Source organism: Dromaius novaehollandiae, chromosome 1, assembly GCF_036370855.1.
Source record: "Dromaius novaehollandiae isolate bDroNov1 chromosome 1, bDroNov1.hap1, whole genome shotgun sequence".
Taxonomy (NCBI): Eukaryota; Metazoa; Chordata; class Aves; order Casuariiformes; family Dromaiidae; genus Dromaius; species Dromaius novaehollandiae.
Window position 1 is genome coordinate 153,104,500 of NC_088098.1, and position 473,264 is coordinate 153,577,763.

The 473,264-nt window shown below is 40.8% G+C and overlaps 6 protein-coding genes and 2 long non-coding RNA genes across 19 annotated transcripts; 3 read left to right on the plus strand and 5 right to left on the minus strand.

The window, feature by feature from the left end:
* Nucleotides 1-895: 895 nt before the first annotated feature.
* Nucleotides 896-29,478, minus strand: UPF3A (UPF3A regulator of nonsense mediated mRNA decay). 3 transcript variants are annotated; one of them, XM_026096939.2, is made up of 11 exons: nt 29,203-29,478; nt 27,220-27,326; nt 18,279-18,385; nt 15,771-15,869; nt 15,565-15,675; nt 11,431-11,486; nt 11,179-11,337; nt 9,247-9,407; nt 7,756-7,785; nt 5,432-5,670; nt 896-2,358 (listed from the first exon to the last, which is right to left on the minus strand). In XM_026096939.2, the coding sequence occupies exons 1-11, from the start codon at nt 29,431-29,433 to the stop codon at nt 2,291-2,293; spliced, it is 1,368 nt and encodes a 455-aa protein (XP_025952724.2). In that variant the 5' UTR covers nt 29,434-29,478; the 3' UTR covers nt 896-2,290. The 3 variants fall into 3 exon arrangements, with proteins under 3 accessions (XP_025952724.2, XP_025952723.2, XP_025952722.2); XM_026096938.2 differs by having other exon boundaries at nt 5,376-5,670; XM_026096937.2 differs by lacking the exon at nt 7,756-7,785 and having other exon boundaries at nt 5,376-5,670.
* A 4,554-nt stretch (nt 29,479-34,032) lies between these two features.
* On the minus strand, nt 34,033-56,921 carry CDC16 (cell division cycle 16). Of its 2 annotated transcripts, none has more exons than XM_026096964.2 (18): nt 56,694-56,921; nt 54,389-54,443; nt 53,370-53,467; nt 52,780-52,818; nt 51,839-51,979; nt 49,799-49,958; nt 49,247-49,341; nt 48,485-48,618; nt 46,867-46,946; nt 45,294-45,343; nt 44,530-44,603; nt 42,089-42,214; nt 41,731-41,883; nt 41,066-41,129; nt 39,745-39,806; nt 37,470-37,605; nt 36,844-36,934; nt 34,033-35,674 (listed from the first exon to the last, which is right to left on the minus strand). In XM_026096964.2, the coding sequence occupies exons 1-18, from the start codon at nt 56,739-56,741 to the stop codon at nt 35,409-35,411; spliced, it is 1,872 nt and encodes a 623-aa protein (XP_025952749.1). In that variant the 5' UTR covers nt 56,742-56,921; the 3' UTR covers nt 34,033-35,408. The 2 variants fall into 2 exon arrangements, with proteins under 2 accessions (XP_025952749.1, XP_025952750.1); XM_026096965.2 differs by having other exon boundaries at nt 53,370-53,465; nt 54,389-54,456.
* A 1,990-nt stretch (nt 56,922-58,911) lies between these two features.
* RASA3 (RAS p21 protein activator 3) lies at nt 58,912-244,390 on the plus strand. 5 transcript variants are annotated; one of them, XM_026096948.2, is made up of 25 exons: nt 58,912-59,005; nt 62,732-62,872; nt 147,992-148,109; nt 159,264-159,367; nt 174,530-174,624; nt 187,283-187,359; nt 209,650-209,730; nt 212,284-212,356; nt 216,798-216,877; nt 221,128-221,232; nt 221,791-221,947; nt 222,756-222,904; nt 224,854-224,968; nt 225,838-225,912; nt 226,506-226,629; nt 227,769-227,875; nt 228,542-228,619; nt 229,558-229,635; nt 230,220-230,293; nt 233,940-234,046; nt 235,012-235,094; nt 238,724-238,935; nt 239,760-239,863; nt 241,776-241,959; nt 242,536-244,390. In XM_026096948.2, exons 3-25 carry the CDS (start codon nt 148,033-148,035, stop codon nt 242,609-242,611), a joined length of 2,415 nt encoding a protein of 804 aa, XP_025952733.1. In that variant the 5' UTR covers nt 58,912-59,005; nt 62,732-62,872; nt 147,992-148,032; the 3' UTR covers nt 242,612-244,390. The 5 variants fall into 5 exon arrangements, with proteins under 5 accessions (XP_025952733.1, XP_025952730.1, XP_025952732.1 ...); XM_026096945.1 differs by lacking the exons at nt 58,912-59,005; nt 62,732-62,872 and adding an exon at nt 68,789-68,915; XM_026096947.2 differs by lacking the exons at nt 58,912-59,005; nt 62,732-62,872 and adding an exon at nt 106,797-107,119.
* CFAP97D2 (CFAP97 domain containing 2) lies at nt 84,129-90,479 on the minus strand. The gene is made up of 3 exons (XM_026096933.2): nt 90,350-90,479; nt 86,778-86,858; nt 84,129-84,251 (listed from the first exon to the last, which is right to left on the minus strand). The coding sequence occupies exons 1-3, from the start codon at nt 90,440-90,442 to the stop codon at nt 84,129-84,131; spliced, it is 297 nt and encodes a 98-aa protein (XP_025952718.2). The 5' UTR covers nt 90,443-90,479.
* Nucleotides 244,391-300,691: 56,301 nt separating the features above from the next.
* LOC135329947 (uncharacterized) lies at nt 300,692-303,399 on the minus strand. Its single transcript, XR_010391630.1, has 2 exons — nt 303,311-303,399; nt 300,692-300,745 (listed from the first exon to the last, which is right to left on the minus strand). It is a non-coding gene; the product is annotated as an uncharacterized LOC135329947 (long non-coding RNA).
* A 750-nt stretch (nt 303,400-304,149) lies between these two features.
* On the plus strand, nt 304,150-348,444 carry GAS6 (growth arrest specific 6). Its single transcript, XM_026096961.2, has 15 exons — nt 304,150-304,486; nt 304,960-305,126; nt 319,679-319,703; nt 320,539-320,601; nt 327,228-327,350; nt 328,897-329,016; nt 331,376-331,501; nt 332,654-332,775; nt 333,568-333,686; nt 334,066-334,255; nt 339,962-340,126; nt 341,673-341,841; nt 343,447-343,619; nt 344,442-344,670; nt 347,856-348,444. The coding sequence occupies exons 1-15, from the start codon at nt 304,417-304,419 to the stop codon at nt 348,005-348,007; spliced, it is 2,013 nt and encodes a 670-aa protein (XP_025952746.1). The 5' UTR covers nt 304,150-304,416; the 3' UTR covers nt 348,008-348,444.
* Nucleotides 348,445-351,934: 3,490 nt separating this feature from the next.
* TMEM255B (transmembrane protein 255B) lies at nt 351,935-434,541 on the minus strand. 4 transcript variants are annotated; one of them, XM_026096963.2, is made up of 9 exons: nt 434,402-434,541; nt 423,228-423,370; nt 418,297-418,359; nt 398,051-398,140; nt 372,946-373,026; nt 368,925-369,010; nt 365,468-365,627; nt 358,577-358,720; nt 351,935-352,639 (listed from the first exon to the last, which is right to left on the minus strand). In XM_026096963.2, the coding sequence occupies exons 1-9, from the start codon at nt 434,460-434,462 to the stop codon at nt 352,472-352,474; spliced, it is 996 nt and encodes a 331-aa protein (XP_025952748.1). In that variant the 5' UTR covers nt 434,463-434,541; the 3' UTR covers nt 351,935-352,471. The 4 variants fall into 4 exon arrangements, with proteins under 4 accessions (XP_025952748.1, XP_064359754.1, XP_064359765.1 ...); XM_064503690.1 differs by having other exon boundaries at nt 352,518-353,424; XM_064503684.1 differs by lacking the exon at nt 398,051-398,140.
* Nucleotides 354,722-359,646, plus strand: LOC135325605 (uncharacterized). Of its 2 annotated transcripts, XR_010386472.1 has the most exons (4): nt 354,722-355,985; nt 356,879-357,384; nt 358,492-358,551; nt 359,147-359,646. It is a non-coding gene; the product is annotated as an uncharacterized LOC135325605 (long non-coding RNA). The 2 variants fall into 2 exon arrangements; XR_010386466.1 differs by having other exon boundaries at nt 354,722-357,384.
* Nucleotides 434,542-473,264: the final 38,723 nt, after the last annotated feature.

A 473,264-nucleotide genomic window follows, 5' to 3' on the forward strand; every position in this document is an offset into this window, starting at 1 on the left:
GCTATGAATGAACCTCCGCTTCACAAGAAGCTGTATTCATGAAAGAACAAAAATAAGTAAGTAGATAGGATGCAAGTATCCTGGTTAGTGAGGGAATGGCAGCTTTACCTGAAAGAGACGGACATTAAACCCGGACAGTTTTTACTTAGTCATGGTTTGAAGTCCCATCTCTGACTACTAAAAGACATGGGAAATAGGAAACCCCAAATGGAAAATTACTGCTAAATAAACTATTTGTTCTAAGTAATTACCTATAATACTACCATGAGATACCTACTCATAACTTCCGGGAGGGGGAGGGGGGAAGGGGTGCGTGTATGCAGCCAACACTGGCCAAAAGATACCAAGGTCAAGTTTGTGAACATGTGCAAAGCCACTTGCTTTCCAGCTCTCTCACAAGCAAGAAGCCTCCTGCAGTCTGCCAGGCTTTGCCAACCTTCCCTGGGCATTAGAACAGGCTGGAAATATTTGCTTTTATGCAGACCCTGACCTGGCAGAGATTTCTGCCTAGCCTGGCTGTGCTGCAGGAGAACTTTCCTGGTAAGTTTTTCCTCTCAAACCAAGCAGATCCCTTTCATTTACAAGAAACCCACCCCATACTACCTCTACACCACCTCTGTCCCCTGACTCAAAAAGCCAAACCAAAATCCCTTATTTGCAGTCAGGATAAACTTGACATAGATGGAGCTAAACCCAAATGATTCTGTGTTATTTAAGCTAAGGATCTTCCTGCTTTGAAGAAATTTTAGTTGGCTGCTCACTTAAATACCTTGACATTAAAATCTTCAGTCAATTGTTTTTTTATCTACCTCTTCAAAATAGCAAGTAGCATAGCATCTTACTTAATTTTTCTAGAGTATTAGATGAAAAAATTTCTGAAGATCACATCTCAAAATCATAGTCAAAATCCTTTTACTTTTATTCCATTTAATGTTTAATATCTGGGAAAATACAATAAATATTTTTTCAGTTTAGAACAATTAGATGTTATGTTTAATAATAAAATGTTCAAAGAGGATGTAAAAAATAAATTAATATCTTACTATTTAATTTCATTGACAAAGCAGATCTCAGTTTCAGGCAACTGAGAAATCCTCAGCCATAAAAGACAAATGAACATGTTATGCCCTTCAGTAAATATGCAGCTATTCTTGAAACCAGTGGTAACTATATACATATATCCTGGCATCAGAGGGCAGAATTTGGCTTAGATCTACAAAATGGTGTGTTGGAGTTGCCATTGCTGTGTGTTTATCTTTTTAACAAATTATATTCCAGAACTTTCACATATCATACATTTTCCAAATCCTGCAACTGCAACTTCTATGAAACATTAACATACAAAAAGTCATTACTGTACAACCACTTTTTTTAAAAGTCAGTGTCAAAAACATAAAAATCAGCTAATTTAATAAAACCAGATATAGTGTTTAAGTGCTGAAGTTTGCGTTAGCTTCTGTTTTATGCACAAGAATCTTTTATAACATAAAAGGCAAAAGTGGCTCAGAAAATGACAAACTGTAACAACATACTTGTAGCTTTAATCACACTTATCTGATGCTATAGTTAATTGAAAAACAGTGTAAACACAATGAGGTACAGATACCAACAGACATTTCTCACCAATGTGCAAACTGTGGGCCTGATCCTGCAAACACTACTAGCTCCAGAGCTTCCTCTAGGGCCAGTCGCCCCACGTCTGACTGAGACTCCCTGTGGTGGCTCTGCCTTGCTGCTGTTGCAGGAGGGGTCCTGTGTTGTTCGCGTCATGCACAGAACACAGGTAAAGTGCCTCAGATTTCAAACTGACGCAAATCTACATTTCATTTCTCTTCTCAGTTTAATAGACTTGAAAAGGTGAAATTGCTTCTGAAATGTCTTCTATGAATACGCCTTTAAAAATGTTAGGTTTTCTATTTCAAGGTAAGTCTAACAAAATATTGGACTGCTTTTAAACTGGGTAAATAATGTTTGTTCTGCTTTTTGTAAAAAAGCAACTGTGTTCCTTTGCTGTAAGATACTTTATGTCTCCAGTCTCTGTTTCCCTTATTTTACAGAAAGTAAGAGACAGTTATTATAATTTCGTTGGTGCAATCTGTGGAGTTCTGAAACAGCTTGTGGATTTTTGTGGCAAAGTTAAATCTTAAGTTCATCCCTGTTCACAAGTCTTTCTTCCAGTTTGTTTTATTCTGCCTCTTCACTCTTCTCAGAACCACCTCCAGCTGAATTATCTGCCTCATACTTCTTATCAAGAACATCTTCAAAGGACTTCCCACCGCAGTCGTAAGTTTTACTTGTAGATCCCGTATGTGTTCGAATGCGAGCTCCTGGCTGGTATAACTGCATGGCTGGACGATCCTACAAAGAAGCAGATATGGTTAACCTTCTAAGAAACCTGTGTGGGATACATACGTGGGATTTTAAAGTGATTAATGTGAGTTTCTGAAGAAAGTAGATTTTGTGTTACATTGCTTTACCTTTCATAAGACCTGGGAAAAAATGAAGTGTAATGAAAAATGACCGAGTATTTAATATCTATCTTGTTTGTAACACTATTCTGGGGAGCCAGGCATTTTAAATAAATTAAGAAAGCTGTTAACATTAAAGATCTCATGATACATTTAATCCAAACAAGGAGAAATATTACGGACAATTATCAAACAGTATTATAGTGCACACTCTGGTAAAGCTCTGAACAGCATTGCTACCTTCACTAACATCCAACTGGGAAGAACAACATCCTGTGCACTTGCAACTCTGCAGATGAATGACAAACAATAAATACAAGCATAAAAAGAAAATACAAGCCAGAGAACAGTTTAGCAGATAATAGCTAGAAAATTATCCTCAACTGAACTTTACTTCTTGATATGTGTGCTACTTCAAGTATGTGCTACTTCAAGTGATGAATGATTCACACAATTTAAACATGGAAGGCAAAATTTAATTATACATATCAAAATAAAATTGCAGTTATAGCTCAGCTTCATCATGTCCTCCATATTCCTATCGTGTATGAATGTAGGAGATTCACACACTGATAATAAACAAAGTACAATTTTAACATACACAGGCCTTGTGAGTGATCCAGTCATACACTTGCTGATCTAATTATTAGATAATGGAAGAAGAAGCCAATATATACGGAAAAGACACCTAGAACTTGTAAATGGAGATGTTTCATACCTCTAGAGTGCACTTTTTATTCTTGAAATTTTGAGAATTAAAAATATTATTTATAAATTCTGCCTACGAGGTCTTTTCCTAGTCAGACTATTTATTTTTGCTCTCAGAAATATCAGTTTTTAATGCATGAAGCAACTCATTCATCAAAATCAAAGCTTTTTGATCAAAGGTTAAGTTTAGAAAACAAAATTAGTGGCCTATTTTAAGCCAATGGCACAGCACTGAAATTGTTCTATATCAAACTATAAAATTTCTGGCTGTCTTCATAATTTGAAGTTATTCTGATCTTTTATTCTCTCATTCTTTCTTTTTTTTTTTTTTTTAATCCCCAGCATGCCTTTTCCCTCTTTGTTTCTTGCTTCATCTTAGTTTGTCTTTTTTGCTCCACTCGATTCTTCATTTCTTTAGACCAGATATCAAGATTCACTAATAGGTCATACAACTACATCCTTCTAGTTAGTGCTTTGTAGTGTTGCAGGAGATGCAGCAGCATAACATACATCTTTCTACATCACAAATAGCCAGTGAATGCTAGTCATATGAACCTTGATCCTCTAATGAACAGTGCCCACTGGAAACATTACAATAAGGAGTCCATCATTTTTTTTTATATCACAGACTCTGTACCTCACATGAAAGGTAGCATAATTGTTACTTCCACTGGAAATTACCCATTTTCTAATTAATTCATGCATAGTTCAGAAAGAAGTTTGCTTCATTTAGAAACTTCTGCTGACATTGTTAATTCTACAGGCAAGTTGGAAAACTAAGTCCCTAACTCATAGCTATGTGATCAATATTCTAAGAAAAACAGTCACAAAACTGGGAAAGTCTTTACTGCTATTGCTTATTTTGTTTAGGGAACAGATCTAGAACTTAAAGTGTGGACTAATGCAGAGACTCAGCCAGCTACTAGAAGTGAGGTGGGAAGAAGTAAAAGGAGGAGGCTTCTTAAGGCATACCTTAAGTTTAAAAAGGCCTCCAAGAGACACCATCCAGTTCCAATGTTGCAGATGTTTTATCAGATCTCATGTGCAGCGTGACAAGCATGAGAAAAACTGCTTTTCTCGTATTCCTGTTTTGGAACTAGCCACTTTTTCTGACTGTTTGACAACTTGAGCTTCTGGCATATGTGGAGAGCGGCTATTGTGTATATGCAGATAAATCTCACATGTACGACCCAGGTGATCTACACATAAACAGCAAGCTGAGCATGCCAGGCTTTCTATGTCTGTGCAAGGTGACTTACATGACATGCACTGTGAGTCCACCTGGACTTGCTCAGTGTACACTCCATATAGGGTCACTTAGCACATGACCAATTTACTCATTGTCAGCTTTAGCCCCCGTTACAGATCAGGAACTTGGTTTGAAAGAAAAGTTTCACGTGCAGAATAAATTTCTGCACAAAACAGTGTTTCAGTCATCTTTTGTGGGAAATCTAGGAAGAGAATGGAGAGAGAATGAGGCTGACAAGAACAGCCATCTCCTGAAAAGACTCTGGCACATCCATGAAATCAGAAAGTCTGAGAAAAATGATCCCCATGTTTCTGTGAGACCATAAGTGACGGCTCTGTCTACATACCCTGCTACAAGCTGTCCCACTTGCGCTGTTTTTGCACCTGACTCTCCCTGACATCGACTCTGAGGATAATTCGTTCTAACCAAATGACAGCCTTTTCTAACTGGTACAGTGTACAATACTAAAGAATTTGCACAGTCACACCCTCTGAATACAATGGTTTCTGAATTAGCTATGTATTTAAGTCCTTATAGTTCCTCTATTGAGCAATGCCTGGCCAATTACTTTGTGTGCTGGGTAATGGAAATTCCTTTTTAAAAGACTAGCATGCCACCGTTTTAAAATTTCATAACAGATCAAGGTGTAACGATTTTAATACACTCAAAAAATACAAGGCTTCCAAGAATAGTGTTCTAATAATGCTAGGGTTGAAAGCTGTGCAGAAATTATGCTATATATTGTAAATATAAATGAGCAGGGACCTGTGACCTTATTTTAACTGCTGTTGTCCTCTAACAACAATAAATAGAAGCCTGGGTTTTTCTGAAAATAAAATAAAGAAAGCTTTCTTTGAAAAAGCATCTTTACGCTGAGATTGCAAAAGCAAAACCTGTGATCTTGAAGCATAGTTTACTAATGAAAGATTATCCTAAATGAATAAAAGAACCTTATTTCTTATGCGCTCCTTTTTGGATGCCATGTCATCACACTTGTCCTCTTTACCCAGTTTGTCTACTGTCTCCACAGTGAAGCTGTAGTTGTGGTTCCCTTTCTTTCCTCTGTCTTGGCTGTATCCTTTCCCCCATTTCAGCTCTTCTTCATTCCTTCTCACAAACTTGTCAGACTCATAGTGAGCTCTATGTTTTCTGCCATCGTCCAATCGATACCTTTGCCTTTCAGGTTCTTTTTCTCGAAATCTTCTATCCAAATCTCTTTGCTCTTTGTCACTATCATTTTGTGACCTATGAGTATGTATAAAAAGAAAGAAAATCCAAGCAATTAACATAAAGTAAAACCCTGAAGGACACAATACAAAGCCTTCCTCTGACTTCAACAGTCTTTAGATCAGTTTTATGATAAGGCTATTTTTTTCATTAAAAGAGAGTTATGTGCAATTTTGTTGAACGTCTCGTCCATATACATCCAGCTCTTGATGATGCACTCAGCTCAAAAAGTAACAAATAAAGTGGTGCAAGCAAAATTTTGCACTTGCTTTTGGACAACTATTGTGGAAGGCCTGTTCTTCAACTTTCATCTCTATTTGCAATCCTATAAATAGCTCCTGAACACTCCTCACATAAACACATGGTGTAAGATCAGGCCTTATAACCTGTTCTTGAGCAGACTCATGTATATGAGTCTGGGAATGGGAACATTCAGAGCCCAAAGTAATTGTGCAGGTGTCATGTTTCAATTTGTGAAGTCTTATGATTCCATTTAACAAAAATTATTCACAGCCATTGCAAACTGTGGAAGACACTTGTGAAAATGAGTATTTCTGTTCCAGGCTTTTATTTATTATTATGTCTCAATATAATATAGCCCACCTTTGCATATTTTACTTAGGTAAAAGACCATTACTTTATCACAAAACAGTACTTAATTTATGTTATGCTGCAATGGGTTTATATTGTAAATTAGGCCATTAGTTTGCAACATTTTGCTGCTAGGCTGATAAAATTCTCAGCTCTCCTATTCACTTCATTGTTCCTGTTCAAGAAACAGGTGCTTCTCTCATAAAGAAAAACTGAAAATAATGAAAAAAGATAACAGGATAGATTAAATTTTAAAAGGAGCAAATACAGTGTGTTTCTTTTTATTTATCACATATATAGGCTTACTTAAAATTGAAACAGGAAAGTTAGTTTTGACAGTCTGCTCACATTTTGGGAATCAGCAGACAAAATCAGAGAGGCTGGAGATTTTCTAATGGTGTAGTAATCAAGTAGTAATATGTGTTTGTCATTTACACTGGTTTAATATGAATAGTTACGTATCTTCCTACACCACTTTTTTTCTTGTAAATAATAGAATTATGAAAATTGCCAGCCTCTGCTGTGAACTTGGGGATTGGTGGGCTGCCAAGACAGAAGCTGCATCTCAGGAGGAGCTGGGGGTCAGCAAAAAAACTAGCATGGCAGGTAACACTGTTCAGCATCTTGGAAGACTGGGCCTGTGTCAGCATAACACACTCCCCAAGTGGAAGCAAAGTCCCCACGGTCAACATCTGAACCGCTCACAATTATACCTGTGGCATATATATGCATATGCGCACACACATATATGTATATAGATATACATATATAAAAAATATTATGTTAGCCCGTAAAGGGTTAGTGGCTTTAAGTTGTTTTGTGTCACATTTAAAATGCTATTCTAGACACAGACTCCAAGTCCTAGCAAGGCTCTGGAGCACACAAGATGTCCATGACCTTTCAAAAAACCAGAAAGACAGAACCAGATTTGTTGCTGTAGCGTTGCCTGGTGCCTATCTCCTGCTCTGCCTGTTACTGTGAGGAATGCAGGAATGAATGTGCCTGGAGTTAGGCAGGCCAGAGGGATATGAACTCCAGTTCAAGAGTGGTTGAAGCAGCTTTCTAAAATTCAGTGTTAGGGAACAAGCAGGCAAAGGTGAAAATGGTGGGATAAGCAGAAACATAGTTACAAATCAGAGGTAGGGAAGAAAGTTGCACAGGAAAACAGAAAGCAGAAAATGAACAGAACGAAAGGAAATGGAAGCATACTTGTGTTTGGTATAATTTCAAATCCGTATGTGACCATGCACACTCATGCACATACTGAGGTTTTCATTTGTGATAGAAAGCTATGGCTACTGAGCTTTAAAACATGTTTTCAAACAGGCAATCCAGGCTCCTACATGTAGAGCTGGAAGTTACAATTTATTACTGATTTTTGAGTCAGTGACAAAGTAGTTACAACTCTGATTCTCAGTGAAGTTGAAATAGCTCATAGCTTGCTATCTAATCTTCCCCCCAATAATCATGATGAAATGAGCACTTGGAAAGACAAGGTAACATATACTGTACCTGTACAGCCAAAAGGATTCTCTTTTACACCTGGAAAATCTACATTAATGCCTTATGAAACTTACAGGATCAATACTGAAAATGTTACATGGCACGAGCAAAGGATTAATACATAAAAAGCCTTATTAGCAAACAACAAACTTGTTCCTGCAAAATGTTCTGGATTTCTTTTGCAGAACATCAACAAAAGAGTTGCTAAATATTTTCAATTTCCATCAGAGAAGAGGAAATGGAAGTTTTCAGCATCTTTCAGGACATACTCAGCACACTGGAACACTGAGCCCATGTTTGAAATCTTTAGCCACAGAAAAAAAAGATGAATAATAAATGTGGTATATTACTGGTAACCATTTCTTCCATTAGTATATTCAGTGTTTTTATATTCCAGTCAGGGTTCAAATTTTATTTACTTTTCTATTTGCCATTATGAGAACAAATCTTGCTCTGCATCTCCAAAGAGTATGTAGCCTAAAAACCCAAGCAGCAGAGTTACATATGCAGCTCCTGCATACTCTTTGTAAAAATCATGACCCTATGTGGAAAAGGGCAATGTTTAAACTACCCAGAGCAGGCAGGTAGCCTGCAAGTCTCCTAGAAAATAATCCCAAAATTTCTCTAATACATTATTAATACCTTAGGTAAATTATTTAAACACTCAGTTTGTCAGTATGTACAAGTTACACATATAGATGACGTCTCGGATTCAGCTCTTTCACTTTGCAAAATACTTTGAGAGCTTGGCTGAAAACCTCTACTGAATTACAAAATATTATTTACCTCAGCAGCATATAATTCTTAGTCATATATCTTACATATCCTATGGGTAAATCCTGTCCAGTGTCCTGCTTGCAATGAGACATACATGCCAAAGGACAACAGAGAACCAGCTGCGGAAAACATTTCTAAGACATTTCCAGGCTATGGTATGCTATAGAACTGAGCTATTCATCTGTTCCTGCTATTACATATGCAACACAGAAGGCAGTGGGAGACAGAAAAAGCCTTCTACACATCTGCTATAAGGTTGGGATTCACACCTTAATTATTCTGCCATTCCCATTTATCAAACACATTTATCTGTTTATTTGAGGAAAAATGAAGAAAATGTGATGGCACAGTAAGACATCCTAGGCAATTTAGTTAGACTTTGACATCAGTAATGGAAGGACAGCCTTACCTGAGTTCTTGGTGGGGAACAGGTGAAATAACAATGAAACTCTGAATGACTTTTCACGCAGAAATCTTTCCAATCTGGGATTTCAAAGCATTTCACAAATAACAAATTGCATCCACTAATACTGCCATCAGGTCAGTAAGTTGTTACTAAACACCTTTTACAAAAAAGGACAGTGAGAGATTTGTTCAAACGTGGAATGAAATCAGTTCTGTGCTGACAAACACCAGGCCAACGCACCACTTACATCATGTTTAAGCCTTCAAATCAAAGCATTTAGGATGTAACTTGGCGCCTAAAAGATAAATACTACTTACTTTTCCTTAAGTTCTTTTAGTGAACCCTCCAGTGACTTGGATTTTGTACTCCCAGATCCAGATGATTTTTCCCATTTGTTTTCTTCAATGTCAGGTTCTTCACCCTTTTCTTTGTGCTTTTCATTGGCTTGCTCATCTCCTTTTTCAGGCTTCTTAAGAAGCTAAGAAATATTTGTTTATATTGTGATGTAAAATGATTCTCCTCTGTTGTAATAGACATTTTAACAACATCTTAAATACATTAATGTCCTATTAAGACCGAAGACCATGGTTATATCTTATTTAAATGCTATGAATATATTTTGCAATGTACAAGAATTAAAAAGTTATTTTAGAAGTGCAATTTACTATTGCTAAGGAGTGATGGAGTCAGTAACACGCATTCAGCAGCACACTTTAAATAAACTAAGAAAACTGGAGAGTGCACTCACCTACTCTTCTCTCCTGGGTTTTATATACAAAGACATTATTATGGTCTATGACTTTTTAGACATTATGTAACAAGAGCACCCAGGTTTACTGCCAATAAAATAAAAAGTGGAACCTCCGCAATACTACAGAAGGAGCAGGACTAATCCTTCACCTCTTGAAATATTATATTAAGAAGTGTGACATACAAACTACTTGGGATAGGCTTGTATATAAAAGTAGGTGCTTGGCATAAATACATCCTAACAGAAATACAGACTGAGGAAAAAATGATAATGTTAGCAGAAAACATCCCATTACATTTTCATTTTGGAGATTAAGATTTCCAAGAAGTCCGTTATTTTCACAACAAATAATCCATGCACAGCTTGAGCTGTGTGTAGCATTACAGGAATAATCTTCACCAAAGGACCAATCAGTCTCAAACTATTTTTCTAACATCTCAGGTACAAGTAGAACATTTCACCTCTCTTTTCATTCCACCAGGTTTTCTGAAATGAGCACAGGTTGTTCTTCTCCAGCATTTAACTTCTATAATATTTTGCTTTTCTTTCAGAGAGAGAACTAGCTTTCAAGGTCTCATTGTCACATGCATGTCATAAACACTCGCTATTTTTGGACAACACACTTTAAAAAACATCTTCCTTTTCTTCTAAAGTTCTAGAATGCTTTTCTTTATACCCAAATATGAAAAACTTGTAATTCTGCTTCAGAACTTACTATTTTTATGCATCCAGGTGAAGGCAACTGCTGTCCAGGAAGATAAGAAAGGGAAAGGAGCTCTGTGGCTTCTCCCCACCAAAAATCTGGAGTGAGTCTGTGTGTCCTCCCAGTAAGTCATAGACTTTTATATCAATATACATCTTCAAATCAGCCTACAAAACCTTTCTAATCCCACAAAATCTAGTTTACCCAAATACAATTTATCTATGTTGCCTTATATAAATAAGGTTTTAAATATCAAGCCTTATTAGCACAAAATACTTTATGCTTAAGTAAAGTCATTGTAAACACACCCATTCAGATGGTTTTGCAATCTGAATTGCAGCACAGCCTGAAATTAGCAAGGCTTTGTTATAACTTGGTTAAAGCATACTATTAAAAGCAATCAATTCTGAGCACGAAACATGAAACGTGAAAAATCTCAGCACATACCGCTAGATGAAGATTAACATGGAAGAAAATGCTAAAGCCATATTTGCAATAATCTTTTGACATGTGTTAGAACAGAACAATTTGGTTCTGCCAAGTTATGTCTGCACAGAATGTGGCAGTGCTGTATAAAGATACCTGAGTTACTTGTCATTAGCACATCATTGCACCTAAGGTAAGTAGCCACACTTCTCAACAAAGCTAATTAGCCTAACCCTTACTTTATTTTTGCTTCCAGTAGAAGCTGGCTTCATATCTCCTTGCTGCATTGTAGTACATTCTGTAAACAATATTAGTGAGAAAACAAAAGAACTTCTGAAAAACTTCAACTAAAGTTTTTCAGTTAGGTACCTTGATCCTTATTTCTTTTTCAGAAATTTTCTTTTGCTTCTCCGCTTCTTTTCTTTTACGTCTTTCTTCTTCTCTGCGCTTCCTTTTCTCCTCCTCTCGCAGACGTTTCTTTTCCAATTCTCTCCGCCTTCGTTCTTCTCTTTTCTCTTCTCGTATTCTCTGAAGAGTTCAAAATGATTAATTGTAAATTGTTCAAAGGAAAACCATATATGAAACATAAAAGTTGAACTTCAGGCAAAAGTCTGAACGTACCTGCTTTTCTAATTTTCTATTTTTAATATATTCCAAAAGGGGTGTTGTTCTTCTAGCTAAAACACAAAAAATTTGTGATATAGTGTTCATCTCCTAAAATATGTACTCATTTCTTTACTTCAGTACTAACTCCTTTTTTTCCAGCTTTATTTGCATGGGAGCTAAATAATTAATAATCCTATTTACTTTGTATGTTTTGACAGCATTCCCATCGCTTCATTTTAGAAGCACTTCTCTGTTTTTTGCTGTTAGGGTTAGAAGAAATAGAGATAGTCTGCATGATTATTCAATGTTTAATACAAAACCATATATTTTCAGTGCAGAGAATGACATCTTTCTCTTGCTCATCAAATACTTATCCAAAAAGGAAAGAAATTCAGTATCTATTTCTACATTTTAACTTCCATACATCAAAACTTAGCTATATTGCTGTTCAGATACTGCCAGCATTACTATAGTCTCACTTAACACTTTTCAGTCCCAGATTTCAAATTATTCCATGTAGAAAACACTTTTATTCTCATTTAACGTTTCTATTTAACTCCTCATTTAGCATAGGAAAATGGGATAAACAGAAGATAAGTGGTTCGTCCCAGGTTGCACAGTATGGCATCAGCAGATTCAATACAACTTTGGTTTCCCAAGTAGCAAATAAAATGCCTCATCTACTGGATCACCCAGCCATTCTTACGATACAGAGACATTTCCACACTCAGAAATCTAGCCTAAGCCTCCTGCCTGAACCATCCCCAAATTCTACAGAAACCTGGAGACATCATCACATTCTATATCATGTATGGCATCTATGATTTTAAATATCAGGATTCACTTCACTGTCAATATTGAGTGCACATTTGAAATTATGTACCTATAGCTGTGAGTTAGTCATATAAAATTTTGTCAGTCTTAGATGTCCCAGGATAGAGTTACAGAAAACATATACTACTAGAAATTGCTCTACAGTTATTTGTAGGACTCTTTCTGAAGCCAGTTGAAGGCAGCTGAACAAAAACAAGGGGAAAATGTCACTGTTGGAAACCATGATAGGATTTGGAAGAAAGAGTTTAAAAAAGGGAAATTAAAAAATCAAAGAAATAAAAAACAAGGAAAGAAGAAAAAACTTAGTCAAATTTAGAATGTCATAGCCTACATCTTAGCCTACATCTAGACACAATTCATATCCCCAGAACATTTGAATGTTTTGTTTTGAATGCCTAAATTTCCTCCTAGTAACCTAGCCATTATTGATAAAACCTTGTTATGCAGTTACGAATAGGATGGTTAGATAGGATTCAGTATTTATTTTTAGTAAATATTGACAGTCAAAAGCAACAACCAAAAAAAGGTTATTGATTTGAGATCCTCCTCCCTCTATCCCCAGATTTTCCATGCTGTCCCTCTCTTTTTCTTTCCTGCCCATAATTTTTGATCAATTTTAGGTCCTCACCACCATCTTTTCCACACTTTCACACCTGCAGCTCTGCCTTTCTCTCCTGCACCCACCAGTTCCCCCATCTGAGCAGCATCAGCTTTTACAAGATGAAAGAGACCATGAAGTGTAATTGGAGGGTCCAGGGAAAGGATAAGCCACCCTGGGACTTCAGGACTTGAGCCTAGTTACGACCAAGCTGTGGTGCAGGAGGTTTGATCAGAAAATATAATTTGAAATTCAAAGAGAGGAAGCATGATGATTACTGTGAAAGGGGGAGGCCAAAAAAGAATGGTTATCAATTAAAATTTAATATATCCATCTTATTTATGGGCCTTGCTGTAAACAAAAATCTAGGAGTACTTTCTGAAAGCATTTAGGAAATTTTAACAGGAAATAAACTACAAAATGAAGAATTATGTCAGCAATAGCTTTTATATTTTATCTTGCTTTCTAAAAAAAAGCCAGAAGAATGAGCTTACCTTAATCTTGTTACAGAGAAATTCTGTTTTATATCTCTGTCACACTGAAACAGATGAGCTAAAACATCTGACATGATACATAAAACATGCTGGTTTGAGGTAATGCTATCTGGAGAAATACTGAGAATGAGAGACCCAATTCTGCCAACAAAGTCCTGGGCACACCTTTCATTGACTTCAATAGAAATAATACCTTGTAAACTGGATACATAACTAAATCCTTACATAATGTTACCACAGGCATCCAATCCACTGAAGTGACCTTTGTTTTGATATTGATAGCAATGGTTGCAGCTTTAAATAGGAGAAAAAATACAGCAAATAATTTGACTTTCTGTGATGCAACAGAAGCAAAACTCCTAATGAAAAGGTCTCCTAAGCCAACATTGTTTATCTGAAACCTGCAGCTCCCAGACTAAACCTTTTCACTGACAGCTAGAATACATTTAAGTTAATAAATCTTTCCTGAGATGATAAAACTTCTCAGAAAATTTTGGCTGCTTTCACTCTGCTAGGGAAGATTTCTGGCAAATAAAAATTACTGGGAAACTTGTATATCTAGAAAAGTGACAAAAAAGTTTTATTGATAACAGAATTATCTAAATGTCCATGATTCTATAATTTCCATTTCCTCTAAATCGTTTAAGCTCCAAATCGCTCCAGTCAACTATTAATTTGTGCATATGAAGAATAATTAATGTCACCCTGTTTAAATGCTTATTACAGGCAGGGACAGACTAGGAAATAGCATTAATCAAAACAGACGGCTACTTTTCTAGTATAGGGAAATAATAACAAAGATAACTTTTTTTTCCAAGTCAACTGTCACACCTAGGGAAGGAATAGGGGTTCTGCATGCTATCACTTGTAGATACAGAACACCAATATTTCATGTCATCCTGAAGGCTGCATTCTGGCAGCTGCGAAGTAAAAGTATTCTGGAGAGAGTTATATATGTTTCTCAGTGAAAAATGACAATAATATTTAGAGGTTTTGAGAATATAAATCACATCACATCTGTAAATTTTAAATGAAAAATACATCTTTCTTGTCCCAGGAAAATTCTTCTTTCTGAAAGAACCCTGAAAAGAGCTTTCACATTTTTACTGAGCAAAGGAATCTTCTAATCGAGAAATGATATGGACTGCTTCCATTTCAGTTTGTCAATACAAAGGCCTAATCACTTGTGGCCATCATCTGCAACATTTACTGCCATTCAACAGTCATGTTTATGCTTTTTTCTGCTCCTTCAGACTTTATGAACAGCTTTATTTCTTAAAGTTCCATCTCCTAAAAATCCTAACTATTAAGCTAACCTCAGAAATGAGAAGATAGCAGTCTGCATGGCTGTGCTGAACACTAAATTTGATTTCCACTCTTTTTTCTTGTATCTTATGATTTCAGGGCCTGTCTTGTGCATTTCTTAATAACAGTCTTCTGTTATGCATTTGCTGACAGTCAAATAATTGTCTACAACATGGCATTACTGTGGAGTGTTATAGTCACTACAGTCAGTCCAGCAATGGTATTCTTTGAAAGACTGAACTGAAAAGAAGAAAAAGTATTATGCTGTTTTTTATATAGTACAATACGGATAATACTAAAAAAAAGCAAACTGTGTTTAAGCTGTAATACGCTCATGATTTCTATAAATGTACTTGTAACTAGTAATATTCATACTGCTGAAACCTATAATTGAAATCTGATATAATTTAATCAAGAAGATTTTAATATTGATCTTATTACAGATTTCTCTAGAGACTGTAAAAGTCATGCTGCATGCATATAGAAAAGAAGGTGTTGCCTAACTTTCAAATCTTTTGTAGACTCTTGACCATGAGACCAGAGTATTTCATCCTTCACAATGCAAGCAGCTAATATCAGGGATGATTTGTTAAGTAACCAGCTGTTCTATCTTTTAATTATAACTCTTCCATCTTTTTATAATAAATGTGTAAGTATTTGGAAGCACTAAGGACCCCTTTCTGAAGTCACTGTGCATACAAAACTGCCAGTGAAGTCAAGTGAGTTCCATGCATACAGACTCAAGAATAGGTGAGGTGAGGTGTTTCCAGTCACCACTTAGCAGGAGAACAAAAGTCAAAACTGCAATTTTCTCAATTTCTGTCAGACTGAATGGGTCAGACCTTGCAGGTAATATCATAAAGATACATAAAAATATATTTAATATTCTCTATAATAAGAAAATTCAAGAAAACAGACCAATGAGTTCCCTTGTTTTGGCCTCAATCTCTCCCAAAAGAGTCTCAGGATTGGCACAGATTTTTTCTTCATCAGCACAGTAACTCTCTAAAAATTTCCTATATTCTGGATCTGTGAAGAAAAATTTTTGAAATACGTTAATATTTTGCAATGCATGACAGAAATGGAATCTGTTTTCCACTGTGACATCAGGAAAACATGTTTACCATCTTCAATGCTCCCAGCTTTTGCATCCTTTTTCTTTAATTTCTTTTTTGAAATCTTCTGGAATGGAGCAAATTCAACCACTGCAGGATACTCCAAACCTTTAAAAAGATCAAATGCTTAATTTTTATTTTGGGAAACATTTCTAATATTCAAGTAAGATTTTCAAAACTCTTCAGATTGGTGTCAGGCAGCCTTAGTTGAAATAAAAGGTAATTTTTTTAAAAAATTTCATTCTAAATTTCTAATGAGTCTGCTCATAGTGATAAATAAAATACATCAGTATTTTAGATTCAAAATAAAATGCATTTATATTTGAATTATATACTTAAACATTAAGCATTATTTTGACATGCCAACAAAGACTGTCAAAATGAAGGTGAGTACTGTTGCACAATAACATTCTTACATTATCATTTATAATTCTCTTTCCATTCTTCAAAGATTGTCATTGAATAGACAAATTGACATAAAATCTCAGCCTGATAAATGAATAACTACTCCTGGGAAATGAACCTGAAACAACTGAGTTGCTTCTATAAAGTTTTGCTGCCAAAAAGCTAAAAAACCAATGCTGGATAGTATACAATCAAAAGAAATGCCACCTTCTTTTAAAATCAAAGTTCTAAAACTCAGCATGTAGAACTGCGTGAAGCTCCTTTTTTCTATTTATGATGGATGGTACAATTTCTTGCCTGTGCTTATTGGCATGGATTCTTTGTGTTTCTGAATTCTGCCTTAAATGAGGGATTCTTCTTTGGACTGGAGTCAGAGCTATGTGTAGCTTTTGAATCTTGCCTGGTTTCCACTTAGAGCTATGAAGCAGGTTCACGGTCACTCAAAGTTCACGCAAGTCCACTGAATACTTGGCTTAATCTGCTAAAATGTTTGCAAAGTTTCCCCCTGGCAATTCTTGTTTTAATTTTAGCCTGGTAAATGCAGTGCTAACACAAGACTCACCAGAGGGCATCCTGGATCAAAACTTGTGCTCGTTATTTAAACAAGCATCATACCAAACTGACTATAGCTGTCTCCAAGCTCAGTTTTGTAAAGTACAGAATATTCTGGCTTCAGCCCAGCATAACACTGAAGAAAATGCTTAATTTAGACAAAGCAAAGTCCTTGCCGAATCATAAAAATAATTTATTCCTAATTCTTTTATTGTGGCGACCTCATGTTTAGGCAAAGCAGACACTAATACTGCCCAACACTTCTCGTAAGATCCTGTTTTCAGTTGATTTTAATTTTACTACTCTTTTACTATCCAGGGTTGAGATGCTATATAACTGATATCTGCCTCAAACTGAATTTCAGCCAAAACAACCCAGCTCTTTCTGAGAACAAGGCAAGAAAAAAAATGCATGTTAAAAAGAATTGGGATCTGTTAATGAGCAGCTATTCTGCCTCCTACTTTAGAACAGAATTTGAAACCTGGAAATCACACACTGTGAAGAATGTGCTATTTTTCATCTTCAGGAAAACATAAAGATATCTTAGGTAAGAAATATTGAGTAGAAATCTGTTACTTTGGCAGCTAGTTTCTTTAAAGATTAACTCTCCAGTAAGCGTGGACAGGACTACTTTTTACAGAACCAATACAACATTCAGTATACAGAATAGACAGCTTAAAAAAAAAATCTAAATCTGTTTATACAACTCATTCAATTTTTTACAGAAGCCAGGAGTGAGTAAGGCAAAGAACTGCTAAAAGAGAAAGCACAACTTCTTGATTATAGCAGTTTAATGCTATTGTACACATAAATTTTTCTACATTGTTGGGCTATGTTTTGCAAGCAAAACTTTTTCAAGATGGCAATCCATTTTGTCACTCCTTTTCCTGGAACTCAACTCAAGAAGTCTGCAGTCCTGCCTTCATGCAGGTGAGCACTCACAGCTATGCAAGTCAGACTCTAAACATGTAAACTTTTAAAATACATAAATGCTTGAAGAAGTGAAGCCATACATATCTCAAATTGGGCGACCAAACTGACAAGGACAACAGTTTTAGTCTCATTTTCTCAGGTATAAAACGTGAGTAAGTAGTACCACTTAATCTCACAGAAACACACTGAAGATAAAGCCATTCATGCTGGTAGTGTATTCAGTTGCTGTTGTAATAAATGCCACAGAAGTGTACATAAGGTAATTAATAGGATGTTGATAGTGTATTGCTTAAGGTACGAGAATGCTGAAAAAAGCAAGCACTGAACTGCCCATTCCGCGACTACTGTCTCTGCGCTTTGAGTGAGGCACAGGCCTTATGGAAGAACTACTATATTATCATGCAGTCAAGAGTAACAGAAAGTGTGCATACCACCCAGACCTAAGTAAGATTGCATGGACAAATATATTTTGTACTTCATTATCGCCAAGTGTTAGATTTTCTAGTAGTACATTTTTATGTAATTAACTGTAGGTTGAGCAAAAAACCTACAAAAATGAGACAAATCCATGTTCTAAAGTGATACACATATATACATATATATTTAAAATCTTTAAAACAGTCCAACCTTTATTATCAATGAAGACATAGCCATCAAAGCGATCTCTAAAAAGAAGGATGTCTTCAGGATTTCTAAAGTTAATGTATGCTCTTGAGTAGAGATGAGGATAAAGGCTGCAACAAGAAACATTTTTTTTTCTGTTACTTACTATTCTGTTCAGGACCAAAAACAAAACAAAACTAGAAGGATTGCACCATAATTGCCATCTTTGGGAAATGGCTACCTTAAATCCACATATCAAAGTCTTTGCATACACATACAAAAATTATATAGATGACAAAAAACAACTGAACTACTACATTCCTGGATCTAATTGTGAAATTTATTCTGAACTGAGACAAATATTTCTAGTTTGTTTTGTCTTCCCAAACTGCAGAGCATATGTTTCCATTCTGCCAGATCAGAGCTTTAAGTCTAATTTTTCATGATTCAAGAGATATGACTAACTGCAGTGCTTTTGGATAACTTTTTGAGCATGCTAAGGAAGTCTTCTGTTGCTAAAACAGTAGAAGGAAAGTAAAAACTCCCAGTCAACAGGCAGTAGCTAAGCTGTCACTGTATTTAAAGAGATATTCACCTTTAAGAAGGATTAAGTAACTTAATTGGCAAGACAATACAGTCAATTGTGTAAAAATAAATAATCTCCACTTGACATATATGTATATGAATATATATGCAATATCTAGTTCTGGATAATATGAAAAATCCAAAACATTTCTAGCAAAGGAAAAAAGAGGTACTTACCTAAAATAATTCTGATTCTTCAAGAATTTGTTGGCATAGATCCCACTCTGGGTGCATAATTTGTCTTAAATGTGCCAACCACAATGAAGTTGTAGTAATTTAATGAATTACCGCCCATTAGCTAAGTTACTGTGAGCCATGTCATGCACATGCCTTAATCCTCCCCACAGTTACGATGTAAAACAGTTTAGCTTAAACGTCCTTCAGTGAGGCTAAGATGAAGTGGCTCAGTCAATGGATGGCTATGTATTAAGCCATTTTTTGGAATATATTTGAACATAAGCCCCTAACTTTTAAATACCTATGTTCATAATCCTGTCCCCACACCTGACGCACCTGACTCAAACTCACCAGCAGCTGCAGGAAACAACACAAACAGTTGTAACTATATTTAAATGTCATAGCTAATTTAGAATCACGTTTGCCAAGGATTCGGAAAGAGTAAAGATATGGGCTTAAGCACAGGATCCACATGTGTAACCATAGTTACTGCAAACTAAGCAATCATTTTTTCCTCTTCAAGTATGCATCCACATAGATTCCACTTTGGGCGCCAGAAGACTGATTGCAACACCACCAAATCTGTAGCCAGCAGAGAAGTTTAACAAAAAACCTACTCAGATTTTGCATTTAGATCCTGTGCCAGCTAGGAGATGTTCATAAAGTATACAGAGGATGCAGCTTATACTCTAAGGAAGAGTTTTTTCATTCACATACACAATTGTCATATTCTAGGAAATGAACAGCCTTGAGTGAACTGTAAGAATGTAACCACAGAAATGCCTGCTTAGATATAGCTAGGACCACGTTGCTAATAGGAAGCAGCGCTAAAGAGGCTACAGGCATGGTGTGCTCCCTCATCTGCCACAAACTACAAAGATTCCTCATGGCAGTATAGGAGCTCTTTGCAAGCAGCCTTCAGACAGCCTGACCAAACGAGCATGCTGGCATATGGACGTGCTTGGCCTCAGGGCTCTGCAGGGTTCAATTTGCAAACCTCCTGTCTGCGCAAGCAATACAGCGGTGGCCGTGGAGTGATAGTCAAGATCCAATGCAGACAAAACAAGCCAGCTTCCTTCCCACTGATTTCAAAGCAAAAAAAGATATTTGACACTTCTCAATCCTATATAGAGTTAATTATTTTCCTTTAAAAAAACAGAAAGACTTACAAGCGTACATAAGGGGGGAAATTTTACTGTGGCAAACTATAGGTTTGCTGGAAGAAACGTCTCCGTGCTGCCATCTGGTTGGCAAAAAGAATACGCCTCCTTGATACCTGGCAGCTCTCAGAAACAAGGGAACTTCCTTCTCTATCACTTTAGCAGGACTATTCTTATAGTCATTATATGTTTTATACATTCTTTGATGTTTAAATGAAATGAGGCCAGGTACTTATTAGAGATCAATATGATTGTATACTTGAAGTGCTTAAGATGCACAGGGCATAAAGAGAAATCTTGAAGGGACATTACTTTTTAGCCCAGTCATCAAGATAATTATCTGAGATGGTGAAGTCCTGAGTTTCAGTTCCTAATCTAACAACTATTTCAGCGTCTTATCCATCTTCGGTTTTTGTAAAATCCTAAAACTCTCTTCAGGTCAAAGACTGAGACTCAGACAAGTGTCCCAACCACTGCAATAGTGCAGCACTCTGCCTCAGCGCACAGTAGAACAGCTTCATCAGACAGCTGGATTTTTTTTTCCTGCAATAATTTAAAACCTTGTGGTTGGGCAAATAAACATTATAAAACAGAAATGAAAATAAAAAGACTTATTCCTTCCTTGTTTCCTTTAGTTTTTATAGCAACGCCATCTGCTTCCTGTCTGCTTTGGCAGCATAATTTTTCCTGGTACACGACATGGTATTTTTCTACCATTTTCAGCTTAGATGTATCAGAATGACTACCTTTCAAAACAGAGGAACATTTGATATGGTTACTAAGCATTTATTACTGATATTAGTAAGAGAAAAATGAGACTCTGGAATGTGTAAATAGAAGTCTGGAAAGTGTGGGCTTAAAATTCATCTTGAAAATATTAAAGGGTTCCTGTATAGTTGCTGTACATTACTAACACCTTTAAGAACTTCATTCACACTAGAGGCATACAAAAATATAAAAGCATGCTTGTGGACTGTGTCTTTATTATTGTTCATATATATCATAGTAGAAGATTATAGTGATATGGCTATGACAACGCTTAGTGATTACAAGTTCTTTCTCTAATGCAGTCACTACTACAAAGAGCTGGTTCTTAGATGCCTGCAAGTTAGATGTCAGAGGGCTTAATATATTGATGCCTGAACCCAGAAGGGAATTCAGACCCTTGTCCTACGCTTACCTACAAAAGAGTAGGCCAGTTGTCTAAAAATAGTGTAAAATTCACATTCTGAACAGGAAGCCAACTAAAACTAGGAAATAGAAAACGCTTAGCAATGGCCTTTGTATGAAATACGGTCTCTTACTCCAGGTTTCAGATACCTGACTTTGACTGCAGCTCTCCACATCCCCACCCACTTTGGATTCTCTTTTAACCTATCCACAAAGAACTAATCAGTGTTACTGTACAGCAAAGCATGCACACTTCACAAGGCCAGAAGGGACTTTGTTTCTAGCACCCTCTCCAAAGAAGAGGCAGTCTTGCTCTGGTTTTGTACTTTACATTCAGCGATCACTGAATAAAATACAGCTTTTGCTCTTCAGGACTTTGCCCTCCAGCTGAGTCCCCCAGCCACTGCTCCACAAAAGAGCCACTGCACTCTAGGCCTCCTCCTTTTTACAAGTGCCTAGCTGCACAGATTTCAATCAGGATTTGAGATTCAGTTTTGAGGCTGTATGGTTAGTTTTAGAGTCAGACAGCTGGTTCTATTTTGCTCTATGTTTGTCTATAATACTGCTTTCCATCCGTATCGTATTTTGGACAGATGCACTGCACAAGATGCTGGCTTTTCTGCGATATCAGTTAGAGCAATCTCTATGAAGCAACCAAACGAGCCTAATTCTATACACCTCTGTATTTCTATACAGCGTTTCCTTGTTTTCTGATGAGTATTCAAGGATATTCAATCTGTTAGGTAATATTTATTTCTGTAATACTTAATCTATTATCTCCTTGTTAAGCCCTTACTTTTATGACAACTTTAATAACACAAGTACATTCTAATAGTTTACTTATTCCACTAAGTATTTTTTGAGGTAATTGCATAAAAGGAGTGTTATTCAGGAAAGCAATTTCAAATTGTCAGAATTATCTAAAATATAAATAAAAATAGTAACATGTAAAGTATAAAAACAAGCATCTCACCTTAGTAAAAATACTTACCAACTTCTCAAACATAGTGTGTGTGTGTAGATATACACACATAAAAAATACAAATATATATACACTTATACACATTCAAATTATACACATAGCTCAACATCTGAATTTTGAAGTGTTAAATCATTTCTGATCGAATTGCTAACTCATCACCTACATTGTCATGTCAAGCTGACATCCACCGGCCTTCCTCATCTGATCTCTCACTTTCTGCGGTCATTTAGTGCAACAGTAGATGAAACTGGCTTCATTTTAAATTACACCAGCCTTCCCTTTTTACAAATATAAATGAACACAATTTGCCTGGACGTGGAGAAGCAGAAGCACCATGCAGTCGTGATGACTAACTGACGCTCACTCCATCCAGAACGCTGTAGCTGTGGTTCTCTGGAAGCTCGACAAAGTGTTGACCCTTCAAAGCTGCAGTTCCTGGGTGCATTGTGCCATCCTCCAGCATCAAAGTCATTTACTTATGATAATCCTGAGCAACATGGCTGGGAAGCAGTTATGAAGGGCAAAGGAGGAGGGCTGTTTGCAAGACACTTAATCACTGTTTATGACAAATGGTATGGCATCGGCTATTTGATTGATTTTTCACATAACCAAAGCTTCTTTTCATATCTCTTTACTTTTATAACCTCACAACAATATTAAGGATTTCTAGCACACAGTATTCGGTGCCAGTCCTGAAGGATGAGCCAAATCCCAGAGGGCCAGACCTCAATCACTGCACTCAAGTTTAAGACAACTCAGAAACATTTATATGAAGACATAAAAGAGTATCTGGAAGAAACAGTTAAGATAACATTTGGAGTCTGAGAACAAGCCAGACTGTTGAGTAGGCAGAGTCAGTGTTATCACTTATAGATAGTGCATCTACCAAACATCCCTAAATGCCATAGAATCAGCCACAGAAACTATGTATTCTGCTTGTGTTTTGATATCAAGGTACAAGGGAGAAAAATAAATGTAATGTAGTGAATTAAATGAATCTGAACAAATGAATGAAATACAACACAACAGTCGTATTTTGTGAAATGATTTTATTGAAATGGATGTAACTGAAAAAGTGCTGTAACTCAATGACATGTCAGTCAAGTGAAATTTTTAAAAGTTTTATAGTTTTCATGTACAACAAGACATTGTAAACTTAGAAATAACCTTTACAGTGTAAAAACAGTGAAGCTGTGGAGTTGATATATGTGTGCAGATCTTGCAAAAGCATATAGGTGGGACTGCAACTGTTTTGTCCCCCAGGGTGAGATGACCTTAGAAATAAAAATGTAGGAATGGTTATAGTTAGACTTCTCTAGTTCTGTTTCTGAAAGCAACTGGTAGAGGATGCTTATAGAAAGCATATTTTAAAAGGGCAACTATACACCAACACTTTCCCTAGTATAACCTTTCAGCTAATTGCAGCCTGAGGATTTCATAATACAGAACTTGCGACCTTGTGTTTAATAGGTTTTCATGAATTTGCTATAAATACTTGTCTAACTGCTTTTTGAACCATTTTATCTTTTGGCCTACATCATTTCTGACATCATCCCTTGACAAAGACTTCCACAGTTTAACAGCATGGTGTGAAAACGAATTATGCCTGCATTCTGCAGTTGGAGAAACCTGAATTAGCTTTTAGAAACTTACGTCTTCTAGAGATTACAGAACAGGGTTAAACTGAGGTGTTACAGCTCTTAGGGCTCTTGTCCAGTTCTGCATCAGAACTTGCATACTTGTATGCCCCTTTCTCTTTCCAACAAACAGGTCCTCCCTGCTGAACAGCTTCTCAGAATCATTCTCTTGCTAGGTAGTATGAAATTGTTTATAATCTTTTCCCATGCGCTTAAGAACTGAATTTTCTGGATTGGTTTCCATTATGAGCACGGCACAGGAGCCAGAAAAAAAAAGCTAACCAGTAAAAGACAAATGGCACCATAGAGAAAACATGTCTACCTTGTTCTGTGGCAGTACCTGCTAGCTAGAATAGCATGAAGACATTTCCACAAGGAGTTTTCCAAAATCTTGTAAGCTATCTGTAACATGACAGATTATTGCAATATAATGGTTAATACTTATAAAAGAATTCTTCTCTGGGTCAGTGTCACTAAGGCTCTTAGCTGATCTTGTTTCCACCATGAAATTTCTGAAACTTTACTGTACATTCTGGTCAAACTTTTCAGTCTATGCTGGGATACTTGAGAGGTCTTAAACTCTTAAGTAGAAAGCTAGTCCACAGTATCCTAATTTGCACTTACATGGAGACCAATACCAAAAATGTTAATTTCATCATCCGTGTTTTTTGTAATTCTGCCATAAATCCTTGGGACAACATAGTAAGGGCTGTTCCTTTCCCTTCATTTATATTACTAGTGGCTTGTAGACCTTTGCTTTCCAAAGACCAGGAGGGGAAAAAAAAAAAAAAAAAAAAAAAAAAAAAAAAAAAAAAGGAAAAAAGATACTTATCTCGTTTGCTTTTTTTCCACAAAATGGCTGAGTCCTCAATTCCTTGTCACAATCACAAGAAAGCATGAGTATTATAAGTAATTTAGAGTATGTGAACTCGTCATGAGTTACACAGACATGCATAGGTATGTGTCAGCATTGAAACAAAGGGGGAAAACCAATCAGGATGATTCTGGGGCAGTGAAAGAATAAATAAATAGACAAGCCAATACTCTGCAGAACTGCAGCTGAAAGACCACTTAAATAGTGTAGTTTGCTGAAAGGACTGTAGCCATACAAACCTTCCAGTGACAAATCCCTTCTGAAAAAATATAGCTTTTGTATGAAAGCATAATTTTTTAGGAAGCAAGATGAAGCAAAAAAATAAGGAATATGAAACACTCCATGATGAAAAATCCAAAACTGTATGAAAATATTTTTCCTCTAGAGAGAGCCTAAGTTTCTGGAGGCAGAAGAGAACAGGAATCAAAACTCAAGAGCAAGATAACATTTCCCCCCAAGATCACTATTTTATTACAGGCCTCAAAGGACTCAAGGAATCTGACAAATAACAAATATCAGAGATTTCACTGTTTAAAAAAAATTTAAAAAATCATATTCTTTGCTTGCTACATCTTGAAGTATAGGAGCAAAACAGTATCAGAAATGCAGCTTTATTTTCTTCAAGATTTTTGTTACTTCTAATCACCAAGAGCTGCTCTTCAAGGCAAAGGAATTTTTGAAGTGTTTTGAGCATCTACTCCTCTCTCTACCAAAACAAGCTACTGGGTCATATTTGCCATTTAACAAACTTTTTATATATTAATATGTTCTGTCACTGGCTATTTGAAAGTAGGTGATGATTAATATAGTACAAGAAAGAGCCTGCAAAATCTTTCATTGGAGACCTAACATAAATGTAATTAAATGAGTAAGCAGTAAGACTTGTGAATATTCCAAATTTCATCGTATAAAGATAGAGAGAAAGATTAAACGTATTAAGAGTCTTGTGCCAACAATAGCTCTGGACATTTCAAATGATAATGTTTCCTGGCATTTAGGCAGCCACGTACATTGAGGGCAGGGACATGTTTTTAGGAGAATTTTCATTTTGCCTTTGATAAAGTCTTCTGCTATCAAATGAACAGTTGGGATAGAATCCTTGAAGTGACCCACTCGTAAATACTGATGTCTAGATTCATAAGAAAAATGTAAGTAGTAACTATAAAGACTTTCGATCAGACTAAACACTCCTCTTACCTAACTTCACACCCTTTGTGGTTCTGCCAGAAAAGCTTAAGGAATTACTATTTTGTTGCTGTGCATATGCATAACTGCCTGGGTCAGGCAAGCACTGAACTGCCACGAGCTTTCACAAAATAGACTTTTGTTCCTTTCTGATCGTGGAATTTACTCTGAGAGAGACAATATAATTAGATCTATCCATCTACAGAACAGTGGTAGCAAGAGGTGGCAGTATCCTCTCAGTTAATGCTCAGCCCAGGAGCTGGATTGTTCAAGTGCAATTTCCTAAGAACAGAGTAGGTTTCTGCTTTGGGTGAGGTCATTCTTAACGTTAAAAAACTCTGAAAATTAGTCTACAATAATCATCCAGGATCTCTCTGGAGTCGATGGAAAGAATCTGGTGCCTGTGGAGGGTGATTCATCATATACTAAGATAGGTTAAGACAGTCTGCAGTCCAGCGAGATAAATCTTATCCTCTGTTTCTTCAGAACACATGTAGATGTACTACATTCTCAAAAAGGATGTTTTGGTTGATTTAAATGTTAAGTTCCTTTTGCTCTGGAAATTGCTTTCTTAGAAGGGAACTGTATTTTAACAGTGTGATACTCAGCATATTAAATAAATATATTAGCAATTCTGATTAGTTTAAATCAACCACTCTGTTTCTCTTTTTTTAGTTTTGAATGAGACAAAAATTAATAAAATTGGATTCCTTGAGAATTTGTCTAAAATAAACACAAAAACATGCCAACAAAGATGCTAAGCTCAAATGGCACTCTTTATATACATATATATATACACACATATATAATTTGCCCCAGGTTGTCTCTTTCTCACAGGTGATAAACAGTCACAGAAGGAATATAAGTTGCTCAGAAGAAACCGGTTCCATTTCACCAATAAAGGTTAAAAGAAACATGAGGATTTTCAACAAAATTATGCCCTATTCACAGAACAACAACTTTGTTTTAAAATCACCAGTGTAAAAAGAAAAAGGCAGGAATGCATTATCTCTACATATGCATCTATGTTTTCAAAAACATTTTAAACAACTAACCCAACAAAAAATAAGGGCTCCAGGGACAAAATATGTAATTTGGTATGTGACTATATCCAAAATAATTAGGTTTTAAGCACCTAAAAACCTGTACAAACATTTTCTCTTCTATTTAGTACTGACCAACAGCTCATCCTCACCTGGGATCAGCAGTGCAAAACTCAAAATAATCATGGGCAGGTAGAGGATGTAGCTGTTCCTCCAGTTGCTCCTTAGTTAGACAAGGAGGAAGCCGGCGAATAACTACCTGCACATATAAAATAAAAATGGGCAAATATCTTTGATCTAAATACTGTGGAAAAAGACTAAACAAATCATATATTATTAGTCTTTAAAAGTTCTTCCTTGAATTAGGAGTTTCAGTTGGAACACTAGCCTCCTAGTGACTTATTTCCTCACATTTGCTGGCACAAGGAATAATTGACCTATATCAATTTCTGCTACATAAAATATAGAGAACAGCTAACACTGTAAAACTGTAGAATAACTGAAGTATTCTGATGAAGAGCTTACAAGCCACTGTAATCTGGCTGAGAACACAAAATATTAACAAATGGCAAAAAAAATAGATACTGACTACACAAAATGTTTACATTCTCTCTTTACAAAATGATTTTGTTTCAACTAACTTTCAAGTCTTTTATTACAAAAGCATTTTATGTACAATGTCCAATGTCTTCACAATAAAGTCTCTGAGACTGCATGAAAACCATTATGACAGAATGGTGCCAGTATAGAAAATAGTAAAATGGTCATCAAGATTCAGATAATGTATTTCCATTTCTTGACAATATCTGAACATGACTTAACTTTAAGTCACGGTGACCTTCGGTGCTTTCATTTCCCAATTTAGAAAATGGGAATAAAACAAATCTCACAGTACTCTATAGGAGTATTCTTTGAAAAATGCTCAAATAAAACCATGGAGAGAGAAGTTCTTGTTCTTGCAAGAACTGCTTTGCCACAGCATTAGTTGATCTTAATTTTTAATGAACGAAAGATGAAAAGACAAGCAAATTTGCAGCACTGTTGCCGAGGTCCTCAAAATACTTAAGAAAGTGAACACCCTCATTTTGCTGATGATGAAACAAAGACGGTGTTTAAATGCTATATTCTCTTGAAATTAGTCTCAGGGCCATGCTCCTCATTATAAACTTCCTCTGATCCTTAGACATCACGCAACACTTCTTACTAAGCCCTTCCATGCCCCCCTGCTCTTGCCTTCCTCTGCACCTCTCCCTTCCACCTCACCTTCCCGGCAAATACCCCCACCCGCTCACCCACCCACACGATCCCTTTTGACTCCCTATTCCTCTTCCCAGACCCCTTCCCAAACAACCCCCACCCCTGCACATATTCCTCAATCCCCCTTCGAACCTGTTCTGTGCCTCTCCTGCTGCCCCCCACCCCTGCCAGCGCTCAACCCCAAGGCACACAACTCCCTGCACATCTGTCCCTCAGGCTCACCCCCAGACAACAGGCTCATCTCCAGGCATATCCCCTGCCCCCAGCCACGCCCCCAGCCCCTAGGCACAGCCTTGAGGCACATCCCCAGTCCCACAGCACATCTCCCATGCACACCCCCAGTCCCTCAGCACATCCCCCAGCCCCCAGACTCGGCCCCAGTCTCACCCCCAGACCCATAGCACATCTCCCAGCCCCACAACACATCCCCCAGGCTCACCCCCAGCCCCCAGGCTCACCCCCAGACTCACCCCCAGCCCCACAGCACATCTCCCAGCCCCACAACACATCCCCCAGGCTCATCTCCAGCCACACCCCCAGCCCCACAGCACATCTCCCAGCCCCACAGCACATTCCCCAGGCTCACCTCCAGCCCCCAGACTCACTCCCAGCCCCCAGCACATCCCCCAGCCTCACTCCCAGCCCCTAGGCTCAGCCCCAGCCTCACTCCCAGGCTCACCCCCAGCCCCCAGACTCACCCCCAGGTACACCCCCAGACCCCAGGCACACCCCCAGCCCACAGCACATCCTCCAGGCCCACTCCCAGCCCCCAGACAAGCCCCCCCCGCTCACCCCCAGCTCCCCGGCTCAGCCCCGGGCTCGCCCCTGGGCACGGCCCAGCCCTCGGGCTAGCCCCCGGCCCCCGCGCGGCCCCTCACTTTGCTCAGCGCCGTTTTTTTCTCCTCTCGCTGTTTACCCGGCGCCGGGTGAAGAGGCGGGGGAGCCGCCGCCGGCGGCCCCGGCGGGGGAGAAGGGGTCAGCGAAGCCTCCGGCTCGCGGCGCGGCGATTCCCGCCTCAGCGGCACCTCCATAGGCCACTTCTCCCGGCCGCCGCCGCCCCGCGCCAGCCCCAGCCCCGACCCCGGCCCGGCCTCCCGCTCCGACCTCATGGAACCGCCGCCGCAGCCCGGCGCAAACCTCGCGAGAACTGGCCGCTCTACGGGAGGAATCTCGCGAGACTTCGCGGCGAAGGCGGGGGGCAGGGTTGCCCCAGAACCCCCGCCCGACCTCCGCAACGGTCGGCGCTGTGGGGTCAGCGCCATCGTCATCGTCCACATCCCCATCGCCTCCATCCCTGTCTTCATCTGCATGCTTATCAGCCTCATCCCCATGCCCATCCTCCTCCCTAACCCATGGACTTTCAGGAGCCCCCGCAGGCCCCACCTGTGTCTGTGGGACGGAGACGACCAAGAAACTTCTCCCCTTCCCTCGCCCGGGCCCGAACCTCGTGGCCCTGGCTGCAGCCTGGCTGCCGGCCCCACTCTGCCCTGGACTTGCCTCTGCGTTGTGCAGCAGGATGGTGTATATGCCGTACACCTCAGGGCTGGGGCACCCAGAAGCTTGGGATGCAGGGCTGGAAACCCAGGCAGGTCCTAGGGATGAAAGGAGGCAGGAAAAGAGGCTGTGACTCAGGTCAGCTCAAGGGTCCTGCAACCATGGAGAGTTTCTGTCAATCTAGGGTAGCAGTGGCTACAGTCAGGCAACACGTCATTAGCATCCGCCTCCAAGGCCATGCAGCAGGCTCTAGAGTCTGGCTGATGTCTTAGCACCTTTCCAACAGGCTCCCAGGATCTCACCTAGTGCTTTAGCTCCCACGGACAGTCACATCCCACAGTGTTCAGCATCGCTCCCAATAGCTTTTAGCAAGCATTGTTGGATACTTGGCATTTGATTTATCCTATCAAATAATATGAGGATATCAAATAAGAACATAAAAATGATTATGCTGATTCAGACAATGCCACCATCCTGTGTCTGACAGTGGCAAGTTACTGGGGAGGTCACCAATAATGAACAGAATAAGGATAAGAACAGGGAAAGTATATAGTAATTTATCTTCAGATTAATCTTTCACCAGCAAGGTATCCCTGAATTGAGACCACAAAGTGAAATCGGTCTTGCATGTGGCTGGTCTGGAAGTAGTGACGCATCAATCAGATCAAGGATTACTCAGTCCTGGACTAGAATAGTGCAGTTTTGTGATGTCTAGTTCTAAAAAGTTTCTTGAAAGTACTGGATTATTTGGGATGTCTCGGACTACTTCTCCTAGGCTTGGTGACAGAGGCACAGCAAAGTGAAGAATGGCTGTGGGTCATACGTAGGTTATAGGTGTACCACTGGACTCCTCTGAAGTTACCGAAAATAGACAGAATGAGCAAAAATGCCTGCAATTTATGCAGAATATACAGAGTCAATACTGATCTTCAGATGTTGATGCCTCGAACAGATGTCCACAGCATGAGAACAACAAATATTGGATGATTTGATGTGGAATAACTCAGTGCTGAAGCTGCTGAAAACAGAATTCCTGTTCCAGCTTAACCTCCTTCTGTGTCCACTACCAGTGGCTACCATTCATCATCATAATTGGCAACCAGGTGATACCTGTGCCTGAAGGACATTTTCCAATGTTTGGTGAAGTCTGATTTGTCAAATAACCTACAACTTGTCTGTCAGGCTTCATGAATAAGAAACCTGACCACACTGTTCCTAAGACAGGATATTCCAGTCATCTCATTGGTCTCACCTTTGATCCTAAAAGGCCATTTGCAGCTCTAAAAATAAAAGCAGGTGGCATTGGCCAAGGAAACTCTAATGTGTTATTTGTGTTCAAATGTTTTAGGCAATAGTACTTGAGAAAAGCATGGGGAACACTTGGGACCATTTGCAGAAATCTCTTGTGGATTTTCAGACTTATTCTGAAAACCTTGCAGGCAACAGCCAGGTCCCCCCCAAACTGGGAAAAAATTGATTCTTGCAGGAGAGAGATCAGGTTATGAAACAGAGAGAGAGGATGTCTCTTTTGGTGACATGTTGATAGGCTACTCAGCCTGATCAAGACCTAGACCCTTGTATGCACTTGCCGAAGCTAACCAAGGAAGTGACCAAAAGCAAGAATCAAGAAGCTGAAGTCAAGTGAGGCCAAAATTAATAACCAAAGACCGCATGAGGACAAGGAAAATACCCAGTTTAACTAGAGCCAGGTTGAAAATCAGAATACCGGAATAACCCAGAAAGACAATAAGCGCTATCCATTACATAGTGTAAAGGCAAGGGCAGGACAAGTGCTGGGAAGTGCAGAAGACTAGAGCACAGCAGGAGCTGCAGGTACAGAAACGAGGATTTGGACAGAACAAGTGCAGATCAACATACTGAACAGAAGAGAAATGAGGGGATGCCCTAAAGCCTGTCTGAAAGATGCACCTCATCAGCCATCTTGCAAGCTCTAACCCGACTGTAGCTGCATAAAGGGCAGGAAGGCAGGACAAGTCATACCAATAATTCCTCTGATGTTGTCCAGGAAAAATCATTGGCAATCTAGGACACTTTGCATACATCTCTTCCTAGGTAACTTTTAATGCCAATAAATGAAGGCCAGCAACAGCCAGCCAAAATACTTCAGCAGATATCTGCAAAGGCGTAGTGTAATGACATGTTGCCTTTTCAGCAATCCCCGTTTAAGTTATTCCATCTATTCCTTCCCACTCCTACCACTCTTCCCCACTGATGATGCTAGAACAGTGGTTTGCTATCTTTGAACCTGAGAACCGAGTTCTCTCTGAACTGAGAGAAAATTTTTAAATGCTAGATCAAGTTCCCTGATTTGATTCATAACATAACCACACAAACACTTGAACTATCACAGCTGAGATAGTGGCACAGCGAAAAGTAGATTCTTATGGGCAGGGTGTGAATATTCTAGAGCAGTGTTGCCATCAAAGCCAATGTATCATCGAATCATGACTGGAGAGCACAAGAAACATAAAATCTTACTAGTGTTTTAATTTTTTTTGTCAATGATAATAGCACTATAGGAACAAGTAAACAACATGGGACTTGCATCCATGCCTCACATAAGACAAAAGGCCTAATTTGCTAGAGGCTTTTTAGGCAACTTGCATATGGAAATTGTTTGTCACAGCACCTTATTAGAAAACTACTTACCCAAATTAGTATTAAAAAAATAGAGAATCTTCTAGAGAAAAAAAGGCAGTTCAGTTCTTTGCCTGAGGATCTGCTTGTGATAGTTTTCAGGCTGCTCTGCATGCAGCAGTAAGCCTTTGCTATCTCTTTATTAACAACATGATCTTGGTTACAATCATTCAGCATATATAAGCACGGAAGACAAAAAAAAAGCCCTACTGAGAGATCCTGTAAAGGATGAAACTTGTTCAATAAAACAGCTGTTGAGGCACACTTACAGAGTCTTAGTTGGCCAGAATATTCTGATGTGCCCAGGAAAATCTTCCAGTTTACCTTGCACATCAAAAGCCATCTGAACTATCAGATACCAAAACAAAAGAAAGCTCTTTATGATCTTTTTATCCAGCCACATTGAAGGAAACAGACTGGACGCTGGCCAGAACACGCAGACAGTTCCTGAACAATTCTCTTCCCCCATACCCTGTGTGAATAAAGACCTTTTTATTTAGACTCCGGAGGAGTGTAGGCCATATCCCTTCTTTTTCAGGGGATCCTGCAATTTTGGGTGAAGTGTTTTTGAACTAGAAAGTAAACCATTTTCATTACTTTTTAATGGCTAAGGAAATATGGAATTAATATTGAATTCTGTGCTGGACACAAATACTTTGATTCATAACACAGAACTCTATCTCTGGTATGTTAAACTCCCTCTAGGGAGCCACAGAACAAGTCTTGCTGCCCCAGGACAGAACCAGGCTTCTCTGCAGTGCTATGATGGCATTCATAGGAAAACAAGGGGATCTCGTGGGCCCTGCTAGATTTCATTCGAGTATCAATTGTGAGAGGTTGTGGAACTTTGGCCAAAACACAAATTATCTCTTTAACTCTTCCTCACCCCATACCTTTGAATTTTAAAATATAAGTGTATATAGAACTTAAAATCATGTTCAGTAATGCAGGGACATGAGGAAAGCAGCCACCATCCTGGATTCAAACCACGTATGCAGCCTGCATTGATGCAACGAAGTCTGCCTGACTCAGATGAGGATTCATGAGACACACACCAGTAAAAAGAGCTGAAGAACAAAGATGTAACCAGGCACAGCCAATGGTCTGGCTGAGTAGAGCAACAGGAGCTAGCAAGTAAAGTAAAGAAAATCAGTATTTGAGTCACTAGCTAGTGACTCTCATCAGCTAACAGGGGTGCTAAGATAAATGAAGGAATGAAAGGGGCTCCAGCAACCATAGACAGATGTAATTGGATGATAAGAGGTAGCTTATAGTCCAGTTCATGCAGAGCCATATGCATTAAAAAAAAAAATCCAGAAAAGATCACAGTAACAGCCAGTGATTCAATATTCGATCATTAACAAAATTAGAAGTAAGCTCAGCATTGCCTGTCTTAAAGCCTGCACTAAGAGGACTGTTAGCAAAGAAAGATGTGCTGTAGGGAGAGCATGACAGCAAGAATTCAATATAGGTACTTGGATTCATCATTCATTCCCCCATCTGCTCTTGTTTATGCAAAGCACCCAAAAAAAAAAAGTATAGCAAATACTTATGTGTATGTGTCAGATTTCTTTTATACCTTGCTCCCATAAAGTGGATGAAAATTATTACAAGATAACAGAATATGTAAATCTTGTTTTAAAAGTATCAAAAATACATCTTACATGAATTAGCCACTTTCATTTTTGATGAAAATCTCTGTGCACAGAAAAATTGCTGGTTATTGAGAACTGAAATATTTCACACTCAGGTCTGGACTGCTAAACTTCAGGAAATCTATTCTAAACATTAAATGTCAGAACTTAGCTGGAAGCCACAGAAGAAAACATTATGACAGCTTGTAGCATTAACTTTTTAATTTTAGCCCCTCACAGTGAGACACATGGAACAGGCAAGAAGGGAAGGGAGAAGTTTATGCAAAATATGGTCAACATTCATGCTAAGCAGGAGAACAGAACAGCCCTGTTCTATTTAGTGGATGAACAAATCACTGCTTCTGCTTAAGAGACACAAGCTTTGCTTCATCATTTTCAGAGAACAAATAACACTTTAAAATACCACAGTTTAGAGACTTGTAAAAACTGTATATGGATATTATTCAGTTAATCCTTTGCCTTGACAAAACAACTATGTGCAAAGAGAATGACTGCAGCCCCTACAGAAGGGGTAGGCTGTAGCTTGCAAGTTTATTATTACGCTAACTTCTGAAAAAATAGATCAGATGTCACTAATTCCAGGAAACATTGATTTATCTTAATACTTAGGCCATTCACATTTGTTGTCTAGTCAACTTACCAAAAACAGTTCTTCAGTTATCTTTCAGTAATACAACATAGAATAATGGTGAAGAACTGGAGTTAATAATTAGGACAACGTACAACAAACTAACATGCTTTGTCGTTAATTTAACATATGCCAAATTAGAGTCAACTGATGAAAGTCATCGGAATTACTTTATAAATATGTATTCCTTTAAGGAGTAATAAGCATTGAACTTCATGGAGTTTTTGGTCTATTTACTACAAAGCATTCCTCACAGACAGGATGAAAACTCAGAAGCCACAATATATTAGATCCCAGCTACTCAACTTAACAACATTGTAAACAATTCCACTTTAAGTATTACTTTCAAACCTCCACAGTCTTACTGATGGCAGTCACAGGGATAAGTAAACAATTAAAAAAAAATGTTATGTGAACTTATTTATTTCATTTTGTATGGTTAATTTTATAGAAATAATAAGATTGGAAATAGTCTTATGTATATTTTTATCATCCTTAAGGCAAGCATTGTTTCTCCGGTGTTAAGTACAGAGAAGTAGTTTGAATTCATATAAAAATAGCAAATTCCGGAAAGTATAACATCGTAACAAAAACACTAAAACAAGGATAACACACCTAGACAAAATTAGCCCTCTACCAGCATTTACAGTCATGTACTATGGTCCGACATTGATGTTTCTAGCATCATATCACTTTCATTCATTTCAATCTCAAAGGTCTCTTCCAGTGGACGACTAGTATCTGTACTTTTCCTTTGATGTGATGTTTCTAATGTTACTATGCCACTTTCATCCAGAGTTTGCCTTTCTATATCAAATTCTCTGAAATCCCAGGGAGGCGAAATAATGTTCTTTAATGTCTTCATTGTGTGTACATCAAAATCGTAACATCTTAATTTGTCTTTGATCTCTGTTCCTAAGGAAACAGACAAACCATTAGTTTATTCCAAGTGAACACTTTAAAATGTGCATCTCAAAACACTATCACTGAGTAAACTTTACGGTTCTAGGTTTCCAGACCAACATGAAGCTGTCACTGCTTAATGACCTAAGTCTAAAAGAGATGGTCCTGCACTATCTAGCAGCCTATACGTTGCTTAAAAAATAAAAAAAATAAAATTACTAAGTACAATTCAGATTCAAAGTCTTATTGGAAGACCTAGGTTAAGAAATTCATAATCGCCAATTCTCTTTCCAAATCCTAAACAGGCTTTTTTGTTCTTTTAAGTTATATATAGTATAATGTGCATCAGCATGTATCACACAGTTGCATGGTTCTTCCACATGTGTTAACTGACTATATAAAGAGCAAAACAATATTGAGAAGAAACATCTGCTTCAATTGTGCAGAAAAGTCTGCTGGAAAAGCAATAGAGCACATAGATGACTTAATGGCTTCAACCTCGTTAACATACTTGAAAGGGCGTTAACTGCTCAACATTCATTACAGGTAAGCTAGTAAGTCCAATGAAGCACAAATATATTGCAATGAAGTTTTCTGTGAGAAAACTGTTTCATAGAATACAAATATTTCAAACTGTGGTAACATAATGTAACAAAGCACTTATTTTACCATTTGTAAAGCTCTATTTTTGGATGCAGAAGGATTTATCCCAACGGTCTCCATAGGGCACAGTTTTGTTATTATGAATTTTCATAATAGACCTTGCCTATACCTTTCTACAAATATGCTAGCTGAAATCAATTCCTCTGATTTTTTTTTACTTTGGACTTCTACTTCACTTTTCCCCCGATCCCCTTTGTTTTCTAAGCTGCCACAATCTTTTATATAAAGAAATGATCACCTCCTCGGAAAGACAGAATGCTTGCTTTCTTTACACTGGTAAATTATTCACTGCCATGATGCTTCCAAAATCAGCAGTCATTTCCAATCACTTTTTTCCACACTGATCAATTCCAACTCATTTATCTTGTCTCAAAAAGACCCCCAAAACAAAAACAAAAAACCCCTCTGCTTTGTAAGTTGACTAGATAATGGCAGACAATATTTTTTCCTGATGCCAGAATAAGACTCCTCTCAAAGGATTTGATGACTTTAAGAGGCAGCACAAGTGACAGACTTACCAATGTAAGCTTCAGAATCGCCAATATACATTTCTATGCAATGTCCAAGCATTGTGACTGAAAATGTGTCATCCCTCCTTAGACCAAGGGCCTACCAAAAAAGTAGTAGAAATATTCAGCAGCAGATAAGACATTCATATATGAATAAGTCCAATATGGTTCTGAGTTTTTGTGTTATTTTTTACTTGAAAACATTATCAGAGCATAGCCTTCGCTGTAAAAGCTAATTCTTGTGCAACCAAAATAATATTGTCATTTGAACTGGCTGAAGAAGATAAAGCACAAGAACAAAACTAAAAAAGGACATGTATCCAGGCAGAGACTCATTCACAAGACATGAAATAAAATACAATTTCAGCTTTATGTGAAGTTTATATATATGAAACTTATGCAACAATTATGAAATTCAATTAATAACAAAGAATGACCCAACTACTAAGTTTTAAAAATGACCACTTTGTAAACAACAGAAAACTTGAAAAAACTTTCAAAAAGTTTGCAAGATAAAGTAAACACTAATTTGGGCTGGATAAACTGTTGGTTCTTTTTTCTAAAAGGAAAACAGCATGTAACAGTAAACATAGGATCTGTGGCCAGCACCTTTTTAACTTAAGCAAGTTACATACCGTATGAAAATAGTCAATTGCACTTTCAAAATTGCCCATTAGACTATGTATGTAGCCAATGGCAGAATAAGTTGAAGCATTTTGAGGAATCAGTACTAGAGCCTGGCGATGGTATTCTAGTGCCTCTTCATATTTCCTGTTAAGATGAAATACAGAGTATCTATTAGTAACCTTTAGGGTGAGAGGTGCTTTTACTGTACTATGTTGATACTTTCCTTAGCATACTGACACACAATCCAGCGAAGAACTTCAAAGTTATTGCTTCTTACTTCTGACATAAAAGAATGCACAAAAGAGTCATGGATATTGACAATTTTCTTCCTCAACATAATTGAGAAATCATTGTTCCCTTTATGGAGCACAACAGCTGTCTACAGCTAGGCCGCATTTGGAGAGGATCTTAACAATTTGATATGGTAAATTGCTTTAGATGTTTAATGATCCTCATTGTAACAGTAGCTTGCTTTCTGTAGCTTTCATTTGTCTCCTCAGGGGAGGAAAGGAGAAATATAAGAACTAAATCACTCACTGTTTAAAATGAGAAAAACACTCTGGGCAGAAATCTTACAACCCCTAAGTGCTGCAGGCACTGGTATTTTTGTCACATGCATTTTGCTAATGCCTCTATCAGAAAAGAAAACTTTAAACATATCCTTAATTTCCTTCAAATACCACCCATCCATTCTTTGAATTGAAAATTATTCTTTATTTAGATTTATTGTATTTTTTTATTTTACAAACCAAGAATTATGGCATTGCTCTGAGAAATTAAATTGTCACATTTAACACTATCATACCATGTTATTAAAAATGAAGGTAATATTAATTGTCCATTCAGAAGAAATTTTACTGATAATAGTTTTATCAAATATACGCATCAAATAACAAAATATAAAGCTGTTAAATGGCATGAGGTAACAATTAAGGCAGAAAATGTCTGCTACTGTTTGCTTAGTGCACAAAGCTTTCACATGGTTTGACATTTATTTCCAGTCATAGTATGTTACTGTTGAATTACTACCATTGTATTTTAACATGCTTCTTTTAAATTTCAACTCACGTAAAAGTTAGTGAGTGGACATCCATCCAACAAGTTTTCATAACAGCAACAATGTATATTATTAATATGAGTAAAATCAGATATTACAGACATTCAAAGTTGTCCAAAACACATGTACGACTGCCTAAATTCTCTACTTGATTTTCTTCATTATGAAAGATAGTTTATAATGTTGTTTGGAAAGCCAACCTAATGCATTTCAACTTGAATAACATAGTGTAAGCTGTCCTAAATGTCATGCAAGCAGTTACTAACTTATTGCAAGAAATTAAAAAAAGACAGAAGGAATTAACTGAAAAAAGGATTTCGAAAAAAACCCAACCCTGCAATTATACTAATGAATAGATTCCAGAAGCAGCGCCTTTCGTTTGATCTTGGCAGAACAGGCAACTATTATACATCCTATTTCCTACTGAAAATGAAGACTAATTGGCAATCTAGCACAAAGCAATTACTTCCAAAGCCAGAGCAGAAGCACATCTTATATCTACCATAATCACTTTCTCATTAGCAGCTTTGAAACAGAAATTACAGTACACATCATTTGGCCAATTAAAACCATGCCATTTAAAAAAAAAAAAAAAGATATGGTACTGATTAAACTAGAGACAATACTGGTTAAAAACAGATTAAAGTAATTAAGAAAATATTTCCCAATGTTAAAACTTGCATATGTATTTTGCAGTGCATCTTTTTCTTTTCCTAAAATGGAAATATGAATGAGATGCAAAATAATTTTGTCTGCAAAACCAATAAAGTAATGTTTTATTGCTGTGTTAAGGTCAGTGAAAATTTTACTCGAGTAAAAACAGAAGCACTGATCCAAGCAACTAACCAGCACAAAACCACCTTTATGCTTAAATCACTGGACATGGGCAAGGATGTCAGGATTTGGATGGTAGCCAGTTAGGAGTGAGATCCTTCCAAGGATCTGCAAGCCTACGACAAAGTTTCTATCAAATAAGAATCGATAGTTAAAGTACATATTGCAAAAGCCTTTTCTTAACCTCCATGTGAAAAAGAAGATAAGGAATGATTCATGTGTTAATATTCACAAGCTGATTTAGAGGATTTTGTTCTTATAAGGTGCTTCTACATTGCTCTTATATGGTACTTAATGTAAATAAGTAGTACCTTAATGTAAACAAGTAGGCCTAGAGAAAACACATTTGTGTAGTATTCTAGATAAATGTAGCTCTATCACTCTCTGCTTACTTGAGTTTTCTGCAGACATGTCCCAAGTTGTTCAATAAAGGTTCCCACTTATCAACTGTTACCTGCAAAATAGCACAGTAATTCAAATAACTTCAGCTTCCCAGATTGTAGGAATTACTTGTTTGATTACTTTTCAAGAGCCATACAAATGAACAGGACAATTCATTCATAACCAAGAAAATCATCATAAACATTTTCAATTCCTTTCTAAATACATACTTAAGTTCAAAACATTAACTCAGTAGAATTTTTCAATAACTAAGTTTTCCAACTCTTCCATTCCCCCAAAAATCAACTAAATCTCTTTAAAGGGTCAGTGGATACTAAACATGGATACAAAACAAACAAAATTTGTTTTCTACTTAACTAAAAGTCACATTTAAAGTCTCTCAGTTTAGGAGTACTGAAGACCTCAAAATTAGATCTTTATGGAATAACCACAACTACTGAGGGTCTTTTTACACTGCATCTCTCCTCCATAGTCTAACTTTGTCTGTTCTAAATAAATTACCTAATTTATGAGGCACACACAAGATTATATGTAAGCCACCAAAATCCTTAAATATTTTTTACTGAAATTAGAAAAATCCTTTGAAATTGATGCATTACGAATTTGCAGGTTGTGTGAACACACAAAAAAGTTCGTATGTTCAAGTGTTTGGGGAATCAGGGTCATAATGCTTGAACTTTGATTCACAGAAGAACCCAAGTCACAAGCACATTTGTTGTCAAAATTCTTGTCAGTGATTATTTTCAGGCAGTTAGTTTTTGCTACAGAGCAAACCGACAAGAGTCACCAAATTGACAACTCACTTCAAAGCCTCTCATATCTAAATCCATTCAAATTCACAATTAATTATCCCTCGGCCCATTCTCACACAGTGGCTCCATCTGGTAGATGGACTACAATCCACACCTGCAGGATTATGTTCAAAATAAAATGGAAGTCATTCAAGAAAACGGCTAACACTTAAGGTGGCAGGAACCATCTTCACACATGCCCAGTTCCACCGCCAAGCCAAAAGCCATTGATCTACTAAGACCCAAGACTGAATATCAGACCTGGATTACACTTACTATTTTTTAAATTTTATATAGAAGTGTCTCCTCAGTGCTATGGAAAGGCAAAAAGCAATGGGTGATGACTCTCATCTAAAATACTAACACACTCAATTGCAAGTAGATTGGCAAAGTTCTAAAGTCAAATTTATATTAAATTGTTTGTATCTTCAAGTATATGCAACATGTTTTCTCACAAAACATTACAGAATTTGCTAGTGTTTTACAAATTGATGATCATGGACGTTAACAGGAAAAATACCTCATTTCCAATAGCTTTGATTTTTTCCAGTGCATCAAGAAACCATTTTTCTGCAGTTTTCCAGCTAAATATTGGGCAGGGAGAAAAAGCAAATTAGCAAGTTTTCATTAGCAATATGAGAAAAACTGTATTACAAGGAACAATTCTTTGACATTATTTGGTCATAAATGAAGTTATCTGTAAAAACAGTAATTCAAATTTACAATATTTTGCACACTTGGCCATGTGATCCTAAGAGCTGACAAGACCAAGTTAAGAAAACAGAAGCAGCTCAAGAACATTCGCTAAGCAGTTCTTATATTTATGTTCTTTAAGAATAAATTTGGAATTTCCTAACTTGATAAAATACATTGCTGTACAAAATTTTATAGCGTGTGCTGACCAACCCCATTTCAAGGCATGCAACTACCCAATGGTGGGCGCACACACAAGATAAAGTTATCTCTGCATGTTCTCCAAGCATTAATTCTTTCCTCATTTAATCTTTAACAACCAAGAATGATTTAAAAAGCAAGGGTTTAGGGTGAACACTATCTAAACTAGAACCAAAAGAAACTTTGCATTCTACAGCTCAAAATAAGTACTTTAGTAGATATTTTGATACATTACATTTTGGAAAAAAATCCATGCTAAAAATTTAATTTAGTCTCATTTTGCAAACTTACTCTCCATTTTGAAATGCAACCACTCCAACTTCATGCATGACAAAAGGATCCTCAGGTGCAATGCTTAAAGCTTGGCTGAAAAACCTTTCAGCTAACTTTGAGTTGTTGGTCAAACCATATTCCAGCCCAATATAGAGCATTGGCAAATGGCACCTACAAAAAAGAGCATGTACTTATTATTCATGTCACAACAATAACCAAGTATCAAAATAATAAAGTCAACAGATCATGAAGCTGTACTTTGTTCTCTCCTCTCTTGTTCTCTGATCAGATAATTGCTGCAAATTCTTTAAAGAGATATAGGTTAACTATTTATGTATTACTTTTAACTTTTCTGAGTTGGAGGTTTTTGACATACCCTTTCATGAGTTGTGCAGCTGTGAAGTATGCAGCCATTGCTTGGTCATGTTCACTCTCAACTGCAAATGAATGTCCGTATGCTATCCATGCAGGTCCATAAGTTCTCTCAAGTGTAGTAGCTTTACTAAAAGCAAGAGCAGATCAATACAATAAATACTGAAATTTAATTTCATCCACTTCAACTGTCTACTTACACAGCAATGTTATGCCATGTAGTTAAGCATCTATTAATATATCTTCTGTAATGATCAGTGTAAGCTAAATTCATTTTAAAATTTCACTGCCAAACTATTTAACACTTAATATTTGACATTTTCAAGAAGTTACTGTGCAACTCCTGTTGCTGTTCATGGAGGTCAGAAATTATTTGATAACACCGAATATAAGCAATGATATAATAGGTGAATTGAGCAAGGTATAGAAGTAGTAGCGACCTATAACACATTACAAAGTTCTAGCTATACATTTAAAAATAAATAATTCAAGCAAATGTAAACATCACAAGCAGCATATGAAAATTCCAAAATATGAACTCATGTTGAACTGTGCGTAGAAACTTTGCCATGTGACTGTACTAGCTTTAGTGAAGGCAAGAGTATTTATTTGTTGCATTTCAGACATTTGCCTTGCATCACATACAAAACTTCACTGAAGTCTGAGATGACATAAGACTGCAACCTAGAGTTTCCACAGAAAAAAAATGGAGTTGACAGGAACATCACAAACTTACGTAGATTCTTTCCTAAATCTCAAGACAGAAGCACTCCTAACTAAAAGCTTCATGACAGATGTGTCCAACCTTTTCTTAAAAGCCTCTTTCATGGAGATCCCACATCTTCCATAAGTAATCTATTCCACTGCTTAACTATCTTTACTACCACTTCGGTTTTTCCTAACATCTAATCTAAACCTTGTTTATCACAGTGAAACTCATTATTTCTTGTCAAGATCATGGGAAACAGTTTGACCTCTGTCTCCTGGCATAGAACTTTACACATTTGAACATTTGCATCTTCCCACCCTACAGTGTAGACAGTTACAATTACATCGAAAACTTTCCTTATAGGTCAAGTTTCCCAGAATGCGTGTTTACTGCCTTCTCTTGAATTCAGTTCAAATATCTCACATCTTTCTTGAGCTCTCTACTCACTTTGACTTGTCAATAGTTACACATTATAACAGAGCTTTTTTATTCTTACACAAGATGGGTGATATTCTATCCCAAATGTTATTTTCCCAATTGGTGCTGAGCTGCGGAAAGCCCTTTTGCAAGATCTGCAGGAGCAGGTCAGCACTTAGATATAGTCTGAAATAGTTTGCTTCCTTCTGCAGCAACCAGGACGATGCTTTCCTTACACACTGTAATGTCCAGCTCTCCCCTCTAACCTGTTCAGCCAGCGAGACGTTCTGACATCTTTACTTTCCAGGTCACATTTCACATAGCCTCTTCCTAGGATTTGCATCATGATATTTTAGGAATCATCTGAGACTTTAGCATATGGTCTTGTGAGCCCAGAACACTGATATAGGGGACTTGTGTTTTTATCCACAGCACCTCCAGATCGTTTTCTAACAAACTGGTGCCTAGCCCACAGCTATCCCTAGCCTTGCCGTTGTATACTCTACCATTCTTCCCCAAGTAATACAGGCATCTTTTTATCATTCTATTTTTCAGACCCATTTTCCTTTTTGCCAAGATCACTAAGTGCTAGTCAAGTTTTCCAACATGTTTATAGACCCTTCCAGGTAGTTTGAAGATTTATTAAAGGTATTTTATTTCACCACCCAAACCACCTAGAGTGACCTAAGTCACTCAGGACAACTCCATGTAGAATTTTACTGTGCCAGAAATTTAAATAATCTAAATTATTAATTCATCTCTGCATGTATTGTCAATCTACAACGGGTTCCAAGGAAAAAACGTGAGCCTTACAAATTGGTTTAAAGCTTCTTATTTTAGGCTTAGAGCACCAAAACAAATGCCCTACTTCAGAACAAACAGCCTACAAGTCCAAGCCTACCCAGGCAAAGAAAGCAGCCAAATAGCAGGACTTTCTATCTAACTCTTGCCTTCGAGATATGAAATCTGAACCTGATAGAATACCTATGTGTCCTTAAGTTAACGTCTGAGGCTTGATTACTTAACTGTAATTAGCTTGGCACCATGAGTGAATGCAGTCACTATATCCACCCATAACAGGAAGGTGACTGCATGAAGAGGTTCCAGATTAAGTCTGTATTTTTAAAACATGGAGAAGGTCTCAACTTTCTTATTGGTCTTATTGCCATACCAAAGGAAGATATAAATTAAATACTTTAGAAGCAAATAGTTGACCTAGGTTTCTGTATACTGTATGAGCCTAAGAAAAACTGTGAACATTAAATATTTATTTAGCAAGTGCAACAGATTCACTAACTGAAACCAGAGAACAGTTTTACCTGAGGTATCTTCTGGCATGTTCATTTTTGTGGCCAACCATGAGATAGTAGCATCCTACTGCAAACCATGACACCTACACATTAAGTTCAAAATAGAATAGTGTTAGCCATATTACACTAATTTTAGTAAAACAAAAACACAAGTGATGTGACAGAGGAACAGGTGATGCAGAAGTTATGAACATTTTCACTAAAATCACTTTCAGCTTTTAAAATAATTTTATTGTAATCTTACAGATAAGCTGAACCTGCTGGCATGCATTAGAAATATGTATGCCATTAACTGAGTTTGTTCAATCTCAAGAACAGAAGGCTAAGAGCAAATCTTATTGCAGTCTTCAACCATCCAATGGTAGGGAATAGAGAAGACTGAGACAGACACTTCAGAGGTGCCCAGTAACAGGATGAGAGGCATAAGTTGCACCATGGGAAATTCAGACTGAATAAAAACAAGACAATTTTCACCATGAAGGTGATCAAACATGGGAACAGACTGCCCAGAGAGGCAATCACTGGTATCTTTTAAGTTTTTATTGGCAGCAAATTCCTTACACTGAATAAATTTTACAGGTACTTTATTTTAAAAGAACCCTAATATAAGAAAGTTGCAGTGTAGGGAAAATAAAAGATGTAAACTATTTTTGTTAGCTCCATCCAGAAACAGATTTTGAATTCTGGATACACAAATTGACTATTACATTACAACTTCTATTTGCAGTCACTGAGAAAGAACTACCTGCTAAAGACGACTTGGAAAAACTTACAGGATTATTTGGGTACAAGTCCACCAGTTTATGAGATAGATAGAAAAGCTCTGGATAGAGGAAGAAAAAAGAAAATTAAAACATGCTAACACATTAAGATGTTTCAAGCCCTTTAACTTTCCACGTGAAACATGCAGAACATCTAGGGGTACTAATGCACAAAGACATTTTCTCTTTAGCTTTGATGTTTCTAACTGCCTGGAAATAGATTCAAATTTCCAGTTAACTGAAAAAGTTACATATCGAGAGCACACAAACAAGCAGCTACACAGCCCACTCTAATAACAATGCAACAGCTTAGGAGGTCATTAACAGCCATTAAAATAAACATCTGTAGTATTACACCTGAATGCATCTTGTAAAGGTTTTGAGAAGGCCAAAGTTCAGCTTCCTACATCTAAAAAAATATAACACATTGGCTAGATTAATTTAAAAAAAAAAGTCCTGTGCTTCAGTATGCTGAAAATTGGACAAAATAGTTTAATTATTCTAAATAATTAGAATTATTAGAATAATGAGGGGTTTTCTTGAAAAATCTATACTGATTCTAATGAGAAATAGAAGTAATCAAATCCAGGTTAGTTATTCTAATGCCTACACAATTTCAAAAGAAACACTTTCAAAGTGCATAAGATTTCTATTTCACTGGGTTATGTTGTTCTTAGATTGATGAATTTTGTCCTGGAGTCCTTTGCATCAGTTCTTGGTTTCAGGAAAATCAGATATGCAAATCTGTTTATAAGATAACGATCTACAAAATGGTTCTCATGGCAGACTTATAAGAAAGTACTAGTACATCTAATGACCTATTTGTTTACAGATAATATACCATCTTTTGACAGACTGCAAAACTTATTAGCTCCTTGATTCTATTTTCCAATTGGTTTTAAAGACATCTATGCTATTGACTTGATCTGGATGTTTATATACAGTCTGAGTGAGAAAAAGCCATCCCAGATCAAAGTCAGCTATTCTTGCTATTTCAGCAAAGGTACTTCATGTGTATAAACATATTTGAACTAGGAAGAGATCCTCACAATAGCAAATGAAAGGAGAGAGAGCCCAGAAAATTGTCTGTTATGGAAGAAGTCCATCCATCTGAGCATACACACTGCTGAAGACTTCCTTCTAATTTAAATGAATATATTTTCTTCTGTTGTTAAGGGTAAAAAGCACATCTAGATTCTCTAGGAAGATCACCTTAAAACAGAGCTCAAACAACAGAAATGAAACAGTGTAGCTCACTACCTTTCTGACTACACAGCACCCTGCTTAAAAGACAGCAGCTCTCACATTCATAATAGTAAAGATCACTTGTACAACTACTTTTTTTGCTGGTTCTGAAGCTCCCTTTCAAAGACTCCCTTCTTTCCCATTGTCCTCTTGTAACAACAGGTAGAAGAAAAATATCTGTAGGTTTTTGGATCAAATTTTTGGAGTGATGGTCCTTCCTTTCTTTTTTTTTTTTTTAAAAAAACTGAAATAAGAATTAAAAATACCAAGCAACCCCCCCTATATGCACATCATTTAAAAAAACAATCTTGTGATTCTTATCAAATGTTACGTTTCTTACCATTTGCTTTATTTAGCTCCACAAGCGTCCCTATATGCACAGGTAAACAGTTTGCATGGAAAGGATCTTTTTCCATCACTCTAAAAGTAAGAAGAATATGCAATACACGTTTCAAAACCTTCAATGTGTTAGGAACAAGCTGCTTTTATACTATGTAACATTCACGTTAATTACCACTTTAAGACAACCATTTGTGACCAAAAGAAAACTATTCTTAGAACTAGCTTTTATGCTGTGAAGAGAACAATACTGATACTAAATATTACATTAAATATTTATATTATTTAATTTAGCTTAACAGACAAGGATAACAAAATTCTGGCAGGCTGAATATACAATCAGAAAAACGGAATATGAACCAGCAGACAGCAAGCAATATTTCTATTCATCTGACTCATAAGCTCCATAGGCTTAACAGTAACTTTAAAACAGTAGTCCTCAACTTTCTGAGCTTAGGGGAACAAGATCTCCGACACTCAGCAGTACACCACAGGAAACATACTTAGTTGAATTTAAAATTTTTATTTCCTGTGGCTGCTAGAAATGGAATAAAGTCTCACAGACAACAAGCTGCATGCAGGACATGGCTTATAGGCAATTGCCCATTCCATAAGGATTGGCATTTGATAAGCTGAGGGGGGGGGGGGAAAGATTTCTTGAAATCTGTTAGCAGAAACTCTTAAATCAGAAGTACAATGTTACAATTCCATTCTCTGAAAAGAGATGCGCTTTGAGACAGTTAAAGCTCTGAACTATTTGAAAGTATAAACTAAGTATTTGAAATGCCAGAAGAAAATAAAGTATACAAAACGCTCTCTTGAAGGAAGCCTAAAAATTTGAAGTTATCTGGACTTCTAAGACTCCCATTTCCAAATTCTGGAATCTGCAGCATTCTCCTTCTCAGAAGAGACATACACTTCTGCCAATTTCTGCTACAGAAGGTGTGGCAATTAAGAAACTTCAGATAAAAGATGTGATAGTATAATTTTATTGACCTCAGTGGAGTCATTTACTCCAATGGGATCATGATTTTACTCAGATATTTACATTTTCACCAGCAGTGAGTATTCTCTACAGCATTCCCAAACTCTTGCCTGTATTGGGCTCCAAGGAATATTCTACATGGTGATGGCTTCCTTGAGCTAAGAAAAAGTTGCATTACAAACAATAAAACTGAAATGTCTATTTTAAGCTACAGTATTTTGAGACTATGCAGTACACACACAAAAATACAGTTTTCAAAAAAAAAAAAAAGCGGGAGGAAGGGAGGGGTATATCATGGCAGCACAAAACGGCTCCACAGCCATGGGAATCACACTTTGCAAGTCAGGGCAATCATACTACCTAAACAGCCAACAAATCCAAACCTATTCATTCTGCAGGCCAAATCACATGTAGGTAGAAAACATAGCAAACTGAAGGGAGCAGAGGAAGGAAGAGGATGGACAGATGTGCAGCATAGTGTTGATTAAAAGGAGTTCTGCTTTGGGTATCAACTTATTATGCATGTCAATGCACTGAGCAATGAAATTCATAAGTCCAGACATAATTTTTATTCTACGTGGTACAAGAACAAAAAAACCAGCCAATGAACCTCTAAGTTGCTTTGCATACTTACACCGAAGTAAGCTTGTAGCACATTTTGAAGTCACAGTTATAATAATGCCTTTCAGCTAAGGATACTACTACATCCAGATTTTCCTGGAGACCATCTACAGATTCAGGAATCACTGTTTCACTAGGTTTATTATACTGAAAAACAAAAAATAAACACTCAAAACAAGTGAACCCAACTTAAAATGAGAAGATACAAATATTAGTATTTATTTTCAGTTCTAAGAGACTGTAACTGCAGTAAGCTTCTTAAAATTCTTACTTTTAAACAGGAAACCCATAAACCACATATTTGGTAAAGAAAAAATACATGACTGTCAATAGTTGAAGTGCAGGCTCTAGAAATGAATGCTTGAGTGACACAGTTGGCTTTCAATGCTATCACATTACCTTCAGAAAAAGATTTTTGGAATAATCTTGTTATAGCCCATTATTGCCAGGTAACTGACATTTTATCCCCATTAATAATAATGTTCTCTGTTCCCCTTTTCCCACCTATAAGTTTCTCACAAAATAAAGCTGCAAAAAAATCAATTTCAAGTTGCCACCAGCCAAAACTATAAAACTCCAGAAAATGAATTTACAGGAAGCTTTTACTCTACCACCTATAAAGTGACACCTACTACATCGTAAATTTTAAAATAACCCAAACTGTAAGGTCTTTCTGTTTTTTCCAAAGTTCAGAATAAATGGAATCATAGAAAATTTACATCTAAAGTCAAGACATCCATGCAGCTCTTCAGCTTTGTAGTCGGTTTGTTTTTACCTTTTTCAACTTATTCTCAAATAAAAAGTGCAGCAATTCTTGTTCTTCTTCTGTACATTGTTTACTAAGAGGTAGAGATTCAAGAAGTTCTTTTTCTGTGTGAATAAAAAAAATAATTTGAAATAGTCATATTAGAGAAGAAATGGTAAGATCAAACATTTATAGAACTTAGACATGCAAAAAGTGTTGTGAAGCTCATCCCAAAACCCAAGGAAGATAGCTGTACAAATACACTAAAACATAGAATACTATTAATTATAGAAATTAATGATTGAATTCTTTTAACTCTTAGCATTGCAAGATTAAAATCTAAAGTTTCAACATAGATTCAAGCAGATTTATAACTTTCACTCATTTCATAAATTTACTTTTACCCTTTTAATATAACCATCACCTAGTACTTCACTGATACCTGGGTGCAACCTATTCTTGCATAACATTTTGAAGTCTGTTACTTGTGGTATTGCTTTAATTTTTACCCAGAAAAAGGCAGAAAAGGAGAAAGCAGCTAAATGTTACTTGTATTAGAGGAGCAAACACTGCTTGCCAGACCTTCTTGTGCTGTCAGCATATGGTGCGATGTTAAAAGATCAAATGCTTCAAAGCAGTAAACATCAAGCTTCAAGGCCTCTTTGTAGCTGTATGTTGCTAGGGTTCTATTATCCAAAGCATCATAGATCTTCCCTCGCAAAAGGCATATAGAGCTCTTGATCTGGTGGAAAAGCAGGGCTGGAGGTCAAAGACTGAATCAATGTTTGTAATTTGGTTTTGAGCACAAATCAAATGGGCTCCCTGAAAAGTAAAAAAGCATTTCATGTATGATGAAACCTGATTTTCTAGTGCTGTCTTGAAATAAAATATTTTTTCTAATAACTTAAAAATCAAGTGAATACCCCCTCAGGTTATTTACTGCCAAACATGCTAGAAATAAGTAGAAGGAAGAACAGAATTTATCTTTCCCACTTTAGGCACCCAACTTTCTGATACAGAGTTCTAAACTACTTAACTATTTAAACCTTCATAGGCAGAGGGAAACTGGCACTTCCAAAGGGCAATGCACTTCTCTTTTGACTGCTAAAGACAGCACGGCATTGGAATCTAATTTTTAAAAATCTTAAATGAAATCAGATGAGCTCCATCCTAACAGCATTTAAAGCAAGCTGTTAAATAGTAAGAAGACTAATAAATATAAATACCATTTCACAATAAAAATCCATGAATAACAGAATTGTGGTTTTACCCTCTAGATTTTAATCAAAACACATTTCATGTAAGACAAGAAATACCTCAACAGAGAGGAAAAAGATCAAACCAATGGACTCAACTAATTCAAGCGGAACAACATATTTTAACAGGCTAACTCTCACTCAGGAGTGCATGTACTAGAAAGAGCATAGCTGCATTAACAACTAATATACCCTACAGGCTGGAAAAGCAATAATGCTATTACCAGTCACTCTTACTCTGGAAGAAGTATCCACACAAACAGCCTCAGTAATTTACTTGCTTTTGAAGCTACACTTGAAGACAGAATTTTGATTAAAAATTTCTTGTAGCAGTGCCAACTTCAGCAGTTCCCTGCTTTGGCATACGAAATCCATCCTCCTTGCGTTAGTGAGCTATGTTATTACAAGCATTTCTGAAGATTGGAACTGATGAAGTTGAATTTTTTGGCTAGGTTATTTTTCAGTCAAAATAGTTTCCCAGTTAGCTCAATGACCAGCCAGACAGACACTTGGACCAGCACACCATGGAATAGGGAGAAGACAATGAAGGAGCAAGAATGAACAGACAAAAGCTGAGTACTACTTTATTTGCTAGCAGTGCCACCTTAAATATACCTATTAAGGTGTACTGCGATAACTCAGTCTAATCAACTTCTGTCTTAAGCCTATTAATACCAGCATCAGAAAATAAGTTCACATTGATGATTTAGTGCATTTTGCTATCCCACTTCTACAGGGAAAATTCTGTTTGTCAGTCACCTTCACTGCAACTGCAACAAGTGAACTTCATCTGACAACTTGGCAAGCAAAGACTCTTCACACAATCAGTTCATATGGCTCAGCCTAAACATGGCAATGATCACTCACAACCACGTGCCCATACAGAGAGAGAATTTTTCCACTGAGCTTCAAAAATTTCACCTTAGTCCCATATAATTTTCAAGTGTGATCAAGCAATGTCCCACTCAAAACACCACTTGAGCAATTAAGGAAATCTCTCATTAAACTGTTTGATGGGGAGGAAAGGTTACTTTATGATCTCAGGACCTGCAGCCCAATTGAAAGAAACTCAATTACAGCAAAGACCTAGCATTCTAAAAAACAATGCTAGATCAAGAACATCATGCAAAGCCTCTATAAATGGTTTATGGGAAGTTGTTGCAAAGCGCTCTTCATATTTCCAAGCCAAATTATTTTTGTTCAGGCAGACTAACATCTGACTGCATTTCTGAAATTCACGTTATCCAAAGAAGAAAGTTTAAACATGTACAGAGTTTCAAATTCAAATAACTCCCAAAATCACTTTCCGACATCACAAATATTTCTTCCCAGTTATAAAAACATCTGTCTAGAAATTGTCACTTACAGAGGATTGTGACATCTCCCAGTCTGTGGCAGAGTCTTTCAACCCACTTTCATCCTTCAAGTACTTTTCAAAAAGTCTTTTATTGATTGGTTCTTCCATGTCAAGAATATCCAGGGCCTGTTGATGTTCTTTTGCAGCATACTAGCCACAAACACGTGCATGTAAAAAACAAGGTTGGGGGTTGAAACATCTGTACATAAAGCACCAATAAATATAGTGTCATAAATCAAAGGCAAGGATTATAGCAACTAGTGCCTAACAGCAGTATTTTCATTCATGCAAATTCCTATTTGTGTATACATCTATTTACCATCATAATCAGCTATTTCACAACTAAAATTTACTAAATTAACACCAACAAAGAAATCTATTATCAGCATTATGCAAACATGGAATTAGATATGCCTCTAAAATAATTAGTATAGGTTTTAACAAAATTCATAAAATTATTCTAAAATGAACACATTCTATTTTACACACTACTTGACTCAATCTACCACTCAATTCTATTTGTCTGTGAAAGCACTACATTTTTTTATTTATATATCACATTTTATACAGAAGGATAAAGCTACTAACTATATTTAGATATAAAGCACATGACCTCTGGATGGACCACAAACAACCAATTAAAAATGTAAATATGCAGATATGAGAGAAAAAAAATACATTCACATTCTTTTCCCACAAAATACTACAGAGGAGTACTCTGTTTCCTGGTAAGATGTCAATTGAAGTTCTCCAGAATAGTACCATGGTGGTACCAGCAACCATACTGAAGGCTAAAGGATGAAGTCAACCATCACAAAATTTAAACCTGTTATTCCAATGAATGTAGAGCCTCAGACATCTACATCACCTCTTAGGTACCTAGTCTTCTGGGATGTGTATCTTTTATCTAGTTTGGTGTGTTTCCAGTAGACACTAAAACACGTACTCACATGACATCTAGCTGCAAGGTATCGACATGCTTCATACAACTAAAAGAGAAGTTTCATATATATGATGTTAGTTATTAAGAGATACAATGTTGTTCACTTACACTGCTATACTCCCATCTGTTCTTTCCCTTATCAGTTGTACGTTTTAGTCCATCCCTTTCATGTGAAAAAGGCTTTCCTTACCAAAATAACTAAGGATCACACAATCCAGCCTGTAACACTCTTTACTATTAAACTCTCTATTCAGAGGACACTTTCTTCACTCTTGCCTTCACCTCTCATTAGCTGAGTTGAAGGACAACTAAAAAACCTACACCTTAAGTGATGCCCCCACCACCCCATACCTGTCGGCCTGCTGCAGTTCCATACTTGGACCCCTTCTCTTCTCTGTGACTCTACCTGGGACCAACAGTTTCATTCTGGCCAAGTGAATATGTAGCTATATTTGCTTTAAATAAACTGCATTATGCAGGTTTTGTAATCAGTCTTCCCTAAGACCTTAATCTCTGATGTTGAAGAAGTCACTGTGGTTAGCAACAGAGTTTAAGAAATGGAAGGACAGCAGTAAGTCTTTGTCTGAAATGACTTACCTTATCCAGTTTCCGCGATCGAAGGGCATGTGCTGCCCTATGATACTGAGCTGTTAGGTAAAGACACTGGGCCAACCAATAGATATCTTGAGGTTCCTCTTAAAAAAATTAAGAGCACATTATAAACCATTAATTTATACTGTATGTTTAAACACTTTCATGCAGAATATTTACTTTTGTTTCACCAGAAAGTAAGCACTGATCTTCCCTGTTCTAGTCTCCTATTAAGTGAAAGCTTAAAAAAAATTGTCAGAGATTAAAAAGTCAGATTTTAACTATAAATACATCAGCTAACACACTGGACAGTGAACATAAAGAATCTCATACTAGCAGGTGCATCATGAGACAGAGGGAAGACAGGAGGAATGTAGATGAAAACAGTATACAACAGTTGTAGTTATCCTGCCCTTGGACATACTCAGGGCAGGGAAAAAAACCCAACATCCCATAACTGTTTCTCTAGAAAGAAAATCTGTGGAAACCTAACAATAGTGAAAGTGAAAACATTATAACTTCAAGCTGCAGAAGTCTAAGTGTTCCAGAAGCAGAGCTTAGTATTGTCTTACATTATTAGTAATCACAGTTTTTGTGGGATCAAGCCATTGAAATCATTTTAAGAGCTGTGGATGGACCACGGTTGTAGGCAGAAACAGGCTAACAACACCAAGTCACTCTGCAAACCTAGGTTATATCCATCACACAGACCAAGAGCAAATCTGGTAGGGAACTACTCTTGTCTCCTGCAACTCTTTCATCCCTTGCCTCTCAAGGTACGCACTTTATGGGCTGGGCCATACAGTAATTTTAATACAAAGTTCAAAAGGGAAGGAAGGTCAGCCCTGCACTAATTGGACAGGTGGCATTCCAGAGATCATGGAAAGGCATTTAAACAAAAAACCAAAGCTTTGACAATAGTGAAAAAGCTTTAAAACAAAACAAAACAAAAAACCCCACAGAACGACAGTAACAGAAAGATGTTTCAGCTCCATTAAAAAAATACGTTAAAAGCAATTACTTACCATGAGACAGTGAAGCTACTTTGTCTGCCCAAAATAGGGCACTTTGATACTGTTGCTGTAAAAGAATGCTATAAAGAATTAGTATGTATTTGGGGTTAGTTTTCCCATCTTATTTTGAAATATAGTTCACGCTATTTTCACTTAATGTTTTATTATATATGTCTTCCCTGATGAATGGCAATTCACATCTGAGTTCTTCATAAATTCAAAAGACCAAACAGTTTAAAAGGCCCAGTCCTGTAACCTCTGCAATGCCAGCAAAAGTTCAAGTCATTTGAGGTTAGGTTGTTTATTTTCAATAAAAAGCGGATATCATTGACCAAAAGGTATGTGCTACATAATTATGACAGAATAATTGCATTTTAAAAGAAAGAGTAGTACATCAAAAAGAACCTAAGTTGCTGCAGCAAGTTCTAACAGCACCATCTAAGATCAAGAAATTTTCATTCTCCAGTCAAGATGCTTTAACTTCACATAATCCATAGTCCCCATAGGGACCAAGAAGGAATTCCTCCTTACTCTTGATACATACTCCTGCTGTCAGGTCCACTGTTCAGGAGGATGGGGTGAAGCAGCGATGACTGGGGGCAATTGGAGAATGGATGGAAACATGGTTTGCAGATATGTCCCACTAATTTAGGCAGGTAAGCTTACTGTCAGATTTCAGAGCCAGGAAAAACCTCATGAAGTTGGCTGGGGTTACTCTCTGAAAAGATCAGTGGAGGCTACTACTCTTTCATTTGTCCTTCCCTATGGTACCACACACAGTATGTTTCCCAGGTTCTGCTGAGCATTTTATTTAACAGATAGCTTATTGTTGCAAGGACTTGCAACACTAGAAAAGCCCTGATCACTCTTGCTCTTTTTCCACAACATTATAGTTAGGGAGTTTGTCTATAATCTTAAACAAAAACTGAATCATGACTTTGGAGAAGAGGTTTTGCACTCTTCTGAAACAGACATTGATGGTATGTTTTCTAGTCATCACAGAGCACTATCGTTCATGAACAAAGTAGTCCCTCTTATCCTGTGTATTCTGTGTTCCACGTTCCCCTCTTGGTGGGGATTATGAATGCTCAGCAACCCTGCCAAGAAGACAGTTGGGTTTCAAACTGTACTCCCCCCCCCCCAAAAAAAATCCAAAAAACCCCCCAGACAAATAAACAGTCTCTGTTATTTATTATATTATTATAAATAATAAATAACTCTCTCAGCACCATGCAAGAAGGGCGTAATTCAGGTCTACACACAATTATACAACTTTTGTCAGCAGTTCTACAATACAACTGACTGTATTCCTCAAAGAAGAAATCCCACCTCCCTCCTGCTGCCCCTTCCTCAGAAGGGCACAATGGTCTATACAGCTATGAGGCAAAGTAGCTTGGTGAACCAGGTTAACCAAAATGAGCCCAGCAAAACAGAACAATGAAATCGACCAAATTAATTTAGCTCCCCAATCAACCTCCTAGGCAGATTTGCTGGCAATACATACAAGTATTTGTGCTAACACAAAAGACAGGTTTCTTTCAGTGGTGAAGCCAGTACAAAGTCTGTGAACTAGAACATAGCAGTACTGTTTCATATTATACTTAATCTAATTAATTAACACATTTTTCCTCCCCCCTCTTTTTTCTGGGTGGTAAGTTTGCCCTGCAAACTACCGTTGCACTGTAACCGCAGAATTCATCAACAAAAGAAAACATGCCTGCCTTTCTTCTAGGTTAGAATGGTGGGCATTGATAAACCTTAGCGAAACATAGTCCAACTTGTACAGCCGATAAGTGAGGGAGGGATCCTGTAGACAGCGCCTTCCTCCACCACACCACGCATGCTCGAGAGGAGGGGGAAAACCTGCAGCAGTGGCCCAGTCCCCTCGCCAAAAGGCCACAAGCCACCCCGCGCACCAGCCCCAAACGCAAACTGCACAGGCAGCGTTTCCGCGCCCCCCCCCCCCCGCCAACGCGCCTTCCTTCCCGAGAGGAAACAGGGCATTATTTAAAACTGAAATCCCACAGGCTCTGCCCAGCTACGGAGACGGCCACCTTCCCCCCACCCCGCCCTCCCGGCAGCAGCAAGGCCGAGAGGGGCTTTGCCTCAGGGACGGGCAGCGGGACAGCGGCCCCTCTCCCGCAGGGCCCCGGCGGAGCCCTCCCCGTCCCCTGCGGTCGTTTCCCTCCCAAGGCAGCGAGGCAGGCGGCGGCCTGGGGCAGGGGGAGACCGGGCGCCGGCTGGGGGGGGGGAGGGGGAGATGGTGCGTGGTGCGCGCAACAGCGGTCGCCCTCCCGCCGCCGCCCCTGCCCCTCACCTGGTCGATGTACTGCCGCACCCGCTTCCTCAACCTCTCCAGATTCATCCTCCTGCGCGGGGGGGAGGGCTGGAAGCGGAGGGATGCGCCGCTCGGCCCCGGGTAGCGGCCCAGGCGCCAAGCCCGCCGCGCTGCCACCGCTCGCCTCTCCGCCTCCCTCCCGCTAACGCGCCCGGCCGCCGGTGTCACGCTCAAAGCCGCCCCCCTCTCCTTCCTTCCCCTCGCCCTTCCGGCCGGCCGGAAACAGCGCCCCGCGCGCCTGGTTCCGGGAGCGCCGCGGCCCGCCCCGGGGGAGGCCGTCCCCCAGGCCTTCGTGCAGGCCTGGCTGCAGGGCGGGCGGCTCCTCCTGGGGCTGCCGCCGCGGGCGGATGGAGACTTGCAGTGACCCAAAAAGGGTCATCTAGGGCTTAATCACAAGGGTTTAATCATCTAACCCGGGGATCGCAGGTTTTAATGGTTCTGGAGATGCACAGCTGGGCTCTTGTGCAATCTGCTACAGAAATGTAGTTTGGGCAAAAACAATTTCTTAAGGGCTTGCTATAAGATTATGTATCAAAAGTATTTGTATGATTGCAGGTATGGCTTAGAGATAAAGGAAGAGCATCTTTTAAATGGGGTACTGAAGCAGAGCACTGTTTATTGGTGTGTTGTACCATGCCAACCAAAAAGGCCCAGAACCGTAAAGCAAAGCTAGTTTTACATTCAGGATGTAAAATGCCAACAGAATCAAATAACGCTGTGTTTATTTGTTTTCTTTGGATATTACTAGTACATTTTTACATGATACATTCAGGTTGGGCAAGTGTAATATATCTAGAAGTTTTTAAATGTACAATTCAGTATGCGATGTAAATGCTATGGATGCTTGCAGAGACCATAGACTGTGTATCAGGAGTTTTTCTAGAAGTCCACTGTCGTTTAACTGTTTGGGGTATTACATAGATGAGGGAATCATTATCCACTAGGATACTGCTGAAAGATGTCAGCTTTTACTGCTGAGGAGCACATATGTGAACTGTTAAAATGCCTTAACATCAGTCTTACAGGTTTGAAATAATTAAGATCCTGACAAATACATCTTTGAAAATGTGAAGTGTATGGCTTGCACAAGAAGAGCAGCCAATTATATTTTTTGGCAAAGAACAATTGTCTTAAAGTTTCAGCATTCAGAAGGCTGCAGAGATGGCACGTAGTCACAAACAAAAAATATTCATCTGGGAAAAATAGGAGCCATCTGCCCTCTCATGATCTATTTGCACTAGTTCCACTTTGATGTAAACTGTTTGACTTCAGTGATTTACTCTTTTTATGAATTAGGTCAGATTTTCACTTCACAGTATGTTACTATTGGGGCTTGCTTTTTTACTAAGTGTAGCTTTATTGTAGAGGGTAGATACTGATTTTGATGAGTGTGCAGTAAAATATAGAAATATTTTTGCTTTTTTACTCAGCTGCTTTTGTAAGTCTGCTTTTTTATGTTTCAGTAACAGAGGTCTTCAGGAAAGCAAAACTGTTGTTCATCTTTCCATTAGCTCATATAATGAAGAGACTAGTCCTTTTATTAGCTCTTTCTTTAGATCCAACAGGTCTAACGAGATTAACATCATGTTTAGCTTGCCTGAAGAAATCTTTAGCTATCTAAATATCTTCTGTGGCCTTTCTATCTTTTTGTGGATACTTCAGCATAAGAGATGATGCAATCAAGCTTTTTCGTACCTTTTGCCCTGTGAGACTTGTAGTTTGTTATGGGTGCTACCGTTCTGCTGGTTGTATTTGTTGGTTTAAAATCTCTTTGAAAATAGTACAGTAGCTAATGGTATATGTGTTTGTCAGTTTGTGGATCACTTTATGTGCAATAGAAAAAGTTTGATACTATTTAGAAACTACTGAGTGATGGATCCCACAATTTGCTAGTAAGTGGTATGTTTCCCTCTTAGACCAGGTGCAATGGTAACTTATCGGAACTCGGTGTTTTCTATTAAATGTGAGATACTGTGGCAGTGGATTGCAGAAACCTATAAAACAACAAGATACATTGAAATATCTCGGCAGAGGATGAGTTTGAAAGATGGTAATTTATCAAATGCAGAACAGGAAAACTGAGGAGTTTATGCTAACCTTTAATGTAAAAGTCTGGGTTGGGTAAGAAAAAAAAGATACACAGGAAGTGCGGGGGTAGGAAGAGAAGAACTTGCTTTTATTGGGGATGGTTAACGGTAAGAGCAGCCACAGTCAAAGGGAGCTGGTCTGAAGCACGCAGAGGATCTGTGATCTGCAGGATCTTGGCTGGGTCCAAGGAATGCTCTGTGAAGGTGAGGAAACCAAGGTACAGAAATGCATGTAGACCATGTTATTATTTTGTTAACATCAATACAGTTCAAACGCTGTCAAAGTAAAGAGTAAATCATCTCACGTTGCTCTGTAACATGTATGTGCTGTTCTCTCACATTCCCCTGAAAAGTTAGCTTGTCCGAGTGAGTTGCTGGGGTTGGAGCTCTGAGAAGTGGTTGCTAAAGCTGGGCTGGGAGGCTACGCCAGTGCTGCTCCAGAGGGCCCTGCTCAGGTGGGCTGCCAGTCCCGTTTCTGCAAAGGGAAGCTTCTCTTACCTCGCTGCTTGTTAAGTAGTTTGCCACTCAAAGAGAGTGACCTTACAGAGTGACTCCACAGCTCTGCTCCTTCACTGGGAATGCTGTAGGTGTGTGTGCAAATATGACTCACACACGTGGCTGTGAACTGGTTGGGCCTTAAAAAATGATTTTAGGTGTAAACAGGGAGAAAATCGTATTTTAAGTAGTTTCTAATGATATATAGGTTTCTCTTTCAAATTCTGTACTACTAAAGTGCTAAACTGTTTTAATGTCTAAGTGGTGTTGATACACCTAGTGTTTTGCTAATAGTACTTCTAATAGGTGTGAAGGTACGCAGAGTCAGAACAAACTGCTTCGCAAGATACTGCACACTAACATCTTAAATTTTGCAAGGAAGGGTAGGACTCCACATATTAAAACCTTCCTATTTTGTGGAATTTTGTATTGCATTTTAACTGCATTGAGGACCTTTTTTTTTTCCTCTCTCTTTTGTTCTAAATTTATCTCTAAGTACAGTATTCTGGTACTAGCATGTAGCTTCCTGTTGCTGCTTTTAGATTTTTGTTTCTGAATCAGTTTGATGTTTGTGCATGTGAACTTGATCCAGTTTAAGTGTTTATATTCATTTTGGGTTTGTATACCAAAGGTTTTCTTTTTACTTGGAAAGGTTGCCTTGTTTCTGTCTTGAGAAGTATCGTATTTGGAGCAAGGCGATATGTCAGGCCTTCAGAATAGAGGAATATATTGTAGAGGTTGCCTGAAATGTTCCAACAATAGGTGTTGTTTTTTCTGGGCAAGGTTTCAGAGACTGCTCCTTACTCAGTTGTTTGACACCATGTAATATACTATGGTCTTGATCAGGTTGGGAGCATCCATGGCGTACACATAGATGGAAAAGGGATGGGAAGTGAAGCAATTGCCTTTTGTCATGTATCCTAACAGCGTTCTTCAATTGTCTTACAAAACTCATGTCTTTTCACATAGAATTGGTATAATCTGTTTTACTTCTAGTCTGAATAGCATGGTATTACTTTCTATATCTGGATCTTGTAACTATTATTTGATTGCCCACCATGAACTACATAAGCTGTCAAGAGAGCAGCCTACAGTTAAACTGAGTGTATTTATTTTTTTTCTCTCTTATTTGAGTTTACACAGACTGCATTGTCTGTCCTTCCTGCATCTTCTTCCATAACATCTTTTGATGCTGTTGGTCATTGTCAAGCACATTTGACAGGGGTCTCCAATAGCGAAATTAGTTCCTACAAGTTCCCTGAAAGTCAGTAGCATGGTTAGAGAGACCTAGATGAATATTCCTTTCTTCCACAGAAGGCTGTAGCCAGAGCTAAATATCTATCTGCTTTGTTTGACTTGCCAGCAGGCCAGTAAACATGTGTATGGTTTGGGAGCATGATCAGAGGATGTGACGGGGTATTGAAGGACATGGGAGGACAGGGACTGAAGTTATTGTGGAGGAAGGGAAGCTGGGGCTTGGCAGATAGTCTTTACGGTTACATGCAGTCCTTAGGAAATCAGGCTCTGTTGGGTCTGCTGCTTGTAGAACACTTTGCTTTCTATTGTTATCTAAATGATACAAACCTATTGCCTTTTTTTTCTAAATCGAAGAATCTTGGGATTTATACTTGTTCTCAGCAGCAGGTTTTGCTTTTCTGTAGTGATACGAGTCCAAAGTGATTCTGGTGAGTCCTGTTGATTGTATCAGAATAACCAAAATCAGATTTTGTTCCAGCTTTTCCAAGACTTTAATTTTAGAAGAGGGTCCTCTCTCAAGCTGATTTCTCTCTTTCATGCATATAGTATTAGTCCAGCACTGTTATCAGTGTCAAGAATGAGCTTAAGGATGTTTAAACTTTCTTGCTCAGAAGCCACCAGAAAGGAACTTGTTCTAAGGAAATGAAGAAAATACATTTTATTGTGAGAGGCATGAAGAAATGAAAGAAAATTATAAAGTCTTGAGGATAAATTTTAATACTGGAAACTAAATATTTGCACTGCAAAAGGCAACTTTTAATACAAAGCTGCACTAGTGGAGCCTTCTCTTTATTTAGGTTTAAAAAGATTGTACAGGTATGTGTGGTAGTAAGACTTAGCCCTAGTTTCTGATTCATTAAGATTTTCTTTTAAATCTTGTATCCCTTAGATTTCTTCTGGGAAGTACCTGAATGGGTTATGTTGGCCAGTATGCAAAGTAACATGGAAGAGGCTACCAGAGAGGAGGCTTAGTCCAAAAATAGTAAAGGCAATGAGCCAAACTAGATGTGCTGGGAAGGCAGATGGTCTTGGCTCGCTTTGCCATCAGTCTAGGTTTTGCCTTTTTCCTGGAGGTATTCAGCTGGAGCACTAAAAATAATTCAGTTGACTAAATATAGGTGTCTGCATTCGGGGAGGGCACACTTTCTCTCTGGACTCCATTAGTTGTGTTAAGTAGATTTCAGCTGACTAGAATGAAAGTCTAAACACCTGTGTCATAGATACTCAAATGTGTGTGTCTTAATATCTAGCAGATTCTATCCTGGGGGCTTGATTCAGTCCTCTAAATGGAGAAGCGTAGTTCTGTTTGAGTAGTATTTGAGTTGCTGTAGATATCTAGGACACCGCTTGGGACTAGTCTTGCCCTTCTGGTCTGGGTGCAGGAGGCTGGGTAGATTCACAGTAATGCCTAAACTGACACTAGATGCTTATGTTTAAGGAGTTGAATCCTGCCCTGCATGTCTACAAAGTACATATCTATGTGTTGGCTAGGTATCTGTTTTCCATTATAGTCTGTGGAGATCTACAGTGGGACTTAGCTGCTTGGCCTTTTTAAAATATATTCCCCCTCTACCCCTCTGTTACCAAGAATTAAAACTCTACCCTTCTGTCACCAAGAGCTAAAACATATAGAAGGACAGATTATGTGTATATCTTTTCATGCCCAGGGCTGCAGCAGATCAGTTTGTAGAACAAAAAGTTATTCCCCATACCATAATGGTAGCTGCTACTATTCCATACAATGCAAGTACCAGAGTAGAAAACAGTCAGGTTATTGGATGCAGAGAGAATGGAGAAAGCAAACCAGAATACGCCTGCAAACCATATATAAGGTAACATATACGCGCTGTGGTATTTTAAGGACTTTGGAATCTTGGGGCATAGTTTTGTTTGGAGATGTTTCTCTGGTTGTTTTCAGTCTAATGTTTCATTTTAAGTCAAAACACTGACATTTATTTGAAATGTGCATGCTCCATATTACAGCACTGCGTTGGTTTGTCTAATTTAGGAAGTCTGCTCCCTAGATTTTGGGACAGTGAAGTAGTGAGTAATCTGGAAACTTTATCTCATGACTTTATCACATGGCATTTTATTTTAAAGAAATATGGGACTTGATTATTCTGTTATTGAGACGTAATGTTTAAAACAATCCTATGCAGAAACAAATACTTTTTTCAGGTCACTGTGCCAGATGGATGTAGCCTCCTTACGCCACAGTATTATATCTTGGCATTTGTATCCTTTGTTTTCATGAAGAAATTGAATCAATGACTAAGTGAGACTCCATGCATGCAAAAAAAGAAAACATCTAAAATGAATGTAAGTATGTATGCTTCAATTTCCGGTTTCCTTGAAAAGCAATTTTGTAACATCTCTGGAATTAGTTACTTTTTTCTTTTTTTTTTTTTTTTTTTGCACATTTATTGTTTTCACTATCATTACCCTCTGAAGGTTGTCTTTTAACTAATTTTCTTGCAGTTGCCATGAAGCTTGTAAGTTTTCCAAGACATTATGATAACAACATATGTAGATTTCATTTTCTTGTAAAGTTTTGGTGTTCTGCTGAAATGGATGACAATCTCATTTCAGAAGATGAAAACAGTATTTCTGACTAATCATCAGCTTTTTACTGAAATGATAAACTTCATCCCTTGAATCGCTTGCCTGGGCTTGATTTCCCCTCCCCACCCTACAAAATAAACAGCTGCTTTAATCATTCTGCAATCCTTTTACAGAACCTTGCATCAATCAGCATGTATGTCAGAGAAACACTTCTCTACTTTGTGGAAATTTTTTTAGTAAAAAACCCAATGAGTTCCCACGGTAAGTCGATAAAAACTCACATGTTGTCTAAGCATCAGATACATCGTGATGGTTGTTCTTGCAGGTGCATTTGGCATTTTGCATAATCACATTTGCATTTTGACATATTTGTGCTCATGGTGTGAATCCCCTCTTCACTTTGTATCCCTAGACATTTGTTTTGTGTGGGAGTGAGAATCAAACGTGCCTTTTCTTGTGACTATCGACTCTTGTTCATTCAGCTGGGACCCTGTGAACTTGCTCTTCGAGACAGTGCAGAATACTGCAGCAGTTAAACTGAAGCTCCAGACTGTATTTGGTTTCTTTGTTTTAGTGCAAACCTGCCAATTTAAAAGTGCTGGGATGTGACAAATACTTAGGCACATCTCTGCTTCTTGTGAATAAAAAAATACTACCACGTTCTGTCAAAGATGCTAATTCTCACTGAGGCTAAGTGAGATCACATCAGTCAGGGAAGCTTTTGACTAACAAGAGGCAATTAGTCCTGACTATAAGTAACAAGGAAATTAGTCTTGAGAGCAGAACCTGATGATCTTCAGCTTATGTATGAGGAGGAAGCCCAGTGTATCTGAATAATTCTTTACAATTTATTTTGATATTGAACAATATATAAAATCCCTGATCAGGAGGAGCAGAAGTGTAGCCAAACATTGACTCAATCTCCCAGTCAAGATTACATAGGTTAAATAGGTGGCTTGAGGGGTGGTGGTTTATGATTTGAAATAAGGAGGTTAGTGAAAGGAAGTTTCATTGCAAGTTAATATCTTCAGCTCCAATCTGTGCTGTTTTGTTTGTGCTAGTTCTTGGGAGTAAAAATTATGATACTTTTACCAAATGTAAGTAGTCCGTAAGAATAGAAAGATCTTACCCCTATTTCATTATCTGACCAAAGAGGCGTTCTGTAGAACACCTTTAGCTAGATGAAGATTAACTGTTGAGATTGCAAAACTTTGATTTAAAGGATGTTCTCCTGTCCTCTAATGTTAAAGTACTTTGATTACTGTACAATATTTGTGTCTCAGGGCAGCTAATTGATATTTTGCCAATTTCTGCTGTCTTTTGGAACACTGAAAACTTGCAAATGATCCTTAGTGTAGTTGGAAAATGACCATGGAAGGTTAGTATGTGATTTGAGCTTTCAATAGTGACCCGCAGAGTTAGAATGCTTTTTTTATTTCACAACCATTATTGCATACCATTTTTGGTGTGTAGCGGTTTTTTTTTTCTTCTCCTTAAGAAGGATGACATTTGTAGTGGATTTTCCACTGTCTAATACCTGTATTATTAAAGGATTTGTGTTGGGTAGTGATTTTTTTCATAGGTTTCATATCATTAACATTTCTGTTGATCCAAATTGATATAGAAGTACATAAGTACAATACACAGTAAAATTGGTCTATTTTTAAAACTTCTATATAGAAAGGAAAGAATGAATTTTAGTGTTCTGTTGCAAAAAAAAGTGAACGTGTTACTTATCCACATTGACTAAACCTGCCATTGTAGCATAGAGAGAAACTTGGGAACTTGATTGATGGCAGCATCAGTAATAAGACCATTTGTAGAGGATTTCTGAGCAAAGATCACTAACTGGAAGAAGCCTTCTATTATAGCTATTTCACAGCATATCTTCTGAAAAAGCAAGAACCATAATGAAATTTAGGTCCTATTGAGGTTAATGGGCCAAGATTTCACATCAGTGCTCCAGTGATGAAAATGCTTTTCTTTCCCCTGGCTAATCAGGTTCAGCTTGGTTGTTTGGTTTGTCCATTTTCTTGCAGTTCTTTTAACACTACTTCTAGAAGTTTTACCTTCTGTTTTTAGGGAGTGACTTAACTTTTAAAGTATTTATGATCTTGTGTCCTTTTCTTCAAATGAAGAATCCATAAAAATGAGAGCTACTTATTTTTAATGCGTGACATATTGAAACATGTGCTCAGTTTTTAGAGTTCAGCTCAAGTGAACTCAAACTGGGCTGACAAAGATGAGGCAAATATAGCCATTGGTGTCTGTAAAATATGGCCTTATCTGCTTGCCCTGGTGTCATTAGTCACTGCTATGCTCCACCCTTTACAGGTTCAGGCTCTTAATTAGCCACTTGTTTCACTTGTTTTGCTGTGTTTGCATTTTTTGGGGGGAGGAGATGGAAGTACCTGATTATGTACAAGTCAAACCAGTCACTTTACATTACGTCATGGCTATATCGGGTTTAATCTGGCTTTGCAAAGGTTATTGTAATGATTGGAGAGCTGTACCCATTCCCTTGTTTCTACCCCTGCAAAAAATGTTGTCATAAAGTTCATGGTCTTTTCTAACTTAATTTTTCTCTCTAAGTACATTTACTTACACAGCCAGTTTATACATTCTGCAACAACTGTGTAAAGTTGATGATTGTGAGATACCATGTTGACCAAATACTTTTAAAGGAACTGTTGAAACAGGCAAAAGTGAAAGAGAAGAGGAAAGCAATGGGGAAGTACTTCAGATTTCCTACAGTAACCTATTGGGTACATCTGCTATGTTTTGATATATCCAGTGCATTTGCCCCAATGAGGACTGAATGGCAGAAGCCAGAAATGAGAGTTCTTAGAAGCGTTAAGTAAGTATTGTCTACAAATGTTGATTAAAATTACTATACACATGAAATCTAGTAAGATTTTTCTAGTAAGATTTTGTTGCAATAAAGGCTAGGTTAGAATTTTAGAATTGGGACACAAATTACTATATTAAAAGCATATTTTAAAAGCAATGAGCCTGCCCAGGATCTAGAAGTTTCTCTTTCGCTCCGTACTTGATTCCCACATTCCTCTCTCCTTGCCTTTCACTCTCCTGCTCCACTCTTTAGATATGGCCCAGTGTCTCCCTTTCTGATAGCCCTTGATGGTTCTCATCAGAAATAGCTAGCCAGCACTGAATACTGCTTGAAATCCCCAAATGTAGACTCAGACTATTCCCAAAATAGGTATTATGCCATAACATTTTGCATATAAACACAGGAATAATAAGATCAAGTATTAATCACATTTGTAACAGTATGTCCTACTGCAGAAGGAGGTTCTATACCAAGGCATTGCTAAAATGAAATGCCATCAACAAATTTGTCATCTAGATTTCCCTAATATATGCCAGTGTAAGTTGTTGTGGATGGGATTTTTCTGGTTTGGGTTTTTGATAAGCTGTAAGATAACAATAGCTATAGCTCCAGTCCTCAGCCACGCAATGGAAACTGGACCTTTACAATAGACTCAAGCCTAAAGTGGCTAACCGAGGTGGACCAGAACAGTGGAGCTCTCTGGGCTGGACTTGTGTGGCCTTTCTTTGGATCCCTGCAGCTACTTTTCAACATAGAAGAAGATTCATTTCAGTCTGCCTTGCTGATATTCTCACTTAACTCCCGTCTAACAGAAAGCAAGGAAGCTGCTAAACGACACTAGGGGTCACTGTAAAGCATGATTAAAATGAATCTTGGAACAGAGCATATTTGCACACTAAACCTACATCCCTTGTATTGATAATATTGACTATTCTGAGACCTGGTTGTATTTTATTTTTCTGGCTATTTTATTTTATCTGGAAGAAAGATTAAAAAAATAGATACAAAGATTTAACAAGGAAAAAATATATCTTCTAATTTGTGAGCCATCTTTACAGAGGCATAACTTCTTTTTGCAATCTTTCATGCTCATTTGTCACAATGTTCAATGATCTTTTAGTTTTTAGTCTTTTTATTATGAACAAACTGAGATAAATACACTATCTCGGTCTAGGTTCATGGTACCAAACCAGACCCACGCCACCGTATGTGGAGTGCCACAAAATCACATTAGTAAGCAGGGTCTGAGGAGGTTCAGCTTCTCACAAAACTGGTATCTTCCGCTCCTGTTCAGATGGCTAAGTAGACAGAGCCCCATTCCTTGGGTATTTTGCTTTTTACCAGAAATTATTTTCAAATTGAAAATATCTGTGAAGAATTCATTAGTCTCTGCTGGTTCTTACGTAAGTGAGAAATGAGAGTTGCATCAGCCTCAAGGCTTTGTCCTGAGCTGCATGGGAAATAACAGCTTTCTACGGCCTTTAATATTTTCATCTTGTTCAGTGTGTGAAGCTGCAGGCACTGACTTGCACTGTGAGGGCACACCTCTTTGGGTCATATGTCTTTCCTCAGCAATATCAAATTATGTGATCAAGATGTACTGCAGGGGAAGGCTGCAACCCTAGAAAGCGTCTATTCCAGCATGGGTCCTTTTTGTTTGTGTATTGGGGGGATGGGAGGGAGGAGAGTTCTAGGGAGGCGCTTTGCGGTATGAGCACCTCTTTTCTGAGCCAGGACCGCTGGTCTGGAGTAGGTGAGTTGCTGGTACTGCTGTGAGAGATTGAGGTCAAATGACTTGATTTTCATGCATGAAGCATGAGACTTGACAGGTCCGCTTACAAAGTGCAAGAATACGTGCTTGCTGCACATGTCAGATGAGTGGCTCCTAAGTGATAGTTTTCCTCCTTTCTGCTCTGTTGCTGTTCAGCTTCAGGGAGGATGAAAGAACAGCAGTGTGTTCTTGCTGGTATGGGAAGCTTCAAATAATCCTGGTGTTTTGCAACCCTGAGTACTGAAGAACTGACCTTTTTTCTTTTTTCTTTTTTTGTAGAGGTTTTTAAACTGATACTGAAAAGGAAATAAACAGGAAAAAATGGAGCCCTGTCGCAAAGTGTTTGTGGTCTATGACTGTTTTGAGGAAAGCTGAAACTGTGACAAACCAGTTCTAGCAAGACTTTGCTCTGATGCCTTCATTTTGTTTGCTGGTCAAGGTTGTGTGGCCACACAGTTAATAGTATTTGTCTTTCAGCTTGGATGTATTATTTTTTATAGGCTATGTCCAAATAATGCAAATATCTTAGGGAATGTTTTTGGCATCAGTGGGCAGAACTGTAATCATTGGATGCTAGATACCGGAAATGAGAGACAGTCACAGCTTGAAGCACATTCATGAATGTCTGTAGAGGAAAAATCTGGTTGATCTACAGTTTATAGGACCCTAACTCATCTGTACTCAAAATTGTGCCTGGTGACATTATGAATAATTTATCTTCAGACAGGAAAACAGTAGTATTCGTGAGAGAAATAAACATTAGAAGGAGGAGGGAGAAATATACTCAGCTTTCTACATGGATAGGGAAGAGGTGGAAGAGTGTTTCTCAGGGCTCTTGTAAAGTGAATGAAGGTATGTGTAATGATTTTGGCCCTAGAAATGCTAGTAGTGTGTAATCCCTTTGCAATTTAATTCACTGCATTCAGAGAGCGTGAGGATATTTTTTTACTGCTTTTTAGAAAACAGCAAAGTGACATTGGTATTGTAGCTATGATGACTGGCTGCCTTTATTGTAGGAATGATTTAGGTTGTTTTATTCAGGTCTAGCTGTGAGCTGGTGAAGAAAATGTCAGCATACCTCACTGTTTGTGTTGATTACAAAACAACTTTTACTACAGATGAAATTTTACCCGGACTGAGACTACATACCATGTACTTATACAACTTCTCTTCTCAAAGTAAGTCTCATAAGCCTTGTACTAGCACACTTTCAGTAATGTTCATTTCACTTCTGCCTGTGGTATTTCTCAACTTACTCTTGCTCCCAGTACTTGCAAGGAGATATGTGCATGAATGCTTGTCCCTTTCTCCCAAAATAAATGAATACAAGTCAGAGAGACTCTGGGATGTGTTCCCCGGTAGATTAACCTAGACCACCTTAGCTGATCTTCAAAGGCCAGAGATATAAATCCTCTTTCTGGTCTTGTGAATCTCTTCTGTCACTGGGAGACTTTTCTTCCAAAAGAAGGTGGCAGGGGTTATACATTTTGTGACACGCTGTAAATACTCAGTGAACTTCCCTTCCTAATGTATTTGTGGTATATTAGGTTGCACCGTGCTACAATAAAATTCATGGGAAAAGAAATTTCATAGAATAGTCCACCTTCCGGATACACGCCTCTCCAAAAAATATGGCAAGAACTGGAATGTTGTTCATCAAGTTCAGATTTAATATCTCATTTGTTCCTATTTGGTTCCTTAGTAGAGTCTGTCTGCCTCAGGCTATAGCAACATGTTTCTTCGTGATGAAATGTGATCAGTTATCTTGGTGCTAATAGTAGGAATATAGGTGGCATTTCCGTTGGCTTGGCATGGGTCTTGAGAGGTCCATTTTTTTATAACTGCTGGATTGATTGTTCTGTCCTCTAGATTAAAGCATTCTTTTGGTAGCACAGCAAACCAGCCTTGCCGTGTGTTACTGTTATACACTTTGTGATCTTTGTTAACTGATCCACTTTTAGCATGCCTTCTACCTCCCGCTGGTTCTGACAAAGCCAACACCTGTTAACTTCTTGACTGGACTTCATTCAACAGATCTCATGGCATGTACAAATGTTCATTTCTCTCTGGACCTTGTTCAAAACCTGCTTGGAGATCTTAACCAGGAGGCTATGGCTGAAGGGGAGGACCTGTGCAGTTGAGAGGAGACTTGTAGAGAGGTCCCAGGTGAAACGTATGTTCTGTCTCTCATCACCAGCTTTCTCTAGTTTATCAGATTTCATTATTTAGTTGATGCAGGGGATTGGACTGTGCCTGTAAATGGCCAGTAAGGAATTCCCCTGGAGGAGGAAAACTCCCTGCTGCCATTCCACCAGTTTCTGCATGCTGTTCTTGCCTTTTCTCTCCTCCGGCCTCGCAGCAGGGGATGGGACAGGACTGGGGTTGGGAACAGGAGATCTCACTGAGCTTTAAGCGACTCATAGAACCAAATTGTAAATTACTCTTTCCTGCATTTGGATCATCACAACCTGGCCCAAGGGTCTGGGAAGCAGGACCTGATCAGAGATGCCTAATTTTTTTGTATTCATTGCCATGAGGCAGAACCTGACCTACAGCACCCTTGGCTGCATTTTGTTTGGGCAGCTTAAATTATTCACCCAGGACACAGACCCACCTAACAGACTTGCTTATGTTCTGTTCAGCAGTCTTGGTAGAAGTCTGGTAGGGAGACTTACTGCACTTGTGATGTCGATTTTAGATGGGCATTAGGTCTGATGTGTTTGGGCTACTGCAGGCTTACTGCTAAAGGACGTGCATTTGTTCTGAGTAAGCACAGTAACTCTGAGTGTCCAAAATGTGTCAGACCTACTACATGTGAAGACAGTCTGATGTGCCTGGAACTGTGGTTTCATTGTGCATATGGAGTGAGGTTGCTCTGCACATGCAGTGACCGTTACCTGATTTCTGCATCTGTGCTATTGTGGCAGTCTAATCCTAAAAGCAGTAGGGTGATAGATTACAACTAAAAATGGTGCTCTTCAGTCCAAAGGGATAGAGTTGGTAGGCTTCTTTAAACACAAAACCATGCACATAGGGCAGGTTTTTTTTTTTAATCTTTGTATCCTGATCTCTAGAATCTAAACAGCCCTGTACTCTCTTCTGAATGAACTCACTCTGGTTTCTGGGCTCTCCGTCTTAACAGACTCAACTAAGTGCACTTGTTTAGCTTTGCAGAAATGGAAGATTTGAAAACCACTTCCTAGAACTTCACATATTTTGCCACAGTCGAATTAACAGGGTCATACTGTGCAAGTGAGTCACAGTAGCAGGGCTTTAAAAGACTTGCATTTCACTTCCATGGGATAGAAGTTCCTCATCTGGAAACTAGAAAGAATGTATTTCTGTGGTATAAAGAGAAAAGTACTTCTTCTGTTGTTCATGAGACTTGCTCCATACCTATTCTGAGAAACATGGAGTTCTACAAAGATCCCAGTCACTTTTGTGGACAATATGACTGTAGTTAGTGATTTCCCAGTCTTTCTAAGGCCATTAAAATACCTATTCCAATTCGTGAACTGCTTGTTGCTTTCCTCTGTGCAAATACGTTTATTTTTTCATTTTCATGATTGAGCCAAATTGTATTTCCAGTCAAAGAAAGTGCTTATTTGTATGTGTAGTTGAGGAGGGGGAGTAGGGAATGACTTTTAAAGTACTAATAAGTTGAAGTAAATTAGAAAAATCCAAAACACTTCACTGAAGTTATCAAAGGATATATATATCTTTATATATATGTGTGTATGTGTGTGTGTGTGCGTGTGTATTTTTTCTTTCTTCTGTTGACCAGAATAGTCTTACTTTAAGGGAAATAGTTTCATTTTAGTTTTAAAGTTTAGCCGAAAATATGCTTGAAAGCAGTGGCTTGGATGAGGCTCTCTGCAGACCACTAAGGTTGAAGAGTCAATTCTAGGGCTGAAAAGGTGGGACATGACATGCGCTCTGAGGTGCACAGTCCCCATAAGCTTTTGTTTGATAAATTAAAATGCAGTATTCCCCCCCGGCCCCAACTAACTGTTAATCACACCTGTCCCCATGTGTTTGCTGGAGTTTATTTTGTGCAGCTGCTGCAAGCAAGCTGGTGCCAGATGGCAACCTCGCTCTTTGAGCATAAAGAAAAGAACTGAAAGAACTGTGAGGGTCTTGGGTCTCCATGTGACTGCTTCTTCCCCCTTAAGGCCCTGATCCTGCAGTCAATGGCAGTTTCCTATGTGAAGGGCTTGTAAAGTCAAGCCTTTTGTATGCTTTAACCTAATGCAATTAGCCTACCCTTTGATTTCAGTGGCTTGAACTTCTTGCTATTACTGTGTGGTCAGGTGAAAATTGGAAAAGAATGTTATTAAAATGGAGGCAAACTTCTTAATTCAAATTTGATTATCTAATTAACATACAGAGCCATATTTAGACAGCCAAGAAAAGAAGGCTTGATCTTTTTTGTTTGTATGTTTTGCTTTCCCTCTGAAAGTGCTGGGTGCTTTTGAAAACAGGGTATTTTATTGGGCCACCTAATTTTAATCTCTCAAATTTGAGATTTTTTTCCTGACTTCCATGCAGGTTTTATATGTGGGCCCTGTATATTGTAGTGAGAACATTCACTGTGTAGGATTTACAGACCAAATATTTCTAACTCTAATATCTACCTCTAATATTGGAGGTAACATAAGATGCAAAGCAAAATTCTTATAAAAAATACCCAATTATGAGCAAGTTTTTTTAAAAAGTGTTCATGTTTCCAAAATCAGTAGCAGAAGGTGTTTATCATTCTGAGAAATGATGGTCATCAAAATAAGATTGTGTTTATGGTGTAATAATTAGTTGCATCAGGATTAATATCTTATACTATGGAAAAAAATGTGCAAATGTGCATCTATGCCAACCTTGCTCCTTTCCTCAGAAAGGTCAGAGGATAAAAGTATTATGCCCTGTCAGGCAGCCAGCACCATTTTACAGCTGTTATTAGTTGTACTCAGCATAAAAGAAATAGGCTCTTGCCTTTAGCTCATAAAATGAAAGCCTGAAACGAGTTGTGCAAAATATTCAATTAAGATCTCTAATGTACTTGAAATCAGTCTTGGTTCAAGTTCAGACTGGCTCCATGCACTTGCACTCATTTGCTGGAATTTTGTTTGTCTGATGTTTTCCAGCAAAGATTTTTTTTCCAGAAAGGGTTTGCTTAGCCATATCCGAGGATGTGCAGACTTTCATAGATTTTTCGTGACTGGCATTATAATTCGATCTGTGTTTTATTCTATTTTACCTGATGCCTTCAAGGGTTTGCAAAAATGGCTTTGATTTTTCACAGCTGAGGTAAGGCTCACTTCAATGGATGTTTCCTGACTAACATAAACAATCAGGTGGACAGATGACTCCATGTATACCTGCACCCACAGGGAAGTTGAACCAGTTAAGAGGTCTGCCAGCTTGCATATTTTTAAGAGGACTGAGCTTTAACTCAAATCAGTTAACCAAGACTAACTATCTCAAAGAAACAGCAAAGATGAAGTAATCTGAACTGTAAGTTGACGTGGAAGCTTGCTTTCAAGACTGTAAGAAGCTTAGCAAAAAGGTGGAACAGTTGCAAAAGACATAAACTAGCAAAGCTGCAGGGCCTCTGACTAGTGGGTAGCCATCATTTCCTGAGGGCTTACACCCTGTTTGCTTGTCTTTCCTAGTGGGTTTTTGCACGTGTTTATGTAAATGTATCCAAGCTACAGCTGCACCCAGTTTGCTATGTAGATGCCCCTACCTGCTGGCCCTAAATCCACGCACCAGTGTCCTCAGGGACATCTGACCTATGCTCAGTTAAGAGCATGCTTTTCTGCACTTTAACCTGTTAGTATATATTCTAACTTGTGCTAAGCTTCATGTTAAAACCTAGAAAGGAGTCTAGACATGAGGTGAAGCCTGTGTTACATGGACAGTTAGAAGAATGCAGCCAGGTTTGCTGTGCACACTTCAGTTGCATGGAGGCCCAGCAGAGGTGGGGAAACCAAATTAAACTAATTGTCAATAATGTCCTGTTCAGCAAATCCCAACTTCTGTTTCTGACAGTGTTAGCAAATCAGCAGGATCAATTCAAAGGCCGCACTGCCTGCAACAAAGTGCTGGCAGACCACAGAAGGTGTAGCAAGCAGACCCAAGAAGGACAACTGTAGGGGGAGGGAAAGGCAGTGGGAAGACGTGATTGTCTGGCTTCTGATAATGGGACCAATTTTCAGGGCAGCTATGCCAGCTGAGCTCCAGAAAGGCACCAGGGAATTCAGCTCAATGGGCTTTAATTTGTGCATATGTGTATAGATTTTATATGACAGGCACAATTCCAAATGCCTTCCAAATCAGGCCATTGTACTTAGACCCTAATACATAGGTAATGCAGTCGTGCAATAATCAAAGCAATCTTTGTCATATTGAAAACTGAAACTCTTGAGGGCAGAGTTTAATCAATGTATTATTGAAACTAAAATCCAGCCGTACTGTGGTGATTGTATTACTAGGTGCTATACTTAATTCATGAAGAAAACTGCATTTTAAAATTGAAATGAGGCTCTCAAAATTTGCTGGTTGATGGAGAATGTAATATTAATTTTGTGTTCGTTGTAGGCATCAAAGAAATAGATAAGAAAGAACAAAAATCCTTCTTGCCAGTTCTTGGGATACCCTTGAACAGATTCTTAAAGGGCTCATCAAAAAATGTTACAGCAAAACACTGCAGAAATGTAGCTGTAATTCACAAGTTGCATCTCTCTTTTTACCGAAGAATGTTCTTGTTCTGTTCCTTTAACAATGTATGTATATGTCAGATGTCTAAGTGGAGGAAAGATTTCAGTATTTTTTTTATTTAAATACTTCCCTACAGTTTCTATAGTATTCCCCCTTTTTTTCAGACAGGTAAACTGCTTAGAGGTGGGAATGTATGTATATATATAAATATAAGTGATATCCTGTAATGGCAGTAATCATATGCGGGGAGTGGGAGAATAACCCTTGTGTTTGAGGTTGTACATTTTCCTACAAATTTGGCAAGATTTGCTTTAATTAAAAAAAATGCTGATTCAAAAGAAAATACCACAGAGAAACAAATCTGGTTTATATTTGGCTAGTAAGGAAACAAAGGATGATGCAGGATATAGAAGTGACTAGGACTTTCCATTCCAGTTTTCCTTCCTCATTTAACTTTTCTTTGGCTCCTTTAGCTAGAAATAATGCTTGTGGGCTGGAACAACAGCAGGCATGGAGTTTTCTCATTATCTGCTCCTGTGACATGGTAATATAGCAGTCAAATACCTGCTCTTCTCTCCTATCAGGTCCTTCTTTCCCATTCCAGGGATATTTTTTCTCCTGGTGTCTGGTACCTTCCCCTACCTAGCCAATCTTCTACTCCTGCCTTCCCTTAGGGACTCAGTCTCAACTGCGCCCATGTATTGTGTCATCTGCACCTAATACACCCCTGGTCCTGCCTGTTGTGCTGTGTGCACAGCTACGTATCACACCATTAACGTGGGCCTGTCGTTGCTCAACCAAGTCCACTCTCTGCTCATGGGAAAGAAATTGCTACAGGTCACAGGGGAGTAAGATCAGTATGGTTTTATAGATACCATTTGATAAGTCCCAGCAAAAGTTTGCTTGAAAGTGGAGAGCTGTAACAGTACTGTAGGGTGACAAGTTATGTAGTATCTTCTTGCAGCCCAGCAAACTCTAACACATGGTTTACATATTTGTTCGGATACTGATTGTTCATCTACAGAAAAGCAAAAGAATAATTGGACTTCTTGTTGGCAAGGAAGTGACATTCAGAAATGCTATTTAAGCACCGAACCCTCACCGACTTGTGAATCTGGACCTTGAGCTCTGTGATCATCTGTATACAGTCTCACATAAATGTGCTTGAACTTGCAGAATCAAGTGGCTGGAACTGGCTGAATCTTTGTCATCTGTAACAGCAGAGCTGGAATTCCTCTATACCTGAACTTCTTTGCTTGGCAAACTACCTGGCTTGTTCCAAAATGTAAACCAATCCCTAAGAAGCATGTATGAATGGTGAGTTTGGTCAGGTGCAAATGTGACCCCTCGGACTAATGCGACAGTAATCCCTACGCCAGAGCTGCTCCCATTTACAGTGGAAATGGTAGCATTTCCCTCCTTCATAGCATGGAAGGATAAAAACATTTTAATACTGGGGGGACATATAAGAGTTTAAACTGCAGGTTTAAATAAACTACCATGTCGTACTCTGCCTTGGTAACCTCTAGTTGTTGCTGCATGGCTACTGTTTTTTTTAATACTTCTTTTGTGCTGCTTTGTTTTTTAAATGCATGTAAGTTAAAGTGTATTAATAGATGCTGTGCCCCTTCTAACTAAACCGTACAGTTTATTTTATAAACACATATAAAACATAGGGAAATTAAGCTGACTCCAGTGAGGTTAGCAATGAGATTCAAACGTGAGTGTTGGAAAGGAACAAAGCTTTTCATTATTACAGTTTTATTAGGACTTCTGTGGTATTTCTTTTTTTTTTTTCCCTTTAAGTTCCTGCTGGTGGCATCAAGTGAAAACACTTCAAAAGAAAATTTCTTCAGTTTATAAGGGCAAAGGAAAACTTGAAAGCGTCAAACCTATGTGTTCTGTAACTACGTGGCAGAAAAAAAATAAAGGTTCAGACATACTGTTTTCAATATCAGAAATTTTAATACAATAATACAAGCTCAACATTCTTGGAAGACCTGATTACTTTCTTTTTTTTAATTACTTTATTTTTAAACTATAGGCAATACAGATTCAACTCATTATTCTTGCTTAAATTCAGGGCCTGGAAGTCCAGGAAATCCAGGGCTTGGAAATTTCTATCCTGAAATAATAAAAAGTCTGTGTCTAAAAAACTAATAATTTGGGAATATTCAAATAATATTCTGTTCCTATATTGTGATAAATTTAAAGAAATAATAAAATGAATAGGCTCATATTTGATGCTTGTCCAGTTAAAAGGGGGTGGTGGATACCAGATTACTCATTTCTAACTTGGACAAGCCCTGACTGTGTCTATATTCATAACTTTTCCATGGTAACCAAGATGGATTATTGAGTTGAGACAGTTTTTGCTCTGCTCCATGTGTTTCTACTGAACCTTAGTAGAGCTGTTTTGGTGTTAAATACTGCCAGGCAGTGAGTAACCATTTTTCCACTTTACCAGAGGAATATGTTGCTTTAATTCTTCCTTGCATCAGCTGTGGCCTTAATTTTACATTCATTTTCAGTGAGCTGAATGAACTCACTAACCTAGTGGAAAACTATTCCCCTTTCAGGAAAAAAAAAAGCTTTCCTTAGTTACCTTTATGCTGGATTAATGAGTTGAATTAGCTCAGGCAAGATAAACGTGGTGGAAGCATGGTGCAAGGATGATGGGGAGACTGACCTCTTGTTTTCAGTGGCAATAAGCTGGTGGTTCAGCTCAGCCATCTTTTAAAACTTCATCATGAGTTCTCTTTCAACTATGGTTTCTTGATGTAAGGTTTTTTATATCTATAGCAATTGCAATAAAGATAAGGCACTTAGCCTAGATTTGCAGTAGTGAAAATGGAAGCAGAATCTGACTCTCAAGTTATTGTTTTCTGTAACTCTTAACACACTCTTTAGAATGGTACTTTACTTTTGTTTTGTTTTTGTTGGCTTATAATTGTACCACTGTTTTGATAACAAAGTGCTCTACCTTCGGGGCCAGGGATTTGAAGACAATAACTTTGCTACTCAATTATAACGCAGTGGCATCCAGTCAAATATTTTAGGCTATCATCATCCTAATTTGAAGCTTTTAAAAAACAAAAGGAAACAATTTTGTTTGGTTCAATAACACAGCTTGCGAAGGATAGCTAGCTCGTTATAGAATGCACTGGTGAGCCAACCCGGAACCATGCAAAGCAGGGGCCTTTGTGAGTGTTTGACTTCAGCCACAAGGACATAGGACATTTTTATTAAAAAAAAAAAAAAAGAATTGCTTTTAAATGCAAGCTAGTATATTCCTTCTGATATTGAGGGGAATTTGGATTCAGTAAATTAGTCTTTTGGCACTTGTTCAAAGGGGCATTACCCTTTCTTTTAGAAGCAAAATACGGTTGGATGGAACAGTTGACTTGCCCTTGTTGGATGTGATGGTTATAAAACATGTGCACAGTGAATAAGGAGATCTTCTGGCCTGGCCCTCTCCCATGATGGCTGGTGGCTTGAGATGAACTCTGTCCAACTGTGGATCCAGCTGTGGAGCCCTGCAGTTGACTGGTGCATGGGCATCACCCCATCTGCGCTGGGTCTGGGCATACTCACTACAGTCTAGGAGAGGTATTGCCACAGCACGTAGGGCAAGTCCCATGATTACTTACAAAAGAATCATCTTTCCTTCTTGGCTCATGTGCTTAGGTGCAATGAAGCTTTTCTCTGTAGCCTGGTGGGTTTTGGATCCCCCCGTGAGAACCTGGGGCTTTGCTGCAGTCACAGGTTTCAAGTTACATGGCAGATTCCCTGTAGTACTGGAGAGCTGGTAACCGTGGTATCTGCTATGTCTCAGTTCAGTACAATAAAGATAGTCTTGCATTTTAGAGTTTATATGTTTCAGAAAATGAGTTTTCATCGTATTAGCGCTTCAAACGCTATTCACTGAACTGTATTGCTAATGCGAAAAGAGAAAATGCCTTAGAAAGCATTTCCAAGTTCCAGGAAGTAAATAGTTGTTGCTGGGAAAAGTTGTCAGCCTCCAAAATGATTACAGATGCAACTCTACTTCAGGTGAAACAAAACCTAGTATTTATGCCTTTCTACTTGTTGCTTTGTCTTCTGAGAGAGCTGGTGCTACCTTGCTTGGCTCTGCTGAGATCAATCTGTGATTTTAATAAGTATTTTCTCTTAAAGAACTGCAATTAAAAAATAAGTAATACTGAATATTCATTTCAGAACATAAATTTCTGTGTCCTGGACTATAGATCGGTGATGGTCTAGAAAGTGCTAGATTGTAACATGCAGAGAGCTGAGGGGTCATGGGGTGCTCTTTCACCTTGCTTCCAGCTGCTAAATCCCATTAAAAGGGAAGCTAGAAACATATTTCACGTATTTTTAGTATTTTCTCTCTGTGAATGCAATTACTGTGATTGACACAAAGATTGCATTTAATGATGAATAAAGAAGGAAGTGGTCTCTGTAGCTGTGGTGGGAGGGGGTTTGTCCACCAAGCACTCTCCCTGCTAGAAAGTGGCTAGCCTCTGAGTACAGCCTAAAACCCTCACACTAAGCTTTTACTGTCCGCCAACTTGGTTTTCACTGGGGAATCTTTGGATACTGAGCTGAAAATTGTCACATGAAAACCCCCCTAATCTTAATGAGATGAATTAATCAATTATGCCGCAGTTGCTCTGTTACAGTCCTTTTCCTGGTTAAGCTCCTTCTTCATTAGTTTTTATACATTCTAAGTAGTTTTGCTGGTAATTATGAAGGAAATGGTTTTTATGCCATTCCGCTTTGTGCCTTTTTTTTTTTTTTTTTAACTAAACTGAAGGCATAGTGTGTCTAAAATCTACACTCCTGCAGAATGCTTAAAATCAGAGTATCCTAAACTGCTCTATGATCTCTTCCATGTGCTCCCAGGCACCCCATCTCATACAGGAGCTCTGTTTACAGTTCTTGCTGAGTTTAGCTGTGCAGTTGAAGAGGTTACTGCTCTCACAGGTCCACTTCTTCTCTGTTGCTGGAAGTTATCACGTGCGTAAGAACAGCAGTATTTATGTTAAAAACACTGAAATCCAAGCTTGCTGATGCACCGGGTTGCAGTCACAGAATGGACTCACAGTTCCCTGTTCTGCTGGCCTGCTCTGCTGGGGAAGCAGTGACTTTCAGCAGAAAGGCAAGGCAGAAGGCTGAGGGCAGTAAAATTTCCAAATGCTGTAGTTAATCCAAGAGGGAGTGTGAATAAAAGACGTTTGCTACTTCCTAAATTGCCTTCACAGGGGACTGGGGGAATTGTGCCATTTCTGGAGTGTTGTCTTGTTCTAGCTGATCTCTTCCCTTTCCGTGGCGGAAATCCTTCATCTTCCTTTTCATACTTTTTTCCTTCAGTTGCTTCTCTCTTTTTCTGTCTTGTTTAGGTACTTGCTTTTTAAATTGTTCTTCCTGTCAGAAAAGAGAGAAATCAATACAAATGCATGCAAAATAAAGACCCTAGCAATGCCTTGATTTGCTAACACTCTGCAGTCTATTTTCAGGGATGTTCTCTTGGCACCAAAGCTCAGTTAGCAATGAAAGGTGACAAGTGTGCTTGTTGGTGATATTGCTGTTGTCCTCATCCAGGGCAAAGGAAGGGAATTCTTCCTTTTGTTCATTAGAACTGCCTGGGCCATTAGAGACGGAGCAAATTCCATTAGGTAGCCCGGTGGATAACTTGATTCAGGTAACATATTTCCTTAGTTTTCAGCTGGGATCGGTAAAGAATGGTCTTACATAAATACTCCCACTTGCTCCTGCTATGATGGCATATCTATGGCCAATAAAAAACTTTAAATTGCAACAGAGAGAAGAGGAATGGTTGATGGGAAGAAGCGTGACTTGTCCTTTATTAAAAATTAAGCCTGAACTGGTTTCAAGTTAACTGTGTAAGCATAGAGAGATCAACCCGTAGCACCATTTATTGCAAATCTTGCCAACTAATTCCCATAATCCCATTTTCAGCTGTACCTTTGCTGGATTTCCTCTGTTTGGCTGAAGAAGTCTGCTGCAGCTGTCTGCACCGTGCTTCCTTATTTACCTTTCAAGAGTCCTTCAAAATGGCTCAACCATTTCTGAACTGGAGACTGGAAAAAATACTTTCTAGTGGCTACTTCTTAGAGATGTTCTAGTACCTATTAATTATGGAGCAGAGACTTACAGTTGATGTGGGGATGGTTGTATGATGTGTTTACTTCTGTATGACAATTTGCTTATGCATTTATGAAAATCTGCCAAAGTCAACATTTGGCCAAGAGAGAAATCTCTGAAAAATATCTTACAACCATAATTTTGGTATTTCCTAACTATGGAGCACCTGACTTTACAACCTTTATTTTTAATACAATTCTTTGGTTTGTAATGATGCATCCGCAGTAATTAAAGCTGCCTAATATTTTTCCATTATAGAAGCCTCTCCTATAGTTGCTTGTTTCTTTGTCAAGTCTTAACTGTTTAGGTTGAAGCTTTCTATACTTGCTTGCTGCATCAGACTGAGTAGTTTTGGGAAGCTTTAGCAAAAGTGATACAGCTGTTTTCTGGAATGGTCTCAGGGCAGTAAAGAAGTTGGTTAGGGGGTCTGTTTCTTGCTTGCAGTGCTACGCAATTTTTCTTGCTCTGTCTTTCAAGTACTTTGCTTCTCCTGAGCAAATCCTCTGGAATTAGAATGAAGACCAAAGATTTGGCAAAGGGATAGCCCTGGGATGAAAGAGATACCACTTACTGTCCTCTGGAAGACTCTGCCAGATTTGGATGAGCTGCACCTTTGAAAAATCTCCTTTTTACATATGTTGAGAAACTACAGGCTTCAAAAACATTTAATTCAGTGACCTCAGGCTAGACGTAGTGGGTGGGGTAGTGAATGCAGGGGCTGCGCCACACCCATATGCATTGAGTCATATTCACATGACAGAGGACAAACCTCCCAAATCAAGACCTGCGACCATGGAGGCCCAGCAGCCCGCGGTGATGGTGAGGGACCAGTGAGGGCAGAGCTGATACTGGCCGGTTCCTGCCTGCTGGGCAATGCTGCAGCTTCCCTGCAGCTTTGAATGAAAGCTGGGAGTTGCTGAATTAGTGGGCTCTGAGCCAGGGATTTTGGACATGGAAAGGTTAAAGTCCCTCAGTTTTCTTTCTCTGGGAAAGCTTCCTAATACCTCATCTAGCTGATTTTATAATTCACCCGTATTACTAATGAAAATAAGAATCTCATTACTTTTCACAGAGTGATCAGGATAGATTTTGGAGTCCTCAATGCATATCACCGTTTGGTCACTTTAAATATTGCTACAGTGTTTGGCTTTGTCTCTTAGGGAGCTGTTAAGCCACTGCTCCTTTCTTTTAAAATTTATTTTTTATTTCCAAGAGAGCTGTGTTTCTGTGGTGGACAGTCTGACTGTAGAAACTAAAGCACTTACGAATAGCCTAACAAAGTCTGAAAAGCGCTCTGGGATTCATTTGATGAAAGTGGCTGTATAAATGGAAGGTTGTTAACTGTGCAACTGGCTGCCAGTTGCAGTTAATCTCTAGCACAAAAGCACAGCAAAATGCGTTATAGAGACTATTTCCATCTAGAAAGAACTGGGAAGGAAAGAACAGAAGTTCAGGGCTACCTTTTGGCTATGTGCTTTACACTGCCCACGAGGATATCTCGCAATGTTGGCCATGTATTTTTCAGCTTTTTGCCAATCCTCATACCATCTCTGAACTTGATACTGAGGCTCGGACTTTGTAATTCTATCCAGAATGGCACGGTTTTCTTGGCTCACTCTCAGCAGCTCCTTCTTTCGTTTTTCCCCATTTAAACTAAAGGGGAAAACATACAAACAGAATCAAACTTCTTCAGTTATTACTGTTCCCAGGCCTGGGAACCTAGAATAGGAAACATCTGTCAATCCTGTGTTAGAAGAGAATTCTTTTAAGGCTTTATACCTCTTCTGCAAGGACTTCCTCCTCATTGAGTCTGCATTAACCAGCCTTCACAACTCAATCTGTTTGTCCTTCTAGAGATGATAAGTTTTCTACAGTGTCTTCTAAACTGAGTCCTGACTACATGGAAGCTTGGTACGTTTGACAAGAGGAAAAATGCTATATTTAATCTTTTCTGTTGTATTAAACCAGCCCTCCAGCCTTGAAATTGCTTTCATGCTATACTGAAGGCGAGGGCATGGCTGGTGTCTGAGGTACTTAATATTTTTAGTCACTTGGGTTTTGACCTCTATTTTTTTGTAGAAACTTCATGAACTGAGTTGGGAAATATGAAGACAACTGAGAAAAACCTATGACCTCAAGCTCTTTGCAAATTTTTCGTGATTTCTTAGACTGTAGTTTCACAGGCAGCTAAGCTGATCTCATAGCAGTTTGCGGCCATCAAAAAAGGAAGGCCTTGCTCTTTTCCTTTCTTTCCCTGCTTCTCTCCCCCCTGCTTCCAGCTGTGTGGTCTCCTCCATCCCTTGCACCAGCCCTGGAATTCATCAGGGCCTTGCAAAAAATGGCAGAAAAACTATTCAGGTTTGTTTGTTCTTGCTGGGTTAGTTTTCTGCTCTTTTCTTGAATTTAAGTACCTAATGGAGAGGTCTGATGAAAATCAGAGTTGATTCAAGGGAAGCAACAGGAGCTTGCTGCTTGGATCAAGAAGGGGGAGGATACTCTCCTCTGCTTAAACTTGTGGAGTCATACCTTCAGCAACGTAGTTCACTGATGCTCACTGATACCTGCACAGATCTGGGTATTATTTATCAGTGACAATACATAAGTGCTATAATGTGGATTTACATGACATGGAGATGAAAAACTGTATTTCAAATAATTTCTGCCTTCCCAAGGGACTGTGCAAGTGTCTGGATATTCCTGACCATGAAATGTAGCGAGTTCTACCTAGGCCACTTGAACCTGAGCAGCAGTTTGCTATCTGGAGACATGTTAGAGTCTAATGAGCAATCAGTTTCTCGTGAACTAGTCTGTCTGTAAATGAGTCACAAGAGATAACAACTGCCACCTGAGTTACACAAACCATTCTCTGCTGTACAACATGGAATTTTTCCTTTGCTTCCAAAGGCTGTCCCTGCTGTTGACTGGTTTGCTGTACTAGGGATGCGTATTTCCTCATGAATCAAAAAAATGTAAGGTGGTTCTCTCTACTGATAAATCTTCAAGGCATATTTTGCTTCCTCTCCCTTGAGCAACAAATTATACTTTGATGTCTGCCTCCTTCCTGCTCCATCTTTTTTTCTTCTTAATTCTATTTTTGCTCTGTACTTATTTTATCGCTAAGCTTTGAATCTCCCTCTTTCCAGTGGTGTCTGAAGGAATGACTGGCAAAGTCAGCAGCAATGACTCACTCAGCAGCAACAGCTTTGCTGAGACTTAGTAGGTTTGCTTCATTTATTTCCCTTAAAGTAGGGCAGTGTTTTCTTTTTTGCATTTCCTCAATTATTAAGCAGAAAAACTAATTTAAAGCCATTTTCTCTTCAACAGAGGATAGGAGGAAAATGACCTGGTGTTGGATTTGCCCTGTGACAGGGCAAGCAAATGGCTTCCTGAAGTGTTGATTATACCTTAGGCTGCCTTTTGATACGTGTCCTTGCAGAGCAGTTTATCCTTAGCTATGTTTGTCACTGGGAAAGTAACTTGATAACTAAATGCACATAGTGCTGCTGATGTTACCTTTTGGCCTTATAGTCATTTTTATTGTCGATTTGTCCTTTTGTCCTCATGATGCAGGACATCTTCTCCAGCAGCAAACGGTTGTCTCTTTCGATGACTGAAAGTCGATCTTCCTCCAACTTTGTGTACAGAAGGGATAAAGAAATGCTTCTGTTTTTACAAGGCCATAGCAAACAGCAGTGATGTTATGACTACCTAACAGGGTGTTCACAGTTGCTGTCTCCTCCCCTACACAGAGTGTGACAAACACTGATCAGGTAAAGCTTCGCTCTAGTGTTGAGAGAACCCTTTGTATCACTTCAGACACATTTTAATGGAGGCCTGATAGCAAAAGTCTCTTTAAAATGTTGTGAATTTGACTCTCAAGCACTCTCCTGTAACCACAGCAGCAACCTGCATGATTAGCAAATGTATTTCATCAGTGTAAGTAAAATTTCTATAAATATTTGTCAATGCATTTTCCAGGATTATCATTTGTGTTTATAGAAGCATTCATAGACTCAAGTCAAAATCAAGAATTGTAATGGACACTGTTCAAATACACAATGGGACTCATTCAAACTCCTCTGAAGTCAATGGGAGTCTTTCCATTCACTTCAGTGGGCTTTGGATCAAATAGAAATTTTTCCATTGACTTCAGTGGGATTTGGATTAGGTCCAGTTGCAGGCCATGCTTGTCCTGGAGGAGTTTCAGGCTAATGTAAGAGGAGAAGCAACAACTGGGTGTAATGAACAAATGGGGAGAGATGTGCGAGGTAGTGTATGCTAGTTCTGTGCATTCCTAGCATGATTTTAAGCCTTTTTAATTTCAGTTTAAAGATGGAAGGTATTAATGATCTCAATAATCTCAGTGTATCTGCAATTAAACTGTTTAATGAGCAAAATACCTTAGTGTCAAAACTGGGACAAGAATTGAAGGAATCCAGAGGAGAGGGAAAATCCTGTTGGAAATCATGGGGCATTGCCTAATTTGTAAATAAATAAATAAATAAAACCCCAAACCCTCAAACCATACTGTTTGAAGAACCCAAATCCATGCTAAAAGTGTGTTTGTGAGGACTGAGGAGGATTGGAAGAGAAGTGCAGAGAAGAAACTTCAGGTATCTGTGTCCAAAGAATGCCATCTCCAGCAGGGCTGAGTTGGAGGTAACAAGAGAAAGGGTCAATGGGGGAAGGCAGGGAAATTACTCTTTTCATAGCTGGACTTCAACATCGTTCTCTCACAAGCCTCCCGAAAGAGAATTACTAAAGAGATAATACTGTTTTGGGCATAATGACTTAGTTTTCTCCTTTTTTTTTTAATGTATTTGATCCTAAGCAATCCAGAGATACTGCATGTCTTATATAAAAAGAACAGGAAATCCTGCTCATCCTGCTCTGATCGCTTTGAATGGCTCATGTTATAGTAGCAGGTTGCTGTAGGGAATCTAGTGCATCTGCCTTGTTTGCTAGGCTATAAAACTAAAGCAGGTCAGATACTGGTCACATTGTAGTATAAATGTACCTAAAAACAGTGCGTTAAGTAATCCCATCAGGCTCTAAACAACCCTGATGAGAATGACTATGAAGAAGAGAAGTGGTTACTGGAAGATAAGCTTACTTGCAAGGTTATAGTTTGTTTTTTTCCTTTCTTTCTTTCTTTCTTTCTTTCTTTCTTTCTGTCACACACTGGAAAGAAGCAGGATGAGAAAGAGATTAGGACCACAGTCTCCCTCCCAGGTATCAGGACCTATATTTCAAAGGGACATGCCTGAGATTAGTGAGTTTTGGTTGTTGTTGTTGTTGTTAACTTGTGGGGTTGTTCTGTATATGTGCAATCTTCCATTTTCAGAGGAACTTTCTCTGTTATTTTTACAGTAATAAGAAAAAATTAACAACAGAATCTGAGTCCTACTATAGCATATGATTTTATGCATGGGGGAGAAATTAACTGTTTTGATAGTGAAATAATTTTAAGGTGCCTGGGGATTATTGTCATGCAGTGAGATGATAAACATTTTTAAGTGAATGACTCTGAAGTCCTTACATGGGCTCTGATCCCATTGCCTGAGGGGTACTCTGTTGTAAATTAAGTCATTGACAGGGTTTAGCTGCACGTATTTTTTTATTGTCTCAGGTTTGGGGTTTTTGTTGTTGTTGTTTCCTTTTAGTGAGCAGAGTTAATTAGTTAACAATTTATTTTCCACTGTCATCTTTTACAAAAATTTGCCTCTTGGGAGCAATAAGATTTTGAAGGATAACTGCCAGTCAAGGCTACCCATTGTTTCTTGTGCTTCAAATATATTAACATCCTTTTATTCAGTTCATTGCTCTGTATCTCGTTGATTGTGTTATTTCTGTTACTTGGGATCTTTTTTACATGGTGTGCAGAATTATCTTTTAGGAGGATACATGAACACTTAGTAATCTGAAGCAGTCTGATTGTATCAATAATCATAAAGACAAAGTAACTTGTTTAATAGGGCTGGGAGTGTGCTACCTACGGATTCTGATAATCCTGTTGCAAAAATCACTGCAGCAAGATAAAAACAGGTTTGAAATTCTGACCATCTGGTAGTCAATGCTGTGGATTTTCTCTTTGTTTTCTTTGAGAGGATATATGAAGGAAAGCATGCTAGTGCTAAGTGAAGTAACCAGTATAATACCTTCAGCTTCCCTAACTTCAGATGAAGATGTCCATATGTTGCAGGGGTACTTGTGTCCACTAATGGTTTCGCTGCCAGGATCTGCAACAGAAGAGAAATGTTTGTCCATTTTTGTTGGAAATACCCTTGCATATCATTGTGGGAAATCTCTTAATTCCCATGTTCTGCTCTGTTAGCCAGCAGTAACACTATTATACATATGATTCATTATATCAGCAAAGCCAGGCTTGCCCCAAAGAAGAGTAGCGGGAAATGAAAATGTTAAAGGCAATTGTTCTGAAGCCTGCTGGCGATGCAAAATGCTCTTTATGCTGGAGAAATGTAGAAATACATAAAGTCAGTTATCACAGTGTTGATGTTATGATAAAAGAAATGTGGTCTGAAGAGAAGGCAGTCAGGTCTTATTAGATACCCAGCAGAAAAAGGTGGCTAGTGTAAGAAAGCTCTAGGTATTCCTAAACTGTATCAGGTCTTCCAGGGGGACACAAATCCGGGATGTTGCCAGAAAGAAGTAACCAATACTGGGAAAGGACTTCATGTGTTGAAAGTATTCCCAGACCTCTTCATATTAGCAATGCTTTTTAAATGATCGTGAAAAGCCAATAATGGATCTAATTATTTTAGTAGAATTAGTAGTTCAGTGGCACAATAATCTTTATCTCCAGCCTGACCTAAATAGTCATGCAGTACATGAGGAAGAGGAAGAATGATCTATGAGTTGCCGTGGACTGAAGAAACCCTGTCAGAGAGAAACTGGTAACGGAGTGCGGAGGGGAGGCACAGCAGAGACCAGTCTCTCTGCCTGAGGTCCTGCAGGGAGTGAGACTGGGTTGGTTAAAACGACGATACCATGATTTCTATCATGAAATGCATGTGGTAAACATTCCCCCTCTGTCATACCTAATATTTGAACTATTCCATCTCAGACTGACTCAGACTTTTGGAATCATTTGCCCTGTGATGTAGAAGAAGAAGAGGAACACTTGCTACAAAAAAAAAAAAAAAAAAAAACAGTTTGTCAAGTAAGGGCAGTATGTACAGCAATAACACAAATGCATGCAGCAGGACACAAACAAAGCAGTGCCTGAGTCCAGCTGAAGCTTTTCACATCTCTTTCTGTAGCAGCTTTGTTTTGAGTCAAGGACCAAGCCTGAATCCCTGATGGCAGATTTGTTATATGTTCTACCAAGACAGTCTCATTACTTTTCTAACATGGCAAATTACTTACAGAATTGATTGGGACAACATTTAGCAGTTCCTAAATTTTTCTAAAATTCATTTGAACTGCTCAACTTTTTGTGAAAACATGTAGCTGCTTTTTTGTGGCAGTCTGTCTAAGAAGGTGTGATCCTGGAAGGTGCCGACTGCTCTCAGCTCCCACTGATTTTAGTAGGAGAGCGTTCATCTTAACAGGATTGCGTCTGTAAAGAATTAAGCAGTTGATTTTATTGGATGGCGGAACTAAATGTGCTAAATCTCTGAGGGTTTCAGTGCTTTTTGCTTCTTCTTCTGCTCTCTCTTCCACTTCAGGTGTTCTAGGTTACTGTACTGTTAAACTATTTTATAGAAGTAACTTTAAGAAGACCTACAATTTTTAAAAGAGGGTTGTTATTGTATCAGTCAGTGGAAATAACCAGTATGAAGAATCAAATTTGATAATTATGCAAGCTGTGATTTTAATTTATAGATATTGAATTTATAGAATTATTTCAAATGTGAACAGCAAAAGGCAGTTTTAGAAACAAGTTTTTTTCTGTGAAATTTGTATCAAAGTAACTTCATTTTTCTGGAAAGTAATAAAACTAATTTCTCTCCTGTCCTTATATGCACAACTATAAAAAGTAAATCTTGATATTTTTAAGCCCATCCTGATCTCTGTTGAGGCACTTTCTGTTGAGGCACTTTCTGGAGCCATGGTGTTTTTGGACAACCATTTTATATTTAATTTTGTGCAGAATGTTGCAGAGAAGAATCATAACTGTATTTTTCCATTCTTTTCTTCCATTAAGAAAGCAAGACAGTTATTCAAACTGAACATATTTGCTCTTGTGTACATAGAAACATGCTGGCACATTTTTGCACTTTTGCATCATGGAGAGAATTATAACTTATCCCTAGATTTTGCCATTTCCAAGCAAGTACACCTGCACGTTACTTTTTTTTCTTCCTCATTCCTTATTTTTCCCCTTTCTTTCTTGCTGTGGTTTACTTGTGAGCTCCTTTAATGCAAAGTCTGGGCATCGCCAAGCAGAGGCCCTTACATTTTCTTACAGGAACCCCCTATCACTCTTGGCAGAGCGACAGCCGGTGCCACAGAGAGTTGTATTATTCAGGACAACTTGCTTAGTAGTTCTGCTGACTTCAGCTACCCCACCACACAGGTACCACTGCTCTAGTAGCTGCCATTCACCAGAGCAAGCCTGAATTCATGTCAGCAGTAGGCAGGGTGAAAGCTCAGAGCAACTAGTATAGGAAGTTAGGAGTGTGACAGCATGACAGTACAGATATTTTCCTGAAAAGCCCACCCTTTGGCCACTGGAGACCTTTTCAGTCACCACTTGATCTGTGTGGGAACCCTGTGATAAGGAATAAAGTTCTCTCCCTTCTGAGCCATCTGTTGCCCAACATTACAGTTACTTTTTCTTTTTTTTTCTTGAGCTCAGAAATTATCACTCATGTTAAATCACAGGGCAAAAGCTGTGGGAAATGTTTTATTCTCTATAAATTTCTTCACTATATATCATTATGATATTTAACTAGTCTTTATTCTTGGTCTCTGAATGCCTTAGAGAGAGAGAGAGAGAGAGAGAGAGAGAGTGTATGTATGCACACACATATATATATATGAAATGCTCTGCACACTGAACAAAGTGGAGTTCTGTATGCATAATGGATATATAGAGTATTTCAACTACACTAATACCAGTTCCCTGCTTTAAAACTTTAAAAGAGCCACTGCTTAAATAGCCATGCTCACGTAAAATAGCAAGCCTCTCAAGAGGTTAATTCACATAGAAGGAAATATATTTATTTAAACATTGTCAATTTGATTAGAAAAATATGTCAAATTCAATTCTCTACTTCATGTTTAACTTTTTTTCCACCTGCAAGTCAAATTATGGGAACAATGGAAGGAAGGAAGGAAGATATTTTTATATGGTTAATGAAACAGACCCAGTCTGGAAATAATGAAGAACTATTTCTTCGTATTAAAGCTAATTATATTGTGACACAGTCTTCCTAAGATAGCAATACAGTTGAATCATCACTGATGGTATTCGCTACTTATGGATTTTCATAAGGGAACAGTCCTGCATTATTACTGATTTGGAGCAGATGACTGACTGAATCTTTTTCACTTCTAAATCTGAACATTGTTATGATAATTTTAAATGGTCACAAAAGATAGTACCTATATTTGCAGGGTATTCTTAAAATGCATCTCTTGTAACTTATTCCTGATCATTAATTCTCATAACAGTATTAAGAATGAATAGAGAATTGCTTTAACCTTGTGGGTAAGCTTAGCCTTTCATGAAGGCCTCTGCTCTTTATCAAACAGTTGTACCTACCCTTTTCTTGTGTTCTTCATACTTTGCTTTGTCCCATTTTAGCTGAAGATATTTGTTGCCACATGGTAAAATTGGCTGGTAGGCTCGATGCATCTTACACAAAATAAAGCATCTCTGAATTTGGGCTTTTAAAGTATGAGTAATATCAGTCTGAGCCTACTTAAAGCAAAGCCCTAGAGACTTGTGGTATGTTTGTAGCGGGTCACATGGTGGTTGTCATGGTATCGCTGCTAAGAAAAAGAATGAATAGATGGTGGTAGCATTTCAAACAATACATTTAACGAATAACAAACAAGAACTGAATGTTGTAACATTCCAGAGGATATTTTATTCATATATAAAATAGATTATCAATTATACTTCACTGATTAAATGACCCACCTCCCACTGATTAAGGAAAGACAGTGGTGTAAGCTATTAATAATGCTTCATACAGTACTATAAATATGCAAAGGACTGTATAATAGGCTAAATTTGCTGAGCTTTTAATTGAAAGGCATGCCTCGATACAGCGTAGAGCAAGCCCACGTGAGTTGTGGTGTTTTGCACTGCAATAACTTGTTTAAAACATTTCTTCATCAATAAGTGTGCACTTTTCAAAAGCCACAGCAAATGTGTTTATAGCAAAATATTTCTCTTTTTAGTAGGCTTTTCACCTTCCTTTATCTGCATTGCCATCTGATTGCTAATGAGATACGGAAAGCTCACACAGACTTGCAAAAGCTAGTTGTCTACAAAGTCGGCCACTGGTTCTCACACAGGGCCATCTTCACTTTCATTCTTTCTTGGTTACATTTGGCAGGGAGGTGAAAGGGAGAGACAGGTTTTCTCAGGCCCACCCAAACGTTGTTTATCTGCAAGGTGTGGAGCACTCTGAGGCTCGGTCCAGCAGGCTGCCCAGGGACATCGCTTTTGGCTCGTGCAGTCTCTTGGTGAGGCCCATACCTGCTAAAGAGAAGACCTGAATTAAACCATATAGTTGTGATGTTGAAACAGGTAGGATAACACACATTATACAAAAGCACTGGCAAATAAGGAGGGAACTTATTATGGCAGACAGTACCAAAGTTTACTAGCCACAATTGGTCTGTACCAGAATGACCCAGGTGATATTCCATTATAGCACAAGGCTCTTAGTGTCAATTATTCATGCACATAGTGTTTCATCCGTGTACAGTGGAATAGCAACACATGTATTGCACAACTATCCAACACAACTATCATTGCAGAATTAGGGCCAGTGCTCTCTTTACTCTGTGTCTTGATTAACTTTTGCATTAGCAAAGTTAGGTTGGATATTGGGTTTTGTGATTTTTAGTGATGGTTGGTGTGAAATGATGTTTAAACAATAGAAACAGACATAAAGTTAAAACCTTGGTACACACTAATTTTAGTTTGTAAAGCAAACACTTTCATTTTTAGAAAAATGATGGAAGGAATAGAAAAATGATGGAAAGAATTGAAAAATGGTTTTTTTTTCAGTTGCTGGGGATCTTGTATTTTCCTGATAATGTAACAGGAAGATATGGAGAATGTCAGTAGAATTAATAGAGAGTATAGAGTTGAAATACATCTTTTTCTTCAAATATATGTAACATCTAACTGTGCAGTAATATAATGCTGTATTTTGCTCTTGAATAAATAGAAATGCTTTGCCCTCATTTGTTCAGCAGGGTCATGGCCTCTGTCTTTAAATGCTGCATGTGCAATGATCCATTAAGGACAGATCCAAAGGGCAACCTTATCAAAGGAATCTTTTCATTGATTTTGATTAAGTCCTTAAAATGTGAGGAAAATTTAGCCTCTCATGCTGATGAAAACATGGCCCATCAAGAATGTGAAATCTCTTCAACAGTTTCCTTGCTGCTTCTGAATTAAAAAGTTTGTGAGAGAAGGGAAGTGACTTTGAACTTCCTTTGCGGTCACCTCCTCTCTGCCCTCAGAAACTGTGGACCATATATGCATTTTTTCTGGCTTGGTTTTTGTTGTTGTTTTGTTTTGTTTTTGGGTAAGGAAAGCAAAACTCAAGGAAAATGGTTTTGAAATTGGCTATCTTAATGTTGAACTACCCAAGGTCCAGCAAGTCCGTTCTATCGGAAGGTAGTGCTGGAGGGCAGGCACAGGAGGTGCCTATTTCTATTTCTGATTTCATGCTTCACACTAAGAGCTACAACCAAGCAAGGGGGGATTCTTTAGAGTGATATTCCACTGGTTAGTCAAAGCTAACTCATGAAATATCCTTAACAAACCAGGGGAATGGACCTACTCTCTCTACAGGACAATGCAGATGTTTATGAAACATCATTTATCAACATTTATTCTGTAGATTATACAATTTTATTAAGTAACAGTCATGAGAATTTCCATGTTATATGCAGGAGGACTTGTATGTGATCTCTTGATAGCAAAAGATACTTGCTAGAGAAGAATAAAGGGTGGATGAATAAGTAGATAATGAAGGTAAGAAGATTTTTGCCCCAAAAAACATTTTTTGGTATGTATCAAGACCTGTATAGCTACAGCTTCCATACAAAGCAGAGTTGTGTTTTCTGCAGCATAAAAGCAAGGTGGAGAATATTAGTCTGCTTCTTAAATGGGGCATCTTGGAACATGCTGAGCTCCTTTTGTGAGATCTCAGCACCTTACTGCTCTGATAGATTTGTGGTGTTGCCTGGTTTTTAGTCTTCCTTCTGTTTTGGTCTGATTTTTGAGCAAACCTGTTCGTATAGCATATAGGGCCCTAAACTCTGTGGGATGATACTGATGCTAGGAATTTGAATCTTGAGTTACTTCCCCCTTGAATTCTGTGGCGAGGTTAGTGGATTGCTGCCCTTTCCTCTCCTGGTGTCTTTGCCAGAACAGATGATGCTGACTTAGGAGTTGCCAACTGCAGCAGCAGCTAAGGCTAACGGCCCAGTCCTTATGGAATGAGTCAAAGAAAAAGATGCTCCTTCCCCCACTGCACCCCCAATATATATTGTGTTTTTGGAGATACTGTTGTTTACCCTGACCAGAAGTGCATTTTCTCCAGTTTGCTTTTGTTGTGTAATCTGTACATATATATAGAAAAAGCAAGAGGCTGAGTACACAATTTTTAAAGCTTTAAAAATTTTCTGTAGATGTGAAGAGAAAAGTAAGTCCTGTTTTTTGTTGACAGCTTTACCAGTTATTTTAAAGTCACGATAATTCCTGCCTTTATTCTGCAAAGTGTCTAAGCCTGCCTGATTTTGAACACATGCACAGACTGAACTGCACAATTGAAGTCACTCGTGGGTGTGCTTCAGGATGAGGCCCAGTCTTCTGCCATTCATTGCATTTCCCTGAATGAGGCCTTTTAGAGATGTTGAAGGAAGCCATATTTTTTCTGTCAGTTCAGTATGTTACATGATAGGATCCAAAGTTGTGACTTTGACCCTGCAAACACACACCCTTATCATATATCTCATAAGCAAACCACCCGACTCAGTAGCTGAAGAGTCCATCTGTAGTTGGGGGATAAAAAAAGCAACTTGAAAAACTACTGGTGTGAGTGAGACCCTCTCTGCCTGTGCATGCAGCATACCTAGTGACTTCCATCTAAGAACTGACTGCAGTCATGCAGCGTGTGTGTCTGTGCGCACGTGTGCAGCAGAGTAAACCCTTTCCAGCATGGCATGAGTGCATGCTGTACTGAGTGGTGCAAAGGGAGGGGGACAGGAGGGCTATGGCTCCTGTTGCAATACAAAAGCAGATTTACCAGATGCTTCCTTTATACTTGACCCTTTTTGGAAGGTTTGAGCAGGAATTAATTTTTGGCTGGGAAAAAGAAAAGTTTGTTTCCCACTTATTGTTTGAGAAATTGAGAGAGGGGAAAAGGGGTGGGAAGAGAGGAAGAGGAAGAGAAAAACACTGCCATAATTATATGGAGTTATACACACACACACACACACACACACACACACACACACAATTTTAAATCTTTTAGACAATGTTTGGTAAGATCCAGGATTTCCTTGATCTGTGGCAGAAATGCCAAGTAGAAAAGCTGTTACAACTAACTTTTCTTAGTGATTTTCATGACGGGGTGCAGAAGGGGAGAGGAGAGAACTGTCTGACAGTTGACTAAGCTTGTGCGTTAAGGTTAATTTGCTTGTGCAGGAGTCCTTAGCTTTTTCGGGAAGACTGATCTTACTGGGTGGGTGCTGCTGAGTACTTGCACAGAGGTAGGGCCCTGGCTCTGTCCTCCATCCTTACCGGGGAGGGAGCATGGCTGGACACAAGCTATTGCCACCACAACCATCTCTGCAGCCTCTCCTGGGGAAAAGGCTGAGCTGCCTCTGCCCCAGCAGCAGCAGCCCCTGGGGAAGCCCAGCAGGCTCTGGGGAAGGTGCCTGGGGGTGACTCTTACTGCTGCAGAGCCACAAAGCTGGCCCGCAGTCCACGCAGAGGGCTCCTGCAGGTTAGATGACTCAGCCCAGCAGGCCCAGCTGCTCTAAGCTGAGCACCTGCATTCAGCCAAGTGCCCTGTCTGCACTGCAAATTTATCATTTTTCTGGATATCAATGTAACTACAGCAAAGTTAGGAAGATTTCTGCATGTGCTGCGTGGGGGTGTTGCTGATTGCTTTGTCTGTCAATTTTCTAAATTGTTCATTTTTTTTTGTTTGCATCAAAATCTTGTCAGACTTTACCAGAGCAAACCTCAGCCTACTCATCAGCGTGGGGCACAGCTAAATTTGTGGCTGGAATGAGGGCAAATTGCCAGCACAGCCAAGGCCCACATTGCTGGAAGAAAGGTGATAGCTGCCTGAGCAGCACAGAGGAGAGAGAAAACTTGCAGGGGCCTGAAGCATCGCTAGCCTGGACCTCATGCAAGAACAGAAAAGCACTCTGAAGCTGCAAGGGCTTGTGGCTAAAACCAAATCCCAACAGAAACATTGTTCTGTGCGTTTGTAGGTGGGTGTACAGTGGTACACGTGTTACAGAAGTGGGTTGTGGTTAATACACATGGTGTGAATGCTGCAGCTGCGAGGCAACGCGCTGCGATGGGACGAACAGCCTGGCGGTACGTGCCTTGGGCAGGCCTGGCCCTTCCGCTCCGCAGGAGGCATGCAAAAGCACAGGCCACTCTTAATTGTTGCTAATGTATTGCTCTGTATTTTAGATCTGTGATATTGCTTGCAGGGCTTATGCTGCTTCTTCCTGCTCTAAACGTATGATGGCTTTATAAAGATTAAAACAATTTAGTGGAGAAAGCTAGGAATTAGTTAGAATTTTATCAGGTCCCTGGAACTGTCTTTGCTTTTTCTCTTTCTCCACTCCATCCTGCAGACCTGCATAGTCTTCAAAAGTCATTTGCTTCCCAGTCTTCATTTTGATTCTCCTTGTTTTACCTCAGAAATAAATGAAAAATACTCAGAGAAAGGCACTGTGTTTCCCTGAATGCAAGCATTAGCTAAATGTGAACTCTAGGCTGCTCCTCCAAACCTGTTAGGCACATAAAAGTCATCTGCTTAAGGGCCTGGGTAAGATTTCTGAAAAAAAAAAAAATCTGAAACCAATATAGTTGTACCTGCTATAGTCTGTCTCTCCCCACTGGTTTGGGGAGACCTGACAACTGTAAAATTACACCAGTACTATTAGCCCCATCCTTGGCCACAGTCAGATGCAATATGCCAGCACACTGACAAGAACTGCTTGTCTTACCTGTGTGTCCTGCTACTGTTCAGCCTATTCCACACAAGCAAGTGAGGAAAGTGAGTCCTGTGATGCTCCCTTGGATTTACCCTCTGGCTTACTTGGATTACTTTGGCTTACTGGCACAGAGGCAGTAAGTTACATGGTTCTGGCCCTCGGGAAATATCTCATCCAAACCCTCGCTCTCTGACCGTCCTTTTCTTGAGTGAGAGAAGATGTCTCGGACAGGAAGGTTTTGCTCTCCTTAAGAGTTTTATGGGGCAGAATGGCCAACCTCTACCAAATCAACCTGAAAGCCAATGCTCATTGTAGTACCTGGACTGAGTGTGAAATAAAACACTTCAAAACATGCAGACTGCTGAATTGTGTTATCATTGCTGAGCATCCAAATTTCAATACTCTTCAAGGTTCTCTCATTCTTTAACCTCAAGATTTGAACTGGAGTAAGGGAAGAAATCCTTTATAAGGATGGTGCAGGTGGACATGTAATTATGCCATTGGTAACATGGTGGCAAGAGCTTCTGATCTGTTTCTCAGATCTATTATAGTGCTATGCTAGTGCTGAGATATTAGCTGGATACATTAGTTTCAGATTTTACATCTTGCTTTCTGGTCAGATAAAGGCAAATAGCATTATTCCCTGCCAATCAATTTTCTGTTAGTTTAAGCAATGGTATGGCATGGGTTCTATGTGAATGCACATAAATCCCCTCACATGCAAACTGAACTTTCTCACTGGGTGCAAGATGAGTATGCTCTTGGGTGTAAGGAGCATATTTTGTTCCTTGACATTTGTTCTTTGTTTGATGAGTGACCAGACCTTCGGTGTTTGGAACTAAGTTGAGATATCATAGCTATTTCCAGCAGGTGGCAGATGATAATCATGCTAGTAACCAAATCTGGGTACAAATGATGTGTTTTCCAGATTGTTTACTCAGATATTGACTTAAATATACACATTCTATAGTGGCTATAAATGTGTTTCCAACAGTGATAAAATAAGATTGCATAATTGGAGTGGATTAGTAGTTACCCATGATAATATGTAATTAACTACTTGGGAATCAAGTGTGGTATGATTTTTTTTTCCAGCTTTGATTTTTAATCTCTCAGATCAGAGAAATTGCTTCTATTCCAAAAAGCTCCAAATAACCATCTGGCTAATTGTGTTTCTTGGTATAAGATTATCCTTGCTCATGTACTGTGATGGGAGAGAGCTTCTCCATGCAGTCATGCCTAGATAATTAGCCACTGCTTTAACGAATTACATGCTAAAAATATAGTGCCAAATTGTGCCACATTTATTTTGTTAGGTAGCACCTCACCGAGGGAGTTGTTCTGCCTCAGTGGTACTACTCACCAAGTGAAGTATTTTTCAGACTAGCAGTCCTTAACGAGGACCAGATTTTGCTCCTTTTACTCGTTAGTGAGGAGTTACTCACTCACATGACTAATCGCAGTGAGTTCAATGGGAGCTATTCATGGAGGAGAGCATGGCATTCGCAAGCTGACCCGCCAGCCTTGACTTCAATGGGAGTTTCGACCAAGTGGAAGATAACAGGATCTGACCCATAGTAAGTGTGTGACTACATGGAAAATTCTATAAAAGGTTTAGAGCTGCATGTGGGAAAGCTGTGTTACTCACAGTGCTGGCTGTGGATGAGTTATGCAAAGCTTCTCAATGAAAGTCAGTGTAAACTTTATATTATCTGTCACATATCTTGCTTATGCCGCAAAACTGGGACATATCTGGGAGGCAGAGAGGTACTTGTTTTATGGGTGTTTTCAGGTAGATACTGGTAGTAAAATCCAGCTGGCTTCACTCTGAGGACTGTACAAACACCCCGGGGCTGGCATGATGCTGGAGAAGGAGCTCTCCTAACAGTCCCCCAAGAAGAGATACTATTGTTGCTGCTGAATTAGGGGGATTTGAAGTTTTGGAGAGGGAGAATAAGGATGGAGTCCTGTGTTGTCAAATTAGTTCTAATAAAGAACACGGGGAACTGCAGATTAGTTGGTGACATATAAGCAAAGAAGATATGAAAGTGATGATTGTGGTTGCCAATATGCAATTACTTGTGAAATACAGCATTTATATGACTGTCCACACAGTCATATATTTATTATAAACAGCAGTATCATGTATTTAAAAAAAAGTAGAAACTCCAATGCTGCTCAGGTTTTTTTTCTCATGATCATTTGCTGTTTTCACTTAATTACAGCAGTTACACAAAAGGCTAATGTGGGAGAGATGAGAATGGATGTATCCTTATTAAACTGCAATAAAATTCACCACATTTCATTCTTGCACCTAATCACTGTTTTTTTCCTGTAAGATCATAGTGCAATTTTATTATATTACAATCTTTTATGTGAGATAGAGAGATTTGTTCCTTAATAGGAAAGCAAAGTTTATAGACTTGGATAAAGCAGATATGACCCAGAACACAATAGTTTTACAAGTTTAACTAGAAGGTATTTCATGTTGTTAAACTTCAGTTGGAATCCTGAACATTCTGTGTTAGCCAACTGTAATGACTGGGATTTTATCATGGTTACATTTTTAGAATGACATGAGGTTGACAAATTTTTAGAAGTGGTGAGTAAGGATTAAAAGAGCAAAGCTTCCTTTTTTAAAAAACATAGATGTAAAAATCATATAACATGAAAACGAGTTGTATTGTCTCAGCTATTGTAACAACCAGTTCTGAGTGGCCCCTTTTTCCTGTAATTAAAGCCATTTTCTTTCCCCCTTCTGGCCTCTTCCTGGCCCAGGGTTCCAGCGACATCCAGCAAAAATGTGAGAATTTTTTAAAAAAGCAAGCAGTAAGATCAACAGGTAGACAGGCTTTTTTTTCTGTACACAGAGGCCATAGTGGAGATCTTCTCCAAAAATTGTGACTGCAGGGCAGTCCCCAGTTTTCCTGCTTCTCATGCATAGATCTACTTTTATCCAGTGTGTGTGTATGTGTAAATAGATATATTAAAAAAAATACATATATAGAGTTCAGTAACAGCCATCTCAGTAGTTTCCAGTCTTTCCCATATTTTTTCTTCAATTATGCTTTGTCACTTCTGTATTTTCATGAAACTTGTTTTTTCTCATTGTCACTGCGGCTGACTCCCTTGTCCACATTTTGTTAATTAAAACGTCCTTCTTGTCATCATCCTCTTCCTTTTCTTCTTCCATTTAGTGTAATGGTCCAAAGCATTTCTCTTTGCCAGACTATAATCATACAAACTATTTCTTTGCTACTTCTTCATTCCTCTGTAAGTATGTCAGATGCAAACTTCTAACCTTTGGAGACATAGATAATCACAGACTGATTCTTAATTTTCCTACTCATATAGATCCATTATGTTTCTGCTGTACTTCACTCTGTATGAAGACAGAGAAAGGATTGGAGCATTTTCCTGATTCGCAGGACTGGTTAGTTCTAGGACTTCTGGAGCAAAAGCTCTTGACCACTCGCACTATCTAACTGTGAAAGGTATTACCGCAAGGCGTGGATTTACTAGCCAGTCAGTCAGTAAGAGTCGAAGGCACTACTAGAGACATCTTCACTTCCCTATGCGTTCTGTCAGGGGCAAATGTTTCTTGGATCACACAAGTCAGAGTAGTCATGCAGCTCCTCAATATGGATAATAACTACGCTTAGCCCTGGTTTAGATATTGTTAGTGCCCTTAAAACTATTCCCCAAATCCAGCCACAATATCTTGCGAGTTCTCAGATCATAGTTTTAATTCTCATTAAAGTAATATTTATTTAGATTTCTTTCAAATATATTGTTCCTTTGAAATCACCATCTCTGCTACCACATGATTGGGGTAAGGCACCATTGGGGGGTGATTGGTTTTCCCATCACTCTTCATCATTTCAACCACTTCAATCAGGTTGTCTCTTTCCAGGCAAATCAGTGTGAATTCTCATTACATACAACATTTGCCTTATATAGTTACTGATTTATCTTGCCCTGCACAAGACCTTTCTGGGTTTTCTCCTTTTCTTTTGAAGCCAGGTAGCTGTAGGCCAAGCCATGCACTCCCAGGCAAAATGTGCTCCTGTTTGCTACAAAATTATCATATGGGCTGCAGTTTTATGTTTGTTTTAATAAAAGCAGCCACTGTTAGTTTCCTGTAATTTGTAGAGATCTTTTCACTAATGAGGGTTTTTTGCCATGCTGAGCAGTATGATGCTAAGTATTTACGTGCTGTCTTCTCAGTACACATTTGATTAGTTGCAGTGAAGTCAGCGAGGTGTGTATAAAATTAAGCAGTTGCATAATGTTACCAGAATCAAGTCCTTTATGTGTTTTATTTACATCAGATCCCCAACAGCATATATAAAAAATGTAGGCTATTCTTGGCAGTGTTTTCCACGATATCTGCCATAATAGTTGCTACTTTTCCGAAGTGATGCTCAGTGTTCAAGAGCTGAAGAGCCCCTGCATTAGCAGATTGAACTGCAGAGATCTATTAAGTGGCATTCGGAGGCAGTTCTGGATCAGGATGTTTTGTTGGCATGACCTAGCAACTGCGGGTTGATGAAGACTAAAAGGGAGCATTTTATTGTTAATGCTGCTTTTGCCAGATTTTGCAAACGTAGGTACTAAAGTTGGGTTCTCAAACCCTTTTTCTTTCTTTTGATTTTTTTATAGCCATCTAATTAACCTATAAAGTATATACATACTGTTTTTATATCTCCCTAGCAGATGGGGATAATGGGGTGGAGAATTTTAGAGATTTACTCAAGAGAACATTTGTGGAAGATGAAGAATGAAAATTGGGAATTCCTGATAGTCTGTGTTGTTTTTAGTCTGTGTTGTTTTTAGACTGCTTGATTACACTTTTCTGAAGACATAGTATCACAATAACATTTATTTTAGTAGTGCCTTATTATTGAGAGGTCTTAGAAAAAAAATTAAAAAATCAATTCTAATGCATTACTACCAGATTACATTGATATAGTGAAAGTCCAGCATAATCAGGTTTAAAACCATAAACAATGAATATCTGCTATAGAAGACATCCTTTTTGCCACTGCCAATTTATAAATGCTTCCAAGTGATCTGTTTTTTAGACTTTGATTATTTCTGGTGTTTTTTCTTTTTTGGTAGCATTCAGGAGATGCTGGAATTATTGCAGTAGTATGTCAGCAAAAGCATGTTCTGTGGAAAAATCAGCTGAATGTTCAGTGTCAGATAAATGGCTAGCAGAATGTTAGAAATTATTAAGAATGAGAAAAAGAGCAAATCAAAAAAACTTGTCATGCCACTGCATCCATTGCTGGTGTTCCCATATCTGAATACTGCTTGTACTTTTTGTTTGCTGCACCTTAAAAATAACTAAGTGAAAGAAGTACAGAAAATGATCAGAGGCCTTTGTACAAGAAAAAAAAAAGAACTATACTTTCAGCTCTGAGAAGAGGTGTGTGGGAGTTGAGAAAGGGACATATGAAAATGGTCTATGAGATCATGATTGGAGGAGGCAAATGTAAGTGATTTTTGGTTATTGGGCAACAGACTTACACAGAAGAAGTATGTTTTCTTGCAATTCATAATTACATTGTGGAATTTATATTGGCCAGGCTAAAATATAAATGGATTCAAAAAGCGATTACATACATTCAGGAGAAAATGTCTTTCAAGAGCTGCTAAGGATCTTGCGAAGATCTATACAGAAGTAGCCTTTAGATCAAGAAGTAACTAAGCTGTAGATTACTGAAAGCTGTGAAAGTATGTTGAAAAACATTACTTTCCAGTTCTTAAACTGTGTTTTGAGGTGTCTGCTAATGCACACTTAAAGAGTGAGGATACTGGGCTAGGCAAAGATCCCCTGGTACTGCTGCTCTTCTGAAGTGGTCCTTGCCCCAACAAGTTGATCGTCTGTTGTCAGCCATCTGACAAGGTGGAGCACTCTGGTCTGTACAGCTTAGAATTTCCATGGTTTCCCCAGTTAAAAGATGGTTGTCATGTTGGCAACATTTAAGTCTTTAAGAGACGCTTATTTCTTTAGATTAAAATGATTAGTAGTTCCATTGCACAATGCAGATGTACAACATAAAACACCTCACAAAAGTGAGGGAGTTGCCACTGTTGCCATTTCATTTATGGGGAGAATGAATTACACATAAATTTCCCTAAGATTGTTTAGCAAATCAGTGGAATAATTTAGAGTAGATAGATTCATGATGTTTCCATCAGTCTATTTATTTTCTGTTTCCAGAACACTTTATTCTTTATCTTTTCCCTTAAAAGAATCAAAATGTCCCTGTTCCCTCCTCCACACCCCCTCCCATTCCTTTTTCTTTTTGTTCTGTCTTGTCTTGTTCTGAACAAAAGTTTGATAATGCGTGTGCTATGGATGGATTTGGTAAGAGCCTCTTGTTTTCTGGTGATCATAATGAGAGGAACCTTCAAAAATGTAAAGAAGCAGTAATGCCGCATAAATAGAGGTAGCAAGTTTGTGGTATCCCAGGAATAGTAGATGCATATTTTGTCAGTTTCTTGCATAATAGAAAAGGAGATTAGAAAGCTTCATATATTCTGTTTCCTCCCAGGAGAAAGCTATCATGTAGATCAGGAGAGGAAATGATTTCCTTGCCTGGCACAAATGAGTCACAGAAAATGACCTTCTTTGTAGTCTAATTTAGACCCAAGAATCCTCTGAAGAGCTGATAATATAAACCCATATGGCTTGGATGAAGAGAAGTTGGAAAAGATATTTTCATTAACAGACTCATCCGCATCTTAAAAAAAACAGCATTTTGCTTTGCCTAGATTTTTTGATCAGACTGCTAGCAGCTGCAAACCTCATGTTGCATGCGCACGTTATCTGTAATATGCACACACGCATGTGATAAGCTGGTGCTGAGCTTTCATTTCAGCAATGGAGATACAGAAAAAGCAATGCACATTCTTTGAACTGTTTCTTATAATGCATTTAACATCTTTAAACATACATGAGTTTTGACATCGCTCTCATTTACATTGTTGGACTATTTGGCATGCAGGTTTGGAAATAGATGTTTGTTACTGGAGAGGCAAAGAGCTTTTAGTCCTATGTCAAGGAAGGAGAGAAAGATGACAGAAAAGAGACTTTCACACTGATGCACAGAAGCATTGTCAAAGGGTTTCAACAGAAAAGGGCTAGTAGGAAACCAGAAGAGTAGCTGGCCAGCACAGCAAGCCACAAGTAACAACAGTTTGTGAATTCCGATGTAAAGAAGCTTGATGTATTCCATAGTGAAGGTGCCAGCCTTTTTTCATTTGCTCCAAGTTTATTTTTAATAACTAGGTTTAATAACTAGGGTTTTTTGGGCATTTTTTTTATTGTTGGGCTAGTCTCACTGTTGGTGATTGATTCTGTAGGCATCCTGATAGTTTCTTTTATGCTTAGGTTTGGAAGTTGGTGATGCTTGACTAAGATTTAAAGGAAAGTCTGTTTGCTTGTTTGTTTTCTAATTTTGTCACAGCCTTCCTGGATGTGTCCATGCTCTTAGTAAAGTTCAACCACCCTGAAAACCAGTAGTATCCTCACTGCAAGCTTGGAAATGTAGTTTTGGATGAGCACACTCTCCTAAAGGTGCCCAGCATGCCACTGTGCCCCAGTCCCACCTTTGGATTGGGATATTCTGTCATCAGGTTGCTCGTGATCATGGGCAAATCATTTCAGAGTGTCATGGCTTATGGGCCTCTTGTTTTTCATAATATACAAATGGTATTCATGACAGTTTTTACCAACGAATGTGGTACAACACACATCCTCATGAGCATTAGTGCTAGCACAGACAGAGGTGGCAAGGAGCATCTGAGGACAGTGATGGGAGGGCAACCTTAGGTAACAGGGTGGATTTATGCTGGATTTTTATTAAGAATGGTGGGATCTGACTCCAAATTTGGGTGCGAAAGAAAGGGGTGTGGGACATTTATGTATCGTCTTTTTCACGAACTGGGTATAGGTAGGTAGCTTTTTTTTTCCTTCCTGGATGTAAAGGAGATAGGAGTGCCTTACTGTCTGAAAAGAGCACAGCTGCAAATTGGGAAGGGTAGTCTGCTGAGTATCTGCTGAGAGTAACCCTTTCAGCAGGAAAGGCTGGGAAAAGAATTGGTAAGTTTATTTTTTTTTAAATAACGCTATTTTGGGGTGAACACTGTGCAGGTGAGAGAAGCTTCAGACTGGGAAATGAAGCCAATTGAAGTGCTTATGTACCAATGGCAAATATGGAAGACAGAAAGTGAGAGGTTTATGTGAGATGTCTGTAAATATTCACAGCAAGAAAACATGTCCCTCCTCCGATCTTGGTGGGGAAGTTCTCAGAGTTCCAATTATCAGCATGTAGAAGTTATTTCCCTGGTTACTGAATCACAACAGGTACAAAGATAACTTTTTCTTTTTTAACAGATCTGTTGGCTCAACTTGTGAACTTGTCTGGGGTCAACTTACAGAAATCCTGACAATAGGAAAAGTTTGTCCACTTATAGCCAAAAGCTTGTTTCTGCCTGTGCACAGCATCCTGCATAACAGTTGTTTGCCATTCCTGTTCAAAGTGGTGATTCTGGGCCTGTATTTATTTTGTGCAAATATGTTCAAGGTGTGTACATGTGTGGTGAAGGAGCAAAAGCAACAGCCGTTGTATATTCCTCTTTATCTGTGAAAACATACAGAGTGTTAAAACAAGCCTGTAAAACAGGTGTTCTCCAAAACTTTGTCCCATCCAGCATCTGAGAGGCAACAACAGGCTAGCCAGTCTGAGTCGATGGACTTCTTTAACTGTGAGCTATCTGATCAGCATTCTTGTAGCTCTTGTCTTGGCTGTTGCATGTGTTGCCTCTTCTCCAGCTAGAAGATGAGACAAAAATAGGAGAGTTAGAAGTATTGTGATAAATGAAATAGGGATATGGTGGGAGAATGTTAAAGGTTATTAGCAGAAGGAGAACTGAAGGCATCATGGGGGATGCAAAGGACCTGTGGGTGGAGGAGCTGAAGTATTGCAGTGAGCTGGAAGCATTATGGAGACTATAGACAGCAGAGAGAGCTGAGATAATGCAATAGAGGGTAAGAGGACATTGGATATATTGCAGAGGGGAGGAGGGATTTATGTCATGGATGCTGGTAAATGGAAGCCTGTGATTGCTTTATAAAATCAATTCAGAGTCCTGTGCTATACAAATATTTTTATCAAATGATGTATGTCACTTGGCTACACAGACAATGAGAACACAGTAAATCAGGCAGTTCCTTAGGATAACTCACTGCTTCCTTTTTTGGTTCTGAGCTTGCCAGTTTCCTTTCAGAGTCCGGCCCCTACCTGTGCTGGAAAACTAAATACCTCTGCTTTTCCTCTGAGCTGACTTCCACTGCCCTTATAGCTCCTTCCTGAGTTTTCATCTGCTGTTACATATTTCAGTATCTCCCCTTTTTTAAATAAGGAAATCAGTTGTGTGTTGTACCTTCAGTGATTCAAGCAATGATGGACTGCAGAACTATGTTCGTTTAGCTTGCCTGGACAACTGCTCTGCTACGGACTTCATGTCTCATGTGACTTCCACACTCAGGGATTTGCCTTCTATTTCTTGCTGTCCCTTAATTGTCTGCTTCAACATACTAGCTTCTCAACATACCAATATACAGGTTGGCCTTAGTCTCTTTGCCTTTCTCTTCCTTCTGGAATCCATAGGTAGAATGGGAAAGCTTTTGCTGTTCTTCCCTCTAGCCTTGAGAAACAGCATTTTGTTGTGCTTCTCAGACATGCTAGATTGTAAGGTGACTAGGCTATTTGGTGCAGGGATGGTCTAAGCCTCCTGAGGTGGTTTATGACCATCTGCACCAAACGTACCAGAATTTTTTTAAACATAATCTATAGAGCTCTATTGCTGTGCTACAGTAGCCACCACAAGTTAGAGTGTTTTTTCAGCCCCAGCAACTTGCAAGTTTTAGCCATGAAAATGTAAGGACATGGACATGTAGTTTTTATATTAAGTATTTTGGCTTTTCTGATATTGCTCTTCTTTTGCCAGATTCTTATGCGAGGGATATTGCAGCTGCTGACTTTACAGGGCCCAGTGTTTGGCACCAAGTACTGACATGGGCTCTGTTTCTTGCCATTTAATGTATAATCATGCAAGTCCGAAATCTGATGTCCCTGCTCTTCGCATGCCAGTCAGGTAGAGCGAGCTTTGTTGCTGATCAAATGGCACCAGGAGACAGACTGGCCCGTTCCCAGCTCCCAAGCTCTCGCTTCGTTTTTGCTTATTTAATATGGTGGTACTTCCCCGCTTAATGAATGGGTCCCAACCTGCGGCCAGCGCAACGGCCCTTTCTTCATGGCTCTGGGGGAAAGAGGCGTTGAACATCCCTCCCTGCCGCCTGCCTTTCACCGTGCCGCGCGCCCCGCGGCAGGGGCCAACGGCTGCTTCCCAACGGTCGGCCCGGGCCGCGACGGGAGCCAGGCCCCGCCGCTGCCCCCTGGGGCTCCCTCCGCGGCGCGAAGCGAAAGGCGGAACCAGAGCGATCCGCCGCCCCCCGGCGCGGCTAGCGGCCGGGCGCCGCCGGGCAGCCCCGCCCGCCTCGGCGGTGCCGCGGGCTCCTGGCGGCGCGGCGGCCGCGGGAGGAACGGCGACGGCGGCGGCGCCCCGCAGCTGGGTGGGCGGCGCGCGCCGCGCTCCAGCTGTTGCAAAGCGCCGCAGCCTCCCCCCGCCGCCGCTGTCTCCCAGCCCCCGGCGGGCGACGGCCAATGAGCGCCGCGGCCGGCAGCGCTGTTGGCCAATGGCGGGGCGGGGGCGGGCGCTGCCGAGGCCGGCGGCGGCGTTGCCAGCGCGGGGGGCGGGAGGCGGCGCTGGGCTGCTCCGCTTAGATCCGCCGCGTTCCGCTCCGCCGCTCGCCCGCTCGTTCAGGGGACCCGGTGGCGGCGCGCACCGAGCCGTCCGCTCGCCCTCCGTCCCGTGGCGGGGGCTCGCCTGCCTCCTTCCCCCCGGCCCGCGCGTCCCCGCGGCGGAGGAGCCGCGGCGCCGCTGAGCACCCGGCGCGGCGGCGGCACCATGGCGGTGGAGGAAGAGGGGCTGCGCGTTTTCCAGAGCGTCAGGATTAAAATCGGTGAGGGCGGCAGTGGCGGGGGCCGCGACGGCGACAGGGGGTCTCGGCGATGGGGGGGCCGGCGCAGGGCTCCGCCGCTTCTCCCGGCGGGGCGGGCGGCGCCCTGGCGTCCCCTTCCCCCCCGCGGCCGTCGGTGCGGTGCTGGGGCCGCCCCGGGGCCGCGGTGACAGCCCGGCACCGCGGTGCGCCGTCCGGGCGGCCCCGGCGGCGTTAGGTCGATTTTAGCTATTCTTCTTTTTTTTTTTTTTTATCGTTGCTAAGCTACGTGCTAAAAGTTTGAAGGCGAGCGCGGTCGCCGAGTCTCAATTCTGCGTGTCGCTGGCAAAGCCGCTGTAAAACCGGGCAAAAGAGGGGAAAAAAGGAAAAAAGCGGCTGTTAGGAGGAGTCCGTGCCTCAGAGCCTCGCCTCGCTGGATGGACCCGGCCGGGCTGTTGCCGCTTGGTGTTTTCTTACGGTTTGCGTCTGCAGCCTCGCTCTTACTCCTGCTGTTGATTGCGCTCCAAGCCGCGTTATTAGAAAGTAAGCGACAAATGTCACAGTGCAGATTAAACTCTCTCTGGTACTGTTTTGAGTGTGCAGGATTGTAGCGAAATCCCTCGTTTCCGTAACAGAATTAAACTCGTGTTCGGAGGGAGCAGTTTGCTGGTGGCTGGGAATTGGGAAGGGAGCGAAAGGTTCAGTGCCGACCCCCGGTGCTGGGTACTGAGGGAGCTGGACCTCTTGAAAAATCTCCGCTTGCCTTTTGATGCTTGTAAAAGCAACTTTGTAACCGCCAATTGTCACGTTAGACTAAGAAAAAAAGCCTATGCGAGTTGTTGCTGTTGCTTTGTTATTCCTACCTGCTGATTTTTGTGAACGGAATGAGAGCAGGGTCTCAAACGTAGGATGCTGTCTCTCACGTTTTGAGAAGAAGACAGCGACGTTATCGTACCTAAACGACTGACGTGACTAGAGCATGAGGACTTCTCTGAGCGCCAGAGAGGATCGGAGGTAATAGCAGCAGCAAGAGACTTGAGATTAATGTGATTAAATCGTTGACTGAAGTTAATCCTACTACTGACTTCAGTTACCAGAGCCGGCGTTAGACCCGAGCATTTGATTAACGTGTGCTGTTGCAGTAGGACTCCTCGCCTTCCCCTCGCGTGGTACTGAGCATCGCACGTGCGCCGGGGCTTCATCTCTCCCTCCGAAGCAGGAGATCTTCACTCCACGAAGTGCGAGTATAACGCCAGTGCCTGAAGCAGCAGGGAGCATTGCTGCCCTCAGGTTTTCTGCTGTAGTACAGCAGAGGGCGATAGTAAGTGCGTGCAAAAGCAAACTCCTTTCTACTTTGGAAAGTATCTGAAGCCATATTAATCAGCTCTTGCAGCAGGAGTTTATGGGGTTCGTTTTCAGAAGTTGAATTATTTTCCATAGCTGGCTATCTTTTGTGAAAGTCTTGTGGGAAAAACAGAAGTGGCAGGATTACTTTGGTTACTGATGGGTTGGGGAAGTAATTCTAGTCTAGTGGGCTTTGTAAAGTAATTGATCTTGAAATCTAGTAGAAATTATGTATGGAGGCTTGTTGACTCCCTCCAAAAAGACACCAGTGTGTAGATGTGAAAGGCGATGGTGAGTACTGGAGGGAGAGAGAGGGACACTACTTCTGGCAGGTATTCCCAACAGTAAAATAACTTGTCTGTTAGCAGTTCCCATTCACTAACATCTTGTGGGCTTCTTTCTTCTCTAGTGATAGGAAGCTCTCAATCTTTTGAAGAGAGGGAAGTTATTTACCCTCTTGACTTGTTTTAATTTATCGTGCTCTAGAAGTGGTCAGCCTTGAAGTCAGTTCTGTTTTTTTGGAAGCTTGTTCCACAACCAAATTCCAGCTAATCTCCAGCTTTCCGGTATTCTCTGCATGATCTAGCAAGACATTTCTGGGTCTGTAGCATTTCTGCTGGCAAATCTTGAATGGTGGCGCTGGTATATAAGTGTGCCTTGGTGTGAATATGATGAAATGCAGGACTGATGTTTTGAAGAATCAGTGCAAACACACTGTGAGATAAGGGTGGAGTACACATGGTGACTTCTCTTTCTAAATAGAGAGGTTGGTGCAGTTTGGAGGCTTCAGGCTGTGCAAAACATTCATAGCCTAGAGATATCTGAATATCCTAGTATAGCCATAGTAGGGTCCCATACTGTATTTCAAAGACGCTGAAGGTAAATGAAGGCACATCTTCCACTGTTGGTATTACTTGTTCTTCTGATGGGTAAATACAATGAGCCATATTTAGCCAGATGGGGAGTTTTATCCCAGTTCTTCTAAATGCTTCCCCGTTCTGAATAGTGTTATTTTTAGTCTTGTTTGGATTTGGCTTGTGCCATCTGTTCTCTATTGAAAATGTGAACCCTTGAGGTCATTAGGATGCCATGTTTCCCTCATTTGGTTGCACTGCCAATGATGTGCCATTTCCAAAAATGCCTCATTGAGATACTGAAGATGTGGAGCAACAACGTGAAGTCTGTCATTGTGGGTAGCGATGTTAGGAGGAGTTGCTACTGTGCTGCCTCTTGTCCAGTTTCTGGTTTCTTTTGTGGTTATTGAATCGAGAGAACTCTGTGCGTCACTACTTCTGCTCATGTCTATTGCAAGAAGGTATCATACAGTGAAAAGAAGAGAGTAATTTCTGTGTGAATATGAATACTGTTCTCAAGTCCATTTGAAATTGATTTCTTTTGGCTTCCCTTTGTTGAAACTACTGTCGTCTTGTCTTTTTCTTTTTTTTCTTAATTGAAAATTATTTTTACCGGAATCCCTTATACATAAACAAAACAATGTGTCATGTAAGACTAAACAAACACTTCCTATAAGATTGCCACTTTGAGGAAGTGTGCAGTGCTGATATTTCCATGAGTCAGTGTTTCAAAACCTGAAAGGAAACAACATAAGGCTCTATGGCTGACGATTGGCTGGAAAAACTACAAAGAGAGTGCTTCTGCTTGACAACATGACTTGTATTTTACTGCTAATAATATTTAATAAATATATTGTTCTTGATTGCTACTTTTTTTCCTCTCCTTAAATGACATTAACTGTTCGATTTAAACTTTCAACTGAAAAACTAAAGGCTCATATTCAGCACTTCTGCTTTGGAAGACTGTATTCTAGTTAGCAGAGAATGGCTCCCTTTGTGTCAGGATCTACTTCATGAAATTATACTTGAAAACTTAGAGAAGCTACTCATTTGTGAATTTGCACTGTAATGTAATAAGTAATTTAGCTCTTCCTGTCCCTAAAATCTAGTGCTGTTGTCTAGGAGTCTAAGACTCTTCAAACTGCCCTAAAATTGTATTTTTCTAGCTATAGCTTGGCTTATTGTATAGATTAAGCTGTCCCATAGCTTTGGAGTAATAATGGTGCGATACTGTATTTTCTTGGCGTGATGGGTTTGGGACGGGAGCATATTGTACAGTACAAGACTATCAGAGGCCTCAATTTCATGAGTAGGACCTATTTGCTTACGGCTCTGGTCAGCTGATACATCGTGAGTGCTTACAGTGGGTTAAGACATTTGTAGATTTATAAATCTCCTTTATCATTCTTGGAAAGGACCAGGGGATTGACCTTTTGTGGTTACAAGTGTTGAGTTCATTATCTAAAATGTGGGACTTCTGGCAGCATGGTCTCTCCTTAGTGCTGTATGCAATCAGAGACATGAACTTTTAACATTTTGTCCTATAAAGGCTTGCTACTACCTGACCTGGGTTGGTGCTGTACTCACAACTTACCCCGCTCAGAAAATAAACCCACCATTTTTTTGAGAACTCAAAAGTCTCATTTACACTGCAGTGATCTAGTTGACTGTTTGAGTGAGGGTTGCTGGTCTGTAGATTGTACCATCTAGTTTAGTCCAATTTTACTGTGCCTTCCTTGCAAATGCATACAGAGCTATGGGTTTGAAGATGTTGCAAAAGGAATTGAACCCTTCTTTGGGAAACTGGGAGCCTTAGGTGAAGTCAGCTAATGAGTATTTGCTTCAGTGCCAGTATACTAGTGCTTAAGCAGATTGATTGCCGAGAGAAGGTATTTCTTGCGCTTTCACCATAAAACCTGGTATGGGATAAGTGTTTGAGAGAAATACTTCTATGCATTTCTCTAAGGGTAAGGAGGAACCATCTTGTCTCTGACAAACTTAAGGCTTCTCTTAGTCTGATAATCCTAAGGTTCATCAGAGAAATCCATTTTGCCTTGAGAAGATGTCCCTTTTAATGTTGTCTCTTGGGATTTAGTGCCTTAAGTGGTTACTCATGGAAGTAAGTAAGTACAACTAAATATGTTCACCGCGTAATACTGTAAATGGATTTATCCTCATGTAAAAAGGGCATAAGGTTGCTGACTAGATATTTTTAGAATGAGAGAATTTTCCCCATGTATCTAATAGAAGATGATTATTTAGAAAATGCAAAATGTTTCTTATAAAAATGTGGATGACTTTCTAATGATTTGTTTCAAAGTCAGTAGACCAACAAATGAAGAGAGGAAGAAAAATTATTTGCATCTTACCCAGAATATATATATTCAAGGTTTCACAAGATCAGTTCTGCACATTAAAAAGTTAACAAGCACAGATTAAACTGATGCTGTGTAGGTAAAATAAAATGGCAACAGTGTTACCAGCTGACTGCAATGCTAAAAAACTGTTTAAGGCTTGAGTTTGCCACTAGCTGTGGAGGGTACAGAATAGGATATGTGGACTTTCCACCTTTGTTTCAAAATTTCAGACTCTGCCAACTTTGATATTTATTGCGTTCTGGCTGTTCAGTGTGCTGAAAGAAAAGAGCTGGGGCCAGTGGTCTTTCAAGAATAGCAAGCTGTGACCATTTGTCGTGGGCTGTCAGGAATGGCCATGGTTGGAGCAAACATGGAGAGCAAACTTGTCTTCAAAGCATAGTCCTTCCGAGCGAGAGAAGGAAAATAATGTAACAGGGGAAAATATTTTACTTGAGTGAACTTGGTTTTTGAAGAAATGGAGGATTTTTGTATTTGGGACTGCCAGCCTAACATCAAATTATCTATAAGTTAATTTGCTTTTTAAATAAAAAATGATTTGTATGTTGAAGCAGAAGCCAATGTGACTTGGCTTTCAGGATTCAAAGAGGTGAATTCTCATGAGTGAAACAATAAACCAGATTTGCTCAGCGCATCTAATGTCAGGAATCAAATACGGTAGATTTTTTTTCCTCTTTTGGAATTAAATACATTTAAAACAAAAAAAGTGTTCTCTAATCTCTGTCATGAGAACTAATAGCGATTTTGTTTTCTTGTCTTCAGAAGCTTGTTGAGGTGATTATCTGCTGGTCAAAGTAGCAAATGCTCTTACATGAGGACTTTTATAAAAGTGCTGGATATCTTAGCTTCACTGTTTTCCAGAAAATGATTTTGGAAACTTTTCATTCTGTTGAAATGACTCTCCAGACTATTCTTTTTATTGGTGGAAAACAAATGTTCTAGTCCTTAAGTTATCAGGTTAGGCACTCTTGATATTTGCTTCTGTGCCACATCTTGCTGTATTTCTGTATCTGTGTTCTGCTGGTGCTGATCTCCTTCGTATTTCACCCATTGCTTTGTTATTTTCTCCTAGTAGGTGCAGTCTAAGGCATGGCTTCATGATACGCTAACCCAAATTATTAGCTCATTGCTGCTGAAGAGGGAGGTCTTGCTTTTCCCCTTCCCTGCTCATCTTGCTCCCAGTTCTTCGCACACCTCTGCCTCAGACACACCCATTGTTGACTCTGATGCTCCTTTGCTGACAGAATAATCCAATTCAATTTGCAAAGCAGGCCAAATAAAACCTGAATAACTTTTTTCTTATCAGATATAGTTTTCTTCCATTTTAGTGAACTGAATCTGTACACTCGAGTGAATGTCAGAACTGTCTCTGGACAAATATCAGGAGCTTAATGGGGGGCATGCAGAGGAGGCAACAGCAGGTGCATCTCCTGCTTTCATGTCCATAAACTGACCATATCACAAGACAGCTTGGGTCTTGCTATGCCCTTCAGTCCACTCTCCTGTAGTTCATGTTTTCTTGATGGTGCTGTATTTGTTAGTCTCAGTACACATGGGCTCAGTCAGCTGCTGTGGAGCACAAATGCTAAAACTGCAGTGAGATCACCAAGAGGATAATCTGACAAACTGATATACATATCTCTAAGACCTTCCACCTGAAAACCACTTGCACCTCAAGCTCAGTTCTAGACCCCCTAACTGCCTATGACAGTTCAGGTGTTTTGGCTTGTGTTAACTGATACTGGTTTCTCTTGCCCCACTGTTACTTCTCCATCATGGACACTCACCTTCTAAAGCTGAGGTGTGTAATGTTGATTATCATCTTTATACCTAACCAGAAAAAAATGATGTAAATTGTGAATAATTCTGTAGGAGCCAATAGTTATACTTCTGTGAGAGCTGAATTTAAATCTTTGAGTAGCTCATGTAGCAATTGTTCTCTTGGAGAGGGGGAAAGAAGGATGAGGCTAAATCCACTTAGAGTTATTAAGGAGCACTTAATACCTCTAATTTTGTGACAATTCCCTTGTGAGAAAACCCTCTGCAAATGGGTGTGTTTAGAGAATAAATCTTAAAGTGCTGTTTCCCTGTGCAAGAGGAAGAAGCAAGTGAGGGAACAGAAGCCCTAGAATAAACAGAGAGGTTTGTTGTCTTTGAATACTAAAGATGTAAGTAGCAGACAGTTATATTAGTCATAATGATTTCAGACCAGTAAAAGTTAAATAGCCATATATGTAGAAGAAAAATGTGTGTGCTGGTGTGCCAGTGACCTGCTAATGACTCTGGGGATCAAGTCACCCAAGGCATATATAACAATCATTAACAATCAACAATCTTTAAAACAATCCCTATTATGTCTTAATGTTGTTCTTTTAAACCTTCTAGTACCAGGAGTTTGTCCATTTTGTGGTTATAATGAAGGAGAAGCTTGGTATATGCTTAGCTGTAATAACAAGTTATATTTTATTAAACTGAAAAGGTGGTCACAGGCTTTCACATTCTGAATAGCTCTCACCTGCTTTTTAGCAATGTTTAATAAAACTGTGAGGTATCAGTTCTTTAACAGTGTATCTGTTTAGCAGGTATCTGTTCTTTCAACAGTGTCTTTGATTTCTTCAGCATAGTGGACCGGTGACTGAATTTAGGATCCAGCTAGAAGCTTTGTTTTGGAATAAAAACAAAACAAATCTAACTTCCTTCCTCCCCCTTCCTAACCTCTACCAAGGGAAAGCAGCTTCCCTGAAACTTCATATGTTGTTTTCCTCCTTTAAAACATTCTCTGGGTGAAAGTTGGGCAAAATGAAAAGATTTAAAATTATGCTGAAGCGAAAATAGGAGAAAATTTCCAGTTCTGGAATTTTTTTGTGGATTATAGTCAAATGTAAAATATTTTAAAGATTCAGTTGAAATTTTGAGGGCTTTCATCCCCCCCCCCTCCCCCACACACACCTTTTCTATCTGAAAAGGAAAATAGTATAGTGTATTTATATTTTTTGAGGTCTTTTTGAGGAAAGAATGAAAATATCGAAGACTTGCAGCCTGGTCTGACTTGCTTAATTTCTAACTAACTTCTGTTGGTTAGAAATGCTCCTCTCTACTTTCATATTCCAGGCATCAGATGTCTATCTTGGTCTCTCTGGCTAGAGACTCTTCCATTTGCTGGTTATTCCCTCTCCCAGAGGGCAGGGGTGCAAAGGGAAGAGCCCTCCGTTGGATCACCAGCTGCATCTGCTTGTTCCCTACCCGCTGGGGAGTGCAACTGTGGGACTGCACTGCAAATAGCAGAAAAGGATGGGTATGATGCAATGGGGAAGCTCAGTAGTGTAAAGGAGGAGGGTGGTTCACTTACGTAGGAAAGATTGGTAGGTTTGAGCAGGTAACATTTGATGCAATGTTTAATTTGCATAAAATATTAACATGCTTTACTTTTTCTAAGCCTGTAATAGGCCCTACAGGACAGATGAAACATTTGATGAAACTACTCAAATTAGCTGTGTGCAGCAAATTTGAGAAAGGACTTGAAGTTCATTTAGGCAGAATACTTACTTCTCAAATAACAGGAGGAGGGAGGATCTTCTAATGCAGGTCTGTGTTCCAGAAGAAGTAACCTCACGCTTTTAAAGTGCCTTTAGGAGGAAATATACTTGTCCATTTGTCATTGTACTTGTTACTCAAAGAGATCTTAATCCATTTAAAAGGAGTCTGCTTTACAAGGCCTGAGTCTGTGTTTCAGGAAAGGACCATTGGAGACCATGAGTTATATAGAGAGCAGAATGGTCTTTGAACTTGTGAATGAGTTCTATTTAGGGTTTTTATCCACTCTAATTTTTGAATTTGTAACTGAAGGAATAAAGTTTGAGTGACTGATAATTTATGTTCTGGCATTTTACAAATTTAAATTCCCATGCAATTCCATTTTCTCTATAGCTGTCTTGAAGGCATATAATACAAATAACTTTCATATTTTTGAAACTCGTAAGAAAGGGAAATCATTCAGCTTTCATATTCCAGGTACAGGAGAACTGGCAACTTGAAATACTTTATTTTACAGTTGTGCTTCTGTTATGGCTGCGCATACAGAGTTTTCATATTTATAAAAGCAGCCCAGAAAAACAGATGCACTCAGGCTTGGGTTTTAAACTCCTTTAAAATAGGAGAGAGGGGAAGAAGATTATTTTGACTACTGTTTCTAATTTCTTCTAAAAATATTTCTATTTTCAAATTGTTTACAGCTACTTACTTTTGTTCAAGAGCTCTAGAAGAAAATAGTTAGTGGTAGCTTTTTACAAGGCTTTAGTTGATTCTTGCTTGTATTTCCCAGCTGGTGTTAGAGTACATCTGGAATCTATGAAATTCCTTTCTTTGTTCCTCATTTCCTGTGTCATTCAGTGCTACAGTGCAGGGTTTTGAAAGTGATTTCTCTTGGTATCTTCTTTTAAGATGCGTTTTTTTTTTTTTTTTAAAGCATTTGGTAACTTCTTAAAGATAGTTGTATGTTCTTTGTGTTTAACAGCATAATTGAATGGTATCATGAAACTTCTAAAATGTTTTGTTTTAATATTTCAGTGAAAAATAGTTTCGCTGATTTTTCTGGCAGTCATTCAGCTTGTCGAATTGTAGGAAGGAGGGTGGTAGAAAGAGAAGAAAAATATGCTAGATGGTATAAAAGCTCCCTTAATATCTCTCTCTAGCCCTGGAACAATCAGTAGTTCGTGATACAAAATTAGATCTATTTTGCAGGAGACACAGAGTGTGACTTCTTAGGCTTGTTTTTAGATTCTGGTTTGAAAAGCTGGTGACTGCTGCAGAACACGTGAACATGACCTTGGAAAACTGAGCTTTGAGAGTATGACAAAACTTCAGAGTGGTGTGGATCTAAGAACAAATACAATCCATCCCCTAAACCAGCAGATGCTGTAGTGTAAATTGAATTGTTGTAGAAACCTAGTACTGACTGAAAAGGAGAGGGAATGTAGTGGTCTAACAGAATTGCTCTTATTTTTGGCAACATTGTGTTTTGTTTTACCAGCAAAACACCTGATTAAAAATTGTGTTTTTATGCGTATTCACATCCTGAAATTATATGAGTAGCTTATCCAAGTTTTCCGGAAAAAATGGAAGTTTATAGTCCAGTGGTTCATTCTTCTGTTGTCATCTGCCAACTGCTACTTACAAGAGGGGAGCTTTGCTCAGTATGTGATATCTGTAGTCATGAAAGCTCTGTAGTGGTACATTGCAGGTTCAAAAGCTTCTTCACAAAACGCCTGCTATTAAGATGTGGTTTGTGTTATGAGCACTGTTTCTCCTCTTTGTAAATGCACAAGCTGTTTTCCCTTCCCTTTTGATTTTGCCTCTTTTAATGCAGTTTAGGAGGTAGAAACAAGCAACACTGTCTCTGTGGGACCTGTCAGTTCTCTACAGATCAGATTTTGAGATCTGCTGACTCCAGTAGCTTTTTATCTTCTCTTGATTTTTTTTTAATGTCCCTAACAGCAGCAGTGCATCACTGATTACATTAAAAGGCTCGTAAATATGTGTAGTTTTTATTTATGCCATATATTGGTAAGAAAACCAAGGGAAGTGCTTCTTGTTCCCACAAGGTATGGAAAAATAGTGAAAGAACCATAAAACTCCAGAGTTTGTCTGAAATCTGCCTGTCAGCAGAGCATGTAAATGCATCTGGTCTGTTCAAGTCAGAAAAGAGCTGTACTTCCCTAAGTCTTAGCCTTGACTGTCAGTAAGGTCCTTGTCTTGATCTGTACAAATTCTCAGTAGCCTAGACCTAGTCTGGTCTTGGAGACCTCCTTGAGACCATGTTTCCCCTGCAGCACTGGGCCCTTGACTCTAAGCTGCTTTACTACCTGAGATCAGGAGGAGTTGCATTTTGCCTCCATGAACACAGTGGCTAAGTTCTGACTTCTGTGAAAGTATTCCACAGTAGATGAGCAGAAAAGGACCCATCAGCTGTTTCTGCCAACTTTGTGATCTGTTCTCCTTTCAAAATTTGAAGCGGCATTTCCTAGTGTACATACTGATGTTTGGGAGCTTGGCTGATGTTGCATAATACTCAAATACCAGGTTAAGATATTCTAAGAAATACATTTTTCCTCTGTTAGGATTTCTTGGCCCAAAAGTAAGGTGAGCTGACAACCACCACTTTTTTTTTTTTCTCTATATATGTGTTAGTTTTACCCTGTGTTTGTAGACGATGTTCCAAGTAGTTAGTTTTGCTTCCCAATGCCAGCCAGCTGCCCTTGGGTGTTTACACTGGTCAAGCAAAATTGCCCAAGTTCCCGCTGAGACTGTAGGCCAGTGTTTGCACAATACTTTGGAGCAGGAGCTTCAGGGAATTGCTGCAGAACAGACTTGGACTATGAGTGCTTTAGAGTTGGTGGTGGAGAAAGAGACCTAGAGCAGTAGTCACAAACCCACCCGTGACTAAAGCTAGGGGAACTGTTGATGCCTCTTCTCTCTCGTACTGATGTGTAGAGTCTGACTGGAGTGGTGACTGTGGTGAGCTTCAGGAAATTTGAGTTGCACTGTAGGGTTTGAAGGAATTGGATTACAGAATAGTGTAAGTGATATACTTACCCTTGCTCCATCCCCCTGTGGACTTTTATTTTTTAGGTCTATTTAGCAAAATTGCTTGAGAGAAAAAGCTATTTTTTATTTAGACTGATACTGCGTACTGTTGGTCTGTTTTTGAGTAGTGAGGCAGAAATTTTTGACAGGCAATAAAAATGCCTGGGGGAATTTAGGATATTGGGATAGAGCAAAATAATTTAAGTAAGATGAAGCTCTAACAAGCTGATAATTAGTGTGTTTTTACACCTGCTTCTATAACTGTGTTCCAGAAAGGTGTAGGTTTGAAAGTTTAAAAAAAAAATTAACTGGATGACTGTTTTAATGTTAACTTAAATTTTGAATTCCACGGTAACCAATCTCTTTAATAGCCTAGTGGGAGTTGTTGTATAAGTTGTTATTATGAGAGTCTCCTGATACACCTGCAAGTTTTTGATATGCCGATGCCCTGTTTTTGGTAATAGGTATTAGTGTTCAAGTCTTGCATATAATTAAGACTTGTACTTTTGGGCAGGCAGAATCTTCATTCTCTTGAGTATAGGCATAACTTTCCTGTGCAAAGTGAACTCCTGGCATTGGGGAGCACTTTTTTTCTTTTCCCTCGTTCCATGAAATCCTCCTACTCAGGTATAGTTGGATGATGTTAAACTCTCCTTGTCCTTTTTTTGCACTGTGGCCATTTGATTTCTGGCACTGAACCAGAAGTACTAAGTGCTTGTAAGGTGGGGTCCCTACTTCAGCAGTACCATGCACTGCATTGGGGAGCCCATAGGAGCAAGTGCTGTGCTTAATAGACCATCCACAATGGCAAAATGAAATAGGGTCATGTATGAACTCATCCAAATAAGGGCTTACATAGCTGCAAATTAGTACCAGGCTACAGGGACACCAAAACTCCTCGTATAGTGCATGAGGATAACTAGGTGCTTTAGAGTATGAGCTAAACACCACTTGTGTGGTGAGCTGCCTGGAGGAAATGCTGAACACTGGGTTACATTTGTGCTCTTGTTGCTCTCCTGAGCTCCTTCATGTGAGGCTGGGGAGGGAGCTTCCATCTGCCCCCTCAGAGCACAGGGTCAGTCACAAGGCAGGACCTTGCAACTCTTTTTCAAAGATGCGGATTTGGCTCCCTTCCTGCTTTTGGAGGAGGTGGTGGTGGTGGTGAAGTATCTGTGCTTTTGTTGCATCCTAAGTAAAGCCTTTGGTAGTCTTTGGTCCTATGACCAAATGCTAATACAGTGTCTTCTACGGTATCAGGCAGCCTGGGGTAGGATTTGGGCTATTTGTGTTAGGGCAGCTTGGGCTTGTACCGAAGCGAAGCATAGTTGAGCATTCTAGTCCAGCACAGATGTCATGTGCATTTATTTGGTATTTCTTTCTATCATTGTTTTGGGCATAGATACATGTTTTTCATTATCCAGGGTTTTTTTGGTGTCTCACCTCCTGAATCATTTTCCCCCAAAGCTAGAAATCGTATAGCAAATGAGGGAGGGCGTGGCAGGGAGAGAAGAGAGTCTTACGGTGAATGCAGCTAGAAAATAGCACAAGAAGTCCATGCTGTTCTTCTACTGCAGATGTCCCTTAAGAGGCTGAACAAGTATGTCGGTGTTGGTGAGAAGCTCCTAACAGGATGTTTGTCGCCCCAGCTTCATACACTTGAAACTGTCTGTGCTGGAGCACTGTATGTTCATAGCTGCAGCCACAGTAGGGTATGGGAAGGGTGAGCTATAGCCTAACCATTGTGTTAGATTTTTGCTTTGCAGTATTACTTGCTTGTTGAATAATAATTTTCTTTGGAGAACATGAGATTAATGCTTAACTAGGCCTGCATGTAGAGAGGATGAAGGTGATGACAGTATAAAACTTCAAAATAAGATTTTGAGCCAGTGGGTTGACAGATGTTACAGTAAAATTCTTCTCTGGGACCAGAACAGGTCAATATCAAGAGTATACTCAGGTATTACTTTGAGGAGTGGAGCATCTGGTAGCTGTCGATGGAGGGTAACGTGAAGCTATGATCCAGAGCTGCTGGGGAAAGAAAGTAGGAGGTTGAGGCTCTTTTTAAAGTAGCTCCAGGAAAGAAGATGCTGCTGTGAATTTTTTGTGATATTAGTGGGGCATCTGAAAGATCTATAAGTTATGCTCAGACTTCAGGATCAAATAAGCGATTTATTTAATAAGGCTTAGCCATAGACAGTGTGATTGTATTGCTGTTGACCTGTACTCTTCAGATAATCCAGATCGGATAGTTCAGTCCCAAACTTTCAAGATGTTAAACCATAACAGTTTGGCCTGGCCCGCTTAGTTCATTTTACAGCCTTTTCAGTTGTGTGGGGTGTGTGTGTGTGTGTTTTGTTTTGTTTTGTTTTTTTTTAATCAGTTCATTAATTGTCTAATTAACCTTCATGATAAATGGGTTCTTACACTAATTATTTGAAAGCCTGATTTAGTAAAGTCATTGAAACATGTAGCTTCTGTTCTGCTGATATGACAGCCTGGATATTTGTGTCACTGTGACAATATGATATCAGACATAGTGACCTTCATTCATGTTCCTAACAGCTTATGGGCCAGCCTGGAACCAGTATCTAGAAGGGGGTTTGCATTTTCTACTCCTGGGTCTGCTAAACACTAGTGAGCTTCCAAAGTTGAATGCTCAGAATTGAGGGATATGATCATGAGGGTTGTCCACTGGAATCTTAATCTGATCCCCTTGTGAACATGAAATTCATGTCACTCTGGAGTAAATACTTCTAAAAAAAACAATATAGTGTGTTTCTTTCCATCCATGGGATGGATGGTACTTGCTTAATGAGCATCTATATTCTATAGGAGGTCTGTATTCTGTTCCTATAGTGTGAAATGTGTCTTCCCGCATGTCTGTTTTGTTCAAAACCTACTCTGACAACAATGTTGGGTTTTTCTGTTCTTTGTTGTTGTTGTTTTGGTTTTTTTAACTGTGTTCCTTACCATACAGTGAAATTCTTTATAAGCATCAGCTTATCTTCCTGCCCTTTGTGAGGATAGGGTGACCCTCTTAAGTGGGAGACAGTATAGGGAAATAGTATCTGCTCATCATGGTGTCCAATTTGAGGCTAGTTCCAGATTTTCATACTACTTTTTGTCTTCTCCCATCACACACTCACAATACAGCTTACTTTGACTGCATTTGGCACTGTGAATGCTTATTGTTTCTGCAAATCAAAGTTGACATTTGAATTTGGGTTCTTTAGGAAGAAGAGACTGCAAAATAGGTGATAGCCCTCTAAAAAGCTTTGAGTTGTCAGGAACTGGAAGGGGATCTTGTAGGAGATGGGGATCTGAATAGCGGGCCTGGGGCACCACTGTTGTGCTGTGGCACTCGTCTCTCTTCTTGCTTACCTCATTCACTATGCACCTTCTTGCTGCAGAGAAAAGGGGCAAATGAGTCTCCCTGTTACTCACCTGTGATAGGATTGACCCGCTTTGGGTAAGCAGTGTGCAGGACGGTGATGGAGCCCCATTTGGGGAAGGGATGGTGGAGGACAAAGCAGATCCTCTTTCTCTGCCTGGCCAAGTCTTGTTTCCTTCCTTTCAGGATCCTGTTCTTGTCAATCAGCATTTGAGTCAAATGCCCTCTGCCTCCTCCTGGATACAGTAGGGCTCTTGCAGTGAAAATCCTGCCTGGCATCAGTACTGGGAAATTGAAATGCAGTGTAAGAGCAAATAGCGCTCACATGGGTCAAAAAAGCCACTGACTCCTGATTGATTGATTTATTTATTTTTATTTATTTTTAATTGTTTAAGTCCCAATTCTAAAGCCTGCTACTTATTTTTGACATCTACAGGACAAACTGACTTCTCCTGAAACAACTTAGCTGTTTTAGCTGAAACACTTGAGGGGAATAGAAAGCATTTAGTAGAAAACAGTTTTAGAGACCACTCAGGTCTGCACAATAGAGACCAAGGAAGAAACCATTGTTAAGAAAGTGGTACTAAATTGTTCATTGCTTTCCCTTCTCTTCCCCCTGCATACCCATGCTACCAGGATTTGTTTAGACACTTCCAGTTTTTGTGCGGGAGTTAACATCATTTTCCTCCTTTCTGTAAGCTGGTGGTAATGGCATTTTTAGCATTGCACTGCCATGTAAAGGTTCCAGTCAAGGTTTAGAGTCTTGTTTCATGGGAGTGTACAACACAGACTGCAACATATACTGTAATTGCTTGGAGTCTAAACAAGGTAGTGAAGCTTGCTGTAGGATTCTTAATAATAAATCTGTCTTTGTATTCTAGCTGCTTACCTTTCTGAAGAGCTGCTGGTCACTCAAGTTTCAAATACAGCCTTTTGCTTAGCCTTGGCCAGTGTTTGAGATAGCAATGAAGGAATACTTAAATACTCCTGTGGTTCTTGTGACCTTAGTAACAGAAACCCTAGTGCCCTGCTGGTGTAGGGAGGTGTTGTATATTAATACCGAGAGCAGAGCTAAATGCATATAGGATGAATGTAACGTGGCTCTGCTAAGCTGTGAGGCCATCCCATCCCACTTGCCATGGAGCAGTGAGAGTAGGCTGCTTGGTGGGGGAAGGTGAGCTGGAAGCTGAGTGCGACGACAAAGCAGATAAAGCAGTGGTCTCGCCAAAAAATGAGCAGTCCAACAGTACCCAATGAGAAGAGCAGAGCACGTGCATGATGGTAACCTAGCTCAGCCAAGAGGCCAGTGACTGCCAAACAAATCTGTAGTGGTGAGGTAGGCCCAAGATCAAGCTAGGAAATCAGGTCAGCAGGTCAGGATCATCAAATGGCCAGGCCTGCAGCATAGCTCTGGTGAGGACCGAGGGTGAGGGTCTGAGCTGAAATGCAGCTCCTGAGTGAAGGAGGGGCCCAGTGAGGCTTCTCCCAGCACTTTCTCACACAGCTCTTATCCCAGGAGCCTGATCCAACATTACAAGGCTGCACTGTATTACAGCTGGCCTTGTGCTGAGGCATTCGAACCCTGAGGCAGAGGCTGTGCTTGGGGCCCTGGCAGCACTGATGTCTCAGAAAGGCCTTGTCTGGGCTAGCCTTTTTGTCATAAAACTTTCTACAGTTCCTAATCCTGGCGGTAGCCATGGTGGGAATCCTAAAGGAAGGAAAAGGGAAGTGCAGACGCAGTAACACAATGTGCGGCTGTATGTTTTGTAACACTAACTGTGGCAATAAAATGCATCCTGTATGCTAGGGGAGCCAGCCTTCACTTGTGCTTCTTGAAGTCACTGTGATCATGCTGGAAGGTGAATATTTGAACAAGTCTTTGTGGATAGGAAGGTGTGCGTGGGAGGCACTAGATAGGTAGTTATTGCTGCAGTATGTAACAGTGATTCTGAATTGGACTGTTGGAATGGAGAGAAATTAAATTCTCCTGAAGCTTTAACCTTTTTTGGTTGTGTTTTGTCCCTTTATTCGTCCATATATTTTGGCTAATATGTAGCTTTCATTCTGTGACACATTTTCAATGATTTACTCTTCTTCCTTTTTTCTGTGGTTTGCAAACAGTATCCAACTTTATGAAGTTTCTGGTGCATGTTCTTATTTCTCCCTAAGCTGTGGCAAGTCTGCTCTTAGATCATGTCAGCACTATTCTGTTGAATAGCAAAAAAGCACTACTGGTGTAATGTTTCCTTGTCTCCTTTCTCTCTTCTCCCTCCCCCTCTATCCCTGATGGAAACTAATAACGATTTTTGAAGCCTTTTTTCTGATACTTCAGTGGGAGCAGTACTGAAGGAGTTTTTTACAGGCAGAAGGGTGGAGTGGAAGTTCTCTGTGGTGCTCTAAAAATTAGCTTGTGAGCTCAACCAGTAGGTCTCCCTTAAAGCCTGGAGTCAAGCTGAAGGGGATCTGTTTACATCTGAGTTTTCTGCTTCTTTGAAAGTGTCCCAGAAAAGCAGTATTTGCAATGTGTTGCTCCCACAGAAAGAAAAGTAATGACCAGTGTTTTAGAGATAGAGGCCTGCAGTGCCTCATCCTTCCTCTTAAATTCCCCCTGGTGAAAAGAGATAGAAGAAGCAGTTATCAGCGTGAATTTTTTTAGTAAAGCAAATGATAACTTATGCAAATGTTTTGAATTGCGTATCATGGAATATTCAAAATACTGGAGAAACTATTAAATGCATCTGAGGTTTGTTCTGCATAAACAAATTGCTCCGATTTTTGTCCTGAATTAAAATGCACACAAAGTCTGTGCTGTGTGTTTGGTAGTTCCTTGCTGCAGAACAGCAAGCATTCCCTATATTTAAGGGTATCTTGCTTGAGTGAGAGCAGGGAGATGACAGGGAATCAGGTTAAGCAAAGATGTAAGGAGTCAGAGCAGTTAGAAATAAAAACAAAAAATAAATTTCAGAATCGTCATAAAAACTTTTCACAATTGTCATGTAAAGAATGTGGGAGAAGATCTAACTAAACCAAGAAGCCAAAAGAGCTCGTTAGAAGTATACAATAATATACTATATAATACTAATATAATATATATACATTGCTTTATAGAGTGGCTCTGCTGTTAGTAAAGGGGCTTTATATGAGCTCCTGCACTTACGTGTAGTGTTGATTCTGGCACTGTCTGAATTAGATGAGATTAGATATTCCTCCTTTCAGTTGAAGGGCACAGCAAGGAGGTAGAAGTGGAGAAAAGTTGAAAGGACATGCTCATCTGGTTAAGTTGCTTTTTCCTCCCTGCGGAGAAGACCACAAAGCTGTACTATCTATTCAGTAGGCATCTTTGGTTGGGTGGGAGCTGTTTGTAGTTTGCACCTCTTAATGACAGCAAGTGAGAGAACTTCATTTTAGATAACCTATGTGATGGAGGTAATTGCCATAAAGCTTTTTTAATGGAGAACTGTCTGGATAGGGAGAGAAGCTTGTCTGTAAATGGGTGTCCTGCTCTTTCCTGCAAGTATAGTATAACAGGTTAAAACTCAATTATGTAATTGGATTCCTCTGCAGATTTATTTTAGGTGGGTGGTTATTTTGCAGTTCTGTTGTGCATGTGCTCCATCTCTTTCCATTGAATGTAAGCTTCTCTGACAGCATTTATTACATGTGATTCCTGAGGAAAACAAGGCAGGTTATATTCTTAAAATTAGAAATGCAGGTTCTAATCTACACAACAGATTTGGATAAATGTGTTTACATCTACTTTGATGCCTTCAGAAGAAGGGAACAAACTAAAAGAAAAGGTACCATTTAAACTGGTCTGGATGTGGGACTGATACAGGGAATAGAAATCTCAACACCACATGAGTTTTATGGCTGGTGAGAAAGCACCTATTTGTGTGTGTGTGTGTGTGTGTTTTTTCTCTGTAAAGTGCACGTGTCAACTTTGCTTAGCTGTGTCAGCAGGAGTTATGCAACTTGGTTGGAACGGCAGACTGTCGGACTGAGGATATCCCACGAATGTGCGAATAAAGCTTGTGGATGGTAAATGCCAATGCAAGAGTTAATTTAATACCCACTTTCCAAAAATAAGGGAAGTTTGTTGATATAGTCACAGCTAGAGAGTATATGAGCATGTCTGAGGCTTTACTGTCTTGCTTGAGATCACAAATGCACTGAATAAAGTGCCTGTCAGGTTGCAGAATCTGATCCTCTTCTATCCTTGGGTTGGAGGTCAGAAAGACAAAATGGTATGGGAAGAAACATCTTTGCTTCCATAATTCTCTTCACTGTTTGGATTTTTAATACTCCAAACAATTTCACTGGATCCTATTCAAGATACTTAACACTTTTTTTTATGATTTAGTGTAGCAATTAAAGATTAGCACCATAAGATGTTTGATTATTATAGAAAAGAAAAATTCTATTCTGTAACTCAGATGAAGTTGTATCCAAAAGCAGTGGAATAAGTTCTGTCAGAAACAAAATTGTTAAAATGTTAGCCAAACAGAACTTCAGAGTTTAAAGTTGCTTCAAAGTTGTGAGTAAGGTTTAAATAAATAAACAAATCTAGAGAACAGTATTTCAGGATAGGTAGTTGTACAGTTTTCAGGTGTACTGTGTACAAATTACTGCAGTTAGACATTATTTGTGGAAGAAGCAGAGGAGCCATAGCTTGGGTTATGCTATCAATGATCTGGTTGAGGTTTACCAGGGACTAGTTCAGGGCTGTCTCCATTTTTAAATGTGCTAGCTGTCTAGCATGGTTTTGGTGTGTTGTTTTTGTTTGGTTGGTTTTCGTTGTTTTAAGGGATGACTGGTGCACACGTGTACCTAGCATGTTTTCTTTCGAACCAATTTTACTGTCACTGTAAAGCTGTCATCTAACTGCTCTGGTTATTTAATTCCTGATTGTTTAAAAATGGTGATAGAATAGGCAGTGTGAGGCTCTTATCTGGCTTGTTAAGGGAGTAACTCTCTGCAGGTCTTAAGTGAGGTTTAAAAAGGTGTTTGGATTGGCAGATTGCATTTCATTTGTAAAATGAATTCCTCTGCCTGGAAAAAGAGATGAAAGTAGCTGTTCAGTGTATGCCAAACTGAGTAAGTACTTCCAGGGAATGATCTGCCTAGAAAAATGGTGAAGTGTAGCTTTGTTTTCATTACTAATCTAAATGCGATTCTAATAGATAGTAGAACCTGAAACTTGGGCTGGCAATACAGGGGTCGGCTGTGTAGCGTACTTCAACCCCAAGCACTATCTAAAAAAAGATAAACTTACCCTAAACTCTGTGTTTCCTTGAAGTTTGTAGCCAGAAACATAGCTTGCATTTTTGTCCAAAATTTTTTGCCCTACTCTTCACTGGTCCTGTAAAAGGAGCAACCAGTTAAGTATTCACTAGTCTGTCAAGAAATACTGCTGTTTTGGTAGGAATCTTTAAACTTTTAAATGACTATTTCAACATGCAGTAACTCATTGATGTGTGTTCTTCCTCAACGTATATTTAAAATGTATTAGTGATGCATTTATATTTTTTTCATTTCTGCTCTTAAGTGTATGGAATGTGCATGAAATACAGTCGATGGGCTGCCAGACTGGCACAAATAAAATTCCATAGTTACATTCATAAGGACACTTAGTGTGACTTTAAATGGTTTTTCTGCCATTTCCCATCCTTATGAATCTTGATTGAAGTTTCTAATGAAGATTTAAAAAACAGCTATATTCTCCACACCCATAATTACACTATTTTCTTAATGCTCTCAGACTTGTTATGTGTTTGGGAGAGGTGATAACCTGTTCTCAGTGTTTTTGTAGGAAATTTATAGCAACAGCTTTGTGATCTCGTGTTCTATACCACTAGCAATTTTTTAATGCAGTTTGGTGTATTCTTTTTTCTGCCCTTGTTCTTAATATGTTAATTATGCTATCAAGCTGTTATATATTCTACTGACAAAATAACATTTGTTTCCATTTTGGGATGCATGAGTGGAAGAAATCCTACAGAAGTGTCATGTTTTAGAGTTAATTTTTAAAAATTATCTAGCTCTTGTTATGTTGCCATCTGTTTTCCTCTAGCCTGAAGAGGAAACAGCTGTTGTGAACAAGCTCCAGATAGTATTTTTAATAAAGCCTAGTAGGTCTGCTTACCTTCAGTTTGCATGTGTGTCAGGGTGAATAAATGCTTCATTTAGGGGGAAGATGCTGTTTTATGGTAGAATTGTAATGAGTTTCAGCTTGGTACTGCATTGATTCAGCTATGAATCCTCCATAACTGGATTTGAATATAGCTAGAGACATCTTTATTAATAGGGCACACTTGCTGTAACTGTGTATTTCATATAAAAGGGATGTTGGCTGCTGCTGCTGCCCTCCCGTTGAAAGTAGTTGTAAGGCAGTTTAGGGAGTTGATGGAGTTGCTGATCCAGTGTAAAACTAACTCGCAGCCCCATCTATGCCAAGCTTCAGCTTCCTGATCAGAAGCAGTACCTAGCTATATCTGGCCCATGGGAAAGCACTGGAGATGGAGAGCCAGTGGTGCAGCCTCTTCAGTTGACAGTCTGCAGTTGTGCTGGATTAGGGGCAACATGTGCACTGAGAAGCTTACAGAAAATATAATTTTGGAGAAAATATTTAATTCTCGGATCTAGGTTGGAGAATAAACATGAAGGTTCCAGTCAGTGTTTAGACTGTCACTTTGATAGTAGGGTATGGACACACCTGATGTGGCAGGCAGGTGATTCCCTTGTGGGTTTCTTGATTGTATTTTAGACTTGGTTTTGGTAAGGAGTGAGGGACCTCATGAAAGAGATGCTGTAAAACATAAGCTTGAATCAAGATAGCGATTCAACTGAGTTAAAAGGGAGGATAAATGAAAGCAGACAAGTTCACTGTCAAAGAAAGCCTTGAAGAAGAAACTTGATAGTAAATAAATTTATCTGAGCTCAGACATTGGAGTATGGACAAGATTTGGTTCTGCTTTAAATAAAAGGCACTGAAGGAACCTCATCTATCAAAATCAAAGGAAAATATGTTGTTAGATCTGGAAACCTTTGCAGAATGAATAGGTGTTTGAAGTAAGAGGGTGATTCAATAATAAAGGGAGTGGAGGAGACTGCCTGGCAAAGAGCCTTAGGTCAGGTAGTGTAGAATTGAAATAAGAATGATCTACGATTGAATCAGACTGTTGTAAGTAGAGAGGCTTCTTATTTTTGTGTAACCAGAATGGATTAGAGGCTTTGCCACTTTTCAGTGAGTCTTTAGATGATGGCATTATACAACAATGCTAATAAGGGCAGCATTAAAAAGTGTGCCCATAGCTGGATAATTTTGAAACTGTACCCTCAGGTTTCTACCAAGAGTATGCCTTCCATAAACCTGTTTGAAATGCATGTCTAGTACCAGGCAGTTGCATGAGCTCTTTAAGTTCTGTCCTATTCACTCTCCTTGTTCCCCCTTCTCATGGCCCAGAGCAGGCGTTTGCACTGTGAGTCAGTTAGGAACCTCTACTATGTTAAAGCCAACAGAGGTAAAAGTTTCGTTTTGACCTGATCTGTTTCCTAAAATGTGTTCATGTAGCATGTGAACATTTTGTGATGGCACTGTGTGGGGGAAGATGGGCAATGAGCAGTCAGCTGGCTTATAGTGGTTTCAAGTGGCTGTGAAAGTACAGTGTTACTGAAACCAGTGAGGAAATCACTGCTGCATACTTAAAACACTTAATCTTTTTTTTTTTTTTTTTTTTTGGTCATTTGGAACAGGATGAGTATGTTGGAATTCAAGAAAGTAAGAGACACCAACTCACAATACGCTTAATATTAAAAATCGGGTGTAATACTTGCCTCTGAGCTTCCTTGCCAAATTTATGCTGTTAAATAGTGTTTCTTGCCTTTCTCTGGAGGAATACCCTATACATGCCAAAACCGTGGCGTTGCACAAACCTGTATCTGACTTTCAAAGGAGAGAAGCTAAAATTATTTCCTTGAGCATTTTCATAGGTATTAAGCAAAAAACAGTGACCTAAAATGCTGCCATCTAAGTAGATAACTGTTTTTAAGAGTGTTATTTCTGCTTATGTTTGTAAGCAATTTCTTTGATCAAATAGCAAACTTGGATTTATTTTCCCACTTGTCAGGTTTATCCACTGCCTCACTTCTGAGTCTACAGTGGGATTACCTTAAATTAAGGACAAGTTAGACCTGGAACTAAGAAACAACCCATTTCTTTTCCTGAAGCCCTCAACAGTCAAGTAATTCAAGAGATGTGCAAAATTCAAAACAGATGTTTTCCTGTCCCAAAGGTTCTTAGTGTTCAGATTTGAAAATGGCTCACCTTCTGGGAAGGTAGTGTCTGGCTTCAGATCTAAGAAATCTATAGCTGTCCGCAGTGGGATAGTTACGGGGTGGCTGTTTGGGGCGTAACAGTGCTGGAGTATGTAGAGATGGCCTTATAGTTTGATGGGAACTGCTCTTGGGCTTTTCTCTGTGTTATCCTGTGCTCCCAGTCTGTGTTTCTCCCTTCTTATCCCTGTGCCCATTTCCTCGTGGTTTCTCTGCTCCTGTATTTTGGTGCAATGTACCTCAGGCAGCCTCCCATGCACAGCGTCCTTCCTATCAAAGTGATTTCTGTCATGATGCAATTTTTGCCAGTTTGCTTTCAAAGTAATATGGTACCTCTTTCATACCTGAATTGGTGTTCTTTCTGTGATAAAGCCTTTGGGAGCCGTTTTCTCTCTTGTGTGTGGCAGTGCTGCTGGCAGTATGCACTGCTAACAAGAAGGTATTTCCTCTCGTGGTTAGGGAGAGCTACATTCCTGCCTCACATTTTCATTAAAAGGGCCAGATGCTTTCTGTCTCCTCTTACTCTGTGTTGGTACATCCTGATTTATGTTCCATTTTTCCCCCCGTGTGCTGCTAAATAGGTAGGCAGAGTGCTTCTGAGGCCAGGAATAATAATAATCTTTACTTGCCGCACAACAGAGGGTCCTTTGGCATAAGGCATGTTCGTCAGACTGCCTTAACTTTGCTGGCCTCCTCGTAGCTAGCCCTCACATGCAGTTTCTGCAACACCTCATGCAGTTGCATTAGCAAATGCTGCATGCAATACTTAATGCAGTCTTTCATCTGAGGAACTGAAATTGCGTTTTGAACATGAAGTGTTACAGAGGGAGGTAGTTCAAGTACAGAAGTTAGCTCTCTGACTTAGTATGTCCAAACATAGATGGAAGTCTGCGGCAGAACTGGGACGGAATCCAGATCTTTTTTAACCAAAGGAGCTAACTTCTTGCATGGGAATACAAACTTCTTGCCTGGAATAGCTCTGCTATATAGTAGTGCTTTGTAAAAACAAGTGGGAGTGTTTTTGGACATGGACATATGGAACTATATGGACATGGGTAGGGGGCTGTTTGAAGGCAAATAGCTTTTCATTCTTGGTGAATATTTTTTCTAAAGAAGCATTAGACTTAGTGACTACAGTATGCACATGGATTTGCTTGTATTTAGAGCCTCTAACTTATCTTCTACCCTAAATGGTAAAAATGGCCTCTTTTTATCCAGCGAATAGCCTTTGGAAATGCATGCCCATTTACATTCTTTAAGTTTTGCAGCTGGTTACTGTAAATGTCAGTGAAATGCTTTCTCACTGTGACAGTGAAAGTGTGTGATATAATCCAGAAATCAATTTCATCTTACACGTGATTTTCAGAAGTGTTCCCTAACTCCAGTCTGCTATTCTTTTGTAAGTTGTGAGTACGCATAGGGGTTTCAGGAGTTTATTTAAAGACAAGAGAGTGTTGCGCTGGTCTAGCTTGGCCCATAGATTCTTATTGACAGTGGGTGCATGAGGTACTATAGTTTCACTTGACCCTCTGAATAAATGTGAATGGCTTCTTGCTTTTTGCTTTTAAACTTGTGATAAAACTAGTACATGCTATACAACAAAAATGTGTATTTTATCACTTCTATCGAGTCCTGAAAAATGAAATATAAGCTGATGTGCAGGGGTAGCTCTTACGACTGTTTGCCCACTTGGTGTGTTTTGTAAACTGGTGAGGATGGGGTTGCCCTAGGTTTTGTGCATCTTGAGGTTTTTGGTGACGGAGTAGTCGGAGCATATCAGTGTAGATTCAAGGCTGTGAGTTCAAGCTGACCTGTGTGCATCATCTGTGCTGGTCAGTGGGCTAAGGAACAGCTTGGCTGTAGGGCTATCTATGACTGCATGTCATTAAAGCAAGCCATTGTCACTAACTAGCTTTGCCAGCCATAAGTATCGCTAAGCTGGATCTTGGTTTGGAAGAGTTTTCAGTACAGGGCTGTTTTCTTTTTTTTTTTTTTCTCTTCTCGCTCTCTTCTCGCTCTCTTCTCGCTCTCTTCTCGCTCTCTTCTCGCTCTCTTCTCGCTCTCTTCTCGCTCTCTTCTCGCTCTCTTCTCGCTCTCTTCTCGCTCTCTTCTCGCTCTCTTCTCGCTCTCTTCCTTAAAAAACATGTATTTTGTATTGCATTATCTTTGGGAGTGCTACGCCTGTATATGTCTGTCCTGTATCCTTTACCTGCCCTCTTTTTTTAAAGCTTAATCCTGCCATTTGATGTATGAACGTTTGTGCAGCCTTAAGCATTTCAAGGCAGAGAATGCCTTCTGCATTTGTACAGCTCCCAACTACAGTTGGGCCTTTGCTACTGAGGCTAAGTCAGAATGGTTTTCTACTGTGTTATACAGATTTATCAAACTAAACGTGTTTATAAATTTCTGCATATGTGTTTCAGAGCAGTTGCCAGTTGTTCCTCGTGTACATGTTTCTGAATTCCCTGGCATCTGTATGCATAAATGGGTTCTGCTTTGTCACCAGTAATAAGTATGCAAAATACTTAACATGTCCAAAATTTTTCACAGACAGTAAGTGTTGTTCACCCCCTCTTCTACAGCTGATATGATTAACTTCTAAACTGAAACTAGAAGGGTAAAGAAAACTAACATCTATTGAGTTTTATTATATTAACACTTTTTTTGCACAGCTTGTAAAGGATAAAGCAGAGTATTTAAAAAGTGACTTTCTTTTTCCATGAAAAAAACAGCTGGATTGCAGACATTTCATGGAACTTTATAAATTTCCCTGTAAATACAAATTTTAATCATGCAAGTGTTTACAGAAATTAGATGGGGGCAAAAGCTACTTTTGGCTTAGATGTTTCTTCAAAATCTCAACTGCTTATACCAGTGCCGTGTTTCAGGTGCACACAATTATATGAAATAACTGCAGAACCCTGTGGTTTTGGTCACTATTCCTGTGATAAATGAATATGCTCAGTTCTGCCTCTTCTTTTTTTCTATGCTGTTGTGCCTGTGTAACCTATATTCAGCACTGAGGAGTGAAGAAGTAAACATTTTTTTCCTCTTCTCCATGTGAAGCCGTTGTTGCTAGAGCTGGATAAGGTAGCATTTGGTTCTCATCACATTGCCCGCACAATGCGATGAGTCATTCCTTCTTGGTTAGGCTTGTTCCTCAGACCAAGATTCATGTGATATTCCCTCTCTCAGGGAGATCAGATTAGTCACTGTTTGAAATCTTGTTTAAAAAATAAATTGCACCACAGGTTGATGCCTTACTTACTGGTTATGTGCTTTCTTTTTTTTTTTTTTCCCTTCTCCTCTGCCTGATGTAATGATACTGCTGAACTCAAACACTTAAAAATGGGTTTTAGTCATGGTAACAGACATGTTCTAGGAGTCCCACTGAAATTAACATATTAAATTGAAGACTTTTTTGGTGCTAGCGGAGAATCAACTATAAGACAGGTGAATTTCTAGTACTTAAGAGTTTCCTAAAATACATCTAGCTTAAACTTGAACTTCTTTTATTACTGTCTTAAGGAGAACAAAAACTACACTATGATTGTGGCAGCGGCTGGAGCTTTGTGAAACATTAATTAAAAAAATAGCAATAACAAGAATTATTAGTACTGATGGCCTCTTCTTATGCTACTTGAATCAGATTTGAAAAAGTATTTGGGACAGGAATTATCCCTGCAGAATTCTCTGTCCCTGGAAGTATTTGGTGGAGCTGAGACCTGGTGGGAGTTTCAAACAGTCTTAGGACAGGGGCAGAGTTTCCGGTCCCTGTTGAGAGAGAGGATACACGAAGGCTTGTGAGGTTCTTCATCTTGATATCGGAAGAGATTTTGGGGTTGGTGGTTCATTCTGAGCAACAGCAGTGTGGAAGACTAGCTGTGCCTATAGAAAACGTGAGCTGAATAAATCAAAGGTGGGAAGACACTGGAGAAAATATATACTGTGCAGCTGTACATGTTTAACTTGGGTGCTGACTTGAGCTGGCTAGGCTCCCTCTCTGGCCAACGGAAAGAGAGAGACTCCTTCAAATTGTAATTCAGAAAACTGGAGTTATATTCCTGCTCTGAATCCTCTTTCACAAAATCCTGTGTGAACTGTAGAGGCGTTGCAGAGATGCTAATGCAGACACCTAAATTGTGTGTAAAGTTGAATCCTTTGACTATTCGCAGGAGCAGTGGCTGTTGTGCCTTGAAAGATTGTAAGGGTTTTGACAAGATGAAGGATCGGAAGTTGCCAAAATATATGGTCATAAACACTGTCACAGGGAAGATAAATTCATGTTTCTCATTAAACTTTGATTCTGGTTCTTTTAAACAGCATTATTTTCCATCTGGTGAGTTGTTAACACTGTTTTGATAAGAAAATGCTTGTGAAATGGGCAAAGGTGCAGACCAGTGGGGTAGAAAATGAGATTATCTGTAGAACATTCAGACAGTGGTTCTCTTGTGTAGCTTTTCCTGCTGTTCTTGTTCTGCCTCCAGGTTTTAGTTGATTTTTACAGATATCAGACACTTACCACCGTTATAAGTATTAATTCAGATTATTAGTTTTCCTTTCATTCTCTGTGTGAGACAGATCCAAGTAGTGTCTAAACAGGCATATTAAAAATTCAACTTTGGATGAACTTTTTGGGTGTGGATGAGCAGTTCTTAAGGAATGCCCAGCTTCCAAATATCATTGGCAGTTTTGAAAAATGTTTGGCCTCTGGGTGAGTGCCTAGGAACTCTGCTTCTTCAGGGTTTCTTTTTGAATCTTGCTCCCATTTCTATAGGAATAACCACTGGAAAAAAACAAACCTTTGCTGCTTTGAAGTTCATTTGCCACTACTGCGAACTATTTGTTGGTTTCCCTGGAGAACAGCATAACCCTGTATTTTGGCAGTTACTTCTTTGGTGAAGAGATGAGTATGTTGGGTCAAAGTTTTAGCCGATATAAATTAGCTTGTATACTGTGAGAGGGGGATCTGGGGCGTTGGACTAGATGATCTCCAGAGGTCCCTTCCAACCTCAACCGTTCTGTGATTCCGTGATCTGACTCACTGACATCAGGTCATGCATATCTACCAAGGACAAATGAATCCTTAGATATTCTTTCCAGCACATGAATTTCATGTAATTGAAGGCATAAATGAAGTTCCCAGCTGCTGCCACTCAGGAGAATGGAAACTTAGAGTGTGGGGTTCGTTTTTTGTTTTTTGTATTTTGTTTGTTTTGTTCTGTTTTGCTTGATACTGGTCAGTCAGTCTCATATACTGCCCTACATTTGTGGGTGGAACTTTATAGCTCATTTTTATAGCATAAAAGTAATCAGTACTTTGTCAGCTTGCAATTCTGACATTCTCAAAGACAAAAGTTTAAGTCTATTCTTATGTGTATGTTTTAGCTTTGAGTGGATTTCAACACAGTGAAGCTTGGACACTGTTGGGAATTTGCTCTATTACACTGTAAAACATAAGCACAGAACCTTAGTAATACTTTTCAGTTTGTATGAAACAGAAAGAACCAATTTTAATATTTTTGATCTTCTTTTTTCTCCATCTAGAATGAAAGTAGCCTATATGGATCTAAATTTGTTTCCAGAAGTGTTTTCACTTTCTATATGGCATATACTTGATAACTACTGTCAACAAATTTGAAAACATTTTAGGATGTTCTAGAACTTCTCTTGATAAAACGCTGCTTCTGGCCATCAGTGTGTTGTTCTAACATCATCGTCTCCTCTTCCTCCTCCTGAAGCAACTTCTGCTTGCTGTTTGTCTCAGGAAAGCTGCCTTGGCTGGTTGGAAATGTAGCTTGTCCAATAGAGCTCAGCTTGCTAGCTGAGTAGTCTAACTGTAATGAACTTTTTGTTAAAGGGCAGCTAAGTAGAAATGTTGAACAAGCGCTAGCAGGGAAAAAAGTATTCCTAACAAGAACCCAGGGAGAGCACGTTTTTTGGGGGGTTTTTTGGTTTTTTTTTTTGGGTTTTTTTTGGGTTTTTTGGTTTTTTTGGTTTTTTTTGGTTGGTTTTTTTTGGTTTGGTTTTTTTTGGTTTGGTTTTTTTTGGTTTGGTTTTTTTTGGTTTGGTTTTTTTTGGTTTGGTTTTTTTTGGTTTGGTTTTTTTTGGTTTGGTTTTTTTTGGTTTGGTTTTTTTTGGTTTGGTTTTTTTTGGTTTGGTTTTTTTTGGTTGGTTTGGTTGGTTGGTTTGGTTGTTTTTTTTGTTTTTTTGGGTTTTTTTGGTTGTTTTTTTTGGTTGGTTTGGTTGTTTTTTTTGTTTTTTTGGGTTTTTTTGGTTTTCAAGATGTTGCAGTATTACAACTGGCAAAATTGAACGTTCGAAAGGGAGATTCATGTTCTCTCACATTTTTCTAAGTGGATAGAGAAATATGTATATTGCTTGTATGCTTGCGTATGTGTTGGTCAGCTTAGAAAAAGTTAAGGTAGTGTCTGAGTGCCTTAAAGTTAGTGGCTGGTTGATCCTGAACTGGGAATAAGCGGTGGACAGACGCTGTTGATGAAGATTTGAGAACAGCCATGCTGACCCATAGGTAGTACAGCAACTTACATAGCATAGTTGAGAGCTAGAGCTCCTTCATCCTGCAGAGTTACAGGGCTGAGTTTTGGAACACGTTTTTCCTCAATAGGCAATGCAAATCATTTGGGAATAAATTAGTTTGTGACAAATTCTTCTTGTTTTGGTACTGTTTGGCAATGTAAGTCACAAGCGTATTTCAATCTCTTGTGGTCTCTTCATTTTGAAATAGGTAATTATTTAGCAATTGTAAGAAATATCTTTTGAGCTGAAGACTAATATGAAAGTAGAAGTCTGTGGTGTACACTGAACAGAATTCCCCAGCTGGCTCAGCGGTAAGTCGGAGCAGAGTTTTCATAGCACATCAGCAGGATTGGTGTGTGTACTTCTGGTTTCAAGAAGATGTCCACTGTTAGTACTAAAGTTCCAGGGTGTTCAGGTTGGCTTGCTCAGGGTTTTCTGAGGAGGGGTGTTTAAAAGGATACATGAGGACCTATCCCAAGATTTCTCATTTGGGAAAAATAAATACCATGCAGCTTTCGTAAAGGACATATAATAGAAAAGTCTGTGCTATGATCACAGTATGAGATTTTAAGTTCTAAGGTTTTAAAAATGGTGTGTGTAAACAGTCGTCCTTATTCAAAGATCTAATCCATGTGTAAATCTATTGAAGGGAAAGAATTTATTTCTAAGTTTTGCACAAGTTTTAGCAGAGCAGTTTTGACAACTATAGACTCACTCCCTCCCGCCCCCAAACAATTTTCTCCAACTCTATAGGACTGGATTTTAAGGATAAATTCTTTTATCCCTCTTCTGAAAGTTACTTAAAAGAAAATACTTTTTGAAAGCTTGCTTTTTTGTTTAAACAGCTTTGAGAGTGAAAGCGTTTTGGTGGACACATTTCTATAACAGATTTTTAATAACAAGCTGGAATCCAGTGGCCTTCTGACCGTTGAGATTAGTGACTTCAGCAGTCCATTTTTTTTCCGTGTGAATCTAAGAAAACTATTTTTTTTTAGTTAGTTATGTCACTGACTTCTTTTGTCATTCTGTATCATCTTCAAAGTTTATTGCTGTATTTAGCACCTTTTCTTCAAAGAGACTGAGGTGGTGGTGGCGGCGGCTTCCCCATGGTGATATGGGGAGGCTGGCAGAGTAATAGCAAGGGAGCTCAGAAACTGAGATTCAGTACTAACTCCCATACTTCTTACCCTTATATATAGATAGGGGAGACTGCCTACATTTTAGATTGCTTTATGAAGTAGTGATAGTGTCTGTGATGGATTTAATATTATTGGTTCTTATCTATACAGTATGTGCTTGTGGGTGATGTCTTTTGCATCTCATGTTGCAGCTGTCCCTTGCTTGTTGGATGCTGAGGAGTAATTCTAATATTGCTTAAACTGATAAATACTTTTCTTTTCAGGTGAGACTAAATACAGTTACTGTTATGGAGCATCCTTTTCTTTGACAAATTGGAATCTGAAAATACTAAAGGCTTAGCTGAGTGTTGTATATATTGTTCTTACAAGGCTGGATGGCATAGTCTGCTTTGTGAGAGAACTTTTAGTTTAGTCCAGTTTTGAAGAAAAGATATAGCTCATTAAAGCCATACCAAAATATATCAATTTTTCTTGAAGTATACTTAAGTTGCAAAAACCCTTCTATCCTCTGAAAAGAAGACAAAGTTTTTAAAAAAATGAGCAGATAGAACCACAAAGAAATGCTTGCGCTTTGGAGACAAGTTATTGCCTAAAGTTATGTCAGTATGCTTTAGCTTCATAAAATTCTGGCAGAAGGACTTTCTATTCCATCTCTCTGCTGAGCCCTGTTAGACCTACTGGATCTGTGTTGGTGGACTTGCAGAGTGACAAAGTGGAGGTGACGTGCTGCATGGCAGAGCATTTGGAGGAAGTCCGCAAAGAGCAAATGCAGAAGAAAGTGGTAGCTGATATGGTCCCTTCCTTCCTATGCATAGGTGATTTTGTTTCTCTCTCCAACTGTGTTTTTATTTTCTAATTGAAAAATTCATTTCAGCAGTAAGTCAGAAATCCTGTGCTGATAGGTTGCTTTTTCTTCAAAAAAAAAAAAAAATCTATCTATAGATATAGATATATATAATCTCTGCTGAGCCTGCTGACATGGCAAATTGAATGTTTATGTTCTTGGTTGGCAACAGTCCAGTTCTATCAGTGTGTGGATGTTCTGTAACTGGCTGTTTTTAGAAATTCATGTGGCAAACTGTGTGGTAGCAGTAGTTAAGGCAGCCTGAGCTTCTGACTCTAGAGGCTTGTCGTCCTCTTTCTCTTCACAGAGAAATCAGTAGGCCTGTAGGTCAGCTGCAGTGTATCCTTGCTAATTTGCAATCTTAAGAGTTTAATTGCACAGTATTGTGAACTGGCAAGCAATCACTTTATCAAGCTCAAATACTTCCAAACATGTTAAAATGTAGTAAGGAGACAACAGAGATGCTGTTACTGTGTTTGTGTGATTAATGAGACTTCAAACTAGCAACAAGAAATTAACAGCATTTATAGAAAACCTTTTCTGTGTGCTGTCAGTCGGTATTGCCAGTGTACATCTGCACAGTACAGGCTGTTCAACAGTGAAATAAGTCTTTCACTGCGATAATTCAAAATAGCTAGCATGGAAAAGTCAGCTGTATATCATATAAGACACCAAGCTTAAGAATGAACAAGTGGAGTGTTTCACTTTACAGGAGCAAGTGCATTGTGAATGAAGGTCCAGTAAATAAAGTTATAAAAATACTGTGAATGATTTATGTAATGTCCTGATCAGGAGTGTTCTGTCCAGTGCAAAGTCGTTTCTGCAATGTAGCGTTATCAACTGTCTAAGAAGACAGCTAGGAAGTTCTGAATTTTCTTGAATTAATGTTTTCAATTTAAAAAAAAACTATTTATAACCATGTAATCAGAGAACTGCATATGACATGCACTTTAAAATAAAGAATTCCCTATTAAATTGTTCCTTAGTACCTACAATGCTCCTTGTGTATTAAGGAATGCACAAGGAGCGTGTGCACTAATAAAGCGTCAAGACCACAGCAAGCCTGAAATAGTTGTAGTCTTGCCTGTTGTTGGGCTTAGGGAAACTACCAGGTATTCCAGATTTGAAGGAGAATGTGTCTGGGTTTGGATATTTAAATGGAAAAAAGAATTTGACCTTCTTTTAGGAGAGTATCCATTTCTCCTGCTTTGAAGAAAGGCTAAAGCAAAGCAGCTCAGGGCAGGGCATTTCAAAAACTTTGTCCCTCATGATGATTGATTTTGTAGTAGGAAGAGATTTTGATATATGAAGGAAGATAGTCTTTACTCCGTTAATCCTTAAATTTTAGGTGGTTTTCGGGATTGCCCTGAACTGCTGTGCTCTGAGTCAGCTTGTTTCTCAGTAGTAGTTGTTTGTTTTGGGTTTAAAACACTGCAGGGCCAAATGGCCAAACTGAGCTTGATCTATATCTGATCCTGTGAAACGCTGGTTGGGGAAGGCATTTCTAAATGAGTAGTTCTAAAGCAAGAGCAATTATGGGTGACTGGAGCATTAGAGAAAACAGTTACAGTTTCTTAAAGTTACTGGTATGGCTTCAACTTCTTGGCAATGACTCCTTTTGCAACTACTTTTTAATCTAAGTAAAACAGTAACAGATTCATATTTGTCATGTTAATGCTTTTAGGGTCACTTGTTATTGGTGATACAGGTGATTAATGTCATACAAGAGAGGGGGCATTATTCCTTTTTTTTTTTTTTTTTTTTTAATGGCTTTCTTTTTTCCACACAATTGTAGCTCTTTGATCTACATCAAAAACATGGGATGTACATAGATGGGTTAAAACTTTTTTTTTTTTTTTTTTTTTTTGGTAATCATCTGGATTTTGGGGTTTGTGTGTGAAAATATAAATGAAGGCAGGTAAAATTAGATATTTACTTTCTCAGAAATTTGAGACCATTACAGCTGGTCTTTAATGATGACCAGGGTCCTTACTGTAGAGGAAGTATGTAAATTATACTAGAGTACAGAAACTCCCAAAAGAGAGCAGCAGTTGAATTGATGTTGGGTTATGGTCACGTTTTGTTGGATGCTTGAAATCATTTGCTTGTATTTCCTGTCTCATACTGTTCTTCTAAAAATAGCTTAAATTGTGAGCTGTTTGCCCAGTGCAGCTCCATGGTGGAATAGCACGTTTAAAGTTACTTCCTCTGAGCCCCTCTGCCCCTCCTTCAGCCTTCATGCTCTCCCGCATGGCCTCCCACAGCAGATGTTCAGTGCCTTAAACTTTGCTGAGAGAGGATCTTTTATAACTTTAGGAAGCTGATTTAAAAAAAAAAAAACAAAAAAAACCCCAAAAAACCGTGCAAGCCAAATGAAGGTCATAATTCAGAGGCACAGAACAACCTGTAGCCAATCCCTGCATTACCGAAACTGCTAGGAAAAAAACTCAAGAGCCGATAGCAAATGCAGCTGGGAAGTTGCAGGAGATGTGTTTCGATCCAAAATTATCATTTTCAAAATACAAGCCAGACTGAAAAGTAATAAATAGCGAGGTAACTTTACCATAGTATCAACGTAGATAGAGGCAGTTTGGTTAATTCATCTGTTTTTCTGCAGCAATACAAGAAAGCTGCATCAAAGAAACTTGGAACGCTTACCCCAGCCTGCAACAGGAAAACTTTGAATTCAGGTGAAAACAACCTGAGAGCACCCCTTTTCTGGCAGTATCCCACTTTAAAATTACCTCTTTGAAATGTCCTTTTACACAAAATGGCTTCAATCTTATTAGAAAGCAGCTGGACTGTACATTTTTTTGTTTTTTTGTAGGGTTAGGTTACCATGCTAAGGAAATTGAGAGAGAGACTTGATTCCTCCAAGACCAAATGAAATCACCTCACAACTCTTAATTTTGAGAGCTCTCATGGAGCTTGCTGCATAGATTTCTCCCCTCCCCAATCCCGGGATTTCTTTAGTGACACTTGTGCCATGAGCCCTCAATTATCTGCTATCTTTTCAACATCTTTTGAGCTTTGTCAGTATGCATTGCCTCATGCAAAGACAAGGATGTCAGCCTGGAGCTTCTCATTGCTCCGCATGATGAGAATATACTCAGCCACTTCTGTCATAGCCAGGAGAGTAAAGGCAAGATATTTGGCTGCTTTATGGACCTTCGGGGCTGCAAAAGGCTTGGAAATTGGTGCTGCAGGAGAACTGGGATGGCTGTTAAACATACGTGGGGAAAAAGGGAAGGAACTGGCTGTTCAGAGCAATAGGCCTGAGTCTGCTCACCAAGGTTGCTAACTGGTGTAGAGTAAGTTTTGATCATGGGAGGAAAGGACACTAGTACAGCTCTTCAGTGCCACACCTTGGTACAGTGCGTACTGATGGAGTGGATGGTGCAAAAGGGGTTTTAATGGGTGCCCAAGGCTCCTGCTGCTGGATTGTGAAGGCATTGAAACTGCACTCTAAGTAGTAGGTCTCGGTAGGTATAGGTAGCTTTTAGCAGTGAGATGTCATCTGGCATCAGCACTGTGGTTGTCTTGAGTTTAGTGCCAAAGGATTGGGGGTTGATATTGCTTATTGTCCCTAAGACAAGAGTGTTTACACGTCATGCTCTTGTCTGAAGAGTTTTAATTAATGTAGCACAGTTTGTTTCCTTGCTGCTTATGTGCCAAAGCAGTAGTGGTACCAAGTTGTTCTGGGGTTGCTGTGGCCCAGTTCAATATCATTTTGCTGAGGAAATGATGCTTTCCCTGAGTCTTCTAATCCAATAATCAATTCACTGGACTGCATGGAAAGGGGCTGGCAGGCAAGGTTTTACATTAAGAGTAGGTCATCTAAAAATCTCATTTTCCAGATGATCAAAATCTGTTCACAGATGGCTATTTTTGACCTGGTTTAGAAATCTCATGCAATCTGTCTCTTTATGAGGGTAAAGCTTGTGTGTGTGAGCATGAACAGATAAATATTTAAAGTTAAAGCCAAAAGAGATTGTTGGACAAATAATATTTCTAACCACATCTGTTTCTAAACAAATCTAACTTTTTAAATATATGAATTTGCTTGATCAGATGTTCTTGAATTCCATGGTTTTGTTTTATTTTCAGGCTGAGTGACCTATATAGATAAATAGAGGAGAGAGGAGAGGAAAGTTTTTGATGCTCTGCATATATTGCCAAAAAAAAAAAATATTGGTTCTAAGTTACTATAAAAGTACACAGGAATACCACACCATTTATTAACTTCATATTCGCATGGTGGATAGACCAGTCTTTGAGACCTCAAATTTTGTTATTTTTCTTTTTGTTGTTCTTTTCTTCCTCTTTGGAAAGGCAAAAATGAATTGGAATTTTCCTCTTTGAGAGGTACACAGTATACCTACGTATAGGAATTATATACAAAAATAATTGTATAGTCTGCTGTCAGACACTTTCTAACGTTTGGTTATTGTTTTGGATGTTTGGTAATAAAAATAGCCTATATGAATGAAAGTTTTCCAACCACATCCATTTTAATATTAAAAGGGATTATTTTTTCTCAATGTATGTATTTTTCAATTTTTTTTTATTTTAAAAAAGAAGGCTGAACTTCTTTCTCAACGTTCAGACACTGGTGTTTGATCAGTGTAAGTTCACATATAGGCCCAAGAGTTAGTGTGCGTCCAGGTATTTCTGCATGTTTTAATTGTCATTGTGTGATACTGTATTTCAAAGTAAGGTTATCTGACGTTAAGTAAGTATTTGTTATAAATTTGCTGGTATCTTAATGTTCTACATACACACCCTGGGTTTAGTGCTTGAGGAATTTTTTAAGCTTAAATTCTGATGGAGAACCAGGTCTATGTCTGTGCATGCGTTTTTCTTTTTTTTGTTGTTGTTTTTTGGCTGATTTGTTCATGTTGAAGGAATAATGCTTTTTAGGAAGAAAGAAAACCTGAAAGGTGTACTTGAGATAAGTTTTCGGATCCCAGCATCTTTAACAGAACAGACAGCTCAGAGGAAAACAGGAGAAGCCCTTTAGTTCTTGGCATACATCATTGTTCTGTTTTGTTCATAACTTTCTTGCCTACAAGCTTGTTTGGAGAGAGTTTTCTGAATATGGCAGAAACAAAGTGAATCATCACTGTTGATGGTTTGGATATGTTGCCCTTTTCAGATGTGTGTCTCTGTTTCTGTGCTTAAGTCTTTCTGCTGACTCCCTGAAGTGAGCAGCTGAGATATAGAAAGCTCAGATGCTTGGTGGCATTTTTTTTTTCTTTTTGGACATAGTTTGGGCAATGATTCTCCCTCGCCTTCTTGATTAAAAATCAAATATGTTGCTGCTAGAAGACAGCAAAATAAATTTGTTGGCACATAACAAAATTTTCCTTAATGAACACAGATTGGCGGATGCGTTCTGGTGGCCAAATACTTACAAGCATAGGACTAGCAAATTTTATTTTGCAAGGTAGAAATAATGTCCGTGTCTCATGCATTCTCTGCTGTACAGAAAATTGCACCCTGGACATATGTCAGAAGCAAAGACAACACAATGCCAGATATCTAAATTGAATTAAAAATACTAGATACCTGGAAACATTTAAGGTGGCAAAACTGTAGGTAAATACATACATACATAAATATGTATTTTTTTTAGTTTTCTTCCAAGCCTACAGAAAGGGCAGTTTCTTTATTTTTTTCACTAGTTAGGCTCCCAAGCATCTGAGCTATGTTCTTTTCTAGCATATTTACAGCCTTTTGCACTCCCTGTGCCCAGCTTAAGCTAAGCTGTGTGCTGCCATGAAAATCCTCTTTGAATTTTCAATGGCACTGTATCAGTGGGAGAAGATAGCAAGTCAGTGAGATATCCAGATTATATAGTCTCTTTTTAAGGACCTGTCCACAATATCTAATGAAAGCTTTTCCATAACCAAAATGAGCTTTGCTAGGTTTAAGTGCATAGTGTGAAGTTAAGTGCCTCACTCTGTTAAATTAGGACCATGCACATTAGAAATGTATGATAGCAGGGATAGAAGGAAAAACTATTGCAGACAAGCTGATTATTCTACCTGCAGGGCTCTGAATGGAAGCCTTATGCTCCAAAAGGAAGTGCTTACATATTTTAAATTGTCAAGGTCTTACTAAGAAGCATTTAGTTTCCTGTTAACAAAAGTGGAAAACTGGAGGGTTTAAAGGTGAGTGTATTTGACCTCTTGTCAAATGCTCAAAAAGTCTCCAGCATACTGATACCTCACATATATGAAGAGCGAGACTAAAGCTTCCTCTTGAAAATAAAATCAGTGAAGGTGCTTGTTCTGTATGGATACGTTAACCTGTGGAATTCCTGCCCGAATGAATTGATCTCATCAGCTCTGGTAACTGAGAATACGGAAATGGTACACAGCTAGCTTTCAAGTATTTTGGTCCTTGCTTCCCCCCCACCCCCTTCTCTTTCTATTTCAGTAGTAGCAGGACCAAGAAATACTGATTGAATTGTTCAGTTTCCTTGTCAAAGCAGAGCAGTTCCATAGAGGGAGTGTTTTTTGTCTTTAAGGAATCTGAAGAGCAACCGAAGCTCTAACAGAGTGCATTTGTTGACATAAAATGTCTGGCTAAAGAGCTGCGTCTTTAGCTATGCTTGAAAGCTTGACAGTTTTTTTTCCTCCCTTACTGCTCAGTGCTAGAAAAATCTAAACAGCCATTGGTTGCTCTTGGAGTTGGGAAGAAACCATATTTTTTGTAAGCTCCTACTCAAGTCAGTAACGTGGTTAGTATATGCAGTTGGTCAATCAATCCCTTGTTTTGGTCTCAGTGTTTTTTTCAGGGCCTTTTTCCAGCTTGAAGAAAGAAATTACTGTCAAATGTCTTCTCTCTCTATCCTCTCTCTGTGCTCCATTTTCCGTAACCGTGGTGGTGATCTTTAAGTTGCTCTGCAGTTTGTGTAGGTTGTCACTTCCTAGCAATACCAAATGGTGTTCTCATTTGTACTGTATTTGGATTTTAATATGGATTTTCTTATGTAATTCTTTTAACAAAGAGAAGTTAGCTTCAAATTACAGTTCTTACAGAGCACTCTGACATGACTATGTATTAACTTTGAACACTTGAGTGAGTATTGTCCGCATCAGAAACCTATTTGGAAATCAGGAGAATCTGGAAGTAGTTTTATTTGTGTGTGTTTGTGTTGAACTGGGAAGTGGAAGAGTGCAGAAAAAGGGAAATTGCAGGTTTTTTTCTTTAATTTTGAGCTTGAAAACTTTTGACCAGTTCTCTTTTGGAAGAACTGTGAGAACAGTACACCAGCCCCACAGGGAGACTTCCTTATCTTCTAGTAATGCTTCCTGTGGAGACTCTCTCACTCTCTCCAGAGAGCTGTACCCAGTCATCTGGAAAGAGGCTGGTCTCACGTGATTTTAAAGTGAAAATAGATAAGAGGAATTTGGATGCTAAAGACTGGGGGAGAAGGGGCAAATTCCTACAACTGAGCCTGTATGAGGCTAGTAGGTTTGATTCCTAGCTTGCTTGAATTCAGGCTAACAAGAGTAAAAGTTGGAGGTTTACCACAGCAAAATAGACTTTAATGCAGTTTATACAAGCCACCAAGAATCTTCAATATATTTTTGGCTGGAGTTGCTGCAGTTAAACTATTGTTAACACTTCAGCTTAGTTTAAAGCCATCTTGGGCATGCTAATAGACATTGCAGTCACACCTTTGAATTACAGTGGAGACAGCTTTTTTAACATAATGTGTCTCACAACTCTGAACAAAGTGGGAAGAATGCTATTGGGTTGTGTCAGCTGAGTTGTGAGCAAACTTATTTAAAAAATTCTGAAGTAAGGCCTTACTATGTGAAACATCATTTTTGTCCACATTTCAATAGTTCTTTGTATGTTCTATGGTTAAATTTAGAAAACGTACACGTGTATGATCACCCATACCTAGACAGTTTGTGGAAAGTGTGGATGCATAGCATTTCTAAGGGCTGAAGTCAAGAGATGTCATGACATGAGTCAGTTAGCAAAAGTGTATCAGCTGTATGCGAAAAGAGACCAGATGAGTGCAACACAAAGTCCCGTGTCTCTTTGTGCTCCCCTTTTAAAGCTGCGGATGCTAGTTGGCTTGATGTTTTCTTGTTATAGTTCTGCAGTATTTACATGCACATTGCATCAGATTGTTGCTGTTGAATGAATTTGTAGAAGAGGGGGAAAATACATCTCCATTGAAGCTGGGGTTGAAAGATGCAAGACGGTTCTGTTAATAGTAAAGCTATTTGGGAGTTGGAGACTGGGAAAGGCATGTGTCTAGTACAGAGATCTGATGAGAAGTTACATTTGTTTCTGTCATTTAGAGTTCCCTTCTCTACTAGCAGACAGGCTGTGGTTCCCCTGCTCTGGTTTTCTACGTTGTATTTTTATCAGGAGAGCATGTTCTACTTCCCAGGTATCTAATTATCCCCTGGTACTGAAAAAGTGAAGGTAAATCAGACCACATGGCTTTTGGACTTTTATTTCATCATTCTTTGAGAGTTCTAAGTTTTGTCTTTGGATTTGAAACACTTGCCAGGTGGTGCTAAGGTGCTTGAGTAAAGCCACAGGGAGCATTACCCTATTTCCTTTCTGAGAGTTTTGTGTCTGTCACTCTGCCAGGCAAATTTAGTTCTCCATTTTGGTTATTAATGGATAGGTAGAGGACAAAGCTGTCTGTGGTTTCATGGTTGTTTCATACCCCTGTGTTTTGTAGTCTTTTGGTTACCCTTAGTTCCTCAATCCTTTTTCTTTTTTCTTTTTTTCTTTCTTTTCTTTTCTTTTTTTTTTGTAAATATGCAATACATACATGTTTCCTGTCTCATTTTAGAAGAATATTTGTTTCAAAATAAATATGATTTACATGGTGCCTTTGCCCAGAGACCTTAGCGGGCTTCACAAGCACTTAGTACCCCATCAGTGTGTTTCAAAGTCTAATGTGTGGTGTAAGGTTATTCACTGTATCTGAAGTGACTGTTTTCCATCTTGGCATCTGTGAGAGTAGTATTGCTGGGCATCAGTCCTCATTTACTGTGCTCTGACAGTGGCTTTGGATAAAGTGAGTGGGACGTATGTGAAGGCTTTATTACCATGTTGTATTATGTTCCTCGTATCCTTTGTGAGGGGTGAGAATAACTTTCTAAATAAATAATTGGAATGAAGCAAATGCAATTAAATTGGAGATTAAAAAAAAAAATTGAACTGTTGCTGATGTTGACAGACAGACTTACAATGGACTCAGCAAGGCTGGTAGCTGGGATATCTCTAAGGCATTGACTCCTTCCTACTGTCTAAATTCTGTGACTGTCAGGAGCTCCTGCCTTGGAAGCAGGATGCTGCTGCTAAGTTCAATAGAGACATAACACTTGGGAAGAAAAGTACATAGTACTTTGCCTTACTCGTGTTGCTGACCCTACATTAGTTGACAGTTGGCTAATATATGGATAACTCCTTAATATGTAATCCTCTTGGGTTTTTTCTTTTCTGTCTTTAGGTGAAGCCAAAAATCTTCCTACGTATCCGGGGCCAAACAAGATGAGGGATTGCTACTGTACTGTAAACCTGGACCAGGAGGAGGTTTTCAGGACCAAAATAGTGGAGAAGTCATTATGGTAATAAATACATGTGTGCACATGTTCTGTTAACACTTAGCCATCTAGACTGCTTCTCTGCTTACTACAGTGTTGATGTTCCATGGATGCTTAGGGGAAGGAGAGAGGGAGGATGAACATAATCTTTTTTTCCAGTTTTAAGAACAGTAGTGGTGAAAGTATCAACACCACGATTGCTATCTGTATGTATGAGAAAAAGTCTCCACTAAGGCAAGCCATATAAGCTATTCTCTAAAGAATTTACAGCCAGTGCTCCTTTCTCTGTTGCAATACTTGTTTTGAATTTCCCTAAACTTTCTAGTTCCCAGCTTAGAGTACCAAACTCCTTTTTGTGGCTGTCTATGCTTGGAATTTTGTATTGCTTTGCTACCCTAATTGCTGGATTTTGGGGTTTCTTTCTGTCATGGGGCAGCCACTAAAAGGAGAGGTCTTGAACATGAAGATGCCTGTCTGATTCTCTTGAATACTGGGTGTGAAATTACAGTAGGCAAATGTAGAACAAAACAGGTAGCAAAAGTTAGAATGCTTTCTACTGGAAGTCCCCAAATGTCAAAAATATAAAGGGAACAGTGAGGATCAAGTATATATGTGTATACTCTGGCAAGGTAGGCTTTTTTGAATTGAAGGGCAGGTAGCAAAGAGAAGTCAAGCTTATAATTTTTATCTTAAGATACAAAGTGGGAAGGGAGTGAGAGTTGAGTAGTACAATTAGGAATTTGCTATTTGTCTTCTTATTGCAAATAGTTTACTTAGGGAAATAGCTCTATTCTCCCTCCCCCCTGCCCCAAGTACTTAGCTCACTTAACAGTGTAAGTCTGAGTAGCTTGAAGTGAGATTTATTCCCTTAAGTCATTTAATCTTTTCTCACATAATTTTTTTCCTTATTACTTATTTTAAGTCTTTATCCCTTATCTTATATTCTGATGTGGTACACTGAGAGTCCATAATGGAGACTTCTGGTTCTTGAAGTATTTAGATCGGACAAACATAATTAGGGTGTTTTTGTATGATGGTGTTAGCACTTTGCAGGAAACAGAAAATTCCAAGGTTGATCTGTACAGTTTTTAAGATAGTTGACATGCCATGTCCGTGAACCACTTTTTTCTCTAAAAGCGATTTTGTAACTCATTTGAATTTAGTCCTGAGTCAACTGTCTGTAGCCTTATTGCTCACGACTGGAAGTCACACAGTGGATTTTTTTGCTAGATGATCATTAAAGTGCTTCATGGGGGGAAGGAGGGTTTATGGTCATAGTTGATGTCATTTCCTTGAACTAATCCAATTATTTTCCTATTGAGAAAACAAACTTTTAGTAGTAGGACTAAGCAAGAAGTGTAACTTTTCCTTTGGGGAAAATTCCATCTGTCTTTAGATATCATTATAAAGCTGAAGTAGTACACCGAGGCCATGCAGGAATTAGAAGGTTTCTGTTTTCCTGTGGAGCTGGGTTCTTTTCATCATTTGAGGTGAATTCAGAGGAGAGCAACATATGATCAGAGCTCTGGAAAGTGTAACTGATGAGGTTAAAAGAATTGGAGTTGTTTAGTTTAGAGAAAAGAGGGCTGAGAGGAGACATAATTATGTAAATACTTAAAATCAAGAGGAAGGAAATTGTTCTGTATGTCCAGTATGGATATTGCAAGTAATAAACCGGCTTAAATTGCAGTGGGGAAGGAAGTTTGGTTAGGTTTGTTGTGAAGAAAAGCTTCCTACCATTAAAGATTCTGGAGCATTGGACTAGGTTGCCTTGGTGTTTTGTATGTTGATTGCTGAAGACTCTTGTTAGGTTAGCTGTAACCAGTTCTGACCAAAAATGGGAATACTTCTGCTTCAGAAGAGTAGGCAGACCAGGTGATGTCTCAAAATCCCATGCAGTCCTATTCTCCTTGATCCTAAGGGCTGACTAAAGACCATTTCTTCACTGAGAGAAGAAGCGATGACCTTGGAGATCGTGTCTCCAGTGGTAGTCTGCCTTCTCCCTCTGTGAGCTATTTCCAAGTTTAGCTATAGAAATAGTACTATTTTTGAAGAGCTTGCTTCTTCGCAATCCCTGAGTATCCACTTCTAGATATTGATATCAGCTGAATTTTGCATTTATTCATGTAGATGTTTTTCTATTCATGTTTATTTCTCTTGCATCAAAAAAGCAGATAGAAATTCCAAACCCATGAATGGAAAAGCTAAGGGGTATCTTCCCAGTCTTTTGGTAGGAGTTGCTCTTAGGAGACTACTTAATTTTACATATGATTGTATTTAAATGTATTAAAATAAGTGCATAGACTTCCAGAGGTCGATGTTTTTCAAATGATTTCAGAATGCGCTGTGGTAGCCTATTGTTTTTTGTAGTACTCCAATATGAGTGCATAGCTGAGGAGCCAGTCATGTTGTTACATTCTTTAACGCTTGTCTGTAAATCGATTCAACCCATAGAGTAGCTGTGAATTATTGGGCAGGCAAGGCTTATGTACCCTAAGGCCCATGTACTTTGTATGCAACAGAGAAATACCTGCTTTCATGTGTAGAGTTTCTTTGTCAGGCACTCATCAAATAACAGTGAAGCATGTATTGGGTCCGTTGTTCTGAGGTATCACTGCTGTGATATGTAATGTTGTCAGATAGGAGCTGGGATGCAAGCTGGGCCAGTGTGTGGCTGAAACCTTTTCCAGCTATCTGGATAAGGAGACTTATAATTAAAATCATGCTGAAACACTTCATCTTGTGTAGTTTGGAAATTCTGTGAGTGTGGGCATTTTTTTGTTTTTGTTTGTTTTATTGAGGTGAACTTCACTGAACTAAAATCAGCCCCTTTCTGTTAAGCACTGCAGAAGTGCGTATTTTCCAGGCAGACCTTCTCCTGCTGTAAAATTTAAATAGAGTTCACAAATGGGAGAAAGGAAGCAGTCATCTCTCCCTCCCAGGGGGACTTAGATGAATGACCTATTCTAGCTTTCTTGGGATATTTGTTGCAGAGCCTTTGGACTCTGACTCATGATCTCATGTGTTTTATACTGGGCCAGTATAAGAAGTTACCCCCCGAGCTCTGTCCTCATCTTCTGCAATAGATTTTTTATTTTAATAGGCAGTGGCAGAGGCACAGTGAGACAGCTGAGAGTAGTGGCCTCTTAAATCAACCGAACACAAATCATTTAGAGCTTTAAGAACTGAACCAACATACCTGCTTCCCAGACCAGTGCCTTTACCAATGCTCTTTAGAGAATTTCTGAGAGCCTGATACCTTTTATCCAAGTTTGCCTCTTAAAACCTGAGAGCAGCCAGAATGGTGAACCTTAGCTCCTCTATTCATCAGTCAGGTGGGATTCATAAATCATTGTCAGGAACTTCAATCATTCTTGCTACCCAGCCTCCATTGGCCTCCATTAAATTGGATGGCTGCATCAGTGCCTTGTGCTGGAAGATTTTAAGAGCTGCTGTTAGGACAACTTAGTAGTGTCTGACTGAAATAAGTCATGGGTTACAGCATGGGCAGGTCTTTCTGTGAAATCAGAGCGATGCAGAACAAGTACTGTTGATGTTGGGGCAGTTCAGAGTCATCCGACTTCTCTGGGGATCTTTGGTCAAGCACGATTAATGTGTGGGCTGGTCGGAGGCAAGCTCTCCAGGTTCCCGGGAAGAGAATCTTGAACTCTTCGAGCAATACTGTTTTCATGAACTCCTTGGCACAAGCTTTTAGTAAATTGTCAAAATGTCACATGCAAGTCATAAGATATGAGGGAGAGGGCAGTTGGAGCCAGGATTTAATACACTTCTCTGTTTTGTAATTATTGTTCAATATTTATATTACCATTATACAAAAGGCACTGAATAGAATTGGATCCATTCCATATAACCTAGCACAGGTGTACACAAAGTGGATCATCTGTTTTATGTCCTAAGGAATGTGTGAGAATGTATTTTTTAAAATGCATGGATCTACAACTTTTCTGTAGTTCTGAGCTGCAAGCAGTGAATTTTCTTGCTTGGACACCCTGACAAGAATTTTGCCAGTTCATTTCCTTCGTTGAACCAACCATTTAGCTTCCCTTATGGGTAGCTTCAGACTTTAGGCTCCACCATCCAGGGCTTGCTCCTAGCTACAGTTCTTCCCTGAGGATAAACTTTCTTGGTTTGTTGGCATTAAGACTGACTTTGCTGTTGCTGTTTGCATCAAGTGTTTCCATTCACTTAAAGGGCAGTGTCAGCTGCAACAGGAAATCAAGGCAGCTTCTCAAATCATAGGTGAAGAATGGAAGGAATGTGACATCTCTAAATTTGTTTCAAGGATATGAATAAAGGCAAAAAGTGTCGTACATTAAGAATCAAATGGCTGGCAGCGTGAGCTTTAGAGACATGAGCCAAACACCTTGAGTCCATGATTATTTAGTTCTTCACTATTTCACTGGAGAATTTTTCACATGCTAAACATAGCTAGCAAAGCCTGAATGAAACAGCAAATGAAGCCAGAGGCACTTTCCCCAGCCCCCCAGTCTCTTTTTTCCTTAGTCTTCAGTGAAGGAAACAGTGAGAACTACAAGTCTGCAGTGTGCTTTTGAGTGTATAGTGAAATGTGCTGCAAATTCATAGTTAAGGCTGTGACCTCTTTAACAGGAGGCTGTTGTGTCTTTGTTATAGTATTGGATCTGGTAATAAATTCAGTCAGCAGCTCTCAAACCTTCTCTAAATAATTCTACTGCAATATTTAAATGTGTTTTTTTTTTTTTTTTTTTTTAATTTGAGGCACACTTGAACACTTTACTTTCCTCTGTTTGGAGTTCATGGCTGCTTAGCTAAACTCCTCTCACGTGTTCTGATAATACCTTGGATGCAGGCCACTTCTCAAATCTTAAGCAGATAGTTGTTTCCCTTAGTTGGAGTGTTGCCAAAATTAGCTGTTGTATCAGAGTTAGCTCTGTTAGTTGCTTCCATGTTCTTACGTTGCCAGCCCATCTCCTTGAGATACCAGCCTTCCCCAGGCCTCGCACTGGCTACTGCAGCATGAGCTCTGCAGCTTCTCTCCCACTCGCTCCCAGCTCGCTCCTCGGCACCCTGTCTGCTGCTGCGACCTGCCATCTCCTGCGCTGGGCTGCATCTACCCGGAGTTTTAATTCCTTCAATGCTGAAACATCCCAAGCCTTCAAGCGAAAGGGCTAAGATGGGCATGGGTGAGACTTCAGGCTGTTCAGGGACATTACTGAGGGTGAGGAGTGCATGGTTGCGTGGGGAAGTAATACAGCTGGGAAGGATGCCAGGAAGGGAAGCAAGGCTTAATGGAAGGAGAAGAATAAAGTGAGCCTTGAGACCCAAGGCGGGGTTTATGAATGAGAGCGTTTATCCATACTGAAAGCCACCCATGTGAGTAACAATTGTTGGTGTTGTAGACTGGTTTGAGCTTTTTTTTAAAAAAAAAAAAAAAAAAAAAAAAAAAAAAAAAAAAGAGAGAGAGAGTAAATGCAGCTGTAATGTGAGTTCTCCTGTTGTTGGTGTATGTCGTCTTACAGAATATTTTGGGAGGTGACCGGGGCCAAATGGCTGCTGCTTAACGTTATCATAATCCCTATAAGCCTCATTGAGCCGAACTAGCAACTGTCAAGTGAGGACGATAACTATAGCTAGTGTGTCTGTCTCTCTTCCGAGTTTAGGATAGAGAACACGCTTAGTGCTTTATTTTTTTCCTCTGTGTGGTAGAGGTGGTTGTGGCTGTAACACAGCACTGCCCATCTGGGTGTCTCTGCACAGTGACATGAGGAAAATTTTGCTTGGGCAGAGTGGATGTCTGGGAGACTACGGTCTGCACTCTAACAATGGGCATAAGTGGTATGTTTGGATTTAGATGTTGCCTTGTATGCCACATACTTCCTGCTGCATGTACTCTGCCAAATCGATGCTTCAAATATAATACTAGGTATTTTTAAGAAGTTGTGTAAGAAAGCTAGCACGACATCTGCCAACTTTGGCTCTTGCAGGGCTTCACTTGCCTGTCTTGTTGTAGCTCTGTTGTGTCTAGTAGGAGACTGAAGTGTATTCAGATTTTATTTGGCTTGCTCAAACTGCTTTGAATAATCCTTCCCTTCTCTTTCCACCTCTCTTACATACGCTGCGAAGCATAGTTAAAAAATTTATAGTAGTGGGAAAAAAATAGTAATAGAAACAAACAAGTGTACTCCTTTGTATACAGTCTGATTTTTACTTCCAGCTCACACTGTGATGTGAACTCTGGTTTTCAGTTCATGCAACAGGATGTATCCAGTATTTCTAAACATTTTAGAATAGTCAGAGGATGTGGAGTTGTCTGTGGCATGTTAATAGTCCTTACTTCCAAGCACAAAAGCGGTTTTAAAAAAAAATCTATGCACAAAGAGTTTTGGTTTGAGGGGTTTCATTATTATTCATCATGCAACTCTCTCACTTCATCCACTGAAGTTCTAATGCCAAAATAAAAACAAAACTGCTTTTGCAAATCCTCAAGTATTGAGAAACAAGCACAAGGTTTTGCAGCATAGCCTAAATTGAAGAAATGTTTTTATTCTGAGATTTTCTTTATGAAGTCTCTTCCTCTCAGTTAATACTACTTGTGATGATTTCAATAGATATTTAAGCATATGGAATTAAAGTTGCCTCTGGAGTTTAGTAAAATGTGTAAAAGCAAATAAATTTTGCACCTCTTTTAGGGGGGGAAAAAAGTCCCCATTTGAAAATTGGTATTTGAGGATTCTGTTCCTTATTTGCTTTCATTCCACTTGGTTTATACAGTAATTTGTTTCTCTTCTCCTTCCCTCTCTTCTCCTGAAAACATATCCGTTGCCAAAACATACATTAGAAGAGATTCAGAAATGGGTATCTTAAATGGGAAGTGCTGTAAGTTGGATAGTTATATGTGAATGAAACAATACTTTGCTTTTGATTTCCTGGTGTTCTTGTTCACTTGAGCATTTAGAACAAACAAGGGTTTTTTTGTGCAGGGAGAATAGTTTCAAATCCATTGCACTGTGTTCTTTATACTTGTTCATTAATTAATTTATTTATTTTTAACAAAGCTTTATGACTCTCCTGTCATGATAACTGTGGAAGTTTCCTAGGGAAAGTGTTGTCCTGAGGAAAGGTTGGTTAGCATATGCCTTTGTGTTAGGGCCTATATAAAAGCTATGCAAGAAGAGAGCCCTGCACTGCCTGGGGAAAAGGCTGCTGCAGTAGAGCTCCCCTCCTTTGGAGCCCAGCAAGGTGCTGCTGTTGTACCAGAGAGGAGAGGATGGGAAGGCATGGCGACTATGAGGCTACAGAGCCAGGCCTTTCCCGTGTACCTGAAAACTTGGAGCAAGGCTTTAAAAATTGATAAGAATCTTTTACTGCACCCTCTAACCCTGTCAGGACAGTGATAGAGACTGACTTAGAAACAAGCTCTATTTCATAACAAAATAGTGGCTCATGCCTGCCCCGCCATTCTTCTCATCACTATGACCGCAAAACTAAAAGGAAATTAGTAAAATTGGACTAAGTTCAGTGTTCTGAAGCTGAGTTTGATAACCGCTTCTAAATGCAGCTTGGAAGGAGGCTAATTTGCTTTTACGGTGGAGGTTTGTTCCACTGTTTTCTGTCCTTGCAAAATCCTATTTTTAACAGTTCTATTCCACAGCTTGCTTGAAATCTGAAAGAAACTGAAATAACAGCAGCACTGGTCTTGTGTATGACCTTCATTTGTGACCATATTGGTGCACAACCTACACTGTAATGTTGGGGAGGGGAGACAGGGACAGGTGGACACGGACCCTCATTGTTTCTCCTCGTCTTTGAATGTTTAACATTTCTCCTGAGCATAGGACTAATCTACAATGAAAACTTAAATCAAAACTTGAAAGTTGAATCTGAAAGATTGCTGAATTTTCAGCTGGGTTAGTTTTCATATTTGTTTTGGAGGATCTTGTCAGACTCCTGAGGGCTGTGTAGGCAGATGCTGCTGCTTTTTATTAATTGCTGTGTCAAAATAAAAGTGCTCACTGAAGCCATTGGACCAGTTTTGGCTTTTGGGATAGGGGGGACAGTGAGTGAGGGAGGGCTTTATTTATTCTTTTGGAAAAAAAGGTTCTGGAGCCCTGGGGCTCATGCTCAAGATAAGTTAGCTTGGGAAATAAATCATGGGGTTTGACTGCTGCGACCTCTTGCTCTTCAGGTCTGGGAGGGAGACAAAGCGAGCACTGTTCTGAGGAGATAGATGGAGGATAAGCACACAATTTAAGTGGAAGCTCAAAGCATTTACGTGGCTACTTTTGATTCTTTCAGAAAGAAGATACTGTTTCTGCAGAGCTACAAGATATGGGGGAGGGGGTCAGACTAATCTTAATGTGTTTTTTCCCTTACGGTTGAAACTTTGCTGTTTAATTGTACTGTAGGGAGTGAACACGCTTGTGTTGGAAATCTGCTTGCTTTTATTAATGAGGAATTCAGTGAGATTTGGGGGTGTCACCTGAGTGACATAAGCTTGTGAATCTACAGGGGCTGCAAGATCTTGGGGTGGCAGAGGAGCAATGAAGTGCTGAGCAAAGGTTATATTCTGCAGGCAGCAGCCTGTGAAAAGCACCAGCCAGCGGGGGCTGCTAAGCCCTGTGCCTAAAAGTTATGACAACATCTGGTCCTTGCTTGGCTCACTCTGTCTCCACTTCGTTACTATTAATAAATTTCTTTCTGATACTGTATATTGGACTAGAAACTTCCAGTTGTCCAGTCTGCCTTTCAGAATGTCCTGTGTTTCACTGTGGGGCAGTCTTGGTTATCTCCTGCTCCTGATCACCGCTGGTGACAGTGATTAATAGAGGACTTGCCAAAGGACGCAATCGTTGTCTCTTCCCTGCTATTTCTCCCAGAGCCAGCTGAGCTAAATAAAATATGCTCAGTACAACTTTCACTTGTATTTTCATTGCTTTTCAACTTCCAGTATATTGAAGCTTCCATAGTGTTCTTCATAGAGAAATGGGTATATAATCTACTGTTCATCAAATATCATTTCATTCCTAGGTCATTAGTGAGTGAATTCATCTGTCATGTTCTTCCTGAAGAAAGCACAATTTTGTGGCTGAACAGAGTATTTGAGCTTTTGGAAAGATGCAGGTGTTTTGCATGTAGAATACACTAAATGTTTGGACAGCGATGATGCATTTGTATAGCCCCACTGGGCTAAGCCTGTGTGAAAACTTGCACCGAGTGATGTACACCATGAAACAAGGTACTTGGGGCTGCCACTGCACCGACTACTCTCGGTTTGGTAGAAGCTTATTCTACCAAAGAATTCAGATATTTTATATCTGGAGCAGTGGGTGTTGCATTCTTGCTTCCAAATAAAACCTAGAATGGGATAAAGATGATATAACTGCGAGTATTGAATCAGAGGTCATAGCTAGGATGAATGTAGCAGTCAAACCAATTACCATTTCTAGTTGTTACCTCTTTTTCCCTGTTTTCATAGTAGGGATGGCTGAATGGGTCGCTTATTGTTTGCTAAATTGGCATGATTTAAAGCTGGATACATTTAAGTTTAAGGAGTGGAACTCTATTTCAGTGGCTGAAGTTTAACCTGTGGGCACGCCTTGGGCTTCTTTGCCCATCCCATATGTGTTCTTCCATGCTGCTGGTGGGGTAGTGAGGTAAAAATGTTTTTCCTGCATTTTGAGTGATGTCTCTGGAGTTAATGAAGTTACCCAGTGTGGCATACTCTGTTTGGGTATAGTGTTTACTGTTGAGCCAATATGCTGTGCCTGTATGTTTTGAGTGAGATTTGCTAGCTAGCTGTTGAGGGCATACAGGAATCTTTTGGGAATGTGTTTTTACCGTAGGCAGAAATATAAGCAAAAGTATACAGTGATCTAAAATACCTATGCTGTGGAATCCTGGGAGAAACCAAGGGAGTAGCCTCTACTGACAAAATGCTTGAAAAATTGGAAGTTAATGCAAGGAACTATTAATAGCTCTTGGATATCTAATTTTCTAACATAAAAAGCCTTCAATAATGATTAAAGCTACAGCACAATTCCATCTCCCGGTTTTGTGCTTAGCCAAGACAATAGGGAGGCCTGTGTTTAAAGGGAGAAGAAAAACCTCCTGGCTTTCTGCCTGTTAATTAGAATTAGAGATTTATTTTTAAGTCTACATCTGCAGTGCTTGCTGTATTCCTCCATATGACTCAAATTGCATCCATCCATTTAGATCTACTGAAGCATGCACTCATGCACATGCGGTGAAAAATCTGTGGTAAAATGGCAGACCTGTCAGTGAGCAAATAATGTTGATAGATGCTTATAGTTCTTAGGCAAAATTCCTTAACCATATAATTGGATAGAGAGAAACTGAAAGGGTTGCTGTTAGGAGTCTGAGATGTTTTCCATTTAAAGTGGTAGGATTCAAAGAAAGCCACCTAAGTCTCTAAAGAGCTTTTCATGCTGAGATAGGTGGGGTTTTTTGTTTGGTTTCTTGGGTTTTTTTTGTTTGTTTTTTGTTTGTTTGTTTTTTTTTTTTTTAACCTGGTCTTACTGTAAAATAGCTTTATTCTAGGGAATTCCAACAAACAGAAATAGAGAGACATGCAGGGCTATCATGCCAGCTCCAAGGTTTAGTTACTATGAATAGTCTAAATCTCACTTTAAATTAGAAACTTTGGAAGGGATGAGAAAGGAGGCAATGGCTGTAGACATTTTATTTTTTTAAAAATGAAACCCTTAGAAAAATATATGTATGCAACAATGTCCTGCTGTAACAATGTCCTGCTGTATCTGCTCATCCTGCTTATCTGTGTGCTCTTGTGGTCTCTGTTACAAGGTCTTCTGTAAGCAAGGGTCTCTCCTGCCTGTTCAAGGTACTGTATGCTAGTTTCTGCCACTTTTGTTTAGGGACTCTTGTTTTTCCAAATAAAAAGAAGTATCTGTTCTTTCTTGCGCGTTAGGAAATCTTGTTTTGTGGCCATTTAAGGTAGGTGGGGAGAGTCAAAGTGGAACAGCACTTGAAGGTGCACCTTCGTGGGAGGGAGAGACCAGCACAGTCCAGAGTGATGTTCTGAGTTTGAAGTGTAAGCACGCTTTTTCCTCCAGGGTACCAACACTAATTTCTCTCTTTCTTTGTGTGTGTATGTGTACGTTGTGTGTTTTTTTTTGTTTGTTTGTTTTTTGTTTTACCCAGCCCCTTCTATGGAGAAGACTTTTACTGTGAAATTCCTCGGACCTTTCGTCATCTGTCATTTTATATTTTTGATAGAGATGTTTTTCGAAGGGATTCCATCATAGGTATGTGTTCATAAATTATTATTTTCACCATAGCTTAATTCTCTTGGATTTTTACTGTTAGACCATGCATAGCCTTTCAAGTGGAGGTCTTGATTTGATAGATAATGACAGTGATAAATGATGCCCAGTGCTTTCCTTTTTTTGTTGAATGAGTTAATGATTACAATATTACATGTTATAAAGAAGGAGATAAATGATGGTTGTTTTGGGAGCAAATGCAGATTGTAGTTTAATCAAAATAGGCTTCATAGCAGTGTCTAAATGTTGGCAGTATCACTTGCTGTTGCCTTTTTTTAAGGTTTTTAGTTCTGGAGTATTGCAGGGCTCATTAGAGTTATCAGTACTTGGTATCATTAAAACTCAGCTACCTTAATGGCCTGCACAGTAATAGTTACTAGTCACAGGTATCCACAGTACAGTGATGACAGAAAAATTTTTTAAAGAACATGAGAGCAAGCTGTTACTTGCAGAACAGTTCTCTGAGACTTTTAGTGCCTGTTTGAGATGGACAAAATTTCAGCTTTTTTAAATATTGCTTGCCAGGCATTTTACATGCAGCAAACTGCATGACACTCAATGTATTCCTAGAGATAAGAAGCTTACTCAACTCAAGTTATCATAGAGGGGAACAGTTTCAATTTTAAGGCATTTTATTCTGGCATTTAAGCTTCCTGAAACCATATCAATTTTGAGGACTGATAAAATATATGTTATTATACATATATGTGTGTGTATAGATATTGTTTATAAAAATATATTTTTTTTTAATTGTACTTGATTGCTTTGTGTTAGTGGCCTTGTTTTGTTTGGATTTTTTTTTTTTTTTTTTTTTTTTTAGTTTTTCATCCCTTAATTTAAATTAAGGCATATATGACTCTCACTTTTTAAATTCCAATACAGAATGACTGTAGCTCATAGTTAGATGTGTATATTTTGACGGAGCTTGTGGTGAGGAAGCTGTCTGATGTTCAGCAATAGTTTGTACAATGCTGTAAAAAGCTTTGTTATATGCACAGAATTGTGGTGGTGTTCTCTTCACATGTATCTTTCCATTACATCTTTTCTCTTTATTTCTTGCTTCGTGATTTACATATGAGCTGAGAAACTGGATCATTCTCTTTGTGGCCCTAACCCAGCTCATCTGTCTGCAGAATCTAGCATTTTTGTTGTTGCTATTTTTGATTAAAAAAAAAAAATCTGTTGCTGGCCAAGGATGTGCTTTTGAGAATTTGGTAGGAATCTTAGCTTTGAATTCATCCTTTTGTGGTTTTCGCATTTAATGTTATGGTGAGAATTTGACTTCTGGTTAGATATGCTTCACTGGGTCAGGGCTTGTGAAACTTCATCCAAAATCCAATAAAGTTACTGGAAACTGTTTGTGTTAAACTTCATTGAACAAATCTTTAACAAGAAATTAAATAACACAATGTGTTATTTATAATCTGCTATCAGATACTCCATTCTTTAAGGTGCATCAGCTTTAAATTGAGGTTCTCTCTTAGCTGCGTGCCTTTGTACGTTTATGTCCACTTAAAACAAGTAGGTGTGTATTTCCATCAGTCACTGACAAGTAGAAGTCATTACCGTGAGCTTTAAGAACTTTCTTGTTTCATGATCTTTCTCTTTATGTTTTGCCATATTTCCAAAGTAGGACTTTGTGACATGTTGAACCAAACTCTCTAAGTGGTAGGTTGAATTATGTAAGTTTTAGGATGCCTTATCTCTTTAAATGAGAAAATGAAGAGTTCTCTTATTTTGGGGGGGCTTTTTCTGAGATTGCTTCTTCTTGAGGCAAAGAATTACCTTTTTCAATTTAGTGTGTTAACCCCATCTTGAAATACAAGTGTACAGAAGTCCAGTTAGGTAACACTCATGTCTTTTTCTGAGAATCAGCACAACATACACAAAAGATCTTAAAGGCAGGATCACCAGGTAAATACAGTACAATAACAGATAATGCTGTGGGGCCCAAGCGATTTCATAGGAAGCAAGAATTCCATCTTACAGGCATTATGAAATAATTCAGCTTTACCTGCAGATCTAAGTGGCAGCTACTTCAGCTATCCATTTCTGAGGAAAATGTAGTTGCACAAGAATACACAGTCGTAGCCAGAGACTTTGCAGAAGAAAAGTGTTAGATAAAGAACTAGGGTGGAACTAAGCTGATCTAAAATTAATGCTCAGTTCTGGCATACACATCTTGCGTGAGGGTTTCAGTTTTTGATTTTTGAATGAGCTTTTGGAAAGCTTTTTGTTCTCTAATCTCCAGCTTCCCACTTGTAATGTGAAATAATATCTTCTTTCTTTCAACTGATGAGTTTTTCATTCTTGAAATCATCTTATCGGATCTCCTGTATGTTACTAGTTTTCTCTTGCTGCAGTGGCTCATAAACAGGCCATGTGCTGGGATTTTGTTGCTAAGGATTTTCCTGTGTGGAGCAAGGGCCTTGCAAGGCTTGACACAAGCCAGACCCCATGAAATTGCAGAGAGAAGCACAGATTACTTCATTTTTTCCATGTTCCCTAAATTCCTGTTTTAATAATCAAGCTCTGACATTGGAGGGGAATCCTTCAGGAACTGCTGAGAGCAGCTTGTGAAATAAAGGACCTGCAGAAGACATGCAGAGACTTTTGTTTGGATGGGCAAATTGTTGATCAGGTTTCTATTCTTCACTATCTCTTCATGAAAAAGTGGTAGTATTTTTGCAATATGTGTATTTTATTTTTATTTTTGTGTGTGCATTGCAGAATCTGTATATAGGCAGACTGATGTATTACTGTTTTAATGTAGCACTTGGGTAACAATGGAGTTCTGCCTTTATCTACATTGATATTTTACAGTGTATATTAGCTGTTGTAGTCCAAGAGTTTCCCCTCTTCTTCCCCCTGTTTTCCCCTTCCTCCTGATCACAGGCATATCTGAAGAGCATTGCAAAGATGCAGAATCCTGATAAATAGCTAAAAGGCAATGGGGGGGGGGGGGAAGAATTACTGTTGCTTTATGATACAAATCCTAAACCTTCTGCTTGTAGTAGGAAATGGTTCTGGAAACAGAGTAGCACTCTGGAGTAACTGCATGCTGTTATTTTCAGTAGTTCTTGTTGAACAGGGGTCAGCAGCAGCAAAGCTAGGCAGCGGGGTTTTTTTGATGAAGGGAACTCTTTCATAGGAACAGTGTCTGTAATATGAAAAAGGAATAGTTGCTTTCTTGTGCATTTCAATTCAGTAAGTCTTAAGAGGCCTTCTCTGGAAGAGGCTTGCACTGAGAAGTTTGGTTAGAGTAGTGCTAGAATAGTCTCTCTTCCACTGAGCTGCTGAATTCTGTGAATAGGAGCCCTTTGTTTGCACTATAAAGATCGCTTGTTATATTCTGTCATCATGAGACACTTCTGCTGAAGTAAGCGTGGTTACCCATGCTCATCTAGCAATGTGCTTTCTCAAAGAAGGGAATTGGGGGTTAGTGCCTTCCATCCAGGGAGACTAATTTTAAGTTCAGATGTTACTGAGCTTGTGAATTTGACTGTGTTTCCTGTGTGATCTGGTATGTTTAAGACATCTGTTTGCATCGTTTGTTTGGCTGGGTTTTTTTGAGAGAGAGAGAGAGAGAGAGAACACAGTGTGTGTGTCACAAAACGGTGAGAATGTGAAAGTAGCTATTTTTTGAAGATGGTCGGCTAGAAAAGTTCCTTTTGAATCACCATTTAGCATTGTCAGGACTTTCTCTTGCTGTTATAATATTCATTTCCAGGGTGCCTGGAGCTCAGAGTAAGCATACTTTTATTTTTTCAAATGTGAAGTACATGTTTGTGATAGCAAATTATCTAACATCCAAATGCAACTCGCTCAGTATGTGACAGATGAGAACGCTCAAGCCAGCAAAAGAGGAAGGCAGGGGGAGAAAACGAAAAACAAGAAACCCCTGAAACCTCTGACAAAAACTTCCGAGGAGAACCAAACAAATTCAGAAAGTTCAACACGTGTGTAGCAGATATGTTTTGGAACATAATGTAGTATTTTGGCATACAGGATGCCAGGATTGTTCAGATACTTTTATCTTTGGGTTTGCATGTTTGTTTATTATGTTTGCGTTTTCCTGATGATAATTTGCTAAATCATGTAGGATTTTGTTAGCAGAACAGATACAACTCTGAATTGTGTCTTGGAAGAATCTTGGATGCCAGGTGAAATGTTCATTATATTTGCAAAATACCCAACTTAATGGATCTGAAGTATGAATTCTGTCCATTTTTTGATAAATTGTGGCAAATATACATTTACTATGGAAATAGACTAGTCTTATGTTGTCTCCTGCTATTATGTCCTTTGACTGTTATCTGGCTAGAGTTTAATATACTGATTTATATTGTATGTTGGATGCTTTGAGTAGGAAATAAAAATGATGGTAAGTTCTATTTTAATTTAGCCTTTTTTTTCTAAAGAGGAGCCAGAACAGCTTTACTTTTTAAAATAAAAGAATGAATTTCTCCAAGCTGTTTCCAAATGATCAAATATGAGTAGCAGGCAAAGGTGATGAAATGTGTCTGTATAATAAATAGCAGAGTTATTTTCATCTAGCTGTTATAATGAGAAAAACTTTGTGGAAACGGGGTAACCTGAAAAACTGGCAATTGATTCCCTGCTAGCAGTAATGGGAAAACAAGATAGCTCTGGGTGAATGCAGCACAAGGAATATTAGGGCAGTAATGCTGCTAAATAAGGCAAATGTAGATGTATGTTCATTAATGATTGATTTTGATATTTAGTTCTTGATTTTTTTAATAAATATTGAGACTATAAATGAGCCAAGCTGAGCCAATACATTAGAACAGAAGGGTTTTCTCACTCTTTCATAATTGAGCTAGATTAACTGAAGAAAACATCTCCACAATGGGCCCTGAGCTGGTATTCTTATGGGTGTGTAACGAACAGTTCAAGTTGCAAGTCTGTGACCTTGAATATATAGATTAGTTAAAAACAGGAAATGTGCCACACCAAATAATTTAACACTCCACTGAAAGAATAGTTAATATTATATGCCCTTCAGGTGACAGGTACACAATTATTTATCCTCTGCTTAAATCACAAATCACGCTGTATTTTTTCCTGAGCACTTCATTTGTTTTGTTAACAGATACACATAACTGGTGTGATAACATCTATATTAAGCAGGAAGCTGGACAGAATAAAATGCAACCAACAGTGAAATTCTGAGGGGAAGAAATTACTTTACCATATCAAATTTTGTCCCTCTTAGTGCACTGAGGAATAAGAACTCTTTCATATTGAGGTTTGTGGTAGTCCTGACAGATGGGCAGGTTAGGTTGCAGTGGGGTTGGGATGGGATGGTACTAAGAAACTATCAAGGTCAAATTCCTGAGCTCTTCAGTGAAGAGGCAGAAGACCATTGTGGAGAAGACTAGCCTGTAATTACATTTCCTATACCTTACTGCTCTAAGACATTCTGTTAATTACATTTACTATACCTTACTGCTCTAAGACACTTTTATAGAGGTTACTAGGTGTGTTCTGAAATAAATTGTAACCCTTGTGGTCGGTGCATCCTAGCAGGTTGTAACCATCTTCCTGCGTAATACTAAGTGAACTGAAGCAAAGTGAAGCAGTAAAACAAGTTTTGACTTTGGAGGTAATTAAACTTGGCTGCTGTGGACTAAATTAGAAAAAAAATGAGTCATAGCTCATGGAGAGCTCATTCTCAGAGAATGAAAACGCTCTGGAATTGGAAGTTGTTCGAGAGTAGCATGTTTGAGCTGTCTGTGCCTTTGTTAATGAGTATGTCCAAGGCTGAGGAGGAGGTGTGTTTATAGAGTTGTCACCATTTATTACCAAAAGACCAAGCACACCATCCATCATGAGGTAATTGTTGCCAAGTGTAACTGAAACATCACCTTTTTATACCGTACTGCATTTGAAGTAAAATTGAAAAAGAACCATCCCTGCTAAACTATAGTTCCTGTTAGGTAAGTGGAGGAAAGATCTTCCAGTACAATGCAAAATTGTGACCAAGGTTAAAGTAGACAATTGTGTTCCTTTTCTTTCCCCATCCTCCACACTGCTGACCATGGCTTAGGCAGAAGTCACAACTCGGTTTACTGTTTCCGTGATGTGACTGTTGGATGACATGGGAATAATGTCTACTCACTATGGTATAAATATAGCTACTAATGAAATAAAGGAAACAGATGACTGTCCCACAATGACAAGTCTTGAGAAGCTATAAACTAGAATTAGCCTGAGAAGATCATCTACGGTTGCAGAGAAAGCCTAAAGTAAATACTTTCTGCATAGAATAAATCGTTAGGATGCATTGACAATATCTTTTAGCATAACAAATGATCACAAAAGCAGGAAAACAAAGCTGAGCTTTCAAAAATACCTATTTTTCCTTTTTCCTCCTACAAGTACACATCTTATAAACAAAACTACTGTGCATAATGTGCTAGAACCTTGACTGTCTGTTCAGCACATCCTTTTATGCAGGCCCTGTTACTGCACAACAGTGTTAGTGTCTGTATTTGGGTTATCATTGTTGATCTGTCCTCCAAGCTTACCTCTGGCTACTATAGTTTGAGCTGGGCTTGCTCTGTTTTCTGCAGTGCTTGACTCATCTCAGCACTGGAAGGTGTAAAGCAGTCTGTTTGGTTTGTTTGCTTGAACAAAGTGAAGACTGAAGGAGATGCAACAGCAGTGGCTTCTGGTGGCAGTACCTAGAAGGAACTGATGATGGAGGGCATGAAGGGTATGGTTGTCCACTGCAGGCAGCACGCTGAGGATCTTGATCACCTACTGTAAGACAGACTATGGCGACTGCAAGTCTTGATTTGGGACTGGTCCAGCACGGGAATGAGCCACAGGCTATAACAACTTTCTGAAGTGTGTGTATATTTTAAGGGTCCAGATAACAGCTAATAGGGAACTGATACTGGAGGTGTGGTTGGGTAGATATTTATTTTGATTTTTTTTAAATGGGAGGAGTGAGGTGAAATTGCAGTGGGGAAATCTTTAGGGTTGTGGCCAGCAAAAACTGTCCTGATAGAGGATGGCCCTTGCAATGCTGTGCCTTGCTTCTCTTAAGGATAGAAGCTACAGCTTTTTCACGACCTGCCTTTCTTCACCTTATTATCCAAGATAGATCCCAAGAAGGAGAGAAAAAAGTGTTTCACAAGTGATTTATTCTTATTATATTTGCACTAATTATTCTAAAAACAGATGTTCTGCCATTGTCACCATGAATTCCTACCAATAGCAGCAAATGGTATAGCAGTGCTCATGGTTCATGATGTGCTACACAAGAGTGGAGAAGGAGCAGTTGTCCTGCTTCCAAGACTCTCAAGCCTTGTGTCATCCCTAATGCTTATCCATATCTTGCTAATTCTGAAGAAGGGAGGTTGCTATTTTAGTCATCTTCCATGTTGTGGGAAGGGGTGAGAGAATTTGTGCTGTTCTTGAACAAGGTAGGCCTCTAACCCTTTTTGCCTTACAAAGTTTCTCATTTAAGGTCAAAATAACCCATTCAGATAATTATGCATTCCACATGGTTTGGGGGAGTAGCAGTGGTGTGGTTTTTTTGTTTTGTTTGTTTTTTAAGTTGGAGATTTCAAGTTGATTAAAATCTTATAAAGCCTTTCATGGCCTAAAACACTGATTAAAACAATTCTGTTTTGTCCTTAGCATTTCCTGCTGCTCCAAGCTAATCCATGCACCTTCATATCAATGTTTTTAAATGAATTCCCTGATGTAGTGGGTCAGTGCACTAATATACTTCAAGGGAGCAATTTCTGAACTGGCTGATACGTTGCAATGAATTGAAAGCATCCCAAAGAGACTCCATCTTCATGGCACCGTGCTCACATTTACATGAACATGTTCACATTTACACATTTGAAATTGTGTATAGTCATTTTTTAATTATTTTTTTATTAGATCAATATTTCCGCTATCGACAGTGCCCATAAATGCATGCTGAAATTGCCAGTTAAACAGCACATGCTATGAGCTAGCTCAGACCCCACTCTTGCAATGAGCCTGCACACCCAGAAACCTCTTTGACCTCAATGCTGATATGAGGCTTTGTGAATATGTTTTACTCAACATTTATTATTTGAATTTGTTTATGGATGGGTGAAGCCTGTGATAGTAACTGAAGTACTCTGGGCTTTTTTGTAAGATTTTTCTCACGCTAATAATTTGACTTGTTGTGAAAATGGTGGTCTATGAGTGCTTGAGGAAGAGTTGTTGTGAAAGTGCATCTGAGACTTGAATGAAGAATGAAGTAGCAGTAATTCTCTTAAAACAATTGGGCAGAGACACTCTGAATCAGTTAATTTCATTACCTTATTCTTCATGACATAGCTACCAGGACTGGACAGGATCCAGTTTAAATTGGACATCCAACACCTAAACTTAGGTGTGATAGTTTAGGCAAGCCTACATTCGCCTTGCATTTGGTATAGGTGTTTGAAAGAAAGCCTCTGGAGAGTGATTGTGTCTGATTTAGATGCCTATACTTAGGCAGCTGGGTCTCCCACTAGAAGATTCCAAAACCAGCTTCATCCATGAAGTAGAAGAAACACAGGTATGTAATTTTTTAGATGTCCAATAAAGCAGACCTTGAAGAGCTTAGCTCAGGTCGCATGTCTTAATTGAATGGGAAAGGTCTTTATGGCTGTTGCCAATAACCGTATACTTGAGGGAGAGTAAGGTACTTGATGCCCAAAAAGACCAGTGTCACTGCTTTAGCACTCTGGTGCCAGCCATGAGTGTGAGGCATGTCAGTAAGCTTCACTGCTGATGAGCAAACATGTGTCTCTCTCAAACATCCACATTTCCTATTGTTATCTGGTTGTTGACTTGTCCCAAAATGCTTACCCATGAGCCCTCAGCAGTTTAGCATGTCTATCTTTTGGATGGCAAAAACTTCCTCCCTTTTGAGTCAGTATAGCTTTGTTCCTTGTTAAGGCACTGAAATAGTTAGGCAAACTTTCCATGGCTCTATGAAGAACTTTCTTGTGTTTAGCCAGCAATGGCTCCAGAACTTAACCTCTGTTATTCTGTCAAGATGGTCTTACTGTGCTGTTTTAATTTTTCCCCAACAGTAGTGGGGAATGTGCAATAATTGCAACTTCAGCAGCTGTCTGCGTTCAGTCATGTTTGGAGCAGGCTACTCGCCAGGCTTAGTCGCCTTCAGGGGATCAGAAGCAGTGGCTTAATTGGCCTCTGTGACCTCTCACTGGCTAATATTGCAGTTATAAAGAGGAACAGGTTATTGACCTGTGCTTGCTCCCTGGCTTGATCCAAGCTATAACAGAATAAGGAGCTGGAAGCTCAATAGCAGAATATGTTGGCAGACTAAGAGTGTTCCCTAAGAAACCCCATATTATGGGCAGGTTTCTTCCAAAAGCACCTTTCAAAACAGCTTCTCAGGCAGCTCAAGTAAAGAGGTGCATATGACACTGGGAGAAGCCTCTAGAAATCATAGCAAAAAGCCCTACACTGTGAAAAGGAAACATCTTATGTAGGGTAAAAACAGTTAGGCTGATTTAAAAATCAGTTGGTTCTACATAAGGTTTGGCCCGAGGGATTAAAAAAATATATGTACAAGTAACTTCTACAATACTTACTGTAAAATGGATAATAGTGTACCCTTTAGACCTCTGTTTATCCTGTGATATTTGCTCAGGATATTCAACCCATCATCAATGTAAAACTTGAGGAAACTAAGGTATTTAGGTTCAAACAGCTGTCAAGTATTGTGTTGTATGAATAAGGGGAAAGGGTTTTCTAGAGCTACAGATCAAACAAAAGTCACTCACTTACTGAAAAACTGCATGGGAAATATATTCCTCGTGTTCTCCTAACAGTCACTTCTGATACCTTTGCTAATTTTTGCTGAAGTGTAAGTGCCAGCCTAGCCTTGCTCCATTTGCTCCCAAAGCCTCATATCAGCTTTGAGGTCGGGATGTTCTGGTTGGGCAGGCTCATTGCAAGAGTGAGGTCTGAACTAGCTCATAGCGTGTGCTGTTTCTCTGACAATTTCGGTCTGCATTTATGGGCACTGTCCACAGTGGAAATACTTGTCGGTAATAAAGAGGATTCAGTAAGGGATTCAAACAGTGGGTTTTTAATCTGCTGTAGATGCAGAAATTTTCAGTTGCTTTGTAGCAGGTGGGCAGCTGGTAACATTTTTCTTTATTGCTCTTAAGATGAATGGTTTTGGTCTGTAATCTGTGACCCCTCTTTGACGTGTACATAGGAGACAAATTAGTCCCTGCTCAGAGCTGAGGGAACAGTGAATTAGTTAGGACTTTGGGTCCTTTTAACATGTGACTCAAGCCCAACCCTTCACTGTAAATGAATTAACTGTACTGCAGCCAGCATTAGTGGAGGACTAATATAATGTATTATATTGCTTCAGCTCATTTAGCAGCAATATGCAAAGTTTCATGCTTTTCACTGTATAAAGTATCTTTCGATAATTTAAAGAAGACACAAGAACTCCTGAAATGCCATCTTTTAGCGTCCTGTAAAATAACTGTCGGGTAGTTTTCCAGGTTAAGCCTTACGCCCTTTTAAAATGACAAATTCCAGTCCTGCTGCTGTCTGACAATTTTTTTTTTTTCTTTTTCTGGAAGAAAACATATCTTTTATTAACCTAGCATCTGACATAAACATTTGGATGCCTTAACTGTAAGTGAGACTCTCTGCAAACTGGCAAACGGGCATTAAAAGGTGAGAAATATTCATCAGACTAGTGCCTAATCCTTTCGTCACCAAGAAGTAATCCAGACAGAAGGTAGCTGTGACTGAATGTGGGGTATGCCTGAGCCAAATTATGAACTCTGCTTTAGTCTTTGCATGGAAATGTTGGACACTGAATTAACAAGCTCAGGCAGCTTAATGGGCTGCATTTCAGACTTGCCTGGGAAGGGCACCAGAAACCCCAGTGAGGGACAGGCACTGAGGGTGCGGTAGTTCCACAAGCACTTTCTCCAATGCTAAAGCCACATTCCCCTACCCATCCGTGTTGCCTGATTTCTGCCTCTGTGCCCAGAGGATTGCCCTTCTGCCATCCCCTATCTCCCAGCTCTGTTAATGTGACTTTGAGTAGGGGAGCCGTAAAACAGGTCAGCTGAAACGCTCTGTGTTTTAAAAATGCAAACACCACCCACGCATGACCCCTGAAACCTATTTCCTCCTCCCTTTTTCTCCCCCAGAGTGTTTATTTTCATTGGTTGGAGGTTTTAAATTTGGATGATTTTACTCAGTGTTTCAGAATGTCACAGGGACAGAGGTGAATGGTTGGGGAAAATGGATGTCTCTTAAATCTGTTTGTACCAGAGACTGTAAAGTTGAGTCTGCACCCTCAGGGGACCATGAAGACCCTAGCTAATAATTTCATTCATCTCTGTACTGGCTGTGTGTCTTGAAATAATAGATTGGTGGTGGTTTGTTTTTCCCTACAGGGAGATTCACAGAAGGAAAGGGCCAGTTGTGGCATGTTGCGTCTTTGTTTTGATGTGGGGCTTAAGGTTTAAATATCCCAGTGAAGATCTGTTCTGTTTGAGATTGGGGGGCATGGGGAAAATCACTGCCCCGCTGGGTGAAAAATGTGCAGAAGTGTGTGTGGGATCCCCCAACCTGATGAACCTCAGACGTAGGGAAGAAATGAGTTCAGGTGAGAATGCTTTTACCGCATCTTTGTTGGTCCTGTTGCTGAGAAGGTAGCTTACTTTAAAAAATGTGTCACATATGTGTGCTTTGAAACTATACATTATGTTGTTAAGCATGCTCTTTGTGTTTCCTGTCTCCTTCCATACAGCGTCTAAAAGGTTAAGCTAACAGAGCCAGAGTCTCTGCAGCCTCGGGTAGCTCTGAGGAAGCAGGCATAAGTGACTGGTTGCCTCAGATACAAGTTCTGGAGTCTAGTACAGCTGTCTGGCAGCAACCCAAGTTTTGAGAAAGAGTATTGGACATTGGGGTTGAGCGTGGGAGTGTGCTGAAGAATCTCAATGAGGAAAAAGTGCCCTCAGCGAGTGGTGCTAAAATTTTTTTGATCTCTGGTGTCAGATTTATCTTCAAGGAGAATTATAGGCCCTTATCAGTTAAAATTATAGGTGCCAACAGCTTAAGATTATTGGTCTAGATTTAACCTAGATCTTGTGAGTCCAGAAGTTGTTTGAGCCAATGCATAGGTCAGTGGGTGACAGAACGGTACCTGTGTAGAAGAGTGCAGGGCCTAGCCCTGCTCAGTGCCTGCATTATGCCTTATGTGGGCCTTGTGCTGGAGGAGTATGGTTTGGGTGAGCGTATGAACGTTGCCCATACAGGCTAAGAGTTATAAACAGAAATTCAGCAGGGCACTGCTGTACACAGCAAATTGTTTAACAGGACAGATTAAACAATCTGCCCTATCAGTAATACACTTTTTTATGTTTAGAGATAGCTAGTGAAAGTATAGGCCTTTCCTTTATTCTCTCTCCTCTCTTTTTTTTTTCCTTCCCCCCCCTCCAGACTTTTCTTCTTCGTGGATCATTTGGTATACAGTGAAAAACACTGGCTTCTAGCCAGCCCAGTCAATAAGTTTCACTCATTAATAAGAACTGCATGTTTGCAGAGCACACAGTGCTGTTCAAACAGTTTCCTAATCAAAACAGTTGTACCATCACATTAACCCTCTTGGAGCTGGAGGCATGTGCCGCTGCCTCAAAACGTTGTGCGCTGTAGTTACATCCTGATTCTGTGGTCAGACCTTCTGGATTGGTTTTACCGTGCTTCATTTAGAAAGTAGTGGGATTCCCTGCGGAGAGAGGGGGCAGTGGTAACACCATTTATGCTGATTAAATGTGCTGGAGTAAGTGAAATTGTCCTTGAGCTTTCCCCAAGGAAGAGGCCTGCAAGGGAGGTGACTGTGCATGAAACCAATGGAGAGGAAGGTATGAGGGATGCTGCTCGTGAAGCAGTTGTTACACTGCAGTCCAGCAGAGGATTTCTGCAAGGGATTAGAAGGGTAGAGTGAAGACAGCAAGCAGCGAAAGTAAACAATTTCAAATGAGATCCAAAGCAATTACGGGAAGGTCACATGTTTAAACCTATTCCTCTGACAAGTTGCCCAGATATTGCTACGGTTAGAGAATAAAAGTGGTAGCTTTGAAAATACACAGCCATCATTACAGAGATTCTCAGCAGTGTGACTGCATCTGTTCTCTGTTCAGCATAGTTGCAGTGTCTTATTTACCCTTTCGGTCATCTTACTTTGTACATTTGTGTAATTTAATTATGGGTTTTCTAGGAAGTTTCGAGTCACTAGGTCTGCATGTCCAGTAAAGAGCCTGGTAGTGTGTCTGCTGTATTGATCCCCAGTTTACTGTTTGCCAGAAGAGGGGAAGTAATCTCCAAAGGATAAGTAGGAGGAGGAGAGTGCTGACAGCAGAGGGGGATGGCTTGGGAGTGATGTATCAGAAGCCCTGTGGAAGCTGGAGAAACCCTGGCAGAAGCTATGGAAGGCAGCTGTGGGAGGCTGGGAGAGCAATTTAGAAATTGGGACTGAAAGTCTGGAAACTGTCACCAGAAGGAGCCTGAGGGTGACAGAAGGACACAATAGTAGCTGCAACCAAGTGCATGGGAGCAGCCCAGCAAACAGGAGAGCTGGGTGCATCTGTCCAAGCACAGCTAAAGAAAAGGCCAAAATTTGAGGGGAGACAGTCGGAATAGGGGATGTTTTATAACTCATCCCACTTAAAATGGTTGTCAGGACTTCACTAAGCTTTTAGGTTTCAGAAGGGAGAATACTTTGTGTCTGCCATTTTTATAGCCTTCCACCCTGTGGATTTTTTTTTGTAAATGTCTTCTATTAACATTTGCGAGGGTAATGTATTACTGACCCTTGGCCAGACAGCATGGATTGGGGAGCCTTGGAAATCTCTCTCCCGCTTACAACAAAGACTGTGGCTACTAAAATATTTTCTTAACAGGATTTAGTTAAGGAAAGTCTTTTATTTCCTCAGCAAAGCCGTGGTCACAAACTGTATTCAAACAACTCTGTCAGGAAAGTCTGCTACTGAACTACATTGCCAAAAGGCAGCTTTCCTGAGCCTCATGAACATCTCTGACTGTCCTGGCTCCTTTCACCTTTAATGTGCTGCTTTTCTCAGTGCCTAGGGAACCACCCAGCCCAAAGATACTTTCTGAGGATCATGTGATCCACAAGTGTGCAGTGCTCTGCTTTGTATATACAAAGAAGCTTGGAAAAAGTTTCATTACCCCTCAGAGTGTGCTTTGCATAATGCCTATGAGAGATTGGGCAAGATAAAAGTTTCAGCTTTACGTATATATTAGTCCTCAGCGTGCATGTACACCAGTTCATAGCATGGAATTGGCTGCTGTTGCCATAACTACCAAAACCCCCTAATTTGGTAGAGATAAGGGAGTTTTAAAACAGCGGAGGGAAAAGCTCAACTGTATGTTTTCTCTGTATGGTTAGAGGTGGAACATGAATGGCAATACTTGGGTGGCTCTGGGTTGCGACATGCAAACTCTGCAAGATTTGAGTGAGTGAAGTAAGAAAATCTTTTACCACTGAGAGTGGTGAAGTGCTCTCAGCACAGCAAAGAGCTCCCAGCCTCAAAATGCAGGTCTCAGATTCAGTCCTGAGCTGACATCTTCTCTAGCAGCTGCACTTCTACAAAAATAGAGTGAAAAGCCTCATCCTTAAATGTTACTAGTAACTCCCATGCTTGGAACTTTCTATGGGGATCGTTATAGACATCTGCCTCAAAAAAACAGAAAACAAAACAAAAAAAAGTCCCCCCATTTAATTATAGTATCATGACAAAAAAATAATAATATTTTTGCTATATTTGCAACCTAATCCACGCTGCACAGTACTTCAGACTGTTAAGTGAGTATGCTGTTAGGAATTTTGAAGTCTTTCACAATATGAAGTGGAAAAAGCTGTTCATCAGAAATAATTATGTATTGTGTAAAGAAATATGCCCTGAAGAAATCTTTCGTTGTTCTGAAGCCCTGATTGAAGAGGATAGTCCTTAAATGATTGTTTTAAAACCTGTTTCTGAAATCTTATTGAAGTGTACTTTTAGGGAGCTATAATGTCTCTTAAACTGTGTTTCTGGTTTGCTTTATTTCCAGGAAAAGTAGCTATACAGAAAGAAGATCTGCAGAAGTATCATAACAGGGACACCTGGTTTCAACTCCAGCATGTTGATGCTGATTCAGAAGTACAGGTGAGATTATCTTGGTAAAGGAGTATTTGTAACAGGGCCATAGCAACTTTATGGGTTGTGTGGCTCTAGGACAGATTCCCTACATGAGGGAAGCATTGCTCAGTATGGCCTAGGTTTCATTGATGTTTAGAAGTTGTGCGTGGTGTCTGTTTGGAGCGTGAAGTATTGGCGTGCTTAAATCAGCTTTAATTATATATGTGGGCAGAATCCTGGTCCCACTCTGTGAACTGTCGGGGTCACTGTACTGCAAGGATGGATGTGGTTATCTACTAACATCAAGTAACTTCAAAACCCTATAAATAACTGTTGAATCCTCAAGGAGCAGAGCCAAGTTGAAAACATTATCTGCAGGTACTGTCTTAAATAATTTTGTAGGCAGGTTATCACAGGAATGACAGCACGCACATCTCAGACAAAAAATGTTCCATGCCAGGTTTCTAGGCCCTGCTCCAAGCCGTGGGAATGCTGATGATATCACTTCAGCTTCATTTAGGGTTTGGGTGGTTTCAGATTTTGGTACACAGTGTGAATGACTGTTCTTCTCTGCTTAGCCTCTTTTGGAGTGAATTCTGTTATCTATTGCAATGCTAGGTCTTGTGAATACAGCCATTACAACCAAATGAGAAGTCAAAATGATGTAGTGGGATATCATGTGAATATAAATCAGTTACTTAACTGTTTTTTTTTTCCCCTGTAAATATGTATTATAGGTCACTTTCAAACCACAGTATTTGTTTAGGAGTTCCTGGACCCTCCAATCTTAACTGTGCAACAGTGCCCAATAAATATAAGGGGAAATGCTGCTTAGATACCACTATGTGGTAGGTTTGGACATATATGCAGATTGAAAAGCTGATACTTCTATAAGTCTGCACACATTAGGCAAGAAAATGACACTTATTGCATATGCATTCAGATATGTAGTGTGGTTATGCATAGTGAAGCAGACATGAAAATATATTCAAAGCTGGATTTTCTGTTTACTTGGAGAGAGAGTTAAATAATCTGTTGTCATGCACGTGATACAAAGAAAGCCTCATGACAGCCTATTCAGTCTATAACATTCTCTTGTAAAATATTGATCCTCTTTAATGCCACATTTCATGCCAATGGTGATGGAAAGGCTTTTAACAGCCTTTTAACATTGAAGTTTATTCTGTTTACCCTTGTCTCCCTCTCTTCTCACCCCAAAGCCTCTTATGACAGTGACTTTAAAACAATAGATGTAGTGTTTATTTCCTGCAGGATATGAAAACTTTCCCTTTATAATTTATCAATTGAAAAGGCCAATATTGAGATAAGCTTCCACACTGTTTATTTTGCTATAATATTGACACAAAAGGAGCTTGTGGAAGCTTTTTGGACCCCGAACAGCAGTGGTAATATAATGCTGTGAACTCATAGCAGAAAGGTTTGCAGACAGTTCTAGCTGCTTGGGGAGATCAGGAGCACGTGCTGGAAAGCGTGTTCTTTGTTTGTACAGTTTATCACTTCCTCTGTTTGTATCTTCACAAGAGCCCAACTGTTAAAACCTGTGTCTGGGCTCCATGATAAGCATTTATTACAACTAATACAAATATGAACAGCACTCAGATGGCTTTGTCCATTTACTTAGATGTTCCACAGTCTTTAAATTTAAGAAGTCTGTAAGAGGGCTTTGTTTTCCATAACAGAGCAGATTTGTGAATATTTTTTAGGAATTCTTATGCAAGGAAAGATAACGAAATGAAAGAGGGTATTTACTGTATTGTTTTTGTATTTGTGGTATCTCAGTTGTACCTTTTTTCTAAACATTTACTCTTTTGTTTGCAAGAGAAGGAATACTTGTGTTAATCAGAAGAAGTACTTAAGCGATGTTACTCAGTTTTTCTTCAATTTTTAGGAAAACTATTGTAGAAATTTTAAATGGTTAACATTTACACTGAATCATACAAAAACTAATAGTCAAAAAACAATTTTAATGTACCGGCTATTAGTTAATCATTCTAAAATTGTCCCCATTGTCCACATAATTTGGTGGATTAAGCATTGGGCCACGTGCCAGGAACTCCCGCACCTACTTCTGATTTTGTCGGTCAGTGGCCTTAATACTATTTTCCATGTCATAGAGCACTTTATGGTTATTTAGTTATGCATCAGAGCACCGTGTTGAGGTAAGCTACTGTAACTCCCATGCTTTGAATACAGTGAGAAATCAAGTGTCAAAAAGAATGTGACTAGCTCGAGGTCATACAAGCCAGAGGGAGGCATAAAAAAGAATATCAGAGACCAGACTTCTCTCTTTTTTTTTTTTTTTTTTGTTTGTTTGTTTCCCCTAATTTATTAGGCTGTGGTATGAAAGAAACTGGGTAACAGCATTAAGCCTGTGTAGGCCTTTTCTTTACTATGTGTGAAGCCACTAAATATCCAAGATTTAAGCAACCAACCAGAACAGTCAGAAGTTGAAAACCATCTTAAAATCAATGGATTATTGAAATATTAATGGTCTTGGGTGCCTCTATTCTCAGATGTCTAATTTTGGGACACATTGGCCTTGTTTTTAAGAATAGAAATATTTATTTGCAATTTTGGATAATAAGCTTTTCTGAATGTCAGAACTGGTATTTTGAGCTGGCTATCTGAAGTTTAATGAGTATAATTTTTGTTCTTCTTATGTAGATATGGAAAAGTATGTGATGTAAGGATTGCTGTCTCTTTTGCAAGGGCAAAAGAGTAAAAAATTTGAATTCTAGTGTTGCAGAAGTTGAGTGGTTTTCTTAATATTTTTGTGCTGTTTTTAAAATTTTTCAGAAGTCATTGCTTTGTAAGTATTCTGACACCACACAAAAATACGGTAAGCCTATATGTTAAAAGAAAATCAAAATGTAAGTGGCAATGTTGTGTAACACCATCAGATCTACTCATAAAGATGCTTAACTTGAGGCTTTGCATTGTCTTATAGTTTTCCAAAGCTGCTGATTCTTACTGGTTTGTAGAGATGTTTCGTATTGTCAGGGGCACAAGGTGAGACTATGATGGGCTCTCACTTGATAATCTTTATTGCAGGCAGAGTGTGTTACTGACAACAGGACTAATTTAATTGTCAAACTACACAGAGCTTTACTGTCAGATGCTTTAATGCCATGTCTGTTCATTGCTTGACATCACTGGAAGGACAGGAAGATATACTCGAGTCCTCCATGATTGCTTATCTTGAAGGAAAAAGAGAAGGCACTGTCCTTTCTTTTCTTTTCTTTTTTCTTTTCTTTTTAAGTCAGCTAGGAGGGCTTGTAGTCTTACCACCACTCAGTGCTGTGCACAGTCCCACACTAAGCAGCACACGTGCTGCACAGCTCAGCTCACAGATGCAGATTTGGCATTACCCACCCATATGTCCTTTGTGGTTTGGTTCATGAGCTGTAGCAAACTAACTAGTTGAGATCAGTGGGACTAGTGTAACCAGGAGCACCTGAACTTCTTTTAATCTGACTAGTTGGGTGACAGCAGCCATCAGGACACAATGGTGTATAGGTCAGCTGTGGGCTATAGGCTATACTTGCCTCTTGAGGACGAAAGGCTTTTATACTGGTGGTAGATCGATACCCCCACATCTTCATGGCTATTTTTGCTCTTGCTAGCTTGAAAATAATGTAATGCATTTCTGTTGTAGCGCTGCCAGTACGTACTCCAAATGCTGTTTATAACCTGGATGGTAGGCCTGTTATGCCGTAAGTGGTTTAAGTTCAAGCTGCTCTGTGGAGAACAAATGATTAAACTTGAGCAAAATTATATTTATTCAGTATATAAATATGAAATGACATGAATTATGAGTATTTTCTTTTTGAATATATTAAGATATGTTAAATGTTGTCAGGAAGATATATTATACAGAGTGCAAGATAAAACTTGACAGCAGCCATTAAATGCATAATTCATGGCTTAACTTTCCAGACTGGAGAACTCGTTTTGAAAGTATGAGACTGTAAAGCAGATGGGTTTGTGCAGATTTAGTTGGAGGAATTTAAGTTCCCATCCTCTGGTGGAGCCTGCCTACTCCTCAGTGGGAGGTTGCCAGGCCCAGAGCTTAAATATGCAGTGTCTAAGAGTAAAAGCACTCAAACATATCAGTGGAAAGTAAAACAGGACTTGAGGATGGAAAATGGTTTAACTTTGCTTTGAAACAAACTGTGAACAACTGGGCAGCCTCAGGCGAGAGGCAGAGACTAGCAGCAGAAGACAACTTTTTAAGCTGATGGAGTGTAGTAAGACCATAGCGTGACACACTTTCCATGCGATGTCTCTTTTCGACTAGTCTTTTGTCTTTCAGGATCTGCTATTTTCTCATTCTTACGCTGTTTGAGGACTGCAACCAGAAATTGCCATTCTATTGTGTGTATGTCTCTCTTGATCCATGCGTGTTTGCTTCTCCTTCACATACAGAAGTTTACCCAACAGTAACTGATTCAAATATTTGCCTGGGGCTGTAGATGACAGATGCTCCCAGTGGTCCATGTGTTCTCAGTGGAGTTTAAGCTCAAGTGCACATCTGATCTTTATAAGGCCTTTTTTTGTTTTTGAGCAGTTTTCTCCTTTGTTTTTTCACAGTAACTTCAGCCCTGCATAGTTCAGGTCTGTTTTGCAAAATTTGAGCTTTTCAACTCAAATACTCTTTGTGTATGTGTAATCAGTGAAGCAGTTAAAGATCCAAATGCATTCTGATTAACACCAAATATCCTAGCGTATTCTAAACAGTAGTGGTATATGTTAAAGAGGGGGAAGAATGCAAGGAGAGTTGTTTCATTCTGAAATGTTTTCATGGGCAGGCTCTTGCATTACAAAGTTCCTCTTTTCAAGTGTCCTTTGAGTTACTTCCTCCACAGCAGTGACAAATGTAAAATGGTCACGTTTTCCTACAGCTGAGTTCTCAGTGTTAAACGACAGAGTGCTTTTCCACAGCCAGTAATTCTCAAGGTCTTTTGTAAAACTTATTGTTGAGAGAAAAAAAATTTGACATCAAACTTGAAGATTGCTCATTTCCCCTTCCTCCTCATAAGAACTTTGATGTGTCTAAAAATTGCCCATTTAGCTATCAATCAACTTAAGAAAAAAAAAAGTAAATGGCAAATAACCAGCACTGAGGAAGCAAATTGCCTCACATCTTAACCTTCTGTACACAAAGTTTTGTGCTAATGATTCACTGATGCTAAGAAATACATTCTTCAGACACCAAAAGCCCTTCCTCCTTCTACCATGTTTGCATTTTGCTTACACTGGTCTTTGATTATTGTTGACTAAATATGCCTGTTCTTGAGAATGAACTGATACGAGTACCAGTTAGTGGGCTGTGCATCACTGGAGGAAAACGTTACTTACAGATATGTTTGGAGAATACACCTAAAATCCTTTTTTTGTGCTGAAAATCTCTAATGGCTCTGAGATGCTTCCTGTATTTTAGCTAGAAGACTACAGCCAGGACGCTCTGTGCTGCTCAGAAGAACGTCCTTTTTTGTTAGCACCTTCCCATTCAGTGCAGTGTCTATATTCCAAATGTCGAGTTTCATGAATGAAATCCTGGCTCTGCTGGGGTGGGAGTTTTGCCATGACTTCAGCAGAGCCAGGGTTTCACCTCAAGCTTCTGAATTAGCTCTACTAAATTCAGTTCTCTTTGACAGTTAAAGAGAATTTATCCCAGATCTTCAGAGGAAGCTGGAAGCGTGTTACTTTTTCTTTTGCCTTATCTTCCTGATATTGTAGAAGTTGCCACAATCTCTGCCGTGTCTGCCTGCCTCCTGCTCTACATAAAGCAGTATTTTTTTTTTTAATATCTGTGGAGTAAACTGTGTTAAACTTGAATGATTCAGATGTTATTTTTATTAAGCATAAGAGTTTCAATATAACTAAGCTGATCAAATTGTCTTTATAAGCAACTGTACTGAGCAATATCACTCCAATGATTGATAGAATTATCTACTTAAACAGTTTAGAACGTAGCATACACATTGTCCAACATTGACGTTAACTGTCTTTGTTTAGGTATTTAAATGTTTCTAGCATAAAGATGAGTCACTCACTGGCACATTTCGTATAACCTACTGTAAGCATGGCTTTATGCAAATTTTAAAAAGAAGCTGCTTCCAGGTTCAGTATCAGCTTTCCACCACACACAGGAAATAAATGGGTGTGACCTCCTCTTTTATGAGCAGTGGCTTTTAGGTTTCTCTCTTTTAGTTGTTTTGAAAAGATATGAAATCTCTGTTTTGCTAGAGTGGGAAACTCTCAAGGCTACATGCCTACTAACCTAATTATTTCAGAGAACTTGATCATGTGTAAACAATGGTAAATGTTTCATAATAATGTTCCTGATAAATGAAAAGACCAGTTATTGACCAAATCCTACTTTGTGGCAAGACGACTTCTCTATTCGAATATAAGAGCACTGTATTCAGGCTTGTGAGCATGGAGGGGTAAGATAGTCTATCTGCTTTTGGTTTGTTACTTTTGAAAGCTAATTGGAAACATAGCGCATAGTAAAGAGCACCTACCACTTCATTAAAAATTTACATTATTTCAAAATAACTTAGCTGAATTCTAAATGTGAAGAACACAGTTTGTCTGGGGACATGAAAACCAGGTGATTAGTATCCATCCAGTGCATCACGTTGAAGTATTTGAGAGGAAAATGCAAACAACTGCAAGGATTTTGATCATGTTGAAGTACTCTTCCTTTAAAGAAACAAGGAATTTAATGTTGTGCCGTTTGAAGATGCTTTGCTAATTATCTAGTGGTGGTGATGTGCTTGTGGGTCTTTATTTGTGCATTTGGAGACCAAGCAGGCGTAAGTTCTGCTTTGTCTAGCATGTATGAATCCATACAGTGTTTGTTAGAGCTGTTATACTTTCCTCATGAGTAGATTAGATTTTGTTCCAGGCTTCTTGTATGCTGCCTCATAGTCCAAGAGGCAGCTTGTGATCTGGAGCATGATCCTTAGACCTTCCCCAGCAGCCTGCTGCCCTCTGCTAAAGGAAGAAGCAGCTGTTACAGCAGCAAATGCACAGAGCAAACAGACAAACTCTTTCTCCTGTTCTCAAACTTGCCATCAGGCTGTGACTGATAACTGTTAATACTGCAGGGCTGGATTTACTTAAAGCAGTAGCTGCACCCTTCCTGTTATCTCTTCCTCCCCCTCACAGATAATATTTAATGAGCCCTTAGAGATTGGGTGGGCTGCTTTGTTTGTTTGTTTTTCAGCTTTACCCGTGCCAGACAGTGACATATCAGCTACCTAAGAGAGTGTCAAAGTAGATGAATCTGGCTAATAACACTTACCAGATGCTGAAACAAAATTTGGAAAGGCAGAGAAAGCAGCAGCACAGGTTATCTCTTGCTTTGGATTGCTCCATGTGTAACTGCAGAGCTAAGGTTCTTCCAGGGCTCCTTTCTGCAGGCCGCCTTCTGTGAAACTTTAAACTGTGTTTTTATTGTAGTGGGGGACAGTAAACCAACACTCTGTGAGTATCATGATCCTGAATTCATGAGAATCTGAAATAATGAGGTGTTGGTGTTAGTTATGTGTCTGTGTCAACTTGCCTGCTTAGCCCAGCCCTCTTTCCACAACCCGTTCCTGCTATGCCTCTTCCCTCCTCCATCTACCAGTGCTGGAGTGATATCTCCTGCAGCCACTCTGTACCAGCAGTAGGAAGGGCGAAGAACCTAAGGTGGGTCCCAGGCCTTCCTTCCACACTCCGAAGCAGCGAGCTGAGCTGACCTGAGCTGCAGAGCTGATGAGGTGGGGGAAGCTGTGCTGAGGTAGGAGTCTCGATGGATCCATGTGGGATAGGTGTTTTGAAATTCGTGCGTGTGCACTCCCGCCCGTGGGGGAAAGGTTGCCAGCAAAATCGGGGAGCCTAGAGAAGCGGAATGGCTGGTAAGCGCCAACCTCTTGTCCAGCAGGTTAATAGAGCAATACCTTTTTTTGTTATGAATGTTGTGAACAAGGTAAATGGTATCAGCTGCTGCTGTTTTGTAGAAGCAAGAATAGTTGCGTGCGAGCCTTTATGTGAAGTCAGTTGTCTTGATGTTTTCAAGCAAGGGGGTTAGATGTTTGATATATTTTTGTTTGGAATTAACAGTGAGGACTTTTTTCTCTCTCCTTTGAGTTTTCTAAAAGTGAAATATTTCTAAAAACTGTTTTATAATAACAAAAAGGATGACCTAGTGAAGATCTAGTCGATAGCTCCTTGAAGATGTGATTTAACAGATGTGGGTAGATTGGCTCCTGTTTTCTAAACTTAGACAGTCAGAATCCTTTGTGTATTACTGAAACCTAAGATACAATACAGAGGTTTCTAGTGTGTATAAGTATTTTTTACAACTTTTTCCCTGAAAAATCAGACTGCATCTGTTTTGAGTTAGGTCAGATGTTTCATCTGAGTCCACACTTGGCCACTGGATCACATAATGCGTGTTAGATTCCAGTCCAAAATTTGTGCAGCGCACAACTGCACTAAGAAATGTCTCCTAGTGCTGTCCTGGCGACGCTGGAATTGCTGTCTCTGAGGCCCACCACTTGTTCAAAATGTTTAAAAGTGGCTCATGCCAGTATGGCAGAGCTTTGCAATAAGAATAACCTTAGGATAATCTGTGGTCATGTGGGGTTTTTTTCCTCCTTTAACACACTATGTTTAATTTAAACCACAAATTTGCAACTGCTGGAAACATGATACAGGTAAGTAGCATTTATATAGTTTTACTTGCTTTACAACTGTCTTCTGATATTTCAGTCTGTAGTAACTTATGATTACATTCCAAGGAGAAATAAAATTGGTGGAGACAAGCTTTTCCTGCATCCATAAAAAGAGAACCTTGATTCTGCTTTTTTCTTTTTTTTTTCTTTTATGTGCTTTGCAAGCTTATAATTACTTAAGTTCGTTTCTTGAAAAGTGTATTTGTCGTTCTTACTGATATCTGTTAGAGCTGTGAGTATGTCAGCAAGACTGGAACTTGATTCTTTTATCTTTTTAATAAAGGGAATATTTAACAAGCATCATACAGTTTTTTTCTTAATAAGGCCATTTTACAGTTTTGATTGTTACTGATTTCCTCTTGAACACTGTTTACTTCCCTACAAGAAACTCAATCTACTGGTGACCTCTTTAATGAAGAACTGAAATATGAAACCTGGTTGGGCCCAATATGGTATGTCAGACATGATTAGGAAGGACATATGACCTACAGTTTATGAAAAAGGAAGTGGTGTTCAGCGGTTGAGTTGGCACTCCTTATACTTGTTCCTTGAAAAAGTTCTGCCCAGTTAAATGTGAAGGGTGTACTAAGGAACGTAGCTGTTTCTAGGAACATCCTGACACATTTTTTTTTTCCTACAAATGTGTGTAGTAATTAATGTAATCTACCTCAAAATTGTCAAATCTCCAGATTCTTCTCTGAGTTTGTTCACAGTTGGAGGAAAAAAACTGTGCCTAGGACACAGGCCAGGGGCTGATCCTAGATTCGCTTCCTGGCTCTGCAGTGGGGATTTCATCTGAACAGGAACAAGCCCCAGTGTTTCAGCTGTCAAATGGGACTAAAATACTTTTTTATCCTGCTGCTTTGTCTGATCTTTCCTGCTTATAGAGGCTGTCTTTAACTGTGCATCTAGTACAACTGGAGCCTCTAGATATTGTCACAGTGTTTCTTTTAATAATGAAAATACTAATTTCTTAGTTAAAAATTGTCAGTAAACAAACATGTTGGCTTTTTCCTGTTTTTTTGGCCCATTTAATTCTGTGTAGGTAACTGATTGACCTTCTGTTGGTTAGATGATTTTATAATGCTCATTTGCTGCACAGTTTTCTATCTTCTCTTTGAAAAATGCATTATCCAATATTTTGTAGACCAACTAATGGTATTGCTCAAGAGTAAATTTATTTGGCTGGATCCTTACGTTTTGTCTAAAGGTATAATTCATTTGGTAAGAAGCATTCTGTCTATGTAGGGGTTATTTTCTGCAAATTAAATCTCACAAGTATATTACCACAGCCTTATTTTATTTTAAGATATTTTTGTATTTGAATTCTTTAACTGGAAGTAATGAGGTATTCTGGGAATAGTCACAGGGCTGACAGCCCAAGTGATTCCATGACCTTTGTTTTGCTCTGCAAAGCTTTGAGTCACTTTTGGAGCAGCTGGCCAGTTTCAAAGTCTTCACAAGAGAAAAATGAGAGCTACAAGGAAAATTGGCTTTTATCCCAAAGGAGGCTGCACTGTATTTTTATACTTAATATAGTTGGGAAAATGTGTGAAATAATGCTGACTTAAAAACATTTTTTGAGTTTAATTTCTAATTTCTAAACCATCTTACTTACTCAGTTTCAGTGAAATCTAGTAAATTGGCAGTATAAGTTTGTATTCAGGCTCACCTAAGTATATTGAGGCATTCTTTTCTTCCTGAGAGACCAGTTTTCTCTTTGCTTAAGATCAGCAGATATATTTCTATAAAAACACCATCTTACCTTCTTGGCATTTCTCTGCAAGAGGTATTTTCTCTAGAGTTCCTAAATCTCTATTCCTGCCTATTAATTCTTTCAAAACTCTTACTAGTGTTAACTTCTCTAATAAAGGTAATATATAGAAGATCAATAAAAGGTGGCAGCAGTGTTTGTTATAGGTATGTAATATAAATTTGTTCTCCAGAGACTCATGGTTTAGCTCCTGTGATAAATATGTGGCCAGCAGAAGAGATAACAGTGAAGAATAAGGTAAAATGTAGCAAAAATAAAGCCAGAAAACGGGGGCCGCATGACCAGAATTCTCAGCTCATTGCATGCTTAGCCCTTGTTACGCGTGTTTTATGGTCACAGTAGCAGGACTGAGTCTTAAAGAGGTGATTTTAGAACTGGCTTTAAGTATTTGTGGAGGGAAATCTTTTTCCCATTTATGAGGGCTGGCTGGAGACTGGAAGAAAATGACAGATGTTGGCATCTCTGTATGCTGAGTAAGGAGGAGATTCATTTCTTAGTGAAACAGAGGTGAAGAATCAGGAGTCTAAGGGTCAGACATGGTGTGGGATTTCGTTTTACACAGCTCAGGCCTCTTTTTCTTGTTTTCTGGATAAACACAAGTGTCTTCTGCCAAATGTACTTGAAAGGGCTGTACTGTAGCCCTCAGCTGGAAAAAATCTTTCTTACCAGGTCAGAATACTGAAGGTAAAAGTAGATGATAAAGGTCTGATGAGTAAAAATGCCTAAGCAAGCATGAAGCTTGCATTCAAGAGAGTGCAGAGAGAACGGTCTTTGGACAGGAGTACCCAAGGAAGAGAAGAGAGATTGACTGTCACACTAAGAAGCAGTATCTTTCATAGACTTTGCAGGATGACTGTTCTGGCACTGGTGTCAGAGTTTAGATAAACCACTAAATGCAAGAGCGCCAGGGAACGAGTTTAATCAGAACTTCTGAGTGTCAATGTCACTTAATAGCGCACTCATGCTCTGATTTGGGCTACTTGCACTAGATCTCCTCCAGACAAATCTGCTGTGGAGGAAATAGATCTTAACAGCATTGGTACAATTTAGGGCCAGGGTTTGATCTTCTGTTAAGCAGGATAGACATCCTTGCAGAGGAGGAGGTTGCTGTAGGCAGTCAGAAGAGATGAAGTCTCTGGTAAGAGTTGTGGGGGTGTGAAAAAGAGACAGGTCAAATCTGGAAGATCTTATGACAGGGGTGGCAACAGACTGTTATGTGAGTTGAGACAGAACTGAGTCAAAGATGATACCCACATTAGCACCCCAAATAATTAGCAGGGAGGATTTTAGGGCCCTTCAGTAAAAAGGGTGAAGGGGAGGTAGTTATGAAAGTCAGTGATTCAATTTTGGCCATGTTAGCTTTAAATAGATGATTGGGCAGCTCTGGTATGCCAGAATAGGCCAATAACGAAATGTATTTTGCGTTTGCTACATACACAGTAAAAGTGTTGCTGAGCTTTTGCCAGTGAGACTATTTGCTCATGTTCCAAAATGTAATAGCATTACTAAGAGGAATGCAGTGTGTATTTGTGATTGCCTTTATTTTCTCGGTATATTCAAGCATAGTTTTGGCCCAGGTTACTTAATGTGATGGTAAGGAGTGGAAAACTATGTAATTATAGATGTTATGAATGCTAGCAACATGTTTGACTTTTTTTTTCTTTAGTTGCACAGTGTAGTTTTACAGATACAGTTTTCTCACAGTTTATACTATTTCATAATTTCTAGGCCCTGCAGTTTTCTAACACTTAAAACATAAGACTTGTAGGTATCCATTTGTGACACACTGTGATGATGTGATATCTTTTTGAAGATTGTGCTGCAAATCTTTGCTTAACTTTTAAAAAGCTAAATATAGATAAAGCTACAACAAAATATTTTAGTCTCAAACCAGAGGCACTTTGTATCCCTCAATTAGTAAAATATACAGAGATAAGATACAGGACAATAGTGGAGTTCTTATGCAATGAAATTGAGTATAATGGCTGCTAATCTGGATTCTCCGGCAGATGAAATATCTCAACTATACAGCTGTTAACTTATCTTTAAACTCCTTTTGGAATTGCTCGCATTAACAGACTTGCTTTATTTTAAGTTGGAATAGTATGGCTGGCTATGCATAACATTAAATTTTCATGTGATATTTTTTGGTGTTTTTCAGGGAAAGGTCCACCTTGAGCTGAGACTGAGTGAAGTCATAACAGACACTGGTGTCGTCTGCCATAAGCTTGCAACACGGTAGGGTTGACTGCAGAGTTATGAAGAAGCGTGCTAATTACAGATAGTGTGCAATACTTCATTTTAAAATAGTTGGAGGAATCAAAATATTGATTGAAAATTGAATGTCCTTATTCTCTGAACTTAAATAACAATTGCTCTTAGTAAGTGATATTCTTAGGAATTTATAAGATGTTTTTTCATTTTCTGCTCCCCTTCTCCACATGATCTAGGTAATTTTCTTCCTAACACTTTTAAATGTTAATAAATCACTTTTCCAATTTAGTCATGGCATAAATATTAAAAACACTTCAAAGCTTAATATTAATGTCCTTCTGCTTTGCATTAAGAACCTTATGAGCTAAGCAAATTTATGGCATAACTTGCATGGTGACAGGGTGTTACAGGGCTGGGTTAACAAACAGAAGTCTTCCATCAGTTATTGAAGTAGTCTCAATCAGCCATCCCATCTCACTTCAAACTAATTGAAGCCTAGAATCCCCAGGACTCAGATGGGAGTCAAGATTTTGCCTTCTGCTACGGAGGAGTCTGGGAGGCCATTACTCTCTGACAACAGCAAAGCCTGTTAGGTGGCTGCTTCAGGAGCAGTAGCTGAGCTGGTAGGTTTCTGTCAGGAACCTGCCTTGTATTCTGTCTGTCAGAAGAGCTGTCAAAATTGGAGCGTTAACCTATGAACAAAGCCTTGGCAAAAGCACTAACAGAATGCTGTCAAATGTGGGTCTAACAACAGGGCTGGTCAGAACTTTCCTAGCAGAACATTTTTCTGTTGAAACAATTGCCAAATAGCTTAATGTATATGATGCTATCAGAGTAGTCTTTGCAGCTGGGACCTGTTAGCAGATGCAGGTGAGCCACGTTGGTTGATCTGCATCCTTCCAGGCATACTGTTAATATGAGGATGTGCTGGAGTATGCAGTCTTGCATGCCTGTGCATGCCTCTTCTAGCCCTGCCAAAGCTCTGTGAGTTGGTATACTTGAAGTCTTTGTCTCTGCAGTCCACTTTTTTTTTTTTTTTTTTTTTTTTTTTTTAAGTGATGAGGCATATTGAATAGCACAGATAGTCGGTAGTCTGGTGAAAGTTGCTGTGTAGACTCTGATCTCCAGCAAACTTACTAATCAGGGCACAATGCCACTTTGAACGTAGCTGTACCTCTTTCAGGATAGAAGTTGTTACATCAGTGTGGCTGTGCATCACTCGGAAGGACCAGTCTTCATGTAATTAATACCTGAGTAGTCTTTTTATTTCATTTTCCATTGTTCCACTGGATATGCCCAAGTGATGAAGATTGCAAAAAGTCCAAGAAACCAGAGTTAAAACCTGCATCTCCCAAGTCCTGGGCTAGTATCTTATGTTGCTGTGTTATTTGTATTGCCCTAAGTCCTAAGGCTTTGCAGGAGAGATGAAGGAATAGAGGATGGGAAAAGACACTTTATTGTCCTTCCACCCCACTCTGCAATGTCAAGGGGGTGTAGGTGTGTGGGGCACACAGGACAGTGGGCTTATCTCTAGGCTTGGACTCTGCCTCTGAGTGGGCCCAGAGAATGCAGTGCCTGGAAAGGGAAAAGGAGCAGAATTGTCCTGAGGGCCAAAATACTTTGCTTTGGCCTTTCTGGAAGTATGCAGTGCGTTCCCATGTGATGCGATACAGTCACAGAAGCCTCTCTGTAGATCCCTTGTGAACCTTATTTGTGGGATGTGATGTCTGGTACTCTGCAAATACAGATTAACGGGAACATGCTTTTACGCTCACCATGGTCTCTGTTTTGGATAGTTAGGTGACGTATTGGTGGAGCATCAGAAGTGCTTGACTCCCTTCACTTTGTTCTGTGGGATTATGCCATGCCATAGCCAGCTTTCTTTTAAAGGTTTTGTCTTCAGTGAAGTAAGACCTGGTAACATTGTAGTACTAGGGCTTTTTTTCAGCTAAATTCCTGAAATGCTAGAGATGGTTATATTGTTAAAGTTGTCATTGCCTCATTGCTTTTCATGAAGCAAGAAGCTGCATGTGTAATACATTAAGAAGCACTTCTTCAGACATAACAATGTTCAGCATTTTCTTTCTACCTTTCTATTCATTTGACCAGACAGGTTTTAAATCTCTATTCAAATTCTTGCTTATGTGGCCTTGATTTGAAGACTATTCCTTTCACTTTCTACAGTACAGAGAAAATACTTAGATTGGATTGTGAAGCATTCCATAACCTTGATTTGCAAGGTATTGTTCAATAAATACAATACTTTGGCTGAAACGCCTAGAAAAATCCTGAGCTTTTAACCACTATATCATAATGTTCAGAGCTTATCTCAATTTAAATCCAGCTCTTGGCTCTAAGAAACAAAATCTGAAAATCGGAGCCCAAAAAAGCTTTTATCTGCTGAAGTTGTCTTTCCCAATGTCTTCCTCTCTTCTGTAGCTGACCTGAGCACTCTGTTTGGCTCTGGCTAGTCTCCGAAGCTATTTGTCGTTTGAGTGGTAAGTGGGAGTAAAACTTAGATTAGGAAATTAATATGTCTAGAGTGTGCAGATCCATTGGTACAGGTTTTTGTGGCAGTATATCTTATGAGTGGGAAAAAGAATGGGAAGAGAGAAAGGGGAATGATTACATCAGAAAAATAGCACTTCAGAATGTAAGGCGGCATTTTCTTCACACAGCACCTTTTGTATTTTTGCTTTAGGAAAGTATACAAAGCCTTTCCTGCAGACTATGGCTCTGTGACGTTTTCTCACACTGCCTGAAATCTCTTTCAGGTTTGTTCGTAGATGGTCTGATTCTAGTGCTTAGACATGTAAGGAGAGAGCATAGTAATTAAGTAATGCTTAATTAAATGTCTTTGGGGCTGGACACAGTGGGAAGATTTGCCAGTGGGAAGAATGGAGAAGATAGGGAAGGTAAACTGTTTGTTATAGGTAGTTCATGAGTAAAAAGTAGAGACTGGGTGAATTAGAGGAGTGCAGGTACCAAATGAAGTATGTAAAGATACCTGATTTTAATGTGGACAGCTTACAATGAGCAAGTAAGATAAAGCTATAAGACTGTGATCGAGAACCTAAAATCACTTAATCCTGCATTCTTCAGAGCAGAACGTTTAGAATGCTTGTCTTGTGGATTTCCTTGACATTTTTTTTTCTTTAATAGGGCTCTTAGGTGCAGGAAGATAAACACTATCCTGTAAATTGCCACACAGATATAGCCGGTTGAACAATTCAAGTTGGTGAGGAGAACAAAAGCTGCTTCCAGTGGGCCACAATTTAGAAATACCTTAGAGATGCTTTTCTAAGCCCCAGGAGAATGCTCATTTTCAAAGACACATATGCAGGCTCACTGAAAACTAGGCCTAGCTAGGAAATTTTTCCAGAAACTGATCCGAAAAATCAGTTTTCTTACCGGCTCCCCAGCAGGTTGTATCTTCGCTACTATGCCTTCTTCAACCCTGTGTGCATTGTCACCACTCCACATCCCAGAAAGCCTCGAAAGCAGCTGGGACCTTGCTCAGCCAGTCTGTAGCCCCATGGAGCGCACTGTCAGCTGGATGGGAACGTTCATCTGAATGGAAGGGGGCATTAAAATTGCTATCTGCTAAGCTTTTGAACATTAAGAAGTAGATTATTTTAAAATGCAAAAGGCATGTGAGCTTCCTTAGCCTCTGCAAAGGAAGCAAAAAAAATCAGTTAAAAACTGTTACCTAATAGCTTCTCCCTAGGAAGCATTCAATACTTTCATTTAGCCCTAAACCACTAAGCTGTTGTGCTTCATCAGAGCCCTTCAGAGGCTGTAGTCTTTGCCAGCTGGTACAGCACAATTTCTCTGGCTGAGTCTCTGCAGCAAAGATTATGAGGAGAAGCATTAGTGGATTTAAAAGTTACATTGACAGTGCAGATGCAGGCATTATGATCAAACTGCCTGTGTCCCCAAGCGGCTCCTGCTGTCACCCTGTGTAAGAACCAGAGCTCATCTTTGTGGGCTCCTTTTGGGAGCCCTTTGCTGCTTGTGGCTTCTCTCTGTGGAACTGCTGGGAATCTTGGTGGACCCAGTCACTGGGTTGCTCTGAGTTGTCAGCTGGTCTCCCTAAGTGTCTCGTGTTCCTAGCACAGGACTTGGGCTTCTGATGTGTCGTATATTTATGTCATACGTAAGCAGAGCGAGTCCGTAGCCTACAGAGCACAGACCCTTGCCGAAGTGCTAATTGGATAGGAGAAAACATGTATGGACTTTATGGCCTGGTACCTCCATGTGACTGTGTTTTTATGCTAACGACTGGTGTGCCATGCAGTGTGTCATCTGGAGTACACAGTGCGTTTGGAAAAAGTAAGTCTGTTCAGCAGATTCTGGTTTTTCCTCCTCTGTCCTTTCCTCACAGAAGATCTTGAGTTGTCTTCCCCTGCCCTGTACAGCCACCGCCTTCCTGGCCCTCTGCACAGTCAGCTGCGGCTTCTCGTGGCTAGCAACATCTGGCCTCACCTTTTGTTGGCTGTAGAGCGAAGACCGTCTCTTATCTGTCACATGGTTTGGCACTTGCAAGAAATCTGTCTGTAGTTTTATGAACATTTTAAGGAAATAAGGCCACGGAAAGAAGCAGTCTGGACCTTCCCATGCATCCTGCTGCTTGTGCCCATACCTGTTCCACTCTTACCTTTGTGCTGACACAAGTTTCTTGGCAGCTGCATGAGCAACATTTTTTTTCACCTCAAGTTTTTTAAGCTGGATCAGTGCCTGATCCTGTATACCCTAGAAACAGCACAAAGGTTTTTTTGAGCACAAAGAGGGAAAGTAAGTGACAGGGATGAGGGAAGGATGCTCCTTCTGCAGCCATGCCAGCTTAAAGTGTTTGAACAAAGGCATAAGCAGTGTGTGTGCACCCCTATTCTGTGAGTACATCTGGAAAAACATTGGCACATGCCTATCTCTACATTTTTTTTCTGAATCACCACATTCCCTGTACAGATATCCTTCCTGCTTCATGACAGAAGTGCTTAGAAAGGAACTGTAGAGCTTTTGTAAACCTTTCCTCATCATCTCTGCAGCAGACTCCATGCAGCACATTTGTGTTCACTGCAGAAAGGTGGTTCCCCAGAGACTTTCAGGCCTCTGGGCTAGTGCAGACAACTGTCTCTCATCTTGCAGAGCAGCATAGGCTAAGATTAGTAGATATGTTCATTCACATTTATGTAATAAAGAGGCGGGCTCCTGGAGATTGCTTTGTAGAAAGCCATGCGTTTCACTTTGGCTAAGCTACCAGAGGCAACGTTTAAAAGCAGTGTTCTGTATTTAGCAAGATGACATCTGACTTCGAGAATGCCTAAAGGAATAGGCCACTGAACTCCTATTGAAAGTCAGCGTGAGCTGGGAGTCTAGCTCCCTAATCTTCCTTTGAGAATTCCAGCATGTGTATGTAATTAGTCACATTTAAATGTCTGTATTTATTCAGTGTCCCCAGCTGCTCCTTCAAGTGTTGTCTTATGTCTTGTCTCTTAGGTTTAAAAAAAGCTTAAAAACATCTGTTTTTGAGAGCTTCCCCCCCTTTTTTGCTCTCCCCCCTCCCCACTTAGTCTATACAGCTGAATTATTACTTATGTGGTTTAGCAGCCTCTGCTGCCTTTCATGTGTAGCAACACAGTTTTCCAGCGAGTGATTCATGGATCTGCAAAGACATTACCAATGCTGAAGTTTTATTTGCTAAATGAAGCATTTATAACCCTGGTGTGGAAGACATGCTGTTGCTCTGCATTAATTGATGAATTAATCTTAAATGCTGTGTGACTCTCTTGAGTGCTTCAAGAGATGTATTCTGGCCATGTGGAACAAAGTTAAATGGGCTTGTTTGCAAGAGCAAGCAGGAAAGGAAACAATGAGTAGATATGACATCTCTAAGATAAACACTTCAGGGGTCATTAAGAGAACAGTGACTGAGCTGTGGGCATTTAAGAGCTTTAAAAGTCCTTCTGAAGAGGAAGGGGGAGGTAAGGAGGAAGGATTCATTTGTCAAATGTGGTTAGAGCAGAAGGTGGGAGGGGTGGGGGGTGAACTGCATAGGGGTGGGAGTGGTGGACTGGGTGATGGTTCCCCAACTGTCCCTGCCCTGTGAACTGAGCATTTAGTGGGCAGCACCTTTGCGCTCTGACTGCTCACAGTATAGTTTTTACTTTACTTGTCTGTGAGCTTTGGAAAGTGGCGTGGGCAGCACATTGCTCACAGGCTGTCAACCATTGCTCTACATCATTCTGCCTATGTAACTGTGTTTAAAATTCTCTTATGCAATATGGCATTTCTAAGGTTAAGTGTAATTGATATTCCATTTTGAAAAGTTTAGATGGTCAGTCTATATTTTGCTAGTCACAGTTTTTGAGGGGCAAAATCACAGGTATCAAGTCTAGTCAGAAGTCTAACTGCTGTTTGTGGATCACAAGTGATTCTTAACCGCAGAGGAGGAGAATACATGATCCAATCTTGAGTGGTGAGAGTTTGTTGTGGTCACCTGTAATTGCATTTGGAGGCACCTTAAAAAGGACAGAAATACAGCCAGTCCTTCAACCATGGAATATATTTAAATGCTGCTATGTAAAATTAAAACATGCAGGCATCGTCTTTGAGTCATTTGAAAATTTTCCTTTTCAAACTAGCTTGCTTTCTGCTTTTCTCATTTATGTTGCAGCTAGTTTACTTTCCTGTAGATAACTATCTTCATCAGATCCCAGGAATAAGTAAAGAAACTGTTCAAAGGGTTCGATTAAAGAGATAACTTTGAAATGTGCGACTTTACTGTATTTGTGACACCGAAGACTGAAATGTTACTGCTTTCTGTCATGGCTCTATCTTTGACATTGATAGGAGTGGAAAGCAGGAGTGCAGAAAGGATAGCCAGCAAAGTTTCAGATAATGCTTTCTGTGTTTTTTTTTGTTGTTGTTTTGAGGTGTTTTTTTGAGTGTCGTGTTAATGCAGAAAACTCTAGAACCTGTTAACTTGGTGCAATTTCTTTAATCTCTCACAGTATTTAATTTTTTTTGTAATAGATGATAATGTTGCATGGACATTAATCCTAGTTTTAAAACACAGCGAACTCCAGTGTCTGCTGGATGATGGTGTAGAGCAGGGGTTAGCCCTTTCTTGAGGCTGGTGTGCTGTGCGGTATTTTTCTTTTCCAAATTAGAGGAGGTGTTCTGCAAGAAAGTCAGCAGGAGCCAGGAGGTGCTGTCTCATAGAGGCAATACGCTGATGACAGTATTTTGTTACTGTGCGGGGCAGCAGCTCTCAGGCTCTTTATTGTATGTTGCCCCAGTGCAAGACCGCAGCTCCTGCTGAGCTTGGAACTAGCCTGAGGCCGGAGCCGAAAGCTGATGTCCCTCTCAGGGTGCTACAGCTCTCAGTGCTGTTTGCCTCCACTCAAAACCTCTCCATGAGCCACCTTGCCACCTGTGCCTGTGTTTGCTGCTTCAGCGTTTAGAGAACACAGGTTTTTAGTACTGCTTCAGATAAGCTTGTACTTAGTTACATGGACATACAGTGCACAGCAAACTTTGAACTCACTTCAGGGTCAAATGAAGTTTATTCTCCTGCCTGAAATTTGAGCTGAGTAAGTTGGGGGAAAAAATGGTGTTGCTGACTACAAGCAGGCCAGTTTAATGGTTTCAAGGGTTCATTTTCAATAAATGTAAGCACCCATTAAAATGTGTCACAATCTTGTTTGTCTGGAGAGCATACCCTGCATTAAGCTATCCTTTTTTTCCTGCAGCACTGCATCTTGGTCATGCTTTTAATCTTGTATGTGTTTCGTAACAAACTGGGGGGAAAAAATTGCTCTGAGATTAAATCACAAATCATCTGGTATTTTATTGTGTAGTGCTGTAGTACTGTGGATTTGGGGAGTAGGGAGGGGAAGGGAGAGGGGATGGAGACATACTTCTGTCTGAGGTTTTAGTACAGATCACAGGTTTTCCTTCCTCTCAACTGTGGTGATGGTAAGGTAATGAGCTGCTTGCCATCGGAGCAGTTCTCTGCCCTTTGCTTCTGCTTCGCCACCAAAACTTGTCTTGCCCATTCTGTAGCCTAAATTAAGTTTAAACTGCTCACTCCCTCCATCAAACCTCCCCATGTCTATTAATATCACTTCCTCCTGCTGCCAAATTTCCTATGACTTAAACTTGTGTTTCACCCTTCTTCATTTTTATATTCAGTGTTTCTTCAGTGCTTTCTCCTCTGCTTATGAAGTTCTTCCCATTTACTTAAGTTGTAACCAAATGTCTTGTCTTTAATCCTAATTAAGAGCAACTTCTTTGATTAGGGCTTTTAGCAGTAGTCTACCTCAAGCAGAGAATGTAAAGTGGTCACCATTTTGAGACTGTTGCATGACTCTTTGGAGTACATCTAAGACTGGTCTTGTGGTGCAAGACTGGAATGTATCTATTCTAAGTCAATCTATTTCAACAGTAAGTGCCACTGTTTAAATAACTTCAGGGTACTTCCTGTTTTGCACGGAGTAAACATAGTCCAGGATGATAAATTGAGGCAAATTATTCAAGCATAAATCCTTTTAATGAATTATTTTTAACTTCTAAATGTACTTGAGGTCACAGTGTCAGAGTGTTTGGGGGGCATTAGAGAGTATTCCTGTGGTATCCATGTTTGTAATAGATGCATAAATTTCGAGAATTTTGAATCGTTAGCACTTCGAGATACTGACAGTATCCCAAGTTGTCTGCATGTTTTTCTTCACTCATGTCCTTTAATCAGCTGGAGAAGTTCAATTAATTGTTCTTGGGGTAGGTCCCTAGGAAAAATCTGTGAGCTGTTTTGCAGCCTGACCTGTATCAAGTGGCTCTTTGATGTACATGGTATTTAGCATAATGTAAGGGTAAATTTTATGCTTTTTCATTCTGAATGACTTTGTTGGAATCAGTACAGTTTCTGTGGTAAGTAACATCCCGAAAAAATGTTAGTGAAGCTTCTGAAGGAGCAATGTCATGGGACATAATGCAACTTAAAAATCACACTTCTACTTTATTTACTGATGTCACTACTGCTGCAGGAGGAGCAATCTTGCCAGGGTGATAGTTAGGTAGCAGAGCAGGGAACTGCGGATATTGAGGTATGATAGAAAGGAATAGGGTAAGCTGCAGGGCAAAAAGGAAAGTCACAGGGCCCCAGGTGTTGAAGTTGGGTTTTTTTGCAAGTGTAAGAAGCATTAAGACAGGGAACACAATGCATAGGAGACAATCTTTGTTAAATCTGTTGTTCACAGAACTGTTTGTTGAAAGGAAGTTGCTCCAAAAATCTGCCTGTGTATGTGACATTATCATTAATAATGAGAAAATACCCCTTTCCCTAATCTTTCAAGATGAGCTAGAAATCATCTTTATGCTTCTGGATATGTTATACAATTACGTGAGCTTAACTGGTTATGTACTATGACCAAGTTTTTTTCAGAGTCCATAGCACCAACCTCACCAGTGTCTCCTGTATTGTTTTTTATCTTGGTGTAGACCTTTGATTTGGATGACAATTGTGAAATACTTGCGCTATGTTGCTAGTTGTGTATTTATAACAAATAAAAGCACTTGTGAATGGAAAAGGTGAGAAGTCTTTGAGTTCACTTTTTGAATTTAATAGCACTTTGAGGTCAGTCATTTTCACTGTACAGCTATTCTCCTTCTCCTTGCTCCACTAGATAGTTTGCTAGTTCCTCCTTTAGTGGTTTTGCTCTCTCAAATACAAAGAAAAAAGGGAAATACTTTGAAAGAAAATGCAAGATGTGATCCTACAAGCACAGAAATTGGCAAAGAGTCTGTGCTTTTGGAGGCAGTAGTGTCTGCAATTAATTTGAACTCATTTTCCAGTTGACTTGCTTCCAAGCTGATGGTTTTGTAGTAATTTCATACACATAAGCTTCAAACAGAAGCAAGACTTCAGCTAGACTCTGTGCAGTTGCAGATGTACTAGCTCTGCTTGGTGTTATCCTTTTTGTTGTTTGACAGTCACTGCTGTACTATCCTCCGTTTCTTGCCTTGGTACTCTAAATATCATGTTGGTAAGAGCTGGTACAGTGTGATGGTTGGCTCTTGCTATGTGTGTGCTTATGAGTCAGTGGCCACAGAGAATCAGTGAATTGCCATCATCTACAGCCCTTTCCTCCTTGGGCATTTTTGGTGGCCCTCTCTTCTCTATGCAGCCATTGGATTTAACAAAATATGTCAAACTGGAATATCCTTTGGGGATCTCTACTGCTCTTTCAAATTTTGTGGAAATTGCCAACCGATTCAAAAAAATAATCAGTGGGAGATTGATGGCCAAATGTGGGCAGGTAGCATTTTCTCATAAGCCTTTTTACTTTAGCAGACCAGGCTAAATGGATGCTGTTAACTGGAAAGGGTTTGTAGAAGAGCTGCAGGAAGAACTGGAAACCTGATAAATGTGCCTTATAGTGAAAGTGTGTTTGATTTATGCAAGAAAAACTTCAAAGTCGTGAAACCGTGGTATGTAGTATATTCAGAGGAGGGTCATTCTGATAATATGGTTGCTTATTCTTACCACAGTAATGCTCAGTGGTTGGAAGCTAAAGGCTGATCTAATAGGAAACAAGTATTAAAACACTTTTTTTAAACAGTCAGGATCATTAATCAGTAAACGGTTCCCTTTAGGGTGCTGTGGGGATTTTTTTAATCATTGGGAGTCCTTTACGTTACACCTGGATTTCTTTCCAGAAGGTGCTCTGGAGATGCCATAGACATCATGAGCTTAATGCGGAACTTGACTAGGTGAGAGCTTTGATTAGTGTCATGAAAGAGGTCAGAGTGCATGATCTCGGAGATCCCTTTCGGTACCAAAATATAAGGAGAAACTTGAAGTGAGTATGAACTGTTTGTGTGGTAATAATGGAACTATAAAGCTGATGTGGGTTACTAATTAGGGCTGGTTATACCTGAATAGCTACCTAACCATGCCCTAATTTGCATCTTGGTTTTCCCTAAGAAGATCTAAAGTGACAAGAGTCTATAACCTTTTTTAAAAAGAGCTTGCTTTTCATTGCTTTTCATTACTAAGGAGCTCAAAGTGCTCTACAAACAGAGGTGTAACAACCACTTTGTGAAGCACAGCTGCATTTGGGATGGAGTATGACAGGTTTTAGGTGAGCGTAGGACAATGCCTGACCTTTCAGGGCAGAAAGCAAAATGGGACAATGTGCTAGAGGAAAATGTCAGCCATACATTAGTGCTTTGTTCCTGTCAGAATACCAGTGTTACCATCCTGACTTGCTCTCATCATGCAGAAAAATCTCACCTAGTGCTTATCGAATGCAACTGGTAAAGGTATTTTAGTCTTCCACTGAAGGTCTGTGCTTTCATCACGAGATGCCTTCTGGGTATTGCTCTTTAATGATTCGATAGTATGAGATAAATTAGAAAACTCTAAATCACTGGGTATTTTCCTGAAACAACACCTGTAAGACAATATGCATATACCTTTTCTAGAGGAGAAAGCATCAGTCAGGATCATTTCAGGTGGATGTTTTCCTAAAGTCTTAAAAATTGTGGAGGATGTCAGGAGTCCAGTGCTTTGTAGTTCTGTTGTTACGGAGGGCAATGCTTTATTATGAAGGTTTCACTGCTAGCTGAAGGGTTTGTCTGCAGGACTCCCTGTCTTTTTTTCCACAAAAAGTCCTGAAATATCCTTCTCTGCTGTTTCTGTATCATATTCACAGTGTAATCCTCTAGCCACAAAGCACTGTAATATACATCTGTGGGAGAGATGGCCTCTTTCTCTGCTGGGCTTTACTAAGTGGATAGGCCATAGCAGGAATCTAGGGTGGCAAAGCTGGTACCAGTATACCAGTACTGATAAGAAGAGAGGGCAGCAGCTGATCAATGCGTGCTACATTAGCTCTGAGAAGCTGTATGTATACTGCCTTACATGTGAGGTGTTTCAATACCCACTTTAATTTCAGCGTAACAATACAGTACATCTGAGCATGTCTGGAAGAATACTTTCTAGCCTTGCAATATAGTAAGTGGTCTTTTAGCACCAGAGAAACAGTTCAAAGTAGGTAAGTAACCATTCTGTAACAACCCTTTTTAAATGAATGGCTTATGAATCCTATTTGACCTCTCTTTTGGCCAAGTCATAGACATTGGGGAGGATTTTTTTTTTTAGTTAGCTTCTTCAAAAAGTGTGTTTCAAACTGTGCCTTTTCATGCCTGTGATGTTTTTGTTTCTTGAAATGAAGAACGTTGTCTTCTATGCTATAAAAATTTTAGATTAACAGAACGTAACAAGCCTGGTCCATGTTTCTCTGTTTGGATAGCTAAGGAAGACTCTACAGTTCTGCCTCCTGGCTGCCCTTCACAAACTTGGTGTATCTAAATGCCAGTTTGAATTGAACTGTCTTGTGGTTTTTTTTTTTTTTTAATAAAAATAGTTTTCAAGCACATAGTGCCTTGATTTTAGTGTTAAATATCTGACACCATGTAATTTTTCTGCCCCCTCCCACCCCACTTGGTTACTGGTCTGTAATTGCAATGGGATATGTTAAGGTCTTTTTTGTTATTTAAATCTAGACAGCATAAAGTTAATATTGTTAATTCTGGAAATGTAGTTAGAAGAGAGAATTTTTCATGTTGACTCTGACATATAATATATAACCTTAGCCTAGTTCTCTTATCACAATAAATTCAATGCATCTGCATTACTTTGGGAGTCAGTGGTAAACTTAATTATCATCAGCTTTCAGTAATGGTGATGAATCAGCTCAATTTGAATTAGTTAATGGAAGTATTGCATCTGTAAGAAAAATCACTACCCTTCTAATATTAAGTATTGTTAATAAAGATCACAGATCTTCTGAATATTCATATAAATGAAGTCAAAGTTGTTTTGCATTGTTTCAACTTATGTTTTTAAAGACTTAAGTTACACATACCTTAGGTGAGCCAAGGCATGCCCAGTACAGAAGGTTGTTGCCTCAGTGTTTTGAAGTTGCCTTTGATTGTTTTCTAGGTCCATGAATAGTCACTTTTTTTTCCCCACTTTTAACTGTGAGCTGTTTTATCTTTTTATTTTAAAAAGGTGCATTTGCTGCTGTAATACATCTAGTTAAATATAAAAATGATGGGAGAATCTAAGTGAAACAGTCATCAAGGATTTATTTAATAAAGAAAATATTATACTTGGACTAGGTAGTGCTGAGAAGAAACTGACTGGGCTTTCATTCTATCAATTCCACCTGTTTTTCTTTAAATGACCTCATATCTCCCTCCCACGACCCAAAGAGTTGTTGAGATTTGATCCAGACACTCAACTGGTGTATTCACTTGGTCCAAGACTTCTAGGTTGTTGGGCCGTTTAACTAAAGTGAGATGATGTTTAGACACTTTCTTACAGTCTGCTGTGCTTCATGCTCTCACAGTTGTTATAGGTGTGTCTGTTCAAGTTGCGTATGGGGTTGTCAATAGTTTGATTTAAAATAGGACCATCTATGGCCAAACTGCAATGGCAGCTTGACTCAGCTGTACTCACCAAGTAGGAGGAAACCCTCGGGAGGAAACCCTTACTCACCAATTAGTTAGGAAACCCTTAGCTAAGTCAGGGATGTGCTGCTTCTGTTTCACTGTTTTGATTCTGTTTCCCACAGCTGAATACTTTTTTTTCTCCTCTTCAGAGTTTTCTTGTTACCTCCTCTCTGTCTTAAGTAGTGTTAAGCTGTAGTGTTAAGCTTCTAGTTTTAGTCTCTTTCCTCTTTTTATTTAACTCATAATCACGCTTCACACTTGGGATGAATTTCAGTCATTCCAAAACTAGCTTCTTTGTTTTGTCTTCCTTCTGTTCATATCACTATCAGTCTGTCTAGCTGTTGTAGATCTTTGGCCTCAGCTGGCCAGTGGAAAGAAAAACCAAGACATGCTTGTTTGTTCATGCACAGACACAGTGACATGCATGCATATCCTGAAAGGAGGTGACTGTGCGGCATGCAGGTAGTTCCTTCCTGGGAATGGATTAAACTTGGACGGATCTCCAGTCAGAGGTCAGAGCAGTTGGTGCAGTTTCATTTCCCTAAACCCTGTATGTCCCATATATGGACAGCGCATCTTCTTGGGACTGAGCTCTCTTTCCAAGCAAAGAAGAAGAACGTGGAAGACTTAGGTGTCATTAGCTGGCTTCGTTATGTAGGCTGTAGTAGCCTTCCTGTATCTCAGACTTGCAAGCTGTGTTTTGGTCTTTGGTCACCTTTCTTTCCTTATCTGCCTGTATAGGCATGATCTCAGTTCTTCTATTTGATACTGCCTCAGGCCACTGACAACTCAGCTAAAGTTGTTGCCTGGGCTCTAATCATTTGCTGCATGTTGTAATTACTGTCGTTTTGTCTCTTCCTCTTCTCTTCATTCCTCATTAACCACACTGTTGTAACACAAATGCTTCTGCAACTGCCTTGCTGTGTTGATCCATTCCTTGGCTTCCTGCCATACTACATCAGATTGAAATTTCTTCGCTTTCCTTGCAAGAACCAACATAGTTTTGTCATTGGTCTAATTCATTCTTTCCTGATTGTACCTTCTTTCTTGCATAGCTGTTTCTTTATAATTTTTACATACTTCTTGCTTTGGCACAACTTGTATTTGGGTCTTCTGTCCCCTCTGAAAATCACCTTATTCTGGAAATAGCTGCTTCTCCTTACTTACCCTTTCTCTTTACTCTCCCATAGCTCAGCTGTTACTCCCTGTTAATAATTGGAGATGCGAGTCAGAGACTGAGGCAGGAAGAAATGATGATGTCAGTGCAAATAGTCACTAAACCAGTGCAATTTAGAATTTCAGCAAGTTTGTGTCTTTGTTAAAGCCCTCAGGAAACTATCACTGAATACAATTTAACCTTTTTTTTAATATTAACCTAACTAAAAAAAAAAAAATTCTCAAGTGGCTTTTAGGAAACTTGCAAGTCTCATATAATTGACTCAAGCTGGCTAAGCTGCTAATGAATCAACTCCTTGCCCTCTGAGAATAGTATGGCTGACACCCACTTTTTATTTTGCTTGCTTTATTTATTGTGCCAGCTGGTACTCTGTAAAGTGTGGTTTTAAAATTCTTTCTAGAGCTGATATTGGGAACCTGTTTTGGTATTTTCAACTGTAGCATGGAGGACAGCTCCTATATTAATAGCAGACTATTACTGTTAAGAAATGTTTAGACTACTACTGGCATGAGAAATTTTTGCAGTTTCTTTGAAGCAGTAGTGATGTAGGGATATATAGGCATTGACAGTATGTTGTCGTCTTTGTATTTAATGAAACAATTTCATTTCAGGGTTTTTAGTGCACCAATAGTTGTTCAAGACATAACATTTTTGTCACACACATCACACTTGAGTGTGTCTGATAGTAGCTGAAGGATTGTGAGAACAGCCATATGCTGATGTGCTTTCTTGGCCTCCAGAAATTTATGATTCAGGGAATTCCTGAGCTAGAGGTAGTTTCTTTGTGCTTAGTAGTGGTGGATGCAGATACATCCTGGCAAAACCCCATTAAAACACATGAATATGACTGGCTTGGCAAGGCCTTGATCACACGCAGATCAAAGGAGCAAAGAAAGAGGCCTTGGAACAGTTCCTGATTGTAATGGAAGAAAGAAGTCAGCCCATGGGTCTGAGAGCAGCAGCCATGTGTTAGCATAGATGTGAGGTTGACCAAGGTACATTTGGAAATCTACCATGCAGCTTTACCTCTAAGTTCCTCTTAAAATACTGGGAATGAATAAGGAACTGAGATTGTGATGCAGGGCTGCATTGAAAGCAAAGGACATTCAAGAATGAACTGAATGTGGCCAGAAAGGGAAAAGTGCCACTCTTTACTGTCAGACTAGACAAAAAGATTGGGCTACTGTATTATGAAGTTAGAGGTTAATAGCTTATTTTATCTATCCTGAAAAGTCTGTTCAAAAAGGGAGACTATTCAAGACAAGGTACTCAGAATGATATATTTGTCACCACATGACCCTGTAGTCTGCTAGAAAAGAAGATGTAGAGCAATCTAAGAAAAGTAGGTCACGTACCAAGTCCTGGAGAATATACCTTACCAAAGAAGTACTAAACATAAGAAACCAAAGATACATTATTTTGACAGTTCTGACAGATCTGCCACATGGTTTGCTTTTAAGCTCTGCCTGGTCAGACTTATCACACAAAGCACCAAGTGTTCAAATAATAACTAGTTCACTAGAGCAAGCAAGGAGGAGGAATTCTTTTGTCTTTGAAATTAAGCAGAGAAGAATCTGAGAAGAACCAAAAAATATGCCTAGGACATGGGAGAAAGCCTTAAGTTGAAGAAACTAAGAGCACTGGAACCAAGTGGAAGTTGGAAATAGAAGACTAATAAAATACATCAGTGAACTTGCCAAGCATAAGTTTGGTCCCAGGACCCAGTATTTAAGTGAAGGCAGTTAAAATGCATCAGTTATGTACAGTGATAGAAAAGAAGTTCATGTATAGAAAAAAAGTCTATTCTGTTGAGGAATCACAATGAGAAAGCAGTCTGGTTTGACAAAAGGGTGTGGGAACGCTGTGCTGTTCCTTAGGTTGGAACTGAAGGAAGAGTGGAGCATGACCAGGTACCTTGGAAGCTTCTTGGAAAAGTGGCTCAGTGTGGAAAGAACACTTAATATGAGTACACGTTTTAAGAACAACCATGTCCCTTCTGGTTTCTTTTCTCTGTGTCTGTCTTTGTACTGATTTTCCATCCTGGCTCACAAGGATGCTGATGACACATGTACATCCTTGACTAATTAGAAAAGTCTCTAATTTTCAAATAACTTATGCGATTTCAAGGAAGGGGTGTGGGACTCCCACAGGCTTGGATCACCCTCCTGTTGCTTGCCTATGATAGGCCTGTTCTTGGGTAAGACTGTGTAGGAGGCTGTCTTAAAGACTACAGACTACAGCTTCTGGTTGGCACCCCAGAGGCAGAAGGAATGCCTACGCTCTCAGATGTGTGCCTTTGTAGAAACGTGTTTTTTAAACCTTCTACTCTCCACCCCCTCGATCTCCTGTAATCACGTAATTTAAAGAGGGCATGTCTATGGTGTGTTTGGGTTTGGGTTTTTTTTTTTTTACCCTCTGGGAATTTTCCATAGCATATTTACTCTTGAGAAGGTTTGGTCATAAACCACATTGAAAACTGAAATCTCCTGTTCCTTGAAACCTGTTAATTTTATAAACCGCAAGCAAAATATAGTGAGGCAGCTGCATTGAAAGTTTTCCCATATGACCCACCAATAACCTTAGCCTAGCCCAACCTCTCTAGCTGTGAGGGATAGCTAACCCTGTCCTGGCTGGGCCCTAGACAGCTAATGATCAGAAACTACTAGTTGGACAGAAAAGGTTCTAGCAGCTGCCAGACATTGTCCCTCTGGGGTCTGATGAGTCAGCTTGTAATTCTTGAATAATCTAGATTGTCTAGGCTTTTTTCATTAAGATAGTACACATATATTAAATTAATTCTGCAGATGAATAGAGCAAAGGCATTCATTTTTGACTGACTGTTTTTACTGCTTCTCACCCCAACCCTCCCCCTTTTGTAGAAACAGTATTATCTTTTTTGTGTGTGTTTTTCCATCTAATCCAGATATTAACTGCCAGTCGTAATAGCGTGATACCCATGTGGCAGAATGGGGGCTCCATTTTACTGCGTGTCTGAGTAGCTATGATTTTGTCCTACCTCTTTTCCTGCTTGCAAATTAAAGCATGTATTTTGGTACCAGGTTGGGAGAGGAGGAGTGTTAATTTACCTAACTTTCCCCTGACTAAAGAAAATGGCTATAATGAAAGCAGTTCTAGGATTGGTTTCCTACAGCTGATGAGCGTATAGTAACATGAGTCAATCAGACTGTCTTGTTGAATTTTATTATATCTCTACCTACTGCTTAATAAGATACAGGAACCAGAATGAGCCTCTTCCCAGACATAGCTTTCATTCCTTCAAATCTCTGTCTTCAATTTCTTGCCTGCTTTCTCCAGCATCATTACACATTAACTATTTTTAAATTACCTGGAAGGCTTTGGGTGCAGTTTATGTCCGTGAGTGTTTCCTGTTTTTCTGTATTTGTTTCTTTCAAGGTTGTTTTTGCTTTTCTCATTCCCACGGCACACAAAGAAACATCTTACACTCTAAGCTATCCTGAGTATATAAGCACATCTGTGCTCTCTGCTTTTTTTTTTTCTTTCTCCTTCTTTTCAGAGAACGTGAAAACTATCCTACTGTTTTAAATACACTTCTGGTTTAGTCCTGATCTGTTTCTGATATTTGCCAGTGAATGATGCTTCAAATAAGGCTTGATTGTCCCAGTGTTATATTCTTCTCAATCAGCAATTTGAGCTTTATGGAGCTGGAGGTGGCTTCTGGACCATTATGCTTTCATAGCTACCTGTGAGCCTACACTCCATTAATTTGCGTAATCCCAGTTTGAATCCATGTCTACTTTTGGCATCTGTGACATCCTGTGGCAGTAAGTTTCACAATTTCATTATACATTATGTGGAAATAGTACTTCCTTTTGTTTATCTTTAACCTTCTGTCTGCTAATTTCATTATGTGCTGCCTAATTCTAGTTTTATGAGGAAATGTTTTCCACATCATTCTTGATTTTTATAAGCTGTTTGTGAATGGATAACTTTTTTTTTTTTTTTGTCTTCTGTATTGAAGAGTTCTGATCTCTCATGTCTCTCCATATTTCTAGTCATCCTTTAGTAGTTCTCTGTATCTTTTCTAGATGTGTTTTTGAGAGCTGGTATTTGGAACAGCACACACAATTTAAGATGCAAATACCCTATGATCTATGCTGCTATGACCTCTCTGACTGGCTGCTGATACTGTTTGTCTTTTTAACTGTTGCTGATGGTTGAAGTGATATCAGAGGACTCGCCACAAAAACGTAAAGAACTTTCCTGTGTGGCAATATTAGAATGGATCCTATCATTGTATACATGTACAGTTAGGGTATGTACATTTTTCTGGTGGATAGCTTTGTCTTTTCCATCATTTGAATTCATCTGAGGTTGTATCTTGTACCGATTTTTAACCTCTACATGTCCTTAAATTTAGATCATGGATCTAAATTTAACATCTGTCTTGGATAACTTTCTATCATCTGTGTATTCTTGAAAGGACTGCTTTTATTAAAACAGGAATAATACTCTTTATGAACATGCTTTCACTGTGTTTAGTTCACATAGTTCTTCCTGTGTGAATGAGAGCTGGCTTGGAAGCCATTCATGAACAGTAGAAAAATTGGCTGACTGCTATAAAGCCATTGAGCTAATATTTTATTTTAAGGAACTTAAAGGCTGCTTTAAGGAAGCAGTGGAAGGGGTGTATTTTTTTGATACTAACAAATGGTGTACAATTGCTCTTTTTTCAAATGGAAATACGTTCAGCCATATTTGCTACTCTAGAAGAGCGTTACCAGTAGTCAGTGTAAAGACCACTAGAAGAAAAGTGGCTTCCTCTGTCCCTACAAGAGAATCAAGCTGAACCTCTCTCTTCATAAAGATTTTCTGTTTCTACTTCTGGATTTTTCCTCCTGCACTTCTCCTAGCTACTCTGCCAGAGATCTACTGTGCTCATTTTATTCAGATGTACCCTGTGTGAATTTAAAAAGTAGTACTTGCCTTGCAGTGTTGAGCATTTGTGTTAATACACATGCAAAAAAAGCCTGTTTTTCACCTTCTCTGTAAGATAGGCTGGGTGGATTTGGGGTTGTACTTGGTTGCCTGAAAATATGCATCTAGTGTATCTGTGATACCTCTGAGAGGCAGGGAGCTGTCAAATATGTAGGACCCATGAGTGACTGCTGCCCTTCTGGAAGCAGCAGCAGGAGTCTGCGGAGGAGACCTAAACTCACCTCTGTGTTTAGACAACCAGATCTGGTGTGTGGTATGTATTTGGCTTTGAGGGTTACTGGGACGTGAATCTTTCATTTCTAACTGGTACTGTGATAGCACTTGTGGCTTGAATTTAGGTGTTGACGTGGCAACACTGTGCAGTGTCAGATACCTACTAACTTGGGCATATGGAGGGCTCCCAGTTCTATGTGCAAAGTAAAATTTGTAATAGAACAAAAGATGTCCAGAAATAAGTGGCAGAGTGCCTATCCAATCCAAGTCTTTTCCATGACTTTTACTATGGTTTTGATCTATGATTTCACCTGAGTATTCAAAATAATGAACATAATTCTCTTTTGCACCAGTATTGATGAATCAGTAATGAAAAAAGATTCATCAAGGTTAACTACTGAGTGTTGTTCTGTGCAAGTGGAGGCTGTGAAAATAGGAAGCTTGTGAGTGATCGTGTTATTGGGGGCTGCCTGTATTAAGCCAATTATTTAGCCTTTATTCTGTGAGGTTGCAGTCTTGAGTGTCACTTCAGCTTCTTGCTTGTGCCACTTTAGTGTGATCTTCGGTCTTAATGTACTTTTTCGGCCTGTTTGAACCTATCTAGATTGACTGAAGTTTGCTGTAGTTAGTTGGTATTGTTTACCTCCATGCCTCCAGTAAACTGTTTTCTGTTTTAGTCAAAGGAAGTACAGCTCTGGACTGTAGTACACCTTGGTATAGCAGGATTTTGCCTAGATAGAATAAATTATTTATTGTACTCTATCTGGTATTGGTAGAACATAAAATTTTTCACCGCTTTATGTAGAGTCAGCAATAGGTCTGTAGTAAATTGGTGTTTGAAGTCCACATCATATGTTTGAAAAAATTTGCTTTGTGGATAAATTTGTAGAGTGCTGTCTGTTACTGTTTTTTTTTCCTGTTGATTTTTATATCAAAGTTGGTGTTATTGAGAGCAAGGAAATGGATATTATTTTTCTTGCTGAATTTATAGCACCTAGTAGTTTGTAAGGTATGTCACCCTGCGAGTAGAGGTACTGCTTACCTGCCCAAGGAGCTTCAGAGTGTGTCTTCATTAAAAATTTCCAGTTGTAACAGTGTAGTTCTGCTTGTGTAATTACAGCTCAATGTATGCAGTCTAAGGACTTGAGGCAAGACTTGACTTGGACTGAAAAGCAGCCTCTGTTCTGCAACTTGGTAAAGATTCTGCATTTCTGCTGTGTTCATGAGAAAAATCATTTTCAGTTGTTCCATTGTCCCATTCTTAGAAATATCTCCATCTGCTTTTCCCCTTTCCTGCTTTAGAGCATGCTTCTCTCTGATATAAGTAAATGCTCCTACTCAAAACAAAGGCACCAAGTAAATTAAAGTAATAGCAGTGCAGTAAGCACAAGATCAAGTATTTGCCCAGGTAAGATGTAATTTGACATGTATCTGAAAGATTAGGGAGCATTGTTACACTAGGAAGCATTTTTGACACTGTCTCTGGAAGACGCCATGTATGAGCTGCTGCAGTACACCTGTTTCTCAACACTTCACTTGCTGGAAGATGTGGCTGGCATCCTCTACAAAACCAGCAGACTTATCTGCTTGAAGCAGGAGTCGTTTCAGGAGGGAGAGTCCCGGCAGCTGGCTTGCCTGCTGTTATTTCCAGTTGGCGCTACCTTCCTCAGTAGGGCTTTAGCTTGTGAAACATGGAATGTCTTTACACGGGTCCATGTTTTTGGCAGAGATGTGGGAATGAGAGCGCGAAAGTGCAGATTTCTCACCTTGGGTTGCCACGTGTCAGCAGAAACTGATTTGTTCCATTTTGTCCCTCTAGTGTCTCTTCTCTGACTTCTTCAGTGCCAAGCTGCTGAATGTGTTTCCTTTTTCAGTTTTGCTATGTAAAAATCTTAGGGAGGAAGCTGGATGCGTCAGAACAGTCTCTTGGTCTGTAGTTAACATGTCTTGACAAATAAGCCAGTGCAAAACTTTGTCAGAAGCACTCTGGGCATCGTGAACATGATTCTGAGAAATCATTTGTCTACTGCTGGGATCTGTCAGTGTTTTTTTCCCATCTTTTGTTACAGAAGTAAATTCCGATTATTATTATTTTTGGTGAATAAATTGTTGGATAATTCTAAAGTGTTGACAGCTCCCATCTTGATAGCTGACTTTTATTTCATGAACCTCAAATTGTTGTTCTTGCATACTAAGAATCCTTCAAGTTGATTTCTGTGTAATTTAATCATACTTTTGACTCTATTAAAGGTAGTATTTAAGACCAATATATGTATTCAATTTTAAAAGGATTGTGCTTAATGACATTTCAATTCTTTAGTAAAAGGTATTGTGAAAATGGGGCGGGAAAAAAATGCATTGCTTCTATTTGCTCTGCAAGCTGCTCTTATTTCATTGATTTGTTTGTCTGCGTTTTCTTCTTCTAGAGTTTTAGAATGCCAAGGCCTGCCCATTGTGAATGGGCAATGCGATCCCTATGCCACGGTTACCTTAGCAGGACCCTCCAGGCAAGTATTGCAAATACAAGAACATTTGCTAACAATGATTTGTTTCCTTCATCGTTAGAAACCTGCATTCTCAGATGGTCAGAGGGTTGTGTGTGCATGTATGAACTAGTGAATTATACTAGAGCAAGTAATTTGAGGTTTATTTCACTTTTAATGTATATAAAGGTCTGAATAATTTTTAAATAATTTGATTATCCTGGAGTATTTAATTTCTGGTGAGGTTTAATTTGTGCAGCTTCTCACATAGCAATTGGAGGTCAGTTTTTAACCAAATTTATTGCCCAATTTTGGGTGGGTGGGGAGGCAGAATACATCAACATCTTGCAGAATATGCGCATTTGTATGTGAATATTTTGGGATCTTTTCACTTTCAAGGTGTGGCAAATTAATGTATATGCAAAATGCTGTAGGTGACTCAGTCCTGTAATTCAAACTATGCGGACATAGTACTGGGATAAAACTCTGGAAAGAGGTTTAAATAATTAGATGGTATGATACATTCTGCACAGTACTCTTCAGTTTAAATTTGGGATTAAATTTTCATGTTCTGTTACAAAATTTCACATACTGTTAGACATCACTATTTTGGTTTTGCTGATCTGGAGAGTCATTCTGTATGTCTGTGCCCCGTTAGAAATAAAGTGGGTCTACATCTACCTCTCCTTGTCTGCTCCCCCCAAGTCCTGATAATGTACAACTCCGGATAATGCAAAACGTTTTGTTTCCCTTCAAAACATAGAGCATAGCTCCATCCTCCTCCTATCTGTTGTTTTGGTGGAGGGGAGAAGGCTTGCCTTCCATCTTCAGTGAGCGGTATGCAGCTTATTCCCATCCACTGCTTTGTTATTGTCCAGTAGTTGTGCTTGCCTTAATCATCTCCCATTTTGCATCCTACTTCCCAGTCTCCTCCCTGATGGGCTTATCAGTAAAGAGGTTGATTGGCAAGTGTTGCTGATGAGGTGGGGTAGGCAGTCAGCCCTATGTCCTAGAGGCGATTAGGCTCTCTTATCTCTCAGCTCCTCTTAGGAATAGTGAGATATTTTTAATCTCTAAATCATTCTCCTCTCTGGATTTTTTAATTCGTCTCCTTCTGGAGTAGGAAAGCTGATTTATGGTACTGCATTTTATGCAATGCCAAGCGTAAAAATGTCAACAGATGTGCTGCTGTTTATTGTGTAATTTGTACTTATAGAGCTTAGAGACTTCTCAACCAGAACTCATTCTGCGCCTGTATTATAGATAGGAAAACAGGGTATGTTGGTGGACTGGCTCATTCAAGTCACACAGAGAGCTTTTAGCAGCACTGGGAATTAAACCCAGCTTTGCTTAGCCACTGTTAGAGAAGACCTAGAGTTGTCTGGTCAATATAACCAGTTATAAGCAATATAAGCAGCTTTGCTGCATGAGAAATGAGGGATAAATTCTGGGATGAAATGATTAGTAGGTCAGGTTTCCATGTGGTTGTTGCACCTCTCCATCTGTGCCTGTTTTATCTATACCCTCTTATTACTGCTGAGCTGTAGAGGAAATTCGGTGAGCTTTTCAGTTGTAGGTAACTAGGGCAAATCAAGCGTTAGGTTCATAATATTTGGAAATCATCAAACAGCTGTTTGGCTGGCCTGTGTGAAATACAGTGGCTGGCTTTAGCTCGATACCAAGCAGTTAGTATTAGTCTATATTCTAAAATGAAGACACAGGAGGAAGATACTGTCTATAGAGGAATGAATGGGCAGCGCTGAACTTTGTCAGGCGTATTGCCCCGTGAGAGGTTTGAGGGAGATCTGCCACGCACCGTTCATTCCTACATAGCTGTAGAAATTGGAGACTTCTGCTCAGGACCTTTCATAGTAGTTCAACAGCATAACATTTACTATGGGCTGTTGGGGCTGCAGGGAAAATGGTGAGAAGGAAGAGAGGTATATAATACAGCAATAAAAATATGACTTTTTAATCTTATAAAAAGTTGAGGTTTTTTTTAAAAAAAAAAAAAGGGTTTGAGGTGCTTGTGTGCTGGACTGTTTCTCTGAATAATCTCTTCATTCTTATCAAGTAAATTATTAATTATTTTTGATTATTTAACACATTGAAAAGTAATCATTAATTCCTCATGCCAAGTTTACAAAAAGTAAAATACAGAAATATGTGTATCAGTCCTCATCTATCTCCTGTGCTTTTAAGGCATGAGAACTTCCTGAGTCACATCACAATTGAAAATGTCCCCAAAATACAGCTGCTCAGATCCCCATTCCTGCAAGTTGCTTTGTACAGATGTGAGACTGCCAGATGGGGCAAGTGACAAAATCGGGGTTCAAGGATGCCAGTTTAAGAGTAGATAACAAACTGCAATTACTTACCCTTTAGAAAATCAGGCATGCAGTGAATCCCTGTCTTAAACGTGTGCGAGCGCAGGTGCCCTGTTGTGCTAGAGCCACATGGCACTCCAGTTTTATCAAATAAATCAAATGTGTGACTATTTCATTATTGCTCAGTGGCTCTGTTCTAGGATTCTGCTAATGTTGTTTCTTATACTTTTTTTTTCTTTCCTTAATTCAGATCGGAAGCCAAAAAGACTAAAGTTAAAAAGAAGACCAACAATCCACATTTTGATGAAGTGTTTTATTTTGAGGTTGGTATTTCAAAGGAATGGATGATAAGATGAAATACTACACTGTAGATAGTTGGCACAGCAGCCTGCCCCGTGTTGTGCCAGCTGTCTTCTTTGAAGGCTGTTTCAAAGCATAGCGCAGAGCACAGAAGTATCCAGATTCGGACTAGCTGTCTGCTGAGGCAGCAATATATTGCTTCAGCCCAGGTGCTCAAAGGAAAAGCTTCTAGCCACTTCTCCTGAGCAGCAGGCTTTTCATTCCCCTATAACTCAACCCAGGCAGTTTTGAGAAAGGGTGGATAAGACTAGGATTTCTTCTTATTATTATTTTTTATTACTTTTTATTTATTTGTTTAGCTTGTGTGGTTCTTTCTACCCTATGTTTTTTCTACCCTGTCTTCCCTAGTCAGTGGGAGGAAGGTTGTCTCATAGGAATATTAAAACATTGAAAACAGCAGAAAGAAAGCATATTCAAAACTGGATGTTTTAGCTGTCTACCATTCTGCTACAGTAGCAGTGCCTTTTCTCCAAGTGGGTGAAACCTCTGCAACTTTATTTGACATAGAAATCCTGTTAAGACAAACTGTAACTCATAAGTGCTCCTTTTCTTTTTTTTTTTCTCTAGTAAGAGTAGCAGTAAATGTGGCGTTTTCTGTGCATATATATGTGTGCGTATGTACGTGTATAGCTATATAGCTTGAATACCTCTTGAAACTTTTCGTTCTGCCTTATAAAGTATCTGCATCTTTCTCTTTGCTTTTTATCTGGGACATTTTAGTCCTGGTCTACACTTTATGGCTCTAACTAAATTGATATCTCAAAAATGTATCTGGCATAACTAGTTGATGAAAAGCCAGAGTAGTACAATGCAGTTGGCATACCGTTGAAAAACCCTTTCTGCCCTTATATATTGCATCATTCAGGTCACATCTGCACTAGAAATTGTTACTGGTGTAGGAATGGCACTTAAGGATGTGGTTTCTAAAGTAAATTCAGGAGCACGTGCAGCCATAGCAGGCAGGAGCCAGGAAGAGAAGAGCTGTGGAGCCATACAACTGATGTTGCATCATGCTGATCTGAAGTGCACATGTCATTCTGGACAGTGCCAGTGAGGGAGCTTATTGCTTTCCCCCTCCACCCTCAATAAACTATCATCTTTACCTAGAAGCTGGACAGTTATAGCAAAATCTAAAGCCAGTCATGCCAGCAGAAATGTGCTCATGTTGGTGTAATATATTTGGTTTTGAGGAACAGATACAATAAGCTCTTTATTGGCAGAAGCGCTCTCTTGCTGCCCTAAGTGGTGGAAGCACTGAGGGTTGGCAAGGATAGCTTTCTAGGGTAGTCTTTGCTGTGGTAATCCAGCAAATATTTCTAGGGTATAACTTCACTGCAGATTTAACCGTGGCTAGTGGTGAGCCTCTATCCCTGCCTGACTCCGTATGCCTGCAGCCCTGCTGGTGCTGCATGGGCATGGCTGGCAGGGGAGAGATCCCGCAGCTCTGGAGTAGAGAATCTGCACCGAGGTGCCCTGTGTGTTCGCTCTGGGCTGCCTGCGATATCAGCTTCTCACCTGGTCCAGAGCTGCTGCCTTTGGCGGTGACACAGGAGTGATGCTGTATGTAAATAAGCCGAAATGGGCTTCCTCGTTCCTGACATAGGTAGTTCTGGAGGCATCTGACTGAGATGTGTCTGAGATGAATGAGAGTGTAATCCAAGAATTCAGTCTGCAAACCACAAAGCTTCACCTGTCTGATTCCTCTGCCCTCTGTGCCTTTCAGAAACAGAGCAAACAAATTCAAACAAATTAAACACTGAACTTGGCAGCTGATGGCAGATCGGGAGGAAGAATGAGAGAAAAAGGAAGCACCTGCTAGCTGGAATTATGGAAGGGGGCTGGAGGCTTGCTTAGTTTGCCTTTTTGCTAAAAGCCAGGTTGCATGCAAGGATCAGCAGGAGCAAACGCTGAGCTCAAGCCCATGCCCCAGCTGTTCTGCTAACTCAGAGTAAAAGGTTTTCTGTGTGGTAAGAACAGAGCTGGGGCCGTGTCTGAATCAGCAGGAACTCTGCTACAAAAACATACCCCCAGTGCAGACAGAGTCATCATAGATTTATGTCATTTTTTGAGAGTGGTTAGTACATACCTAGCTAAATGTCTCCAGAGACCAAGGTTCAGGAAAACAGCTATGACTGGGAAATACATTCAGTAAAGAGACGTGAGCAGCCTTGTAGCTGATGCAGGCTAACAGAATACACTGATTTCTGTAGAGCTGCACAGATTCATGCTGTTGACAGAGGTGTCATTTGCCACTTCCAAACAGCTTCATCAGCTTTCCTGCAGTCTGCTAGCCCAGGGACTGGCTGTGGATCCAAGGAGGAAGAAACTCTGTAAAAGTCAGTGAATAGATACTTTCCTTTCTACAACAAAAAAGTCACATAGGTTTACTTTTCTACGTGGAAAATAACTCCTCATTGGTTTGTGAAATCTAAGTGCTCATTAAAAGGGTGGAACAAGTGAAACTTGCACCTGAGGGTTGGGAACCATTTCCACCACCATCCAGCTGCAGCCCTGCAAAGGGACTCAGAGGTCTATATGCAGCTACAAGAAAATTCCCCTCTCATGGGAACTGAGGAAGGTAGGTGCTGAGGACCCCTTTGCAAACCCACATGTGCTGAAAAAGTTCTGAGCAGCTGGTAAGTGGCTTGGCAATTTTGCCTAAATAAAGGGAGCAACAGGACTGAGCTGTGTCCTCCTAGTTGTCACACACCTTTTTACAGCAATTTCAGTGCTGTGGGCTAGGAATCCCCTAATATCCAATTCCATCCTTAGTACTGATGGACTTCATACAACTATCTTTTTAGGAATACAGCTCTTGAGTATTTAAATTAATCTGCATGCTGAGCAGGCATACAGGTACACAGGTCTTACACGTGCAGACTCCAGCAAAGCTTCTCAGAGAAGTGTTTACTAGACAGATTGTGCCATAAGTTACACCTGCGCTGGAACTTTTTTTGAGCACTCATGTGTTACAGCGAATAAAAAAATTTATAAATTAGCTTCCTTATTCAAAATTACACCATTAGCTTCACAGTAGTAGTAGAAAATAAGTCATTTTCAGTTATGTAGGATAATTTCTTGAAGCCACAATGAAGATGCTTGCAAGGTAGGGTAAAGAAATTTGTGCTGAACTCCTGAAATTGTATGGTGTATTTAAATCACCATGCTCTTGGGCTTGCAGGTGCATTTGAGTCAATTATAGACCAGAGGGTTTGGTCTCCAGTGCTGCCTAGTACCGTTTAGGTGTTAGGTATCACCTCAAAAATGGTGCTTGTTCACAAAAAGAAAGGCTACATTCAGTGTCACATGCTGAGGATGATACTCCTCTGGTTCCTTTCTTTCTGTGCAGCTAAATCTTTGCCTCCCTTGTTTGTACCGTCTGGCGTACAATGTAAAACTAAGAAGCTAAGTTTACAATAAAAGCTACTTTTCGTGAGTGGGAAGTATTAAGCCACAAGAGTATTTTAAACCTACAATAAAGTTACGCTTGTATGTGTAACCAAGAGCTGAACCCACACATTATACATGCTTGCATTTGATCAGTTTCTGCTGTGGTTTCAGCTGGGTGGGGTAGCCTTTTTCTCAAGTTTCTGACACTAGTCAAAAATACAGCCATCAAAGTCTCTCTTTCTTTTTTTTCCTTTTTATCATGCTAGAAAACAAATTTTAAGAACTGTTTGCATAAAAACTTTCTCTTCTCTGATGCACTTCACTTGCAGCTATCTTTCCATGTCTTTCTGCCTGTGCTTTGCTGCTTATCGATGTTGCAAATGTGGTTGGTGAGAAAAGCTAAACTGTGGACCTGATTCTACATTCTGATATGCATAACAGTCTAGCATCTCTTGGAAAATTGATCTGCTTGGTATTTTTATGTGGGCGTAATTAACTGATATCTAAGATAGCAGAACAGGCAGAACTTCCCAGTTTTAATTTGACCCACTGTAAAATGTTGGGGGGAGGGGGAAGGTTTTCGTTGGTTGGTTTTTTTAAGCTCTTCAGAGTGCCTCACAGCATCTGTTGTAAGACTATATTTCAAGCCACTTACTAATCGCCCTTTTTTTGCCTAGATAGATTCTAAAAGGAAAAGTAAGTGGTCTTCCTTCACCTTACTTCTTTTTTTTCAATGTGAACTCAAAGTACCATAGTAATATTAAAGATTCCCTTTTCTGGTTAAAGAAGGTATGGTGTATGATGTAGTTATTCTTTGATATGATTATGTAGCACTTCTGAGTAGTGAGGAATCTGTTTAGTCAACAGGTTTATTCAGATGCATAAAGGTTTTCAGAATCAGGACTAAAGTTACTGCTCATGGTCAAAGACTGCAGTCTGCCAGGACTTTGTACAAGTAACAGAGAAATTCTTTTGTATCAGATTAATTTGTTAAAGATTATTCCTTTTCACTAGGTTACAAGACCCAGTAGCTACAACAAGAAATCCCATTTTGATATTGAAGATGTTGATGAAGTCGATAAAATGGAGATCAGGTAATATAAAACACTTTGTACAAATTAACTTTTCTTCCAAAGTTGTGTAACTTTATATTAGGCTTAGTTTTCCAAGTGGCAAGCATGGTTTTACTTCTGATAAATCAAGATGAGTCTTTCTCACTGTGTCTGTATGCTCCTTTACCTCCACAGTCCTGTAGATCATGTCTGAATGTACATGACAGTTCCACTGTGGAAGAGGTCCTGATTATTTTCCTCAGTATCATGTGTGAATTAGTAATATGCTGTTGTCACTAAGTGTAGCCTTTTATTTCTGGGCTCCTCTTCCCTCCCTTCCTCAGTTCCCCAAGAGAGCCTAGAAGTTATGGGATGTTCTCAGTTTGAAGAATCTGTTTTCTTTTATCCCCTCACTTTAGCAACCCAAATGGAGGTCTTCTTTCCCTGATAGGAAACTCTTGAGCTCAGAGTTTCTTTGCGACTGAGGCAGTTTCTCTTCCTTTTTGCCTGCCAGAATTTAACTTCTTCTTGAAAGGTTGGGTATGATACATGTGAAATCCATTGCACAGGAAAGCAGCTCTAACTTCAAAAGCAAAGCAACCCCCCCACACACCTACTTGCTACTATTTTAAAACCTGCTGGGGCCTGTCAACAGTGTCTTTAGGGACAGATGGATAGAAGAAGTGGAGAAACATAACAGAAGGTGCAAAACTTAGAGGTATTGCATGCATGATACCATCACATGTATTGAAACTTAGAGATCTGGGCCATCTGGTGACCTGGATGCACCACAGCTGAAGACTGCTGTGACAACATCAAGCAGTGTCATAATTCCCTTCTTCTGACTGCTAGGATTTGGAGGAAGGAAGTTTGAAGGAGAACAGTTGCCAGTCCCTCCACCTCCTTCTGCACATATGTTGCCCCTGGAGGCGAAGGCTTATTTCTCAAAGCATTCTCTCGTCCCTTCAGAAGCACAATTGGCAGTAAGGGAAAGAGAGGAGACCAGAAAGAGAAGACAATACTTATCCCCGTAAGCGAGATGCATTTATGTTAGTGAATTAATGGATGTGGTCTGCTATATTATGCTCTACTGAGACTGACTCTCAGCAGCTGGTTCATGTAGCCTATTACTGTAGTATCACAGCAGTGTGTGACCGTTAATAGATTTGTCTTGGCAGGGCTCCACGAGACAGGAAAGTGAAATTATTCCTGTTTGAGAGACACAAGAGACTTGTTTCTTTGAGAATATCTGCATCAAGCAGTGCAAAGGTAGCTGGTTTAAGGGCAACCCACAACCAATTTCATAGGAGAGCTAGAAATCCCACGTTCAGTGCCATGCTGATTTGGCCGTGTTAGTATGAGGACCACATCAGATGACCTATACGAGCACCAGACTAGTATTTCTGCATAGCTTTGCATAGCGTAGGCAGGTATTAAATAACAAGTCCCATGTTCCATAGGATATATGTGTTGGGGCAGAGAATTGAACAACATCTTGGGAGTCCCAAACCAGTGTTCTAGGCTGGAACGTCACTATTTTTAAAGAATCTCCTATTGCAAGGGTGATGGTAGATGTTCACTGGATCAGCAGTCCTGGAACTGACACCTATGCTCAAATATTTCACACTTTTAAACTTCTGTTCTGGGCAGCCCATTGACAAAGCTGTAGCTTTGGTAGAATTCAAGACACGTTTTCATATCTGTTTTTGTGAGCATGATGTCCCGGCATACACTGACTATAAATGAGAGCTAGGATTCTCTGTTGGCTGTTAGACTCTTGGAAGGGGACCCTTGACATTGATGGGCAGGGTTTACACATTGCTTAATATTTCAGTCTATTCTTATTTTTGACTGCAGGGACTGAATAGAATTATACAGTGGTGTTGATTTACTTAAGTGATTACTGGACAAATGACTGGCTGCAATGATAATGTGCAGGTAACTGAGCTTGAAAAAAGTCTCTTTCCTTCCTTAAGACCAACACATAAGAGTATGGTAAAGAGTAATAGTTTGTGAAGAGACTTACTGAACTGTTGAGAAAAACATTAAGCACTTAATGGTGGAAAGCAGATAAAGGGTTAGTTTTAGCTGGGCAAGCTCTTTGTTCAGAGATTTTGTCCCATATAGGACAGAGTGTTTTTGTTTCCATCCTGGGTTCCCCTTCCACCTCTGCTCACTTCCTTGAGTCTGTTCAGTCAGGGCTAGATTGCCCCCATGCCCTCTGGATGGCTCACACAATTTGTTTGCTTGGTAGCATTGTGGGGTGTTTTTTTTTCTCTCTTCTCCTGAGAAGGATACCATTCCACAGGGTATGCAGGAGTCTTAGTCTCTCGTGGTTTTTCTCTAAAGCAATGAAAGGTTTCTCCCTTTGAGTGGATGTAGGAAGTTGCAGGCAGGGCCTATCAGTGCTTTGGGACCAGATGTTCTGGGGAAATCCATTGTCTTTCCTCCCTCTCTCTGCTGTTCTTTCTTCTTTCTGTGACTGAAGGAACATTAACTTAGCAGTGAAGACTCTTGTTATACTTGGTGTCAGCCTGACCATTTTTAAAGCTGCGCTTGACATAATTTTGCTTTTTAAAAAGCTGAAGGACAGTAATCTTTTAGACTCTGAGACGTGTTATTACAAATTTTTTACGCTGCCTTATCCTTCATACTCCAAGTGCACAAAACAGTAGTTTCAACACTTTGCATGCCTGGCTTATTTACTGTGTAGTGTGAGATCTTCTTGAGTTGTTAGCTCCCCTCCTACAGATTGTTTGTACTGATTTTATCTATAACATTCAGTGTGGGATCATTCTCTTTGGAAGTGTGTAAGGCTGTGTGTGTTTGAATCTGTTGTTGCTAGTGAGTAAGTGTCTTGACAGAATTTGGATAAGCTAGAAACCAGTAGCATATAAATACTTGGTAAACTGTACGTTTGACCACATATAAATAAGCTGCTCAAGATTCATCGTCTCCTGAAGCTGTTTTGAGTCATCTGAATTAGAGTTAGGATAGTAGCTGACCAAATATGGAGAAAGGGGGGAAGAGGTAGAATTTGCATAGAAAATTTTTCCTTTTTCGGAATTCTTGTCCTACAAAAATACTGTCAAAATATCAGAGTTTGAAGAACTTAAAGCAGCAGGCATGCAATGTGAGCTGATGGTATGTCTAGCATATGAAACTTGATGCATGAGACACTGTTGAGAGATAAGGCTCAGAGGATTTAAAAGTGATATCCTCTGCATTCATATAAGGTAGAACTAACCTTTAGAAGGACTGTCGGCCCTCATTCCTTGACAAGCCTGCTGTGAATTGCTTAGCACTAGGAAGGTGGTGTAAACGTGTCCATAATTGGATGACTTTGCACTTTACCTAAATTAAACTTACTGTTCTCTCGAAAATGCTTCTTATTTGAAAACCTGTATTTTTCCCCTGTATATACGCATGTTCCCCAAAGTTTAAGGTACATTCAGACCACCACTTGATTAGTTGTGAAATTCTCAGACAAGCTTGTTCTAAAACAGAAGTGCCTCTCAGAGGAAGCCCTAAAATGTGTACAGAAACTTCTGTCCTAGAGTTTGAAACGTTAACTCTGAACATTATCATTTTTCTAGAAGTGCCAGCCAGTACTACTACTTTAAGTCTCAGCAGTTTGTTTTATATCCTAACATTAAAGAACACAAGAAAGGAGAGGAAGTATCATCTAGAGAAACATATTAGAACTTCCCAAATGTGAGGGACTGAGTGCTGGAAGTTACGTAGGCTGAAGTCAGTACACAGTTAAGCTATTACACAGAATGGTAGAACTGTATTAAGGTTTCTGAGTATCTGCGCAGAACTGGTTTAGGTGCAGTAAAGTTTATTAGCCTGACACAGTAAATCTTCCTAGAACCAAAAACACCAGGAAAGACTGTGTAGATGTTCACCCTTACTCTGTAAGGGCTCCCGCTTCTAATAATCCTAAATTAGACCCAGACTGAAAATATGGAGTCCTTAAGATACCTTTGCATTTTTTCCCAGTATCGGCGTTTCCAAAGAGCCCTCTGAATCTTTATCAATATGGATTGTGGAAAATTGATTATACAGATGAGGAAAAAGTGGTCTATGAGATTTTTCTCTGGTGTTTCATGGAGGTGAATTGTAAAGCTCCAGAAATCTAAGGTTGTCCCTGACGGCTTGGAAAGCAATTTAGTACAGTTTTGGAACTTTTCAACTCATGTGTTTGGGGGGGGGGGGGGGACACAAAATTGAAAAAAAGGGTTTTTTTTCCTTTTATTATGAGTCCGTGTTAATTGGTTTTTTTATTACAGAGTTGATCTTTGGAATGCCAGTAACTTGAAGTTTGGAGATGAGTTTCTGGGAGAACTAAGACTTCCTCTGAAATTTCTCCGACAGTCTAGTTCATATGAAGCATGGTATTTGACATTTTTCTTTTGGAATATAGGTGAAAGCCTATGTCTGCTATGAAGTTCTAAGAATAACTACTGCTATCTGATAAAGTTTAAATGGATTTTATTTATATTGTTGACATATATTTATATTGTTTTTTTTGGGGGGGAGGGTGTTTCGTTTTGTTTTTTAAGCAAGCCAATATAATCTTAGTAAATATAAGAACAAGATGTTTTGATAATGTGATTGGAGATTTCAGTTTGCCTCTGTATATTGCATGTGGGAGTTCTAATGCATTGACTTTTTGCTATTATCTACTGTAATTCAGTACCAGTGCCATAGTTTTCATATTATATGGAATTTCATATCATAGCTACATAAATCTTTATGATCAGAACTCCCTCATGTTACAGTTGGTGCAAAATAGACTGGTGAACTTAATTCAAAAATCTGATTCAGAACTCTCAAGAATTTAATAAATATATAAATATTATGTATGTCTGTACATTTTATATATGTTCATGTATAGGTTGAGATAATGCTGTATTTCAGCATAAACTTTCTATCTTATTTTTGCTTGTTAGGTATTTCCTGCAGCCCAGAGATAATGGTAACAAGTCACTGAAACCTGATGACCTTGGTTCCTTAAGGTTAAATGTGGTTTACACTGAGGACCATGTTTTTTCCTCAGACTATTACAGTCCACTTAGAGACCTCCTGCTAAAATCTGCAGATGTTGAGGTAATTTGCTTGCGCTGTTTATTGTTTACCTGCTGATCATCCTCGCAAGGGCCTCCCTAAATGTTTGTCACTATCTAGCTGGCACCATAGTTCTTTACCGTAGACTTCACCTTCTTTCTTTTATCATTTGAGGGTCTTGTTAAGCTGTGCATATCTGTCATGTTTGTTTTCAGTCCTTGCAGAAAAGATCTTTATCTGCATGCAGTATGGTGGGTGAAGGCACACCCAGGAACAGCAGTGGTTATGACAGCCACATATTCTCCGTGGCTTTCTAATTTTATATTTGAAAGTGCAAAGTAAACTTCAGTTTGATGAATTGGTTTTCCTTTACTGGAAAGAAACAGGTTTACTTGCACAATGAAAACAAAAAATGATCTGAAATGTCAGATGGTTGGGCCATGTCTGCCATTATGTATACTTTTAGCAGTTGTAACAATGCTGCTATTTTTTCAGTACAAGAACTGGATTCTGTTATGATTGTGGCTTGAAAATGGGAAAGTTTAAAGTTCTTCCTCTTCAGTTGCTTCCCAGGCAACAGTGATATGCAGTGAAAAGACAGCTATTAAAAATGGGGGAAAAGAGACTATATTGTAATATTTTTTAAATTGCTGCCCTCTTGTGATCAAAACTTATGACCAACAGAAAAATAGAAGGTAAGGCTCAGCCATGTTATGTACAAGCAAGTTTGGGTAATTGGCCATTACAACTGTTACATGGTCTTCTGCATTAAGGAGCTGATGGGAAGGAAAGGAAATGATGCTTATTCTAGAAAGACCTCTCAAAGTTTTTATTTATCTCCACTGTTCAGCCTGTTTCGGCATCAGCTGCACACATTTTGGGTGAAGTTTGCAGAGAAAAACAGGAAGCAGCCATACCTCTTGTCAGGCTTTTCTTACACTATGGCAGAATTGTGCCTTTCATAAGTGCCATTGCGAATGCTGAAGTGAAGAGAACTCAGTAAGTACCAACAAACCAATTGCTTTAAACATACCTACTCAGTGTTGGCTAGTTTTAGGATCTTATACTCAGTTTCTAGAATTTCATGTAATTTCAAAAGAAACTGCTGGAGTTGTTCCTGTTCCTCCCAGCTGAGTGACAGAGTGCTTTGTAAACTAATTTGGTGCTCTCAAGATCTGTGAGTTTAAATTTTAGAAGGACTTCCCTTAATGTTTTGCTAGGTCTGCTTGCAAGATTGTTGTTAGGCCTGAGAGCAGGGATTCTCACTGTGTTCTCAGTCTTGATTATATTTGATAATCATAAAATCCTACATTACTTTCAGCTGTTCACATAAAAACATTTCAGCTTTATAGTGTGCTAATAAAACATCTAATGCTAAGTGCTTGCTGAACTTGCTCAAAAACAATAGGCAAGTTTCTACCTAGGGATGAATTTTTAAGGCAAACTGTATTCCATCTTTCCAATTAGATAGTGAAGAGCAAAGATGGGATTGGATCTGGCAGTGGATGGCAGAAAACATAATCTTTTTTCTAGTCACTTTTATCTAAGTCTTGACTTACTGTTCTGTTGACATTTTTGCAGCATCAAGATCTAGCATTCAGGACAGGCAGGTCCTAAGTAGCATTTGTTGCCATAAGCCTATATAGTCATGCTCTAGACTGACAGCAGAGACAGTTGGGAGCCGAGGGGAGTGACAGATACTGACCCTAAAGTAACAGCTTTCCTCAGTACAAAATAAAGTCTGTGTGTGGGTTGGCTTTTTTTCAAAGTGTCTAAGGGATAAAGTGTTTTCCTTCCTGTAGGTAGGTGTATTTTTCTGTGCTGCAAGTTGGCTGAAGCATTCTGGTTAATGCAATGTGAGGAAATTTGCTGCTCTCTGGTCAGTCATGTTCCTGTGATAAGACAGCAAAGGACTGTCTTACCTGTTTTCAGGGCTCTGTGGCACTTCTAACAGACAGGGAGCGTGCTTCTTTATAAAACAACCATGAATCCAGCAGAGGAACTCATCCTGTTCTTCACTGCTTGTAAATGAGTACAACTGTGGTACAGTATGAACAATGGGAAAGATATGTTGTTACTGTATGTGCAAGCGTAAGCAAATGACTTGATATCCAGGTTTGAAATACTCTCTGTGGGCACAGTTTTGATCATATAGGTTTAGATAGGACAGTTGATTATGTACCTGTCTGCATAAATTAAATTGCTATACAAAGAATTGCAGGTACAAATTTAGTATGAAATTGCTTGCATTCTCAAAATGCAGTAATAAAAAAAAGCACAAATGACAGTACAGATAGCTGAAGCTTGCAAATGCTGTGCCCATGCCTAGTAGTAAAAAAAAAACAAAAAAAACCTGTGTGCAAGTGGCCCTTGCAGAAAGATGCAAGTGTCTCCACAGCATCAGATATCCACAGGGTTCTCAATGCAGATTTGGGATCTGCGCCATGTTGAATAGTATTATCATAGGACAGCACTGTAGGTCACCTAGAAAAGATGGCGATGCCAGTGAAGCCAGTGTTTTCATATCCCTCCTAACTTACAAATACTGATTTTGTAGGATGAAGGAGTAGGTCACATTTAATGTAAACATGGAGCGTGTAAAAGCAGGTGTGTTTTCCCCCATTTATGTTGTAAAATCCTTTGATCTGAGCCTGCATGTTGCCATGTATTTGGATGGTGCACTGAGGCTTCTACGCGCTGCCCGAATACAAAAAAAAATGTCACTACCAAAATCTTTGGACTTACTATACTGCTTTTCTGTTATGACCTGGGAGTGCGCTAAATGCTACATAACTGCATTTAATGGCAGTCTGGATTCAAAGGGAGTTTGTGTTTGTGTATTCAAAACCGGATTTCCATCACCTTTCACTGCTTCTTTTATTTCCATATGTTAGCAGTTTCCATATGTTAGCAAAGAGACTAAATTACAGAAAATTGTTCACTTCCAGAGATCCAAACACGATTTTCAGAGGGAACTCATTAACTTCCAAGTGTATTGATGAGACCATGAAACTGGCAGGGATGCATTATCTGCAAGTTACACTAAAGCCAATCATCGATGAGGTAAGAGCAATTTAGAATGTTTATTTGATAAAAGTCTCTGTAAAAGGACTTTAGGGAGCAGATACTGTTTATTCCTTCCCATTTTAAGATGACTTTGTAGGATTAATGTGCAAGAGCCTGTTTCTGCATCAAAATCTTGTATGTTAGTTTATCCACAGCTCAGTTACCCAGTTCAGAAATAGTATCAGAGGAAATAAGAGGTTTCCATTTGTCTGAATGGATTTCTTCTGTTTTATAAAATGACATTTATTCTTTTTCTGAGAAATTAATAAATAAATTAAAAATGTGGATGAATTAAGAATGTGCACAGCAGAAAGCTGCCAGAACACTGTCAGCAACACATTGTGTTCTAGTGGTTTTAAAGGAATAAAATTATTCTTAGATAACTGTGTATATGATGCATGGGTTGTAGCAATGATTTATTATCTATCTAGTCCAGAGTGGTGGTGGTGGGGTTCGTTAGTGCAGTTATTGAGCAATACTTTCAGACCACAGATTTCTTTTAAATGATTTGACACTTTCTTCATCTGTTGTTTTAATACTTCATCAAGAAAAGTTATTTTTTGGAAGAATAAAAATACATTTTTAAGTCAACTGTTTTGGCAAAATAGGTGTTTTCTTAATCAGCCCTGCTTGAGAGGGTTTAACAAACAATTCTGCTTTTCAGTTGAAGGCTGAAGTAGAACAAATTAATGTTACTTTTTGGAAAAAATAAAAGATAACAGGTAATTTAACTTTGATGCTTTGTCAAAAGAAAAAAATGCGCACACATTATGAAGTTGGGTTCAGCTATTTACCCAAAAATCATCACAAAAATTTTCTGCTTGAAGATAAACTAATAAATTAATTGTTCAATATATTCTTTCTAGATCTGCCAGGTCCATAAACCTTGTGAAATTGATCCTGTGAAATTAAAAGATGGCGAAAACCTGGAAAATAACAGGGTATGCATTAGATTTTGAAGATACATGCTAGTGTAAATAGAGTTTCTGTAACTGAGGTTCTCAGACATTTCATGTTCCAAATAAATCTGTCATTCATTAGGATACGCTGGAAACTTTCTTTGCCCCACGAAGTGTGTATAATTATTTCACATGAGCTTCACATTAAGCTATAAGGCATAGTGCTGAAATGTGATATCTACAGAATTACTAAAAAATCAAAAAGCAAACAAGAAAGTCTAGGGCTTGCTGACAAATGACTGAATACTCAGTATAGCATTGAGAGCAAGGATAACAGCTCTACAGCTAACTACAGCTACAGCTCTAGTGATGCCTAGTGATGTTATAGAAAACAGTGCTATAAAGAGGAACAATATGCCATATCACTGGATGTTTCCTTTTCACAGAAACAACACTTTCACTGTTGTACTTGAATATGTGCCTTTACCAAAGAGCGTATCACTGAGTGTGAGATTGTTTTGCAAGTATGCTATGTTGGAAGTAGGACTCTCGTAATGATGCCATTATGCACAAAAGCAGGAATAGTCTTGCTTTCCACAACACATTAATTTTGCCATAATCGTTATATTTTTCAGGAAAATTTGAGGCAATATGTTGATCGCATTTTTACTGTAATTACAAAATCTGGTGTAAGCTGTCCTACAGTGATGTGCGATATTTTCTTTTCACTGAGAGAGTCAGCTGCCAAACGTTTTCAAGGTAAGTTACTGTGTATTTTTTGATCTCATATCTTTGGTAGCTTTTAAATGTGCATGTAGTCTACAATTCTGCATGGTGGATTTAGTCATTGAAAAGCAGCTTATCTGAAATACAGTTTTGGGGTGCATATTAATGCTGGTTTTTTTCCTTGACTGTTTGTTTCACAAAGAACACAACTTTTGGTGATTATATGAGATTTTCTTAAACATCTTTCAAAGGAAAACAACATTTAGAAAGAGCAGTGTGATGATATCTGTTTGTGGTATCAACATTTACAAAGTGTACTCAGTTTTCAAATGTTCAGGCTTTTTATAATGGCTCATTTTGCAGACTCCATGCAGCTGAATTATTTTCTGCTAATACATCAATCCATAATAAAGGCCAATCTATAAGTGATTGAAATCATTGCAAACTCGTAGCTCAAGGGGCCAATATGATTCAAAGGCTTTCTGCTTGTCAGGAGAGAATTTATTCCAATCCCTCTTAGTTATATTGGCTCTGAGAGATGCAGCAACAACATAAAAACAGAATCGAGTGAAAAAAACCCAACCTACGTATGTTCACTAAGGGAAGCAGATTAGAATAGGACTTTTCAGAGAGAGTAATATGAGTTCAGTTTTTAACTAGTCGCTTCATAATAGAGAAGCTTGAGCAGGATGCCATTGATTGTCCTGTTGTGTTCTTTATCTGTTTTATGTTTAAAAAAAAAAAAAAAAAGTATTTATGTAATTACCAAAAGGAACAGGGACATTAAGAGACTGTACTGCACTGGTGCTTGGGGCTATAACTAGATAGGGAGAGTTGGCCTTTGTACTGAACTTTCTATAATCTGGGCAAGTAATTCATCCTACTTTGGTTGCATAGATTGAATATCTGATGTTCGTATGAAATTCCTTGTGTGGTGAGAAAGTGAATGGTGTTCCTGTAATCTGTGTTGTGAACTTGCTTTTATTTAAAAAGCTGTCGTTGACGTTTCCTTCGTTATACGGTAGCTAATCTCTATCATCAATTAATCCTGTAACTTGCAAATATATGCATATTCAGCACATATTTGAACTAGCTTTTTGAAGGCATTCTGATAATTTCAGAAGGTTTTTAAGAAAGCATTAATGAAATGCTGAGCAGATTTTTTTTTATAGGTGACCTAGATGTGAGGTATACAGCTGTCAGCAGCTTTATTTTCCTGAGATTCTTTGCTCCTGCCATTCTTTCTCCAAACCTCTTTCAGCTTACACCACACCATCCAGTAAGTACTGTATCAGTTTTTTTTCTGGCTATGTATATGGTTCTGTCACCGTAGTCTGTTTATCAAGATTCTTGCTCTAATTCTTTTAATAGCATTTAGGAGAAATAGCTTGGTTAGTTCACAGGTCTCCTATGCTTGTCTTGCATATGGAGTATATGTTGAATATGTTGAATATGTTGACTGTGTGTGTGAAGAACTTGGAAGGTATGGGAGGAACAGTGAGTCTTACATTAAGGTTAAATGAGCTGAAAGGTCTAAAGTTACTGTGCAGAAGATAGTCACTGCTTCCTTTACTGCTTTATATTAATCCTGGACTGATTGTATCAGCAATGCTCGGAGATGTTCTGGATGTTAAGCAAGTTGCTCAAAACTTTAAGTAGTTGTTCTGGCTAGGGGTAGGGAGGACTCAAACAGTTTTTTCAAGATTGACTTATCTTTTCTGTTTTGTGTGTGACTGTTCTTCAGAGAACCAAAAACAATAAGGTAGCTATGAAACATGATGACTTAAGAGTCAAATGCCTTTAAAAGAAGCAACCTATACTGCTTTATTTGGACATTTAAATTTTATGTTAATTTTCTGCAAGTGAAATAGGAAATGTATTTTACCTTTCTCTATCCAATGTGTTAAATATCTAGTCCATATAATACCATTTTTCTCTTTCCTAGGATCCTCAGACTTCTCGAACTTTGACACTTATCTCTAAGACTATTCAAACACTGGGCAGCTTATCAAAATCTAAATCTGTAAGTGTGACACTTCCATTTAAAAGTTTATTTTAGGAAAACAATTTTTTATGCTTTTATCATTCATTTTAATTAAGCCTTTCAAATGCTGGAGTTGCACCAGGCTCATGAAAAAATTGTATTTGTTGCTTTGATTGTAAGCCTCACATGTTCATGGGAAAAATAAACCTGTCTTAATTTGAACTACATTTTAATAAAGCAAAACTGTGTGTGGCACCATACTAGAGGAATATTCCAGGGCTTCTCATTCCATCCTTTGGGAAGAAAGGTAACAATGAGGAAATTCAGTGATGTTCTGTACTTGCCTCTGGTACATGGTGGCAGCTCTGCAGGGCTTTTCAGGTTGTCTCAGCATTTTAAAGCTTAACCTAGAAAATCACCTGCTGTAGGGATGGGCTGTGCTTTTCATACCAGTTCTGTTTTCTGCAAGGCAATGGTGATAGTGATATTAGATCTAGATGCCCATTCTCTGGAGATTTGATTGAAATGAAACATGTAAATAGGCCACCAAACTGCTATGTCTAGTGATAATTTCAGGTCACTGATGATATAATTAAGATTCTTAGAGCCAACTGTAGATCAGTTTGTACCCCAAAGATGAATCCTTCCAGACCACAGAATTTCTTATCTCTTCCTGCTTTTGTCAGCTTCTTTTAAGACCAATATTAAAAACCAAAGCAAAACCTTAAAGCTTTTGAAAAACACAGTATTAACTATAGTGGCTTGAACATTTGGAATGCCATCTGCTACCTTTTTGAAATAAAAATTTGGATAGTACTGAATGCATGCTGAACAACATTGAAGTAGTTTTTGCTGCTTACAGCCAGAAAAGAACCCTCTTATCTGTGGTGGTTTGTCTCATCATCTACTGCTGTTAACAATAATATTTTAGATATAAACCGTATCCTGATATGCATGCTTTTGGTTTTGTATTTCAGGCCAGCTTCAAGGAATCCTACATGGCTACTTTTTATGACTATTTTAATGAGCAGAAATATGCAGATGCAGTAAAAAATGTAAGTAATGCATGCATGTGCTGAAAATCTTACTATGCAGTTGAAGCTGATGTTCAGAAACTGTTTGTTTCCAAGCAGTTTCTGAACTGAAAGCTGATGTTCCAAACTGGAAACTGGCAAATGTGTACTAGAAAAATCAGACTCTCTGTAATATTCAAGAAACATGAATCGAATTGTGTGCATGTCAATGTTAGAATCTCTTTGGATCTACTTTTATTTAATAATTAGGTTAGATCAACAAGCTGCTGCTTGGGGCTTGAGACTTGTGCATTACAGCATGCTGTAGATCTGTGATGAAAACTGTCAAGTCTGAAAGGAAGTGAAAGATACGCATAATAAAGGAGAAGCATGAAGAGAAGGGCTGGTCATCTGCAGGTTTTGCACTTAGGAGCATTTGTGCGATTTTTGGTATACAACCCAGGAAATCTCCCAAATTCCTCAAGCATTTGCCATACCCTTCTGTTTAACTACTTTTACAGTATTTTCTTGTAGCACAGTACTGTACAAATATGCAAACATAAAGGAAATAATTTGGCTAGTGCTGTACTGTTTTCATATCTATGCTTTCTTTTTTCACCTTTTAGTTTTTAGATTTGATTTCATCATCAGGAAGGAGAGATCACAAGAGCATAGAGCAACCTATATTGCTTAAAGAAGGGTAAGTGTGCATTTGCAATGAAAAGTTGTAGTTCTGTGCTTGTTACCATTCTAAGACAGCTACCTTTTTTCCTCTCGTTCCATCCATATGTTTAGAGAAACATGTCGGAAAATTTTTGTATTGCTGTTTCTACTCTCTGTGGCTGCTATAGTTGATTTTAACACCCTTTCATTTGATTTAAACATTTTAATTTAAGTATGTGCTGAAATATGCGGAGGAAAAAGAAGCCTGTGATGCACTTGGAAGAGTTTCTGGTTTTAGTACCTTTCTTTTTTTTTTTTTCTTTTTTCTCTTTTTAAACCATGTTCTATATGCTAGTTCAGTTTTAGGGACAAACTGTTGACATTTTTTTCTGTTTTAAAAAATGAATTGGTAAGATCACCCAAGTGCATTGTGGAAACAGCATTTTGGGGCTGGAAGGAAGAAAGTAAAAATCCACGTTCATCCTGTCAGAACTCAGTAAGCTGAATCCCTGCTTGAAAGTAAGCTTTCGTGGCAGTTGGAAGTCATGTAAAAATCAGGTTTGTAGTGAAAACATGACTACCACTTCCAGTTAGCCTCTGCAGTTCACTTTGCTTCTCTGATGAGAGTCTGTCCCTAAAAGCCACTTTGTCTCTTTTAATTCTGTGCATTTATCATTCTTTTGTTTTTGAAAATAAATGTATGGTTTGTAACATTTTTTTTCCCTCTAACTCTAAAACATGATTTTTTTTCTGCCTCTGTCTTTCTTTTGCTCCTGTCTGATTTTTTTCTGTCTTTTCTTGCTCGGCCTGTGGCTGCTGTTTTAAGGACTCTTAAACTAACAGTAAAGAAAGTTGATGGTAATAGTTCATGCAGGTAAGATGGTAGGGGCAGTTGGTGCTTTGCTGTAGCTACCTGCTGACAGCGTGTCGTTCCTTCACAGCAACAGACTTGTCTGACTTAATTTTGGGAAGGAAGTATTCTGTTTAATAATCTTGAAATGCCTATGCAAAACCAGCAGAGATAATTTTGTTACCTATTTCTTGATGCTGGCCAACTCCCTTTTTTCTTTTTCTCCCCTTTAAAAAAAAAAAAAACACCACTTGCTAAAAGTAGAGAATCAAGGGCTTTTATCTATAGGTAAAGGATCCAAGAACGACTGAAATGTGCTTAATGTTCAGTGTACATATTCTGATGACTAAGAAGTTGCTATACATTTTGTAGGTGCTTAAGTAGCATTCAAGTAAATTGTGCTCAAGGTGAAGGAGTGGGCTTCAACTGTGTATTTTCCCTACCATTTTGCAATATTGTCAGGTTTTGTCATGGGGAGTGGGTGGGAATTTTCACAGCCTTTGATTTGATTCTTTTTCCAGATCAATAGCTTGGCTGGTTAGTGGGGTTTCTGTTCACCCTTACCACACTTTTGTTTGTTTCATTTCCTTTTTTAAATTTACCTTTCTTTCAATTGAAAGAACATCTAGACAGAATGCTATAGCATATGTACTTTTGGGTGGACATACCATACCCAAGATTAGTCACTGACACTTGTGGTGTGCTAGCATTCAACATGCCATCGCTGCTCTACAGCTTTCTGTCTGGTTCTTTCCAAAAGGAAGAGAACTAAAAGGAAACCTAATACTATCATTCTTGTGGGCGAAAGGGACATAGTGATGCTTCCAAGTAAAGCTAATGCAGATCTCAACTCAGGTCTACCATAAACATGAGAATAGAAAATTTCTCCAACCACCCAGCGCCAAAATGTGGTTCATATTTTTCCCTTTGTGTTTCTGACTGTTTGCTCCAACTTCTCGTACATTTCATGAATATTAAAAACAAATTCTTTAAATTGACTTTGAAACTCCTATGTGGTTCTGAATACTTGTCACCTATCTTTGGGAAATAAAAGCACACTCTTCTCTTGGATAAATTCCTGAAAGTAGCTTTAGATCTTCAAAGCCCTTCCTATTCTGATATCAAAAACAGGTCTCTCTTCCACAAGTATCCAGTATCTGATACAACATATAATGTGTAATTTTAAACAGCTAGGAAGAATTTAATCAGAAATGTGCTCTCAGCTCTGCGGTGTGGAATGTGCATTTCTAAAAGGGAGAGGATCTGTAGGACAGTTTGCAGTCGTAAGTCCCCTTCAAGTGTCTGCATGAAAAGGAAGAGAAACTAACACGAAGACCATGTTGTCTGCCCCAGGATATCTGCTCTGCTCTTGAAATTTGCCTTAACTTTACAACACGAAAGTTACCACCCACTTGGTGGGCCTGGCGAGGATCTGAATCATATGATTGTATTAAATCTTTCTCAAGCAATCCAAGAACAAGGTCTGAGATAGCAAGTGAGCTTTTTAAGAATGGTGTTTATGCTGTAAAAGGATCTGTTGTTGTGTACGGTGCTTGTCAGCCTTTTGCCTCCAGAACTTTACAGGCAGCAGGCATCCATCAGCCCAGCTGGTCACAAAATAGTCTGAAAGAACTTCAGTTTCTGTTTTAGCTTTTAACTGCTGTTTGGTTGGGTATAATATAATTGTTCCTAAGTCTTGGTATCACAAGTGAGAAATGATATTGGCTGTTCCAAGAGTTTTAGCTCTGCCGTTGAAAATCTTCTTCAACCAAATCACTTGCTGTTCTCTGTACCGTGTGTGTGCCTTGTGGTGTATGGTGCTTTCCTACCTGATTAAAAACTACTCTGTAGTAAGTAGTTTTCAGTGGCTCTGTTAAACAATTCTGTATTTTTCATGATAGTTAGTGCAATGCATAGAGTAGCTGTTATCAACTCCCTACCACGTATGCGTGCACAGCTTTCACCCAAGGTGATGCTGAGCAGTGTGAAATCACCAGGCGTTCCAAAGTCACTTTGAAACTTTTGGATTGATTAAGTAGCTTGGAAGATGCTGGATGCATCAGTTCCTTGTAAGCCAATTCAAATCCGAAATGAACTAAGGATGACAGTTCATTACATGGCACCCCACCCACACACCCCCACCCGCCAAGAAAAAGGTTATGGCTTTAAAGGATTAGGTTGTTTTGTACTGTTACTGAAAACACGTATCAGCTCTAGGATCAGTGTGCAATTGCAAATGGAGTTGTGGAACATCCTGAGTTTTCCTAGAGCATGTGAGTGACTAAAGCTTCTAAGGCACAGACCGCCTGCTCCCAGAGACTTTACACCTGCCTTTTAATTATTAAAAATACTCTAAACTTTTTGAGTTGTCTCACAGCTGAAAATAATGGTAGGGTTAGGTCAGGCTTAAGAGATCCATGTTAGCCATGCTCTGCCCTTTTCCTGCTGTAGTAGAAAATCCTCTGACTGGATTTGTAACTGAGGAAAGGGCAAAAGCTGCTACAGTTTAGGTAACAATTAGAGTCCATGTATATACCACAAGTCAAGCTACATGTTTTACCACATATCTAGATTTGGAGAAAGGACAGGCTTAGCTAACAGACATGCTAAACCTGTCAAAATGGGACTTTTCTTTTACTCATCGAGACAAAGCTTCAATAATTAGAAAACACTGTGTGTCCCCTCCTAAAGCTTTGCAAGTGCCATCAGGTGTGTGTGTCTGAATATATAAAACATATGCTTATATATGTGTGTGTGTATATGTATATATATAATATGTATGTTTATAGATTATCCAGTGTAAGAGTGTAACAACTGCTGTCCTGTCTACTAGGTTCATGATCAAAAGAGCACAAGGAAGAAAAAGATTTGGTATGAAAAACTTCAAGAAGAGATGGTTCCGTCTGACAAACCATGAGTTTACCTATCAGAAAAGCAAAGGTAACAAAGGTTTGCCTGTCTTTTTTTATACAGAAAAGTGGAGATTAAACATGAAGGTTATATAAGAACAGAACAATGAGATCTAGATCTGTAACTGTAGAAGGCACAGAGCAGAGAAGTCCTGTCAGCCTGTATGTTCTTGCCAGCTATTTAGTATATCTGTATTGATTGTTAGAGAAGGTTCTTCGATAGCGCAGGATCGTATTAATTATACAAACAATCAAATAGTCTACTAATATCAGTTATTAATAAAATCTGTAGGCTTCACAGTCACTTAGTAGATTACCTGAGGAAACAAAACTCAGGAGCTCCAGTACCTTACGTTGGGATTTAGGTGGTATGGGGCATTGCCAGACGCATCTCAGCTGGTTCTCGTAAACTCTGTAGCATTGGCCCAACAGACTGCGGTGGGCAGGGGTTTGACTGAAAACTCTGAACTTGCAAGCATTTGCTCACTTAATGTTGCCTAATCGCAAGGATTTTGCTTTTCTCAGATTGGTTCTGTTTGTTTAGTAGTTCTGTGCAAATAGCACTCTCTTCCATCACATAAGTACATATGGGATGAGAAAGGTGAGGAAACAGATTCAGATTCAGCAGAACCTGGAGGCTGCCAGTCATCATTTCGCTCTCAGCTTTGAGGTCTTGTGTCACCACTACCAACCAAGTTCAGCTGAGTTGACAGGAATGATTTCTTTCGCTGTCCCCTCCTCAGTAAATATACTGTGTTGTGCTACAGTAGTCTGTTTCTAAAAGGCTTGCTAGCATAACCTAGTGCAGCCGAAAACAGAAATGAAATTAAGGTAATACTTCAAGGGCACGTCAGTAAAACCCTATTCAATTAAAGATTTTTTTTCCTGTGCAGTCACAATAATATTTCAAGAAGCTGAATCAGTGCTTAGAGTAATGACAGAGGGAGAAGTTGAGTTTTGAACAGGTTGCTCAGTGTTGGTACGTCTGTTCTGCAGGTGATCACCCTCTATGTAGCATTCCAATAGAAAACATTCTGGCAGTGGAAAGACTGGAGGAGGAGTCCTTTAAAATGAAAAATGTAAGTAGGTCGTCTTCATTAATTTACTTGTTAGGCTGGTCTGGATCCACCAACCTAATCGCCTTTTTCCCGTTTGTAACCCGGGTTGGGTTTCTATTGAAAGATGTACAACCACAGCTGCTTGTTCTGTATATAGTAGCAAGAGTTTCCAGAAGTACAGCCCATTCAGATTCTTAACAGCCCAGTCAGCAGTCCTTGGGTTTCGTGATTTGCAGCACACTCAGTACTTACCACTGCTGATCAGCTGTCTGGGCTCCAAAGTGTCGGACACAGGTGAAATAATCGAGTCCCTGCACTTTCTGTCAGACCTGTCTGTTGGGAAGAAACTGACTGCTTATTTTTGTGAAGGATCACATCATCTTGCTCTAACCATCAAAATTTCTCTGTAAGATAATGAAAGTGCATATATATTTGGTTTAGGTCATGTGCCAGGATAACATCTGTGCTGTGCCAGTATGGTGCAGCATTTTGATTGCCACATTAAGGGAAATAGAGCTGTATTTCTCATACGTGGAGCACTGCTACCAATTTCTGCCTGTGTTGTACATACCATCCGTTGTGCCAGAACACTTCTTAGACATGATCAGTTTAAGTGATGTTAGGAGGCTTTTTCATACCCTTCTGCCTGTAAAGCTGAATACAGTTTTTAAGAAGTTTTATTAAAAAAAAAAAAAAAAAAAAAACACATCTACTACAGACTTCTTTATACACATAAATGGCTGTGACTTTGAGCTTTTTTGCCTGTAAGTCATTCCTGCTATTTGCACTGTTTCTGGGCACCATTCAGGGCAATGCTCAAACCTACCTTATATATTAGGCCCTGCGCTCGTCTCCTCAACAGCGCTTTGTCGAAGTGAGACTCTGTGCTCGACACTCTGGTATTTTCCCCACTTCAAATGTTATTTTGGTAGCATGCCTTTGTCTCTGTTAAAAGATAGAATAAGTTCCAGCTCACTTGCTCTTAGAGCACATCTTCACTGTGTAGCTGGCTTTGGCTTTTATAAGTCACGTTAATTCCTGCTGAGATAAGCAAAAGCAGCCAAGCTGCAAAATAATTCTCAAGCTATCAGAAGGCAATGGTAACGTGTGGTGAGTAGGACTCACTTGAACTGTTGTCTTCTGTGCTCTGCAAAGCAGCCTGCTTGAACTAAAAGTAGCCACACAGTTAAGATAAAAGTTACTCTGTATGGAGCTGAGCTGAGCTGTAACTCTGATTAACTCTTTAGTGAAGACAGTCTTTAACTTATGCTTATTCTACTGGGCTAAAATGCATTCAGATCATCATCCCTTTATTGTAGATATTTGTTAAGGAAAAATATCCCTTCATTGCTAAAGTTAGAAGATAGTACTCTGAATACAAACAGAAATTGGGCTTATTTGGATGCCTAAATTCAGTATTGCGTAGGGAATGAAGGTGTTTATGTACATTCCAGAAAGTAAAATGCAAAGTCTTTCCATAAGTGGTAGAAAACATCATTGCCACCTTCCCATGCTAATATATTTTCATTTATCTTGCCATATATAAATAGAATACCACAGCAAGGACAGAATTCTCAAAAAAAAAAAAAAAAGAAAAAAAAACAGCAGATGTATTTGCAGTGGATATTCCATCCTGGGTGCTAAGTGTGATTAAAAATCCAAATTTTCTGTTAATATTCTGCATGCATGTGTGCTCAAAATTGATCCAAATCTATTTTCCTCACTTCTGGTAAGTTTGCATGTCTGGCAGAAAGACCAGAAAGTCTGTGCATCACCTCTCAAGCAGCCTTCATCTTCCTAAGTAGAGTTTTGGGTGCTGGGGAGCTAATGTTTTCTTTTGGGGTGGGTGGGGGGGCAGGGTGTTTTTGTTTTTTTTTTAAGTACTGTTCAGGTCTTCAGTGTTGTTTGAGGAGCAACTGGTGTTTTTGAGAGCGTAAAGGTCTTACAACCACTTGAAATTCTTGGCTTAGTTGTTGGCTTCTGAGTAACAGTTGCCATATGTTTGTTCACTTGGACTGGTATCCCCTTACGCAAAGCTATAGCCCTTAAATCTGTTCCTCTGTTGTAATGCAGAAGGCTGCATTTAGCCCGGCAGGGTGTTAAAATTTTTTCTTCGCTGTGGTTCTATGTTAAAGGAAAGTTAAGCTGCACAACACTCCTGTCTTCCTTCTCCTTTTTTCCCCCCATCTCCCAAACTCAAAGTTGCCAGTTATGTCCTGAGAAGTTTTAATAAAAGACTTCTCTCTTTAGTCTGTATTTTGGCAATGCTGGAGTGATCACAGCTGCTGGTAGCAGCTCCTTCACTGGTATTATGGTAGCCTTTGTGCTTTTCTAACTGATGTCCCACATCCACAGAAATATGAAATCTGGGGAAATGACTGTTGGAACTTTCTGTTCCCTTTCAGAAATAACACTGTAATTAAAATAAAGCTGTTTGCTCCTGAATTAGCAATTATATTTGCAAGCCATTTTGAGGGATGCACACTGAAGAGTATCACAAAGGGAGAAGAGATTGTGGCTGGTCAACAACATTGTGCCAGTCGGCAACATTGTCCTAACCTGCTAGGTTAAGAAATCAGACCAATGTTTCAGATCTTCATAATGCACAAAGGTTCATTTCAGGTTTTTTTGTTTGGCTGTTTTTTAAGTAACAGAGGAACCAGCTGTTTGGAAAATGATATTCCATACGGTATGGGTAGCATAATATCTGATGACTTGAATATTCAAATGGGAAAGTAGAAAGGGAAAAGGATAATTTAGGTGATACAGAGAGGAAAAACCCATTAAAATTAAGTATTTGCAGAAGTTAGAGGAAATGAAGATGATTGACACTTGCCTTCCCAGCATTTATGGTCAAGGTCACTAACTTTAGCTTAGGTGTCCTCAGTGCAACATCGATATGATCAAGCAAGAGGGCTGTGCATCAGAAACTTGCTCCTTCAAGTGGAAGAAAATAAATGCAATTATTCCACATTAGATTACAAGCTCTTTTGAACAGGCAGGGGAGGTCTAGTTTAGATTTTGAGTGCCCAAGACATAATGCAGAATTAATGCATAATTATTTGAACCATCCACAGGTGATTAGAGAGATGTACAGAAAACTGCATGGCTGTAATTTACTAATAGCAGATGTATTTGGGGGGCATAGAAGCATAGAAATTATCAAAAGGAAACAATCAGGCTGAAATGCATATTAAAAAGACTAGTGATATGACAGTGTTAAATAAAGCAAAGCTGTCATGAAGGCTGGATCCAAACTTTGATTTTCCCTTTCCTGACCCCTGCTGACTAGCATTTCCTTTCAGCCCTGCATTCGTTCCTTCTGTCAGCCTTCCAAAAACTGGAGCTGCAGCATTATTTAAATTGTGTTTCTGAGGCTGAGAGCAATCTTGCAGAGGACCAACTCAGCAAGTTGGTAATAGCTGGTTTTAAATCATCTTCTTCAGGAACAGGATCTTATTCCTGTACCAGGTTAAAGGCCTTGTTGTTTTAAGGGCACAATTGATGCTTGGTTTTGTGTTGAAATATATTTATTGGTGCATTCTTTTCATGTGCTTTTTTTTTCTCTTTAATAAATCTTTGGTCTGTGCCCAGTCTTAAATTTGACTCATACCGGTGGCTTATTGTGTGGCTTATTTCCTTGTTTGCAGATGTTCCAGGTGATACAGCCTGAAAGAAGAGTCCTGTATATCCAGGCAAATAACTGCGTGGAGGCCAAGGACTGGATTGATATACTCACCAAAGTTAGCCAATGCAACAAGAAGCGCCTCACAGTCTACCATCCCTCTGCTTATCTTAATGGCCACTGGCTTTGCTGTAAAGCTCCTGCAGATAACACTCCTGGCTGCACACCCTGCACAGGGTAAGGATTGGCAACATGACATTGGTCTAGATATTGCCAGGGGATGTGTGTGTCTGCAGTGTAACCTGCGGTTGCCAAGAAGATCTGCAAGGTGCACCAGCACTGTGGAGTTTTCAGCTCCAGCAAGGAATGCTGCCAAAGACCATCATTTTTGTAGTTCCTTATGCTGTCAATATCTGCATATCTTAGTTAAAATATTGAAGTTTTTAAAGTTCATGGCATTGGCAGGAATCCCCTGTGGGATAAGATATTTTTCTTCCGGCCAACTGTGCCAGAAGAAATGCCAGAAATCCCTGCAACTTTCTGTTGTTTGTAAATTTTCTGAAACGGGGAAGCTTTTGCTTCTAGATTTAATTCTTAACTGATCTTCTCTAAGAGCCCCCTCGTTGTATTTCTTAAATGAAGAGGTACTGTCCACTTCCTGGGAGACTTTTTTCATCTAAAATGAGAGCGGCAACAAGTCTGTAGTGGTTGCAAGTCTCAGAATACAAAATCTGAATAGTTGGGAACTTGGTGCTTTAGCTCCTCCATCTGGCTATAGCAGATTAATTTACTAGAATGTCTGGATACTGGTAGTCTGTTCCTTCAAGTCAGAGTGAAAGCATGTTGGATAATCTGGATGTGAAGATGTTTTGGGCTTGTCTACCTTTTCTGCTGGGAAAAATGGGGAAGTTTCAAGATTCATTACATATAATCTGATAGCTTTCATAAATACATACTTTTAAGCATGAAAGTCACATGTTCTGTCATCCTTGTTAAGTATTTTTATGCCATAATACACTCTCTATAATCTGACTTCCGTGTCTCTTCCTGATGCCTTACAGAGGCCTGCCAGCAAATATACAACTGGATATAGATGGAGATAGAGAAACTGAGCGCATCTACTCTCTTTTCAACTTGTATATGTCAAAATTGGAGAAAATGCAAGGTGAGGATGAAAGATCTTTGCATCTCCAATACATTTAGCAAGATGAAAGTACTTTGAAAAACTGTATGTCTTAGCTAGACCAGCCTTGCAGATCACATGCCCATAATATAGTGGCCGTTATTTAACTTGTTTCCCCTCCTGCTGCCTTGAGGCAGTTGCATGAATTATTTTTGGTACACTCTGCAATCTCATAGTCTGTACAAAGTTATTTGCATGTTAAACAGTTGTTTGAAATACGGTCTTTACCACAGCATCCTAAAATAGCATAGGCTCAGAGCATAGCTTGCATGCTCTAAATTGATAAATCACTGCATGTACTAAACCAGAAGTTTACTGATCCTGAAAAGAAGCACCAGCAAAGTTGAGGTTTCAGTGTAACATGGTTTTGTGTTACCAGAAGCCAAGTGTGCATTCGGTAATTCAGTTCCCAAGAACAGGCTGGATCCAAATGGTTTCCTCAGGCAGGCTGTTTTGGAGCTATCAATGAAAGCTGACCCTGTGGACACCTCTGAAATGAAAAGTGAAGTTTGCGCTGGGAAACGCTCAAGAGCTGAGTGAAGCAGAGATATGAAATGAAGGATCAAAGAAAGAAGAGACAGTAGAGGAAGTTAGTACTGGTAGGCATGCCAAGAAAAGTATCCGGTGTACATGATGCCAGACTTGAAATCCCAATTTAGTACAGGGAGTGGCAGGGAAGCCTTCACTGTGGCACTAACCTTTAAATAGTACTTTATTTTATAATATGAGATAAGCCAGTGGTGTCAGACGTCCAGCTTGGAAAGCACTTTAATCCATTTCTGGCCGCCATGCAATTGCAAACTTTAGATCCCCCACCACTTCCGAGCTGCCTGAACCGATGCCCAGCTTCCCCTGTTCCGAATCATCAGTGCCAGGGCCAGCATCTAGTTTCAGCGACAGGGAAAAGGACACAGGTCTGGCACAGACTGTACAGCAAAGGGAGGCTAACCTGAAAGCTGAGACTGAAACAGTAGTAAAGCTATAAAGTTAGGGAAAAGTAGAGACAACAGTAAAATATTCTCTCTCCCCCCTTCCAATATGGTCAGCTACAATGCAGAGGTAGACCACATGATGAAAATGTTGCATATGTTCATATAAGCAGTGTCCTGGTCTCTTATGCAGCAAGGTTCACTGATGGGATAAGAAGGTAATGTTACAGCTTACCCCTTCTTAGAACATTTCCTTTAGCAGGCAGCCAGGCAATAGCTGTGGCATGTTCTACTTATGCTTGCTTTCTGATTCTTTTGGGGATAATGTGGTAAAACATCTTCTATGCCTGCTTCAACCTGTAATTCTGTTTCAAATTCAGTCTGTTGTGAAGAGCCACACTTTGCTCTTACCTGCTGCTTATGAATGTTTCCTGTCCTGCTTTCTGATGAGAAAATACTTGATTTCATGCGGGCCAGTCCTGCGGTGAAATGGCATGTTTTGGCCTGTGTTAGAGTTCCCAAAGGGTGTGCATGGTACTGCTGGTGGTACTAGAGCTGCTTCAGTTGTGTGCACAGGAAAAAAAAAAAAAAACTGACTTTTTTTTTTTAAGCTTTTTCTTTTCCCCAGAGGAGTTAGGAGCAGCACAGCAGAGGGCAGTTTAGCACGAAGTTGGGAACAGCTGCCAGGCTTGTTGCCCTTTCCTTATGAGGCTAGAGGAGAGAGTGGGCACAGACCAGCCCCCATGCCTGCAAGCAGCACAGCAGAAGGACAGGGAACTGCTCCTTCTGCTGTCACCGTTGATGTTGGCTGCAGTGCTGTGGTGGTTACACTGAGGCAAACCAAGTTTAGGAACTGCTGGCCTGTGTGAACCCCAGACTGAGTATTTTTAGTCTGCCTGTTCCACTTTTTTCCCACCTATCTGATAGCTATTCCTACCTATTCCTGTACTCTGTTTTTTCCCCAGAGGCCTGTGGCAGCAAATCTGTGTATGATGGGCCTGAAGAGGAAGAGTATTCAACATTTATCATTGATGACCCTAAGGAGACTTATAAAACACTAAAGCTGATTATTGAAGGTGTCGGAACTTTAGAGCAGGAACATGCTCAATATAAGAGGGATAAATTTAAGAAGACAAAATATGGAAGCCAGTAAGTATGGATAGTCCAAACAGAGAAACAGTCCTGCAAAACAGCAATTCACTGGCTTATTGTCTGGCCTTCACCCTATTCCTGTTCAAAACAGATCGAGAAAATACATACGAAGTAATATTTTGACTTGGGATTGATATCATGGTACTTTAAAGAGTTAGAAGGATTTTTTTAAATGCTTATTTTTTAATATAGTTTCATTAGAAAAAATAATCATGCTTATTTTTATGAATTTTGAACCTGTGCCCATAAAACAGGGGGTAAATAGCATCCTAGTGTGTGTCCTAGAGTGTTGGTTTAAAACTGGGAGGAGTGGTTGATGCAGCCTTACGACCTTATTTTGTGTACATATAAACAAAGCAGTTTTGGGCACAGCTGACATAAAAAGAAAAAGGAACTCAGTTCAACTATCAGTCAGTTCTTCCAGTTAAAGTCAGATGCAGATTATCCTTACAAATACAACTCTGAAAATCATACTTATGGGAAAGGTTTTGCCTGTTCACTTTCTGTTCTGAGGTTTTGATGTCCTGACGGATAACTCTTTGTAAACGCTTTCCAATTTTGTTTTCCTTTTAGAGAACATCCGATTGGTGACAAGAGCTTCCAGACTTACATTAGGCAGCAGTCGGAGATCTCAGCACATTCCATTTGAAGTGCAACGAAAATCACAGGACAGTGCTGAAGGATTAATCAGTGAAGCTAAAAAGCAAAACAAAAGGGAAGCCACACATGTAGCAAAATGTATGGATAAGTGTCAAGCTTACAAACTTTGAGACTTGCTAAAGGTTGTATTCTCTTTTCAAGAAACTGTTACAATAGTTGCTATGCACTTTATTCATCTGGCTGTTGACAGATGATAAAACTCTGCCTTCTAGGCAGTTGTTGTCATGTGTATTTTTAAATTTGCTTTGGTTTCTTGGAATCTAGTGATCAGTTCAATGATCAAGCTGTGTGGTCTTCATCTTGACAACTTCCATGCAATTCCTTATGTTTCAGAAACCAAGCATGCTGCTAATATGCAGCATTTTCTAGAATTGTTTGTTACTGGTTTTGTTCCTGGTTACTGTATATTATGCCACACCCCCCAGCGTGCTCTCTTAGGAAAAGCTTAGTAACACTTTGCTTTTAATGCCTGCATTTAGAAAAAAAGCAGAGAAAAGCCCTCTGGTTGGTGTAATCTCTTGCATTGTAGCTTGTATTATGAGCAGGCCACGGAGCAGGCCTTTTGTTTTTACAATAGCGTAATTTTTGCTAAATGTGCACAGTTTTTAATAGAAATCCAGATCTGAATGGTACTCTTGATATTTTTGAGATACAAAGTCATTTTTCCAGACACATTCAGCAGACTTTGAAGATGAACTCAGTGGTATGATAAAACTGACTCATATAAATGTGAGTAGGTAAGAAATGAACTAATGTCAAAGCTACATGTTTTTTATACAGTCCAGTAATGATAATCTTTGGAAGTCTGCCAATGGAAAGGCAAGGTAAGCTGAATTTGAAGACTTTTCACCACAGCAGCAAGAAGGATGACTAGAATGCAAGTCTGGCAGCTGAGATGCACTGAGTCCCAGGCACAAAAGTCATCAAGATGGGTTTTCTGTGAAAGGATGTTTAAGCACTGGAGTCCATGCTATCCTGGTACCACTTGGTTTTCTGGAATAGAGATTTTTACTTTTCCAAAAATGTTTTTAAATACTTTTTTAAAGAGATGTGCTAAAGGTAATTTAGTATATTAACACGCATAATGATAACTTGTTAATGTTCTGAGTGTAGTGAAAATGGAATGAACTATGTATCTCAGTAATACCAACAAAAGTCATTAAGGAGGAGAATAAAGATCTGCTAAATATAAGATATATATTTATGTATGCTGTTTAGTTGTATTCCATAACTTTCCTGTGTATAAGGGTCTAATTCACAAACACCTAGCTTTGATAGCACAGAAGCCTGTGTGATGGACTTTAAGCTTCTGTGGGGTAGAAGCTAGTGTTGGTTTTAAGCTGAATTGGACCAGAAAACATTGAACTTTCAGTTTAATGTGAAGTTATCTGTATCTTTGCCTAAAGTGTTACAGAGTAACTCTCAGCTGTGTCCTCATTGCATCTGGTGTGATTTAAGATGGCTGAATTATTTGGAATGCCTCTGTTTGTTAGTGATGCTCTTAGGAATGAGGTTTTCTTTTTGTTTGAGTATACAGTAGACCACCTCCTAGTAGATGATAAATGATCCTTTATTCGTCTTCACCCAGAAGACTGGGGAAAGGGAAATACCGAAGCATTACAGAAATGCATTTTGGACTCCTAGCTTTTAGCTGCCATGAACTGCAATTTTTAACATGTATTTGTAACTTAATATTGTTTATAAAATACTAATGACCTGTAATGTGTGTTCTACTTGCCAATTAAAAGAAATGTTTTATTTCTGAAAAGTGCATGTGCACCTGAAGTCTGTTTAGGTTCACAGTGGTCACCAGGGGTGCCCTGTGGCACAGCATCTGCTGTTCAGAGTTGGACTGTGGATGAGGATCCTTGTGAGTTTAAATCGACCTCAGCTGGGGCTGCTGAGTCCCATCCTCCATTTTCCTCCCTTCCCCACCCCTTTTCTTGGGTCAACATTGTGCCTGTGGGACTGCACAGTCAACCAGATGGGGCACCTGAGCCGCCTGTAAATGAATCCAGCAAAGAAAGCAGTTCTTGTTCAGCCAGATTAGCTTTTTGAACTGATTCCTTGTGTTATTACACAGTTGCTGCTGGTAAGGAGGAGGGGTGAGACCATGTTGCAAGGACAGGAGGGACAAGAAGAAGCGTGGCAACTAGTGTTTAGATTGGCTCATACCTTGTGGAGCTGCTGCCTTTCTGGCTACAACCTGTTCTGTGGCTAAAGCTTGGACATGTTACTGTTTTTCGCAAGTCAGTCTGGTCTGCAATAGTTTTCTCTAGCATCTGCTGAGAGTTTCTAGTGTTTATCAGTCCTCCCTGAAGACGTGTGTGAGTTAAGCTTTTGCTCTGAGACTTCCTGTAGGAAGCCTGCACTTTACTGTTTCTGTTGGGGAGTATTTGCAGGAAGGCTAGGCAACAGCACCTCCAGTATACAAAGCTGTCGGCCAGCTCATACAGGAGCGTGTTAATCTAGCTGGCATTCAGGATACCTCCCACTGCTTCATCTGATGTCTCTAGTTGTCACCAGAACATGGATGTCTGTTTTTGAGAAACTTCTGGAGGAGAGCTTTTGCAGACACACTCTAGCTGAGTGACAGCAGTGGTTTAACAGATAGACCACAGCCAGGAAAGAAAACCAGAGTGATGGTGGAAATCACATCACATGCATCTTCGTGAAGGTGGAACTTACCACAGCATTCAAGGGTGTGTTTTTTGCCTTCTTGTTTTAGAAAGAAACATGATTTTAAGTAAGATGATGTAGTAAAGTGGCAGGTGATTCGTAAGAAGTGAGCAAATTTAACAGCAAAATTAGTGTAACACCATTCCCAGGTCTGTCTCCTTTCCAATCCTTCAGATTCCCACTTTAATCTCACTTAGCGTATAGTCATTTCCTCTTCCTGACTACCTCTCTTGGCTGGCTGCTGTTTTTTCCCATGCCGTGAGGTCTCCAACTGTCATAATATGCAGTGGTTTCCCACCCCAGTTCTGGTCCTCCATATCTGTATGACATGAAGAGGTAGGGACACAATAGCTGTCTACTGTAGAGCTGAGCAGACTCTTAGTCCAATCTGTCCCTTTTTCCTGTGAACATCTCTAGTCTGTAGGAAGAAGACCAGTCCCGAAACTCTAAAACCACAGAACTGGTGTCCAGAGAGAATCAGCAACTATAAAATAATGGGAACTTGGAGACCAAGAGAGCTCAAAATGAAAAAATTCTGTCTTGTCATGTCAAGATACCAGGATCTTAGAAGTGCTTTCTGGAAGCCTTTTATCCCAGTGCACACAGAGCTGGCTCTTTTCTGGTTTTCCAGGTACTACACTGGTCATAGTATAAACCCCTGCTGTCCAATTCCAAATTCAGATTTCCTAAGGTCACTTTTGACACTTCAGTTGTTAGTCTAGACAATGTTTAGAAATCATGGATTTTGGAACCTACTGTCAGGTCAGGCAGGGGCTGCTTTCTAACAAAGCACGGGCTACTTAGTTTTGACCAAAAAAAGAGACTCCAGATACCAAAGACCATTCCTGTGCCTGTTTTCTCCATCATTGGTATCAGTATGATAAAGCAAGGCTGACCCTGTGAGAGAATCCAGGCAGTGCTGGTCTGTATCCATGCCAGTCCAAAGGAGGTAGTGTACCTGGCCAAATATCTCTGTGCATTTCAGGAGCGAGGAATTGAGAGGGTGATATTAAGCTGTGAAATGACACACATGAGGAATAAGGATTCCTGTTAGATTTCCCTAAGGCAATGCACGGGAGCTCAGCTGACAGGTAAAATCCTGTCACTCTTGTACGTGTGTGTGTTTGCTGGGGTGGATGGAGTAGAGCTGGAAAACAGCTGCTGCAGCAATGACAAATCACCGCTGGGCATTTTCATGCTGTTGCTGTCATTTCTGAAGCTTTGCTGTGACACAGTCAACTGAACAACAGGAGTGACAATCCTCACATGTGCCAATGCCATCTCAAAGCTCTGTTGGCACCTGTGGCACTTGGTTCTTCACCCACTAAGGTTTTACTGAGGTCTGGGTATGGCTGAAAGGATTGAAGAACACTTGACACTGACAACTTTTCTGAGTAAAAATCGCCAAATGCCAAACCAGAAAAGCCCCAGGTGCAGTGGACATGGTGTATAATTAATGAGAAGATTACCCAGGGCCCACCACACTGTTACAGAGACTCACTGAAGCAAGCGTCAGCGACTGACCCCCCAAGACCTGAACTTCCCAGGCAGATTGAGGAAACTGTGAGAAATTGATGAAAACTTTTGTCTACATGAGAAGCAGAGTGTTTTTGTTGTTGAGATCCTGAATCAGGGCTAGGAAGGCTGCCTGTGTGACACAGCTGCCTTTGAGGCATTTGTATTTTGATGTGATTCCCTGTTGCATCCCTTTTCTGCAATATACTGTTTCAAGCAGATCATTCTAATCCTGTAAGCATGCTTAGAAAGACTTCTGTAAGAAGCTAGCTTGGATACTAGGAGAGTGCGTGAATCCTGCCAGTCCCTGTTATTTGCTTCAGGAAATGAACGCAGTGGGGAGACTAGGGCAAAGGGCTTGGGGTAGCCAGGGGCTCAGAGTGATGCTGCATAATAATGTTAGAGATAAAGAACAGCATCTTCTGTATTAACTGCTGCTACAGACAAAGGCTAGCAGACTGACGGGGAAAGGCATTTATTTCTGGTTCTGAGCTAACGTCATTAAACAGTAAATGAATTATTCCAAAGCTCAAGTGGACACTAAGGAAAAGACAAGGTTTTAAGACAGAAGTGCTGGATTCCTACATGTGTAAGATTGTGCAGCTGGACTGTGTAAGTAAAGACTGGAAGGAAGGCACCATGGAAGCCATCAAGTTACTATGCTGAATCTTCCCACAAATGTATCCTATTTGTACGCAATTCTTTTTAATATTGAGGGCACGTCTTCTCCAGAAGTGTGGGGCCTGTGTGGTGTTTGACTAATTTTATTCAATTCACTCAGCTTCTTTAACTTCCGTCACAGTTGTCACTGTTACCCTGCCCTGCCTAAAGCTGTTGAGAGGAAATCCATTTTTTACTGCTCACTTGGGGGCCCAACAAATGTACTGAACTCCAGGAGAGTTGATTAGAATAATTATAGCTCAACCAGGCAATATATACATTCATCAAAAAGAATTTTTATAGCTGGACTTCCTCAGAAAAAGTTTCTTATCCTTTGGTCCGGATGTGGATACTAACGCCTCTTAATTTAAAACAAGTCTTGATATAGGTAACACGGTGCACAGTGTTGCCATCAGACACTAGAGGTTTAAACAGTTAGTTTATTTGATTGCAAACTCATTGGATAAGTAAGGAGGTGTATTTTTCTGGAGTCAGTAACTAAAACTGTAGTAGTTGTGTTTGTGTAGTAGAAATTTGCTGAAGAGGATAAAGGAAGGAAATGAATTTTATGAATTACAAGTGAAGAAAAGGAATTTTTTACTCAATGAAAGCAAAAATTATACACTGAAAAGCCTCCCTAAAACACCTTGTGTTCTGCTTGCTTTAGCAAGGTTTTCTGTGTTACAGCTGAGCTGTAATTGCCACTCCCCAGCCTCTCTAGAAGTCATGCTTTGGCAGCCATGACATCCTATGCCCATGATGGAAATGACTGGAGAGGCTCACAGCTGGTGAGAACAACTGTAAAAATAGACAGGCTTATCTGTGATGTCTAGAGATGTAAGTGCTTTGCCTCCCGCTGAGCCATGGCACTGTGAGGACAGCCTCATGGCATGTTTTGTCTTGTGGTAAAGCCCACTTAAGAGATTCCTGCCCCTCTGTTGCAGTTCAACATCCTCTTAATAGCACTGATGCAACTGTGCGTGGTGCTATGCCGTACCCAAATCAGTGAAACCATCAGGGTGGGGGAGTTTCTCAAAAGCAGGGGGAGATTTTTTAGAAGCCTGGATCATTTATTTATATTTATCTGACCAGGTTTACAGTAGCCTCACTGGCATTAGCACAACTTGATGGGCTGGAGGGGAACAAATTGCCCCAGCTGGCTTTGCCACCAGCAAGTGCATCTTTCAGCTCTGCCCCAAATTCATTTGCTTCCAGCACTGTCTCTCCTCCTGCTACCTATTAAAATCACTGATGTACAGCTCTGTCTGTAACAACTACTTCTGAAATCAATATTGCCTGTTTATATGTCCTCGTCCCCCAAAACTGCACTGTTGTCTATCACCAGGAATATGTGAGGTGGTGGATGACACCTGTCCCTGCCAAGTCATCTTTTCCCTTTTCTATGTGTGCAGCATGGCTACTGACCAGCAGTCTTGCTGTTCTTCTGGCATAACAACAGGCAAAATCAGAGCAAAATTCTGCCCCAAGATTTGTCTCTTCTCACTGTCACAATACCATGTTTCATCAAAAAGTTTACCAAGGAGCTGGACCTGCAATAGTTGCTCTGCCACCCTCCCCGCCAGCTCTTTGCTATCTTGAATTTCCCTGGTACTACAGGCTCAAAGGCAGGTTCCCTACTGCAGAGCATTATGGACCCTTTTCTGGGTCTGAACCTCATTTGTCTGAAAAATTTGTCATCCTTTTTCCCTCCAGAGAAGTCCTTTCCTTTTGATGCAATTTCTATCTTGCCTTTGGTAATCCTCTTCCCTCACCCTCTTTTTCCTGTAATGCCTGCACAGCTCTGCTGCTTGTCACATTGCCCTGCCAGAGAGACAGCTCTTTCTTGGTCTGCGAGCTCTGGTCAAAACGGCTCAGCTACAACATTTGCCTCTACTTGCTCCAGTGAGGGAAGCTCAGCTCTATCCACAGCAGGAGCTGATGGAGACGTGTCTCGGCACCGCCTTTCCCATAGCTTGCCTTGCCTTTCATTCTCTTCCTATGTTTTCTTTGCCTTCCATCTGCTCCCTGTTCGGCTCTGTCCCTGCTGCCCCAGAGGACGCACGTTGCCCCTGCTGCACAGCGGGTTGCTTCACCCCTCAGCAGCCCCATGCGTGAGGCTGGTGCTCCCTCGCGATGTCCTGCTCCAGGGCGCTCCACTTGCAGCCCCCTGGCAAACCTCCCTTGGGTGACCCGCCTGCCCCAGGTGTGTGGCTCCGTGCTGGGAGTCTCTGGCTGTAGCGGAAGAGGTGGTCAAGACTGGGAATAACAGAGAAGGGTTTGTCCTGTGAATCAGCGCCATTGTGGCCGCAGTGGTGTGGGTGGGTGTGGGGTTGGCGGGGGGAAGGCGCTGAGAAGAGGAACAGTGAGCAAAAAGCCCTGGTCCGAGCAGTCTGAAGAGTCGTGAGGGGAGTCGGGACTGTTTCTAGGCAGAGGGTAGCTAACACTTGAGTTATTTAAGTGCCAGAAGGAAATGGCTCGTGCTTTCTCTTGTGTTTAGAAGTTGCGAGTACAGCAGAGAGACAATGAAGGGAAGTGCAGGCCTGGCCAGGTAGGTGAGCATCAGCGCATCACATTAAAAAGAGGAAGGCCAGGTGCTCCTCAGGGGGTGGGATGGAGGCAGGCTTGCTCTGCCTGGCACAACTCTTTTTGCCAATTTGTCCTTCCTTCTACCAAATGTACCATGTTGGCCCTATCCTTTTGAAACTGTCCCCATCTCTTCTCCCATCTGGCACCTGTGCAGCTGCTGCTGCTCCCCGTGACCAGCCAGACCCTCTCCTCAGGCTTTCATCCCAGGCCCTTGCTTCCACACACCTTGTCTCCTCCCTGCTGTGAACCCTCAGTCCCTATTTCCACCTTTCCCCTATTCCTAACAGCTTCTCTGAGCTGTCGACATCCCACACCCCTGCTCCAGTTTCCTTCCAGTCTTTCAGGCAGTCGTCTGCCCGCCGCCATCACGGCTCCCCACCAAGCAGTAGCACTGCCTCCATCTCACCCACCTTCCCATTGCCTTCCTCTTGCCCCAGGCTGCTGGCCTGGCTGCCTGCCCCTGCCCACGTCTCAGACATCTTATTCACCACTTCCCTGATCCTGGTTATCATCACTTACTACAGAATCACTGAGAAATTCAGTGTGGAGAGGACCTCAGGAGTCCATGTAGTCCCACCTCCCCCTCAAAGCAGGGCCAGCTTCAAAGTTAGATCAGTTTTCCAACCCTATCTCTATGGGAAGTGGCAGTGTTAATTAGAATAAACTGAACATCCTTTTTCTGGGTTTCTTAATGTCTGTCAAATACATGGCCCTTCTCTTTAAATTAAAAAAAAACAAACAAACAACTTCAGGTTCCCATATTTCTAATTGCCATATCAGATTTGCTCCACTTGCAAGAAATCTATAGGTAGCCTGTTAACGTTAACTGACTGCAGCAAGGATTAATCAGCAAAGTGCAAAGCTGGGCAGGAACTTTCCTAAGCAAGCCTGGAGTGGGTGCAGGCCAAGTAAAAGCTGTCGTGTGCATAATTGTCTCTGGAATAGACATGTGTGCCAAGTGTTACTGAATGTTATCGAACATATTTCATTAAGACACTCCCATTTGCAACCATTTTTTCACTTTTCTCTATTTTATTGAACTGAAGACACGTTAACAAAAAAAGAAAAAGAAAAAGAAGAATTATTTGAAATTGGGTATGGAAAATATTTAGCCCTCACACAGACAGCTAATAGGAAAGGATAATGTAAAATGGTGGTGTGCTTTTGTTGGATGAGAATGCTATGCAGGAGAAAAAAAAATCTGCATCCTGCTGGAGGTGAAGAGGGGCAGGTTGCCAAAGAGTAATATATAGATAAAAGAAATGATCCAATGTTGCATACATTGTGGTGCCACAATTATTTTTCCACACATGTAGAAACCGGTGGCTCTAGTTGCTGCTCTGACCCAAGTGCTCAGATTTGGCACATTAGTTGCCAGGCAAAACCTAACTGAACCTAATTCCAGCTTTGAACTCTCCCAACATTTGCACTTCCTCTGTCTTTCCTCATTTGAGGCTTGCAAATTTTCTATTACTAGTTACAATGTTTGCCTCTTGCCTAACCGTTTCCTAGTACACAAAGATGTCTTTTGTTTTGGGACCCTCAGTAAGCAGAGTAGTTTGCAGGCTGTGCTGAAAGAAAGTTTGGGTAAAAGTCTTCTGTCCTACTTCATTGTCCAAATAGCTAGATCACACTGGCTCTGGTTATCCTTGTCTAAATATTTCTGGGAGGAATAAAAGCCTGCAAAAACTGGTTCTGGAAAACTAGAATTAGCTATTTTCTTCTTGCTTACAAAAAAGGTTATGCATAATATCACAGCCCAAGAATCTATTTAGTAGAATAAATATTTTCTTATCACTTGTTTTAGTTTCTTTTGCTTTTCATGTGGGTAGCCATCAGTTAAAGTCTCTTCTGTGTTATAACTTGGTGATTAATTAATTCTGAAATCTGTTTTCACTTTTTAAGCATTTTTTGCTCTGAAAATTTAGCCAATCTTTTTTAGCTTCAGCTAAAGTGTCAGCTTTAGCTATAAGCACAGTCCAGCGGGAGCAGTAGACATGGGCTCTGTACAAGAACAGAATTAACTGCAAATATTTTACTTTTTTATTTGATTTGGTATTTAAAAAAAATAAACAACTCTGATGTCTTGAAACAGCAAAACTATTCAGCTTCTGGATGACATTTATGGCAGGAGAGAGGAAGGTGAAGATGTGGTAACCGGATGGATAGCGCACTCAAGAACCACAGTGCAACTCAGTTGGCTGTTGCCAGAAGGCGCAAACCAGCACCATGTACCCCTGTTGTCCATGTGGATAGCCTTAACTTGGGCCATTGACATACTCCCAGGCAGGTGGGACTTCGATCTTGCTGGAAAGATCCTGAGCCATCTTGTATCTTTGATGTTGGTTGCATGACACGAGCACAAGAGCAGATGGAGCCAGGCCATGCACAGCATCCTGGGAGCAATCACATTATACGTAGGTAAAGCTATGGTAGTGGTTGCTCTAAAATCCTGAGCTGAGCTGTCACCTGAGCATAAACAGCCTGGCAGGTCAGCAAACTTACCTGGGCCCAAGGCTGATAGCCTCCATATTACTGTTAGGATTCACCATCTGAAGCAGGTGGTGAGGAGACCTGAACGTGGATTCATTTCTTTCCTGGTGATGTTCAATATAGGCTTTGACTTTTAACTTACCATTTCTTTTTACGTTTTTAGATTCAGACAGATATCTTGATTCCTCCTGGTAGTACCTTTGTCAGGGATGTAGCACCACTGATTTGATTCAGTCAAGGAGGCCACTTGGGTGGTGATACGACATTACAGGGGAAAGAAGATGTCGCAGATTCTGACTATGCTGATGAGCTCCTCCGTGGAGTATTTTTATTTTTCTTCCTTTACAAATGCAACAACCTCAGTGCTGCGGGATGCAAAGAGAAGTATTTTGATGCCATGGGCAACTATGCAAACATTCTTGTCTGTTAAATCCCACTCACCTGAATGCTTGTATGTAGCAGGGGCTGGTGCTCAAAAACTGATATTAGGGTCTTTGAAATTGTATTAATTAGGAGCGAGTTTTCTTTTGTGGGAGGGTGGATCATGTTCTGCTGAATATGCTCTGATATAATTCTGACATCACTGTTTGAGTATTACTTAACCAGACAATTGCTTATGTTTCATTGCAGAGCCATAGGAAACAAGATCTGCATTCCAAATTAATTCAATAACAACTAAAAGACAAAGAGAATGAGATCCATCTTTCCAAATGTAGATGTTGACTATGCAGATGCTTACATTTCATTTAGTTATCCAGCCTCCTTTAATAGTCAGAGGAGAGAGGCAGTCACTTCTAGATTGTGACTTACCATTTTAGATGGCTACCTTAGGATGAAATGAACCAAGCCCAAGAAATTTCCATTTCTCTTCTGTTGACTGTGCAAGGAACCTGGCATGATGATTTCCAGTAGGCGAGCTTATAGTAAAGACATCTCAAGTTGGTGAGATGAACTCCACCCAGGGTGATAGGAGAAGCCCAGCTGCTGTGATGAGCATTATTACACTTCTTTATTCACTCTGTCATTTTTGCAGCAGTAATTTTCCTACAAGCCCTGGTTCTCCCGTGACTTTTTCCTCCTGCATTTGCCATCATATGGACTGATCAGACCACTAGGTGGTGGTGCTCTCTTGCAGTATCCTCCAGATAACGCCAGAGCACTGTTCCTAATTGCACTGTTTTGCAATGATCCCCGCTTGGAGTTTCTGAGCACGTCTCTGTGAGCATTTGGACTAGGTTTGTGTGTTACTGAGTCACCGGGCGCAGTGCATTCAGCCCAGATTGGGTGCGAGTGCACCACTGCATTCCTGTCGAGCTAGCCAGAACATGCTCTGCACGTTTATGCTGATGTTTTGGTTTTATGCCTACTGCAGCAGGACAGAAAGATATTCGATCGGATATAAAGCTAGAGATGCATGGACAAGGCCTGGTGCACTATAAAGGCTGCAGGGACAATGTCTTCCCTCAAAACTTCTGAATAAGCTTGAACTGGTGGACTCTGAGCAGATTGAACTGGTGGACTCTGAGCAGATAGGTTCAAGACTTGCGTCATGTGTCTGCGGTGTTTTTGACTGAGTACCTTGCACTCTAAAACCAGATTTAGGCAAACCCTACTGGGAGGTCAGAAAGCTAAATCTCTCACTCCCTCAGCAAAGGCAAATAGAACAAAATGAGAAGACTGGCTGTTTTCATGTGCTGTCACTTTGACCTCAAGCCTCTAAGCAGCAATGAATTTCCAGGTTATTGCTTTTGGTTTACTTTTGTATTTTTTGTACTGAACTTTTTTATTGGCACATTGTACTTATATAGTATTGATCTTATTTTAAGAAGCTCTGCTCCCTCAAGCTGCTTGTTCTGTCTGTTTTTCCAATGTGGGAAGGGAAATCTGCTTGACTGGGTGAGCTGTGCATCCTTATTGTTAAACTTGCATTGGAAAAGAACTGTGTATTTAACTCTTCAGTGCCACAAATGATTCCTGTGGCATGGATCACAGCTTGGGAACCGTAAACCTGGAGATGGCCGTGTGACCATTTCAGGGACGGCTAAGAAGAAAACCCAAGGCCACTTGGCCTTACAGCGTTAGTAACACAGCAGCCATCACACCCACATTATGGCTGGTCCAAAGGATTTATGTTCTGCAAATAGGCCTGAAAAAAAGATTTAATAAAATGTCAAGGCATTCCTAAATTTGGGAAGGGGGATATCCTGTTGTTTTTGCAAAACAGGAAAAATACACAGTCAGTTGTGTGAATTATAATCAGGTGAAGACTTTGGAGCCCCTCAGCTGTCCTACCCAGGACAACTATAAAGCATTTACTTAAGACAGAGCAAGCATCCTTTGTACTTTCTTATCAAATTTTCAGGGTTCAGATGGAGTTATCAGTGGTGCAAAGTCCTTAGCATAGAGCTAAAACCGTCTCTGTCTCTTTCCTGGCTACCAGGCCCTGAAGGAGATGGGCCGCCTTCCAGGCTGGGAAAAGCAGGAGAAACAGAAGGAGAGAAAAGGAGCAGTGTTAAACAGGTAACTATGTGCCGGGGAGCTGCTCAGACCTTGGCCTGGGGAATGACTTGGACCTCAGCGAGACAGAGATGAGGCACATGGGAGACCTAAGGGAAGGGGAGGAACTTTCTCCACCAGCCATCTTTCACATTACCCTCCCTGGCACCCTGGGCTCTGACATGATTTCAGACCTTTTCTCCAGTACACCATAACCCAAACCTGACCTTCCCCAACTCCTTCCTGCTGTTTGCTATCCTCCTGTGACTGCTGCCAGCAGCCCTCCCAGGAGGAGCAGGTCCTGCTCTCCATGCACCACCCACCACCACTGCCAGGCCTGCAGGAGCCCGGGGAGTTTGCTGGCGAGGTGCGTGAACAGACTCATCCCGAGACGTGCCTCGCTCACCGTGGCGGGGCTGGAGCATGGGGTTGGGAGCACTTCTTGAGGGCCCTTCCTAAAAGAGGCAGTGTAAATCACGCCAGCTGTGTGGCTTCCCCGCCGCCCCCACCCCACACACACACTCTGTGTACATCAGCAGATTTCTTTCTGCTTGCAGTGTGTGTTTTTCCCTGGAAAGCATGTGATAGTTGATCTGCAGAAATCCCTTCTTAAGAAATGTTTGCCTGCAGTTTCGAGCCAACACTGGTTCCTGGGAGTGAAGGAGCTCTCAGCCAGCCCTCCTCCGCAGGGTCCTGTTTTCAGCATTTTTGGTGGCAGATTTGGGGGGAATGAGGAAAGCAAGCTCATCTTGCAATAGAGATATAGCTTTGTGCTCAGGCTGCTCTTCTTGAAATGCATTTGTTGCGAATGTGAAAGCCTGTGACAGGGAGAAGAAATCAGTGATAAATACAATATCCTTTCTTCTGCCATCCGTTTTGCTTCACTTATAATAGACATGGGTGAGATGACACTAGAAGATTTCCATTCAACAGAAAGCAGAAAGGCCATTTGCCATGAATGACAGCTCCGTAGGTACCTTGCATGTTTTCAAAGGTTGAGGAAGGCACTAGCAGGCTAAAACTTAGTAGAAAGCTTTTCCATGGATGCTGACTTCTCTGAATTTGGCAGTTCAAAAAACTGAGAAGGGTGAGAGCAAACTCAGCTCAAAGAAACCTGCTAGGAGCATCTTCCTGGTAACAAAGAAGGAAGATGGCTGACCTCAAGGGGTGACCCTGTTTACGGGTGGATGTGGACGTTCAGTAGGGCTAGATCTAGTGCCAGCTTAGGTGCCTCAAACCAAGCAGTGCATTTGCCTGTGATCATTATCCTAGTTTATCTGAAGTGACAAAGCCAAACCAGAAACTGAGACATTCTTAAGACAATGCTAAGCTACCCCACCATTTAAAAAACACCTGCTGATTTTAACCTCTCTGGGGAGTTCTGCCAACTGCAGAGTATAAATCTTCAAGCTTGCAGCTCTCTGCCTGTGCCGCATTTGTGGGTGTGCGAGAGCAGAGTTGTGTTCTCTAGAAGATCAACACTCAGCATAATGCACTAGATAAACTACCTTTTTCTTAGGCAGTGAGAGCCCCGCTGTCAAATGATCATTATCCGGAAACACTTTAGATTGCTTCCACATGGTAGCTAGGCTGCCCCAACAGTCTCCCGTCATCCGTACTGAAGGGAGAAAAGAAGCCTGTCGGTATGGTTCAGGAAGAGGGCTAATATATTATCCTTCCAAATTGGGTGCTTATTTGGGAAATGGCAACTGAATAACTGCATTCTAAAAGACTACAGTAATGGAGCATTTCTAGAACTTTTTTCACCTGAATCAGGGTCCCAGGAGTAAGGATTTAGCCTATGGCTCTGGGACTTCTCTGATACGGTGACATGCACCTCAGCCAACTCAGCCCAAGAGTTGCACATACTGTGTTTCGTTAAATGGGTTTAAAAAACTTTACCTTCTGAGTTTTAAATCATCAGCAAACAAAATGACTCTGACATTGATCTGGACAAGTTTTCTCTGACCCACCCTTGAGGTGGCTGCATCCTGAGAAGCCCTTTTCCACCTGTCATGGAGAGATCCAGCTTTGAGGGCTCAGTGACATGATGCTTTGCCCCCAGGTAATTCCTCTGGCATCCTTTCTCCTCTCCCCTATTCTCCTCTCCGATGGCTTGGGGAAAAGTAAGGGGAGTGTATGTATGCACTCACTGCTGGGTATGAAGGATCCCAGCCTCATCTCATCCCTGGTGACTGCCAGTAAATGCCTGGCTGTGCACCAGGCCAACCCAAAGCATTCACTCCCAAGCACTGTGTGATTTCTGCTGTGGAAGGGGAGAAGCAGAGACAACTTGTCACCACATGTACAGCTCCTGATCCTCAGGAGCCTGTTTGTGGACCATGTTCAGAGGATGCTACTTCAGGGCGTCTAATAATACATGTACCGACCAAAACACCTGGAGTCAGGTGAAGTACATCATGAGGACTGGTCACCTTTTCAGTACCCCTGGGCCAGAGACTGAGTGGTATATTACTCAGCTTTCCTCGCTGAGAGGAAGTCCCATGTGGTCTTAACCCCTTTCAAATCCTACTGAAACTAAGAGTTGGCATCTTAATCTGAAAAATAACACGCAAAAACCCTGCTCAGCACAGGACAGCAGTTCCCAAACTTCTCTGTTGCCTACTCTGTTTCTTGTTGGGATCCACTGGGCCTACAAACCCTCTAAGTGATGTGAGCCTAGAGGAAACCTGTGATTTGGAAGGTGCAAAATAGCCACAGGCTTATTCCTGAACTACATCATTGCCCCTGTTAGCCTAAATTCTGTAGCGCCAGATGCAGGAGAATTGCTTGATGAGAGACATTTATTTACCCTTAACAGACACATGCATTTGATAATGTTTGCTCACAGCCACCACTGTCCTTACTTGGACATGGTACCTTGGACAGGTATCAACAGCATCAGATGGAGCTGTTGCAGTATTTTAACTAGAGGACTGGTTTTCACTGAGATATTCTGAGGGCTAGAAGGAAGTGGAGTGAGATTTTCTTCTGTTGCCTGGCCCTTTGGTGAGGGAGATCTGAAGACTCTGTCGAGTGCAATACTATGAAAGAAATGTAAACCTGCCTTTCAAAACCTCCCAGCAGCCCTTCCCACAGACAGGCTGCCAAAGTGCTGAAGAGCCTGAGCAGTGCTGATGCTTGAGGGCAGCTGCTTAGGCTTCAGTGATGTAGGCCTGTCTGCAGCTCGGATCGAGCTGTCCAACAAATATTCCAAGGTCACCATAGCTTTCTTCCCCACAGGGCTTGCCTTCCCCTCAGCAGCCTTATGATGTTTGTTGGAACTACAGGTCATTTTCCATCTTACAAAGCATAAGGCTTGCTGCTAAATATTTGATGGGCTGGGTAAAATCCACTGTTTCACGTGGTTCTCTAGTAACATTTTGCCTTCTCTCTGCTCTGCCTCCATCAATGGGGATGGGAATGTTTTCTTCCAGGTTACCTGCATACATCTGCCACTAGCTTCCCATGCTTATGGGAAAAGTGCAGTGCTATCCCTTGCTTGAACCAAATCAGTCACTGCCATTGAGAAAACAACTGCATGTCAGTTATGTCATCATTAAGTAATGGGCAAGGCTTCTAATGCCCACAGCACAGGGAAGTAAATTGCATCAGATGTCAGCACAGCTTGTGTCTGTAGAAACTGTGGAGGGCATCATTTCCTCTTCCTAATGTAAATGTCTCTCTGTGCTGAAGAATTTCATCTGATGTTCATGCTCCTTGAAATACTAAGTGTAGTCTCATTTTAGTTGCCTTTGAATAGGTCTAATCAACCTTGCAGCTGCAGATGGAAATAACTTTTCATCAGACAGTCTTTCTTTTTCTGTTCCTTTCCCTGAGATCATTTTTGCTGAAGGAAGTATGTCACTTACAGCAATGGGCTTGCAGGGGGACAGCAAAGCATCTCTGCAAGCTGGATTTCTTCACCCCATTCAGATCAACTGATTTGCTTGGCAACAGCATACAAAAACAATGCTGAGGAGCTGCTGTGAAAGAAAGTGGATGTCCTGTAGGCCATTATCTGATGTTTTCCAGACAATGTCTCTGTCTGGCAGCAGACTACACTCTTCTCCAATTTTTCAACATCTTCAAAAAGCAGATAATATAATTGGATGCAATTGTCTAGGACCAGATTTGCCAGTTCTTCCTTGTTTCTATTTGTTTCTTTATGGACGTAGCCAAAAAACAGATTAACCCTTTTGGCTACAACCTGAAACGAGGAGCTCACACAGAACTCCCCATTCAAACTTGTAAATCTTTTTAGAGAGCGTTCTTTCCATTTCCTCACTCTCTAAGTAGGTCCAGCTTGCTTTGTTCCTCCTCTGTCTTTTTGGGAGCTGTGCAATTTGGTTGGGTAGAGACAGCCCCAATCTATTCAGTGCCTTCTTGAGTCAGCTTTAACCAACAATTGTCAGGTGCCTGGAGACACCTTGATAAAAGGCATGATGTAAGCCTGATGTCAAAGTCTGCTCTTAAATATCAAAATTCTAATTTTCATGTAAGAGTATAGAGGAGGGAAAAAAGACCAAGAAGCATAGGTGTGGCCTGATTCATCAGCAAAACTAAATTAACATAGTGGTTAACCTAACCTCTTGGTCTGGTTATTGCAAAATGACAGAAGACTTCTGCCTCCAGAAGCACTGCTCCGTAAGCTTGAGGCAGATTAGCTTTGGGTTTTGCTGGGAATAGCTCAACTATGCTACCTCGTGGCCAGACAGAAAACCACTTTACCCTCCTATTTCTCACTTGAAAAAATTCTTTTTCTCTTGCATTTGAGTGACAGACAGGGATTAAGAAAGAGCCTCTCACTCCTGGACAGATATTCCAAGTACATCTATTGTAGCAAGCAGCATAAATGAGTTTTTTTTGTTTTTTTTTTTTTTTTTTTTTTTTTTTTTTTTTTTTTTGTGGTGGGAAAGACTTAAACATGCAAGGTTCATTTGTCTGCTGTTAAGTTTCTGCTTGTCCACTTGCTGTTATCTGGAGCAGGGATATACCCCAACTCAGGCTGGGAGATTTTTGTTACAGGGACTGTTTCTTAACTCTGCTGCCCAGCTCCCAGCAAGAGAGGCCGCTGTGGAGCAACCACCAAAACTGACTGCCAACTGTAGCTGGCCCCTACAAACACTGTGCCTTTTCTTAGGGAAGCTGAAGAACAAGCTGTAAAGAAATCGCTCAAGACCTCTCAGTATACTGGTAACAGAGGCTCTATTATTTTGTTTTCTTCTCCATTTGATGCCACCTCTCTTCTCTTTTCTTCAATACAACCTGGAAAAAACTCCAGCATCAAAACAAACTAGAACAGAGAGTCTTATGACTCAGAAGAATGAGCTGGGCTGGAAACTCCCAATTCCAGTTCACCAACCTCTTTCCAGCCCCTTTCCAGGATGACTGAAGCTATTTCTGTACTGCTAAATGTAAAAGACCAGGGACCCATCTTTGGCCCTGAGGCCACTGCCTCATATCTGCCCTGTGTAAGATAGGTTTAAACATACTGGTTTGCTTTCACAGTGTCACGCCTGGCCTGGGTCTCCTCTGAGCCATAGGTGGTGCCTCTTTGGCCCAAACATATTTTTGGTTTTCGATCTCTTTTTTCAGTGCAAAGGGTCAGAACTAACGCAAGGCCCTGCGCTGCAGCTCACCAGCTCAGTGTCTCATAGCAGGAAACTGAAGGTGGGAGTTTGTCTCCAGTGGGGCCAGACATGAGAATGGCTGAAGAAGCAAAACCTTCTGGAGCAGTGTTGTGCGACCACGTAGGATGGAGAGAGCCAAACCTAGTACTGCCCTGTGTGCGTGGCCTCTGGACTGAGCCATTGCCTTTGCCTTACCCGTGCGTGGCCTCAGGGAAAGTGATTTGGAGCAGTGCAAAGCAGAGCCAGAGCATGAGCAAACTAAGTGTGGCTGAATGGGGTGGCGGGTGGTGCTTGAACTTATTCCTTGGCTCTCTTTATTTAGCAGTGGAGATGCATCCTCCCAAGTAGTTACCATCTGTTGTTGCTATTCAACGCTTTTATGAGCTAATTGCAGCTGCTGCAAAGAAAGGAAAGACTATGACAGCCTGGAAGTCAAAATCTGCAGACTGATGCATAATATAGGTCTCCATTGACTGAAGTTGGCTCCAGCTCCCCTGGGAAAGGCTATGATCTCTCTCTCTTCAAATTAGCCGTTGTGAGACCGTTGTCCAGAAACCTTCTCTGGATGGAGACAGTCAGGATAATAGCTGTTAACCTCACACAAGAGAAATTAGCTCTTGAGTGCTGGAAGCCTCCCCAAGTAGTTTTGTAAAAGAAAACAGCAGCGTATTAAAAAAAAAAACCCATACACAGAATATTTGATCTCTGATAAGATGCAAGATTTTTGGGTCCCAGGGACAGAAACATGCCAGAGGAGAGAAAAATAATCACCTTTTAGGGGAAAATTGTGCTGAGACAAATCTTCTCTAAGTGCTGTCTTCCAACTACTTTCTTTTTGAGATATGGCACAGAGAATTTGTTTGCTTAATAATCTAGAGAATGATCCTACTGAAGTTCAGAGCCAAGTTTCTATAATGGATAGTGAAAAATTCTTATTTTTAATGGTAAGTTTTTGTTTACTAACATATAGTGGCTAGAAGGGGTAGATACAACCATGTGTCCATATTATTGTTTTCCTTGGAGCTGTTTTAGGAGCTGATTTAGAGAACTGATCCTCCTGTGATGGATTCTGCTGGGGTTTTTCTATCAGTGCTCCTATCTATGCCAAAAATACGAGGTAACTGTTCTGTTTGATGAGCGCTTCCTGGCATTAGAAGGGAGGAACCATGAAGGGTAATTAAAGCTACCTTTTTAGTTAAATATGAATGGAGGTTTATTTAGCCATGGAAGACTCCTCCCCTCCCACCACCTGCTTTGGGAACCTCTAAGAAGCGTTCAGCGTCTTACAGGAAAATTTGCACAATGTCTAAGTGCTGTTTCCTTCCTGATTGCAGGGACACATGATTTCCAAGAATCCTGCTCACAAGTGTGAAGTTACAGAACATGCACAGAGCCTCTGCTGCCGGGCAGGGGAGGTGCTGTCTCTGCAGATATGCGTATCCAGCAAGATAGAGGATCCCAGCCAAAGTACTTTTTTGGCATGGTTTTCCTGCCAAAAATATTTGAAAACGTACATTTAAATTGGCAAGTTTAAATTACTAGAATGGCCCATGGAAGTGTCTCAGTATTCCTGATGTGGGAACTCTCAGCTGACATTTGGTGTAGAAAATTTCAGTCTTTTAAGAGGATTATTTTAATGCCAGCTTGACTCTTTTTTTGCAGTGTTGATACATAGAGACACATTAATTGTGCTGCTTTTTTTACGACTGCAAAATTCTGACAGCCTTAGCTTAAGAAAGAACCCCATTAATATTAGATTACAAAATATGATCCAGTTGCTTTTGGTATTAAAAAAAACCACTTAAATACTCAAGATATTTAATTTGGGAAGAGGATTTTCCTATTCTCTCTATTTATCTGCTTCTCTGTGTTCATAACTAGTGATATAATTGAGAGAACAGGGAAAAATAAAACTAATCAACTGTAGAAGCAAGTGTAAATCAACTGGCAATTGTAACATTCTTCAATATCACTGTACTTTGTAACAAATCTGGGTCTCCAAGGATCACGTGATTGATTAAAAAATGCGTGTGGAGAACATTTTCTCTGATAGTGCATGTAAGCAAGTTGTACAAATATCACTCTGTATCTAGCTGTCTCCCAGCAGGTCCCTGTTACACACCTACAACCAAGCGATAGTCAAAACAAACTAGGTGTGGTATTGCAAGCTAAAAAAGAAAAGGAAAGGAAAAAAAAGCCCTCAGGATAAACCACACTACACAAGCAGCCAAAAATACAAACCGCGTGTTCTCTGGCAGGGCTTGGCAATGTTTTGTGTTTCTTAGACTGCTAAACATTTTCCTGTGGCAGCATGGGTTCCCTGCATTTACGTTTACTAACAAAAGCCCTCCTGTTTTAGCTGTTTTTCATAGACCCTTTAAAAGTAGTCCGCTGAGGAACCCTAGGAACCTCAGGTGGAAAATCATTGTCCTCTGAAACAGACCTATAAAAGACTTCAGCCATGGCATAGCACTGCCCAGACACCCTAGCTGCAATATTGCAGAATAGAGATCTCACCTATGGGAGCTGGAAATCACATCTTGTAGGAATGTTCCAGCTGTTACATGTGTACCGGCAACCTGCAGAGAAGAAAGCAAATAGCTTTTAAATGCTTGGCTTAATTTCTCTTTGGTTGTAAATTAGAACAAGCTGGTGTCCTGAATCTGGCTCATGAAGCTAGGTTGGGTGAGTGAGTCTCCAGCAATTAGAGAGTCCCTGTCTCATTATATTCCCTGTCTCTGCTGTGATAGATTTGTGTATGAAGCTGCTTGAGGACCCTACTTCTTCAAGCCCATGGTGTCATGGGGAGTCACACTTTTTGCAGCCCAGTGATGTTATTCTGTATTGTGCTGGACCAGACAGGGCCTGGTCTTCCAAAGAGCTTCAGTGTTAAAAAAACCCCAGAAGATTCAAAAAAAAAAGGGGGGGAGATAGTCCTTCGCACAATGTGTGGGTAAACCATGGAGTCCCTTCCTGCAGCATAGTGCAGTTGCTGTACCTTTATATGAATTCAGAAGCCAATTGGGCAAAACTGTAGCACAAAATACACTGTGGCCAAACAGAAATGTATAAACAGAGGCACGCCACCTCCAGCTCAGAAAATACTTTGCAGATTATTAGATTCTGGGAGAGTGCTCCAGGGAATTATGCTCGGCTCCAATGTGCTCTTTCTGCAGTACATGCTAGTTTCTGTGTCAGAAACAGGATATTCAGCTGGATGGACCTTAATTTGACATGGCTCAACCATTCCTATGTCCTTGTGCCTTAAAATGCCCCCAAAGCAGCCTGGCTATCCGATCCCTCTTGTTTTTACTGTGGTTCCTGTACGTCTTTCCCAGAACCCCAACAGAAGGACTCCTCCAGTTCCCCAGTTTCTTCAACCTCTCTTTCCTCAGGAGAGGAGATGCCATTTCCAGGGGCTTTTGTCAGCTTTCACAAGAGGGGGCTTCTTGTAGACTGCCTGTTCTTTGGCCTACTGACATGTCTGAAATTTCAAACTACTTCTTTGGATATTTTTCATTTTCATCGTTTCAAACTACTGCCTGGTTTGAAAGCTTTTGCTGTGTTCATTGTTTGGAATATTGTGACAGTTGAAATAAGGGACTATAGATGATGCTAAGGAGTTTCTGGGCCAGAGGTACTTTAGTCACAGGCAAAGATCAAAAAACTACAGATCTGAAGGGAAAAACTGCTCCACCCCTCAAACTGCTCTCCCATTCCTCCTTCTGACAATATCCTCACTGCTGCAAGACACCTCAGGGGTTGTCTAGTGTTCATTCTGGGCAAATCTGGATCTGCTCTTTCTATCAGTCCTCTGGTTCCTTGTGCTCATGAGAGCACTTCCAGGCTTGGGAAGATCTGGCTTCGAAAAGGTTTCTGGTCTCCTCTGCTAGCTGGCCTCCAAGACAGCTTTAGATACCCCCTTAGTAGAGCTGATTTCTCAACTTTAGCCCCTTCCATGAGGTCAGCTGTGTTTCCCTACATTGCAGACAGGCAACTGCTCTGTGTTGAATGCTGACGATCACTGAAATTCAAGCCACGTGGTCAAAGCTGAGGGATTTTTCCTGGTTTTAAGTTCTCTGTTCTACGATGGGACAGAATCAAACTTCTCTAGGTTTTTGGTGAGATGTCCTTGTTCCCAGCAGATATAATATCTTGGTGGAAAACACAGATTCAGATCAGTTCAAAGATTCTATCCATTCCCGTGTAGAAGAATTCCCCCTGGATTAAGAAATTCGATGTTCATAGGAGCAAGGACCCCACATCCCATTGACTGACTCAGTTGGTTTCCTTCAGGGTCATGTAGGAAACTCTAAGCCTGCAAGAGAGCTCAGTGCTGTGCTTTTATCTTTGGAAGTCCCTTAAAGTTGGTCAGACTAGAGCTATCAGCATAGCATAGCATAGCATAGCAGGGTATCTTCACAAGTATAAAAGAAACACTGAAAATAAGGCCATGTTTTACTGCAGCAGGTAAATGCATTTGTATCTTCAGCAATCATCTTGCAAAAGGTAGAGTTTCACCAGATTTTATCAGGAGCAAGCTGTCTTCTGCGAAAAATGTTGTTTATCTTTTCCTAGTTCAGTTACCAGCTGCAATACTTAGCAAAATTCCCTCAATACCTGTGGGTTGGCAACTGCTGTGGACTGTGTTCTCCTCCATTTGCAAGACTTTTGGGTCATTTGGCAGGTTTCAAGTCTGAGCCCTTTTTAAAAAATTATGCAACGTAGTTGGTTTCCTCTGAGCTACAATAAGAGAAGTGTCTAAAAAAAAGCCATCCCTCCAAATTCATATTCTTGCTGTTACAGTCAGTTTTGTTTTCCTATTTGGTTTCATTTAAACTCACCAAAGAAGCTTTTGTCCTTATCATGCTCAACAGAAATGGGCAGCAGTCCAGGTTACAACGAGATGCTTTTAGAAAGCAGCCATGTTAATTAAGAAGCATTTCCTCCATACCAGACATTCCTAATTAACCTGCCTTAAAGTACTTAAGTCTAAGATAAAGGCCAACAGAGTAGCCTGGGAAGTCACCCATGAGAAGTGTCTTTGTGACCATGTGTATCGTGTCTATGGTGTATGGTATACCATATGTATATGGTACCATATATGGTACAATCGTGGCATCTTGCAGAGCCATGTGAATTAATGTGGGAGCCAACCCTCTTGGATGACTCCAAGTGAAGCTAGCAAATTCTGAACAGCTTGGCAGTGCCATGTGGATGTAAAAATAGAAAAAAAGTTTTGTTCAGTTTAACTGTTCTCCTTTCCCCTACATGAAACCTGGAATTGGTGCATCTTCTGGCTATGCTGGAAAAAGCCCAAAGGTAAATGGAGTATCTTCCGCTTCGCTGGTGTTCTCCATACCTGTCGCACTCCACACGCCACCATCTCATGCCAGCAGGTCTTGTGGTGATAAAAGGAATGATTGGTGGAATTTAAACTTAGCTCAGCAGGAAAATGATCTTTTCTCAAGAAGGGCCCTTCTGTCTGGTGTATTGTTGCAAAATTAACTCTGCTGGGTTTATGTGCTTCTCGCATTGAAAGGCAGTCAAAGGCTGTCCTCACTGTGGCACTGGAAGACACAGTTTATATCTGTAGGAAAACAAAGTTCATAGTGTATTTTAAGCTGTGTGTATAAGCTGATTATTTTTGCAGAATACAGTAAATGTTATTTCCTACTGTGGACAGAACCTGGTTTTTTTGCCTCTCTCCTTCTATTTTGTACTAATTGTGCTTTATTGTATCCATGCTTCTCTCTGGTCTGTGTTTTTATTTTCATTTTGCCACTCGACAAAGAAACCAGGTTTGTGACCTAGACTATTTATTTACAGCACCCTGATGGTGGCTGATGCTGCAGTTTTCTAATATCCATACCGGTCTTGAGATGAGAGGAAAAACTAATGCTTGTGGGGTGAAATCACGGCTCCATTGAAGGCCACGGCAAAGTTCCCACTGGTTTCAGTATGGCCAGGATTTCACCTCTGGATTGTCTGAGGAACTGAATATCTTCACAGGCTCTTATAACTTCCTGCCCTGCTGCTGAATAAGGACTGGGTCTCTGCAGCCCAGAGCAAAGTCCACCAGCTGCTGCCTTGACACCATCCCAAAAGAAGGAAATGAGGCCTGGTGCCTGCTCCAGGGTTCAGCTACTCCTCGGTTTAAATCTGAAGCTATTATTTTTATTTATTTTTGTCCCCTAATCAGTTATAGCAACAGTGATGTTAACGAAGTGTGGCTTCAGCCTGTATTTATTTACCCTGGTACATGAGAGCCGTGACTTCACTGGGACAAGCAGCCTGACTTCGGTCACTGTGGAGCTGCTACCTGTGGGCCCCGAGCCAGGCCTGAAAAACAATCTACTTATGTTTTCAATCTGCCTTGCTGAACAAGAAATCAAGGCTTGACTTTGAATATCAAAATAAGCTGTGTGGCTCGAAGGTCGTCACTCTCCGACTCCAGCTCAGCGTCTGCCACGAGGCAGCCCGCGCCCATGCGCTGGCAGCAGCCTGCCCTCTCCAGCCCACGTCGATACAGCGCACTGCTCGTTCGGCAGCTGCATGGCCTCTGCGTGCAATTTAGGAAGGCTTACTGCAGCAATTCCCTTGCTTCTCTGTGCAAAACCCCATCACTTGAAAACTTGAGAAGCATCTAAAGAGATTTGCTACCTAGATAGCTTTCACAGAGCCGCATCGTCTCCAGAGGCTCCTGCCTGCCAAGTGAGCAGGTAGTCGTGGGGTAGTCACAGCTTGCATCTCTCGAAATCCTGAGACCTTCTCCCCAGACCAGGCCTTTCTCATCCTTTGCAAGCGGGAGTCAGCAGACAGAATTGGGAGGGAAAATGAAGCTATTCTGTTTTTTGGAATATTTTTTCTTTTTCCTTTTGGAAATCCCTTCTGCATGCAGAAGGTGATGAAATTGTGCAGGCGGCACGAGAGATCTTGCTGCAGAAAAATCTAAAATGCTTTCTGTATCTGAATGTTCCCTTCTTCCAGACAGAGTACAAAGGTAACTTTCAAAATAACTATCTCCACCCTCCATCTCCACTTATCCCTGCCCCCATACCCTACTGTGGTACATGATGTCTAAGCTTTCAGCATCCCAGTTCTTCACCCACAGCAGTCTGTGTGAATGTAAATCAAAGTTTGGGAGAATCGATACCTTCTCTAGTCAGCTGTTTTGGTACTTTCAGTAAGGTTATAGCTGTTCAGTATCCAACTTGTAGGATATGGTTTCAAGATCAACTCAAGCAAGTTTTCACTGCTGCTGAAGGCATAAATTAGTATGTGGCATTCTGGGGCTGCATGTGCCACATCCATAAAGAGTTTATTAGCCTGGCCTGCAATGACAGCGCTCAGATTTACTCTTCTGTTTCTCCTTGCCTTATGCAGCTCCTGACATCCTGTCCGTCCTCAAATTTTTTGCCCTCCAATACAACAGAGTCAGGATTTCACACATACTTGGCAGTGGTGAGCAGAAGGATTTATCACAAATGGCAGTTCAGGCTGTGTTTTTGCAATGCTGCTGAAGATGCAGTCCCTCCAAAACACACGTTCTTCTCCCAGGCCTGGGGCTTGTGCAGTTGAACATCCAAGTCAGACAGGGGAACCACTCTGGCTGAAAGCTAACTCCACCAAAACCACAAAAAGCTGTGTACTTCCAGCAGCACATGGGAGGGTAGGAACAGAGGGCCAGAGGCAAAGGGAAGGATGGGATGGTTCCTTTCAGCAGCAGCTCACATTTAGATTAACTTAAAGCAGTCAGGAAACTTCACCTTCTGTGGTAAACAGTGTGGGGTTTTATCACAGAAGAGATTATTTAGGAATGTGGGAGTGAACTTGTCTAGGACAGTCTGGTAGGACAGCCATCACATCTGATACAAGCTAGGGCCAATACTCTCAAATTCATTTTATGCACCCACACTTCTTGGCAGATAGGATCTCTATGTGGCTCCACCTGCACCACCTTTAACTGTCCAGGGCGCTTGGCACTTAATACTGGAGAACTGCTTTATTAGTCACCTAAAATGAAAGTGTGAGTTGGATGCCTAAATTAGGTAAAGCACGTCTCATCCTTTCCTCCTGTGCTTTCTTCAGTAGGTGTTTTCTTACAGCAGATTCCCCAAGCTGTGAGACACAGCGAGATAACAGACCGCTCGCATGGCTCATCATTGGAAAACATGAAGTTAAATACTCTAAGTTTTTGGCCAGAGAAGGCCAGAGTGTCTTCTGGGACTGATCCTGCCCTCGCTGAAGTCAATGAAAACGTCATCTGATTTTGCTGGCTGTTGTGAATTATTGTTTAAATTATTGCATCATTGCATCATTCTGGGCCTGAGTTTACCACATCCATAAAAAGTTTATTATACCATGCTGGAATGGCAGCAATCATATTTTCTATTCTGTTCATCATTGCATTGTTAGACTTTTTAAATTACAGCCTGACATCTCTTGCGTATAGGGACTTTTTTTGCTATTTGTTACCATAAAGTCAGGATTTCAGTCACATTTTTAGCACTGAGGATTGGAAGGACTGATCACATCGCAGTTCAGGTCGTATTGTTTAAGATTCTGCCATCTTGGACTTCGTCTACTCAAGTAACATGGAAACCAAGGATTTGTGTATAAGCAGTTTACCCCACTGGTGTATCAAATAAAGTGGAAACCACATGGAAAAGATATAGCACTCACAGAAAAGGTACCTGACCTGTCTGTGACCTGACCTTGTGACTAGAGTTTGGCATTTTTCTCATCTGTACTGTTTTCCAGAAACAAAGCATAATGACTCTGGGGGGGGGGGGGTTGTGCACGGGACTTTCAATCTCCATATAGAAGAATGACATGGAAAATGAGGCATGGGCACTTGCTCCTCTCCTATGCTCCTGCTGAAAATTACCGCCTCCATGCTCCATTAACCTCTGATGCTGAAGGGCCTGATCCAAAAACCTCGATGGGAATATCCCTGTGGATTTCACTGGGCTTTAAAAGAGGTTCCTCGAGAGTGTGTAACCTCCTTGGAAAGAACTGGTAGTAATACAGCATTTTATCTGAATGGGGGTTATCTCGGCGGGAACCACGGGCTAGCTGCACATGCTGGGCGGGACCAGAAAGCACAGGACCTTCTGCGACTGCCTATCTCCCATACAGTACCTCTGTCTTGCGGGTGTTTAATTTTTGTTTTGTTTGCTCACGTTTTGGCATGGCTGAAAAAACTTTCCTTGCCTTTAAAATGGGAAGGTGTGTACCACACAAACAATAAGTCAATATTCTGAGCTGAGACTCATCATGAGCCAGGCTTGTCTGCAGTTGCCTCCTGGCAACCCTTTAAATTAACTTCTTTTAACACTTGTGTCACTGCACGTTACAGAGTCAAGAAAAATGTTTGCAAACAGAGGAAGGTGCAGCCTTCAGCAGCTTCACACCTGATGTTGCCTCTGTGTGTCAGGGAAGCTTGTCACGAAAAGGCAAGTGCCAGCAGCAGATACCTGCTTCCAGCATGTTTGACCTTGCTTGGAAGCATTTTGTGACTTCAAAGCTGAATGTCTGGAAGGCTATCAAGAGAAAGATAACCCTCCAAGTGCATTATTTATGAGAGTCCTAGCTGGGAGGAAGGGCATGCGGAAACATGGGATGGAAGTAACTCAGCCCTAAGACACTGTGACAGAACGAGGGAGTGGTATTGCCAGCTAGAAGAAAAAACATGTTGCTGAAGGAGGTTTTCCTGGCTAATGGGCAGTCACACTCAGCTTATGGGACACAAGAGGTTGTTTTTCCTGAACCGATCCCCAGTGCTTCTTTCTGTGCCTCTGGCCTCAGAAGTATCCTAGAGACACTGCTCGGAAAGGCCAGTGCCTTTCAGTGACACATTCGTAGTGCGATATGTGCGTGCGTGTGTGTTCTTCCAGTTTCAGCAAGACTTTCACACTGCACTCATTTCATCTGAACTTGGACAGCCCCATCTCTCGCTTTGCAGTCGTGCCAGCCCCACTTGCACAGCTTCAATGCGCTGGCTCTTGGCCACCTGTATTGGTGGCCAGCCCAGAAGCACGGGTGCACTGAGGATGGGCCACCAACCCAACACCCTTTGCCCACTTCTACCTGGCAGCAGTGGCAGGATTCATGGAACATGTCACTGCTCACATGCTTGTGTTTTCTTAGTGTGCCTTAAGGATAGTGGTAGTTCAACTTTGTAATCTAGAAACACTGCTGCTTGTCACTCAGGCCTTCAGAGGTGGTTTTCACCAATCCTGGCAAATGCTGGGCATCAAGAGGAATGGGGGATGCAAGAAGTAAGCAGGAATCAGACCCTAATCGATGTGGACAACGCTACATATTTGCTGGTTACCTCTTCCCTTGTGGGAAATACAGGATCAGGAATGCCACAGGCAGAAAAGACACGGGCATATAAACCTTGGCAAAAGTCGGCACTTCCTGACAGAATTAAGCCTATGGTCAGCTAATGTAGTTAGATTTTCAGTTTCTGTGGTTTAAAAAAAAAAGGGGGGGGGGTCTTCACATGATCACATCATCTCAAGCATGCAAGTATTTCCAGGAAGGGCTTAAAATTTTGGCTTCTTCAAAGAGAAAACTGGTTGGGTTCAAGCCTCTCAGGATAGAAAGGTTTTTGTATACGGAATGCTGTTTTAAAATTTTCACCTTTTACTCCACTTTGCAGTTCAGTCTCTCAGTGATTTACCAGATCCTCAGCCTTTTGAGCCTTGTTCCTTTAAAAATCAAGCACACCACAGCCAGGCAAATACTCATTCAAACTGCACATTGAAGAGTTTCAAAAGAAGCAAAATTGTGGAAGAAAAACCTCAAGAACAAAGAGCATTCAAGTACAAGATAGCTTCTGAACTTTTCCTGCAAGTGCTGTGCCTCTGGAGACTGTCTATTATAACAGGATAAGCCAAATTGAAAAACTGAGATATAGATTTCTGTTGACCTCCACCCAAGCTCAGCATTGTTTGGGCCATAATTTTTGCTCTTGAAAAGTAAAAGAAAACTTTCTAAGAGAGTTTTAAAATAGCTTCAGAGTGACTCAAATCCAGCAAAAGCATTCCATTTTAAACTTAAAGAAAATGTTTTATCCTTAATTTGCTCCGTAATGTTCAAATCCACAAAATGAGGTGCTATTTGCCCCACCAGCTCTATGTGACTCTTCTGGACCCAGGCCAGAAACAGATCCAGGTTTCCATGGGTGGAGGCAGGGACCAGCATTTCATTTCTTCAGGATTTGCTCTGAGGCCAAGCTGAAGAGTGAAGGAAGCCATCTAAGGCTGCACAAGATATGCAGCCATGTCACTCTGTGTTTCAGCCCTTTGTAATCCTATTTCCATCCATGCCTCTGCGTGCTCGCAAAAGCCGAAGAGTAGACTATGCCTGAAGCATTCACCTTTACCAAGGCTCGGTGGTGACCACGGGAAGCTTAGTAACACCTCCTCCCCCTAGCACTTCGTTTTTAAAAAAGCTGTAACCTAGGCTCTGAGTGGGGTTCGCTTTTGCCCTTGGTCTGTTTGAGTGCTGCTGAGGACAGCATTTTCCAGGAAGCAAGGATGGCAGTACTGCATGGATAAGAGATATTCCCCAACCCAAGCTGTCCAGCATCTTCTTTTCAGGAATAGTCCACAGTCCTGCCCATGAAAGACTCTCTGTGGGTTTGCATGGCTGTTGGGTCAAGATTACTTTCTCCCATTAGCTTTACTTTTCAGCTCTCCTCCTTTTCTCAGCATCTTAGAAGGAATTGTACTGAAGTCTTTATTCCCTTCTCTTTTTTTTTTTCTTTAAATCCCCCCTCCCCTTCTTCTCCTTCTCCCTCTCCCCTTGTAACACAAACACCCTCCTTGCTGTAACGGTTCAGCATTAGCTCTTTGCTACGTTTCAGCATGGCATTGCACAGGCCCCAAGGGGCTGGTGACTGCTCTTGTTCTGCAGCAGTTGGCAGAAGCAGGGCCAGGTGTGGGGCTCAAGGACTCCCTGGTGCAGCATCATGATGCACTTAAGCTATAATCTCTCTCTCTATGTATATAATCTATACTGTGACCAGAGGAGACACCCTGATGTTCCCTCGAGTTCCCAGCCATTTGGATGCCCTTCCTTTGCTGCCTCCCCCGTGTGCTAGCTGTGGTATTAGAATGAGCATTTGTACAGTACTAAAAAGGTAAAATAGTGTGTGGCCGGGGTAAAGGAGAAGGTTGGGACCTTGTTCAGGCTGCAGCATGCGCTCAGGTTAGCCTAAGCCAGCCCTGCCAGTGTGGCACAGGTCAGGGCAGAGCATGCAGTGCTGCAATGCCCCAAATACTATGGGACCACCTTCCCTGGCACCCCCCTCACATGCATATTTTGGCTAATATAGTAGAGACAGATGCCAAAAATGTATCCCAGGCCTAGCTGTAGCAGCAGTGGCCAAAAGTTGTGTGGATAGCCTCTCCCCACCATACCGTGCTCCAGCATGCAGCTACGTTACAACAAGCAGTTACAGCGTAGCTGTTTTAGTTGGGATCTCAGCAGCCCGCTGGCAGAAGGCTGAATGAAGTGTTAATTTTGGAAACCAAGGAGGATATTTAATGAATTATGGCTCTTTCACCAAAACAGGTATCAGTGTTCGGAATAGCTGTGAGGAGGCAAATTGTAAATACCCCCAAGCAGATGGACACAAGCTGGGCACAGGAACTTGGAGGCAACCGCCGTGACGCTCTGTTCAGCAGGCACCGCTCATCACGCTCGTATTTTTCCTCTGGGCATAGACAGCCCAGAGATTTCCACAGTCTGTTTTACATTCTCCCTGAAGGGTAATTAGTGACAATAAAAATAATTTTGAAATTGCTGGCTGGCTTATAGCATGCCAGCACGGGAGAGCTTTGTGACCAGCCCCAGCTATGATGAGCCATGAAATGCCTGCAAACCCATGAGTAGTCCAAAACAAAAGCCTCACTCCTGGTTTTTGCCTCTCCATCATACAGCAGCAGCAGCAGCAGCAGTCTGGGATGTGCGGGGAGGCATCACTTCAGGCAGAACAAGAACATAAAACCCAAATATTGTGTTTAACCGCTATCCAAATAAAAGAAAAAGAAATCTCCCTTGTGGAAACTGAATTTAGAGCTGTGTTCCTATTCAAAAATGGCTGGAGCCAGCAGGACATACTTATTTTTGCATCTTTACTTACTTGAGGGGCTTTACAAGGGGAAGAAGCTTGGTATGGTGTTTGACTGATCTACTTGTATCCTCTCCTGAACTCCTCAATTGCTTCTTCATGATCAAATTTCAAAATGTTCCTGCTCTGTTCAGAGGTTCCTTCAATGAGCCAGCAGAGAAAATCTGGGAAGGGCTGTGAGTTACAGGACGTGCAGTGGGCTCTCTGCTGAGCCTCACAGGCTTGCAAAGCTCGCAGCCAACCTAGCATGCCCTGTGCTCATGCTGCTGGGGGCTGGTGACCTTCAGCTCTGGGGGAGAGCATAATTTTCTCTCCAAGCTGATCAAAATAAAGAGCAAAAGAAATCCTGCAAACTACACTGTAATCGCAGAGCTGGGGCTGGCAGAGACGAGTATGGGAGAGTCAAAATAGATGTGGCAAGTGGTGATCCTGGCTGAGCTTCAGCTGTGCCCTTTTCGTCTCCCTGTCCGGTAGATTTTGGACTTTGTACCCGAGAAACCCCAACACAGAAAGCTTTGAAACTGCTGCCCAAGAGTTATAGACAGCACATTAGCAGTCGCCTTGAAGGGAAGATAAATGTAATATGCAAGAGTGTTAAGACTGATATTGAAATGGACTACTTTTAAAGACTAACACCAAGGTCCTTTCCCTTTAATGCAGTTTTAAAGTACAAAATGTTTAACAAATCAGTATGTTAACAGTAGGATGTGACCAATACATTTGTATTGATTAGTTGGGAGTTGGTAGGCTGCTCACTTGCACATCATCCAGAATCAAAGTCCATGTGAAAAATCACTAGAGCAGTATGGTAATAGTCTTCTCCTATAAATTAACTGGGGCATTGGTTAATACTGTGCTTAAAGACCTTTTGCCCTTGATTATTCTTTACTGCATTGTTCTTTACATCTATTAATGCTGTGCATATATGCAAAAGAGAGATTTCAATCTACAACTCAGAAATCAATCAATCACATTTTTTCCACAATCAGAAGATATCAGTCCATAAGATCATCATCAAAATTACTCTTTGACTAACAGATATCTTACTGTAAAACTGATTTATGGTTTGGTTCAGAAGGATACTTTGAATCTTTTAATAAAACGATATGCATAAACATTCAGTATTGAGTTCCTGCATGTGTTCTGAATGAATAAAAGCCTTCATTTAAAGTTCTGCCATTAGTGGCAAGAACTAGTTTAAATAAGGTTGTTTTTTTTTTTTAAACCTGGTCTATTAATAGTATTCCATATTAAATTGCCCCCCCCCCCCCCCCCCCCCCAGGACTGAAAAATTATAGAGAAGCAAGAGATTTTTTCAGAACAGGTACAATGCCTAAATAATTTTCACAGGAGTGCGCAGGATGAAAATGGATTTCCACAGTCAAAATATTTAGACAAATGAATTAGTCTGAGTTACTTGGCTCAAATTCCAGAATATTATTCCTACCCAAGCATTTTAAAAGCTTCAGCAAGTTTCTGGGTTGGCGTTAAGTGCAAAAGATCAAATGGGAAGTGAATGAAAGTGTGTGGAACACAAATGTTTTGATCACTGACTCTAAGAGTGCTATCTTTCTTCAGCTCACCAATGGCAAAATTTATGTCTATGGAGGTGTTCATGATGGTGGTTAAAATCCTGCTTTACTGAGCTGGTACAATGTCATCCGCATCTATAACAAACATATTTCAGGTGTTTTAAGCCTGAGGATTTTCTAGCCCTACCCTGACCTGGCACTGGATGAGGCTGGACCTGACACAGGCAAGTGAGGCACTTGCCTTGGGGCAACCAAGAACATGTCAACCCCCGCATGTGGTCCTTCAAGGAAGAACAAGGCTGGCAGTGACAGTGTCAAGCTACAGCCTGGCCTTCAGCCCAGACTGTCCCCAGCCCCTCTTTGCATTTCCTGGGATGCACCTTGTGGCTTTCCAGCCAGGCAGGCAGGCATGTGTGGGGCCAAGGCAACGTGTCCCACCTTGCGTGGCGAGAACAGTTGGGAAATCACATCTATGCCTGTTTGAGGAGGGAACTATACGTAATAAATGGAGATAGGTCAAGAGGTGTTGACAGGAAGATCCAAGAGTGCACAATTATTAGATACAAATCACTGCCAATCCTCTATATTGGCCGGCATGCTTGTATGACGGGAAAGTAGTTGCTATTTGGCAATATCAGAGTTTGGAAGCTATCGGATGACAGCCTGTTTTGCTAAAGGCATTTCTGATCGAGGGATGCAGGCCATTCTCACAAAATTAATAGCTGCAGGCCAGCTCAAAGTCCTGGGAGCCAGATCTCACTCTTATTCCTTGTGATTGTAAAAATGAAAGAACAAAGGGCTGTATCCTGCTATTGATGTTTTTTCAAAACTCCTAATGGACATACCTGGGAGCCCTAGATACAGATCAATGGCAGGATACAGTCATAATGTCTTTGTCCCAAACTGGGCTAAAAGAATAGTGTCTTCCTATTTCAGCTTAATATGAGATAGCACATTCAGATAATCAAGACCAGATTTTTCTTCTGAACAAGTTGTCAAAGTATCTGTTGCACCCTGATGAACGAATTCTTAAACAGAAATTCCCAAACCCAACACTTCAGTAAATCTAGCAAACATGTTTTACTATACCGTGCTGGGAAATCTCTACCGATCCTTTTAGTTCAGCCTTTACAGGTATAGTATTCTGACTGAGACCACAGCTGGAATTGTTACCAGCAAAATGAGCCACCTAAAACGATGATGTATGATGTTTCACCATAGCACTCAATAAGAGCTTTGCCATGTCTTTCAGTTTGTGCAGGCTAAAACCTGTGTGATGAAACTGTATTTTAAAGCTCACTAGCTATCTACCAAGTCACTGAATATTTTGCCTTTCTTTGTACTGTGTGGATTAGTAAAAAAATCAGCTACAGAAGTCTCTACTGAATAATATTTTAGAAGCTACCTTATTCTTCTATGAGCTGTTATTAGTCCAAATGACTCATGACAGCTTAATTTCTTTTTAAACTTTTTCTCCCTCACAGTTGGAGGTAGCATTTCAAAATATTTGGAAGAGCACTATTTGTTTTTCTTCCCAAAATCTCCACAAAGATGTTGTGGATAACCACAAAAGTATCATCCACATTCCTTTACATGGGGATATGATTTATTCAAAACCATGGTGTACTTTAAAACCTTGCCAAGTTGAAGTGCACAGCGTTCCAGAAAGAAGCCCTTGAGAATCCACCTAGACTGTTGACAAACCTGGCGCTGAAAAGCAACATATATGCTGTCCAAGATTAACAGGGTATATGACAGTGCTGCTAAAAACTTAGGAGGCTGATGTGAACCAATAAGGCCATCTGGGGTTGTTTAACTGTTCTTACTGTTTGATACCATAACTTGGCGTGAGGTACTGGAGCCTCCAGCAAAATCAGACATGACAAAATCTTCTCAGCTTAGTCAGAAACAATAATTATTCTTTTCACTGCAAAGAAGCAGAAATCACTGACTTATGCATATCTGAAAGCAGTCTGAAAGATAAGAGTTGCTGGACAGCAATGCCTTTTGCCTACCAATTGCCTTGAAAATGTGAAAATGTGAAGGGAAAAGGGCTCATTAGGTTTTATTGCACAGTAAATACTTACAGTCATAGCACTGACACTTGTTCCTGTAAATGAGTCATATACACACCTATGGTGAGGTCCACTTATTGAAGGAGCAGTCAGCCAGGATCAGGCCCTTGCCTCCCTTGCTGTTCCACTTCTCCTCAGCCACACAATGCCCCCCACAAACACGTCTGTGCTCTCCCTGGAGAAGCTGGCAAAGACAAAGTTGCTCTGAGATGAAATACATAATTTTGTAATTTTCAGTCACTCCCCTTACAGAGGCAAGCTGTGAATTGGAAAAGATTATTTTGATTAACATCTCGGAGAGAGAAAACTGTTCTTCCTGCTGGCTGGGATGAGAGAAACTTGCTCCTGGTGCCACTACCGGAGCGACCCAGAGGAATGGGTGGCAAGAGCCCAGCCACTGTAGCTGCAGATTAAAGGCCTGACACACCTGGGACAGACTTCCCCCTACCAATGGCACCAGATAATCAAAAATATCTTTGGCATTAGCAGAGCTGGAAAGGTGGGGACCAGATGACAAGCATGATGCAATCGCTGAGTGCATGAGATGATAGTTCCTGTAAATCGGATCTGCTGTGATTGCCAGTGCCTGGGGGAATACTGATGTTCAAAATTATGCAACGAGGTAGCCTGAGGTAAAGCCAAACATACTTTTTCCTAAGTTCCCAAAGGATAAGGGTTTGGGGACCTCAGGAGAACACACAGTGGAGCTAAACTCTTACCTATTCAGCTGTGCGTACCTGGCAGCTGCTAGAGAAACAACATCCTATGGTATATCTCTGAGAGCAAACTTCCCTTGTACTATAACAATATCCAGCTATTGTGGATTAACTGAGAAAACCTAGGTCAGTGTTTTACGTATGGCTTCTCTGAACTTCTTTGTGAATGTTCCTTGTAAACTTGGCCTCATAAATGCTGTCATTTAAGGATCATTTTTGTAGTAAGTTTAGAAGCAGGTAAGTTCAGGACAGCTTGTGGAAACAGTAGCAGAAAGTTGCTATGCAAATGATTTGAAGGCCAGGATCCACTCTCGAGCTTGCTTCTTTGCTGCCTCTCACCTTGTGAAGCTGTCAACTTCTGGTAACCCAGGCATCTACGAATAATGTTCTGGTTTGGTAACATTTTTGCCCTTGTTCTGCAGGGATGCATGTGACTACCCACAGCGCAAGATAATGAAGCCTCAAGGCGCTTTTTTTTTTTTTTTTTTTTTTTTTTTTTTTTATGAGCTGGTGTCCTCACGGGACAAACCAAAGCCTCAGGCTTGCATACGCTGAACAGTGCAAGAGTTTAACCTCAGAGTCACCCAAACTTTGTGACTTAGGATTAATTGGTGGTGGTGAAAGGAAAAATAAGAATGTGTGAGTCTATGATAGGTACAGTTGAGGCAGATATGCTCTTGTGGCCACAGTTTGCTTTTAGATTTGATGAGTTATTCAGAAATTTAGACGTCCTGGAAAATAAGGAGAGGGGAGAAAAAGGGGAAGAACCCAAGGTGGTTCTGGGATCAGGAGAACCAACAGTATCTGGTTTCTTGTGGGATTCTTCTGTTCTGTGACTTTCTGCATCCTACTGCAACAACCCCAACCACAATCCCAGCCTCTGTACTTGCTGTTCCTTGATTTTGAAGCTGTGCTTATTGCCTGTCCCAAATACAATCGTATTCATATGGTATTAATTCAGAAAAAAAAAAGAAAAAAGAAAATCCAACCCCCCAAAGGGGGAAGAAACTGGTAACGCTAAAGTTAAAACAGCCAAAGGCATATCCCCATTTCTTTCCCAGGACTCCTTACCTCTTTCCGCAATATTTCTTATTTCTTCCCACGTCGTCTGTAGCTGCCTATTTCACTCTGCCATCTGTGCTGCCCCACACCATGCGCATGCCAGTTGCTGCAGCATGGATGGAGCTCAGGATGGAGCGCTCTCTGGTTTCCCTTTCATGATGGCTTTTATTTAAATGTTTCTGCCCTACCTGGTTACTGATTTTCACAGATCTTGCAAGCATGTGGTATCTTTGAAATCTCTACCCACACTCTTGTCTGACTGAAATTGGCTCTGGTGGGGGAGTGTCAAACTTGTTCAAAAAGAGGTTAGAGACAGACAGACACTATGGCTGCACAGGGCACATTGACTCTGGAAATCAGGCTAATATGTGCTTTAACATTTGCGTGTTTTCTGAGTTTTTGTCTTTAAATAACTGCTATTCCAGAACTCTGTTTTCTTTGGCTGCTTTAATTATAGAGTTGCAGATTTTTCTTCTCCTTGTTTGACTCCTTTGCTTACTATATTTTGCTGGATTTCCTCATGCATGCTGGACAGTATGTGTTAGCTGCAAAAAGACAGATGAGTAATGGTCCTTGGTTCGTAAACTTGTCTAATGATTAAGGACTGAACTGTAAAACTTCTGCAGAGCTGGATTGCTGCAGGGTTACTCGAAGAAGAGGCAGATTTCTCTATAGAGCCCTTCGGTACCAGGATATACATCTGAAGCCACAAATATGAATTGCAACAAGCCAATTCGAACCACAGTCTACCACCATCTAAGTCATACAGTCCCTGCAAAGTGAATGTGGTCCAATCTGAGTTGGAAAATGGTGATCAGTGAAAGGCCACAACCTGTTTGATTTCTTCACATGATAATAGAAAGTGTAAATATCACACAGTGCTGAGGATGCAACACGAAGAAAGATGCACACTGAGAGAAAGGGTCTTTACCTTACCGCCATGACGTCCGTGGAACAGGATCAGATTGTGAGATTAAACTCTGGACTCAGCCTGAAGAACTGAAAGATAACGCTAGGCAAGAGCCCAGAAGCGTGAACCCAGAAAGAAAGCCTGGAAAGTGGCAAAGCCAAAGGGCACCTGGACACAGTGCAAAAACAAGTGACTTGGATACAAACTTCTACAGCTTTGCAGTTTCAAAATCAGCAGCCACGTGTTTGGTGTCCCTGGGACATGTTTGTGTGAAATGTGGGACACAGCTCACCTCTTCTGTCTATGCGGCTGAGGAAACCTCTCTACAGCAACAGGTCCAGTTAAGGCATTTTGTGATTAGACCAGGTTGACTGAGATAGTGGCCAAGAAGAGTCACTCCCTGTGGTTATAGGGCTCAGAAGAATGATTTTGGGGGCAAGACATGCAGTCAGAATATGCAGCTTGGTTAAAAGGCAGCAAAGTCCAACAGTATGAATTTTATGGAATTAGTTTCAGCCAAAATGTGTGTTGCAGGTCCCACTGTTTTGGAGATGTGAAACAACTGCTGTTATAAATTCCTCTGCCATGGCAGCATCATTGCCAGAATTTAAGGTGATTTCTGCTAACTTACTCAGCTAAGTCATCGTAGCCTGTGTTTGTTGCATCTCTGAGATCAGTGCTTTGGTTTTCTCCATCTGTCTGGGAATGTGTGCTCTCCTTTTGCTGTGCCTTGTACAACAAATAATCATGAAGTCAGTCATCCAGCCCTTCAGATGCCTGCATGGCAGACAGGTATCATAGAAAAAGTACTGTCTTGACAAATATTGTGATATCAAGTAGTGAACTGCCTTTGATTTCCAAAATTGAAATAATCACTGAAGAACTGTATGCTTCTTTTAGGCACTGAACTGCATTAAGAAAGCAAAACATGGCCATTAACCCAACGTCCTCTATGCACACAACAGAGCTCACTGATTTCTTTGAAAAATCAAACTGAAGTATTCAAAAGAAATTAAGGATTTTTGAATCCCCAACTGCTATGAACATGCCATGAAAACAATTGCTGTGGAGGTTGTGGATCCTCAGCTCTTCCAGAGAAGCAGGACTTGCAAGCTTGGTCATCACAGCTAAATTAAGGAGGGCTGTGTCCCAAGGTCAAGAGGCACTGAAGGGCTCGTGTTTATACTGCTTAGGGCTACGCTTTTCTAGGTCAGACTCACCCTGGATAGAGCTGTGTGGAGCAGTCCAAACAGAGCTGACCATTAAGCTTGTGGACAATTGGAGGTCCAGGGCTCAAGTTGACTTCCCAGCCCTTTTCTATTTAGCAGAAGAGATGTTCCCATAATATCTCAAGCTGCACACTCCAAAAGTGAGAAGCTAAAACCACAAGCAGAGAAAGAGTAGGTGAGTCAGAGAAAGAATAGGTATTGGTGCTCATAGAGTTTTTAATAGTGCAGGAGTCTTCCTACCTGATGACAGAGGTTGAGTTAAGCAGCACTTGACCTCGAAACCTGAAAGCTGGCTGCTTCATCTGTGGACGTGCTTCTCAGTTCAAATGGAATTTGGACAGTGTTTTGCACTGAGTGATTTCCAGAAAATCTTGTTCTTCATCCTGCTGGAATTTTTAAGGAAGTATTTGCCCAGCTGTCCACATGAGTGTCTCTTGTAATGTTTGATGTATTTTGGAAGTTTTCCCTCAGAGAACAACTATGGATGAAATCGCACAAAATGTTGTGCAATTCTGTTTTTCTCAATTAGGAACTTGGAAATAACAAATATACTGGAATGTGGTTTCAGTCCATTCCCTTCTTCCTTTGACCTCCTATCAAGAAGCAACAACATATTCCTCTGCTGGAATAGGATTAGGGACAGCCAGCATATTGGCACAGTTCATGAAACATACAGGCTTACTGCAAAACAACATCTTCTTTTAGGAAGGAAATTGCACTGAACTCACTTAAGGCACTGACCAACCATGCAACAAAAGGATGGGAATTCATCCTGCTTTTCATCAGATCTCTGCAGTCCTCAAACAACTTGAGCCTTTCCAGTGCCCTCCCATTCCACGGCTCTGCAGTTGTCCAGCTCTTCAGTGCCAGACTCTTCCTCCCGCCAAGTCCTCATAGCTTCATGTACATCCACTGCTGGCGTGGCCCAAATGTCTTGAACCCAGCAACCAGATATAACCGTCTAGTCCTCTCACCACCCAAAAAAGCATCCCTACTCCCTGAGCTCCAGCAAAGCCAGCCCTGATGCCCCTCCACCCCAGCTGCCAGCACACCTCCCTTCACGGCCCCCTTGAGCACCGAGGTGCTTGTACTTCTATCAGGCCCTTGTTCTCCTGGTGCCCCAAGGACTGTGTTCTCTACCAGGCCCTGGGACCCCTCAGGGCACCAGCCTTTCCCCCTCAACCTCCCAGGTCCCTACAGCCCAGTCCTGTTGTTGCCAAGCAAACCCAAGAGCCTTTAGGAGAAAAGGCACCGTGTTGCCCACAGCGGCAGCCAGACACCCCCGTGGGCAGGAGCTCCGATGGCCGACCTGTATCCATCTCGGCTGAAGCCTCTGTGCTCTCCTCCTCACCTTGGGATTTCCTGAGAGTGGAGGGAAAAGAAGGAGGGGAGGGCCTGGAAAAGGGAGAGTATGGCCAATAAGTCCTCCCATGGCTGCTTGTGTCTCTCCTAGAAGCTATTTCTCGGCTCCCACACCCATGGGCAGTCTCATCTCTCCCCATGGGAAGCACTGGCTGAGGTGACGGTGTGCCCCCCTTTGAGTGACTTGGCAAGCCACTGCCGACACAGACACCCCCCCTCCCCCGCCACAGCCATATGGACATGAATCCCATAAAACACCTCCTGTGCCATATTAATCTTTTCCTACTGACAACACATCATTGCAGACTTATGCTTTCTCCTAATTTTCCTCTCACTTGTATGGAAACTTGCTACTCAAATCAAATGGCTTGAAGAAATAAAATGCCAGGACATTTGGACCATCACATGGGGATTCCTTACTTCTCTGCAAGGATATGCAGGCAGTCACTGCCGAGGTATTTCAAAAATGACCATGGAGAGGAATGAGGCCTGAAAGGAGGTGGGAGGATTATGTCTAGACGAGCATTTGATTATGGTGTTTGGCTTGCTGATTTTGCAATTGTCTTCCTAAAGGACTGGCAGGACTCTGTACTGGGTTTTTTTAAAAGCTCATAGAGGCCACATTTAGTCTATGGCTGATTTTTATAACATTCACTTTACTTATAAAACATCACCAAATAACAAATCACTTAATCTTTTTTCTAGTCTCCTCCTCCTTCCATTTAAGACACATTCTCGAAACACCACAGTCTGCCTCTTAATAATCAAACTGGGAAAAGGTTCACATTGCTAGTATTTTACTTTTTTTGGTTGAATAGTAGAATAGAAATTGTGTGTGCATATGGTAAGAACTTAAAATAAGTCTGAATAGACAACCCAAATATTTAGCCAATATGTTCATACACTCTTGGGTTCTCAGGAAAAGCAATTTCACCCTTGTTTCAGCCTGTTTCTGAACAGGCAAAATTCTGCCTACAGTTCATTATAGGGTATTTTGAAAACACTGAACACTTTTGAAAAATCTCCACCATGATTTGTCCAGCAAATAGGATCTGATGTAACTCTCCTGAAATCCACCATACATATAATTGAAACCTGCTGCAAAACTGGGCTTTTCTTATGGGGTGTTTGCTGAGTTTCAAAATTTTACAAGTACGTTTAATTGCTTGTCCTGTATAGTAAATGTTGAAAAACTGGCTTTCTCCTCAGGTTTGCTGTTTTTGTAATGATTCCAATAACTACCACATCACTGAATATCTTTTAGTATGCCTGCACAGACATGAAAATTTATGATAAACAGATGGATATAGAGAAAAAGGACAATTGCACTAATTCTCAGCTTTGTCTTTCTGTGTTCAGCTGTATACTTTTTTATTATTATCTTCTATATGCTTTTTTCCCAATCATCCAAGTCTGTGCGCCTGAAGAAACACATTTTTTTTTCAACTTGGAACCATGCAAATGTAGCAAGTAACCTAACAGGAATATATAGGTCACAATATTACAAAACCTGCTAAGCTCTGATTCAGTAATTTATGTTCTTTTTCAGTTACTTCATCACCACTAGCTTGTTGTTGAAGGAGCCAAAATGAATACAAATGATTATGCAAAGAGGAAAGGCATTTTTTCATGACTTCAATATCTATTTTAAGTACATTTTCCAAGATATCATTCCCATTTATTTTCAGAAAGAAAATATTATGTTTATTTTACTTTTGTTAAATCAAATAAATGCTGTCTACTCACTTGCTACCAAGGGGAGTATTTAATACTGTAGTTAGTTCTGTTAAAGTTACAAATACACTTGAAGTGACCTGTGGAACAGAGCACTTCAGTGAGCAATAAAGACTATAATTCTGCTAACTCTGATGCACATAAGCCAGCTATTTCCCTGCTCAGGAGTACAGATACAGACTAAACTGGCTGCACCTTGTAACAATACCCCTGAGTAATATGTGTTGTGACAGGTTTGGGAGGGACAGTTAATCATAAAGTTGTGGTTGGCAGGGGTGGCTTAAAGACAAGCAGCAAAACTTCTTGTGATTTTACTTCTTTTGCCCTAAAAATTACTCTCGCCTAGGAAGTGGATGACGTCCGCATTTCCTTTCCCTGGGAAGCAGTCCTGCATGGCTGGGGAGCCCCGGCAGGAAAGGCGTCGTGGGCAGGAAGGTCTCGTTCAGGGGCTGCCGTCAGGCACTGGGGCACTTCCCACCTCCTTTCCCGTCCTTCGCTGAAAATATGAGGAGGGCGCAGGACTCCAGCAGACCAGCTCTGGTGCATGAGAGGGAAGAGCCATCCAGTATGTTTTTATCTAATGTATTTATTTCCCAGTAAACTAACTCAGTGGATCAAATACAAAATGGCATTCAAGCATACTCAGAGGTCACCTAATTCTGATTTCACTGAAGGCAGCGGGAGTTTTGCCACTGATTTTACTGGAGCAGAGGGATGCAAATGCTGCAGGAATTTGAAATCCTTCCCACACAGTGTTATTTTCTAACCCTTTCTACTGTGGGCTGCAATTCAACAGCCAAATAAAAGACCTGAGAGAGAGCAAGAAGACCTTACAAACACCTTGGATCCAGAGAAGTAGCAACATGCCAGGTGATATAACTAAGATTCCCTTCCAGGCCCAGACACTTCTCTAGCTCTACTCAAAGCAACTTCACTAATGACCAAAGGAGCTTGGTCTCTGTGTTGAGACATACTTTAAAATAAGGAAGGACTAGTTTAAAGCTGATCTTCTTACATTCATATGTTTTCCCCATTCATCCAGCCTTTTAATACAACAAATGGCAACTCTAGGCTGGTCGAAATGCAAACATACTTAATCCAAATATGCATCACTCAATCCATGCCTTTTCTACTCTGTCATGTGGAAAATACCAAGTCAATGTGTGGAGATCTAATGTGACATGTACACCTACCTACTGGAAAGTGGGTTGAGACCACCTTGATTATTTTGCTCAATTTACTTGATTCAACTATTGTAAAACTTTCCATTTATTTCTGACTGGATTTTAACTGGCAATTTTATTTACGCATGAAAGGAATACTAATGCAAACCAGGAATTTTTAAGTCTCAGAAAAAAACACAGACAGAAGTACCATGGATTGAATGTAGAAATAGGATGGACAAAAGATTTAGTAAGGATTTGTCAAGGACAGGTCATGCCAAAATAAGGCAATTTGCTTTAAAGAGAAGGAAATAGGTTAATTATTTATTTCAATAGATTTGTAGATAGGAGAGAAGCAATATCTCTTTATATTGACAAGATCTTGCAACCATCACACATGATATCCTCATGCAGGCTATATAAGTATAGTAAATCAAGAGAAGCAAAAAAATCATTGGAAAACCATCCAGAGAGCAGTTATCTGTGGTTTATGATAAGAAGAGAAAGACGAATGGAATGAATATTTAGAAGGGCCTGAGTCTCTTCCTATTCAAAATTTTCATAAGTAACTTCAACAATGCAGTAAAGGTTATGCTCAGCACTTCTCATTCTGCAGACCATCTATTAGGAAGGGTAGCAAGTACTTTGGTGAACAGGATTAGAATTCAAAAAGATCTTGATAAATCAGCATAATAGTTTGAAAAAAAAATCGGTTCAAGAAGGAGGAATGTGAGGTTCCACAGTTAGGTATGCGACACATAAAGGCTTATAGTATGCAATGAGTCAATGTTGTCAAGCTGTTATGAAAAATAGTAAAGAGTATGCTGAGATGTGCATGTCTATTCTACAGAACAGATGACAAACTCCTGTTCTTCTGAGTCACTGGAGACCTGGTGGGAAAGAAGAGAAAATAGAGGCAGAAGGGGAGAGAAAAGTGCTTTTAGAGTATTACAGATGGGTAGAAGGAAAAGAGAAGAAACACAGTAAAACAAGTTTCAAGAGAAAATTAAGCAAGAAAGAAAATAGTGTTCCTTGCAAAGTAGACAGAAGCAGAAAGATTTGTGGCAATGTATAGATGACTTGACTACAGGTTTTTCGGTGAAGCGTGATGTGACATTTTGCGATCTCCACCTGCCTTGTGAGGATGTCAGAGGAGCCTCCATTAGTGTGCTCAGAGCCAGATATGTGTATTGACTTTGATGGAATAACAATGGAAAGGCTGTCAGGGAGAGGAAAGCCCAACAGAGAAGAAATTATCTCGATTTTGCTGGTGTCACTTTTCAACAGAGATTTACTAGAAATACATTCATCTCTCTAAGATATGGGAGAACATATTTTTTATAAGAGGAGGAGGACATGTTTCTGTCACATTTCTCTTTTTGGAAAGCAAGTCGACTTTAAAACAAAAAGTCAAAGAAATAAAAAGAAGCCTAACTCTTCAAAATGAAGAGGTAGAACTAAGCTTTGTGGCTACTCCGAGATGTGCCAGATACCCTAGATTGCTGCCACAGAGGCATTAGAAGAGAGAATGCATACCATGGGACTCGTGATATCCTGTCTGAAAAGTAAAAGACCTTCAAAACTTTAGTACCTGACCATTGCATTGGCATGCAATTTCCATACCCAAGTAAAGCCTGGTAGCAAAGATAAATGTGTCTCTAACAGAAGGAGAGGCAGGGAAGTCTTAATAGTGGAGGATTTCCTGGAAGACTTCAGTAATTCCCCCAGAGATAAAGGAAAATATACATTGATCATTCTTTCTTTGTAGGAAAGAAAGTACTTAGAGTATTCCCAGACAGTCACTGTCTTGATATAGTTGACATTTCCATTTTTTTCAGTATACTGCAGTCACAAAGACAAAACAAAAAAGAGACACAAACCAAAAAAAAAAAAAATCCAGTTTTCTAATCGGACAAGAATGTGTAAACATAAACAGGGTTGGTGGAAAGTTCAGTAAGTCCCATTTATAATTACAGGGAGCCATTAAGTCCTTTGCATCAAGACAGGCTGCATAAGTCGTAAGCCCATGTATAACAGTCATCCCAAGCATGCTACAGTTATTGGTTCTAAGAAGATCTTTATTTGATGTTGGGACCTTGGTCAGGGTGTATCTTTCCATGACTGTCCTGTCCTTTACATCTTAAGATGTCTTCATGTGACAGTACTCCCAAATTCCTAGACAACAAGGAAAAGGAGTGGATGTAAACAATGAAGTCTTTCAAGCTAGTCAGCTTCCCTTGGGCTTTCTTTTTTTCCCCACTGCAAACCCTTTGATTCTGGCTGCCTTGACTGCCTTGACTATCCTTTGAGCATTTCCCACAGATGAAGAAACAAAAGCAAAGACCACCCTGATTTGGATTTTCCACTATTGCAGCCCACAGTGGCATGAGGCTGCTGGACAAAAGCAGTTGTGCTGCCGGGCACGGCAGTGCTGGCTGGCCAAGCCCAGGTGCCCCAGTGCCAGGCCTGGGCACAGACCTACCTGCAGCTCAGCTCAGGCAAGGAGCAGGGCAAAAACCAGAGCTTGTTCAGTGCTCCTGGGGAAATGGGCAGAGGGTGCATGGGGAAGGCCCAAGGAGGCTGCTAGGGGCAAGTAAGGCTCCTTGATGCACTCAGGGCCCTGACACTTCCTTCCGTTGGACTGGAGAGGTGGCAACGGTAGTTACCCGAAGGAGCTGCACTGTTATCTCTGCTGACCAAGAAAACATGAAATTAGGGGGAGAGAGATGAGAATCCCTGCCAGGTATTATAACTAGATCCTTAAAAATACTTAGCAAGATTGACTGTGTCAAAATTAAAATACTTTTAAAGTAATGGATTTTCCATGCCCCCCCATTCTAGCTCTACATCAGCTGTGAATTCAGTAGCCAGTAAGATCGTACTTGTGCTCCTTGCTTCACCTTGCTGTGTGCAGCTGCCTGACACACACCCCTGCGTTCCTGCTCTTTCCATGGAGCATGTTCTTGCACACGGTCATTTGGAAAACTGTACCCAGCAGATGGAGTATGGTAAGGCGGATGAGCTGTTTCTGTGTGGGTGCAACTGCCATGTCCCCAAAGAAATGGTGAATAACTTGTCCCGTGCAATGCAATCTGTATGTTCTGTTTAATTTTATTTCTCCTCTGCTCAAGTCCACAGAATTGTTGGTGTTCATAAGATTCAGTTTTAGCTGTTATACAGGCACATCTACAAGAACATTAGGAAAATAATTATGCAGTGGAATATGCATGCACCAATTATCCTATCTTGTCCTATTCAGACAGGTCCCATCCTAGCCTACTGCAAGCCACTAGCAAATTCCTGTGAGTCTTAGAGCCTTTTACACTGCAGGGGCTTGAGTTTAACCTAAATTCTGCATGTTCATTAAAGAAATCCCCCAAACGAGAAATGGAGGCTGCTTAGAATAACCTTTATTTTGCTGAGTTTATTTTTAATGAGATTTAAGAAACTTAGGAACATAGGTACTTTCTGCAGATTTTTGCCCTACTTTCCTACTTCTAATTGGCAGAAGCAATATTTGTTGTAGATGCTAACCTCCTTGATATTTAGACTGCATCTAGATTCATAATTTGCTTAGTTTTTGTTCTTTAATTTTCAGTTTAGTGGATTCTCTCAAGGAATATGCCCAGGACTTGACTGAGAGATTTTGTTTCAGAAAGGCATTCAAGCTGTCAATTCATATTTAGGATTTGGATCCAACTTACAAATCTGGACTTACAATTTCACATCATCGAAGAACATAAGTAGTACCACTCAAATCACTGACATGCAGGGGACTATTTGCATGCCGAAAGTTACACACATTTGAGAGCTTTTCTGGACTGGGCCTAATTCAGAAAGCCTGAGTGATAAGATAGAACTCAAATCCTGCTGTGCGACAATGTGCTGAAAGGCAACACACCACTGCCTACCAGAGATTCAATGACATTTCACCTCATTCTGAAACGTCGTCTCTTGACTTTCAACCTCATGAATTTAAATCATGGCTCTTATGTACACACTGGAAAACAAATAAACATTTATATACTTACATTCTTTATAGTGATCCTTTAGTCTTATATGTAGGCTGACAAAATGCAGTCTTCTGTGTGTTGCTTTTTAAATGTCTACACACTTAAATATCTACACGTTATTTGTTAATTCTCAGTTCCAATTCGACAGGGTTTGAGAAGCCACAGGTAATTTTGGATGAAGTCCAGGGTTGCTGGCAGGGAATGAGACAACTCTACAGCCCTCTGTTCAGCCTCGAGGTTCCTCGGGACCTTTTGCAGAAATGGAATATATTTCATTGCAGTCAGTACTTGTTTGATGTGACTAAGAGTTAGCAAACACCTTTTTTTTGCTGCTGTATTAATGGATGTCCCAGCTTATGGTTCAGTATATGCTGTCAGAAGGAATTGCCTCTCACCAGGCCTAATATAATTGAAAGGTACCGGCAGGAGCTGGGACTGCACATGCCAAAGTACATTTTGACGTGCAAACAAGGCCCATTGGCATAGGGATTATCAGTGGGGAAGTGACGTCTGGGGTCATGGCTCAGTCTCCAGGGCAATAGCTGAGTTTATTTTTAATGAGGTTTAAGAAACCGCACTTGAGCCAGCCCCACAGGCCTGGTGACAGTGGATATTCAACTGATATTTTGCTTTAATATCCCTACATAAGTGACCAGGCATACATCACACTAAATCACAATAAATCATAATTAAGTTTCAAGAAGTCATAGGTCAGACGAGCCTGGCACTGCCTGCCTGGCTGCTGAGGATCAGCCTCTGCCCTCGCCCCTTGCACCAAAGGGCACGTCACTCCCCCCGACACCTCCCACCTCGTAAGGGCACTCCTCATCTTTCAGCCACAGAGATGTCGTGGCCTTAAAGCAGAGAAACTATCTCATCCACACAAGCCTGTTTCAGATCTTCATCTTGGAAAATCCCTTTGGCCCTCTCTATGTTCTCTGTATATGCTCCTACCAAGCTGCCCTGCAGCAAAGCTGTTGTGATAAAGATTGATTTAGGGTGGTAATTTTATTGTAAAGGGTATAATGAGTAATGCTTATTGCATCATATTCCTTCTCTTCTGAATATTTTTTGTAGGTGCTCTTTTACTTGGAAAGCTCATGGCCTTGGATGCACCAGAATTTTCTAGATACTTAAGCCATCCATTTTTAGGATTGAAGAATGGAGGGATACTTGTGAAGCTGTATTATCTGGGGAGATAATCCTTGCCACTCCTCCTTGCCACTGTGCAGCTTTACATTTTTTCTTTGTAGGATTCACATTAGGGCCCTTCAGAGGACTGGAGAGTGATTGATGGGCGGCAAAATGATGAAGAAAAAGAGGCGCAACATCACAGCAGATCAGTTATAACTAGATTATTCTGCCTCTCGCAGTGTGAGAGGACTACAGAGCACTCAGAGAAGTTACTACACTGATTTTGTGCGTATGAACTGTATTTTGCCTATAGCAAGCAGAATGCAGGAGGCTGTAAAGGTAGTTCAGACTCAACCATCTGGAGCATGTACAGGTAACAGCAAAGCTATACCAGGTGTCACTGGGCAGTGCGGTTGCCATGGCCACCGAGGGGTTCACACTGCTGCAAAGTGCATTCAGCTTCCTCTTCTGATGCCTCCACAGGGCACCACTATGATTCTCATTTGTTCCTGTTCTGAAACCCATCCCCGTGATCAAGGTGTTTTCATACAAATAGTCCAGGCTTTCAGCTTATTGACACAGAGGACATTTGCTTTATTTTACCATATACTCAGTTCAATTCTCAGTTTTGGTGGGATTTTCTGATTGAGCAAAGGATAGTCAAGGTTATTCATCTCTGGAAGGAGACAGCAGAGACATCCAAGGTTAGACCAGGAACTGTGTAGGCCCCCCAAGATCTTATTCATAAGAAGGAAGGTTTCCAGCTTCACATTCCTCCCTTTGCCATTCTGGTGGATGCAGCCTTACAGTTCCTAACAGCCAAAGATGACTACTAATGGCAACTACTATAAGCAAGTTTTGTGCTGACCCATGGGTTCTTTTGACAAAATATAGATATGTCCAGCATAGACATCCACTCTGGAGTAATCTCTTTTTAGCCCATGAATAGGTATTCAGTGTGTGATTCATTTCCTCCTGAAGTAGACGCTGGAAATAGCTCAGACGAGTCGTGCCCTTAAAGGTGTCTACATCCCTCTGCTTATCATAAGGAAAGCCTGGGATGAGTGGCTCAGATGTAGACATCTGCTCCTGAGATGTCTAAAACAGGTGAGACAGTTACTTCCTCATGCATGCATTTCTCAGGCCCTGAAATCTGAGATCTGTTTTGCTCACCCACCCATCCCATCCCATCCCATCCCATCCCATCCCTACAGAAAGTAGTCATGATTTGAAACAAACCTGAGTCCAGGGAGAGCCTTTGTCTGCCAAACAACTACTCTGTGGTTTATGCTTTCTTATTCGTATTAGTAAATTCTGGTCCAGAAAGCATGAATTAGACTCCTTGAGAAATGCTTAATTTTACCTCCCCCTCCCTCCTCCCAACCCTGGTAAGTTAAAATAGTTAAATGTTTTGGGTCTGGTTGCATGCATTGTTTATCCATACTTGCTCTTGCTTCTATGTTTAACAGAGGAAATAACTTGCTACAATGAAGTATCACTACATGCTGGTAACATCAGATAAGCAAAGCTGGACAAAAATGTTTTCTTTGGCAACTTTCCATTTTCTTTCATTTGGCTAGAGTACCCGCTTTACTTCCGGAAATGTGAAGGCCCCGGTTCTGCTTGATGGCAACACAAAGAGTTTCACAGTTTTCCTTGTAAAAGTCCATGTCAGACAAGGCGAACAATCCTGTCATTCCTTTCCCTAGTGCACAATTGGGCTGATAAGCATCGAGCTGTACGTATCAAAAAACACAGGGAATGTCATTTGCTTTAGTTTTCTGCCCTTCCAGAATAATTTGTCTTTGTAATCTGCTTATCTGCTACTATCGGAAGCTGCACAATACTATAGCTATATATATTTAAAATTTAATACAGGGGAGGAAAAAGGGAGTGCGCCTGGAAGGAGCACTTTTAGGGTGGAGGCAGCCTCCGTGTGAATGGCGGGAGGAGCCGAGCGGCTCCGTGGCGACTGGGTTATGTCAGAGAAGCCCCCCATGCCCAGCAGGTAGCGGGATGGGGGCACCCACTCCCCTCTCTAATTTACATTTTGCACCGAATGCAAAGCTTCGACCTCGTGAGCACTTCTCTGCCTGAAGCCTAAGAGTGGCATTACCTTCCTGAGAGCCGGGGGCGCTAGCAGAGCTGCTGGCATGGCACATGTCCCCCTGCCACCAAACACCCTGAAAAGCTCTGGCTGGCCTTGCTACAGCCTGCTGCAGCTGCACAATTAGGGCCGCTCCATTTCTGACAGTGTGACTATCTTGTGCAGCACACATGCAGCGACTCCAGCGCTTTCAGGATACTGTAAACGGGATTTAGTGGGCTTCACCCCCAAGCGGGCATCCTCTATTCATTGACTGCACTTAAGAGCTGATCTCCACACAAGTGATGCACATACCTAAGATTTCTAGTTTTGACACAGTTGCCAGTTGTATGGAAATCTGAGCGATGTTTCTAGGCAGAAAATGCATCTGGCAAAGTAAGCCATGCTGTGAGAACTTTTCTTGCAGGGTACGTACAGACTCAAAGTCTTAAATAGGCTGGATTTATTTGTTGATTTTTTTTCCTACCCTTCCCTCTCTCAATAAAAACATTTATATAATAAAAATATTTCTAGAACACAATGTATAAACAATAGACACTTAATGATGATAAAAATAAGAACTGGAAAATTTTCTTAAGAAACAGCTGAACTTAATTTTCTAGCCAGCTGATAACTGAAGGTTGTTTTTCAGATATTAAGGTGTTTTCACAGATATTTCACTTGTGATCAGTTTGACTTACTCTGGAATATTTTGTTTAATCCTGGCTCCTTAAAAGGATACTTGAAATTTTTCTTAGCTAAAACCAACGTATAATTTCTGGGACTTAAAATTTGAATTCCTGGTTAAATAGCTAAGAAGCAAAATATAATTTTATGCAATTCATGCCTTTTTCACCCAGTGCAGTTGTTGCCAAACCGTAGATGAAAGTAAACTGATTATAAACAGGAGGGAAACCACTGGCTAACCAGATGACTGGGTTTCCTTTGGAGGGAGTCAATACAAGTCACTTATGAGTAAATCCAGCAAAGAATCTGCAGTAGAGTCCACTGTCTGGTGTTAGGCTGGGTCCTACATACAATATGTGGAGAATGTCTTTACATTGCGTAGTCTTTGCATAAAATATTGAAATGAGGCTAACATACAAGATCCCCTACACCCTGCTGAGTGTCCTGCCTGTATGTTACGTTATCACAGTAGCTTCCTCCATCGCCTCCTGAGCTGGCAATAATTTGCTGCTCAGTCGCATTGCTTATAGGAATTGAGGGTGCGCTCCCTGGGTACGAGGGGTCAGCATCCCAGCTGAGGAAAGCCCCAAATCTGTGTCCTGCTGGTAGAGATGTATTACCCTGCCCTTGGCACCTCTCTGTAAGAGGGGGGTGCTGCCTCTCCAGAAAGACCTGTTTGACCTTCGTTTTTTTAAGGGGTGCTGCTGTATTTTGCATGGAGCTCTGGTCTGCCAAATTTGGGTGCGTGTGTGAGAAGCATGTCTTCCCAGCTGTCTCTTCACAGGTGACCCTGGTCCTGTCAGCTCCTCACCTAGGGAGCCTCACCCTGAAATGTAATGGTGCCCAAGGCATTTAGGTACTTCTAAGCTTACAATGCAGTTGAACTGAGTCTTTTGGACTATTATTTTTGGAAACAGGTACCTAAATTGCCACCTAATCTAGCTTTAAACTATTACATCTTTTTCTGGTTCTAGTCCCTTAAGCCCGAGAAGAGCTTTAATTAGAATGGCCTGAGTATAATTCACCTCCGATGGTTTCTCAGCCATGTACTTTCCCCTTCCTATGGTAGAGCTGACACAGCTTGTTCAAAAATATGCGGCTTTTTGAAGCCAATCAGACCTTCATTTTTCAGTTGATGTTCTGATACAGCCTAAGATGGAGAAAATAAGCTCTCTCTCTCAGATTGAAAGCAAACATTAATTCTCTCCTTTTATTTGTATGCTATTCTACCTCTGATTTTTCCCTCTCCACCACACAAATTTTGGGATCCAGTCAAACACTGAAAAGGTGGTACTGCAGATGACACATAAAACTTGGACTTAAAAAAAGAAAGTCAACTTCTGCTCTTCCTGGGTTTTATGTTGAACTTCCTCATCTTGGGGCTTCAGCCTTCTAGTCTGTAAACAGGAATAATACTTTCCTGTCTCAGAGGAGTACTGTAAGCAGCTTAACCGATTCATGTTTTTACAGTGCTGGGATATGGCAATATACGTAGATATGCAGATACATATATGTGCATATTTGTATATATCTATGAATGGAGGTACAAAGACCTTTTATATTTTTGTGCATGCCTGCTGTTTTTTTACTCTCTCTATATCACTATCTTTATAAAACACAAAGCTTTCTTACAAACAAGCAAGGCTCAATATGTCTAACTGAAGATCAGCTTACACCTGAATGAAATACTGCGTTTTCTTGACATATACTTCATGCCTGTGTCAAGTGCCAATGTTAGAAAGTTTTGGTATTTGAAAAACATAGCAGAACACAGGCTCAAAACAATCTTTCATCAGCAATGTGTTATCACATTACCATATCTTTTAGAGCGCTCTAAAATACAGACGAGTTGAAAAATGAAGCAATATTTCACCTAGATAATTCCCCCCCTCCCTAATTTTCCTGGTTTAAATAATATGTTACTGAACTATGATTTTTTGAATTTAAACAAGAATAAATCTTATTTTATTTCAGTTGCTAGTACTCTCAGAAAAAGTTCGTACCAGCTCCACCAGCTCTTTGTTAAGCTCTACCAGCTCTTTGTTAAGTAGTCTCCCACATCAAAGCCCCACATCAGTACCACCTATTGTCCCTAGGACTTGTAAGCCAATCTGGAGAGCTTAGACCTTGTGTTCTAATTGCTCTTTGTTTTTGAAGGCATTTTCCTTTCTTCCATGTTTGGGAGACACAAATTTCATGGCAATCAATCACAGGCTGATCAACAACATTACATCTGGAAAGTACTTTCCTCAATGATCACAGTTTTGTGTTATGGCATGCTAACTCTCAGCCTTGACGTAACCTCCACTTCCACGTTTCTTTGTCTATCACATAGACATTAAAAGGCCTCCTTCACTTCCCATTTTCTCCCAAAATGGGCATCTAGAACTTCCCTTCTGGAAATAACCAAAATAAAACTCAGTACTCTTGCTTCATTTAGCCTGCAGAAATCTTCATTTTATTATTTTTAATATAATTATGCAAACTGGCATTTGGATGAAGATGTCAGCACATCAGAGATTCATTCTCCATTCAAAAAGTAAATCTAAACTGGTTATTTTAATACATACCTTCACATGAACTTTCAGAAATTGACTTTTCAGCTTCTCAGCTTTGTCCATGTCTTGTCCTGCTCTGGTACAATCTCCATTTCCATTACCTCTTCCCCATCTTTCACACATGATGGAGATTATAGCATCCCACTGACAAACCTTGCTAGAGCAAGTGGCTAATCAGTAAAAGACTACAGAAAGCCCCACTTTCCTTTTGCAACGTGGACCTAGTGAAACTCTGCTGCAAAAAAAATGTGTCCTTTGAACACAAAATAATAAATATTTAGTCCAGATGAAAAATATCTGCTCTATCATATTTAGCGAATATATTTTCAGCCCCTGAATCTGTATGTGTATATATATACACACACATGTAAACAGGGGCAGGAGAGGGTGCACACATTATGGAAAGCAGCAACATACTTCTGTTTAAAGCTCTTCAGATTTGTGGAATTTTATTTATCTTACCCCTTTTGTTTGGCTTTTAATTAGGGACAAAAAAAGAATGGATACACTTGGCTTCAGAGAGGAGATAGCTACTTCCTGCTGCTAATAGGAAAAAGGTGAGTGACAAAAACAAAGCGTTGCTGTACTGAGCAGCACAAGAGCTTACTGGCTTTGTATCAGCTTTTTCACTTGCTTAAAATAAAACACACCCACAGGCAGAATGTTAATTGTGGTAAAAGGTTAAAATGCTTTTTCTTACTTTGCCAATCTTCAACAACTATGTTGTTCTGGTAAACAATTTAAAGATGTGATTAAATGACTCCTATTTTGTTATATTAAAGCTGGCATTAAAGCAGACAAACTATCAACTACATTTCTATTCTGCTGTTATTCAGCTCCTTTCTGTGTGGTTTAACAGCTGGAAAAGAGAAGAAGGCAGCTGTAGGTTACCAGGCAACTCTCCCCAACCACCAGGGCTTGCTCTGAGGACCAGAGTTTGGGAAGTGCAGTGCAGCGACAGCTCTGCTCTGCTCTCCTAAAGTCAATGGGTGCTATGCAGAGGCTGTTTCAGTGTGGGGCTCCTTCAAGAGCGCCAAACATTTGCAAGAGCTACGCTGGATGGAAATTGTGGCTTCGTTTCTCATCATCCCATTACACTGCATTATAGCTGGCAGATTAGCCACTGACTTCCAATAAGCCATCACTCTTCTGTATACAAGCAATTTTTAAATTATGCATTTATTGCTTTGAGTTAATGAGCACAATAAAGAATGCATCATGCTCTTCTGATAAGAAGCCTGTTTCAAAGGCAGTAATGGAAATGTCAGTCCATTCTCTCATGCGTCTGAGAAACAATTTACATAATCTCTTACAGAGTCCTGTCACTAATCTAGTGATAATGCTATCCCTGGTGCAATTCTGTAGGAAATAACACACTGCACAGGCTTATATTTCTTCTTACTATTTTGCTGCAATACTCTTTTGCTCCTCATGACACCCTTGATTATTTTTATGTATTTATTCTAGTTTTTATTCAAGCAACTAAAAACTTCTAGAAAATGAATACACGTGGAATGCATGGGAATAAAACCCACTATGACCTCATGCAGGACATAATATATGAATATACAGCTGGCCTTACAAAGTACAAACCACATCCACTAGCAATATTGATGAAATACCTTACATCAGTGAAAAGTTCATTCATATTCAGAGAGTCTGGCTTGGCATTCAGCCTTTACAGCTTGTTGAACTCTTGTCCTCTGCACAAGTCAGAAACGGGCTCCATATGTTTATACTGCTTTCTCTTGACTCTTTCCTAGCAATCTGGCATGTTGGGTAGTTGCTTCATCACCAAGATGCCCTCTGTTTTACCTCAGCACACTCTCCCTGGGATGAGGATGGTGGGGATGAAGGACCAGCTCCTTCCCTACTGGAGCAATGCTTCAGCAAGCGGTGTAGAGGAAGGAGTCCAGCGAACCCCTCTGCAGATAAGCCTTCAGCAGGCAAATGGACAGGGCTGAAGATAAATTGTGCCCCTTAATAGGTTATTCCTTTGGTCATTCAGTCCAGCATATATTTGGCTGTCCAGGCATCACTAGCATGTGTGGGAAAAGGACCATTTCTCCCTTCCTCCCCAGCCCTTGCAGCATAATGCATCACCGTCAGAAAATGTGTTTTGGATCCTCATTAGAGGCAGATCCTAGCTGAGGAGTTTTTGAGTGTGTCTGTGTGTATGTGTAAATTGCATCTGAGAGATAAATAACCTTTCTCCCACATCTCCCTCCATGCATCCAGCTCCATTTCTTTAGTCAGGTCTTTTTCTCTCAAGTCTGCATTTGCTTAGTTTTCTCATCCACCTCTTCCTCTACTAAAATTGTGTATATTTTGGAAATTAACCCTTTTCTTTTTGAGTCAATATGTTAGCTGCTCGGAAGAGTTAAGTGATATAATAGGAACTCTTCTGTGTTTGTTTTTATTAGAAAATGTTTAATTTGAACATATTGGATAAGAGGAACTTTATGACATTAGGGTTATAGGAGATGTCTTCATGAAATTTCACATCCTCCCACAAAAACATTGGTCTAATCTAAACAAAGACAGACGTTTGAGTGGTTTGAGGAAGGATTTATGTCTGGAAGATGGGAGGAAGGAGCAATTTTTCGTATTTATCCAGGGATCTCGAGTTCGCCTGAATGAAGGTGTGGGTTCTAATTGTTTTTAGTCCACGGTTCTCCCTCATCTATGTGACAGATCCTTTTTCCTGCACCATTCTCATTCTACATCAACCTGTATGTTTAAACTAAGTTTCACACATGAATAAGATCTTTCACCTGAGCCACATGACCATCTATTGTTATGCTGAGTGCCATGAAATCTTCTTAGAAGGCTTGTATCCTATTTTTCTTACTCTTTCAGCTTTCTTTTCTCATAAATGCAAATACTTAACACTTTTGATTGAATGTGATTCATTTTACACCCTGACATTAAGAGAAGCTGACATGTTTCAAACTCTATTGTTTTCAAAGAGGAAAGCGTGTGTTGTGCAAAAAGTCTCAATTCATCTGCCTCAGCAGTTGCCTCATATTCCTTTGCCCCTTTATGAGAAGGTCCAGCCTGATCCACCACAGGAGGTTCCCAAGCAGTGGGGGTCAGGAGTGTACCGCTACCACAAGAGATTCCTATTTTGCAACCTGGGTTCAATTTGTGTTCGATGTCAAGAAAAAATCTTAAATTTCTAGAGTGGGAACCCTTACCTGCTTTTTCTGGTTGACTTAGGTCTATCAGGGGAAGCTCCACATACTGCCCCAGGACCTCCATCATCTTTGAGAGAAGCAGAAATGCAAATCCTCAGCTCATCTTCAATTTCACACTATTTTAGTAACAATTTTGTGTATTTCCTTTCCATACAATCGAATATACAATTTCTTTTTCTGTGTCAAGAAAGTAGGCTACTTGGAGTGTTGTTTTTTAATGTAAATTACATGTCAGGGACCTCCTAGAATTATTTATTGTTTGTCTGCCTACAGTGATTCCATTTTCACTTATCTAATTACCTGGCGCCCTTGTCTCTCTGCTCACACATGGCTGAAAATTAACATATTCTTTCAACCTCTGCAGAACGTTAACACTCAATAGCAATATAAAGATATATGATAATTTAATGAGGGTGTGATGGGTGCTTTGTCCTCACGCAAGAAATTTATTATGCCTTCTCTCATAAAATACCGTAGAATGTTCTTACTTATAACTGGATAACGTACATGCAAAGGCAGGTGGGTGGTAAAGGAACGTGGCTTTGTTGACACTTGGTCTAGCCAAAGCAGTTAATTCCCTAATTTGATGTTTGGATCCCAGGGATCCAAGAGTTCTCTTCCAGAATGGAGGAAATGAGAATTCTTCTTTTGAAAGGCAGTAAGAAGTAAAAAGCAGAATGTACCATGTAAGGACCTGTTCCAATTTCTCTTGCCTATTCACAACCTCTTGTTGCCGTGAACAATACAACAGCTTCATTGTGCTTCCTGTCTCCTGGGCTCTTGGTGCTAACTGGATCACAGTGAGTCAGAGCATGCGGAAGAGGGATCTTTGGGTCCCACATCCCGACCCAATGCCTCCTGTGATCTACAGCGGTATGTAACAACCAGGGAGCTATAATATATCATAGGTTGATGCAAGAGATTTGGCGCTTTTGCTCCATGCCGTTTAGCAGTAGGCGCCACTCATGTACAACCATGCTGCCTTCCGTCCAGGAGCGTGCACATTTCCTCACTTGCAGTAGAGGGAGTGCCACTGCTGAGATTAATATTTGGTTTTGCAAGTGCCTAAAGACATTTTTGGATGTCACTCACAATTTTGGCCTCTAATAAAAGGAAATCCCATTGAGTTGGAACCAAGACAGACACAGAGGGAAGACAACAGTTTAGAGCTTCCTGTCCTTGAAAACTCCGGTTTATTTCCTGGCATCAGGCTATGAATTGTAGTTCACACAACTAAGCAGCAAGTTCCAGATCTTGATGTGCTAAGCATACTTGGCATATTCCCAGCCTGCAGTGCATTCAGGTCAAGGAACATGGAATTAACTTTCTTACTCTCATAAGGATTTGCTAGTTAAGTATGTTGTCTTCCTCAACCATTTAATTTTGAAATACTCTGATGTAATCCTCCCTCTTTGTAGAATACAGAAAACATAGAAATATCATCTTTGGAGTAGTGCTGAAGGAAAAAGAACAAGAAATGAACATGAACATGGAATAAGCATGTGAAATACTCACTCTCTAAAGCCTGATATACTTTGACAATGTGGGAAAATCCATAGGACATACATCTAACTGTTGTTCCTTGAGGTCAAGCTAACACGTTACATGAACAAGGTGGTCCATCACAAGTGAACGAAATCTCCCTGTAGTGACCCAGTTGAGGGAATGATGTACACTGGGATGAGAGGAAATGCTGGGAAATTCCTTCCTCCTCTCCATATCTCACTCTGCATCTTTGAAGTCATGAAGCACTGGTTTCTGATGGCCTGCTTACTCAGGACATTTTACAATTTCGTTCTACGTCTTCATACTTACAAATGTTACTAGTTGTGGGAACCTAATGAACTGTGTTCACTTTTACTTCATTCCACTAATACTCTGTAGCAATGACCTCTGTACCCAGCTATATGCTATGCATTGCTTTTCACTAAAAGGGAAATGATACCTTGTTTTTTGTTTTGGAACTAGGTAAGGGAGAGGGACTGACTGATACTTTTCAGCATTTGGAATGGCTGGCTCAAGGTCTCTTATCTGACTAAACCGTTTTTGATTTTTAAGTATTTATGTAGCATCTCCTTGTGGTATTTTTTATTGCTTTTCCCCCAAATTATGTTTTGCTGCATATTTCTTATTGCTGTCTAGTAACCAATGGATTCTGATCCTTTAAACTGAGATTTACAGCTAGAAATCCCTTACTTAGGTAACACTACTTTAAAGTCAAAAGAGGGGCTAAAATAGGACATGCTGAAAGTGTAAGTATTTTACATACTGTTGTTTTGACACAGGAAACCCACCACTGGATTACAAAATGAGCAGCAGTTTACAGAAGAACCCACAAGAACCTGTGTTGTTCAGCACATTCATAAAATATATGGCGAAGTTTAATGCCATGGTGACTGTTTGCAAAAAATTCCTCTGAATAGTCAAATCTTAAACTGACAATCAAGAGTTTGAGAAGACTCTTAGAGAAAGGTAATACTTTGCTGCTGGTTTAGTGAGCTGAATTGGATTGCTGAGAGATGAGGTGAGTGACAAAACTGTATGGAGGGAGGAGAGAAAACTGTGCATCCAGGGAAGTGGGGAAAGGATAGAGGGAAGGAAGACCTGGATGACCTCTTCTGGTAGCAAGAAGCTGTTAGATTAGCTCAGCAATTTCACTTACTAGCACTTCTAAAGTGACAGTGTGATAAAATGACAAACAAAATTTAATACTGATACATGCAAGGTAGGGCAGCCAAGGAAGGCAACCCTTACCGTATGTATCCACTACTGAAAAAGCAGCTCCTCTCAGGAAAGAGGTCTCAGCTCTTTTGTTATAGCTCTTTGAAAATACCAGGTCAGGAAGTAAAAAGAAACAAATGCAATGTTTGGAAATATTTAAAAAAAAAAAAAAAAGGAGAGAAAGAGAGACAAAACCACCACAGTGTTTAAATACAGCAAACCCACATCTTGATTATTGCATGTAGTTTTGGTCACTTCAACTGAAAAAGAATATAAATAGAAAAGATACAGAGAATGATGAAAACAAAGATAGGGAACGGCTTCTGTATGAGAAGAGGTACAGGCTGCCGTTCCACAGCAACCCGTGTACTCACTGCCACAATCCCACTCCTCGTCTTGTGTTTCTTTGACCTTTCTCTGAGATGTTTCAGCACAGTAACCTGGCAGAAAATACACACGCACTAAGGAAGTGAAGAGTTTTCTGCCAAGCAAGTGAGCTGGAATGGCTCAGCATGGTGCCAGCAAGTGCTGCAGCAAGCTCAAGGGGAAGGACAGGCCCCACAGCCGACAGAGGTGGAGCTGCAACTTCCCAAGCAATTTCAGCCAGGTCAGCTGCTGAAGTTAGCAGGCCAGTGGGCCTCACTTCTCCCTGGCTCCTCACTGCCACCTCTGAATGCCCTCTGCCTTTTGGTGTCTGTGCCGCTGTGCAGCAGCTCAGCTAGGGAGCTGTTCTGAATTGAAACTAATCTTTTCTGCTGGGTTACTCCCATCAGGTTCACCGCCAACACAAGGAAGGGGACATGACAAGGGAACGGGAACAAACAACAGGGACTGGTGGGATTGCTTCTTTAGAGGGCAATGGCAGCTCAGAGTGTTTTTGAAGCTGTGGCCCAAATAGACCAGAGCTTAGGAATAGCTTAGGAAAAGAGATGGCTCAGAAGGTATGACAAAGGTCTACAAAATGGCATGGAGAAGACAAATAGGGTATGACAACTCACTGCTTCTTAGAAGACAGAAACTCAGGATATCCTTCCTATAAAATTACTAGGCATTGGGTTTAAAACTGGAAGGAAAAAGTTCCTGCCTAGACTTTGCACACATTCTGGACCTCACTGCCACACCTGGAGACCAGGAGTACAAGTAGTTCAAAATGACAAATTCATGGATGAGTGGTACACTGTGGCATGAGAGCAGGTAGCATTTTTATCCGAGGGCGCTCCACCATTGCACTTCAGAAGCTGAATACAGAAAGAAAAGACCCCCTTATACTGTTTTATATGCTCTTGTATCCCTTACCTACCTGTCTGCTGTCAGCCATGGCCAAACACAGAAGCTCGGTCTAGGAACATCTGGTTTTGAACCAGTGGGCTGCTTCTTATGTTTTCCTGTAAATTACATGAATTATACATAATATAATATACTATTTACATTAGTTACATACATAGTAACTTATTGTTGTTACACAAAGCCTGTACTAGACATATAAAATGTAAATACTAAAAAAAAAAAAAAGGCAATACTAAAATTATATTAGACAACTTGTTTTTACATAAGCTATGCCATTACAGGTATCTTGAAGAACAGCTTTGATATTACCCAAGTTACCTGTCACATTTACCCCCTGCAGGGTGATCTACAGACAACAGATGTGGCTTTGAGCTGGTGGCAATAACGAGACTGAAGGCAGCTCAGAGCTTTGCCCCTGCTGCTCTGCGCTACAGCTGGCAGGTTTCCTACATCGGACATATCTTGTGTCACCAAGGATATGGACAAGGGACACTGCAGAACGGCATGTGGCTTACTGGTATAAACCATATCCTCTCCCTTCCTTAAGAGCTTACCCTAAAACACTACTATAGACTGAAATGTTAGTTGTGAAGAAAACATGCATGCAGGGGGGGAGAATTCAAGTCCCTCATTTTAGGCAGCAGCGAGCTGGGTCGGATGCCAGCCTCTCCGTGCCTGCTTGCCAGCTGCAGAGCTAGCAGAGGAACGGCAACGCCAGCACGGCTCCCCACCATGGCGGGTGACGGACCGGCCCTCTCACCACCCCCGCGGGAGCCCAGCGCACAGGTACGCAGCTGGGGACCGCAGGGAGGCGGCGCGCCGCGCGGCGAAGCCGCCGCCGCCAGCGCCGCCCGGGGGTGCCCGGCGGCGCGGCCCGCGGCAGCCCGGGGGCTTTGGGCCCGCGCCCCGCCGCTAGGTGTGTCCCTGCGCCGCGGTAACTTCGTGAGTGATTGGGCGAGCGGAGCGAGAGGCTCCCCTGCTGGGCTCGCCGCGCCCCGCGCTCCCACAGTAGCTGCGCGCTCCCCGCCCGCGCCGCGCCGCCCCGCCCGCCCCGCTGCGCCGCGCCGCGCCGCGCCGCGCTCCGCCAGGGCCCGGCCCGGCCCCAGCCGCCGCCGCATCATGCCGCAGCCCGCGGCGACCCGCGGGGCCGCCCTGCTGCTCGTCCTGCTGGCGGCGGACTCCTCGCAGAGTGAGTAGTTGGGGAGGGGGCAGCGCCCGCGCAGGCACCCGCCGCCCCTCGCACACGCGCGCCCCGCGGAGCATCCCCCACCGCCTCCGTCCCGGCAGGGACGCGGGGGACTGCGGCGGGGGGGGTGGGTGCGGCGCTGGGGAAGGTGCCGGTGTGCGCTGGGCTTGCGGGGGGACGCGCACAGCTTCCCGGCTTGGTGGCGGTGCGCCTCGCCGCGGGGTCGCGGCCGTGAGGGGCTGCGGCGACCCGCGGGCGGGAAGGGCAGGGGGCGGCGAGGTGGGGGCGACCGTTGGCGGCCGCTCGGGGTGACCGTTGGCGCGCGGGAGGAGGGGCGGGGCGCGCCGCCGAGGGGAGCCCGCGGGGTCAGACGCGCCGCCGGGCTGCCCCGGGCTCGGCCGTTCACTGCTGCCTCCCCTTCCTCCTGCTCTTCTCCTCCTCCTCCTCCCCCCCCGGCCTGGCGCTCGGCGGCTCAGCCGTGCTGCTGCGCGCCCCGGAGGCTGCCCAGTTCCTGCGGCAGAGGCAGCGCCGAGCCTACCAGATCTTCGAGGAGACCAAGCAAGGGCATCTGGAGAGGGAGTGCGTGGAGGAGCACTGCAGCAAGGAGGAGGCCCGGGAGGTGTTTGAAAACGACCCCGAGACGGTAAGGGGATGGAGCCGCTGCTGAAGTTTCAGTTTGTTGTCCAGCTCTGCCCTCCCTTCTTCCCTGCCTGCTCCGGTCGCCGGAGTGGGTGCCAGATGCCTGCGCAGCTGGGGAAGCTGTTTGGAGGAGGAGGAAGTATTAGGTAAATAACTGGAAGCCACACAGCGTAACTAGCACTTAGCCTGAGCAAGGGCTGTGTCAGTGCTGTCCGGCTAAAAAACACCGCAGTGAGGATGGTCTGGGTAAATGGCTCTGCCTGACGATGATTGGCGTGACTGTTGTCTCAAAAGAATTGAAGTGCTTTGTTCACCCGTGGCGTAAATCCATGACATAATGTTATGGCCTCTCTGTCTGGACACCTTACTCTCCCTCTTTCCTTCACCCTCCCATCCCAGATGTATTTTAAATCCCTTTAATGCAGTCCCAAAACAGTATGACAGAATAGAAGTTTCTCAGAAGAAGCATATCAGAAATATACTTCAGTTCTTCCACGTCGTATTCACCTTGGTTAGCATTTTGGAATCAGTGATTTAGTTTCAGGACCTGTCACTTAGAAAAGAGGAAAGCACATGCCTAGAAATACAGCATTGATACATTTCTGCAAGTCAGTGTGGATTCACAGTTACAGCCTGCAGACTGCATAAAGAATTGACTTTCAGTCTTTTCAGTCTTCTCATGGCTGACTTTCCCTTCAATCTTCTTTTGTGTTTGGACAGTGTGTGGATGCAGTTGTGTTGCTTTACTAAGCTTACCTTACTTTTTCAGTTACTTCGCACCTCTGTATGCTGTTTTGAATAGGCTGTTCTCATTGCAGAGATTATCTGGCAGTGATGTAACAGTGGGAAGTAGATATCCTGGTGTTCAAATTGAAGCTTGGTATTGCACAGTGTGTTCCTGTTAATTGTGTGATGCATTAGGGAGAAAATAGGAGAGAGTGAGTGAGAGTGTGTGTGTGTGTTTGTGTGTGCATGTATACGTACATACACGTAGACGTGCACAGAAGCAGCGAGGGAGGGACTCTCTTGAGATGTTTTATGTTTCAGTCAGACAAGTCTTGACATGTGTCATGGATATACAGTGCAATAGATTGTTGTTACAAAGCACTAGTAGTAAGTACAGCAAAGAAATTCTGATATTGGCTTATCTTTGAGTATCCTCAGTTTAGAGTTTACCATGGAGCTCTTGCACAGGCAATGTTTAATAATACACCTCTTGCATATACACGTAGTCACATCTGGTTACAGCAGTGTCCTGTATGACTAAGCTAATACAGAATATGGATGATCGTAATGGAGTGACTTTGGCTGACACACCTATTTCCATATTCATATTGAATGACATCTTTAAATTTGGTACAAATACTCATTATATAGCAGTGATGCAGGAAAAATCCCAAATGTGATTTTGTAGCCTTCTGGAAAAAAGGTGATCCAAGGTCACCAGTTTTGCTAACTGGCTTCTGACTGAGAAAGTTGCTAAAGGTGAGTAATGCAGGATGCATTGATAGATCAGTTTAGAGGACGGTAGACTGCGTTAATGTGTGCACAAGTTTTTAACAATATTTGGCACTTATTCTGTGCATTGGAAAAAATGTATAGTTCTCATATTCTAATGAAAATACTGAAATCATTTGGGTTTTAAAATCTTTTTGTATGTAATATAAATTCTGTAAGATCCAGTCATGTCATGTCATTAAAGCATGTTTTAGAAGACTAACCTTTTGGCATTGCAAAGGATTTTAATTTTTTGTGCATTTCCTTCATTGCAGCTGTTAGGCCTCTCTCTAGTTCTGAAATCTTCTGAAGGAACATCATTAAAGCTAGATCAACTTTCAGTGTCTCTGCCCTCTTGCTTGTTTTACGTGTACTTCTATATCAAAGTACTGTGTTTTAAAATGCTTCTAGGTCTGCAGTGGCATAAGAGCCTAGCTTCTCTCCTGAGACACAAAACTCCAAAGGATTGTGAAAGTATTTGCTGCATGCAGTATGCCCTGCTCCTTTGTTACTCCCTGTTACTTTGTTTGAATTTTACTGGGAAGCAACTATGGCATGGCACCTCCTGTCAGGTGGATTTATGACCCTGCCTATCCAGCTTCAAATCAGTATGTGGCATGAAGGTAGCAGTTGCTGTTCAGGAGCAGTCTTCTAATGTCTAATGACAGAGGTCATATATGTGGGCTGTTATTACTGTATATATTAGAAGCCTTCGGTGCTTTGTAAGGTACAGATGTCTACTTTTATGGCAGTATTTGTATTTTCCTCATCTAGCATTTTCATCTGACTTGATCTTTTCACATCTCCTTAATATGCACCTAACGTAACTGAAGTGTTTCTTAAACACTAGGAAGTTATCACATTGTCATTTCACTGATGCTGGATTGTACATGCTGTCCTGTTGACTGAAAGACGAAGGAAGCTAGCTGAGAGAGACTTGACTCAGGAAAGACGAAAGCTGTTGCAAAACAACGCCTAGCAGTTTGAGGAGTTGCAGTAACTGCAGTCACGCTTCAGCACATCCTCAGATTGCAGCTGGACCATGTTGGTAAAGTGAGGACTTTTATTAATTAGGAAAATGTACAGATTACTGTCGAAGTTTTACTGCACTTTAGAAAGGCAGCAATTTTTGTCTCTGCCTATTGGGATCTGGTCACAGAGATTAACTACTTTGGCTGTATCAGAAAGAAACAGCTGTAGCACTTTTTGCCTTGCACTGAGCCCTAACCTTGTAGGCAAACCACAAGGAACACATCAGTGCAGTGCTTGAGCTGTGTTGTCAGGTTTGTCCGCGTATCTCCAGAGTTTTATGCTTTAAAGCTCCAAACGAGCCTGAATGTAGCCATTTGGATGTTTACTTCTTCTGTGCCACGTGTGCAATGTTCTTGCAGCCTTGATAGTTGAAGGTAAAACATTAGTTAATAGGTTGCTACTTCTTGTTAGACAAAAATGGCTTGTGATGTGAGCACAAAAACTTTGTCTCTCTTCCCTGCCCCCTGTCTCCATCAGATGATCTACTGAAATGTATGAGTCTTCCTTAGAAACCTTCCCATTCTTAATTCTCCTATGGTTGTGTGAAGAAAATTTTAAGGCCTAACCTAGACTATGACCTACAGGTGTGATACAGAATTATATTAACTGGTTTAATCAGACAGCTCCAGAAGTTTGGGTAAGATGAAGCAAGGCTGTACTGTAATTTGTGTGATGCTGGCCAGGTAAAACCATAGCTTGATCCAGCCAATTATAATATCTACCAAAAATAATATTTTATGGAAAGGTACCTATGACAGGCCACTAAATAGGATTGTCCATTGTTTCACTGATCAGCTTTTCCAAGAAACATCTGCAGGCAGTCAGAAGAAGATACACATTCTCTGAGACCTGAATGTGGGTGTTGCCACATGTGTAATTACTTACATCAACTGCTAATAATAGGGTACTAGGTGGGGCTAAATAGCCATTCATTTGCAGGCTAATGCAGCTTTTGTCTTTTATGTTGCGGAAAATATCAGCTAGCCCAGACTGCAGGAAGGAAGATCAATTGAAACATTTTCAGATTGAGTTTTGTTCTGCTTCCTAAGAAAAGAAAAGCACCAAAAAACAAGCCAGTCTGTGCTCTTTGTATGACTATACATGGTAAAAAAAAGTGTGAGCCTAGGCTAATGAGTCTTGCAGCCTATCTTTTCCATGAAGTTGCTTATAACATCCTTAGATACTGTTTCAGAATTTGGGATAGTTCCTGTATTATAATTTCATTTATGCTACAGGTGCTCAACAGAAAAATGAATGGATAATAATGATGAGTGGGTAGGGAAATAAGGGTGGAAAGCATATTCATGGGAGGTATGAGGACTGTTTCTAAATAAAATTTATTAAGAAGATATGTCAGGTGTGATAGATGGAGTGAAGTTGCAAAATATCTTGGATATAGAGATAAGAATGTTATCTTATTTAAAATGTTGAGGAGGCCCTATAAAAGGCAGTACTGCACAAATATATGAGTTTGGTATGCAGTCAGGGTATTATAGCTTGTTAACTGACTGATAAAGTGGTCTGGAATTTGGTTGACCTGCTCTAAAAATGTGGTTATCCAAGAATGTAAAACGAAGGTCAGAAGGGAAAGTAGTTGCTGGTGTCCTTGGAAACACTGGATTTCACTTAAAAAATAAATGTAACACAAAAGTCTCCTTGTACAAGGAGTTTCTCTATTTTGGAGGGCTCAGCATAGTGAAGGTGTTTGAATGTAGCCTCTTAGTCTCATATTTTGGTATTGCTGCCTGTTGGTACAGTAGCTGCTTGTCACTACTCATCACGTTTGCTGTTGTTACTGTTGGAGAAATGCTAGTCATTCTGCAGTACACTTTTGAAATTACCCTGCTGAAGTTCTTTGAAAGCTGTTAGGCCATGCCAGAAATGCTGAAGCATGTCAGCTTACACTAACTGAAGGGCCTAGCCATCTGTATTTATTATTTACGGACTTGTCCCACAATAGTGTATCATGGAAAGCTAGTTGTTGTTCATATGTGTACAGGATGAACATCTGATTCACAGGTATACATATGGTAAGTTCTGTTGCTTTTTTGAGGGACTTGCATCCAAACTGATATTAGAACTTGTATTTTGTTAGATATGCAGAAAACTGGCCTGGAATACCAGAATAATTCAGGCTGGAAGAGACTCAAGTGAGCTCTAGTCCCACCTCCTGCTCATAGCAGGGCCAACAGTGAGACCAGATTAGGCTACTCAGGGCTTTATGTAGTCATGTCTTGAAAATTACTGATACCAACAAAACATCCCGCAATGTCAGCATTCTTTCTTCTAGCCTGAGCTTATTAAGAATCTCTGAAATGTAGCTGAAGCAATGTGTAGGGAATGATACGGGTCAGTTTGATTGGTTCATTGTTTTTATTTCTTTGTTTGTTTCATTACATGACATGCTCTTGATAAAATACAGATAAGCTGCATGTACAGATCAGCATCATCCAAACCTTGCTCCTATCTTTTACGAAGAGTGCTTGACAGACAATATTTAGGTCATATTTGTAAGAATAGTGATGTAGATACACATTTGTAAATGCAAATAACAATAACATGAAAGCATGTAGGAGGAGGAGAGGTAAATGGGAGAGTTGAGAAGTGTAAAATTTGAGTAATGTAGTGAATGTACTGTAGTCTAGACATGCATAATACTGATATCATCTTTAAATTCAGATGTCGTCATCCCTGTATAGAATATTCCTGTCTAGATCCAGGAAAAAATCTTGTTATATTTGCTGTGAAAAGTCTTCTCAATGTATCCATTTGTCATGGCATTTTGGCAGAGTATTGAGGAAGGACTATATTTATAGTTGTTATATCTCTTCTTGTTGATGCAGAATTCATCTGAGAGAGAGAGACTTTTTGGAGAACCCTGTGCTGATGATTTAACCTGCTCGGACACAGTATATGAAAAAAATGTACTCCCAGGCACAGTGATACTTGCTTAATAGATTTTAAGAAAGGAAATATGGGGAAATTTAGATTTTTGTCCAGAAATGGCTTGAAGGGGAGAAGAAGGAACTAGAAAAGGTTGAATATCCAGGTATATGCCACAGTGGCATCCTAGCTCTGTGTTGAAATGAGATCTGGCTGTGCACCAGATTCTCCTTTCCCTTACTCCCCTTTTCCTCTAGTTTCTTATAAAGGAAATGCAGGCTGGGAGTGAGTCATGTCGAACTCCCAGATCAGGTGGACCCACTGGACAGAATGGGACTGTGGAGTGGGATGCATCTGTCTGCTTGGTGGTATAGACAGAGCCTTTGCTTGTGGTCATGGTGTTCAGTAGCAGGAGAGCAACAAAAATACTCCTGTCTGCCTTAGAAGGCAGGTCCTACATTTATTAGCTAAATGCTTCATTATCACGTTATTGAAAAGGGTAAGCAAAGTTTGCTGCTGCTGGAAGCTCCATCAACTCCAGCTCCATCTACTGTTGGACTCGTGCCCACTTGATCTTTATCTGTTTTCACTTCTGTGAATTTAGCTCAACAGTTAAGAATAGAGCTGGAAATAATGAAACACCACATCATGAAAATACAACACACTACCCTTCCTGTGGGGCAGGAGAGAGGGAACGTGAGAAAACAAAAGTGACTAATGTTACATGGAGGGGCTGTTCAAAGAAAGGATGGAAAAAATGGTGAACTGAAGCAGGGGGATTATACAGGTTTGGGTCAAGGAGGAAGATAATGGAAAAAGCAGAATAAGTTAGTTTAAGTCAGAGTTTTTAGAGGAATACAATAGGTTTTAATAAATATGTGAGAGAGGAAAAAAGCCAATTTAAAAAAAAACTGTTTTGTGGTTATGGGCTCATTTTGTTTTGTTTTAAATTAAAAAAAGGGGGAGGCAGCAGCCTGTTTGGAATTAATACACACTTTGTTATTACAGCTGCTTGAGAATCAGGTAAGGGAAATACTGAATCTGCATAAATTGGCAGTTGTGGTTCATGTGCACTCCAAGCTCTTAAATGACCTTAATGAATTACTAGCAATTACTTTTAAATAGATCTGAAGAACAAGGGTGGAACCTGCATCAGAGTTTTGGGAGAAACCAAGAAGGGACCTAATGAGAAAAGTGCGGACAACACTGCTGCTCTGGGGATTGTGGGGCACAAAACTGGGCTATGAAGAAGGGAAAAAAGTAATGGGGCAGGACAACTACAAAAGAAGCAAAAAAGTGTTCATTATCCCTTACTTCCGTTCCCAGTGAAGTAGTTCAGTGAGTGCTAAATGACCAAAACCTTGGCAATTTGGAAACAGAAGCACTGGAAAGAGTGGAAAGAGATTCTTCCAGTTTACTGCCCCACTCACGTTACTTTTCTGGCTTTGCTTTCACATTTGGAAGCGGGGTTGATCTAGCTGGTTTAAGCAAACCCCTGGCGGCTTCTCTTAACCTTGCCTGCACAGCAGTTTGTGCAACTGCATGGACTTATTTAAGGAACTGATCTAAAGGAAAAGTAACCCAATGAGAAAAATGATTGTTCTGCAGCTGGACCAATCCAGTTCACCACACAGCTTTACAAAGGGTTGTGCCAGCACAGTGGAAAGGAAGGGATTTGGATGGGGTGGAAAGGCCAGGTGCAAAGGGAGAAGCAAAAAGCATTGTCTCAGCCCAGGCTGCTGAAGAAATGAATGAAGAAGTAAGCTTTGGAGAATCTGATTGGAGCTTCTGAGCAAGTCTTCCTTCCGTATTTCTACCCTTATCACTATTTTGTTATGACTTGTGGTTCTAGAGGTTCTCTGAATGGACAGCATGCATGTTGCTTTTCCTTTTTATTGCTATTTTGGATTTTTTCCCTCTTCTGTTGAGTATCAGCAGTGTAAAGCAGTGGAAGATTAAAGTTGAGAAGTAGGGAGGAGACCCAGAAAGGGGGCAAGAGTTGTTGTTGTCTTCACTCTGCATCCTTTTGTGCTGCCTGCCAGGACAGAAGAGCGCATAAATGAGATAAAAGGAGAATGGGTCGTCGTGGCACTGTGCAAAATCACATGCATCTGGGGAGCTACTGAAATTGGCTCACTCCTGGAACAATGAGTCCTAGTTCAGTTCCAGAAGATGTTCAGGATAGTAACAGAAAAGCAAAAGTTACTTTGTTACTAAAATAGTGGACCAGAATTTTAAGATCGGATTCTATCACAAGGGCCTAGTGTTGTCTCAGATGTCACTGCCCTGTTCTTCTCTTACCTATCCACCCTGAGGCAAAATCTAGCAATGTCTTAAAATTGCTGAATATTGTCACTATGACTTCTTAAAAAAAAAAAAAAAGTCTGCACATAAGCCAAATTGTCAGAAACAATTTACAAATTATCAAAGGAAAGATAAAATCTTTCTTCACTTAAGTGGATAAAATGTTAACCTATGCGAGAGATCACAAACATTTACATCACATTAGACGGGATATACAATCTGTTTAAATATGGCCTAAATAAGTGCAAAAGGTAATGACACAATGTATGAGATTGGAGGAAGATAGCCTTTTACACCTAGCATAACTAGGTATATTTCAGATACAGTTTTGCTTAATTTACCTGAAATTTCTCAGCAGGTACTAGTTTTAGTACACTTGCAGTATTGTAACTATTGCAACCAGTAAGGTGTCAAGCAAGCAACATTAAGTGAAGATATGACATCAAGTTGGGATCCTCTTTTCAAAATGCAGATTAATATAGGAGGAAAAGTAGCCTTTAAATCCTGAAGCAATGGAAGAAACCTCAAGGCACTTGTAAATGGATTGGATTAAGCATAATTTAAAAACATGCAACCAGCTCATTGGGATCACACTACAAGTGATTTTTTTTGAGAATATTTGCACCTCAGCATCAGTTACATCCATTTCATATTGTTTTTGTCCAATCAAGTCCTGCTTTGGACTGCAGACAGAAACCAGCTCTCTGTGCTCCCTACATCTTTGCAAATGTAAAGTATCTGTGTTTTGCTCAGCCATGACATATAAGAACATGTTTTTTTCCTCTTTCTTTTCATTACATTTTTCCTCTAATTGCGCATAGTAATTGTTGGTGGGTTTTTCTCATCTCAGTGAAAATCTTTTGCTGAAATGACACTCAGTATGCCGTTGGGAAATAGTCCAGCCTCTCAGAGGGTGAGGAGAGCTACAATGATAATTACTTCTGTTTTCAATCTTCAGAATTCTGTGGAGATGCCTAGTCTGCATGAAACGGGAGCAACTGCTATAAAGGGTGATTTTAAATGCATCTTCTAGCAAGGATTGTAGCATTTGGAAAGATCAGCAACTCAGTCATTGTCTGCGTACATCAGAGTGGCTGGACAGCCTGAAATAGATACTCTGCAAATGGAAACAAAGCCCAGATACTACCCAAAACAACTATAACTTTAGTCGTAGGAGATGAGACTTCAAGGCCACTGTTGGATATTGACATGGTCTGCTTGGTTATCGAAAGCCCCACTTGCCAAATTATGGGGAGAAATTCTGTTTGCTCTTTGCATGTGGGTGCCCATTGCCCCAAACAAAACAGGAAGCAAACGAACTTGGCGCTGTAGAAATCCTCACGATGAGTAGGAAAGTTGGTGCAAGGAACGTGGCATTGAGTTGAGCAGAACTTCTCTAACGATAGGTTTAAAATTTTGAATCATAGGACTATTTAAGAACACTGTGTGGGATGAAAGCCTAATCATTCAGCGTGAGATTTGCAATGCATGAAAAGCCCAGGGTTGAGTTAAAAAAAAAAAGGATAGAAAGCTCTTGAGCATTAATGAGACTTGCACTCCCAAAGCATAACAGTTGAACAACCCAAGTCAAATAGTAAGTTACAGCCAATTAAGATCAGCAGTGGCCATTTCTTTGCTGGGATAGGGCAGGCTTGCAGTATGGAAACATGAAGTGTATTTGTAAAGAAGGCCATGCTATGTGTAAAATAAACATTCCATCTCTGAGGAAAGAGGAAAAGGGAGAGTCATTGTGTGTCTATGAGAAAAGAGCATCATGTGGGAATTGTCACTCCACTGTAAGGGGTAACAAATTGACATATATGTCAATTATGAGTTACTCTGCAGATGCTGTGGGTCTACAGAAGCAGCAATTGTGCTGAAGGCAAATGAAATTTTTACTAGTAGGGAAAATCCTGCGTTTTGACACAAGCTTTGTGTTTCTGTATTTTATTTCTGGAGGGAACTGTTTTATTTCTAAAGCAGAGCTGCAAAGGCAAAGTTAGTTGGACTTGTGCCCTTTTATGCATCTCCGTAATGTCTGAAGAAGGCCTGAAAGTGTGCGGTATGATGGGGTGTTTGTTAGTTTTGTTTTTGTAATACTAGCAACTTAGGTGTTGTCAGAGACCGACAACAGACTAGTGTCTGCCCTAAGAAAATAGTTTTTAGAAATTACCGTTGCTAATACAAGTCTTATTAGATCCTCTGGTGTTAGCAGTATTGCAGCCCTTGCCTAGGTTACATTTTTTATCAGCTGTCAGTACAGCTCAAACATGATGTTGATCAGATTCAGTGCTGATCAGGATTACCTGACCTGGTACTCAAGCAAAACAAACAGAAGCAGTTGGCAGATCCTTTTGGCTGAGGTTTCTAGTGTTGCCAATCACTTTAAGCAACAGTGAGAACATTTTCCTGGTGTAGACAGGGTCTTTGTTATGTTTTTACAAGGGCTATTTATATACAGTGACTCATGTAAGGACTAGTCTGATTTGGTGTTCTTCCATCTTCTCTGAAAATGTGGCAGAACAAATGCATACCCAGTATAATTTCACTGATTCCTGGATTGTACCGCTGAGGGCAAGCCTGGCCATAGAGTTTAGAATAGATCACGAGCATAGTTACACGATATGTTTCCTCTGGCAGGGAAGTTGGTGTAAGTACTTCTGCCCCTTCTACTCTACAGCCCTGCCATGCATTCTCACCTTCATGTTACTGTTCTCCTCCATTGTGTCAGTACAGGGTATCATGGGGGTGCCTCCACAGAAATTATTCTTAACTGGCTCACTCAACCATTCATGTTTGAAAGAATAAACAAATCCAAAACCCAACAGCCTGGGGGATTGGCAGTTTTTTTGTTTCGTTTTGTTTTTTAGGACACTTAAACTTAAGCTCTCTCTTCATTTTAGCTATCCACACAGAGTTTTGTAATGATTGTATTATAAGGGGTAGGAATGAGCTGTGGGTGGGGGTGGGAGAGAAACTTCTTAACCTCCTGAAAAAGTGTTCTATGTCACTCTACCTGAGATGAAAGCAAGTACTCTTAGATCTTGCTCTGTTAGATGCTGCAAACCCAGTAATTCTATTTAATGCATCAAAAGACTCAACTAGCATGTGTGTCTGTGTAGAAGGGATGGCAGTTGTAATGCCTTAAATCTGCTCTGTTAAAAGGAGAGTTCTGTCTCCTGGACAGCAAAAAAAAGGTCTCTTGAACAGAGCTGGAAGAAGCAAGCAAGGACCTGTCTGCAGGGACTGGCCTCGTGCTATATTTTCCACTTCACTGGAAGGGTGGAGACTTGTAGATGCAAGGCACTTGCTGGTCTCTCCTATTTCTCCTTCTCTTCTTGAGTTCTCCGCTGAGTTGTACTTCTGATGACATTTGCCATGTTGTACGTAACTTAAAGTACATGCAGGTCTCTAGTCTCCAGGTTCCTGATGCCAGTCCATTGAATATTGAGGCTTCTGACATCACACAGTCGTGCTGCTTGATACGTGGGAACCAGGCAGAAAGAAAGTGTCACAAGAAAGGGTCACAAGAAGCGGAGATGGATATGCTTTAAGGTTATTTTGATAGGAGCAGACACAGAGGTTTGAATTGTCCAAATCAGTTCTCTTGAAGGCTGCTTTCTGGTGGAGGTTGGTGTGCCTATCAGGTCTAGGCCACAGCGTATTTGCCCTCCTCTCATTTGCTCTAAGATGTTATTGCTGGATGGAATGATTATAAAGCTGGTCAGGTCAGTGTCTACAAGAGCCTGTCTAGAAGATGTTTATGTCCAATACATATTTGTTTATAGCTTTTTATGAAAAAAGCCAATTTCTTGTAGTTTTATTTCCAGCAGTAATTATGATAGTGAATTTAAAAGGGAAGGGTTCACAGCCTGAAGTTTAAGGTGACTAGATGAGAAATGAGCAAAATACTAACAGTGAATATTTTGCCATGCTTTTTGATCTTCTGACCTTCTTGTTAGCAAGCCTCAAAGCATTTCTGTTGGCATTTTTGTTGGCTCCTGAAAATGGGATGGAAGACTTCTGGTGAAGGGAAGACAAGTCCGAGACTTTTAATAGGGACCTGATCCTGTATAGGGCTGAGGTTTCATCTTCCCCGAGATCTGTGTGTCATTAAGACTTAGAAATGCACAGGAATCTGTGAAAAGGCATTGTAACTAGTGCTGGAAATCATGCATGTCTGGCTATCTTTGTGTGCAGGCTAGGTGCAACTTGAATTTCTAACTGGGCAAACTTCTGATTGATGTTTTTTGAAAAGTGGCTGTTACTTTGACTTTAAGCAAGTTCCTTTTCTCAAGAAAACCGAAGATCATTCATTCTTCATTCTTGATTACATCTTTTTGGCTAAATGGAAATTTGTTGCTATTATAGCTCTAGAAGCCTGTTGTAATGAAAGTTGGTAAGGGAGAAAAGTGAAAAGTTAATCTTACAACAGTCAGTAATGTTAGAACCTGTGATTACTCTGTTTTGTTTTAGAATAGATTTATCAGCAGGTCCTGTAGACTTGGAGAAGTGTTACTAGTCAGGAAGGAGTTTTGCATAACATAAGCAAATGAGGAAGACAGGGAAAGAAGGGTTAAATTTACATTAATAGTCTCTTCTTTAAATTGCTCTGTTACCTACCTCATGGAATGAAGCTCATGGTGGCACAGTGTCTTGGAGTTTCACTCTCCTGCTCTTTGAGCAGGTCAGGAGTAACAGCAGAGACACTATAGGTGTTCTGTTTGCTGACTCCGTAAACTGGCGTTATAATGGTTATGCCCCGAGTTTGTGTTCAGAAGGCTGTTTGTGTGTGCAACCAAAATAACTAATTACTTTATTCATTCATTTAAAAATAAACTTTTACAATTTTTCTAGCACTCAGCTCCTTCATCGCAGGTAAAAGAGAAAATGGAGTTTTATGTCTTTGCCATCATTGACTTTGAGCAATCAGGTTGGCAGCCATGAATATAAAAGCTCCTGTTTCTTGTCCTTTCAGTGCAGCAAAAGTTGTTCTTGCCAGTGTTTGGATTAGCCTGGTGTTGGTGGTTAAATACATTTGCATATTTTGGGGACATATATTGAATAAAGGGGAAATAATGAAAAAAATCTTTGGTCTATTTCATCACATGCAGCTATCTTTTTTTCCTTAAGTGCTGGCTGAGGTTCACATTGTGGTTCTAGCACATCTGGGCACTCATTTGAGTACTCAGACTGTTTGGATTTATTTCTGTTTTGATGTTATTTTTTTGCCTTGTCCTTTCCAAAGCTAAAACTAAAAAAAAAAAAAAAAAAGTGGAGAGGACCTTAGCAAGTTCTTTGCTCCTCACTCAGTTGTTTAGCCAACAAGACATTACAAAACTCAACCCCAAAAGATACTAAGTCTATTGCCCTCTTGTCAGAACTAAACATTTGGTTAAGTGTGAGCTACATCTTCAGCTTCTTTTTATTGAAGTTCTCATGATTTATGGTGAATGCTTACATGGTGAATTTCAGTTACTGGAGCATATTCGCCAAACGCAATTGATTTTTTTCTGGAGGGTGCCAGCAATGCAAAACTATTTTAGGTTGTATGACCTTGTCAACCAGTTGATTGCATTAGACAGTCCAGGGCAAATTGACTCATAGTGTGTGCTTGTCTGTGGTATGCACATGTCTGTATCATACATGAGCTTATTCTCACATTAGTAATAAGACAAGAAAATAGTTTCTAATCTTGCACGTTATACAGCCCAAATTAATTTTGTGGAAGACAGGATACTTACCATCCCAGTCTCATTGCAGATACGCTGTTATGTAGAAATCACTCATATTGTGCAAAAGAGAATTATAGTATGCATAAACTTTCATAATTAGTTGAGAAATGGTTTAATATAACAAAAAAGTTAGGCATTGATACAATCCACAAGTTTTCCCTCATTGCACACACTGTTTTTTTTTAAGAACGTGGTTTAATGGTCAGTTTAGGTCAATCTCCCACCCACCTTTTCGCACATTTTCTTGGCCTTTCTCTGTGTTGGTGCAAGCCACATGCAGCTGGCAAGATCGCACCTGGCTAAACATTCTTCTAATGTGAAAGGTTAGATCCATATCTTATCAGCAAACTGTTGGTCTGACCATATGGCTACACTGTGCTGACTCAAGGCAGGAAACAGTAATGAGTGGCTGTGGACCATGAAAAGGGTGGGAAATGCCTTTTTCAGTTCAGTTTTAGATCAACGGAAATTGGTTGTGAAACTGCACTCTTAATCCTTCTCAGACAATTTTTGCCCATATAAAACTGTTTTAAGATATAGTTAGACCTTTCTGAAACAAGCAGCTGTGATGATCTCTGCTTTCCCCTCACTTGCAAGCTCTCAGTATTCCCTTCTTTGGATGGACCGTAAAAGCAAAATGTCACCTTCCAGTTTAGTGGTTATGGTGCTGCCAGCGTTGTGCATCAGTAGAAGAACTCCAAGGAGGCACTGGGTGACTAAGTGATTCTGTACTTTCCCTCTAGTTTTTTGTGCCTAGATTCCTCTTCCTTCCTCTACCTCATACCATGATCAGCACCTTTACCTCTTGGAGAGGGATAAGTGGCTTCAGGCTCAGTCACTGCCAGTGCCGCTTAACATGTCAGCTGTCAGAAAAATGCATACTGAGACTGGGGCAAATGTTGCTTTCCTCTCTCATGAGACCAAATGCATCTACAATATTGTGTGTTCTCCAGCTCTGAATAAAAGCAATCAAGATTTTGTGTTTGAATCTTGTTACACAACCACCATGGAAGACCACCAAACTAACAGCTGTTAAGTATTAGTAGAATAACAACAGAAACAAATATTATTCCAATAAATCTTTGTGTTTTTTTTTCTCCTGCAGGAATACTTTTACACGAAATACTTGGGTGAGTTGCAACTCTTACTTTCCATTTGTGGCAGTGCTGGTATATGGCAGTGCCGGTATGTGGCAGTGCCGATATGTGATGCCTAATCACTTGTTGCAGCTAAAGTCTCTTCTAAGGAATGTGATGGAAATTGCAATAAAAACGCATTTCTTCTAAAATAGACTATATGTTCCTTATGTGATTTTGAGGTGTGTTTTCTTTACTTACGTATAGATTTTCACACAGAGATTTGTTATATGTTTTCTCCATGTTAAAATGTGTATTAATGTTGCATTTATATCTGCAGCTTGCAGCGTTTGTGGACAATATGAAGTCTTCTACCCTTTTCCCTTTGTAATCAGCTGAGCTATTGACTAATCTCCTTATTAAAAAATACTTTTGCTGATGATTGATCCATTGGCTTATTGTATTGACTATATCACTGTCACGCCACCGTATTGTTTTCTATTTGTGTTTAATATGTAGTACTTAAGATCACAAATGTCAATAATTTCAGAAAACTCTATATACTTTTTAGATTTAAAAGAGATTGTTACTATTTTGTAGGTCAAATTTGAGTAGCTACTAGTACGCTTTTAGAATCATAGTAGCATCTGGTAAAATGATTCTGCTCTTCAGATGGCTTATAACTCTACTGTATGTCAGAGCTAAAACTTTATAGGAGCTGATGAATTTTAAGGCATCTGGGAGACTGTAATATTGCAGAGGTTTTGCACCCAGTCTCCAAAACTTTGCTTAATGAAACATCAGCAGGCCAGATATCAGTTTATATGTTTTAAACAGCTGCCATGTAATCGTAATAATAATAATAATAATTTCATTTTCTGTTCTTCAGCTTGTATTCAGAAATACAGATCACTGCATTCAACAAGGACAGATTTCCTTACATGCGTTCATAGTAAGCATTTTTGTATTGTATATTGTAGTTAAATGTATCTTTCATTCTATTTGAAGTAGTGAACCACCTCAGTCATCTCCATTTTTCATAGTACTTTAGTGCTGTCCTTCCTGTTCTCTGTGCTCAAGACTCCATGTTAGTTGTCCTACCTAGTTCAGCAACATAACAAGACTTTGTCCTTTTTAGAACATATTGTCGTCTATCTGTCTTCTTTCAGTGATTTGGTATTTCAAGATGTGAGGCATTTGTTTCCCACCACTTTCCCAAGGTCTGAATGATCTGAGAAGCAAGAAGGACAAAGGAATAGGGTTTCCAAAAGGTTGTACACTATACTTGGCCCTTCATTTTATTTTTTCTTGAATGCCAACTTCAGCTTGCCCTGTTAAGTAACTTTTAAAAAAAGCTTATAGTCATACCCAGGTTTGTGCAGGATTTTGACAGCTTTCTGTAAGCTGTCGTCATGTTCATCATGTGACTGTGGTTTCAATATTACCACCTTTAAAAATTCAGCTTATGATCACTTTGGAAGTCAGTCTGCTGTCTGTCTAGAAGGGGGAGGGGTATTTGTTCATCACTAACACTAAAGATTAGAATTTAGTTAACTCTTCTACTACCTTTTCAGTTCCCTCTTGGAGCTTAGTAGCGCTAAAGATAAAAAGCTGCATGAACATTTCTGTTACTAAAGAGGCTAAATATGTTCTGAGAGCAGATCAGTTAAAATGGGGGGGAAAATCATGTGTATATATATTTTTTCATTTTTACCCCTCTGGTTCTGTATCTTACCATGATGAAGTTTGATGAGTCATGTGTTCACACCAATGCTACCAAAGCAGGATGAGGATTTAGTCATGCTTTCATGTTTAAACTACATCACAGCAACCTTTTTGAAGAGTGAATTCCAAGGTTAATAAGCAGAATGTCAAGACTTGCCCTCATAATGCAGTAATAGCACTTACAGATGTTAGAGTCCTCTGAACTGGGAATTCTCAGACCTATGGTACATGTGTCAGCTGTGGTATGCAAGCTACTTCAAAGTGGGAAGTGAAGCTGAATGCTTCCTTTTGGTTATGTGTGTGGCACGGCAAAAAGGTGTGAGTTGCTGCTGAAAAATGATGTTATCAACTGGAAACACTTGCTCCAAATAGCTCATCAGTGTTTTAGAAATGCAAGTCTAATGGGTAATGGTGTTCTCTATGTACTGAAAAAATAGAAGCTGAAAAGTAGTTTTTAGGAATTTGGCCCATTGCAGATGCAGTGGTTTGGCAATCAAATGATTTTATTTTCTCTCATTAAAATATGAAAATATTTTTAAATGGCTGAGTTTTGGCTAGCTGTTGTTAGTTCACAGGAGAAGAAAAGGAGAAGCAGCCTGAAATGTGCTTGAGAGAATTTCAGACTTTGTGCTTAGCTGATTCCAGAGTGTCTCTTAATTTTTCACAGATGCTGCCAAAAGGCTATGTAGCTCTGTGGGGCTGTGCCTGCAAGACTCATTTAAATTTTATGTTTCTTAAAAGTCTCCTTCTCCTCTCAGAACAAGGTAGTAGCAGGCTTTCTTAATCTGGCATACAAAGACATAGCAGAATCCAAGGGCTGGAGAGTGATATTAGCCAAATTTATACTGGAAATAAGGTACAGATTTTAACCATGACGTTGATCAGACACTTTAGTGAGGAATTTGAGAATTCTGTTTTTCATAAGGTCTTTAAATCAGGGTTGCTAGTAGGATTCAGCTCCAGATTCAGATAGCTAGATGTAAGCGCCTACATGAGAAGTAAGTCCCATTACAATCAATGGAGAGCTGGTCTGTATTCAGTGGGTTTTGGAGTGATTCAGTTATTAAGCGGTATCTGCTCTAGGGAGAACTGGATCGCCTTATGGACTCTGTTTATTGTACTGACTAGATCTCCAGTGACTGCAGTGAGAGTTTAGTCACCTGCTTTAGACATAGACACCTATGTTTTGGTCTTCAGATCTGAACCTTTTTCTAAAAGATGCTGTAGGCCAGCTAGGAGTTAGGGATTTGGTTCTGAGAGTTGATAAATTCTACAGGATTTTTTGGAAATAAAATTGCATGTGGCCTTAAAAAACATAGTAGGATTCTTCTTATGTTGTGTGCTTGTTTTTAATAGTGGGTGTTGTAATCTTCACAACCCAGTGTTTTCCCAGTGAAGTTTTAATTTGCCCTGTTCATGATTATCAAAAAATAAATTCACAATATAGAGTAATATATTAGAAGAAGAAGTGTATTCAGGTGAAATCTTGTTTCCATACAAACTTCAAAATGGAACTGATAGTCCAATTCTCATCTGCATTTATGAGCTATATCCATGCATGTCACATTTTTTATTACTTTTAATGCCTTTACTGTCATGTAAATGAATGGAAACAAAAGTTACATTTTCTCTTACAATGGTGTAAATCAGAGCAACTTTAGTGAAGCTGGTGGAATTACACAGTTGTGAAGCCACCAGGAGAGTGTAAGGCTGCCACCCATATTGTTAGACTCCCATGGTGAGAGGAGCAAACCATCAGCATAGTGTTGATGCAGTAGAAGTGCCTGTGGTTATTTCTGCTATCTGTCATGGTTTGTGATAGGGTGGTATTCTGCTGGGCAATATTTTTTTTCCATCTAGCTCTGCAAGAGACATAAGGATGCAGTTTGAGGAAAAGAATCAGAGGCCTGAGGATCCGCCAGATAAGTTGTACATGACCCTGGTGACTTGTTTTGGCTACCGAGTAACTTAACATTTCCATGTCTGGGAGGCTTAGTTTGTGCTGCTTCAAAAAAGGCTTGGCTTACTGTACATAAATCATTGTTTACTGTATACAAATTGTGGTCTATCTAAGAAAAGAAACATGTTGATCAGACCTGGCCTTTCTCAGCTTATCTCCACCACTACTCCTTCCCTAACCCCGCCCCATGTTGTCTCAACTGGGCAGAGATTTTTCTGGAGATATGCTGCAAGTACATGTTGGAGACAGCCCGCATAGCTGTGTTTTCTTTTGTGTGGCCAGCCTTCTGCCTTGTCTGTGGCTTTGCCCCAACTCTGCACAGCTGGAGTGGTGGGGAAGGAAAATAATTAGGCCTTGTTCATGGTGAGTGGATGATTATTTCATATGGGGTTTTTAGTAAGAACTGTGTATCTGTGCTTTTCTTACAGAGTTTTCTCAGGCATTATTTTTTTAGCATGAAGACAAGATACTGAAAATATGTATTTCTTTGGCAGAGTGCTGGTCAAATTCCATTCCTGATCAGCCTTCTAGTTTCATCTTCCCTTGCCCACAATAGAATACTTTGCTGAGGCTTAGGATCTTCCCTATGGCATAGTACTAGCTAGAGGTTAAAGCTGTGCTAGATACAGAAGACAAAAACCTGAAGTGTGAGAGGAGCTGGAACCATCCTGTGTTTTGGCTGAGGTGGATGAAATCACAACTAGAAATGCAAATTCTTTCACTTGTGGAGATGTGTTACGTTTTATGACCTTTTATAGAGCTCCTTTCTTCTCTTCCTATTTTGCCCTGCTTGATTTAGCCCACCATATTCATTGACAGCCACTGTGAATCATCTATTGATTTCTGTCACCTGTTAGTCCTCTTTAGAAAAACAATGAGGTCTTTATAATAAATATATTTATAGTGGACAAGTATGTTTGTGATAATTGTTGAACTTGCACTAGACAGTCCTCATGTCTGAAGCTCAACTAAATACCCTAGGGAGAAGGGAGTAAACAAAATTTTCATATTGTTTATTGTGATACTCCGTGGTAGGCTGGATGAACTGCAGCACTCTGTACTGCTAACTTCAGTCTTCCGGTCATTCACGGCTGCAAGGTTTGCAAACAGTGTAGGTTCATGTAATTGAGAAAGGGCCATCCACTGTGGGTTGCATTAATAAGAAATGTGCAGTGCAGCCTGAGATTCTTAACTGTTTTTTTCCTGATAACTATAATACAAATGCTATACAATGTTACAGTATATTCTCTTGCCTTATTTTTATGCCTAACGTAGCACCAGTCTTAGACGGCACTGCTATCCAAAAACGTTTTTCATGTTCACATCTAAAACAGTAACTGCAAGCAACAGTACTGTAAGCACCATGTAAGTACATCAAAGGGAGTTGCTTCTGTCTGCACTCACAGAAATGTTAGTTTTTTCAAAGCAGCCTGTCATGAAGGTGTCTTTCAGGGTCACATAGAGGAAGTTAAGAAGAGATATGTAGAAATAATATAATCCTCATAAAAGTAGGAGTTAATCCAGATCTTAACTTTTCTCTATCTGAGAAGTCTGACCAGGCTGCTAAGCTGAAAACAGTTCCTCTCCTTGCACACCTCCCTGCTGCCCCATATGCCCATCAGTTCACAAATCGTGTTTCAGAAAGTCGTTAGGAGTTTGAACTGAATCTTGCTTTCAGCAGAACCACTGTATGAAAAGGCATCCTTCCTGCTCACTTAATGTGTATCCACTGAACACCTTCTGCACTGCAGCCAGTGTGGCCTGTGATTCTTCATCTAGATATCCTTGCAGTGATTTTGATTTGCTATGAGCAAAAAATATGGTGTATTTCTGGGTAAGTTTTCAGTTTTTGCTTTGTAATACAACTAATAATTGGTCAATACTTAGCAATATGAAAGAAGTGCATAAGGTTGCCAATGTAATTACATAAGGCTGCCAATGTTGCACATACCTTAATAACAGCTTTAAAATATTGTTTTATACTGTATCAGTTTCTCTGATCATTTTACAGCAGGAATGAGTCAGAATTCTGTGATTATTTTATCATTTAAATCAGTATATTTTGTCTGAGCAGGGGACATAGTTCTTGGCCGATGCATAGGACTATTGCTGATCAAGGGCTCTGACTTTACCTGTCTGATCATTTTTTGTAAACTCCTCCTTTTGTCTGGACTGAACTGGGGTTCTGCTGAGTTGTAAGGATGTATTGCCAGGATTGTAGGATTGGAGAAGGCATTGTTAATCATAATAATTCTTTCTCCAAAGACTGCTAGCTGCAGCAGCTGCAACAGTTCCTGTATGATGCACCAAAAGGATTGGGTAAAATCATTGCTTTGTGGCTGTGCCATCCCCACTCCGACATAGTTGGCCAGGCACAAGAAGCTGCCAGGTATGTTTATTAGAAGAGAAGCCTGGACATCATGTGTTTATGTCTTAGGACTTCCTCTTTCGGTGCATCCTGTGTGCTGGTGTGCACTGAGAACCATTTGAACCTGATCAGAGCTTTCACAAACTAAATGAATGTATATTCACAATGGGACTGACCAAAGATACCATTTACACTGCAGTAGTTACCTTTTATCCTAATGTTGGACCTGCAACAGGAAATGTCTCAAAGTCTTCGTGAGAATCTACTGCATGTAGTTGATATCCATTTTTTAATGCCTCCTTTGAACTCATTAGCATATTAAACTGAAGGGAGCCAGCAGTGCTAGAAATTATGGTTGCTTTAGGGGGCCAAGTTGAGATATGAAATTACCAGCAAACAAAGCCTAAACCCATCCTGATGCAAAGAGGAAGTCAGTGAAGAGTAGCACTTAGCAATAGGTTACCACGTTTTGTATAAGTTGACATTAATGGCAGAATGGACTGTGATTAAAGTTCACCCAAGTATAGAAGGCCTGCAGAAAGCCCCCTGTCTCTCCTGAACCCCACACCTGTATAGCAGCATACTGCATGACAGCTACCAACTCTTTTTTTTTTTTTTAATGGAAACAGGGGTATTCCCTGATCCTTCATTTGACTATCTCTGCAAAACACTGTCTCTAGAATTGGATGGGTAAATTCCATTCTCTGAGCAGTTACATAATAGTTTGCTATTTGTTCCCCTAGTCATTCCCCAAATCCAGTGGCTACTCTCTTGCACTATACTATTGCTGATCTGGGGCACCAGAATTCACAGTGAAGATGAAGGAGGCATGGGATGTCCTTTCCCATGGAGAATGCCCATTGTCACCTTTTGGAACTTTGCTTAAAAAATGGTGGCAGACCCTCTGTGCCACTAAAATTTACTCTGTGTTGGCCCAGTAGGGGCCTTGTGCCATCTGTAAACTGGTATAGTTGTTTGATTCTTACTCTGTTAACACATTGGTGTTTCTTTTTTATTTTCATTCTGCAAACCAGAAATGCCTACATGGAAAGCTCTGTCAAAAATATCAATTACAGCCCTTTGCTAACAGCAGACCTGTCAACCCTGATGAGATCCTCAGCTAAACTACCAAAAGTAATTGAAAAGAATATCCATCCTTCCTTGAGTACTGAATTGCTGGCTTCTTTCTGTTTTCTTCATAACTAGAGAGAGTTTCATTTTCGTAAAAATTAGCTACTTCGAGTTGTTCTCAGGATGTTCCCTTCGAATTGGGTGTAGTAGTTCACTCCCTTTTGTAATGACGTGAATTCCAGCACATGTGCTGGGCCAAATTCTTGGCATAGCTTGTTCAGCATGAGAGTACTATGAATTAGCTCCCAGTTTTGACAGGTGTGAGTATTTCCGATAGTGATTCCATTACTGCTTAAGTGTCTTGACTTTAACAAAAGAGTGGGACATCTGTCTATCAGTGGTTTCAATGTATTACTCTGTTTTGTTTCTTTTTTTTATTGCTTATTTAAATCAGATTTGCCAAACCAGTGTTCTCCCGATCCTTGTCACAAAGAAGGAACTGTCAGATGTGAAGATCTTAAGGGAGACTTCTATTGTGAATGCAAACGTGGCTGGCAGGGAAAAACATGTGAAAAAGGTAACTGAGGTTTTGTTATCTTTGATACCAGTCACAAAGAAGTATTATTTTTGCTATATTTTTAAATTGTCACTAATACTGTGCTGAACAATTCAAAAGTCATGGTATTGAACCTGGATTATACAATGCTCATATTTTTTACCCTTCTGTGCATCATAAAACTATGTAATATCAACTTTTTTAAAAATAAACTTAATTTATCTCAGCTTGTTTTTGCTGAGGCAATCATAGAAGTTATGCCCCAACTCTCTGTCCCACCACTCTGAAAGGGACAGCAGAAATTAAGATGAACTGGCTTTTCAAAGGTAATTTCCTCAACTGCTACTGCTAACCCTGATGTAACATCACAAATTGCAGACCCTGAGAAGCTGGCCAATGCTCCTTTCAGTGCAATGGGAACAGTAACTTTTAGCAGTCAGTTGAGTTCTTACGTTGTTGGTGCACAAATTGACAAATTTAGCATGTTAAAGCCTCTTTGCTAGTAGGGCCTTGTTCCAAGTCGTTATGTATTACTGAATGTTCCCATTGATTCCAAAGGGATTTCAGGCAGAAACTACTAATTTGTGCAAGAAGTTTCTGGCCTCAAGAGGGCTTTCTGTATCCTTTATGGAATATCCAAGTTCTTCCTCTTGTTTAGTGTTTTCTGTTTGTCTGTTTGCAAGGCTTCCTACCAGGGCTACCGCTGTTCTGCCTGCCAGAACTAAGTAATTGCCAGAAATCACATTCAACCAGTCCAGAATTGTGGTAACCGAGACAGCAGGAGAACCAAAACCTGTATTTCTGCTGTGAAATTGTGGGGAAATGATGGGATCACTCTCAAGAGCTTATTTAGGCATTTGTGATAGTTGGCTGATCAGTATACAAACATCTCTGAGAGCTCAGCAACTAATCAGTCTCAAGCATGTTCCCTCATTTTCTTATAAAATGCCATGAAATTTGCTGTTCTACCAATTAGCTAACTCTAGTTTGCCATATACAAGGAGGATAAAATGACCAGGTAGGGCTCACAGAGGGTGAAATCCAGGCTCTACTGAATTTAACAGGCTTTTACTGCTAATTTCAGTGTAGCAGTTTCACTCAGAGTGCTCAATACCTGTGAATTTATCATTTTTATGTTCTGGTGAGTTCCGCAGTAGTAGGGATATTTTGTTCTTGTTTTATTCAAAGCTTTCATCCCAAGCTTACCGGTCTCGGTAGGATTTTAAAAATTAGTTATAGTATCTCTTTCTCTAGAAAAGAGCGAGGTCTGCTTCTGCACATGGGCTCCTCCTCTTCACCTCCACAGTGACTAAAAGTACTCTTCTACATGATCATAATTGTGAGGGAGATTCTCAGTTTGATTACCTCTTTGACTTTTTTATTTTTAATGAACTTGAACATACTTGCAGTGATTGAATGAAATCTTTGTACTGTTTTATACTGTTATGTTGCAGATGTAATAATGTTTGTTGTTTGGACTTTTTCCTTCCGAATTCCTATCCCATCACCACTCTCCAGATTATTTACAGAGCTGAAAAGCTGACTGTAATGCTTTTTTTCTATGTAGATATTGATGAATGCAGTGTGCAACATGGTGGCTGTAACCAGATCTGCCTCAACAAGATAGGCAGCTACCGTTGTTCATGCTACAGCGGTTATGTTCTTAAAGACAGCAAAACATGTGAAGGTAAGTTTTCCTGGGCCTCTCAGTTTGTTTCAGCTGATTCAGCAAATTGTTAGTGACTTGGGATTGTGTTTCAGAGTGCTGGGTTGCACTGAGTGGCCCTGGTCTCCTTCCTACCTAGCCCTGCTGCTGCTGGAGTTCTTATTAGCTGCACTCTGCTGCGGTTGTAAGTTGGTGCTCCAGCCAGCTGTGCATGCCTGGGCTTGTCAGTGGTCACACTGCACTGCTCTCCAACATCATAACACAGGCGTGATTCACAGAGGATTTGTGGCTTGGATTGGGCTAAATTGGTCCAGCTGATCAGGCCTCATATCCTGACATTGAAAGGAGGAAGGGCTAGCCAGATGCATCGTTATGATTCCTTCCAGTCTCTCTGTGTTGTAGTATATAAGCTGATTGTTTTTCTTTTTTGTGTTCCTTATTTCAATTTATTTTTTCTAAATTTGAATATGTGCAGCAGCTTATAAATTCACATGGGTAAGTGCAGAGAATAGAGCTTTTATTTATTCTGGAAGACTGTAATTGAATATTAATAGCTGTAGAAAGGCCCTAGTGAAGGAAGGCAACTATTTTACATAAGTTGAGAACACAAAGTGAGGATCAGAAGTATCTGATTGAAACTGTGGAGTGAATTTATATCAACAGAATTTAAACAACTGAGATTTTAAAAGTGCTTCTTTTGCATGCTGAGACATAGACTCATTAATGATCACAGGTGGCTGTTAATGTTATGTGAATCTCGTGGAAAAAAAACAAGCAAATCTGCATCTACACCTCTTGCAGATAGTATGATGACATAGTTCTAAACAGCTTAGCCACCTCAACTGAACAACATATTAATGCTACCAGAAAAAAGCAAATAGCAGGATTTTATTTCTGTGCCCCTTCCCCTGTTCAAAGTGATGATTGTAAAGTTTACGTGGTATCCCTTTCTAATGAGAACAGCCACTTAGAAGAGCCAAGAACAAGGCTGACATCTTCACTTTTGAATGGTCCTCTCGTGTCAGTTGGCATGGATAAGTGGACACTGAGTGTGGGTTTGACTCACAATTATATTTATTAGTTATGGTGTGTACATATATTTGTATAACATTTTAGTACTGTTTATTAGAACACTGTGACACAAGACAAGAGGCAATGGGCATAAATGGAAACACAGGGAATTCCATCTGAACATAAGGAAAAAACTTTTATACTATGAGATTGAACACTGGAACAGGTTGTCCAGAGAAGCTGTGGAGTCTCCATCCTTGGAGATACTCAGAATCTGGCTGGACACAGTCCTGCTGTGGCTGACCCTGCTTGAGCAGGGAGGTTGGACTAGATATCTCCAAAGGTCCCTTCCAACCTCGACTATTCTGTGATTCTGTGAACATAACATACAAGGATTCTGTAGCTTCAAGGTGTGACCTTTGGGGAGCTGATATTAATATGAGCTGTGATTAATGTCAGCTGTAATTTGTCATGCCATTTATACATTTTGTCAGTTTCCTTCTGTTGATTTGTATAATTACATATACACACTAAAAAGTTTCATTCTGTCTGTTGATTTGTAGACTAGGCTTTGTAACCTACTCAGCTACACAGACTAGTTCACTCATACATGGGAAAATTACCAAGTGTAACATATAATTGTAGTTTTAACATGTATTAGAAAGCAGAAGTAAATATTAAACTCTCTCATAATATTCTGCAAATATTTTGTCAACACCAGGATTTTGCTAGGTATTAGTTAACATGGTAGAAAGACATTTTTTGGTTTTATAGACCTCCAGTGGCAGCCCATGAAGTGTCTCTGTGGAGAAATCCCACATGTATCTCATACAGGACTTCTTTGTGGCAAATTGGGCTGCCTCAACTCTCCTTTATCACTGGAGATCAGCAGATTTAGATCTACTTTTTGTAAATGTGAAAAAGGATTGTTCAGTTGTCTGAGGAAGGAGAACAAAATTCTGTGGTTGTTAAGTGTTCCTTCTGTGTTATGTTAAAAATCAGACTGCTTTTGTCATTTCCTGATTTCTGCTTTTTGTCTTGGAGTTTGTGCCTCTGAACAGAATGGCGTTTTGGATTTTGGTGGAGGGTCTTTTTTGTTTGTTTGTTTACGGTTTTTCTTCTGGTTCACTTTTCATTGTTTTTTCTAAAAGTGGTTAATGGCTTAAAGAGAGAAACAACAACTGATTTTGGAAACCTGAAATCACTTATTATAGCTAGCTAACCCCGAAGGTAGATTCTTAAAGATATCAGTTTTTCAGTTACCAAAATAATTGTCACATCACTTGACCCTGAGGCCACTCCACTTTGTGAACACTGAAGTGATTATGTTCATCTGAAGCAGTGTTGTTTAAATTGCTTGTTTTTGCAGACATAGATGAATGCACAGCACCAGCAGACATCTGTGGAGAAGCTCGCTGTAAAAATTTAATAAGCTCATATGAATGTCTTTGTGATGCAGGCTACAAATATGATGAGTTGAGAAAGACTTGTCAAGGTAAGATTGTGAAATAACATCATGTTAGCATTTACTACATGCTTTAAAGCTATAAAAACACAGAAGTTTAACTGCACATTTTCTTAAAAGCCTTTTTTCATCTTGCTTAGACACTAGACTTCTGTTGCCTTTCACTAGTTGTGAGCAAGTACATTAAGTTTACAATCATCTTTGGCTTGATTCAAGCTGTACAAGCTGGAGTCACTGAAATTTCTTGAATTTATGACAAGTACAAGATCTGGTAGAAGCTCAGAAGCATCTGTGCATGTTGCTGTCTCTCTTTGTAGGACAAAAAAAGTAACAGAGCAGTAGCTGTTGTTCTTTCAAAACCTGTCATATGGTATTTCTCTGAACTAGGAGCTTAATATGCATGGGACCATGTACAGTTCTGCTGGCTACACTGCCTGCAAGCTTTCTCAACTGAGTAAGTTTTGAAAGTATTCCAAAACTAGCATTGCTCCCTGCCTTTTTCTGAGTTAGTGTAATGACTTGAATCACACAGACACCAGCCCTACTGGGCTTGAGGTGTTTATCTGTGCCTGAAGAGATCTCTGTGGGCCATCACAATTTGTTTTCCTGCATTTGTTTATAAAGTGGCTGAACACATGCCAAAAAAAATGTGCTAAGCAGAAAGAAAAAAAGCAGAAAGAAGAAAGGAAAAGGAAAACAAAAAATAATGAATTAGAAATTCAGCTCTTGCTTGTCTATTAAGGATCCAGTGCTGCTGAGTAGCTATGAAGCAAGCAGAGCAAGCAGTCCCTGCTACCCTGAGTTGAAGGAGCAGAAGCCAGTCAGCACAGGAGTAGCGGAAGGGGTCTGAAGGGAGGAAGTCTTGTCTAGAAGTTAAAGCATAGGGCTCTGAACCAGCAGACCAGAAGATGAGTTCCTCTTCCAGCCTTCCCACTGACTTGCTGTGTAGCTCTGGGCAGCTTGGATCTGTGTGTGTAAATAGATTTGTGCAGATGCTAGAACTAGCTCTTCCCTCCTGTAAGGATGTGGCGTAGGGTAAGTGCTGGCTATGGAGTACCTGGGCACATTCAAATGGAAGGTGCAGCGAAACAGCACCAATAACTTTTTTTCCCCCACAGATGATTCACGTTTAAACAAACAAAATTTCTATTTTCTCCTCTCTCCTTTGCTGGTTTTGTGCAGATATAGATGAATGTGAAGAGCAACTCTGCGAACAGACCTGTGTTAACTCACCAGGGAGTTACACCTGTCACTGTGATGGCAGAGGGGGAGTAAAACTTTCCCAAGACATGAACACCTGTGAGGTAAGTTAGTCTTTTTCCAGTAACTGCAGAACAGACCTTTCTTTTATATTGCAATTAAGAATAATTGGTGAAGCTCTGCACCAAAGCTATTTGAGCTGAGTGAGTAGTAGAAGAGAACTGTACTGCTAAGGTCACGCGAGCTGGGAAGGAGTCTCTGCTGAGGACACTAGCTCTCCTGAGAAGGAGAATCTCGTGAGCATTGTACAGGAGGATGTTCACTTGAAGTTTCTGAAGCTCTTCTCCTGTCCCATTTCAAAAAGAGCATGGCAGTGATAGCACTGCCTGTCCTCTGTTTGACTGTGAGCCCCCTGACTGCACAAGGTTTTCTGTATTAGACCCAGTAAGATGGTGCAGAGGTCTCAGGGAATGTGGTGTAAGTTACAGAACAGCACTTGCACTTTACACTTTCATGCTCCGGTCATTTGAGGTGGGTGGGCTTCAGTGGCACAGGCTGCTTCTGCGTAAACCAACCAATAACAGGTTCATAGTTCATTTTTTGTTGCACTATGCTGCAGACTATGCTGCAGTAGAAAATGTGTTGTACCTTATGAGAATGGTTTCATTTTGCAATGGGAAAACATTCTTCCATGGTGGGTGAATAGAAAGGAGGAGAGAAAGAAGGAAGAAATGTCCTCAAGGATTGAAACAACTGTCTGTTGAGAGTTTAACCATTAAAGTGCCCTAAACTACTATGTGTATAGTGATTTTATGTTTGAAAGAAAAAGAAAGAAAAAGCATACTGTTTGATTCTCTTTCTGTTGTGTGAGGAAAATATATGTGTTTTGATTATAGAACATTATACCATGCGTGCCTTTTGCTGTTGCAAAAAGTATTAAATCGTTATACCTGGGGAGGATGTTCAGCGGAACCCCTGTTATCAGACTGCGCTTTAAAAGGAAACAACCAACAAGGTGAGGACAATTTTGAATGGCAACTTTAATGTATGCAATGCAGTTAAGTCATTAAAATAACTCTTATTACTATGGTCATCATTATTTGTTTGGATTATGGAGTCCTGTTATGCTAAACATTATCCAAACCAGTAGTTGAGAGAGGCAGTCTTGACCACAGAGCTCCTAAGATAATTGCTGAAGTGCAGTAATGTTTTCTTTAGTCATGACTTCATGTTAAAATCCCTCTTCAAGCTGAAGTCTTTCAGAAATGCATTAAAAGCTAGTACATTTTAACAGTGCTTTATAACTGTTAGAATTGATGCTATCTATATGGAAAGTACTTTGTGGTTTCTGAACTCTGCATAACTAATTTATTTCTTGACACCTGTGTGGTCAGACTTGTGGCTGAGTTCGACTTTAGAACCTTTGATCCTGAAGGTATCCTTTTCTTTGCTGGAGGCCATCAAGACAGCACATGGGTAGTCTTGGCTTTGCGCAAAGGACGGTTAGAGCTGCAGCTGAAATACAACGGGATAGGCCGCGTGACCAGCAGTGGACCACTTATCAACCATGGCATGTGGCAAACAGTAAGTATAGACCACTTCTAAGATCTTACGCTTTCTTTGCTTGTTCCTGCTGGGCTCTGTCAAGTGTAGCAGGGTTTTGCATATTTGTATTTTTGAGAAGATGCCTTTTTAACCTATTATTTCAGTGGTCAGAGCTTTTGCTTGCATGCTGGTATATTATACATTCTATGGTATAAATAACAATGTAATGTATTTCTTCTAACAAATTGAATTGTTCTTTACATCCAGGGTAAACTAAACTAGAGTGCATCACTAGTTTGCACAATGCTAGCATCAATGGAGCAGGCACAGTGCCTCCTCTGAGACGGATCAGCGCTAAATCGGCTTTAGCTGTTCAAGAAGACACCCTCTGGGTGGGTGTAGGAAGGGAGGAAGAGGGAAGAAGCTCTTTAGTTTTTCATTTAAGAAAGTTTCCAAGGCTGGTTTGTTTGATGTGTGATGTGTTTGGTTTGGGGGCTTTTTGTTGTTGGTTTTCTTGTTTTTTGTTTTGGTTTTTTTTTCACAGGGCTCTCTTCTGGCCTGTGATCTTTTATGCTACAGTGTCCTTTCTTAAACTCTGCAGGCTTGTTTAAATTCCAAATAATCCATGTAAAGTCCTGTGTAAAGACATAGTCTATTAGAAAACATATGGATCTCTGCTTACTAAAAACATAATCCCAGCAATCTCACAAGATGATGTGCTCCATTTCAGAGCTTGTATGGATTCATATTCTTAACACTATCTCAGAATGTCTTCTGATGATTAGGGAAGTATCATATACTTGGCTGTTACTGTTTGTGACAGGATCACTAAAACCTCCTTCAGTATAATCTTTAATAGGTTAGCATTTTATATATGCATCTTCTCACTTGTGCCTTTCCCCTCCACACTTTCATTTTTGCATACTTTATTTTTACTGTTGAAGCTTTTGACTGTTAGTTAAGTTGATGTGTTTTGGGAAATGGGTGGGAGGTTCTGAGTTAACTTACTTATGAGAGAAACACAGATATTGGTAACTGTGGAATTCTGTTTTAAACTTTTTTTAGTATAAAAAAATTCAGAATTGTATGTTAAAAAAAAAGGTAGATTTTTTTTTTCCTAATGAACAGTTAGATTAAGTCCTCGAGTGCATGTATTGTCAACTGCTGACATTTGATAATATTTCCAGCACATGAAGTGATGTTTAATTCAGTTCCTTACTGTCACTGAAACAAATAATTTTAGATTCCAGATGGAGAGTCGTAGAGGTTCAGTGAAGCTACAGGTAAAATGTAAAATGTGATGCATCTTTACAGGTAGGAATAGCCTCAAGCCAGTTCTTACTAAATTAAAGATTTGTTCTGCTAATCTGAAATACAGTGATCTGTAATTGCCTGCAAGGGGAGGCTGGTATGGCTTGGCCTTTAGAGTTGTGAAGGAAGAAGTAAAAAGTGGAACTGATGCCATTAGGCTGATTTGGCAGTCACATAAAACAGTTATTGTCCGGTTAAACCATTTAACATAGGAGCGTAACATAATTGTTAAGTGCCAGACCTCTCTGTGAAGTAACTACAAACTTTCCCATATCAGTTTTGAGGGACATGTCTGGAATTCATTTTCTTTCTTTAAGTAATACAGACATGCTCAAACACATAGGAATTACAGGGTAAACAGTGCAAAAGCTGTGTTTGCTTTCTGCAGGCAGAGAAGGCAATATGATAAAAGTAAATATCATCTTTAGGCGATAAGCACAATTGCCAGTCTCCTGCCATTCAACTGTGGCAGGGGTCTTATCCCCATGTACCACTGTCACCAAGAAATTGCCTGTTTGAGATCAGACTGCTTGCTCCAGCAGGTACTTGCTGTGCGTGGTTTTTTTTAGATGTTGTATAAATCCACTGGAAACTCTTTTTCAAGACTCCGCGCAACTTCTGGGGACAGTGCAGACCGAGCTGCAGATGCTGTGACAGCAGCACCTGCCCTGGGTGATGTTAGAAGAGAGCAGCCACACCGAAGAGGGGCAGAGGTGTCATGTTGCTGCCACTGCCATCAGCAGTGCTGCCATCAGCGTAGGCTGGGCAGGGCCTTGCAGCTGCCAAAAGATGTAGTGCGGCATGAGCAGAGGACAGAGAACCATGCAGTGCTGGCACAGGAGTGCTTGCTTGGCACTGAAGTCAATGGCTGTAGCTGTGGTGGTGCAGCTGTCTCCCAAAGTTAAATTATTAATGTTGTGCCTGATGCTTGCTGAAGGCAGAAGGATTTAACTACAGAGGAAAAGCAGTAATAGGAAGGAACCTTTAGTCTCTTGACTTCATGGTTCACTCACCTCTGAGATTTGGGATGCAGCTTGTGTCACTGGGGTCCTCTTAGTCCTTGGTTTCTCCTTTCTCTGCTCCATTTTCTTACCCCTTGCCTCCACCCTGCAGGTATTCTTTTTCTTTACTGCTTAACAGTCAATGTTGCCCCTATCTCTGAATACCCTTTAATCTGTATGGATGAGCCATGCAACTATAAACATGATCCCCTCATTCTTCCCTTCCTTGATTTCTCCTCTTCCTCTGTCTGGCATGGTTTTTAATTTTGGAAATCCTTTCGAGGAAGTGTTACGCACTTTTACCTGGCTCCTTTTATGAAACATGTAGCCACACGTGTTGTTTGAAGTATGGACTTCTGTGTACTTTTCAACCTCATATTCTGTGAAGTACAATCCAAACAACCTTCAGAGGTCGTAACTCAGGCTCATTAAATGCAGTTGCGGGGCTTTACTCTGGACTTCAGTGTGCATTGGATCAAGCCCTTAGTTTTGGTAAGGCCTGGAACAGTGGATTTTGGATCCTGGTGGGAACTTTATAGGTGTTGTGAGAAAATAGTAATTTTACTATATAACTTTCAGCAGATGAAAAGTCAGTTTCTGTTTAAAAGCAAAACATATCAAAAAGCCACCAGCATCATATGTCTTTTGGTCTCTTGAACAGAAGTTGCCCAATTTTGTGGAAATATTAAGACGTTGTCAAAACTTAAGGCCAACATTCCTACCTAGATGTATTCTCTGATGTTAACGTCTCCTAATCTATTTTCAGCTGATCATTCCCAGCATTGAAAACACAAACAATCAAGCCTCAGGAAAAACTGTTCATGCAGTTACTTACGTGCAATGCAGCTGAACAAAGTGACATGTGTGAATTGATGATGGTACATTTGCCTTCCGTTTGTGTTGCATTTCCAAAAAAAGAATCAGCATTTTGTGTTATTTTCAATGTTTAGTGCTGATATGAGGACAGTATAGTTAGCAAAAATAATCAACTACCTGCACTGTTAAATGTCAGAGCTGAATGTAAAGCAATCATAAGTAGATTCATATTTGGCTTTAACCCTGCAGCTGTCTCTAGTCTAATCCCTTTTCAGTGCTGTCCACTTGCTTTCCAGCAAAAAGCAGACAGGCTCCTGTGCACCATGAGTTATACAGAGCATGAAATTGAAACACAAAACTGACTGCCCATATGGCTAAGCTGTATGGGAGTGCTAAGCTACTAGAACTGACCACCTGAAAGTCTCAGAGCATACTATCTGACAGCAGTAACTGGTTAAGCCTTACAACAGGAGGAGGGAATTACAGCAGTCTGCACCCTGCTGAAATGCTTCCCCTTTTGGTGATGGTGGTGCACCAGCAATTGAGCTTTGAATATAAGGAATCACAGCTGAAACTGCCCGAGGGCAGTGTGAAGTAGGCAGAACTTAATTTCCTAAATTGGAATTTCTCCAGAGCTTCCATGGGGATTAACCCCTTCTGCTATGAAAGTTTCCACTGATTTGGGTTTTTTTTATTTTAATGATCAGAAGCAGCTAAGAACTCAGACTAATTTTTTAAAAATATAATTAAGATCTATATGTTAATACTTTTTATATTATTTAATAACATTTTAGAAGCACTTGTCGCCCTGGAAGTTGAAGGTTTTATTCATAGAGGAAATACAGCGGGGGCATTGCTCCAGCCAGCTTTTCCACATCCTCCACTCCTGTGTGTTCCATGGCTGCCTGTGGTCTCTTCTAGGAGCAGGGAGACGGTCCGTGCCAGCAACTTGTGGCATTCTGTACCCCTGTGCACTGAGATAACGGTGACCACAGCACAGGCTAGAGGCGCCCAAATGAGGTTTTAGCTAGACAGCTACTGTACCTAAACTGGTTTGGCCGTGGCTGCCAGGACCTGATCACATGCTAATGTTCCCAGCTTATTGAGTAGACTTCACAGCCTGCCAATACCCAAAAAAAGACTATTTGAAACTGGCTTATGTGCCTCCATTGAACACAGTGAGGTAGTGTAGATGCTACTTTAAACAGGCAAACTTAAGACAAGTAAATTCATGTCCTACAGGATACAGCACGGAGGAACCGTTCAGATGTAAACAGTGTTTTAACAATATAAACCAGGCTGTACTGGAATGAGAAGGAAAAAGGTTGATATTCTGTTAATAATCTTTTCAACTATCAAATCCCCTTAATCTTCATTGCTGAAGACGATGATCCAAGGAGAGTGTCAAAGTTTAAATATGCTCAACCCTGTCGTTCTTTACATTACATCCACAGAAAAGTTGCTCAGCTTGGCTGATGGAAACAATCTTTGGACAGTTATTCTCAAAATGCAAAGAGAAGGGTGCTCATGACCTGACCTGCTTAGCAGGGTGAGGGAAGAACAAGTCTAAATAGCTGCTAGACTTGTTGATGAGATATTTGGTTCTATACAGTGGTTGAGTGATGGAGGTTTTAAATCAGATATCTGGGTGTCCCAGGGAATAGACCTTTACAGATGAAGAGTAAGCATTTGTCATGTAGTGGGAAGGAGGAGTGCTGTGGTGAAGATTATGAAATAGCTACTACTCTCTTCTTCCCTACAAGAAGAAAGAGGTTGCTTTCCTCTACGGCCCCGGAATGTCCTGTGTGTAGCAGAATCCATGTCACTGTTAAGCAGGGTCTTACAGACCAGGTTTGTGCCTGACTTCCTGCTCTCCCTACCTACAGGTGGCTGCTTTACAGTGTTTCTCTGTGCAGCCTGGGCTCTTATTTTGCAATGAGGCACCTGTGGCAGTTCTTTGTGCAAGTGCGATACCCCAAGTATAGCAGTTCAGTAAAGATTATGACAAATTTTTGAAATTTCAGTGGTGACAGACTCTTCCTAAAAGTAGCTCTTCAGAGAAGCAGAGGTAAAACTTACATAGACCTTTTGAAACAAAAATTATTGCCTATTACAGATTTTTATTACCCTCTCAAATATGCCATCTTCTCCTGTTCATTTTTTCAGTGGTCATATTTAAAGATTAGACTTACTGTGGCTGGAAAGCTTCTGTGTTATCCTTCACTGGTCCAACAAAGGACTCTTATCTGTCTTTCCAGCTTTTCCTTTCACATGCAGCTGCAATAGGAAGTTACTCATTAATAACTTGTTACTGCATTTAAACTTTGCATAGACTGTTATTTAGCAGCTTACAAACGTCAAGTAGTTAATCCACTTATATATTTTCTTCTAGCTGTTTTCAAGTAGCTAGGCTCTCTTTGCCTAGGCAGCTCCATGTTTCTTTATAAAGACTTACATAATCAAGATGGAATTTTACTTTGGTAAATAAAGAGGCTCAGGAACAGAAAATATTTCTCCATCTTGGAGATTTCAGTAGTGGTATCTGTCTTTAATTGAGACTGCAGATATTAAATTCTTTTTATACTGAATTTTTCTATTTACAATTTTACTTCTTCAGATCTCTGTTGAAGAGCTTGAGAAAAGTTTGGTTATAAAGGTCAACAGGGATGCAGTCATGAAGATAGCTGTCTCAGGGGACCTGTTTACTCTACACAAAGGACTGTATCAGCTGAATTTGACAGTAGGAGGCATTCCTTTCAAAACAAAGGACCTTGTTCTACCCGTAAGTATAGCATGATCATTTGGGTTGTGTTGCATGCGTGAAGGGCTTGATTTCATCTTCTTTTGGGGTAATGTAGGTTCTTCATGAGAGCAGTTCAGCCTGCCCTGAAATGGGCGGAGTTATCACCTTCTGGATACGCATTTCTCTCCACTGACTATAGAGGGAGCCTAAGCCAGTAGCAAAGGTGAGACTCTTGATTTTTCAATGGATAAGCTTGGGTGATATCTATTCCACCCTTGGCCTGCAGAATTAGGACACAGCAGAACCGGGGCATGTGGTGGAGCCCTGAGAACTAATAGCGATCATGCGGGCTTCGAAGTGGCCCAGGTGTGTCAGTGGGTGTGTCACAGCTGTGTGAGGAGATGGTAGTGCCCGCTGGATCTTGGAGCAGTGTTGGGGGTGCTTTTTGCATTGTGACTGAAATTTGTGCTTCATGTATATCATGCTGTACTTTTGCCACTGCTTGCTTTTTCTGTCTCTGTTTAGTAAGATCCAAGGAAAAAGACGACTCTTTTCTCTTTATTTCCCCCGAGTTCAAATAAGTAGAGTGTAGAAATAAAAGGCACTCTAGGTGAGATTGGCTGATTGCTATATTTCTGAAATAGCTACTGCTCAATCTGTTTTGAATGTCTACCACACACACAGCTGGCACCTTCAAACCAAGATTGGCATCTCTTTATTTTTAAATGAGGTGACAAGCTTGTGGCTCCGTGACTGGGAATGCAGCAGCTGAGGGAGGCTTCTGTTCCTCACAAGAAGTCATTCAGGGCCACTGCTTGTCTGAAACATTAAACTAGGGGTGTGGTCTGAACACAGGACTGAGACCCAAACACTTCTGAGGTTTGTATCCTGGCTTGGACACTTACTCTTTCCCTGCCTCAGTTAATTGGGGATAATGTTGCTGATTTAGAGGATTTACAAGGAGCCTTCTCCTTACAAACTGTCTCACTTTTAGTGCTAACATTTGGGTATAGGATAACATCACTAGAAGCTGGAGCAAACAAGATGTGTACAGAGTACAGAGTGCGCATCTTGTGGCTCAGGCACCCCTCCCTTAAGCCAGAATATGGCAACTTATACCATGGCCAGGTCCAACATGCTGTGTGTCATGAAGGCTGTTTGCAATGGCACAAAGTATGATTTTTTTACCTCAAGTTAGCATCCAATATTTGCAATACAGAATTATGGGTGTTGAAAAGCTTTGGCTTCAAAGCTTTAGAAGTACATGCCATAATGATGTGTAGCATGTAGAAATGGCTAACAGAATCAATACAACCAGCTTGGGGCCTGTCTTAGCTACTAGCGCACTTCAGTCCTGTGGAGGCAAGTTGATCTTGGGAGGTTCCTGCGGAATACTGCTTATTTGCTTGGGGCTGCAGGATTGGAGTTGCAACCAGCTGGGTTACATACTGGTAACATGTTGACATGATTTCTTTTTGCATTTGATATCATAATATAACTCAGTCTTATATGATTCCTCTGCACCTGGAATCACTTATTCACTGAATAGCAGTTTAAGGTGCAAGATACTGCATTATCTTCCTAGATAAACCCTCGGCTGGATGGCTGCATGCGGGCATGGAACTGGCTGAATGGGGAGGATACCACTATCCAGGAGACCATAAAGATGAATGACAAGATGCAGTGCTTTTCTGTAGCAGGACGAGGATCCTTCTATCCTGGCCGAGGTTTTGCTGTATTTAATCTTAGTTACAGTAAGTACTTTTTTAATTTCTAAGCTGTTGTCCTGTCATATGAGACATACTTGGTAGAGCAAAAACAAACAGTTTAAAACTTGCATGTATGCCAGCCTCAGTGCTTGGTGCTGAAAAGACTGGCAGCTATGGATGGAAAAAGAATGGCTGAACTTGTGGTTCACAACAAAGGAAGGCCTATGTATGCTAGTTAGAACCAGTGCGAATATGACCAGCACTGATTAGCTTCTCTCTGTGTGGCTTCAGCAATTTGACATCTGGGCTAGCATATGCTCCAGCTCATCTGCATTGTTAGTGGCTTCACAGTCCCTCCATAAACACTGTAGCTGGATCCAGCGCGTTCCAGTGTTTTCACCTAAATAAGGACAGCTGCAGGCCATAATGCTGTATCTTGGGTTTAGGATGGACAGAAAATCAATATTGTCTGTAGCAAAATACCAGAGATCAAATTTACTTTTAATCATTGTGTGATACTTGTTGCGCTTGGGACAAACACACTAAGCTTTTCATGGCTACAAGCTGCATGAAATTGGCCTAGATACAATAATAGCAAGTTTCAAACCGAGCTTGACCATACTAATTTAGCACTCAGAAGGACACCTTTTCTTTGTTCTAGATTATTCTGTGTGTTTATATGTGTGATTAACTGTCAGTACTTTTAAACCATTACAAGTGCCAACCATCTATTTTAGTTCTGTGTAGAAGTCCTCCTCTCCAGAAGCCTTCTGTGCAGCATTATGTGGATTTTTCTGCTGTGCCACTGTAAATTAGGGAGTATCAGGTGTCTGTCATCTTGTTTACCACGTAGATTCAAAAGCTGCAAAGTGGAGACAATGCAGCGTCTAAAGTGCAGTTGAGAACATTCAGCACAAATGTGCCCTCAGCACCTGCACATTTATATTCTTTTTTTTTTTCCTACAAACAATAATCCTCTTTTGGAGGGGTTCTGTAGCAGTAAGCTTTATGAAGAACTTATTTATTGGTCACAGAAACAGTATGGAAATCTTTCTTTGTAGCCAGCATCACTTGTTAAATTCCAAGGGTATTGGCTCAGTAAGAAGGATTCCAACAAGTTTTTAATTCAGAGTCGGGCAAGTGAGATAAAACATCCCAAGCATTTGATAATTGATGATTAGGTAGTGACTAGGTGATCAATATGGTCTGCTTATATCCTTTTTCAGTTTAATATAGGCTTTTGTAGAAGTGTTTCTTGTGTGTCAGATTTGGACTTAGATCCCTCAATCATCTTTTGACAGTCAAGAAAGATGTAAAACTTGGGTGTCCTATCTTGCAGCAGTTCTTTGAATATGATGGATTGGCAGCCGTGGGAATATGAATCTCTTTGTGATTAAAAAGCTTAACCTTGTCATTTTTGACTTGAAAGACAGCAGAATGTGGAAGGTAACAAGACAAAGCTGATGCCATTTTCTTTTCTTTTCTGATTATATGTTCACATGCCCTGGCATTTTTTGAGTAAAAGAAATGTAGCAATCTCTCCATATGCTCATCCCGTCTATCCTCTCCTCCGGGCAGAAATTACACTGCTTACCGTAAATTTGACCTGTTGTCCTATGTTTGCCTTGCCACACATTTCTTTTCCTGTAGTGCAACCTTCTTCTGGAAATGAAACCAAGACAAACTGGAAAATAGAAGTAAATGCTGTGATTCAACCAGCGACAGATACTGGCGTGCTCTTTGCTCTGGTTACAGAAGAAGCATCTGTCCCTTTATCGCTATCTTTGATTGACTATCACTCCACAAAGAAACTTAAACAACAGGTACAGACTTAAGTATTTTTTCCAAAGAAGACGCTTTGCTATTTCCCAGGAACTCAGATTATTTTCAAAAAACAGTCATCACATTTGCTGCTTGCCACTCTGTGTACTTATTCGCGCTAACCAATTCAGAACATGGGTTGAGACTGAGATGCTTGGCTGGCACTGAAGTTCTGCTTGTAATGGATACATACTAAGGGCCACATGGGAGATCTTTGCAGATGTGATCTGGGTAAAAGATGCAACTGGTCTCTTGAATCCAAGCATATTTTGTTACATTTTTCTGGCATATAATGCCATAAGCAAAGAATTTACAATCTCTGGAACCCATCAGTAATAGTCCCAAGGTAGTTAAGGAACAGACTTAGATGTTACTTCGCATGCTGTGAAAGGCCAGTTATAACCGAGTAAAAGCTACTCATTTAATAATATTCATAAAACAGGGCTAGATTCTGCCATTACGTGAGTGTAAATCAGGAGTAATTCCACTAAAGCCCATGAGCCAACTTTCACTTACACGAAAGCAGCTGAGACTCACTCTGTTTAGTTCCAGTTCAGTATAACAAGCTCTTTAAGACATGCTAAGAACTCCCTTTGAGAGGAAAGTGGTCTTGCTGTAATGAAGAATCAGTCCCACTGGTTCAGTGGTTTTGCCTCTACGCAAATGAGCTCAGAGCATGATCAGCAATAATAATAAGGGCAATTCTCTGATGGCTCTGCAAAATCTTTGTAAATAAGGCCACAGTGGGCTCATCCTGGCCCTGGGTAGCTCTGGATAGCTATGTTTCAGCTCCCTCTCTTTTTCTTCTGTCTTCTGCTGTTCAGTTTGTCATTTTGGCCTTGGAGAACATGGTTGTGTCCAGATTGGCAATCAATCTCTGCAATGAGAGGGAACACTCTGTGGACATCCTCCTCAAGAAGGATCAGTTATCCTTGAGTGTGGATGGGAAAGCTGGAGAAAGTGAATTAAGTACCTCTGAGCTAGAGGACAGCCTGTCCATCTTGGAGAACTCTTTGCAATCAATGGTGAAGACATACGTGGGAGGATTGCCAGGTGAGCATCCAGGTTTGCAGCACAGAATACAGACTCCAACTCACCTTGCTGAGCTGGCAGTCAGGAAATATTGTCTGTGTTCATTCAACCTAGGAGCCTCTTTCTCTGTTTCTTCTTGAGCAGGCTTACCCTTGAAATTTTTTTTTTTTTTTGAATGATTGTGTCCTTCTGAGGACAGCTGGAGGCAAAAACAGAAAGAGGGGGTTTTGTTTGGTCAGCAGTAGGGAATGATTTTTCTGAAGAGTAGCTATATGCAGGGTCATTGTCTTAAACCTGTAAAATCCATAGGAGCTGTGCCATAGGCTTCTGCAGGGATACGTGAATGTCCATTACATGAGAATGCATGGGTATTATGTCCTTATCTTAAGTGCTCCTCCTGGGGCAATCTCAGTTCTCATCTATGCTCCACTGAAGTCTTTGTATATGCCTTCAGTTTTTATAGGAAGTCTCAGAGTCTGCCCAGGAAGCTGTTTTGAGTGCTAAATGTTTCATGCCATAGTGCACAACACCTGCTCCTCAGACTCTCAAACATGCACGTAAGGTTTTCTGCCCTTTTGTCTCTAAATTCTTACAGTCTGACTCCTAGATCTACATGATCTCCTAGTGTATAGGTTCTTCCATAAAATGACTAGTTCCAGCGGCTTCACACAGTTTTGACTGAAGCTTGGGAAGCCCTGTGTGGTGATTCTCCCTGGCTGACGTTCTCCTTGAACTGATCACACCAGTCCACAATCAATAACACATTTCCTCCCAACAGGGGTACTTAGTGCACAAGCAAGGGACTACCACAATTTTTAGGTTTTCACAGAATCACAGAATGGTTGAGGTTGGAAGGGACCTTTAAAGATCATCTGGTCCAACCCCCCTGCTCAAGCAGGATCACCTAAAGCATGTTGCCCAGGATTGTGTCTGTACAGCTTTTGAATATCTCCAAGGAAGTGGAATCCACAACCTCTCTGGGCAACCTGGGCCAGTGCTCTGTCACCCTCACAGTAAAGAAGTTGCTTCTATAGCTTCTCTGTATTTAGCTCCTTTCACCCTTTGATCTGATCCACTCAGCAACAGAAATTTCTGCCTGTCGTCTGCTTTTGCCATTGAGAGAAACCCAATGCTTGCACTGCTTGCACTGAGAAATCTTGTCAGTTTGCCAAATGAATAAAGATTTTAGCAGTTTGATTGAATTCTTCACTCTGGGTTAAATAGCTATACCAAAAAGTCAGATTGAATTGAGCTGGGCAATCTCCGTTGGCTCATTCAGATTTTGATAACATTAGGTTGATTTTGTTTTTTCCCTGCTTTCTTACCCTTTGGAAAAAACAAAGTTGCACTTAATCTCTTATTTCTATTTGTGATGAATAAAGAAAGAATCCAGGGTTGAAATATGCAATATGTCCCATATTAAGTGTAGATAATATTGCAGACATGGAAGAAATATTTAGAGTTTTAAGAGGTAAGAGGGAACATGTATGCATTTGCTACCTTTTCTGTGGTATTTTGAGTCCTGGTTAATCCTAAATTACTTAATTTTACATGGTACATAGGTATTTCTCCAGGCAATGTGTATACCAACCAGGTGAATGAGACTTGAAACAAGACTTTTGAGTCTTTATAGAACCACATTTCTGAGAAAAATCCATTCCTAGTCATAACAGAAAAATAAATACTTGACCTGATTTACAATTATAATACTAAGAAAAATCTTTTTTTCGATAGCATCTTACAAATCCATCTCAAAGTCCACACACTTCAGTAATCCCTGTAGCACATGTAACAACAATCTGCATGATCCCTTAAATGAGTGTTCAAGCCATTAAGCCAACACTGCCAATTTCGGAGGTCAAAGTTTATTTTACATTCATGTACTATAACATTGATGCCCACTCCTTCAGTATGAGTCCAGTTCTCTTGAACAGGTAAAATTTGGTAAGCAGAGAAAGAAATATGAAAGAGATGAAATCATTTGTTTAAGCAAGTACCACGCCATTCCTGTATGATGCTAAGGAAGCTGAAGAATTTATAGTTTCTTGCTGTGGCGTACAAATACCCCACAAACACTCTTTCTCTCTCTGCAGTCCCAGAGTCTCTGTCCTCAGTGTGAGCTGTGTTTGCTTACATTAGCTTTGAATTTGGCCCTGCACATCCCCAGGCAGGACCTTTTAAATTACATATAATCTCAGACTAACAGGAGAACCTATTGTTCAATTTGTCCTTGCTTCAGTGTAGAGATAAGGGGTTTATTTAGCTACCTGAATCACTCTGAGATTAAATAATCTCTGAGACATTCATTGCTTTCCATTGCACAACCAGCTTGACTGGGTTGGCTTTGGGTTGTAAATAAACTAATAGCCTTCGGGGAAGGTTAAAGGACAGACAGTTCATTTAAATGTTCATGTTATGTTTTACTACATGCGTTTTTGTTTCTCTGTTTAAGGTCAATGTGTATCTGATGCTACAGAAGTTAGTAATAAGACTGATTAACAACTTCTAGTCTTCTCATTGCTGTTTGTTTTCTGCCCCTGAAACTGGTTAGAAGGATTTTACCAGTGGATTTCCCTAGCAAAAAAATTATTCTCGTTGGTCTTATCAACTCAGTTGATGTCTTCCAGCACCTTTCTGATGAATGCCAGGAACCTCCTTGTGCTGATATATAGCATAATCGCAGAACAGTAAAGACTGCAGCAAATGGTAGATTCTGTGTATGGAGAGGGCCTTCCTGTCATTAAGTTCTTCCTATAATCTTTCCGCAAATATTTTGAAACAATAGGACTGATCATTAGAGGAAGGTTTAGCAGTTCCATTAAAGATGAAAATAGAGGGTTCAGAGATGGAGAGGGAGAAAAGAGCGGGATGGAAAGCAGTGTGAACACAGTGTTCATAGTGTGGCAGGTGTGAAGCTGTGCTGCTGTGCAGCAGCAGTTTCATCAGTATTGGAGGCCTAGCACAGATGCAGAGCAGCCAAGGGTTCAGCCTGGGAGAATGGGTTGTTATGTGGGAAAGCAGAAGGCGTTCTTCCTATGTCTGGAAGTGCGCTCTCACATTCCTGTGAGGGGTCGGGGGAAGGAAGAACTCCTGGAGTGGGAAAGAGGAGAATTTAAATTTAGGAAAGTTGTGATCATCTGAGTATGGTGGGGCAGGTGTTTATTCAAAATGGGCCCTCAGAAATGTTTGTCTCCCCTTTTGCCCAGACGTTCCTGTCACTTCAACTCCGGTCACTGCGTTCTACCACGGCTGCATGACTGTGAAGCTGAGTAACAAGGCACTGGACTTAGATGAGGCTCTTTACAAGCACAGTGACATCACATCACATTCTTGTCCTCCAGTTGAGGCGGGTCAGTAGGTACCACTGCAATGCGAAAGTTTTATATTCAGAAACTTTCAATGCTTTTCTTTTTTTTCAAAGATATAAATTATTCAGACCTACTGCACTGCGTGTATAGTTTCTCTTAAACACTGAAGTTATGTAGGAGCTACTGATCCTTATGTCAGATTGATAAATGAAATACTCCTTTGCTTTGAGGTTTAAAGGTTGTAATATATTTGTAAATAGTTCAGAAGACTAATATTAAATAAGCCAAAAGTACAGAATATTCCTAAAATGAATGTTATATTCAGACTGTAAGAGACAGTTTTATCTGTAATGTGGAAAACCTGGTAATATATGAGTGTGGACTGGAAGAAAAATAATAATGCTGTATTATTTTTTATTACCAAACACTGCTTTCTGATTTACAAAATATGAGAGAATAAAATATTTACATACAACTTTTTAATTTACCTGTGCTGAGATTATTTTTTATTCTGAAACTTGGGGATTATGAGTCAGGCTCTGCCTGAGGTGGAGACAATACTGATGGGAAGTTTTTTTCCTGTTTTCTTCTTGTTTGGAGGTTATTTTTACATGCTTATGCCAGTATTGTATATCCTTCAGGCTAGAGTGCAAATGGTTGCTGCTATTATTACTATTACAGTTTCTTTTTTTGGTACCACTCTTGGTCAACAGAAAATGGAAAACAAACTTGGATCAGCAGGAAACAATTAGAAGAAAAGACTCAATAAGTTGAAAGCCATATGGATCTTGTGTCAATAACCACTGAAGCAAATGATGAGGTGTCAAGAACTGGGGAATATTATGTGGTGATGACATTTTTTTGCTGCTTGCTTTTTGCATTGGCTCACTCACTGTGAGCCTAATGGGAGCACTGAGGTTTGAGACTGTGCAAGTTAGCCAGCCTGAATTGCAGTGTGGTGAGAATATGCACATGGGTTTACTCAGGAAAGGTTGTAGAGCCATAAAGTGCATTTAACTTTTGAGCTAACAGCATGAGTTTCCTTGTGAAGCTGGGGTGGGCTTTGCTTATCCTGCTTAGAGGCACTTGAAATCTTGCTTTATTTGGTCCTTATCTTCCATCAAAATAGAGCAATGAACCGAGAGGCATGCATATTCTTGTGGTATATTCTTGTGGTGGAAATCCTGATACTGAGTGGCTAAGGATATCCTGTGCTTCAGATGATTGATATGGAAAAGGTCTAATACTACAAAGTCTTTTATAAATTCTTCCTAGTTATTCTATGTAATGTTTTGCCTAGTCAAATACAGAGATGACGGATTAATTTAACAATCCACACATAAGCCAACACCTGTGACCAAGCTGTGGAGATGGAACTGTCCCAGAGGAAAGGATGGAAGATGGGGAAGAATACCTCAAACATCTTTCCTGGTAAGGATCACTGTTTTTTTAGCAGAGAAAAGGCAACTACTGTCTTAGCCAGTAGACAGCAGGATGTCATGGCTCCGTATCATGACCAAACCAGTCAGCATTTACACTGCAGGGCAGAAAAGACCAGAGTGCTTTATCACTTTCAGCCACCCCACTCTTTTACACTTGCAGAAGGACCTCTCAGAAGACTCTTCACACTCAGGTATGACCAGATATAAAGTTTGAAGGGATATTTGCTAACTAGACAGTAATATAAAGGGACAGGCTTACTGGTGGAGTGTGCACTCAAGAGAAATCCATGAGTATGGGGTTTTGCTTTCTGTTTTTTCTTTCTTTTCTTTTCCTTTTTTCCTTTTTTTTTCCCTTTCTTTTTAGCAAGGGAAGTCAAGTTATCACTCAGAGTTAAGAGTCAATGACTCTGGATCAACTTGTGATATGATGGAGAACCTAGAAAATGTCAGTTTAATATTTTCAGTGAGAGCATAAATAGAAGGCATTGTGGTTAACAGTATTTCCCCACTGTGGTGCTTTGTTTTCTGTTTGTTTTTCCTTGTTATTGTAGTTCTTTTCTAAAATACATCTCCCATCTTTTCAGCTTGGAGTAGGTCTTATGAAAACAGCACAAGCTTGGAAGACACCTAGCATTTTTTAAACTAAGTAGATGAAACAAACCCTGTGTTAGACTTTGTTCTTTGCAGAGGAGGCATGCTAGCAAAATAGTCTTGTGTCTGGCATTTTCGTGTACTTTCTGTGGTAGTTCCCCCCAAAATACTATGTGGCATAAATGAATCACAGATATGTCTGACCTTTGTGTTAATGTAAGTGGTAATATTTATGAGGCCAGAATTATACTGGATACTGGAAATGTGAATCCTGTGGTACAGGGTAGTACTCTGCAGTTTCAGACTTAGTATTATGTGAATTAAATTGTTAAAAAAAGTGGAATTATAGTCCTTTCAGAGCAAAACTTGCTCTAGGACTGTGCACATGTGTGCATGTATGCATAAATACTGTGTACAGACCACAAAGAACCCTAATCCAAAATGTAATTAGAAGTTCAGACTTTGTAAACTGGAGAATTACAGAAAGGGGGGCTTGTTTTGCATCAAGCTGGATTGTTCTTAATACACTACAGCCGTGGCACACTGGAGGCAGCTGCTTCTATATACCATTTTGAGAAGAAGAAAAAAGTGATAAACATAGCCTCTCCATTCCTCCTCAATCACTGTGCTTCAGCCCAAGGGAAATGTTGATTTTATTTTTGTTTTGGAAGCAGTCTAGGTGCTCAACTCAAAGGGAGCAAGTCTGTTCCAGACTTTGAGTCACCAAAGTGAACATGGGTGGCTCCCCTGGTAGTATTCATAGTAAGCAGAAAGAAATAAACGTGCATTTCCATTAAGCGCATGATCAGGGTGATGTGTACTGTTTACAGCATACACTTGCACAGAACTAAGCATTTTGGATTGGTTAAATTCATGTTTAAACTAAAAATATGATGACTCCTCTCTGACTTTTGTTTCTCTTACCAGCTTCATATAGGTCACTTTGTTGATATCAGTGGCCTAAAACTTAGCATCCTAGAAAAATGTTCTTAATTGAACAAAGAGATTTTTTCGTCCATATAAACTAACCTCTGATTTTTATGTGTATTAATACTGAATCTGCTTTCTATAAATAGAGGTACGGCCCATGAATTAAAAGAAATTTCTTGAAAGGTGGAAAGTATTATGTAAATGGACAATCATTCCAATTATTGCTCTATTTTCAGCTGGTTTGGTGGTGTCACTTCCTTTCAAAGGAAACTGTCAAGTAGGTTGGTTTTGTTTATATAGGGTTTTTTTATTTCATAATATGAAGCAGCTGCTTTAAAAGTTAATGAGAAATATGTTCCTTTCCCTGTTCTGCTCTATGGCCTTTGAAGAAATTTCTATAGCTTCATTCCTGTCTAGACTGCAAGATGTATAGGGCATGCAGCTCCACCCTTCCTCTGGGAGCAGAAAGTAGTGAAGGGATACAGTGATCTGATGGGTTTTCATTCTTGTGTAGCCACTCCTGTCATGAAATACAGCAGCCCCATGCTAAGAGGGATGCCTGCTAATGTGATGCATGACGAGGAGGGCATGCTGGAGGTAAGACTTCATTCCTGTAGATGGTACTTTTGAAGGTGTTTCTGCTTAGCCTTGTCAAAGTATTTTTAACTCTCAGGAGAAAATAAAAAAAAAACAGTGGAAAAGAACACTGACCACTCATCAGTTCTGTTTCAGTGGTTGTAAAATTACTGGACCAGGTCTTGATCAGTTTAAATAAATAGCTGGGATCAACATGCAGTGGTTTTGACTGCACAGGAATAAATTCCAACACTAAAAAAAATAGATTAAATCTCTGTTTCAAAATTGCATCTTTAGCACACTGATGTGACACAATTCAGGTAAAATAGTCTCAATAAAATTAACCTTTGTGTTTGGAACTTGAAAGAGGGAAGTACTTGGTAGGATACTTTCCCTCTGTTCTTCAGTTTTCCTGTCTTTACACAGCCTTAGGTACAATACAAATATACACAGTAAATTTTATTGTAAAATAGTCACCACACTTTTTTTTATTGGTACAACACTTTCACCAAAAAAGGGTTATTAAATAAATACTACAAGGAAACAAACATCTCGTCTCTTCCTATGCAGAGTGATTGACTCAGAACTCCAAACTACGTACTCAGACAACACAGACTAAAACCCCTCTATATTGGCTTATGAAAACAGAACACATATGCAGAGTGTTTTCTTCCTTTCTCTGCATGAAGAAAAGTTGCCCTGCAGTATATGGAGAAGGAAAAAACTCACTCATGTTAGCTAGAAAGCAATACTGCAGTTGACTGCAGGCAAACTGAGTGGCGACTGGTAACCCCTGCGGTGATGTGCCTGCCCTTACACTTCCAGGATTCTGCTCAGCTCACAGTGAGATATGGATTAAAGCAGAGTGGCCGTAACACACTCTGTGGGATCCTTGATCAGACTGCACAGAGTTTCCAAAACTCAAGACTTAAAAACGAAAGGAGCCTACCAACTACTTAAAATAAATCCTTTGTTCTATGGTGCATATGGTGGGGGCTTTTCTCCAGGCAAGAAGTAAGTCGGTGCATAGAGGGGCGGAGCATTGGGGGGAAGACCGTAGCTGGAGCTGGACTGAGATGGAGGCTGAGTTTCTTCTGATAAAGAAATGTCAGTAGATGATGTTCCTGGAAAATTGCTGGCAGGCTGTATATAGACAAAGAAAAATACCTTCTTCAATAAAGGATTACAACCCCATTTGCAGCTCTGAGTTAAGTGTCTACCATGTACATATTATAAATAAGCCTGATGATAGTTAAATTTCTCATGCATTGCAGCACAACACTCACTGGAGTATTAAAGCATGTGCTTAAGTATAGCAGTTACAGTAATGTAGTGAAACAAGACAGATTACATCTGCAACCAAGTGATTTTTAATAGGCATTGTGCATACAGCTAGGCAATAGAACAGAAGAGGAATTTCTGCAGCAAAAGCTGCTCTGGCTTCCCAGGTGACTCACTGTACCTGCTTGGCTGATTAGATTACGTGTAGCTGCTAGTTTCCAGGCATCACTGTGAAGATTAAATTGTCTCAGAGTTACAGTACTTGCATAAATGCAAGGTCTTATTGCTGTGCCAAATGCAGACTCCTCTTAAGAGAAAATTTTATATGTAGGCATGTGTCCCCCTGTAAGTCTTTCACTTTGGCTGTCTCAGTTATAATGGGGTTTGGCTGAAAGAGGCACCAAAAATAGATAGACTTTAGGAAGCAGCCCATGTTCAGTAACAAGCAGAGTTTGTTAAAAACAAAAGGATGCATCTAGGGACTAATGTTCTGGATAAAATCCCACCACTACTTTAAACCAAGTTTTGCCATTGATTTTAGAGGGCCAGGATTTCACTCCTCCCCTCATGTGCCAACATATGCCAGTCCATGGGATTCATCAGCAGAGTTGTGCGCTCAGCTCCCCTCAGGTTCAGGCCTAAAGAGCCTGGAATTTAAAAAAAAACAAAGAATAGTAATCATGGATCTATTTCAAGGGAAATGAAAAATCCGGGCAAGTAAACAGGGCTGTCTTGGGTACTTACCATGCAAAAAAAAAAAAAAAAAAAAAAATAGTAGTCCTCATCTAGAGCACCAGTACCAAGGCTGGTACTTAGCCTGTGGCCTCTCAGGGCTGGTGTTCCCCATGCCGCGTTGCCGGCTTCTCCATGGGGGTCTGGCTGAGGAGGGCACAGCCCTGGGAGTCAAACCCATCAGAGAAGAGAGTGTTGTCCTGCGTCTGTGCTGCAGGATGATTGCCAGCAGGGTCACTGTGTGAGAATGGGGACTTTGTGACGGGAAGGTTGTTCATGCCCTGTAACTCTCCTGGAGACAGTGCAGGTATATTTACTTACAGGCCTGACATACAGGTCAGCTCTAAGAGCAGTAGCTGGGGCTTGGGTTTTTTTTTTGCTGTTACTTCCCTACCCTCTCCACTGCAAACTGCAGCCACCATTTCCGTCCGTCTGCCTGGAACTGCTTCTGTAATGCGTTCTTCTTTGGCAGGAAGGATTGGCACAACCTTTACTACTGGCATCAGCAGCAGCCCCTGCACAGTTTTTTCATTTACCTGACCACTTGGCAGGCTCATTACCAAGCCTACTTACAACTGAACTGTACCAGTAAATCAAAAGTAGTAGTGTTAGTGCATGCCATGGTAAATAAAAGCAATGCTGGCTTACATCTTTGTCAAAATGAATTCCTGTAGTCACCTTTTTCTTTTTCGCATTTTTCTGATTTCTGCTTGTGTACAAGGAAGTATGACGTAAACTAAAGTGCTCCTACCAGCAGCTATGTGATTTTTTTTTTTTAAGACTTTCTTTGCCCCTTTCCAGAAAACAGTTATTCAGTGAGACACTGGATGCAGCAGGGGACCAGGAACCAGTCTGGTCCGTGGTGGGAGCATCAGGTGAATATTAAGGTTCATACTCTGAGCTAATGCAACTTGGGGCAGTGTATATCCCCTGGGAGTGCTACAAGCCAGACTAACCCAGGCCTGGGGGGTGGGATGCGTTCCTGGGAGGAGCAACAATGGCCCTTTACTGGCCCAAGGGAATGCTGGCCAGAGAGAGAGTTGCGTCTCAGGGCCCATTTTGCTGTACAATTCGGTTATTAGAAACGAGATGAGGCCTGAAGGTGAGATGCCAGCCTCCACGTGGGCGTCACATGCACATGGTGCACATTGCCATGCTCATGGTGTTGCGTGCTGAGGCTGGCCAACAACACGCACAGCACCACCGCCACCTGGGCAGGGCCTGTGCCAGAACGGCTGCCCTGAGAATGCCCCAGGAGCTGAGGCTCTGGCACACCTCTGGGGACCACACAGGTTTCAGTGACTCAGCGACTACCAAGGCACAGGTGGCTCTTGGCCTACCCGGAAGCAAAAACTTCATGCTTTTGAAATGCCCGAGAGTGCCCTGCCAGACCTCCATGACCAGGGATATGTGTCAGTCTGGTGTAGACCTTGGGCCCTGTGTGGATGTCTTGGAAACATGAGGCCGTCTCAGATGCCCTATCTTTAGGCAACTGAATTGCATTCCAGGACAGGGTTCAGCTTCAGATTTTGATGCCTAAATTAATGGCTCAACAGCACAGATATTTAAGCTCACAGCATAGTGACATGTAGGAATTGAATCCCACCCCTAGTCAGTGGAAAGGCCTTTTGGGGTGCATTTGTGTTGCTCACTTCATAGATCTTCTTTAGGCTGAGATTATCCATGTGTGAGAATTGCCTAGCTCGCTCTGTGGACTTGAAGGGTAGACCAGCTCAGGTGGAGACACCTACACTGCAGACACCCAGAGCTCCATTCAGTTGCCTGTGTTTAAGTGTCTAGTCCTTTTAGGATGCTCTCAGGTATCCCAGGCATCCACACAGACATGACACAGGGGCTGCAGGCCCTGGGCCCTCCCAGGGCAGCAGCAGGGTCTAGGTATGATCAGATGTCATGTCACACAGCGCTAGACACCTAGATGCCAACAGCATTTATGTCTAGCCAGGTGAATCCTGGACCCTGAAGTATGCAGTTGCCTTAAGGGTCAGGAACAACTGAGCAGGGGCTGTGAACACCTGAACTCCACAGTTGTGCACTGCTTGGAGCAATTAGGTGGGTTATGAAAGCCTCCAGCCCTGCGGATTCAGTCCACAGCTCTCAAGTAATAAAGTATATGACATTTAAGGATCTGGCTGGTCCAAATCAGGCATGCTTCTTAGTTAAAATTACAAAAGGGTAAATGTAAGTTTATTATGAGGGGTTTTTTTCCTACTTATATAACTATTCCATTATACTAATGCAGTAATTATTTCTCTCTGAAATACAACATAATTAGCTCATGCAGGAAGGCTGTCTGCTCTTTTTTTTTTTTTTTTTTTTTTCCCAGGAAAGGGATTAAGAGCTTTCCCTTTTGGAACCCAGTGCTTGTTGCTAACCTCTCCTGGCTTGGAGCTAGCTGGTGATGTCTTCCTCTGTTATGAAGGGGAGAGAAGACAAATGAACACACCTTTTAGAAAAAGTAAAAAAAATTAAAAAAAAAGAGAATAACTGAGTTTATTTTGGAATGCAAAGAATTTTAAGAAGAAAAGAATGTTAAGAATTTGGGGTGAATATAATGATGTATTTCTGTTTCTCTGTGGATGCAGGACTAAACAGTTAAAATCAATCCTTACAATTACTTACATGCATCTCTTCAGCTTAATTCTTTCTTTCCTCTGTTTTTAATTCCCTTTTCTCTCTACTCTTGGCTATGTGCTAACTGAACTCTGCAGAACAGCACAGCTTTTCAGCTAAAAATAAACAAAGAAAGATTCCCTGAGTGTGCCTTTTTTGCCTCTCAACTAATGGTCTCCAAAAGTGCCTGGCCCAATTTATATTAATGAGTAAGATGCACCCAAGGGCTGTTCTCTGGCCATGAGGCCAGCTGGCACAGCATGTACCACTTCCCTACAGGTGAACTCTTGCCACCAAGTCAATGTGACTGTATGTAAATGACCTACTGGGAATGGTCCATGATCCTTCCTGTCTCCTAACCTGTGTGTGTGGGAACACTGTTAGATGGTCTGGGCCAAACCCGTATCAGGCACAGGCTAACAATCCCCTGATGCGGATGACCGTGTCTCAGAGCTCAAGCTCATCAGTTGTTTACTCAGAACAGATATAGTCCAGATACAGATGGGGGTAGGTGGACCACAGCTAGTCCATGTTAAATGTGCAGTGTTTTCAGTTAAAAAGTGTTACAAAACATGCAATACCTGTTGGTCTAGCACTACACAGTCAAAGAAAAAGAAGCCATTAGGTTGAATTAAACATCCTTACTAGAACTCCTATGATTGCTGTAGAGTTTCAGTGTATTTAGTTATTTACAGCTCATCCCTATGTTCTTCACTTCAATCCATCTGCTTTTTGCAGCACCAGCCAAATACAGTCATGGAGGTGACTGATGTCAGCTGTGCCAGGCACCATGCCCCGGCATGGCACAGGAGCACTATTGGCGGCCTAGCTGGGTGAAGGAGAGAAAAGGGCCTGCTCAGGCCTGCAGAACATATGTGTTCCAGCCCCTGGTGCAGAATACAGACTCTGATTAGGTGCAGACACCTGAATATTGGGCAGGGGGGGAGCTAGGTGAACAACGGGTTCAAGGGACAGAGCAGGGCTTACTCTTCGGTATGAGCTGGGGGTGGCAGTGGTGCTAGCCCTGTAGGTCAGAGCTGTTGTCTGTGTCTGAGCTGTTCTGTCTCAGCCCAAAGGGTTACAAACCCACCAGCCAGGAGACTGCCCTACTGTCTGGCCAGGCTGGTTGCAGGTGTGGGAACTCTCCTTCTCTTGCCTGTTGCAGTGCATCACAATCCAGGAACGAATGCAAAACGGCCAGGAAGAGAAAGCACATGAGGAACCCTGATCTTGCAGATGAAGAGGTAGAGAACTTGAACACAGTCCTCCTCCCACATAGGCAAGCCCCTCCTCCTGGGGCTGCCGCCATATTTTCTGTGATTAACATCAAAAACAGTCCCTGGGTCACCCCCCTCCCAGACAAGTACCCTGGCACAGAGATTGCAGAGTCTTAGCATTTGGTGTGACCACCATAACACAGCTCCAATGAGACTGGTGGTAGGAATGGTGCTTTCTCCACTGGAGCCATTCCAGGCCCTGCTGGGATAGGAACAGGAGATGGAGGTTTGAACCTCACTGGCAAAGGAAGGTCAAGGGCCCTCTCGTCACCTACATATGTTCCCTCATCACCGGGCTACTGGGGTGAAGAAAGCAAACACCATCTTCAGCACAACTCATTGCCCTTCTAGTCCAGCTGGAGTCAGTGCAAGCTCAGAGTACAGCTTGTGCTTTATCATTCTGAAAGACGCAAAGCAGAGCTGACTCGACTCATGTTATATCCCGTCCCGCAAGGAGAGAGAAACGTAGATCCGGCAACTTTCCATTCTGCCTTCAGGCCAGCCTCAACTGTAAGGCTGACCAGACTCCATCAATTGCTGTAGCAGATCAGGCCAAGGTCTAGCCAGCTCTGTACCTGTGTCTCAGCAGTAGTCAGTAATAGATGCCTAGGGGAAGTCTAAAAGAAGGGCTCTATCTTCTGTTGAGCCCCTGTTGGTACTTGTGGCTGGCAGCCATTTGGAGACTTTCAGGCTGCAGGTAATACCCGAAGCACTGTTTTAAATAGCAACTGATGCACTAAGTCCCCAACCCCTCATTTACATTCTTCCACAACATCCTGTGGCATTTGAGTGTTCTTTGGTGTGTAAAAGCCCTTCCTATTTCTGGCTTATCTTGCTGCCTTGTAGCTTTACTGGGGCTACCAAAATTTTGTGCACCGAGAAATCATCAGTGATATACAGCCACAGTCCTTTCCATATCACTCCTGACTTCATAGACCCCTTATTTCCTCCCCTTTCTTGTCTTCCTTCTACCTGAAGAGCCCCAATCTGTTTATGTCTCTACATATAAACAGTAAGGTGTGTAAACTTTTCTGCCAAATTCTGTATGACCCTGTCTCTTTCCAAACTCCACAGGAGCCAAGATCTACCACTGCAGACTTCACACTGAGGAGCAGCTCATGGTTTTCTGATGGAGTAAGGGTGCTGTTTTGTACTGTACCTGAAGGGGTAATGGGTAGGATGGATACGTAGAAATAGTTGCTGCAGAAGGACAAAACCCAGCATATGTCAGGATCTGCTGGGCAGGGTTGTACAGGATCTGAGGAGGAGGTGCAGCACTGAAAGCAATTTGGGACAGTGGTACCTGTTGAGCACAAAAGACAACAATATATCAGCTCAGTACAGAGGGGATTGGAGCAGAAACTGGTTCTAATACAAGTGACTTGACAGTTTAGTAGCTTTCTGTTTTCCAGCATAATACCAATACTACAAAAATCAAGTAGCAGACAGAACGAGAGGAGAGCGTATCTGGAGTGAACTTTTTGGCCAGCATTACAGAGCTATTTTAATCTTCTTCCCTTGGAAAAAGACTGCTGGTGCTTCCCTAGCATCTGTTACAGAAACACTGGCAGGACTCCAAAACAGAGATACCCTGAAGAGCAGAGCATATAGTTATGATCTCCTCTTCTTCCACTTGAACACCAGACACCCCAGTCCTTCACATTTTGCTGTAGCCTCTTTGCATTAGCAACTAGCTGATGGCCTCGTGTCTTTCCCTCTTCTTTCCTAGACAGATCTACGAAGACCTCCTCCCCCTCCAGAGCACTTGCTCTTTCACAGGCTCCTTCTCATCTGTGAAGTGGATTTTCCTGCTGGCCCTCCATATACATATTTTATTCCTACTGCATGAAATCAAGGAGGGATTCTCATTTCCATCAAAGCTGAACTGACTCCTTGATCACATCCTGTGGCTCTACTGGCATGTCCCTTAACTGCAACATGAGGTAAAGTTTGCAGGAAGAAGTAAAGACTCATATTAAAGCAAGTGATAGAACTGGGGAAAAAAACAAACAGAATAAAAAACCTGTTCCTAAAAGCTTGTTCTATGTAACCATTTGTGAAGGACAGTGGAGCTGTGTGAAAGATTCTCAGGGCCCTCTGCTTTGCAATTTGAGAGAATCTCAGTAGCTTCTTTTCTCTCCTTTGTTTTTATTAGCAGATTCCTGTATATGAGAGTATGGTATTTGCTTTTTACTCAAATAATAAAACATGGTGGTTCTAAGAAAAATACTGAGAGAAGTGGCCAGGACTTTTTTGGCATTTCCTTTCAGATTCATCAGTGAGAGACATGAACCACTGCACCCTTCAGAGACAGGATGCAGGCCATGGTTGAGTAAGGGGTGTAATAATTGTGTCCATACATGGAAAACATATTTTAGGACAATGGTATGCCACATGAGGGTATCTGACAATCTAGGCCTGAGCTCTGCTGAGGAAACGGGCATCCCAGGAACTGGCACAGAGAAAGGCTTACCCTGAAAGTAGAAACCTATGTCATGGTAGAAGGCAAGTCTCTCATCTTCAAGGTACCCTCCTCAAAACACCTCCAGTCTCCTTGCCCTGCTGGGTGGATACAATGGGGAGGAAGAGAGAGAGAGAGAGAGACTTCCTTGTGGAGAGCAGTAGCAAGAGGCAGCTAATGAAATTGCCTTGGATCCAGCAGCTATACAAGCCAAAACGTGGCTCACCCTGATGAGGGCTGAAACAGGGTCCAGCACATGCCCTTCCTCAGAGGAGGCTCTGTCGCTATCAGATCCATCTGGCTACGGACATAAGCAAAGCAAGAAACACTCTTTTTGCTCAGCATGAAACACAGATGTCTGTTCTGAACCTGTCACCTCTGTTCTGCTGTAGCTCATCATAGGTGTCTCTGTCCCAGCCCCAAGAATCTCTCTAAATCCTGTTATGTCCTGTACACCAGCAGCAGCCATATTCTCCAATTGCTAAGGACAAACACTGCAACAGTCCTGGCAAACAGGTTTGGGCAGTCACCCATCCCCAATCCACTGATCAAAGCATCTCATTATCAGGCCATCTGGTCTCAGCCAGGAGGCAGTAATGATTCACAGGTATGATTTGTGGGTATGTATGTAAGCTAGTTGGATGCTAATATCAAGTATTCTGTTAGTGACACTATATTAAATTAGTCACATAAAATACAATGGTAGGTAGTGACATTTTAAGCAGGAGCAGGCACCCAAGTCAGAGCAGTAAGGAGCTGTTAACCGGCCAGTTGAGCACTACCAGTGCCACTTGGGCATCTCAAAGGAGAGGCTCATTTCCGGAGCAGCTCCATGCAACACCCAGCGGGGAAAGCAGGGCTGTGGCGTGTGGCCTTCCTTGTACCTGGCCACGCACGCCACTGCTCCCTACATGCTGCAGTTGTGCAGTGGCAGAATGAGACAGTTCAGCTTGCTGATCTCACAGAGAACTCCCAAAACACGTATTTTTGAGCTAGGATTAGTTGTAACATCAGACTGCACCTTTACTTGCAGGAATGCCAACACATGAATATGTGGAAAGTAGCTAAGTAGTTCGGGGTCTGTTTTGCCAGGTTTTTTTGAGCAGGCTGAGGGAAGAAGGGGAGAGAAAGGGAATGATATTTAATCTGTCTAGATTCCCTTCAGAAGTCCAAGAAGGTGTTTGAAAAAAAACGCTAGCATATTCCACCAGGATCAGAGGTCTTTCTGATTAATGCCACCCTAAACACAAGTCAGGCAGATTCCTTGGCCAGGTGTGTCAGAAAAACATCGACAAGTTAACACATAAACACTGGGGGCATGGAAGAGACCTTCCACATTCACTCTTCGTACTAGCAAGTTAATTTCTTCATTCATTCCTTTACCTCTGTCTTGCAAAAGAAATGACAATGGTGTGTCACCATTTTGGATACTGTAAGTACGCACTTCTATTTGCATTATAACTTAACCTGTTGTTTGTTAAAGGTGATTTTAAGGTAACTGTCTCGCTAGCGTTCTGTAGCCCAGCACGCAGTAGATCTGAAAACAAGATCCCATCATACCCTAAGAACAGCTCTAGCTCCCCTTGTACCCAGGCCCGCAGATGACACAGGGGGCCCTGACACCTCAGGGTGAGGAGAGGACAAAGCGATTCCCACTGAGCCAGCAGGGCTCTATGGCACGCAGCAAAACCAGGCGGAGCATGCCAGGGCCTGGGGGGGGGGGAATTTGTCACAAGAAAGAAAACCCACAGGCACCAAAACAACACTACTATTTTTTTCCTGTCCAAGAAATGTGATGGGTTTAGAGGCAACTGCACTGTGTTTTGCAAACTCTTTCCTTTGTAACATGCTTTGGCAGCCAGAATTCCCCAGAGGTAAACATGATGTTTTTTCTTCGACTAGTCAGCCTAGCCCTGTCTTTTCTGGAAGTCAACCTTAGAGCAATACCCTGAGGCATTTCAATGGGCTTTAGAGCTCTCCGTGGAAAATACCAATGGGCATTTCTGTGGTAAGATAACATCCTGAAAGAGCAAAAACTGTTCTGTCACACATTTCTAATACTTTTCTTATTTTGGTCCCATGCCACTTTCTCCTCCTCTTCTATTTGATGTTTTCTTGCCCCCCCCCCCCCTTCTCCCAAGAGTTATGCCTTTCATAATGAAGGAAAACAGCAGATCAGCAAGCCAGTTATGGTTTGTAATGCAAAAGGACCCTGAAAAAGCACAGGCCGGAGCAAGAAACAGCCATTTCATTTTGGATTGCTTCTTTAGTAACACTCTTATAAACATAGCACGGTTCCTGTGCTGAGGTAATTGACACAAACTCATCTTTCCTCTTAAGCTAGTGAGGGTTTTTTTTCCACTCCTGCTGCAGAGGAGACATTAAACTGCTTATTCAGATCAGGTTTTCAGTTGGAGCCTCTGCAGACTTGCTCCAGAATAGCGGCTGGGGCAGGTGCGGGGGGGAAGCTGCATGGTTGCTATCGCTGCCTTTTCCTTGGGCGGCTTTTTGCTGCCCGGTCACAGGACTCAGAGCTCAAACCAGGCGCTGCCTTCCAGCACGGGGAACATGCCAAGTCATGGAAACTCTAGTTCTCCCAGGAACATCTCCGCAGCTTGGCACCCACCATGAGCAGTGCAATGATATCCCCCTAGCAGCAGGGATCTGCTTGGGTTGGAGCTCACCCTGCACCAGCCCAAATCCCATTTAAGCCTCGGTTTGTGTGTGACATTACATGGATTTCAAGCTGGCCCTCTGCACCCCTCCAGTCCATGTCTCAGGGGAGCTGTGGCAGCTCCTGCAGTGGCCCTGAGCAGAAGCAGTCACAGCAGTCTGCCACAGCCCAGATCCCCCTGAAAGAGGCAACACTGAGAAAGCTTCTTTGTACCTGCCTGCACAAGGCCTTAGAGGCTGAAGTCAATAGCGCCAGGCAGGACACTGCTCTAAACCAAACCTTTGCTTTCCTTTTTTCTTATCTAATTAAAGCTTGGCCCCTACTCTAGGGGACCCACACCTCAGGGACACAGAACAAACAACATTTTGATCACCTTAAAGCTAAAGAAGAGAAGAACAAAAAAAGGCAGAAGGGGGGAAAAAAACATAGCAGCACCAGAAAGCTTCACAGTCCAGTTAAGCACTTGTGGATGATAGCTGTCTTTCCCTTCTCTTGACACTACTCTTCCCCTCTTTTCCCACTATAGCTGTTCCTGTTCCCCTTCTGCTATTACTCATCTTGGAGTGAGGTGATGAATTAAGCTGGGAAAGCTGCTTCCAATCCCTCCTGTCAAGCAGCCACAGCTGTTCATTACTAGCTGACTGCAGTTTGCTATCCACTCCTTGCATCAGTCCTCTTGCAGTTAGGCATAAAGGATCAGTCAGCTGCACATTTTTTACATGTGGGGACTAAGTGTGGTTGTTTGCCTTGTGCTGGAGAAAGGCAAGTTTCCAGTAGATGTTTTGCAACTTTTAACAAAAGCAAATTTCAGATAATTCACATGGCCCTGCTCTAACATGTCATTTTTAAGAACCCTGACACATGCTGTAGATAGAGAGCCTGGACATGCTTGCTGAGGGAAACGCACAAGATTGTATATAAGAAAGGGGATATGTTTTACATAGGAAGGCCAATGTCCCTTCCCAGCATACTTCCAGGCCTTCTGCTGTCAGCTGCTGCTCACTCTCTTTTCCAGTAAGCCTCTGTAAGCTCCCATGTAAGCTGTCATCCAAAGGACACTCTGGGTGAAGCTCCCCCAGGCTTCACCACTGATTAGACCAATCATTTGTATCCACAGAAGTGAGGAGGCTTTTTAAATATCTGGCAGCATGCAAGATCTTAACAAAAGCCACCAAACCAAAGCAACCAGATGAGTGCTGTGCTTTTGCCCTGTACAGCTGCATGTTTGTGGGTCAGCTATTCCTGGCCCCAAGGCCCAGCAGCTGGGCTGCCACAGAGACCATGCTGCAGCCAGTGCCCAGCCAGGCTGTGCTCTGCGAGGCCTCTGACAGAAGCACAACAGGGCCCAAAACTTCCTGAGGAAGCTTCCTGAGGTTTGCCAGCTGGGTGCAAGGCTGCAGGCAGTGTACAGCATTACCCCATCCTGTCCCTTTCCTCTCAATCTTCTCTGGCATCCATGTATCAAAGAAGGCAAGGATTTGGCTTACAGATGGGGAAGCACAGGTATTAATTAGGGCACAGCGATGAAAAGGGAGCAATCACAACATCCAGGCCAAGGAGATTCAGTTGCCACCGCTCCTGAGCTCCTAGTTAGCTCATACTCCATATGGTACAGCTGCAGAACATCCCAGACAGATGTCTTCCCTGTGCCTTGGCCAGCCCTTGATGTGCAACCCTTCCAGGGCTGCCTCAGTTTCTCCTGCTACCTGAGGACTGATAGCGGGGGTAACACCAGCAATTAATGCACCAGCACGGACCAGTAACTTGCTGCTGCTACAGGAAGATATTCCCCCTCGAGCATTAAGCCCTTCTGTCACTTTTGGCAGGTGATGCTCCAGAAATGTAGGAAAGGTGTGAAATGGGCACTACTCTCTGCTTGGAGGAGAAGGAGCCAACTGGGCAGTTGGAGCAGGGCCTGGATGCCCTCCAGTTCTGACTGGGTCCTTGGCTTACTGGCTCCCAGCTCTGAGCAGTCCCATGGTCTGTTCCCCACAGTGCAAATCACACCTGGCACTCTTACTTTCTCTTCCTTGCTCTATCCCTCTCTTTTTCCTTTCACTTTTCTATTTAGTTTATCTCCTCCTGAATAGTGACTGTCATGGAGCTAATGAGGCATTTCTCCCTTCTGCTCAGGCATTTCACCCCTGTCCCCACACCTCTGCCCATTTAGGTTGGAAGCTCTTCGGGGCAGGGGTCATCTTCTGCTCTGTGTGCCCAGCAAAATGAGAGCTGCTTGGCGGATCTTTAGGCACTGCTGTAGTAAGCATGACCAGTGACAGTCATAACCCAGAAACAGGTACTTCACCCTTTTTACATGTCAGAAAATCTAGGCATATAAGGCAATATTTTACAAAATCACACTGCTCCCTGCATTCAGTCCCCTCTGAATGCAGCAGCGCATATCAGCACAAAATAATGGTGTGGCATAGGAAGCAGTGAGGAATCGCGTTTCTTAGTGAAACAACAGAGAAGATTAATGTGACCTGAATGCAACTGTTTAAATAAAAACTTGACTGATACATCAGAGTTAATCCCTCTTCTTGGGGAAAGAACTACATAAGCGTCAATCGCCACAGCTTGGACTTGAGTTTTACATGTTATCTGTATACTAGCATCATCCAACTCTATGCTAGCCCACATGTTCACGGCTGAATTAGAAAAAAAAAGATACTAGTAAGTAAATCAGTAGCATGAGTTCATACAGACGTCTGCTTTTTCCCATCCATTCATGTATTGACCAGACCTGACCTACTTAGCTGTGAGCAGCTGGCAGCTGCGACTCCAGGCTCCCAGATCATGCAAGAAATATGTTTAAAGCGCTTCCTTTGTACACTTATGCTTCCTTTGTTTGTAACCCATTTGATAATACCAGTAAGCACAGAAGTCATCAGAGAAGGCAAAACTGTGAGTCTTACCATGTCTTTAAATGCCCCAAGAATGGCTGCCGTAATAATCCCCAGAAACAACCCGATAATATTCAGGACTGTGGAGGACCACAGCAGCCTATACAGGTGAACCACATCTTGACAGCTGCTCACTCCGAGAAATTCATAGTAGCTGGAGGACTGTTCTGAACTGAAAGGGAATGGAAAAAACATCATTACTGTGGGAATGATTTTGCACATAATACAGAACACCAGAGGATCTGAATGCCTCCTGCTTACTGCGAAGTATTTGATCATATTTGATCCATACTCCCACTCACAGGTGCAAATACTGCTCAGATGAACCAGAGAAAGTCACTGTAGAGAAAAACTGGCTCAGCCAACACCAGTATTAGTCCCAGCAATAGGACTAACAGTTTGGCTCATCAGTGTTGGTGCCAGCAGGGATTCTTTTCTTTTGCTAAGAATCTCCAAAAACAGACATAGTCCTAATAAATGGACGCCACCCTTGCTATTGTATGCACTAGAGAGCAGCTACCAGTAGAAACCTGCTTAGCCCAGCTTTGTTCACAGCCCACCTAGAAGTCTGCTGCCATCTCTAACGATGGGGAAGACAAGCTGCTTAAGCATTAATGCTACCAGAGGAAAGGAGATTTTGCCAGCTGGCTACGTTTGTTTATGGTGTCTGTGGTTTGAAATTAACAGATGCCACAGAGTACAGTATTAATGGACAGCATAATGATGTGCCTTTAAACTACAGATTGTACTATCCAGAAATCTTTGTTTATATTTCTGCACTGTTTGTTGTAAATAATGCAATGGTTATTGTAAATCAGGCATGCTGTGAAGTCAATCCTCATCTTGCTGAAACTGAGAAACATCCTGCTACAGAATTTGAAAACAATTTTCTGTACTTCTTCCCAGTATCTTCCTTAATGCTGGCCCACTACTGAGCTCCTATAGCAGCTATTTAAGATGGAAAGATTTTTTTACACGTCAACTCTGTTTTTGCAACTGCTAGGAAATTGCCATCAGATTATGTTGGAAAGCAGAGTGAGCATTTTGCAAAATGTTCTTCTGTTCCCCGTTCCCCAGCACACGGGACAGTAGGGGAGATGGTGGGTAGGGAAAGCTCTTCAGGGAAAGGCAGCATGGAGAAACCCACAAGGCTTCTGAAAAGAACCAAGCCAAGCACAATAACTGCTGGAAATGTCAAGTCATTTGCTGTGGGGCATGGTCCTGCCACTGCAGTTTAGCTATTGCTGGATTCACTTGGGCCCTCCTATATGAGCCCAGATGTTGCCTGACTAAATAAACTCGTAGCTTCAGCTGTGTTCAGGCTGATGAATTCTGACTTCTGATCCTGACTGTGCATGGGTCTGTTGTATGGCTGGCACCAAGTCACTTCACGTGATTATGTCTCCTCCTCCTCGTCTTTGGCCATCCTATATACTGAAATTGCCAAGTCTGCAGGGCAGAAAGATTGCTTCTTTACTTTGGATTTGTCCATGCCAGTCCCATAAGATCTTGCTCTTCACTGTGGATTCCTGACACTGGCAAAATGCGCATCTTTAATTATATCACTAAATACTGTCACAGCAGTGATCAGTCCCAGATGTTTCAAACAAAATGTCTGTCTTAGAAAACCAGCACTGGGGACATGGAGAGGGATTTTCTTCCTGATCTCTTCTTGTTATTATCACATGCTTTAAGCAACAGAGTTTCAGTCACTTTATTTGTTAACTCCGGATGCTTTCATTCCTTTCAGAATCCTGTGCTTTTCTGCATTGAGCTGCGCTGTTCAATTCAGTGTTAACTCACAGCTGTTAATTGTGTTCTGTGGAAGAAAGTATTCTCAATGTAAACATACTGCCTTGCAATTAAGATGCCCCCTCATTTGTCTATCAAAGAAAAGGTACCAATGTGTGGGTGTTTACTTTTCTCTTGTTGTTTGTTTTGTATACCTCCATCACGTCCAGATACAACACCTCTTACACAAGCAAAAAACTAACATTCATATGGAATTTTAATCCATTCCATATACCCGCACTCACTTTGTCTCTGCGTGCAGAAGAAATACACGTGCATAGATGTCTCCCATCTGGTCCCAAAGTTCACTTTATTTCTCTAGTATAAAGAGGATCTGGGCAAGATCTACTCTTCTATGCAGAAGCCGCATGTATTTACCTCACTGTGCCAGCCTCATTCTCCTAAACCTAAACCTTTATGTCTGGCAGCATACTAACCAAAGCTTACAGAGGTCTAGGGTGTTGACATGTGAGAAGAAAGAGAAAACAAAACAAAAACACCCAGAAGAGGTAGGAAGAAAAAAAGAGGGAAAAAGAGGGAAAGAAAGAAGAGGGAGTGTGAGTGAACTGTAGAGAGCTATGCAGGTTGCATGACAAGATGAAAGTGAGGTGTGCAGAGAGCAAGTTGGGCAGAAGCTCCGCTCTGGGAAATTCTCCTCAACTTCTTATATATGGCAAGACATGATGCTGCTTGCAGTTCAATTCTGTATGTGCCAGGTGTGCAGTCAGTTCTGTGAATTTGTTTTATCTGTCTTCCACACTATAAACCCTTGAGCTTGGCTGTCATGTGGTTTTCCTAACAACCCTTTTATTCCCGTTAAATTGCTGCATGCGTTAACCTTTCAGCTGATCTTCAAAAGCATATCCAGACAATTCCTCCCTCCCTATCTTCCGTCATCCCATGCTTTGTAATGATGAAGTCAAGTGGAAAGCTTCAGGAGACATTCACAAGGCCCTCTGTATCTATCGTATGGCAGTCTAGTAAAATGCTTTGCAGACAGAGGCTGATACTAACAAAGGAGTTCTGCATTTGTCTACAACATAATGTCTACTTGTGGTCACCTATGTTCCTATTTATTTTGCTTCCCACAGTTTGGTAGAAAAAAAATTAATTAAATCTCATGGGAAAATTGCATTGCATAAACAACAGCAAATCTTGATGGGGCTAAGACTGATTGATTGATTTTAGTCACACAGCAAAGAGCTTATGGGCATATTTAAAAAAAGAAACTGAAATAATGACAATACTAGCACGTAACCTCTGAGCTCTTCTCCATTGATCTCAGGACTCCATCCACAGTGGAACTCTTTTGCTCTGCATAGAAACCCCTGGAGGAGAAATGGGCAGGGTCTGGGGAAGGCACTCACATGCAGCGCAGAACTGAGATATAAAAACCTATTGTGTAGCTGAGTGCAGGAATAAATGATGTCAGGACCTACTGCCTTCCCAGATCAGCACTGATGGCAAGTCAGGAAGCAAATCTACTGGCTTTGCAATGGTCTTATAGCCAGTGGCGGAAAGGCTCTTTGCTCTCCCAGCAAGTATCCATCAGTGCATAGCCTGGTAGACTGTTGTGTGGTACTTCTCCTAGCCTAAAGGCAAAAAGCTCCATCATTTAGAAGGAGAGACAAACAACCGAGGATTTCTCAGAGAACATTAACTGCACACAGGTACTTACTTCTCACAGTTGTACAGGTCACAGCAGTAGCACGTGTTACTCTTTACTTTCAGCTGGCACTTGGTGTTTAAGGTATAACATGTCACCTGCCAGAAAAGAAGAGAGTGACAATTATTCTTAGTGTTTCAGTGCAATTTCCAAGTCACCCTACTCATCCAAACTAAGCAGCTGCTGCAGTGGCAAGTTTTATTTACTGTCATGCAGAAAGGATCCTGAGAATCCAAAAACCACAACTGCTGGGCAGAAGGACCTGCTGGCACTTCCAGGAATTGCGTTTGGGACAGCAGCCCCAGAGTCTTGAGGCATCTGCACTATGAACCCCGGAGCCCCAAGAGCTTAGCGGCAGCCAGAGCTGCCAGGGTTTTCAATGCCTTTGCTGCCATGCTCAGCACTATTTTGCTAAGACCCAGAGTCTGTAGCTGTAGGATGGGGATCCTGACGGCTGTGACGCAGGGAACACAAGTCTTATGAGATACACCACAGCAAGGCACTGAAGTGGATAACCACACCACTCTGTAACAGCAGGGAAATGGGCAAGAATGCCAACTTCTCTGAACGGCTTCCTAGAATAAGTGAGCTCTTTCCTTTTGGAAACACCTTCCTGAAGGAGCAAATAATTAACAACAACAACAATCCCCAAATCCACAAACAAAACCATTCAGAAAAGATCCAAGCACTCCAACAAATAAGTACCATTTACAGCAGGCTCTCAAATACAAAACTGAAAAGGTTATTTGTGTGAACAGAAATTCCAGGGCCTGGACAGATGTTAGAGCAATAAATGTAGGCATACGCAAGCCACTCTCCATCCAGACAAGAAATTATTTTAATGACTCTTGAAGTGTGGTGAGTATATATCTCTTCTGTCTATTACAGCAGGCTAATTGAAATATTTTGTATGAAAGTCTTTCTTCGGAGATCCTTAGCTTACTGAGTTTGAAATCCTGCAGAACTGTCAGGTTTTAAAAGCTAGCAGGATAGGAAACACATTCTTTCTATATTTTTTATTTTGTTAGAAAAAATATCCTGTAACCACTGAGAAATGTTCTGTTTGCAAAATGAAAATAGAATGCTTTATTGAATAGAAAATTCCTCGTAGTGAAAGAGTAGAAACAGCATGCCTGCTTTTGAAAACCTTCCGTCAGATAGTCTTTCTCACTCCTGCTTAGCCACAAATGTTTTCGTCTGCGGGACAGTCTCCACAGAAGATGTAAAAGCATGTTTCTCAGCTCATGAGTTCTGGGTCTGTGCATCCTCTTTGTGTGAAAACTGCCACTTGTCGATGATTCTGTACTCCTCATGTGTTTGTTCCCAATAGAAAAGAGAGCCTTACACATGCACACACACTCAATGCCAGACAAAGTTCATCTCACTGCTGGTCTCACACTTGCCGCACTCGTTGCTTTAGCAGGATTTGCTTGAGCAGTGGAAGTTAAAAGGAGTGTTAGAAGTTAAAAGGAAGTTAAAATGATGGCTCTGGACTGCTTTATTGTCCACAGCAAGGCTGTAGGTTAGTCTCTAATATAAACCAGCTATTCTTCCAAAATGGAAGTTAAGTTGTAAAAGGAGAGTCTCAGTCTAAGTTGCAATCCAGAAACGGAGTTCTAAGTTTGATACAGACACGTCCCACCTGTCACAAGAATATCTCATCCTGAGGTATGACATCATTTTGTTAACCTTGTTCTGTTGTGTTTGAACTCACTGGGATTTCACACAGCTTTGCTGACCTGAAATCAGCTGCAGTCTTCCTCAGCCTGAGCTACAATTTACTGTAGAAGTAGCATGTAACTGTCAATGAAAGCATCAGCTTAATCAAGGTCTGGCTTGGAAGTGACATCACATGTGGCTAACTTCTCAAAGCAGATTGATAACTGATCCTGGAGCCAATGTGTCTATTATCAAGAGCATTTTGTTGGAAAGCCCTAGGACTTTTGCACTGAGTAGATCTTAAGACTTTGGTTTTGACCCCCTGCACGTGATCAGGGTGGCCTGGGATTCACGTATCTCAGAGACCGCTGTCTTCTGTCACACATGCATGGCTGGGATCAGACTGCTTCGTAAGATGGATCAGACTGCTAAAAAGATGGTTGTTCATGATACATTGGCTTTGGGGCACACTTTTGATTTGAAACAAAAGTAGTTTTCCACCTTCCAGCTGGCAATAAGGCCAGTTCGTTTGCCCCTTTCTACTGCAGAAGGCAAGAAAGACAGAAGAGGGAGATCAGCAAGATCTTAAACATGTTTTTAACAGATTCTAGGCTACAAGGCATTAAAATACTGGCCAAGAGAGTTACTGTATTTGTCTATTTTTATCACTACATTTTTAAAACATGCAAAAAGGAAGGCATCAAGACACTCCTTTTTAGGAGATGAGTGAATAAATCAAAATAAACAAATAACTGTCTGGTGTGAGTAAGGGTGGTGGAAATAGGCCATTTGTCAGTATTCTGCATGTCGAATCCTATTTTTTCATTTCAGTGACCAGATATTTAGCCTTTTCATGTTCAGGCTGTTTGTACCTTTCTATCCCCTTAGCACCAATCATTTTGATCTTCTCACCTCATAGTAATTGCAAGAAAATCAAATTCCTTCTGCTTTGAGCAAAGGGAAGAACTGAAGCCAGCAAACTCCATGAGCTGGAGACCACTCACAAGCTAGTGATGGCAACCAAAAGGAAACTTAAACTCAGTAAACAGTCTGCCTTCCTGGTTAGGTGTTCGCCTGGAATGCAGAGCATGTCCCCTGGTCACTACTTGGCTAACTTTAGAAAAGAGAAAGCCAAGTTCAAATGCCATGGATCATTAACTCTGAATTAGCACATGCTGACTCTAGATCCAGAAAAACATGTCAGTGGACAAGCAGACAAGAATGTTATTACAAGCTAAATACTTTAAAAGATACACTTTTTTTGCCAGAATAGAGTGAGGAGTTCAGGGTGGCCCAACTTTAAACATTCCCAGAATTTGCAGAGCTGGGGAAACCTGTGTGGCCAGAATCATATGGCTGGGGCTTACCTGCATGGAGGTGTACTCAATGTGACCCAAGCACAGAGACAGTACTACATGCTTAGAGAAATCAGAAGCATTTCTTGGACCATACCTGTGTGCGTGCACACTTCAGAAGAGGATGGAATGAAACTTATAGGAAAGGGCGTTGTCACAGGTCATAAGTTTGTTTGGGTAGGTCTTTAAGCAAGGAGGTTAATGAAATATTTTGGTCATGCTTTTTTTCTAGAATCAACAACAAAGTGCCCTAGCAGCAAGATTTCAGCAGTATTAGCTGTTTAACCTGATAAAATACTTACCTAAGCTGTCTAAAATTCTTAACAGCAACATTCCCCATACACTTTTTCACAGCCATGGGAGGAATGGTGGTGAAGGACATCTGGCGTCCTGCAAGTTATACCACTGTTTGTCTGTTTTCAGTCCTGCTCTGGTTGATTTCCTTTTCATTCTCACCAATTTACCATAATAATAAAATGAAAAATAGGAAAAGAAACTAAATTTGGACTTCTCAGGAGGCTAGTCATTTGGGTATGGACACTTTTCCGACCATGTTAATGTCATTGAGATAATAAAAAAGCTGAATACAGCCCACTGACATTCTTGGCATGTGCTCAGTAAATACAGAGGAGATTTGAAGTCTTCTGGGCAATGCAGATGGATTCATTTAGATATTTCCTACACCACTTGAAGTCAAGAAAAACCTTCTTGGAGAAAGAGGCCAATGTGACAAATACATTCCAGACAGCTATTATACAATCTAGATAGGCTAGGAATCATTTTAGTCCCAGAGTAAATACCCTGGATATGAACAGTGAAGCTGACTCCAAACTTCATTGGGTTTAATTATTTGCAATGATGGGAGGCTTGGACACGTGAGGAATCACTTGTGGAAGAAAAAACGTTTGAGTTTCTATCAGTGCCCGACATATACAGAGATCCTCTCAAACACTTGTCCCTCTGCCCCAGCTCCCCAAATCGCAACGGAAATGAACATGTGATGATGTTACTTTGTTTACCTCTGTCTGATAGGCATCATATAGGAATCCTATTCCACTTGAATAAAACTGGCACCTTCTGTTATACAAAGGTCTGGGTTCCTATAAAGAGAAAAAAAAGTCAAAAAAGCACTCAGTCTGTAAAAAGTGTGAAGTCATCATGCCCCATGTCCCCATGCTTACATCTCTGTGGAGCTGGAGCCAAAGCAGATGGTTGGATAAGCAGTTCACATACTCCCGTGCTGGCTTTTTCCAGAATGGATCTCCTCAGGGTTACATCTTCTTCCCTCATTTTGCCACTAATCTATGTGAGTATATTAATTTTTCTTTGTTTTTTCTTTGCCCTAGTCACCTCATTTGAGAGGACATTATCCTTGGCATTTAATAACTTCCTTCCCCAGTGTTGAATAGTGCTGCTCTGTGAGAATGGTCCAGTCACTCTCTTTCCTGGTACAGTTTCTTACCTAACACAAAGAATTACTTTGCTATCCACCTTGAAGATATGGGAGTTCCTTTTTAAAGAATTTCAGCAGTGTCCACGGTGAAAACAGACAAGGTAAAATAGCTAATGCTTTAAGCATTCTACTTACTACATATACTTCAAAAGCTAAAAGACAAAGAATAATTGAGAAATGAAGGCATTAAGGAGAAGCAATTCACAGTAAGTTTGCTTTTGCCTTCTTTTCTGTTTATGCTTATTGCAAAAGATGCATTCACTGCTCTTAATTCATATTTTGCTTGTGACAGTTCCCACAAGATAATATAAAAGAAGAACACAATAAAATATCCTTGGCCAGAAGGAAGACATGTGTTTCCGAACTTGGCAAATGGCCACTTGAAGGCTATAGGATGCATACCTCAGCCAATTTCAGGATTAGACCATATTTGCCTAGGGAGGATTTGATGACTGAAGAGTTCTCTGTGACCAAGCGTATATCCCAAAGCAAAGGGTGGGAACAACTTTTGTTGGCAACAAAGTATTTTCTCAACATTTTGGCACTTTTAAATCTAGTCCTAAGCCACTATGTGCGCCAGCAAAAGCACTCAAGTGCCCTCCAATATGTCAAACCACTTCCAGGAGAGAAGATGGAAACCCTCTATCTGTCAGCCCCTCTCCCCATGCTAATTTACAAGCAGAGGAATCCTGAATTGTTAGCAGAAATCTGTGTCAATTAACTTTCACTGTGGCACCATGGGTTTCAAAACTCTATGGCCCACCTAGGAAAAACCCCAAAACTCCAGGAAGAGCTGCACTGCTTAAGATCATTTCTCAGTATTCTGTATTCGTTGGATAATGAAGTGTGAACCATATAAATCTGCTGAGCCAAACTAGATAATCATTAAAAATGCAGAGCTAGGCAGGAATGCATACAGGTCAATGAATAAAACTCATGCATCAACTTGCTTGACTCTCTGATTACCCTGGCAAACCCAAGTGTTTGGACACCAGCTCCTAAGGGTTGGAGAAAGGTTAACTTCCTGCATCCAAAAATATTTACTTATATTACAGAAGCAAAAGAAAAAATGCTCAGTAACTCTTTCTCTCTAGAGGGAAAGCAAATACCGCACAAACAGCATGCCATGTCTTGAACCAGGACAGAGTCCTTCTGTAGGTCTGGAAAAGTATTGTTACCAATTTGTTGCATTCAAGTTACAGGGTAGATGAGCAAAACTCCAAACAAGCCTTTAGTCATGACTTCCAGGGACAGATCTGGTGGGAGGACTAACAGGTTGTAGTTTCTCTACAGCACAGCAAGAGCAGGATCAGCCAAAGGCTGGGCTGCCCGTATTTCAGAGACTAGCATCCTCCAGGCCTGCTTTCATCTGTTGCATTGGGGTTAAATGGGAAAGGAGGAGAGTGAGGAGAGCAGAAGGGACACAAGACAACAGCAGAAATGGCTCTTTCTACCATGAAGAGCAAATCCATAAAAAACTGTTGTCCATCATACGCACAGCAGTAATAAGCTTCACTCTGATCCTGGAAAATCCTGGAAGGGGGCAATGGTCAAGGGCATGGGGACCCAGGTGGTTTTCTCCTCAATCCTGCTAGTGAGGGGGAGGGGTTTGAGGAGGAGTGGACGGATCCTGTGAGTCCACAAGTGGTTGCGGAGCTAATGTCAGCAACAGGGATTTGGCTTTTATGTTCATGTGACCCTCTTTGAGGATCGAGGACTGCTTGGAAGAGAGGTGATCCACTTAAGTGGAGCAAAAACATTTTTGCCAACAGACTGGCCAACCTGGTGAAAACGATTTTAAACTAGGAAAGACAGGGGAGGGCGATGAGGATCTACGATCAAGCGAGGAAGTAGTGGACAGATTTGGCAAGTAAATGAGCAGGATGATGTGGACAGGAGTGACCTCATGATCAAGGGCTAACTGGGGCCTGCTTCAAGCATATGCACATAAATAAGGAAGCACCTACAGGACAGCATGGAAATAGCTCTCATACCTTTTCTGGGAAATTAGAATGACTGGGGGCCCTTCTGAAGTGCCTGTACACTAACACATTCACCATGGAGAACAAAAAGGAAATGTTAGAAGTCTGCATGCAGTTGCAGGGCTGTGGTCTCATTGGGATCATGGAGACGTGGTGGCTCACATGATTGGAAGGCTGCCATGGACAGATATAGGGTATTTAAGAAGAACAGGTTGAGCAGCAAGAGGGGCAACAAGAAGAGCTTCTACAGGTATATCAGCAGCAAAAGGAAGATTAGGGAAAATGTGGGCCTGCTGCTGAATGGAGCAGGGAAACTGGTGACAAAGGACATGGAAAAGGCTGAGGTACTCAATGCCTTCTTTGCCTCAGTCTTTCCTGGAAGGATTGGCCTTCAGGAATCCCAGGTCCCTGTGACCAGTGGGAAAGTCCAGAGCAAAGACGACACCTTGGTGCAGGAGGACCAGATTAGAAAACATTTAAACAGACTGTTCATATATAAGTCCAAGGGACCTGGTGGGATGCACCCATGAATACTGAGGAAGCTGGCTGATGTCATTGCAAAGCCACAGTCAGTTACCTTTGAAAGGTTATGGTGATTAGAAGAGGTTCCTGAGGACTTGAAAAAAAGCAAGTGTCATCCCAGTCTTCAAGAACTGCAGGAAAGAGGATCTGACTAATTACAGACTGGTCAGCCTCACCTCTAGCCCTAGGAAGAAGATGAAGCAAATAATCCTGGAAGCTACTTCCAAACATATGAAGGACAAGAAGCGGATTGACTACTGTCAGCATGGATTTACAAAGGGGAAATCATGTCTGACCAATCTGACAGCCTTCTACAATAAGATGAGTGTCTTGGTGGCTGAGGGGAGAGCAGTGCATGTTGTTCACTTTGACTTTAGTAAGGTTTTTGACACTGTATCCCATAATATCCTCATAGACAAGTTGATAAAGTATGGGGTAGATAAGTGGACAGTGAGGTGGACTGAAAACTGACCGAACTGCTGGGCTTATAGGGTTGTGGTAAGTGACTGGCCAGCTGGAGGCCAGCCACCAATAGTGTACCCTAGGGATCAAAACTGGGGCCAGTGTTGTTTAACATCACAACATTGACAAATGTGGTTTTGATCAGAATTTGTCTGTGACTGAAAGCAGCACTATTCCCAGGGGAGAGGGTGACTGATTAAGCCATACCAGCTACTATTGCTTAATAGTACCTTGCAGGAAAAGGGTGAGAGCTGTGACATTGAAGCAACCACTGTGAAGGCAGTAAATGTATTTGCATGCATGATCGTGGTAAATGTGTACATTTCCTCATGCAACTAGTTTTGAAAATAATATGTGCAGTCAGTCTGGTGAACCCAAATCAAACAAATGTATGGTGATCTAGAGTATAAAGATAACAAAGATTAGGTAATGACTTCACTCAGACATCCACAGAACTCAACACTTCAGGCATACAGGTTTTAAGTACATGTACACTGGGGATGCTGAAAGGTTAAATTGGTAAAAGCTTCGATTCAAATTTGATTTACATGCCACAGAGACGCTGTTGTTTGTCTGATTACTAAGGCATTTACATGAATAAGGCACCATGCAGACATTAAAAAGTGTTTAAAAATTATCCAGCAACATGCCACCCTGCATTAGCACCCATTGTATTTTATTGGCCTCTCTGATAACAAGGAAAACGAGACATATTTCAAAGCTATGAAAGTATTCCTGGCGGACTGCTCATAAAATACTCCATATTTTTATATTGTTTGCTGCAGACTGTGTATGAATACAGGCTACCCAGCAGTCCTTGATTCTACTGCTTATAGCAATACTGGTAGAGGCAGAACTACTTTTATATACTAGATATATGTGCTTTTTCCAGCTATTAACACTGGCTTTAAAATGTGTATCAACAATGTTCTGTTATATCCCCTCTTATTACCACATATAAATAAATAAGGTCATATTAAACAACATTTTCTAAACTTAGACTTATGGCAGTTTGATTGCATCTGCACATTATACACAAACACGCTCATACATAAAGTAAAAATGTCATCAGAATATAATAAAAAGACCTCAATATACACACACAGAGCAGAGAAGATGACTACCACTCGTAAGCTCTGTGAAACATGGATACCAAATAACCACAACAAAGCCAAGCACAATTAGCTAAGAACTCATCTTTTCGAGCTCTCACAAGGATTGAACAAAACCCAACCATTTTTCCTTTATATCAGTAAATAAACTTAAGTATGCAACTACTTTTCTATACAGAATTCTTCATCATTCTGCCAGCCTACTAGTGTTTGTCCTCCACATTTATCAGCACAGCTGTAGCTAGCAAATGTTTCCCATCTGCCCATCTCCAGTTAAAGGGAGTTACTCAAAGAAGCAGAAGGGGAGGACATTATTTATTATACATTAATATATTATATTATTATAATGTATATAATATTTAATATTATAATATTAATATATTAATAATATATATTAATGGGAGGTATGACGTAGCTCTGCTCCAACAACAGGGGTTGAGGAAGTTCCTGGTAATATCTGGTCCTGTAATGAGCTACACTGAGAAATACTTCTGAACTTGTGGCACTCCATGAAAACTTGATGCACTGAAGCCAAAGGAAGGCTTGCTGCTGAATTCAGCCAAAACAGGACTTCACTTCATTGCCTTCTAAGATTAGGCTACTGAAGAACATTTGTGAGCTTCCGGGATTTGACTAGCATTTCTCCTGCAGGGCTTATTGTTAGTCACACTAGAATTTGGGTTATAATTTTCAAAAACAATCTGGACAGCCAGGCACCTTTAACTTCATGCAAATCACAATCGGTCAGCCTTGAAACCCACAGAGCAAGCTGTAGCTCTCCCTGATCTCATTCCATGGTTTTTATTTCAATATTTCATTTGCATGTGTATTAGAATGTTAAAGAATAGTGAATTGAAACTGTCTAGAAATGGCTGCTTAGCACAACTTATATAAAACTTGCTTAGCATGAGTGGCTAGATTTGCTGAAGCCTTAGGCCAAGCATGGGAAAAGTAATGAATCTTTACTTAGTTTAATAAAAAAATAGTGCCTCAGAGCTCGTTCAGGCTGGGAAAATAAGGGAGCCACACGCACTCTGCGCACCTGTGTCACCAACTCCGAGAGGGAAGACGCCAAAACAATGGGGAAAAATAAGACCTTGGGAGACAACCGCCAGACCCAACAAAAACAGAGGTACAACCATCATCAGAGACTGCAAAAAAACAAGAATAAGGAGAAAAACAGCTTGCCTCAGAATGACGATGAGACCCAGTGAGGAGCAGGAGACCCCAGACCAAAAAATTATTATTGGTCTAATTATCGCGTGAGGGGTGGGAAATGTAAGTCGAAAAGACTATAATTACCCAGAATTTGTTTATGTTAGGGTCCTTCTTCAGAGGCACCCAGCTCGAGCTGTAATTACGGCATGCGCGTGATTAAAATTATGTGATTTGTTTTGATTTGACTCTGAACTTTTCTGCAGGAACCTAGGGTTGAGCCTTGTTATGGTGGCCGACAGGCCTAATTTCCATAACATAGAACCTGGGAATGATAAACAGAGGGAAGGCTTTATGCCATGAAAGAGAAGAATTTGGTCCAAATATGGAAGATTTTGGTTTCATTGGTTGCTTTCTGTTAAGAGCATACAGCACAAAATATATATATATATATATATTCTCTTTGATGGTAGGAGCACTGCAATGCATTATTTTTGTAAGGAAAGTATTCTTTGAACAGTATCTTCAGTGGATTTGGTATAACATCTTTGGTGGAGGGAGTTGTGTGGCTTTTAACTGAGGTATGGAAAGTAGATTTTTCTATTTCAGTTCTTGTTCCCTTGGAGAATGCATATATTTTGGATAACACAGGGAAAATTCCATTTCCCTTATGTTTAAGTCCACTTTCCGAAAACTGAGGTATAGCATAAACTGTATTGACTGAATTTTATCCCATACTTTACAGATGCAGAATATTACTAATAATTTATTAAAATAATTAAAGACTAAGGGCTATTTTTTCCAATGATAGCATTTATTTAGTTTTAGCTTCCATTGCTGCATCGATAGAAGCAGATTAATCAGTGCCAGGGAATGTTCCCAGGCCTGAAACTTGATCATCTATCCCACTAAATTGTTAGAACAGTGCCTGTGATAGTTTTGGCTGGAGTGAACTATCACTCTTCCAAATAATTCCTGGGCATGATTTGGGAATTAGCATGGGCCAAGGACCATTCCCAGTGAGCAATTTGGACACTGTCATACTATTTGTGGCTCTAAGAGACTTAAAAGGTAAGGACGTGGGCCATCCCACGCCAGCTGGCCTGGGAACCACAGAACAGTCCTGAGCACATACAAAAGACTAATATAGATAAAACCAAGAAGTCCAAAATCAGATTCATGGTTATGGTGGCTCATTAACTTGAAATATTTCATTTTCTGTTTGTGTCTTACTACCACATTTTTCCAAGTCTTTTTCATCTATAGCATAGCTAGCAGTGAGGAGGAAAGGGAGGTGCCAAGATTTTTCAAGTTTAATTCTAAAAGCAAACTGAAAATTTGTTCTTTAGTGCCAGATCAGCCACGTGCCAACAACTGGGTGTTCCTGGAGATTATCGCTCCCTTCGATATCAGGCTGTCTGGTAACTTCTTGAAAGCAGACAAGTAAATATGAACAAATAGATATTATTGCAACTTGCTTTTAGGCTTTTCTTGAGAGCTAGATGAAGCACAGGCATCTGTCTGCTTAACACTGACTGTCCCTGCAGCTGAAGGCATGAGAGGGTGCCCGTGTCTGCACAACAGGCACAGGGGAGCACACAGCCCTGAGAGACTTCAGACCAAAGAGGGAAGAATCTCATGAAAGAAGGTGCCAAAATCTGAAGGAGTTTGGGAAAGCAGACAGATTGGGTCACTGTGCGGGGACCTGAGCTCAAGCTGATTGTATCCCACCCCATACAGTAATGAGAAGTGTTCCAGATTTTTGGTCTTTCTTACATCTCCCTGTGCAAGAACCATTTCACAATCTTTTTTAACATTCCCAGTGAGATAGATGGGTGTCTCCTGAGGAACGCCACTGCTAAGAGATCCCAGGGATTCTTAAAGAGTGATCACTACAAGCCCCTTTGTGCTTTCACTCAGAAACAATATTTTTGTGCATTTTTTTAAATGTTATGATCAACTTCCATGTTGGCTGTGACAAGAAGCGCATTAATGAATGTTTGGGTAAAAGGTACAGGACAGTATTCTCAATACTGCGGCAAGGAGCTATCAGCTGTAAGAAACAAAACATCCTATACTTCTGTGTGCCCCTGTGCCTTGCAACTCCCACATAAAGCATAAGATTATACCTTCTGGAATCAGAAGCAAGTTTTTCTTTTTTTTTTGACAATTGTTTTCAGCTTTTACTCCTTCACAGCTGAACATGCAATGTGGTTTTCAGTTTCCAATTTCAGGAGCAGAAGAGGCTTTCCGAAAAAAAATTATTTTGCATAAATTCACTATTTTAAGAAAAGGGCACAAATAGTAACCTCCTGAACTCTCCCATTCCAGATTTCCACATATTGACCCCAGATCAGCTGATGGAAAACAAACTAATTACAATAACCATTTTAAACTGGCTAGATTCTTACAGACCTGTATCTTCTCTTGTGCTTGAAAAAGAACCTTTGATCTCCTGGTAGACCAACAGAATAGCTTACCAATAATTCATGCAAAGTTAAATTTTTGTATACATAGTTTACACACACACAGATAATTGTTAAAATACTACTCCTCACATGTCTCATGGAATGTTATGTGTGTAAGTAATGGCGCTATTTTAAAAACCTCTGCATTTCACAGAGCAGTGATGAAAACAGAGGTCACTGCCCAGTGGTAGGAACTTCTGGGCCAGACAGAGCATGCCTGCCCCCAGCACCTGGCTCCATGGGCTTCTCTTCTCATCCATCAACACCAGGGACTGCTCTTACAGGAGCACCAGGCAGCAGCTCTGGGCCTTTGCTGCACTGTGTTGAGCAGATAGGCTCCTTCAGTCAGTGCCACAGATGTTAAAAAGGCAGGGACTTGAACCAACCACTGCACCTCCATCTCTCTCTCATTCACTAAAACATCCAAACACTTAATAAATTGGTAAGCATGTAGCTGACAATAATCTGGAATACTGTGGTTGCTGCAAAACCCCACATTTTAAAAAAGCAACAGTCCAGATGCTAGAAAATAAAGCCCTGAATTCTGCAAACAGCAATTCTAAAAATAAAGAGTGTATTTTACTTGAAATGAAATTGGGAAGTTGGGAAAGAACAATCAATTATGCAAAAAAAAATAACTATATTGATAATTCTTATTTTCTTTGCATTTTGACCATCTACCAAGAGAGTCTTCTAGAGTTATTAACAGCCATTACCTCATTGCCCCTAACACTCAGCTCATCAGCAGCTTTTGAACCCAAACTTCAGTCTTGTTTTCATTCATCAAGTGGGCCTCCAGGTCTAGTCACTCTTGCATTTCAGCAATTTTCCTCCCCAGAAATACCACTACCCTTTCTGTGCTTGTTCCCTAATTTTTGCTCTGTAGTCTGTCCTCTTAGGAGCATGATCTTGACTCACAATGTAGAAAGTCACAGGCTGCCAGGGGGAGTACAGTGCATGGTCGTTGGGGTCTGGAAGAGTCAGTGCAAAAAAGAAGGAGTAAGTCATTATTGGACTGCAGTCCTACTTCTGTGCACCAGGTTGGCCCTGAGGTTATGCTACTGCCAAGGGGCTGCAATAGACTGGACCGTCAGGAACTGAAGGTTTTCAAAATTTTTGCCAATTTGTCAAAATTCAGCATTCACCAGGGAGAGAGGCCTACAATTAACAAAGTATTGAGAGTCTCTAAGCTTTACAAATAGATTTTTACGTGCTCTTTTGACCTAAGCTGCACACTTGACTATTGTGTGTTGATTCAATGTCTACATGTATTGTTGCTGCCTTACAAGTCAGGGTTCCCATACTTACGGTGCAGCAAATCTTTCAACAGCCAAGCTGTCCATGTTGTAGCCCCTACTGCAACTAGGATATATTAGTGATCCCCTGGTGCAAATAAATTGTTTCCAGCTTTGTTTAAATATTTAGGATGTAGTCAGGATAGTATTTGTTTAAAATTCTTTGGGTGATGTCATGCCATAAGAGAAATGATGTGAGAATCACTGTAGACTGCAGTCACTGCTTATCTTTTCTTGTGCTTCCCTGTACACCCTGCATGAACATAAGCTAGAAGCTAATCTTCCTCCAGTTTAGGGCCTGTCTTGTCTGCTATTATGAAATAATCTAAATCCAGTGCTGAAAAAAGGAAAAGCAGCTGGTATGGCTTACACACTTCTTTTCTCTCACAGACCAGATTTATTTTGTGCTGTGCTTTCCATGAGCTCTTTTTAGAATTTCTATTTAATTTGAAAGACCAAGTCCTACAGTATTTTCTTCTCTTAATGCTTAGAAGCAGTAGACAATTGTTTCAGGTCTTTCTAAGCACCAAGCACTCAAAAAGTACCTGCATACTGTCACAGCTGAAAGGCCACATACATGGATCTGTTTCACTTCGTTATTTCCTAACAGATTTTTCTTCCATTTAAAATGTTTCATAATAGTAGCCTCGGCTTCATCCTTCTTTATTTGGGGAAGCTTTCTGGGCTGGTAGTACCACTGCAGCCAAATGGAAAGCCTCCAGAGCCTGGAGAGGACCCACTGATTGCTGATGTGCGCAGAGAGGTCTGTACTTGGATAGATACAGTTCTGTTAGTAAAAATATTAAATCCTATTCAAATAATTTTTTTCAGTTGCTTTTCACTACATTCTGCCTGGCATGAAGACAGCAGAAGAGTTCCATCAGCCTTCACCAGCATGCATAGTGCAGCAGGATGAGTAAAAAAACCAAGGACTGACTCCCCTGCACTTACTCATGCAGGTGCCAGCAGCCCAGGCCCCTCTAGCTGACGCAGACATAGGTGGGTGCAGGGAGAGGTGCGTGCAGAGCTGTGGGGTGACTTCTCCCTCAGCTCAGGGTCTGCATGTTCTGCTGTGCTGCAAACCGGTATGGCATTAGAAGTAGTCAGTCTGGCTGTACTGGAGAGTTAGGGGCCACACAAACCTCTAGGGGGAAAACTACTCTCTTAATACACCAGACCTCTTGTAAATTCAAGCCTGGCACTGGGAAGAAGACTACTTTTCTTTAGCCAAGTTTTGCTACCTAATGTCTCTCGTGGTCAGGCAGTAGACCTCCCAATGATACCTATAATAGCTATTTTGTGTAGTTAAAATCTTAGGTTTCCCATTGGCTTTTAGTTTTCCAATGACACTGTTAGCTGATATTATTCAAAGCTGTAATTTTAGTTATTGCTTGATGCAATTATATATTTAATTGCTTATTATAGTTGATTACTTACATTGATTACATTAGCTTGATTATAGGGTTTGTTATATGAACTCTGTCTTGATTATAATGATGATGTGTCATGTGAGTAATTATCTTTTTCACAAGAATGCAAGAACTGTTCATTCTTTTTCTGTTAATGTAACCATGTAATGTAATATGATATGAAATACAACCCTCCTCCTCCCCTTTTGCCTTAATACTATTAGAATATATAAGAATATATGAGTCTCTAAGTGTACTACTGCAGGAACTGGCATTTTGTAAGACACTAACCTTTACACAACTGAAGTACTAAATATCTTGCTGACTTGAATGTAGGTTTTTTACATTTATGATGTTCTTTCAAATTAAATTTACATTAAAGAGAAGGAAAAGAGGCTGCATCAAATGCATCTAATTGAGCAACATGTATTCAAACAAAATGCTTGAATCTTAATTAATACTGCAGCGGGAAACACTGTTGCTTTTAATTTTCAGGGCACAGCAAAGCACTGACAGGGGTCTTTAAATGTCCCCCATTATAATCTAGGTAGTATAATAACAACTTTGTGTACTGAAGTTTTATGTTAGGCATTGAGCAGAAAACACATCAAGTAGGTGTTTATGCCCAGGAATTTGCCATCAAAGCTGTCTGTCATCCCTGTTGAGGGAAGCGCCCCACTGACAGACATCACTGCGCACTAGATGCCAGGGCGAAAGGGTTTGCCCAAGTGGAAGGGACTGCAGGACTAGATCCCAAAAATACAAACATTAGAAAGTAAAGGGTTCACTACAGAAGCCCTGGGAGAAATGAAGACGTAAGTTATAAAATTAAGACAGTCTAAACAATTAATGAAATGATTCATGTATATGCTGGTTGTTCAGGTACATCTCCACTGGCTCATCATTTTGAAGCTCAAGTGCATTTCAGAAGATCAGAGATGTTCACATACATGGTGTTCAGTCCTCCAAAGATGAAAAACACTGCATCTACTGGTGAGTGGGAGCACGGAGAGAACCACACTGAGGCATACACACAGGGAAATTCTAGGCCGGCTGTGTAGAAATTCCTTTATAGGTATGATATCTTATAAACACAATTTTTAAAACTTGGAATTTCTAATCACAGACTAATTAAATAAATTACAAGTATGAATTTCCAGAATTTGTCAACTGTGGTACAGTACATCTTTCCATATGCTCTGAAGAGCTATGAATGATCCTCAGTAAAAATTTATTGAATACCTGAGAACATACTGGACACTATTTGCAGCTGTACAGTCAGCCATCCACAGAGAACAATTTCTGCTATGTGATATTATTATTCATACTAATCATGGTTTCTTCTTAAAGATCAGACAAATAAAACCTCTGGTCTCTTGAAACCTTTTGCCCGGGCAAACTGCAGCATACACTTAAATATGTCCTCAATTTTTACTCTAATAAAAATTAAGGATATTTTTGTGCTTTGCTGGTTTATATCAATGTGAATAAAGGGCACCTTTTCCTTTGTTCACCCCACCAGTTTCTGCACAGGGCAATTCAAAACACTGGTTTTCACTTAACAAATGATGGAAAAAATGCCAAGTATTACTGCTGTTAAGTCTTAATTCTGCAACTAGCTGCTACTTTGCCCCTCTATGTATCTTTTTGAAGCTCTTAATTTTTCTGACAGTATCTATTTTATCTACCTGTTGATAGTCCCTGGAAATGCTTCTGAGAATAGGAAACAATGAAGGAAACTCTCTTCTGCCTGCAGCCCATAAAAGGGAAGTAGATTATGCTTGCAGACTGCAAGATCTTTGTCCCAGTCACCACCTTTTTCATGATTAAATTGTTATTAACTTGCTTTGTATGTTTTGCATAGATTCCATGATGGCTAGTGCTTTGCAAAGTAAGGATAAAGATGGAAGTAATTCATTTTCATCCCGGCTCTTAATTCAACAAAGCTAAACCAATTCCTGCCACTCAAACTGATTTTGGGGTGTAGAGGAGCCACATAGTGCATTGTATAGATGCAGATGATTACAACCTATAGAAACTAGAATATCTGTGTCACTTTAAATATGAAGCAAAACCTGCTCATCTTCCCTCTATGGAATCATGTGAGTAAAATGTGCAGAATTTCCCTCTGTATCTCTATAGCTGATTTACAAAATAAATACAAAATAGTCAGTGGAGTCTGCATCTAGCTAATTGCACTGAAAGCAAAGCTAAAAGAAAATGATTTAAGTTTCCAAGTCAAAGAAATAGGAAGTGCCAGATTTCCTATTACCCCCATGCACTGGAAGTTCTGCTCTGTTTTGCATTGACCTTGTGCTCTCTGTGAGACAGGCTCATATAATTAAATGGCAGTGATATTTAACCATTAACTTTCACATACTCACATGTGCGTGTCATTCTTGTAATATTTTCTTAGAGCACAAACCACTGATTTATTTTAAAATAAAATAAAAGAGCAGTCTTCCTCCCTCCTTAGTGCATGCAAATGTAGTAGCATGTCCTTTACTGCATCTTCAAGGAAGTTTTACCTCAAAGCTTCACTATTGCAGCTCAACCTATCAAACCAATGACATTAAAGGGGAATCTGAATATGGGGTGTTACATCTCAGCAAGGGAAAGGCAATGAAGTAATGTTTGTGCCATGGTGCTAGGGAAAGCTGGATGAGTCTTTGCTTTCCCCAACAGTGAAGGCTTCTGTCATTTACAGTGGCCTAGATGAAGCGCCAGGAGAGCCTGAGACAGACTTCTCTCTTGTCTTGTCCCGAGGGTTGCAGCATGGAATGAGGAGACCATGTGGTATATGATCTAGAGAGATGTAGCTGGGAAAGAAACCGGGTTTCTCTTTTTTCCTTCCCATTGACAAGAGTATTGCTCTTTGGCATCCAAACACAGTATGTGTGCTGTCTAATGCTTCAGACATCTATATTTGGTTGACACAGTGCCAACCCTTTTCCCTCAGCAAAACAAGTCACAGCAGGGAAGAAAAATGGATTTTTAAGAATTTTCAACTCAGCTAAACCTGAAAGGAATTTCAAGGAAGAAAGAGAAAAGGAGCTGTACAACCAGAGGGCTTTGTCCCTGCCAATATGAAAGACTCTGTAAATGGGAGGGGAAGATCTTAAGAGATTCTCCACAAAAGGGTTGCAGTTATTTTTCTTGCTGGAAAATGTCTGGCAACCAAATTAAACTATGCTACCAGCTTCTCTGTAATATTAATATACTCAGGCTGTATGTGCAGTACTTACCTGGCCAAAACCAGAGGAACATCTGACCACATATTCTTCAGAAAAATACTCTGAAGCCTTCCCCTGCCCCTCACACAGTGCTTGTGCTCTATGCTTTAGCCTAGGAAACACTAGCAAGTTGACAGTTTTGCGGGCAAGCCCTTCAATGCATCCAGAAGATTCATTATTGGGCTTTCTTGGGTATTATCTGATACCTGAAGAACACTGTTTTTAGTAGAGGTACTATTTCAATTATGTTCATGTTAAAGATTACATTTCCTTTGCAGATTTGAAGTCCAGAAAATGTGGATCAGAAATCTTTATCAATGGTTTTCAACCATTTTTAAACTGTAAACTCCTAAATATTTTCTAGCGGCAAATAGGTCTTGGCACAGCACAGGGAAACCAGGCAACATGAGTTTTTACCTAACCATAGAAATAGTCCACAGGACCCTTCTTTTAAGATGCTACTCTAGAATGATCTTCTGAATAACACAGACTAAATAGTTTTGCTCCACAATATCTGCATCCAGTTCATAACCTTTCCCTAAGCTTCATGAGATCACATAGAAAGGCACTTTGGATTTAAAGATTTCAGTGATGGACAACCCTCTGTACCCTTGACAAAGTTGCTCTCATAGTCCATGACTATTATCATCAAAACTGTGTCTACTCCATGGTTTGAATCTGTTTAGCATTGACTTCCTCTTACTGCACTTACACATGCTTTTGTGTAACAGACTAAAGAGCCCTCTGTTATCAGATAGCCTTTGATTATGTAGATGCATTACAATAGCCAAGATCAATTCACTTCTCAACCTTTTCTTTTATAAATAAAATAAATGAAACTTCTGAGCTCTGTTGCTAAAGATGCTGCTGCAAACTTCAAATTTTTTTTGTCTGAACTCCTTCCAAGTTGACAACATCCTTTGTGAAGCACAGAGAAACACCAGAGCTGGAGTCAGTAATCTAGCAACGGTCTCACAGGCTATTTCTATATGGCCAAATAAAGGGAGTTAGGGACTGATCTCCAGACCTGAGATCAAGCGGTCTCATCCACACAGCTTAGTGTTACCCCATGTAGTGCAGATTTGTTTTGAAGAAAGCTTGCAGGAGTGGTCTAAAACAGAGCTGAAGTGGGAGCTAACAATTCAGCAGGGGTCTGATGCTTGAGTTTATTCCATAGCAGCATAGTAGACATGGCTACTAATACCTTATAAAATGCCTGTCATTATAGGTAACACAACTTCCTCTTCCTAGTAGACATTACAGCCCACTAACTCTGGGATCATCTTAGCTCGCTTAGCTACAACATCACCCTGGGACATTATGCCTTTACGTTCAGATTTTTTACCACATTGATGCTTAATCCCTCTTCAGACCTGCTTCCTTCCAGAACACACTGGCTCTATCCTACATCTAAGATATGTTCTTTTTCTCCACTCTCGTTTGTGCATGTCACCTGTAAGTACTAGCATGGCAAAAAGGCATCCTGAAAGCCCTCCCCTGGCCAAGGCAGATTCTTCTGGGGAAGACATGCTAACCTACAAGAGCACTGATGTAACTGCAGTTACTGTGGAGGAAACCTTCACCTAGAAGGAGCTGATTTTGCTTGTTGAGTGTGCGCCAGAGCAGACAGCACAGTTTCCCTCTGTAGATGTCTGTAACTTGTTCCAGGGGTCTCCAAATTAGGACGGAAACCTATCCAGCATGAGGAGCTCTTCCTCCATCTGGACTGTGATGATCAAGGAAAGGTAGTTCTCCTTTGATTTAAAGTATATCCAGTTGCATCTGGATGCATGAGCATAACTGCTGTGTGAATATAGTCATCTTGTAGTTGAAAAGAGAAATCTTGGTAGAATGGCTTAAGCTGGCTGCAAGTGTCCTGCTCGCTCCAACTCTTGAAGTAAGTCCACAAAAAAGAATAAATTCCCCCTTGTAATTGATTGGTACTGCAGGAAGGTGCTTTCTGCTTCCCATCCCACTGTCAGATGCAAGATCTAATACTAGTACTTAATACTCTGGGATAGTAGACCATTGCCTTAAAAATGCACTGCATGCTAACTAAAGCACTTTGTATTTAAGAAGATCATCAATAAAACATTCTTCACCTCAGTGGACCTTCAGTGAAAATGAAGAAAAGTGTCCGAGAGTTCTACACTAGAGGTAGAACAATGCATGTCTGGAAGCTGAACATCTTCAGTATAAACATCACTATTGAACTAGTGCTAGCTTTCAGTTAGAAATGACTCGTACTCACTCTTGCTAAAAAACCCCCAAACCCTTTATGGTATATGCTATGCCATGCTATTATATTAATAAGTCATGCAGGATGGAAATGGAATTAAAAGTAATTAGCTGTAATTTTGTCTCGTGTAGCAGCATGGAGAAAGTAAAATGCATTTAGGGTTTTTCTCCAGAGAAGCTAGATAACTTAATTGAGATGAGAAATTACTTACTCTTGGGGTTGAGTTTTCTACTACCAGTTGTCAAGGTAACAACTTCGTTAGAAATGAAATACAGCTATTTGTTTTTCTATTAAATGAAAGGCCAGCAGACTCATTTAGAACATTTTCAAATGGCTTCTTAAAAGATCTGCAGAGCCTGGCTTGAAGTGTGCAGGGCATGAAGGTAGGGCTTGACACAAGCCATGGCTTTATGAAGTCCCACTGTAGTGCATATATGCAGTCGTTATCAGCAAAGCTGCCAGGGAACCCCTGCTGCAATTTTTGGCTGCGTTTCTGTAATCTGCACAGGAAACTTCAGAGTGGAAGAGGTTTGACATTCTCGGCCATTACATGTACAACCACCAGATGGTGCCTCAAAACGCATCAATTCTTGAGCACATATATCCAGCATCTGCCTACTCTGAAGCAGCAAAGAGCAAGTAGCTTGCTAGTGCATGGGCATCCCTGCCTGGAGGTCTGTGCTTATAACAGTATCTTCCTTGGGTCATTATCAGATCTTTAATGCATTTGAGGTTGTACTTCTTTGATTAACTACTGTCCCAAACAGCAGTCTCATAATGTTTCGTTGGTTCAGTCATCGCTGGATTCACTGCTTCTAGCTCAGTTTGACACTGACTTTAAGCCGAGCCAAGTGAATGCTGCAGCCCAAAGAACTGGTCCTGCACTCCTTCCAGTTTCCAGCTACACTTTCCCACCTCTCGCATTGTGCTGGCACTGACAACTCTGCATCTGCCTGATAAACTGGATGAGGAACCAGTTCAGCAGGAGGAAAAACACATATGACATGGTTTTTCCCTTCAGTCGGTCCCTAGGCAGGCTCATAAGCTTTAGTACTACAAGAGAAGAGGCAGAAACATGAAGCCAGGGGAAGGAGGATGCCACTTTTTGACAGCCACCCTATTTCAGTTGGCTTACAGAGATTTTTTTGACCTCAGACAGCTGACCTGAGCCACAGTACTCTGTAACCCATAAAACACTAAAAACTCTGATGTTTATCAAGACTGATAAAACCCAGACTGCTAACATAGCTTCACTGTTCTCCTCAACAGCCTCTCTACTTGTGAAGGAAGCTAGAGCACCAAGTGGCTCAGGGTCCTATCAAGTCCATTCATTTGGACTTCTGCCTTGGGAGTTTTCAATCTAACACTTGATCCTTCCTTTGTACTCACAAGCCCTATGCTCCCCACCAGCTCCACCAGTGCTCACTGTAACTCAGCAGGGGTAGACTTCATCAGCAACACACTATTTTATCAGTTTTGAAACATACTGATCTGGCTTTCTGATCAATGCCCTGAGAATCTGGTTCCTGATGCTTTCCTAAATGTTCTCCCTAGATGGTAACCTGGATATGGCAGTTCTGTTGAGCCTGTTCTCCATTGCCCCAGCTCTCCCAACAGGGCATTCCCCTTTCTGGCTTTAGAGGAGGGTTGTGCTTGTGCCCACAACAGCCCCAGTCACTAAAAGACAGAAGAAAAGAGCACAGGCTTGAGAATATACAGTCTACCTTCTTAGCAACTGAAGGGAGAGAGGACAACCCATCTACTTTTGCTGCCACTCATTGTTTCTGTGTGCAGTCACTGGCCATGGTGATTTTGCAGCTTCTCAGTCTAAAGGCATAAAATACCACATAACTAACAGTGCATTTGCCACATGTTTTCCGTGAGAAAAAAGCAACACTCACCTCCCTGAGCAGGTCTGTAGCTGTAGCACAGAGGCCAGAGAGAACATGATGGCCGGCAGCAATGTGTAAATGTTCAGGGCCCACAGTAGTTCCAGCTGCTGTCACACTGTGACTGCCAATAAATTCAAAGCAGAGGGATCAAGACTGCCTGGCTCCAAAAGTATAGGCAACTTTCCACAGGAGGAAGAGTTGTATTTGCAGTATTTCGACCAGAACTGGGAGTCACAAGGCAAAATTGTCTTGGTCTAAATCCTTTAAGAAAAACTGAAAGAACTAAAACCCACACTCACTCAAATGTTAGTTTTTGTTGTGACTGGCTGGAACTGCAGTTTTATAATGTAGCTATTTGTTCACTGGATGGGGCTACCATATTTCCATCACATAGTATGGCAGCTCTTGAGCTCTACTAACCAGAGGTGAATTCACATCAGCAACCTCCAGAGGAAGACTCACTTTCCCATCAAGTCTCTGTTCTTCCCAGAAAGTGAGTTTACATAATTCCACTCTTACTAAACAGTTTATTGACTTAACGTGCATGAAGACAAGACACATACTTCAAGTTTCGTTTCTAAACTCCCAAAGCTATAGGTAATTACCCAGCTGATAATGCTTCAGCAGTTTCACAGCCCCCACAATCAAGCGGAAGAAACCAGAACAGCTGAAAATGAAATGAAATGAATGTGATGCAGAAGTGGTTTTGCAGAAGGGGAAGGGAATCTAAGGGATATTCTAGGACTGCCTGGTTCAATGTGCGTTCCAGATCTCATGACAGACAAGCAGTTCTGACTTTTCAATGTGCGTTCCAGATCTCATGACAGACAAGCAGTTCTGACTTTCCACAGCTCATACATTTGTCCCTCTAACAACTACACGAGTTTTCATAACTTCAGTGGAAGAGATTGACACCTTACAGCAAATGTAAAGCTCACACATAGACATACCGTCCGAAAGAGGGCAAAACGAGGGCCCAGGACTGGAACCTGCCTCTACTTCTGTTCCAATTCTAGCGCATTTTAAGTGCTGAGAACAGCTTGTGAGAATCTACTACTGTAAATCAAAATCTAAAGTGTCGTCTCTGGTTCTGGGCAGGATGGGAATTTTCACCTTAGCTTGAAATGAGTGATGTCATGCCTGAGGCACCAAGAAGCCTCTCCTCTATATACTTTCAGTCATATTAAAATGCTCCAGTTAGGCAAGATCACTTATTATGTATATACAATATAGGATTTCAGAGCCACAGCATCACACATTTTTATCACAGAGGCTCTACAGTTTGTGGTCTAACTTTCTTCAGAATAACCAATGTTAGCAGAAAATGAAAAACCCACAGATGTTCTCTCATTCTTCCACCATTTCACTATTGCGATCCAATGAAGCCTGCAGCAAGAATAAAAAAGTCTCCATATCTCCATAAACAAAGCAATCATTTGTGTTTATGTTTTCTATTAAAGATCAACAGGTCTCCACTGATCTTAGGCAGGATAATCTTATGGGTAAATTCATTTTATCCTGTCTCTGGACCAGTTTTCACAACATTTCGCATTTCACCACCTTCTTCCTCGTTCCTTACTTGTGGAGACTTAAGAAAATGCTTGAATGGAATATGGTTTATCCATATAATAACAGAGTTCTGAAATCCCAAAACAACAGTGCAAAATGTTCCCTGAAATAGTGGCTATTTCAGAGGAACATCTTGGAGGAACTTTTAAGATACTTTAGCCACACAGCCCTTGGCCAAATTTTTTATTAGACCTTATAGCTCTCTGTGGCAGAGGAGCAGGGCTCCAATAACAAGGGGACAGTAGACTGCATATGCACAGCAGTTCCAATATGTAGATTTATGCTGTCCCTTCACTGCACCACATAAAATCAGACTGTGTTAAAAATCACTTCCTTTTACAGCAAGTTCATGCCCGACCATAAACTTCACTAAAATAGAACTTCAGCTAAGAGGACGTAGCAGTCACTAACAATAAGATACACAGAGGTCATTATCAACGACTTAGGCTCTATAAACACAGAAAATTCAGCTCAGGTCATGCTTAAAAGAAAGCCAAAAATGTTAGCGAAATGGCAACTAATACTCTTTACTCTTTTCTGTAGGCAATAGAATTTTAGAAGGGAAATCTAATGCCTCTTTAAAAATGGCTGAACCTGAATCTAAATCCATTGACTGTATTCTTTTAGTTTTTATTCAGTGTCAATGCAAAATCCTGCATCTGAGATGGAATAACTCCATGTAGTAGTTCAAGCTGGCTAGGTAGCAGCTCTGCCAGAAAAAACAGATGCTTGTGGACAAGCTGAACAGCAGTGATGACCGGTTGCCTAGTTGGCAGTTTGACTGGGCTGCATTAGCAAGAACATACCCTGTAGGCTGAAGAAGTGATTATTCCCCTCTGATGAACACTCACAAGGCCACATCTGAGTACAATGTCCAATTTTAGTCCCTCTCCAATACAAGAAAGACATGAACAAACTGCAGCAAGATCAGTGGAGGGCCACTAAGATGAATAGGAGTCTAGAGAACATGATGTACCAAGACAGACTGAAGGAATTGGACTTGTTCAATGTGCAGAAGGGAAGGCTTAGGATGAGATCTTTTTGCTGCCTTGCACTACCTAAAGGATCATTAAGAACCAAAGGGGTGTCCAGAGAAAGGATAAGGGCAAGTCACAAGTTGCAGCTTCACTTATACATCTTCTGGTGTTCTCATTCTTAATACCCTAAGCTCTTTAGCTCTCTTCTCATAAATCTGCCCTGATGTTGTGTGTGAATTCCACTCTACACAACAAGACCAAAGAACAGTTCTCTTAGTCAAGCAAAGGAGACTTCCCTTGAACTGTGAGTTTCTCCCAGAGCTTTCAGACATGTCAGAGTCTCTTCTTATCCCATACTATAGGTAAATGTGACTGGTACACATGTCAGTATTGATGTTCTCTGATTCCCAGTTAAGTATGTAAAAAGATGATACACAAAGCATTTGTCTCCACAGCTTAAAATGTTTGCCAGTGCTTTAGGTACTTGTCATCTTCCTGACCTCCTCAGAAAGCTGTTGTACACAATTTCCTCACCTCATGAGTGGATTTCTTGTTGCTGGCTATTTTATGTTCTGCCTGGGGATAACCACAAAGCCAAAAATCATCACATCACTGCATATTCATTCTAGGTTTGAATTGTTTCATTTGATTCTGTCTTTTCTTTTTTTTTTTTCTTGAAGGTGAAGAGTGCAGCTGAAGGGACCAATGGCGAAATTAACTTAACATGGTAAATTACATCTGCATTATTTTTCAGATAAGCTAGTGCTACTTTAAATCAAACTACTTTTCTTTCAGTGTTTTAAATTTTATAAGTGCTGTGCTCCAGAGCTTTCTATTAAGCAAAGTGTTTTTAAATGAGTCTTAAATAATTTAAATATCTCTTTTTTGAAATACATCCCCTTCCAGGAATAATTTTTGTCAATTTTATGCCTGCTTGAAAAGAAAACAGAACAGAGGAAGTATTTTATTATTCCATCTGCAGTTTTATAAGAGGAGGAGAAAATGTGCAACAGTAAGAGTCTCCATTCAAAAGCAGGCACACACTGAGAAAAATATATAATGTTGTGATTTGTCTTCTCAGCATCCCTTCCAACTCAAATGAAGTTAAAAATAAAATGAAAAACAGGAGACATTTCTTATTCTGAATTGATGTGAAGGAGGATGTTGCATCTGTTGGCTTCAGCTAGCAGTTCCCCTCCAGGAAGGGATGGGCCTGAGGTGGTATCAGCACCCTGATACTGCAGAGATGAAAGAACACAACCCAGCTTCTCCTTATTAAAGCATTAAGGCTTTAATGCGGACCTAAGCACCTATTCTGATGTGCCAGGAGTTTGGCCTTTCTTTGAGTGGAGGACAGTTTAGTCCCATTCTCCAGCAGTTATCCCCCAAAGGCAGTGGCCAAAGTACTAACAGCACAACACGGGTCAGAAAACAGTTAGTACCGGCCTTGGTTGGTCCAGGCAAATGGACTTACTACATTGTTACTGCTCCTCCTGAAGGAAATTAGCTATGTAAAGCAGAGGAAAGGTAATGAAATACTAATACAGCAGCAGTGACACCATAGTCTGCATGACCCACCTTCTTTTGACAAGGTACCAGCTTTATTATAAGACAAATTGGAAGTGTCCTTACACTACCACCCCTACAGATTTCCCCACGTATGTCAGTCAGAGAAAATAGGTGATGTACATCTTTATTTAACCTGATTTTATTAAGTTCCTTGTTTGACAGAGGAATAGAATGAGATGATGTCCATAAGCACACATTAAGGGCATGCCATGACAGCAAGAAAAGCCATGCAGCTATATATACTTTGATAAAGAAGAGGTGAATATAAACCTAGGTATTATGAATGAGATCCTGTTTCTTCACAGTTAAAGGTATGGTAGTGTTCAGATACGATATTGCAGTTTGATTTAGGTAGGAAGCAATGTAGTTTCTAGAATAGCTAAATAAGTAATGTGAAAGGAATGTAAAGCCAAAAGAGTGAAAACTGATGAAGCAAACACCTAGAAATATGAAAGGGCTGATGTTTGTCCCTGTGTTTGAGATTCAGCATACACAGTGTCCTCTGACACAGTAGCTTGCATTACAGAAGTCAAAACTATATCTAACCTCAGCAGTATGGGGTTGTAGCTGTGTAACTGTATCACAGTCATAAAGTCAATGCAGCTGTTGCATGAGAGAGCTCACAGCACACCACAAGGAAATCGTAGTGCTCAGTCAGGAAGACAGACAGCACCCTGCACCACCCCAGCTCTCAGGCTGAGAGTGAACTGACTTATTATAGAATTGTTAATATAACTTCCCTCCTGCTCTGGGTGTGGATTGTATGCTGTACACAAAGGATGAGTACAGATCACACTATATTTATACTCAGAATGGCACTGATCTTCTGAAGATTCTGCAAAGGAATCAGGGAAGACTAAGAGGCTACCATACCATAAAGCATGGTGGAAACACACGGAAAACCGAGCAAGACACAATGAAAGGCAAAGTGATGCTGAACTGGAGCTACTCCCATCGTGCTAAAAGGCTCTGCACAGGTAAATTACAATATTGCAAGCCAACAGCAAGTGGGAGAGTGGTCTGGGCACTCAGTAAGCATCAAATGCAAAGATTCTTTTTAAAAAGAACCCAAGTTGTTAACATTTCTCTCCCTATATAAGTGCAATTTGAACAATTCCTAATGATCAGATCAAAGCAGGCCAAAAATAAGTCTGATTCCCACGAAATTAGGAGTCAGGCCCAATGCTTGAATAAACGGCAATGGTTTTCTGGGGCACAACCACTGTGAATTTTCAGGAGCAGGGAGGCTGAGCAGGAATCTGCTCCTCCCCTCTTTTAAGTAGCTCTCCTGGAAAGGCTCCCTAGGCTTACACTCCCACCCTAATCAGAAATAAAGTTATACCAATTTTCAGGCAGTGCAACAGCAGGGCCCATCAGAGGCAAAGCAAGCCACTTCAGTTTCAGGCAGGCTCTGTTTAGCACAAAACATGATTTTAATGCAGAGTGTTTATTCATGTTCATATTGCACAACTCAGTTGTTTATACCAATAGATGTCTCCTTCCTTGTGACATGAGGTTTTGAAACCCACATTTGGTATTAAGTCCTTTTCGATAAGAGTAAAAAGAGAAATAGTTTTACAGCTTTATGTTCCACATGATCCAGAGCCTAATTCTTCTGACGCATTTACTAACAAAAAAATAGGTATAGTTCTAGTGATGCCAGTGCTGTTACGTTACCCCTCAACAAACATAAGCAGAAAGATGCTCAGGCCCGTGATATTTTGTACCAGTGTGGGGCTCATATACCATCATTACTTGCTGTATTAGGCACCACTGTACATCTGAGTCCCAGTGACTATTAAAACATTTAACTTACTATTTCCTGATACTTTTTCAAACCAAAACTCAACTAAAAGGTTGTCTTTAGATTGATTTTTAGGTATTTAACCACGAAAGACAGAGCAGCCCACAATACTTATCTGATATATGAAACTGACCTGTGCAAATCATCCCGCGCTCCAATTTGTCTGTCTTGTCCCTTGATTGATCCCTCTTGCCTAATACTTTACTTCAAACTTTGTGAGCGAAAAAAATCACTGTTTGTTGTAAGTTTGTGTAGCGCCTACTTTAAGAAAGTGTTAGGGCATGAGAAAGATGCCTAGGCACTGATAGGTAGTCATGAACTACTGGTAAAGCTACTGCTTCTGTAGTACTATAAATGTCCTTTTGAAGGAAAAAGACGGTAGAACGGAGACTGGGTTTGGAAGACACACTGGAAATACCAGTCACTCTGGTCACATGATCAAGCCTTTGATGGCAGGTATATGGTCAGATCTGGGTTGTTGTCACTCAGTAGGTGCCCTTTCATGCAACCTCTAACCAAAGCCTTCCACTCTTTCCGCTCTCTTTGCTCCATGAAAATCATCCCTTCTGTGCTGTCACAATCCACTTCCCTACTAAAGACAGCAATGGCATTTTTGGTGTTCTTCACTGGTGCATTCCAAATTGTGACTATGCTCACAAAGCCTATCTGCAAAATGAAATAAAGGCTGGTGGCAGCTGATGTGTCCTTCCTTTCCCAAGCAGGTATTAATTTATGCATGGCTGTTATTACATCATTTTACATCACCTCAGTATTTGGAACTCTCTGAGAGTTGAATAAGTGGTTGGCAAAATCTCTGGGTATTGGCATGATGGGCTTTCTTGTCAATTTTTTGCCAAAAGACATTTCTCTAAGAAGAACTATCAAAAAAATTAATATGCTGCTAAACCACAAGAAAATGCCTTCCTGTTAGAAATGACATAAGCAATCAAAAATGAAAGATGACAGAAAATCACTGTACTTACTATATGTCGTGCTGCAAATACTCCATCAACTATTGCACAACAGAACGCTGCTACCACGCCAAAGCTGATAAACACAATGGATGCTACTAACTGAGAAGAGAAAAACAGATTAAGTAATGCTTTCAATATAATTCTTTAAGTAAAACAATTATACTAATTTTTCTAGGATTCTTGAATGATGTTTTGCACTGGTGTCATTCACATTTTATCAGTGTGGCAGGATGCCAATCATGCAGGAGAAAAAGAAAAGGCAGAAATTCTTGATGCTGAGTTGACATACAGTCCAGTCTATTAGAAAAGCTTAAATCTTTCTCGTAAAAATTAAGTCAGATGTAAGAGTTATTAAATTTAGTGATGATTTCTCCTAAACCAACTTATTTAATAAAACAGCAATGGCATCCATAGGAAGCATGGCAAAAAGCCATATTCCTGTTGGCTCACATCAGTCTCTAGAGCTTTGCTACAGTGATAGTAAATCACACATATAGATAAAGACATTCCAATGAATTAATAATTAGCTTGTCAGAAAGCTTTTCTTACCCCAAACTGTTTATGACGCCTCAGGACATTACAAAAATCACAGAATCACAGAATACCTGAGGTTGGAAGGGATTTCTGGAGATCACCTAGTCCAACACCTCTGATGAAACAAGGTAACCTAAAGCACGTTGCCCAGGACTGTGTCCAGATAGCTTTTGAATATCTCCAAGGATGGAGACTCCACAACCTCTCTGGGCAACTTGTTCCAGTGTACATAGAATCACAGAATGGTTGAGGTTGGAAGGGACCTTTAAAGATCATCTAGTCCAACATCCCTGCTCAAACAAGGTCACCTAAAGCAGGCTGCCCAGCACTCTGTCCAAACAGGTTTTGAATATCTCCAATGATGGAGACTCCACAACCTCTCTGGGCAACCTGGGCCAGTGCTCTGTCACCCTCACACTAAAAAAAGGTTTATGGCCAGATGGAACTTCCTCTGTTCCAGTTTGCTGCACTGTGTCCTGTCACTGGCCACCACTGAAAAGACTCTGGCCCCATCCCCTTTACACTTTCCCTTCAGATATTTAAATGCATTGATAAGGTCCTCCTCAGCCTTCTCTTCTCCACGCTGAACAGGCCCAGCTCTTGCAACCTTTCCTCATAGGAGAGATGCTCCACTCCCTTCACTCTCTTAGCGGACCTTCGCGAGACTCGCTCCAGTAGCTCCATGTCTCTCTTCTACTGGGGAGCCCACAACTGGACACTGTACTCCAGGTGTGGCCTCCCCAGGGCTGAGCAGAGGGGGAGCATCACCTCCCTCCACCTGCTGGCAGTGCTCTTCCTAGTGCAGCCCAGGATAGCTTTTCTCGGCCCCAGGGGCACATTGCTGGCTCGCGGTCAACTTCCTGTCCACCAGGACTCCCAGGTCCTTCTCTGCAGAGCTGCTTTCCAGCAGGTCAGACCCCAGCCTGTAGAGTGCATGGGGTTATTCCTCCCCTCCGCAGGTGCAGGTCCCTGCACTTGCCTTTGTTGAACTTCATGAGGTTCCTCTCTGCCCATCCCTCCAGCCTGTTGAGGTCCCTCTGAATGGCAGCACAGCCATCTGGTGTATCAGCCACTCCTCCCACTTTGGTATCATCAGCACACTTGCTGAGGAGGCACTCTGTCCCTTCCTCCAGGTCACTGATGAATACATTGAACGGGATCAGGCCCAGTAGTGACCCCTGGGGGACACCACTTGCTACAGGCCTCCAACTAGTATCTCCCTTCTCTTTCCTTTCCCCTGCAATCTTTTGGAGACTTTGACAGTCACACTGAGCATTCACTGAGAAAGATAAGCCACAGTTGTTTGACCTGATGTTTGTGTTCTAATTGCTGCAACTTGAAAAAGCAAAAGCAAAGAGAAAAACCTATTCAAACATCAGCTTTTTCGGTCATCTAATCTTTATATCAAGCGTTTTTTTCCTGAGAAGTAACGAAACAAGTGAATAAAGCTTATTAAAAGTAAGAAGTGTCTGTGTGGACATCTGTAACTTCATAATCAGCTTTTAGAACTTTTTTACAGCAGATACCCTATAGAGAGGGCACCAAGTTTCATCTCAGAGCAACTTATTACAGATATATTATCAAATTGAGACTGTAATACTGACAGTATAAAGTCAATATAGCATCAATATGGGACACAGCGTAGTATTTCCTCACAGGAAAATGCATATTGTTCAAGTAAGAAATTATGGCCTTACAACCCTATAGCATTGGGAAGGTGGCTCAAAGCTGTATCAAACATTTGGAAATAAGAGCTCTCAGTGAATCAGCAAAAAGTACAGCTTCAAAGTAGATAACCAAAAAGAATCACAGCTTCCAAATGCTTTTTGACATACTCTTGTAATCCTTCATTAGCTCGTGGAGCACACAAAATGGGCAACCCATGTCTTTACGTCATATCTTGTAATCACAAGTAAGACAGCACGGCCACAGGCGTTGCTATGTAATCTGAATCCTAGGCATGGGGAGGAACAAGCAGGCAGAAGTAGCTGAAGCTGATGTTACTGGCTGATCTTGTGAACCAGCTGCACACCCATCACAGCCAGCTCCATCCTGCAGTGAAGAGGTGGAAACTCCAAGAAAACACTGCCAGCTGCATCACTCTTCGAACTCCGCTGTCTCTTGGCTCTCCAGCATGGTGGGTCATGTCTTGTGGATCTGGCTATCTAAAGATCTTGGCATGCAACTCATAGGATCAAGAAGGCTGTGTGTTCCTTGTAGAGCACTATCATCACTGCAGAACAGTTTGGGCTGTGCTGCTCTGCTGCAGGTACATTTGCTACAGCACTGGTCTCCTTATTTGAGAAAGCAGCAGTGTTTGAAAGTTCAGATTAAGTCATTATTGTCTGATAGCCCTATCTTGTTTTTGAAGTCCTATCAGTCAATCCAATAATTAGTGGGCTTAGCCAGGTGCTTCTAGATTGCCTGAGCTCAGGATGAATTTACTGAAAGCTGACCTCAGGAGGGCTTTCCATTTCACACATGAGCAATTTATTGATGATTTACAGTCCCCAAACCAACATTTTCCATTCCTGAAGATTGTTTAAATCACTCAATAAGAGTCTGCTGGCCTTTCAGGTTCACCATATAGCTATAAGAGACCACACACAAAGATGTACTGCAAATTGACTCCTTAGCCATGTTGGTGACCATCTACCCTTCATGCAGTTATGTGGATGTCAAAGGTTGTCAGCCAGATTGTGCTGTTCTTATTCATGCTTACTAGCAACTACTTCAGTGAGTGATCCCTTTGAAATTAAGAGGACAGTTTCTTGACTAGAGTAATATTTATTACAATGCAGAAGTTGTAGAATGCAACGCTACATCATCTGGGGTTCTTCTGACTTACTTAAATGGACTTACATATGTTTCAGGAAGACAAAGGCAGTAATACAATAATGAGAACACAAAGAATTCCTTAAAATAAAATTACAAATTAATATTCTCTCTCAAGCCTCCCTTTGCTCAGTGAGAATGTGGAAACATATAAACGAACTATAAAATGAATTATTTTTAAAATAGCAGCCCAGACAGTCTGATGAAGAGCTGCTGTAAATTCAAAAGTTAATTTTCATGAGTGGTGTATGATTGCTGGAGCTGTGAGGTTATTGAGCCCAGCAGTGTCAAGAAGGAAAAACAGTACAGTCATAAATGAATACAGAGGATTTTTTTTCTTTTAAGAAGCAGCTAGTGTAAAATAGGAGTTGATAGGTAAAAGAAATAGCACCTTTTAAAAATAAATACTGATCCATCACATCATCTCATCTCCATTTTTAACAGCAGTATGTTTTGTCAGCAAAATCCTTCATTATTTGTAATAATATATGGTAACAGTTACTCAAGAAAGAGCTTTGCTCTCAGTGTTGGATTGCTATGCAACCAGGCTTCTCTAAAACTATTATTATTGGAACATATTTACTATCAGTCCTGGTAAAGAATACAATAATTTTCTTATTTCCAAGGGAAATATGAAGTCCATCACTAAACTGTGAAAACTGTACTCTGTGGGCCTAACAGTTAAAACTGAAAGTCAGCTGTTTAACAAAGATGTTTTAGTAAATGGGGGAGCAAAATAGCACTTAGAATGAGGGACTTGTGCACACACTATTAAGTGAAGAGCTATTATCTTCCTTCCTGTGACAGAAATACAAAAGCACTCAAAAATGAAAAACTAAAGGTTGTACAGCTAAACACCTCCATGCTGCCTTCTTTAAGAAGAAAGGCACACATTTTACTGCTAAGAATTCATGTGCATTAGATAAGCTCATGCCCCTTTAGCAGACACACAGCACCACCAGCTACATATGGCTCAAGTCACTGGCATTTGCCCTGCTGTGCAAGTGAGTCTAGAGAAGAGAAACATGCCAGGTGACATCCGTTGGTCATGGTGGTCAGTCATGTACTCTGATGAGTTGTCAGAACTGTACCTAGCACAAGTACACAGCAACTAATGGTCTCCCAATACAAATCCCAGGCCTGGTTTTGGAGTTAGAGTGGGCCAGAGGCCATGCCCAAAAGGGAGCTGACAGGCACCACACAGGCAAACATGTGACTCGGGATGGTGCAGCCCATAGAAAAGAGGTTTGCTCTGGGGTGCTCCCCAGGAGTTAACAAACCCTGGGTGCACTACGGCTGAAGTCACCACACTGTGGGGTTGCTGTCACCCAGGGGCACACTCTCTAACGACCACAAGATTGACAAGACCAGACAAAGGAGAAATGCCACCGCAGACCCACACCATACACATCTAGGTGCTGTGTGAGTCTGTCAATGAGCAGTGTTGTGGGCTGAGCACTAGGTTACCTGTTGATGTGCACACTGTTATTCACTAGAGCCATAGTTTTTCTGTAACTGTGGACTGCATTGTTTTGATCAGCTATAAAAGAGAGTAAAACATACGTTTGGTGTGCGCTCAGACCCACCATCAGCTGGCCTGCAGACTTGAGAACCCATCCGTCAGTGCGGAGGCCTCTGATGTCAACAGCGTGGTGAGGAGAAACTGGGGAAAGCTACACCGGAAAGGTGGCCCATAAGGGGCGAGAGCAGTCACTGTACTGTGCACCTGTTGTTTAACTATAGAGCTCTGATATGTATATATATTTTCAGTTCTGTTGTACTTCTAGCTTTGCTATACTTTCAGCTTTGTTATAACCTCTTATCTATAATAAATTCTCATACTTGACAAATGAGTTCACTCAGCTAATCTCGGAATCCAAAAGAACCCCGGACATCCCTCTATTGGTGCATCACAGGAGTTTGATACAGCCTTTCTCACACTTTACCAACACACCCCGGGTATTTTATGTACTGAATCACAGGTTGCTGGCACAGCGTCCCCTACAATGTGACACCATGAGACATGCAACCAACTTTTGTCCAGCAGACCAAGCACACAGAAAATTACATCACTTTGAAGCATAAGCACCTGCTTGTTACAGGCTAGTATCCTCTAGTTGTTTTCAATATTACTGTCACACATCCCTGTGAGACTTGTTAGGTTCCAGGTCACAATTCTGACATATACCTCATTTCCTCACAGCTCTCATTTAGCCTTTACCTGCCTTCAGTCAAAAGGCAGGGCTGTTCATATTATACTGGTAATCACTTATGAGTGCTGGATGCTTTGTGAGATACCTCATTCTCGCCATTCAGACTAAGTAGACCTGAAACTTTGGAGAATATAAAGATTCTGTTTTCTACATCACTGCTGCATCAGATATAGGTAACATTATATCTTATAAGCTCATTTTCTCATGCTAAATGGCTACTTTCGCATTGCACAGGCTTCAGTGTCTCCAAGCATCATGCTCTTCATCAAGTCTCTGGGGTTTTTTCCAGGAAGAGGAAAAATCACAGTTACCCTCACTGATATAAATTGAGAAGCTCTGTCATCCAATCCCTTTTGCTTTGAAAAGTAAAGGCATTGCGAAAGGCTGTGAAAATGTTATGCCACAGGTTTGTAAAGCCCTTTTTATCCCCATACAAGCTGAAGCAAACATATTTGTTAATATGTGTTTGTAAGAAATACATGGGGCAGTTTGTTGTAGGCTGTTCCTAACATTAAATTTCCAGAGAAAGAGTTTAGTTCTGTGGAGTTTTTTACTAGTCAGATTTTCTTATGTCTCTGAGCTCTGCGCTTGATACAGGCTTAAATAAATTCACCGCACTTTTTCAGTACACTGAGGTCAAAGATGCAAGAGCAGAAGTTTACAAAAACTGTATCCCCAACCAAAACACAAAGACTTTCAATTCCTGGCACAATTTGAACCAGGAACTGCATCTGTTACTATGGCAACTGAAGAGGGCTATAGATTAACAGCCTGTAAAGCTAAGAAAATAAAACTCATTGCATTCCACTTGAGATAGTGCTGTCAACAAAATGCTGCCTGTGTTGTGAGGTAGAAGGGTAGAAGAGAAAAGCACCTTTAACTGTGAGCTAATTTTCTCTGATTTGGCATCTCCTCCTCTGTATGGCCCCTTCGCCTCCCACAAAGACCAATTTTGCCCCCGGCCCTTGGGCTAGAACTTTTGCTTCTCTGGTGAAAATTAAGCTCAGCAAGCTCCTACACTGGCTCTCACAATTGGGCTAATTAGGAGGTTTCTCATTACACCAGGCAATGTGTTTCACAATTTATGGCCTGCCAACCTATTCTTTCCAAAGGTTGGTTCTTCAGTAATAGCATTGCTATAATTGAGGCTCTGCTGGAGGGCTGTCACACCACAGCAGATAGGATTATGTCATGTTCATTATTCATAAATGCCAATTCCAGTTGTAGTACTGGTTACAATGACATGAATTCCTAATGATGAAAGACTTCTGACTGCCCACCCAATGCCTGCAGAACTATTTCCCAGATTGGCTTCCAAATGAAGCATGAGAGAAGAAGAAAATACTCACTGTCACTGTTTTAACAGCACAGTCCTGGGAGCAACTGAAAGAACTATACAGAAAGAGAACAGCCCAAGAAGACAAGGGCTGGGGCTGGGTCCCATTCATAAACACAGAACTTCCTTCTGAATTTTGTACATCTAATAATGCAGCCAATACAAATAGCAGATACCTCTATTTCCAAGAAGGTGGGGCAGACATCTTTGGAGGCCTCCAGACACTCTGAACACATGATGTAGTCAGATGTGTCTTGTGTTTAGATCAACTGACCAAGTTAGAAATCTACAGCCTTTCCCCAATATCATCACTGTTGAATTTGGCAAATCCAGTAACATGTTGTTGAATACATTCATTGTCAGTAACTGATTCAGATTTTCTTCTCTAACACTGTTGTTATTAGCCCCTCAGGGTACATAGCTTAGCCTATTGCTCACTGTCATCCGAAATGGAGTCTTCCTCTCCTGTCCTTAGCTTCGGTTCCTGCTTCTAGCCCTCTCTCCTGTTCTCTCTTTCAAAGTGCACTCCCTCGTATGATCTCCAATGCTTGCTTGAGTACACAACAAGCCAGTTAAATTCACTCACCATGCAGAAAACTATTTGTTCACACAAGTGAGTCAAATCAGGTTACCATAAGGGGAGACAAGCATTAGACCCAGTGCAAATGAGAGGGTGGCACCATATGGCCAAGACAGAAGGGAAGGAGGTAGAAGTGGTGGCAGCAACTATTAGGTTGTCTTACCAGCTCATGTAATTTGCACTCCTAGGGATTACCAAAATAAGAGGTACGTTTTAACGATAATGAAAAAATGATACAGAGTGGGTTTGTTCTGCTCTTTGTGGTCAAAGAGACTTTTGTCTTCCTGCCTGTGAAGAAGTTCACTGTTACCCAGTATCATGTCAGGGATAATTAAGAAAAACAGCAACATGAAAAGGCCAGTTGGTATAACACAGGCAGAGGAGAGTTCTCATGAGAAATTTAAGCAATCTCAAAAGCATAAAAAGGCAGAATTAATTAGATAAATAAATGTTGGGAAAGAATAGAGAAACCACGAGAGGTATCAATTATTTTGCCAAGGAGAAAGAACAAATTAGAATCCACTTTCAAGTTAAAGTCAGCATTTTCCTTCAGAAAATTTCTCTTTTCTCTTGTCCCACATCCTGTTTGGCAAAATGGTAAAAGGTAGAATTCACAAGATCTTTTGTTACTCCTTAGATATGCAGAGGTAATTCATATCATATGTAGGCATAGTTAATGGATATTTCTTTCCCTTCTTCTCCTGTGGAGGTGTTGATGCTCAGCTTTTGCAGGTAATTACCTAATTGGGCCAGTTGCATTGGCAAGAGACTGTAGAACTGCCCGTTGTTGGGAAATGGGTAACAAGGTGACATACGGTCCCAGCTCTCCTGCATGGTTGTGTAACACACAAGAGGAAAGAGGTAGCACAGAGCATCTGAGTCAGCTAACCCCAGCAGTCCAGGGACACAACTGGATCTTTAGCACACAGATTGTTTCTTTATTGGTCAGGTAAACAGGCCTCTGAGGTTACTGGGAACTTTACTTGTGACATTCACTATGCCAGTTATGCAGATGAGGGAATGAGCATCTGATCCAGTTGACAGCATGCCCAGGGTTGTGTGATGGATATGCTTGGCCACATGATAGGAGGTGGCTCAAAGAGCCAGGCTGCTATGAAGGAATGTATATAATAGTAGCATATTCTTCTGGTTGCCACATAGGGCCACTGTCTCACCAAGCTCTGGGAAACTTACTCGGCACAGCTGAACAACCCAACACCAGGCAATATCCAGCCACTGCGCCCTCAGGGCAGGGGCCAGGAAGCAGTACCATGCTGCACAGTGGGGAGTGTGAGATGGTGACCGACAGGCTGCATGTTCCTCTCAGCACATGAAGCTTGAGGGAGATCTGCAAATTCCCAGGCATCCAGCCAGCCAGTGTTCTCTGCAAGTGTTCAATGTCATGGGACTGTCTATACACATTTACAGACAGAAATAGTAATCACTCACCTGAGTCAGTAAGGCAGTCTACTCTGCTTTTCTCTGCTTCTCTCGCTTTTTAATATTAGCAGTGGATTCTCTGCTGCAGACACTCTACTGCTATACATGTTATATACTGCTATACATGCTATACAATACCTCTATACATGTTCAGTGGTTTCTTCCCAGCAAGTTTCCCTGCACGCTAAGTAAATGTTTAACTGGCTTTGGCTCAGTTTCTTTCAGCGACATGTTTTCAAAACAAATATTTTCTTGAGGAGAAGCACAGGAACACCCATCTCCATCTTCCTCCACCACCTTGGGCTTCCTTAACAGTTTTTACAATCCAGCACGCTGGCATACCTGTTCCAGGGGTCTCCATCTACTATTCCTTCTGCATTCATCATCATGTTTACTACTATCTCCCTGTCTCTATTAGTTTAAATTCTTATTTTTAGATCTGAATTTGCTATTATTCCAAAAGTTGTGCAGCCCTCCTTTATGGCCTCTTCACTTCATACCCTGTCAAATAGGGACATAATGATATCAGCCATTCCCAAGCAGCCATCTTTGTTTATCATTTTTCTTTAGAGCGTGGAAGCCCTTAGTACAAAACTCCCCTTTAGTATCCTTGTTGTTAGCCTTCCTCACAAGGTTCCCCAGCCATCCACACGCACAGCATCTCTCCCATTCTCCTTCCCCCTCTCCCTGTTAGCTAGCAGTGGCCAAGCCGCTCTCACAGTTTTTGAATACAACTGAAGTCATTCGCAACTTCAGTCATTTAGAAGAGTGTCATGGAAACATTTTGCCTTAGCACTGTACTATCCAACTAAAAATCTTATATTTTAACCCCGATAGTTCCCTAGTCTGTCTCTTAATTATCTTCACTCTCTGAAAACTCTCTCTTGAAATAATCCTTAATTTATACCAATCCACTTTGCACTGCTCTTGCTGCAATTTACCTTTCCTTCTAACCTGCTAAAGCACTTGAGGATACAGTTTCTGTGAAAGATGCTGTATGAAATAAAGATGAATTTTCACGTATTTTTATCTTCAAGCAACGAAAGAGTCGCAGGAATTCAATCAATAGCCATTATGAAACATGAAATAAAGTTATTGAGCAGGATTATCTGATTAATATATTTCTCCTTCTCTCATAATCCAGTTTCAGCTGCAAACCCAGACCTAAAATGGCCAGGAAATTATTTCAAAGAATTGTTTTATGAGCAAATCTATACTAGAACAACCCACCTATTGAATGAAATCAACCTGTATCAAGCAGTTTATGTGTACTTAGACTTCAACACTGGAGCCACAGTTATACTGCAGACAGAGAATGAATTAAATATATGTTGTAAATAATGAGCACACAGATTAAATTCATGATAATTCATTCATTGGTGAGTAAATGGTAGTCTTGACTGAGTTAAAATCGTCACCTCTGCTGGTGCACTGTCAGTTTTCCTGAGAGGCTGGGGAGTCTGAGGGTTCCCGTTACTGGCATCCTGTAGGTCTTACTAAAACAGAACATGTTGGAAAAAAGATCAAAGTGTACTTGGTTCACATTTTCCAAGACAAAAAACAGAAGACAATCTAAAAAAGTCTCTTTTTTAATCTCCTGGGGCAGGCTAGTTTTATTATCAATGTTAATAAAACTAAAATGAACTGGATTGAGCCAAAATTCTCTGTTGATTCCTACCATGTATCACACTTTCCTTGGGAAGCTGCACTCAACTGGATGACTCGTAATTTGTCATGCACTAACTACCTAAACCTCCACAGCATCTGAGGACCCCTGTTCATATTCCAGTAGCCGTTACCACACAGTTACTGATTCCTTCCTAGCAGCAGGGCATCTCAACTTCACTCAATTTCTCCACATAGCTTTGGTTCATTTTCTCCTTAGTCTGAGCAGATACAACTGCTCTAATGATTGACCCTCTCTAGTGTGAGCAGGTGCAATGCACATGTTCTGCTCCACCCATTTTAGCTGATTTTAAGGATGATTTGTTTCTGTATTTCTGTATTCTGTATTTAGGTATCTGTATTTTTCTCTCAGCCCAGTGCTGATTATATGATCAAAATGCTTTCCCCTGTTTCAGCTTCTTAGTGTTAGGTAAAGGACCACTGAAAGGAAAACTGAAGCTCCTCAGGGTCGTTCTAAATATAGTGTATTTTTACAAGTAATGGTGCTCTCCATTCATCTTCTCCTGTTTTTGTATATCCTTGTCTTCCTGTTCCAAGGTTACTTCTATTAGAATCAGAGCTGGCCTTCCAAATTACTACTTTGTTCCAAGTGCTGTCTTTTGGCAATAGATTTTTTCATTCATTTTATATATCTATGGTTTTTAGCATTTTATTTCATAGGCTTTTTTGTGATATTCTACAGCAACTCACATCAATTGATTTCAGATGACTTCTGAGAGCAAAATTATTGTAACATTTGGGATTGCACCCTCATGACTTGATCCATTTGTGTGGATAGAAGTATAGACTGGGAACTGCATTCCTTCACAAAGCAGATGGGCTTGTGTTTAGGAATCAGCTAGACTCTGCCTCAGTAGAAGTATAGGGTGTGAAGCCACAGTATATATTTCTGAAAAGGGAATGTTGCAGTACTCCATCCAAAGCAAAGTGGCAGTTCATATCCATTCTGTTGGATGGTACCAACAGTCTTACTGTACATGGTGGAGCTGCTAAAAAAAATTCTCCTAAGGGTAGAGTTCATCATACGTAACTCCAGCTACTTAAAAGATAAGCATTTATCTCATTTGATCATCCACACTCTTCTGTAGTCAGTGGAGAGATAGCCTCCTCCAGACATCTTCTACACCTATTTTAGGATGGAATGAATTACTTTCTGAAGGTACCTGTCTTTTTTTCAGCAGTTACAGAGGGGACCTAGATGAGGAAGTATCTGTGCTGCCAAAACCAACAGTATGTCAATAGTTCTTTCCTTCCACTGATGTTGAATAATCTGGTTTCTGCTTTCTCTTTTCCACTTTGATACTTTCCTTCAGTCATTTGCCTGGGACTCACAAGAAAGGAAGAGGAATAATGAGGAAGGAAAGAAGGATGTATTGGATTTTGTGAGGACAGAGTAATATTATACAAAAAAAAAAAAAAAAAAAAAAAACAAGATCAGCTAGATTTTACAGCTGGAGATATGCTAACGGTTTTGGAACCAGCATAAGCAAACCTTAGTCTCATAGGCATATCAAGCTGATAAGAATTCCCTTTGCAAATATCAATAAAAACACTTATTTAAGAACGGTTGAGGATGGTTACAGATTTGGGGATACCAAATGCATAGAAAAGAAGCAAAAACTAAACACAGCATTAAAGGAAAGGGGGCAAAATTGAAAAATGAATTTAGATCCACTGATCTGCAGCTCTGATACAGGAATCCACCACATTTCCATTCATGGATGCTCTTTTATTGATTAAAATAAAATAAGCTCATTTCATCATTTAAACCAATGCAGCTGTTCAGAGCAGTATGAGAATAATAACATTGAAATAAATAGCATGCCGTGTATCATAAACGTTTGTGCTTCCTGGGAAAAAATGGTGGAATTTATATAGATCAAGACTACTACAGCCAGTACTGTTTTAGCAGCAGGAAGCTTTTTTACACCGAAGTCTGTTAGTGTCTTTACAAATCCTCTTTCATGTTAAAGTGACAGCACTGGTTTCTCAAGACACACACTTTATCAGAAATGTATCGCAATTAAATTACCAGCTTTTATGTAGTGAAGTTCTACCTGTACAGTCTGGAAGATTTTATCTGGTCAATTGGGAGACTTGTCTATTCAATTTAATCTCACTCTTCAAAAAGAAGATCAAAAATCACCTGTCCTCTTCTTTGGGAACATTCCACCTCACTTTCTCATCCACACACACAGGCACTTACCCAGGCTTCCTTACCAAGACTGTTATTATCCTCTGCCTCCTTCTTGCTAGGGAGATTTCTTTATTGCTCTACAAATACATTTCATGGGTCATAAAGTTTACTTCTGTTTTCAGTTGTGTGACAGTAAATGCTTTCATTACATAAACAGCACAAGAAAACAGACTGGCAGAAAAGAAAGTCCTATTATGTGCTTAATACTGCGTGCTGTGTTCAAACGCAGATTTTAAAGGAACCACATCCTGAAGGACTTCCACTTTAACAAGATGTAAGATTTAAACTGATTTGGTGGCTTGGATCTCTCCCTCCAAAGAACAGCGCCAATCTTTAAAAGCTGGAGTGGGGAAAATAAGCTGTGCTGGTCCATGCATATATATATGTGTATGTGTCCATACATAAGTGTGTGTATATATACGTACACACACACACCTTCTGTTTCTATAGAATTTAAACTGCCAAAAGCAAATCAAAGCATTTCAGGTTGCCAAGAAAGTCCTCCAAATGGAATCCAAAGTCTCTATTTCCTACTTTTTTCCCCTTTGCACTGAATTTTCAGTTTATTTTGCCAACGATGACAGTGAAAACATGGCAGTTTCTTAACTGAGACTGAGCTAGCGTTGCATCGAGTTGTAAAGCCAGGGAACTTGGGGTAGGCAAGACCTGGGACTTGTATGATCAGCTGACCAGCACAGGGTTATATGAGAGAGAAAGCACTACTGTGCTAGACTGCAGCTGGACCTGTTTGGTGGCATATCTCCAGGTATGTGGCACCTGCCTCCAAGCTGCAACATAGCATCCTAGCCTCTCTCCACGCTGAACAGGCCCAGCTCTTGCAACCTTTCCTCATAGGAGAGATGCTCCACTCCCTTCACTCTCTTAGCGGACCTTCGCGAGACTCGCTCCAGTAGCTCCATGTCTCTCTTCTACTGGGGAGCCCACAACTGGACACTGTACTCCAGGTGTGGCCTCCCCAGGGCTGAGCAGAGGGGGAGCATCACCTCCCTCCACCTGCTGGCAGTGCTCTTCCTAGTGCAGCCCAGGATAGCTTTTCTCGGCCCCAGGGGCACATTGCTGGCTCGCGGTCAACTTCCTGTCCACCAGGACTCCCAGGTCCTTCTCTGCAGAGCTGCTTTCCAGCAGGTCAGACCCCAGCCTGTATGGGTGCAGGGAGTTATTCCTCCCCTCCCCACGTGCAAGACCCTGCACTTCCCTTTGCTGAACTTCATGAGGTTCCTCTCTGCCCATCCCTCCAGCCTGTTGAGGTCCCTCTGAATGGCAGCACAGCCATCTGGTGTATTAGCCACTCCTCCCACTTTGGTATCATCAGCAAACTTGCTGAGGAGGCACTCTGTCCCTTCCTCCAGGTCACTGATGAATACATTGAACGGGATCAGGCCCAGTAGTGACTCCTGGGGGACACCACTTGCTACAGGCCTCCAACTAGACTTTGCACCACTGATCACAACTCTTCAAGCTCTGCCATTCAGCCAGTTCTTGATCCACCTCACTATCCACTCATCTAGCCCACACTTCCTGAGTTTGCCTATGAGGATGTTATGCGAGACTGTTAACCACCCTCACAGTAAAAAAGTTCTTTCCTATGTTTAAATGGAACTTCCTGTACTTCGATTTGTGCCCATTGCTTCTTGTTCTTTCACTGGGTGCCACAGAGAACAGTCTCGCTCCATCTTCCTTACTCCATCCCAACAGGTATCAATCTTAAGACTGACATGATGTTTCAGAACGGCTTCTCTGGATTGCTGTCCAGGCAGTCCAGAGTCCAATCATGTCTCCTGTTTCATTTTGTTTTTAAACAAAACCTTTTTTCAGGCAATCACTGTTCTTCTGAATTCCTTCAAGGATCCCAGCTTTGAAGTGCAAAAGAAATGATTTAGCACAACATTTGCATATGGACACTCTATTGTCATATTCTACAGCTGCAATAGCAGAAATGCCTTTGAGTGTAGCAGATAAGAAAGCAAGCATGCTTGGTAGAATCTGCTAGAATATCATGGCTTTAGAAAGAAGAGAGTCATCCATGAACTGGTTATTCCTCTCTATGGTCAGGACTTCACACTTTCCTTTATTTATCTTCACAATGTTCTTCTCTGCCCATTTCTATAGTCTGTGAAGAAGGTCTTCTCAAGAAGACACATGCCTGAGCTCAAACAAGTGTCAGTAGCCCCAAATAGGTTGTCTTTATGTAAACCTCACTGGCTGTTTCTAACACATGGCGTTAAATCACACCACAAAATCTAACTCAAGTTTATGTTGGGAAAAAATGGTAAAGGGTCTTTTCAGTTTCAATCATTTTAGAGGTGCTAAACAAGACAAGGATGATTGCTAATTTGCTTAGTTCTTATCTTTTTTACATCAACATTAATTGTTCTTTTCTGAATTGCATGAAATGTTGGCACACAAAAAACAATCAGAGAAACAAAGAAGTGCTTTTGAATTTGTCAGAAGCTTGAGTTCAAGGGAGAAGTAATACCTTCATAATGACAATGATTACATTCACATGATGTGCATTTTCCCTTTACTACACTACAGACTTCTTTCATTTATTTGGGCAGGAACAGTAAAGATAGTCCTCCTGAAACTAAGGAATTTTAATGGTATTTCTCTTTAGGTAAACAAGCTGCTTTCATTAGCTTTTTATGTGACATGGACTCTATCAGTAACTAGCATCTTTGATCAAAATCTGCACTAAAGCCAGTTTCTTCTTGGTTGTTTGCATCAAAAAGTAGATTAAGCACAACTTCCTTGAACAGAGCTGGGTAGGTATTCATATTAATTTCTTTTATTTGGTATATGTTAACAGCCACCATCTTTGCACAAAATATCCAGAGGGCAATTATTGATGGATATAATCTATTTACAAAATATACTATGTTTCAAAAAGTGAAAGCTGCTTGGCTCTTATACTTCTGAGAAGTGGCATGCACACATGTAACTGCTTTGAAACAGCTCTTCTGAAACAGATGCAAAGTCTAGCGGCAAGACAAATAATCAGATAATATACCTCACACACATCTCAGCGCAGGATAGGAACACATGCATTGGCAGGAAAGTCTAAACTAAAAAGAGAAGAGAAAAATTATCTTTGCTTCACTTCTCCAACTTCCGCAATGGTTGTTTTTCAGCACTTAATTTGAAATTTAATTATTGTTGACAGAGATCAGGAAGCAAGCATATTCAGGCACCTAAACTTAGCATCTCCTGAGAAGTCTGAAGAAATAGCTTTGTCTTTTCTGTTTGTGTGCAGAGCTCCAAGTTTCAACCTCCCTCATGTTTTCAAATTCCATTTTTGTCAGCAGCAATGTCTCCTCAGCTAAAATCACTACTATCACCTTTGTGAACAAGCCAAGGACCATGATTAGCCAGTTGAGCATTAAATTTATATCCAAGTATGTCCTAGACTTGTCCCTGAGAAAATCAACTGTGTGTTAGTATGAAAAAAAAAACCTAGCAAGATTCAGCAATGGATAAATACAGGACTCAGATCTGCTGCAGGCAACCATCTTCATCACAAGTAGTACTGAAGTTTGTGATAACTTACACCTCCTTAGGGGTCATCCCTGCTTCTCTGACCCTTCCCCTCTTTCTATGCCCTTTACAATTCTTTTTTGTACCTTCTCCTCTTCCTCCTCGTGCTCCATTTCTTCCTTTGCTGCTGCTTTGCTTTAGTTCTGCTGTTGTCGGGGTGACTCCTGCTACCCTACTGAGAGCTCTTGCAGGCAGTACTGCAACACTACAGGTGTTAGAAAACCTGACAGTTATGGTGCCCTTGTATCCCACAATCACACTTGTAGGCACCACAGTTTCAGCATGTTTACTTTCAGCCTTGTGAACAGTATGGCTTCATGAGATTGGCACCAGAAAGATGTGCAAGTGGAAAGAGTGAGCCAGCGCTTGGTTTATCCATTGGGTTAGCTAAAACAACATAAATGGTGTCTTATTGACATTGCACATTTAGAGAGTGCTTAGTTTCTGGAGGCTAGCTCATACCACCCTCCACATTTACCTGAAAAGAAACCTGAGAAACCTTTTACGGCACTTCCAACTGTCCTTTCTGAAATAAACACCAGTGATTCAGTAGAAAGTGGCGTCTATCTCCCTCCTCAGCACTGCTTAGTGCTTTCAGCTCAGGTCTGCTGTCACTTCCCCTAGTTCATTCCAGCTTTTCCTACCTCTGTACGTAATTTCAGCATCTCATTTTCTAATTGGAAATACTTTGTACTGTAATGTGAGGAGACAGCAAGCAAGCAAACAAGCAAGGACACTTCATGTCTTACAATCAAATCCATCTGATTTGAGCAGTATCATATTTTCCATGCATCAGGCTGGACTAAATATGCCTTTGCAATGCAACAACTTACAGCTATATTTGCTATTCAGTCCATGACTTTAGCTGTGTAAGCCTGCTTTGTGTGGGGGAAAGAGAGGCAAAAGGGGATATCCACACATTATTCTTTTATTTCTGCTGTTTGCAAGTTATAAACATCCCGAATCAGTGCAAAAGCATCTTATCCTAGTTAAACAGAAATTTTATTCTGCTGGTGCCAAGTTCAACAGAGCAGAGGCAAGGGTGAATATTAAGAGCTCAAGTGCTAGTCAATGAGGCAGAGCCTGATTCTGCAAGCAGCAATCCCTTTGAATTAAGGGTTATACCTTGGTCAGCATATTAAACTCCCACTCTGGATGCTAGGATGCTGAGAACCATGTCAAAGAGGAGCAACATTTTTAATTTTGTGTTTTAAGAACAAACCATTGTCCATTCTGCCAGACAGTGCTTTTGTTCTTTCATGTTCACACTTACTAAGTGTTGGATTTCTGCTGGAATAGCTCTACTAACCATTACGTTTTTCATACGGCACTTGACATTTCATCAGCCACGAACAAATTTGAAATCACAGAGGGTAGACCAAAAGTACATACAACTTCAAGACAAAAAGAGAAACATATTTATGGAGAAAAGGTCATTTTAAAATTGATTATTTTTTTCACTAGTGTAATTGAATCTACATTAATTTTCAACTTAAAAAAAACAAAAATGAAGTATCGAGTGATTACAAGGGCAAGACAATTGTCAGAACTACACCAGGTTCAACTCAATTCAAATCAGACTGAAGTAACTGCTCAAATGAAGTTCAGTTAGAACAGAAGCAATTCAGCAAATAATATCCTTCCCACCACCTTTGTCTTGATGGAATTCATAACACTTTTAGTTACAAGAATATGACATTTCAGTTACACTTCCATGTTTATCTGAGTCTCACTCAGTCTTACTGATGGCTGCAACCTTGTTTAAGCTACGTAAGCCCTTTCAGTCGAATATACTCAGTTACATCGCAAGGAATAATTACTGCCCTCAATTGTACTATGATGTCGAGCCTTTCAAACTCATTTCTGTAACATTTTAAAACAAGAAACTCAGCATTAGTAATGGCAGTGTTAAAGGCTTTGGCCATTGTAGACGATACTCAAGGCAAGAAGCCTAATCAAACTTCCTAGTTATTTTCTTGATCTATTCCCCAGAAACACAATTATTAAACAGCCAGATCATAACATTGAGTGCTATTAGCGGAAAGCAGTTTTCCTTGTTCCATGCTTGCAAATTCAAACAGGCACTAATAGCAAACACAGTGGATGCTTGTTTCTCCACAGTCCTTGTGTAAATGATACAACACACTGGGCATTACATGATTTAGCAGCATCTCACTCACTTTACTTCTTTTGGCCAGCCATTTTATTTTCTGCTAAGGACAGAAGAGATAGAAAATTAAGAGGCAGTTAGGAGGAAAACTGAAAGGTAAAAACAACCCCAAAATGTTACGGCTGTTAGTAAAGTAGCATGAATTCTGTGCAAAACAAAGCCATTTTCATCTACCCACCAGTGAGTCTGTAACTTGGAACCAGCTATTCCTTCTGGTCTCTGATGTAGAAATCAGGGATAACAGTTCTTAAAAATGAATCAGCTATTTTGTTAGTTGCAAAACTAATGAGGCCTGGGCCTGCTGTAGATTTGTCTCACAGGTCACATCCCATTTGGATTCTCTACTGTTAATAAGAGGTGAGCTGACATTGCAGCCTTCATCACCGTGTGGTAACTAATTTAATCTTCTCTCCTCTACCCACCAGCAAATTTTTATGAAACCTGAAGCAGCTTCAAGCCTTTGAAGTCTCAACATTCCTGCTAAATTTGCCTGAAATTGGTCAACAGGTTCAAAAAAAATGGAATGGGAAACAGAGAAAGACACATGAAAACATCATTGCTTTATAAATCTCATTTCTTTGGGAAACCTAGATAGAAACACAAGTTAAAAGTAGGATAATACTTGAAAATATATCATTGAAGCTTTCAGGCAAAAATGCAAAAAATACTATGAAAGATATTTGCTTACAAATAGTGGGATCAAGACCGCATTTACTAAGAAAAAAACAGCAAATAACAACAAATAGCCTATTTGTAAATTGTTAGTAAAAAGCAAGGTCAATCAATCGGTTCTTCCTCTGAGCTTAACACCACTCTCCTGATTTATACCAGCAAAGACTCTGCACTATGAAATTTATAGTATTTCATGATGCTTAGCTATAATCAGTCTAGTGTAAAGTGCACGCTGGACATGCTGCTATTCAACCAAGACACTACTATTTTTTGCTGAGAGCAAGGAAACTTTAAGACTGTCCACAAATCCAGTCCCATAAACCTTCCTTTATCTAGACGGTCTCAAGGATTTTATGTGACTTCTTCAGATAAATAAAAGCAAAGGTTTGCAAAGCCAAGCTAAATCTAGAAACAAACTGTACAGCATGGTTAGATCCTGCCTAACCTAGCTGGGGAATCTTGGTAGTAAGAGCTCTGGAGTTTTGGTTTTCTTTTCTTTTTTAAACACACACATTTTCAGGAAAATGTTGCTGACTTAAACTTCTTACTCAGGTTGAGATCACATATCATGGCCGAGCTGATCATGTGGCCTGTTGCTGCTCAAACTGGGAAATCCCATGCATTTTGTCTCTATCCCCATCCTGTTCCCAACTACAGGGTCTTGCCCAAGCTCTAGCACTCATCTGACCCTGCACCAGCTCAATTCAACTCACTAACTGGCAGGAAATGAATCCAGCAAAAAAAATCCATGTTGTTTTCTGATGGGTTTACTAAAGGAATTGATTTATTCAGGACCCAGGTGACTGGCAGAATCAACACAGATGTCTTACAACTGGAAGGAAGGTTTCTCCTTTCTGAAGAGGTGAACCCTTAAGCCCCTCCAACCATGGCATGTAGCCTTGCCCTGTGCAGATGGGTGAAACAAATAACTAGTATTTTGGTGAAGATGCAGCAGGTTTAAGTCAATGGGAAATCCTTTCTTTTCATGTTTTTAATATATTCTCATACAAAGAAGGAAAACAAAAAGGGTTGTTGCTTACCATTTGTCTTCTGTTCTCTACCAGGTGGATGCCAACAATCCCTAGGAAAGATCCAAAGCCAAGCTAAGGCAGAGAACAAAAACAATATAAACACATAAGATCAGTTTGTTTGGTCAACATACCAAAGCATCACAGTGACATCTAAGCTGATACCTGATGGCCTAGATGGACCAGATGGACTAACTGGGTTGGGTCAGGGGAAAGGGTGAAATAGCCTACCTAAAGTTATTGCTGCTCATAAATCATATAATGCAACAGGGAATGTCCATAACTGCAACTCTTAGGTATTTCTGAGTGAATTTTGTACTGCAGTAAAGGGAAGCCACCCTTCTACAGCCTGGGTCAGAGACACCCTTCTACAGCCTGGGTCTTTTTACTATAGTAGCATATATTTTCACACATTGTAAAGCGAAAATAAAGTGAAGCAGAACACTTACATTTACCCTATGCATGATTATCCTGGAAAACTGCAAAGCTTTAGGCAACTGTAAAGAAACAGTTTTCCTCAAAAAAATGGATGTGTTGCTGCTATGCAAGTGACCCAAGTTTAAATCCTTATGGTTGGGTTTGTTTGGTTTGAATGACAAAACACTATCACATATCCCAGGAAAAGTCCCTGCTAAAATGCCAAAACAACCAGCACAGCTAGTATCATCAAGGGCCAGTTGCAATACTTACAGCCACCTCAGGAGAGAGAGGAGGAAAGGAAGCTAGAAGAATCTGGCCTTACCATTCCTGTCAGTACTACCTCAGCATGAGGTTGGCAGGAAAAAAACCCTCTTTATGGGGGACCAGTGAGGGTCTGAAGAGGTAAAAACTCCTGGGATTCTTGGCTTACATCAGGTACAGTGGCAACAGGCAGGACCCCCCTTTTATCAGACCTCCATGGATTCAAGATCCCCACTGGGCTCATGTAGGCTTGGAGAAAAAAGGGGTAGAAAAGGGTGACTGCTAAGTGGCACAAACCTAAAGCTTATCTGGCTACAAATTCACAAAGAGCCACAGCAGAGGTGCTAATGTCACTGGAATTTTTCCCTAGAATTTATTCCTTGCACTGATTGTCCATTTGCTTCTGCACAGTTACCTCGAACTCAATCCCCCTTTCACTTCTACCCCCTTTCTCCCCTCTTCACTATCTGTCTGACATCCCTCTCTACTCAGCGAACTCCCCAGTCACCCCATCCAGCTGCTATCCCCCTATTCCATGGAGGGAGCATGACTGACCCTTTTCTGTTAAGGGAACTAGACCCCTTTCTGGAACCAGGTTTCTGAACCCGTTTCAGAGCATAACTGTGCTCTTCCAAGCATAATTGCATTTTTAAGTACTAAGTTTCCCAGCCAAGGGCTTAAGCAGGGCCTATGAACTCTTTGCTGTTATGCACAACTGCCCACAGCAGAAAGCAAATCTCCTGTAAGCACTTTAATTGCTCAATATCACAACAGGAATCTGTTGTCATTCCCCCTCAAGAAGCAAATGCAAGGAAGGGAGAATTTGCTATTGAGTGCTTTGGGAAGATTTATGTGAGAGAAAGAGAGAGAGAAGGCAGCATCCAAGAACCTAACACAGCCTGGAAAAGTACTAAAAGCAGAGACATAGAAAAAGAGTGCACAAGAGCATCTGTGCTGACTGCTGAATAGAAGAGAGACTTGGAACCATGAGCAAGGACATTGTGCTCAGGGGACTGCGACTTTGTAAATTAACATAACTACATCAAAATGACACCTGGTTCCAACCCCAATCTTTCATCCTAAATGGAACAATCCATGAAGCTCCATTTACAGCTTATTCAGAGGGCACGAAAGGGAGCAATATCATCCATGTAAAGAAAAAATGAGAAAATGTGGAACAAAAAGAACTAAATCAGAAGGAGCAAAACCACAGATAGAGACGGTGCTTTAAGCCACCACATCAGTTACGTATTATACGCATTGTTTTCTTCTCTGTTTAGATAGGCTCTTTCTATCAGGAGCTCTAGGAATCCAGGTCAGTATGGTGACCAGGAAAATTGGACCCTGTAGCATCTTGGTTGAAAGATGCTACCATTATAAAAATAACAAATGAAAATAATACAATCAGTATTTATAGGCAAGTGACATGAAATAAATATAAGCAATACTTGTAAGGAACTAAGCTCAAAGAAGCTTAAACTTTGGTTTTGCAACCTGTTCCACAAAACCTGAGTCCTAAACCCAAATGGACAACCAAGCTGCAATCTACTAAATGCACAGCTTCCAAAGAGCAACGTTAAAATAATTTATCTAAATAAAGAAATATTTTATGTGAAGCTACTCTGGGTCTACGTAAACATACTTCTACCAAGATGTATATAAAAAAAAAATCTGTTTCTGAAACAAGTGATAGGTCACCACATGTGCAGAAAAATTAAGGTGCCTAACTCTTCTAGAAGCCAGTGGGAACCAAGCAGATGCCCAAATGATTTTTGCGGTTCTGGCCCTTAAACCCTGTTCTGCAAATGTTTATTCATGCAAGTAAATCTATGAAGTTAATAGTCTCACTTAAGCTGGCAAGGTAAAGGCCTAATTTTGCATGCTTTTTAAGACCAGAATCCCTTACCCAAAGTCAGTGGAGATTCAGAGCTTATCTACTTGCTCTGAAGTTAATGTTTTACTACTGAATCCTATGAGAAATAGACCTTACTTTTAATTGTAATTTCAGTTGTCTGTCTTCAAAATTTTACTTTTTCTTTGAGCTGGACAGTTAAACATGTAATGTGGGAATCACTCACCTAGTTTCAGCTATCTAAAAGTTCAAGATCAATGCTAAACCAGTTTTCTAAGCTCCCCCTACTCTCGGTGGAGAAAAGAAGCACCCTCTGAGGATTATTCGGTTCATTCTAAAATAGGTGGCTGACTTTGCACAAAGTCACATGAAAGGCCCTCCCATAGTCTATCTGTCAATGCTGCACTGGAGTCAATGACATGCAGCAACGAGGCAGGATCATATCATTTCTGTCATATTCATCTAAATAGGCTTCAGTAATATTTCTTGCAGGGTTTGTGTAGCGCCGTTAACTTTTGCTAAATGTTTGGGATCTTTATATTGTATTAACCAATAAAGGATACACTGACTATTAACCATTACTCTTTCTCAGTTACTTCAATAATACATCACATGTTCACCAAAAAAATCAGAAATTTATTAAAATTATTTAGCTCTAACAATCTTTGAGAACGAAAATTATTAATAAAAGATTTTGTTTTCAAAGTCTTCTGATAAATTCTAGCTATTCTATCAGATTATTAATGACTTCAAGATTTCAAAAAAAAAATTTAGTAGATTATACTTTTCTGCTCAGTGAATAGACACTGTTTGCTTCCTAAAAGAAACTAAATGCTGAAATTAATGGGTTTGTGCACAAGGGTTTATTACTTGTTATCCTTATTAAAGATAACCATTTAAAAATTAAACTTCTTTCAAGGGAATTAATACAGATAATGTGGTCTTCTAAAATGTTTTAATTCAAATTATAGAAAATTATTTAAGGAGACTTTTATCAGTATTAATCTATCTATTTTAGTTTAATGAAAGGAAAACTCATTCTTTTAAGGTTTTATTCTTGGAACTACTTGTTCTATTTTTAAAATACCACTCCTTCCAGATCATTATCCCAAAATTATCTTTCTGAAAGACCTGTTCTCAGCATGACACTAAGATGTAAGAGGACTTGCTTAGGAAGAACAGTTCTAACTCATAAATTATTAATGGCAATGCAAAATGTATGCACAGTATTAAAAGATACATATTCTTCTTCTCTGGGCATATGATTCCATTGAGAATAAGAACTAATGGTACCTTGCAAGACATTTTGATACAGGCAGAGCCATGTACTCAAGCAGATTTCTAACCCTAAGTATGGGAGTTTCTTTCTTAACCTTGCACCTGTTGCCTCATCTTGGCTGGCTAGGAGAGACCAAATGAGGCAGATAGTCCTTTCTCTATCTGCTTTCCTTACCCCTCTTTTTTAAAATTCAGCCCAAACATCTCAAAAAGCTTTTTAACTCCAGTGGTTTCCACCCTTCTTGATACAACTAATCATTTTTTCGGGGATCAGAAAAGGGCCACAGAGGCTGAACTGGCAATGGTCTTGTGGGGCCACACTCCCCTGGAGGTCACAGAGGCACTACAGCACTAAATAGATGGGATTCAAGCATCCGCTACTGAGAATGATAAGACAGCTGTGCTTGTGCCCAATGCAGGAACATGTTTAAAGAGTCTGTTCTCAAGGCAAAATAAGACCAAGGATTTTGGAAAGGGACCTTGTATGATGGGAACAGAAGAGGCTGTAGGGCTCCAGGGAGTCTACTGAGTTCATCTGTTTGTGCCTGATCCAACCTCTGCACCAAGGCTGTAAAGAGGATGTAGAGATCAGGCAAGCTCTAGGCCTCCATATATCTATCTGCAGTATTTTCCATGCACTTGACCCAGAAGAATTCCTGGCATATGGACACAAGAGCAGAGTGATTCTTCCTATCATCAGTGTAGTAAAACTCTAAGAGGTCATTTAACTCTACCCCACGTCTGTTGTTCAGTCACCTGTACATCTACATTTAATAAGGATCAGTTGGAAGTCAAGCACAGGCTCCAACATAGGCCCACAAGTTCAGTATACTAGTATGCAGTGCAAACTTAACCCCATGTGATCAGACCCTTGTGCCCCCTAGAAGCCTTCTCCTGGGAGCACTCCAGACAAACACTGAGTCCACTCCCCTACATAATAAATTGTGATGCTGCCATAGATTACAGTCCTGCAAACACAGTAGAACTAGATCAAAACAACAGAGCATCTACCTCTTGTGAAACGCAACAGGATTGAATTTTATTTTTTTGTATCAGTTGGAGCTGCCTATATCCAGATGATAATAATGCATCTACTTGCACCCAATAATCTAAATTATATTTCTTTACTCACAATGATTCCTGGATAGTAGCCTCCCACGGTAACATTTTCTGTTCTTGTGGTAGCTGCCAGACCTATGGTCAGGATGAAAATAGATACTACCAGCAGAGAGACTGTGAACCACAGCGAAGTCTTCTTTCTTTTTGCAAACTGCCCTGTGGGGGGGGGGGGGGGGGGGGAAGGGAAGAGAGCTTTTCATTGCAATCTTGGCAGAACAAATACAAAATAATAGACAATTTTTTGTTGTTAACCCCTCCTCCCACTAAGGTAAATGACTGGCAGGCAATAGAGGTATTTAAAAAATACACAGGGTTAGCTGGAGTTTCATATAGTTTAATACACACGTATTGAGTACACGTACAAGGTGAATTTTTATTATGCTGAACTGAATGTTAGCAGCAATGATAATTATGCCTTATCTGCAGTGGTATTTATAAGTAAGTTGTTGATCGCATCCATAAGCCAAATCCTGCAGGCCTTAAGCAATGCTTACCTAGGTGAAGTTTCAATTTGACTCTATCTGGACAGAATATAAATATTTAATATTTGAACCAAGTTTAGAAGGAGCTCTGCATGCTGTCATGAAAATGAATGTGTTCTTCATATTCATTAAGGAAAGCAAACCAATTTATACCTCCTGAAGTAAAGCTGTAATGCAGCTGATCAGCTCATGATATATGGGACTACCTTTTTAAACAGCAGCAGCCCAATGAAATACATTCATTGTCCCCGGGATTTGGATTCAGACTCCCAGATGTGAAAAATGGCAGGCTTGTCTACTGCATTCTGCCTGCTTCAAGACTCTGAACCTTATTATTGTGGTGGTATATCAGAGTTGCAACCACAGATCACTAAAATCAGAGCCTCAGCACATAGTACAAACTTATGTAAAAGTTATTTAAAAGCAGCAATTAATATGTCACCCTAACCAACAAAATGCAACCAAATGAATCAAACAGACGGCCCATGGTCCCCCTTTCAGGTGCATTTTGCTTTCAAAGGCACGGCAACACTGTGCAGGGTCACCTCTGGAGCATTTGGCTGTGCGACACAGTGCTACGCTAGGCTGGAACTGTGCTGCACAGATCTCTGATGAGCACCCAACCTGTCCACAGTGCAGTACCAACTTCTCCCCCCTCCCTGACCTCATGAAGCAGTGTGGCGCACAGAGTCTCAGGACGGGTCAGGACGCTGTGGTGTTGCATCGAATATTGGAGGTAACAGCCCTAGGCAGGGAGGGGTGTGACAGAGGAGGCATTCTTGTGATATCAGACTCCCTATGTGTGAGGCACGATGGTCCTGCTGTAAGCAAAAGCAGGGAAAATGAGGAAGTAAAGTCAGAAAGCAACCAGAAGCCATTTGCCAAGAGTCAGTTGAGTTATGTAGTACATTTAAAGTCATGTAACTCAGTTAAATGTTTACATTTCAAAAGTCAGAGTATATTAGCTAAGTTTGCAAACAAAGTCAAATAATTTCAATGAATAAATACATTCATAATAAAAATCTGGATGTTTGCTGACATTCCTCCAGGAAAACAACCAAACAAAATGAATCCATTTTTTTAAGCCTGAAATGCAACCAGCTTTACTGAAGACAAATAACATCTATTGAGCTTCCATGTGACACTGCCATCTGCGTATATAAAGTGCTAAATACATATAAATATATCCTGCTAAAGATCAGGAATTAATGCAGATGATTCTCCAGCCATGTTCCCTCCAGTCTGTGCCCCAGTTGTCTGTCTCTGGCAATTCCCCTTTAATCCATGGATGGCCACTGGGAATATGGAAATGGAGAGGTGATAAATCATTTCTTCACTAAGTGTATGCGGTTCAAGGCAGTTCTTTCAATGAAGCCAATTCACATGGCCAAAAAAGGAAAGCAGACCTTAGACTTTTAACTCCACAGGCCAGATACCCTTTCCAACAAAGTAAAATGACTGATTTGATAAATCTACCAGATTTTTTAAAATATTTGAAGTGGTTGTGCTTTTACATGTCTTCCGCTCTTTGAGTTCTTAGAATTCATACTTTTAAGTTTTTCTGAAACTGCTAAGATGACAAACCTCTCTCTCCTCCCCTCAAAGATGCCACTCTCAGGGATGTGGTTCTCAGAAAAAAAAGTCCATTGCTTCAAGCAGCATATGGATCAAGCTACTTAATTTCAGATTCCCAGGCAATAATCCAAAATAGTGCTTACACTACTGCAGTTCTCATCTGTCCAACCTACTGCATAAACTTGTAGCCTACAACAGGAGACACATAAAGCATAGTATGGACCCATGGATTTAGAAAACAGACCACCTTCTCACCTGCTCACCACCTTCTAAAGTAACAAGGAAAGTCATTGGTGTCAGAGGAGTAGTGGGAAAGAAGAATCTTTATTCTGTAAAAAGGTGGAGGTTGCTGAGTCTGTGTGAAACCTTGTGCAAGCATGCTCTGGTTTTATATGAGGGAATCATATGTCCCTGGGAAGCTATCACTTTTGTGGCAGCAGTTGTTTCATAAACCAGCCAAGCCTCCTGTGCTGGGGGAATTTGAGTTGACCAGTCCATTTACGTTATAGAAATGTTTTTCAGTGGGAAATCAGAGGGGTTTCCAGATTTTTCTCTCCATGAGTTATCTTGGCCTTTGCCATGAACTTGACTTATCTGCCCTCAGACATTCATTTTCCAAGCAACAGAAAGGTAAATATAGAAAAGAGGTTAGATCCTCAGCATCCATTCAATCCTCTTCAAATCTTCTCAGCAGCCAGCTGAGAAACTCTTTAGCAGTGATGAATTCTGAACTAGTGTAAGCAAGTCAAATCCTTCACTAATCTTCCTTTTCCCTAGAAAAAAGATCATGTTGTAGGACAGAGGACTGTGTCAGCGGCAGCGGTGAATTTCTTCAGTGCAGCAGATAAAAGCTCTATGCTCCTTCAGGAATTAATATCTGGAATGTGATTCTTCCCACACCCCCATGTATGGACACACTCTTCCTTTGAACTCAGATTGGTTCCATTTTGGACCCAGATTGAACCTAGCCTCCCTACTTGACAAGCAGAAATTTTTATTTTCTTCCCCTTCAACCGAATACAGTAAACGCAGGAGAAAAAATAAAAGAACAGAAAACTGAGAAGTCTGTACTTCTTAACGACTTCCCTTTAAGTCCATAAACAAACAGGCATCCTTTAAAAAAGGAAGTTGGTAAGGGAAAAGGTAGTGGATTAACCAGCTGTAACTGGCTACACATTTTTAGTAAAGAATGATTTCAATCATAGGGAAAGTTGAAAAGGCAGGTCAATGTTATTACTGCATCGTCATGCATATAACCTTCCCCCTTTTATTTTACAGATAGTAGTGACTAAGACACTCTGAAGAGCATGTGAGCAACAGAAAGGGAAGCCTACCCCAGAACCTTTGCTAGTTGAGCAGCTCCTGGGCTCCAGCCCTCTGGAGCCTGCTTTCCCACCACCACACCCTGAGTCTCCTTGTTTCTGCCTCTGATGATGTGTGAGGAGGTTAGTGAAAGGTACATGTTAGTGATGACTTATATTCAAGTACCAGTACTTTTAAAGATATGAGAATTATCTGAGATGTGGCTAACACACACGATAATACAGTGATGTCTACAGATGTGTAATCTGCTTTCCTGTGTTAGTGAACTACAGTGATGCAAGGGATGATAATAGGATACACTGAAAAAAAAAAGTCATATATTAAAAGGGTGCTGCCTTTGTACTGTTCTTGCTGGCAAAAAATTCCCAGTGCATGCTCGTATTCAAGAATAACAGCTCAAAGGGAAAAGGTAACCGGAGCATTACTTTATTCCCGAGGGTTAGATCAACATTCACTGTTGGGAATCCTCATCCCAACCCTCCACAGCCATGAAAATCAGGCCACGAGAAATGGTGAAGCTTTGTAACCAAGATGCCTTTTCAGAATTAATGAATACTTTAAAGAGCTACTACAGAACAATGGATGTTCAAAATGGACCTTTGTGGACTCCCTACAGCCAGTCTAGTTCACAGACCACATACCACCCCAGAATTATGTAAGTACGTGCAAGTGAGTGCAGGGCCCAACAGTCAACAAACATGTGTAAGGCCTACTCTTAGTTTTGGCATAAGAAAACCATTTGCCTGTGGTTGCATTCGTAAGAACTACATTCAGAAATGTAAGACTCCCTCAAAGAAATCCCCATTGCAAAATCATATTAAAACAAGTACCATGTGTCTCAAAAAGTCTCAGAGACTTCGCAAATGCAATTTTGCTCAATGCTTCAGAGAAGAACACTGGTTATTCTCCATATTTCCAGTCCTCTCATGTCCCTGGCTATGAGACACTGGTTGCTGAGTTGCAGGGCTTCAAAATGTCACCACTTCATCAAAGGAAAGCTCTGGGGTATCCCCAGTGTGTTTATCCAGACACTATCAAGGCAATGGCTCTACAAGAGGCTTGCCTCAGAGTTTAAGTCAGTCTAAGAAATGGCCACCTTGGCCACTCATCTGCCTCCTCTGCCTCCTAAGGGCACTGATCTTAATGACTTCACTGATTTGGGGAGGGCTATTTTAAGCCCCGATAAAACTCCAGTTTACAGCTCAGATCCGTGAACTGGCACAACTGGGAGGTGAATAAATTCCATCCTGTAAATGCAGCATTGCTGTGACACATATGAACAAACACTTCAAGGAAGATGGGAGAATTAGCTATGACCAAGGTTACCAATATGAAGAGGAGGTGAAGGTTACTATCTGCCGCAGTAAAGAAATCAGACAGCAGCATGGGCAAACAGAACTGAATCAGCTTTAATCCATCTAGTCTGAGTAGCAGTGAAAAGTCCAGGGCTCTAAAACACTCTCAGAAACCTACACCCTTACTCAAGCACTGAACCACTCTATCACCCCTAGTTGTCATGTCTTTACAGGGACAGTGAAAGAAAAAAAATGTGGGCTTAGCACTGAATGGATGAATTAGTGATGGCGGTCACAGATAAGGCTAACGTACTCAGTATTATTTGCTTGTCTTCACCAAGGTCTCCTTTCCAGAGACAGGATTCAAGGAAAAGAGAAGTGATCAGCAGTGAATGAGGCTTGAATCAGGGATTACTTGAAAGAGATCGACTTTCAAGTGGGAGCAGATGGGGTGCCTAAAGGGTGCCAAGAGAACTGGCTGATGCCCTTGCTGTTCTCTATCACGTTTGAAAAGTCACAGAGATAGGGGGAATCCTCGATGACTGGAGAAAGGCAAATGTTGCTCCTATCCTCAAAAAAGGACAAAATGACGATTTGGGAAATTATGGTGAGCTGTAATTTTGAGGTGAGGTGAGGTGAGCATCACTTTGATTCCCTGGAAAATCATGAAGCAAGTCCTCTTGGAAGACATTTCTGGGCACATGAAAGAGAAGAGAGTGACTGGCAGCAGTCTACCACGGATAAATCATGCCTGACCAACCTGACTGCCTGCTATGACAAAATGACTGGGTATGAGGAGCAGTAGATGTCATTTACCTCAACTTTAGCAATGGTTTGAACATTGTATCTCACAGTATTCTCGTATCTAAGTTGGGATGTTACAGTCCAGATGGGTGGACAACCAGGCAGGTAAAATTGGCTGGATGGTTGGTTTCAGAGGGAGTGGTTAATGACTGTACTTTACCTGGAGGCCAGTAACAAGTGGAGTACTGCAGGGGTCTGTCTTGGGAAATGTCCTGTTTAACATCTTTATCAACGACCTCGAGGAGGTGATGTTGCGCACGCGCATCAAGCTGGCGGATGGCACTGAACTGGGGAACCAGTAAGTACTCTGGAGGGCAGGGATGCCATTCAGAGGGACCTAGACAGGCTGGAAAAATGGGCCAACAGAAACCTTATGGAATTCAACAAAGGCAGATGCAAAGTCCTGCACAAGGGAAGGAATAATGCCTCAGAAGGATACAGGCTCAGGACTGCCAGGCTAGGGAGCAGCTCTGCTGGAGAGCTTGATAGGAGAGAGTAAGAGGAAAATGAGCCTGCAGTGTGGCCTGGCAGCAAAGAAGGCCAAGTGCATCCCCCGGGCTGTATTAACAGAAGCATCACCAGTAAATCAGGGACAGTGATTACTCCCCTCTGTTTGGCACTTGTTAGACCACATCTAGAACACTGCATGAAGCTTTGGGTCCCCAATACAGGGGAGACATCAGTTAACAGGACCAAGTTCAGCAGAGGGCCCTGAAGAAGGTCAGGGAGCTGGAGTACTCGCCGTACAAGGATAGGGTGAGGGAACAGGGCTTGTTCTTCCTGCAGAAGAGGCGGCTCTAGAGGCTCCTAGTAGCAGCCCTCCAGAGCCTACAACATGGTTATCAAGAGGACAGAACGAGTCTCTAAACACTGGTGCACAGCAGGAGGACAAAAGACAGTGGACGTGAATTATAGCACAAGAGGTTCAAACTGGGTATAAGGAAGCATGTTTTTCACCATTAGGACAGTCAAGCATTGGAACAGACTGCCCAGAGAAGTTGTGCCATCTCCATCCTTAGAGGTTTTCAAGTCCAACCCAGAAAAAGCTCTGGAAAAGCAACCTGGTCTGACCTCACAGCTGACCCTGGTTTAAGCAGGAGGTTGGACTAGAGACCTCCTGAGGTGCCTTCCTACCTGAGTTACTCTAGGATTTTATGATATTACAGACAGCTTGATTAAAGGTGGCTTGGGTATGCATGCTCATATCCACTCTTACGAAACCGAAGCTGCCATACAGACATATTCTAAGGGGACTCTGGAACAAAAACCCTTCTGAAAGTCAGTAGGAGAGGTGCCTCTCGGCCAAGTGTATCTGAAATCCTTTCATGTCTGCCTTTATGAAAACTGCCTGAGGAACCAAGCCACAATATTTTTCTCAAATTAACAGCTGCACAAGTAAAAGTTAATCAGATTGCATGGAGATAAACTGACGGTCTAACTTGCCTTCCAGAGTTCTGCTTATTGATAATGATGTGCAAGAAATAAAGGCACAAGTTTGCTCAGAAAATGTGTTAGGAAAAGCATGCTATTATTTGTAATTGGAAGAAATCTGATGTGGAATTTAGTGAGATAAACCAGAACAAAATGACATTATTTATAAGGCTGTTTTTCATATTGAACTACATTTTAACTTTGAAATTTACACCTTATTGGAAAGCGTAAGCAATTTATGTCTGTGATACCCTTAAACCTTCCCCTTTTTTGATCTTTTACTAGCTGCATGAAACAGGATGCAAATATCCAATCATACTTCTTCTCTTTTGTACTCCGGTTTGGAAGCTCTCATAATTACATGTAGGCAGCCGCAAACTCCCTCCTTAGCAAAGACTTACAGATGTACAGAAAGGCCCCTTCTGGAGCAGATATCAGCACATGCAAGCCCATGTTTTAGAAGACTGCCATGTGCTAAGAGGAGAGAGGTAGAAATCAGTTCTAAATTGGCTTCTGATCTGGCTGTTTGGGTTCCCTTAGTCAAAAAAAGTCTTTGGCACCCTTATCAAAATGTGTATGCATTCAAGTCACCAGCATATTGTGAGGAAAATTAATATTTGTAAAGCAGCATAGTATCTTCAGATGAAAAGGGCTATAGCCACAAAGGGTTTCTGCTATTAATTCCCTTCTGTTATTTCAGTCATGCTGGCTTCCAGGATTTTGCACATGTTTGTTTACTGGTGTTTATGGCAGTTGCCATGCAGCTTTTTGGATCTTCTTTTACTGTACCTACCCACGGTCTGTGCAGCCAATGCTAATGCCAGACTGTTCCATCAGGAACATGGACAGAGAGAGGGTCTGATTCAGTCTTCTTCCCTGTCAGTGTTTGTGGCAGGGGCTGGACCAAAGGCTGACCATATACAGAACAGTTAGTTAAGAGCAGAGGAAATGTTACTGTCAGTAATTCTAGGCTGAATTTTCCTCCAGTGCAGACATTCCTGTACCGCAGGACACCATTAATAAAGGCTATTGACTTTCCAAGTTGTTAATACTGAAGTCACTCCCAAAATAATTTTGACATTTATCTCCTCTAACTCTTTTAACAATGATTCAGTAAGAACATATAAAATCTCTAGTCTCTTAGTCTGGACCTCACTGCAACCTACTTAGTGCTTCAAATTCATATCTCAGCATACCAAAAATCAAGCATGTGGAAAGAAATCTTCTCATCATATCTTTATTAGCATTAGCTCGAGGTCAGAGTCAATAGAGGGTGTGAAAATGTTATTACCTCCTATTGGCAATATTCTTCAGCAGTTTTGGCCAGAGATGTATTAACCAAGTTTTGATACTGCAGCAATGGACATTATAGTACAAGCTAGGAGACAGATCAGAGAGATAATGCTGCTTCCATGTTACCGACTTATATGCTGCCTGGCATAGTCTTAAACTGTGCAAGAAAAGGAAGAGTCCCAGAAACACTCTGCTTTGCCTACTAATTATCTGTTAGGCAAAGCATCTGTTTGAGACTCTAAGCCCTGCCACCCCAATAAAAGGGACGAGAACACCATGAGGACAACAAAAAGAGGCACCAGGCTGCTATCTCCTTGGGACAGAGAAAGGCCCATAAGGAAAGTAATTGAGATCATCCTCCTGAGAGTAAAAAGAAAAAGTACCTGCTGAAGACCAAGCTCTTGTAGCCACACAACAGTGAGAGACACAGCAGAATCCTTTGCCTGTTTATCAGGTGCAGCAAAGAAAATTATATTTACAATGCTCTGTTCACAATAGCTAGGGGAATAAATTCAAATTTGGGAAGATGTATGCTTTTGTGGGGAGCGTACAGATCATTTTTTGTCAGGGTGCAGAGTGGTAGATCTGTAGATGGAGAGTAGGGTCTGGGTTTGAATAAAGAAAAGGGTGACTTTAAAAGGAGAAGGAATTAACTTATAATGAAATGTGTCCATCGTAGTAGGTCAGAGGAGAGAAAGAATAGAGTGAAACAGTATCTCTCAACTCTGGAACATTTGCATATGACCTGCAATTTAACTCAAAAAAGTCTAAATCTAGATCAAGGCAACTATACTTTGCTAACTTTATCACTCCTTTTAAAATCCAGCTGCAGACATCATAAAGTCTGTAAAACTGTGGAGAATAATTTTTGGCAAGGAGAGAATTGCTGCAGGATGTATACAGAATAAATCACATTTTGGGGGATACTAACAGCACACCATTTTGCACACTTCTCTTTGATCTAGTTAAGGTGATATTAAGTGGAGACACTTATTTCTCCATGTTCCAGCCAAATGTATATTAACATCCTAATACAAGAAAAGATAAGACAGGAAAGTTTCATAGCAGAAAAAAAGAGGTATATTTTCATTATGCAATGCTGCAAAGAATCATGATATTGTGCTTTATATGGAGAGGCATTAACCATACATAACAAGATAATTTTAAGCAAAAAGTCACCATAGACAGAAGAGCATAGTGTCAAAGAGATAATGCAAATTCTGTATCTAGTGCTTTGCTGCTATAAAGCTAATGTTAACGGAGAGATCTTTGGAGCTAAATTACTAATTTTTAATTACTGCAGTGTTCACTTCAGTGCCACACCTCTTTTGGCTATGATTTTCATTGTATATTCACAAATGGTTTATGGCAGTGAAATTGAATTAATCCTTCATTGCCTCCAAAAACTAAATGTGATGGACTGAGATGTTTAAAAGAGATATTCACACTTGCTTTTGGTGCTTACTTTTTCTTTCCTGATTCAATGCTTGACTTGTCCAGCATGCTGAAACTAATTAAACCAGATGCAACAGCATTCATTTCAAGCCACAAGATAGCAGCTTTTATCAGGTCTGTCTCTTATCTTTATTACGAATTTGTGAGGAAGAAGCCGTAAGTGTGTTATATATTCAAGTACATAGAAAACATTACTGTGTTCTCTTAGAATCCCATACAAGAAAAAAAAAAGCCCAAACCCTGCTTGACGCTTTGTGGTATAGCTATAGTAAGTGATATCCTGCAGTATCACTATGACTTCATTGCTTTGGCAGCAATTGTTTTACCAATAAATAATTTAATGACCAGCTAATTACTAGTTTAAAGATAGCATACAGACTTCTCTTTTTCCACTGTTCACCTGAAAACATACTTAAGTTACAGCAGCCACATCTTCCACTGTTACCTTTTCAATACTAATACCACTTTTCTTCAAAATTTAAGACAAAAGTTAAGATCTAATACAGTTTTTAACTGTCTCTTACAATCCTTGGGTACATAGCAAAGTCTCTATTTATCCTTTCAGGCACTATATAGAGTAATTCCCAGGAATATCTTCTGTATTTTCTTGACTTTAATGAATTTCACTGGAATAATGACATGGTTGACCATTCTTTTGCATATGTTTTTATTTTTCTGCAAATAAGCTGCAAATATAAGAATCACACCATTTTAGTGTTGAACCACTCCATTACTAGAAACAAGAGCTGTAAAACCCGCTGTTACAAGGGTTTGAGGCTAACTAACCAAGATCATGCCACTACCAACTGCTGTGTATTCTGTCATGGCCATAAACCTCTCTGCAAGTGGAAAAGAGCCAGAGCCAGCTCAGCACCCTGCCGACATTTCAACCTGCTCTAGCACAGCAACTAGTAATTCTCATTAGAGACCAGGGTATTTCTTATAGGAATTGCCTACTAACATCCCATAGACAGGCATTCATTTTATTGTTAAAATACCAGCACAGGGATTTAATAAGTACAGTGCAAAGCTAAAAAAGAAAAACTAAACTGATATTTCTGAATACCTCAATGAGTGAGAGTAATAGTTGCACCCCCAGTATCCCCAACTCTACGGGATACAACCCGAATGCAGCCCTCACTTCTTCTTTTTTTTTTTTTTTTTTTTTTTTTTTTTTGCCTCCTTAAACCTGTTAACCGAAACGATGAGAGACAAGAGCAATCCTCGAAGTGGGTTACCCACCCCGCAGCTCCCCCGGAGGTGCTCCGAGTTGCGAGGCACCCTGCAGCCGGCTTTTAGCTTCAGCGGTCTCCCTTGAAACGCCCGAGAGGCGCCCAGACCCACTGCGCTCCGCCTGCGCGGGGAAGCGTTTCCCTCGCTGCAACAGCCGCACCTCGGGCCGAACCCCGCGACCCCGCGGCGGCGGAAAAGTTACGCGAGGGACCGGGAACAACGCGGCCCCTCAGCCCCGCGGGGCGCCCGGGCGGAGCAGCGCCTCTGCGCGGGGCGTGACAGGCGCCGGGACTCACCTGTGGGGTCCAGCACGGCCAACGACCCCGCCACCGCGGCAGCAGGCGGCGGCGACATCATCCTCGGCGGGCGCCTCCGCGCTGCGCTGCAACGCGCTGGGGGCCGGCGCTGGCCGCGGGGTGCCAGCGGCCCCTGCGGCCCGGCGCCTCCCGCCCCGCGGGGGAGCGCGGCGACGGAGGGGGCGGGGCGAGCGGCGCTGCACCTCTGGCAGCAGCGGCCCCTCGCACGCCTCAGCCGCCGCGCGCCCCAACGGCTGCCGCGCGCGGGCGGGATGGGGGGTGGGGGGAGGGGCGGCCGTCCCACGCAACGGACATGGAAGCGGGGATGTTCTGGCCGCAGCCCCCTGGGCACGCCATGGCCCCCCACGTACGCTGCCTCCACACGACGGCCCGCACTTCTCACTGGCTTTCGGTCTCCTCGGGAGCAGTTGCAGTGGTGCCCCCAGGTCTCGCGTGTGAAGGCTGGGTACAGCACTTCTTTGGCCCATGCTGAAAGGTTGTTTTATGTGGAACAGGCATCATTCAGGGACATATGTCAAACATGAATAGCCCAGATCTGTACCTTTTGACCTAGGTCCAGGAAAGATTTGAACCCTGTTTTGGCTCCCGTGTACAGGATGGCAGTCCAAAAAGCTCTTGTGTAATCCCTTAGACGACCGAAAAACATGGGGGCTTAGACTTTCACGGTGAGGCTTCTCTGTAGTCTTGCCACTGCTCCCCTCGGGGTCCTGGCAGACCAGCCTAGCCCAGCCCAGCCAAGCCGCTTGCGCTGCTCCCAGCCTGACTGGGAGGTGCAGACCAGCAGTCTGCATTCCTCAGGATCTTTCCTCTGTCCAGGTCCATACCCAGCCCAGGACTGGGAAATGAACTGGCCAGAAACTAAGTGGTGGTGCAGACTGCAGTTCCACTCCAAGAGCAGGTGTGTTTCCTTGCTGCCATCTATTTTCTCCTTTAAGAGATAACGTCTCCTTTTACATTTCAGTTGGGCACCTTTCTTCTCCAGACTATCTATGCATACCATGAACAGTTCATTTTGAGGCTGACCTACTGTGTGTTTGGGGAGAGGGAGGGCGAGTGCTGGATCTTTATTTGTGTAGCAGTCAATAACTTAATTCATTATATGTTCTGACTGTGTCTCAGGCTTGGCTTCACGTCTTGATTTGCTCTTGGCCTATGACATGGGCCAATCTGTCACCTGGTAGAGATCAGAATTACACAGCTTTCCTTTCAGCTTTCTTCTTCCCTCCTTTTTAAAATCAAACACAGATAAAACATCATTGCAAACAGAAATAATATATAAATATTATATATTTATAAAGTGAATATCAAGAGCAGGAATCCCTGAGAAATAGGTTAGGGTGGGGAACCTGAATAGTCAATATTGAAGGGCTCTTCTTTTTTCTTACTTGCTGTCTATCAGTTTCTAAACCTTCCTGGCTCTCTCCTTCAATCTCAGCTCTTACTACCACAGCAGATCCTGCTGCTTGTCCTGCTGCTGCACTGCAGCTGCTACACAGGAGCTCGTAGTGTTATCCACTGTAGGGATGTGTGACTGTTGTCAGAAACAGTCTGGGAACAACTGTGAATAAACAGTCAACAGACATTACCTTGTTTATATGCTTTCTGTTCCATTTGTAGGACTTCCCCATAGAGGAGAGCATAAGAGCATTTTTTTATGGACAACGTATTTGATAGATCGACAAGCATTTTGCTTGCACTAATACGGTCTTCTGCTTGTAACGAAGGTAACTCCCGCTATAAACCATTCCTGTTCTTCGTCTGCTCAAATTTCTAAATGTGTTTATGTATATATATTTAACTACTTCAGTCTTTCATTCATGTCCCCAGAAAATGGTTACATGAAAGGAGGTGGCTATCTCAGAAAGTGCTCGTAGCCTATGAAGTCAGCTGAGCTAGGAACTAAGGCCCATGATAAGCTGTTTCCACTCCAAGGCCAGTTCTTTGACTTTGCATCCTCTGACTTGGAGGGATTGAAGGTTTTAATCTGTGTAGAAAAGAGAAAAATGAAGATAGAGGTCGTATTAGTAATTAATAAAATAATGGATTGTGAAGACAGAAAATGCGATCATACACATAAAATATTTCTTTGAGTGAGAATGACCATGAATAAGAATGATAAAAAAGCCCCAAAGTCTGTTATAGACCCTTAGGCTCAGGAATGGCTACAGATGGAGATACTCATCAACAGTAAATAACAATGAGGATTATGGAAGACTTTAATTCCTCAGACAGAGTTCAGAAAACAAACAGGGGAGTGCACTATATTTTCTTGCATGCAATAGGCAATAATTTTTTTCTGCTGACAACCACTGAGCAACCACAACAGCTGAAAGGGAAGCTGTTTTAGACTTCTTTTCAATAAATGGCAAGGATCTTACAAAACCTTTTAAAAATAAGCTGATTATAGGAAATAATCTAGGATCAATGAGTCATGTTTTTCACTGTAAATTTCAGGAGAGTCAAAACTAGCTCTGGCCCTACAGTCTTGGATATCAGAAGACAAATATTAAGAAACTACAGATAATTGATTTGTGAGGCTGCCTGGACCTAGAAACTCAAGTGTTTGAACGTGGAAGAATCATGGGTTTACTTTAAATCCAAAGTATTTTTACTGTATGTATCCTGTGTGGCATTTTCATCCCCCCCAAAGAGGATAAAACTCGAAGAGAATGACCATAGACCCAGTGCATAAGTAAGTACCTGAAAGAGGATGTTAAAATAGGGAAACAACTTATGGGAAAGGAAATAGGAGGTTTTCAATTAATTAATTGATTGATTAATTAATTTCAATTTTAAAAGGTTTTCAATTAATCAATCAAGCTGGTGGTGGAGGACTATTACTGGAGAACAGGAAACCTCTGTTAAAAAAAGACAGGGAATTAGGGGAAGACCCAGCAGCTTTATGCCCCATTAATTTGATGAGGAAAAATCTTACATGTAAGTGGGTTCAAAAGCAATATGAGTCATCAAAGCTAGGTCACATCAGACTAACAGTATCTTTGCTAAGGTAACAAATTTCTGAGGTAAAAGCAATTCAGTGAACAAAATCTTTCTGGATTATGCTAAGCATTTAATACAGACCCTCACAGAAAACAACACTAAGCAGATGTAAGTACTGATCGCCAGCAGGTATGGAGGTTTCTAAAGAGGGGACTAGATACTGGAAGAGGTAGGGTGTCTGAGGTGCACTTCAGGGACCAATCTTGAGGCAAGATCATCATTGTCATTGGGCATAAGGAGTATATCTCTGGTTATGAAATGTGCCACCTCCACAAAGTTGGGAGACAATCTATTACTGATGACTATAGGAATTTCATACTAGCATATTAGAAATGGGTTGATGTTCAGTTCACACATTTAGAAACTAACAACGAGAGCTTTTACTATAACTGTGCAGTCTCCCCAGTTCAGTGAAACTGAGGAGAGATCTATATAGGTGACTGACAATGTTTACAAGAGTCCACTGCAAAGACTGCAAAAAACACGTGTTCCAGGATGCGTTATTTAATACCTGTTAGTTATTTCAATGTATTATGAATGTGGTAGAACTTCATTTATATTTATGCTGCTGGTTGTCCCTAAAGCCAAAAGGCTTTTTTTCACTATCTTGATGTATAACTTGGACCTGGATTTTCTTGATTAATATTTTTAAGGTCTCTCTTTCTGAGATACCAAGCTCGTGTGCCTTGCTCACATGTGAAAATTAAATCATTTGCTGGATTTGTGCCTAGAAGAAACACCCACACACACTCCAAGGCCAGGCTGCCAAGGCTGTTAGGAGTTTTTTTGGTGTTTGTAGCGTGGTACATGCTCCATTTATTAGGATAATCTTGGCTTTTTTACCTAAAAAATATCCTGTCAGCATAGGGCCTGAAGGCCTCCATGATGCCCTTGATCTCTCCTCCTTTCCTTTCCAGCTTTGAAGGTTTTGGTCTTTTGTCCTACAGGTCATAAGTATGCTGGTGAATGGTTTGGAGGTGAGGATGGTGACATGTGAAGTTTGCATCCCTGGGTCCCTGATATCTTCTCTTCTTTGTTTTGCAGCCTGTTTGCTCTTTCCTGACAGGTCATGTTCTCTAGGCCAGTGGACATTCCCATTACTTTCCTCTAGTCCCCATGTCATCACACTCCATGTGGGCCACATCTGTCTTATGACGCGCAAAGGCTGGGCAAGATTCAAGATCATTTTGAATTCTAAGCCTGTCCACCAGCCTACTTCCTCCAACATACTCAATAGTTTCTCCCGATTTTATGTCCTCTGCAAATTCAATACACTCTGTTTTCCATCATCAAGGTCATCAATGAAAATATTGAATAGTACCTGACATTGGAAGCACCTCAGCACTTTCCATCTTCCAGACCATTAATGGGCATGACTCTCCAGCTTCATTTTTTATCCCTTCTATAATATTGTTGTTTACACTATCTCTCTGTAGAAGTCTCCAGTCTCATGCTAAGTCCTATTATATCAGCTTTGTTCTCTCACAAGGGTTGTTTTGTGAGTAACTCCTTTTGGAAATCTATGATGGGCTTCTTTGTTGGTGTTTTTGAGAGAGGGTTGTTTACTTGTTTTTAATACAATTCAAAGCATGCAAACAGCCCCCACCTCCTACATGACTCCTGCTCTCAGTGGGAGTTTTTTTCCTTGGACTCAGAGGTCCAGTCATAGATACTGCCAATAGGAAGCAGCTCACACACCCCTGACACTTTCAAGTCTTCCCCGTGGTATTCGGACTGCTGTCATATTCCTGAAGAAGTTTGGGGCCTGTCTTCTCCTCCCATTATATGGACCTCTAACTGAAAGATAAACCAGTCATTGGTGAGACTAGACTCAGGATTCTCTTAATAAGGAAGCTCACCCAGTGGCAGAGGATTATGACAGTGAGGTAGGTAGAATGGCTTTGTTCATAATTTATAAATAGTATTTATTGGCATGGTTACTGGTACAATCCCTCTAGGAATACATTGCTTTAGTTCAGCTGGGCAGTATAAGGAAATCATGCAGGAAGTGGAAAAAGATTCAAGGTAAGTCACTCTAAGGCAGTCAATGGCTATAAAAAGACAGTTGCTGGGCAATTCACTTTAAAAATTCTGCTTCCTGGCACCAGGCAGCTTGCACCAGGCAGCTTACAAAACTGTATATTTTTTTTTCTTTTTAACTAGCAGAAGATTTAAAGGACTGTACCAACCTGAAAAGAGACTTAACTCAAGAAGGTATATCTATACATAACATTGTTCAGAGGAATCTAAGATACATGACTGACACCTAGGTACATGCACGTAAAAAGTCTTTAATTGTCCTTAATAATAGACTTTCCATCTGTTAATCTATCCAGTCAATTTTTGAACTCTAGTAAACTTCTAGCATTCACAACACCCTGGGACAAGGAATTCCATGGATTATCTGTGAGTTGTTTGAAGAACCACCTTCTGTTTGTTTTGAGCCTTCCACCTTCTAGTTTCATCTGATGCCCCTCAATTCTATCATGCGGCAATAAATAATTGTTCCCTGTACACCTTCTCTATGCCACTCATGATTTTATAGACCTCTATCATATCCCTTCAGCCATCTCTTTTAGGTAATACAGGCCAGAAGAAACCTACTCTGCTTAATAATCCCTTTTATAGAGGTTATGCCATACCATTAAAGAATGTAGTCGTTGTGAACCTTTTCAAATGTTCTGAGATCCTTTCTAAAAGAGAGAGAGGCCAAACCTGCAAATGGTATTCTGGGTGCAGATGCCTCAGTGATTTATACAGTAGCAATAAGCTGCTCTCTATTCCTTTCCTCATCATTTCTCATTTACTGTTTGATTTTTGGATGCCTCTGAGTGTTCAGCTGACATTTTAATAAAAGTATCTCCAGGTATACAAAGACAGACACCCAAAGGTAGACAGTCAGACAGATTGATCAGGAAAGAGGCAAAGGTATGACCATATCATGAGAACAATCGTGCAAAACTTGCACTCTGCAGTTTTTCAAGGTTTTCATTTCTGATTTTTTTTCTCATGGGCGATTCATATCAAATGCTCTTTTAAATATTTGTGAAGTCATTTCATTTTGAGTTACCCATTTCAGATAGACGTATTTGTCCTTCAGATGTGGGATATTCCAGTAGGAGCAAGAGGAAAACTGAAAAGAGCTAGACAAAGTCAACTCAAAGGTATATTTAGAGTCATAGGAGAATGTCCCTGGGGAAAGGTACCTTGCCCTTAAAAAAAAAAAAAAAAAAAAAGCCAAATGATACCACAAGTCATTATGTTAGTTATCCCTTAATAAAGCTAACTGATAGGAAGTTATACAGATAACTTTTACACACTAGAGACTGGATTCTTGTGGTATTGCTCATAACCATGTCAAGGCAACAGTAATTGTGAGAAATGGACTCAACATCGCAGAAGACTGTAAATAATCTTTTAGCTGGGCTGGTGACAATCCTGCTTCCTTCAGGAAGAAGTTATTGGTTAGTGAAAGAAAGGAATTCATCTCATTCAAAGGAAGTAAGAAAGAAAGACAAAACAAAATGCAAGGGATAACCAAAAGGCAGAAATGAGTTTTGTTTGCAGTGGAGACAATCATGGCAAAAGGCAAAGATGTCAAATACAATGTATTTAGAGTCCTTTTAATATAAATGAACAGTTTATGATTATGTGTCTTTGGTAGCACAAGCTTTGAAGACATACAGCATCAGAAGACAAGCAAGCCAGGGTATAAATATGCTGTTAATAAAACCAAACATGCTAAGGATTTCTGTAAACTGTAACAGCTAGATAAAGTCACCATGTCCTAACCTTACTTCACGGAATGGTCAACATGCTTATAGTGAACACTTGAATCTGTTGTCTTTCAGGTGCGTGCCAAAGGGTTGACTTGGTATAGAAATAAAATCTCTGAAAATTCAGCTCTTCCTTTGACAGATTGAAGTGACTTCCTCTGGGGAGTAGTAGGTCAGCAACAAAGAGGTACAGCAATACCAGGTACCAGACCTTTGTGGATCTGATAGGAAATACCCATTGGTGGAAATAAGACTGATAAAAGGAGAACGGAGATGGACTTCTGTGAGCTGCAAAGAGGTTAATATTAAAGCAGAATGAGCAGAATCAGTCATTTAGGACATCTAATCCATAAAAAAGGAGCTTGACTGACTCCAGGAAAAGTGCAAGCAACTTTGTTAAATGTCCCTGCCCCATCTGCAAAATGAGACCTTACAGTGGTTCACAAATACGTTAATATCTAACAGCGTCAACCCTGATTTGTCAAAATCCAGTGTTACGCTGAAGACTCTGCATAGCAAGAAGCCTGTTTACTGGAAAATATCTTTGAAAACTAAAGTAATAAACTAAAAAGATTTCCAGAGAAGTCCCTGTTTTTTAAATATTTTGATACTGATAGCACTTAAGTTTATATAAACTGGATGTGTCCTTCTGCAAGATAATTAGTAGAGGTATGTAACTATAGCACAACAGAAGTGTGACCAGGCCAAAACCACCTTAGTTTGTGTTGTGAGCTGTTACATTAATTTGTTCCTGGGTAAAAAAGGTGATATAGCTGTATCTATACCAGTCCAAAAAGAAAGGGATCATAAATTTTTGGAAGCCATATTACAGAAGCTACTCCAGAAAGCATGACATAATTTCAAAAATCTCTATGTCATTGCCAAAAGAATAAATCAATCTGAAATACAGATATGATAATGATATTTCTATAACAGGCATAATTTAATTATACTTCTAAGTAGTAAATGTAAAGTGTGATTCATTATTTTGCCTGATTCAAGGCATCTTCAGAAATCTCTTTAAGAGCGCAGTGAATTATACTATCCATTTAAATTATGGTTTTTTTAAAGCATGAAAGTAAGTGAGGCATCCCGTACCTTTCCACGTGTCAGCTGGGTGCCTGCCTTTTTTAGGTGCCCTTTGCATCCACTGTAGTAGACACTGTTAAAGTCAAGGACAACATATAATACAATCTCAGTAATGGAAAAGAACTCCTTGCACCGCTCTCTTTCAACGTAAGGCTGTTTCATCTAGTATATCCTCAGCAACTTTGCTCAGTTCAGTTTTAAAGTTTCAGTTACAAGGTTCTCCTCCTATTCCTTGACAGGCTGTTTTACAGTTTAATTGAAAATGAGCAGAGCCAAGAACTAAGCTTCACACCAAGAACCCCCATGAGAGTTGTAATCTATTCTGACACTTGTCAAACTGATCCTACAATTGTTTTACTGATGTACTACTTAAACTTAGATAATTCACACTACTCTTCAGAAACTCTGGACAATGAAATATAAGATTAGAGTAATATTCTGACATGCACTGCAGTTTCTAGTGTATTAATTTCTTGGTAAGGATAACAGCAGAAGTTTGGAGAATGTGATAGTGTGAATCAGGAAGAACAGCAGAGGAGGAAAGTGATCTGAGATGAGTGGGTCACCCTTTGATGCTTATTGTAAAAGGAAATTCAGCAGCCATGGAGACTTTTTTTAAATAAAATAGAGTGGATCTCCCTCCCTCCTAAAAGGTTCTTGGGAACCACCTAGGTTCCTGGTTTTAAAATGAAGGATGATGCTCCATTCTCTGTTGATACCTGGGTGGGGAAGAAATTCCTCAATTAAAAGTTAAAATGTAGGCACTTTATCTTCCAAATTCCTGGTTTGATTCATTATGGCAGCACAAAAGAAGGCTACAGCCTGGTTTGTTTCTTCTGCTTCATTTGAAAGTACCTGAATTAATGGTGCATATGGTGACACAGGCTGCCTGTGGAGATAAAGGGGAGATGTAGGGCTGGAATAAAAAAAGGTGACAGGTTTTAAAATGCATTCTCCACCCTCATGGCCGAGACACTTTTAACTGCAGTTTATGGTTTTCCAGTCATTTTGTTTTGTAAAATACTAAACTCTCAATAACAGGAAGAGAGTAAAAAGTAGCTGGTGGAACCATGATTTGCTGCCTGAAGGTTTACCATCGAGGAGATGAACTATTGCTTGCTGCCATGGATGTTTAGACATCTGGGTAGAGGACGAAGACCCAGAGCCACCACAGCCCAAAACATTTCACAAAAGGAAAAAACATATAGAAGAAAACTACATTCGGAGAGTTTAAAAAGTGTTTTCTTGTTTCCTCCTCCTGTTTTTCACCTTCAAGGCCCTCATTTTCAGAGTGGTTAGGGGAAACAAATTACATATGTGTGTCTTCCTCCTTTTGCCTCAGATGTCTGTTTTTTAAACACAGTGTTTTGTGAGGACATCATATTGTGATGCTAATGATTGCAACAAACTAGGTCTAGGATGAGCACATCACTTCCAGGTTTCTTTTGTTTCTCAGTCTTTGTCTCCTTCAATTGTCAGTCTTAGACCTTTCACCTGGCCTCAAAGCTGTCACTTAAGCAGAGTCCCTGTTGTTTATGCAGTTACACCACCAGGATAATATTTTACACAGTGCAGGACTGCACCCACTAGAATGCAAGAGAGCTCTCTCTAGCTGAAGAGATTTAATCCATGAATAAACTTTCAGCCTGGATTAGAATGACCTTAAGTCAAACTGGTATTTGATGTATGCAAGGCCTTCATCCCCCATAACAGATCTCCCTCTTCCCTGCTTGTGCACCACAACAACCAGAGCCCTTAAAATGCTGGACATAAGGGGCTGTGCAGAGATGAAGAAGATGCTCCTGAAGGACCCCGCAGGTCCCAATGAATTGAAGCAGGAGGAGTAGGACTAAATCAAAGCACTTTCCCTGTCTAACCTGCTTTCTTTTATGCAGATGGTCAAGAGGTCATTTCTCAGATCACTCCCTTTAGCCGCAGCATCTACCGATTCCAGCGTAAATGCAACAGCAGCAGGTGATTCATGGATTTCTCACCCTTTTTCCTGAGGATCTGTAAGCATGTGATTGGTTATCGATTATTTTTGTTGATGAGAAAAATGAAGTTGTAAGAAGCATAATTTTTTCATAAATCATCTTCAAACCTATGTGTTTTTTCAGTGAATCTATTGTGCAAATAATGCAAGGAACTGTACACATGCAAAGGAACATACAAAAAATGCAAGGAAAATATATTCAACAATATGTTTGTCACTTTCAACAAGAATACACTCCTGAATATTTATTTATGCTAGTATTTACTGCTATTTCCTTTTCCAAGAACAGTCTTGAGATTATCTAGGTATTGTAGATAAGTCACAATTGCCAAGAAAGAGCATGTCAGCAGCGTTTCTTTATTATTACATTTTGCTGTATTTTCCCATCTTTTGTGAAACTTTGAGTTGATAATGTAGAGAATATCTTTTGGCACAGTTCTGCAGGATCTTGATTTCCTATATATTTTTCCAGGTCACCCCTGAAAATGTTATTTTTAAATTGAATGTTGTTACTAATGAAGTCATTGAAATAGATATTGAAAGCTTTGATCCAGACGTAGTAGGCATCTGCTTAACATTACATCCTGTAATTCATCCCATCGGCTTCCATGGGACATCCCCAGCACCTCTGCCGTGGTCCTATCATAGAGAAGGGAGATCCTGCAAACCTGCAAGCAAATTCTTCTAGCTTTGGTCCAGTCCACAAGCTTGACTGAGGATCTAAAGGCACATAAATGTCTTTCGCACACAACTCACAGCAGGATTAGTCCTCTAAGCTTATATGCTTATAAGCTTGTATTTCTCCAACATACGGAGTACAGAACTGATAGAAGTGCAGTAGAAAAGGTTTATTAACATGACTGGGTATATGCCTAAGCAGCTGATAAATCACAGAATCACAGAAGGTTTGAGGTTGGAAGGGCACTTTACAGATCACCTAGTCCAACACCCCTGCTCAAACAAGGTCACCTAAAGCAGGCTGCCCAGGACCCTGTCCAAACAGGTTTTGAATATCTCCAGCAATGGAGACTCCACAGCCTCCCTGGGCAACCTGTGCCTGTGCTCAGTCACCCTCACAGTAAAGAAGTTTTCTCGTGTTCAGATGGAGCTTGCTGTGTTTCAGTTTGTTGCCTCTTGTCCTGTCACTGGCCACCACTGAGAAGAGTCTGGCCCCATCCCCTTTACACCTTCCCTTCAGATATATAAAGGCATTGATAAGATCCCCCTCAGCCTTCTCTTCTCCAGGTCGAATGGTCATATCTCTCTCAGCTTTTCCTCATAGAAGAGATACTCTAGTCCCTTAATCATCTCAGTGGACCTTTGCTAGACTCACTCCAGTAGCTCCATGTCTCTCTTGTACTGGGGAGCCCACAACTGGACACTGTACTCCAGGTGTGGCCTCCCCAAGGCTGAGTAAAGGGGGAGCATCACCTCCCTCCACCTGCTGGCAACAGTCTTCCTCATGCACCCCAGGATACCATTGGCTTTCTCAGCCCCAGGGGCACATTGCTGGCTCGCGGTCAACTTCCTGTCCACCAGGACTCCCAGGTCCTTCTCTGCAGAGCTGCTTTCCAGCAGGTCAGACCCCAGCCTGTACGGGTGCAGGGAGTTATTCCTCCCCTCCCCACGTGCAAGACCCTGCACTTCCCTTTGCTGAACTTCATGAGGTTCCTCTCTGCCCCATCCCTCCAGCCTGTTGAGGTCCCTCTGAATGGCAGCACAGCCATCTGGTGTATCAGCCACTCCTCCCACTTTGGTATCATCAGCAAACTTGCTGAGGAGGCACTCTGTCCCTTCCTCCAGGTCACTGATGAATACATTGAACGGGATCAGGCCCAGTAGTGACCCCTGGGGGACACTGCTTGCTACAGGCCTCCAACTAGACTTTGCACTGATCACAACTCTTCAAGCTCTGCCGTTCAGCCAGTTCTCGATCCACCTCACTGTCTGCTCATCCAGCCCACACTTCATCAGCTTGCCTATGAGGACATTATGGGAGACAGTGTCAAAAGCCTTCCTGAAGTCAAGGTAGACATCATCCACTGCCCAGGAACTCATCCAATCATAGCAGGCTATCAGGTTGGTTAAGCATGATTTCCCCTTTGTGAATCCGTGCTGACTACTCCTGCCCACCTTCTTGTCCTTCACGTATTTGGAAATGGCATCTAGGATTTTCACACAGGCCATCCTAAACATGTGCCAATGAAAGCTCCAAGCATTACCTAGGAGGTGCAGTATGCATACCAGATATTTGTAGAAAAGCTGCTGCAGAAAGAAGCTTTTTGGAAAGATACTTTAAAAATTATGTTGCTTCTATTTTTTACATGATTTTGTGGCCATCTGCCTTAGTACGGAGGTACCAGTCTCAAAAGACAGTGAGAAACTAGCTGATCAGTTTCTGAATTCTCTGCCAGTTGTTTGGAATTGTTTTTCCATGTGCCATAGTATCTCCGTTTTAGGGGCTGGTGTCTTAGTACTGTCTATGAGGAGATTAGCTGTAAAGATGGGAATCTCCATTTCCACTTGCATAAAGCTTTCAGTATTGGCCTTGCTGGGTCTTGAGATTTCAGGTCTGCAACTTGACTGCTTCAGGAAAGTATTTTATTTCTTCACTGCCAGTGTCATTGAGAGGGATGAGGAAGGGCAAGAAGACAAGAAGAGAAGCACTGTGGAGATGGAGTATGTGAAAAATCCGTCTCTGGAAAGGGAACATTTGCTGAGAGCTGGTGAGAGTGCATCACTTGTTCATCCTTGTGGTAGCAGCAGTTTGAACGTGTCAGGGATTTAAGTTGTGAAAACTAGGCCCAAAGCACACAGATTAGTGGGACAGGGTACAGGTGAGGCAGTAAAAAATGCCTAGTGAATGAAATGTAATTGCACATAGCTAAACCTGTCACACTGCCACAACTCCCTTATATAGACATATCTATTTAAATATTTATATAGACATGCTCAGGCATCCCATTAAAACATGCTGTTGGATTCATAAAAAACATGAACCGTATCATCAGTCCTTACAGGGGCTCAGAGCCAGTGGAATATTTTATTGCAGCTAATTGTAAATCTTTGACTTTACTTTGGCCCTTTCTTTGTGAATTGATCTGAACGTCTACATACGGATTTGTTACCAGAATTAATCCTAAGGACAAAATGTAAGTAAGTCTTTGAGAAATGAGCTGTTCACCTCATCTGCTCATTGTTTCTCTATTGTGGTGTGTGGTCAGTCATCTGCCTCCAAGTCTTTATGGTCATGGCATGGGATTCCGCTGAACGAATGAAGGATTTCCCCTCAGAATATTCCCTCAGTGTTGGAGCATGCCCTCAGCCTTGCGTTATGCACGCTGAGGTGCAAGGAAATATGAGAGTTCTCTGGACGGCACAGAAGTCCCTGGCTGTGCTGGCAGGGGACCTAATGGCTCAGCCCTCATTGCTCAAAAATACCTGCTCCAGCCCAAGCATCTCTGCACCCTGTCTAGGAAAATAAACCTTACAGATGAAATGAATAGCAATCTGACATACACCATATACTATTGTTTGCTCATCAGTATTTCTGTTTAGGCAGAGAATAGCCATTTCTTAAACATCTGCGCAAACAAAATTTCATCCACACAAAGGTATGAACATGTAACAAGAGTTACACATTTGGGGGAACCTAGATATTCAGTTATAGACGATAAACATTCATCAATCTAGTTTAGTACTGGGCTCGTTCCAGTAAGAACAAACGAACCAACCTTTACAGAAATCACAAAAACTTTGCGTTAAACCTGAATTGCATTGAAGGTGACTAAGGACGATGGCTGACTTCAGGGAGAGAGGCAGTTTTGTGGGTCTGTATCTGTTGGGCTGCACAACACAAAAAGAAGGCAGAGGACCCAGTCCAAAGTAGCTGCTTTCTGCAATTGAATAATCAGCTCTACACATGCTGGTTTTGTCTGTCATTTTAAATAATACTTTCTCTACGGTCCAAATGAGTCAGAAGAAGTGATCACATCTGCTAATGTAGAGAGACTTATTTCAAGCACTACAGGTGGTTATGGTTTACTCCAGTAATAATGCTTTCAAAAGAGCTTTCATTTAGCTGTTAAATTTTCATTTAGATTCTTCTGGGGAAAGCCATTCTTCCCTCAGCATAGCTCCTTTAGTAATAACTAAGTTTACTGATCCACTTGACCGTTGTCCCTGGAGGGCTCTTTACACATAAGCAGAGATTACAAATGTACGTTTCCAAAGTTACCTTTTAGTCACTCAGGAGCATTTATGTCCTAAACCCAGTCTGCTTTTATGGGCCTTGCTACTGCATTTCCTTTTGCATCCAAATTCCCGCTGAGCATAATGCTAGCCTGGCATGCATGCATGAAGTGGCATCAGACCCAAGGGCCCTCTACCCTGCCAGTACACTTAGAATAATTCAAGATCTTGAGTCTGGCCCTTCTTACATCTGTACTGGAGCTTTTATATATGATGTCAGAATTTGGCACATCTCAGGTTAGCACAGTCCAATGAGCTAAGCCTGAAGTCACAATCTTTGAAAAAGAGAAATTCACACGGCTCAGAAAAAAACAAGGACAGTATTCAAGGTTCAAATTAAACAGAAGTTTAGAAGTTTCTTGAATGCACTGAAAGAGAGATTGGAACACCAAAAGAAATCGCTAGTAAAGTACTGTACAAATATGAGACTTACTTAATATCAACATACAGCAAAGAGTAAGAGGGACTTTTAAAGACCTGGTTTTGAAAAGGCTCCTTTTCCAGACATAATTTTGTACCTGTACATTAAATCTCTCTGCAGTTGCTAGCAATTATTCCTGGGAATCCTACGCCTCATTTTAGCATCAGATAGCTCAGTGTCACAGGGCTAGTGTTTGTACCCAGTGTAAATGGTACTCTACAATTCTGGGTCCTCAGTGACACTTGGCTACAGTGGGATACTTGAACAGAAGAGCTTCTCTCTCCTGGATGCCTTTGGGATGTGTCTCAGGCACAAACATCCCTGGGCAGAAACTCAGCTCCACTTTGCTTTCATTTACACTACTAGAGAGGAGAAATACCACCAGGGTTGTTATGTACTTATATCCAGGAAGATGACTGCAAAATCTAACCTACAAAGCCATATTCTTTCTGTTCCTTTGGCCATTTTAGGTTAGTCTTGAGTGTTTATACACAAATATAAAGTGTCGTGGTCTTTTAGGGTCAGAAAAAACAGCTTAAAGGCTGGATCCATTAAAAGGCTTAAGGAACTGAAACCACATTCAAGTTAGCTGATGTCCAAAGTTTTGACCCAAAAAGTCTCAGACAGCTGCCAGCTAAAATGGGAGGCACCTCCCTGTTTGACTCCAGCATTGCTCAGGGGCACTGCATACTGTTTCTGCACACCTCTGGGCCTGCTCCTACCATGAGCAGTGCAGCAGCCCTCCTCAACCCAAGTGCCTGTTAAAAATATGGTGGTGACCACATTTTATTTAAGAGTTTTGTGGCAACAACACTCTCTCAGGAAGTTGGAAACCACGCCAAGGTCATCTCTGAGGACAGTCTGTATTCACTTGGCCTTTAGCAGTGCTTTGGGAAGAGATGCTACCTACATTTCCTAATGAAGGTGGACCATCATTATTGTCTAAGGCCAGCAAGAGGATACTCATTTTGTTTCTTATCCTGACACTATTTAATGAAAAATAGGTCTTGACATGCAGGCTAGTATCCATGACTGCCTTGTGTTGGGTGAGCACACTAACCATTAAAATATAGTGTCCTGCTGCAACTGACTCTATCCCTCCCATCATCTCCATGTGTTTGGCCAAGCCTTTAAAGAAAAAAGTTAGCTCCAGTGATGCTTTGGAAGCAAAGGCTGGGAGAGGTGTGTCTTAAAAAGGAGGCTAAGTGGACAGAGACATCTGCCTGCAGTCTTATGGGATGTATCTAAATCCTGGAGTACAAGATTGCTATAAACCGCTCTTTGTGGTCCCTCAGTGTGCTCAAGATTTGGGCTGCCTGCCAAGAAGCCCTAACTCCTCATGTTCTGCATAAAGGTCCCTGGCCTCTGTGTATTTCAGATGTCTGAATCCAACTTAGGCATAACTTGTAGGATCTTGAACTTACGGGCAAATGGCCATCTTACTATGGGTTGAACTGGCATTTAAATTTCATATATATCAGCTTCCTGCAGTGCCCATGTGCATGTTTTTTACCAGTGATAAACACAAGGCCACTTTCCACCTCAATGAAAAGAAAGAATGCTAAATTTGAGAAATGATAATAAAGCCGCATAAACAATGACAATAAAACAAGAGCTGAGGCCAACATTCCTGCTATAATGCAACCAACTTTCTAAAGCAATCAAATAAAAATACACATAATTCTAATTCCTGATGTATTTAGGTTGGTCTTTCTATACACAAACATTTAATAATTTTAATTACTACAGAGTCCTCATAAATCTAGAGGACTTCCACACAGTTCAACAAAAGTGGTCTTAATCACCCTGGAAGATTATGGCTACCTGCTAACAACAATACTTAATCCAACCCAGCCTTCAGAGACTTTGAATTACATACTGGCAAACAATTCACGTGTGTTCATGTGGTTGTTCATGTCTGCTCTGGGCATAAATGCCCCCCATATCTTTTGTCCTTTAACTACAGTGCACTGTAAATAAACACTAAGCCTTTACTTCTCAGAACACTTTGTTCTATTTTTTACTTCTTACCTAGATTTTAGTTTTTTAACTGGATGCTACCTGCTGATTTATCAGCTGTAATTTTTGTATTGTGTTTAAAATTTCCTATTATATAGCATTCTACATTTCCCCTAACAAGCAGAGAACATCAGGTCTTCAATCTTAATATTACCTCCTTGTCTATTTATGTATACCAGTTGTTTGTGGAAACTCCTGTCCTTTCCATTTCGATGAATGACACCTTTAGACAAATGTATGCAGTTAGTCTGTTGTGTATGTGTTGTTCACGTTTCCAATAGCATCCAGCATGTCCTGAGTTCTCATACGAGCATAAAAGGTTGGGTGCCTGCCTTAGAGACTCTAAGTCTAAAAAAAATAGGAGAAACACAAATGGAAAGAAAGGAAACGGGACACAAATGCCTTAACTGGGTTGGAGGCTGGCCATGTACTGCTCATTCAACAGGCTTTTGTTTTGCTTTTCTCCTGGTTTCCTCCGGAAATGTGGCTGAAGCAATCATGCTGCCTGCAAGTGTTTTGAGGGGGTGTCTCCTTAATAATTTGAACCCTGCCCAAAGGAATGCCCCCAAAACAGGGCTCAGCACCCACAACACAACTGGCTGGACACCCTCCGAGATGTTTAGGGGTGAGAGAGTCTAATGGCAGGGACAGACACGGAGGGACACGTGGTGAGGGACAGAGGGAAGCAGCTGGGAGGGGTTATACAGGACCAAGAGGACAAGGGCAAGACTTGATTGCAGAGGCAGCAGCATGGCTGAGGAGGGATTTTAGGAGGGCAAGGGGAGATAGGTAATAAACTCTGCAAGATTTTAACTCCTGGACTATGCTTTCAGCAAGACATAAAGTGACGCTAACCTTACGGTGACTTTACAAATAGGAGATAATTTTTTAATTAATTGCAAAGTGAACAAGAGAGAAATGAACACTTCTCTTCTATAATGATGATTTGCGTTTGGTGGTGCTGTCCTGCTACCAAAATAAAAGGCATGCAGAGTGTTGTGGTGCTCTGGCAGCATTTCTGGAATTGAATTATCGCCCCTCCTCCACTTGGTATTGCAGAACAGTCACTCGTAATTGTGTATCCTGTCTGATTATTAACCATTGCTTCTGATCATACTCCATCTCTTCCCTCATCTGCTTTTCATCTTTTGCATTGCTTCTCTATAATTGCAGCAGACTTGCCTCATGGCCCTGAGTTATTTCCTATCAGCTTTGGGTGCAACTGCTTGTTTTGGGAGATTTTTGCAGTTCCACTTATCTTAGTGCTCTTCATCTCTCGCTTGAAGCTCTGGCTAGTTGTGTTCTGATTGTAACAAAGAAAAGGAGAAGTTTCTACAGGTGTTGGTGCCTAACTCTACTTCAGGGGAGGGAGACCCTGAACCAGCATGGGCTGTGTGTGATGAAACTCTTCAAATGGCTTGGCAGGCCCAAAAGTGAAGGTATTGTAAGATATGAAATGTCACACTGCCCTGCCTATCTTCAACAGGACAAGCATAAAACATAGTGGTGGCTGCCAACCCAAAGACATTAGGTGAAGCAATGATTTTGCAGCAAGTTCCAGAGGCACTGGCCTACTGTAAGCTGTGCGTGGTGCAGGTCGTAAACATGCTCATGTGATACACTTTATATGTGCAGCCATCACCATCTAGAAAACCTCACAGCAACCCTCCAAACAACTAGACAGGAATTGCCTCAAAGTCATTGAAGTAAATACATTTCTTGTAAAAATCCTAGCAGACAGCCAGCCCTTCTTGCCAGGGGGATGACTGGGCCATCACTTGGAGGCTGGAGGAGATGAAGGGAATAAATGAGAGAAATGATAAATCCATCTATTCATATTATGTGAGGGCTCTCTCTGGCCCCTCCACAAAAGGAAAAACTGGCAAGCACCCGGCAAAAAAGAAGCCGGTCTGGAAGTTGGAAAACACGCAAGAAAAGAGCTTGACTGGTGCCAGAATTCTCTGGAGGAGCAAAGAGACCCAAAATCTGTAAGTATCACAAGTATCCTACCCTTTAGATTGCAAATGCTGAATGAAAATAAAATTGTGTTGGCTGAGTTATTAGTTCAGCTAAATACCCAGTTGCAGCCAGATCTGAGCTGTTGTGCTGAGTACAGCCAATGCTGAAAGTTTCAGGAAGGGAAGCTGAACTCAGAGTCTTTATTACTGCTATTGATTACTTTGCTTTCATTTATAAATAATGCTTGGTTGCTTATGTTGCTAGTTAGGAGTTCTAAGATAATCCAGGGTGATATCTCATTCCTTTAGAAAGACTTGGTGTAATATATCACATGCTCCATAGAGGGTGACACTGCACAAACAGAAAATATGGCCACAAAGCCATATGAGAAACTGAGATCTGTCATTTTTCCTCCGTGAAAACTGAGATACCTACCTCCAAAATAGTCAATCACCAAGAAATTAAAGAGCTCACCTATGGAAATGGTGGTCTTTGGGACTCTAGTACCAGAGAGTCGGCTGCATATACATTCACAGAACTGAGAAAGAAAATCTAGGCACCCTGAAAAGGCCCAATAAGAACTAATACTTGACAGAAGTACATAGCCTACGTAGGAATATACAGTATGACTACATACACAGTGTTCAAGGACCAGTGAGCTTGGCTTATATGAAGTATGTTAAGCACGGCATCTGCATGTGCAGCTACAACTGAAAATCTGCCATGCAGCTGATTTGAATGTTGAAATCTAGGTTTCTGTTCTGATCCTTTGAGACTGAGGCCTCTTTAAGTGTTTCTGCACTTCTTTCATACTCCAAGGTGGACATCAAAGGCACCAAAACCATATATTTTACAGTCTCCATGTTACGAGTAATTGTCCAATCCTTTTCTTTTGCAAGTTACTGTTAGCTGATATGCAAATAACATATCTATCCATACAATATCAAACAGAGTCCATAGGTTAGTCTTGTGCAATAACCGTACCTCCAACACATGGATGCTCTTCCACCTGTTTGTGAGGAAGAGTGTTAGCTCAGAAAGCTCTACTAGTCCCAGAATTTAGCCAAGGAATGAATGGAGGTTTCTGAAATCATGTTATTTCTCTCCTTTCATTCTCTGTGGGGGATTTTTACCCTTGTTTCTGTCAGAATTGAGACTTGTGCAGTTGTGCTGTCTGCTAATCCTCTTTAACGATATTTGAACCCACTGGCCAAATTTATCACACTTGGCAGAGGAACAGATATCTCAAGGATGATATGGGTGAGGAAAGAGGCAACCAGATGAAGAAGGGAGAGGGATTAAATTAGTGCATTCACTGCAGAAGGGTTTCAAGGAGAGACCAGCCACATCAGGAGGCACCAGAGCATTTACACAGAGAAGAGAAACACAGAAAAAAGCCTCTGCCCATACTGGTCTTCATGGAGCAGTTTGTTTGAGGAGTGCTAACTTCAAAAACTTAGACGGGCTGTTTGCACTGACAACATCAAGTACGTCTGCATGTAGATAAATTGTCTGTCTGTCTTTTAGCCTCTGAATAGTTTCACAAGCATGTGAAGTATGCTGGACTAGTTCAGTCCAGCTCCGTTTTATTGTATCTACTGAATAAAATTTGACCTTCTATTGTGAGTAACTTTTATACACTGTGTTCAGGAGGCACCCTGGCGCTGTTCCCTTCAAGAATCAATTGCTGCATGCTTATTTATCCAATCCCTAGGGCTAAAAGAGAACGACTTAAAGAAAAGGGGTATCTGGTAAAAAGTAAATCAGCTTTCTTCCTGTCTTGCCAGGGACTGTGGATTTTTAACAATCTATATCCCTCAACAAAAGATCATAGCATTTCTTCCCTGTGCAGTCCATATGGCATAGTTATGTAGAACATGAGTGATGGCTTACTGGGTGGTTTCCTAACTTCAAAGCAAATATACTGCACTAATTTGTGTCACAGTATCTCACCAATATCTTGGAAAATTTGTTAAGCCCAGTGAAGGAAATCATGACTGACTGCAGTTGTAGGAAGGGAGAGACAATGTTTTCCATCAGAACTCTACCAAGTAACCAATAGCAACCAGTGATACTTCACCAAGCACGTCTGTGTTACTTGCAAGGAGGTCTTCTCCCAACAGGAAACAATGCTTTATGCTTCCTTATTATGAAAGGGCATCTGATAGCCCAGATCACTTTACCAGACAATCTATCATTTATTTATTGGGCTCTAATGTAATTGAATAGCTGTCTGCCCCTTCTGGATGCATCCTGTTTGCTGCTCTGTGAGTGAGTGATTGGGACCATTAATATTGCTGTGGACAGATATATTGATTTTAAGGGCAGGACACATGTCATAAGTTGAATACTTTGTACTCTTCCCCACTTCCAAAAAGCTACAGTAGAACAGGAAAAGGTTCAGAAAAACAGCAGTCAGGATAATCAAAGCTGTGAAGTGGCTTGTGCACCAGAAACTACTAAATTGACTACAGCTCTTCTGTTTGAAAAGGAGATGAGTAGGGGGTGGTAGGAGAGAGATCAGTAGAACCATGAATGGCAGGAAGAAAGTCAACAAGAGTCAGCTGCTCACTGTCTCTTCTAATGCAAGAGCTACACGGCAGCAAATGGACCTAGCAGACAGCAATTTTAAAAGAAAGAAAAGTATTTCTTTATATAATTGGTGGACTGCATGGCCTTTTGAATGCTAAAAGTCTGCCTGGGCTCAGAAAGCACCCAGACCAACTGAAAAAAAGTGTCACCACCACTGGGTCTTGCAGTCCTGGAGCCACAGATTATGGGAACATTCCTGCAGCTCTGTGCTCATATCCTTCCTGGGACCTGCTTCTGGGCACTGCCAGAGGCAGCATCCTGGGCAGCATGCCAGTCTGGTCTCACCACGTATGCCCACTGTCATCTTCTAGCACAAGTGCTACTGCAGAAGGAACATCCCCTCAGTCAACCCCTGTTCTGATCACTGCCAGTGAGATTTTGAGCTGTGTCTTAGCGCATGGACCTAGTGGTGCAAGGTGAAAAGGAGGCTGAGTTTGTCCCTCCTGGTGCCCACCCCTGCTGGGCTGCAGGGCCATGAGGGAGACCCTGCTGTTTCATCTAACACTGAGCCCTGGCAGCTACTGGATTTGGGGGGCCTGTCCAGGGCTTTCTGATGCCCAGCGAGGCCAGACACAGCCCTTAAGTACCTGGCTGTATCCCAGGGTGGAGGAGGAGAGGGGGGCCAGTGAGGGGCACCTCTCATGTCTTGCCTGGGGAGAGCAGTCTCAGGAGACTCAGCGTGTGCTGCAGAGCCATTTCTCCGTCAGTTGGGAGTTGGATTAAGGGCCTCTAGAGGCTGGCTAAGCCCCTTTAGCAGGTTTTGAGGGACTGGGGTGAGTATAAGATCTCATCCGGCAAGTACAACCATATTTTGAACTGAGCACATGCCCTGGTGACCCGTGGGGTGACACCAAGCTGAGCTAGTGTGCATTTAGAGCTACTCAGGCTTCTTTGAAATCCAAGAGATCTGGGATAAGACTGAGGCAAAACATGTATCTTAGGTGTTCTTTGGTGTTCTGCAAACTGTTTGTATGAAAGAAAAGCCATTAAAATGCGTAGCATGTGGACTGGGGAGACCAGCTCCTCATCCCAGCCTCCAAGCCACCCAGCTGGGATCTCATTCATGCATGTTTGCATTTGTCTCATTTGCCAGCCAGCGCATGTACTAGTGATGCCTTATATGCTTTCCTCATACTGCTGTTCAAATAGTCAGACTTTACATTATTTAAGGAGTCCATCAGTTTGGTAATAACCAAAAAATCTATACAAGACCAGTCATCAGAGCCAACAGGGAAGGACACATCAAAAAGAGTACTGAAAGGCAGTCCTGTTGAAGTTGATTCCATCAATGATCTTGAGCTTATGGATGTCTGTTGTAAGAACCATTAGCTGTTCTGTGCTACTGTTACTAGAGGCAATTAAGAATAATGCATTGTGTTAAAGCAAACGAGTTATCATAATTTCCTAAATACAACATATTATTTAAGTTCACTTTTCTTCCTTGTGTAAAACCCCTTTCAAAGTCCATAGAGGTGCTGCAGGTAAAGAGTTTCTAATGGAATTAATGAAACTGGGTTGCATTTAGCAATCAAACTGATTATGCCCATTAAACCAGTGAGAGAAGGAAATTTGTTAACTTCAATTCTTTTAAAATAAATTAAAAAATATATATATTTTACTTTCTCCTATTCACTGCATGACTTATATTTCTTAGAACCCAAGAAATGACAGATAATAAAGACCTAGGAAGTTGTCCAGTCTGTCTCCTTGCTGATAAAAGTGTTCAGTGGTGCTTGCACTGTCATCTGAGAGGTAGCACTTTCAGTACTATTTTTGGAAAACTATTCTTTACCTTCTCCATACTGCTTCATAGACATGGAGGCCAGAGAAAGTCCTCATGGCTCATGGCTGCTCCCACTCCTTGCTGTACAACACATGTCCATGAAATTTTACCTAGTCTTTGCTACAGTGATCTCATAACCTACAATTTTAGAAGTTATCTGCAACTGATCTGAAGACCAATGGATGAAGGAGGACAGAAGCACCTGAAATGTTAATACTCAGTATTTCAGGACCTAAAGTCCCCTAAGCACTAGCAAAAACAGCTTCAGTGAAAAATGAACTTCACATTTAGAAAACAGAAGTTTTTCTTTAACTCATACCGTTTTTGCAAGATGACCAATAATCAAACACTGTTGGTCTGCTTCCCTACTTCCTGCTATGTGTTAAGGACACCTGAACAAGTGTGTTCTCACTCTAAGAAGCAGGTCTAATTTTGCTGGAGGGCCCTCCTGTAGCAACTATTATTCCCATGTTCAATTAATGACCTGACAGATCTCTCCATCTGCTGCGCTTCACACTTCATCTTAACACCACTGATGCCTTTCTGGAATACAGTACCAGATAATATCTATAGTCAATAAACTACAATCTGCTCTCTCATCCATTCTCACTTTCTAGAAGAAAAACATATATTCACTGAATTAGCCCTTAGTCCTTCAGATCGGTGCAATTGTGCATGCATGTATGTAAAGTACGCAATTAAAAAGGCAGCTGTTAACAGCTACCACATACACTGAACTTTTACTCCATATTGTGCTGGTAAGAGAAGGGAATCAATGGCATATAGCATACTGATTGCTAGTGAATATTGATTCTTTCGACTGGCTAAAATTGTATCAATTTAGAAATATGTTTGCAGAAATGCTTAGGAACAATTGAGCACGCACAGGTGCATGCACAGCACATGAGCACATGGTTGCCACTCCCTCCCTGAGCTCTTCCTTACACGACCTCACCAATGTAGGATTCAAACTATAAGACTTTACGTGCTTTGATGGAATGAAACCACATACAAATCAGTGATAGGGGTATGTTTATACACAGAGCTATTCTATTTCTCTCCAGTATCTCCCAGGGGAATGGAAGCTCTGAGCTGTGTGTTGGCATCTGTTAGCAAGTACTCCAATGAACAGGTAGGCATATAAATGGGAATTCAGCTGGGAGTAATTTACAAGATTACAAAAGTAAGTTTAGATTACTTCCTAAAGAAGACAGAGTTTTATCCAGTCCACACTCTTTAGGGCACCTGTAAACACTTCTCAGTATATGCTTTGTAGGGCACACACTTACTGAGTACAAGTGCATCCTCTTTGCAGAGCTTTTGGCTGGCAGCTTATAGGCAATACTTCCTCCTGTGCATGATATTTGTGAGGCAGCACTTTACCTTGCTGTCTGAGCCATGACAGGCCCTCCAGCAGTTATTGTGACTGAGCTGGAAACTCCCAGATTGTCAGTTTTAGTACAACATGTGACTTGAAGACTGTTGCCACATCCAGAAACAAGGCCTGATGCCCCCCAACAGTATCTCATGGCTGGCGAACAGCTTCTGAGCAAGACAGAAGCAGCTGGAGAGAGGCAAACCGCAGCAGGACTTGTGGTGGGAGAGGAAACTGGGTGAGCACCAGGAAACCACAGCAGCTGGAAAAGCCAGGGGAGACAAAGAAGCAGAAGGTGAAATGCAGGAGAGAAACGTAGCAGCAGGCAACGAAGGAGGGAGAAGGCATGAACATCTCCACAGGGAGCAAAAACATGCTTGATGTTAGTGTGGGTTCTCAAGGTGTAACAGAAGCTTTCCTTTTGCTCCACAAGTTCAAAAGGCAATTGTGTGCACCTGATAAGCTTCATTCAGGCCTCAGTAGCATAGCTCCGTGTGCCCAAGGGTCTGGTCCCTCCAGGGTACAGATCAGGAACCACTTGAAGCCTACTGCTTCCTTCCTCTAGTCTCTGCACTGCTGTTTTCATGCTCTGTGAAACAAGAAGACAAAAGCAGTGTGTGCCTGGATCTCACTGTGGTACAAGTCAGGATGAGACTGAGCTTCTGCATGTGGGAACATGAAAACTTCCAAACCTGATAGAGGATAAAGCCACCAGTCTCCCCACTCAGACCTGCCTGAGCACCATACTACTGTTGGTATTCATTATGTGACCACAGACCTCGATTTCTGTATGTGTGATAAATTCTGTCAGCTTCGGTGGCTGGAGCAGTTGGGGGAAGGAAGCTCGCACCCAGCTCCCCGCCTGTCCCTGCAAGCGTGGGGTTGCATGGCCAGGGCTCACCTGAGATGGCATCTTTCTAGGCTCAGGAGTTCAGAAATGATCCCAAATAAGTAAGTTATTCATACTCAGCCTCAGAGAAGCTAAACTGGGCTCCCAGCAATGGCGTCAGCAGGTATCTGAGGGTGCTTTCTCTGCTGACTCCGCAGGGTGCCCTGGCTCCTAACATCAGCGCTCAGCTCCTGTGCCAGTAGAGCAGCATCATCAGTGCCTCCCTTAGCCATAAACACTCCATCCACTTTCAGCAAGGCATAGGCTCCTACCTGCCTGAGGTCCAGATCCCCCAAGTGATCTAGGCTCACTAGTTTCACAGAGACGCTGTGGAGATTATTTGCAGCTGAGAGTAAGAGTGAGATAAAAAAAACCTGACCAAATAACAGCCAAGTCTGTGCTAGACCATTTGGAGGTCTGTTTATCTGTTACATGAGCTAGGAGAGCCAAGGGCATAGGATAAGTAACCAAGAAGAGAACAACTACTAACTACTACTAACTGGTATGCCTGACTTACCCCAGAGCAACCCCAGAGAAGTCTCTCTTCTCCACCGGTCTGCAATAGAGCACTTGGAGAATTTTTTTTAATCATCTCTCCTGATGCCTACACTAGGCTCGTAGAAAAGTACCCCTCTTGTCCTTTCCGTATTTCAGTGACTGAAGTATAGAGAACTTTATATTGAATTTCTGTGTATATGTGGTTACCCTTAGGACAAGCCTTAATGTCTTTTCTAAACCAAACGAAACTTGTTCAGATAATTCTCTGGCTTTCTAATTGAAAAGTATCTTGTTCCCTGTCATAGATATTAGTCATTATGCCTTTTCTTATTGTGCCTGTTTCCCTCTAGTTCTATTATGCGTCATTCCACTAATTCTTTTTTTAGACGAACTCTATTACATGAGACACTTTCCCAATGATATATTATTACCAAGCTGCATTTCAAATGTGAAGTCAGACTTTGCTTGAAACAATTTCACAGCGGTAGACTGCACAATGAAGTATAAAGGGCAGGGGGAAAAACATGAATTGTTGAACATAAATGGAAAAACAATAAAAAAGGGCACCATCTGCACATACATAAGTATTTTGGGCAATCAGACCAAAGACCCTGTGCTGTTACTCTTCTGGACAAGAACCTATAGCATTGTTGAGATAAGTTAGTTACAAAGCATTTCTAACTCACTTTTATTCATTCAGCAAGAGCTGTGAGAGGTCATCACCACATCTTTGACATCTGATTCACTGCTCTGTTACAGTCTGAGGTCTACATCACAGTTTTGTGTCTGCAGCATATCTTTTCATTCTGGATATGCCCTGGAATCTAAAGTACAGCTATCCAGGTAAACAGAATAACCTGTAAAAGTGTTATGACTACCTGTTCAGTCTCACTCACCGAGCAAATAAATAAGCTTCTACGATTTCATCGAAAGCCCTGAAACTATCATTTTAAACTTGAAAGACAAATTTATGATTCATTTTCATGCCCAGCTGAAAATATGTCCAGGGAGGGAAATAAGAACAGTAAATAAAATCTATTTCTGGACACATGTGTTTCAGGGCTGGAAAAGGCCTGTCTAGAATTATCAGACACAGTCGTACCCAAAATACACCTTTGGCAAGTCACATGGGCACTCCCTGCCTTCGTTTCCCCATCTGCAGCACGCCACAGCAGTACTGGCCCTTCTTTGGGGAATATTTTGAGACCTTGGATGAGAGGATCTCTGCTGCTGCGCAAGGACTAAGCAGTGCTGTTACCCATTATGAATACGCAGAGCACTAAGAAGCTGCATTCATCAAAGCAGTCAAATATCGCCCCACAGAGCTGTGAAGGCCACAGTTTCCCTTTGTAGGTTTTTAAGCACTGGTTCACTGTTACATTCCCCCCGCCGCTCTCCAGGATGACAACAGCTCACATCCTAAAAACCACTACGACCTCAGTCGAGACACATGATGCAGAAACCTGAGAGCCCGGCGCCGCAGTTTCAGGCTGTGGGGCCCAGGTGCTGCGTGAGATACCCGCAGCCATGGGGCTGCAGGGTTTTTTTGGTGGGGGAGGCAGGGAAAGAGCATCTGAGAGTGGCAGGGCCGGAGAACAACCCCTTCCCCTGCTGGAGCAGCATCGCAACAAGGAGGGGCCAGGAGGAGGCAGGCCGTGCAAGCACGGGTCCCCGGTCAGGGAGCCTGAGGGGCTCATGAGTACCTCTCCCAGCACTGGTGCATGGTTCATTTAATGACTATTAAATGTAAATACTGCCTCCTTCCTCTGAGTGCATGCACACCCACCCTTTTTTTTCAAAGCCAGCAGTGGCACCCTGTAAGGGCCACATCCTGCTCACAGCCTGGCACCAGCTGCGCCTCCCTGTGCCCCCTTCAGGCCTGGAAATGCCAATGGGGAAGCCAAGGCCTCGGCGCCACTGCGGTGGGAGAGCAGCCGGGGCAAGCGCAAGGCGGCCAGGAGCGCAGCCTTGCCTTGTGCCTTCATCCCATCCCGAAGCCCCGCTGTAGGGAGACCCCGCAAGGGAGGTGGCCGTTCCCACCTGTTCCCCTGACTGACACCTTTGGATACTTCAGAAAGAGGTTAGATGCCCCCCAGCCCCTCTAAGACCATCATGTATCCGTGGTAGATCAGTGATTTGTATAAGCTATTCGAAAAAATTCTTTTTTCTCCTTTATTTAGAAGTTTCCGGTGAATAATTCTGTGATCTCTTTCTTTCTCTCCTAATATCTCTCCAGTATAATTTTTTTTCCTCCAATAGCAGCAGTTCTCCGAGGAATACCATTTTTCAGGCAGTAGTACTAAACACCGAACTGAACGAAGCTATGCAATGCTGGGCACCAAAGGGGCCTCCTGAAAGTACTGCGTATTTTCTTATGTAGAGCATAAGAGCATGGCATCCAAAACTCTCTGCTTATTCAAAGAGTATTTTGAGTTTGAGTTTGAGTGAAAGAAACTCTCCAAAATCTCACTGGCAGCTATTTCATTGCAGCCCCTCTGCAGGAGGTGCCCTACCCAGTAGGGGAAGGATGTTTTTTGGAATCTATGTCAAGAATCTCACATAGGGTCTTTCAAGTCATTGGGATGACCTGAGGGCTAAATCAAATCTGTTGTTTTCTCTCTCTTAGTTGGTGTTACAAGTTTACAAGTCTGGTTTCTGATGTTGCTATAAAAGCCAGATGAGAATCAGGTTCACCAGCTTATTCTGTGGCTGATGATCTTTGCCATTGATCCTGCTGAGCCTGCCCATCTTAATGCTTATCTTTAGGAAGGAACAAATCTAGCAATAGATATGAAACAACAGATAAATGTAATGAATCCACCTTTGCTTCAGCTAGTCTTATAGTTTAGGAAAAGAACGAGTTCTTTACAGCAACTGGGATATATTTTGAGAACCATGCCTGGTACTTACAGGTCTCTGCACAACTTCTGCTTATAGTGGTGGTTAATTTCCAATACTAGGACTTCATAATGGCACCTTGGGATCACAGATTTCATTATTCACTACCGATGCTGATCCCAGACAGTCAAATCAATATAAAGAACTGCCATTTCCGACAGACTTAAATTCTGATGCATAGCAATGTTCTCAAATATTCCCATCTCAGCAGTACGACAGTTAAACATAAAAGTGCCATATATGCTTCTAACCCATTTTGGTGAAACACTCACTTTTAGAATAATTTCTCTAACTCTGGCATTCCCCTGAAATGTCGATTCAGCCAGCATTTATACTAATGGCATCTCAATTAAAACTGTTCTCCTTGTCTTTCTGAAAAATACCATTTTCTAAGTAAGTCCCACAGCCTAATAGCCAGAAGCACAACTGTTTCATCTATAGCCATGCACTTTTTTACTGCCGGATTGCTAAATATAAGATTGTATCAGAAGACGCCTTAGCTTAGACCAGCAGTTTAATAGCTGCACAATCAGGCACACTGAGATCATTGGACAGTAAAACCTGCCTGTGCTCAACCCTTGTCCTCAGATTTCTCTCACCTCTTCTTTTCTTGAGGATCTCTCCTTAGCACTTACATTTATGCTCTCAAGAAACATCTCTTCCTTTTTTCCCTGTTAACAACATTTACTGGAACACGAGAAATGTTTGTGCCTCTGGATAAAGACCAAATGCGTCATTTTTGCCTTTTCCTCAATAACATAGGTACCATTTTAAAATGCCTTAGTCTCTCAGTATGCACCATCTAGGAGATGTGCAAAGGGTTAAGGTATGGTTATTTCCAGAGCTGTGCAGCGGTGTCCCCCTTCACTGCTCGGCACGGGGGACCCTGGGTGCAATTTGCCCCCTTGCATTGAGCCCTGCTCCTCAGGGCGGCCCCATGAGGGATCTACAGCAGGGTGCTCTGCCAGCACCTCGGGCTGCTGGCAGGGGAACAAAAGTTGATTCTTGAAGAAACAACCAGTCCTGGGTTTGGGGTCCCGTGTTGCACAGTGGCACACAAGGAAAAAAGTGATGCACTGAAGTACAATTAGATCGTGCTTTTAAATAGCTCAGATTACTGTATTTGATGCAGTCGAACATGTCTTTCAGCAGCGTCGGGAGCCACGTCAATTAGAAGAGCATCAGTCTCTTATAACAACACCAGGAGGACCAGTGAAAGTGCTAGAGGGACAGGAAGGGTGAAAGGACATCTATATGGTAAAGCAAGCTCATTAATCACTGAGCAGCCAGTGTGGTTAGACTGGAAGACAATACCACATTTTCTAACTGGCCTCATTACCTTATATCAGCCTGGAAAAAAAAAAGCCATTTAAATTTTTTTATATCATCATTGGCACCACTAGGGGAAATAAGGCCCATGGGGATTTAGCTCGTAACAAATATGGTATAACTCAAAATGACAGCAGAAGAGGAATCAGCCACGCATACTTCAGGGAAAATACATTTTCAATGAGACAGTATGAGAGGCATCTGTAAAAGCAGATTTCTCCAATGGTATTTTAACATCCGCAGCTGGAGATGCCTCCTGGGAAGCTTATTAGTGCAGTTTCCTTCTCTACCAATTCAGTCTCTTTCTATCCAGTTTTGATTTCTTACCCAGGTTTAAGGCATTTCCAGGGCTGTGCTCTCTCTTAGGTCAGTGGGGATGCAGGTTTCTTGGTCTAGGGGAGGCAGCTCCTGCTCCAGAGCAGCATCACGCCCTCAGGGAGCCTCGTAAAGCTGCTGGTGGGGAGCAGGGCTAAACTCTGGCCCAGCCGTTCCCCACCACCAGCCCCCAGGCATGGACCACACTTACTGGGGGACAACAGCCCTTTTTCTTCCTTGCAGCTGTCCTGAGTGGCAAAAAACAGATGTAAAGCAGGGCTATTGAGCAGGAGAGCAGCCCGATAACTAAAATCTGAGCACAAGTCCTAAACAGTCCCTCAGCTTTGGATCATGGAAACAGCTTTTTTGGTCTTTGGTAAACAAGCTGACCTTTCTTTGCCAGGTCTGGCGGAGAATTAATGTCCAATACAGCACACCCAAGGAATGTGTAAATCCATTGTATGCAAACAAATCATGATGTCTCTAGGCAATTTTAACTCCAAGTGGCAGATTCTTAGCGCAGTTGGGCTCTCTCTGGTGTTGGGCAGGGCAGCATCTTTTAGTGGATCCAGCCCTAAAAATGCAATAATGAAAACAATTATCTTGTCTATGGAACAGAACGTACAATGCCACATTTTACTAGAGTCAGGCATTTTAAAATATGCTAGAATTTGAAGGTGACTGAGGCAGAACCAAACACACTTGGATCTGGCAAGGGCCTCGTTGATTGTGCTGTGTCAGCTGCGTCCCACTGAGCTAATGCCAGGTTATGGATTCATCTTTTTTGGTTGGGAGGGGAGAGGAGACTGAACTTTGATTAACCATTACCTGGGATAAATTAACTTAGCAAATGGCAGACAGCAGCATCCCAAAATCAAACAAAGCCAAGATCAGTTGCAGGCCAGAACAGAGAAATATCAGGTTAAAGAATACATAGACGAATACATGTTTTCAAGCTGGCAGAGAGCAGTAGAATTCAGCAATTAGCCAAAACAATCTCCAAAAAACTTTTGAGGACCAGCCTCCTTCCCAGGGGCCCAGAGAAAGGTAAATGCATCACCTTCATTTACAGAGAGAAAGGATGGACCTGGGGAAACAAGTCAGTCCCACTTCAATACAGTGAAAGAGCTAGGAAAAATGATTAAACAATCAGTTTATAAACACCTATAACTTAATAGGGTGATTTAAGTCAAGCTGGAAATGCCAGACCAGTCTCACTTCTATTTCTCCAGGGGGGCAGCAGTAGACGTGGTATATCTAGGGATAGGTAAGATTTTAATTGATTCACATGGTATTCCTCTAAGCAAACTAGGATAATGTGATCTAAGTAAAATAACTATTAGTTGTGTTCACAAGTGATTAAAAAGCTGTTCTCAAAGTGTAGTTTCAGCCGTTATTTGTACTTATTCATATTTTGCTGTAAACCGGGAGAGTATTCTTGATCCAAGGAAATGCTCTTTCTTCCTCAAAATACACTGTAGGTTTAATGAAGTGCTGAAGATGCCTGTGTTAGTGATGGATTTACTGAATATTCTTATTAATGATCTAGCAGGGGCTAGGTGAAGAGTGCAGTCATGAATATGAAGGATGACGTTTATAGTATGAAGAGCTGTTGCACCACAACAAGACAATGATACCACAGAGTGATGCCAGATGTCCCTTGTGATGCCATTACATATAGTTTTCTCAGTATCTTGCCCTTAGCATGCAAGCAAATGTTCAGTCTTGGAAAGACACACTTTGAAGCTGTTTGTCTTTGCTCTGCTGGGTTTCACATGGAGGAAGACTTGTCTGAAGCGAAAGCTGTGCAGAGAGCAGGAGTGTTTGCTTCCTGCCTTAGTCACCAAGTAGCTTTAAATCAGAGTGCAGAATTCATTTCTGAAAGCTGGACACAGATATTGAGCAGAGTGGCCTTTAAAAATAAGGTTTCCTGTACAATCTTTGAATGTGCTTGGACCATGATTGGACCATGATATAAACTAGAAAAGATACATGAAAATTAAGACCCAGATTCCGCATTGCTACTTTTTCATCTCAGTTGAAAACTGAGCTGTGAACGTCAGCTACAGATTTTCAGAGAGAGGGTCAGCCTGCCAGCATGAAGCCTCAGCAACAGAAAAAGCAGCAAGAATACGGAGAGTTCTGGCAGGATTAGGGACTTTGTCAGAAAACAACGTGGATTTCAGCATGTCAAAGTGTAAGACACTAAGCCAGAGGGCAAATATGGGCATGGCTAACATTCAATGAGAGGAAAGACTATGAGAAGAGGTAGCACTCAGAGTGGTTTGGAGAATTTGCTGGATAGAAAATACACAGGAATTTGAAATTTGGTAGCTCTGTAAAAAAAGATATGTCATTTTGAATGGCTCGTCCTGAGACATCACGTTACCAAGCAGAAAAGCACGATTCCTCTCTTTGGGCCAGATCCCCAGGCAAATTTAAGTCAGTGGGGACATTACTGTCGATTTAAGTGAGTTTGTGTTTGGTGAGGCCACATCCCGAGCATCATTCAATTCTGAGCATCTTATTACTCCCAAGGCATTGACAAGCTGGGAGAAGTTCAAAGAAAAGCCACAATAATAGAGCACTGGAGAACTGGCTTATGAAGGAAGATTGAAGAGTTAATAAATTATTAACAGCTTGGCTAAGCAGTATCTTAACAGTCTTTGAAGCACAGAAATATGAAGGAAGAGGAGAAAGGTAAGGGGAAGCAATATTCTCAGTAGGAGATTCATTTCAGACATATAGTCCAGGCTGTTCATGTGAGGCCCAAATACCTGTAATAAGGAAGGTCCCCACATTATCAGGTAGATGGACAGGAGAGAAGAATTAAGGGATTTCACGAATCCCTGGAGCTTGTAACAGGTGCTGGCAGGAGGAAGGAGGGTCTCCTCTAACCATTGTCCTTAAGCTGAAGAGACAACAGGCTGCCTGGGACAGGGCAGTGAGGGAAGAGCTGCAGGAGGCCTCAGAGGCTGGGGCACATGCATGGGGGAGAGGGCAAAGAGCTGTTGTCCAAAACTGCCTGCATAACCATGCACCTGCATTGAACACATACTTTATTTCTTTTGGCTTAAAGGCTGCTTTATACAAAGGCCCTGAAGTAAGGTACCCAATTTGGTTATTTTTCAGTAGCCTATCAAAATATAAATCATTTTTCCTATAGCTACAGAATTTATTCATACATGCTCCTCAGAGCTAACCATATGAGACAGTAAAAAGCACAAGCAATAAAAACAACAACAAAAATTCCAGCCTGAAATCTCTGGATGCAGGAGGATTTATTGAACTTCGAATCCTACTCCTTGCAGTAGTCGTCAGAGGGAGACTGGGAAGGGGAAGGACAAGATGGGAGGGACCAGGTGATGAGACCTGTGATACACAGGTGAAAAGCAGAAAAACTGCCAGTTGTTTTATGTCTAATTGAGAGTGGCCAGCCACTAGTAACAAGCAGGCCATGTTAATAGTTAGTATTGCTAAGTGGTAACCAAAATATCTGACTACAGACAGTTTATGATATCTATGCTTTTTAAATCCACACTTTGTTGCCTTTTTTTTACAGAGAGGTCAAAACAGAGGAACTGGCTGTGACCCGCCCCCCCCAGGAAGCATATGAGACTGGGGACTGATCTCACTGCACTGCACTGCTGGTCCCTTCTTGACAATGTGTAAAATGACATTATCATTTCACACCTACCCAAAAAAACGATGGGCAGAGACAAAAAGACAAAAAGAAACTGTCATGAATGCAAAAGGAAGCCGAACGCTAGCGACTGCTTTTTTTGCCAAAGCAGTGTACATACTTTTGAATACATGAGATTGCCCTGAGTGGCAGGGGTCCCTCAGGAGACCCTCACGCTTGTCTCCTGGGACTGGCACGGCCCCGGGGAGCCCTCTGCCACCCCCAAAGCGCTCTGGGTGGCCCACACTGGGGGGGCTGCCAGCCTCGCTGCCCAAAGCCGCCCGTTTGCTGAGCGGTGCTGCCACCCGCCGTGGCAGCTTGTGCAAGCAGGAGGGAAGCGGTGAGCCGGTTCCTACCTCCGACCCCCGAGCAGGCGCCTGGGGGGCTGTGACACCGCCCCCCCATCTGGCGGGGAGAAGGACCCTGCTGGGGTTTCAGCCCTGCTGAGGGCTGTGCTGCAGCAGGACCCTCCTCATCTGGGCACAGCCTCACGCTGTCCTGCCAGCTCCTTGCACATTCAGGCCTTGAGCGTACAGACTAGCACTGCGTGCTACGCATGAAAAAAAATCAATGTTTCCATTTAAAAGATATATGCCCGTAACATTTCATAACATTTCACTTCCCAATGCTTAATGTCAACCTAAATGTCCCTGTGGCAGCCACCTAATGCACATCCCTCCTCTCAGCAGCCTGAAGCCTGACCAATGCTGTGGCTTAAGCCTGTCCTTGCAAGCACGAACCGTGGCACCTGCACATGGGTAGGCTGCTTTGCATTACACAGAAATGTGCCAAAACCGGCCAGGAAGGGATGCTCAAAACCATCTCTGGGGTCTGAGAGATGTTTTGTGCACCTCTGCCTCCCTCACAAGCTCCCCCTCTCCTCTCCTCACCAGAATAATCCAGCTGGATGACCCAGTGCAATCCCTTGCTGAAAGGGCTTTGGCCCTAGTAAATGGGATCATGTTAAATTGCAATGCTGAGCTATGAGCAGAAGTGCTAGCACGACATTTCTTTAGGATGTTGTCTGCATAGCTTCATCTGTTACACACACGAACATTTTCTGGAGATGCAGCGCTGTTAACAGGGGTGATAATGTGAGGCCCTGGTGCTCCTGTGCATTAAATCCTGAAGACACACATGAAGATGAAGCACTCTTTCATAGCACTTTGCATGTTTTTGCAGGAACCAAACGGCAGTCTCTGCTGTCACTGGGCCTTTGGTAGCAAGATCAGTACTGGTGTTATTTTTGACTCCATACAGAGGACCTGCAGGGGTCAAAAAGGAAAACAAAACCAGATGCAGAGGTAGGTGAACTTGCTCTGGCACTATGTGCCGTGGACCCAGCACTCAAAGACGTGCTTTGCACATTTGAGGGTGGCACAACACCTGCAGCGTCATGGGGAACAGCAGCTGAAGCCCTGATAAAACCAGGAGAAATTCCTGGATATCAAGAAAAGAAAACTCACTGTCTCCCCAGGGTGCTGCAGTTTTCACAAACTCAGAAGTCAGAGCAGCGCAGCCTGCGGGGAACCAGAGCAGGGCGGGAGGCAGGTCTGTGCCATCTGTGTGTTAAAGGAGCATGTCTGGACCTCAGTTACAGAAAATGAGCTGCTGATACGACCGCAGCTGCAAAGTTGACCCCAGCCGTACTTCTTTCACCGCAGAGAGCAGAAAACGCCAGATCCGAGGAAGGTCAGCATGTCTCCCAGGCTGCCGGGAGCACAACGGGGCTGCCCTTAGCCTGCCTCCGTGGCCGGTTTTGCCACGGCCGGGACAAGCAGCAGTAACCAGGCCTGGGTTTCCCTTCAATCCCGGTACCGCAACCTCCCTAAGGCCGGTGGCAAGCGCAGAGCTGGGGAAAAAGCAAGCAAAGCGCGCCTGCGGTTGCTGTCGCCCACACGGTGGCACAGTGCTCCCGCCCGAGGAAAAGAAGAGACGGCTCAGTCGCTTAAATAAACCTTCCTGGGAAACATGTCGGCGCTGCTCTTCTCCTGGGGACCTCTGGTGCTTCCCGCCAGCCACAACGCAGCTTCCTCCTGGGACATGCAGCTCCTGCCTGAAGCACTCCCGAGGTAAATTTGAAGGCTGAGCTAACTAAAATTTAAATATAGAGTATTTAATTTCAGCTCACTAGCTAAAGAACATGCGATGGCACCTCCGTACTACGATGAGTTCCTCCTGCCACCACAGACACGAAATGTGGCCATTGCTCACCTGCGAAGCCCCAGGCCACCAGCAGGCTGCAGCCCCTGGGGGGCATCTGCTCTCCCCCGGGGTAACCAGGCGCCCAGAAAGCGTGACCGTGTAGCCGTGCAGTACAGTGCTGCCATGGACCAGCCACAGGCTTGGCAATGAGTTTGCAAGGGCTCAGGGTGGAGGTTTGCTAGGTTTGCTGCATTTCTTGAGCTGCCTGCAGCTTTGCTTGGCTTGGTTTAGCTGTAACAGCAGTTCTCCTAATTGACTAGGTGGCCTTGGCAAGTAAAGCGACCTTGTGCTTTACTGTCACTGATCGTGTGGGCTCCAGCCCTAGCTTTATCATGTGGGCAGAGAGCCAGGCTGCCCCTGAGGGGCTCCTCAAGGGCGGCAGCAGCAGCCGTCACCACGAGCCCCCCATCCCTCCCCACGAAGGACTCTTCCAGGTGCTGAGGACTCACCATAACACCCACCACCACCAGCAGAGCGACACCACTGGCCTTAGGGCCCAGAGGAGAAGGGGAAGGGCAAGCACAACATCAGGGAAAGGGGTGGAAACTACAAAGTATGTGCTTAACAATTTTAACTGCATTATTATTCTATCTTTTTCTGCAACAGTTAGAGCTGGACTAAAAATGATTAAACTCTTAAGATTTCAGTTAGACTAACGATAAATTCTTGGCTGTACTTATGTACGAGTATATGTGTGTCGCCTTTGCCCATAAACAAGATTTTGAGCGTAACAAGAGGCAGATGGGCATCTGGCTGAGTGCATGGCCTATTTCCTTGCAATGCTGCGTGAAACTCCATGGCTTGTGATGCTCTGTGCAGATGGAGAAATCCCTTCAGCAAAAGTCAAGGAGGCCAGAACTGCTGGAGAAGTTTCATGGGATGTTTAACGTTTCCAGGGATCTCATTACTCCCCATCTGAAAGACGCCACGAGCAGTAGTACGTTGCCCTCATGATACCAGGCTTTGGCACTCATTCACTACCAGTCTGAAAGGAACATTGTTGGGTTTTGCTAGATGCATTTTTGCATGCAAATTAGCAGGTTTGCATAACTAATTTCTTTTCGTTTTTTGGGAGACAGGAGGGAGCTGACTGGGCTCACAGTGGAGTCGGCAGCCCTTGGCCAAACAGGAGCAGGACAGAAAAGCAGAGACAAGCCAAGCTCGATCTGGAAAACAGAGGTGAGCAGTAGGTTGGTCCTGAAGAGACGTTGCTTTGCTTTTTCCACAGTGCTGATCATGCTGCTATCATAAAACCAGCACTGAGCCTTTCCTTAAACCCCCTGGCTCTTATAACTTGCCCCAAGTCTTGAAGCAGTGAGGACACCAGTATACTTTAACCCAAAGATATTTTCACTGTTGTCTTGACCAGAATTGCTCAGGCGGCAAATTTGATGTCTTTATTCTTGAACACAATAACTGTTCTCCCCAAGCTTTAAAAATGTCAGCACATTTTCTCTTGTTAGCTGAGAGACACAGGAGAGAAGTAAGAGGGATTGCTAGTGAAACACACAGTCCAGCTGAAAAAAATATCAAAACCTTAAAACTAAAGGCAATTCTGGACACGAAAAGCACCTCTTCACTATGCTCTACAGTCCGAGGCACCAGCAACAATTTTTGCTGCATTCTCTTGTATTCTAAATTTTCTTTAGGATTCAGATTTCAGAAAATTATCTTTACAGTCTCCATTTGAAAGGCAAAGTAAACCTAAAACTGACTTTTTAATATAGAAAACTGTCACAGGCCGAACAGAAGGGCAGAATCCTCATTTCACCTTTAGGAGATGAACTTCAAATGTCAGCCCTAACATAAAAAACCTCAGTGGCGACCTCTGCATGCAGAGAGTAGGGAGCCCAGCAGAGACACCTCTCCCCCTTCTACACCAAGGTGGTTTTTTGTCCTTAGTGTGGCCCACACTGCATGATGTCAAGGCATACAGTGCCCAGGCAGCAGCGAGGGGGTGTCACCTCCGCTGCAGCCACACGGGACTAAAAAAGGGAGCTCGAGGTGGGTGTCCCTGCTCAGGGCGTCCTGGGGCTGGTGGCCAGTAGGCAGCTAACAGCAGACACTGACTGGCCTATTTTGGGGAGCCAGGCTGAAATCACAGGGGCCAAAGGAGCTTGGAGGGGTCAAGCCTTGGCTCCAGAAGGGAACCGGCAGCCGACCCCACCACTGATGTGCTGGCCATTGCAGTAATTTGTCAGGACAAATTACTCATCAGTGTGCAATTCCTTCTCACGTCTCCACAGCAGCATTGCTGGTCTAAGCACCTTCCGGGCTTCATCTTTTTCCTGTGGTCCATCAGGGAACCTTGCTCCCTCCGGTAATGAAAAGGCAGTGGGCAATCAGCAGTCCTGCCTGGTATTTCCCCTACCAACGCCTCCTGAGCACCGTCCTCAGGAGAAAGAAGTCAGTCCCATTATCATGAGTGAATGATGTTAATGTTTTACTAATACTGAGCTCCCGTTCAGTGCCATGCAAACCTAATGCAGCATGCACAGGCATGGCTTGTAATGAGGTCCTTGTAAAACAGGCTTATCCGAGGCAGGCCATCATCGATTTCTGCTCAGGTTAATAGGCAGAGCATTATCCGTTCATCTCAGAGGGATAACATGTCAGACTGCATCTAACCTTTAAGGTACGGTCCTCCAGGAGAGGTGTTAAAGCTTATTGCCTAAGCTCACTAATGGTACAAACTCATGGCAGAGGAAGGGACATTACCTCCCTCCTCGTATGTACAAGTACAGCTACCTCCGATCACGGCAGCAAGG

Bases quoted from the DNA above. Each gene is read 5' to 3' on its own strand.
- TMEM255B (XM_026096963.2), bottom strand. From the start codon at position 434,462: ATGATGTCGCCGCCGCCTGCTGCCGCGGTGGCGGGGTCGTTGGCCGTG. The intron at 373,027-398,050 runs GTAAGTACAGTG...TTCTCTTTATAG, and splicing joins TATTTGCAGCACGACATATA to GAACCCAGACCTTTGTATAA. The intron at 365,628-368,924 runs GTAAGTACCTGT...ATTCCCTTTCAG, and splicing joins GACCTGTACAACTGTGAGAA to TTCAGAACAGTCCTCCAGCT.
- CDC16 (XM_026096964.2), bottom strand. From the start codon at position 56,741: ATGAATCTGGAGAGGTTGAGGAAGCGGGTGCGGCAGTACATCGACCAG. The intron at 51,980-52,779 runs GTGAGTACGTGT...GTTTGTGGCTAG, and splicing joins ACCTTGCAGCTAGATGTCAT to TATGCTGCAAAAGAACATCA. The intron at 45,344-46,866 runs GTAAGAAACGTA...TCCTCTATCCAG, and splicing joins GGAGCTAAATAAAGCAAATG to AGCTTTTCTATCTATCTCAT.
- GAS6 (XM_026096961.2), top strand. From the start codon at position 304,417: ATGCCGCAGCCCGCGGCGACCCGCGGGGCCGCCCTGCTGCTCGTCCTG. The intron at 305,127-319,678 runs GTAAGGGGATGG...TTTCTCCTGCAG, and splicing joins TTGAAAACGACCCCGAGACG to GAATACTTTTACACGAAATA. The intron at 332,776-333,567 runs GTAAGTTAGTCT...TTTTGATTATAG, and splicing joins AAGACATGAACACCTGTGAG to AACATTATACCATGCGTGCC.
- RASA3 (XM_026096945.1), top strand. From the start codon at position 68,804: ATGTCAGCATACCTCACTGTTTGTGTTGATTACAAAACAACTTTTACT. The intron at 209,731-212,283 runs GCAAGTATTGCA...TCCTTAATTCAG, and splicing joins ACCTTAGCAGGACCCTCCAG to ATCGGAAGCCAAAAAGACTA. The intron at 238,936-239,759 runs GTAAGGATTGGC...GATGCCTTACAG, and splicing joins GGCTGCACACCCTGCACAGG to AGGCCTGCCAGCAAATATAC.
- CFAP97D2 (XM_026096933.2), bottom strand. From the start codon at position 90,442: ATGCATCGAGCCTACCAGCCAATTTTACCATGTGGCAACAAATATCTT. The intron at 86,859-90,349 runs GTAGGTACAACT...CTTCTGTTGCAG, and splicing joins ATGAAGAACACAAGAAAAGG to ATCCTGGCAGCGAAACCATT. The intron at 84,252-86,777 runs GTATTATACTGG...CTGTACACAAAG, and splicing joins TGAAGTTAGGGAAGCTGAAG to TTGGAGGAAGATCGACTTTC.
- UPF3A (XM_026096938.2), bottom strand. From the start codon at position 29,433: ATGAGGTCGGAGCGGGAGGCCGGGCCGGGGTCGGGGCTGGGGCTGGCG. The intron at 15,676-15,770 runs GTAAACATGTTT...TTTTCTTCACAG, and splicing joins AGCTGGGAGCATTGAAGATG to ATCCAGAATATAGGAAATTT. The intron at 11,487-15,564 runs GTCTGTTTTCTT...TTTGTGTTTTAG, and splicing joins CAAAACAAGGGAACTCATTG to CTAGAAGAACAACACCCCTT.